The sequence below is a fragment of the Crinia signifera genome, chromosome 19 (assembly GCF_055691185.1).
Source record: "Crinia signifera chromosome 19, ASM5569118v1, whole genome shotgun sequence".
NCBI classification, from domain to species: domain Eukaryota; kingdom Metazoa; phylum Chordata; class Amphibia; order Anura; family Myobatrachidae; genus Crinia; species Crinia signifera.
The window spans coordinates 93,206,932-93,670,996 of NC_139226.1; the positions used below are offsets into that span (position 1 = coordinate 93,206,932).

General features: G+C 45.5%; 2 protein-coding genes and 1 long non-coding RNA gene across 6 annotated transcripts; 2 read left to right on the forward strand and 1 right to left on the reverse strand.

Annotated features, from left to right (window-relative positions):
• The first annotated feature begins 12,916 nt into the window (after positions 1–12,916).
• Positions 12,917–71,131, forward strand: ARHGEF16 (Rho guanine nucleotide exchange factor 16). 2 transcript variants are annotated; one of them, XM_083162929.1, is made up of 15 exons: positions 12,917–13,101; positions 26,314–26,879; positions 28,534–28,585; positions 33,658–33,827; positions 44,177–44,233; positions 44,808–44,968; positions 50,026–50,178; positions 52,526–52,655; positions 53,000–53,074; positions 53,233–53,325; positions 54,175–54,326; positions 67,871–68,077; positions 68,444–68,520; positions 69,214–69,315; positions 69,886–71,131. In XM_083162929.1, exons 2-15 carry the CDS (start codon positions 26,328–26,330, stop codon positions 70,023–70,025), a joined length of 2,121 nt encoding a protein of 706 aa, XP_083019055.1. In that variant the 5' UTR covers positions 12,917–13,101; positions 26,314–26,327; the 3' UTR covers positions 70,026–71,131. The 2 variants fall into 2 exon arrangements, with proteins under 2 accessions (XP_083019055.1, XP_083019056.1); XM_083162930.1 differs by lacking the exon at positions 12,917–13,101 and adding an exon at positions 13,102–13,188.
• A 15,090-nt stretch (positions 71,132–86,221) lies between these two features.
• MEGF6 (multiple EGF like domains 6) lies at positions 86,222–459,161 on the reverse strand. Of its 3 annotated transcripts, XM_083162933.1 has the most exons (39): positions 458,334–459,161; positions 415,658–415,792; positions 400,301–400,410; positions 366,757–366,861; positions 218,778–218,900; positions 184,760–184,882; positions 164,292–164,417; positions 154,181–154,303; positions 152,719–152,841; positions 151,014–151,151; positions 148,048–148,170; positions 145,715–145,837; positions 143,339–143,500; positions 141,365–141,496; positions 134,650–134,778; positions 133,807–133,935; positions 132,843–132,977; positions 129,860–129,994; positions 128,309–128,434; positions 123,798–123,929; positions 122,933–123,061; positions 118,383–118,514; positions 117,207–117,335; positions 113,596–113,724; positions 111,392–111,520; positions 109,441–109,569; positions 107,832–107,960; positions 104,909–105,037; positions 103,495–103,623; positions 101,393–101,524; positions 100,472–100,600; positions 98,468–98,596; positions 97,811–97,939; positions 96,178–96,306; positions 93,861–93,989; positions 93,386–93,514; positions 89,500–89,628; positions 89,155–89,199; positions 86,222–86,928 (listed from the first exon to the last, which is right to left on the reverse strand). In XM_083162933.1, the coding sequence occupies exons 1-39, from the start codon at positions 458,441–458,443 to the stop codon at positions 86,858–86,860; spliced, it is 4,857 nt and encodes a 1,618-aa protein (XP_083019059.1). In that variant the 5' UTR covers positions 458,444–459,161; the 3' UTR covers positions 86,222–86,857. The 3 variants fall into 3 exon arrangements, with proteins under 3 accessions (XP_083019059.1, XP_083019060.1, XP_083019061.1); XM_083162934.1 differs by lacking the exon at positions 366,757–366,861; XM_083162935.1 differs by lacking the exons at positions 218,778–218,900; positions 366,757–366,861; positions 400,301–400,410; positions 415,658–415,792; positions 458,334–459,161 and adding an exon at positions 207,359–207,941.
• On the forward strand, positions 240,245–271,188 carry LOC146041908 (uncharacterized). Its single transcript, XR_014463660.1, has 4 exons — positions 240,245–240,390; positions 264,252–264,417; positions 268,671–268,866; positions 270,685–271,188. It is a non-coding gene; the product is annotated as an uncharacterized LOC146041908 (long non-coding RNA).
• Positions 459,162–464,065: the final 4,904 nt, after the last annotated feature.

The following is a 464,065-nucleotide window of genomic DNA, read 5'->3' on the forward strand; positions in this document are numbered from 1 at the left end:
GGACAATATGCAAAAGCAGCCAGTATTTACCCTGCACAGAAAAAATATAAACATAATTACTCCACAGTGCAACATGGTAAATGTGTTGTACTGTAAATGCATGCAACAGGGCACAGCGAGTGCAGCAGATCATTGTTACATGTATTCTCCACATTTAATAAATATATAAAATTTATTATAAATAATATTTTATCTACATCCACAAACTGAAAAATGAGAGAAAAGAAAAATGACAGCACATCCCAATCTGCTACACCACCACCCTGGTCCACCGAACCATGAAAGCTCATGGGTGAAATGTAATAGGTGATGAGAGATTCAGAAAGTGAGAGATTTGGGGAGAAATCGCCAGTTTTTTAAAGCGGCAATCATTTACACTGCAAATTCAAACTGGTTTTTCAGTGTAAATGATTGCCGCTTTAAAAAAAAAACTCGAGACTTCTTACCAAATCTCTCACTTTCTGATCCTCTCATCCTATTAAATTTCACCCGACGACTATTTTTTGGGGAATCCCTGCAACTTCTGGATACCAAAAAATTAGAGTGACATTGAAAGCAATTGAAACTGTTATACTGCTATGAATTTAGTTTTGTCTACAAGTGACTTTAAATTGCTGTTAAACATTTATTTTGTGATCCACATCCAGTGTATACGTTCCATGCGCGAGGTTCTGCAGCATGCTGATTTTTGCCGGTGACGGATCGGGGGTAAAGTGGCTATGTATTATGTGCCTTCTGAAGAGTTACAGACCAGGCGCTTGTCATGTACCAGGTTAAAATAGGAATCTTCTCACATTAGTGATTAGAAGTGTAACAAGTCCTCCAGCTTGGAATGTTGGCTGGAATTCCATTGTTTGAGGCCTGAGGGTGTTGACAGACAGCCTGAGGTTTTACATCGCCAAGAGCTTGCTAAACTCCCGGTGCCTTCTCTAACCTTTTTGTTTTAAAAAACGGTCCCTAATAACCTCCCTGATACAACATTCCCTAACAAATTCCCCTAACAACCCCGCCCACCCAGCCACTCCCCTGCTATTATGGCTGCCTGATTTGACCTCCAAGGGCTAATGCAGTCCCTAAAAGTCCCCTTGTTAGTAGCAGAGTGGATCTTAAACCGCACCCCCAGATTTAGGCTCCAGCTCTTGCCACCTCCAGATTTAACATCCACTGACTGATAACATTAGCTGCCATTCATTGGGAGATCAAGGAGGAATCAGGTTCAGGCACGAATCAATGCAGACAGCCTGACCAGACAGGTAAGGAGTTTCCGCTAGTACCAATATGGATGGAACAGTGGGTTTCATAGCAAAATTTAAGGCAGGGACCAGCGATGCTATCCTGGCATCCAAACTCCCCAACTCTGCTGTAAATAGAGATGAGCTGGGGCATGTTCTCATTTAGTATCACCCTACAGGGCCCATTTATCTATAATCAAATTTGCATTGCAACCTGGGTGTGATATTAGGGCCCAAAATCACATTGCAGTATGTGATCATAATTGCCTTAAGTAAGGAAGACCACCTGACAGGAGAGGGTCTATGAAAGGATGTGTTCAAAGTGTTGCCCATTGGCCACAGCAGAACAATGCCACCTGTACATGGCGTTACCTGCGTGGAGCAAACTGACAGCATAACATCCTTCTTAGAAACCTTTGGGGGCTGCTGTTGGAAATAACTTTTTTTTTTTTTTATAATCCTGACTTCCTTCTAGGGAAGAATTTTATTGATGGTGTTTCTATCTGGGATCCTGTATCACAGCAACATTGGAGGGGACTCTTCTTGTCCTTCCTTGGTTGACATTAAAGAACGTTTTAATTCCTGCATAAATGTTTTTTCTTTTCAATTTCTACTATGAAACTTCCAGGACTGGGAAATCCTATTTGTGGACCAAACCTCTCCACCACTCTTGAATCTGGACGATCCTCTACAAAGGGACTTGCCTTTAAACTTTACACTGATCTACAGATAATGGTTCGTACTCACAGTAGCGATGGTAATCGACCATTGATTATTCTAAATCATTGATGGTTTATGGCGAATAGTTTTACCATCGATGGGGAGAACCAGATGATTTACCTCCATCGGTGTCAAGCATAAACAAATAGCCCCCCCCCCAGGTTTGGGACATGGAGCATAGCTTGGCCCCTGATACCCATAAAGCCTCAGACGGTGGGGCCCGCTGCCATCTGCACCGCGGCCGCCGTTTCTGTGGGGTTTTTTTTACCTAAAGTTCGGTGGCCGACATATTGGGGGCATATTTGGCATATGTGTGGCACTGTGGGGCATAGCTGTCACTGTGGGTGCATATATGTGTGGCACTGTGGGGGCATATGTGGCACTTTGGGGGCATATGTGTGGCACTGTGGGGGCGTATCTGTGGCGCTGTAGGGGGGTATCTGTGGCACTGTGGGGGCATATCTGTGGCACTGTGGGGGCATATTTGGCACTGTGGGGGCATATGTGTGGCACTGTGGGGGCATAGCTGTCACTGTGGGGGCATATATGTGTGGTACTGTGGGGGCATATCTGCCACTGTGGGGGCATATATGTATGGCACTGTGGGGGCATAGTAGTAGACGGCATCAGTTGTGCGGCAGCGGCGCGTGGGGCAGAATGTGTAATAGGCATTACGGTGTGGGGAGTATTGTGTAATTGCCATCACAGTGTGGGGTGTAACGGGCATCACAGTGTGGGGTCTAATGGGCATCATGGTGTGCGACATAATGTGTAATTGTCATCATGGTGTGCGACATAATGTGTTATTGTCATCACGGTGTGCAGCGTAATGTGTAATTGGCATCACGGATATATAGTGTATAATGATTTAAGTAGCCTGTCATTGTTTGGCCTTGATCTGTGAGGCGTCTAGGTCACTGTGTGGGCCTTTATATTTTTATGTCACTGTGTGGCCTTCAGCCCGCCAACTTAAGTGCGGGAGGACAATGACAATTCCTGCGGTAACCAATGTCGGGACATGCAGGTTGCAAAAGTGAGATGTGAGGTAATTGTTTTCCTGCTAGACCACGCCCTTATATAAAGCCACACCCCTTTTAAAATAAACCACACACCCTATTTCGGCGTGCGCAATTTCTTCTATGCCATGTTATGTATTTGGGGGGGGGGGGCACATTTCTTCATTTATTTCTTTGCCCTGGGAGCTAAATTGTCTAGAAACGGCCCAGCTCCAGTTCAATCTCCAAGTCCGTCTCCTGTGTTGTTCCCCACAGTCTTCAGTTCTGTCACTATCTTCAGTTCATCGTTAAAGTACCACTGTCTCTGTATTACTCCAATAAATAATGCTGGTCATGCCTTCGGGCCCTCCTTCATGTGTGAGTGGATGTCTAAGACCCGTTTCGGGCTCCAAGGTTTTAATACACCCTCAAGTGTGACAGCTCCTTGGCTGTTGAGGGGCTCAAACCAGCACTGACGGACATTTGATCAAATTTGACAGTTTATCAAAGTTCACGGGCCGGCAGCCGCAGTTAGTGATTAACCGCCGGACAGCGAGCTCCAATTGGTTTGCTTGTCTGCGCCATATTTCAAATATCTGTCAGCGATGGTATGAGCCACTCAGCAGCATAAGAGCTGAGCACACACTACACTGCAGCATTGAGCTCTCTAATGCTCTCTTATATGACTCTAATATGGTAATTCTGTAAGGGGCACTAATGTGGGCATTTTTTAAGGGCCAGTACTGGTGAGTTATGTGTAAGAAACATTACTGGGGGCATAATGTGTAATGGATAATACGGTGTGCAGCAATGTGTAATGGACATTCGGGTGTGCAACAATATGTAATGGGCATTACAGTGTGCAGCATAATGTGTAATCGGCACTGCAGTGTACGGCGTAATGGGTACTGCAGTGTGTGACAACGTGTAATTGGCATTACAGTGTATAACAATGTGTAATGGGCATTAGGGTGTTTTTAATCCTGGCACATAATACGCTATCCCCCAGTCATACCCGGTAATTTGATGTTGGGTCCAACCCTTTCACACTAAACCTGTGGGCAACCCGGGTTAAAATGCCGGGCTGGTTAAGCTGGTTATTCAGTTTAGCGCTTTTACATCGCACGGACTGTCATTCCCATTGGGCTTAAAGGGCAGTTGCCCAGGGGCCCAAAGAATGTAGGGGCCCAGCCCAATGGGGAAGACGGCACTGGGGAACGGTGACGGGTGGCGGGGATCCGGGCAGCGTCTGTCAGCGGCGACTCAACGGTGGTGATCCAGGCAATCCGGGCGGCTTGTGTCGGGATCCGGGCAGCAGCTGTCAGCAGCGATGATCCAGGCAGAGGGGGGCTTGATGTAGCAATCCGGGTGGCGTGCGTCGGGGATCCAGGCAGCAGCTGTCAGCGGCCGTCCAGGCAGCGGCGACTCAGACCTTGAATTGCTGTAGCGCTATTTGCTGAGCGGGAAGCGCTGCTGATTTTGAAAAGTCTGGCCGGACGCTGATTGGCTGGACGCTCAGTCAATCAGTGTCCGGCCAGTCTTTTCAAAATCTGCAGTGCTTCCCGCCCGGCGACAAATATCGCTACATCAAGGTCTAAACGAGCTGCCTGGATGGCCGCTGACAGCAGTGGCCAAGATCCAGGCTACACGCCGCTTGGATAGCTAAATCAAGCTCCCAGCCCCCACGCTGCCTGGATCACCGCTGAGTCGCAGCTGCCTCTGCCTGGACAGGTGCCACTGACAGTTGTGCCATCTTAAAGCTCCCAACCCCCCCCCCCCTGCTACTGCACATAGGTGGGTGGAGGGGGGTTGTGAGGAGGAGAGGAGGCCATTTTGCCCAGGGGCCCACTAGATTGTTAAGACGGCCCTGCATCGCACCTCGACTCGGCAATAACCTGGGTTAAAAATGCGATCTGAAAGGGCTGTGAGGGGCTCTGCCTGGCACAATGTGTATATGTGTCACTACTATGTGGTGTAATGTGAATAACATTCCCACAAAGCCATGCCCTAAATGTTTGGCAACCGCCTTCGGTGCACACTGTTCCTATTTTGAGTATGCGGGGGGGGGGGGGGGCATATTTGTGCACCTGGGCCCACAACTCGCTCGTTCCGGCTCTGCTCAAAGAAAATGAATGACTATCGATAAGTAAAAACATTGATGGTCATCCATTGCATAGAATGCCACCAGCAATTTATTTATTATTTATTTACAGTTTCTTACATAGCGCAGCATATTCTGTTGCGCTTTACAATTGGAAACAACAGTGATTAAACAAACTGGGTAGAAACAAACCGACATAGAGGTAGGAGGTCCCTGCTTACAATCTATGAGGTTATTCTGGTTCACTCGCAAAGGCAAATTCCTTCTCAGATGGACAAAACCATAAAACGGTATATGGTGCAGTACCATTTTTATTTGCATAAACAAATAAACAAATATTTTGCCTATTGAGCCTGCCTTGGAGGGTGCTTCCCGCGTCTACCCCCTTTGTGTCAAGCGCTTATGAGAACTGATTAATTTAAAGTTCTCCATCCATCTTGGTAATTAGCCATTTTTTTCTCTGATGTTCCAATTCTATTCCTTTTTTATCACAATTTCTTGTTTTGTTTATGCAAATACAAATGGTACTGCAGGATTTTCAGAAGGGGGTTTCCAGAGGGGCGGAGCAAAGCACAGAGATGGACACTTAGGTGACCCAGTATATGCTTTGATGTCCTGCGGGTGGTAGAGCAGTGTAGACCCCTGGGCATAGCAATGTATTGGGGCCCCCATCGATCCTCCAGCAGTAGGGGTGGGGGAAGCTTTGATGTCCCGCGGGAGCTAGAGGGTTTTATATCAACCGCTCAGCATGTAGGGCCTGGATCAGTAATTTTCACTAAATACCCCTTTACTGAACAGATGGTGAGAGATGAGGTGGGAGAAGGGGGCATTGGGCTGAATGAAGGGGTCCTGATACATAACTTCCAGGGTGGTAGAGGATGTGTAATACGCAGAGGAGGGGTGTATAGTGGAGTGGGCTTATTATTCATAATTTTCTGATGGGAGGACAGCTTGCTTGACTGCAGATATCTCCAGTTCCCGGAACTAGATTTCTTAGCTCATAATGGAATTAAAAACTAGAGCATTCCACCTACCAAATGGTACTGGGGACGAGGGGATCAGAGTTCAGGAGGCAGAGCAATCTGCCAATGAGTATATAAAACTACATACCAGGTGTGTGGAGCTGGAGCAGTAACCAGCTGCTCTAAGGCTGATATCTCTTGTTTTAGGAAGAGTAGAGACAAGCTTCTAGTGTCCTTCAAAGGGGGAGAGTCCCAGCTTTTGGAATATACCCTCAGAAAAATTCTACGTCAGACAGAACCTGAAATATCTGACTGGGAAGAGCAATTAACAGGCTTGGATGGGGACCACTGCTTTGAAGTCAGATATCTCCAGTTCCCAAGGTCCGATTTTAAAAATTCTTGTACTCATGGAAAGAGGGGACCCTCAGCTTTCAGCCTAGAGTCCATAGACTCCTTGAGGGGGTTTCTGGGTACTCGGAAACCCCCCCTGCGTGCGCTACTGGCACCATATACCATTTTCTGTTTCTGTTTACCATTAGTGGGACAGTTAATGAACCAGAGGGATCTTTGTTGAAATTGACATATAGCAGTCGATTTAGGAGAAGAGGAGCCCTGTATGAGTAAGAGGAACGTATGGTCTTTTCTCACCTGCATGCTTTCTTATTACATTGTAGAAGAGGATTGTTCTTATTAATCTAGGAACGTAATATTCCCCCAGGCGCCAGCAGAGGGAGCACCTCACTTACTTTTCTATTTCTATATGCTAGTGGTGTAGGGTCACCATTGTACGTGCACCCTCCGAAGGCTGCCAGGCACACAAACTGATTATTTTCTACCTGTATTTGCTATTGGACAAAACCATGTGCCCTGCAGGGGGGCAGATGTAACATGTGCAGAGAATTAGATTTAAGTGAGTTATTTTGTTTCTGTGCAGGAAAATACTGACTGCTTTATTTCTACACTGCAATATAGATCTCACTTTGCACATGGTTTTGTCCATTTGAGAAATTTGCCTTTGCTAGTGAACCAGAATAAGGGCCTATAGATCAATGACCAGTTGCACCATTGCAATTGATGGCAACAATTGATGGCAATGTCAATGATGGCCATCCCTAACTCACAGTGATCACCATGAAAGTGCTTGAGAGAGCGTCTGAAGAAGAGGACTACAAAGAAGTTGGGCAAAAGGCTTCCTCAGGCTTCATCTGTGTAACAATAAGAGACTGCCTACAAACTCTTTCTTTTATAGGTGGTGCATGGCCCCATCTACTCTACCAGGGCTTTCTCCAAGCTCCTCTTCCAGGTGTTTGAGAGGATGCCCTACTAATTTCTCCATGATCAGGTAGCATTGTTCTACATTTTCTGCATTCTGTTTTAACATATATAACATACACACATGTTCTTCCCGCTACCAAACACTAAAGAAAATGAATGTTCCATGATATATATGATAATCTCAGCTGCTATTTGACAGTGTGCTGCTGGTTGGCTACAGCCCTCTCCTCCAGTTATTATCAGTGTCTAGATAATGGAATTTATCACCTGTCTCCTTCACAGCGCTTCCAAATCTTTTATTGAGAACCTCGGACATTTCACACTCTCACTCCCATTCTCCTTCTGATATTTTACATCTGCTAATCGGTCCCCCAACACCAGCCCCCCTCCCCACCTCCATCTTCACTCACCCCCTCCTTATTTCATTCCTCCACGCCTCTCCCATTTTACTTCTTTCTTGCCTTAGGGGCTCATTTTGAAACCTTTAACCATATGGATTAAAACAAAAGAGCTTTACTGTGGAAGAAATGGTAGTAAATAATATACATCCAAATATCAATATACAAAATTGTAACAATGGGCAAATAAAACACAAATCCACTCATTTAGAAGAGAACAATCATCATGCAAATCTGAATCTGAATAAGGAAAGAGAGAGAGATTAAAAACCTGTCCTGCCTATGCCTCCTGCTTTGTACAGGTAGTTTCACATTACAGTCTTGCCAGCTTCATTATACTCTTGGGGTGATTCAGGTTGGTTTGCAAAAGCGGAGAAAACCATGTGCACTGCAGGTGGGACTGATGTAACATGTGCAGAGAGAGTTACGTTTGGGTGAGTTATTTTGTTTCTCTGCAGGGTATATACTGGCTGCTTTATTTTTACACTGCAATTTATATTTCAGTTAGAATTCACCATGAAATAAGGAGTTTGCTTTTGAAAAACAACCTGAATCACCCCCTCTGTCTCATCGCAATTAAAGAAAAAAAATTGAATCTTTTTTACTTCATGTAATGGCAGCAGGGCAAACACAGGATTACTAGAGGGGGCTTTCCACAATCTCCCGCTATGCACAACGTTGGAGCAACTCCGGGAGTCTGGGGAAACGGTTAAAGAACCTCGTAATGACCCTGGACATTAATGTAAACATTGGTTATTTTATACACTGGATATCATAGGCGCCGAAACCGTGGGTGCTCCGGGGCCCGAGCACCCACGGAAAGTGTGGAGCACCCACGGCACGGGCCAGGGCAGTGGGGTCCCAACAGTGGATATGCTGTCATCAGCGGGGGTCCCTGCGGCGGATGGGAACTAGTAGCGGTATTAATACCCTGTTGCTGACGGCATATCCGCTGCTGGGACCCCGCTGGATCCAGGATCCCCGACGGGTGAGTCCACAGGGGGGGGGGGGGAGCAGGAGGTTGGGGTGGTAGTGTGTGTGTGTGGGGGGGGGGTTTGTGGGGTGGGAGCACCGACCGGAAAAAATATAAATCGGTGCCCCTGCTGCATATCTCACTCTATAGCTGATCTAGTGTGGCAAGCGCAGCGAGTTGCCAGGCCACTGCGTGGCAAATGCAGTGAGCCCGCAAGGGAGGGGGGGGGGATCCACGGCCCCCCCTTGTCGGCATTTTGGCGGTCGGGATTCCGCCATCTGTATTTCGACCGCCGGCATTTCATACCGAATCCATACAGAAGATGCGGGCCATAGAACAAAGAAAAGCATTTCTGCAAATATCAATCTTTTAAACTCTCCATGTTCTGAGTGTTGATGTTCTGGGGTCTGAGTTAGCCACTCCTGTTAGAATTTCTTTAGAGTATAATATTAATGGTATTCCTCCTATATCTCCCCAACTTTATTACTATGTCTAGAGCAAGATGTTTACACACTGTCTATGTACACCCCTGGCTTCGCTTTGTGTGTATTTGTATTTAATATGTTTATCGTATTCCCCATTTTTACTTTTCTATATCCCCCGCGACCGATGAAAAATTCAATAAACATATTGTAAAAAAAAAAAAAAAAAAGTTAGTGTGTTAGCCAAAGTGAATTCTAATTTGGCTATTAGTTAACTACAAGGGATTACATGTCGCCTTCCACTCCCAGAAGTGAAACAGTTAATTGTGTTCCTCCTACAGGCTGTCCTCCTACGCACAGCTACAGAGAGACACCCTGGGGGCTTTAAGCCGTGTACACACGGCAGCGATATGGGCTGATATCACTGGCAATATGGTCGCTGGCGACCATATTGCCAGTGATGGGAGTGTGCCCCGGCGATAAATTGCCGGGTGCGCGCTCCTGTTTTCCGCCCTGTTGAGAGAGAGAGAGAGAGAGAGAGAGAGAGTAATGTACCAAAGTACTGGGGCGGGACTCGTAGGGCTTCTCTAGTCACGAACATGAACTGCAGACCACACAGCAGTGGCACCTACTGCTGTGTGGTCTGCAGTTCATGTTCGTGACTAGAGAAGCCCTACGAGTGCCGCCCCAGTACTTCGGTAGGTACTTGTTTCCTAGCACGGCCACAACGATCATGATCGTGGGCATCGTGAGGAAAAATCGGGGGCATCGCGGCCATCGCAAGCACTAAAAAATCGGGTGCGATGGTCGCGACGCGATGCACGCGATTTCCCCATAGGGAACAATGTTAAATGCCTCAATTTAGCCGCGATGCCCCCGATTTCCCATAGGAAACAATGTTAAATGGGTCAATTTACCCAAATCATCATAGGGAAATGTTAAATGGGCCATAAACCCCCCAAAACACCCCTGAACAGTGAAATGTCCCCCCAAAAGTATTTTACGCCACCCCACGATCAACGCGAACCCGAAGCGTGGCGAGCGCAGCGAGCCCGCGAGGTGCAGCGGTACGCGTCCTCCGACCTTTTCATACCCCCACTATCCACGTCGGCGTGGAGTTGAGAATAGAATAGTGTGGCGAGCGCAGCGAGGGGACGCGGATACCTGTGAAGCCCGCGACGGGACGCGTTTACCTGTGAAGGTATCCGCGTCCCCTCGCGGGGCTCGCTGCGCTCGCCACGCTTCGGGCTCGGTGGCTCGCTACGCTCGCCACACTATTCTATTCTCAACTCCACGCCGACGTGGATAGTGGGGGTATGAAAAGGTCGGAGGACGCGTACCGCCGCCCCTCGCGGGCTCGCTGCGCTCGCCACGCTTCGGGTTCGCGTTGATCGTGGGGTGGCGTAAAGTACTTTTGGGGGGACATTTCACTGTTCTGGGGTGTTTTTGGGGCTTTCTGGCCCATTTACCATTGTTCCCTATGATGATTTGGTGAAATTGAGGTATTTAACATTGTTCCCTATGAGAAATCGGGGGCATCGCGGGTAGATTGAGCCATTTAACATTGTTTCCTATGGGGAAATCGTGGGCATCGCGTCTGGACCATTTAAGGCTTTTTTAGCCGCATACGACGCGACCGACGTGATTTTGACTATTTTCAATGCATTTCAATGGGAAAATCGGGGGCATCGCGTCGGTCGCGTCGTATACCACTAAAAATGACACACGATGCCTGCGATTGTGGCCGTGCTAGGAAACAAGTACCCTTCGGTACATTACCCTCTGCATTATATATATATATATATATATATAGAGAGAGAGAGAGAGAGAGAGAGAGAGAGAGAGAGAGAGAGAGAGTATAATGTATATCAGCATTCCTCCCAACTGGCTCAATTTTCGCGGGACCGTCCTGTTGTTTTGGGACGGTCCCCACCCCAGGGCTGGCAGTGTCAATAGCCATGCCCCCACAATGTAAAGCAGGGGGTGGCCTCATGGGTGCACCGCAAGTATAGTACATGCCCCTTCTTTGCTAGCCATGCCTTTAAATTTCAGGTGTGCGCCTTCAGTGCGTGCAAGGTCCCACTTCATGGGACTCACAAGTTTGGAGGTATGATATGGGAAAAATTTAAGGGAAAAATTGGATGAGACTTGGGGGAAAAAATTGTGCATTTTGTATGTGTGTGTGGGTGAGGGGGTTGCTTTAGGACTAATGCTGTATACACACGGGGGCGATAGGGGCTGAAATCGCCGGGTGCGCGCTCCCATTTTCAGCCTAATTCTAACTGCGACCAGCTGATTACCTCTGCGGCACCGCCGGCAGAGGTTCCCTTTCATCAGCGACCATCTCTGGTCGCTGATGAAAAGGAGACACTGGGCAATATATTGCTCAGCAATGTATTGCTAGCAATATATTGCTGAGCAATGTATTGCTAGCAATATATTGCTGAGCAATACATCTCCCCCGTGTGTACGGGGCTTAAGTTTAGGATCCACAGAGTTAGTGCATACTGTAGGTTCTCAAACTCATTCCTCGGGACACCAAACCGTTCATGTTTTCCAATTTTCCTCACAGAATCACTCTTCTTTTGAAATGTGTCGGGGAGTAATGAGTGCACCTGTAGGGAGACCTGGGAAATGTGTCAGCAAGTAATGAATACACCTGTGCACCTGCTGGGTGGCCTGGGAAATGTGTGAGTGAGTAATGAGTACACCTGTGTGGTGACCTGGATAATGTGTCAGCGAGTAATGAGTACACCTGTGCGGTGACCTGGATAATGTGTCAGCGAGTAATGAGTACACCTGTGCGGTGACCTGGATAATGTGTCAGCGAGTAATGAGTACACCTGTGCGGTGACCTGGATAATGTGTCAGCGAGTAATGAGTACACCTGTGCGGTGACCTGGATAATGTGTCAGCGAGTAATGAGTACACCTGTGCGGTGACCTGGATAATGTGTCAGCGAGTAATGAGTACACCTGTGTGGTGACCTGGATAATGTCAGCGAGTAATGAGTACACCTGTGCGGTGACCTGGATAATGTGTCAGCGAGTAATGAGTACACCTGTGTGGTGACCTGGATAATGTCAGCGAGTAATGAGTACACCTGTGCGGTGACCTGGATAATGTGTCAGCGAGTAATGAGTACACCTGCGCTACTGCTGGGTGACCTGGAAAACATGAACTGTTTGGGATTTTGAGGGCTGAGTTTGTAGACCACCGTTAAAGGGAATCAGGTGTAGATGTAATAAAATGCACTTTTCGGTTTTGGAATCCGGTACTGGCTGTATGTATTGATCTTCCCGGGGACCGATAAGAGAGTGCGGTATTCTATATGTGTCCATCTGGTTGTTCCCAGCGCTATCAGCAGGATTCATTGCTACAGATTCCACATGACTCCCGGGGTAATCCGGTTTATGTATATGCCATTTAGTACATTGCACAGTAATAGGGACTGATGGCTGCACAGTCAGTAACAACAGCTTTTTGGGGTGTCATTTTTAATTCTTATAACTAATTCTAAGCCTTGAAATAGTGATACAGTGGAGAGAGATAAAGTACCAGTCAATCAACTCCTGTCATATTACAAGGTGTGTTTGGAAATTGACAGTGTTGTGCTGATTGGTAGGTACATTTCTCTCCCATACATATCAATTTCTAGGCTTAGTACATCTCCACAAAAGATCTGAGCGATAATAAAAGATGTATCTCCAACCCTGGAAAGTTAGTTTATGAGCAGCAGCCGGGTGATTCCAGTTTGCTGGGAGCCCAGCAGTCCTCCCCCTCTCAGCCCTACTGTGTCCTGCACACACCTGTGTGATGTCAGCATTACACCCATTGTACAGCAGTGCGCTGTATACTGGGAGGGAAGAGACACAGGAAGTGAGTGAGAGGAATGGAGAAGACTGCAGGCTGAGGACAGCAGCACACAACAATGTCCCCTGCAGGGTAATGTAACTTAGGACCCCCCTCCAGGCTGCACTACCCATCTCTGCCCCTCAGGGGGGCTCTGGGCACAGCAGGCAGGTAAGGAGGAGTGAAGTCATGTAACAATGTATCTGCGGGTAGAACGCTGAGCACACTGTCTGCTTCTGGTGCGGGATCTCTGCCCAGGTCAGTGCTATTAACCCTCTGTGTGCGGGACGGGGGTTGCTGCTGTCACTGTTCATGGACTGTTATAGAAGGAGGTCGCATCATTGTCAACATTACTGAGATCTGTGTGTGCACACTGCACTGGGACTGGCAGATATGTTCTTACTAAGTAATCCTGTTACCCTGCACTGCAGGCCAGGGCTGTCATCTGTATGATTATCACCCTTTCTCTTTTCCCTCTAATCTCTCTCCGCCTCTTCTCCCTATCCTCTCCTTAGCCTGAGGGCAGAATGCTGGATTTACAATAGAACAACCTACTTTACATTGTTGTGTTGTTCCTGTTATGTGACATTTGTGTGGTTTGTATACAACACCTGGTAAGGGCGAAGGTTCAGAACTTGCGGCACACAACACTAACGTGTATATGTGTGTGTACCACTGGTGGGCAGTAATTACATATTGGCTTGTATGTATGTAATGATTAATCACAGTTCAAATGTACTTTTTCTCCCAGATATTTATAAATTGACGTGTCGCCTAAATAAACTGTTACTTATAAGGTGACACAATTGTGTCAACAGTGTTGTGCGATTGAGGGGGATCCTAAATGATCTTGTACCCAAGCTATGGGTGACTGAAGTGGAGACGGGTGAGGGGAGCGCTGGTGACATGGATAGTGCTGGGGGTAGAATGAGGGAGGGATGGGTAATCATATGATGTTTCATCGGATTTATGGTTCCAATGTTCGATGTTTAACCCTGCAATGTTGAGGATCCAATGTTTCATCTACATCGCTAGATTTCTCCCCCGATGTTTTTCTCAATCTTCCAATGTTTTTTCTTTTGTGTGTCAATGTGTGCTGCTTTCAATGCTTTGCAGCCAGCTCACTCTCTCCTTGATTTATATTCATTAAAAACTTAAGAGACTGATAAAAAAACCCATTAACAAACATGACAGTATCACTGCTGGCTGGGCTTTCATATGTGTGTGTGGCTGTGTGCTGCTGACAGTGAAAGACAGACTGGCCAGCCATTCAGCAGTAGCACACAGGACAGCCCCATTCCTGCCTCACTGCAACTGGTGCTGTTAGTGAGTCACTGTCGCACAGGTCTGGTTTGCATATCAGTGCTGATATACAGACCACACTGTGCTAGAAGCACTACAGCAGACAGCGACACTCCAGGCAGGGAAGAGGAACTGCATGGGTTTTCAGAGATAGCGGATGCTAGAATGAACAGTATAATACGATAGTCACTAGTAGTGACATAGTGGTGAACTCCCTTCATATTTATTTTATTTATTAATAGTTTCTTATATAGCGCAGCATATTCACTTGCGCTTTACAATAGGAGACAGTGATACAACAAACTGGGTATTTACAATCAGTCAAAGGTATGAGGGCCCTGCTCGCAAGCTTACAATCTATCAATTGATTTATTATTATTCAGCAAGCATATCACAGCACCTTACAAAGGGCCTGATTCAGTTGTGGATGCAGACATTTGCACAGTTTATTTCTTTGAAATGCAATGTCAGTCACACTGCACATGTGCAGTGATTTATTAGTAACAGCGGACGCAGATACTGAGTGACAGGTACAGTAGTTTCAATTTGAGGGAGGGGATGGGGGCTGGTTTGTCAAATGCAGACGTGTTTCAAACATTAATTTGCAGTTGCACTGGCTCCAGCGTCTTTGTTCTGATGGTTATTCTAAGCAACAATAGGGTTGCTTAGATGTTTGATGTTGGCAATGTTGCATCTTTTATACTTAAGTGGTGGATTTGAGAGTGCAACTGCATCCACCTCTGAATTAGGCCCAAAGTTTTTCCATATTAAAACAATCGTGATAAATGTATTTAAATTAAAGTATTTTTTTTTATGAATTAGCAATAGCTTGCTATTACAAATGCCAGCATAGTCATGTTTTTTTTTATAACTTGTTACGGAGAGTATCATAGAGAACCCACTAAGATTCTGGAAACTGATGGAACCAACATACCCAAATATTGCCAAAATAGCTAGACGATATTCAACAACTGTGGCCACTTCAGTACCTTCAGAACGCCTGTTCTCTAAAGCTGGTGAAATTAAAGGTAAAACCAGGAATACAGTAGGCTAGATGGGAAACTACTGTCAAAATTACTATTTCTGCACAATGTGGATAAGAAAATTTGGGGGCCAGTTTGAAAGTATGCTGGACTGGAGTCTCCCCTTCCCCAATTTCCCCTTCCCCAATTTCTGTTATTCTCCTCCCAGTTTTTATTTTGTTTTATCCACCTGTATTGTGAGGCCCATAATTAATGTACCTCAATAGTAAATTCCTATTTTGCTACAAAGAGTTTTTTTTAATGTACTATGTGATTGTTCTATGTAGTATGTTCTATGTTGCACTGTGTGTACAGTTTTTTTGTTATTTTCTATGATCAACATAAATTATAAACTTAATAGAGGGATTATTTATCATTTCAGAAGCTTATTAGTGTATTATATGCTTTGGTAACCAGTTTATTTAAAAAAATATAGAAACATCGGTTAACATCGGGTTCACAGTACCAATGTTTAGGTCTAAATGATGTTTTGCAACCAATGTTGAAAAACATCATTTGACCGATGTTTTCTTCCGATGTCCCTTCCCTATAGGGAGGAGGGTCCTGCCTGTGACAGTTTATGTTCTATACACCATCATTTCCTTGTACAGTCTTATAAGGCGTGTGTGTTTTGCACTGTAGTGTGTTACTTGCTCTTTGTGTTGGATATGATGTGTTCTCATCATATGGACACTTGCGCGGTTCTACTTAGTTTGTTCTGTATGCTGGTCGACGTGAGTTTTTGACATTTTTTTTTTTTTGTCCTGAATTTTGACGTAAGTCTACATGAACACCTTCCATGCTTCGGTCGACCTTTTGACTGACGACCTAAACCAGGCATTCCCAACCACGGTCCTCAAGGCACACCAACAGTGCAGGTTTTAGTGATATCCAGGCTTCAGCACAGATGGTTTAATCAGAATCCCTCAGATACTAATTAAGTCACCTGTACTCAAGCCTGGATATCTACAAAACCTGCACTGTTGGTGTGCCTTGAGGACCGTGGTTGGGAATACCTGACCTAGACCCTTGATGGCTAACCTTGACACTCCAGCTGTTGTTGAACTACACATCCCAGCATGCTCTGCATCAAATTTAGCATGGCCATTTAGCAAAACTGAAGCAGAGCATGCTGGGATGTGTAGTTCAACAACAGCTGGAGTGTCAAGGTTAGCCATCAAGGACCTAGATCATGTCGACCTAATGCTTGTCATCTTAACGAACTGTCGACCTTATGCCATGTCGAACTAGACCCCTGTCAACCTTCCAGTATGTCGACCTAATGACCATCTTTAGGTTGACCAACCAACCATATCCCTTCATAAATACCCCCTAGAAACATAATAAACCAGCATCAAAGGAACCTTAGCTGTAGCTGCACAGTTTGTCTAAGGTGTGGTATGTAGGCCAACAGCGTCTGTCAACATGGAAATGGTTGACACAAAGGATTGATAGTGTGTATATATATATATCGACCTGAACCCTATGTAGAATACCACGTGTGCCCCCCCTCAGCATAATTTACTAGTCGTAGTCCACTTGGATGGTAAAGTATTAAAAAGCCCCACACTTAATTTATTTTTAAATCGTAAAATACTTTTTCCAAGTATCGACTCTTGCCATGTAGACTGTTTTGCTTGTGTTGACCTAGAAACTGTCAACCTCTCATCTGGATCCCAGTGAATATCCTTATGGCAAAATATTCTTTATGTCTGGATCTCCATAGTGCAGGAACCAGGGCTGGTGGAACACGACAAGCCTGGTAACCATAACTGGATGGCGCCCACCTGTGCTGGCAAATATACATTTACCCAGTGTGGGTGATGTGCAACTGTAGTGTTCTGTCCTGAGAAAGGAGAACTCGCGCATGGGATTTATACCTGTGCCCCTTCATATACACGTGCTGGGATACCATGCCACTGGTGGTGCAAGTGACTGCAGCTTCCACAGCTGTACCCGATCCCACCAGGGGCACTGTCCTAAATAGGTGCCAGCAGTTCCCACTTGTGTGTGTATCATACTTGGCAGACTCCCTGAAAGCCTCTGTGATGCTACGTATACACTATAATAGAATTGTGAGCATGCTCATTATCTGTACTTACTGTACATCTATTCTTTACCCTACTTCCCTACTGTCGCTGATTGTCCAGGCTTCCATTTTTTTTTTTTTTTTTTTTTTTTGTGTGAGGGCGGTGTCCTGATGATGCAAATCACATCACCACATCCCCCTAGGCCAGCCACTTGGACCTCTCCTTCTGAATCTCTAAGTCAACCAGTAAGAGCCTTAGCATTTAGCAGCTGTAGCAACTGCAAGTGCAGAATGAATGGACACACACCAGTAGATACGCCAGTACATACACCACAGTTGCACATTTGTTTTTGGTATGTGTATGGCTTGATCCGGTGCACTCCTTGGTACATGGCCAAAGTTATCGGTTCCTTATGGGAAACCAGCCGCCAACATTATTCAGATTGAACGCGATAGAATGGAGCTGGTGCTGGCGCAGATCTCTTTTATGAATATGAGAAAATCGGGCGCTCACTGGCATTTTTCTCTCAGTTGGATGTAAAATGGTCTGGCTGTGTGGTGTTCCTCCATTATATGTGTTTGAGGGCCAGATTCTCTAAGCTTCAAAAGTGATAAAATTGAAAGTGATAAACAGCCAGCCAATCATCTCCCGTCTGACATTTTTCAAACACAGTCTGTGACATGGCAGGCAGGAGCTGATTGGCTGGCTGTTTATCACTCTCAATTTTATCACTTTTGAAGCTTAGAGAATCTGGCCCTATATCTCTGTGCTAATGTCAGGAAAGTTCCAGATTTGATCAAAGTGGCTGACCCCCAACAGCCGCAGTTGGGGACATTCCCAATGACTGCTCCTGGCGGCGGGAGTTGGGGACATTCCCAGGAACTGACCCCCAGCGGTGGGAGTTGGGGATATTCCTATTAACTGGCACCCCCCCCCCCGAAGCAGTGACAGTTGGGGATATTCCTATTGACTGACCCCCAGCAGTGACAGTTAGGGACATTCTTATTGACTGACCCCCCCAGCAGTGGCAGTTGGGGACATTCCCAGTGACTTTCCCCCAGTGGCGGGAGTTGGAGGCATTCCTAGTGACTCTCCCCCAGCGATGAGAGTTGGGGGCATCCCAGGGACTGAAACCCCCCAGCAGCTGGAGTTGGGGGACATTCCCAAAGACTGAACCCCGGTGGTGGGAGTTGGGGGACATTCCCATTGACTGACCCCCCCAGCGGTGGGAGTTGGGGACATTCCCATTGACTGACTCTCCCAACAGTAACAGTTGGGGACATTCCCATTCTCTGACCCTCCCAGCAGTGACAGTTGGGGATATTGCCCAGTGACTGACCCCCAGCAGCAGCAGTTGGGGACTTTTCCCAGTGACTGTCCCCCAGCAGTGGCAGTTTGGGACATTCCCAGCAGTGTACAAGTATTAGAGCAGGGATGGGGCTTTGTGATCCGGCTTTGTTTACGACTAGGGAACACCCTCATATCATGAAGGCTTGTGTGCTGTACACAGATACAAGTTTGCACAGAGAGGGTGTAGCACACTGGACGACAGCCTGAGATCCTGGTTCTAGCTCCTCAGGCACGTTCTCTACATTGTACGGAAGTTATGAAACATCTGCAGGAAAATAATCATTACTATTGCTGGATGGGAAGATGGGAAATCCCTGCTGGGATAACAAGGCCTAAGTGACTATAAAATAAACATTTGGTGATTGCGTCAGTGTAAGAAAGAGCTCTATTTACTAAGCATCAGTGGCGTAGGGTGCAGCCAGGGTACCCGGAGCAAGCTCATGCCGCGGCGTCCATAAACGTCCACCCCCGCTGACTCAACACATTGGGGATAGTGGCCACAGACTGGGGGCAGCAGCATCAGGCTCTGACTGCTGTGACGTGAGTGTCAGCCATGACTGGGGGGATCGGCGGCAGTGCGGCATGCATGCAATCGTGTGGGGGGTGCCATTAGGAGGTGCCTGTGCACCCCTGGCACCCCCCTGTGTGTGCGCCTATGTGTGCTTAACAGACAGGCGGGTGGCCGTGGCGGGTGATGTATGGAGAGAGCATGCAGTGAGTCATCGCTGTTCACTTCGTACATCGCCTGCCACGGCTGCCCACCCGCCTGTCTGTTAAGCGCACATACAGTAGGCTGGCACGCACTGCACAGGACACAGCAGGGGGCGCCCTGCAAACCGTTGGCGCCCGGAGCACAAGCTCCGCCGGCACCACCCTAGCTACGCCTCTGCCAAGCACTGGGGAGAGATAAAGGGAATAGTATTAGTACCATCCACTCAGCTAACTGCCATGTTACAGGCTGTTTGAAAAATGACAGGAGATGATTGATACTTTGTCATTCTTTCCACTTTACCTCTCCCTAATGCTTAGTACATAGACCTCTTGATCACGAAAGCAAAGCTATAGTTCTGCCTTTGTCCTTGACTATGTGTTTTTTTTTTGGGTAAGTGGTTTTCTGGATGGTATGTGCGGCCTTTAGGTCGTCGACACATGCAAAATGTGGACATGAGTTTTTTTTAGACTTTGGCTAAAAAAATCAAAAAAACTTGTTCATACTCTACCATGGCATCGTCCCCAAATAAGGGACGCAGTACACTTATACGGAGTCTGTGGTGAACTACGTCGACATAGACATAAAAAAGAAAAGGAGTTGAACTTTTTTATATTGACTATGTCGACTTCTCATATCAGTGTATGGCCATCTGATCCTGGGCGGCAGGATCACATGCAGTCCTTTGACATGCGATGTTTTGCATGTAATCCCGTTTTCCATCACCAGGAGCAGTCAGCAGGCAGTTAGAAACACCACAGCAGACAGCGACACCCCAGGCAGGGAACAGGAACTGCATGGGTTCTCAAAGATAGCGGGTTCTAGAATGAACATTAAGTGTGGTAGGGAAGATAGATTGTAAGCTCCCCTGGGGCTGGGACTGATGTGAATGTTCCATTATTCTCTGTACAGCGCTGCGGAATATGTGTGCACTATATAAATAACTGATAATAATAATACAGAAGTTCATGTATGATCGTAAAACAGAATACATTGCATTCACTATATATGAGATAATGGAATGCAGTATGGGGGTGATTCAGGTTGGTTTGCAAAAGCAAACTCCTTTTAATGGACATCTGCCTCACCTGCTGCACTGCAGGTGGGGCAGATGTAACATGTGCAAAGAGAGTTACATTTGAGGGAGTTATTTTGTTTCTGTGCAGAGTAGATACTGGCTGCTTTATTTTTACACTGCAATTTTTATATTTCAGTTTGAACACACCCCACCCAAATATAACTCTCTCTGCACATGTTACATCAGCCCCACCGGAAGTGCATGTGGTTTTGTCCATTAAAGGAGGAGTTTGGTTTTGCAAACCAACCTGAATCACGTTCCATAAGGTTGTATATGCTTCATAGTCCTGGCAATGGGTTAACCTAGGAATCGTCACTGTCCAGCTTTTCCATTGGTGCACATACAATGTGGGCCATGGCCCTAGATCCCAGCCACTAACTTCTTAAAATCTGGGGGGAGGTAGCTCAGAATTTCTACTTCTGCTTGTCAATTTCAATGTAGACCTGATAACAAGCAGTGATGCTCATTACAATATATGCACTGTAATGTGTGTGTATGTAAAATATATTTCTTTAATTGATAGTTGGAGTCACTGTCTCACACACATGACCTGAGCCGTGACTCACCCGTCACTGTGCGCAGGGTAGAAGCGGTTACTGAGAACATCCTGCTGTTGGGTAATCCGCAGCCCTGTAACTTATCTTTTGGGCTCATCGGGATCAGGTGTCTTTTGTTCCGGGACACTTTACTGTGGCTACAGATTAACCAGTTATATGGCAAAATAAGTGCAAACTATACAAAAGACTAAAGGCCCATACACACTTGTCATATCATTCCCAACGCGCATTGTTCATTGCGCACACAGTGGGCGGTATTCTGAAAGATATCGCTCAGAAGGGCCACAATGACTCTCATTAATTACCCATTGTGTATGCACCTAAGCCAGCTTTCCCAAAGTCACTTTAACAGTCCAGGTTTTAAGGACACCCATGTTTGAGCACAGATTGTAAAATCAAACTATAACTGAGATGCTAATTGTCACTAGTGCGTGAGCATTGATCGCCTTTAAAACGTTTAGATTGTTAGGGTGCCTTCATGATCGAGTTTGGGAACTACTGACTTTAGCTGGGTACATGTTATATTGTGGGAGGTGTTGTAGCCGACACAAGTGCATACACACTGGCCAGTGCAGGGTCCAACTAGCAGGGCCTTGCAGGGTCACCAGCAAGTTGTTATACAGTCACTAGGTCAACATGCATTTAGGTCAACATGGGTTAGGTCCGCAGGGTCATTAGGTCAACATGAGTTAGGTCCGCAGAACATTAGGTCAACATGGGTTAGGTCCACAGTCAAAAGGTTGACTTGGGGTTTTTCAATGTTTTTTGTGCCGACAGGCGGTATTTCATGCCCTACCATCCACTAGGGCAGGGATGGGGAACACATTTACAGGTGTATTGGTACTTGTGTAGTTTCACAGCGGCAGTTACGCAGTCAGCGTAGCGTCCCTGTCAGAATCAGCGTAGTGTTCCCGCGGTCAGCATCCCTGTCAGAACCAGCATAGTGTTCCTACGGCCGCATGGTCTGGCATCCCTGTTAGTATCAGCGTTGTGTGGCCAGCCGGAGCATACATAGTTATCATAGTGACTCAGCGTTACGCAGTTAGCGTAGTCAGTCTGCGCTTATTACATTGTGTGGGAACAATTGACCATTTTAACATGCCTGACATGACAGGTGTGAATGTGTTCCTGAAATGCCCCCACTATCCTTGCCAGCCAGAAGCGTGGTGAGCAGACGCATTATGCGTCCTCCCAACCTTTTCATACCCCCACTATCCATGTCAGCATGGAGTTAATTTTATAAAGTTTGGCAAGCGGCCGCACCCCCCCCCTTTGTGCAGGAGACACACGCACTATGGAACCGCTAATCTTGTCGGCAGGGTTCGTACCCTGCTGCAATACTTACTGAGACACCTATCCACCGGCGCCCGCGTGATCCCCTCTCCGCCGGCATCTGACAGCGGAGAGGGGATTTTGCCAGCGCTGTGTGAGAGGCGCTCAGTAGGCTTGCCAGGGACGCCGGGGACAGAGCTGCAGCTCCCATGGACAGTACGGTGACTACGCTAACTACGCAAGGCTGCCACGGAGACATTACGCTTACTACGCAAGGCAGCCGTTGGGCTACACAGACAAGGTAGCTTAGGCTGCCGCCGTGAAACTACACAAGTAAGGCAGCCGTTGGGCTACGCTAATAACGTAGCTTCAAACGTAGCATAAGCTGCCGCCGTGAAACTACACAAGTGCCGGTGTATGTAATACTGGGGGCGAGCGGTGACAGCGAGAAGTATTCAACTGACTAATGCAGAGGGCTAACTTCATTAGCCGCAGGCCTTGCTGTTTGGTGGAATCACCACTTTAGGACTCGTACCCAAGAAATCAGTCTACTGTTTAAGGTAGACTGATATCGCACAGAGAGGGACACATCCGCCACCACAGGATTAAACAGACACCACCTTCCACTTTCACGCAGTATATGAAACAGAGGAGTTTGATCATGGTGTAGCACAATTTTAATTTCACACAATAAAATAATAAGACGGGTATGAGGCGGTTCAGGACTAGCACCTAGAGCAGTGGTTCTCAACCTCGGTCCTCAAGACCCCCCAACAGTGCACGGTTTCCAGGTCACCCGGCAGGTGCACTAATTAATCACTGACACATTTTAAAAGATCACAGATGGAGCTAATTATATCACCTGTGATTCTGTGTGGAGACCTGGAAAACGTGCACTGTTGGGGGGTCCTCAGGACCGAGGTTGAGAACCACTGACCTAGAGTGATGGTCTGCAATGAATTGCAGACAACAAAGCACAATATAAAATCAAAAGGGGTCCCTGGGGGGGCTTTGCTTCCCTCACACTGAGTCCTTCTGTCCTGGTATTCCCCCTTGTAGCCAACCAATTTCTACTGTGTATATATAGAAGATACATATTTAACAAGGCATGGAATCAAACTGACATGTAGCCGATATATAAACCCCTTCATCCAATTGTGCAAAACAGGCCTAATACCAGACATGGAGTATCTATCACTATAAAATTAATTAGATGGTCCGGATTACTGTCCCATGTTTTAGATGAGGCATAAGCAGTTCATCAGGTGGTATAAAAAGCTATTTTGCAGCCTTTTCGGCCACTTCCTGTTCCGGCTGATGTAACTTATAGCACACAAATATCCTTAAGGTACCCATAGACGGTCCGTTCCCGGACCGTCCGTTTTGTACTATGCGATGCGCGCTCCCGCGCATCACATAGTACGGTACAAAAAGTATGTGCTGCACATACTTTTTGTACTAGCTATACATCGTATCGGATCGCATTGCATGCACTAGGCATGCGATCCAATGCGAAGCGTGCTAATTAAGACCCAAACGGATCCGTTTAACGGACCGTGTATGGGCCCCTTTAGTGATTCCTCATTATTATGCATTACGTTTAATATATACATCTAGTGTGTACTCACATTAAGCTATTAAATGTAAAACAATTGTACAATCCCTATGTAGGGCACTGTGCAGCATTTCACTTCCGTGACTAATATAAATAAAAGTTGCATATGCCCAGAAAATGGTGCCCCTAGGTCACTGGCTGTAAATGAAACACCTATAAATGGAAATTCAATTGTTTTTGGTCCCCCAAATGCACCAGGTTTCGAGGCGTAATGCTTCTGGACCCGCCTCTCTATTTTATGAGGTTGTGCGCTAAAATGATGGCCGCCCGCTATACTTGCAGACCGTTACTTATGGGTGCCTATAAAACAGTTGAATAGGCTTCTCTGGGTAGAACACTAAAACCGCATATACAGTAGCTCTGACTTGTTAGTGGGCCTGAGAACTGGTGGCACCGGTCATGTCTCTCCCTATCCAAAGGGTTAATCACCTCTATGGGGGGAATTCAGGCATAGTGTGTGTCAGTGGCCACTGGTTGGTACCAGATGGAGCAGTTAAATTGAGTGTTCCGTCTTCATGACTATTGCTTTATATTCCCGGTGACTTTTGCCAGCATTAATAATAAATTATAGATATAGCTTCAGTGAGGTGAAGTTGGGACAAGCTCCAATTCCTCCTTGCGTTATCTTTTCTTGTCTACTGCAGTTTTTCTATTGGTTAATAATTGCAAAGTAGATTAACACTTCAGCCTACATGAATTACGGTACTTTACTTTCACTTTGTGTCCTCTCCATTCATACAGCTTTTCTGTACTGTAACCCAATGGTCCACTCCATAGGCCAACCCCCCCCCCCCCTATTGCCTCTTAGTTATACATACTATTCACATGACATACTGTATGCCTGTTGGGATTAGGGGTAGGCATCTCTGTATCCACACAGTTGGGGGACATGCCTAATCCTTAAAAGCACCAGTCTGCTGTACCCCTCCTGTTACTCTTTAGTTGTAGCAGGTGCACATAGAACCCGCGTTCTGTAGAAGAATATGAGTTCTGTTCCCCAGAATATAGAGAGAAGAGGGTAATTTCATCTATTGATACACCCTAAATGTAATTCTATACATAAGAAATTCACTTTGGTGACTATGTAAGTAAAGGCCAGCGTGAAAGTCTTTTTACTGGGGCACTACTTTTGCATAATTATCTAAAATCCTTTATTCAAATTTCAATAGAATGAACAAACAAATCTGTAACAAAAGACAACATTAATAACTTCTCACCGGTAGTCTAAACCAATCACTGCTTAATATATGCCATTTTGTCACCCATGTCAAGGATGTCACTATCCAAATTATGTGGTTACCAGTGAATCATACAGGTAATTCTCACATGTCATTAATTGGATAATGATTTTATCCAATGAATGACATGTCTTTTAATTGGATAAATTGCGGAACAACCTTACATTCATTTCTAATAATGTTTAAGTAAGTATATACAAATTTTGGGCCCAGAAACCTTCCCATCCAGGGCCCTCCCCTCTACTAGACAGAATGCAGTCAGTTGGCGAACAAGGCTTATTATATTTTTAAAGCACCTCAAAGGTTTCACAGGTCAATACAGGCTGTACTGTAAAACCTGATCGGCCTATGGTACAGTATGCGGAAATGTGTGAAGGCATAGGCAATAATAAAAAAATTAAATAATTTGATATAACAAAATCATGAATCGTATATAAACTCTGAGATATATATATGTATGTATGTATGTATATATATATATATATATATATATATATATATATATATATATGTATGTATGTAAAAAGTACATTAGCGATAACAAGCTGGTAGAGATGCAAAATCCTAGTAAAACGCATTCATGTCCATAATTAGATCACCGACTGATAACGGATTATGAGAAGCCAAATGTGCCCCCTCCTGTCCACAGAGTGCAGAAGTCTCTTTGCCCCATCCGGTACACCGTTCTGTCCGGTACCTACTCTTTGTTTGGAGCATGCCAGTTCTTGAGGCACAAGCCCCTCCATCATGTCTCAGCTTTACCCCTTGACCTATTGAGCCACCATCATGTGTCCCCTTGATATACTGTAAATAAAAGCACATTTAAAATTGATCCTGTGTATGAAAGTTCTGCCTTGGCTTTCCCCTTCCTATGACATTGTTTAGCATTGCTCTCTATAGTACTTGTAGGACTCCAAGGATAATGGGATCATAACCTATATTCTTTTGTAGGTCTAAAGATGTTACTTGAAGTAGGGGATCTTCAATCACTTTGTCCTCTCTATATGGTAGTTGTTGGTATCATTATCTATAAAGCATTGAATATTTAATTCAGTGTCAATAAAAATCCCAAAACGTTTTGGACTTGGACATTGAGATCTTCATTCAATTGAATTGGACTTTGTGGCCGATTTTCCGAAACCATATGTGCAAACACGGATTATAGTGTATGTTTCTAATTGAATCCTAAATATTTCCTTTCATTTTGTAGGAACAACGTTAACCATGTCTCACCGGTATTCAGACCCTTCATTGGGGGAGAAGTCCTACCTACTTTTTGAGAAGAAAAAATATCCAGAGATTAAGGTCAAGCCAACGTCAAACTCTTTGCTACAGCGAAAATCTTTGGAACCCATGGATAATGCTGCTTACACTTCAGAGAAAACCCCTTCCCCGGTGGAAGCCCACCGAATTATTCTGAGCACGGAGAGCCCGGCTGCACTAAAGCTGGGAACCCAGCAGATGATTCCTAAAGGCTTAGCTATCGCCACAAAAACCAAGGTCCCTCGGCATCACAGCTTTGCAGCAACCACCTTCCACTCAGAGCTTTCCCGCAATGAACCAAAACGCGTGGCTGTTCCTGACCTAGCTATAGATTCTCCAGAGGATGACCTGGACAGTGCTGGCTTCAAAAGGAATTTAAGGAGTCAGTCTTATAGGGCCGCTATGAAAGGTTTTAAGGATGAGGACTCTGAACCCTATAAGCCTATGTCAACTTTGAAGCCTGTTTCAGAAGATCCCAATGCACCTCCCCCGAGGAGTCCTGGAAGGTCTAAGGTGTGTTTTAAAATAATAAAACTGTTCCAAATTCCAGTACAGCACAGACATGGTGGCCCAGTTTTACTCATCACATGACCCAAGTGAATAAAATCTCCAATAATTGTGGCCCATTTATTATCACAGCTGGAAGAAATGAAGTACCACTGGCACGTATAAAAATACACAAGCAGGGACAGGGGCTTTCATTTGCCTTGGGTGATGATGTGTAACTGCTCGTATGCGCTCTGCAGAGTGGTGAGTGCAGGGGAGGGATACTACGGTACTTTTTGCCATGTGTAGCCCATAGCCTACAGTGGCTGACGCCATCTCCAGATGGCATTCACTACCAAGCTTGGCATTGCAGAGTTCAGCAAGAAAGAAGTTCAGTTTGCCTGTTTTAGAGGTTAAAAACCAGGGACCCCTAGATAATTTCATGGTGTTGATCTGTTTTTGGGGGGATATCCTACAAATATTGATATAGTTCTTTTAATATGAAGTGCCACAGTAAGGACTTGCATGGAATTTAAAATAACACCGAAAATGACAGACATTTAATTGACTGTAAATGTACTAGAATTTATTAGCTGCCCTAAAAATAAGCAAAAACTGCTAAATTATACCCCTTTCACGTCGCAAAGCCAGTTCAGTCCGACCGGGTCCCTCTAATTGACATTAAACCCATGTCACCCATTATACAGAGGGCGACCCGGGTTTAACCCTTCTTAAAACCAGTCAAATTGGCAGGTTGCTCTGCCCTGTTTCTAAGGTTTAGTGCTTTCACAGCGCACCTTGACCCGGGTTGATACATCAGCAACCCAGAGTTGACCCAGGTTATTTTGGTGGTGAAAGATAGTATTCATTCTATCGTGCTGAACCTTTTAGAAACTGGCGCAGTTCCTCTTTCCTGTCTGAGATGTCACTCTGCTGTGGTACTACTAACACATTGTGCTCTGTATTTAAGCAGAGCTACAGACCAACCTGTGCTAAAAGCATGACAGCAGAGAGTGACACCCAAGGCATGTAAGGGGAACTGCACAGGTTTTGAAAGGTGCAGGATGCTGGAATAAACACTACAGTACTATATTTACAGTTAAAATGCTGGAATGTCCACCTTATTGAATGTTGTCCTGTTGGTTGTCGACCTAAAGCTAGAAGCATGGTGAGCAAATGTGGTACACTTTTATATGGTGTCCAAGTTGACATAAACACAAACCATGAAAATCTCATGTCGACCTTTTTTCATATCGACCAAATCAATAAATGGGAAAACCAGAGTACGTATACTGTGCACATGCTTGTGAATACTCTGTGGCCCCTATTCGGATCTGATCGCAGTACAAATTTGTTCTCAAAATAGGCAAAACCATGTGCACTGCAGGTGGGGCAGATGTAACCTGTGCAGAGAGAGTTAGATTTGTGTGGGTTATTTTGTTTCTGTGCAGGCTAAATACTGGCTGCATTATTTTTACACTGCAATTTAGATTTCAGTTTCAGCACACCCCACCCAAATTTAACTCTCTCTGCCCATGTCACATCTGCCCCACCTGCAGCGCACATGGTTTTGCCTATTTTGAGAACAATATTGTTCTGCGATCAGATCTGAATAAGGGCCTGTATATACAGCTATGTGCATTAGTGATTTGAACCATTTCCTGCTTCTTTTATGTTACAGAAAACCTTTGGCAGGAAGAAAATGCAGAGGCACGCCGGTTCCTTTAAAGACGGTAAGAACGTAATTAGCTATTTTATGTAATTAAGTGAAAATCTAATAAATTTAGCAAATGAAGTCTTAAATACTGCGCTAGCATGATGGATAACGCCTGTTAAACCTGGATTAGATCTGAGGAAACACAATTAAATGATCCGAGAGTCAGTATAAATAATGCACAGTGTAATTAACACTCTTGAATTTTTTTAGTAAGTGCTGCTAAAATATATGATTATTTTATAGATAATGACACAGATTTGTGCTGGTGTCAATGATGCCTCATATTGGCCTGTAAAGGGAATCTGTTACGCTGGCTGGGAGCTTGTGGGATCTGGTTATAAGGTGTCTGATGTCGCGGTGCAGGGATTACCCTCCCCGTGTAAATCTGTGAGTGAATTCATCGCAATTCACAAACCGTCTAATGATTTTCCCAGTCTGCACAAATGTAAATGTGACCCTTCCACAATTCTGCGACAGATACAGGCTGATCGAGACTGGCACTGATGTCACCGACTTTACAGACTCTCTGCCTGGTCACGCCTGGCATGCCCAGAACATGCCCGCTTCATGCCAGTCAAGCTGCAGCTGCATTGTGTTTAAAATCCATATTCATTTTCTTGCGCATATCTGCATTACGGAATGCAAATATTGCAAAAGGCCTGATTCAGACCTGCTTGCTACATGGTCTCAATGACATTGAGCTGTTTGTGTCACCCCCCCCCCCCCCCCCCTTACCTTGTATTCCCCCCACTCTGTACATCTTGGTGCCTCTGGTGTATTGGTAATGACTGGTGACCAGTTTCGGGGCATGGTATAACCTGTTCTCGCCCCATAGGCTACTGCATACCCTCCAACATGACCCATTCCGTTAGGTACAAAATGCTCTGTTCCTGGACTTCCCTGCCAGTGGCAGTTCCAGAGGTTGGACTCCAGCACAGTCCAAAATTCAAAGAGGTGATGTTTGGAGTGGCAGTAGGTGTGGCTCCCCTTTTTGAATATTGGACTGTGCTGCAGCCCCACCTCTGCAACTGCCACTTGTAAGGACGTCCAGAAACAGAGCATTTTGTACCTAATGGAATGGGCCATGTTGGAGGGTATGCTACTGTTGTGCAAGGGTTATAAAGCTGATCATATGTGGTGGAATAGAAGGTATGGAGTCACAGACTGCACCGTGGTGTACTGCTCCTGTAAGCTCAGCAATTAGGAAGCATGAAGAAACTTGTGCTAATGTTGTTCTAGTACAAGTTCCTACATGCATAGTGAAAGGACAAGTGTGAGGTCAGGTGCGGCAGTGGTTCAGTCCCAGCTACTTGTCTGTGAGTGACTCATCACCAGTACAGGTGTCCGGATGTTTGCTGCATAAGCACAATGCCATAACGTTCAGGAGATCCAACCCAGTGCTTAAAGTGGCCCTGGTGAGGTGGTGGAACTCAAACCCCCCCCCCCCCCTGTGAAAAACTCATGTTGATCTTTTGACTGTCGACCTTGCCATTGTCAACCTTAGAACCCTGTCGGCCTTAGGCATGTCGACCTATTTCAGCGTCGACCCAATACATGTCAATTTGATGACCATATCCCCTGTGCATGCGCCAATCTTCCAGCATCTGTGTACAAAGCACTGTGTGTGTGTGTGTGTGTGTGTGTGCTACACTGATTCACACCCAGTGTTATTTCCCCTAAGGTCTTAAATCCTCTGTACAGTATAATTACTGTATTACCCGGTGTCTCGCTAAATACACGACATTACTATGTGGGAGGAGGGGAACGTGCTGTAATACAGCTCTGATCTCCGGCTGTGGAATGTTTTTCACAACAAATTCCTGCATTATTTTGCCAAGTCTCATGTAACAGGACTGTGATGCGGAAAAGGCAATTCTGTTGTTCTGGTCTAGCTTTGTTTTTGCTTTATTATGTTGTTCATATACAGTATTCCCTTGTTTAATTGGCCTATTATTCATAGATTATAATAATCTCTGAATAATTTGATGCATCTGTGCATAATAATCTCTGAATAATTCGGTGCATCTGTGCATAATAATCTCTGAATAATTTGATGCATCTGTGCATAATAATCTCTGAATAATTTGATGCATCTGTGCATAATAATCTCTGAATAATTCGGTGCATCTGTGCATAATAATCTCTGAATAATTTGATGCATCTGTGCATAATAATCTCTGAATAATTTGATGCATCTGTGCATAATAATCTCTGAATAATTTGGAGCATCTGTTTCTTTAAGTATTGTTTCCAGTGATAAAGGCCTTATTGTCTCGTATTCAATATGGGATTCCGACTGTTGGAAAGTCCCGGGCCGTTTTTGCCCAGCTCCACTGAAACTCGACAGCCGCCATTCAATGTTTCGGCTGTCGAGTGACAGGAAGTGGGCATGTTGGCGAAAACGGCAGCAGATTGGCGAAAACCGCCCATGAATTCGACAGTCTGTGGACGATTTTGACAAAACAGGATAGACTTGTTTTAAAGTCGAATTTGATTTGTCGGAATCCACCTTCAATGCTGTCGGAAGCTGCAGCGGCAGCATTGAATAGGCAGCAGCCACTTCACCCCCCCCCCCCCCCCCCCCCCCCGGCGATTATAGCAGCCAACGTCAATACACCCCCTATATCTCATCTCCATGATGCAGAGCTGGATAGAAGTTGGGTGTATCTTATGTAGTATTGGGGCCCTCAAAATTTACTGGGATGGAACATTTGACCCCCTTTCACCACCCTAGCATTTGGACTTTGAAAAATACTTGCTTAATGGGAGGCTGCAAATAACTGTCACAGTTTCCAGATCACCCAACATGTAACATGTTCCTGGTCACCCAGCAGGTGCACATGAAGAATTCACCAAGTTGGCTCATTTTCCAGAGCACAATGGTGATGCATTGTAAATGTCAGGCAGACATTTTGCCACAAAACTCCAAAAGGAACAACCAATTACAATGTTTTTCTGCAAATATATGGACCAAGATCTATAATTCTGTCTCGGACAATGATATTATACTGTCACTCCTAAAAGTCAACCACCTGCTTTTTATATCGCAAATGCTTGCATTTGAAATTAAATCCATGCAAAGTTCAGGATCTAGAACTCCATGTGCATGATAATAAGCCATAATAGAAGCATTAGTTAAATCATACATGTTTGCTTTGCACACAGTGTAATCACACTACCTTGTGTGCCTGTTTTTCTTTCTATATCGCAGAGATATTCTCATTAGTCACTGTACAGCCTGCGCTGACTAATTACTCGCCCCGCCGGGGTCAGGTGATCAGCTAGGCAGGCTGCAGAACTGGTTTTACCCCTCCTGCATTGTACTGTGCATTACAGCTACACCCAGAGACCATTTATAGGCAGTAAATGGAATTCTATTTACATTTCCCTTTCTGTTTGCTTGTCATAACCAAGGTAAAATGTTCAATTATGTGGTAAAAATACAACAAGCAACAAGTCTACACATATATGCGACCACTCCCCAGAAATCCAGGTTCTACCTGAACATACCCTTTGAGAGTAGGCATCTATTGGGTAACTGAGAATGAACGTTAGCAACCAACGTTATTTTTGTTTTGTAACTATACTAGAAAAATAAGTTAATACTTGGTTGCTACGGGCAACACCAGATGTTCTTCACAATGCTTTTGTTGGTAAGCTGCTCAATCAGAGGTGTGTCATTCAGGTACCAAAAGGGAGGGGTAATTCTGTCTAGGAAAAAAAACATTTTGTATCCCATTTGCACACTGAGTGAGAAAATAACTACATATTAATCAGATAATACAGAGATCTTGGTTGCATATATCTGCAGATATAGGGCTAATCCCCCAGGCCGTACGTCAAGGCCTCTCTGTCACTGGGGGTCCCTAATACTGGGTATGGGTCTGGGGTGTGGGCCCCCACCATGCCGACACAGGCTGAGTACTCCAGGCCAACACACAAATGAAAATTAGTAAGGGTTAATAAGAAGCACATAAGTGCTATGTAGGGAAGTGAAGGTGGGATTAAAATACAAAATATATATATATATATATATATATATATATATATATAGTTCTTCACATTGACCTGTAGTGTTCTTAAGGGTGGCCCCATGGTGTCACGTGCTTTTAAGTTTGCATTAGACCAGGCATGTCCAAACTATTGCCCTCCCAGCTGCTGTGAAACTACAAGTCCCATCATGCCTTGCCACAGCTTTGCTATTAGGGAATGCTAAAACTGTGGCCCTCCAGCATGCCTTGCCATAGTTTTAGCATTCCCTAATAGAAAAGCTGTGGAGAGGCATGATTGGACTTGTAGTTTCACAGCAGCTGGAGGGCCATAGTTTGGACGTGCCTGTTTTAGACAGCAGACTGGCGTATATTGCAGATCTGACGTGTTCCAATGGGGCAGATGTATGAAATAGTGATAAGGGAGCAGTGAGCCAGTAGAGAAGTTGCCCTTGGCAACCAGTCAGCACTGAAGTAACATCCTATAATTTGCATACTATAACATTCTACAGAGCAGCTGATTGGTTTCCATGGGCACTTCTCCTCTGGCTAATTTTCCCTCCCTTATCACTGCTTCATACATAGCCCCACTGTGTAATAACAGCACCTGCGCACTAAATTTTTATCTGCTTATAAAGAAATGGAATAAAAATTTTCATAATGTTCTAAGTCATAATATGACTCTATTAGACCCAACAAGCTATCTCAAAGAAGCTCCTTTGTTTTGGCACATCTACCAATGTTGCGGAGACTTTTTATGGGTTCTGAGTACAGGTTCATTTGTATGGTTGTGTCACATGCATTAGCCCAAGATGTTAAATTCAACACTCAGTTACGATGTTACCTCAGCAAACTGGTCAACAAGAGCAGAACAGGGGGAGCCTGTCAGATGCAACCATGGGAGAGAACGCAGCAGAGGAAAATGTGGTTCTGGGAGTTTTCCGTAGGTTCTCCCTTGCTGGTCCATCTTGGCCTAGAAGAGACAGTCTGGCCACCCCATTCCTGTCCTTCTTTAGCAACACCGTGGAGGAGAACTCTGCCAACTTCAAAGAGCTTTCCGAAAGCCTGTCCTTTTTTCTGAACCGTGTTTTCTCTCCAGACCCCAGGCTGTACCAGGAGTTCAGAGAGAGGGGGCTCGTTTCTAACAATCCGGAGTCGGATGATGACCTTCTGGAAGACAATTCCGTCCAGGCTGAACCTCAACCGAATGACAACATTGTTGTTAGGAATTACCGTCCTCCTCAGCTTATCTGGAGTCAACTTCCAGAGGTAAGAGGCTTCTCTTATTCTGAATACGCGTATAAATAGCATGGCTATAGATTGTGATAAAATACCAGAGTCGTACAGTGCAGGCATAAATGTACCCAAGCGCTTTGCCTACACTTCAAATAAAAGAATACCAGTTTTTTTTAGACTTGTGCTGTAAAACTGCTCTGTGCTTATTGGGTCATGCTAAGCTCAAAAGCTGGCAAAGTTATATTCGCTCTAGGGATGGCCATCGATGGCAAAAGTGTAACTGGCCATACTATGCAATGGATAACCATCGCTGTTTTTACATATCGATGGTCGCCCATTTTCTTTGACTGATTAAATCAGTGGTTCCCAAACTGTGTGCCGTGGCTCCCTGGGGTGCCTCGGGACACATGCAGGTGTGCCCTGGGTTGGTAGTCCAGGACCAACTGAAATCATTAATGGTTCATTATTTATGATCAAAAGCAATGCTGGTGGCTGCCAATAATAAAATGTGTACAAACAGAAGCAAATCCTGCCCTTTCCCACATAACTGACCCTAAGAATCACATATAAATCCAATTTTAATTAATTTTTTTGGGGCCTAGGGGTGCCTTGAAAAAATTCTGATACTCTAGGGTGCCGTGAATCAAAAAAGATTGGGAACCCCTGGATTAAATCATATCAAAATACAGGGGCAGGGCTTCACGGGTGTCGGGCGGAGCAATGCTGTGTCCCCGCCCCTTGGGAAAAAATTAAACTATTCATTTAAGCTTGACATCACTGATGGGAGACCATCTGGTTCTCTTCCATCAATGGCAAAACTATTCTCCATCGGCCGTAAATCATCAATGATTTCGAATCAGGTGTTGTGGTTTTTTTTTTTTACCTCTATCAAATCCCATAAGGACACTGTCCTCAAGATATGTGCGGTATTGGTCATAGGGTCGACTTAATGACTGTCGACCACTGAAGGTCAATGGGGCTTAGGTCGTCACCTGAAATAGGTCAACACAAGCATTAGGTTGGGAATGGTCAACAGTCAAAAGTCGACATGAGTTTTTGATGGGGGGTTTTGTCCCGAATGTCAACATGGACACACTCAACACGCCATAGTGGATGGTAGGGTATGAAATACCACCTGTGGGTACATGTCGGCTAAAAGTAATAAAGGCATCTTGACCTTTTGACTGTCTATCTTTCCATTGTCAACCTAATGCTTGTGTCAACCTTCCCACACTGTCGACCTTAGCCATGTCAACCTATTTCAGGTGTCGACCTAAGCATTGCCGTCCTTCAGTGGTTGACCCAAAGTATGTCGACCTTAATTGAGTGACCGTATCCCGATATAGGATGGTCTTTAGTGGTCTGTAATTTGGCCACTAGATGGCACCGTTACTTTTGACTCTGTGTACAGTTAAAGGGGCGCGTTTATCATTAATGTGCGATACCGGCTTGGTGACATCGCCGGGCATCGCATTGCGGTTGCTTTTAATACCGCCGGGATGTATCATTATGGGGACGCAGAGACAGGGCTCCGAAAGGAGCCCATCCCTGCGAAGCCCTGACCCGGAAGCCGGGGGGTCTGCGCATGCACTGTTATGCGCTGACGCCCGCCGACCCCTGTGACCGCACTGCCCCACTCGGCAGTGCGATATGTAGCCATAGGCTACAATGGGCTATCGCCATATCAGAATGGCGATAGCCCAGGGGTGCGTTGCCGGGCTGCCCGATGTTGATACATCAGGCAGCTTCGCATCCCCCATAGAAACCTATGGGGGATGCTGCCGGGGGGGGATCGCAGCAGGGATCGGAGATTCCTGCTGCGGTTCCCTGTGATTCATTTGGGGGATACTTAATATTTGCGGCTAATCCCCGAAAACACCAGTTTTAGCTGCAAATATGGTTTGATAAATGGGCCCCAAAGTCACTGTATTTCCACTAGTTCCTAAAAAGCCTCATACCTCATCCCTTGTGCCTCTTTCATGCTTCTACTTTGTATAGACAACATATGTTTAATTTTTTAATGCTTTACAGCTGTAAGTACCATGAATGTTGTATTATTACTGAATGTCACAGTAAAGTCTGTGTTACCCATAACTGTGTCTTTTAAATTGCTAAGTCCATTCAATGTCCCCGTTGATATAAAAAAAATAACAAGTTGAATGCTATTGGTTGGCACTACGTATATCAGCGGGTGACTTCACGTCTATTGCTGTGCTGTACATTGGTCTGACATTGTGACCAACGCAGAATGACTATTTCATAGGGTTTTATTTTGACATCTACACAGCTGATTAGAAATTGTATGAAAAATCCTGTCTGTGGGATGCTGGGGTCAGCCACAGGGAGTATGTACTGGGACATAAATAGGTTCTGGATGTTTAGAGCCTGTGATAGGATCACTAAAGGTAATAGAAGAGCAACAGATATAGTACAGTATGTACAAAATACCAACTTACTGGATTTGGGTGGGATGTTTTAACATCTGCTGCCCTGTATCCCCCCCCCCCCCCTTCGCCGGCCACCGCATTCTTAATAATCGCATATACTCTAACATATGCGATTATTAACGCAAGGGACAGCTCTTGCGATAAGATCTGTCCCTTGCGATGCGGCCACGGTGCTGGACTTCCAGGTCTGAGACCCAGGAGTCAGTCGCCAGGTCCGGCCGCAGGGCACGCTGGGAGGGATCCGTGACGGATCCCTCACACAGCGCTGCGGTAAGAAGCCCATAGGCTTCTGTTTTTGCTGGTGATTCCCTCCGCAGCGCTGACACTGCGGAGGGGCAACAGAGAATACAAAAATGCAGTAAAAACCCAGATAAACGGGGTTTTTACCGCATTACTGCTTCAGAGAATCCCGCCCTTTGTGTATTAAAGGAATGCAACCCTATTGTAATGCTTATTTTTCATAGAATTTATGGAATAGGTAAATGATATAAAGATGTGTGAGCAGATATTTTCTCCGCGTTCCGTGGTAGTTTCTGCAACAAACAATAATTAGGCCCATTTAAAGCGCTGCCATCGTCTCCAGGTACAAGCCTCCTATATATGTGCAACACACCGGTTCCCATCACATATCGAAGTCGGAGGTGCTTTACTTTCTCATCAGTGATTTGTGAATAGGGAAGGAAATAGAATGGACTAGGGAAGATCGTTCATTGCTAGTGGCGCACACAGGTGAGGGTTCTAACTACTCCGAAAGCCCTCTCAACATACTGGTGTTTGTTTTTTCTTCTTTCTCTTCTCTTCCTGAGATAGAGACCGTGCCACCAGCGGCGTAGCTTTGTTTGGGGCGCCCCACGCCGTTAATGGGGGGGGCGCCCCGGCCCGTCTGTCCGTCCGGCGTGCCCCCTCCCCCCATTGCCGCATGCTTACCTGTCCGTGCGTCCCGGCTCCCCTCCTGGCTTCAATAAATTCTATGCAGACGGACCACGATAAAATGGCCGCCCCCATACCGCAGACAGTTTCAGAGAACAGTCTGCTTTATGGGGCGGCCATTTTATCGTGCTCCGTCTCCATAGCATTGATTGAAGCCAGGAGGGGAGCCGGGACGCGCGGACAGGTAAGCATGTGGGGGGCGGGGGGATTACTATAGCACCGCAGCCCCCCCGGCGCCCCCTCGCAACCGCAGCGGCAGCGGTGCTATAGTTACGCCACTGCGTGCCACAATTGGAGCTCTGCCGTTTGCCCTCCAGTGGCTAGTCTTATGCCCGGGGTATGTGTGTATGTATGCATATTGTACCATAGAAATGTCTTGCCCAAGGATAGAACATAAAAGAAAGCAGGTTTTCACCTTTTTCCCTTAAAAGTTTATCTATGTTCCGTGATGGAAAGTTGTGTTCGATATAAGGTACTGTTGGTATTTGGTCAACAACAATAACTTTTAAAGCAACATGATTGCTAGTTCTTATGTATATTTTACCCTTCTATTCTGTTGCTTTTCAAGTTTTACAGGTCTATTATTTGTTTATTTAGACAACTCTTAGAACAGCAATCCAATGAAAAGAACAGTTTTTCCTTTTTTAAATCACTGTGGTAGGTTGTGTCTGTGTAGCTGACTGACTGTATATGTGTCTGGCTGCCATACTTGCTTTCGCACTAGAGATGCATACTTAAAAGATACTTTGCGTACAGTTTAAAAGAAATTAAGGTACTTGTTTCCTAGAAGGGCGCCAAGTATGCATTTTTGCGTAATTAAATTGCATCGCATTCCGCATTATAGTACCATGGGATGCGATGTCCATAGAAAGTGCAGAGGAGTGGTTATACAATGAAATATCGAATCGGATATGAGTACACTGAGTTCACCAAATGCAATGTGATGAGATATGATATTTCATTGTACAAGCACCGTGATGGATGCTTACAATGGGATGTCATGTGTGCATAGTATGAGATGTGATGGATGCTTACAATTTAAGCACCTATGCCATAGTTTAGCGTCACCCGCAGTGTCAACATCACCCCCACTATCCACGCCACCCTGACCTTTTCATACCCCCACTATCAACGTCGGTGTTGAGTTGATGTCGTCATATAGTTTGGCGAGCGCAGCAAGCCATCGAGCCCGAAGCGTGGCGAGCGTACGCGGATTACTTTTCATGTATTACACGGCCCCTCGCGGGGCGCGCTGCGCTCGCCACGCTTCGGGCTCGGTGGCTCTCTGTGCTCCCCACACTATATGAAATCAACTCCACGCCGACATGGATAGTGGGGGTAAGAAAAAGTCGGAGGACGCGTTCCGCCGCTCCTCGCGGGGCTCGTTGCGCTCGCCATGCTTCAGGGTGGTGTGGATAGTGGTGGTGTTTTATGAACACGTTCACCCCTCCAAAATCATGCAACTGACACAGTAAGGATGACATGTCTTGAATAAGAATAATAATTTAGTTAATTAAGTAAGAATCAATGAAATAACACGTAATACAAACAAATCATTAAAAACATGAAAGTGTTTGAAGGATCCGTCACTGATCCCTCCCAGCATGCCCTGCGGCCGGCGTGTCACTCTGCACATGCGCAGATGGACTCCCTGGTTACAGACCCGGAAGTCCAGTGCCGGTCGCCGCATCGCAAGGGACAGCTCTTATCGGAAGAGCTGTCCCTTGCGTTAATAACCGCATATGTTAGAACATATGCCGTTATTAATAATGCGGTGGCCGGCGAAGGGGGGGCGAACAGGGCTGCGGATGTTACAACATCCCGCCCACCGTGTCAAGGCGTGGAGGATACGGGTAAAAGGGTCATCCCCACCCAAAGTTTTACGCCACATTAATTCCTCCAGGTAAGACTGTAACCTGTGCCTGGCGGTGCCCCGATGACATTTATTGCGCCATTTACACGCGCCCCACATCCTTTCAATGTTCTGCGTATGGCCCCCATTAATGGGTCGATAAAATTGTACATGTGGTTGACCTGGACGTGCTCGTATCCGGCCAATTGCAACTGCTCTGTGCTGTACGCCTTCCAACAGTCCGTGTATATTGTCGTCCCAGGCTCCACATTGTCGATGATGGCCGACATTAATGTGCTGGCATCACGGGTGGCCACCTTCGTCTGGAAACACTGCCCTGTTTCCCGGCAGATTCCCCCAAATACCCACTGCTGGGGTAAGATGCGGCCTACATTGGATTGCATCCTGATGAATAAGGTCTCGTCCAACCCCACTATACGGTCTGGCCCACCGATACGGCGCTGCGCCAGTAGATCCATCAGGCAGGCCTCCCGCATCCACATATTGTACTGTACTCTTCCTTGACATATCCAGCTTCTGGCAGTACTACAACGAGGTCATCTCCTGAGTCCAGGAGTAGATGAACCTCATGAATGTGAGGAAGGGTAAGCGGCACCCGGGGAAAAAGAGTGCTGCTCGAAGGCTTGTCTTTAGCCGACAAACCTTCACATGGCACCGCCACATACCTTCCTTGAGACTCAGCCGCATAGTATACCCATTGCCACAATTCACTGCCACCGGCAAAAGATGATGACGCTGAAAGAATTCAATTGCCTCAACCTCCGTCAGCAGCAATGAAAACAGATTCAGCGCAGATGCCATTTCAGCCAAAATAAGCAAATCGCCAGTCGAAATAACCAAATCACCAGGAATATATCACTAGCTCACAAATACACGTCCTCTCCTCTCACAAAATCACCTCAGAGTGATTTCTGTGAGGATGTGACAGGGGGCGGGATTACCAGTGAGGCAGGGAGCGGAAGAAAGTTAGTGGGAACGGGAGTGACTGAAATCGCATTGCATGTCACTATATAGCGGCATGCGATGCGATTTCACCGAAATTAAATACATATTTAAATGTTACATTAAGTGTACTTTAAATGCAATTCTGTTGTCCGCACCAGTACCGTACCGGCAGAATAGGTAACTTTGGGCTGGTTTTGCAGCATGCTACAAATATGGCTGCCTTGTGCTATGTCCTGATATGGTTGCACAGTTTAACATACCAATGCATGAACGGCTTGTGACTGCGGTAATGTAATGTTTTATTAAAGGAATAAATGTGTTGGTTTTAACAGTCTCTCTGGCAACATATTGGTGTACTCTGGGTGATTTGCACTATATTATTACCATAATTATCATTATTTAAAACTTAGCTTTTAGTTTAATAAACTAACCCTTGAAAATAGTGCTCATTACTTGCATGACCTCTCTGGTACAGTGATAAACTCTTCTTCATACATACAGGAAATGCAGGAGGTCTGACAGGATCAGCAATGGAATTCACTATGCTGTAAAAGTTCTTCCTAGAATTTCTAGATGTTACTAGGACATTGAACTGAAACATGGACTGTTATTCTAAAGAATGTCCCGAGCTGGGCGCCACTTACTGAATATAGCAGGATATTGGATATTGACAAAATGGCTTTCTACACAGTGGGAAGGCCATGGTTGTGTACCTAATGTCTAGGGGCAGCCAAGCTGGCCAGACGGGTTAGGGGGACTTGATGGCACACTATCTCCACAGGCCTTAATTTACATGTTGTCATGCCTTACATCTTTTATTGTAATGGATAGCATTACTGCGCCACAGAACTGAGGTCTTGAGTTCAATTCCCATGATGGCCCTAGTAATGTGGTGTTTGTATAGTTTTTCCAAGCTTGCAGGGCTTTCCTACTGTAAGTCAAAAACATTCTGGTCAGATAATTGGCTCCTAAAATTGTGTGTGTATATGTGGTAGGGAATATAGGCCCTTATTCAGATCTCAAAATGGGCAAAACCATGTGCACTGCAGGTGGGGCAGATGTAACATGTATAGAGAGAGAGAGAGATAGATTTACATAGAAACAGAGAATTTGACTGCAGATAAGAACCCATTGGCCCATCTAGTCTGTCCCTTTTTTAAACATGTTACCTCAAATCATATTTGATACTTATTTTTTTGTAAGGATATCAATATGCCTATCCCAAGCATGTTTAAATTGTTCTACTGTATTTGCGTCTACCACCTCTGATGGTAGGCTATTCCACTTATCTACTACTCTCTCTGTGAAGTAATTTTTCCTCAAATTTCCCCTGAATCTTCCTCTCTAGTTTCAGTGCATGTCCTCGTGTTCTGTTGCTCCTTTTCCTGTGAAGAATGTCTCCCACCTGTACCTTGTTAAAACCCTTGATATATTTGAAAGTTTCTATCATATCTCCCCTTTCCCTTCTCTGCTCTAAAGTATACATATTAAGCAGTGGCGGAACTACCAAGGGTGCAGGGGGTGCAGCTGCTATGGGGCCTGGCGGCTGGGGGGCCCCGATGGACAGCAAGCACTCCCCTGCACGGTGCGGCTGCTTGTATGAAGCTGAGCTGCTTGTGGGAACGCAGGGGTCTGTCACGCTGTACAGGGAAAGCCCGTGAGTCCAGACTGACTCTTGTACTGCAGTGGGACTGATAGTGAGGGCGGCTGAAGGAGGGCTCCTCCTGCCAGTGACATGTGGTGGTGGCTGTGTCCAGAGAGTCACAGCCACTCCCCGCTAATCTCTGCCGACTACCGTTGATAAACCCTCCCCGCCGCCTGCAGCCCCTGGAAGTGTAAGACTCCTCACAAGTGAGTGAGGTACCCCGGCGCGGCGTGCGGGACCATGAGACACTGCGCTGCCTAGTTGGAAGACCAGGCGCGGTAAACATCGCCGTGATTAGGGAGAGCCAACACGGAGTGGGCAGGAGGCACCTCGCCGGTGAGCTGGACACGCGGCTCCAAGACGCTGAGCAGGAGAATGGGTGAGAAGGCTCCAGATTCCCTGCTACTACCAGAGATACACTCAGGGAGACGAGGGTATTAGGAGCCACAAAGTGTCTGTCATGAACCTTCAAACCCTGCTTTGCCATCTCTCCTCCTCTATTCCCCTGGTGTCCTGTACTCCCCCCCCCCCCTCCCCCCCCTCCCTCTCTCTCTCTCTCTCTCTCTCTCTCTCTCTCTCTCTCTCTCTCTCTCTCTCTCTCTCTCTCTCTCTCTCTCTCTCTCTCTCTCTCTCTCTCTCTCGTCCTCTACCCCCCACTCTCTCGTCCTCTACCCCCCCCACTCTCTTGCCCTCTACACTGCCCCCACAATCACATCCTCTACCCTCCCCCCACTCTTTTGCCCTCTACCCCCCCACTATCATCCTCTACCCCCCTTTTCATTCTCTACTGCCCTACTCATGTCCTCTCCCCTCCCACACTCGTAATTTCCCCCCCTAATGGGCACTTTATTGACAATGGAGCAGGGGGCCCCTTTCAAGATTTTGCTATGGGGCCCACAGAGTAGTCGTTACGCCACTGATATTAAGATATTTTAGTCTTTCCTGGTACGTTTTGTGATGTAGGCCATGCACCATTTTTAGTTGCCCTTCTTTGTACAGTCTCTAATGTATTTATATCCTTCTGGAGATATGGCCTCCAGAACTGAACACAGTACTCTAGATGTGGTAGTACCATTGACCTATTCAGTGGCATTATTACTTATTTCTTTGTACTACTGATACCTCTCCCTATGCAACCAAGCATCTGACTTGTCTTCTTCATTGCTTTGTGACATTTCCTACCTGCTTTTAAGTCCCGTGAAATAGTGTAAGTTATTTTGTTTCTGTGCAGGGTAAATACTGGCTGCATTATTGCAATTTAGATTTCAGTTTCAACACACCCCACCCAAATTTAACTCTCTCTGCACATGTTACATCGGCCCCACCTGCAGTGCACATGGATTTGCCCATTTGAGAACAAATTTGTACTGTGATCAGATGTGATTAGGGCCATCGAGTGTAAGCTGTACTGGAGCAGGGACTGATACACTCTTTGTATTGTGTGTGTCTGCAACGATTTGTCATTTGCAGGTTGTGGTCTATAACCAGCACGTACTGTATCTGAAAGAGGAGCTGTAATTGACCAAAACATCTCTCACTGGTTGTGTTCTTTGTCTCCTGCCAGATAGTTCACATTCTATAAAGCGTTACAACTTGTGTTTTCATGTAAGATATATGATAATGTGAGATATTGTTACTTTATATTAATACTGTATATCACTACTGCTTTTGTCTTACTTGCTTTCTTACCTAAGGTACTGCCCTTCCTGTATTCTCTCATTGCTTGTGTGTGAGATTAGATTAATTTACATTTTTTCGAGCTGTATGAGGAACGCTTAATGTGCTTGCTCAGAACAACGCTGTTCTGTTTATCACAATCCGCATTTTGTCACCAATATTTGCAACATGAAAATGTGCATTCAGCATTTTACTCTTGTTGGGAGACTAAGATCAGAGCATGTCCCTGTGAAGAGCTGATAGCTTATGGTATTACTCTTCACCCTGGTTCAGGTCCTTTGGACATGCGCGGTAATGTATCGTTGAGGGCTGACTAAGAGGAATTTTTAAAAAGTGTCCTATAGGCTAAAGACGTTGTGTTCCGGAGCTTGGTAAATCCAACACCATCGCAGCCCCCATAGATATTGGCTGTGATCCTTTCTTGTAAAAGTATTAGGGTATTTTCAGAGGGTACACATCTTCTTAAATAAATATGCCCGAGTCTTTAGTGTATACGTCCCTACATTCTCGCTGTATAATGTATTTCCAGGCAACTTATCAAGGGCCAGACACCAGGAAATAGTGAGGACTGCTGCAAATGCTGTATTTTGGAAAGCAGGAGCTAACAATTGCTGTATAGAATTCTTAAACCAGGGTGGTAGTGTTATTCCAATTTTTTGTATGTCTAGCGAAAATTTCTTCTGTTACTCAATCCTGGTCATGTCTACAGCATCTGGCAAGATGTTGTTCTTCCTGTGATTTGTCTAGTTGCTAGTTATAGGCTGCGCTGTTCTGTTGATTTATAAAGTCTATAAAATGTCTACGAGCATCACAGGGCATCAAGTTATTAAACTGTTCCTAAGGATGTTACTTCTTTTTCTTACAGGTACAAGAAGCTGGAATTCTAGACCACATTTCGCCTGAAGAACGCAAGAGACAAGAGGTAGAGACCATTTTTTACTTTCTGCTCTGACTATAATGTTCTAGATTTACTTTCAACAAAAAACGTGCACATTTTATTAAATATCTACCTGAATACAGAGCAGGAGTTACTTGGCGTAACGAGCAGGACTTTTCTGTGACCATGTGAGTCCTAAGGGGGAGAGTGGTCATGTATGAATATATTGTGTTAATGGCATATGGAAAAACATTATTTTTGCTCCATTAAGGTGGGATTAAAATAATCTGTTGAGTAAAATCTATGTAAAGTAATGATGAATCTATAAATATAATGAAGCCAGTAATTAGCTGGCTTCCACAGAATAAAATGTGTGAGTCCGTTAAATGAGCAATGTTGTTTTACCTGAAAACCTGGACCATCTCCTCTCTGATATTACTGGTAGAATTCTCATTATCTTTGTGTAAATGTTATTGAGTACATTAAGTGGCTTTATTCACTGGGTACCGTAGACTAGAACACGTAAATATACAGTACATGTGTACTGTATGTGTATTTAGGGTGAGGTCTGTGTCTGCTCAGATTGTCCTGTACATCTACAATTCTTCTGATCTTGCAGGCGATATTTGAAATCATCACCTCAGAATATTCTTATCAGCACAGTCTCGACATCCTTGTCCGTTTCTTCAAGAAGTCTGAGGAACTGAGGCAAACTATTAACGGCACCGAGCATCACCATCTCTTCTCCAACATTGCGGATATACTGGAAGTCAGCAAAAGGTGACCACACTAAGAGAGGTTTTTTAGTGACCTTGTTTTTAAATATTGCACAATTGTCAAGTAGGTTTTTGTGGCTGACCAAATTTAAGCTCCGCCTCCACACGTGATGTCATCCAAATGGAATTGTTTGGATAATGGTGATAGGTTTAAAAAAGTGTTCTTTTCTGTTGTTGTTCAAGTAGTGGGTGTGTCAGCTACACCTGTGTGAATAAGCCTCTATACATGTGTGAATAAGTGCATAGCTTCCTAACAGTCACCTTGTTTTGTTGCTTTTGTCTGTTGTTGGTTTGCTTTAGAAGACTTACAGACCTGTGGCCTTAGTGGGGTTCCAAGTGACTGGGTTATTTCGTGGAAGAGCCCTGCTTTGACTGTTTTGAAAGCCCCTTACTACCGCCCTGTTTGAGAACTTAGAACAGAGTTTTCCAAAGTTCAGTTACAGTCCAGGTTTTAAAGATATACATGCTTGAGCACAGGTGACTTAATTAACTGGATTCAAGCATGGAAAACCTTAAAACATGGTCTGTAAGGGTGAAGTTTGGGAAGCTCTGAGCTAGCTGGTTCACAGAGAATTGCTAGACTATGTAACTGTTGTTGGAAACCATATTGGAGTATTGTAAAATTATGTGTTTGAAGCTGGCACAGATTATAGGCATGAGAAGATAGCCAGTGCAGCTTTAACCAGACTGTACTTGAAGTATTTGGGAACGAGCGGTTAATTTCAGAGGGTTGACAGAATCACAACTGCTGGTACACCAGCTGGGAGGTGAGCACAATAAAGCCCCTTGTGTGCTTGGTGGCTTGCTGCGCTCGCCACTGGATGCAAACGAGGGACAGGGTTCCCAAAAATGCACTATAGTGCGTATTTTACTCAAAATTTGTCACCGGGGACTAAGTTTCTCAAACTGCAGGGGTCCCCGAGGACGCACTGTGCTTTAGTTGTGCGTTGAGCTGCCGCCGGGACCCATTCATCGTGCAGTGGCCGCCAGGCAGCCAATAACTAGTGCCTTGTTTTACAGGTCGCTGCACCCTGCCCATTATTAGTACTTCAAAAGCCATGTGTCCTCCTGCCTCCCCCCCCCCCTCCACGCTGTGTAAGTCCAGTGACAGTCCGCTGATTAGAGTGGGGGCTACGGGATGCGGCTGCAACAGCTGACAACCCTCTCACCTCTTCTGCTGAGAGCGGCTGTCAGCATGGCAGGGGACTGGATGTGGCTGGAAGAGCTGACACGCTGCTCAATTCAGAGCAGTGTGTCAGCTATTTCAGCCGCATCTTGTCCCTCGTGGCGCAGACAGCCCGCTCACCTATTGTGCTGAGAGCGGCTGTCAGCTTTTACCAGCCCCCTGGGCCACAAGAATAAAATGCCCCCCCCCACGGGCAATGAGCATGCAAACACACCCCCCCCCCACCCCTGTGGCAACCAGAATGTAACCACTGGCAACAAGCATGTAGGTAAGCAGCACTTATGTGATATAATGTGTACTGGGCACTACAGTGGGTGTGCCATAATGTGTATGGGCATAACAGGGTGTGCCATAATGTGTACTGTACATTACAGTGTGTGCCACAATGTGTAAGTGGCACTATGGTGTGTGGCGTAATGTGTACTGGGCATAAAGGTATGTGTGCGCCATAATATGTACTGGGCATAAAGGTGTGTGCCATAATGTGTACTGGACATAAAGGTGTGTGCCATAATGTGTACTGGGAATTATGGTGTGTGGTGCAATGTGTACTGGGCATTACGGTGTGTGGTGCAATGTGAATTGGTGCTATTATTTGGCCACACCACTTCCCCACAAAGCCCAGGGAACCAGAGACTCACTATTTTGGGGGGTTTTCGCTATGCTGGAGGGAGATTAGCCCCTGTCAGTCAGGATGCCGACTGCCGGGCATGTAAACAGTCGGGATTCTGATGTCGGAGTACTGACCGCCAGAATTCCTCTTGTTGTCAAAGCCCTCTTCTCTTCACATTTCACTCACAGCTCTCCTATACTCAAACACTCAGTGACCATCTTCGTCCACATACTCATCTCCATCATTGGCCTCAAGCCTCTTATAGTATGTTGATTGAGTCCTCACTACTTGTATTCAAGCTGTAATGTGTATTGAACTGTGGCGCTCTTTATTTGAACTCTATTTTAGTTATTTATTCTATGTTATGCCAAGTTTTGTCTCCCTGTACTGTTCCTTTGTACGGCGCTGCGAAACACTTGTGGTGCCTTTATAAATAAAATTACTACAATAATAATAATATTCCCAACTGTTGGACCTGTCTGCCGGCCAAGTAATGCGCATTTTGTGCACCATTTTAAAGACTTGTGAATTCAATCCAATCCCAAATTTGGGGTGCAGGTTAGCCAAGTCCCTGTGGCCGTAATGTGGATGTTATTAATATGTTTTATACAGTACATGAAAAATCTAAGCTTTGGGTTTAGATGTTCCCTAAGGAGACACCGTTGTGGGGAAGAATTATGTGTCCATTTTGGTTTTTAAAGTCCCTCCCTGCCGATAATTAATGACCATTCTTAACCTCTGAGTAATTCTGATCTCTGACTAGGACAGGCATTCTGGTATAAGCTGGATATTTTTCCCACATGTAAGAAATGAAAGAATCTTGTATGAGAAACATCTTAGTCAGTTCTAATGTGTTCCAGAGAGGAAGCCTTTTCATCCCCAGATGCAGGCCAGCCGAGGATGGCTGTAGCTATGGAAGGGGGTCACTGAGGCGGGGAGACTCATCACACAATGAAAGCATTAGGCTGGGAGCAGGAAGCCCTTCACATCGCAGCTGCAGGGGGATCAACTTTATCTATTAAAGGGATTTCTTAATCGTTTGACATTTAATTTGTGTCAAAGGATATTTTTACAACAGTATTAGAAGCTACCACGCTAGCTTCTGGTGGTCCTTGTCAATAGTGTCTAGGTCATCGGTCAAAAAAGGTTGGCCCAAGCAATAGGTCGATATGACAATGCTCAGCATATGAAAAGGTCCACCTGAGTTTTTCACGTTTTTTTTTAAATACTTTATGGTCCACTTGGACTACAGTTGGCGACGGTTAAGTGTGCCGAGCGTAGAGCGGTGTGAGGCACCATGAACGAAGCATGCAATGGTACACATTACACTAATTGGGGATCCATGTTGACATCGACACACAAAAAAAAACGTGAAAAATTGATGGCGACCTTTGACTGTATTGAGCATTTCCATATCGCCTTTTATCCATTTTGACCTTTTGCCTGTTGATCGTTCATGGTCGACACTGTTGACTTTGTGATCCACACCCAATTCCTGGGCGCGGATTACCTTTGCACCACTCACCTGGTAGCTTTGCAAGTTATTTTCTTTGATGCTGACGACATTACTCGGTGTGTCTGTAGGGTGCCTGTAACCTTTGGAGCTTGGTTGGCAGGGCATGCTGGTACTTGTAGTTCCATAACAACAGAAGCACTGCAGTATATATCTTATAAATGACAGTCACAACAGGGTAAGCGGGGCTATCAGAGTGTTTCGTCACCTGTCAGCTGGATTTGGAAGTTTGTGTGGATCTGAGTTATTGCGAAGTGTTCTGGTTAGAGGCACAAGCTGCATTCCTGCTCCTGTCCGTTTCCTGCTGAAGTCCATCTTGTTCCAATCACTGATCCTATCTGTTTCATTTTACACATTGCCACATTCTCAGCTAGGGACGACAGCTGGAATCGGCTGCCGGTTTAATATACGTTCCCCTCGGCTGCTGTTTGGAAATTAAACTTTTGTTGTTTTTTTTTTTTTGTTGTTGTTGGAACTCTATAAACAATTCCCGACGTGTGTAATTATTGCTTTCTTTAGTGGTGGATCTTTTACAGTATAAAGTAAATCACACCTTTTTCCCACCTGGGCCAGAGCAGGTAGACCGCTCCTTCCGCTCCCAGCCATTAGATTGCACCTCATATCAGTTATACTGCTGCAGCATCAAGTGTGAAATAGCGGGCTGGTGGAAGCATAGACACGCATTTCTATGTCGAAAGGGCAGATGGGCGGATGTCATTGATCATCAAATTGCCGAGTAGTATTGTGATAATGTCATGTCATGGAAACCGCTTTGCGTTGGTTCACTGCCTTTAATAATAGCAGGATGGGAGGAGACTAATAATCTCCCACTTTTTGGCAGGGCCATGTGGCTTCGCCATGGAATTGGGCCCCTAGGTAGAATCAGAACATCTATTTGGGCCCTACCTCCTAGGTAGCCTGGGGAAATTCAGAGTAGCTTTGGCCACATCCCAGTACCTTTTGGCTGATGGGAAAAAATAAATAAATAAACCCGATCCCTTAAATAACTAAAATTTTATTTGTGAGTGTGGAACATTAGGTCGTTAGTCAAAAAGTCAACCCCCATTGGTCAATAGGTAGAAGGTCGACACATGAAAAAAGGGTCAACATGTATAAGGTGGACATGGTCAAAAAGATGACACATGCAAAAGGGCGACATGGGAAAACGTTTTTTTGGTGTCTGACATGGATGCCGTGTTAGTGTACTTTTTTATGGGGGTGGGGGGGGGGGTGGAATCATGAAAAATTTGTTGGCCTTTTACCATGTCACCCTAATGCATGTTGACCTTTACCATGTGTCGACCTTTTGCCTGATGACCAATAGTGGTTGACCTTTTTGAATGTCGACCTAGACACTGCTGTCCTAATGTCGGGGACCCAGCTACACCTCTCATTAGGCAAGTGCGCCCGATTTATACTAATTCTAAAGTATGCAAAGTATCATGTAATAAATTAAATAAAAGAAATCTGATGCAAAGCCAGAGGAACGCGTGTTTCACCCAGACCCAATGTAGAACTCTCCCTCCCCATAAATAATTAGAAGGGCGTCAGAGAGCCGGATGAGACAGAACAAGTAATAAATAATTAATTGTAACTAAAATGGATTTTTTTCGACATCAAAGAAAACAGTCACGTCTGAGCCCCCCACATTCGCCCAGTTACGTTGTCCCCCAGATTTATCCTCCTACGTTTGCAGCTGGGAACACGGGGGACATTTGACCTATTTATTTCATGTATTCTTTCTTAAAGGTTTTTCGATGACTTGGAGAAGCGGCACAAGGACAATCCGTTCATCCACGACATCAGCGACATTGTGGAGAATCACACTCTCAACTACTTCCAGCCATACGTCATTTACTGTTCCAATGAGGTGTACCAGCAGAGGACGCTGCAGAGGCTGATGTAAGTGACGGGGGCAATGAGCGAGTATATATGTGTAGTGTACACAGTATATGGAATGTACTTTTCACTAAAAGGACTTGGGCATCTGAGCTCTGAGTCTGTACAGCATGTCATGGTATTCTAACACTGCTCAGCATCACAGTTAGGCTAACCCAAAATTCCCCACCCCGCAGCCTGACCCTAACCATCCCCATTAATCTTCCGCTGGCGCCTAATCTTCCACCGGTAACACTACATTACTGTATGTCTGTAGTACTGATGTACAGTGCTATAGAATGCTACATTAATACTGTACCATAACTATCCTACATAACTGTAACCATACATGTTACAGGTATTGGTTTCCCCCAACACACTGAATATCAATAACCAGATTTAAATATTACATGATGATAGAATTCACAGATCTTGGTTACATGTATTTGTGCAAATCCCCAAATCAATGCTTGTCTATGTAATGTGGGACCCACATTACAATGTCTAGGTGTTCGGCACCCCAAAAATCTGCATAAACCAGAAAGCTCAGAGCGGCACTCCCTCCCCTCTTCCTGTAACCTTATGCCCACCTCTCTTTCTGCCCCCTACCCCAACACTTTCTTGCCACCTCTCCTTGTCCCTCATCCTGCTGTTAACCACCTCCACACATTTTCCCTTTTCCATCGCAGACCCTGGTAGGATGGGTCACCAGTCATACAAACTGTCAGAAGTGTTGTTTTTTTTTTAGCAGAATTCGATTTTATTGTCTATAGTTATTCCATAATTATTGTGCTGCAATTGTGTTTATGTCAAGATAATCTTTAAACAAAAGGGAGAATGATTTAATTATAGGTATTTTGTTTTTATAGTATTTTATACCTCATATTTCCTTGGTGTTGGGACAGGGATAATCATAACTGAGGCAGGTGTGCTGTGTGGTCAGTTGTGTATACAGCACATTCTCACGCATTGTATGTCATTATCCTGGCAGGAAGGGAATGGGTGTGTGGGTGTCTCCCATGGCACACCTTGCAATAGGTTGGATATGTCTATTTGATGGCAATAGAGATTGAATTTGCAGTGTAATGCTCATTAATGTGGAAATGAGGTCACACAGGGAAAGCCTTGGCTGTATAAGAGGCAGCTATTGAGAGAGGAGGATTTTATATCTGTTTATGTCTATCAATGGGAGCTGCCATGACGGCTCTCAGACTGGGTGGTATCATTTTTTAATAGAACACGTGTATAACATATAATGTATCATGTCCTGTACTGCAGTGGCTCCTAATACTGGGTGTTCTGCCCTAGCCAGCAATCCGCATTTGTGCTTCTACATATCTGAGAGTATGGAAAATCCATCCGCAGGGTCACACTTGCAGGCTCTTACACTTGCGCAGGGTCACACTTGCAGGCTCTTACACTTGCGCGGGGTCACACTTGCAGGCTCTTACACATGCGCAGGGTCACACTTGCAGGCTCTTACACATGCGCGGGGTCACACTTGCAGGCTCTTACACTTGCACGGGGACTCACTTGCAGGCTCTTACACATGCGCGGGGTCACACTTGCAGGCTCTTACACATGCGCGGGGACACACTTGCAGGCTTGAGTTTATACGCTTGTCTCCTACTTGCCTGCTCTCCCGTTCCTTTGTGTTCTACAAGGGAGACTCCCCAAATCCAGGGCAGTCCTCTTAGGATCTTTCAGGGGGATGTATTGCAAAATCAGCAGCCAATAAGCCATACATTATATTATTTCTCATTTTCCTTCTATACCCTATTATAATAGGCATGAACCTTTTCTTTATGTACTGAATATGTATAAAATATGTATAAAATCCAATGTAACCTATGATTTTTGTTTGCAATTTGTACAAGAGTAAAATATGTCACATTGACAGACATAATGATCCAGTGCAGACATTTCCTCTCTGTGTAATAGGTGAGGTCTTCCCAGAACCTGTAAATACTGCATACGTCCTACGATAACACTTACTGTATGAGTTGTAATAGGTTTGTGTGCAAATCCTTCTCCAGATTGTATTACTGTGTGTCACAGAGGTATGTGCTGTGGATGAAGTTCCCCTCTGAGTGCTCATCTCCAGATAACAACAGTAGCTGCAAGTACTACTTAGATTTTTGAATATTAATAGCTTGTTTTAAATAAATCGAACTTGTGTCTACTACTGCCACCTGGTGGCGAAAACCGGAAGCATCATTTTTTTTTATATTTAAATTTAGACTTTAAACATGTGAAGTGGGGTTTGTAAAATTGTAGAACAACATCGACCACAGGAAAATTAGGAAAAGATTAAGGCAAGACACGTGCTCTTTAATTAATATTACGTGATGCTATGCCATTGTCCTTTCAGAACCACAAATGTTTCCTTCAAAGAGACATTGAAGCAGATTGAGATGAAGCCAGAATGCGGTGGTCTACCCATGATTTCTTTCCTAATTCTGCCCATGCAGCGGGTTACCCGGCTCCCCCTACTGATGGATGTGAGTACTGTCATGGGATGTATCTAACCTATGCTGTTTACTGCTAGTGCTACTTCACCGTAGAACACATTGGCAGAATCTGTAACCATCGCTGCTATTTTCTGTTATCACCTTTGGACTGATTTAGGGCTAGATTCCCTAAGCTTCAAAAGTGATAAAATGGAGAGTGATAAACAGCCAGCCAATCAGATCCTATCTAACATTTCCAAACACAGCCTGTGACATGGCAGGTAGGAGCTGATTGCCTGGCTGTTTATCACTCTCGAATCTTAGAGAATCTGGCCCTGTGTATGAGAAAGGCACTGCTTGTGTCTAGTATAATCGCCTGTGTGCTGCCTTTCCAGACCATTTGCCAGAAAACTGACGCTTGCTCCCCAGAGTATGAAGCGAGTACTCGAGCACTGAAAGCCATAAGTAAGGTGGGTGTTGTCTTCCTATATCTAGTTATTACCCTAGCGTGGAGAATTACTGGTTAGTTACCCAGAGCTGGCGCTGTACAGTAACTCCCCTGGCACAGGCCAGATAGAAGACATGCCAGCATCACGCTTTATTTACTCTGCGCTTCTTCTGTTATCAGCTGGTAAAACAGTGCAATGAGGGGGCGCGGAAGATGGAGAGGACGGAGCAGATGTACACCTTACAGACACAGCTCGAGTTTGGGAAAATCAAGGTAATCCGTTGCGCTATTAGATCCCCCTTATTGTGCTAGGATATTCCCCCCCCCCCCCCCCCCCTCTGCATAACCCAGTAATCCACCCAGATGTTGATGAACTACACATCCCAGCATGCCTTGCATCAGTTTCAGCATGGCCACATAGCAAAACAAATGCAAAGCATCCTGGGATGTGTAGTTCATTAACATCTGGAGGGCCGGTGTTGCCCTGCTGTAGTACATAATCCCTGCGGCATACATACGTTCAGGATGCCAACAGTCAGTATTCTGGCGTTGGCATCCCGAATACAGATATGCCAACTATCTACATCCTCTTCAGAAGGCCTGATACATCTCCCACTAGTTATACCTAACTATAACTAGGTCGGGCTGGCTTCCTGGTTCTTGCGGTATTTCTCAGAAAAAATCACTGGATTCCCTTAATAGATCGGAATACACTCATACATGCAGTGCCCCCTACCTGGGCCTAGACTACTGCAGCGCCCCCTACCTGGGCCTAGACTACTGCAGCGCACCCTACCTGGGCCTAGACTACTGCAGCGCCCCCTACCTGGGCCTAGACTACTGCAGCGCCCCCTACCTGGGCCTAGACTACTGCAGCGGCCCCTACCTGGGCCTAGACTACTGCAGCGGCCCCTACCTGGGCCTAGACTACTGCAGCGGCCCCTACCTGGGCCTAGACTACTGCAGCGGCCCCTAACTGGGCCTAGACTACTGCAGCGGCCCCTAACTGGGCCTAGACTACTGCAGCGGCCCCTACCTGGGCCTAGACTACTGCAGCGGCCCCTACCTGGGTCTCCCAGCACAGGAATCCCACTGCTGACCTCCTTTGTTCTCTTGTCATAGCCCTTCCCTTTGATCTCTGCCTCCCGCTGGCTCCTGAAACGTGGAGAACTCATGCTTGTGGAAGAATCTGGAATTTTCCGAAAAGGTTTTGGAAAACCTGCCTGCTATGTCTTTCTATTCAACGATGTTCTAATACTTACTAAAAAGAAAAGGTAAATGTAAGAAAATTTAATAGAATAAGAGGTGTTTTTTGTTTTGTATGTACCCTCCTTTCACTTAAAGCAGCCCTTCTAGTAATGCCATGCCATGGTAGAACAGGGCTTATTTAGAATGCGGAGCAAATACGCACAAGCAGCTTCTGATGACTATAGGTTTTTAAGGGAGAGGGAGGGTGGGATGTATCCGCACAGGCAAGTGCTATAGCACTAGTAGACCCCAAATGAGACAATTTTGTGTGTGAAGCTCGGAGGGGGTGCAGCCAAAGACAATAAAGTTTACCATAGAAAAAAGGACAGAGAAGAGTGTCTTTTTTGTTGGCGCACAAAGATGAGTTTGAGAGAGTTGTATATATTCTTAAAATTTCAATGTTTTAATTCATCAATATTAAAATAAGTACTGTCCTATGAGTGAAATGTTTCCGGATATATGAGAAAATTCTTTTATCTTTAATTCAGTTTTTAATTTTTTTAAATATTTATATGGTTGTCAGTGTCCTTTATATATTCTTAATTTATTTCTTGTTTTCAGGGGAGGTTAGTTTTAATTGTCTTTCTAGAGGAGAATTGTTTGTCTCACTCTTTTTATAAACTCCCACTGTATTAAAACCGTGTGTGTTGTAGTTGTGGTTCCACTTTCTTAGTGAGCAAGATAAGTGCTTTTGTGTTCCTTAACCCCTTCCCGACATTTGACGTACATTTACGTCATGGTCGGGAAGTACTTCCCGACACATGGCATAAATGTACGTCATGCCATTTAACTGCCACCGCGTCTATAGACGCGGTGACAGTTTAAACATGTCTGCTGTCCCTGACAGCAGACATGTCCCTGCATGCCCAGGGGGGGCTGCGATGCCGCCCCCCCGTCGGCGATCGCTGTGATTGGCTGTTCAGTGTGAACAGCCATTCACAGCGTTTTCTGTGTCACCGGCGAATAACGTTCGCCGGTGACACAGGGATCGGAGGTGATTGGTGCTGTAAAGTACAGCACCAATCACCGCGGGGTGTAAGGGTGACACTGGTGTCACCCCACCTCACCCCGCCCGCCCCCAAAGGCCGTGATTGGTTCGTCGGACCGACGAACCAATCACAGCCATGGAGGGGGGTTTAAACTAACGATGACTGCACTGCAGACGCCATTCCGGTCTGGAATTGCGTGCAGTGCGGTCACCGTGCCTAGCTGCCGCAGTATACTGACCTGAACCTTGCAAAATACTTACCTGATCACTGCCTGGATCTTGCTACTTCTTGTGACTTCATGTGCTGTGTTGTGCTGCTGCAGTGTCATCGAGTTATAGATAGAGAGATAGAGAGAGAGAGATAGAGAGAGATAGAGAGGGCTAGTGACAGAGAGTGCTATATTTTGTGCTGCTGCAGTGTTATAGAGTTATAGATAGAGAGATAGAGAGAGATAGAGAGAGATAGAGAGAGATAGAGAGAGATAGAGAGAGATAGAGAGAGATAGAGAGAGATAGAGAGAGATAGAGAGAGATAGAGAGAGATAGTGACAGATTGTGCTATATATTTTTTATATAACTGACTGCTGCCCCCCCTTTTGTGCTGATCAGTATAAATTAACTGATCAGCAACTTTTTGGGGGCGCAGGTTTTTTTTTTATATATATATACCTGTCAGTGCTGCTGCTGCAGTGTCATAGAGTGATAGATAGTGAGAGATAGAGAGAGATAGTGACAGAGAGTGATAGAGACTGCTATATTTTGTGTCTGCTGCCCCCCTTTTGTGCACCCCCAGCAACTTTTTGGGGGTGCAGGGGTTATTTTTCATATATATAACTGTCAGTGCTGCTGCTGCAGTGTCATAGAGTGATAGATAGTGATAGATAGTGATAGATAGTGATAGATAGTGAGAGATAGTGAGAGATAGAGAGAGATAGAGAGAGATAGAGAGAGATAGAGAGAGATAGAGAGAGATAGAGAGAGATAGAGAGAGATAGAGAGAGATAGAGAGAGATAGAGAGAGATAGAGATAGAGAGAGATAGTGACAGAGAGTGATAGAGAGTGCTATATTTTGTGTCTGCTGCCCCCGCCTTTTGTGCTGATCACTATATCTGAGGTGATCAGCAACTTTTTGGGGGTGCAGAGTTTTTTGTTTTTTTTATATATACCTGTCCGTTGCTGCCAGTTGCACTGTCAGTTGCACCAAAGGTTGTGCACCTGCTGCCCCTCACTGGTAATCAGTGTTGCATCACTGATCACCTTTTTTTTTTTTGAGGGTGCTGTGGGGTCTTTTTTTAATTTTTTTTTACACACATTGTGATTTTGTGGGTGTCCTGTGGCCACTGTGCGCTGATCAGTGACGTACATCACTGATCAGCTTTTTCGGCACAGGGTTTATCTGTTTTTTTTTTTTTTTGATCAAATTCCTGTTGCCTTTGAGCGCTGTTCAGTGACGGACGTTACTGACCAACATCTGTGCTCAATTTTTGGCGCAGGACCTTTTTTTTTTTTTTTTTTAACCCCTTCAATTTTTTTTTTTTTTTAACCCCTTCAATTTTTTTTTTTTTTTTTATTGGGATCAAATTCCTGTATAAAGTATTTTTTTTTTCTGCACTACATACACACTACACACTACATACCCCCCGGGTTGAAATAAAGTTTGTACCCCCCCCCTACACTATACACGTGTTGAAACATTTCACTACCAGTAACACAAAAATAAAAATGGCATCCCAAATGTCATCCCAAATGTCATCCCAGTCATCCAGAAGAATGTATTCAGCGGAGGAGGCATATGCCATGCTTGCCTCTGACTCTGACACAGCCAGTGAGGCAAGCGGGGAATTTGAAGGATTCGTCTTAAGCTCCTCTTCCTCCTCTGGTGATGAGGGACCCCCTCAAAGACGCCCCCGTAGAGCAGCTGAGACCCCTCCCCCAATAATTGATCTCGTATGGACCCCACCACCAGACAATTTTGAGCCCCAGGTTCCTGAGTTTTTGGCCATGCCAGGAATCCAATTTGATTCCACAGGTCTCAGAGAAATTGACTTTTTCAAATTATTTTTCTCTGATGATTTTATAAATTTAATGGTGGACCAAACTAATTTATATGCCCAGCAGTTTATTGCTCAAAACCCCACGTCATCATTTGCTAGGTGGACACCTGTAGATGCAGTAGAGATGATGACGTTTTGGGGTCTGGTGTTTCATATGGGCATAGTAAAAAAGCCAGAAATTAGGCAATATTGGAGTACAGATGTTCTGTACAGCACCCCATTTTACCGTATGGCCATGACTCGGGCTCGTTGTGAGATGATCCTTAAATTTTTGCATTACAACGATAATGCACAGTGCCCACCCAGAGATGATCCCACCTTTGACCGGCTATTCAAAGTCAGGCCGGTCATTGATCATTTCAGTGCCAAATTTGCAGAGATGTACATCCCTGAAAAATTTATTTGTATTGACGAGTCCCTTATACATTTTAAAGGAAGGGTTAAATTCCGCCAGTACCTTCCCAGTAAGAGGGCAAGGTATGGCATAAAAATGTATAAGCTGTGTGAAAGCACCTCAGGGTACACCCACATGTTTAGGGTATATGAAGGGAAGGATTCAAGAATTGAACCGCCAGAATGCCCCCCCTCCCTCGTAGGTGTTAGTGGAAAAATTGTCTGGGATTTAGTGCACCCCTTCCTGGATAAAGGTTATCACCTCTATGTGGATAACTTTTACACTAGCATCCCCCTGTTTAAGGCCCTTGGTTCAAGAGGTACAGCAGCTTGCGGTACTGTGCGCAAGAACCAAAGAGGCCTCCCAAAAACGCACATTGCCCAAGTAATGAGAAGGGGTGAAAGCAGGGGAATATGCACCGAAAATATGTTGTTGGTCAAATATAAGGACAAGAGGGATGTCCTTATACTGACAACAATTCACGGAGACAGTACCACCTCCGTCCCTGTACGAGGTACCAGTACCCACACCTCAAAACCTAATTGTATCCTGGATTACAATAGGTACATGGGCGGAGTGGATCTTTCAGATCAGGTACTGAAGCCGTACAGTGCCCTGCGGAAAACAAAAATCTGGTACAAGAAGCTGGCCGTGTATATCATCCAGATGGCACTGTATAACGCTTACGTGCTATTCCGTTCTACCGGCCAGAGGGGGACATTTATGCACTTTCAAGAGGAAGTCATAAAGGGCCTAATATTTGGGAACCAGCAGGCAGAGGGCCCCAGTACTTCTAGTACTGGCCCCCGTATTGTACCAGGGCAGCATTTTCCTGATGAAATCCCCTCCACTGGAAAAAAGGGCAGGACACAAAAAAGGTGCAAAGTTTGCTATAAAAAGGGAATAAGAAAGCAAACTATTTTCCAGTGTGACACTTGCCCCGACAAACCCGGCCTATGTATAAAGGAGTGTTTTAAAATATACCACACATCTATGGATTATTAGGTTCATAATTTCACCGTGCTTCGGGGGTCTTGCTAATGCCACATAGCACCCACCATTCATTCCACCAGAATCTGAGCCGCAAAATCCAAAAATCACTCCTTCCCTTCTGAGTCCTGCCATGCACCCAACTGGTATTTTTTGGTCACATGTGAGGCATTGCCGTACTCGGGAGAAATTGGGGCACAGATTTTGGGGTGCTTTTTCTCCTTCATACCTTCTGAAAATGAAAAATTTTGAGCCAGAACTGCATTTTTGTGTAAAAAATGTAATTTTTCATTTGCACAGCCCAGTTGTATCAAAATTGGTGAAACCCCTGGGGGTATGAAATGTACACTATACCCCTAGATGAATTCCCTGAGGGGTGTAGTTTGCAAAATGGGGTCACTTGTGGGGGGGTTCCACTGTATTGGTGCTTTGGGGGTCTTGCTAATGCAACATAGCACCCACCAACATTCCACCAGAATTTGTGCTGCAAAATCCAAATATCACTCCTTCCCTTCTGAGTCCTGCCACTTTTTGGTCACACATGAGGCATTGCCGTACTCGGGAGAAATTGGGGCACAGATTTTGGGGTGCTTTGTCTCCTTCATTCCTTGTGAAAATGAAAAATTTTGAGCCAGAACTGCATTTTTGTGTAAAAAATGTAATTTTTCATTTGCACAGCCCAGTTGTATCAAAATTGGTGAAACCCCTGGGGGTATGAAATGTACACTATACCCCTAGATGAATTCCCTGAGGGGTGTAGTTTGCAAAATGGGGTCACTTGTGGGGGGGTTCCACTGTATTGGTGCTTGGGGGGTCTTGCTAATGCGACATAGCACCCACCAACATTCCACCAGAATCTGAGCTGCAAAATCCCAAAATCACTCCTTCCCTTCTGAGTCCTGCCATGCACCCAAATGGTATTTTTTGGTCACATGTGAGGCATTGCCGTACTCGGGAGAAATTGGGGCACAGATTTTGAGGTGCTTTGTCTCCTTCATTCCTTGTGAAAATGAAAAATTTTGAGCCAGAACTGCATTTTTGTGTAAAAAATGTAATTTTTCATTTGCACAGCCCAGTTGTATCAAAATTGGTGAAACCCCTGGGGGTATGAAATGTACACTATACCCCTAGATGAATTCCCTGAGGGGTGTAGTTTGCAAAATGGGGTCACTTGTGGGGGGGTTCCACTGTATTGGTGCTTGGGGGTCTTGCTAATGCGACATAGCACCCACCAGCATTCCACCAGAATCTGAGCTGCAAAATCCAAAAATCACTCCTTCCCTTCTGAGTCCTGCCATGCACCCAAATGGTATTTTTTGGTCACATGTGAGGCATTGCCGTACTCGGGAGAAATTGGGGCACAGATTTTGGGGTGCTTTGTCTCCTTCATTCCTTGTGAAAATGAAAAATTTTGAGCCAGAACTGCATTTTTGTGTAAAAAATGTAATTTTTCATTTGCACAGCCCAGTTGTATCAAAATTGGTGAAACCCCTGGGGGTATGAAATGTACACTATACCCCTAGATGAATTCCCTGAGGGGTGTAGTTTGCAAAATGGGGTCACTTGTGGGGGGGTTCCACTGTATTGGTGCTTGGGGGGTCTTGCTAATGCGACATAGCACCCACCAACATTCCACCAGAATCTGAGCTGCAAAATCCCAAAATCACTCCTTCCCTTCTGAGTCCTGCCATGCACCCAAATGGTATTTTTTGGTCACATGTGAGGCATTGCCGTACTCGGGAGAAATTGGGGCACAGATTTTGAGGTGCTTTGTCTCCTTCATTCCTTGTGAAAATGAAAAATTTTGAGCCAGAACTGCATTTTTGTGTAAAAAATGTAATTTTTCATTTGCACAGCCCAGTTGTATCAAAATTGGTGAAACCCCTGGGGGTATGAAATGTACACTATACCCCTAGATGAATTCCCTGAGGGGTGTAGTTTGCAAAATGGGGTCACTTGTGGGGGGGTTCCACTGTATTGGTGCTTGGGGGGTCTTGCTAATGCGACATAGCACCCACCAACATTCCACCAGAATCTGAGCTGCAAAATCCCAAAATCACTCCTTCCCTTCTGAGTCCTGCCATGCACCCAAATGGTATTTTTTGGTCACATGTGAGGCATTGCCGTACTCGGGAGAAATTGGGGCACAGATTTTGAGGTGCTTTGTCTCCTTCATTCCTTGTGAAAATGAAAAATTTTGAGCCAGAACTGCATTTTTGTGTAAAAAATGTAATTTTTCATTTGCACAGCCCAGTTGTATCAAAATTGCTGAAACCCCTGGGGGTATGAAATGTACACTATACCCCTAGATGAATTCCCTGAGGGGTGTAGTTTGCAAAATGGGGTCACTTGTGGGGGGGTTCCACTGTATTGGTGCTTGGGGGGTCTTGCTAATGCGACATAGCACCCACCAACATTCCACCAGAATCTGAGCTGCAAAATCCCCAAATCACTCCTTCCCTTCTGAGTCCTGCCATGCACCCAAATGGTATTTTTTGGTCACATGTGAGGCATTGCCGTACTCGGGAGAAATTGGGGCACAGATTTTGAGGTGCTTTGTCTCCTTTATTCCTTGTGAAAATGAAAAATTTTGAGCCAGAACTATATTTTTGTGTAAAAAATTTAATTTTTCATTTGCACAGCCCAGTTGTATCAAAATTGGTGAAACCCCTGGGGGTATGAAATGTACACTATACCCCTAGATGAATTCCCTGAGGGGTGTAGTTTGCAAAACGGGGTCACTTGTGGGGGGGTTCCACTGTATTGGTGCTTGGGGGGTCTTGCTAATGCGACATAGCACCCACCAACATTCCACCAGAATCTGAGCTGCAAAATCCAAAAATCACTCCTTCCCTTCTGAGTCCTGCCATGCACCCAACTGGTATTTTTTGGTCACATGTGAGGCATTGCCGTACTCGGGAGAAATTGGGGCACAGATTTTGGGGTGCTTTGTCTCCTTCATTCCTTGTGAAAATGACAAATTTGGAGCCAGAACTGCATTTTTGTGTAAAAAAAATATTTTTTCATTTTCACTGCCCAGTTGTACCACAATTGGTGAAACCCCTGGGGGTTTGAAATGTACACTATACCCCTAGATGAATTCCCTGAGGGGTGTAGTTTGCAAAATGGGGTCACTTGTGGGGGGTTCCTAACTTTTAGCATCTTATGGTGCCTAGAAACCTACATGGTGCCTAAAAAATAATCTCATAAAAAGGAGGCTCCAAAATCAAGTAGGTGCTCCTTCTATTATGAAGCCTGTGGTTTGGTCAACGTGCACACTAGGGCCACATATAGGATATTTATGAAAACAAAAGAATTGGGGGAATCAATTTTTAGTCACATTTCTCTAGTAAAATGTACCGTGTTCCTTAGAAAAATGTATTAAAATTGCAAATCTGCAAAAAAAAAATGAAATTTTGAAATTTCACCTACACTTTGTTTTAATTCCTGTGAAACACCTAAAGGGTTAACAAACTTCTAAAATGCTGTTTTGAATACTGTGAGGGGTGCAGTTTTTGAAATGGCATCATTTATGGGGGTGTCTCACATACAAGTCCCTCAAAGTCACATCAGAACTGAACTGGTCCCTAAAAAAATCAGTGTTTGAAATTTTCTTGAAAATTTGCTATTCATATTGTAAGCCTCCTAGTGTCCAAAAAAATTAAAAGGAAGTTGAAATAATGATGGAAACATAAAGTAGACATATGGTCTATGTTAGTTATTAACTATTTTGAGTGGTATGATTATTTGTCTCACAAGCAGAAAATTTAACATTTTGCAAATTGCTAAATTTTCCATTTTTTTCCGACATTTTGGTATTTTTCACAAAAAAACACAGACTGTATCGACGAAAATTTACCACTAACTTGAAGTACAATGTGTCACGAGAAAACAATCTCAAAATCACTGGGATAAGTAAAAGCAAAACAAAGTTATCCCCACTTAAGTGATACATGTCAGATTTGAAAAAAAGGGCTCTGTCAGGAAGGCAAAAACATGCTGTGTCAGGAAGGGGTTAAATTCTGTGTCGCTTTTACTTTAAGTAGTCCCGTGGGTTCAAGGGGTACGTAGCGATTTGGCATATACACCTGTCAGTTTAAAGTGACTTGTATACTGTAGGTATATAGCAATTGATTGATTTCACATCTTATCAGCCAATTTTCCGCAAGTTAGAAAATGCACAGAGATTTATTGCTGGGAGTAAGGAATATTCAATGCCTTCTGTATATTAACAGACTCAATATCCCGTTTTATCAAACAGTTCCTGCGTATCCTTGCTTGTCAAATATCTGCAGGATACGCTGGGATATTGGGTTGATGCGAGGCAATCAAACCTGCAGATTTAAAGAGTATCCAGCGTTTGGCATACACACCATCAAATGTCTGCAAGATACGCTGGGATATTGGGTTGATGCGAGGCAATTAAACCCGCAGATTTACAGAGTATCCAGCGATTTGGCATACACACCATCAATTAAGGTAAAATATCTTCTGCTAGTATGTCGCAGTTGATTTTACTGGGTTTGCGGTGTATCACAATTCTGGTATACACTCCGTCACTTTATTGTGACTTGTTTTGGATTTTACCTATCTGCGGGTGTGTAGCAGTTGCACATCTATCAAATCACTGTAACTTGTCTTCTGCAAGTATGTAGCAATTAATTTGACTGCTTTTGTAATTCGTCAGCCAGTTCTCTACAATTAAGAGAGTTCACACAGATTTATCGCTTGGGATAGAGAATATATTCAAGATTCCAACATCTAGTTTATCAGCAGTCTCTGCGTATCATCGCTTGTCAGATGTTTGTAAGGTATGCTGGTGTGTTGGATTGGTGCAGTATAAATCTTATCAGTCTCGCAGGATTTTAAGAAGTATGCTCCAATTTGGCATACACATCTGTCAATTTTGTGTGACTTATTTTCTGCGGGTGTTGTACTGATTCACCAATCTCTAGTTTACCAACAATCTCTGCGTATCATCGCTTATCAGGTGTTCATAAGATACATGCAGAATAAATCCTATCAATCCCGCAAGATTTTTTAGGAGTATACACCGATTTAGCATACACACCTATCAGTTTAGTGTGACTTGTCTTCTGCAAGTGTTTTGCTAATTTTTGCGGTGTGCCACTATTTGTTGTGGCTATGATTGTGATTTGGTATGTACATCTAGCATACACACCTGTCAATTTAGTGTGACTTATCTTCTGCAAATATTTCGCTGATTTTGCAGTGTGCCACTATTTATTGTGGCTATGATTGCGGTTTGGCATATACACTCAGCATACACACCTATCAATTTAGTGTGACTTGTCTTCTGCAAGTATTTTGCTGATTTTATGGTGTGCCACCAACATCTAGTTTACCAAAATTCTCTGCGTATCGTCGCTTATCAGGCGTTTATAAAATACGCTGAGGTGTTGGGTTAAATGCAGGATAAATCTTATCAATCCCGCAGATTTTAAGGAGTATATACCAATTTAGCATACACACTTATCGATTTAGTGTGATTTGTTTGCCGATAAGGTTGTCAGTCTAGTGTGACTGTTCAAAAGAACCTTTCCTACTTTACTTGTGTCGCAAATTTACTCGCGTGAATACTGTGCATGTTATCACTTTATCAGCGTTTTTAGAAAGCATGTACAGTTGTAGAGCTGCAATTTGTCAGTTTATTTTACTGAGTTTTACATCTGTTCAAAGGTCATATTATGCTTGCGGGCTATTTGAGTAAGTCCGCTAATTATTTCTCCAGTTTATATTTATTCCACAGTCCTTTTGGCTAAGGTTGCCTTTTATTGCCCCCACTTGACTGGGTATCGCAAACTCAGTATATTTAAGTGATATCAACTGAGTCTTTGCGTATATATACTGTTGCAGTTTATTAGGTATCTGGCTTGAATTGCCGTTAAATACAACTGCTAAGTGGATATTGTATAAGGAAACGACAGATGTGATCTCACAGCTTAATTCACGACTTAGTCGATATATATTTAAAGTGTAGGACTGCTCTATTGTGATCACGATATTAAGTTTATGCGGATCAGTTTATAGTGAAGATATACAGTCACAGCCACTTTTTTAGTTGTATTGTTGCGACCAGTAAAGCGGATGTGGTTAAATTCACAAGCCGCTGAGTTAGTACATTTTCATTCTATCACACTAGTGTGGATTAGTCTCTGCTACCGCTTCTCTGGCTACCCTTCTACAGCCGGCAGAGCGGGTGCAGTCCGTCCTCCGCACTCTATTGTGGAAATGTATTATTGACCAAACATATTAAATCATATTAAATAAACACAGTTTTTAAGAAAATTGTTTAAGAGGACACTGACACCAAACGCCGACGCGCGTTTCACTTGTGACAGTTTTTTTCAAGGCAGAACCCGATTACCCCGCTCTTGGGGGATTTAAATGGACAGCTACCAATCAGAGAATGGTTTAGGTCACGTGTTATTTTCATCCATTCACCTAGTGTGCTGCTTTTGTTATTCCTTATGCTGAGTCCGGGTATCTCATTATAGAGTATATTGCTCTGAGCTATGTGTTTTAAATATATGTGGGAAATGGTGTGCATTGGATTTTACTTAAAGTGATAGTATCAAATATATTATTGTGTAATGAGATCAAATACAAATATTAAGTCTGTTATGTTCTTAGAGGATTGGTTCCATTGTATTTATTTTTATCTTTAAGGTCAATGTTTAATTAGATTATTAAATTATTTTAGAATATTGATTGAGTATTTTTAGAAATAAAAGGGTTGTGAATGCAATGAGCATATGTGGATTTGGGGTGAACTCGTGAACGGAAAATGGGTTCCATATTATTTAGTGTTTTGAAACATTATATTAAGTGCATAATTTGGCAGATGAGAGAATATTCTTTGTTTATATTCTCTACAGTGAAGTGCTCCATAGAATATTGTTAAACTTGCATTTAGTGAGAGTGTTTGGCAAGTATTGATAAATTGTGAATTGGGCTGTTGCTCAAAGTGTATAAAATAAAAGAAAACGTGATTCATTGTGAAAAAAAGGATAAAAAACATGAAACTGGTGATGTTGTGTGGGTAGTTGCCCCTTTGGGCAACATATGTGATTGTGTTGGGGTGATGTTTCTAGAGAGAGATAGAGTATGCCTCTTTGTTCATTAATCTCAGGTTATAGTGTGAATTAATTAAATCCATATAAAAGTGAATTATGATTTTTGATATAATTTTGGATCTGGATCCTCTAATTTATACCAGGTGGATTCAAGTTTAATTTGCTTCGCTCAGGCATATCTGTATATGTTTTCTCACAAGACATTCTTATTCTATATCATAATTTGGGTTCATGTCCCTTTATGTAGAGATTCTGCAATTGTGAAGAGAAAAAGGAGGTATTATACCATGGATCCCTGTGTTGATATTTCTTAGGTCTGGATCCTCTGGTTTATACCATATTGATGCCAATTAGATACGTTTGACTCAAGCATATTTAAATACATTCATGGACTGATCCAAAAGGTATTGGATTATTCCTGCACTTAGTGCTTTGTAGTTTGATTTCATGTCCCTTTAGGCAAAGATTCTGCATTTGTAAGGGAAAGATGACAATAAAGAAGAAGAGAGAGAAAGGTACGTGTGAGAGCATTTTTACAGGGTAGTCGAGGGTGTTAAAGGAAATGTATATAAAAAATTAAAAACTGAATTAAAGATAAAAGAATTTTCTCATATATCCGGAAACATTTCACTCATAGGACAGTACTTATTTTAATATTGATGAATTAAAACATTGAAAGTTTAAGAATATATACAACTCTCTCAAACTCATCTTTGTGCGCCAACAAAAAAGACTCGCTTCTGATGACTAACATGATATGCAGCATGCCTATATTCCCTGTGTGAGACTGCTCCTGTATCTGAATAAGAAATTCTATAGTACACAGTGTAGCATTCCATTTCTTATGCAGATACAGCGGCAGTCACACACTGAATATAGGTATGCTACATATCATTTTAATCATCAGAAGCTGCTTGTGCATCCTATTTGCAAATAATATGCCAATAAATAGAAAAAGTCACGAAAAAGATGCCTTGCGCTACAGAGTAACACAGAGCTCATGCGTTTATATACTTGGATCGTATGGGGAAAAGATGTATGTGGACACATCTGTGATGCGTATTATGGGCCTGATTCGCACAGTGACAGATTGTCGACTGTCAACTGCGTAAGGCTCTTGGTATGCATGTGCAATGAAATCCTGCTACTTCTTTTCATTGCAGGCCATTCGATAGTTGATTGACAGGAAGCCGCCATTTATGAGCGGCAACCGTCCGTTTTCTAGGTGTATTAGGAAAAACGCTTGCGATCAGGTCTGAATAAGGCCCTATTATTCCACTTCATTTTTAAATTCCACAGTATATAAAAATTGCCTTTACACAGATTGATGATGTCAAAACCGGCACACGCTGGTGATCTGATGTTTGTGGGGATCATAAAATCCACCCCCCCCCCCACCCCCTCCACTTCATTGAGGCTCCAAAATGTTCAAATATTGGAAAATCCGTTCAAAATTGTGGGTGGAAAAAGGGGACAGATTGGACATAATTAACCCTTTGAGTGCCAACGTTGCTGTGAGAGTTCCTCAAAATATCCGCTAAAAATGCCGGCGCCGCTCACAGCGACTGTTCTTTTAGTATAAATAAATACACATACAGACAAGTCAATTTATAGAAGTTTAGGTAAATCGTACACCCCAAAAAAGAACAGATCTATGAGCAATGCTGGCATTTTGAGCGATTGAGATGATCTCACCAAAATGTTGGCACTCAAAGGGTTAATATAACCCGTTGTCTAAACCGAGCATGCTCCTTAGAAATCCGAATAGAGTCCGTTCCCTATGAAGCTGTGATATCGCTGAGGCGTCAGGCACGTACAATTGGAGCCCCTGTCAACTTTGTTCCTTAGGTCGTGGCTCACCATGGCTAGCCATGGCTATCCTATTGCTCTCAGCAGCAATACAATACATAGAACAATACAGTAGGGGATTAGCAGAGTAATCCTATTACTCACTTAATCCAACCAACAGGCTAAATGAGGAGGGCTCCATCTGAATGTACTGACACTGTATGACTGACTGTGACATTCCTTATTCCCTTTCGCCAGTGAGGACAGCTACGTGGTGACCGATTACGTGAAAACTGATCAGTTTACCGTCGATAAGATTGACAATGGAGATGGCCCGATGTCTCCCACTGTTAAGTCTGGGACCCTCGGCAACCGCAGTCCAACAGGGCCTTTTCTGTTCCAAATCACCATGAGTAAAAACCGTGAAGGGAGACAGGAGCAGATTGTACTGGGAGCTGATGCCCTGTAAGTGGTTTTTGGAGAGCGGGCAGGAGGATCTCACATATGAGATACCCATCCTAAAATCTTGATCTTGTCCTCTGTGCAGAGGAGGTGTAACCGCAATTCAATGTAGACACAAACACCTCTGCAGGGCTTTCTGATTCAAGAATGCCTTCACACCATCGTCCGTGCGCAAAAGAGGTGTACAGAGGCACAGACACAATATTATGCATGTATTGTATGAATTTAATAAATGTTGTAAAATTGCACATTATAAATAAAGTTAATTATTATTAAATTATTATTTTTAAATCAACAGCATGTGACATGCCATTGGCACCTGCCTGGGTGGCCATCTTTGTATTTACACTTGTCTTTCATTGTGCACAGGAGTGACAGGGCGAGGTGGATCACAGCGCTTGAGATGAAAGAAGAAAATAGACGCTATAGCAAATCGAAGACCATGGGTGAGAAGAGATTGGGGGGCTCATTGTGTAATACTCCCAAGGGTTCTTAATCTATAAGTCACATCCCAGATAGCCGCTCCAATATGGTGGTGTGCGGAGTGTGTGGCTTGCCGCTCCCATATGGTTGTGTGTGTGTGTGTGTGTGTGTGTGTAGAGAGGGAGGCTAGTGGCTCCCATTTGGCGGTGTGTGTGGAGTGAGTGAGTGAGGGAGGCTAGTCGCCCCCATATGGTGGTGTGTGGAGTGAGGGAGGCTAGTGGCTCCCATCTGGCAGTGTGTAGAGTGAGGAAGGCTAGCCGCTCCCATATGGCGGTGTGCGGAGTGAGTGAGGCTAGTGGCTTCCATCTGGCGGTGTGTGTGGCATGAGTGAGGGAGGCTAGCCGCTTCCATCTGGCAGTGTGTGTGGAATGAGTTACGCCTACCTTCAAGAAGAAATTGGATACTCCATAATGGACTAGGACATTCCCTAGGTAAAAGTAATCCCTGGTAGCCCATAGTCCGCTCATGTATACTCACCCGCTGCTAAAATCACAAATACTGTGCAGCTCCAATATTTGTTGCCAATTTAATATGAAAATGATGGATTAGGTCTTCATTGTGGTGGAGATGTACTAAACCTTAAGGAGAGATTCTGGCAAAAGGATGGTGGAAGTTGCAAATAAACATACTAATGAGAGTGCTGTCTTCTATTCCAGGGTTGCGGCAGGTAGAGATCACAAAAGCTTATATGGCCAAACAAGCGGATGAGGTCTCGCTGCAGCAAGCGGATGTGGTCTTGGTCCTCCAAGAAGAAGATGGTAACTTATTTTTTTCAAAATTGTAATTTAAATAATTCTAAAACCCTGTATTCTGCAATATTTATCTTAATTATCCCTTGGCTAGTTTAAAGCCCATGAAAATGACGGCTCTGCAATGTACTTTCACTTTGAGCTGTGACAGCTTTTAGCCCACAAACTCTCCACCTCACCCCCAGTCCCTATCTGCTCCTAGCTCCAATCTGTCTTCACAGCTCACTCTCTCCATATCCAGCAAGTTTGAAACAGATCAGTGTCCCTGCAAAATAGCTTTCACTTTCTGTTATGACATATTTTAGCACACAAAGGAGTAATTGTGTCCATTGAGTGGCCTCTGCTGGTCACTGGCGGTACTTCACCTCATAGAGGTGAGGAGTAGTTAGCCTGTTATATCTATAGATAATTGTTTCCATGGAACTAGTGTCACCATCACATCACAGTATGGTCGGTGTAATGGTTAGCATGCACATGGTTTTGTCCATCTAAGAAGGATTTTGTCAGAAAGAGTGAACTAGAATAAGGCCCTTTATATCTCTAGTTCCATTTTGATCATTTGCTTCCTTGGAACCCTAGGCTGGTATGAGGGTGAGCGGTTGCGAGATGGAGAAAGCGGTTGGTTCCCACAGACACATGCTAAAGAGATCACTAACCAGACGGCGGTCGAACAGAATGTGAAACGAAGGGAGAGACTGCGGATCGAAACAGACGTTTAGATGAAATTTAAGATGGAGTTTATACCGTAACAAGCAAACACTCCGGAATTCCATTGCCCACTGCCATATCGGGGACATGGCCTAGTTATCAAAATATGTAAAGATGTCTGCAAGACCCATGCTGTATTCTTACCTAATGGACACTGGCACGACCTCTTGGATTCATTGCCCTCTTTTCAACTGGTGTAACAGGACCACACGGCTGGTACACGTTGGTTCGAGATCTTGTTCGGACCCATTTTCATTTCACCTTCTTTTTACATTATGTTTTTTTTTCCCCCCTTTGTCCTTATTTGATCTGTTTTGGTGATTACAGCTTAAACTTTTTTTAGTGGGAACTTTTTTTTTTTTCTATGGTACTTTTAGTGAAATGCAGATTAGCTGTGACAACGTATGACACCTGATACATGTTATACCGGGATATTGTTCTTTTGTAAATAAGTTTTCCTTCAAAAACAAAATAACACTAACATTTTTTTATGTTTCGTATTGCAACAATCATACTTTCTCTAAACATAGAGTATTAATAATGAATGTGCCACGGTCTTAATATAATCTTCCTGGGGTGGATGTGCGGAGAGATGCAGATTCGGTATAAGGTGCCATATTAATGAGTCTCGCCTGCCCGCTTCTAAGCACTTACCCAAGATATACCCAGCTCTGTAGCACAAATGGTACACAAGTCTCCGGAGTCTTATTGTACATTGCAGCGCCATAGCGGAACACTCCTTTATACAGCATTGTACTGGTGGCGCAGTTACTCTAGCACTACAGAGGTGCAGTTACTCTAGCACCGGATTACAAGGTCAAGTACGTTAGTTTGGCTATACTAAAATAAATCTACTTATCCTGCTACCAAGCAGACTTGTCTGATGCTGCCTTAGTGCAGAATAATGTTTTTAAATTACTTTTTTCTCCTTTTTGAATCCTAGTATTTGCTTGGATTTCCAGACACATTTCAGACACTTGCCCAATCCTAACAGTAGAAGATTAGTCCCAGTTTTTTTTTTTTATATGACGCTGTTTGTGTATATTTTATGCTTGTTTAAATCCTGCCTCCCTTGTTTGCTCTGTATATGTCCAGATAAAGAAATATTTTATATAGATTTTCCAGCTTTTAAAAATCTTCTCAATAAACACTACAAATGTATATGTAAAGTGGATGCTTTCATTTCTGGAAATGTTGCAGAGACTAGCCTTGTAATTACTTACTCATTAAACTAATCCGACACCTGGAACTGGAACTTTGACATATAACGTCTATCGGCTTAGAGCAGGGCTGGGCAACACCGGCCCTCCAGATGTTAATGAACTACACATCCCAGGATGCTTTGCATTAGTTTTGCTATGTGGCCATGCTGAAACTGATGCTGGGATGTGTAGTTCATCTGGAGGGCCGGTGTTGCCCAGCCTTTATTAGAGTGTCCACAATAATCCTGGAAGCGGCCATCTCATTTACTTGGAAGTTGTAATGACATTTCAGCAGCAGTGTGTATGTGTATATACAATTTCAAACAATACACAGAAATGAGATCTGTAGTTATAACCAATGGCCGTTCCATTTCAACAGATCTGAACTTTAGAATTGTCTGAAGGTCGGGTTCTCCTTAAGCTTGTTCTATATATCCCGTTGAGTTTTAACATTGCTGTGAGAGATCCTCAAAATATCTGCTAAAAATGCCAGCGCCACTCACAGCAACTGTTTTTTTTTGGGTGCAATATTTAACTAAAATTATTTTAATTGACTTTACTATATTCGCATTTACTTATATTAAAACAACAGTCGCTGTGAGCGGCGCTGGCATTTTTAGCAGATATTTTGAGGATCTCTCACAGCAAAGTTGGCACTCAAAGGGTTAATGCTTTTCCATTTTCTTCAAATGTGCAAGATCTGATAATACAGTGGTTCCCAAACTTTTTTTGCATCACGGCACACTAGATAATAAGAATATTTGTCTCGGCACCCCTAGGTGCAATGTTTGCTACCGAGAATTTCAGAAAACAATATTAAATGAAATACTGTAAGTTGCACTTCTGTTTATCTACGTATTTTAAAACTGGAAGCCATAAACACTGATTTTGCCTATTACATTGCCCATAAATAATTTTAACTGGTTCTGGACCACCAAACCGAGGCACCCCTGCAAGTGTTCAGAGGAACCCCAGGGAGCCTACGCGCACAGTTTGGGAACCACTGTGATAATACATTTATTTAAATGTTATCTATAAAACTGACTTTAAACTTGGTGGCTCATTTAGGCACTTTTGTGCCTAGATTGTTGGGATGTGATACAGTACCTGTCTCGTTCTGGTCCCACTAACGTTTTGATTTTTTATCTTGTCCAAGAAGACTACACAGAGGGCAGGTGTAATATGGCTCTACCCTATTATGTGGTACCTGGGCTGGTGTGTGGGGTAAAAGACAATACATTGTTGCACACTGAACGTTTGCTATGACATTAATTACTGCAGACCCAAGTTTTATTAATATATATATATATATATATATATATAGATATATATATATATATAGATATATAGATATATATATATATATATATATATATATATATATAGATATATATATATAGATATATAGATATAGAGAGAGTTTTTGTGGAACCGGCACGCTCAACCTTCATGAAACAACTGCTGGGATGCCATACTCAGGCTACAGTCCAGGGGGGGTACAGCCACAATATATATTCGTATTAGAGAGCACTCGCCAGTCTTCAAATAAGATGCAAGTAAAAGGCTTTAATACATCACCAAGGTTTCATGCAAATGGTCACCATTTGCATGAAACCTTGGTGATGTATTAAAGCCTTTTACTTGCATCTTATTTGAAGACTGGTGAGTGCTCTCTAATACGAATATATATATATATATATATATATATATATATATATATATATATATATATATATATATATATACACACACACACACACACACCCCCATTCACCAATAGCTACAACCAGGGGCGGATCCAGGATAAAATGACAGGGGGGGCACCATGATAAAAAAGGGTTTGGGTGGGGGAGGGGCGGTGTTAGTGGTGCCAGTGTACATGCTAAGAGAGCGGCAGGAGAGGGTGGGAATGGAATTAAAAATAGGCCCTGGCATTTAAAGTACGCAGGCCCACCATGGCGACAAAAGTGAAGGATGTAGTTGTGCGCGCTCCAGAAAAGGGTGTGTGGCCACTCAACAGGGGGCGTGTCAACACCATATACAACTTCTACACATTATGCAACAAAATACTAGACCCCATTATACTTGCCCCTTACACATGATGCCAAATGGAATGAGCCAAAATTGACATAATGCCACATGGATTGAGACAGAATTCTAATAATGCCACATGGATTGAGACAAAATTTACATAATAACACACACGGATTAAGCCAAAATTCACATAATGCCAAATGGATTGTGTCAAAATTCACATAATGCCACACGGATTGAGCCAAATGCATAAAATGCCATACGGATTGAGCCAAAATTCACATAATGCCACATGGATTGAGCCAAAATTCACATAATGCCACATGGATTGGGAAAAAAATTCACATAATGCCACACGGATTGAGCCAAAATTCCCATAATGCCACACGGATTGAGCCAAAATTCACATAATGCCACACGGATTGAGACAAAATTCACATAATGCCACATGGATTGAGCCAGAATTCACATAATGCCACACAGATTAAGCCAAAATTCACAATACACTTCATAAACAGGGACATTGTCCACCAAAGGCGCGCATTAAACATTTACACCATAATGTTCATTACACGTTAAGTTACAAGCCATTATGTCCATTATGTGTTATGCCAAACACCATAATGCCTATTAAAAATGATGCTACATAAGTGCTGCTTATCTACATGCTCATTGCCAAGGGTTCCATGCTCATTGCCAGAGGTTCCATGCTCATTGCCATGTGGGATTACATGCTCATTGCCAAGGGGGAATACATGCTCGTGGTAAATGGGGGACAGCCGCCGCCAGGCAGAAGTGATAGCCACTGACAGTGGCAGAGCCTGGCTGTATTCAGAGCACTGCAGGTCCCGGCTATTTGAAATAATACCCCTTTCACACCAGAAAATGCATTCCCAGCCTAGTCCCTGCATTTTCTGGTGTGAGGGGGAGAGAAAACCACCCCTCCCCCCTTTAACCAGTTATCTCATTTAACCGGCTATATCTTCGGAACCAACTGACCCATTTACATGAGACAAGTATTATATTGAAGAACTTTTGAGTGGGCTTTGAATGATTTTGGTCCAGTGAAACTGGAACGTTTGGTTCCAGAGTAATCTGTCCTCAAAGAACATGAACAGCCATGAAATTACATTTCAAAAATAAAAAAATCGGTTTACACGCAATATCTCTGGAACCGATTGACCGATTTGGACCAGCCTGGTATCATATTGAAGGCGATTTGGAATTGAATGAAATCAACCACAAGCTTCTGTGATGCCAGGGCGGGAACTGGCAGCCGTCGGAATTGGGTGGGGGTCGGAATTGACGGGTCCCATATTATCCTATGGGGAAAAAACGTTACAGGTTTGCCAGGCGATATCTCCGGTTCCCGGGGGGCTAGAGACACGGGGCTGGGCTCGTTGGAAAGCCCTGGTCCTCAGCTACAAAATAAATGACAGGGGGGGCACGTGCCCAGGTGCCCCCCCCCTGAATCCGCCACTGGCTACAACCCATGCATAATTTACCGTTATTTAAAAAAGCCTTTGTACAAAGCGCTGAACCTTCTGGATTTGTGTCGAGTATTTTCTGTCTTTTGAATACGGAGGTTAAACTGTATTACCTACAGATGTACACAAGATGGCAGCATTAACCTAGTTTTGTAAGGAAGTTAAGGAGCTTGAACATCACTATATACGTGATTTTTATATAGTACATACCGAGAATATTTGGCAATCACATCCATCCCTGGCACAATGGAGCTTACAAATGAAATAGCCGAAAACGTTAATGTGCTGAAGATATTGTAGAAGTGGGGTATTAAGTTATCTTCCCCATTATCCCGTTGGTAAATAGCAGATACTCTTAAATTATGCAGAAATGCTTGTTTCCACATCATTTGACAGACTTGTTGTATAGAGCCCAATGCCTTTTATAGGGCTTTTTGGTGAGTATTTTATTTATACGTTATCCCAAGGGGTCCGGGTCTGTAAACCGTAATTCAGAAAACAAGTACACCCTTTTACTCTCATAGTATTAAAGTAAAGCTGGCTATGAACTGGGCAATGCCGCCTCTCTGCCCGACTGCTGGGTGGCAGTGATCCTCCCACATTTGACCATATCCCCCCTAAATACAGTAATGCTGTTAAATGAGCACAGTGTGTATTGTTTATTCTAGAACTCTGTCTCTTTCAAAACAAGTGCAGTTCCTCTTCCCTGCCTGTGGTGCTGCTGTTTGCTGTGGTGTCTAGAACAGTGTGGTCTGTATTTCAGCAATATATACAGACCACACTGTGCTAGAAGCATCATAGAAGAGAGTGTCACCCCAGGCAAAGAAGAAGAACTGCACATGTTTTTAAAAGAGGCAGGGTTCTATAGAATAAACACTACAGTGGGGCATGTCTGCCCACATACTCCTGTCCATCCATCTGATGTACATTGGGACCCATGGTCTTAGTTTGGTGCCTGTTCTGCCAATGTAGTCACCAAGTATATGGGACAGGTGTAGAAGAGCCTAGATCTGGATGTTACTGTATGACAGGAAGTATTCTGTGAAATAAAATATCTTCACATTATCAGGAAATGTGCAGTCTCCCACTAGGTGGTGCTCAAGATCCGAAGCGGATGAGTACTGATGCCCTTGATTAGGAAAGCTCACATCCTGCCAAGATGCCAGAGAGGAAAGCCTGCTTGGCAGAAGAGCTAGCACTCAGTGAGACTGGACGGGTTGGCTGGACACTAGCATGGTGTGTGGTGTCTGTAGAGATGAGGTTCCCACCAGCAGAACCCCAGCAGGTATGTTCCTTATTGATGCTGCTGTGGTTGGGATAGGATTGTGAAGTTCTGTAGGTAAGTTGGGGGCAGTGATGTCAGAAGAGTCGGGAACATGATACTAGTCTGTAATAGGTGTGTTTTATATTTCAGTCCTATAGCAGAAGATGTTTCAGAAGTGCAATTTTGGGATATGCTCTATTTATTTATCCTGTGCAAATCAGCTAAAGATTGACGTTTTTCCAAAAGCCCAGAGTATTTTTATTTCATTTATTATAGATGTAATCATTTGTAGTTCCAGTTTGTTTGCTGGTGGTGGGGTCTCAGCCAGTGCACAAATAGGGTGACTCGGGTGACAATCGTTTAGGTCTAATGACAAAGGTAGTATATTTGTTGCTTCGATATCCAAGTTGACACAATTTTCTCTTCATGTGCAGTAGGGTTAGGCTTTTCTCTTCATGTGCAGTAGGGTTAGGCTGCCCCCTGTCTGGATTTTGGATCCTCTGGTTTGCACACAGCAGTCTGGGAAGAAGAACATTTCAGGCTGTGCTTCAGACTTCTGCACAGGCTGCTAAGCCTGCCATTCTACACCAAGATCGAGCAAGCTCATCCAATCAGATGATAAGGGAGGTACCTCAACAGTGCGATAGCAGCCGGTGAGTGTCTGCATCATTATGCATTATACCTGTAATTATATACATTTTAAGGATTTGTCTTTTAGTCATTTTAAATATCTCCTCCCGCGTGACCCCCGATGCCTGCTACGGCTGCTGTTCTTCATAGCGCTACGCTAGTCCGCTGCTCTCTTCCAGCATCCGATGTGCCATTGTGTGCACTTTTTGCACCATAAGATGCGATCGGATGCAATGGACATCGCACTTTAATGTCACATCGAATTCTAATGCATAAATGTGTGGGTAGCATTAGATGAAGTTCTTACCTTATGTTCCAATGTTCTGGCTGTATAATAAGCTGATACTTTATAAACATTATAACCACGTTGTGAGATCCTGTCTCTCTGAGCTTTGTAGTGCTGCTGGGGCTTTGTGCATATTGGGGGTTATTCTGGTTTACTTGCATTTGGGTGAGTTAGTATTTTCCCTGCACAGAAACAAAATGTCTGCTTTATATTTACACTGCAATATAGATTTCACTTTAAAGTAAAACCCCACCAAAATCTAACTCTCTCTGCACAAGTAACAACTGCCCCACCTGCAGTGCACATGGTTTTGTCCATTTGAGAAGGAATTTGCTTTTGCGAATGAACCAGAATAAGGGCCATTGCGTGTTCTCCTCCCATACACTGGAGGTTCCCTCTGCCCATGTCCCATCTCCAGTGCAGGCGTGTATGTCTAAGCAGGCTGATGTTCCTTGGATGGCGGGTGGGGAACACTCCAGTGGTGACCGAGAACAGTGAGATCCCGGCCAATAACTTCTACCCCTCAGAGTTTGTGTACGACTCTAAAATGCAGTTATAATGTAGCGGAATCGTGCACACATGTGCAGGCCTGTACTAGGCTTTTGTGTAGTTATCAAAATATACAGCTTCCAATTTTTGTACTGGGGTCACCAGGATGTGGGCTTTGCATCTGTACTGGGGTCCCAGGGGTGAGTGCAGGCTCTGCATCTGTACTGGGATCCCCAGGGGGGTTGCAGGCTCTGCATCTGTACTGGGATCCCCAGGGGGGTTGCAGGCTCTGCATCTGCACTGGGGTCACCTGGATGAGGGCTCTGCATCTGTACTAGTGGTCACCGGGGTGGGTGCATGCTCTGCATCTGTACTGGGGGTCATTGGGGTGGGTGCAAGCTCTGCATCTGTAATAGGGTCACCTGGACGAGGGCTCTGCATCTGTACTGGGGGTCACAGGGGTGGGTGCATGCTCTGCATCTGTACTTGGGGTCACTGGGGTGGGTGCAAGCTCTGCATCTGTAATAGGGTCACCGGGATGAGGGCTCTGCATCTGTACTGGGGGTCACAGGGGTGGGTGTGGGCTTTGCATCTGTCCTGGGGGTCACAGGGGTGGGTGCGGGCTTTGCATATGTAATGGGGGTCACCAGGATGAGCCCTCTGCATCTATACTGGGGGTCGCCGGGATGAGGGCTCTGCATTTATACTTTGGTCTCCGGGATGAGAGCTCTGCATCTGTACTGGGGGTCGCCAGGATGAGGGCTCTGCATCTGTACTGGGGGTCGCCGGGATGAGGGCTAGATGATTAGAATAGATAGGGCATAGCACGGTATATACAGTATACCATATGTAAGAATATATACTATGTAACCTTAGTAGGCAAGCTATTTAATCTCTCTTGAAGTGTTATAAAGATGTACTTATTTGCATGCACTGTAAATCAGGGGTTCCTCAAGGCACCTTTAACGGTTCAAGTTTTGAGGCTACCAAGCTTGGGCATTAGTACCTCAATCAATTAGATTGGACCATCTGCAATAAGCCATTGGGCTATTTCACACGCTCCAGATCCTGCCGGGCAGCTAAACCCCGCATGGCCAAAAGCCGTGCTGCACACACTAGTTAATAATTGACACGATTGTGTCCATTCACACAGGATGGCCACGGCCTGGTCGCCCGGTTGCAGCCGGATCCCACCACTGGAAGAGACAGCTGCCGGGCTGTGGCCATCTCCATCATTCTAAACTTCCTTGTGCGGCACGACTTCTCGGCCGTGCGGGGTTTCGCCGCCCGGCAGGAGCCGGAGCATGTGAAACAGCCCATTGGATAGCCTTTAGAATCTGGACAGTTAGTGTGCATTGTAGAGAAAATGGCTTCTGTGTGCATGTTGATCTATCGGGAGCTCTGATTTCATACTTCCCCTGGCTGCTTGGCAGAGGACGAGTCTCCTATATGGCACGGGAACACCACGCTTCTAGCTGGGTACAGGGGACTATTGGGAGAATTGTCTTTTGGTTCTATGTGAGTGAATAGTTTTGCTGCTGCCATTTATATCGTGCTCAGAACCAGACATGACCAATTTGGTGCCCGAGGCAGGGTTTTAGCAGGTACCCCGATCACGGTATAATGCCACGTATGGCTACCTACACATACATGTAGCACTTGAGCTCTAAATAAGCACAGGACACGGGTTTTGTTACGTAAAATGTTTCTTTGTTAGGATAGCATCGCATTCCGAGAATGGGTTCATTCCAAACACGTGAAAAAAGTATAAATTATGTAATGAGGTTGTCATAGATACATACAGTACATACATGGCCGAGGTGGACCCAACAATGTGTTATACATACGATTTCCTAAATATACAACACGTATTTCCTTTCTTGTTTAACACAAAGTATTGTATGAGGATAAAGGTCTGGTTGTAAATAAACAGGGCTGGGGTGGAAGTCTTTCAGAACAAATTCAAATTAATTAGCAAATTATCGTGTCCCGTTATGGTGACATTGCACAGACTGTGATGTTCTTGGGGTTATGTTTGCATACAATAACCACATAACTGTCACTATGTCAGGGATCCTCAGGACCCCACCACACAGTTCACGGTTTCCAGGTCACCCAGCAGGTGCACAGGTGAATTCATGAATCATTGACACATTTTAATTGATCCACAAGTGGAGATAAATATTTCACTTGTGATTCTGTGAGATCTGCAAAACATGCACTGTGTGGGGTCCCGAGGGCCGAGTTTGAGAACCTGTGCACTATGTCGTCTATGTACTAAGTCTTGGACAAAGATAAAGTACCAGCCAATCAGATGCTAGCTGCCATGTTACAGGCTGTGTTTGAAATGTCAGGATCTGGTTGGCTGGTACTTTCTCTCTCCAAGGAATAGTAAACAGAACCCTTAGAGCAGGCATGTCCAAACTGTGGCCCTCCAGCTGTTGTGAAACTACACATCCCAGCATGCCTTGCCAACCTTTTTAGCAAAACCTGATGGGACTTGTAGTTTTACAACAGCTGGAGGGCCATAGTTTGGACATGCCTGCCTTAGAACCAATGTTTACTACAGCACTACTGAACAGGTGACCGCTACGACTCACCAAACAACTGTAACTACCTCCCTACAATGCCAGGAGCCAAACTAGTCCCATTGCCAAAATATATTGATATACAGGTTGAGTCTCCCCAAACCCAAAGTGAGAGATCTTTGGGCTGGGACCCAAACACATAATGCATTTATGTTTCATATACACACGTCAAGAAGGACAGTTTGTACTATATTTTGTATAATTTTATGCATGACAAAGTTTGTGTACACTGACCCTGCAGAGAGCAGAGGTGTCACGCTCCAAAATTTGGGATGTTGGATAGGTGATTTGTCAGATTTGGGAGACTGGTCCTGTACCCGTGTGTTGTCTCATTTCCCTTTTTAACATTTATGTATAATGACATTAATAATTCTGTATGTCTATGGGCGATAGAACTTTGCAAAAAGCATGATCACTGGTGATAACCACGCTGGCGGTGAGATTTCCTGCTGCCAACTGTGATTGCCTTGTTATGCCGTAGCAGGAGTCTTGCTACTGCAAATCTGCCTCTGCAGTGCTTCGAGCAGGGCAGGGCAGTGCTGATGGCCCCAGAACTAGTTATGACATCACAGGTTAGAGGGCAGGGCTGGCCCTGGGTGTGCCGGCTCTCACATAAACACCCTTCAAGTGGGTAAACTGCAGAGTAAATGGGTTTTCCCCATGGTGCCATTTTCTTGTGGACTTTACCTCATAGCTCATGAAGCTATGAAGAAACGTCCCCCATCGGGGACTCACATGTGAGGAAGCCCCTGCTTATTGCATTGGTCCAGTGCAGTATTTCTGCAGCTGACTGAATATTTTTGACACATGAGTGGGAAGTGCAATAGAATGACATAATGCTCATAGACCTAGATAGCGCAAGTGCTGAATTAGTACCAATTGCGCTTTGACATTCATCAAAGCATCCGCCAATGACAGCAGAACCTTTTTATATTACTTAGACGAGACCTAGAACTACAGTATTATTTAAAGAAGACCTTTCTAAATATATATTTTTTTTTTTTACTACTTGTGCATACTATTTAATATAGGAAGACTAGTTATTAAGTAGGCCCGTCACCTATGCTGTGGAGGTGGCCATGTTGTGGGAGGGACAATTTGCCAGGAACACCAATGACGTACATCCTCTCTAATATTCATGTGGCCTGATGCAGATTTATAAGATGTTGGTTCTTAGAATAGAAGTTATCCCATAAATATGGCCGCCTCCACATCTACTCCAGTGTATTCCTTTCCCTCCAGTATTCCAGCCAATCACTTTTGTACTATGGCTGTTGTACCTTGTCAGGTCTGGAAACTGGTCAGTCCATGCTGAGGGCAGATAGAACTCTACTGCTGCAATGCTTGGGGTGTTCCATGATACATGTGCAATACAGTACAATTACATGTTACATTATAATTATCTGTTTATGACATTATTGCTCAGTAAATGTAACCATGGGTGGATTGGGAAATAAAAGTGGCCCTGGGAAATTTTGTAGAAGTGGCCTAAAGGGGGTGACACCAAATCAAATGTAGGCAGGATCCAACATTGAAATAGAGGGGACTAGACATCGCTAGACTGTGTAATTATTGGACGGATTAGCCGATAGTCATCTGATCGGGCTGAAGATTGAACTGCGCGGACAATCATTGATTATCATTCTAGCATGTCAAATGGATACAATAATTGGTTGGCTGCATCGGGCAGTGTATGACCTACCGCCCAACATTTCCACTGTTCTTTTGCAGCAGCAGAAACAAGAGATCTTACGGGGCCTACACACATGCTGATATTAAGGCATTTTCTAAGATACTTTACTTAGTTTGGCAAAGTGGCTTAAAAAAATGCCCCTACATCGGTGGTGGTGGTGGGGGGGGGCGCTATAGCGACAGCAATGTGCTTCCCTGCCCGAGATTGATGGTCAGTGTCCATCAAACCTGCAGGTTGCTCAGCACACATCGCTGATAGCTTGTAGTACCCGACCTAGCACAACTAGGAAGCCCTACACACATCGCTATGTGTGACCACAATATCTGATGGCTTAAGTTGGGCAGATAACATGTCTGGCAGACTGACAGACATGTACGAATGGGGGTTACAGGATCCTATATGGCGCAATGCAGCCCTAGTTTTGTAGTTCCTAAAGTGTCACCAACACCTTACACTTATACAACAACAAAAAACAATTTTGGAACTTCTAAACAATAAGGCGCAAGGTATACTCAATAGTTTCTTTAGTTCTTCTTCTTCAAAGATGTCTCTGATAGTGTTTGATAATAATGTTCGTTTCTCCGTCAAAGTAGGTGGCCGTGAGCAGAAAAAAATAAAGATGAGAAAAACCGTAAATTATAACGTGTATGTGGTTATTTATTATGCATATACGTGATGTTTATTTTTCCAATGAAGTGAAGATATATTAAGCGTACCAAACTCACGTTAGACAAGTTGGTACGAAGCTTATAAAGGTATCTTTTTTTCCCCCTTTTGGTGGCAGTTTCTGTGATTATTTCTTTCTTTGATTTAAGTGGGGAAGGTGTTTTTCCAGAGTGCTCAAAAAAAGAAAAAAGTACAACACATATGTGGATTCATCTGGTGAATAGAGTGATTTTTACTCTATGAAGGACCAATAATTGATGGCGTACCAAACTCACGTTAGGCAAGTTGATACGAAGCTCATCAAGGTATCTTTACGTGGTGGCAATCCCTTTCTTTTCCTGGGGTGTGGGGGGTGTTTTATCCAATGTGCTCAAAAAAGGAGAAAAATACAATACATGTGTAGATTCTTTGAGATGTGGGGGATTATTTTGATTTGTGAGGAGCCAGAGAAGATTGATGGCGTACCTCACTCACCAAAATTGTGCAGAAGTTACATATATAAAGGTATCTTTGGGTTTGTGGGCGTACCCTTACTCACGGAGTTTGTTTGATGTTTACGCTCAAAAAGGTTTCTTTAGGATATCCCTGGTTCTTAGGGATTTCTGTTGGGGTTCACCACTCAGGTATTGCTCGAAAGAGAAGGGGGAATCAAATATACCATATATCAGAATTTTTCCTGTAACCAGTTTAGTTTAAAGGGTGAAGGTCTTATTGCACCAATTTATGGTGTACCTTGCCCTTAGTTTTAATATTTTGTGAAAGATTAATTGGTGGGCGTACCCTGACTCACACTCATGTGTTCGGGGGTCCGCTCATCAAGGTTTCTTTTGTGGAGGTAGGTTTTTCTTTAACGAACTTTTTCCATCCAGTTTACATATAAGGGAAAATATTCCAGAATGTAGTGACAGTCATATATATACTGTTAGCAATATAGGATGTGGTTGAGTCGCCAAACAGCGTACCTTACTCACCGTTTAACACGGTGGTGCAAAGCCTGTAACGGTTTCTTTTATCACAAATTTTCCATATGAAAAAACTTCAAGCCCAATCCGTTTTTATCAAAAGTACAGTCTTTAATCCACAGGGTAAAAAATCTCCCATACAGGGGATCAGCATAAAGCAGCAAATTTTCAATATAAAATCCGACAGTTGTTTTTAAAAAAACAATGCATATAGAAAAACCATAAGAAAAATATAAAACCAAGAAAAAATAAAGTAAAAGAAAAAATATCTTTAAAAGTCCAATACATACATCTGAGGAATTTGTGGCTGTTCACTCCTCTCCAGTGGCATCAACGCGTTTCGGTCTAGGACCTTTTTCAAGACATCTTGAAAAAGGTCCTAGACTGAAACGCGTTGATGCCACTGGAGAGGAGTGAACAGCCACAAATTCCTCAGATGTATGTATTGGACTTTTAAAGATATTTTTTCTTTTACTTTATTTTTTCTTGGTTTTATATTTTTCTTATGGTTTTTCTATATGCATTGTTTTTTTAAAAACAACTGTCGGATTTTATATTGAAAATTTGCTGCTTTATGCTGATCCCCTGTATGGGAGATTTTTTACCCTGTGGATTAAAGACTGTACTTTTGATACTTTTGATAAAAACGGATTGGGCTTGAAGTTTTTTCATATGGAAAATTTGTGATAAAAGAAACCGTTACAGGCTTTGCCTCACCATGTTAAACGGTGAGTAAGGTACGCTGTTTGGCGACTCAACCACATCCTATATTGCTAACAGTATATATATGACTGTCACTACATTCTGGAATATTTTCCCTTATATGTAAACTGGATGGAAAAAGTTCGTTAAAGAAAAACCTACCTCCACAAAAGAAACCTTGATGAGCGGACCCCCGAACACATGAGTGTGAGTCAGGGTACGCCCACCAATTAATCTTTCACAAAATATTAAAACTAAGGGCAAGGTACACCATAAATTGGTGCAATAAGACCTTCAAAACTAAACTGGCTACAGGAAAAATTCTGATATATGGTATATTTGATTCCCCCTTCTCTTTCAAGCAATACCTGAGTGGTGAACCCCAACAGAAATCCCTAAGAACCAGGGATATCCTAAAGAAACCTTTTTGAGCGTAAACATCAAACAAACTCCGTGAGTAAGGGTACGCCCACAAACCCAAAGATACCTTTATATATGTAACTTCTGCACAATTTTGGTGAGTGAGGTACGCCATCAATCTTCTCTGGCTCCTCACAAATCAAAATAATCCCCCACATCTCAAAGAATCTACACATGTATTGTATTTTTCTCCTTTTTTGAGCACATTGGATAAAACACCCCCCACACCCCAGGAAAAGAAAGGGATTGCCACCACGTAAAGATACCTTGATGAGCTTCGTATCAACTTGCCTAACGTGAGTTTGGTACGCCATCAATTATTGGTCCTTCATAGAGTAAAAATCACTCTATTCACCAGATGAATCCACATATGTGTTGTACTTTTTTCTTTTTTTGAGCACTCTGGAAAAACACCTTCCCCACTTAAATCAAAGAAAGAAATAATCACAGAAACTGCCACCAAAAGGGGAAAAAAAAGATACCTTTATAAGCTTCGTACCAACTTGTCTAACGTGAGTTTGGTACGCTTAATATATCTTCACTTCATTGGAAAAATAAACATCACGTATATGCATAATAAATAACCACATACACGTTATAATTTACGGTTTTTCTCATCTTTATTTTTTTCTGCTCACGGCCACCTACTTTGACGGAGAAACGAACATTATTATCAAACACTATCAGAGACATCTTTGAAGAAGAAGAACTAAAGAAACTATTGAGTATACCTTGCGCCTTATTGTTTAGAAGTTCCAAGACTGACAGACATGTGTTTCCACCACAGTGTGTGCACTGCTCGGCATTGGTGTGGGTTAGTCATTATAAAGTACAGGTACGAGAACTCTTATCCAGGTAGTTATGTCTTACGTGCACAAGCACTAGGGGAAAATTGACTAAGATGGGAATTCTATTGCATATAGGCTGTTGCTATGGGCAACCAATCGGAATCTACCTTATATTTATTTAGCACCTTCTAGAAGATAATATTTAGTATCTAATTAGTTTCCCATAGCAACATCCCATATGAAATAGAACTCCCCTAGGTGTATAGTGTTACTACAGAAGCCGGAGGATGGTGCCAGCGCACATGGGGCAGACTGTAATCCCTGCTATGGCCATTTACTAGCTTTTAGGCATGGTGCTCCAACTAATCAGTATTACAGATGGGATCCATACACGTGTTACCAAAAACCTGTTTAATATCCAATAAATATACATTTATTAAAGAGACGTCTGTTTAATATTTGTTAGGAACAAGCAATGTATTTCTAAGCCTTTTATCCTTGTTATATGCTTCTTTGCCTTAGAAATCATAGGAGTCTATGTATTAAGTCCCGAAGAGAGATAAAGTACCAGCCAATCAGCTCCTACCTGCCATGCTATGGGCTGTGTTTAAAAAAAATGACAGTTACAGGCTGATTGGCACCTTATCACCAGCCACTTTATCTCTCTCCAAGGCTTAGTGTATTTTAAACCATAATAGCGGTTGAAGATCACTGTCCATTGTTGAAATACATAATACCATACACAAATCCATAATGCACCTGTTTTCAGTCACAGAGTTAATATCTGGGAAACAAATTTCTTGGTGCGCTAACTATGTACCAGTGATCAGTGGGTCCCAGCCTACGGTTGTACAGGTTGTTTAACAGTCAGACTTGAAAGTGACCAGATTAAAAAAAAAATGTTTTCAAGATCTAGCTACCACATATGTTCTCCAGACTCGTGACCCATTGGTTATTTCCTCAAAGACCTGTTTCATAAATATTACAACATAAATAGATATTTCGTTACTTTTTATCGGGCAAAATGTAAAAGTCATGAAAGACTACCAGCACGATGGAACATGTACACGTGTAGTGATTCATCTCCTCCGGAGGCAGTAATGTCTGCTGTCTGCTTAGCTGTACTCCCTACCAGTCACTCATGAATCTCTAGCATTGTAGACATCCTACTTTGCACAACTTCCTGGCGTTGGATCGCAGAGCAGGAACACTTAAGGCACAGCCTGTTTCTCTACAAACTCCTCAGTTTATGACAAATGAGGTCACCTCACTGCAAACCGTTGCTGCCTCAGATCTTTGGACGGTGCCCGGTCTGTTGGTCAGGAGAACAAAACAGAATCATGCACAGTCCTAATAAATTGTGGAACGTTCTCTTACAGCACCATAAATAGAAAAGAAAGTATTGAAAGATCAAGCTGTGAAATATGGTCCCGTCTTCTTGGTCAGTGCACCGGCAGGCGGGCAGATGTTGTGTCCCCTATACTCATTTGGCTCTGTTCCAGATGCCTTTAAATGCAGAAGATTGGTCACCTTCATGTCCTCCCATTATGCAGACCTTAAATGTACAGTGCCCATAAGAGTCAAATAGTGGTTTCATGGTTGGTTTCAATGAATTGCGCTCCTAGAAAAGGTCTATGGCTGCTGTTTGCTTGTATGTATTAAATACCTAACTGAAGATCTGGATGGTGTTCTAGGTTGTACATCTGGAAGACAAACAGAAGCAATTGTTATATTTTATATAAATATTATGCTGATTATTTAGATGTCGCTAGTTGAAAGGCCGGCACCGAAATCCCAACACCAAACTCCTCTAGAACACCGGGGCCAGATTCCTAATATCAGTGGCGGTGGCAATGCCAAGATGTTGGGGTGTTAGGTTTAGGCACTAGGGGGATGGGGAAAAGTTAGAGTTGTAGGGGGAGGAAGAGCTAAATAGTTAGTTTATTGTAAATCTAAACAATTACAGGGAATTGTAGTAGAACAAAGCGAAAGGTCAACTCAAAAAGGCCTCTTTTGTTCTGGGACTAGTATAACAGTTAACAGAGGCACAGAGAGTGCTCTGATTTGATGAGTGTATTAAAATTTAACTTTTAATAGTACAGTTTAAGAAAAATACTAGACAGACGTACAGACATAAAAACATATAAGTGAACAGTTATTATGGTTCATGCATAGGAATACAGTATTGTTAAGGATACTAATAAGGCCTACACACATGCCGATATTAAGGCATTTTCTAAGCGATTTTGCTTAGTTTGGCAAAGTCGCTTAGAAAATGCCCTCACCTCAGTGTGTGTGTGGGGACTATATCGGCAGCAATGCGCGTCCCCACGCGTCTTTATCGGTGTTGCCGAGATTGATGGACAGTGTCCATTAATCTCGGCATCGGCAGGGTTCTCCCACCGGAGAACACTGGCGCTGTCTGCTCGCTTAGCACACAGAGCTGACAGCTCGCTCTGTGTGTGGGCTGTCAGCTCTGTGTGCTATGCGATAGCGGCGCAGCACAGCCCGACCTAGCATAGCTAGGTAGCCCTGCACACATCGCTATGTGTGTAGGGCCCATTAGGCTGTGCCAGGATCTGGAACTCTGCTTTTGATCTCAAAACAGTAGGAAAAAAATATACTTTGTTTCAAAAAACAGTTTACACACTGTCTATATAGAGGAAATAGTGTGTCACGTGGCCAAGTTTTCTGGCTGGTTGTTTGAGATTAATGTAGCAGATTTGTGCTTGTTATTGTTTAATACTTTGCTGGATGCAGTCAATCGTTGAGTATTTGAAGGCTTTTAACAAGGTTGTCAATTGTATCCTGTGGTGAATCCATATGTAGTTGGCACTTGTGGGATGATCTAAGACAAGCCAAAGTTTAACCGAGGAGATGCTTGGCAGTATTTTGTATACTGTTTGTGCTTGGTGACGTTTAAGGTGGGGTGAACTAATTCCTTACAGTGGTGGAATGGAGTTTGGCATCATGCTTTGAGTTGTTATGCTGTAAGATGCAGGCGGTTTCAGTACTGTATTCGGCTCACCATACAGTGGTGGAATGGAATTTGCTTGTTACAGCATAGACACAGGTCGGGTACCTGAGGCGGTTACAGGGTATCTCAGTGCCCTAGCATTCTATTACATTTCCGCTATATATTAATCATAGTTGGTCTCTTCCAGCTCCCCCATGTGTAGTCGGAGGCCCTCAATGGCTCCCACTGTCCACTTGTAGATGGGACATGTTCACGGGGCGGTGTAAGACGAGAAACCTGGGCGAACGTTACAGCATGGCACTGGGGGAGCTGGTGAGTAGGGCATACGTGGGGTTCAAATGACTGGTTTTCTCATAAACTGGATACACTCTAATATTTGGGAGAGTTGGTAAATACTGAGTTACAACTCCATCAGACTTAAGCTGGGTACGTCCCTATAGACTGATCTGTCTGGTGGGAACAAAGATCTGGTAATGTATTGGACCATATGATAATCGACCATTTGCTCTCAAACACTGGAAAATAGACAATGGGCCTTTCAGACAAATATGTTCCACAGTTTGATTTAACAAATGCAGCCAAACAATTGTTTTTGTCTGTTCTCCAGCATTTGGGAGCAAATAGTTGTTTGTCCTTTGCTCCTGTACATTACCAGGTATTTGATCCCAGGAGACCGTTTGGACAGATCAGTCATTAGGTGTTAAATAGACATTGTCACAGGATTACGGCAAGATGACAGCATTACACACATTTACAATGGAGAAAATGGGTTTACTAAAGTACCACCATTGGCTGGGGGGGTGGTGGTGAATTTCTGGCTGAGTAGGGGCGGAGGAATATATTCCATTGGAAGGAATACTATGTAACAGCAACCAGTATACAGTATGTAATCAGGTGTGGGCAGTAATACATGGCTCAGAACGTATATACTCACGGCTATATTCTGACTTACTTAGAAGTGCTTGCAGTTGAGGGGACAGGAGCTGAGGTGGGCCACCTGCCAATATAACCAAAGGGAAACGTTATAGCAAGGTGTCTTGTAATTAAAATATTTACCTAATTTTAATCTTCCAGCATAAAATGTGTAATATACAGTATATCACCAGGCCTGTCCTGTACCTGACATTACTATACGCCACGCTCGTACCATCCTGTATGATGGGGGGGTCTCAGCCCTGATCCCAGGTATCCCGCGTAGTCATGCCCAGGTGCAGAAAATCTAGTTTACTGGGTCAGTGATTATTTGGTAAAATATTTAGTTTAATGTAAATGTTTTTGGATGAATCTGCCCATATACCTTGTTGGCAGGTGGGTCCTATGAATCCATTGAGGCAGATGCACCTCCCCGTCAGAGCGCTGCATTGTGCGTTCCAGCCGCATTCACAGCCGAGGCTGCAGTTGGGGCCGTAGTGATTGGTCCTGCACTCTGTGGAGGGAAGACAGCATGAGGCTTAGTGACACGGTACCATGCTAAGAAATAGCCAAGGACACTGCAGCAGCCGAGTGGACAGAGGACATGCAATTAGTTCCATAGGGGTAGGAGCAGATATAACCGCTTGTGTCTGATGAGCACTGGCGCTGTATACATTTCCCAATGCTAGACACAACTGGGCACAAAACATTAAGAGGTTATACAGTAGTTCAGGGATTGGGAACCTTTGGCCCTTGAGCTGCTGTTGAACTACACATCCCAGCATATCCTGCAACGGTTTTAGCATGGCCAGATAGTAAAACTGCAGCAGGGCATGCTGGGATGTGTAGTTCAACAGCAGCTGGAGGGTCAAAGGTTCCTAACCCCTGTTATAGTCTATTGAAACTGCACCAACGACACCAGTGAGTGTTGGTGGCTCCCGATGAATTGACAGGCTGCATTGTGTGGAAAATACACCATTATATTAACAATAAACACCTCAATTTTTAAAAGTTTTGCTATTTTATATGATATAAGACTAACATTGCTCCTCACCTCTATGTGGGGGATTTACATGTTTTGCACCCCAAATGGCGCTCGATGAAGCACATCAAACATTTCTTTGTTCATGCGCTGATATTACGGTTATACTGTTCCATCCGTTTGACGGGCTGGTAACTAGTATCTAATAATGCAGAGTGTTTCACCAGCCACTTGTATGGTTTATGTTACCCCGGCCACTTGTACGGTTTATGCTACCCCGGCCACTTGTACGGTTTATGCTACCCCGGCCACTTGTACGGTTTATGCTACCCCGGCCACTTGTATGGTTTATGCTACCCCGGCCACTTGTATGGTTTATGCTACCCCGGCCACTTGTATGGTTTATGCTACCCCGGCCACTTGTATGGTTTATGCTACCCCGGCCACTTGTATGGTTTATGATACCCCGGCCACTTGTATGGTTTATGATACCCCGGCCACTTGTATGGTTTATGCTACCCCGGCCACTTGTATGGTTTATGATACCCCGGCCACTTGTATGGTTTATGATACCCCGGCCACTTGTATGGTTTATGATACCCCGGCCACTTGTATGGTTTATGCTACCCCGGCCACTTGTTTGGTTTATGCTACCCCGGCCACTTGTTTGGTTTATGCTACCCCGGCCACCTGTATGGTTTATGCTACCCCGGCCACCTGTATGGTTTATGCTACCCCGGCCACTTGTATGGTTTTTATGCTACCCCGGCCACTTGTATGGTTTTTATGCTACCCCGGCCACTTGTATGCTTTATGCTACCCCGGCCACTTGTATGCTTTATGCTCCCCCGGCCACTTGTATGGTTTTTATGCTACCCCGGCCACTTGTATGGTTTTTATGCTACCCCGGCCACTTGTATGCTTTATGCTACCCCGGCCACTTGTATGCTTTATGCTCCCCCGGCCACTTGTATGGTTTATGCTACCCCGGCCACTTGTATGGTTTATGCTACCCCGGCCACTTGTTTGGTTTATGCTACCCCGGCCACTTGTATGGTTTTTATGCTACCCCGGCCACTTGTATGGTGTATGCTACCCCGGCCACTTGTATGGTGTATGCTACCCCGGCCACTTGTTTGGTTTATGCTACCCCGGCCACTTGTTTGGTTTATGCTACCCCGGCCACCTGTATGGTTTATGCTACCCCGGCCACCTGTATGGTTTATGCTACCCCGGCCACCTGTATGGTTTATGCTACCCCGGCCACTTGTATGGTTTTTATGCTACCCCGGCCACTTGTATGGTTTTTATGCTACCCCGGCCACTTGTATGGTTTATGCTACCCCGGCCACCTGTATGGTTTATGCTACCCCGGCCACTTGTATGGTTTATGATACCCCGGCCACTTGTATGGTTTATGATACCCCGGCCACTTGTATGGTTTATGCTACCCCGGCCACTTGTTTGGTTTATGCTACCCCGGCCACTTGTTTGGTTTATGCTACCCCGGCCACCTGTATGGTTTATGCTACCCCGGCCACCTGTATGGTTTTTATGCTACCCCGGCCACTTGTATGGTTTTTATGCTACCCCGGCCACTTGTATGGTTTTTATGCTACCCCGGCCACTTGTATGCTTTATGCTACCCCGGCCACTTGTATGCTTTATGCTCCCCCGGCCACTTGTATGGTTTTTATGCTACCCCGGCCACTTGTATGGTTTTTATGCTACCCCGGCCACTTGTATGCTTTATGCTCCCCCGGCCACTTGTATGGTTTATGCTACCCCGGCCACTTGTATGGTTTTTATGCTACCCCGGCCACTTGTATGGTTTTTATGCTACCCCGGCCACTTGTTTGGTTTTTATGCTACCCCGGCCACTTGTATGGTGTATGCTACCCCGGCCACTTGTATGGTGTATGCTACCCCGGCCACTTGTTTGGTTTATGCTACCCCGGCCACTTGTTTGGTTTATGCTACCCCGGCCACCTGTATGGTTTATGCTACCCCGGCCACTTGTATGGTTTATGCTACCCCGGCCACCTGTATGGTTTATGCTACCCCGGCCACTTGTATGGTTTTTATGCTACCCCGGCCACTTGTATGGTTTATGCTACCCCGGCCACTTGTTTGGTTTATGCTACCCCGGCCACTTGTATGGTTTTTATGCTACCCCGGCCACTTGTATGGTTTTTATGCTACCCCGGCCACTTGTATGGTTTTTATGCTACCCCGGCCACTTGTATGGTTTTTATGCTACCCCGGCCACTTGTATGGTTTTTATGCTACCCCGGCCACTTGTATGCTACCCCGGCCACTTGTATGCTTTATGCTACCCCGGCCACTTGTATGCTTTATGCTACCCCGGCCACTTGTATGCTTTATGCTACCCCGGCCACCTGTATGGTTTATGCTACCCCGGCCACTTGTATGGTTTTTATGCTACCCCGGCCACTTGTATGGTTTATGCTACCCCGGCCACTTGTTTGGTTTATGCTACCCCGGCCACTTGTATGGTTTATGCTACCCCGGCCACTTGTATGGTTTTTATGCTACCCCGGCCACTTGTATGGTTTATGCTACCCCGGCCACTTGTTTGGTTTATGCTACCCCGGCCACTTGTATGGTTTTTATGCTACCCCGGCCACTTGTATGGTTTTTATGCTACCCCGGCCACTTGTATGGTTTTTATGCTACCCCGGCCACTTGTATGGTTTTTATGCTACCCCGGCCACTTGTATGGTTTTTATGCTACCCCGGCCACTTGTATGCTACCCCGGCCACTTGTATGCTTTATGCTACCCCGGCCACTTGTATGCTTTATGCTACCCCGGCCACTTGTATGCTTTATGCTACCCCGGCCACTTGTATGCTTTATGCTACCCCGGCCACTTGTATGCTTTATGCTACCCCGGCCACTTGTATGCTTTATGCTACCCCGGCCACTTGTATGCTTTATGCTACCCCGGCCACTTGTTGGGGGTGACCCATTTGGCATTTCTTTTTCAGAAAACATCATCCCGCCGTAACAGCTTGGACGTTGATAGCCATCATTGAGCTACGACCAATCCCATAACCCTCTGGGGATCCCCTAGTTGTTTCAACAGACCACAGCCACCATTGAAGCCTACCGGGCATGGCTCACATGGCCAGAAGCAAGTTAGACATGTTCTTGCCTTTGTGTTATTACATTTTATAGTTTGCTAGAGATACAAAAATGTTCTTTACCAATGTTCTAAATGTCACAGCTGTTCCCATAAGCAAACCTGACCGCTAGCACCAGCCTCACCTATATCACAAGCTATTCCGGTCTTGCCTGGGGGGCAAAGGCACGTTCCAGTAACTGCGTCACATGGTACATCTCCGTCACATTCACAGGTCCTCTTGCACCCCTCTCCAAATGTCCCCATTTCACAGCCTACAGTAAAAGAAAAAAAACATGGCATTAGGAAAATACTGGAATATGGGATTAATGCACTTTACGGCGGCCCGAATTCACATAAAACTACTATAGGACTCCGAACATTGTTGGCCAAAGGGTGCTAGTTCCTATGTCTTTGCCAGCATTGACAATGACAATGCCAATGAGTACATCGCACCCTTAGCAAACAATAGGATTGACCTCAGCAAGGGTCTTTTATTTGTTCGCCGCACACCTTGTAAGAACGCTTCCATTAGTGTATGGTTTATGTAGCGTACGCCAAATCGCTTTCTTTAGAATGTTCTACAAATGCCCACATTATGCTCTGGGCACCCACACTGACCTTTTTCACATTTGCCTCCATAGAAACCAGCAGGACACTGACAGGCTCCGCTTGTAGGGTCACATGATGCGCCATTTTCACAGTCGCACATTTCCTGGCACCCGTTTCCATGGCGACCAGGAGGGCAAGCTGAGAAAACGAGATAGAAGAACATTCTATTAAGTTTAGTAATAACAATAACAATGTTCTCAAAAGCAACTGTCCTGCAATTTAGGGGCCTATTTTTTAGACTTTAATTGCCAACTTATGAACATTTGCATTGAGACAATATATAATTATCAGCATATGTTACGGTTTTACTGCATTAGAGGGCCCCATTCTGCCTGATAAACTTCCTCATGCACGTGTATGGGGGAGTCTATACTGAATGTAACCCCCTTTCATATAAACTATATAATAAATAATTTTGCCCCCTGGGCAGAATGTACCCACTGCCCTCCTCACAGTGGCATCATGCTTTGTGCTGTTCAGAGCCGTACCAGCGTAGTGTTTGCCTGCTGTGCACTGTCTCCGTAGTTGCCACTTACAGTATGTTGGGAAAATGCTTCATTCAATGATGTTTCAATGACCACTACAAATCCTAATCTGGCTGTAAGTGTTGTGATGTACAGTAATTGGGTAGTGCTGCATATACAAGTGATGATCACAGATATTATCCTGGTATATCACAGGGTCTCACTAGAGCTAAGTGTAAAATGTCCATGTTCCATTGTGGCCCACTGTCACAGTAATATGACACGGGCGGCGGCCATCTTGGTTAAGGTTTGAAGCCTCCCTGAAGGGCAACATGGAAAGACACAATAGTGGTCCCTATATCTCTGCACTATTGACAGAGGGACGAGGCGCTGTGTGGGCAGCCATTGGATGTAGGGTGAGGGATACCCTATACCTAATGTATACACATCATGGAAGGAGTTTTGGGTCTATTTACCAATCCTCCCCTCCTGAGACCGCTACTTTGATCAGCAGTGACCCCAGCAAAGCCTCCATACACACTAGATAGGGGTTCTGAAACTCTAAGTTCACGGTTACCAGATGCACAGGTGCATTCATTACTCATTGACACATTTTAAAAGATCCACAGGTGGAGCTAATTATTTAATTTGTGATTCTGTGAGTAGACCTGCAAAACATGCACTGTGTGGGGTCCAAGTTTGAGTACCTGTGCTCTAGATAATATAGTGAAAGATATTACTCAGAAAGCCCTTCTGAGCGATATTGTTCACTATTGTCTGGTGTGTACACTCGATATCGTTACCGATGTTGTGGGCACCATATTCCCAAAGACCTATGTATTGGCCATAGACTCTAGCACTGCGCTGCCAGGGAGGATGGGGCCCTCCCCTCTCGTAAAGCTAAAATTTCAGTGGCATCGGCACGGAGTGTTTTCCCTACCACTTGGATTACAAAAAACCATCCAGGACCTGTTATTCTTTGGGATTTCCCCAATCATTCTGAAATCCTCTGCTCCACAATTGAGTGACTATTATTTCATTTGTCCCTATATTTTAATATTTTTATTCAATTTTTATTGTATATGTTATAATAAATACATTTTCTATTTTTCTTACACACCTGACCACTCATTGTTTACATTCATGTATATGTAAATTCCTTCATTTTTTGTAATATCACCACATGTTCTAGCGCAGTCAACCCCCTCTTTGTTGTTCTTGTATATTGTATTGGAGGTGACCCCTCCAATTTCAGATTGCAGCTGTATAGCCAAGCACACCCATATTAAGCGCCCTCAAAACTTGATATAGTTTTCTATATCTTTCCTCCTTTTCTCCCTCTCGTAAAGCTCCTTGCTGACGTCTTACTACCTACCCATGTAGGAGCACCCAGTAATAATTGTCACACTAGGTGCTCCCCTAATACATTTCCGTGCAGTTTAAGTAATGTCTTGAAAGCGAGAGGCGGATAGATATAAAAAAAATCCCCAATGTAATACATAGTAATTTTAAATTTGTATATAACTGGCCAGTTATTGCCAGGAATATACACCCTCAGGAGCAGTTTAGTGCCAACAGAATATAATCTGATATTTTTATGAAATAATTCATGTAGAAACATCTGTGTAATATAACTGTCATTCGTCAGTCACCTGTCATCCGGGATCAGGCTCCCATAGGAAAACGTATTTGCTATGCTTTGCAGCCCACTGTCTGTTCTCCCAGAAGACAGGGCAGTGATGTGCATAATGCAAAGACCAATCACCACCCTGTAATCACATCCGCACCCTCCCGTCTATCACAGGCATTTCCTCCCGTACGTCTGTCATCTTGTCACAGAGATTCCTGATTGGGTGGCTCACCGTGCTGGCATACATCCCCGTAGTATCCTCTCGTACAGTGACAGCTTCCCGATACTTTATCACATGTGCCATTGTTCAGGCAGGAACACTGCATCTGACAGTCAGCGCCATATTTCCCAGGGAGACATTCTGAAAGGAGGGGAGGAATCATTGGAAAATGGGTTTACTTTACTGTGCCGGACACATGTGTTATGTGACATTAACTGTACTAACGGTGATGGGAATGAAGCCTGTGTTCCTGCTGGTTCCCAGGAATCCTTTGACTATGAAGTAAAGGTTCCCAAACTGCCTTTACATTCCAGCAATGATTGAGAGTCCAGATGCTTAAATCAAAATGATTGAGGTTCTAAGAGATTCTAATAAAAATCAACTGGATATCCTTAAGACCTGGACTGTAATAGTAAGTATGGGAAGATGTGCTATAGGTTTTGCAGCTTCCATTGTGGACAGGTAACAGTCGTAACTCGTAAACCACAGAACCATACAATTCCATGATAGCTTGGCCGCTGAGATGTGGACATGACAATATGTTGTGACCATAAAACAGACAGTGAAACTCCCACATGTTGCGCCGCAAACCCAAAAGCAGCAACAGACTATACCATGGGTCCTCAAAATGCGGCCCTCCAGATGTTGTGACACTACAAATCCCAGCATGCCTTGCCACAGTTTTGCTATAATGGAGTGTTAAAACTTTGTCAAAACATGCTGGGATTTGTAAACACTCCCTTATAGCAAAACTGTGGCAAGGCATGCTGGGATTTGTAGTTTCACAACATCTGGAGGGCCGCAGTTTGAGGACCCATGGACTATACGGTGGTCACAGTCTTACATGTGCTAGTGGATAAAGTCCAGTAAATATGACTCCGTCTCCAAATGTCCTCAGTTCAGTGGGTGGAAATATCCATCGTAATTTCGCGCATAGGTCACACGGATGGAAAATAGAAATTGAACCGTGTGATAACATTCGATAATAATCACAAAGTGACATCAGTGTCTGCCAGATACAGTATATTGTATCTGTTTTACATGAGGTAACACTCTGGATATGGTGATCTGATGTGCAGAGAACACACAATACCCAGGTCACATCTGGTATGGTTGTTGCGGGTGCATGGGCATGCCTTGTTGATACCTTTTTTTTTTTCTAATAAAACAATTTATATTTTCTATCTATATGCTGATTTCTTATGATCCATCATAACTCGGAAGGCGGGACAAATAAAAGGAACCTTTACGTGTGTTATACCAGTTTCTTACATGTCAGCAGATCACCTTTTTCCTGTCAGGTGTGTGTTGTCCTCAGTCAGAATTGGGAGACCAGGTAAAACACACCCCTATCACCTTTGTGATTATTATCAAACGTTATCACACTACGTTACATTTCTTTTTTCCATACATGTGGAAATGATTGGATATCTCCACAGAACTGAACTGGGGACTTTTGGAGGCGGATTCACGTTGACTGGACGTTATCCATTAGTGCATGTACAGTAAGACTGTGCCCTTTAATGTTATAATGTGTAGCTACAAATAATGAAGTTTACTGGTGCATAGTAACAGACCCAAATGATGCCAACATAGCTCCAGCCTATGACTAGCATCTACATGCCCCACATGTAATGTACTGTACCTTCCTCACATGTAGATCCTGTCCATCCCAGTCCGCAGCGGCACGTTCCCCTGACTGGGTCACAAAGTCCTCCGTTCTTACAGGAGCAGATCTGCCGGCAGTTTTCTCCAAAGTAGCCTCTATTGCAGACTGAAATACATGACGCATGCATGAGCGCACCTTAGCCCACAGTCCTAACCCCTTCCTGTAAGGTAGGTAGGAACATACAAGGTAAAGATGGTGCCATAGACGTATGCTAACACAGGTCTATGGGACCATCTACTGTATGTAGGTGCATGCAGTAAGTGCGCGTACATAACAAGCACTTGTTACATTGGGTTTCCCAGCTGTCATATGAATTCAGCGGTGTAGCGATCGCCACCGTCATTCTTACACTCCAATGCTTTTGTGTCTTACTGATCGGTGGTACTTGGGGGTCCTTTTAAACTTTTGCTATGTGGCCCATAAATGTTCAAATATACACCTTTATAGATGGTAAGAGATAGCTTGCAGGACCATGCTAAATGTATGTCAAGCTAAAGGATGGGTAAAAAAAAATACATTTATGAGCAGATCGGCTGATGCATTATCAGCTTCCACTTTATCACTTCACCAGGCATAGTACATCGGCCCCTAGGTGAATTAAGAGTTACACTTAACAAAGCAGTATGTATATACCGTGTTCACAGGTCACGCCCGTCCTTCCAGGGCCACAGAGACAGTCACCAGTGACATGGTTGCAGGATCCATTGGGGCCACAGTGACACACGTGTGCACATCCTATTCCATAATGCCCAGGGGGACATACTGTAACGGAACAAAGAAAGCTGATTACACAACGACCCGATAACGCCAGGTCCTAACCTGTAACTGTGTCTCACCCACTGGTACGGTCACTGCTCTCCTTATTCCCGTACAAATAATATGCCCAACTTCTATTTCCAACCTACCACGTCAGCACTGTGGTCAGCATTACATAGTGACATAGTAGGTGAGGCTGAATAAAGACTTGCGTCCATCTAGTTCAACCTATGTTTATAATAGTTTATCCCTTGTTGTATAGTATGTGGATGTTTTTAACCAATAAATGTTTATCCAACCTTATTTTAAACGTATTTATAGTGTCTGCCGACACCACTTCTCCAGGCCGTAAGGAGGTGGGGAGGAGGCGGGATGGCGGCAGAGGTGGGCAGGAGGTGGTAAGAATACTCACCCCGGTTGCTGGTCCTCCGCGCAGGCCAGGGATCCACACAGGCGGAGGCGCAAATGACGGGACAGGCGGCGGATGAAGATGACGCAGCTCTCCGGCGCCCTCACTGCCGCCGGAGGGCTGCGTCATCATCATCCACCGCCTGTCCTGTCATTTGCGCCCGCCGCCTGCGTGGATTCCCAGCCACCGGCAACCCGGGTAAGTATACCCTACCCCGTTCACACCAGCCAGGTCCCCGGGTTGAACCCGGGAACAACCCTGCTACCTAGCAGGGTTGGATTGCCGGCAAATTAGCCCGGTAATTTTTCCCGGGTACCTTTCACACCAGCGGTAGTACCGGGTTGTTCCCGGACTCAACCCGGGAATTTAGGCTGGTGTGAAAGGGGTATTAGTACTGGTATCATATTTGAAACGGCACTGTTCACGACCATTCTTTGTTCTCTATTACACAGCCAGTTCCCTACCCATCTACAGATATTTGCCCCTAATCCCAGGTCCTCCATTTTATTTATCAACCTCTTGTGTGGTACTGTGTCGAAGGCTTTAGCAAAATCTAGGAAAATCATATCTACAGCGTTTCCATTATCAAGGTTTTTGCTAACCTCTTACTAGAAACCAAGTAGATTAGTTTGGCATGAACGATTTTTCACGAACCCATGCTGGTTATTACTGAATAAACTATGAAGGTCTAAATATTCCTGGATACCATCTCTTAAAAATCCTTCAAATAGTTTAACATCAATAGTGGGTAAACGAACAGGTCTGTAATTAGCGGGATCCTCCTTTTTTCCTTTTTTGAATAATGGCACTACCTCTGCTATTCTCCAGTCTTTTGGTACCTTTCCTGATGATAGTAAATTATCAAAGATATAATGTAGAGGGGAAGCTAATTCTTCCCTTAATTCCATTAGTACCCTAGGATGAATCCCAGCTGGCCCAGGTGATCTATGTATTAATGTCCATGACTAGTTGTCTGTCACAGTGATAGAAAACCACCTATAGCTATAATTATCAATACATTGTTACCAAAACAGCTGAGCAATCCAGGCCTGGTGTGAGTATACGAGCTGCTTTGTCAGGCCAGGCTCACGGGATATCTGCGTGAGAGTGACTTGGCCACACAGATTGCACACGCACAGAGCAACCAATAGGCCAAACCTGAGGTTTCTGGTTCTACTGGTTTTAAAAATAAAACTATAATAAATATGTTAAATAAAATGAGAATTTTTTGAGAAGAGTTTTTCATGGAGAACGGTGGCAGTTGCAGGGGGAGTGGCTGCAGCAAAGTTCAAAATTCAAATATCAGAGCCCAACCAACTGCCAGCATTTGGTGTGGCTCCACTGGATCCGCCACTGACAGAGACCCAATGGCTAAAGAGCTGAACCCCAGTATATGAGATGCTAAAGCTGACCCCAGGGACACTATTAATATATCTAATTCCTTCCCCCTTTTTATGGTTACAGTACATTACCAGCGCTGCAGTCAGTCCCCACATATCCTGCAGGGCAACGACAAGCTCCGGTTGTGCCCTCGCAGTGACCGCCATTCTTGCACTGACACAAATGTTCGCAGTTTTGACCGTAAAACAAACTGGAACATTCTGAAAAAACAAAAGCAAAGCACTTTATACTCCGGCCCTCACAACACAATGACAAAAGTGCATAAACTCTGATATATTACACCTTTCCATAAACAGTCTGGCCGCTGATGTTTGTTTTATATTAAAAAGATATTGGACTGATCTCTGACCCCCCTTCCTTCCTCGCCACTACAATAAGTCTGGGCAGGCAACCAGATTCTGAAGTGTTAGCAGCCAGAATAGATATGAAAGGTGCTGTGTGTGGTAATGTCATGTCTGCACTGGGAGGAGATAATAAGCCGTACATAAAGCAATCAGTAGGGTGCAGTGGATTTTATTGGTGATTCATGGTCTGTTATTATAATATTACACCTTTGGCTGGATTCCCAATGCCTATAAGCTTAGCAGACAGCTATGCAGGTTCTTACATCAATGTCCTTGTGCAGGTTTTGGTCTGCATACACAATGGCCCTTATTCAAATCTTATTGCAGTACAAATTTGTTCTCAAAATGGACAAAACCATGTGCCCTGCAGGTGGGGCAGATGTAACATGTATAGAGAGAGTTAGATTGTTGTGAGTTATTTTGTTTCTGTAAATACTGGCTGCATTATTTTTACACTTTAAATTTCCGTTTCAACACACCCCACCCAAATCTAACATGTTACATCTGTCCCACCTGCAGTGCACATGTTTTTTCCCATTATGAGATCAAATTTGTACTGCGATCAGATCTGAATAAGGGCCAATATGTAGCACTCTACTGATCTGCCACTTGCAATTTCCCTTTCCACAACATTAAATGTGCACCTACTTAACTGGCAGGTGTGACCGTGGTAACCAGAGGCGCAGATACACTCCCCGGTCACCGGGTGGCAGTCTTGATGCTGGCCAGGACACTGACATATTTTGGCACAGTTCATTCCATAGGTTCCTGGAACGCAAGCTGGGGAGATAGAGTAAGTTAACCAAGAATAATAATTTGGGTGCAATTACTGTGTACCGAAGGCTCCTATATATTCTAGTGTCCCAAACCCCTTTCTGCGATTGTCTACTGGAAATATTTATTCATTATTAACAGTTTCTTTCATAGTACATTCTGTTGCACTTTACATTTGGAAAGAGTGTTACAACAAACTGGGTATTTACAGATGGTTAAAGGTACGAGGACCCTGCTCGCAAGCTTACAATCTATAGGATATGTAACTCCCAAAGCAGCTTCTCCCATAACTCAGATTCCTGAGGCTACATTGTGATAGGTTCCTATTAGTATTTTACCTTATATATGACATTGTTTGTATGTTTGGGCAGCTGTTTAATTATTTCTAAGAAGTTGCTCACTGGACTTTCAGTGAAAATCCGGTAATTGTGTAGTTTCACGGCGCCAGTGTTTGTTTGTTTATTAATCCAGACAGCTGTGTTTACATTTTCTTAGAAAATTGGCAGCCTGCCAGAGTCCGTCGTATACAATTAAAGGGGCATACACACGTAGAGATCTGTGCTAAGCAATTTTGCTAAGCTATTTTGCTAAGTAATTTTGCTGGTGTCAAGATCTCCCATGGGGAGCACATACACATGCAGAGATTTGTGCTAAGTGATTTTGCTAAGCGATTTTTCTAAGCAATTTTGCTTAAGCAAAAAAAGTCAGGGTAATGGTTCAGAATTGGAGATTGTGATCAGTATCTCTCATTCTGCACACACACAGAGATTTGCAGTCATTTGCTAAGCAATTTGACTAGATTTTGACTGCATGCACTGACTTAGTTAGCAAGAGATATTTAATCTCTCGGAGTATACACACGGAGAGATCTGTGCTTACTTTCTAAGCAATCTAGTCAGATTGCTTAGAAAATAGCAAAAATTTGCTCCGTGTGTACACCCCTTTAGACTTGCTGTGTACACACTTGTACAATCTGCATGAGATCCAGATGAGATTTTGACTATGTATACAATTTAGACTATGTATACAATTTAGACTATCTGCATATATATAGTTCAGATCTGCACTATATAGTCTATGCAGCCAAGACTTTCTGCATGAGATCCAGATGAGATTTTGACTATATAGTCAAAATCTCATCTGGATCTCATGCAGATTGTACAAGTGTGTACACACCAAGTCAAATCTCATCTGGATCTCATGCAGATTGTACAAGTGTGTGAAACTTGGCTGGTTTCCAGACTCCTACACTGTACTAGGCTAGCGCACGCTCACTCTGTGCTTAATCTGTGTAACTGTACTAAGGTACGTTATCGTGAAATAGCGTGTTTTTTTTTTTTTGCTGCATTAGCATCACAGTCACACTCAGCGGATGTACTCGCAAACTGTGTCTAGTTGGCCACAGTTGGAATTTGAGTCCCAGTCACAGTTGCGTCCCAGTCACAAACACACTTTCCACGCCAGCCCCGCGACAGGACGCGGTACGCATCTGACCGACCTTTTCATACCCCCACTATCCACATCGGCATGGAGTTGGGGGGCGTGGGCGAGAGATGCGCTGCTTAGTACCAGGGGGGGGGGGGATGCGCTGCTTAGTACCAGGGGAGGGGGGGGGATGCGCTGCTTAGTACCAGGGGGGGGGGGGGGGGATGCGCTGCTTAGTACCGGGGGAGGGGGGGAGCGGGGTACCCACTGCCTAGTACCAGGGGAGGGGCGGCGCAGGCCAGGTACCAGGGAATGGGTGGTATATTACTGGTGAATTACCATTTTTGTACCTTTCACAACGGGTTGAATGTGAAAGGTACAAAATGGAAATTAACCAGTATTATACCGTTTACAACATGCAGTGGAAAAGGGGTAAAACTTGCTCTGACCCGGTTAAAGAAACGTTTCAGAAACAGTGTCAAAGCAGTATGAGATTACACGTTCCTAGACCTGTAGCACTGGTTATTGTATCGGCACCTAGCCTGACTTACTGTGGTCACATCCGTTCCCTGTGAATCCTGGAGGACATCCGCACTCTCCGGAGATGTGGTTACACGGCGTTCCATGGGGGCAGCTGCAAAGCTTTGAGCAACGGTCACCGTACGACCCCGGAAGACAAGCTGAAAATAATGAAATATGAAACATGGGAAAAAGGGGTCTTACGTGCATGTTGCGTGTGACATAGCTTAAGCATGTTTATTACAGTCATTATATTGTTGTACAGTCTGATAAATGATGTGTAGAGTTAACAACACGTATGTGGTCTGCACACAATTGTGTAGGGGAAGACTTAATTTATGACAGCAAAATAGGTTTGTTTAGTGGCACAGATATTTAGGGTATATTTACTAAAGCTTCTTAAAATTGGAAAAGATGATGTTGGCCATAGCAACCAGATTCTGTTTATTATTTCTCTATTGCATCCTAGAAAACGATAGACTGGCATGGCCAACCTATGGCCGTCCTGCTGTTGTGAAACTACAAAACCCATCATGCCTTGCCACAGTTTTGCTGTTAGGGAATGCTAAAACTATGGCAAGGCATGCTGGGATGTGTAGTTTCACAACAGCTGGAGGGCCATAGTTTGACCATGCCTGTGATTGACAGAATCTGGTCAGTTGCTATGGGTAACATCACCTTTATTCAGTTTTAGAAGCTTTAGTAAGTTTACTCCATAGTATTTCAATACAACAATAGATTATAGCTCCTATTCTTCTGGGGATAGCTAAGAACCGTGGAAATGTTATTATTTTTAAATAGTCCATGGATAGGGAACCCTTGACACTCCAGCGGTTGTCGAACTATGCATCCCAGCATGCCCTGCTACAATTTTTCTATTTGGCCATGCTAAAACTGTTGCAGGGCATGCTGGAATGTGTAGTTCAACAGCAGCTGACGTGTGTCAGGTCTTTACAGTATGCTGTCACTAGGTCAACGCGTGGAAAACTCGACATGGTCAAAGGGTTGATTGACAGAAGTAAAAGGTTGATGAGTTTTTCATGATTTTTTTTTTTTAATATATATATATATATTTTTTTTTAAAGACTTGTTCATACATTACTATTCCAGTAAGCATTGATGGAGAATATAAAAGTGTACCGGACGCACTCAGTCCATGTCGACATAGACACAATAACCGTGAAGACTCATGTTGACCGAATGACATAGTCGATCGAATGACCCATACCTCTTTATTACCTCTTATATAGCCATATGCATTTCGGCTCTAGCAAATATCTTTCTATGTAGATAATAAGCAGTCACAAAATAACCTACACAGCGTATAGTATCCTATAACAAGAACCTAGTAATACACCTCCAAACAACAGAATGATATCACCAGTGCCAATGTAACGTTATGTACATATTACTATAAATGTGAAGAACAGCCACCAAACGACTTACGTTTATCACAGTGATTTCCCCTCCAGCCGCTGGGACAGTCACAAGCGCCAGTGATATGGTGGCAGGAAACTCCGTGGCGGCATAAACACTTCTCCAGGCACTGCACTCCGAATGTTCCGGCTGGGCAGGCTGGAATATAAAGTGACGTCCTCTTAGTTGTGTCTCTCTTCTAACTACCTGTAAATAGGCTGGCGCTGAAGTGGCGCTAATAATGTGGCTGCAGAGTGCCCCATGCAATCGCTCAATTGACTCAAAAAAGTTCTGGATGCATGCCATAGGGACCCAATGGTCAGACTTATAGGTGTAACAAAATTGGGCACTGCTCCTAGTATTGGGCACTTAACCCTTTGAGAGATGTTCAAAACGTCGCTAAAAATGGCAACATCACTCACATTTGTTATATAAGTTCAAATAAAGAATGTTGTGTAAAAAAGATTCTTTCCTATATAAAGGTAACAGAGGTTATGTATGATAATAAAAAAAAGTTTGCTTGCCAATTTTCACACCAATTTTAACACATTCACTTGGCACTCGAAGGGTTAATGGATACATGTGCAGTCCCATTGGCCCACAATACCCACCGGAAATCAGTATTTGGATATCTACATGAATGCATTAGGAGAGAGATTTGGGGGAGGGATGCCAGACTACAATGTATATGTTCTGCTGTCGCTGCCACATGCGGCCTGGGTTTGGGATAGAGAGGAGTGCCCTCTGGCACTGGAGGGGCTATAATATGCCAGTAGGCAACTATGGGATTACGGAAAGCCAGACCAGGGGCGCTAGAGCTGGGAAAGGCAGGAGGAGCGATTACATGACGACACAATGATTAGTGGAAACATCATGTCACGGGCCGGCTACCTTGTGTCAGAGCACACATCTGTCGCCAGGTTAACTGACAGATAAAGTACAACATTCTGTCTGAGGAGCTCAAGTCATCTCATTCCTTATGCTGCCCATACACTTGTTGCATCGCATCTGATTGCATCAAGTGGGGCCCAGTGCAGCACCCGATGTCGCATGCCAGACATCGGGTGCTGGAAGTGGCTGTGTGGAGCGCTGGCGGGAAGCGGGGTACGTAACTGGCTGGGGACCACAGCGGTGGAGCTGTCAGGCAGGCGGCGGGACTCAGCAGGACTTTGAAACACTGGATGGCCCTCTAATTGGTCAAGGCCGCTGAGACGTAGAGCTTTCTCAGCCAATCAGCGGCCTCACATTCAGGCGGCCGCTGATTGGCTGAGAGAGCTCTCTGTACTTGTGTAGCTTCACGGCGCTTCGCTCGCCCACGCTGCAGGCTCGGTGGCTCGCCACGCTATTTAAAATCAACTCCATGCCAACATGGATAGTGGAGGTATGAACTATCCATGTTGGCATGGAGTTAAGTTACTTTTTTTAACATAGTTTGTGGCAAGCGTAGAACCCGGAAGTAGCACGGCGCCATGAAACTACACAAGTACCGAGCTCTCTTTCTCAGCGGCCTCAGCCAATCAGAGGGCCATCCAGTGTTTCAAAATCATATGCTGCCACAGCTCCAGTCCCCAGCCATCCAGGTATGTACCCCACTCCCCACCAGTGCTCCTGTCCCGCTCCACCACCGCTGCCAGCTCCTCCACCACCGCCAGCTCCTCAGCCAGCGCTCCTGTCCCGCTCCTCTGCCGCCGCCAGCTCCAGTCCCCGCCAGCGCTCCTGTACTCCACTGCTGAAGCTCCGGTCCCCGCCAGCGCTCCTGTCCTCCGCCACCCCCAGCTCCGGTCCCCATCAGCGCTCCTGTCCTCCGCCACCTCCAGCTCCGGTCCCCGCTCCAGTCCCCACGCTGATTGCATTTGAGCAATCGCATGTGTTTAAAAACCACATGCGATTGCTCATGCAATTCGATAAATATTATGTGCAGCACATAATATTTATTGATGCAACATTTGACCGCGTGCCTGCGCATCGCGTCAAATGTCCCCTTCAAAATGCATGCAATCATTCGATTCATCAGCCAGATGTGGCCGAAATCAACTGTTTGCATGCAATATCTCACATATGTATGGGCAGCATTACTTATTGATCTGGCACAGCGTGTGCAAGTCATATAAACACTGTAGTATCTAGACGTCTGCAGACTTACTAAGACAAATAGTGCAAAATCAGTGGATGTAAACCTAAGAGATTAAAGGGGAAAAGCCTTGTATATGCCTTATCTGCAAAAGTAAACATAGTGTCAGAACATGGACACATACAAGGGTCCCTTGTACCACATATGTGTTTCACTGATCTGGCGCACTGTCCCGTGCGCATCGGATCAGAGTTATAGATCACAAGGGCTACAATAAAGATTAGTCTGATCCCGCAACCTTGACTGGGGGATCACATATCTCACACCACATACAGCTCTCTCCCCACATAACATAGCTCTCTCCCCATACCACACACAGCTCTGTCACCACACCACACAGCTCTCTCACCACGCACAGCTCTCTCACCACACCATGCACAGCTCTCTCACCACACCACACACAGCACTCTCACCACACCACACAGCACTCTCACCACACCACACCACACAGCACTCTCACCACACCACACACAGCACTCTCACCACACCACACACAGCACTCTCACCACAGCACTCTCACCACACCCAGCTCTATTACCACACAGTTCTCTGACCACACAGCCTCGTAAATGCCTTATCTGCAAAAGTAAATGTAGTGTCAGAACATGGACAAATACAGGGGTCCCTTGTACCGCATGTGTTTCACTTCTGATCCAATGCACTGTCCTGTGCGGAGTCATAGATTGCAAGGAATGCCATAAAGATTTGTCGGATCCCACAGCCTTGGCTGGCATCTCATATCTCTCACCACACCACACAGCAGCACACGGCTCTCTCACCACACTACACAGCTCTCTCACCATATCACAATCAATCACTTACCTGTCTGACAAGAGTCCCCTATCCATCCCGCCCGACACGTACATGTGCCTGTTTCCCAATCGCAAACGCCACCATTTTGACAGGTGCAATTCTGCAGACAGCCGTCTCCGTATGTTCCTGGGCTACACTCTGGTGGTAGAGATGACAGAGCCATTACCTTTACTGTCCTACGTCACATCTGGATTACTAAGAACCAGAGTGTATCTGGGATTTACAGATAAATCATACTGTACATAGAAAATATTTTTATGTAGTATTACTAATATCATTATCTAATTCAGGCATGTCCAAACTATGGCCCTCCAGCTGTTGTGAAACTACAAGTCCCATCATGACTTGCCACAGTTTTTCTATAATTGAATGCTAAAACTATGGCAAGGCATGCTGATATGTGTAATATCAAAACAGCTGGAGGGCCACAGTTTGGACATGCCTGGTCTAATTGGTCCGCAGCCAGCAACAGTCAAGAATGTATATCTGGTAGAAGTCATTACAGGTTGAGTATCCCTTATCCAAAATGCTTGGGTCCAGAAGCAGTTTTGATAATGGATTATTCCATATTCCGAAATATTTTTATATTTTAATAAAATATCTTGCATTTATGCTGTATAAACACATCAAACACATAAAATACACACAACTATATTTTATTTGTGCATAAATCAAAGTCTGTGTGCTATCTCAGGCACTGACATTGAATGCCAAGCAATCATGTTATTGCACATATTTAGTGCCAGTTATATATCTTGTCCCCATTGGGCCAGTTACAGATGTCCCCAGTAGTTCCAGTTACTGCCACTATGGGGACATGATATGTAACTGGCACTATGGGGACATGATATGTAACTGGCACTATGGGGACATGATATGTAACTGGCACTATGGGACATGATATGTAACTGGCACTATGGGGACATATCAAATGTCCCCAGTAGTGCCAGTTACATATCATGTCCCTGTAGTGCCAGTTACAGATGTACCCAGTAGTGCCAGTTACATATCATGTCCCCATAGTGCCAGTTACATATCATGTCCCCATAGTGCCAGTTACAAATGTCCCCAGAAGTGCCAGTTACATATCATGTCCTTGTAGTGCCAGTTACAGATGTACCCAGTAGTGCCAGTTACATATCATGTCCCCATAGTGCCAGTTACATATCATGTCCCTGTAGTGCCAGTTACAGATGTACCCAGTAGTGCCAGTTACATATCATGTCCCCAGTAGTGCCAGTTACATATCATGTCCCCATAGTGCCAGTTACAAGTCCCCAGTAGTGCCAGTTACATATCATGTCCCCATAGTGCCAGTTACATATCATGTCCCCATAGGGCCAGTTACATATCATGTCCCCATAGGGCCAGTTACATATCATGTCCCCATAGGGCCAGTTACATATCATGTCCCCATAGGGCCAGTTACATGTCCCCAGTAGTGCTTTTAGCAAAAAAAAAAAAAAAAGAAGAAGTACATTCTAGAAACTATGGTTTTCAGAATAATTTGGATAATGGATATTTGATAAGGGATACTCAACCTGTATAAGATACCAATTTATCTATTGGCTCAGTAGAGTAGAAATAATATATATATTTTGTGTGGTAAATGACTCACCCATTTCACACGCCAATCCTGTCCAACCTTTCTGACAAACGCAGCGGCCGGTGATGTGATTGCAAGCTCCTCCATTCCTACAGATACATTGCTGAAGGCAATTTTCTCCATAGAAACCATCCTGACAAGCTGAAAAAATACAAATCAGTTATAAGAAAATATAGCAGGTGCACAACTTTATTCACCTCAGACAAATTCCTATGTAGACTCAGAGAGGAGACTCATGACTGTGGTAGGTGTCTTCTGCCTGGTGCATTAGGAAGCTTAGACCTACCCCTCTTCTCCTAAGCTTCATTTGCCATACATAAAGTAACCTAGGTTTTGGGATCCTATATACAATTCTCTTAAACCAGAATGCCATCACATTGCTTTGGTTGCAATGTCGCATAAAGATAATATCACATGCAGGTGTAGGGATAGCTTTGCTGCAATGGTGTATACAGGTAATATCGCATGAGGGTGTAGGGAGAGCTTTGTCTGCAATGGTGTATACAGGTAATATCGCATGAGGGTGTAGGGAGAGCTTTGTCTGCAATGGAGCATACAGGTAATATCGCATGAGGGTGTAGGGAGAGCTTTGGCTGCTATGGTGCATACAGGTAATATCGCATGAGGGTGTATGGAGAGCTTTGGCTGCAATAGTACATACAGGTAATATCGCATGAGGGTGTAGGGAGAGCTTTGTCTGCAATGGTGTATACAGGTAATATCGCACGAGGGTGTAGAGATAGCTTTGGCTGCAATAGCGCATACAGGTAACATCGCATGAGGGTGTAGGGAGAGCTTTGGCTGCAATGGCGCATACAGGTAATATCACATGAGGGTGTAGGGAGAACTTTGGCGGCAATAGCGCATACAGGTAACATCGCATGAGGGTGTAGGGAGAGCTTTGGCTGCAATGGCGCATACAGGTAATATCACATGAGGGTGTAGGGAGAGCTTTGGCTGCAATAGCGCATACAGGTAACATCGCATGAGGGTGTAGGGAGAGCTTTGGCGGCAATAGCGCATACAGGTAATATCGCATGAGGGTGTAGGGAGAGCTTTGGCTGCAATAGCGCATACAGGTAACATCGCATGAGGGTGTAGGGAGAGCTTTGGCTGCAATAGCGCATACAGGTAATATCACATTAGGGTGTAGGGAGAGCTCTGGCTGCAATAGCGCATACAGGTAATATCGCATGAGGGTGTAGGGAGAGCTTTGGCTGCAGCCAAAGCTTTCCCTACACCCTCATGCGATATTACATACAGGTAATATCGCATGAGGGTGTAGGGAAAGCTTTGGCTGCAATGGTGCATACAGGTAATATCGCATGAGGGTGTAGGGAAAGCTTTGGCTGCAATGGTGCATACAGGTAATATTGCATGCTGGAATAGGGATAGCTTTGGCTGCAATGGCGCATACAGGTAACAGCTCATGCTCTGTAGATAGATATTTGGCTTCAATGGTGCATGCAGGTAATATCGCATGCGGGTGGAGGAAGAGCTTTGGTTGGTTCATCCTCTCCGAGTCAGGACACTGGATGAAGGATTTACACGTCCTATATAAATATAGACTGACCAGCCATAAGATGGTTCATGTATTAACGTTATATAGGCAAAACACTTAACGGGATCCTAGAACCTCATCTTCAAAAGATTTCAGAAAAATGTGCCACTGAGGGGCAAATTATTAAGCTCGGTGAAATGATAATGTGGCTGGTACTTTATCACCGGCCAATCATCTCCTAGCTGTGAAGTTACAGGCTTGGTTTGAAAATTACAGGTAGGAGCTGATTGGCTGGTGATAAAAACCAGACACTTTATCACTTCATCGAGCTTAATAAATCTGCCCCTGAGTTAGCAACAAGGTCTATAAACAGTGTATCTCATTATCCACATAGTCCAATATCCTGTCATCTGTACACAGCAGAGGGAATAGTAGGGAGAGGAAGTTCTCTTCCAGGCTTACCTTGCTGGCAGCGGTCTCCTGTCCACCCAGGAGCACAGATACACTGTCCGTTGACATGGTCACACCTAGCACCGTGCACACACTGGCACCTCTCCTTGCAGCCACTTCCGTAACGGTTGTCTGGGCATTCTAGGCAAAATATTTTCAGAACAAGAAGCACATTATTACAAAAGGAGAACTGGGCAGGTGCGAGCTGGGCAGGCGTGAGGATAGGAGAGCTGGGCCGGCGTGAGGATAGGAGAGCTGGGCCGGCGTGAGGATAGGAGAGCTGGGCCGGCGTGAGGATAGGAGAGCTGGGCCGGCGTGAGGATAGGAGAGCTGGGCCGGCGTGAGGATAGGAGAGCTGGGCCGGCGTGAGGATAGGAGAGCTGGGCAGGCGTGAGGATAGGAGAGCTGGGCAGGCGTGAGGATAGGAGAGCTGGGCAGGCGTGAGGATAGGAGAGCTGGGCAGGCGTGAGGATAGGAGAGCTGGGCAGGCGTGAGGATAGGAGAGCTGGGCAGGCGTGAGGATAGGAGAGCTGGGAAGGCGTGAGGAAAGAAAAGAGCTGGGCAGGCATGAGGATAGGAGAACTGGGAAGGTGCGGGGAAATGAGAGCTGGGCAGGTGCGGGGAAATGAGAGCTGGGCAGGCATGGGGATAGGAGAGCTGGGCAGGCGTGAGGATAGGAGAGCTGGGCAGGCGTGAGGATAGGAGAGCTGGGCAGGCGTGAGGATAGGAGAGCTGGGAAGGCGTGAGGAAAGAAAAGAGCTGGGCAGGCATGAGGATAAGAGAACTGGGAAGGTGCGGGGAAATGAGAGCTGGGCAGGTGCGGGGAAATGAGAGCTGGGCAGGCATGGGGATAGGAGAGCTGGGCAGGCGTGAGGATAGGAGAGCTGGGCAGGTGTGAGGATAGGAGAGCTGGGCAGGCGTGAGGATAGGAGAGCTGGGCAGGCGTGAGGATAGGAGAGCTGGGCAGGCGTGAGGAAAAGAGAGCTGGGCAGGCGTGAGGAAAAGAGAGCTGGGCAGGCGTGAGGAAAAGAGAGCTGGGCAGGCGTGAGGAAAAGAGAGCTGGGCTGGCGTGAGGAAAAGAGAGCTGGGCAGGCATGAGGAAAAGAGAGCCTGCCAGGTGCGAGGAAAAGATAACTGGGCAGACACGGGGCAAGGAGAGGCAGGCACGGGTAAAGGAAAAATGCCAAAAAGAATCAAGTTATATAGTAAGCACCTGGACCCGCAAGCACCTGGACCCGCTGATCATCCCTCCCAGCTAAAGGAGGATAATCGACGGGAGTCTGCCGGCAGACATTTCCTTGCTCCTTCTTCAACGGAAAGAGGTACCATCAGCCCATAGAGGCACCGCAAAAAACTTGAACTATACCAGCCTGATCATACAGAGGACCGCAGGCACCCCCCCCCGTTCAAATACCCATCCCCAGTGTGTTATCCATACCCAACCCTCCCTATGTTCTGTGTGTACCGGTATTAGGACACGTTTTTAACCCAGTACATGAATTTTTGTTTTTTATTACCTTTTATTACCATTATTTACCATTTTTATTACCACTTATCTTACTATATTGTATTGTGCTTTTTACAACATTTAATAAATGTCATATAAATTTTGAAATATAAAACGTTTGATATACATTAATGCCAAACTACTAATACGTCGCAAGAAGACAGACAACATCCATAGAGGTCTCCCAGCGCAGAGTGACACCGCAAGGTGTAAACCCCCCCCCCCCCCCCCCCCCCCCCCTTTCCACTAATTGGGGCACTAGGCTGAGACGCAGAGGTGTAAGGGGAAAGCAGCTACCATCTTCCAAGTCATCACTGCAGATAAAGTTATGTTATATATATGAGCAAGTCCTAGGGACCAAAGGTGGTGTCCCTGCTGACTCCAAATATGTCAGAATAGTCCAGGGGCTTATACTACCGCGCTCCATACACATAACATGGGTCACTAGGATTAATAATATAGAAGAATAAAATGTAGCCATAAAGGTAGTTGCTTCAAATATATACATAATTCATGTGTGTGTGTGTGTGTGTGTGTAAGTGTATAGATATATAGACAGTGACACACACACCATGGTACCATCCATTCTGCACCTCCAGGACCTGCTCCTTAGTGCCCCCAGGTAACAGACGCCTTTAAATTGGAGTTTTACAATAAACCTTCTTTTTATAACTGACAAAACCAGGAATGTGCATGTCCAATAACTTACTCTGGCTGCAGGTAGATCCAATCCACCCATCCAGACATGTGCAGGAACCAGTAATGTGATTGCAGCTCGCGCCGTTGGCACATTGGCAGCTGTTGGCGCAGTCTGTGCCATAGAAGCCCTCTGGGCATGCTGCACAAATATAACAACACACAAACAGCAAGTCAGTTCTAGTTTTGGAAAAAGAGAGAAGTGACTACAATGAATTCCTCTATATATGTCATACAGCAGTGCCCGCTTCTCACTGGTGCCGCCGTTTCTGATTCTGGGGCTGCAGAGAGCGCATTTACGGGGTGTTCCGTATACAGGAGGGAGCTGCAGACTACTCTCCACACTGCACAGGGACCTGATAGATCACGTTCCTGCAAGGAGCCGGCACGGTGACAGGCACCAATGGCTGATACGCCAATGGCTGACACGCTGAGACAGATTATATACAAATCAGCAGCAATACACAAGTGTCAGCACTACCTTGCTGTTTAGCTGCTTTATTAAATGTTGGCAAATAAACATATATATATATATATATATATATATATATATATATATATATATATATACACACACACAGTAGATGGTTGAGCGGCACTCTCTGGTTTTTTAATAAAGAAATGACACTTCTTAGGTGCAAATTTCTACGTTTCGGTTTATTTCAATAAACCTTCATCAGGATACAGATATACAGTACATTGTGCTTTTATATACAGTGTGCAATAGATTAGCTTAACATAATTGAAAGCTGATTACAATACCGGTACGGGGACGTGATGTCCATCATGTATATACATATATTTCTTTCTTTGTACAAAACTTGCACTTTTGATTGTACTCTATATGTGGGATTTGCATGCACATATATATTTTTTATCCCTATGCATCTGAAAATGACACGTATATGTATTCGTGTATTATTTGTATTTGACCCCCACAATAGGTCAAGGTTTTTTCTGTTTTGTGGTGGCCAGTTAAGATGAGGTATCGGCTGTGAGGCGGCTCACGGTCAATGACGTCACTATCTGGCGGGACACCCCCCTCCCTCCCTCCCTTCACGAGTTGCACACTGTATATAAAAGCACAATGTACTGTATATCTGTATCCTGATGAAGGTTTATTGAAATAAACTGAAACGTAGAAATTTGCACCTAAGAAGTGTCATTTCTTTATTGAAAAACCCGAGAGTGCCGCTCATCCATCTACTGTATTATTATCTGCAAAGAGAAGGCACCGGGCAAAGTTACATCGTATGAGGGCAGGAGTGCCAGGCCGTCCAAGAAGATTATATATATATATATATATATAGTCCAATTACCCCCGGCACTCCGTTGCCCCAATGGAGGGGTGTCTTTGCCCAGGTGCCTTCCGTATGGTGGCCCAGCCACCAGGAATATATTGCGGGGATGCGGCGGCACTCAGAGACGATCACACAAGTTTGATAAGGTGAAAAAACTTTATCTACGTTTCGGGGTTCAAGACCCCTTCGTCAGGATATAAAACAGTGGAAAACACAACATCTATAAATACATTTACTTACCCGGGAAATCCTCAGCCCGTCTGCGTGCCTGGCCCGTCCTCCGGAGTACGCACTCCCCCACTTCCGGTATCCGCTGACGCGTCTGACGGACGTGACGGAGCCGGCCTCCGGCCGTTGCCATGACACTCTGACAAACTTTAGACGCACCCGGAATTGACTGTAAACAAACCACACGTGATACTGTACATTGTAAGTGTCAATGAACAAAGCATCGCTGCATGTAAAAACAACAATAATAGAAAAAGGTTTACAGCGTTAATCTGGTGCTAAAAAGTGTGTATCGGAAGGCTGCATTATATAAACGCAGATGAGTGTGAATCAGTGTACCATTTTAAAACTACATAAAGTGCTAAATACGTGGTCTATTTGATCTATGTGATCAAATAGACCACGTATTTAGCACTTTATGTAGTTTTAAAATGGTACACTGATTCACACTCATCTGCGTTTATATAATGCAGCCTTCCGATACACACTTTTTAGCACCAGATTAACGCTGTAAACCTTTTTCTATTATTGTTGTTTTTACATGCAGCGATGCTTTGTTCATTGACACTTACAATGTATCACGTGTGGTTTGTTTACAGTCAATTCCGGGTGCGTCTAAAGTTTGTCAGAGTGTCATGGCAACGGCCGGAGGCCGGCTCCGTCACGTCCGTCAGACGCGTCAGCGGATACCGGAAGTGGGGGAGTGCGTACTCCGGAGGACGGGCCAGGCACGCAGACGGGCTGAGGATTTCCCGGGTAAGTAAATGTATTTATAGATGTTGTGTTTTCCACTGTTTTATATCCTGACGAAGGGGTCTTGAACCCCGAAACGTAGATAAAGTTTTTTCACCTTATCAAACTTGTGTGATCGTCTCTGAGTGCCGCCGCATCCCCGCAATATATATATATATATATATATATATATATATTCCATGGATGCATGGGCCTCTACTAGGTAATGTAATAGACTGCAGGATTTACATATCTGCAGGAAACTACATATCCCAGCATGCCCTGCCACCGTTTTACCACTCCCTAATAGCAATAATGTGGCAGGGTATGCTGGGATGTGTAGTTTCACAACAGCTGGAGGGCCGCATGTTGGAAAGGCCTGTTATAGAGGAGCATATGGGCCATGGGTCCGGTTCAGAAGTGGACAGAAATCTGCTGTTTTGAATTTGAATCTGAATTAGGCCAACAAATATCACATACAGAACAGAATGCTTATATTCTTAAAGCGGCAATCCTTTACAGGGTTATACCAACCTGGTCTGTATCAGTGCAGATAAATACATTTACAATCACCCCCAAATATTGCACACAGACATCTATACAAAGGGTTATAGCTCCTCATGGCTGCAACTAGGGGGCATGTGACCCAAACGCCAGATTTAAGGTGGCGCTGGGAGAGCCAAGGGCCAGCTGAGCAGAATTACGAATTAGAATAGTGCCAGTATGACCACCACAAACTGGCTAATTGGAGACATTGTCTACACCTAGACTAGGGAAGACCATATGGAAAGAAAAAGAAGCCACAGGGGGCTGTAGACAGTGTTGGCTCTCTCTGAGGGAGGATGGAGATGTCCTGTGTCCTAGAGGTACTGACAGTCTGCATACATACAGTTATTAGACCTACAATGGTCCTGATTCTGGACCTGTCTCTGAAGGGATTGTGTACAGTAGGGTGACCAACTCATCCCTTTAATCCGGGACACATATTAATTACACAGGTTCTGTGGCTGGCTTTCACCTGGTTTTAAACTGCCACAGAACCTGTGTAATTAATATGTGTCCCGGATTAAAGGGATGAGTTGGTCACCCATGTGTACAGAGACACTGAACTCACATTGGAGGCCATACTCTGATGGGTAAATCTACACCTAGCATAGGACTGGGGCAAGTTTTCGTGTTGTGCCGATGGTGGCATTGGGGTATACAGTATGTGCACCAGTAGCAGGGCTGATAAGAGCATTAGCATACACTAACGCTTTTGCATAGTGTGAGTCAGAATAAGCCCCAAACATGTAGGTGACCGGTGCGCATAACACAAAACACTAATTGAAAAAGAAAAAACCACAGACAACCCGGTACATACAGAGTTCACAATAGGCTCCTCTCCAGCCGGCGGCGCAGGTGCACGCTCCGCTGACGTGATCGCACAATGCTCCGTTGTCACACTTGCACTGGTATCTGCAGTCTGAGCCATACCGACCAGCAGGGCACTCTAACGGTACAAACAAAATGGCTGATGAACTCACATGCATTTCACTTCCTGACTCTTCACACACACACACACACACACACACACACACACACACAACACACAAGGACCATACGTGATCTCATGTCCAGAATTCACATAGTGATTGCTTCGCTCCCCCGCACGTTTGTTTTGTGTCTTGGCATGCGCATAAACATTTATGTGCATGTGCAGGCTCTTTGGGCGTATGGACACTGTGAATTTATTATTCGCCGGCCCATTCGCATAGAGCAGTGCGAGCGGGGGGCGGCGGGCATTCCCATGAAAACACTGGGCGTTCCCATGGTAATTCAGACATGACGCTGGGTGCCATGACCTCAGCCGGCCAACCTGTCTTTGGCGAAACAGCCGCAAATAAAAGTCAGTCTCCACTGATATTTGCGTGGCCTGTAGAAATCATTTTATGGTCGGCGTAATCCGCAGCTTTGCGAGTCAACCAGAATGACCCCCATAGGTAGCACAGAGGCAAAATCATTGGCTACTGGAGAATAATTAAAAACGGTGAAATAAACAGAAATCAATGACTTATTTGTTATTAATCATTTGGTGTATGACTGAATTACAGCCAGACAAACCTACACCAGGCCACATTCTTACCTGGAGTCCTAATAATAACCTATCAGAACTTAATGTTCACCATACTGGCAGCATTCTGTTCTGCTGCTGGTACATTGTACAACTCCTGTATCATCAGACTAGTCCATTCCAGATCTGGGTGAGAGACACTCTGGTATGTGCCTGGGAATGCTGGGATTACCGAGACTGAAAGCAGCTCCATCCCCTTATTCCCAGGGCTCAGTGCTAAAAGAAAAGTAATTCCTTTAAGCAGAATACTCGTGTGATAAACCGGCCTGTTTAATGTCCCAAAGGTTTAGCCGTTTTGTTTTTGTCCCAACATCATTGTCTGACATATACAGTGTGTCCAGAGATCTCCTTCAGTTCCTGTACGTATGGTGCTTACAGTACCTCTGCTTTAGAGGACTGGGGTTGTGACGGTATTTAACCACTTACTCTGATCGCAGTCTCTACCGGTGTAGCCGGACTCACAGACGCACTGCCCGGTCGTAGGGTTACAGCCCCAATCGCTGTTGGTGCAGTTACAGCTGTTGGCACAGTTTGCCCCCCAGTGTCCGCCATCGCACGCTGCAAGGCAAACAGAAGTGGTGCTCAAACTTTGCTAAACTGTAGAGTATAAAAAGAACACTGCATTCTTATCATCATAGTAACAGTAATAGTGCGTACATATGATCAGGCCATGGTTATATAACAAGCAGCGTAATGATTTGGTAAGTACATCTGTTTGTTATTACAGCACCATGGACAGCTCAGGAAGCTGATTAACATGTATGTTTATAACTAGGTGATTCATCGCGCCCTACGGGCGCTCTTCACACCGGCGTAAGGGGCTACGCCCCTTAATTTGTGAACATTTGTATTGTGAGAAATATGGTTAGAATTGTATGAAAGATGCCTGTATTGCAACTTCTGGCAGTGGGTGAGGGTCCAGCGTGGCAGCACAGGAGTACCGGACGGTGGCCCTGAGTCAGTGTCTCCTCCTACTGGGTGGGAGTTAGGGTGCATGAGAGCAGGAGGCTGGGATATGAGGCATGATAGGGGTATGTGGGCAACACAGCGTCAGCGATTACCCAGTGGTGGAAGTTACGGTTCAGGAGAGCAGGAAGCTGGGTAGTGATAGGGGTGTGTGGGTGTATACGGGGGACTAAAGAGGGTGGTGGACACTGTGCAGCTTCTGCCAGTGGGTGAGGGTCCAGCGTGGCAGCACAGAAATACAGGAGTCAGTGTCTCCTCCTACTGGGTGGGAGTTAGGGTGCATGAGAGCAGGAGGCTGGGCGGTAAAGCATGATAGGGGAATGTGGGCAACACAGGGTGAGCGGGTCTCCACTGGCAGAAGTTACGGGGCAGGAGAACAGGAGGCAGGGCAGTGTCCTCCCACATTGATGGCAAAAGTATTCAACATCGGCCATAAACCATCGATTATTTGAAAATCATTGATGGTCGATGGGCATCCCTAGAACTGGAGGAGGGTGGGGGACAGTATGCAGCTCCCGGCAGTGGGTGAGCGTCTCCTCCCACTGGGAGGGAGTGAGCGTGCATGAAAGCAGGAGGCTGTATAATAGTGGTATGTGGGCAAGACATTGATAAAAGTTGTGGCGCTGGTGCAGAGGGCAGTGGGGAAACCTGCAGTGCGGCAGCCAGGGCCGGATTTCCCACCTAGGGGCGGTACCTGCTTGTGGTGGTACAGGATCCCCCATTGTCACGGGGGTACGTGAAATGCGGGAGCGGGGGCCGCGGTGGTCCGCTGGGGGGTGGAATTGCCGGAAGGGGGTCTGGGGGGTCTGCAAATTGCGGGAGGGGGGGTGGTGTGTGGGGATCCGCGGTTAGCGGGAGGGGGCGGGGGTCCGCAAATCGTGGGCGGGGGCGCGGGGGGGCTTGAATCGTGGGAAGGGGGGTCCGCAAATTGCGGGAGGGGGGTTGTCGGGGTTAGTGAATTGCGGGAGGGGGGGTTGCGGAGGTCCGTGAATTGCGGGAGGGGCGCGTGGGGTGCCGTGAGTCAAGAGGGGGTGGTGCGGGGGTCCGTGAATCACGGGAGGGGTCATGAATCGCAGGAGGCGGGGGTCGTGGGGGGGCTGCGAATCGCAGGAGGGGGGGTGTGGGGGGTTGCCGTGAATTGCATGAGGGGGGCGTGAACCAAGGGAGGGTGGGCGCAGGGGGGGTGGTGCGGGGGTCCGTGAATCGCGGGAGGGGGCATGAATCGCGGGAGGGGGGGTCGTGGGGGGTTCCGAATCGCAGGAAGGGGGGTATGGGGGGTGCTGTGAATTGCGTGAGGGGGGTCCCCGAATGTGTGAATTACGGGGCGGTCGCAAATCGCGAGAGGTGCCGAGGGGGCCCGCAAATCGCGGGAGGGGGGCGCTACGGGGGGTTTTGTGAATCGCGGGAGGGGGGTCGTGAGGGGTTGCGAATGGCAGGAAGGGGGGTGTGGGGGGTGCCGTGAATTGCGTGAGAGGGGCATGAATCGCGGGAGGTGGGGTCCCCGAATGTGTGAATTAGGGGGCGGTCGCAAATCGCGAGAAGTGCCGAGGGGGCCCGCAAATCGCGGGAGGGGGGCGCTACGGGGGGTTCCGTGAATCGCGGGAGGGGGCGGCGCGAATTGCGGGAGGGGGGTCGCAAATCACAGTAGGGGGGGGGTGCCGTGAATCGCGGGAGGGGGGGTCGCGGGGGGCCCTTTTAATGCTGGGAGGGGGGGTCGCAGGGGTCCCGCGAATCGTGGGAGGGGAGGATGCAGGGGTCCTGCGAATCGCGGGAGGGGGCTCGCGGGAGGGAGGGGTCGCTGGGGTCCCGCGATTTGCGGGAGGGTCGCGGGGGTCCCGCGTTTCGTGGGAGGGGGTGGTCGCGGAGGTCCAGCGAATCGCGGGAGGGGGTGGTCGGGTCTGGGACGGATATTAGACAGCGCTTACATCGACAGCCATTACATCGACACCATTAGTTCGACAGCTCAATAGGTCGACATGGTTTTAGGTCGACATACCATTAGGTCGACATGTCATTATGTCGTCAGCTCATTAGGTCGACAGCTCATTAGGTCGACAGCTCATTAGGTCGACAGCTCATTAGGTCGACACTGCCATTAGGTCGACAGAGTCTGTCGACAGTCAAAAGGTCGACATGGGTTTTTTCACTGTTTTTTGGCCGAAATGTCGACACAGTCGACATGGACACAGTTTGAAGTGTACCGCAGCCGCTCGCTATGCTTCGGGCACGGTGCCTCGCTGCGCTCGGCACACTATTTTATTCTCCCACCACACCCTAGTGGATAGTAGGGCATGAAATACCGCCTGTCGGCACATGTCGGCTCAACAAACAGTGAAAAAACCCATGTCGACCTTTTGACTGTCGACATAGACACTGTCGACCTAATGGCAATGTCGACCTAAAAAAATGTCGACCTAATGAGCTGTCGACCTAATGAGCTGTCGACATAATGACATGTCGACCTAATGTTATGTCGACCTAAAACCATGTCGACCTATTGAGGTGTCGAACTAATGGTGTTGATGTAATGGCTGTCGATGTAAGTGCTGTCTAACAATAGTCCGGATACCGGGGTGGTCGCGGGGGTCCCGCGAATCGCGGGAGGGGGGTCGCGGGGGTCCCGCGAATCGCGGGAGGGGGGGTTCGCGGGGGTCCCGCGAATCATGGGAGGGGGGGGGCGCGGGGGTCCCGCGATTCGCGGGAGGGGGGGTCGCGGGGGGTCCCGCGAATCGCGGGAGGGGGGGTCGCGGGGGGGTCCCGCAAATCGCGGGAGGGGGGGGGTCGCGGGGGGTCCCGCGAATCGCGGGAGGGGGGTCGCGGGGGTCCTGGCAGAGGGTAGGGATGTGCAGGAGTAATGGTGGATGGTGGCTGTGGAGTAATGGTGGATGGTGGGCGTGTACTGTAGCCCTGGCTGGGCGGGGGGAGGTGATGTCAAGGGGGTGGAACGTCAGACACATGAAAGTGAAACTGTTCTACACAGGAACGTTCTCCACAGGGGTTGAGTGACAGATCTGGCTAAATATATTAGAGATGGTCAGAGAATGCTGTACAACAAGCAATGGGGCAGATGTATTAAGCCTGGTGAAGAGATAATGCACCAGCCAATCAACTCCAACTGCCATTTTTTAAACACAGCTGATTGGCTGGTGCATTATCTTCTTCCACTTTATCTCTTCACCATGCTTAAAGCATCTGCCCCAAAAGCTTCTGTAGGTGACCAAGGGCCTAATTCAATGATTACTTTAAACCCGCTGGTTTACTTACATCCCTGATGTTTAGTGATCTGCAATTGTGCAGATCTCCTTCTGGGTCAGATGTACTAAGCCTTGGAGAGTAATGATGTGGAGGGTGATAAAGAACCAACCAAACAGTTCCTTACTGCCATGTTACATGTACTCTTTAAAGTGACAGTTAGGAGCTATTTGGCTGGTGGTTTATCACTTTACATTTTTTATTACCCCTGAGGGTCACACACACTATGGCCCCAAGCCATTGTAGATAGGACAGGGGACAAAAATGATGTTGCGTAACACAGATTTACAGGATATTATTCGGCCATTTTGAGTAAACGTAGGCTCACTTCCGATGACCAATGTTACCGCCATCACGATCAGGTGATCCCGTGGTGCGTATTCAGCACTAGGATCTGGGACACATCACCAGGAGGCATATTTTTTCACAGCAAAGCGCCCATCTCTGAATCATGCCCAGAACCTCAGACATGTCATTGTAGTGAATAGTATGTACCCATCATCTGTACACAATGAAGGCCGCCATTTTGGAAGCTGACAAATTTATAGCAAATCCACTAACTCAGATAAAATGCACCTCAGTCATGTGACTATTTCCTTCTGAACTGATAGGTGGAATCCTCATGAAGGAATGGGGTTCAGCTGAGAAAATGGCTGCCTCTGTGCTTAGATAACAGGGATAATTGCACCTTTGTGATAGCTATTTAATCACAAGTAATGGGTTCACTAATGATAACCAGTAACCCACAATTAAAATACCTCTCCTGCAGTTATGTCCAGTCCAACCAGGCGGGCAAGTGCATCTTCCAGTTACCAGGTCGCATTGGCTGTCGTCCTGGCAGCCACATCTTGATTGACAACCTTGGCCAAACCACCCAGAAGGACATTCTGTAAAACAAAAATGGAAACATACCTATTTATCCATTCTATCGATCTACAATGTGTGAGGTATAAAACAACAACATAAAGATGAAACCTCCTGTTGTCCCAAAGTGCCCGTGTACTAATTAAATACCAACTCCTGTCAGATTTATATAATAAAAAGCTAACACTACCCCTCACATCTACTGTATGTGGTGAATTTACGTATTTTGCACAGTAGATGGCGCCTTACAAGCAGTTCAAGTATTGCTCCAATTGGGCACACACAATCTACCGGCGCCGACAGTGCACTATTGTTGTTCCATCATAATGATGGCCGGTAACTAGTTTGCTTATATAGCTATATTGCTATAGTGGATGAGGTGTTATTTTGAGAGCACACTATGGTGGAACAATGTCTCTGGCATGTTTTTACTCACAATTCCTCAGATGTAACATCCTTTCTGTTCGAGATAACAAGAGTTTACATACTAGGCCTTTTAGAGAGATAAGGTGGATGAAGATTAAACTGCCAGCTTCTAATTGTCATTTTACACACCTGGTATGGTGCATGGCAGTTAGGAGCTGACCGGCATGTACTTTATGTAATAAGACAAAATTAAGAGTGATAAACCACCGACCAATCAGCTCCTAACTTTCATTTTTCAAAGGCAGTTAGGAGCTGATTGGCTGATGGTTTATCACTCTCCATTTGATCACTTTTCAGGCATAGTACCTGTGGCGTTGGGTCACTGATACTTACTGTCCGTACAGTGTTTGCCGGTGTACCCTGCAGCACAGACACACTCTCCGGTGGTTGGGTGACAGCTTCCGTCCTTACCACACAAGGGACAGATCTCCTGGCAGCCGGCTCCCCAGCGTCCTGCGGGGCAATCTGCAACATGGGCACAAGAATGGGAAATATTCACAAGCTCAGACCACTAGCGACTTGTTAATTCCTTACACTCGCACAACACAGCTTGTAAATCCTCCCCACCAGCTGGGACAGGAGACAGATTCACAGCTTATGTCAACTGGATGCTTGTTAGAGCTGCAGGGAAAGGAGGAGCGGAGCCCGCTATGGGATACATTTACTAAAGAGAGGTGAGGTTGCCCATAGCAACCAAATCAGATTGGGTCTACCGTTTCTCTATTGCATCCTAGAAAATGATAGACAGAATCTCATTGGTTGCTACGGGCAACATATGTACCGGATGACTCACCGACAGTCGGAATCTGACTTGCATGGGCTATTTTTCCTCGTGGTGTTTATCTCTGTGGGTGGTGGCCAATGCACAGGAATGCGCATGGCTGTAGCCCGGGGCCATACACACGGAGCGTTCCGTGCTTAATTTCTAAGCGATCTAGTCATACTGTATCTCTTACAAATAGGGCTTACATTGCCCCATGTGTATGCCCCATAACGTCAAGGGGGTTATTCAGACCTGATCACCGCTGTGCTAATTTGCAATCCATTCAACTACTGCGCATGCGATCGTAGCACGCACATGTCAGCCAAAATAGTGAAAATATCCAAGTGCGATCCACTCACAATGTGAATGCCAGGAAGCCGGCGTTTGGGAGCAGTAACTGGACATTTTATGGGTGTGTCACAAAAACCGCAGGTGTGCCCGGACGTTTTTAGGGAGGGGCGTGACGACATCTCCGGTCTTGATCAGCCTGGTTATATCGCTGATCACCGGTACACAGACTGGAAAAATCATTGGCTGGTGCATGAATTGCGCATGGATGTGCGACAGGATGGCGAATGGCGATATTTTTGCAGAACATTCACAGATTTGCATGGGGTGGGTTTTCCCTCTGTCTGGGTGGTGGCAATCTCCCCACAAATTTGTAGATCAGCAGCCAGGTCTTATTTCACATCAAATGATATGAAATAAGCACAGCCCAGTAATGCACAGTCTTTGTTACACAGCTCCCTGGGGCTGGATAGGGGGCCAAATGGGCCCAAAAATAATCAAAGAAAGGGGGTGTGTTCTGTACCCTCTGTGGGCATGTACACCCCCTAGACAACTAGCCCCAATGTCTCCCTTACAGGGCTGCCATCACAAAACGTGGGGCCCGGGGCTGACCAAATGGGCAGTGACCCATAGGGCTGGGTGCTACAGCATATGTGGCATATATATATATATATATATATATATATATATATATATATATATATATATATATATATATATGCAGGTCCCATCGCGATCGGGGGCTCTCCTCCTTGCTAGGCTCCAGCAGCTCATGCCACCAGCTACCTAGCAGCTCCCCCTCCTCGCCTGTCAGGCAGAGCCGGTGGTCACTATCGGCTTCTCCATGCGCCTTCCTGCCAGAGATGCTGACAGAGCCACCAGCAGCACCAGCATTATGAATAAGGCTCATGATTGGCTGCCAATCAGGCAGCTCCTATTGGTTGGCGGCTAGTGCCACTGCTACATTCATAATTTGCTAGTGCTGCTGTCCACCACAGTCCGTGTCTCTGGCAGCGCGGTACTAACTACAATGCTGCCATACAGGCTCCTGGGACTAGAAAGGCCCGGGACTCCAGGACCCCTAGACCCCCCCCCCCCCCCGTTGGTGGCCCTGCTCCCTTAGGTCCTGTATGTTCGCAGCCTAGCGAATAGGTAGATGCCGCCTGCCCCGCAAATACCCCCATTTTCGCTTTCACATCCCCTCGCATGTGGCAGCATGGGCAAAAAAAATTCGATAATCGTTGACCATCAAATTATTTTTTTCCCGTTTGCAGATAATTCAGTGTAAAAATTTGTGATCTATATCTGCCAATGTTGCCAGCCGGTAATTATCACGTGGTCATGGTGATCTGCCTATGGTCACAGATCTGGCGCTGTTGTCACATCCGCACCCCCAGGGCCGACCAAGAGAAAACCTGGGCCCTGGTACAACTTCCTGGGGCCCCCACGGACATAGCTCCCCACACACTCTGTGGGACCGTTGTTACGCCACTGCACCCATTACATATTATACCACATGCCATAATGCTCATTACATATTATGCCACACATCATAGTGGGAAGTACACATTGCCATACACCGTAGTACCTATTTTTTGCCACATGCCATAATGCCCATTACACGTTATTCACACACCATAATGCTCATTGCAAATTAGTGGATTAACATGATCATTGCCATGGGATTAACCTGCTCTGCCAGGGGTTAACATGCTCATTGCCATGGATTTACATGCTCTGACATGGTTTACATGCTTTGCCAAGGGTTAACATGGTCGTTGTCATGAAGTTACAGTACATGCTTTGCCAGGGGTTACATGCTGACTTCCAGAGTTGGATCTCAGCCCCAGCAGCATGCAGGGAGGCAGCAGACACAGAGCAACCAGCCAACCACCTTCCACCTTGGAACACAGTGACCTGGACATGAGTGGGGAACCAGGTCTGGGACTGCTGGGCTGGAGATATGGCACTAGCACCTGCTGCTGCTGGTGGCGGTTGGGGTGGGAATGTGGGAAGCTGGATGGGCTGGATTCTGCGGAGAGGGCGGTACTCCAGTGGGAGTTGGCCTCTCTCTGACCCAGTTCCTCCCGGCACCCAGGAGCTACCTACCTTAAGTATCCTCCAGTCGCCGAGCCAAGGTAACCTCCCAAGTTACGCCCTGGAGCTGGAGAGTGGAACATCACTCAGAAGGACCTCTGTAATGCTGCTGCCCCCATGCCGGCCCAAGTCTGCCCACATCCGCACTCCCAATGCCGCTGCTGAACAGCTGACTCCGGCGCACTCAGACCCGGCGCACTCGCCACCAAATAAATGGAAAAAAACTGTGTGTCCAGACCAGAGCCCCCCTGACAGACCCGGGCCCGGGTAAACCCTACCTCCCCCCCCTCTCGGCACCCCTGCGCACCACTAGTATCTAGCCCCACAGCACTCTCTACCTAAAAAATTATATATTTGGGATGCAAACAAAGGTTAGCCAAGGCCAACAGAAAAGCGTTTCTTCCCATTAGAAACAGATGACAAGACGGGAACGGTGTCATTGCAAAACATTTAGAAAATTGTTCTATTACTCCGATGAAAAGCGATCAGCGAGACGCTCAGAAAAGAATCTTTTATCATATTAATACGTCTCTACGACGGAACACCTGCACTTCAATGGCTGTTTAACGCAATGTCATATCGCTCTTAAACTAGACTCACAATTACATCCCTCTCTTGGGGCTGACATATGCACGGAGCCTATTTATCATTAACTAAATAACGTACGTGCGCCTCTGCAGATAAATGGTATTAGGAAGGTTCCTTGTCCTCTACCAAAGAGTAACTCCCCATAAAACGTGGGAGAAAGAAACGCTGCTCCTCAGTAAATCATCTCTAAGAGCACTTCACACACAGCCTCGTGTCCCAGTGCGGATTCTCTGCTGAAATGGATGATGCTATGAAACCGCCACATTCATCTGCGGGACACAATAGAGGACTTACACTGAATAAATGCTTGGTTTGGGGCTCACACCTTTTGTCGTAGCCCTGTTTTATTGCTATATTTGTTATTCCAGTCTCCGTAAATAAATCGGTTTACCGTAAGTTCATTAAAATGCATCGGATCGCCTAAAGCGGAGCAAATCATAGAGTATACATAGAAGTAAAATATTAGCGCATACGGATACGAAGATCTATAGTGCTCTTACCACTGTCGCAATAATTGATAGGCGGTTTTACAGGCCAATGGATATCAGCATCATTGAGGCAGAGTTATTGTTCTTGGAGATGATGGTTTAACATCAGGGCGCTGATTTATTAAATCGGCGTTGTTGTAACAACGTGAAAATGCGTAAAAAAAAAAAGTAATGTAATCCAATCGGATCTCTCCCAACTTCTCCCTACATGTACAGAGGGGGATGTGGTCATTCGGTCGACAGTCAAAAGATCGACCACTATTGGCCGACGGAAAAAAGGTCAACATGTGAAAAAGGTCGACCCAGTGAAATGGGCGACAGAAGCAAAAGTTGACAGTTTTTTCACGTTTTTGTTTTTTATTTTTAAAGGACTTGTTCATATTTTACCATAACAGTGGGTGGACACTTATACAGTATCCATGTCAACCTACGTTGACAGACACAAAATAAACTCATGTTGTCCGGTTTCATGACCTTTTGCTTGTGTTGAACGTTCGACCATGTCGACCTTTTCCATGACAACCTTTTTACTGTGCAAATTAATAACACCAAACACAATCTGGTGACATAAAGTAATGTGAATCTTTACAATAAGTACTTTATGTAGGTCACCCCCTCACCTTCAGTGCAGTCTGATCCGGTCTTGCCGGCTGGGCAAATGCACGTCCCATTTATGTGATTACAGGGCGCTCCGCCACAGGAACACGCCCTCTCGCAGTTCAGTCCATATGTTCCTGCCGGACACGCTGCAACGTTGCAGGGAAACACAAAACAGGCATGTTAACATACAAAACCGCAAGTACAACGTCAGAAACAGGACAACTATCACCCCATGCCTCAGCTATACCTCGCCTCACGCCTCAGCAAATACCTCGCCTCATGCCTCAGCAAATACCTCGCCTCATGCCTCAGCAATACCTAGCCTCATGCCTCAGCAAATACCTTGCCTCATGCCTCAGCAAATACCTTGCCTCATGCCTCAGCAAATACCTCACCTCATGCCTCAGCAAATACCTCGCCTCATGCCTCAGCAAATACCTCGCCTCATGCCTCAGCAAATACCTCGCCTCATGCCTCAGCAAATACCTCGCCTCATGCCTCAGCAAATACCTCGCCTCATGCCTCAGCAAATACCTCGCCTCATGCCTCAGCAAATACCTCGCCTCATGCCTCAGCAAATACCTCGCCTCATGCCTCAGCAAATACCTCGCCTCAGCGTTACCACCAGCTCCTAGTATAGCAACAGGCTGCGGTGTTTGTAAATACGGACCCCACACTGTGCCATTGATGGAGGCGCTTTAACCTTATATCTTGCACCAGAAACAATAATGTATTCTGAAACAAATAAGCATTGAGGTATTAACCAATAACCTCAACATATTCCTCTGAATACAATCAAGTGTGTCCTGTGGCGATTTATAATTGAATATATTCGGGAGTGAGATGTATAACAGATTACGGGGGGTGGAACATCTCATCAGTAAGAGTATTGCTCACCTCAGATCCGACACAATTAGCCCCTAAAGACTTTATTAGATACTTTCACAACTTAGTAATTAAAAAAAAAAAGTTTGGGTTTAGTTTTGCTGCCGGGTCTATGTTAACAAAATGGATAAAGCATTTTAATTAAATTGGCATTATACTGAGCAAAGTGTAACATACATATAATCAATATTACCTCACAGAGCTATAAAGAATGATTTGCTAAACTTCACTAGAAAACTTTCCTCATCCATCTGTTTACAATTCTTGGTCTATTCCACGGATCTGTACTAAGCGGTGGCTGTCGAGGGGGCCATTATTAATCACCGGGTACTGTATTTGGGATGCTATTGCAAAACATGTCCTTGCTCCGGGCACCATGGCACCTAGCTACACCGCTGCATGCAATGCGATTTCACTCAGGGTGCAGTAAATAAATTAACTACTGAGCGTACGTAGGAAATCTGGGCGCCCTGCTAGGAAACAAGTACCTTTTTTTTATATAGAGAGGGACCCTCCCTGGTAATGCATGCATGATTGGTAGACTCATGCATGCTCTTTGCGTTCTGCTGGGTTCAATAGTGATTGCTTTAGACTTCACAGGGATAGACCTGTCTGGGTCCATGTCCTGAGATCCAGAACACGATAAATTTCCAGTCTATGTCTATGTGATGGGGGAGCCCTGTTACCTTGTTCACAGTCTTCCCCCTGGTAGCCTTCTGGACACAGCGTCAGGCATCTCCCAGTTGTGTGGTCACAGGATACGCTGTGTCGGCAGGTACATTTACTCCTGCAGCCGACGCCATAAAATCCAGCATCACATTCTAGTAATAGAAAGAAACTGTTAATAAACCAAGTCCCCGACCTCACTGTTCCTCTGTACAGTTCTACACCACAGAGATGACTTTCCAATCCCCAGAAGCACAAAACGGCGACATTGACATCGCTGACGAAGGTAGACTGCTGTATCTACGTATATTTATCTGCCCCTGACCATTCCAAGAGAAGGAGTCTGGCACGTACGTAGCCAGCAGAGGTAGTGCCATGAACAGATTGGCTGTCTGTACGTAATACTGATACCTGCATTCAGTTTCTGGGTCATTTTAAGTTTAGGAATTATTATTTTTTGGAAACCTAATCGTAGCTGTAATTGGGGCAGGTTGCCAAATACAAGTCACTGACTGGTTTTGTTTGTTCCAGTATAAAGATTCTCCTATTTTTTAGCTACTGTGTGGAAACAATGCACCAGCTTCTACAGATCATTATCTGTCACAACAATTACCCAGCAGTGTTCAGGTGACATGTACGCTAAATCCTATGCTGTCCTGTGTCCACACCGGATAGATTTCTTCCGGTTATATGGCATTAGTGTACAATATATACCATTACATCCGTGAGTGTACACTATCTACTGCTACATCCGCGAGTGTACACCATCTACTGCTACATACGTGAGTGTACACTATCTCCTACTACTACATCGGTGAGTGTACAGTATCTATTGCTACATCTGCCGGTATACACTATCTACTGCTACATCCGCGGGTGTACACTATCTGCTGCTACATCCGTAGGTATACACTATCTGCTTCTACATCCGCAGGTGTACACTATCTACTGTTACATCCATGAGTGTACACCAGGCATGTCCAAACTCTGGCCCTCCAGCTGTAGTGAAACTACACACCCCAGCATGCCTTGTCATAGTTTTAGCATTCCCTAATAGCAAAACTGTGGTAAGGCATGATGGGACTCGTAGTTTCACAACAGCTGGAGGGCCATAGTTTGGACATGCCTGGTGTACACCATCTACTGCTACATCTGTGAGTATACACTATCTACTGCTACATCCACGAGTGCACACCATCTACTGCTACATCCGCAAGTATACACCATCTACTGCTACATCCACGAGTGTACACCATCTACTGCTACACCCGCAAGTATACACCATCTACTGCTACACCCGCAGTATACACTATCTACTGCTACATCCGTGAGTATACACGATCTACTGCTACATCCACGAGTGTACACCATCTACTGCTACACCCGCAAGTATACACCATCTACTGCTACACCCGCAGTATAAACTATCTACTGCTACATCTGTGAGTGTACACCATCTACTGCTACACCCGCAGTATACACTATCTACTGCTACATCCGTGAGTGTACATGATCTACTGCTACATCCATGAGTGTACACTCTCTCCTACTATTACATCCGTGAGTGTACACCATCTACTGCTACATCAGTAAGTGTACACCATCTACTGCTACATCCGTGAGTGTACACCATCTACTGCTACATCCGTGAGTGTACACCATCTACTGCTACATCCGTGAGTGTACACCATCTACTGCTACATCCGTGAGTGTACACCATCTACTGCTACATCCGTGAGTGTACACCATCTACTGCTACATCCGTGAGTGTACACCATCTACTGCTACATCCGTGAGTGTACACCATCTACTGCTACATCAGTGAGTGCACACCATCTTTTGCTACATCCGTGAGTGTACACCATCTTCTGCTACATCTGTGATTGTACACCATCTACTGCTACATCTGCGAGTGTACACTCTCTCCTACTATTACATCCGTGAGTGTACACCATCTACTGCTACATCCGTGAGTGTACACCATCTACTGCTACATCCGTGAGTGTACACTATCTACTGCTACATCCGTGAGTGTACACCATCTACTGCTACATACGTGAGTGTACACCATCTACTGCTACATCCGTGAGTGTACACCATCTACTGCTACATCCGTGAGTGTACACCATCTACTGCTACATCCGTGAGTGTACACCATCTACTGCTACATCCGTGAGTGCACACCATCTATTGCTACATCCGTGAGTGCACACCATCTACTGCTACATCCGTGAGTGTACACCATCTGCTGCTACATCTGTGATTGTACACTATCTACTACGATATATGTAAGTACTGTATATACTATATACATGATTATACACCATATACTATATTTGTGAGTACATACTATATCCGTAAGTACTGTATACACTATATACATGATTATACACCAGTGTACAGTATATCTGTGAGTGTACACTTTAATGACTGTGTCTATAGGTTTAACGTGTAGTTTACTGCAAGCATAACGAACTTTAGAGCGGAAGCATTTAAATAGTTTTTTTAAACAGAAGAGTAATTATCTGTAAACATCGTCCTATTACAGGAATGTAAATAAAACAATGTAATGCACATTTCCTGTACGTCAGAATGATCAATTTGTTTTTTTTTCCAGAATACAGAGACTGATGCGTGTCATTACACATGATTATTCAAGAAGGGCCCACATAGCCGGTAGGTAACCATACTGGCAAGTGAGCAATCATACTTCTATCAGCTCAAAAAAAAAGTTTCTGAAAACCAGAAAACAAGGGGTTATTGCCACAATTAATAATAGTAATTATACTAGACAGTAGCTTTGCAGAGACAGACTTAATTAGCTGGGTCATACATTTTTTGTACTGCTTAAAATTATGTGTAAATAGATTAACAAATATCTCTATGCAAGTTAATGTTGCATGTCTGGAACTAAGCAAAAATGGCCGCTCCACCATCTTGTTGTCCGTTAAAAAACAAAAACACAAATTTGTGACATCAGACATACTTTGACATCAGACATACTTGCTTGGCAGGATGCTCCATAGTATCCCGGCTTACAGGTACACACCCCATCTTTTTTACCACACTCCAGGGTGTTGCTCTGCACGCAGGTACATTCTCTTGAGCACCCAGGCCCATGCGTCCATTTTGGGCAAACTAAAAAAGCAGATGCAATTTATGGTTAATTAGTTGACAAAAATGCAATTTGTGAGGTAATGTACCAAAGTGTACTAGTGCATCACACACACGGAGCTGCTGTCAGCCATTACAGGCTGGCTGACCTACAGTAATCGCTGTGATATTTAATGTCACACATTCTCATGCAGCACGGATGGTGTAATGGTTAGCATCACTGCCTCACAGCGCTGAGGTCATGGGTTTGATTCCCATTATGGCTCTAACTGTGCGGAGATTGTATATTCTCCCCGTACTTGCGTGGGTTTCCTCCGGGTACTCCGGTTTCCTCCCACAATCCAAAAATATACTGGTAGGTTAATTGGCTTCCAACAAAAATTAACCCTAGAATGTCTGTGTGTGCATGTACATGTGGTAGGGAATATAGATTGTAAGCTCCACTGGGGCAGGGACTGATGTGAATGTTCAACTATACTCTGTAAAGCGCTGCGGACTATGTGTGCGCTATATAAGAAACTGTTAACAAATAATAAATAAATGACTTCTGGTGCAGCTGATAAAATGGCCGCCTGCTTCTGTGTAATGGATGGGTTCATTATAAAGGGGGATAAAAGGAAGCTTAATTTCTGGACATAGTGAGCAAAATAGTAACAGAACAAAGACATCTAACATTCTGATAAGCCAAACTGGGTTTTTTAATCTCAAATGAAATAAAAATATACTGAACTATGCCTTTGAGGCAACAAGCACAAGGGAGACTGTATACACAAAGTTAAATAAATTATTCTGAATAGGGCTGAGTGTCATGGAGATTCCCCCGTGTAGTAGAACATGCAGTACGCTCCCTCACCTAAGTGACAATAGCGGCCATAGAGACCGGCGTCACACAGACAGGCTCCGTGGGTCTTGTGGCATCTCCCCTTGTGGGCGCAGTTACACTTCTTCTTACAGTTCTTTCCAAAATATCCTTTTGGGCAACCTAGAATGAAAGGAATAACTTCTGAATGCTAAGTGATCAATTGTCTTCATTCTGGTGTGTACTGTCTGCACGGAACGAAATGCACTGTGAGGAACGCCGGACAAGGCTAGGCAACGGGCGTCATTATTATTGCTCTCAGAGTTTCTCTGTTGCATGAAAACAGTCGGTTGGCATTCAAATTCCATTATGCATTGGCTAAACCTGACCTTAACAAGCACAATGTGCGCAAAAAGAATAAACATCAACTGCATATCTCCCCATGATCTCCTGTCATTTTATATGAAAGATCTGGTGCAATATGACAATTGAATACAGCCCATTGACTGCTGTAGTCTGTCCAGCCATGATATAAGTGGTCCTTCAGTGTGTTCAATGAGTGGTAATTGGGCCATCTTACCAGCATTGTAGGCCCTGGGCATAGCAAAGAACTGGGGACCATACACACACGCAATCATGGGAACCATTTATAAAATATCAGAATACACCCTTCCTGCGGTCCTGTGTGGTCTCTCCACTTGCTTCCTTACAGTGACTTACTGTCAGAACTCTGATTGGTGTATTGCTCCAGCCAATCACCGATCAGCATGCTGACAGCCACTCACAGAATTTTTGATTGGGTGTGAACAGTGATTTCTTTGCGTTAATTAGTAGCAGGGATTATTTGCCAAAATGTCACCCTGATCAGTGCACCCATGCTGTCGGCAGGGTACCTACCATCTTCGCAGAACTCCCCACTCACTCCTTGGGGGCAGCGGCATCGGCCGGTAATGGGGTCACACGTCCCTCCGTTCTTACAATTACAATTCAGGCTGCAGTTCAGGCCGTATGTGCCTTCAGGACAAGCTACATCCCAAAGGGGAAAATAAAATCAGAGATTAACGTCAATAAATCAACAGTGTACGGTGATAGGTCTAATTCATCCAGCATGTAATCTGTTCCTGTAATCTGGTCCCTTTAATACACTGTTTATAGAACCTTCAGTACAAGGAAAGGGTTCATTTATCAAAGTTTGCAAACAGAAAACATAACTCCTGCAGCTTCCTTCAGTATAAATAAATACTGCCATACGGGAGAAGATAGAAGCGGCACAGCATGGTGACTATAGATGAAGGTGCCCCTCCCCCCCCCCCTCCCTCTATGTACAGGATGCAATGTAAACTGCAAATTAAAGGACATGGGGGAGTAAGACAGAAACAGCCTGCAGAGCTTCAGTCATTTACCTACAACAGGCACAAACACACAAACTGGGATTATTTATTCAGAGACCAATTAATGTACAGGGGCGCACCTTGGGCGGGTTTCCAGTTGCCCAGAATCTCCTAATCACTGGATTGTACAGCTTCTAGAAAACTTCAGCATTAAACGAACACATGGATTACATTCTAGGACACATAGGGTCCTGAGTTTGGCGAGTCCTTCCAGGTGAGTGGACAGTTCTACCAAGTGGGGGGGGGGTTTGAAGAGAGAGAGAGAGCGAGAGCGCGCGAGAGAGAGAGAGAGAGAGAGAGAGAGATGTATATATTGTATTTAGAAAGAAAGTTATCTAATGGAAAGTACATTTTGGCCCAGATCAGGTCCCAATGATGTCATATTTAATTAGAGGTTCAGAGTTCCTGCTGAAAAACAGCCACACTAGTTTGGAGTAGTTCTATTCTTGGACCTCCCCCCGTGACCTCCCAGAGGGCTCCATTAAAAAGTCAGACTTGACTCTAAGACTCCATTGACCTAGGAATGGCGCTGACCACGAAATCCTATAGATTGTAAGCTTGTGAGCAGGGCCCTTCTACTGTTTTGACTGTATCTACCCAGTTTTATCACTGTTTCCAACTGTAGTGCAATGGAATTTGAGGGTTGCCTACCCGCCCACATTTAGCGTGAGTCTCCCGGGAATACCCCAGATACTCCCGTTTTTTTTTTTAGCTGCATAGCAATAAACTGTGACTGCCCACGCGCCAGTCACGAAGTGCCAGGACGGGTTCTGTAAGAGCGTCATGGCGTTGCGGCAGTCCTGTTAAATGCCAGCCGCGGCGTGTCTCTGTGTGTTCTGGCTGCAGCTTTGACACGCAGTGGCAACACACCACGGAGAGTGGGAGTGGCCTCAGGAGAGGGAGCAATGACCTAAAACATGATGTCAGACTGTGACACATCCCCTGTCCCATCAGCAACCCTGCCCCCTTGCCTCACTGAACTGGCTACCTTCTCTCAGAGTGGGCAGCCAGAAAGTAGGCAACCATGAATTTGAGTAGTGTAGACTTAGCTTATTAAGGTATTGCCTGACATACAAAGGAATTTTGTAGCCTGGGATTCATTTCCAGCCTGGGCCCCGCCTCCTCTACCCACCTGACTTGCTGTAACCTGGCTCCTGCTTCCCCATTTCCTCTTCCGCTGAGCTGCAGGCGGAAGCGCAGGCTTCTTCAACTCAGGATGCTGGCGGCCAATTAAAATGCAGCACCGGCTGCTGAGCCAATCAGAGCTCGCGTACCGGCAGCTGCTCCAATTGGCTGCCGGTACACGAGCTCTGATTGGCTCAAAAGCCAGTGCAGCATTTTAATTGGCCACCGGCGTCCTGGGATGAATAAGCCTGCGCTCAGGGACTTGCTTTGTTCAGCGCAATGTGTGCAGCGTAGCGGAGGCAGTCGGGGGTTGCAGTGGGCAAAATGAGATGCTCGGGCCCTTCCAGAGGCCGAGTCCCGAGACAGCTGAACCCACAGCACCCCCCTATTGGTGGTTCTGATTGTCACAGCTCAAAGTGAAAGTACATTGCAGAACCTGTCATTTTGATGGGCTTTTAATTAGTTATTATTTTTATTTTGTTCTTGTCCCCTACCATAGAAGAGCTCGTTGTCTGAGACCACGTCCCCAGGTGGCCTTATTGTGGGCATCTCCCTACTGGCTTACAGTAGGTATAAGGAGAGACAAAGAGCAGCCTGGCCGTGTTGCACAGGGCTACAGTAAGTGACAGGAAGCCCTGTAGTAATAAGGGGAATTGGTCCTGTAAGGAATACAAGAACTGAGCATCTGGAAATCATTTATGAAGAATCCATGCTCTACCTTGGAAACATCTTATTTTCTGCAGGAAGCACGTTAGCGCTTATAAGACAACAAAATATGTTCACGCTAAACTTACTGTAATTTGTTGCGAATTCTGCCAATTATTTCAAATACGCAATTATGTTTGCTTAGAACACAAATATACAGCGCTCGGCAACATGAACCGGGACAATCACAGCAAACACGTGTCTTAGGAATTCACTTATGATTGATGAGTTTGCTATGTGGAACAAGAGTCAGGCACAATGCTAATGGGCCGAGGTATGTTCTCCTGCAGTCTATTGCGAAATACTTCCATCCTCTTCCGCACTAAGCCGAATAGTAACTTACTTATTTTTAAGCAGAATAAAACCATTAAATGTAAACGTCATAAAAACGCTCCCGTGAACTAGCAGTGATTGGCCTTTAAGGTTACTACCAGGAAAATGGCATTATGCTGATGTAACACAAATATCAAGAGGAATTTGAACATTCCAGGTCCTGACCTGTAGAGTAGCAAAAGTCTTATCACAACTTTATATCATACATAATCTAGACTGGAGGCACCAATGAGACAGGTCCTGCCATCGCCAATGTGGACACATGGACAGATCTTATGGGACGGAACTAGCCAACTTGGTCACATCTCAGTGTTGACTTCCAAGGAGACCAAGGCCATCAAGCTCGACCTGCTCAGTACCTCCAAAGCGGAGTTTCCCCTTATAAAATGGCCACTCCCAATACAACACCTTATTGAGGTCTTGTAATAATCTGAACCTTGCTTTGCTTCATTGGTTTCTGCTTTTGATATATCTTTATACATTTATATTTCCATATTTATATTTTATACATATACAGTATATTACATATATTATACTGTATGTGTTACATTCATACATCTATCGGGTATGGGTTACAGGGTCAAACAATGAAGGTCAACATAGCTTAGGTCAATTCATGAAATAGATCGACAGGATCAGAAGGTCGGCACAAGCATTCAGTTGACAATGGGAATGCCGACATGAGTTTTTCACATATTTTTTGTCTCAATTTTCGACATTAGTTGACATTGGCACCATATGTGTCCCCTCCCATGGCAGGCATGCCATGCTTTGGTCACAGTGCCTCCCTGCACTCGGCTCACTATTGTCCTTCCATGCTCTAGTGCAGCGGTTCTCAAACTGTGGGTCCTGACCCCAAAGTGGGTCCCGACTCCATGTTACTGGCCATCAGGCTGATGACTTTGCTAATCTCAGTCAGTGATTCAAGGAGTCTGGAAAATCTGTTGAATGGTCGGTTACTTCAGACTCCTCCCATCAGTTTGTGCATCCACAATGCTGCCATGTATGTGCTGTCTGCTGACCACACATGTGATGTGATGACCTTCTGTAGTCACTTGCTGGGGTCCTGTCATTATTTTTATTGTCTGATGGGGTCCCAGAGCAAATAGATTGAGGATCCCTGCCCTAGTGGATGGGGGGGGGGGATGAAATGCCGCCTGGCAGCACGACATAAAAAAAAAATTGTGAAAAACTCAGGTCGACCTAATGCTTGTGTTGACATTCCAACCTGTTCGACCTTAGCCATGTCAAGCTATTTTATGTGTCAACCTTTAGTGGTCGACCTTCATAGTGTCAACCTAACAACCGTATCCCCATCTATATTGTATCTTTGTGCCTTAACACCCTCCGCACTTCCATTTTTCTGAGTCCCTCGCCCACAACCACCTATTAACTTTTCACAAATTCAATAAAGATTACTAATGATAAAAGATACAAAATGTGTCTTGATCGACCTCCAATAGGTACCATAGCAATGTATTAGCAACTAACTACTATCATCTACAAATGATAGATTTGTTTCTTTGTAGGCAAATATTTTACACAGCTCTCAAGATGAAACTGCCAATCTTACACAGTTATTAGCATCCAACAAGTAAGCTTAGAAGTTTCAACTCACAGCTCCCAATAGAAGAATTCCATTTTGTAGTGCCAATACAACTAGTAGCCAATTAGAGACTAGTAGTAGCCAATTAGCCAATTAGAGAATAACATTCAGAGACCTACCTTTAGCCAATCAGAACATTACCACATGAAAAAAAAGGCTGAACTAACCTTTAACCAATCAAGACAATCACAGGTCTAGACTAAGCTGCAGCCAATGAGATTATTCGAGTGTTCACATGAATAGACCAATCAGAGCTCTGAAATTTTGCAATACAAAAACTAACTGCAATAGACACAAGAAGAAAATACACATAAAACTCTCCTCTATAACACATACGTACAACAACCATCATGTTTATTACTAGAATTCTTTCTTAGTCATCTTCGCACAAACAACTTAAAACTGGAGATGGATAAGGCAGCTGAACATGTGAGCAGGTATAAAATTGCTGATTATCATCGTTTTTGGTGACAATAGCTACAATGCCATAAATTAATTGTATTCGAAAATGGCAAAATCATTGCTCCACTCGAAAGAGTTTGAAGAATGACTACAAACAAAATAAGAGGAACCAACTAAAATGTTTTCATTGGAAACGGCAAAAGTTCACAGAATTCCTGGAAACCCGACCTGCAATACCAAAAAGAGACAGCTTCTCTCAATAACACGGTTTGGATCCGGGTCTTGGATCGTACCAGTGGGAAAGCTGAAACTGAACCAGGGTGAAACGTCCTGAAACGTACAACTAAAACTCATTGGCCCTTATTCAGATCTGATCCCAGTACAAACTTGTTCTCAAAATGGGCAAAACCATGTGCACTGCAGGTGGGGCAGATGTAACGTGTATAGAGAGTTAAATTTGGGTGGGGTGTGTTGAAACTGAAATCTAAATTGCAGTGTAAATATAATGCAGCCAGAATTTACCTTGCACAGAAACAAAATAACTCCCACAAATATAAATCTCTTTATACATGTTACATCTGCCCCACCTGCAGTGCACATGGTATTGGCCATTTTGAGAACAAATTTGTACTGAGCTCAGATCTGAATAAGGGCCACTATACACAAAGACTCCCCAGACCAGCTTAAAACATCATTATTTCTATTTTTAACACATGTACAAGTATAAGGAAAGTACTCTGGAAGCAAAGCGAGGTATTAGCTCAACAGAAATTCAGCACTGAACGTAAGAGTGACAAGTCATGCAGCTAAATAGCCAAACCGCAGCAATACAGTGATTATAACCAGCATTGTGCCCAAAGGTCTATAATCGAATAACTTGGCTGCCCCAGGTAGAGCTATTTATCACACAGATGCTGCGGCACTCTCTTACCGAACACTATATGAAATAAATAGCTAGGATTGCCTAGGCAGTTTAATAACTTCTGTAAATACTTACTGTAGCAATGATAATGGAGACCATCAGAATAATGGAGATACAAAACAAACACAAGTATAGAGTAGCATAGAAGCATTTGATAGATGTAAGTAAGAAATAAAGAACAGAAAATACGAGAGAGCAGCTGAGCAGGCCACACAATGCAATATCACAGCTTCAATGGCCCCAAGAGGTTCAGGAAGGCAGAAAATGATCTAACACAAAGGTGGACACACCAGTCCTCGAGGTGGACTAGGAAATGTGACAGTTAGTAAATTAATGCACCTGTGCACCAGCTAGGGCAGGGCTGGGCAATTGCGGCCCCCCAGATGTTGAGGAACTACACATCCCAGGATGCTTTGCATGAGTTTTGCTATGTGGCCATGCTGAAACTGATGCAAGGCATGCTGGGATGTGTAGTTCCTTAACATCTGGAGGGCCGCAATTGCCCAGCCCTGAGCTAGGGGGTCTGGGAAATGTGACAGCTAGTAATGACTGCACCTGTGTACCAGATAGGTGGTCTGGGAAATGTGACAGTTGGTAATGAATGCACCTGTGCACCAGCTAAGTGGTCTGGGAAATGTGACAGCTAGTAATGACTAGACCTGTACACCAGCTAGGTCTGGGAAATGTGACAGCTAGTAATGACTGCACCTGTGTACCAGATAGGTGGTCTGGGAAATCGGATCCGGGATTTTGGTGTAAAAGGGGTATTACTGATGGAACCCTTGCTTTATGTACATTGTGCTACAGCCCCAGTTGGGCAGCCTAAAGCCAAAGTCTCCTTCACACGCCACCAGCATTAGATCCTACATGCTAGTTGTATAACCTTTGTTACATGCACATGGGCAGTATGACTGGGGAGTCCTTGAGCGCTCATACACGTGTGTTTAGAAGTATTAGATGGGGTGGGCTACATGTGTATTAGCCTAGGGCACCTGAACCAGTAATCAGGCCCTGTCTGTGGTTGTAGATATAGAAAGATTGTCCCAAACCATGAGAATCTACAAAGTATATATATATATATCTTTATTGACAATACTTTAAGGTTTCAATTAGGCGTATATGTCTTACTTTGGTTGCAAATGAGGCCGGTCCATCCAGCAGAGCACACACAGCCAACCTCCTTCGTGTTACACGTTCCATCATTCTGGCAGTCATCACATGTCAGCGTGCAGTCCGGGCCAAATGTACCATCAAAGCAAACTAGAACGGTCCAAACAAGTAGAGGTTACCAACAAGTTTCCTGTCATTTATTTCTTTCTTTACAAGACAGAGATGACTGCCCCAGTTTGGGACAAGTGACCCCGCAGAGAGTCCCACTGCCTTCTTCAACATGTAACTGGCAAGCGGCTCCATCTCTTCCTCTACAAGCAGTCAGTCAGCTATCAGACCAATCAGGGGGAGCAGCTGCTGCTGCAAAGGCTCATACTGGTGGCGAGATACGCACCCTATGAAGTTCGACAGTCAAAAGGTCATAATTATATTGTAGCCAAACCCCTATGCCATACAGTATCTACAACTTCAATCCCTAATATAATTCCCCAACACTAACCCCCAAACTAAAGATTGTTCCAGCTAATTTTCCCTTAAACCGCTGTACCCGAATTACCTTGACTATACACAAAGTACTAGAGTAGATGCAGCAGCCATTACTAACCCAGCTGTCAGTGCAGCATTTCTGGATCTCCTCTAGGACCCAGACACTATAAGGACTAAGCCTTCATCCACACGGTGCGATTTGGTCGCTGAGCGATCTTGACTTAATATCGCTCAGCGATAAACCACTGATGACCACAGAGTCACTGAAGGAGAAAGCCGCTGGTCGCAGGAGCATGCTCCTCTGAACAGTACCGGGCTAGTCCGGGGAGCAAGCTCCTAGTGACCGCCGCCCCGTACACCCAGGGATATGGTCGGTCAGGGACCATATCCCCAGCGATATAGGCTAAAATTGCCCCGTGTGTATGGGGCTTAGGTCTTTATCTATAAGAAATAGCAGCCACTGCCGAAGACACCTGTGCTTAGTGATCTGGAAAACATGGACTGCTAAGAGATAGAAACACAGAAGGCTGATTAAGCCTGAGGTGACATAAACCACTGAGGGTTCTCACAGGGTACACTCTGCTGTTGGTCACATGTTATTCTAATGAGGATGGGCACAAGGCCTATCAGAGCAGGGGGAGGGTTTAGACAGGGTAGGAATGATCACGAGTTAGAGTGATCACCCTCTGTCCAAGAAGCCCCACCCACCCTTCCCTATTTCTCTTCTTCTTCGGCGGCGGTAAAGAACGGTCATTCTTTAAGAACTCTGTGTGTGTGTAGGTAGTGGGGTGCACTCTCCCTCGACATCGGTTGTCATGGGCCATGCTTCTGTCCGGGGGATGGCCATCACCACCAGGCCTGGTGGCTGACCAGGGAGAGTGGTCACCAGCGTTGTATGTATGCTTAGTGATCTTTAACCCCACCTTTCCTATAGTGACCGTTCTTTAGTGCCGCCACCATTCATAGTCTTAATTAATTGTTAAAATAAATTTGACATTCTTTTGAAACGCCAGCACTTTGTGTCGTGTCTTTATTTTAAGTTAAGTTAAGTTATGTAAGGTTTAAAGTTAAGTTTGTATTTAGGTGTATCAACCGTCGGGGTGGACCAGGGGGATACCCGATGGTGAGTTTAATTAATTTCCCTGTATTCCCTAAGACTAAGTTACTGTACATGTGATTCCTTTGGATCATTGCCTATACCCTAACAACAGACAAATCGGCTTAGACATGCAGAATAAACAGTAATAACTTAAAAAGTATCATTAAAACCATATGCAGCCGTGTGCCAATGTGTAAGAAAAGGATATCATTTAACATTTAATTAAGCATCGCTTTCCATGTGAGAGGCCAGATTCCTGTTGTGAGCCAACAATGGCTAATTATGCTAATAACGGGGGAAGTGGATAAGTGCTTATGGGTCATTTTGTTATAAGTGAAAACATTCAGCAATAGCAAAATATGTCATGTAGATGGAAGTACAGAAATAATCACGTTGATATTTATTACCGAATGACTCCGAGAGCGTGTGCTCCCCCCTCGCTTCTGCCTCCTCCTCTTCATTGTACTCCTCATCATCATCAAATATTTGGGCAAATTCATCCCTCAATAAGGTAACCTGAGGAAGGGAGTATTCCACCGGGCGGCGCCTGGAATCTGTTTCCTGGAAAGCTGGAGGGGAACACGCAGAAGATAATACAGTAAGAGTGGAATATTATGCCAACATAGAACATGACCTCAGATAAGAACCACTTGGCGCATCTAGTCTGCCCTGTGACATGTACACACTTGCACACTAAGGTTCATTTATTGTTAGGAGACATTTAACCTACCAATATATTTTGGGATAGTGGGGGGGAAGTCAGAGTACCCAGGGGAAACTCACTCAAGCATGGGGAGTAGGGATGCCAATCCCTGGCCATTTTTTCGATCCCAGGATTGAAAAATGCTCAATCCTTGGATTCCCGGATCACAGGATTGGCATTCCTACTTACATAGGTGTCGGGAGCAGGGAAGACAGCAAGGGTGACAGCGGCAGCAGCAGAGTTGGAGGGCGGGCGGCAGAAGCTACATAGAGGAGAGGACGTTGTGGGCGGGACTCAGATGTGTGGTCTGGAGCAGGAATGGGCTGTGTGTCCTGCGCAGCGTGATGGTCAGAGGTCAGGCTGTGCAGGCTGCATCGCTTATACCCGCTCCAGACCGCACTCCGGAAGCAAGTTCTCAGACGCTGCCCGGCATTAGATATGCGCTGCTTGGCAAATCCCAGAATCCAAGTCCAATCCCTGGATTCAAATCCTGGCATTTTTAGGGCCAAATCCCGAGATTGGCCACCGTAAGGTGGAGGATATATACAGTTGATCATTAAACCAGGGGTGGCCAAACCGGTCCTCGAGATCTACCAACTGTTCACGTTTTCCAGACCACCTAGCTGGTGCACAGCTGTAGTCATTACTAACTGTCACATTCCCCAAATCACCTAGCTGGTGCACAGCTGTAGTCATTACTAACTGTCACATTCCCCAAATCACCTAGCTGGTGCACAGCTGTAGTCATTACTAACTGTCACATTCCCCAAATCACCTAGCTGGTGCACAGCTGTAGTCATTAATAACGGTCACATTCCCCAAATCACCTAGCTGGTACACAGGTGCAGTCATTACTAACTGTCACATTCCCCAAATCATCTAGCTGGTGCACAGCTGCAGTCATTACCAACTGTCACATTCCCCAAATCATCTAGCTGGTGCACAGCTGCAGTCATTACCAACTGTCACATTCCCCAAATCACCTAGCTGGTGCACAGGTGTAGTCATTACTAATTGTCACATTCCCCAAATCACCTAGCTGGTACACAGCTGTAGTCATTACTAACTGTCACATAACCCAAATCACCTAGCTGGTGCAAAGCTGTAGTCATTACGATCTGTCACATTCCCCAAATCACCTAGCTGGTGCACAGGTGTAGTCATTACTAACTGTCACATTCCCCAAATCACCTAGCTGGTGCACAGCTGTAGTCATTACTAACTGTCACATTCCCCAAATCACCTAGCTGGTGCACAGCTGCAGTTATTACCAACTGTCACATTCCTCAAATCACCTAGCTGGTACACAGGTGCAGTCATTACTAACTGTCACATTCCCCAAATCACCTAGCTGGTGCACAGGTGTAGTCATTACTAATTGTCACATTCCCCAAATCACCTAGCTGGTGCACAGCTGTAGTCATTACTAACTGTCACGTTCCCCAAATCACCTAGCTGGTGCACAGCTGTAGTGATTACTGTCACATTTTCATACATGCTGCATTCATTCCTACTGTAGATCCACAGGTGGCCTGACATACATGAACTGTAGGTAAATCATGAGGACATGATTGGCCACCCCTGCATTAAACCATTTGTACTGCCCAACATGCTGTAGTGGCAGCCATTCTCAGGGTACCACCATGGATATTAGCTCAACATGCCGTGGAGGTATGCATTCTGATGGCATCTCCCATGTGGATGAGCATAGAACATATTCATTTAATGAAGAACATTAGATAATCGGCTTACATCCTAAAACATTGGAGTCATTGTTGTACGTTTATGGTGCACAAGAGCACCCAGATTCTTGCTGTATGTGCAGGATGGTCATATATCCAGAGTCAAGGTATTGCTAGCAATATTTAGATTTTTGCACAGTATACCTTCTGTATAAGGACTTTTCCTCCTATGCATACAACTAATCCCAACCAATCATTATAACCTATTTATTTAAATCAGTTGGTCTTTGGACAGATGCCTCTGCGGTTGCACGTTATCCATTGGACATTGAATCCTTGTGCTTACAGAGCTATGTCAGCAGAAAAGGATGAGGGGTCAGGAGAGGGCTGGAAAATACCTGTACATCCTTTGCCATCAGCATCCAGCCTGTAGCCTGGATTGCAGCTGCATAGGAAGGAACCAGGAAGGTTCTCGCAGACCTGGCTACATCCTCCGTTGTTCAGAAGACATTCATTCACATCTAGGCAGAAACAGAACAGGATTAGTAATGGGCAGACACCATACAAACCATCCCACCAACAGCCACTGTACAAACCTTAAACTTATACCCTTTAAAAGTGAAAGTACGCTCTTTTTGGGGGTTGGTGGAAGTGGTCATCACCCCCAACATGGCTTACAGTAGACTAGAAAAGCTATGCTATATACTCCTTAATGGTGTTCAGTGACTAAATCCCTTGCCAGTGGTAAATGCCGTGGCAAGCCAATGCAACCCAGGTCCTGGCACAGTGTGAAAAGGATTGACCCAGGCCATGCCTAAAAGGAGCTAATTAGGGAACTTAGGGGCACTTGGATGATGTCATCTCTGGGCATCCAGTGCGTATGGAGACGACCAGGGACTACATTGGCTATTTGAAATTGGCAAGTGCAACTGAAACAAAGCTTGAGCACGTGTTCAGTTTTCTGGGGCAGACAAGGGTTGAAGCCTGGTTTTAGGTGGCACAGTAAATAACAGCACAAAGTGGTTAACATACAACAATGTTCCTACTGCATGACTTTACCTGGCTCGTATAAAGATGCTACTAAGCTACAGCATCTAGGAGAATGTATAGTTACAAGGTCCTCCTTCTGCACATTTGACCCATCACTACACAGCGTGCAATAGACGGAGCAATGTCATGATGTAAGTAGGGGTATAGTATGATGTCACTGATCACATGGCCAAGATCAAAGACTCAGAAAAATGTCAGGCATGAGAAATATACACTTGCGGTAAGATGTTAAACTAACTTGGACATATGGACCCTCTGCACTTGGCACAATTAAGCAACCAGAAATATGTTGCCTTTAGAAATTCCAAGATTCTCCTCCAAGGAAAACAGTAATCAGTTATGCTAATTTTTCTATGTGAAACCGCAAACAAAAACATGAATATGTAATGACTTCCTTTCTACAAGTGAGGACTATAGAAGGCATTGCATTTGTATAGTAAACACGGAATCCGGTTGGTAGGTCTACAGTGCCTAGGCCGATAGTCAATTGGTTGACACCAAAAGGCCGACATGCAAAAGTAGACTTTATCAACAAGAATTTTTCACTTTATTTCCGGCCTTTTTGGGACTTTTTTATACTTTAACATCTACGGGGACTCCGATTGAGAACATAAATGTATCTGAAGCATGGCGAGTGAAGTGAGCCCTGCGAGGGTACATACTACACCAGGGGCGCCTTATGGGAGGAGGAGCCTCTTCTTTTGGGCCCTTTCTCTGTCAGCCACTGCACAGTGCAGTAGAGTCTGAGCTCTAGAGGGCTCTGAACTAATGGTGCTGAGGCCATTTTTTTCTGTGCTTCTGCCTTCATCGCGGGAATCAGGAGGATTAAGTAATAAAAATGGTTGTGTTGTGGGCCCTCCTGGGACTTAAAGGCCCATGTGCCATGTGCACATTGCGAACATTAAAAATATGCCACTGCACTAGATTAACTTGGGTCCATGTCAACATGGATACCAAAAAACTTTGAAAACTGTACTGGGACACTGGCCTGTTTCAAACTTGCTGGATATGGAGCGAGGCGAGCAAATGACGCAAATTGCATCATTGTAGCCCCACCCCCGCTGTGCAATGCCTGAGATACCGGCCCCACACCATATGATCCGCTGACTACTTCGCCTCTTTCCCACCCCATCAGCGCCCCCCCCCCCCCCCCCCTGCCTCACTGAGCTGTCTGCCCTCTACCGGAGAGGGCAGCCAGAAAGTAGGCAATTATGGACTGGGGGTGGGGTGGAAAACTTGTGGGCTAAAAAAGGTATCAGCTAGGGATGGCCATCGACCGTCGATGATTCAAAATCATCAATGGTTCATGGCCGATGTGAAATACTTTTGCCATCGATGGAGAACCAGATGGTTTCCCTACATCGATGGAATAGCAAAACGATGTTTCCCTCTTTTTTTTCAAAGTACCGGGACACAGAGCATAGCTCCGCCCCCCAACACCCGAGAAGCCCACAGGCCAATCAATCAAACAGAATGGATGACCATCAATATGCAAAAATATTGATGGTCATCCATTGTATAGTTAAGCACTATCGATGGCCAGTTGCAGAATTGCCATCGATGGCAATGGCAACGATGGCCATCCCTAGTTTCAGCTCAAAGTAAAAGTAAAAATTGTCACAGCTCAAAGTGAAAGTACATGACAGAAGTATTTCACAAGTTACACCGCAGAGCTAATTACCATCACATCCACAGCCATCCAAGTTGAGCCGGTAACCAGGGTAGCAGACACATTCGTAGCCTCCGGCATAGTTTGAACACTCCTGCTGACAGCAGGAGGCGCCGTTGGTGCACTCATCTGCATCTGCGTGGAAAACAAAGTACAGACTCTCGTCAAATCAAAGAGTTTAAAGTATCTTTTAAATGGCCCCTGCCATCTGCGTATAGTGGAATAAGCCATGAGAAAGTGAAATGCGCCAACGGGCACACTGTTATATTACAGGCCTTTAGGATTATTTATGTTTAAATACTTTTTTAGACCAAATTAGATATTAGTAATAAATATTTTGTTTTCTTTAAATATACGAACACATCCAGTAAATATTTATAAAAATATATTTGACCCTCCCCCCCCCCCCATTGGTCCAAACTGCCCAAATAGCTAACTTCAAAGAAACATGTTTGAAGGGGTATACGGTCTCCAGGTCGACATCAGAAAGGTTGACATACATTGGGATGACCACTGAAGGTCGGCAGGGCTTAGGTAGACACCTTCAAAAGGCTTTAGGTTGACAGGGTCATAATGTCGACACATGCATTAGGTCGACAATAGAAAGGTTGATATTTGAAAGGTTGACACAGGTTTTTCATGTTTTATTTTGAGCCGACATGTGCCGACAGGCGGTATTTCATACCCTATCATCCGCTAGGGCAGGGCTGGGCAACACCGGCCCTCCAGATGTTAATGAACTACACATCCCAGGATGCTTTGCATTAGTTTTGCTATGTGGCCATGATGAACCTGACGCGAGGCATGCTGGGATGTGTAGTTCATCAACATCTGGAGGGCCGGTGTTGCCCAGCCCTGTGCTAGGGTGTGGAGGGAGAATATAATAGTGTGCTACTGAATCCGGCACTATTGCATTGTCCAGGTCAACTGTGTCGACATTCGGGACAAAAACATGAAAAACCTGTGTCAACCTTTTGACGGTTGACCTTCCCGATTGTAAACCTAATGCATGTGTCGACCTTATGACCCTGTAATCAAAAAGCCAGTTTTTAAGGTGTCGACAATGCCCTGTCGACCGTCAGTGGTTGATCCACTGACCCAGGGAGGAAATCACCCCATTTCCAATTTATATTTTCTTAAACCAGGAGTATCTTCCATTCATTTCACTTGTTCATACATAAAAGACATTTCCATGTGATTCTGTTACCGGCTCCCAAAACTAAATTTTGGAAATGGCAACACACTATAATCACAGTCCGGCCAGTACTAAAATGACATGAACCCTCCCATATGAGGAGGCGCACATAGCTGGAATCCTCGCCAGTGAAGGTATGCTGTAAATCTTGGCAGCGACTTTAGCCTGCGGCTGCAAATTCAGCCTTGTAAAAGTTTAGACAGCAGGCACGCTGACTGACTGTACCAGGAAATACCTTTGTCTTGAGATTTACCATAAGCTTCAAAATAGAGTTGCAAAAAAAAGATATAGCGTCTATTAAGAGAGAGCATCAATATTTTCTCATCTACAATATTCTCCAGGCACGTTCCGCAATACATTCGTTAACTCGCACGACCTCCAGCCGGACAGTTTTGGTTAAACAATTTCATTTAGCTGATGGCAAAGACTGTAATAGTCCAGTTAGCACGTGATTGGATTATAAACTGCAGTGTTTCATCTTGGAAATAATACAGTATAAACCAGCATAAAAAAGAAAATAAGAAATTGTGGGCTAGCCTAGAATCTATACTTCCAGAACCAGCAAATGTAGGGTTAATGCTGCAGCTCAGGAAGCTGAAAGAGTAATGTGAGCAGTGACAGGTGACACCAGTGATGACTACAGAGCAACAGAACCATACAAATAGATGTTAACTAATACCCCTTTTACACCGCCGCAAAACCCCGGGTCTTCGGCGGGTCAACGGAGGTGTAAATGGGACACGAGACTTCTACCCCTACCTGGGTAGAAGACAGCTAGGACCTGGATAGAGGGCAGTGACCCGGCTCCCATTTACATCAATGGGGGACGTGCAACCTGAGGAGGTTACCTTAGTGCTGGGCTTGCCCTGAGCACAGCGGTCCGGGTCCCGGCGGCGGCGTTCGACGCTTGGAGATTACGTCATCTCCAAGCGGTGGCTGGGGAATGCAGCGGTGTAAAAGGGAGCAAACGCCGGGTCGCACCCGGATTGAAGCGGGGGATCATAAACCCGGGTGCGACCTGGCATCTTTGGTATAAAAGGGGTATAAATGTGGAGATTCACAGCAACACTCTGTACTGCTGCGAAACTGTCTCTTCCACCGTATAACTCACACTGGCTTCCTGCTGCTTCCATCCCCCTCCTCACATCATGTCACTGCCCTGTCACATGCAGCCCTGTCCTCACTGACACATCATTCATCCCCTGATATACTCTGTGCTGCTGGGAGACCCTGCTCCTCCCACTTTATAACTCTCAGTCTGTGACTTCCTGCTGCCTCCATTCCAACCCTCACATCATGTCACTGCCCCTGTCACATGCAGCCCTGTCATCACTAACACATTACTCATCTCCTGATATACTCTGTGCTGCTTAAGACAATGCTTCTCTTACTATATACTGTAACTCTCAGTCTGTGGCTACCTGCTACCTTCATTATCCTCCTCTCATCATGTCACTGTCCCCATCACATGCTGATATCCTCTGTGCTGCTTCTCCTTCCACAATATAACTCTCTCTGTGGCTTCCTGCTGCCGCCATACTGACATCATGAATGGATTAATAAGATACTCTGACCTTATTTCAACTAAAGTAGCAGCCAATCCGATCCTAACTGCCATGTCAAATTCCGAGTTTGAAAAATAAAACGTAGGAGCTGATTGGTTGGTTGCCACTCAATCACTCCAGGGCTTGGTGCATATGTTCCCCTGGCTAAATCCTGACCCTGCATACCCAGACACACTCCTGCTATGTATTACATGGCAGGCACTGACGCAGCAGCTTACCTATGCATGTTTTCCCATCGGAATTCAGATCCAATCCCTGGGGACAGAGGCATAGAGATCCTGTACTGCTGTGACGGCATTCGTGGGAACAGCCGCCATTGTTTATTTCACAACTGTTAATTATCTCCATTTCTATCCCTGGAACAGAAAACAAAGTTGGATTATTCCTATATACATATTTATTCTTTTTTAAATTGATTTACAGGCAATATGGACACTGGTAAAAGGTATATAGAGGGATATTCAGATCTGACCGAATTCGCAGGCTGGGCGATTACCGATAGACTGCACATGCGTACAGCTCATAGTACGCATGTACGAGGCCATCCTACGATAAAATCCTGCCCACAGAGGGGTAACCATTTAATGGTGAGTGGCCTGCAAATGGATTTACAGCCATTATTGCTTATCTTTGTCTAGAAGAGACGCTCTGCGGCTTTTCCAGAGGGGGTGGGACTTGCTGCCATTAAGCCCCGCCCCAATATCTGTAAATGCCGTGATTTGCAGCACTTTGGGGAGGGGGTGGTACTAATTTACACAATTTGTGTGATTTTTAGCCCCGCCTCCTCCTTAAAGGGCCGTGAATGTTAGCATTTGACCGGCAGAGGGAAGGTGTTGCGGGGTCCCGCTAAATGCGGGAGGCTTGCTCACCCGTCCGGAAGGCTGGGAGGAGGGACCCAATTTTCGAGGCCATTTCCGAGAGTGTAAGTACTGTAAGTATGTTTACAGCTAAACGCCGATCCAGCTACTTTTTTCACAAGCCCCGCTAAGTAATTCCCAATCTTGCACAGGGCGGGATTTCACTCTAACAAGGAGGCGTATATCTGATCACTGGGCAGCGAACAGGTCTGAATATCCCCATTATAGGTAGGGAAGGCCCAACTTTATCTGACGCTCCAAGGAAGCACTGCACAATTGGCTTCTAGTACTCCCCCCTATTTTACACACAGGGAGGTTTTACAGTATGTGGGTTCTAGAGCAGTTCAAGTCCCCTGCGGTGCGTCGTAGAATCACACCCCTGACCAATGAGGAGCCTGTCCTGTGATAGCCTTACACGCCGAATGTTCTTCTTTCCACGTTGACCCTCGGTCAGTGTTAATCGCTGATCACATCCCGTTTACTGTTCAGGGAACTGCACAGCGTCAGACACAGCACGTGCAGGGTTTACAGTTTACCATCTGGGTGATAGGGACTGGAGAATGTGAGGATAATGATATATGATTACACTGGAATATATCTGGTCTTACAGTTTGGCAGGAACCTGCATAAGCAAAATACTGTATGTGCATCCGCCGTGACTGGCCCCTGACATCAAGATCGAACACTCATCATAAGATCACTGATTACGGTCCCTCAGAGACCTCAGGAACAGGCGCTGAGACACAGAGATATAGATGCGGCTATTATATATCAGAAGGCTTGTTAAGGGGCAGATAGGCAACACATTGGGGAGAGATAAAGTTCCAGCCAGTCAGCTCCTTTCATTGTTATAACACAGACAGTTAGGAACGGATTGGTTCGGTAGCGGAACATGTGTGTTGTGGGCCCAGGTGCCAAAATATAATTTAAAACCCCACCCAACCCAGCAGCAGGGGAACGCCGAATTCGGCAATCTGCGGGCATAATCTAGACTGACTTTTATTAGCGAACGACAGAAAAATCATTCGATAGTGAGCGACCATCAACCCCCCCCCGGAACACTTACTGTAGCACTGTTTTCCGTCAGCTCCCAATTCATACCCCGGGCTGCAACCGCAGTGATAGGAACCACGAGTGTTGAGACAGCTGTGTGCACACATGGCCAGGCCACTCTCGCATTCGTTAATGTCTTTAAAAAGAAGCAGGGGACATCGCAGGCATTATTAATGGGAAAACAGGGTATTGATGCAAAAATATTACATAAAACAATTCTGCCAAGAAAAGCATTCTCTGGCCGCGCAGAGGTAGTGTCAGCTGTAAATGCCGTCTGGGCACTGGATATGGGAATATAACTGGGTTACACACTTACCGTCCACCTCCTACTGGGAGGCTCCCATTAATCTTTCCACTGCGAATTAAGATCGTCTTACAATTCTTGGAACCCTGGGATAACAGTGCTGTATTTTCATTGGCCGGTTTTATAGCTGCTGTAACCACATTACATTAACGGGGAAATAAATTGTGTGAATAACACACTGCTGAATGTGTAACTACAATCTAAATACAATAAGTGTATATAGAATTTAGTTATTCATATACTTAGGACAGACAAAAATGACTAGTTTATTACGGGGCATTGCGTCGACACTATAAAGGTTGACAGGGATTAGATCGACAAATGAAATAGGTTGATGTGTTGACCTTTTTTCATATCGACCTTTTTGTCAATGTCGACCTACGCTTTAGAGACTTTTCCATCCAAACTTGAAGCCAAAGGGAGTATATTCCTGTGGAGAACTGAAAGCGGCCCAGGTACAGTTATATACTGCATATTCTAGTCTAGGTAAATGGTAAAATGATGTGAAAAATGCGGAACTGAAGTTAGACCCCTTTAAAAAAAAATTACAAAAACAAAACAAAAACAGGTATTATAACAAACATTGCTATATAACAGAAAACAGTCGCTAGGTTGACATACATTAGGTCGCCCACTAAAGGACGACACCCAAAATAGGTGGACATGGCTAAGATCAACAGGGTCGGAAGGCCAACACAAGCATTAGGTCAACAGTGGAAGGTTGATAGTCGACATGAGTCTTTTTGAGCCGACAGGCGGTATTTCACACCCTACCATCCCCTAGGCAGTGGAGGGAAAACATAGTAGTGCGAGGGGAAGCGGTACATGTCCACCTTCCCATTGTCAACCTATTTTAGGTGTCGATCTTCAGTGGCCGAACCAATTCATGTCGGCCTAAACAGTGTCAACCCAATGATCCATTCCTTGGTGGCCATCTTTATAATCCATAAGGAACGTGTTATTATGTGTTTATGAGGAGCGGAGCGGAGGGGGGCAGAGGGGGAGGAGGCGCTGAAAAACAAAATTCCAAATAAAAATCAACCAGCCGTTACAGTCCGGCTTCCATGGGGATAACACGTTTCGGTGGCCCACTGCTTTCTGTATCCAGGGGGAACCCAGGTGTTCATGTGTAAACCTTATCAATTACAACGGTGCAGATCAGGTCACGTACCTTCACAAGTCTTGCCATCGGCTGCCAGCCTGTATCCAGGGTGACAGGTACATTTAACGCGCCCTCCGTCATTGGTGCACTGATGCATGCAGCCTCCATTCCTGCTCGCACACGGGTTACTTACTGTTGACACATATTGAAGCAATTATAGAGGCATTTTCCACAAACCTCCTAGCAAAACATGAGGCTACTCTGCCGCTACAGTGACAATATTGATGTTGAAAGTAATTAGAAATAACAGTAAAATAAAACAAATTGTGCCACAGTATTAACAAAAGCTGGAAAGGAACATGAAAAATGTCCTGTGGTCTCGTGCATAAACTCTGCTTCCACTGACAAGAAAAGGATGTTGCAAACCAATATACAGCTCTGTAGAAGCTCTTACAAAGGATACAAAGCTACAGATCTGTATAGCCTGGGGCATGGGTTCCCAATCTTTTGCGAATCACTGCACCCTAGAGTATCAGAATTTTTCCACGGCACCCGTAGGCCCCCCGAAAAAATTATATATATATTAGTGATGAGCGGGTCCGGATCTCCGAGATCCGGATCCGCACGGACGTCCTGAATCCGAATCCGGATCCAGGACGTCCGCGGACTCCCGCGCAGGCCCGGAGCCGAAATCGAGGCCCGACGTCACATTGGTGACGTCGGATTCTCGCGAGATCCGGATTACATAAAAGCCGGGACCCGCCGCCGCCATCTTCATTCTGTGGGGCGACGCAGAGCAGGCAGCAGTGCTGCCAGAGAGGGGGGTTTTATTTATTGCTCCGTGAGGGGGGTTTGCTGGAGCGTTGTGTGTGTCACTGTGCTGCTTGCTGCTAAAGAGCTGCAAGTACAGAGGGGGTTTAATCATTTTTATTGTGCTGCTGGAGAGTGATTTTTTTTTCTATATTGCTGTAGCCTGCTCATCTGTAATTTGTGTCACTGCTGCTGCTACAGAATACTACAGACAGAGGGGGGTTTATTGTACTGCCGCAGAGGGGGTTTTCTTTCTATATTGCTATAGCCTGCTCATCTCTAATTGTGTCACTGCTGCTGCTAGCCTGCTACAGAATACTACAGACAGAGGGGGGTTTAATAATTTTTATTGTGCTGCCAGAGAGGGTTTTTGTGCTGCCTGGCTACCTGTTATATGGTTGTAAACACCTACCAGGCAGTCACCTCTGTTGTTGCCAGTGCCACTACCTTGTACCTACCTCTCAGAGTATATAAAAAAAAATAAAAAAAAAATTAAAAATATATAAAAATATAAAAAAAAATAATTAAGTTGTTGTTGTTGCTGACACCACTGGCTGCCGTTAGATATCGCAGACTCAGTAATTAAATTTTTAACTGTGGTTTGCTGACGCCACTTGTTGTGTTACCTACCAGTGTATCCACTTTTGTATCTTGCTGCTGTTGTCACTGGCTAGTGACAACAACCAGCTGATATCTGGGTATCCAGTTTGCTGCCACCGCTGCCGTTACATATATCGCAGTAAATAACTCCGGTTTGCTGACGCCACTTGTTGTGTTACCTACCAGTGTATCCACAAAATAAATATTGTATCTTGCTGCTGTTGTCACTGGCTAGTGACAACCAGCTGATATCTGGGTATCCAGTTTGCTGCCACCGCTGCCGTTACATATATCGCAGTAAATAACTCCGGTTTGCTGACGCCACTTGTTGTGTTACCTACCAGTGTAACTATCCACAAAATAAATATTGTATCTTGCTGCTGTTGTCACTGGCTAGTGACAACCAGCTGATATCTGGGTATCCAGTTTGCTGCCACTGCTGCCGTTACATATATCGCAGTAAATAACTCCGGTTTGCTGACGCCACTTGTTGTGTTACCTACCAGTGTAACTATCCACAAAATAAATATTGTATCTTGCTGCTGTTGTCACTGGCTAGTGACAACCAGCTGATATCTGGGTATCCAGTTTGCTGCCACCGCTGCCGTTACATATATCGCAGTAAATAACTCCGGTTTGCTGACGCCACCTGTTGTGTTACCTACCAGTGTAACTATCCACAAAATAAATATTGTATCTTGCTGCTGTTGTCACTGGCTAGTGACAACAACCAGCTGATATCTGGGTATCCAGTTTGCTGCCACCGCTGCCGTTACATATATCGCAGTAAATAACTCCGGTTTGCTGACGCCACCTGTTGTGTTACCTACCAGTGTAACTATCCACAAAATAAATATTGTATCTTGCTGCTGTTGTCACTGGCTAGTGACAACAACCAGCTGATATCTGGGTATCCAGTTTGCTGCCACTGCTGCCGTTACATATATCGCAGTAAATAACTCCGGTTTGCTGACGCCACTTGTTGTGTTACCTACCAGTGTATCCACTTTTGTATCTTGCTGCTGTTGTCACTGGCTAGTGACAACAACCAGCTGATATCTGGGTATCCAGTTTGCTGCCACTGCTGCCGTTACATATATCGCAGTAAATAACTCCGGTTTGCTGACGCCACTTGTTGTGTTACCTACCAGTGTATCCACAAAATAAATATTGTATCTTGCTGCTGTTGTCACTGGCTAGTGACAACAACCAGCTGATATCTGGGTATCCAGTTTGCTGCCACCGCTGCCGTTACATATATCGCAGTAAATAACTCCGGTTTGCTGACGCCACTTGTTGTGTTACCTACCAGTGTAACTATCCACAAAATAAATATTGTATCTTGCTGCTGTTGTCACTGGCTAGTGACAACAACCAGCTGATATCTGGGTATCCAGTTTGCTGCCACTGCTGCCGTTACATATATCGCAGTAAATAACTCCGGTTTGCTGACGCCACTTGTTGTGTTACCTACCAGTGTAACTATCCACAAAATAAATATTGTATCTTGCTGCTGTTGTCACTGGCTAGTGACAACAACCAGCTGATATCTGGGTATCCAGTTTGCTGCCACCGCTGCCGTTACATATATCGCAGTAAATAACTCCGGTTTGCTGACGCCACCTGTTGTGTTACCTACCAGTGTAACTATCCACAAAATAAATATTGTATCTTGCTGCTGTTGTCACTGGCTAGTGACAACAACCAGCTGATATCTGGGTATCCAGTTTGCTGCCACTGCTGCCGTTACATATATCGCAGTAAATAACTCCGGTTTGCTGACGCCACTTGTTGTGTTACCTACCAGTGTATCCACTTTTGTATCTTGCTGCTGTTGTCACTGGCTAGTGACAACAACCAGCTGATATCTGGGTATCCAGTTTGCTGCCACTGCTGCCGTTACATATATCGCAGTAAATAACTCCGGTTTGCTGACGCCACTTGTTGTGTTACCTACCAGTGTATCCACAAAATAAATATTGTATCTTGCTGCTGTTGTCACTGGCTAGTGACAACAACCAGCTGATATCTGGGTATCCAGTTTGCTGCCACTGCTGCCGTTACATATATCGCAGTAAATAACTCTGGTTTGCTGACGCCACTTGTTGTGTTACCTACCAGTGTAACTATCCACAAAATAAATATTGTATCTTGCTGCTGTTGTCACTGGCTAGTGACAACAACCAGCTGATATCTGGGTATCCAGTTTGCTGCCACTGCTGCCGTTACATATATCGCAGTAAATAACTCCGGTTTGCTGACGCCACTTGTTGTGTTACCTACCAGTGTATCCACTTTTGTATCTTGCTGCTGTTGTCACTGGCTAGTGACAACAACCAGCTGATATCTGGGTATCCAGTTTGCTGCCACTGCTGCCGTTACATATATCGCAGTAAATAACTCCGGTTTGCTGACGCCACTTGTTGTGTTACCTACCAGTGTATCCACAAAATAAATATTGTATCTTGCTGCTGTTGTCACTGGCTAGTGACAACAACCAGCTGATATCTGGGTATCCAGTTTGCTGCCACCGCTGCCGTTACATATATCGCAGTAAATAACTCCGGTTTGCTGACGCCACTTGTTGTGTTACCTACCAGTGTATCCACAAAATAAATATTGTATCTTGCTGCTGTTGTCACTGGCTAGTGACAACAACCAGCTGATATCTCGGTATCCAGTTTGCTGCCACCGCTGCCTACCGTTAGATATCGCAGTACATAACTCTGGTTTGCTGACGCCACTTGTTGTGTTACTGATATATATCCACTTTTGTATCTTGCTGCTGTTGTCACTGGATAGTGACAACAACCAGCTGATATCTCGGTATCCAGTTTGCTGACACCGCTGCCTACCGTTAGATATCCAAAATATGGAGGATAAAAAAAAAGGAAAAGATGAGGAGCCACTTCGTCGTGCTTCTGAAGCTGATGCCACTAGTCATCATGACATAGGCGATGAAATGCCATCGACGTCGTCTGCCAAGGCCGATGCCCAGTGTCAAAGTAGAGGGCATGTAAAATCCAAAAAGCCAAAGTTGAGTAAAAGGCCCTTAAAAAGAAAAAGCAAATCATTGGAGGAGAAACTTAAAGTTGCCAGTGTGCCATTTACAACGCGGAGTGGCAAGGAACGGCTACGGCCATGGCCTATGTTCATGACTAGTGGCTCAGCTTCACAAGATGATCAAAGTCCTCCTCCTCCTCCTCCTCCTCCTCCTCCTCCTCCTCCTTCTCCCACTTTAAAATTTAAGAGATTTAAGGTGTCACCAACAAAAATCCAGCAAACAACTCTGCCTTCCAAAGAAGACATGGTATCACAAATCCCAGTGGAGAGTCCAAGGGTGTTGGTGGTTGCGATGCCTGACCTTCCCATCACTGTACGGGAAGAGGATGCTCCTTTCAGCATTCGCAGCACACCCTCTGCATGTGCTGGAAGGATCACAGACAGTGCAGTTGCAGATGTCGATAATGAAGGTGTCAGTGTTGTACACCAGGAGGAGGATATTGATGAAGCTGGTGCTGAGGGAGAAATTGACGAGGAGGACGATGCTGATGCGGTTTGCTTAAATGAGGCACCGGGCAAGACAGTTGTTGTCCGTGAGATCCCAAAGGGCATCACCATGCCTGGACAGAAGACCAATAAATCCACCTCTTCGGTCTGGAATTATTTTTATCCCAAACCGTCCAACAATTGTTTTGCCATATGTAGCTTATGCAAAGCTCAAATAAGCAGGGGTAAGGACGTTTCCCACCTAGGGACATCCTCCCTTCTACGTCACTTGAAGAGCGTTCATAAGTTGCTGTTTAGTTCAGAAACTGTGGCTAAGAATGTACACAGTCCAGGGACAACTAAATCCCTTTGTCCTGTTGTGTCCACGTGCCCAACTACACCGCAAAGTCCCTCCTCGTCAATTTCTTCCTCAATGAGGATTGGGAGTAGTCCTATAGGCCATGTTACTTGCCTGACTGACTCCTCTCCTATCCGGGATTCTTCTGGAGGATCCTGCATTGCTACGCCTCCTACTGCTGCCGCTGCTGCTGTTGCTGCTGGGAGTCATTCATCATCCCGGAGGGGAAGTCGGAACACTTATTTCACTAAGCAATTGACTGTCCAACAGTCCTTTGCCATGAAGATGAAGTATGACAGCAGTCATCCAATGGCAAAGCGGGTAACTGAGGCCTTAGCAGATCTGATTGTATTAGATGTGCTTCCGGTGTCCATAACTGCTGGAGTAGGATTTAGACGATTGATGGACTTAGTGTGTCCCCGTTACAAAATACCGTCAAGATTCCACTTCGCTAGACAGGCGATACCGAAGCTGTACAGTAAAGTGCATAAAAGTGTTCTCAGTGCCCTGAAAAATGCGGTCATACCCACTGTCCACTTAACAACGGACATGTGGACAAGTGGAAAAGGGCAGACTAGGGATTACATGACCGTGACAGCCCACTGGGTAGATGAATCACCTTGTCCAGCAGCAACAACAGCAGCAGCACCAGTAGTAGGACCTGGGAAATGCCAGCTCCTTCCTAGGCAGGCTACGTTGTGTGTAACCGCTTTCCGTAAGAGGCACACCGCCGATAACCTCTTACAGAAACTGAGGGTAATCATTGGGCAATGGCTTACCCCTCTTAGACTCTCCTGGGGATTTGTGGTGTCAGACAATGCCTGCAATATCGTGCGGGCATTAAAGCAGGGCAAATTCCAGCATGTGCCCTGTTTTGCTCACACGATAAATTTGGTGGTCCAGAGTTTTCTAAGAGACAACAGAGCTGTGCAGGGGACTCTTTCGGTGGCCCGAAAAATTTGTGGCCACTTTCGTCATTCGGCGGCTGCATGCCAAAGACTGGAGCGGCAGCAAACACTGTTGAACCTGCCCCTCCATCAGCTGAAGCAAGAGGTCGTAACGCGGTGGAACTCAACCCTCTATATGCTTCAGAGGATGGAGGAGCAGCAAAGGGCCATTCAAGCCTATACATCCACCTATGACATAGGCAAAGGAGGGGGTATGCACCTGACTCAAGCACAGTGGAGAATGATTTCAGTGTTGTGCAAGATTCTCCAACCCTTCGAACTTGCCACACGTGAAGTCAGTTCAGACACTGCCAGCTTGAGTCAGGTCATTCCCCTCATCAGGCTTTTGCAGAAACAGTTGGAGAAAGTGAAGGAGGAGCTGAGACGGAGCGAGTCCTCTAAGCATGTGGGACTTGTGGATGAAGTCCTTCATACGCTTTGCCAGGATTCGAGGGTGGTACAAATTTTGAAATCAGAGGAGTACATTTTGGCCACCGTGCTCGATCCTCGGTTTAAAGCCTACGTGGTGTCACTCTTTCCGGCGGACACAAGCCTGCAGAAGTGCAAAGAACTGCTGGTTAGAAAACTGTCATCTTCTGAAGTGGAAAGTGACTCAGCAGCACCTTCTCCTTCATTTTCTCCAGCAACTGGTTCTGCAAGGAAACAACTGCGATTTCCTAAACCCCCCCCTGGTGGTGATAAAGGACCAAGTTTGGACATTTGGTCTGGGCTGAAGGACCTTCCAACAATTTCTGACATGTCTACTTCCACTGCCTATGATGCTATCACCATTGACAGAATGGTGGAGGATTATATGGGTGACAGCACCCAAGTAGGCATGTCAGAGAGTCCTTACCAGTACTGGCAGAAAAAAAAGGAAATTTGGAAGCCCCTGTACAAACTGGCTCTATATTACCTCAGTTGCCCTTCCTCCAGTGTGTACTCCGAAAGAGTTTTTAGTGCAGCTGGGAACCTTGTCAGCAATAAGCGTAGGAGGTTGCTTCCAAAAAATGTGGAGAAGATGATGTTCATAAAAATGAATTATCAATTCTACGAGAAAGACCAGCGTCCACGAAGTACACAGGAACCTGTGGTGGTGGATTCCAGCGGGGACGAATTAATACTCTGTGAGGGTGAGGAAGAACAAGATACTGATGGTGGTGAGGAATCGCTGGATGAGGATGAGGACGACCTTTTGCCTCTGTAGAGCCAGTTTGTGCAGGGACATATTAAATGGCAGCTTGTGATGTGGGGGCCCAAACGAACCAATCATTTCAGCCACAGTCGTGTGGCAGACCCTGTGGCTGAAATGATTGGTTTGTTAAAGTGTGCGTGTCCTGTTTATACAACATAAGGGTGGGTGGGAGGGCCCAAGGACAATTCCATCTTGCACCTCTTTTTTGTCTTTTGAATAATGTGCTCTTTGGGGCCTAGTTTGGGTGGGAGTGCCGTAGGACAATTCCATCTTGCACCTCTTTTTTGTCTTTTGAATAATGTGCTCTTTGGGGCCTAGTTTAGGTGGGAGTGCCCTTGGACACTTCCATCTTGCACCTCTTTTTTGTCTTTTGAATAATGTGCTCTTTGGGGCCTAGTTTGGGTGGGAGTGCCGTAGGACAATTCCATCTTGCACCTCTTTTTTGTCTTTTGAATAATGTGCTCTTTGGGGCCTAGTTTGGGTGGGAGTGCCGTAGGACAATTCCATCTTGCACCTCTTTTTTGTCTTTTGAATAATGTGCTCTTTGGGGCCTAGTTTGGGTGGGAGTGCCCTTGGACACTTCCATCTTGCACCTCTTTTTTATCTTTTGAATAATGTGCTCTTTGGGGCCTAGTTTGGGTGGGAGTGCCGTAGGACAATTCCATCTTGCACCTCTTTTTTGTCTTTTGAATAATGTGCTCTTTGGGGCCTAGTTTGGGTGGGAGTGCCCTTGGACACTTCCATCTTGCACCTCTTTTTTGTCTTTTGAATAATGTGCTCTTTGGGGCCTAGTTTGGGTGGGAGTGCCCTTGGACACTTCCATCTTGCACCTCTTTTTTGTCTTTTGAATAATGTGCTCTTTGGGGCCTAGTTTGGGTGGGAGTGCCGTAGGACAATTCCATCTTGCACCTCTTTTTTGTCTTTTGAATGATGTGCTCTTTGGGGCCTAGTTTGGGTGGGAGGGCCCTTGGACAATTCCATCTTGCACCTCTTTTTTTCTTTTGAATAATGTGCTCTTTGGGGCCTAGTTTTTCTATCTGCCACTGCAGTGCCACTCCTAGATGGGCCACGTGTTTGTGCCGCCCATTTGTCTTGCTTATCATAGTCATCCAGCTACCTCGGTGCAACATTTTGGCCTAAAAACAATATTGTGAGGTGTGAGGTCTTCAGAATAGACTGTAAATGAGTGGAGAAGAAAGCTGATGGGGTTAATAATAGCATAGGAGCAAAAAAACACCTAAATTATGCAATGTTAACCATTTTTATGCTTTTTTCAAAAAAATCAGAACCCAAAACCCAAAACCCAAAACCTTTAGGGGGTGTTTTGGCAAAACCCATTAGAACCCAAAACCTGAAGGTAATCAGAACCCAAAACCCAAAACGCGAAAAAGTGTCCGGTGCACATCTCTAATATATATATATATATATATATATATACACACACACACACACACAATTAAGTAGATTGTGTTTATATGTGATTCTTAGGAGTCCTGAGGCACCCCAGGGAGCCACGGCACACAGTTTGGGAACCACTGGCCTAGGGTCCCACATAAACCCACCAGGCACATAGGGGCCTGGGTGACATTTTTAGGTGTATTTTATGATAGGGGATAAACATAAGAGTAGGGTCTTAAAAGCCTCTTGTCTAGGACCTAAGTGATCTCACTAGTTAATAGTGATGTCATAAGCTGAATATTGGTTCAGCCCCAAAAATATTCCTACTCCACCAAATGTAGGGGGTCAAGTACACCGTAAATGATACTATCCACAGGATATCCCAGAGCTGGAAGTGCAGGTGCTGGTTGGAACAATGTATGAATGTGTATTTAATAAACAATAGGGGTCTGTTTAATAATGTCAATTAAATTGAGAATATCCTGCATGCTTGAAGCTGGTGGCTGTTTCCTCTCCCATGTCAGTGATTGGCTGGGAGTATCGCACTAGACTGTGATGTCACTGGTGGGAGGATTTGAAGAGCTGATGTTCTCCTCCTCTGTCTGACCCTCGCCCCACCCACATTCTGGTGTAAAGCAATTGGTGGTGGTTGTGTTGGGGTGGGGGATTATGGATACCACTAGATTGTATAATACCATTCCACTGGCCGTGGTAAAGGAAAGATACTGGTTCACATGCCCAAACTGTTCAAACACTAACATCATACTAATTGGTACAGGAAGAATTTGTGATGTATAGTTTACCTTACCTTTAAGTAAATTGCAATTAAAAAAAAAAAAAAACTGTTTTTTTTATTTGATAGCAAGAAAGTTTTGAAATCCGCCACCACATTCTGCTGCAGGAAGTGGCAAGTCCAGTCTCGTTACAGTAAACTAAAACGCTGACCGTGCCCCACATCCATATAGGGAACTGTAATATCTGTAGTTCCAGGGGGTAGAATCTGTTTAACATCTGGCTTCTGAATCCAGCACCTTTCCTTTGTTTTACAGTTCTCAGCTTCTGTCTTTAATTTGTGAGTAAGCAAAGGTCAGTAAAATTACTATTACACTAAGTAGTGGGGTGTTACTGAGATCTATGGAAGACACCCCCCACCCCCCACCGACTCAGCAATCCTGGCTAGCTGGTTGACCCATGGCCCATGAAGACGACTTTGGCTCATGTAGTCGCCGAGCAAACACAAGGTTACCGGCCTGATGTCCATACTGTAGGTATAGAATTTACTCCACTGCCAATATTCAATGTAGTTGAATGGACCAATAGATCAGGTCATTAGGCGGAACTCTGACAACACTAAGTGTCCGCTGTGCCGTATTACACACTTACGTTCACAGTGCTTCCCATCTTCTTTCAGCTGGTAACTGTTTCTGCAGCGACATTGGTAGTGAGCCACCGTGATCTGTACGCAGTCGTGCTCGCAGCCGCCGTTCCCGGTGGAGCAGGAGTACAGAGCTAAGGAGCAAAAGGCAAAACAACATAGTAAACACAAAATCAGAAATAAAATAGCAAAACTATAGGGAGCACGGTTATTATTTATAGCTCTGCAGGATTTCATATACACCCCACTTGGTGCATTGTTTTCTTAACCCTTTGAGTGCCAATTGAATTCTCAAAATAAGTGTGAAAATTGCCAAGCAAACCTTTTTATTCATCATAATGACCCGTATATATACAGAAAAAACAATCTATTTTGGTACTCTTTACCTAGAACGGCGCCCATCGCGGTGATCGCGGCATCGCGGGCAGTACATAAACGGCCGCGACGCGATGCCCGCGATCACCGCGATTTTCCCATAGGGAACAATGTTAAAAAGCCTGATTGACCGCGATTTTGCATTCAATGCCTCAATGCCCGCGATTTTCCCATAGGAATCAATGTTAAATGGGCTACAGAGCCCAAATAGGCACAATTAACCCTTAAATGTCCCCCCAATTTTTGTACGCCACCCCACGATCCACGCCAACCCGAAGCGTGGCGAGCGCAGCGAGCCCGCGAGGGGCGGCGGTACGCGTCCTCCGACCTTTTCATGCCCTACTATCCACGTCGGCGTGGAGTTGAGAATAGAATAGTGTGGCGAGCGTAGCGAGCCACCGAGCCCGAAGCAGGCGAGCGCAGCGAGCCCCGCGAGGGGACGCGGATACCTTCACAGGTAAACGCGTCCCCTCGCGGGCTTCACAGGTGTCCGCTTTTCGCCTTTCGCTTTTCGCCTGTGAAGGTATCCGCGTCCCCTCGCGGGGCTCGCTGCGCTCGCCACGCTTCGGGCTCGCTGCGCTCGCCACACTATTCTATTCTCAACTCCACGCCGACGTGGATAGTAGGGCATGAAAAGGTCGGAGGACGCGTACCGCCGCCCCTCGCGGGCTCGCTGCGCTCGCCACGCTTCGGGTTGGCGTGGATCGTGGGGTGGCGTACAAAAATTGGGGTGACATTTAAGGGTTAATTCTGCCTATTTGGGCTCTGTAGCCCATTTAACATTGATTCCTATGTGAAAATCGCGGGCATTGAGGCATTTTAAAGTAAAATCACGGTCAATCAGGCTTTTTAACATTGTTCACTATGGGAAAATCACGGTCATCGCGGGTACACGATTTTGATGTACCCGCGATTTACCCGCGATGCCCGCGATTTTTTACCCCCGACGCCCGCGATTCTAATCGCGGGCGCCGTTCTAGGTAAAGAGTACCTCTATTTTTTTTTTACACATTTTTTATTTGAATTTATATAACAAATGTAAGAGACACTGGCATTTTTTTTAGCATATATTGTGAACATCTCACACAGGGATGTTACCACTCAAAGGGTTAATTTCAAGCACACCTGCCACATTGCTAACCTTGTCGGTAGTACCTCTTTCACATCGCAAGTGCCGGGTCGCCCCTGGGATTTGGACCTGGTTCCGGCCCGGGAGTGACCAGGCATTTGTGAGACAGCATGCCCTGTCTCAGTGACATAACAATAGCTCAGCAGAACCCACGGGGAGGCGCGGAGTAAGTGTGGGCGTTGGGGGTCTGCAGGGCTACTGATGCTGCTGCCAGGGCCCAGGAACAGCCTTATCCCTCCGCTTGCCGCCACCAGGACCCACAGATCTACTTGTCTTCGGTCCCGGCTCTCCTCCTGGCTGACTCCTGCTAATGAAAAATAGCCAACACAAAATGCCCGCCCCCTTACAGCAGACACATTTTGAGGATGCTAGAGGAGGCGGCTTTAGTTTACCGTTGATGGGGGAGACAGGCTTTATTTTAGGGGGCGCTTCCGAAATTTCCGGCAAAAGGGGCACTCATTTTATAGTTATGCCACTGCCCTGCCAACACCTGGCATATTGTCGGGCACTGATGTCAGACGCGGGGCAGGGCGGAGCAGCTGCGCAGCGTGCAGGGGAGGAGGAGGCTAAACTGACTGCCAAGGAGCTCGGCTGCGACCCGCTTAAAACTCTGCTTTTACCCTGGGTCGAATTGCTGGGTTGCTGGACCTGGGGTATTGAAAATGGCCCTTTCACACTGCAGGCTCACCTGGGTTTACTGGGCAAAAACCCGGGGTGAAAAATATAATTTGGACCCCCCCCCCTCCTCCACCGCAACCCAAGTTCACAATATGCAGCACGGGTGAAAGGGAGAGGCAGGCGAAGGCCTAGTGTGACAGGGAGAGGCAGAGGGTGACTGGGAGAGGCAGAGGGTGACCGGGAGAGACAAGGGGAGGCAGAATGTGACAGGAAAAACAGTGGGTGACAGGAAGAGGGTGACAGGTGCAGCAGTGGGCCCCTTAGTCCTCCGGGGCCTTGATACAATGGACCTGCTGCACCAATGGTCGTTCTGCCTCTGGCCACTGGGCACATGTAGCAGCTCCAATCCAACTCTTATACTGCATATAGTGGGCACTGCTCAAGTTGCTGGGGAGTTTCTGGGCAACTGGAACACCCCCCCCCCCCCCCAAATGTTTGCCTATGCAAGGCGCCAGCACAGTGCAATCATGGCATACTTATGCACAACCCTCAGTTCCTGTGCCACGGGAGATTGCAGTCTAATCCCATAGTGAATGGCACACTACAGCATATGCATAAAGCGTGCTACCAGCGAATCTTCACGCTGAACTGCAAGCGAATAAAAAATTCTGCTTATTACACAAAAACAAGAAGGGTTTATAGATATATTTGTGTACATAGAACATATTTGCGCATGTTTAAGGTCTGGAGTGAAAGCAGATTTGCCTCCCACACGACAACCAGGGCCAGGGTTACGCCATAGGACTCAGTGCAGTAATGGATAACTGTATATTCAGATAAGTCATTATGCCGACACGTGACAAAGAAAGCATGAGACACTTCAGACACCCTTCTATGGCTCCAGCGAATAGATCCCAATGTTTTTCTATTTCATATCTGCTGTATAAACAGACGCCCTCCTTACTCGCTGCCGTCCTTTGTTCCTGCGTGGATTTAGCTAATATTATTGGAATGATGACGATGATATTAAATGTTAGTTTTGCCAATTACAACAGATCTAAGACATGTCTGAGAGCGTGACTCCGTGGTACAGTGATGCCAGGGTGATTAGTAACACACACACACGTAACCCTGTGTGACCCGATCCTGACAGGACACATAGTACACTAACACTAGCCTCGGAACAAGCATAGAGGCCATCGGGGATAAGGTCATTAGTTTGACCCTATATAAGTCGACACACCATGGGTTGACCTCTGAAGTTGACAGGGCTTAGTTCGACAGGGCTAAGCCTGACAGGGTTGGAAGGTCGACACAAGCATTAAGTAGACATTGGTAAGGTTGATCGTCAAAAGGCCAGCATTAAGGTTTTTCACTTTAAAAGAAAAAAAATTTTTAACCGACGTGCCGACAGGTGCTATTTCCTAGGCTACCATCCACTAGGGTGTGGTGGGAGAATCAAATAGTTTGCAGAGTGAAGCGAGGCACCATGCCTGAAGCATGGCGAGCGCAATGAGCCATGCGAGGGGATGTGATACACTCAGACGTGTCCATGTCGACATTCGTGACAAAAATACATGACATTCTTGCCCACAGCACGGGCTCTGCACTAACCCAAATTATACCCACTCAGCTTTCAGTGAGTGGGGCTGTGGCATAGTTGGGTATGATTGAACTGATCAGGGTTGCGCAGGCTCAGCTAAGGAGCATGCACAGTGCTAACACTGTAATATCCCTACGTAAAATGTATGTCTGTGCAACTCTGACCCTGCTCTGAAGTGAGGAACTACACATTTCCATGGAATCATCGCATGTCATCATTCATAATGTCGACATTTAGAATGGGAACATGAATTTGTCAGATGAAGGTCAAAGCTGACAATGATAGATTGTTGATATGACAAATCAATTTGTCCCAGAATATCGACATGACGAGTTTAGGGTTAGGGTGCGATTAGTGCAAAAATCAGTGACCCTAAGCCACGAGCTTGATTGACATGCCACGACTGTTTCGAGGTGTGGAACTTAAGAGACTGCAATGGACAGCGTTCCAGAAAACAAGTCGGCCCTGTTTTCCAGCTCCTGCATTCTTGGAGACAGCTTCACTTGCACCGGTAGCGTTAAAACACTGGACATCCTAAGATGATGTTCTGTTACCTTGACAACCACAGTCACATGACATATAATGCAGTAAGTAGACAGACATGAAATGTCTCAGCTTGTCTTTTCAGAATGAGTGTTGTATGGCAGCATTCTAGTTTACCTGTAGCATGGCCTGGGGTTAAAGTGAGGGGGAACAGGGTGGAACCTCTAAAGGTAGGAGGAACAGAGTATCACCTCTACCACAGCCTGTTCAGTAATTCCAAAAGAAATGCCTGTCCCAGTAGCTTCTTCTGGTACACCAAATGTGATATCATGCCATAACCGCCGGTGAGATGAAGAAGGGCCACTGAGAGGAGGAGTCTATGTGATTGTTGAAGACAGTGTGAGAGGGGGCTGGAGGGGCTCAGGGGTGGGGAAGCTGCTGGAAGGACACAGGGCACGGAGCTGCTGAGGGACATGGACAGAGAGCTGCTGGAGTGACAGAGACAGGAGTTTATAAGCAGCACAACTGTGGACATTATGTGTATAAGGGGCACTACTGTGTGGTTTTATATGAATCAGGTGCACTACTTGCAGTGTTTATGATTGTGCTACTGTGTGCTGTAATTTTAATTGGCATCATTACTGTGTGACCGCACCCCTTCCTTGTGGGACCATTATCTCTTTATGGGAGATAGGGCACAAATTCTCAGGCGCTGGTCTGGGGTCTACCTCACTGGGGGGGGGGCGGTTGGTGTTACAGGAAAGGAGTTCTACCACCTCCCCTGGACCACTTTAGGCCCTGAGCACGTGTAGTAGTTTGTTTATTTATAAGGCGCCAAAGTGTCTGCAGTGCCGTACTTAGCAAACAAAAAAACAAATTACAAGGTCACGTACAGAGTGTACACAGTAGAGGCCCCCTGTCACCCATCCTATGGATTGACAAGATAACATTTACCATTGGCTTACTTCCACCAAATATAAGCCTCCGCTGGAACAGGCAAAAAGTACACGTTATTACATTTCTACTAGAGGAACCTCAATCATCACACACTTATTGGCACGTATTTCGGTTCTACTACAAACTGGCCAGCATCAGCCAGCAGCTGACACTGTCCACTACCATTATACTTCTGGGGATAGAACGCTGCGATTATGTGCACAGCAATACAGCTTAAATCTCTCAGCAGCGCTTAGCAGGGAAGTAAATGTTATTCTGTATTACCATTATTGTACAGAATGCATTCCAATCTAGTACAGTTAATAAGGACCAGAAGTGGATTTTGGGCAAAGAACATTGTTCAGTAAATATATTTTTGCTGGCGACGGGCCACGTCTTTCTCCTTTACCCGATTTCACACTTCTTCTGTCAGGGACTAACAAGCGATGACCGTCGGCAATTCAGCAGAGAAGCTGGAGTCATTCACAATTGTTTGTTTTACAGTAGTAAACAAAGAGTCTCACGCGCCGCTCAGATAGTCCTTAAGAGATTATTTGGTAATACTTCATACAATGACTAGCATGATAACGGTTGCTGAGGAACATTAGCGGAAAACATCGAGAACTCTACTATGGTGAAACTATACCAGCTGTCAGACAGGGAGCCCATCAGTAGGGATAGACATCCAGCCATCGATGATCCCAAATCATCAATTGTTTATGACCAATGGTGGATACTTTTACCAGATGGGTTCCCGCCAACGATGGTACGGATCCACCCAACGGTTGGTTTTTTTTTTCTCTACAATGTGGCAATAGAAAACATAGCTCCACCCCCAACACCCATGAAGTCTCACCCCCATGTTCTGATTGGTCCATAGGATGACCATACGTTGGTGAATCTATAGTCAGCCACTGAATAGTTGGCCACCATTGATGGCCACCTGTGATTACACCATTGATGGTGGCAATCAATGTTAAACATACCAATTACTATGCATGCAAATTGATGAAGATAATGGGATTTGTCAACAACCCATGGGCATATTTGTAATGGGTGTGGGGTGCTCGCTGAACACAACAGACACGCTGCACTAGAAGACTAGACTTACCTTTGCCCTGATATCATAGAAATCATAAGGAATATGGCACCAAAGACCTGTGCATTAGGAAAATCACTGGGAATATGGACGCTGGTGCCATTTTCCCAGAAACCTGGAAAATCTGATCAGGAACCCTCTCCGCTAGAATATAAATCTGGAACCTTGAAACCAGCCTTCTTCCATTTTTAAAGTAAACATTGCTTCAAGGCAGCATGTCATATAAATTTAAACAATGATCGTATCATGATGCCGACATAGAGAGAATGTCAATAATAGGTTAGGCTGTATATAGGAGGGTTATTCTGCAGAGGGAGGAGGGGGAGTTAGGGGCAGGCTGTGGTGAGGAGAGGAAGTTGGGAGGGGAAGATAGGGTTAGACACTAGAAACAAGGTAGGAGCTAGGTACAGGGGAGAACTACATAACCAAACGCAGGAGGATCGGAGGTCTGAGACAGAATTTACAGGCACATAAACGATGGGAACCAGATGCTGCTGCTACAACCATAGGGATCAGAACCTTGAAGATGGTCATCAGTGCTCTTGACATCAATGGTTACTATTGATAGCTATACTGCAGGTGACCATCAATGGTAGCCAACTACACAATGGATGACTATTGATTCTTTCACCAGTCAAAGGTCATCCCTTTTCCTTTACTGACTGCACGCAGAACCTGAATGGTGGGGCTTTTGTGGGGGAAGGGGTCTACACTCCATCTACCGGTCAGTTAGGAAAATAAATTGGTTATGCAGCACCATCAATGAAGGGAAACCATCTAGTTCTCCCCATCAATGGCAAAAGAATTCTACATTGGCCATAAACCATCATTGATGAAAAATCATGAATGGCCATCCCCAGAGCAGGCAAGTCATTGCTGGGCCACCAGGAACGATTGCTCAAACTCCGTACATTATTTAAGTTGGAAATCACTTTTATTTTTGCAGTGTCGTCAATACTTTTTTTTTGGGCTGCAAACTGGGTCTCACAGTCGACCTACTGGAATCCATCCCCATCTCCCATGGCTGCAGTTAAGTATCCTACTAAATTTGTGGTGCTTCCTATGATGACGGTCTTATTGTAGTAGTTAAGTAGTCACCAAAATGCAAATAAAACCAGTGCCGCTACAGAGCAGCAATGCCTTTTGTACCGGCTCCACCCCTAAACCAGTGATGTCATTATGCCACACTCTGGGGCGGAGCCTCCGGTTCTGGGAATTAGAGCTCTTATATAGTAGAGCTGCAGGGTGCCTGCCTGGAGCTTCCCTTTGACGCTCTGGGTGGCTAAGAAGTAGCGCTACTGGCTGCAGGCATTGCTACTTACTGCCCCGATTACAGTATATTCCCACATTTATATCACAGGAATACATTTTAATACATTGCACTAGCATGATTTGTGGCTGCGTGTGCATCAAATCTCTGCTAAGTTTGGAACCAAAACTGTACATATTGCAGCTGCGTCTTCTATGAGATCATTTGTTTGGGACAAACATTGTATTTCAGCTCGCTCCAGGAAAGAGAGACATACTTGTATTAATCATCTCTGCTCAGACAGCATTGCCAGAACTGTAACAATCACACACACGTCTGGCAAATATTTATGTATGTCTGAATGGCAATGCCTCATCACACTCATTAATAGGCCCTACTATTAATACACCAGGATGATATAACTGTTATTAGGCTTGCAAAGGTCTTCGGAAAACTTCACCTATATAAAAAAAAAAAAGCGTTTTGGTTGGAAGTCAACACCAGGATCCCCGATGACTAGTATATACGTTCCTCTCGGAGATCCCCCATCTGCTTACGGATACATCTGTTGGAGACAAGTTGATCAGGAGTTGACACTCGTCCATTGTGAACATACCTCTGAAAATAGAAATGGCCCAAGAATTTGAGTGCAATCAAGAACACGCATCTATGCAAAGTGCAGGGGGAGAGTGCTGGGCCACAGAAAGCAATGTAAATCGGGGTTTGCCACTGGGTTCCGCCCCACTTCTGACAAGGTCCCTCCTCTTATTTTGGCATGCTTAAAGTTCCGGTTTAAGTCATCACAACGTTGGGAGGTATGTTATGGCCTGACTCACAGATGGAAGCAGCTGCAGTCTCTCTGGTATCTTATATGCCCATTCGTGGGTGTAGATGGCCACATCTGGATATGCCAGGACTGAGACACCCACTGTCAGGGCCCAGGGAACACTAGAACAATGATGTTTCTTTAGACGGCACCATTTCTCACACCTTCAACACTTTCCCCAGACCTATGGAGCCTCTGTGTACATGGGGGCTCATACACCGCATAAACTGCACCCATTTAACTAAAATCACCTCTCCGTCTGCCCAACGATGGATGCACAGCTGCAAATGTCACTTTGAAAATGTCCGCTGCGTGCATGGGCAATAGAGATGTCCCTGGGAGCACATTGCAGGTGCCATGTTCCTGGAGACATGCACAATGTCAGAGTCTACTGCGCAGGAGAGGAGAGGGCCCACTCCTCTCTTAAAGTGCCTCTGATGTGGGGCATAATAATGGTGTCAGGGGTATAAATCCCTTGGGGGAGATGCTCTAACATTCCCGGCGAATGTGTCAGTCTACTGGGTTTTTTTCCGCTGTAATTATGCGGCGATTTACCTTTAATCTTCTCCATATTTTCTATCATTTTGATTACCGCATTCACTTTGTGGTATTGTCCCCCTGCGCGATCTCCGTTTTTTCTTTTTTATGCGCATGCGCCCGCTCTGAGCTGTGCGGCATGCGCACTGGCTCCATATGGGCGCCGCCTGTGCCTGTCCCGCGATTAGCTAGATTTTTACAATAATTTGTTATGCTGCTGATATAATAAAAAAAATACAAAAAAACACAACATAAACCAAAATTTAATAAAGAATAAAGGCACCACAAACGTCACTGCAAAAAACCCCACCAATTTCTAAACTATATTACTAATTCTTCGCAACCCCGAAGAAACTTTGATGAGCGCGGCGGGGCTTAGAGCATAAGGTGCGCGTGCCTTTTCAATACAAAGCTATGGGGAGAGAAGCTCGCACCGAAAAGGAGAAGAATGCGGAAGTGCTGAGAGACGTACTAATGCGCTGGATGAAAGAGCATACAGAGAAGAGACAGCGGCGCCGTTAAAGACGGCTCACCGCTGCGGTAAGCTTTAGAGAATCTCCCCCCATATCCGAAATGCTCGGGACCACGAGCATTTCAGATAAGGGATTTTTCAGTTTTTTTGGATTTAGTTTTTTTAACATACTTACCTGGTCCCCCTGATGGTTCCACAATGTCCTCGGCATCCCCCAGTGGCCTTCAGAAACTTCTTCAGTGGTCCCAGGGGTGCGTTGTACTCCTTGGACCGCTGAAGAAGTTCCTGAAGGCTGGCATGGACATCGAGGGACTTGGTAAGTATGAAAAAAGGGGCGGGGAAGGAACTAAATAAATCCAAAAAAAAAAAAATGTTTTTGGAATATTTCGAATTAGATCTCCGGATACAGGAGACTCTACCTGTACTGTGTGGGCCATAATATGTTGCAAAGGGGACTTAGGGCCAGATGTATCAAGATTCAACAAGTAGTAAGATGGAGAGTGATAAACAACCAGCCAATCAGCTGCTAACTGCCATGCTGCAGGCTGGGTTTAAACAAAATGACAGGTAGGAGCTGAATGGCTGTTTGTTTATCACTCTGCATTTTTTCACTTTTTGAAGCTTGATACATCTGGCCCTTAATGTTATAAGCGGTATTATGGTGTGCGGTACTGTATAATGTGTAAGGGGCATTATGGTGTTTGCTATAATGTGTAAGGGGCATTATGGAGTGTGGCAATGTGTAAATAAAGAGGAAAATTACAAAAAATGTAAGAGGCATATTAATCAGGATTTTTTTTCCTGTGATGGCCAAAGTCTGGGGTGCAGGCTCAAAAACCGTAAGGTAGTCTTTTCCTGCAAAGACACACCCACTGCAATGAGGAAACACCTACTACAGGTGGTCATGCACCTTTCTGGGTGTGTGCAAATGTTTCATTTAAAAAATGTCTATGGGGGAGCGCATTTTTTATTGTTCGCACTTGGAGCCAGACTGACTAGACACGGCCCTGCCTACATAACAATTCTAACCCTCACCGCTTCACATTAATGCCCACCCCAACACACGGGCACATGTTTGCTTTTGGATGCTGTATCAAGTCGCCAGTGGCGTAACTAGAAATGTTGCTCCCCCCTGCCAAAAAAATTCTGGCGCCCCCCCCTCTCCCATTTTTGGGAGGAGTGTGGAATTTCTTGTGGTATATATATATAGCCATGGAGACTGGGGCATGCTGGTGGCATGTGTGGAAAGCCAGGGAGACTGGGGCATGCAGGTGGCATGTGGGGAAAGCCAGGGAGACTGGGGCATGCAGGTTGCATGTGAGGAAAGCCAGGGAGACTGGGGCATGCAGGTGGCATGTGGGGAAAGCCAGGGAGACTGGGGCATGCAGGTGGCATGTGGGGAAAGCCAGGGAGACTGGGGCATGCAGGTGGCATGTGTGGAAAGCCCTGGAGACTGGGCCATGTAGGTGGCATGTGAGGAAAGCCTGGGAGAATCCTGCATGCAGGTGGCATGTGGGGAAAGCCAGGGAGACTGGGGCATGCAGGTGGAATGTGAGGAAGCAGTTTAATGGGGAATGCCATGGAGACTGGGGCCATGCAGGTGGCATGTCGGCGCTGGCTCCACCAAGCCAGTGCCTCACCAATCACTAACCTCACGCCACTGGGTGACAGTCCTCCCTCACTGTGCCTCACCTCACGGTACCGGGTGCGCAGTCTACTCTTCATGCTCGCACTGCTGCTCCAGAGTCCCGGCGGCGCCAGAGAGGTGATGAGTTAGTATGAAGTACACAGCGCGCCTGGCCGTGCGTTTCCTTTCCTGTGTCCCCTGTGCAGTCAAGTGAGTGACAGGGGTGCGTGCGGGGGCCAGGACAGCGCGCTGTGCTTTCATTGATGGCAGGCGGGCGGGTGGGGTTAAATGCTGGTCAGCGGCATGCAGGATCATGCTGGTGACCCGGAGACTGGAGCCGGGGGCGGGTTTCCAAGTCCGCGTCCGCATTGTGCCCACGCAGCACCCGGTATTGCCGTGGCAGGCAGCACACTGCGGCATTATAGATCAGTCAGTGCGCCCACGCAGCCCCCGCTCCCCCAAGCGGTGGCGGGGGCTGCCTTGCACTAGTTACGCCACTGCAAGTCGCAACGTGTCCAGTCTCTGCACCCTCGTGTGTGCAGGGGAGAATACTGGAGAGGGGTGCAAACTTTTTCTCTGGGGGGGGGGGGGCTGCCCCTGAATCGTGAAAAAGCTTCTTTGTGGCGACAGTGAATTTTGTGGATGTTGAGGCATTTGGGGGGGGGGGACACACCTGTCCAGACAATGGATGCGTGTGTTCACGGTGCGGGTCGTGGTGGGAATTCATCCCAAGGTGTACACATCCATAACCCCCCCTCCCCCCAGCCTAACTGTGATCAGACCCCTTAATGCGCCATTAGCTGGAAGATAAATTCCTGCAATCAGTGGAAATGGACAGATACAAATATGCAATTAGAGGGATGTTTACAGTCAGCTTGCAGCATGACTCCAGCGACTTAAACTTTAATTGGCCATAATCCTGTGCACCGTATCCATGCCAGCAGCGGAGAATTTCGGCCTTTTACATCCGTTCAGAAGGGAAATTAAAAAAAAAACCTCTTCGCAAAATGTAACCTCACAGCAAATATTTACACCTTCGCCCAATAACCTGGTGGATTTAGAGACAAAGTTCTAGTCATTTTGCAGATCTTGGAATGCATTCAGCAGAACAGATTCCGATGACAAGGAACGACACAGGAAAGGAATGACATCTGTCAGTGTTGTGTCTGCCAAGCGTGGCCTCAGCAGATTGCGGCACACTTGGAGGCCAAAGGGGACTCATTTCATAATGACAGCAACAAAGCAGCTCCGAGGAAATTTAATGTGATGATTTCAGGAGTGTGCTTGCCAGCACAATTAGAGACTCCTGTTGCTATTTCTGCACGCCTGGCTGGCTGATCACTCACTAGGCTGTCTGACAAAAGCCATCTCGCAGCCGATTCGGCAGTAGAGGGCGCGCCGCTGAGATACTTTCGTGTTAATGAAGAATCAGAGAAGGGAAATATTTAAATACAGTTATAGTAACTATCCTGTACTTGATGACTTGTTTACTCTGATTGTCGGTGGTAGGGATTATCCGCTGCAGTGTGCAGCCATAGTAGGGATCGACATCGCATTGCAATGGTTCTCAACTATTGCTGTATTTATCCCAATTGTAATTATTTTATCATTCGATGACAGCATTTTCATGTTTGCCGCCATCGAATGGTAAACATTTGATGGTGCGGTGATGGTGCCTCCCCCAGACAGCCATGCTGCAGTGGTTTGGAGTATGTGCAGCCACACTGAAGATATTTGCGCATGTGCAAATCAAATGAATATTTTTTCATATAAAATTCTTATGATGCGACGGTCAGTTACCATTGCATCGAAAGTCCAAGGCCATCATTTGATGGCAGGCTTCCTATGTCCATCGACAAAGCAATTCACTGCGAACGAAATAATTGAGACCCCCAAACACCCTTCTCTCTCTCTCTCTCTCTCTGCTCACTCTGTTGTATGTCAGAGAATCACGAAATTCGTAAGTCTCCCAGACATTTTGGGATAGTAGCATCCCCAATCTCAGAATAGTAATGGAAGGCTTTCTGTTTAATCCTTTGAGTGCCAAGGGAATATGGCAAAATAGGTGTGAAGATTGCCAAGCAAACCTTTTTATTTATCATAATGACCTGTAATCTTACCTTATATAGGAAATATAATCTTTACTTATACATTTTGTGTTTGACTTTATATAACAAATGTGAGCAACGCTGGCATTTTTAGCGGATGAGTTACACATGTCTCACAGAGATGTTGGCACTTAAAGGGTTAATAAAATGGTTTCTATTATGTACAAGGACTGGGATTCCGGATAAGCCCGAGGTAATGCTGTCATTCATTTTTATTTCCGAACACACAAAAATGTTTAGCATTTTTAGCCAGCAAGAGACCCAACACATTTTGGAACCTGACCTCTGATCCAGAGAGGCTGGATATGGTTTCAAAACGGTTCTCAAAAAAAAAAAAAAAGCTTTAAAAAAGTTTAAAAAATAAATAAATAAAACTAACGTGGGAAAAAAAACTATTTTTTTAAATTTGCCATCATGATCTAATGATCAAATGCCATCATTTATCTTTTTTTTTTTTTTTTTTTTTTTTTAAACGATTTTTATTGTTTTGCAAAGTAGAGCAAAATAGAACAATACATACAACAAATGTCAGAAATAGATGAACACGATTGTGTGACGAGTTTTCAAGTGTTGTAGTATACATACTTTTCAATAAAGAAATTGTAAAATATAAAAAAAAAAAATAATAGTATCATTTCTGTGAAGTATTCTTAACATATTAGCATTATTCTATACATCACTCTAACAATAGTAACAAGTGGGTTAAATAAGGTTAGGGAAGAAGAGGGAGGAATGGGAGGGGGGGGGGGGGAGACATAAGACAAAACCTATCATAATTTCCAGTATAAGGTTCAGTTCTCTCCATATTATCTATCAATTCTTAATAAGTAGATCTCTCTGGGTCCACAGACATCACATTAGGGTGGGGATGAAAGCTATATCTGTCGAAGAAGAAACCAGGTAGTGGACTCAAACATTTTTTGTATTTGTAATTGTACCTGCTGGTCCAGACTCAGTACATAAATTTCCCATTTTTTATAAAAACGCGGAGCCCCTTTCTCCAGATCTGATCTCATTGCTTGTCTTTCGTAAAACAGGGTATTCAGGATGGATTTTTTTAACTCAGTAATAGAGGGACCAACTCCATGAATCCAATGTGTAAGAATCAATTTTTTGGCTAGAGTTAGAATAATGGACAAAACAGGTATGATCTGGGGTTTCCTAGGGCCGAGGTCCCATACCTGATAACATAGAAATAGGCATGCAGTCGGGTGCTTTCGCAGTTTCAGGGAATAAATACTATTTATATAATTGATGACTTTGTCCCAAAAATATCTAATTTTCCTACACTCCCAAAAGTTATGAATGTAAGAGGCATTGGATTTTTGGCACTTGTAACATGCCCCAGTATCAGTGGGGACATAGTGCGCTCTCTGCGCTGGAGCCATATATGCTCTATTTATAAATTTGGAATGGGTTTCTTGCAAAGCAGCCGACTGCAGATGCCTCATGGAGAGTGACAATTTGTTATATAAAGTATTTGGCTCTGGAAGGTCGGGAATATCCAGTAGCCATCTAGTGTGGAGTTTCTGAAGTTGCACATCCTTCCCTGCCAAAATAAGTTCTGAATATAAATATTTGATCCTATAGCCCAGCACATAATCGGGGCGAATTAAAGATACAATTGGGTCTGTCTGAGTGGTCAAACTCATGGAGGGTGGTTGAGACTGCACAAAGTGCCTCGACTGGAGATACATGTAAAATTGTCTGTTAGGTAGATCGAATTTTTCTACCAGTTCAGGGTATGGGCGTATTGAGCCCCCCGGGTCAAATAATGTACGAACATTAGATATACCCTTGTCTCTCCAGCCAAGGAACTCCGCATTATCAAGTCCCGGGAGGAACTGGGGGTTCCCCCATAAAGTTGTAAATGGGGATGATGTATATTGTCTATGCAATATTTTATTAATTTGCCTCCAGGACCTGTAAGTGTCCCTAAATAGAACTAAATCTCTGATTGGTTTGGGTATTAACCTTATTGGGGCATGCAATAACGCTGCTGGTGAATAAGGGTGGAATAATTGTTTTTCAAGAGAGGGGGAAGTATATTCTGCCCTAGCTGTGAACCAGTCCGTGATATATCTGAAATGTGCCGCCAGAGCAAATGCTTGTATGTCAGGCATGCCAAAACCTCCATCCGCCTTGTTAAGTTTTAATCTAGTATGGGGTACACGTGCCCCCTTTCCCGCCCAGGCAAATTTAAGAAACAATGATTTGAATCTTTGCAGATCTCCCTTTCTGATTTGTAGTGGCAACATCTGAATAAGGTAGGATAACTTGGGAAAGGCTACATTTTTAATTACAGCTATCCTGCCCGCTAGAGACAGCGGCAATCCCATCCAGCCATTCAAAAGTTTTTCAATCGATAGGTATGAGGGGTTAATATTTATATTATATAGGTCATCTAGTTTTTTAGGGATTTGGACTCCCAAGTATTTAAGCGAATGCGGACATATGGCAAACTGAGAAGTGAAGGAGGGGGAGTTAAAATATGCTGAGGAGGAATTCAGTGGTAGTAAACGTGATTTATCATAATTTACCCTAAAGCCCGAGAAGGTAGAGAAACGAGATATAATCTCTTGTATGGCAGGGATCGAAGTCGTGGGATTGGCTATGAATAAAAGTATGTCGTCCGCAAAGAGACTAAGTTTGACCTCCATATTATTCACCCTTACTCCAGTAAATTCGCTCGAAGCTCTCAGAGCTATTGCTAATGGTTCTACTGCGAGTGCAAATAGCAGGGGTGACAAACGACAACCCTGCCTGGTGCCTCGATATAGTGAAACCGGGTCCGATAAATAGTTGTTCGTTAAGATATGGGATTTTGAGTCTGAATATAATAACCTAATAGTGCGGATGAAGTCCCCTGGTAGCCCAAACCTCTCCATGGTATCATATAGATGTTGCCATGTGACTAAGTCGAAAGCTTTCTCAGCGTCCAATGAAAGCAAAGCATGATGTCCGGGCTCCCCAGTGGACTCCACCCACTGCATAACTGTGAGGGCCTTACGAACGTTAAGAACTGAGTGGCGGCCCCAAACAAAACCTGTCTGATCAAGGTGTACCAGCGAGGGAAGCTTGAGTTTGAGTCTATCCGCTAATATTTTTGTAAAAATTTTATAATCAGAGTTTAAAAGGGATATGGGTCGGTAGGATCCCGGGAGTAAAGGGTCTCTACCAGGTTTGTGTATAATTTTAAGGAGGGCCGAATTAAAGTATAATGGAGGAGGTGTTCCTTGTAATATGGAATTATATAATATGGACAGGGGTTTTACAATTTTAGGGGCCAGTAATTTATAATATTCATTAGATAATCCATCCGGGCCTGGAGATTTACCTATTTTGAGTGTCTTAATCGTAGCTAATATCTCTTCCTCCGTTATAGGTGTCAGTAGAGAATTTGAGGAATCTGGATCTAGGGTTGGATGTGTGAGAGACTCCCAGAAAGTCTCCCCTCGCTGGTCCCCCCCCGAAGGTGGAGCATACAATGTCTCATAGAATTTATGAAGTGTGTCTGTAATCTGCTGTCCAGAGTGTACCACTGAACCATCTACTGTCTTAAGTGCCTGGATGACACTAGGGGGATGCTGGCCTTTCAATAAATTAGATAGCAACCTGCCTGATCGATTACCAAATCTATGGAATTTGGCTTGTGACAGGAATGTGATTTTGGACTCTAATTGGGTTAAAAGGGCATCAAATAAAGTCTTTTTTTCATTATATTTAGCTTTGTTGGTCAATGTTGGGTTGTTTTGGAATGTTTGGTACGCTTCGGTTAATCCCCCCTGGGCATCTAAGTATAATTTTTGGGCATCTTTTTTATGTTTAGAAGTGTAGGAGATAATGTTTCCTCTTAATACAGATTTAGAGGCCTGCCAAAACAATGAGGGGGATTCTTCCTCTGCCTGTATATTATTATGCTTGTATTCCATCCAAGATGTCTTCTAACATATTTCGAAAGTTCTGAGTATCTGTAAGCTGTGATGGGAATCGCCACTGTCTGTTAGGGCCTTTGTCTAGCTCTGTCGCCACCTCTACCCAGCTCACCCCGTGATCGGATAATATGATTGGCTCTAATTCCGCGTTTATGACCTTCGGGAATAATGGGGCAGACATGAGAACATAATCTATCCTAGATAAAGAGCCATGGGCGGCTGAGAGGCACGTGTATTCTCTTTCAATCGGGTGGCATGCTCTCCACACATCTATGAGATGCAATTGGGTCAAGAGATATGTCAATCCATATTTTGGATTAGATCGCCTAGTAGAGGTCTGTATATTTCTATCTAGAGTAGGAGATGCCGTGAGATTAAAGTCTCCTGCCAATATCAAGTTTTGGTGTGTGAAGGGAAGTAATTTAGTAGCCAAGTTAATATAGAATTGGCTTTGATTAGAGTTTGGTGCGTATATATTCGCTAGGACATATCGGGTTCCATGTAAGGTTACATCTGCTATACAGTACCTTCCTTCTATATCGATTTGGGATGAGTGGGTCATATTAGGAATATTATTTCTAATCAATGTGGCCACCCCTCTTGCTTTGGAGTTATATGGGGCAGACAGCAATACTGTCCATCCCCTCGTGTTTAATTTAAGCATTTCTGCAGGGACCAAATGCGCTTCCTGTATAAATACCACATCTAAGGCTAATCTGGATAGATACAAAAGTATTTTTTTGCGTTTAGCCGGTGAATGAAAGCCCCCAACATTAAATGTGCCAAATTTTAGAGAGATCATTTATCTACCAAAAGAGATGATACCTTACAGGTCCTGGAGGTCAAAGCGTCATCCGTGAGATCCAACATGCTAGGTGTTCTATACTCAAGAGAACTGAAAAAACAGTTTGACGTTAGACAGGTTCTGAGACATGAAGGGAAAAACATGAAGGAAAGGAGGGGGACATACAGACAAACAACAACAACAAAAAAAAAACAGCCATTTCTGACTACAATAACATTTCTAAATAGTACTTTCCGGTTATTAACAAGTGTGGCAAGATCAGGCATAGGGCCCTAGATCCGAACCAGCGGCTTCGGGGTCCCCCCAGCCTTGCCAAACAAAGAAACAATAACACCAATACGGTGTTGGATCAGATATCATCAACCTTTAACGCTCTAAATTAGGTAGTATCAATCTTATAACATATAATTTTCCTAAACCCGCTTAATCTTAAGGATTAGAATCTCAGAAATCTCGGTTAATTGGACTAAGGCAGAATGTCCAGTAGGATAACTGAGTCCATCTTCATTTATAAGCCCAAGTTCTTAAGTATTTTGATCCTGGGGAGGGGAGGAGGGGGAAGTTGTCTCGGTGTCTTCTTCTATTATGAAATCCTCTGCATCTCTAACAGTGGAAAAATCTTTGAAGGACGAACCGGAGAAGAGACGGAGACGAGCAGGATATAGCAAAGCAAATTTACGGTTGCCTCTTGCTAGGCGGGAGCACAAAGGGGCAAATTCTTTTCTAGCTCTGGCTACTTCTGCCGAATAGTCTTGGAAGATAAAAAGTTTTGTATCATTCCATGTCAAGTCACGCTTTCGGCGTGAGGCTGACCATAGTGTTTCCTTGTGAATATAATTTAAGCAGCGAAGAATCACAGGGCGAGGACGGGCATCTGTTGAGGATCTTTGTGGTCCGATTCTGTGGGCTCTCTCTATTATCATCCCAGAACATTCGTCGGCCACCTCCAAGAGTTCCGGGAGAGTGGTTTGAATAAACGTGAACAGGGCAGGACCTTTCAGGGTTTCAGGGAGACCTACTATACGTAGGTTGTTCCTGCGTGAACGATTTTCGAGATCGTCTAGTTTTGCTTGCATTTGGTGCTGTGTTTTTTGCATGGCAATGGAGCTATCTTTCAGTTCTGTGACATCTTGAAATACTCCTCCCACCACCTGTTCCGTGCCAGTAAGTCTCTTAGAGATCTGTTTATATTGGGATTTAAGGTCCTGCACCGCCTGTGAGACTTTGTTAGCGTGTGCCTCCATAATGGGGCCAATAGTGTCCTGAATGGCCTTAACCATATCAGAATAGGTTATAGGGCCTTCATGTGCACGTTGAGACTGGGATGCTGTGTTCTCAGCCGGGGGAAAGAGGGCTGCCGTGTCTGGGGGAGGTGTCGGGGCATCAGGGGATTCCTCTGAATCAGAGGGATTGTCACTTACTTCGTGAGATGTAAGCTTCAAGGGTTCTGCTGTTTCTGCCTCTTTCCTTCCTCTTCCTATCGGCTGCTGCTGTTTCGATTGTGGCATGGCTGCAGGGGTAGGCGCCATCTTGTCTCTAGCGTTTCTGCTAGATGAACGGTGTCTGGGGGTGTCAGCCATGGTGTTCAGCTCCTTTGTTCTGTCCATGATGCCAGGGAGTAAAGAGGGGAGAGCCAGGAGTGATTAAGTTGAATGAGTGCAGGGTCTCAGAAATTCCAGGTATCAGCGGGGACCGTGCGTGTCTCTCACCGGGCACGTGTCTGTGCGGAGATCTCCGCAATAGCTGCTGCTGCTGTGTCAGTCGTCCGGGGGCTCCAGCTGTGAGGGGGAGTGGCAACGTATCGTTTCACTGAGTCGGGAGAGTGCCTGCGGTGCCGGCCAGCCGTCTCAGCAAGCGTCTGCGAGGTATGTATGTGCCTCGCCGCCGGTCACGTGGTCGCGCCCGGAGCTCAGCAATGGCGGGTGCCGGGTTCAGCTGTTCGGGGCCCGTAGCTTTGGGAGGAAGCCGCCCGGAGTCTCTGTGGTGGGTGAGGGATGTAGCTGCAGTCACCTCCTGCTGTTGTAGCGGGTTTTTGGGAGGTTAGAGCCGGTTGTGGTGGAATAAGGCTGGGGAGCGTCCGGAGCTCTAGGCTTGAGCTGCTTGCTCCTCCAGCTCCGGAACCGGAAATCTGCCATCATTTATCTTAAAGTTTTGAAAAACTGCAAATAGTAATTGGCAATTATGAACCGCACACAAAACATCAAGGTTCACCATTCAAGAGGCAGCGAATTCATCCCTAGTGGATGGCATGAAATACCACCTGTCGGCACAGGTCGTCTCGAAAAAACCTGGAACTCACGTCTACCTTTTGATTGTTGACCTTGGCATTGTCAACCTAATGCTTGTGTCGACCTTCCAACCCTGTTGACCGTAGCCATGTTGACCTAATGACCATATACCAGGTGGAAATCTTTATTAGCAAAAGATCTAACAGTCACAGCAATGGCATTTATACACAAGTCCCTATTTCCATGCAGCGCATAAAGTTCCGGCGAGCAGGGATATAAAGCGGCGCTGCACTTCAGATGAAGCACTTTTATGAGCAAAAACTTGTCCCTCGTCCAAAAAAGAAAGAGAGAGAGAGAGAGAGAGAGAGAGAGAGAGCTCCGCAGGATGCCAACAAAACACAATGAGATTATACCCAAGAATGTACCAGCGCATAGTGATTACTTACTAATGCACGACCTGCTGTCCGCGTGGAGCCGGAATCCCGCCTTGCACTCACAGCGATATGACCCCGGAGTGTTGACGCACTGTTGCTGACAGCCTCCGTTATGTACTTGGCATTCGTCAACATCTAGAAGAGATGGCAGAATAGTTAGGTTTCAGTGCGGATATATGTTGCTGTGCGCTTACTGGACATTACAGCCTAATAACCATTTCTGACTGTTATTGTTTATAAAAAATAAAATAAAAAAAAACAATAAAAATTATTAAAATAAAAAATAAAATCTTCACAGCTATTGGTCCAATGTGCAGACAGCAGCAGCCAAACGCTGGTAATATCCTCACTAAATAAGAGACACACAGGGGCAACAAAATCACAAATTATCATTGTCTTTGGATTTGACATACACTATATATATATATATATATATATATATATATATATATATATATATATATATATATATATATATATATATATATATATATGTCTGCTGTGAGCTTCAGACCAGATAGCATGCCTGGAATCAAACATTGATGTGATAGCTATGTGTATTGCAGCCATTTTCAGCGATAGTGGTAGGACCTGCAGAACAGTGGGGTCCCGTGAAGGGGGCTGCAGGCTTAAATGCATTGATCAATTCATGAACCAAATCTCCACTATTTATTATCAGTTAATTTAGTGTGTGCAGAGCCCCTACAACACGGGTGTCAAACACAAGGCCCGCGGGCCAAATCCGGCCCGACAGACCTCGTCATGTGGCCCGCGCAGCCGCCGCCAGCCTTCACCTTTTATTCTCTTTTTTGAGATCTTTTTTGAGAGTTTTTTTTTTGCACTGCCGGCGGCCATGTTCCTGTGGTCTTTTAAGATGTCTACGGCCACAGGAACATGGCCGCCGGCCTCCGGTCTACGTGGAGGAGGGCCCGGCAGCCTGTTCCCTCTTAACAAGGCAGTGGCAGACGCTGGGTGGGGACGTCATGACGATGACGACTCCCACCCACGCATCTGCAGAGAGGAAGGAAGGCAGGCCGAGTCGGGGGGCCGCAGCAGGACAGGCCGCGGCGCAGAGAGTGGAATTGAAATTACTGGAGCCGCAGCAGCAGTAAAGGAGCCTGAGGGATAAAATACAGTAAGTTACATAAAAAGACAATATATCTGGTGGTGGTGTAATGGCATTACTTTTATATTATACAGGGGGAGCAGCCTGTGGTGTCATTATTATTGTACAGGGGGAGCAGCTTGTGGTGTCATGGCATTATGCCATGACACCACAGGCTGCTCCCCCTGTATAATAATAATAATAATAATAATAATAATAATAATAATAATAATAATAATAATAATGCCATGACACCACAGGCTGCTCCCCCTGTATAATATAAAAGTAATGCCATGACACCACAGGCTGCTCCCTCTGTATAATAATAATGCAATGACACCACAGGCTGCTCCCCCTGTATAATAATTTGTGTCATGGCATTACTATTGTTATATTATACAGCGGGAGCAGCCTGTGCTGTCATTGCATTATTATTATACAGCGGGAGCAGCCTGTGGTGTCATTGCATTATTATTATACAGCGGGAGCAGCCTGTGGTGTCAATGCATTATTATTATACAGCGGCCCTTTGAGGGTGACCAAACTGCTGATGCGGCCCCCGATGAATTTGAGTTTGACACCCCTGCCCTACAATGTCTGTTTAAACAATGTGGTCACAAGCCATAGATAGGGCACCCCAAAACTAGGAAAGGTGAGTGCCGATGTTAAGTGTATATATATAGAGAGAGAGAGAGAGAGAGAGAGAGAGAGAGACATACATACACATATATATATACTTAGTATAGGGAGAATTCTGTTGTACATTTGAGTCCTTCAGAGTGCCTCTCCCTCCGGTTTCCGGACATCCCTGTTGCATATGAGATACTGTTTCGGGTATCTCCGAGTAGGCACCTGTGCAACTACTATTGTATATTGGAGTGCTGGGTCAATTGGACTTGGCAGGGCAATGCACAAAGGCCCCTACACTCCCATTCACAAGAGTCAATAAAATATTCCAGTCCTGCGCCATCACTCTGCTTCCTTACAATGAATAGCGCTCTGTTTGGTGGATAGCTCCAGCCATCCACCAATTAGCCGAGAGGCACTCTGATTGGCCCAGCCTGCCCCTGCTTGAAGGACTAGAATCGTGCAGCCCAGTTAACAAGGCCCTGGCGGAGGCAGCGTTTTCTTTCACAGCACGTCTGCTAATGCCTATAGCCTGACGGACAGCAGTGCATCCCAAATGCACATGAAGGGAGCATATGGGTTAGGTTGGGGGGGCAGGGACAAGGGAAGTATACTTACCGGACCGCTGTCAGGAATGCCAACATCAGTATTCTGACAGCGGCATCACCGCCGTCTGTCCGCTTTTGAGGACATAGATAAGCAGAAATGAGATTGGGAGCAGATTTTACCATTATTCCAACCACTTCACTTCATATATAACAAGATCTCGTCCACAGTCTGCTGGGGTCACATACTTGCAGCCCAACTTACTGCAGTTTGGCTATAGAGCATCTGCTGTGTTACATCCCATTGTCATGGTGACATCGGGGAAACGTACAGCGTTTACATTCCTTGCTGAGAGTCTGCTCAGAGCTCTCCCTAATATCCCATCTTGTACTCATTTTCCATGCCAATTTTAGATAATATCTGCATTGCTCCTGGAATGTTCTCAGGGTGACAGGAAGAACCTTTTAGATAAGCAGCAGCCGTTTGCAGGCGTTCTCCATGTCTCTGAGTGGGGACTATGTAAAAACCGGACCAAACTCCGGACCACCGGACAGGACATCAAAATCTGCAGTCCGGAGCTTGAAGGGGGGTGTCCTGTTTGGGGGGTGTCTTGTCCGGTGGGGTCCCTATGATAGCTATCACCAGGGTCATGGGGGAGGGGAGATTAACAGCCTCCCGGTGTGGTCCGGACCGTCCGGTTTTTGCTACATGCCCGGACCATACAGGGAGGCTTTATTCTACCCCCCCCCCCCCTCCTCTACCTGGTGAGAGGTGTCACAGGCAGTTCCCCGGACAGGACACCCCCCGGACCGGACGCTACAAGCTCCAAAATTCAGAGTTTTATGTCTGGTCCGGAAGTCCGGGGGTTTTGTCCTGGTCCGGGTTTTACCCATACCCCTCTGAGTGTGGTGTGTACACAGTCAAAGGGGTAGTCCGACCGGGTATGGGTGAAAACCGGACCAGGACAAAACCCCCGGACCGGACAACAAACTCTGCATTTTGGGGCTTGTAGCCTCCGGTCCGGGGGGTGTCCTGTCCGGGGGGGGGCTGCCTGTGACACCTGTCACCAGGTAGAGAAGGAGGGGGAGAATAAAGCCTCCCTGCATGGTCCGGGCAAGTAGCAAAAACCGGCCGGTCCAGACGACACGGGGAGGCTGTAATCTCCCCTCCCCCATGTCCCTGGTGATAGCTATAACAGGGACACCCCCCCCCCCCCCCCCCGGACAAGTCACCCCCGGACCCTACAAGCTCCGGACTGCAGATTTTGATATCATGTCCGGCGGTCCGGAGTTTAGTCCGGGTCCGGTTTTTACATAGTCCCTAGTCGACCTGCGGCTCTCCAGTCAACATTGATCATACCAGCTTTCATCATGTAGACAGTGATGAAATGCCGACATATTAGAATGTCAAATATAGCCTCTCGTGGCCCAGCAGCATCTTTTCGGACTGGTCAGTAAAGTGACTTTCACTTCTGGGTCAGAACCTCCGAATTCCTATACCGAATTCTCCCTCTAGGGCTTAGCCTTAACCTCCCCTCCTCCCTGCAGTCTAACTATAAACTCCCCTCCTCCCTGCAGCCTAACCCTAACCTCTTCTCCTCCCTGCAGCCTAACCCTAACCTCCCCTCCTCCCTGCAGCCTAACCTTAACCTCCCCTCCTCCCTGCAGTCTAACCCAAACTCCCCTCCTTCCTGCAGCCAAACCCTAACCCCCCCTCCTCCCTGCAGCCTAACCCTAACCTCCCCTCCTCCCTGCAGCCTAACCCCAACCTCCCCTCCTCCCTGCACCTAACCCTAACCTTCCCTCCTCCCTGCAGCCTAACCCTAACCTTCCCTCCTCCCTGCAGCCTAACCCTAACCTCCCCTCCTACCTGCAGCCTAACCCTAACCTCCCCTCCTCCCTGCAGCCTAACTCTAACCTCCCCTCCACCCTGCAGCTTAACCCTAACCTCCCCTCCTCCCTGCAGCCTAGCCCTAACCTCCCCTCCTCCCTGCAGCCTAACCCTAACCTCTCCTCCTCCCTGCACCCTAACCTCCCCTTCACCCTGCAGCCTAACCCTAACATCCCCTCCTCCCTGCAGCCTAACCTCCCCTCCTCCCTGAAGCCTAACCTCCCCTCCTCCCTGAAGCCTAACCCTAACCTCCCTGCAGTCTAACCTTAACCTCCCCTCCTCCCTGCAGTCTAACCTTAACCTCCCCTCCTCCCTGCAGTCTAACCCTAACCTCCCCTCCTCCCTGCAGCCTAACCCTAACCTCCCCTCCTCCCTGCAGCCTAACCTTAACCTCCCCTCCTCCCTGCAGTCTGCCCCCAACCTTCCCTCCTTCCTGCAGCCTAACCCCAACCTCCCTGCAGCCTAACCCTAACCTCCCCTCCACCCTGCAGCCTAACCCTAACCTCCCCTCCTCCCTGCAGCCTAACCCTAACCTCCCCTCCTCCCTGCAGCTTAACCCTAACCTCCCCTCCTCCCTGCAGCCTAGCCCTAACCTCCCCTCCTCCCTGCAGCCTAGCCCTAACCTCCCCTCCTCCCTGCAGCCTAACCCTAGCCTCCCATCCTCCCTGCAGCCTAACCCTAACATCTCCTCCTCCCTGCAGCTTAACCCTAACCTCCCCTCCTCCCTGCAGCCTAGCCCTAACCTCCCCTCCTCCCTGCAGCCTAACCCTAACCTCTCCTCCTCCCTGCACCCTAACCTCCCCTTCACCCTGCAGCCTAACCCTAACATCCCCTCCTCCCTGCAGCCTAACCTCCCCTCCTCCCTGAAGCCTAACCTCCCCTCCTCCCTGAAGCCTAACCCTAACCTCCCTGCAGTCTAACCTTAACCTTCCCTCCTCCCTGCAGTCTAACCTTAACCTCCCCTCCTCCCTGCAGTCTAACCCTAACCCTAACCTCCCCTCCTCCCTGCAGCCTAACCTTAACCTCCCCTCCTCCCTGCAGTCTGCCCCCAACCTCCCCTCCTTCCTGCAGCCTAACCCCAACCTCCCTGCAGCCTAACCCTAACCTCCCCTCCACCCTGCAGCCTAACCCTAACCTCCCCTCCTCCCTGCAGCCTAACCCTAACCTCCCCTCCTCCCTGCAGCTTAACCCTAACCTCCCCTCCTCCCTACAGCCTAGCCCTAACCTCCCCTCCTCCCTGCAGCCTAGCCCTAACCTCCCCTCCTCCCTGCAGCCTATCCCTAACCTCCCCTCCTCCCTGCAGCCTATCCCTAACCTCCCCTCCTCCCTGCAGCCTAACGCTAACCTCCCCTCCTCCCTGCAGCCTAACGCTAACCTCCCCTCCTCCCTGCAGCCTAAGCCTAACCCCCCCTCCTCCCTGCAGTTTAACCCTAACATCTCCTCTTCCCTGCAGCCTAACCCTACCCTCCCCTCCTCCCTGCAGCCTAACCCTAACCTCCCCTCCACCCTGCAGCCTATCGCTAACTTCCCCTCCACCCTGCAGCCTAGTCCTAACCTCCCAACCTCCCTGCAGTCTAACCCTAACCTCCCCTCCTCCCTGCAGCCTAACCCTAACATCTCCTCCTCCCTGAAGCCTAACCCTAATCTCCCATCCTCCCTGCAGTCTAACCCTAAACTCCCCTCCTCCCTGCAGCCTAAGCCTAACCTCACCCCCTTCTCTGAAGCCTAACCCTAACCTCATTCCCCTTCTCTGAAGCCTAGCCCTCCCATCATAGCCTAACTCTAAACCCTCCCCTTTATTCCTAACCTTAACTCCCCCCAAAGCCTAGTGCTCCCTCTAGTGCCTAATTCTAACCTTCCCTACACCCTAGACTAACCCTAACCACCTCTCCCCCAGTCCCACCCCCCAACACAGCCTAACACTTTCTCTAGTGCCTAACCCTAAACTCCCCTCCACTCGCAGCCTAAACCTCCCTCTAGTGCCTAACCTTAAATCCCCCTCGCTGCCTCACCCAAACCATCCCTCTGCAGCCTAATCCACCCTCTATTGCCTAACCTTAACCTGCCCCCCCCCCCTTTCCCCAGATTATCATAACCTCCCCTCTGCAGCCTACCTATTGTCAACATTCTGACAAAGTTGGCATTTCAGACTGACATCCTGAGACCTTTCACTGCATCATGTGATGTCAACATTTACTATGTGGATTGTGAAGATATCATTATAACTGTTAAAGTTAACACCAGAAATCAGGGTGAACACTAGCTGACAATGTGACCAGCTCGCTATTTCATCTGTGTCAATATGACAAATATCGCCATGCAGTTTGTTGACATTTGCACCATGTGGCCCTTACGAAGGTCAGTATGGTCATTGATGACCTATTACAATGAAGATCATAAAGAGGGTGAATACTGAATAATAGAATGATCACTGAACTGCAGACTAGAGCACATAGAACGTAACACAAGCCAAGAGCCATTCACTTCTTAATGAGTCCATTTGAATTGAAATGAGCAGATTTGGCAAACTAGTACAAATATCATTTGGTATAATTGGAAATAGAAAAGATTTAATTTGGCTTATTAAACTACATAGAGCATACATTGTAAATCATAGCAGCCAATCAGGCATTACTATGATCGGTGTAGCACATAAAAGCAGAAGTCTGATTGGCTGGTATTCTAATTTTCCTATATGCACAGTGCTACATAAGTCAGAGCATTTTGTTTGCTTGCATCCGGGAGAGGAGTTGTAAAGAGAATGAAGTGTTGCACATGAAGATAGGAAGAGGATGTAGGAAGAGAGTGCAGTGTTGTACAGGAAGATGGGAAGAGGAGGTAGGAAGAGAGTGCAGTGTTTTACAGGAATATGGGAAGAGGCGGTAGGAATAGGGTTAAGGGTTGCATAGGAAGTTGGGAAGAGGAGGTAGAATGAGTGAAGTGTTGCATAGGGAGATAGGAAGAAGAGGTAGAAAGAGAGTGAAGTGTTGCATAGGAAGATGAGAATAGATGGAAGGAAGAGTGTAAAGTGTTACATAGGAAGATGGGAAGAAGAGGTAGAAGGGAGAGTGAGGTTTTGTATAGGGAGATAGGAAGATGAAGTAGGAAGAAAGAAGTGTTGCGTAGGAAGAGGATGCAGGCATAGAGTGAAGTGTTGTATAGGAAGTTGGGAAGAGGAGAAAGGAAGACAGTGAAGGGTTGCATAGGAAGACTAGAATGACATTCGGAACCAATTATTATTATTTTTTTTAAACTCACGTAGACCGTTTGAGTGTTGACCTAGCCATTGTCGATCTAATGTTTGTGTCAACCTTACAACCTTGTTGACCTTAGCCATGTGTCAACCTAAGCCACATTGACCTTCTGTGGTTGACTTAATATGGGTCGACCCAATCATCCATACCCCCCTTACTCGGGTTCGTCCCCGGTACAGCCCTGTTTGCTACCTGAATTCTCAGGTCACTGGACCAGTTATTTGTGTGGGACCCTTTTCCAATGAGCCGTGAGCCATGTTATTGCGGCAGTGGAATGGGTATTATTGTCCTAAAATAAGCAAATTATTCATTTAAACTATTTTTATTTACTTTGAACCAGAACTAATGATACTAAATGTCAAGCATTTATTAACAGGTCTGATGACGATACCGGCTTCTTTCAACACCAGCGCCATTTGCATTCCAATAAGTTATGCCGCACTTTTATGGCCATTTCTCTTTAATGTTCAGTCTCTGCTTTGGTGCGTCTAGCAAAGACTTTCTGTATTTCAGCACTGATATACAGACCAGACATGTGCTAGAAGCACCACAACATGTTCTAGAATGAACACCATCTTCTCTGTTTAATACACTTAATGCAAATTAATTGCATTGGAACCCATGAAGTGGCCAACAGCAGCACATTTGCAACAGCAATTAAAACACCAGTTGGCTATTCTCAAGGAAAACCTGGTCCTCCCGGATAACTATTCTGCTGCAGAACCTCCTTTAGTGCAACTACTGCTGCTAATACGATCCGCAGACAGATATTTTCCTGGGAATGGGGGCAATTCATTTTTCTTGCAACGAACAACCAATATTATTTGACACAAAGGTCGCACAATGTTCTTGCAGTTTTAATCCTTGGAATTTCAATTATGCAAATTCCCTCAAGAATTTAGCCTTCATGTCACCCTCCTGAAGCTGCCGCATTGGCTCCGTCCATTCAGGGATTTACAATGCAATCAGAATGAAGAGTTTGGCATTCCATGTCCGTAGCCCAAGACATTAATAGCTATCTCAACGTGTGCTACGGATTTGCCAACAAAATAATGGCCCTCATTCATTGACTGCCATAAGAAGAGGCTTGAGTGCCCATCTGTGCCATTGGAGCTATCAGTTATTAACATTTTAGACATAAAAAAATTATTGTATATTCCTTTTTGTCGCTGCGTTTTATGTGATTGTTTATACGGTTTGTATACCTTTTTTATTCATATTTTTAATGTGAATACAATAATTTGGATGTCCGAAAATGTAGCCCATGCGGTCCCTCAGTAGTTTGTATGAGTGTTTGTATTATCTCTGCCGTCTGTAGGTTCTGCAGCTCGCAGAGATGGCTTATTTATTATAACAATCGGCTGTTCACACAAAGCCTCCGGGGGTGGAGCTCGAAAATATTTAGACATCAAAGACAAAAAATAAGATTCTTTAATTAGAAAGGAATTTTGTTTTGTTTGGGTTTTTTTTGGGGGGGGGGGGGGGGGGGTGAGGGAACAAAAAAAAAACATCTGTTGTTTCAGTAAACATTTGTAACATGTTTGGAAAGGTTTAAATTGCTGAAATCTGTTTAGGTTATCAGCCAGTTGATTAAGAATGTGTGTGTGTGTGTGTGTGTGTGTGTGTTTAAGTAGCACACACGACATTCTTAGAAATTAAACAGGATCCCAATGAGGCTTTACCCAGTAATATTGGATAAGGATTACACAATGTACCATACTTGACTACTCTCCCCACAATGCTTTGGAGGACTCAGGGCCTTATTCCAGTTCACTCTGACAAATTCCTTTTTAGATATACAAAACCATGTGCACTGCAGGGAAAGCAGATGTAAAATGTGCAGAGAGAATTACATGTGGGTACCCGCAACCCCCACAGAAGAGCAAAGACCATCATCAAAATCATTGATGGTTATGGCCAACAGTGAATATTTTTCACTATATTATGGAAGGGGTAGAACCAGATAGTGTCCCACCATGGATGGTACAGAAACATCGGATGCTGTGTTTTTTTTTTTTTGCTTTAAGTTTTGGGACATGGAGCATAGCTCCGCCCACTGGACACCAATTAAGTACTGTCCCATGTTCTGACTGGCCCAAATGTCAGTCAGTAACAAAACAAAGGGATGAAGTCAGTTGGTGAAGCCATCGATAGTCATTCAAAACATAGTTTTTCAACCATCAATGGCCTCTTGTCATTTTCCCCATTGACGGTTCATCAATGATAAACATGCTGGTCGCCAATCCTATGAAAGAGGTGCCACATCTCCAACATGTCAACTGCCTCCTAGTAAAGCTGGCAGGAGGAGAAGATTAACAATGGAAGCCTGGTATCAAATGGAGGGGAGGGGCTAAATTAAACAAATTCACATAATTCAGCTCTAATAATAATAATAATAATAATAATAATAATGGTACTCTTTACCTATCAGGGCGCCCACGATCTCCATCGCGATCACCCATAGGCAGAGGCGTAGCTACGGTGGAGCCGGCGGAGCATGTGCTCCAGGCGCTGCCATGTCACCTGGCGCTGGAGCCATGCACTCTGCCGCCGGCTCCCCCGCCCTGCTCACCCTGGCCTGCTCGCCCGCTCCCCGCTGTTTAAAAGAAAAAAAATCCGGCGAGCGCTCTTACTGCGCATGCGCCGGATTGGGACGCTGGTGCCATGGGTTGTGGCGCCATGACGTCACAACGGCGCTCACGCTCCCTCCTTCCCCTGCTCAGTGGCGGGCTGGGCCGGCCCCGGCTGTTTCGGGAGGCCCGCGAGACAGAAGTACTTGTCACCGCACATTTTCCACAGCAGGTGCCACTGCCACCCCAACTCGCCGAAGAGACCAGCGGAACTATGGAGCCAGAAGCAGGCCCCATCAGATGAAGCAGCTGCAGTGCCATAAGAAGCAGGGAGATGATAGCACTGCAGGCTTCCAGTGGTAAGGGGAATAAATGCTTTCTGTTAACTGAGTTAACTTGTTGATGTTTGCATTTGCGTATGGGGCTGCACTGGGGTTTTGATGTATTGGTGGGGACTCGGGAGGGGGGGGGGTTGTATATATATTTATGGAGCTGGAGGTGTGATGAGGTATATATGATAGGATGTATATATGTTAGGCAGTGTATGTTTGCATATATGTATGGTGAGAGTGGAGGTGGGTGCATGTATCTATATATGATACCATCATTGTATGTATATATGTATGAATGAGAGAAGCAGTGTATGTATGTATAAAAGTGGTGGTGTGAGTGACGGTGTATGTATGAGAGCGACAGGGTTATGTATGTTTGAGAGCAGCAGGGTGTATGTATGTATGAGAGCGACAGGTTTATGTATGTATGAGAGCAGCAGGGTGTATGTATGAGCGACAGGGTGTATGTATGTGTGTATGAGAGTGACGGTGTATGTATGAGAGCGACAGGGTGTATGTATGAGCGACAGGGTGTATGTATGTGTGTATGAGAGTGACGGTGTATGTATGAGAGCGACAGGGTGTATGTATGAGCGACAGGGTGTATGTATGTGTGTATGAGAGTGACGGTGTATGTATGAGAGCGACAGGGTGTATGTATGAGCGACAGGGTGTATGTATGTGTGTATGAGAGTGACGGTGTATGTATGAGAGCGACAGGGTGTATGTATGAGCGACAGGGTGTATGTATGTGTGTATGAGAGTGACGGTGTATGTACTGTATGTATGAGAGCAGCAGGGTGTATGTATGTGTGTATGAGAGTGACGGTGTATGTATGAGCGACAGGGTGTATGTATGTATGTATGTATGAGAGCGACAGGGTGTATGTATGAGCGACAGGGTGTATGTATGTGTGTATGAGAGTGACGGTGTATGTATGAGAGCGACAGGGTGTATGTATGAGCGACAGGGTGTATGTATGTGTGTATGAGAGTGACGGTGTATGTATGTATGTATGAGAGCAGCAGGGTGTATGTATGTGTGTATGAGAGTGACGGTGTATGTATGAGCGACAGGGTGTATGTATGTATGTATGTATGTATGAGAGCGACAGGGTGTATGTATGAGCGACAGGGTGTATGTATGTGTGTATGAGAGCGACAGGGTGTATGTATGAGAGCGACAGGGTGTATGTATGTGTGTATGAGAGTGACGGTGTATGTATGTATGTATGTATGAGAGCAGCAGGGTGTATGTATGAGCGACAGGGTGTATGTATGTGTGTATGAGAGTGACGGTGTATGTATGAGAGCGACAGGGTGTATGTATGTATGTATGACAGCGACAGGGTTTATGTATGTTTGAGAGCAGCAGGGTGTATGTATGTATGTTTGAGAGCAGCAGGGTGTATGTATGAGCGACAGGGTGTATGTATGTGTGTATGAGAGTGACGGTGTATGTATGAGAGCGTCAGGGTGTATGTATGAGCGACGGTGTATGTATGTGTGTATGAGAGTGACGGTGTATGTATGACAGCGACAGGGTGTATGTATGAGCAACAGGGTGTATGTATGTATGTATGACAGCGACAGGGTTTATGTATGTTTGAGAGCAGCAGGGTGTATGTATGAGCGACAGAGTGTATGTATGTGTGTATGAGAGTGACGGTGTATGTATGAGCGACAGGGTGTATGTATGTGTGTATGAGAGCGACAGGGTGTATGTATGAGCGACGGTGTATGTATGTGTCTATGAGAGTGACGGTGTATGTATGAGAGCGACAGGGTGTATGTATGTATGTATGACAGCGACAGGGTGTATGTATGTGTGTATGAGAGCGACAGGGTGTATGTATGAGCAACGGTGTATGTATGTGTGTATGAGAGCGACAGGGTGTATGTATGAGCGACGGTGTATGTATGTGTGTATGAGAGTGACGGTGTATGTATGAGAGCGACAGGGTGTATGTATGTATGTATGACAGCGACAGGGTGTATGTATGAGCGACAGGGTGTATGTATGTATGTATGAGAGCGACAGGGTGTATGTATGTGTGTATGAGAGCGACAGGGTTTATGTATGTTTGAGAGCAGCAGGGTGTATGTATGTGTGTATGAGAGTGACGGTGTATGTATGAGAGCGACAGGGTGTATGTATGAGCGACAGGGTGTATGTATGTGTGTATGAGAGTGATGGTGTATGTATGTATGAGAGCGACAGGGTTTATGTATGTATGCATGAGAGCGAAAGGTTTTATGTATGTATGTTTGAGAGCAGCAGGGTTTATGTATGTATGTTTGAGAGTGGTGCTCACAGTGTGTGTGTCAGAAATAGAAGGATATTATGTGTCTAAAAGAGAGCAAGAATGAGAGACACAGAAAAAGGAAAGACGTGAAGGAATATCAGAGGGAGAAAGGAGACCTATATAAGAAACAATTAAAAATAGGGGGGGGGGGCGAAACATGCCCTTGCTCCGGGCACCATGGCACCTAGCTACACCGCTGCCCATAGGGTTCAATGTTAAATTTAGTGCTGCCCGCGATTTTACATTCAATGCTTCAATGGCCGCGATTTGGCCATAGGAATCATTGTTAAATGGGCTACAGAGCCCAAATAGGCACAATTAACACTTAAATGTCCCCCCAAATTTGTAAAGCCACCCCACGATCCACGCCAACCCGAAGCGTGGCGAGCGCAGCGAGCCCGCGAGGGGCGGCGGTACGCGTCCTCCGACCTTTTCATACCCCCACTATCCACGTCGGCGTGGAGTTGAGAATAGAATAGTGTGGCGAGCGCAGCGAGCCACCGAGCCCGAAGCGTGGCGAGCCCCGCGAGGGGACGCGGATACCTTCACAGGTAAACGTGGCCCTACGCGGGCTTCACAGGTATCCGCGTCCCCTCGCCACGCTTCGGGCTCGGTGGCTCGCTGCGCTCGCCACACTATTCTATTCTCAACTCCACGCCGACGTGGATAGTGGGGGTATGAAAAGGTCGGAGGACGCGTACCGCCGCCCCTCGCCGGCTCGCTGCGCTCGCCACGCTTCGGGTTGGCGTGGATCGTGGGGTGGCGTTACAAATTTGGGGGGACATTTAAGTGTTAATTGTGCCTATTTGGGCTCTGTAGCCCATTTAACATTGATTCCTATGGCCAAATCGCGGCCATTGAAGCATTGAATGTAAAATCGCGGGCAGCACTAAATTTAACATTGAACCCTATGGGAAATCGCGGTGATCGCGGGCATCGCGTCGCGGCCGTTAATGTACTGACCGCGATGCCCGCGATCACCGCCCAACTAGGTAAAGAGTACCATAATAATTCTACTTTAGATGCACCACCAATTCACCCCATAGTGGCCAAAGATCCTTGTGCTGGAAAAAGTTATTATATGCACATGGGGACCCCATTCTTATGCTCTTCCATGAATCCGTACCACCAATGCAAGGGTTCGTATATCTGCAAGCGGAAACCTGCTCCACCCATTGATTTTATACCAGCAACTACAACCGTCATTAGTGTTGCTGGCTTGCACCTGCCCCACTTCTCTTCTTCACACACATTGGTCAGAATTGAACTGAGCTTTAGATACACACCCACAGCGCCCCCATATGCCAGTGCTCTCGCATTATCCCTGGCCAGAAACCCCAAATATCACAGAAACAAAATCTGACCAAGTTTGCATCTGTACATGCCCTGTATGGAGAACTTTGCTGTTCCACCCTGCACAGAGGTTACAGTACGTTTATAGAAGGGGTTGCAACAGAGTCATGGGTTATGCAGACTACTGCGTATGATCAATTCAGGGCCAGGTCTACCATTAGGTATCTGCTAGGGCAGTGATTTTCAACCTTTTTACCTTGCGGCACACCAAGGCACACCATGAGATCCCCACAGGGCAAAACACATTGGCCCCCACAGGAAAAAAAACAAACCTATTGGCCCCCATATAAAAAACAATCACACTGGTCCCCACATGTAACAAAAATAAAATACATTGGCCCTTTAAATGAAAAGAAGAGACCAGTAAATAACAGTTGAACTGGTGGTGGCTGTAAACTGGTTTGGGCATCTCTAGATCTGGGGGCACACTTGAGAACAGTTCAAGGCACACTAGTGTGCCATGGCACAGTGGTTGAAAAACACTGTGCTAGGGTGCTAAGATCTGAGGGGGGCATCACCGAGTCTGCTTATTACAAAATTAAAAGTGGGTTGAACCGAGGTAATCTTGGGCACTGTTTGGAGTTGATTCTCAAGTAGCAACTGCTAAAAAAAGGGTTTAGTCAGTTCCCATATGGGTGCCGAATGACCTCTCGATAGTCGGGATTCCTGGTACCTGGAGCTATAGGCCCGATCGATCCAAATCATGCAGAAAGCCCTCTCTAGGTGTACTTTGTGGGCGATCAAATAGCAGCTTGAGTTAGGGTCATGATAGAGCCCAATACGCCAATTGGGGGTCCATAAGGCTGTGGACACGAGGTTCCTATGTTGTGTGACTCATGGAATAAACATTTCGCTGCTTGTGGTAGGGTAGATCTATCAAAGGATGACTATGAGGAAGACATCCAAATTGTACTTAATGTAGAGGGCAGCTGTGGAACCTCTAAAAAGCCACCTCCGCACTTTCACTTGTGGGGCTGAAAAGTGGGTATTGGTGGCAGTGTAGAGTCGGGGGAGGGGTGTTATTTAGAAGTCTTACCTAGGGTGCCAAGAAGCTTTACAGCGGCTCAATTACATGTGTTTGAAGACAGATCTGTATCTCTCCATATGGGAGAATAAACACCTATGTTCACAATGAGGGGGCACTTAAATACCACTCTGCACTGGCACCAAATTGTCTTTAGGCTTGGGCTCACCCGCTCCTTCCCTATTGCAACACACACCTACCTCCAATCATCATCTCAAACATGACAAGCCCTGGGTGGCGGGGGAGGGGCAAGACAACTGGCACGCTGGGCAGGGTAAGTGTGCACACAACTAAGAATATGCCTAACAATAACCAAATCTGACACAATAGGGAATTTAATTGCTCAATTAATAGGCTAAGATTGAGGAAAAAACACCACGACTTCCTAGGAAAGGCCGGCGTTCTGACCGGCTGTATGGGATAGAGTGTCCCATAACATCACTGTAAGCTGCATTTTACATAGCTGAGCTCATTACTGTAATCCTTAGGAGACCACGTAAGGTAATGAGATCTTATGCTGCAAGATTTATGCCTACTTACTGCACGTGTTAGCGGAGTCCTTTCATTCTAGTCCCCGAACATCAGCTGCTTCAGCCTAGAACCTCAGCAGGCCTCATCCAAAGCACGGCGAGCAAAATGTTACACTAATTGGTGGTCCACATGCTTATAGGTTAACATGGACACCCCCCCCCCCCCCCCCCCCCCCCAAAAAAAAAAGAAAAAGGTGAAGAATTTATATGGACCTTTTCATGTTTCGGCTTTATCATGTCGACATTTTTTATGTGTCAGTCTTTTCTCGATGTTGACCTTGATATATCTGTGAGCTATACCACACCCCTTGCAGATAGAGATGATGGGAAAGTGGAAGCAGGAGGCTGGATGGTGTATGGTGTCAGGGGACTGTCGCAGCTGTGGACTGCGCAAGAGGCGAGTACAACACGCGCTTGTGTTTAACATCCTGTATGATGCATTCCACATGTTAGACGGCAGCTGTACTGTAATGGAGAGAGTGCCCCTGTACACAACAGTCACATCAAATATAAATGCAGCCGGCACAGCTTGTAGTATTTTACATGCAAAAAGTAGAATGGAGACAGCCCCGTTGGGCCCGAGATTGAGGCCCATTAACTAAATGTCTGTATCCCTCAGCGTGGAATGATTTCTGCCTACTAAAACTTGTAGCTCCATTCCACGGGTCATCTGTAGATGAGATGACTAATCCGGATAGCCAACAGACAATGCCTATGTCGACAGTCAATAATACAACAACATATGGTTGACATGGTGAAATAGTCAACACAAGCAATATTTGGCCATGTCTAATCTGTTGCAGGGCATGCTGGGATGCATAGTTCAACAAAGGTCAATAGACAATAGACATTGACACCAAAAATATGAAAAACTCACATTGCCTTTCCTTGTGTTGACCTTGTGCATGTCAATCTTTTGGAGTTGACCTAGACCAGGGCTGGGCAACACCGGCCCTCCAGATGTTGATGAACTACACATCCCAGCATGCCTTGCATCAGTTTCAGCATGGCCACATAGCAAAACTAATGCAAAGCATCCTGGGATGTGTAGTTCACTAACATCTGGAGGGCCGGTGTTGCCCAGCCCTGACCTAGACCATGGGTCTTCAACCTGTGGCCTTCCAGATGTTGTGAAACTACATGTTCCAACATGCATTGCCACATTTTTTCCTATAAGGGCATGCCAAAACTGTCAGGGCATGCTGGGAAATGTAGTTCCACAACATCTGGAGGGCCACAGGTTGAAGACCTGTGACCTAGACATTGTCAACATGCTATATCACACTCTGTGCACTGGATTAGGTTGGTATTAGGCAATTATTTAGGGGGGAAAAAAAGGACTCCATAGTAACTGGTTCGTGTACCAATGATATACAGTAGTATTATCAGACACATCTAACACTATAATTGGATTATTTAGGCAATGCAGAGAAAGAAGTAAATCCCTGCGATCGGCTAACCAGCAATAACCTCTGTGAGAACTAAAGTCCAAACATCTTCAACTAACTTTATTATTAGATTACATCCTATAACAGAAGCCTCTCTCTGTACTCCAGAGTCACATGACTGTTTAATTACAAATAGAGATGTGAGAGATCAGTATCTGTTGCGGAGGTCTATGCAATCCCTAATATTCTCTTGCCTCCAGCCAAAACATTCAGTACACAAAGAATCCTTTAGTCCTGTAGGGGCCCCCGCCTGCAAGAAGAGTCTGGAGCCTGGGAAAGTGGCTGGGTTGCACCTCTCACTTGAATGACAGTCTATGGTAGTGTGACCCTGTTACACATCGTGATTTTAGCATCCTAACAAAGTCCTCCGGTCACACATCTGCTCTCAGAATCAGTTAACAAGCAATGAAGAACAGGGGCGGAGCTATGTTGGACTCCCTTGAGTGCTCACCTGATCATCTGTACCAATGAGCATGAACTAATTCCTATATAAACCTGCACCAGGAACTAGCACATTGCCAGAGCACCACATGCCTTGCAGGGATTGTTCCAGGATCCAGGTCTTTATCCTTACTGCCTCCTGTCCAGTAGTGTAACCTCTGTATTTTTTTCGTGGACTCCTGTTCCTGTAGTCATTGGCCTCCAGTGTCCTCTGCTGCCGCTTTCTGATACTGTTCTACTCCTCTGCCTGCAGTGTCCTCTGTTACATCTGTGTGACTGCTAACTACCTATCCCTATGTCAAACCTTCCAACATAGAAGTTCCGTGACTCAGGCTATTACATCCGTGAGACTGAGAAGCTGAGCTGGTGCATGAAAAAGGGGTCATGGTTTTGAGATAATGACACGAGAAACTCCTCCTGTTTGCGGTAACTGTGGGGGAATGCCAAGTGTTCTCCGAGCTGCTGGCATGTCCCCAGCATGGATTGCTAATCTGCAAGTAGATAGCCACTTAGACAGAAAGCGAAAATGCCCCTTGTAAATTTGCAAGTGAAGTGCGAATGGATTGGTAACTGACTCGCATATCCTTATGCAATTCCAAACCATCAAGAGGTTTTTGCAGTCTGTGCAAATGTGAGTAACTCTGTTCACAGGCTGACGCCACAGATCCTTCCTTAAAACGCTTGGGTATGCCTATGTTTTCGCTGACACTCCCGGAAAATGGCCGGTTACCACCCCCAAACGCAGGCTTGCTGTCAATCAAGTTCTGGACGCTTTGCGCTTGCGATCCATTCGCATTCTCGTTTACTAATTAGCAGTCATTTGATAATGGCTTGATGATTAGCGAACCAAGCTGAATTAGGTCCAGTGTAGAACTGCAAATAAAAAAAAAACAGGTTTGTCCCATGAAAATCAGGACAGTTGGGAGGTAGGTGATGTACATTGCCAGTCACTGCTTCTGCTAGTGCCTGTATACACTTCTGGTCTCCAGTACATGCATTATACATATATACTGTAACCTTCAGCCGCTGCTCCACTTGTACCTTTCAGCACCTGGTCTCCGAGCTCTGCTATGTCCAGCAGACTCTGGGCTTCCTCCTATTCTGGACCTCAGCTACTGTATCTGCCTGCTTGTCACAGGCTGGTGGTGACACTATGTTGCTGGCTGGGTACTGTTCTGTGTGTGGTTCTGGTTCCAGGGCAGCAGTGCAGGGTTCAGGGCTGTGCGCTGGCTGTGATTGGAAGTCCTGTACTCCACTCTTGGTTCTCCGTTACAGAGTTTCTTATCTGAGTTCCATGTTTGGGTCTTAGCAGTTCCAGGTTATCTGCAGCAGCATCGGTCCTGGATACATAAGATTCTGATGCCTTACCAGAGTTCTGTGACTCTGTGTATTCCAGTACTACAGATGTGTCCACATACATCTTGGCTTTTTTTCTCAATTTGTCACAACGTGTACGTGGTCACATCTGTATATTGTCCTGAGTTCCTTCCTATAGCGGGTACTTGGCTGTGCTAACCAATACTAGGGTAAAGGGCTAAGATACTTTGAAGACCGACTAGATGCATCTCCAGAATTGTCCATGGCACTACAACATACTGTACAGGAGCAATGCCAGGAAGAAACCATGGCTTGTTATTATGGGTCTTGATTACAATGTTTATATTTACTCCTTTTCCACAGGTCCTTCTGATGTCCCCTATGCCATAGAGGTTTTAAAGTTCTAAGACAATGATCAAACCAACCTTGTGGACAAACATTTATTGAGGGCTTTACAAAATCTGTCCCGTGTCTATTATCTCGGCCTCTCATGCTCCCCACCCGGATCACAGACATATGGATCTTACTTAGGTCCCCAGGGCCTGAGATCATGGCATTGCTACTACCTATGTGGTAATGCCATGGTCAAATCAGGAGAAACATGGGTCTATGCACGAAGCCTTGGACAGAGATAAAATACACGGCAATCAGCTCCTAACTGCCATGCTACAGGCCTGGAAAAGAGATCAACTGGAGATAAAGCGAAAGGAAACATAGCACCAGTCAATGAACTGTGTTTGAAAATGACAGTTGGGAGTTGATTGGCTGGTGCTTTATCTCTTTCACTTTATCTCCAGTACCGGCCAATCAACTCATAACAGACATTTTTCAAAAACCGGGGCAGATGTATTGATCTGCCCCAGTGTTTGAAAAATTACGGTTATGAGCTGATTTTAAACTCAAGCAATGTATTTTTATTTTTAGAGGCACCACAACAGAGCCGAATAAAGAGTTTGCGAAGTATGAGTGAACTATGGAGGTAATTCACACCTGATTGCACAGCCGCAAATTCAGTTAAGCCGCCACCCCCTCTAGAGTGAAATCCCACCTTGCGAATCAATGTGCTTGCTGTGTGAACGGATGTGTACGGCTACAATCCCCAACGTAACAGGCTCACCATTGAATGATTCATTGCAGGCGCCGCATAGCACTGGACTTATTCGGCGGTGCGATGGAAAAGGTCATATCCGGGCTGTGCAAATTTGCAGCTGTGCGACCAGGCCTGAATTACTCCCTATCATACAGCAAATATATTTCTAGATCAGAGTCATTAACAGCATTATTACATTTGTTTTGCTATTAATACTTAAGTAAATACTAAGCTGGAACTGGAAAGTCCCTGGGATCAGTAGTGGGTTGCTCCAACCGCCTGCTCCTCAGGCTACAAAACGATTGTTCATCTTTGCTCATTAGGAATAATGGCGCTGAGGCTTGCCGACGCTGAGTGTGTCAGCGGGAGATCATTGCTGAATCATGCTTCAGAGACAGCTCGGAATCTGCCGGCTGTCATTCCTTTACTGTTACACATTGACTGATGGAGCTACTGTAACCCTACTGTGTGCTCTGCAGCGAGGCTGACACTATGGTCTTACAGAACGCAGCCTGCAGAACGCTCCCTGGAGCCTGCACATTCTACAACGCTATCTACACATAGTGGGGCAGATGTACTAAGCCTTGGAGGGGGATTAACAGGAGAGAGAGAGAGAGAGAGAGAGAGAGAGAGAGAGAGAAAGAGAGAGAGAGAGAGAGAGAGAGAGAAAGTGCAAGCCAGTAAACGATTGTCATGTTACAGGCTGCATTTGGAAATGACAGTTAGGGGCTGGCTGGTTGGTAGTTTCTCTCTCTCCAGTGTTTTGCTCACCAGGGCTTAGTACATATGCTGCACAATTTATACACACAGCATTTACTGTCTTGGGAGTGTAGGGTTGTTGATTTGTGATTTTGTGCAGGCAAGCAAATCTCTCTCTCTCTCGCTATATATATATATATAACTACTCCTCACCTCTATGAGGTGATGTGCCACCACTGACCACTAGAGGCCTTTCTGTGCTTAAAGATGTCATAAAAGAAAGTGAAAGCAATTTTCGCAGGGACAATTGGTGGTAGGAGCAGATAGGGTCTGGTGGTGGGGTGGAAAGTCTGTGGGCTAAAACCTGTCACAGCTCAAAGTGAGAGTACACTGCAGAAGCTGCCATTTTGATGGGCTTTTAAATAGTATTTTATAACCGGTGTGGTATAGCTTACAGCAGTGGTTCCCAAACTGTGTGCCTAGGCACCCTGGGGTGCGTCATGACACCTGCAGGGGTGCCTTGGGTTGGTAGACCAAGATCAATTCATATTATTTATGGCCAATGTACCAGGCAAAACCAGTGCTTGTGGCTGCCAATCATAATATGTGTGCACAAACAGAAGCAAATCCTGCCCCTCACCAGATAACTGTGACATACTGTATACACACAATGCACTTAATTTAATATATTTTTCAAAATTTCTCGATAAGAAGCATTTGGCCTAGGGGTGCCTTGAAAATATTTTGATGCTCCAGGGGGCCGTGATTCAAAAAAGTTTGGGAAACACTGGCTTACAGGCAATGCCGACAGTCATTAGGTCAACAGCAGAGGGTTGACATGAGTTTTTTTTTTTTTTTTCAGTGTCGACACATGAGCGTGTGGAACCCAAATTAGTGTAGCGCTTCGCTCTCCATGCTTCAGGCCAGGTTCCCGATCAGATACCAAGTGGGGAAAGTATGAAAAATCCAAATAAGGAAGGAAAAAAATTGTGAAAAACTCATGATGAACTTTCCATGTATCGACCATTGCCATGGTGACCTATTGCTTGTGTCAACCTTGTGTCAATGACAACCTTGTGCATGTCGATCTTTTGGTGTCTACCTATTGACTGTAGACCTAGACATTGTCCATCAGCCATATACCGTGATACTGTGTCCCCCGGATAAATGAACCCCTTAATTGGTGCAATCACTCGACGGCAATGAATTGGTACATGACAAAGCTTAGGGGGTCTATTTACTAAGCCTTGGAGAAAAAAGTGGACGGAGGTAAAGTATCAACCAACCAGCCCCTAACTGTCATTTTTAAGACACAGGGACAAATGAACTAAGCTTTAAAAGTGATAAAGTGGAGAGTGATAAACCACCATCCAATCACTTTTTGAAGCTGAGTGCATCTGGCCCACAGACTGGGACATGACAGTTAGGAGCCAATTGGTGGATACTTTATCTCTCTCTGTGGCTTTTTTGCGAAAAAAACTATTGTACATTAATAAGTGGCAGTAATATTTACTCAGCACATGTGCATAATAAATGTGTTCTGTAAGGTCAGTAATTGTGTATACATTCCAATGTATAGTGCCAAAACCAAGGCTATATAGCGGCCAGTATACCGTATAAGCCTGCCAAGCATGTATCTACAACACTTCTGATTCAATAAATGCTGCTTTATAAGCAAAAAAGTTGTAAAAAAATTGTAAATAACTTAATAATAGACACAAATTGCATAACGAGCTCCACCATTCAGCCCAGGAATACTAAGCGTTCATGCTACACTTCAGTGCAAATTTACTAAGAGTCTGAAAATGAAGAGAGGAGATTTTACCCATAGCAACCAGATTCTTATTGGTTGCTAAGGGCAACGTCACCTCTTTTCATTTTTAGAAGTTTTAGTAAATATACCCCTCAGTATACGGTCCAATAAATGTTTAGCTATAAGTCCACAGATGTATCCATGTTAGAATGCTGCGGAGAGTAGAAAGCAGAAATCCCTCTAGCACCAAACTATATGCCAAGTCCTTATAAAAGCAAACAACGCACTTCAGAAGTAACAACACCCCAACAAGGTCAGATGCCTACCTGCTCTTCCACTATTGGAACGAATAGGCGCCAACCCCTGGCTCCGCAGGTAACACGGGTAGCAGTTATTGCGCAGGTAGCGGGATCCGGAGGTGAAAGTGGTACCCACTGCGATGATGTAGCATAGCAGGATTATGGAAGAGGCACACGTTACACATCTCATGTTACAAGGAGATGGGAGAAACTGACTCAGACAAAGGGAAAATCTGTCCTGCAAGCGATGTGTAGACAATGTGCCGGGTTCTTGCACAGATGCAGATTTTGTTTTGGAATTTTTTTTCTCTTTACTGTATATGTTGTGTCTCCCAGTCCCTCCTCCCACGTTCTCCTTTTATGTTACAGAGTCCTGGCCCATGTCCCGCAGGTAGTGAACAGCCCCCAGATTTCTCCAGCCAAGGCACAGAAAGACACAATGACGTCCCAAAGCCTTGGGAGCAACAGAACGAAATCAGGGTGTCGGGGAACACAAAGAAACAGATTCCAGGCGGCTTCCTTCAGGGCACGGATAACGGAGCACAAATTAATCCAGGCAGAGTTTCTCTAAAAATACTTTCCCCCTGTACAGTGGAAACTGCAAATCTAACGCACTTTGTAGTGAGAAAGAAAAAGTAAGGAACAGAATCAAGAATTTCAGCTGATAATTTGTTTTTGTTCTTTTCACATTCCAAGAGAGTTTTTTTTCCCCCCAGAATTTTTTTTTTCCAAACTGGGATTAAGTCAGAGCCTGTTGCATGGGGAATCCGGTTGATCAAGTGTCTTGATCGACAGTCATTACTGTAGGTCGACATGGACTAAAGGACGACATGCGGAAACTGGAAACAGATCAACACACAAATAAAGGTCGACGTGTTTTTTTCTTTACAATTTTTTGGGGGTACCTGGTCCGAAGCTGTATACAATCGCTGGGTCGGTACATATAAGCTTGACATACATTGAGTCAACAACTAAAGGTTGACATGGCTTAGGTTGACAACTGAAATCAGTCAACATGTCTAAGGCCGACATGGATGGAAGGTTGACACAAGCATAAGGTCGACAGGCAAAAGGTATTTCACATAATTTTTTAGCCAACATTTGCCAATAGGCGGTATTTCATTCCCTACCTACCACTATAGCATGGTGGAAGAATAAAATGTGTGCCGAGTTTATCGAGCCATGCGAGGGGACGTGGTACACTTAGACAGTGTCCATGTCAACTGTGTAGACATTCGGTACAAAAAAGTGAAAACCTCTTGTCGACCTTTTGACGGACCTTCCATCCATGTCAATATTAGCTATGTCGACCTATTTCAGGTGTCAACCTAAGCCATGTCGACCTTCAGTGGTCCACCCAATGTATGTTGACCTAATATTAGTCAACCCAATGACCCATACCCGTCTGAAGCATGGTGAGTGAAGTAAGTCGTGAGTGGGTTCGTGCTACAGTCGTCATTGTCCATGTGCTCCGGTGTCGACATGGACACTGGAAAAAAAGTGAAAACCCATGTCAACTTTTTCATGTGTTAACCTTTTCCATGTCGATCTTTTGTTTGTGTTGACCTTTCGTCAAGGTGGACCTAGTGCTTGTCAACAAGATAACAATGGACACCCTAAATCCTTTTTTTTAAAAATCATGTCGTCAATTTAATGTCGACCTTGTTCTTGTCAATGTTTTCCCACGCCAACCTAGACACTAATGGACTAAACCTCAATACAGATGGTGGACAGAGATCCCTGAGCAATGGGTGGGCTATTAAATGCTTCACCCATAATTGTTGGAATTCGAGCATAATTACCTCCCAGTAATGCATTGCTGTGTACATGAAGCATAGAGGTTCTCAGCTGATTGAAGGGGGGTATTAGAGCCATACATACACATATGGGATTTACAGGGAGAGAAAAATGGCATTTACTGCTATACAAAACTACAGGATACCACATCTGGGAACACTTAGACACGGGCTGTCAAATGACAGTTTATGCTCCATAGGGGATGCTGGCATAATGGGCAAAGTCATCCTTCATGACAGACAGACAGATACATAGATAAATAGAATGATTCTGAGTCACACATAATGAGGATTAAATCTGTCTGCAGTGATCGAAACGCTAAATTTATCACCATTTTATATAGCACCAGCAGAGTCCGTTGTGCTTCCCAAATGGGTGTAAAATAGTAATACTTAGAGACATACATGAGGTCTTCCAGAGTATAGAGAAATAGCTAATGTGATAATCCACCCATATTGTAAGTCCTACACATCTAATGTATGCAATAGCACTTCCCCCGTCCTCCGCTTGTGGGGCGACCATCAACCCATAACACCTATCCCAGTGCAGCAGAGGCAACCAATTCCATGTGCACTGTGAATACAATGATCTAGAATAGGGTGTAACCTCAGGCACATGCCTTGTGTTCATTCTAGCACCATTCACCTGTCAGAACCCCTGCAGTTCCACTTTCCTGCCTGGGGTGTCGCTCTTTGCAAAGTCTGGTCTGTATGGTGCTGTCTGGTGCTGGCTTCCCTACCCACTGTGCAATGTGAAAGAGGTGGCTGCAGGCAGCATTTACAGGGGTGCACACTCTAACCTGTTTGAAATTTAAGGGCAATGTGCGCTAAACGCGATGTCATGGTTGGCGACAATTTTGAATCTCTGAAAAGGAGTCTGAGCACCGACAGGTACCAATTGGGACAGCCATTGTGGGAGGTATGAGGTTTGGTTGCACATGGGTAGGATTATCCATTAGTGGGAGGCTAAAGGCCCCCATACACTAGTCCAACTTGTCTTGCCATCTTATACATGCTACGGTATGCTCAAAACTGCTTCACGTATATGGAATGTATGCCAACCATAATTGGAACGGAACGTATTTCTACTATGGATCTTCTCCTACATTTCCCTTTGATGCTGGAGGGAATCCTGGTAGTCATCCTTTTCCTTTCTTGGGATGGAGAAATGGCCGGACTAACGTCTCGCACTATATTGCAATTTGGGACATTTTCTTCTGTCTAATTTATACTATGCTCAGATCTTTGACTATCATACCTCCCAACTTCTGTGATGATGAAATAGGGACACCCGCGTCCGAAAAGGAGACGGGGCGTATGCAAATTAGGGTGCGGCTTATGCTAATTATCCGTGACCTCATTCTCATACGAGAATAGACGCTGTGCGCGTGCGCACAGCGTCTATTCTATTAGATTGGGGGGTCTCCCAACTGCCACCCCCCGCAGCGGGACAATGCCTGCCGCGGGTGGGACAGGACCCGAAAATCGGGACTGTCCCGCTGTAATCGTGACAGTTGGGAGGTATGCACTATTGGAATGATGCCCTTTTTTTAGTTTATTCCTTTACAGGCGGTAGACCATATGTCACTAGCTTCTATATATCCATGTTACTAAGGGTATTATATGCATATGTTCAGGTCGGGAAACTGGGTACAATTTTGTCTGTTTCAGAGCCATGGGTTTGTAGCCCTTAGTTTATCCCTGCTTTTATCCTGTAATACTGTATTTTTATGGAGGGGGGGGGGGGCAGTGTATCCTGCTGATTTGATCTGGCAAATCTATATTGCCGATATCCGATGAGAAAGCTAGATTTTGACTCGATTCCCTTGTGGTTTAAGATTAAGCCCCAAACACATACTTCCTGACATTGTTGGGGGGGACGGGACGGGGACACACCCAGGTACACCTCAGTTGGGGCTGGGTAGTACAGGGTGGGGGGTTATATGGGAGGTTTGTTTTGGTCGTTTGGGGGGGGGGGGGTTATCTTGACTTACTATAATATTACCATTGGACAGAATTATTTAGCCACTATAGTTATTATTGTCATATTAATATTATACTGCAAACCATGTGTGAATGGTGATTTTGCTCCTTTTATGTGAACATTTCGTTGTTTTCTCTGAGATGCTCTCACAAACTTTACCCAAGAAATGCGATTGTTTAGAACATCCTGCTTCAATTCTCCTTTTATAATTGTCACAACGCTGTTTGTTATATTTACCACTTATGATATATACAGTATGTATGTGTGTGTGTGTGTGGGGGTGTTGTTTGATATGCAAAAATTTAATAAAAATTATTGAATTAAAAAAAAAAAGGGAGTATCTAGTATTACCAGGGAGCTTGTTGTACAGGCTACCTTTGCAGACTGGGACCCAAAGATGCTTCTTCCTAAGGAGAGTTTACCAGAGTGCTAAGTGTAGTGTACATGCATATAAGAACTTGCCTGAATATATAACACAAAGGGACATAGTATACAGTCCCCAGCAATGTATGCACATAAACAGTAACGTAGGCTGCACAACAAAACAGTGATACAAAATATAATAAAGAACCTGCGCTCTACACAAAGGGTGCAGCCTTATCAAGAAAAGATAGTCACCAAACTATCCAGCGATAGTAGATACAAAGAACAGTAAGTTTGACAGGGCGCTCCAACTTGAGATAAAGGATTTCGATGTAGATGAGCCTTGTAGAGATGCGATACCTCAAAAAAAGAAAAAAAGAGAAATCGCAACCTTCATAGTGTAAAAATGAACATATAATAAAATCTCTCAGGTCAAAGGATTTTTCCCGTACCGCAAATGAGCCTTCTCTTAGGCCACAAGATATCTCGTATAATGTCGTTCGATGTTCCAAGAACGATCCCCTTTCTCTTTCACTTGAATACCTCGGTTTAAATTTAAATATTGCACATAGTGTAAAACTGTAACAATTTATTTCAATACACAAAAATACACACAATGATTTGGCATAGTACCGTGTCTGGCCTTATCACCAAGGCTATTAGTGTCGCTTAGTGGACAGTCAGAGGGATAGTCCTCAGTGGGATCCCGGGTCTCCACCGAAAAAAGTCCTCCTATAACAGCCTCAGATGGTATAGTGATAAGTTCAGTCCAACGGCCTTTATGTCCTTTTAAAATCTCCACCAACGCGTTTCTGCGTGATCACAAGCCTTCCAAGCAGAAACGCGTTGGTGGAGATTTTAAAAGGACATAGAGGCCGTTGGACTGAACTTATCACTATACCATCTGAGGCTGTTATAGGAGGACTTTTTTTCGGTGGAGACCCGGGATCCCACTGAGGACTATCCCTCTGACTGTCCACTAAGCGACACTAATAGCCTTGGTGATAAGGCCAGACACGGTACTATGCCAAATCATTGTGTGTATTTTTGTGTATTGAAATAAATTGTTACAGTTTTACACTATGTGCAATATTTAAATTTAAACCGAGGTATACAAGTGAAAGAGAAAGGGGATCGTTCTTGGAACATCGAACGACATTATACGAGATATCTTGTGGCCTAAGAGAAGGTTTATTTGCGGTACGGGAAAAATCCTTTGACCTGAGAGATTTTATTATATGTTCATTTTTAATATCTACACTATGAAGGTTGCGATTTCTCTTTTTTTCTTTTGAGGTATCGCATCTCTACAAGGCTCATCTACATCGAAATCCTTTATCTCAAGTGGGAGCGCCCTGTCAAACTTACTGTTCTTTGCACAACAAAACAGTTTGTCTACATTTTTAGTTATGTTTGTTTCCAGACAATAATGTACAAACACAAAACATTGGGATGTTCCTTAATTGTAAAAATAAATACAGCTGAAGACAATGGTTATAACTTATAAGAAAATTGTATAGGGAAGAAAAAGCAAAGTAAATGATCGCCTGCTTGGGCTGGTTACTTCTATGCATAGAAGTCTAAAACTTCTTGATGTGATCTAGGTAACAGACATTCTCCATTAAGATTGCTGAATTTAAACAAAAGAGTCACTACATTAATAAACTTTTTGAAGTATGTCTATAAACTTATGTCCCCCGCTGGGCGTTCCCATGTAAATCGCCCGGGGGCAGGCAGCTTACATCACCGGATGTCAGCTGCCCGCCCACTTCCTTCTGAATGCCCACGCACATCTAAGGTTACCTCAGAGTATCCAAGGTTAATGTTATACATCCATTCGCAGCCCATGCGCACGAAGGTGGCGTTCGAGGGGGGGGGGGGGACACACACGTTCATATCTGCACTCTCAGTGCGGCATCTGGTGGACTCGCAAGGCTGGGAATTCACAGCCTTGAAAATCAACCAGAATAAGTTCCACAGTCCAGCTGTCCACCTGACCTACAGGATTGGCCTTCAACTGCTCAAAAGGAGATAGGGTAACAATGCCCTCTAGCCTATACAATCATCTGTAACCCATAGTAACATAGTAACACTAATTCCCCACCATTATCCTCTTCTGCAAGAGATACATTAACATTTTTGTTACAGTTGTATGTAATACAATCTTCTCAAACAGATTTATGCATTTGCTTATTTCCTGAATTACATGGTTTCACATTTGTGTGTATTTATACACTAATGGCCAGTTTAGGGGTTAGTGCCCACTCGCACTCAGTTTACAGTGGTGACATCCTCACAAAGCCAATGGTCTGTATGTATATGTACGCACCAGTATGTGTGTGTGAGCGCATGAGTGCATGTGTGACCTCAAGTGTCTGTGTGTGCCCCCCCCCCCCATGTTGTGTCTCATCCCCAGGATCCAGCTGCTGGGAGAACTACCGCTCCCAGCAGACCCCCAGAGAGTTCTCGCTTCTTGGCCCATTTATCATTGATTACATCTGCAGGTCGATCCGGGCCCAATATTAGTGCATTACAGAGCCCGTCCCTGCGAATTACAGAGTGTGGTGATGGGCTACTGCTTAGAAAATTCCAGGGATACTTAATATTTGCGGCTAACCCCTGAAAATGGCGGATATTGCTACAAATACTGTTTGATAAATGGGCCCTGTGAGGTCATGGGGTCCCGATACAAGATGGGGCCACACAATTAAATACATGTGGAAACTCTGGCACCAGACGTGTTTGTGTAACGTGACGAAGCACATGCATTGTGTGACTAAGGGCGGAGCGTCCCACAGTCTGCAACATCGCAACTAAAACGGGAGTTGTGGCTCTACCTGCTCCGGTCATCAGTTCCAACTCACAGAAAACCCTGTAGTTGTTTATGTAAATGCTCTCATTGTAGCTCGTTTAGTCAGGCCTGAATACACACAAATGCTCATCACATCACACCAACATGGGACTATTTGTGACTCGTACCTGAAAAAAACAGATCCATTCCTGCCCTGATCCTTGCTAATGGATCAGTGACTACGCAACTCGCCAAGCCATTCGCAAAGGGAGCTGCACATGCGCATCAGAGACCATACCCAGAACACCAAACATCAGAACAGGACCGAATTCGCCACGATCTGAGTAAATCAGAATCAGTCCCACAACATGCAGGACCAAGAATAATGCTCTTTTAATCAGAGAGAAAAGTGGTGGAAGAGAAGCCAAGCAGAGAACCGGTTTATGTTCCTTTTCTTTTTTTATAAAACACTATGGAAAATCTATTTTAGGAAGTTAACAGAAATCATTCCCGAGACATGAAGTGGCTTGTGAGGCAGCATTAAACCACATTAAACGAGCACATCCCACCTCCGCCAACTCCGCGCAGCTGCCAGTGTCTGCAAACATGAGTCCTACATTCCTGTGGCCGCAGTCATTTTATATCTGCAGTCAGCAAACAATAACACGCCATCAGGGAATAAATATCCAGATGACGTGCTGTAACTAAGGGGCCTATTCACAAAGCAGTGAAAAGAGCTGAGAAGTTGCCCAGGGCAACCAATCACATGGAGTGGCCATGAGAAATGTTACCTCAATGCTGATTGCTGTGAAATAATGTAAAATTTGGGTTCATTCAAAACCTCAAATATTAATAGGGAAAGCCTGCTATAACAATTACAAATACTATTCTGATGTGAACGGAATAGTTTTAAATGAGGAGTTATATAACATTTCCCTCAACAGGGGCCTCAAACTGTAAATAACCAGTCTTGGTCTTTCTGGTGGTGTCTGTAATGTCATAATAATGTCATGATGGGGACTGCCTAGAATAGATCATGGCTGTACTGATGCTGTCTCCCTCATTCACCTCACAGGACTCGGTGCGCAGCTCACCGGCAGGAGGAGATACTCGCATAAGGTTAGTGACTGGACAGAGATAAGGGCAGATGCGGCAGCAGACACGGAGCATGACTACTGTAATATATGACTGATCACCTGACCGACAGGACAGTATTGGATAAAAACAGAATCTCACACCTAGGGGGGCAGTACCATACTTAGCAGCCACTAGGGCTGTGCCTGGGACACCTAAGGGCGGTGTCTGGATGGTGCTGGATAAACCCTGTATGGAGCGGTTAGGACGTGTCGCAAGGCACTAAGCTCCTATGCTGCATCAAGACCCCGTACGGATCCCTACTTATTAATGTGCAGAGGTGGGAGAGATGTATATGGTGGTTTAGCCATTACTTTGTTATTATCTGATACTGTTGTTATAGCTATATTATAGTTTGGGCTCCATGTAAGTGTGATATTAAATACTGGCAGCATATTGTGTTAGTGTCAGTGTGATACGCAGGAATATGCCGCTGGTATTTACCATCACATACAGTGTCTGTCCAGCGAGGACCAGTGGTACCCCCTCCTCCGCTGCATCCTCTGCTGTGTTGCTGGCAGCCTAATGCTGCTGGCAATGGGTTACTGACGAATGACCATACATGACGGACATCTGTGTATGTGCATAGAGCTCAGACCCAGTGGGGACATAGGAAAAAGCGTTAGAGCTGTCCTATATATATCATTGTAGCCCTAACCCCTTTTAGCACCAGAGACGAGTCCTAAAGGGGTCAGGGCTGTCTCTTATATGGATCCCTAAATACTAATGGTGAGGTAAGGTTCACCCCCCACTCCCTAACTGGTCTCCCCACCCCCCACCCCCACACACACACACCTTGTATGTCTCAACCTCCTACCTTGTCTGTCTCAACCCCCTACCTTGTCTGTCTCAACCCCCTACCTTGTCTGTCTCAACCCCCTACCTTGTCTGTCTCAACCCCCTACCTTGTCTGTCTCAACCCCCTACCATGTCTGTCTCAACCCCCGCCCTACTACCTTCTCACTGTGGACATGCGCGTGCCATCGGGTGTGTTCTTTATCGTCTGGGAAAAAAACTCAAAATACAGATTTGGGGTGACAGAAGGGATGACTGGGTTATACTGTATAAGGTTAGTGGGTGGGTGGGTGGTTTGGGCAAACTCTGCCAAGCCTCTTAATGCCTGGAGGGAAGGGCGGTCCGTCAGCCATGGGTCCCCAGAGGTTTCCCCCACAGGGGGTTTTTCCTCTCCTGAGTGCTGATGGATGTCTCTTTGTGAGTCATGAGGCTTCTGCCATCTTGTTCCTCTTATAGGACAGGAGTGTAAGAATTCTGGGCCAATGTAGCTCCAGAATTCCCTATTTATAATGCAGAGTAAAAATAATATATATATTTTACTTGAAATAAAAGTTTGAATTTATTTTCAAAATATATTTTGCGTGAATTTGTCTTTATTTAGATTATTAATAAATGCTCTGAAAGGTGACAAGGCCGCAGTAAGGCCTGATGGGGTTAATGAGAGTAGAGTTGGTAATGGAAAGTAACATGGTGGTCAGGATGCCGAGAGGAACATGTGTGAGATCTACAGGGAGTCTGCACCTGCACTATCCGTGATGACCCGACCCCCCCCCCCCCCCCACACACACCTGCTGACATACTGACCACACTGCCCATAGGCTACAATGGGCTGCCGCCATCTCGAAATAGTGGGAGCCGAGGGACTTGTTGCGATGTTGCCCAATGTTGATATCGGGTAGCATCAAATCCCCCATAGAAACCTACAGGGGATGTGGATGGCGGCGGTGCAGGAGGAATTGCAGCAGGGATCAGAGATCCCGATACATTTAGGTGATACTTAAAGGTCAGTTACAAGCGTGTCCGCTATTTTCCTTTAAAACCCATAAATAAACTGCAGCTCTTCAGAATGGATAATACATCATTCAGAAAAGCATCAAATGAGTTAAAAATCTATTTAACTGGTTATTGTTGTGCAGTCACTAATATAGTACAAAGAGGTAGGGATCAATCAACCAACACAGTAGGGATTACCCAAATAAATAATATATATGCATTTATCTGAATACCAGACCCTTTAAGTAAAAGCTTGTAATGAATGCAAAGTTTTTTTTTTTCATTAAAACGAAGGGTCAACGCTAACATGAGAGCCTGGACTCTCGGAAGATTTCCGTCTCGTGTCCCAAAATTCCAACTCGGAGTTTGGGTTTTGAATCTAGAGCCAGCACTTCTCATCGATACCGTAAACATCCTTACATCGGAATTGTTGAATAGCTTCCAAAATGTCATTGTGCAAAGCAACCCCCCCCCCCCCCCCAGTTATTCAAAACAAATAGCTTAAGTTAAATACTGTAAATCTTTTGACTAACACCCCGCAAAATACTTAAGTGCATCCTCCTGAAGCGCCCGGCCAATGTTAGCTTAGAACACTAAGGATGCTGCTGACAGATTTATGGAGTCGCTGCATTCCCCAACATTATATCTTTTCGTACATGTGTCCTATGTCTGCATCTAGCATAAAGACATGTAATGCGATGTAAAGAATGCAATCTGTACAGGTTCAGCATGGAAATATCCCGGATAGTTTACCTTAGTGGCGGAGATGACAGGAATGGGCTAATGACGGCGGAGTCAGTACAGCGGACTGTTCCAACATGTTCAATCACAGACATAATAGGATTTAAATCCCCTGCAAAAATGTCCCAACTATTTACATTGGACTTTGCATCCATGGTTTGTATTATGTGTAATGACAATGAGAGACACAGCATTCGCATGCAAACGTTCTTCCTGTCTCGCTGGTGAGATAAGATCGGGAACCTTAAACCGCTTTGTCACGTAGTGTAAATTGGTAGTAGCTGTATGTAGTAAGCATCAGGTACTAAGGAGGTAATTCAGGCCTGCCTGCTAGGCTGCATATATTTAGATACTAACGAGCAGGTAAACACACGCCCCCCTGCTGCCCGAATCCCTGAACTAAGATGTGAGCTGATGTGCAGTTTACACATTCACTCGCATGCGTTACTCAACGAATGAATTCTCCTCTCGTCGCAGATAAAAGTAAGTCTATACTTACTTTTATCCTGGCCGTTCTTGTATGAATTGGGGGCAGGTGCTGACGCCATCCTCCCACCCCAAGCAGCTCATGAAGCACTGGATGGACCCCAGCAACCGCCCCCCGTCTGTCACTTATTTTGCGAACGCCCCGCTGAGTGTAAAACTCTCCAAAGCCATTCACTCAGTTGGATGTTCGTTTGGCCAAAATTTGTCTATGATCATCATCAACTCGATGGCTGCAAATAATTTCATAGTGGGACCTGTGTCCAAATTAGCGAGTAACCCTTGAGAAATGCTAATGGGTTTGTTTGCCCTATCTATTGGTTAATAACCAGGAAAGCTCCCCCAGGCCTCAAATGCGCTCCTCACCTTGACAGGTCTTCCCATCCTCCTTCAGACTGCGGCCATCGGGGCACTTGCAGTAGAAGCTGCCGATGGTGTTGCAGCACTGTACTTCACAGCCACCATTACCGGTCTCACATTCATTCACATCTGAAATACAAATTAGTAACATGGTCAGGGAACTGTAGAATGAGATGCTTGTATATATAACAAGTAACATTAAATCATGGATCGAGCACAAACACTAAGTAATACCACATAGTAGTACGAAGACCATAAAGAAATAATATATGCCCTAAATTTACTCCAACACTGTTCCTGGGATTGGAGTATGGTTTTCAGTGAAATCTGGTGGGTTAGCAACGGCTGACTGCCGATACAGATGGACCGTGAGTGACCTGCGTGCAGCCGGCAGCTGATATGCTATATAGCGATAATAATACAAGGGGATTCATCATAATACAAGTGTGCCTACTCAGATTGCCACGCTCACTCCCACACAGAGGCAGAACTACCATTGGTGCAGCAGGTGCATTGTACCGGGAGCCCCTATGGACCAAGAGGCCCACTCTGGCCCTTCCCCTGTCACCCACTGCTGGGTGGTATATTGTGCATATTATTGGAGTGAAAGAGGGGGGCCCAAAATACAATTTTTGCAACTGGCCGACAACTCACAAATTTGGTGCAGGGGTATGGGTCATTGGGATTGGAAAACATTAGGTTGACCACCAAATGTCTAAAGGTGGACACATGAATAGGTCAACTGGTCGACACAAGCATAAGGTCGACAGTCGGAAGTCGACAAACAAAAGGACAACACAAGCAAAGGGCCAACATTGCTATGGTGGACACATGAAAGGTTTTTCACATATTTACCACTTACGACTGTGATTGGTTACATGGCCAAAACCTGTCCTGAAGCACTTGTGATGCAAGGGGATATGGTGCACCAGGGGTTGACATTGACACCAAAATACGTGAAAGACTCATGCTGACCTTTTCAGTGTCGACCTTGAGCAGGTTGACCTTTTGGGGTCAACTCCATGATCTATGCCCCTCCAGTATAGCTTGGGCTCTAATATATACTTTTGGAAAGACAACCCCATGTGTTAATTCTATGGAACCAATTCAATAAGGCACAAGCAGAACAACAGTATGCTGATCTACGCTCGCACCTTGATAGTCTTCCGGCCTCAGTCTCAGATGTCCGGGCAGCAACACTGGGGTGTAAATTAATTGGCCCGTATATGACCCAGCATGCTACATCACTGGTTATCAGAGATCTTGGCACAGCCAATCAAGAAACCGCTGGAGATCCCTATGTCCTCCTCTCTGATATCTTCTGTCCACCAGGCTCAGATAAGCTAAAGGTACTGACCTACCAGAACACAATCTGCTATTGCAAACAGCTCATATTTTAAGGCAAGAGGTCAAAAATAATCCCCAATTCTCAAACACAATGAAACATTGCTTTATACCTTCCCTATTATCTGTACAACATAATGTGGCTGACACCAGATAACTCTCGGCTTAGGTAAAGCATTCCCATGAGGCTTTTTGGAATCATCTGTGATAACTAGGAGACAGAACATGGATGGACAAGGGAAACAGATGACTCTCCGTATCACCCAGCTGTTTAGAAGTTGAAATTTAGCGATATTTCTGCAAGGAACATCTGGCCTGTCAAAAATCTTAAATCATCTGGCGTTTGGGCCAAGCACAGCGGAAGCAAGGTAACTTCAGACACAGAATGACTTCATGTGTTTGGACATAGTTTGGCTTCAGCGAGTGATCGTTCCATCTATCCAGACATATCTCCGTGATGTGTCACGAGAATACAGTTTTGCCTCTACTGGTTGTGGTCCAGCTGCTACCCGTTTTTTCCATTCTCTGCTGTACAAATATTGTTGTGATTAAAGATTCAAAAATAGAATACTTATGCAAAAGAAAAGGATACGGAGGGGTGAGGTGGGGTTTAGAAATAAATAATATATGTAAAGTTTCTATGAGAAGCTAGTTGGATCATAAATAAAGTGTAGAACATACTTGCCTACCTGACCCTCTCCATGCGGGAGAAAATGCTCTGTTTCTGGACTTCCCAGGTAATGTATGATTGCCATCACCTGTGGGAAACTAGGTAGAGGTGTTTCACCACAGGTGATGGCAATCATACATTACCAGGGAAGTCCAGGAACAGAGCATTTTCTCCCGCATGGAGAGGGTCAGGTAGGCAAGTATGGTGTAGAATCTGGTATAATAATTGCACAGTTATAGTAGCTAAAGACAGAAAGCATTCCTAGTTACATACATGTTCCTTCTCCTCTTAGCACCTTCTTGGTGTGTAACCACCCTCCCCTAGCCTCATTACATAGGGGGCTTGATGGCTTGTGGTTCTTACCACAGTAGACCTCTGAGGACCACAGCTGATGGTGATGGGGATTGGTTAGGTGGACCAAGGATGAAGCTTTCACATATCCCAGGGTAAAAGTATTCCCTCTGGTCTAGAAAGAAAGTGTTTTGTAGACCCATGTTACCTTTATGATAGGGGACACTGGGATAAATACGTTCTAATTCTGGGATTTAATTAAAATTAGAATGGTCATGACCCCTGAACAGCAGGAACCACTGCCACGGAGGAGTATCTCAGGACACCCCCCCAGATGGAGAAACACCCTACAAGTACCAGAGTTGTAGAGGTCAATGCAGGGAGTCAATCCAATCTAGCATTCCGCAGTCCAGACCGTTCCATGTTTAACCCAATCCCTCTACTTCTTAGAGGATCCTGAAGTCACACGCATCTCTTATACAGTTAGTGCTTTTCACACAGTTCAGAGGAAACCAAACCAAACAATTATCACATTATAAACTTGGCCAGCCATCCTCTGCAATTTTGGCTGTTGGATAATAGGCTCAAACAACTGATGGATCAATTGATGAAAATGTGGGTGGTATGGTCTATTGGTGTAGAATCTTGGGTTGGAAACATTTTCACAATTGGCTCCAGTATTTAGCTACTTTACCATTTTTGTCTTTAATTTCTGTACATATTTGTTGCCCTATTATACATCATTGTGTCCTGTTATGGGTATTCTTTCAATAAAACATGTAAAAAAAAAACCATTAGATCTTAGTTAGACCACAATCAACAATTCATATATTCTTTTGGAGCCCTGAAGGGAATACATACTGATGACTGGTGGGCAGGATGACAGGGGTCAGAATAACGATGGCAGCATTCCTAAACCTAACACCCCCCAACCCCCCTCCCAGGCCTATCGCCACCTGCCCTTCATACTTCCAATCAGGATGCGCACAGTCAGAATTCCAGCGTTGGCATCTTCATCGATGTTGGGATTCCGCCGTCGGCCTTCTAACCGTGCATCGGGATTCCAGAGTCGGTATTTTGACTGTTGGCATCCCAACAACCGGGATGTTAAAGGGCACCGTAACTACAGATGCCAACCAACCAGGCCCCTTAGGTATGCATACTATTCTGACATATGTGTACCCTTTAATTATAAGCATCTGCATGTTCCAGAGCCACGTGTAATTCTATATGGTCACGATGAATGACAAATCATGGGTCAGACACATCCGTACAATAGTTTTGCTTGAATACCTTTAGAAACCAGCTCCCTCTGTGAGGCTCCACACCTCTGATGGGCCCTGAAAAGCTGTTAACGGCACTTAGCTGAAACGCTACTGACTTCCTCCATCTACATTTATACAACCTACGGGCGGTTCGGGCGATAAAGAGAAACTTTGGCCACTGCTCGGATTAAGTTTGTGTCGGTCTCATTACTTTACCTGAAAGAAATAAACCTGCAAAGTCATTTTGGCGTCGTTAAGTGTTGGAGATAATTATTGCAGGGCTGGCGACTGTTCATTCATGAGAAAGTAAATGTGCCCCTTTAGTGACCTGAACACATTTAATTCCTCGGAGAATGTCTTTATTAGAACCAGGAGCGTTAAGATCTTGTAATGAGTCCATTTAATTGATGGATAGACAGATCTCATTAACACACACCAACCCCACTGCGCACAAATCCCTGCATTTGCATGCGAGGTAATGTGTACGTTTACACCTCCCCTCGCATGTGTCCACATGGAGGACAAATCATTCGATGGTCGCTGACCATCGAATGATTTCTGAAGCCTTTGGTTCTGGAAAGTAATTCAAAACGTACTTTTCAGACGGCTGCTGATCGCCGAATTGGGGTTGGGCGCTGACGCATGAGATGTCAGCCACTCACGGAAGGTGTGATACTCACAGGGGGATTGCACATGCACAAATTCACCCTCCACTATCGAAATACCTAAAGAACAATAGAGAATAAATAAACAAATTTGTTCTGTTGGGAGTTGTTCAAGGAACAGGTGAAGTTTGAAGTTGGGGGGGAACCTCTCCACAAGAATCTGCACATATAATACACCCCATATATTACACCACATACTCCCTTCCACGGTATCCATCGGAGGAAACATGGGCGTGCCAATGATGCAGCTTGCGCCTAATTGCATCATTGTAGGAAACAGGCGGCCGGGCCCTCCTCCACGCAGCCGTGGAGGCCGGCGGCCATGTTCCTGTGGCCGCAGAGATCTTTTAATAGACTACAGGAACATGGCCGCCGGCAGTGCAAAAAAAAACCCGGTAAGGCGGCCGCGGATACGGCCCCGGCCCGCAGCACACATGCCAGAGCGGCCTGGGGGGCAGATGGCACCTTGCCCCCCGACCCAGCCCGCCCCTGCCTTTGGCCGGCTCCGGCATTATGCACATGCTCAGACCTGGAAGTCCAGCACCGTGGCCGCATTGCAAGGGACAGCTCTTATCACAAGAGCTGTCCCTTGCATTAATAATCACATATGTTAGAGCATTTGTGATTATTAACAATGCGGTACCCGGCGAAGAGGGGCGTTAGAAGGCTGCAGATGTTAGAACATCCAGCCCAATGCAACAGATTAAATCACTGAATGAGATTAGAAAAGTTATCAGCCTTAGCAACATGGAGTCCCGACCCCATGAGGAGAAGGTCAGGAGCCACAGTTTCAGAACCACTGCTCTAGTCACATACTGTGCAGTATTCAATGCCGGTGCGAGCGGCCGGCGAGGGGGTTAAACTGCGAGGATCACAGAAAACCAGTGATCCTCGCAGTTTAACCCCCGCACCGGCCGCTCGCACTATGCAACGTTCCGGGGGAATCCTCGCAGTCACAGAACTGCGAGGATTCCCCTAAACTGCGAGAGCCGCGGCTAGTGCAGCAAACTCGCTGTAATTAGCCTCGGCTCTCGCAGCTTTTGGAGGCACATTCGCAAATTCCCCCTCGCTCAAAAAACAGAGCGAGGGGGAATTTGCGAATGAGGGGGGGTTAGTTGAATACTGACAGGGTGAGCGGTGACTGCGAGCAAAAAGTCCTGCTCGCAGTCACCGCTCGCCCACGGCATTGAATAAATGCCAAAGACTCCTATATTCATAACGGCTGATCCTGGGGTAATAGGAATCCAGGATAGTCATCTGGACTCACAGATTGGTGGGGTGACTGGCCGGAGACCATGTGATCACACCAGAGCGGGCATCAGTAATGATTAGAGACAGGATAATCTGCAACAAAAAATGAAATATGCATGCAAATATGCATGAAAAAATACTTAAAATATGCATGAAATGTGTTAAAATATGCTACATTAAATAATAAAAAAAAGTATTTTTTAACTTATTTATTTAAAAATCAGTATACAATTAGTTGCAATTAAACCTCAAAAATAGGCCCACGGCATCTGCAGATGTCAGTATGCTGGCTGCTACAGCATACTGCAGCGTCCAAAGCTCTTCTTGCATCAACTACACGGACCCTCATCTCCAGCGCAAATGGATGAAATGTCAGCATAGTGTGTGAGGGCGGCGCAGTGGAAGGCTTCCTCCCTGCTCCGCATACTCACTGTGACACAGCATTTCCTCCACGCTGCGTGATGTCACAACCCTTCTGCCCACCTCCTCTGCTGCAGAAGTCTGTCTCTTGTTGTAAAGTCCCAGGCCAGGGGCAGGCAAAGGTTCAGGAGCTTCGTAATGGCAACCGCCCCGTACATCCAAGGTTCCCTACTCTGCGCACATATTGCCCCAGGCTGCACACTCTACCACTACCTGGCCAGCAGCAACAGGGCAAAGCATTGCTGTGACTTGCGGGTGGGAAGAGGGTGGGGCCTAAAATATGCATCATCACTAGGTTTTAGGTAAAATATGCAATAACCAGTGAAAATATGCAAATGCATATGCAAATATGTCCTGTCTCTAGTAATGATATTCAGCGTACACAGTAGACCTTATTACAAATTATATCAATCAGAAAGAACAAAATGAGAGATATCGTCTGTAATATCGCTTAGGGTGTAGGAGGTATAAAAAAAAACAGTTTTTGTCAACAATCTGCAGGTTGACCAGTTAACCGTCGACCACTTGACAGTGTAAACCATCTATTTACTGTCTGTCTTCCACCCCGATACAGAAAAACCATGGGGTTATTCAGAAGGTCGATGTTAGACACATGTGCTTCCGGTGGCTACATCTTTGTATGGAAGCGGTGTGTCAGGGATGCCACCAGTGGGAATCTCAGTGTACAGATGCCAGTAGCCATGCCATGCCCTGGATACTATATAAAGGGCGATTCTTGAATTGCCATAATATAGTAAGGAGGCACCCGTGGGCCTGAAAAATACTATTAACAGCAACAAAATATACCAATTGTAAATCAGTAAAACCTGAGACAGTCCCTGGAACTTAGGCACCGTTGTCCTGTGCCCTATATTGTATATACGGGTTGGGATCATTTGGTCTATTGCATTATGGTCGAAAGTCATTAGGTCGAATCCATTAGGTCGACATGCTAAAAGGTCGACATGACTCTAGGTCGACATGGGAAAAGGTCGACATGATTATAGGTCGAAAGGTCATTAGTTCGACAGGTCATTAGTTCGACAAGGTCATTAGTTCGACATTGTCTATGTCGACATTCACAAGGTCGACATGGGGTTTTTCACTGTTTTTTTACCTGAATGTCAACACAGTCGACATGGACACAGTTTAAAGTGCACTGCATCCCCTCGCAACGCTCGCTGCGCTCGCGATGCGTCGGGCACGGTGCCTCGCTACGCTCGGCACACTATTTTATTCTCCCACCACGCCCTAGTGGATGGTAGGGCATGAAATACCGCCTGTCGGCACATGTTGGCTCAAAAAACAGTGAAAAACTCCATGTCGACCTTGTGAATGTCGACATAGACAATGTCGAACTAATGACCTTGTCGAACTAATGACCTGTCGAACTAATGACCTTTCGAACTAGAATCATGTCGACCTAGAGTCATGTCGACCTTTTAGCATGTCGACCTAATGGATTCGACCTAATGACTGTCTACCATAATGCAGTAGACCAAATGACCGCATCCCGTATATACATAATGATCACAACCAGAGAGCCCCACAAGCAGATGGTTCACCTGCAGGCTACAAGCGCCACCTACTGGCACTTCTTCAGCCACTTCCTATGCTCTTGGTACTGGAGCCCGGGTTTCCGAACTTCTAAATTCCCCCACTATAATTTATAGGTCTTACACCCTTCCATATAGTTTCTAATTGTGTCCCTGCCTTCCACGGATGTCCCAGGACTCTAAGCTTTGTTCTTGGAAATGTGGCACTTGTTGCCATAAAAGACACATTTAATTGCTTTATACTGAGCAGGAAATAAATACAAATATAACAGAATGTGCACAGCAGCACAGAGTATTTCAGAAGGTGAACGCTTGCTGTTTACAAAGGCGAGGACAGAAAGATGGATTGGATAGTTGATTTATTGATGAATTAGAGATATATATATATTTCGTGTGGATGTCCAGCACTCCCCGCTCTTAACAAACAATGATGCTGCCCGGGTGCCTTCCCAGTGGCACAGTATCCACCAATATTTTCTCCAAAAAGCAGGCGTCACTCCGGGGCTTTTCGTGTAACAATCAAGTGAAGTTTATTCCTTCCACGGTCTTCACTTGATTGTTACACAAAAAGCCCCGGAGTGACACCTGCTTTTTGGAGAATATATATGTATTATGTATTACTATATGCTTGGACCCAGAGTTCAACAATGAGCATCCTCCCTCCCCAGCTGCTATCACTCGTCATTGGTGGGTGAAACTATCGATGGTTCCCTTTCAGATGGTGTCACACCATCAAGGTTACCCATCAATGGTACCATCAATGGCAACCATCGATGAGTAACCCACTGATTGATATCACAAGCCCAAACTTATTAAGACCATCAATCTACTGGCAACAAGTAACATCACTGAGATATTAGAAGCCCCATCACAAACAAATGGATGGGTGCATAGACTATATTGATACACTGTGATATTACAAATAATATTAGTATTATAGCATTGTGTCCCTACAGAATATAACCCAGTCCTGCTGTGACTAAACATAATACAGTACATCAATTTACCAGAGTTCAAAATGGCCGCCTCCACTGTGTGTGTTTAATCTAATGGTGTGTACACATGGTGCAACATGATTGCTAGCTAGTGTCTGCTTGCTGCTATCATGCGGCGGGGTGGGGGGAGGGAGACCCGAACGGAGGAGGGAGGGGGGAAGGGAGCAGCAGCAGATCTCCGCTGACCTCCTGCTCAGCGCCGGGGGAAGCCGCTGGTCGCAGTGGCCATTAGGGAATTCACACGGGAGCGCGCAGCTGGCGATTTGTCGCCAGCAGCACTCCAAATCACTGGCAATATGGTCGCTCAGCGACCATATTCCCAGCGATTTCACCCAATATAGCCCCCGTGTGTACACACCTTAAGTTTAATGTACCCGAACCATGTAAAATTAATGCAGGAAAAACAGAATGCAGTGTAAAGAAAAATGCTTATATACGAAAGAAGTTTTTCATATTTAACGAATATTGCAATATTATTACAATCTCTACTTTGGTATGGGTCATTAGGTCTACATGCATTGAAGTTCAACAGGGCTTAGGTCCACACCTGAAATAGGCCGATGTGGCTAAGGTCGACACAAACATTGGGTCAAAAAATCAAAATGTCGACATGAGGATTTAAAATTTTGTAATGTCGATATGGACACCATCAAAGTGTACCGCATCCCGTTGCATGGCTCGCTGCAGTCGGCACACTATTTCATTCTCTCACCACGCTGTAGTGGATGGTAGGGCATGAAAAACTGCCTGTCGGCACATGTTGTCTCAAAATAAAAACGTGAAAAACGGTCGGTGTACATGATTATATTACCACTCTATGACCACTTAGATAGTAGAGTAGAAACAAAGTGGACGGCACCAAAAAAAAAGATGAAAAATCTGTGTCAACCTTGCTACTCTCAACCCGGTTCCCGTCAATGCATGCCTCCCGTCGATCCAGCATCACTGTCTATGTAAACCCGGTCGACCACGTATAGACTTCTAAATAGACAACATCGACCTCTAGTGGTCTACTATGGTATTGTCGACCTCAGCCCCAGTTTATCCATAACCAACCTAGTGACGAATTCCCTCTACTTCATTTAAATCACTTCCAAATACTTCACACACTCCCTTAGATTTAGACAAAACAATGCAGTATCACAATCAATCCACTAGAGGGCACTATCAGCCAGAAAGCAATGCTTTATGAGGTTGGACATTTTACCCAATATATTCCGTATGTGAGATCAGCATTACATACAGTACTTATGTGAGCCTGCATTTCTGTGTGTCAGACATATGCCATGACTCATGGGAGATTTCAATTTCTGCAATCAGAACAGTGAAAGGACTTGATTGTTTCCAAGTTTAGCACTAGCCAAAATAACCTTTTAGCTGTGACCGAGAGCTTGCATGCTGCTTTCTGTAGATAGGTTTCCTAAAACAGGCCTAGGGATTTAATCCTGACTGCAAGCCCGCAGCGTATGTTTGATGCTAGTTAATCCCGATCACTCTGCGCTATACATTTAAGAAGTAGCCCAGAAATGTATTTTGTGTTTCTTAAAAAAATGTTCTAAGCCTCATCTCCCCCTGGTTCCTACATCTGTGCCTGGCGGTTGCTGAAAAATATTATTATTTTACTAAAATAAATAGCTTCATCTACAAATGGGAGGATAACTGTTTGTATCACTGCAGACACGACGGTTTATGCTATATCCTGACTGGGTTCTCGAAGGAACGGTCCAGGGTTGACCTTGAGAATACTTTTTGAAGGTTGTGATTAACTGTAGACAAGTACAAAAATAATTTAACGCCCGACCTGGGCTACTTGCCCCTAATAATGGCCTCTGCCCCATTCATAAATGTCCAATAACCAGATTTACCAGATCTCCATATGCTGGCATCTTCTGCCCCAGGTTGGCACAGAGCATGGACAATGTCCCACCCCCCTACTATACTGCCTCCAGTATGCTCCCTGGATCCACCACTGATTAAGGACGTATTCTCTTGCAATCCAGAATGGTCACTACTGTCCCAGTAGAGCTGAGCCAGGACAGAGAACGCTATGTAGGTGGCCTGCGGAACCTTGTATGGTACATGTCACAATATGGCAATTTGTAAAGAACAAATCAGAATCCAGGAAAATCAGTCCAATGATGAGACAACATAGAGCAAGCTGTGGTCAGGGGGGAACCAGATGTATTGCAGGCGGATACTGGCTGTCGTGCAGGATGCCAGAGGAACCATGATATTTTTTTAAGGGCAAAACCATGCCTTATAAAGGACTGCCCCATTAAACAAATAAAACTGGTTTCAGCTGGCATCCCGCACGGCTGTCAGACTCGCACTACAGTACATCCGGCCACATATCCATAAGTACCAATTCTGTGCATTAAACTCAGAGCAGGACTAAAGGTGCCCATACACGCACCGATCCCGGCGGTGCGATATGTGCTTTAAGGTGCGCACTCCCGCGGCACCTCATCGCACAGTACAAAAAGTATGTGCTGCACATACTTTTTGTACTTGCTTTTCATCGCATTGCATGCACAAGGCATGCAATGAGATGCAATGGATGCTATTTTAGCGCAGAACGCACGCTGGGATCGGAGTGTGTAACTATGGGCACTCTGCAGGGAAACAGTTTGGGCTACATCCAGTGGTGGATCCAGGCGGGGGAGGAGTTGTTCAGCACAGTTCAAAATTCAAATAGAGGAGCCACATTGTTGTTGGCAGTGGGTGTGGCTCCCCTATTTGAATTTTTAACTGTCCTGCAGCCCCTCTCTGGATCCACCACTGATTACATCCCACTTCAGTTTGCATGAAAAAAAAATGAACATAAAAAGTTGTAAACTGTGCACCTCAGTGCCCTCTAGGCTCTAGGCTGAAGCTAAGGTTGCCAAGTGGATGATCCAGCTATGATTGCAAGACCATCAAAAAAATCAAAAAGTAACCCAGTCTCTTAGGATATAAAGACAAAGCTGCTTAGCTCAAAATGAGAAAGGTAGGAATAGGTCATTAATAGCCAGTAATAGGTCATATGGGGATAAAAAAAAAAAATTATCATCTAGGGACCACATGGAAAAAGTTTAAGCAACTCTATCATATGGACTGGAAATATTTCTCAGCTGTAACATAATGTTCTGTATGTAGCAATACCATGGCATCCACATTATATATATTTCTGGCAGAACAATCTAGATACAATTTGGAATCAATTAGATGGTTTGACAGCCATTTAGCCCTTGTATGGGGAAGACTGTGCTCAGCCACGTTATGTGTGGAGGGAACAGCATCCTGGCTGCAAGCCTGCAGCGTATGTTTGATGCTAGTTAATCCCGATCACTCTGCGCTAAACATTTAAGAAGTAGCCCAGAAATGTATTTTGTGTTTCTTAAAAAATTCTAAGCTTTATCTCCCCTGGTTCCTACCTTAAGGATGAATTCACACACGGTCAAATTGCATTTGGCATTTATTGCATTGCACACTGTGCGAGAGTGAGAATAAAATAAATACAACTGAGAATATAAAGTTGCAAACAAGAAACGCATATTGCAGACAGCAATGTTAGTACAGTATCAAGACTTGCAAAACTTATCAAATAATATTGTTAGCAAAGTTCTATCAAAATCTCACAGCAACAAGCATTTAAGCAAAGACACACCCATATGTGCAGCTAGACACGCCCTTTGGGCAGAGCCTGACACGCCCCATCTTTGTGCAATGCATTCCTACTGTAATCTACCTCATTCAAGTTTTCAAAAGTAGGCAAGTATGAGTCAGTGGCGCACACTAAGAAGTCTACAGTGACCCAAAGTAGCGCAAAGGCCAGTACCCAATTCCTATGAAATCTCTTTTACCAGTCACATCCGTTCATATAAATCACCTATTTGTGACAGATTTACAGGCATGGGATGTAGATAACATAGATCCTGGCTTTTATTCCTTTTTCAATAAAATAAAATATTCTAAAGGACATAAATCACCAGGTGTCGAGCGCAGAGACTGTAAAACTTTACTGATCTTCCGTTATTTCTTGTAGTGCCAGCTCTGGATAACAGCACGTCTACTGTCATCGCCGTCACCTCTAACAAGGGAACATACTGGGAGATTAACAGGACACTCTGAGGATTCACTAGCAGGCTGGGCTGTGATAAATCCATCCGAACTAATAAAATGTTTCTGGGTAACCTACTGTCAGGGGTCATTAGCAATTCCATTTCCCGAAGCGGCAACCAAGAGGGCACCCAACTCACCACTTCTGTACACACCACTTTATACAGGACTTGTAGGCAATTACATAGACAGAAATGTAAATTCTTAACAATAGGGTCATTATAGAAAATGTGCGCCTGTATATTAATCAGGGTTGCCGTCCCTCCCGGAATTTCCGGGAGTCTCCCGAACATCGGGTCCCCCTCCCGGCCCCCGGAAGGGTGGGCAACCCTCCCGGATTCAGGGGGACCCCCGCTGTCCCCCTGATCGTGGCATTAAAATGCCGCAATCCTCGGGTCTCAGAGGAGGGGGCGGAGTTAAACCGTCACAATCGCGTCATTTTAGCCCCGCCCCCTCCACGGAGATCCGTGAATTCGCTGCTTTAACAGCATGGGGGCGGGGCTTAGTGATGTCACTTGTCAGCCTGGAGAGGAGAATCTCAAAGTCGGCAACCCTGATATTAATAATAATAATAATAATAATAATAATAATAATAATAATAATGTATTCTAATTATCTGAGCTACAGATACAATTTCTTCTATGAAATCCTGCCCTTTTTTAAATTAAAATATTTAATTAGGCAAGGGCGTAACTACCATAGGTGCAAGGGTTGCAGCTGCTATGGGGCCCAGAGCTGAAGGGGGCCCATCTTTACTGTCTAAGGGGGAGATTCTCTAAGCTAAAAATGCGGTAAAAACCCTGTTATCGGGTTTTTACCGCATTTTGGGATGCACTAAGCATCCCCCGCCAGGTTACCGCGGCGGGGAGCATCGCCAGAAAAATCTGGCGACGCCCCAAAATCTGGCAACCCCATACCTCCCAACTGTCACGATTACAGCGGGACAGTCCCGATTTTCGGGTCCTGTCCCGCTGTCCCACCCCCGGCAGGCATTGTCCCGCTGCGGGGGGTGGCAGTTGGGAGACCACCCAATCTAATAGAATAGACGCTGTGCGCACGCGCACAGCATCTATTCCCATATGCAAATGAGGTCGCGGCTAATTAGCATAAGCCACACCCTCATTTGCATACACCCACCCCCTTTTCGGGCGCTCTATTACATCATCACAGAAGTTGGGAGGTATGCAACCCCCCCCCCCCCGCTGAGACGCTCAGACCCTCCGCCGCGCATCGCCCCCCCCCCCCTCACCTGTGTCCGGGAAGCACAGAGCTGTGCTGCACGGACCTGTGACCTCCTCCTCCCTGCACTGATCCTCTTCCGGGTGCAGGGAGGAGGAGAGCCCGGCGCAGCAGCAGCAGCAGCGCCGGGTAAGGGAGGGAGGGGGGAGCAGCCGGGTCCTGATGGGACCCGCTGACTCCCCGCAAAGGACAGCTCTTAACGCAAGAGCTGTCCTTTGCCATAATTATCTCATATGTTACTGCATATGCGATAATTATGAATGCGATGGGCGGCGATAGTGGGCAGAGCTGGGGTGCGGATGTTAGAACATCCCCCCCTCTAAGTAATATGTTTGACATACATTATTACCATCAGTTGCTAAATAAGGGGCCCTTATAAACTTTTGCTATGTGGCCTACGAATATCTAGTTACGCCCCTGGAATTAGGGATTACTGCTTCCGCAAGTGCATAAATTTATAGTGCGATTCCTCTTACAGTGAAGAATCCTTTCTGTGCCAATGGTGAAACTTTTTTCCTCCAGATGAAGAGGATTCCTGTCCCCTTGTCACAGATCTAAATCTGCTGTCCGGTTCTACAGAAATCCAAATACATCTGAATTTTAAGGATCAGAAACTAAACAAAACTTGATCCAGATCTCCGGAGGTGATTCGTTCCGAACGGAGTTCCAGTTCGTATCTTTCCGGGTTTTATATCCAAATTTTCGGTTTTGGATTGCAAAAAGTACAGGATTTTATTTAACCGATTATAAAATCTTAAAGCAATTTTAACAGAACCAAAACAATTGGGTATATATATATATATATAACTGCTGTAGGTATCTGACGAAGGGGCTGCGGTCCCGAAAACGGCTGTTTATACCGTGAATACAGTTACATGTTGAATTGATGAATAAGTCTCCTAAGTGCTCTTTTCATTTGGATATTGGATGTGCTATAATCGTGGCACCGGGAGCAGGTGATTTCATCAGAGTGCCGGCATAAGTGGATTTCTATAATATATATATATATAAATCAATCGAGATACCGGCACTCCCAGTTTCTTTGCAAAAGCAATATGCCCGGGTGCCAGAGACGCGGACAAGTCCGTATAACAAAGGCAATACAAATGAAGCAGCACTCTCGGGTCTTGTAACACCAATAATCAATGGCAGGACACAGCGGTCTCAAGCAACGTTTCGATATTTAATCGTCTGATGACGATTAAATATCGAAACGTTGCTTGAGACCGCTGTGTCCTGCCATTGATTATATATATATATATACTTGTATGCTTAGCCGGGCACAACCTCCAAATAAACTGCTGGTTGGTTGCCTTCGTCCTTAGGGTAATGTAGACTTCTGTGGGGTAATGACGCGGCACTCCAAACTTGTAAATTTCCAATTCTTTATTGAGACAAACAGCAACGTTTCAATGCAGGTGCATTTTCATCACATACATACATACATATATACATATATACACACACACTGAGGATAAGATGCTTACATCTCTGCCACCCATATAATTATTTACTGTAATAGTGTGTACACATGGTATAATTTGCCTTCCTATGTTGGCGATATAGTCAACATCGTATCGGCATTGCATGCAGATCGCAAGGGTTTTAACTCTTGTGATCCCGATACGCACTCCCATATCGCAAGGCAGAAAGGCTTGGCTGCATTGACTATATAGTGCAGATCTGAAATCACCTGTAAAATGGAGTGACGGCCATTTTTCCAGAGACCTGCACATGCGAACTAGACTTTGGAGCAGTGTTATGGTCTCTGTCGGCTAAAGATAGAGATTGCACACGGGCCCCCTCCTCTTGATGCAAGTGGGATGAGGGAGGCCAAAAACCCCTTTAATGCACAATTAAGGACATTTGCTCTCCTTGTGGTCAAGATGATAACCTGCTCTCTTGTGCCTCCTAGTGGAAAGAACAGAGATGTGTTGTAAAAGTTTCATTCCAACAGAATTATTTTTATTACTGGTTAAAACAAGCCGGTCAAAATGTGTTCCTTTGCCAAAATATTTTTGGCAAAGGCAAACTGCTTCATTACTTACACACACACACACACACTCAGGGGCGTAGCTAAGGGTTCATGGGCCCTGGTGCGAAAGGTCAGCTTGGGGCCCCCCTACATACAACAAAATCTACACGTCCCAGCATGCCCTGCCACAGATTTTAGATAATGGATTTCTAAAACTGTGACAGGGCATGCTGGGACCTGTAGTTCCACTGTAACAGTGGAACTACACATCCCAGCAGTTTTAGCAATTTTCCCCATAATCTCAAAAGCTGGCTGACAGACTGGACTCACTGTAGTCCATCCGATACAGGGCGCCGGGCGGTCCTGCTCCTGAGTCCTGGCAGCCTACACGTGATGAGGCGCGGAAGCGGTGGGAGAGGGAGGGGGAGGTTGGAGCCCGCGTGCGTCGCGCTGACGTCACGCGGCAAGGGGTCCCCTTCCTATTGGCTGCCTGCGGCTGGGGACGGGACACGGTGGCCGTATCTGAGCTGTGATTGGCTGCAGCGGCTCGCCGCTGCAGCCAATCACAGCTCAGATACGGCCACCGTGTCCCGTCCCCAGCCGCAGGCAGCCAATAGGAAGGGGACCCCTTGCCGCGTGACGTCAGCGCGACGCACGCGGGCCCGCAAAGCAGCACTGGGAACGGGAACGTTCTGTTCCCTTCCCTCTTCCAGGACAGTGGCGGGGGTTGGGCCCCCTGGCTCAGGGGCCCGGTCGCATCTGCAACCCCTGTAGCTACGCCACTGCACACACACACACACACATATTCTAAGAGAGTAAAGAGGGCCCTGCTCCTGAGAGTTTAAATTCTAAAGAATTGGTACGCTAAGCCCCCAGCGCGCACGTAGCAGCACGTATATCCGTTTGGTACCATGTAAAAGGCGCTCTGCCTGGGAAAACGAATTTCAATATACAAAAGTGTCACTAAATATCTCACCACTTTGATGTTATTTTTTATCCCTTCAATTGAAGCTTCGCACATTCCTTAAAGTCAATATCATTCCATTTAGACAAAAACACATTCTCACTGGTTTTACCACTGGTTTGGGAAAAGCCGCAGATATTACTCTTTTATTCTGATATCGTAAATCACTTCACTTCAAAGCCACTGTATTAAATAACTCGACACGTTGCTTGGCAGGTCATGTGAGGAACATTAAACTAGAGCTGGGAATCTGGCAACGAGGGGGCCGTAGCAGAGTTTAATACTCTACCCAAGGACAATGTGATACGACACGGAAAAAAAAAAGTTTTCTATAAAAAGCTTTTGGATGGAACTTTAAACATTTCAGAAAGTAAAATACATTCAGGAGAGTCAACCCATGAGTCACACCATCAAGCCCCACCCAGGTCAGTAACCAGCGAATTGTGTCATCGCCAGACCCCTCCCACTATTCCGTGAGGAGATACAACTGCCCCACCCACTCCATAATGCAAAATAAACAAATGCCATGGAAGTTACGGAAATTATACAGAGATTTCCTATTGCAATGGCCGATTTACGGTCCTTAAGAACACTGTGCAAAAATTGCCACATTTTATTATTGCATTTCAATGATCGAAATAATTGTATTAAAAATATACAATCAATATCATCTATATCCATCTGTTGGCAGCAAGTGAAACTACATACAGTATAGCTTTCAAAGCATTTGCTTAGAGCGAGCTTACACTGCCATCTGTGGGCAGCAAGTGAAATTACGTCTAGCTTTCGAAGCATTTGCTTCGAGCGGGCTTACAGTGCCATCTGTTGGCAGCAACGGAAATTACATCTAGCTTTGGAAGCATTTGCCTGAAGCGGGCTTACTAGTATATTTATAACTGAGGTGTTTATTTTAGAACACACTGGATGAAATACATCAACAGCCAATCAACTTCTGTCATTTATCTGGCACAGTCTTTGAAGCTGATTGCCTACAAAGCTTGATACATCTCTCCCACTACGTTCCGATGGTCTATTTATCAAGTCTTACAAAACTAGAGCCAGATGTTGCCAAATTATTTTTCAGCTGGATTTATTAGAAGTTCTATCACGGGGCATTGACTTTGATAAGAGCACATCGCAGCCAAAAGCAAAATGCAAACAGTACAATCGTTTTCCTGCTCTGTCTTCTGGACCCCGGCTGCCTATTGGTCACGTGCAGCCATTGGAATAAGTGTGAGTGTGTGTGTGTATGTGTGGAGAGGAATCTGAAGATCCCTCTCCACAAAAGGAAAAATGGAAAAAGCCATCTTTAAGCGGTGCAATTGCTAGCCCCATATATACCAATATACATTTATTGCAGAAATAGCTTTAGAACAACTGGCATGATATTTAAGAAAAAGGTGATAATGGGTTACTGCTTTAATGGGGTAAATTAAGATGAAAACTTTTTGTTTTGAGACTAAGGGCCAGATGTACTAAGCTTGAAAAGTGCTAAAACAGAACCAATCAGCTACTACTTGTCATTTTCCAAACCCAGCCTGTGACATGACAGGTTGGAGCGGATTGGTTGGTGGTTTACCACTCTCCATTTTATCACTTTTCAAGCTTAGTACATCTGGCCCTAAAGGAGTTAAATAGGGGATTAATGAACATGAATGTAATTGTTGCATGGCATTGGGGCTAATTAATAATAGGCATCTTAAATGTAACTTTTTTAAAGTGGTTAATTATGTTAACTATATTGAATGGGGTTATTATGATAACACTGAAGCAGTTATTGCTCTTAGTAAGGGTTAATCATTTATGATGAAATTATATTGTGGGGTGTTCCAAGATACACAATGCATTTTATAGTCTTCACCCATACCCCTTTCAAACCGCACTTTGAACCCGGGTTATCGCCGGGTCGTTACATTACCAACCCTGGTCGAGGGACGATGTGAAAGCGCCACCCCAGGGTTGAACACGGCTCTGGCTGAAGTCAAGGTGCAGTGTGAACAGGCAGTGTGGGTCGAGTGACACGGTTCTGTTCACACTATGGAGGAGGCAGCGATGTCCGCTCCAATCGCTGTCTCCTTCCCCGCCTCCTGATGAAGCGCAGCCGCTCCATCCAGCCCCCGTGTGACAGACCCGTGCAGTAATACAGGGCAGAGCCGAATTTCCCATTAGGCACTTGAGGCACGTGCCTAGGGGCGGCACATGTTTGGGGGCGGCACTTGGATGCCTGTGATAGTACTGTCAGCCCAAAATGTACCAATAACTGCAAAATATACAATGTACTGTATTATATTCCATCTTAATCAGACTGTAAATGGATAGGACATGCAGATACTGCCCTTGTAACCTGTCCTACTTAGTAAATATGTATTCATAATAAAAGAACATGTCACAGTTAATGGCTTTTTTTATAAATCCATTAAATTGGCTATTATCAAATGAGGGCTTATAAGTAAACAATAAAAATAATAGACAAGGGGTGGGGGCGGCGTTATTTTTGTGCCTAGGGGCGCCGTCATCCCGAAATCAGCCCCTGACACAGGGTGCGACCTGACATTTGGTCTGAAAGAGGTATGAAATGCTTTAATTTGGTGGTCACTGTGATACCCTCTGCATTATATGGTGGTCACTGTGATGTTATTGCAGTCGACTGATGTTCTGTAGATTGTATAGTGGTCACTGATGTCCTCTGCATTGTATAGTGGTCACTGATGTCCTCTGCATTGTATAGTGGTGACTGATGTTCTCTGCATTGTATAGTGGTCACTGTGATGTTCTCTGCATTGTATAGTGGTCACTGTGATGTTCTCTGCATTGTATAGTGGTCACTGTGATGTTCTCTGCATTACATGGCAGTCACTGATGTTCTCTGCATTGCATAGTGGTCACTGTGATGTTCTCTGCATCATATGACAGTGACTGATGTTCTCTGCATTGTATAGTGGTCACTGCAATGTTCTCTGCATTGTATAGTGGTCACTGTGATGTTCTCTGCATTGTATAGTGGTCACTGTGATGTTCTCTGCATTGTATAGTGGTCACTGTGATGTTCTCTGCATTGTATAGTGGTCAGGGCCGGCGCCACCAATAGGCAGGTCTAGGCATTTGCCTAGGGCGCCGGCCACTGGAGGGCGGTAGTGAGCTGGAAAGCTCTACCACCGCAGCAGCAGCGGAGCAGAAGAGCCGGAGGGAGAAGCAGGTATTCGGTGAGTGAACACTCCCCCCCCCCCCCCCCCCCAGCAGCACGGCGACCATATTGCACCCACACACACACACACACACACACCGCGGAGAGAGCCGGAGGGAGAAGCAGTGTTCGGTGAGTGAACACACTCTCTCCCTCCCCCCCCCCCCCCCCCCGCAGCAAGACACACCACGCACCGCCCCACCGCCCTGCGTCCGGGCAGACACACCGCAAACCCCCTTCCCAGCAGGGCAGAGACTCCGCAATCCCCCCCCCGGCGGCCGGGCAGAGACACTGCGCACCCCCCGCCTGTCCCCCCGGCGGCCGGGCAGAGACCATGCGCACACCCCCCCCCCCCCCAGCAGTTGAGCACCGGGGCACCCCTCCCGCCTGGGGCGCTCCGATGCCTAGCACCGGCCCTGCCTATAGGTATTATCTACGGGGGAGGAGGACAGTCCTGAGCCATGTGACTTCAGGTGACAGGAAGCTTCACCCCAGGGCAATACACAGAAAACTGACAGTTTCATGATCGATATCAAAAAAGCAAACCAGCTTTAAGAAATAACCCTCTGGCTGTTCCAAGTTGCCCTTTGGTACTTGTTTTACGTTTAGCTTCCACTAACACCCAAATAGGAGTCGGCTTATATACACAGACCTACCAACAACACCCACAGGCATTCATTCCAGGAGTTTATGTGGAATGAAGATATTTCGGTTGTCACTATGAGGGGCGGTGAAGGTATTTCCCATACGTGCCAGTCATTAATAACACTCCTGACAGCATGCTTTAGGGAGGCTAATACCAAGGTCTTGCCCTCACCTGCCAACCAAAACAAAAGCGGAATGTGAAACTTCTACATGTGTATTTGTGCTATATACGATTATAGACCAGTTAAAAGCCCATCAAAATGACGGCTTCTGCAATGCACTTTCACGTTGAGCTGTGACAGTTGTTACTTCCACTTTGAGCTGTGACAGTTTTTAGCCCACAAACTCTCCACCCCAGTCCCTATCTGCTCCTACCTCCAATCTCTGGCCAGTATTCAATGAGAAATGTTCTCCGTGCATGGCGAGAGATTTTTTCTCTCGCCATGCACTCTCCGTGTTCCGGAGCCTCCTGCTCCCACTCAGAGCCGCCGAGAGGCAGGGGGGGCGGGTACATTTTACCTGGGCCCGGGCCTGCCAGGGGGGCCCGGGTCCAGACTCACACTTTAAAAAAAAAAAAATTGTTGGGGCTGCGGGAGGACTAGTGTCCGCCCGCCCGACCACCCGCCCATGTGTCCGGCCACCCGCTTGTCATGTGCGGCTGCCCCTGCCTTCCCCTTCCCCTGCATATAGTGCACATTCAGTCATTCAGTCAGCGAGAGACAGACGCTAGAAGTCATAGTTCACCTCTAGCGTCTGACAGGAAGCACAGCTCTGCACTGGTAATGCTGCCGGGCTGTGCTCCCTGTCAGATGCTGGAAGTGAAAAATGACTTCTAGCGTCTGATCAGCGGAAGCAGGGGAGAGTGAGACTGACAGCCAGGGCTCTGCACTGCTGGGCTGGCCCCGCCCACCACACTCGGAGCAGCAGCAGCAGCCAGGCTCCGTGTGTCAGGGACAAGCCCTGCTCCTGCCTCTTCCAGCTCCTATATGTCTGCCTTTAGCTGCCTGCTCCACTACACTGCCGGGTCCCTGCACCACAGGAGGGAGAACACAGCCAGGTGAGAGCTGTATCTCCTGGGGCAGTGGGGGCTGCAGAAAATGTGTATGTATGTGGGGTGGGGGTGGGGGTGGGAGGAGTTGGCTGGGTGTAATTTAAAACAGAGGTTTTAATGGCTTTAATATGATTTTTTTTTTTGGGGGGGGGGAGGGATCTGTGTATAATGTAATACTGTACAATGGTGTGCGTATGTGTGTAATGTAACAGCAGTGTGTGTGTACTGGCTGTAAGATGGCATGCTGTGTATAATTTAATATAATGGTGTGTGTGTGTAATGTAACAGCAGTGTGTGTGTGTGTGTGTGTGTGTGTGTGTACTGGTTGTAATATGGAGTACTGTGTATAATTTAATATTATGTGTGTTATGTGGCAGTGTGTGTATGGGGGAGCTGTGCGTAATGCAGGGCCCGACAAACCCCGGGGCCAGGTCACCATGGGGACCAGAACCTGCGGGTGACCAGATTTGCCAGGTATCAGATCACACTGGGCAGAGTGGTGGTTTCTGTCAATGCAACAGCCGGGCAGAGTGGGGGACAATCCCCCTGGCTCCGGCTGTGTCAGATCAAGTCCGCAGTGTGGAGATGGCTTGCGACCAATCGGAGCTCGCACTTCGGGAGCCAAGCAGGAGCAACAGTGGTGGCTCCTGATTGGCTGTCAGACCACAAGCTCCAATTGGCCCTAAAGCCACCTTGAGTTTTGAAATAGCCACGCCGTGGACCTGATCTGATACAGCCGGAGCCAGGTGGATTGTCCCCCACAGCGTTTGTCATTATCGCGCATTGTAGCGGTGGGGAGGGAGAGAGAGGGAAGAGGTGGAGGGGTAATCCCTTATGGCAAATAGCATGTTACCCCTGGCAAAGAGTATGCAACCCCTGGCATCAAGCAAGTGGTATAATATGTAATGGGTGTGTAGCATGTATAATAGGCATTGCAGTTCACACATTTTCATCCTGGCTCCTACATTTTTAAACATTTGCCAAGCCCTGGTGTAATGTAATAGCATGTATGTACTGGGTGTAATGTGGGGGAATGTGTGTAATGTAATATAGTGGTGTGTACTGACTGCAATATGAGGGGAGGGTTGTGGGGTAGATGTGTGTAATGCATACTTATATATGTATAGGCAGCAAAAGAGGCAGAAGTTTTCTTTCACATGTTTAGTGCAGTGTTACAGGAAGCAACATCCGTAGCTGAATCAGGCCCAAAGTGTTCCAGAGTTTTCTTCTGCCACTGCAGGAAAACCCCATAGTGGCCATAGGTGCGCCCATAGGTGAAATAGACACACCCTCTGGGCGGAGCATGACACACCCTCTCAGCGACACATTGCGTTCTTTTAGCAGCTCAAATCTCCCTGAAATTAGTTTTCAAAAGTAGGCAAGTATGATTAACCCCTTGGCAACAAGCTAGAACCACTGGCAATGGAAAATACCCCCCCTTGGCAACGAGCATTTACCCCTGGCAAAAAATAACCCCTTGGCAACATCCAATAACCCCTGGCAATGTATATTAACGCCTTGGCAACGAGCAAGAACCCCTGGCAACAGACATTAACCCCCCCTTGGCAACGAGCAAGAACCCTTGGCAACAGACATTAACTCCTCTTGACAACAAGCAATAACCCCTGGCAATTCATATTAACCCTTAGCCACCTTAGCAACGGACAATAACCCCCTTGGCAACGGACATTAACCCCCTTGGCAACAAGCAGGTAATTTATAATTTATTAGAAGCCTTACTGTGGGGGGCAACGTGGTGTGGAATAGTCATTGTGTATCGATTTTTGTGTGACATCCCATTTTTTGGGGACGGTCCTGCGGGAATTAAACACTGCATGCTTCTAATAAGGCGGGGAGGCTGAGGGCATGGCCAGCAGTTCACACAGCACTGGCCATGCCCTCACAGCGTCAAAACGGCGCCCAAAATTTTTTGGCGTGTGCCTGCGGCACGCACATATATTCCTTTTTCCGCTGCCAAAGTTGGGAGGTATGCACCTCTTTTCTGTAGCTCGCCACTCCAGGGGGGGGGGGGGGCCCATGACGCTGTTGTACCGGGGCCCAGGATTTCTCTTGGCAGCCCTGCTCCCACTATTCAACGTGTTAAAGACTCGCCGCCACTCGCGGCGAGTCTTAACCCCTGCAGCGGACGAGCGTCCGCGGCAGGGAGCTGTCAGGGAGCCGGGGGACGTAGCAGCCAAGAGAGATTAAAGTCTCTCTTGGCTGCTGCAGGGGATATGGGGAGGGGAGCAGGGCTCCCCGGGACCCAGGCAGCACAGGCTGCCCCCCCTATAGCCAGCGGGGGACCCAGTATTCACTGTACCCGAACGTGCTTCGGGTGCAGTGAATATATGAATATCTAATGAGCGGCTCGAGCGCTCCGGCCCCCTGCTGGCTGCACTGTGTAAAAAAAAAAAAAAAATTGTAAAAAAATATTTTTTTTTTAATTAAATATATATTCATGTGCTATAGGCACATGAATAAAAATAACATGGCCCTTCACAGAAAAAAAAACCTGATTTTTTGACACCAAAATTAAAAAAAACACCCTTTTAGTTTAAAAGTTCACATTCCTGCTCTCCATCAAAAGATGGAGAATTTCTACACAGAGAGAGACGGCGAGAATCACTTAGAAAGACGGAGAATATTTCACATTGAATAGGGTGGCTCGCCTTTGGAGAAAAAAAACCTCTCTCCACCGCGTGAAAAGCACAAACTCTCCAGAAATCACAGCGAATTTTTCTCATTGAATACTGGCCACTGTCTTTACAGCTCCCTCTCTCCATATCCAGCAAGTTTGCTTTCACTTTCTGTTATGACATCTTTTAGCACACAAAGAAGTAATTTAGGGGTATATTTATTAAGCTCATAGTTGCCTACCCTCCTGCATTCTGCAGGAGACTCCCTGAAATAACAACAATCTCCCTCTCTCCCTCATTAGTCTAGCAAGCTCCCTCATTTCACTTAGTCCACATTACACTGCTACATTTTTGAGGAAAAAAATGGAATGAGAGATAGATACATTTACATTGAATCATCAGCACCATTTCCCAGCACTTTACCAAGTATACAGTAGTAACTCTTACTGACTGCTTTGGGGCTCATCTACATTTGGTTATACTGTAAGTCACTTTAGAAGATTCCTCTCAGATGTAGCAGTACACACCCACGCTTCTAGGTGCCACGTTCACAATCTCTTTTCGCAATCTCTCCATATATGGAACTAGACACGCACTTTGGGTGGAGCATGACACACACCTTCAACGGGGTGCTGTGCAAAATTCTACTACCAACTATAATCTACCTGAAACTAGTTTTCAAAAGTAGGCAAGTATGATTAAGCTCTGTGAAGTGATAAAGTGCCTGGTACTTTATCACCGGCCAATCAGCTCCTACCTGTCATTTCTCAAACCCAGCCTGTAACTTCACAGTTTGGAGCTGATTGGCCAGTGATAAAGTACCAGGCACATAATCACTTCACCGAGCTTAATAAATCTGCCCCTTAGTCCGTTGAGAAGCCTCTAGTGGTCAGGGTCAGTTTCTAAATTCATTCTTTCCTTTCCACTGTGGTAATAATCAGGCACGTTCTGCAGCAAGTACCCAGAGATCCCAGCCCTCTGTCTCTTGCCAGGCAGCGATGCTCTCCACTTAGCTCCGGCAGATGATTTAATCAGTCTCCAACATTAGACTGGAAATATGGGGATTCTTAAAGCCATTAATGAAAATGAATTCTTGACTCGAGTGCCAATTAGCATGTGTGATTTGTAATAAACACACCACAACACTGCATATTATTATCAGCCGAGATTAGGAAAGGAGGGATGATCCCCCAGGCTGATCAGCAGAAAAAAACACGTTACTAATCTACAGTCGCCGGCAGTCACAAAGTGGAGGAGTTTTTGTGCCCTGGACGCTGTGGGGCCTATTAAAAAATAATGCCATCCCTTCCTGGAAATAAACATTTCTTATCGCCACATATCGTGGGGGTGTGGATCACAGGACATCAAAATGTAGACATGCACAAGGTCGACACTGATAAAAGGTTGCTACAAGCAGCAGTGACGACATGGAAAAGGTAGACACAAAAGCTTGAAATGAGTTCTTCACAGTTGTTTTTGTTATCAATTTCAACACCTGCCGACATGGACCCCGATTACTTTAGCACATACATTTGCATGGCGAGCGTTGGCCCAGGTGCTTCACTCTACCACTCCACTTTACCGTTCCCAATCCACGTGGATGTATGAAAAAGTCTTTTTTTTTCTCATGTGTGGACCATTGCCACGTCCACCTTTTGACAATGTTCACATTTTGGTGTCGACCTACTGACTGATCACTTTTACACTGTCAACCTATATACCAAATCCTATAAGATATTCTCCCGGCGAAGACCTTGGCAGTGAATGGACACCTTTTCTGGTTCTAGCTGCTGTTGAACTACACATCCCAGCATGCCCTAACACAAAAACTGTGAAAGGGAATGCTGGTATGTGTAGTTCCACAATAGTTGGAGTGCTACAGGTTGCCTCCCTTGCTGTAAGACATGGAAGCGGGTTGGGAAAAAGAAGGCCCCTCCCTCTGATAATACCGCCCTATCTCTCCACCTGCCCTGGTCATTGCCCTGGTTAGCCGCCCAGCCCTTGCCTACACAACTGCCCAGTGTCTTCATTTTGGTCATCCTGCGCACCCTTGAAACCAAGTATGGGTCGCCCACATCATTTTCCGGGCCTAACCCACTCTTGGCTTCGAAGGTCAAACAAGAGTTTAGATGGTCTGCGCTCACGTGGTGCTGATAGTGGAAGCGGGGAAACACTTTACCAGGCTTTGGCCGTATTACACTAAATCACTGGGAAAAGCTAAAGACCGCAAAGGATATTTGTTGTTTGATGGAAATTGCTGAACTACAAGTCCCAGCAGACTGCTGAAGAACAATACAAAACAAAAAATACACAGTAAAAATCACTGTTTCTTATACACCCAAGGGGATACGGTTACTAGGTTTACAAGCATTAGGTCTACACCACTAGACTGACATGACTGAAGGTCGACATGACTGAAGGTTGACATGGGTTAGGTCGATAGGGTCATTAGGTCCACACATGAATTAGGATGACATGGGGTTTTTCACAGTTTATTTTGGAACCGACATGTGCCGACAGGCGGCATTTCATGCCCTACCATCCACTATGGAGTGGTGGGAGAATAAAATAATGTGTTGAGCGTAGCGAGGCACCAAGCCCGAAGCATGGCGAACACAGCGAGCCGCGCGAGGGGACGCAGTGCTATGTTTCAGTGTCCATGTCGACTGTGTCCTAATGAGCCTGTTATCCTAACCCGTGTCGACCTTCAGTCATGTCTATCTTCCTGCATGTCGACCTTCAGTCATGTCGACCTTATGCTTGTCAACCTAGTTGCTGTCTATCCAATGATCCATACCCCACCCAAAACCTACTCTATACTTTGCTGAGGCCCAGCTCCACCCTGTGGCATGCTGGAGTCAGTACACCTAACCTACACAACGTGACGACATGACAGTATAAACATCTAACATTTAGGCAAGTAAATCCAGCCCAATGCCATTAATAGCGACAGCTGCTGGTATGCACCATCTTTCGTGATGCAATGGGTCAATGAAAACCATTGACTTATAGCCAATCTCCTTCTTCGGCCAATGGAAATGTGCATAGAAAATCATATAAAACGCGTTTCGCCACTGTACACTAGGCTTAAACACATTGGAAAGGCCACATAATGTACAATGACAGTTAAAGGTCCTTTTGCTTTCTTGCACCATTTTGCCATAACGTCAAACCACCTTTTGCCCCAGACCCATCAGTGACACCCCCCCCCCCCCCCATCTGTTTGCTACTAACTCTATCAACTATAATACAAATATATGGAATGGGATCATTCGTCAGACTGCATTTAGGTCTACAGTCATTAGGTCTACCCCACTAGGTCGACTGGCAGGAAGGTCGACCTGACTTAAGGTCGACATGGGCCAAGGTCGACATGACTTTAGGTCGAATTTGCATAAAGGTCGACATGAGGAAGGTCGACTGGTCATAAGGTCGACATGGGTTTTCACTGTTTTTTTATCCGAATGTCGACACAGTCGACATGGACACAGTTGGCAATGAGAATCGGACCCTCGCATGCTTCGGGCACGGTGCCTCGCTGCGCTCGGCACACTATTTTATTCTCCCACCACGCCCTAGTGGATGGTAGGGCATGAAATACCGCCTGTCGACTCAAAAAACAGTGAAAAACCCATGTCGACCTTATGACCAGTCGACCTTCCTCATGTCGACCTTTATGCAAATTCGACCTTAAGTCATGTCGACCTTGGCCCATGTCGACCTTAAGTCAGGTCGACCTTCCTGCCAGTCGACCTAGTGGGGTCGACCTAATGACTGTAGACCTAAGTTCATTCTAATAGATGACCGCATTCCAAATAGGAATATATATATATATATTTTTTTTTTATTTATTTTTTTGGGGTGGGGGTAAAGTGGCATATACATCTGCTCCCAAAGTTCACATCATTAGGAGCTGGGTACATACACACTATGGGGAACTTAGGGCACCTCAATCAATAGGACATGGTAACATTTTAATACGGTGTTACACGGTAGCAGTTACAGTTTCTATTGACAATAAATAATTTGTCCTCATGTAACCAGAAATCCTGGACTGCTGGAATTAACCTGCCAGGTATCCCAACCATCCACAGGGGGGGGGTACACATGTCATGAAGTCAGGACTAAATGAACCAGCTGCTGGTGTCCTGCCCAACACGGGAATCCGCTTCCCGCACACAGGAGGAATGCTTTCCCACACAGCACTTCCCCGATATCAGCGGAATTAGCCAACATATATCTAGATTAATAGGGATCACTGTAACAGGCTTTAATGTGTCCTTCCGTCTCTGGATCCCTTCGCATGGGAAAGGTCTTTGTTTAAATACTTTAGAAAAACGTGTCTGTAAACATGATACAAGTTACATCTCGGATTGGAATATTTTGTTGACTTCCCAACATGACAGCAATTATAAATAGAAGGAGTTCAGAGTGCTGGAAGAAATGCAAGGAAACCATAGTACATACTAAATCCATTTGTCTGGACAACCGTAACCACCCGTCCCCCTGAGCAACGGCCAACCAGATCTGTCCAATCTGGCCACCAACATGTCTGGCCTGGTTGAAAACTTGTCTGGCTCTATGAATGTACAGGCCCCCCACGCCCATGTTCACTAGGGGTATAGGGTTAGTAAATAACAGTGAGGGTTAGGGTTGGGCTGCACCGAGGGAGGCTCCGCCTCCAGTTCAGTCAATTTTTGCTACAAAAACACCCATAGAAAACAATGGAAGCTGCTTTCTTGCCAAATATGTCAAGCTTCGGAATGAAAAGCCATTGTAGCATATAGGCTACACTTTTCTAAAAGTACAGGGAGAGGGATCTGTAGCATCCCACTCCAGCACTCTCCACTCACACATAACCAATTGGTAGACCATGAGAGCGGTGGCTGACAAAAACAGAGAGTAATGTCATTACAAATACATAAGACAGTGTAACGGTCATGGTCCTGGACTCAGGGCAAGCAGAAGAGAAAGCGGCCTGGTCAATTTACTCAACCTGTGTCCCATGCCATCCCTACAGTGAATAGCTGTCAGCATGGCCATAGGACCAGCCATCCACCAATCAGCATGCTGACAGCCATTCACTGTCTGGCTGCAGGCTGGGAAGTAGAGAATGCTGCCTGGCCTCTCCGGGTGTGTAATTCTCAGATCTGCTTAGCCGGTTTCTCCACCTGCCCCCCCATAATAAGCTTTGTAGGCACCAGCTCTGCTCAAAAAGCCCCTGACAATTGTGGGGCCTAGTGAGACTATACATTAAGATAGTCTTGATTCCATCTGCACCAGGCACAATTTAGAAAAAGAACCCATCCTTCAGCACCATAAATACCACAATGAAACCCCGTAATGCTAAGTATAGGTCCGTATACAAATTCATTGGCCTGTGAGTATGGAGCTCTGTTATTCACTGACCCCTAACATTACACCGCTCACCAGGAGGACTGGCTGCATGATCACTGAGCACGTCTGCCCAAACCCTTACAATCTACAATCTGTAAGGAATGTCTCTAAACGTAGAATAATTAAATAAATTGAAGGCACGCAATGCAGCTGGCAGAGAAAGACAATAGTAAAAAACAGAATGCATATAAAAATGCCCAATTATGTAAAATTGCATATCATTTTGTAAAATAGAAGAAAAAGAACAGGGAAGGGGAGCACCTGGCCTTCCTCACATGGTACAGCCGGTACGTGCAAATATCGCATGTACAAAAGAAAACATTAAGAAAATAGTCTCCCCCATCTTATAAATTCCAGATTTCCATACAGATGAGCCAATGAGTGAATATGGACCCCATTGTGCTGGCTGCTTATGTATACCCATTCCAGATCTTCCGAATATCAGAGCCAGATTCATTTCTTCAGCTAGACGGACGCTCGGAACAATAAACATGGCAAATTCCTTCCATAAGGGAATCCGTTCGTTGTGTCTGTTTCCTATTTCACACAATCCCAACTTTCAGGATTTACAATCTCGGGCAAAATATGATTTTTATTTAACACAGAATGAGAGGCAGAAGCTCATAAAGGCAAGAGGAAACACGGGCATAAAATGTTTTCATTGGGGGATTTAGGACCACCATGATCCTATAATGAAAAGGGATCATTAGATCTTGGCCTGGACATTGTACTTTACGTTGGCGGAAAGCAAACATCCAGATGGCAGAACGAGGTCAGGAGTGGCTCGGCGCTCACCTAACTGGACCTTGGCTCTGTGGGTACAAACTGAGCAGCGACCTCATTTTTACATTATATTTGTCTAGGTCCCTCCAGAACTGCATTAAAAGTTTGGTGGGCCCGAGTCCTTATGACCGGTTGGTCCCTATGGCAACACAAATGAAATATTTATTATACATGTGATCACATAAATTAGTTCCTGTCCTGCAGGTTTGTGTGAGACTAAAATGCAGAAAAATCAAGTTGGTTATATAGTACCGGTCCCACAGGGTGGCTGATTATTAGCCAGGGGTGGGGGGTTAGGGAGGTACGAGAGGAGTGGTACCACCTTCAGTGACTGCCACCAGAAGGTGGTACAAAAATTTGCAATCTCTGCGGCCCTGAGAGTTATATAGTGGGAGAAGAGTGACCCTCTGCAGCAGCACAGAGTATATCAGGAGATGGACTGCATGTGACAGGGCCAGTGACATAATGGGGGAAATTTACTAAGATGTTTGTTCTATTTCCCATGTGATGTTGCTATGGGCAATCAATCAAAATCCACTTCTTATTTATTTAGCACCTTTTAGAACAGGGATGGGCAATTGCGGCCCTCCAGATGTTGATGAACTACACATCCCAGCATGCCTTCCATCAGTTTCAGCATGGCCACATAGCAAAACTAATGCAAAGCATCCAGGGATGTGTAGTTCACTAACATCTGGAGGGCTGCAATTGCCCAGCCCTGTTCTAGAAGATAGTAGATAGTATCTGATTGGTTGCCCATAGCAACATCACATGTGAAATAGAACTCACATCTTAGTAAATTTCCCCCAATGTGAGGAGGAGAGGGGAGTTATATAGTGGAAGGAGCAGGGTCCCCCAGCAGCACATAGTATATCAGGAGATGGGTTATGTGTAAGTGAGGCAGGGCCGGCGCTACCCACTTAGCAGCTCCAGCAAAGCATGGAGGTGCCATGCTGAAAAGGCGCTGTCTCCCTCCCTGCTCTGCTAAAGCTGCCTCAGCCCTCACTGTCACTGCCTCCTGCGCGCCTGTCTGACAGCGGGCAGGCGGCAGTATAAAGAGCTGCTCCCACTGCGAGTGCACACAGCCTGCAAGTCGCCCGCAGTGCCTGTCTGACAGCGGACGGCAGTATGGGGAGGCTGAGCAGCTCCCTGCATAACGCACACACTGTCCTCCTCCTGCTACCTGCCCCCTCTTCCTCACGGACACTTGCGCTGAGGCATGTAGCGCTGTCTGTGAATACCTGGATGACATGTCATGTCCAGATCCGCCCCTACCCATTGCTCCCTGCCCGTCAGCTGCCAAACAAATGACCAACAGGCAGCAGCGCCGCCTCCCCTTCCTTCACTCTTCTCAGTGTGCTGTGCCAGTGCCACTGCCAGTCCTCAACACTCCGGCCCCTCTATCTCCTCCCCTCTTCTTCCATCTCCTCCTTCTCTCCCCTCCTTTCCCCCTCAGTCACGAGTGGGGTGTAATGGCGTCCTCGGCGTCCTGCCTACGCAGATAGAAGAGGAGGGACTACACAAGAGTTAAACAGCAAAAGAACAGTGAGTCTTATTATACATGTTTATAACAAATTTTGTAATAATTGTAGATTTTTTTTATATTAAGACACATTTAGACACTTTTTAAATAATGGGTTGGGTTATGTGCCTAAAGGTGGCCATACATGCTACAATAGCAGCGTGAGATGCGATTTGCACTCCCGCAGGCATCGCATTTCACAGTACAAAAAGTATGTGCTGCACATACTTTTTGTACTGCTTTCGGATCGCATCGCACACACATTGCATGCATGCCGTGCGATGGGATCTAGCCCATAACGTATGCGATTCTCGCAGCATGTATGGGCACCTTTAGTGCCTGCAACATTTTGCGGACATAGCAATGAGATGGTGTATGCATACATGTACATGCACCTGAGATCCTCCAAAGGATCGCATGTTGCATACGCTCCCACAATCGGGCTGCAGCTTGTTGCAATGGCAATATGAAAGGGCGCAATGTATGGGCAAATGTATGGTTTGCAGGAGGGCGCCGGACACCCTAGCACCGGCCCTGAAGTGAGGACAGAGCTGCATGTGGCGGAGGCAGTGACATGATGTGAGGAGGGGAATGGAGGCAGCAGGAAGCCACGGACTGAGAGTTATATAGTCGGAGGAGAAGAGTTCTCCTCTGCAGCAGCACAGAACCGTTAAACAACAAACATCTGTTTAATCATGGTTTAAGGAAATTAAGTAATTAGGGATATTTAACACACACATAATGTGCAGGACGTATTGGAAATCATTCCTGCATTAGGCAAAGTAACATAGAATACTGTGGGCCCCATGGTTCTTAATGGGAACTGCAATTTGGAGAATTTATTGAATGCAGAAAAGCTTATTACAGTAGCTTGTAATGTAACCCTGATATCTAGCAACAGCTGAGGATGTCATCAGCACCTGTAACATTATCAGCGGATTATCGGATGCTCCCCAAACACAGGCAAAAGAGACACTGGGCAGAAGCTCATCCTCTCATCGCTGACCATGCTGATAGGTGTGAGGACAGGGCATAGCTGTTACCAGGACTCTTATCACTCATCCCGACATTCATTGATGTATAATTACTGAGATAAATAATAATGTGAAAACAATTGATAATTGTTTCATCTACGCCCCTTAATCCCCTGGCTCGTATCTACGGATAGTTTATCTGCACAGAACCAGCAATTTACAATTCAGATCGTTCAAACAGTGATTGGGGTTAGCAGGACACACAGACCATGACTGTTTGGCCTCATGTGTAATGAGCATAGATCGGGGATCCGGACAGTTTACTGGCGTTTAGTAATCCGGCAGTGGGAATACCGGCCCTGGAATCCTGACACTTGTGAGAAGACCACCACTAGACACCGGCACTAGAATCCCAACTGTCAGCATCCCGAACACAAGTATGACACAGGGCAGGTTAGGGTTAGGCTGCTGGGGGAGAGCATTAGGCACAACAAGGGAGGGATTAGGCACTAAGGAGCTATAGTTAGGCTTAGGCTGCGGGGATGGGTAGGGTAACCGGTTAGGCACTAAAGGGGTGGTGCAGAAAGTCTTGACTCAGAAATGCTGCACTGGTACGCGCTTCTCACCACCAGACCTAAGAGGACGCGAGGCAGAGATCACCTTCGCTGCAGCAACTGCCGGGTATCGTGTAAGTGTCCAGGTGCACCACCGGAGGGTTAGGGACGCCAGCCCTCAGTACCACCCAGCACTTTCCTTGACCACCAGGAACTTGTACATCTGCACGGACTGATACTCCAGCCGGTGGACCCCCAGCCCAAGTGCCTCTTCCCACACCCACAAGTGTTCCCCACAGTCAAACCCCCACCACCCACCAGCAGGACCTCGGTGCTCATACCCACACGGAGCCCCCACTGGTCCCCCAGCCCACCCAGGTCGACACAGGGAGGCCGACACACACCAGAGCCTGTGATAGCCTGTGGAAGACACATCAGTGAGATCCACAGTGCACCACTGTTCCAGTGACGCCCACCCCCAGGGTCACCACCCCCACCCTACCCCAACCTTTTGTTGATAGACATTTTATCCTACTTGTACCAGCTACAATAAAGAGAATTTGTTTCAGCACCATCAGTCTCACAGTACATTTATACCTTGGTATAAAGGATCACCACACACATCAGAAGCCACAGAGTGCGCATCTCTATCCCCAATACAATTCTCACCACGCATATCGCACTTGCAAATTGGCGGATACTCGATGCAGCTGGTATCCGGAATCATAATAGATTGACTCTAGCTCGAGAGTCAAAAGGTCAACCACTATTGGTCAACAGGGTCAAAAGGTCAACATGCAGTTTTATCAAAATTTTGAGCTGACAGGCGGTATGTCATACCCTACCATCCACTACGGCGTGAAGGGAGAATATAATAATGTGCTGAGAACAGCGAGGAACCGTGCCCGAAGCATGGCCAGCGCAGCAAGCCATGCGAGGGGACGCAGTACACTTAGACGGTGTCTATGTCGACATAGGGAGTGAAGGAGGGATTGGCTGCTACCTTATCTCTTACCTAGATTTGATACATCTCCGGCACATACAGTACCTTTTCTAAGTTCGATGGCCGTACTGAAGTACTGTTAGCTGTGTCTACATGAAACTCATTTCATATCCTACACTTGATCACAAAGAACACAAAGTCCCCAAGCTTATTAGGGGCATGCTGCTGTGTGCTGTGCTGTACTGTGGTATTGGCTGTACTCTGTATATAGTGACTGTGTATATAGGGGCACGCTGCTGTGTGCTGTGCTGTACTGTGGTATTGGCTGTGCTCTGTATATAGTGACCGTGTATATAGGGGCACGCTGCTGTGTACTGTGCTGTGCTGTGGTTTTGACCGTGTTCTGTATATAGTGACTGTGTATATAGGGTCACGCTGCTGTGTGCTGTGGTACTGGCTGTGCTCTGTATATAGTCACTGTGAATATAGGGACACGCTGCTGTGTGCTGTGCTGTGGTACTGGCTGTGCTCTGTATATATTGACGGGGTATATAGGGGCACGCTGCTGTGTGCTGTGGTACTGGCTGTGCTCTGTATATAGTCACTGTGAATATAGGGACATGCTGCTATGTGCTGTGCTGTGGTACTGGCTGTGCTCTGTATATAGTTACTGTGTATATAGGGGTACGCTGCTGTGTGCTGTGGTACAGGCTGTGCTCTGTATAAAAGGCAGTGGTGTAGCTAGGTGCCACAGTGCCCGGAGCAAGGGCATGTTTCGCGCTCCCCCCCCCCCCCTCCCCAATTTGTAGTATGCTCTTGCACTGCGAAAAGGGGGCGTGGCCTAACATTATACCACACACCGTTTTGCCCATTGCACATTTTGGCAAACTTGTAATACCCATTACACATAAAGCCACATGCATCAATTTAGCATCAATAGGGTTATCCATGTGAGGGATGATTAAAAGTTATTAACTCAGTTACTAGGTGAGGATGAAGAGTAACAAATGCACTATCCCTTTTATATAGGCCTGACACCTCTGGTAACCATTGTGACCACAGTCCGGTATTGGCAGGACTTATGATCTGTGGATGGTGGTTAATTACCTGCTGTATGCCAGCGAATTCTGTGGTGCTGGCCGAGTAATATTAAATTAAATGATTGCACTGGCTGCTAGTAAACACTGAGCCAGAGATGGTTATTAAAAGAACCGAACGGTGCCATGAGGACAGTAAAGAAGCAGAGAGTGCTTTGCAATGGACTTTGAAGTGTGACGTGCTGTGAGTTGGACATTGAAGGGAGGAGGGAGTTTTGAGAGGTGAACAGTGAAGGTGGGAGTGCTGCGAGGTGGACTGTGAGTGATGTAAAATCGTCAGATGAGCAGCAGGCTCTCAGCGGGGTGTGCGCTTACCGCTCTTGAGAGTTCCTGAGGCTGGGTTACTCACATCCCGGCATCTATAGCAGTGCGGGCGGCAGCGCTAGCAGGGTTTTGGGTGCTAGGAGCGCTAGGTGATAGACAAAACTAAATAAAAGTAAATAATAAAAAGTAAATAAATAAAAAATAAATATAACAAATAAAAAATATATAAATAAAAATAAAATGAACAAATAAAAATAATATTGTTATAAATAATAAAAGAAAAATACCAGTATACAAAAGAATGTGACCTGAGAAACTAAAAGTTAGTTTGCAATGTTTACACTCCTCTGGAGTGGTGGAGTGTGCGTCCCCTAACTTTCCTTCCTAACTTTGCTATGTGGCTAAGTTACCTTCAGCCACGTGTCCGTTCTCCAGTCCTGGAGATTGACAGCGGGGATTCGAGAGTGTCTTCTGCCAGAGCCTGTACTCGCGGCAATCTGCTTGCACCGCAGCTCCTGCTGCAGCGGCAGGGGTGTAACTAGAACTTTGTGGGCCCCATAGCAAATTTTTGAAAGGGCCCCCAACTCAGGTCTCAACTAAAGTCAGCATGTCTATTGTTGCACAAGAAGTGTGATAAGGGTTGCCAGCATTTTAATGTTGGCACAGAAAATAACCCACTCCTTCGTGAATATATATATATTTTTTAATAGTTATTCTTTATTAAAACGCTCTCATACATACAGTCATACATACACTGCTTCTCACATACATACATACATACTGTACATTCATCCACCTTCTTTCTTATATATACAGCACATCCATCTACTGTATATATCTATACACTGCCTCCCACATACATACAAACATACATAAATACATACATACAGTCAGCATCCTAGTGTACCTGATGCCAACGTTGGCATCAGGACTGCCTTCAGATGGAACTGCATACTGACAGACGGCATCCTGAATGGTAGTATACGGAAAGCGGAAGGCTGGGAAAAGGGGGGACTAGTTTAGCTACTAGTGGGGCAACTTAGGCTGCAGGGGAACATTATGGATAGGCTGCGGGTGTAGGGGAAGGCCAGGGTTAGGCTGTGGGACTAGGTTAAGACACTTCAAAGGGGGGGGGGGGGGTAGGTTTAGAAAGTGTGGTGCGTGGGTTAGGTTTATGCACTAGTGGGGATGGGAAGGGTTAGGCTGATGCAAGGGAGGGTTAGGAGGGGTAGGGGAAGATGGTAAGGGTGCTACAGAACCCGTGTCATGATTCTCAGTTTCAGGATGGCGGGGTCAGTCTTTTGACCGCCAGCATTCTAAAAGCCAGGATATCATAGGTATCCCGTCATACACTGCCTTCCTCATACATACACTGCCTTCCTCATACATACATACATACATACATACATACATGCATACATACATACTGTACATACATATGCCACCCACATACATACATTCCTTATACATACAACATACATACACTGCACTGCCTTCAACATACATACACTGCCTACCTCATACATCCATACACTGCCTCCCACATACATACACTGCACTGCCTTCAACATACAGTACATACACTGCCTCCCACATACATACAGAAACACAGTACATACATCCTGTATATACGTCCATACATACACTGATTCCCACATCCATCAATCCATATATACATAAATATACTGACTCCATACATATACTGTATACCCCAAAGTCCCCCCACTGCTACCCCTTAGTGCCAGGCAATCTTTGGGGAGTTACTTCAGGGAACCACTGGTCACAGAACCATAACAAACAAACAACAAAAGTCAGCTTACCACTGTCTTAGTGCTGGCCTGGAGCTGCTGCCGGGCTGGGACCCTGTCACTATCGCCAACACTATAATGCTCCTATTAGCGGGCAGCTCGCTGATGATGTGTGTGGGGGTTGTGCGTCTCCTGTCACATCTTCCGCTATGCACCGTGCTGCTGGGACTTGGCCCTGTACCTGCCGCTGGCACTATGGTGCTCCTAGCAGGCAGTGCGCTGCTGCTGGGCGGGTGCAGGGGGGTTGTGTCTCCATCACTTCCTCCTTTGGCGGTATGCTGCTGCCGGGTGGGGGCCCTGTCACTGCCGCCCGTGCTATAGTCAGCCGCTGGCAGTCGGCTTCTGCTGCAGCAAACTTCCTGGGGGCAGAGCAGGTCGGGGTAACCGGCAGCAGAGTGCACGGCTCCGGCGTCTGGTGACATTACCGCGCCTGGAGCATGTGCTCCGCCGGCTCCACCGTAGCTACGTCTCTGATAAAAGGGCATGCTGCTGTGTGCTGTGGTATTGGCTGTACTCTGTATATAGTGACTGTGTATATAGGGGCACGCTGCTGTGTGCTGTGCTGTACTGTGGTATTGGCTGTGCTCTGTATACAGTGACTGTGTATATAGGGGCACGCTGCTGTGTACTATGCTGTACTGTGGTATTGGCTGTGCTCTGTATATAGTGACTGTGTATATAGGGGCATGCTGCTGTGTGCTGCACTGTACTGTGGGATTGGCTGTGCTCTGTATACAGTGAGTGGGTATATAGGGGCACGCTGCTGTGTGCTGTGCTGTACTGTGGTATTGGCTGTGCTCTGTATACAGTGACTGTGTATATAGGGGCACGCTGCTGTGTACTATGCTGTACTGTGGTATTGGCTGTGCTCTGTATATAGTGACTGTGCATATAGGGGCACGCTGCTGTGTGCTGCACTGTACTGTGGGATTGGCTGTGCTCTGTATACAGTGAGTGGGTATATAGGGGCACGCTGCTGTGTGCTGTGCTGTACTGTGGTATTGGCTGTGCTCTGTATATAGTGACTGCATACCTCCCAACTGTCCCGCTAAACGCGGGAACGTCCTTCCCGCGGCCTGCAGTGTCCCGCTGCGGGGGGGGGGGGGGGCAGTTGGGCGTCCCCCCCCCCAATCTCACAGAATAGACGCTGTGTTTGCATCTATTCGTGGCCGAAAACGAGGGTGCGACCTAATTTGCATAAGCCGTGCCCTCATTTGCATACGCCACGCCCCTTTTTGGGCGCTCGCGTGGCTTCGCGCGAGTGTCCCTATTCTAGACTTCAGAAAGTTGGGAGGTATGTGACTGTGTATATAGGGGCATGCTATATATATTGAGCCCTGATACTAGGATCCCGGTGCAGCTGTCACAGAAGGGGTTAATCCAGGGTTGCCGACCCTCCCGGAATTTCCGGGAGTCTCCCGAAAATCGGGTACCCCCTCCGGGCCCCCGGAAGGGTGGGCAACCCTCCCGAATTCAGGGGGGACCCCCGCTGACCCCCGGATCGCGGCATTAAAATGCCGCAATCATCGGGTCTCAGAGGATGGGGCGGAGCTAAAACGGCACAATCGTGTCATTTTAGCCCCGCCCCCTCCATGGAGATCCGTGAATTCGCTGCTTTAACAGCATGGGGGCGGGGCTTAGTGATGTCACTCGTAAGCCCCGCCCCCATGAGCGGCTGCTGAAACTCTCCTCTCCGGGCCCGGAGAGGAGAATGTTAAAGTCAGCAACCCTGGGTTAATCTCTGCCGCTGTCTCCCATAGTTACAGTGTTGCTGATATCTGCAGAAGCCAAGCTGGGAGCTGGAACCACAGACCAGCAGCACTTTACTATATACTCCTATACATTATACAGTGCCACTTCTATATTCCTGTATAATGGGTGTAATTCCCAGTAAGCACCACTGACAGCTGCATAGTACCACTTCTATAATGCTGTATACTCCACCCGCCCCATTGTTACATGAAGTGGTACTGTGCAAAATATAATGAAATATAATGCTAATTACACCCATTGCACAGGAATACATGAGTGGTACTGTGCAGCTGTCAGTGACATTTACCGAGGGGATGTGGTCATTTGGTCTATAGCATGATGGTCGACATCATTAGGTCAACATGGGAAAAGGTCGACATGGTTCTTCGTCGAAAAGTCATTAGTTGGACAGTGTTTCGGTCGATAGTAAAAAGGTCGACATGGGGTTTTTCACGATGTTTTGAGCCGACATGTGCCGCCAGGCAGTATTTCATGCCCTACCATCCACTAGGGCATGGTGGGAGAATAAAATAGTGTGCCGAGCGCAGCGAGACACCATCCCCGAAGCATTGCGAGCACAGCAAGCGATGCAAGGGGATGCGGTGCACTTTAAACTGTGTCCGTTGACATTCGGATCAAAAAACAGCGAAAAACCCCATATCGACCTTTTGACTGTCGACCTAGACACTGTCCAACTAATGACCTGTCGAACTAATGACGTTTCGACCTAGAGCCATGTCGATCTTTTTCCACGTCGACCTAGATTCATGTCGACCTTTTCCCATGTCGACATAATGGTGTTGACCTAATGACTGTCGACCATCATGCTGTAGCACAAATGATCTCAACCCATATGAGAACTAAATCTATTGCACATGATTACAGAAGTGGTACTGTGCAATTGTCAGTGACATATACTGAGAATTACACCCATTTCACATGAATACAGACAGGGTACTGTGCGATTGTCAGCGACATATACTGAGAATTACACCCATTTCACATGATTACAGACAGGGTCCTGTGCGATTGTCAGTGACATATACTGAGAATTACACCCATTTCACATGAATACAGACAGGGTCCTGTGCGATTGTCAGTGACATATACTGAGAATTACACCCATTTCACATGAATACAGACAGGGTCCTGTGCGATTGTCAGTGACATATACTGAGAATTACACCCATTTCACATGATTACAGACAGGGTCCTGTGCGATTGTCAGTGACATATACTGAGAATTACACCCATTTCACATGAATACAGACAGGGTCCTGTGCGATTGTCAGTGACATATACTGAGAATTACACCCATTTCACATGAATACAGACAGGGTCCTGTGCGATTGTCAGTGACATATACTGAGAATTACACCCATTTCACATGAATACAGACAGGGTCCTGTGCGATTGTCAGTGACATATACTGAGAATTACACCCATTTCACATGAATACAGACAGGGTCCTGTGCGATTGTCAGTGACATATACTGAGAATTACACCCATTTCACATGAATACAGACAGGGTCCTGTGCGATTGTCAGTGACATATACTGAGAATTACACCCATTTCACATGAATACAGACAGGGTCCTGTGCGATTGTCAGCGACATATACTGAGAATTACACCCATTTCACATGAATACAGGCAGGGTACTGTGCGATTGTCAGCGACATATACTAAGGGCAGGAACTTTATTACAAATGTAAGTAAATAATATTGCCCCCATGGTAAAACTAATTACAATGGGGGCAATATTAATTACTAATTAGTAAAAACTAATAATTTTTGTTACCTCCTTAATCAACAGCATATACATGTGCCAAAAAGGGGGTGGGGTCACTGCTCATAGTGGTGGGTTCACAGCTCATGGGAGGAGTCACAGAGTCTAATGGTGGCCATACACACGTAGATTTATCTGGCTGGTTGGAACAAAAACATGGTTATGGATGAGAGCACATGACAGTTGACCATTTGCTTGGAAATGCTGGAAAACTGACTAACTGTCACTCATCCATAACCATGTTTTTGTTCCAACCAGCCAGATCTGAAGATAAATCTTACTAGTGTATGGGCACCTTTAGTCTCGGGCTACGCCCCCATTTCTCTGTCGCCCTTTTAGTAACTGTATTATCCCTACTTTTTGCTGCTTTTACCAACTGTAAAACTGCTACACATATCCCAATTTTGTATCAGTATATAGAGGCGAGTGTATGACAGTGTTATGTTATGGTTAGAAGACACTGAGATATATACAGTAATACCCACTAGCAGGGAAGTAAGAATTGGACATAAGCTTTTATACACAAAATATATCAGTAAATTACCAACATGTACAATAACATTGTTGTCAATAGGACATAAAACTTTCCTCCATTATAAAAACACATTTTTATTAAAATGGTCACATATCGCCTTCATCCACCCGCCAATTACTCTCCAAACCGCTGAATTGTAAATCCATAGGTTTGCACCACTTATCCATAAACACAATATGAGACTCTTAAATTTTATCTGCATAGCGGCCATCTTGTTCTATGACATCATTATGACATCACAAGGGCCCTGTGGCAGAAGACTTTCTGGCAGCACCAGGAGAAGAAGCTTATTTTTTCTGGTGTGCTTTATCTCTAATTTTTGGGATTATTTGCCTAATATAGTGACATAATGGGCTGTCTGTGCAGTAAAATGTGCATCCCTGCACCCAGCAGGAAGGTAAGTGCGCTGTTATATTTATGGTTTGTACATAACATATAGAGGATTATCACAGGCCCCCATAGGGGGAGCTCACCTGATATTGGGCGTTTCTGGGCAAGATATGGGGGTGATTTGTCCAGTTCTGTAGCCTAAATATGGGGGATAGGTATATTGCATTGTTATTCTCAATGTGTATTAATTTCTTTACTTTCTTTTTTTGTTACTTGTTTTGAACATCCATAGGGGGAATTAAAGTGTTTTGCATGCTGGCGACCACCAGATGGCACATTATTTTTATGTAGCATTAGGGGTACATGGGTGGGTGACTCTCCCTTTATGTAGCATGATAGGGACATGGGTGGGTGATGCTCCCTGGATGTAGCATTAAGGGGTACATGGGTGGGTGATGCTCCCTGTATGTAGCATTAGGGGTACATGAGTGGGTAACGCTCCCTGGATGTAGTATTAGAGGTATATAATGTGGTCATGTTGTGTAGTAACACTCACATTTCACCATTAGCCTCACAGGATCTCACATTATCAGCACTGAAGCGTCTATCACCCCACCTTGCTGGGCTTTGTAGTTCGGCAGCACTTCTGCTGCTGTCGCACGGTCCCATCTGGAGACCCCTCTCCCATGTTTGGCTGTGTGCTCCTTCTCCTGCCAGGTGCTGCCTCCTGCCTGACTAACTGCCACTAACTGCCCATGCGCCATGGTGACCAGGGTTGTCAGATCATCCCTGTAATAAGCGCACATATGAAATACACAGGTCCCAGGAGTCAGAGTTAATACCAACTTTTATTATGTCCAATGAGCAGTCAAGTTTAGTCCCAGAAACTGTGTGAAAAAATCTTGACTGTTTATTGGATGTAATGACAGTTGTTATAACCTCTGACCCCTGGGACCTGTGTAATTCATATGTGCACTTATTAAAGTGATGATCTGGCACCCCTGCTGGTGACCCTCATACCAGGGGAAACGCAGAATGTAAGAGGGGGGGTTTCTCCCAACATGACCCATTCCAGGAGGGACTCAATGCTCTGTTCCTGGGCTCCCCTCTGATATTATGATTGCTGTCACCTAGGTTTAACTAGTTACTTGTTAAGAAAGGTGATAGCAACCATAAAATAAGAGTAGGATGGCCAACAACCATCGATGATTCATTGTGATTGATGGATTATGGCTGATGTAGAATAAAACATTTTTGCCATCGATGGGGGAGAATCAGATGGTTTGCCATCGATCGATGGTGCAACATAACACCTGTGATGCCCTGCCCATGGTACTGATTTGTCCATGAGCCAGTCTGTCACATAAAAGGGATGACCATTGGCTGGTGAAACCACAGTTACACACTGTAGATGGCTACCATCGATGACTACAAGCAATATCACCATCGATACCGCAACCACACCGATGTTCATTCAAGAATAGAGCATTTGATTGTTTGGGTCAAGTTGAAGGTATGTATCACGTCATTGCCCCACCCACTTTACATGGGTAAGGGGGCTCAGCAGACTAAGTGGGGAAGTGCTGGCAGGAGGGGCAAGGCATTGCGGGAGACTTACCTGCTGTCCTGGGGGCTATAAGGGATTTATGGGAGTCTCCTGGCCTATCTGGAAGAGTAGACAAGTATGAGTTTTGCCTCTTTGCCATGTCTATCCCATGTGTTCTGTGAGCTCAGATATGTCAGCATTGCATGTAATGTGGATTCCCTCCTATACAGGAGTTATTGCTCCCTCCCTGCTAGGGATGGCCATTGACCATCGATGATTCGAAATCCTCGATGGTTCATGGCCGATGTCGAATACTTTAGCCATCGATGGGAGAGAATAAGATGGTTTGCCTCCGTCGATGGAACAGCAAAACGATGTTTTTGTTTTTTTAAGTGCCGGGACAGTGAGCATAGCTCCGCCCCCGACACCCGTGAAGCCCACCCCCGTGTTTTGATTGGCCCACAGGCCAATCAAACAAACACAATGGATGACCATCGATATGTAAAAATATCGATGGTCATCCATAGCATAGTTTAACACTTTCGATGGCCAGTTGCAGAATTGCCATCGATGGCAATGGCAACGATGGCCATCCATTCTCCCTGCAGTTCTGCAAATGTAACTATTCTCCTTTTGGCATGCTGCCAATTATCTGCCAATCACCTGAGAGCTCAGATTGCAGCAGCTGAATACTTTTGCCATCGATGGGGGACAACCAGATGGGTTCCCTCCATCGATGGCACAGCAAAACTGATGTTTTCCTTTTGTTTTGTTTTTTTGAAAGTGCCTAGCATAGCTCCACCCCTAACAGCTGCAAAGCCCCACCCTGTATTCAAACACAATGGGGGAGATTCTCTAAGAATCTCCGCCCCCCTTCGCCGCCCATCGCAATTATAATTATTGCATATGTTCTAACATATGCGATAATTATAGCAAAGGACAGCTCTTGCGTTAAAAGCTGTCCTTTGCGGTGAGAGTCGCCGGGTCCCAGCAGGTCCCGGCGGCTCCTTCCTCCCTCAGGCTCACACACCCGGCGCTGCTGCTGCGCCGGGCTCTCCTCCTCCCTGCACCTGGAAGAGGATCAGTGCAGGGAGGAGGTCACAGGTCCGGGCAGCACAGCTCTGTGCTGCCCGGACACAGGTAAGGGGGGAGGGGGCGATGCGGGGTGGTGGAGGGTCGGCGCGTGGCGGCGGAGGGTTGCGGTAGAAGCCCATTGGCTTCTATGGGGCATCGTCAGATTTTGAACCCGGCGGGGGGATGCTTACAACATCCCAAAATGCGGTAAAAAACCCGTTATCTGGGTTTTTACCGCATTTTTAGCTTAGAGAATCTCCCCCAATGAATGACAATCAATAGGTAAAAGTATCGATGGACATCCATTGCATAGTTTAACACTATCGATGGCCAATTGCATGATTGCCAGGCAACCTCATTTTTGCAATATATATAATGGAGAAAGGACCTGTCACTCAGGTCTTAGAGCTGCAATCCTTGCAGTGATGTACTGGCTCCTGTGCCTCCTTGGGTGAGGACAGTGTCCTCCCTAATGTATACCAGATATACACTTGTATAAGCCTGAGGGCGGGAAATAAAATCCCGAAACGTTGCTGATAACCTATATGGTTGGCTGAAGTTTTTTCATTGTGACAAGTCCGGTGTGTGCAGCTTTTTTCGTGACTGCATACCTTTCTATTGGAGCGGGCACCCCGGCGAATGAATGAGAGAGTGTGTGCACGCCATATCGTCTACTATATATATATATATATATATATATATATATATATATATATATATATATATATATATATTCACAATGGTGACGTTACAGCTGGTTCCACTGCCCTGATCTGTTCTATTGCTTCCATGGTAGAAAGTGCTTGTACTGTGGAGAGTTCTGTAGTCACAGCTCATGATGTCTCTTCCTCTGGTCCTTACAGCCTGGCAAGTCTGCGAGGCTTAATGGAGAGGCCAAGCACTGCACCAGCGTGCAGCCTCCCGTACCCAATGTTTCTGGCGGACTTCCTACTAAACCGGATACTACTCTGGTCACAGAGGACGCAGCGGCAGTCGTGGCAGAGCTTCTGGAGTACCTGATCAGTGAAGGTAAGCTTCCCCCAGGTGCAGAGGCGTAAGTTCATTACAACAAAGTTAGAGATAATGCCGCCCTCCTCCTTAACAAAAAAAGAAAACAAATATTGTGTTTGTGTGTGTGTGTGTTTGTGTTTGTGTGTGTGTGTGTGTGTGTGTGTGTGTGCGTGCGTGCGTGCGTGCTGGAGCCCACAGCGGATTGGCAGGGCTCCAGCTACGCTATGAGAGAGTGGCTGGTGGATCAGACTCATGCATATTCAGGTGCACCGTCACTTGCAGCAGCACAGGCTGAGTGGTACCTGGAAGGAGCCGTCCTGTCCTGTATTACAGGTGTTAGCAGGGCTCCTGGGATACAGCCAGATAACTATGCGGGAGCACCGTCACTTGCTGCAGCACAGGCTGAGTGGTACCTGGAAGGAGCCGTCCTGTCCTGTATTACAGGTGTTAGTAGGGCTCCTGGGATACAGCCAGATAACTATGCGGGTGCACCATCACTTGCTGCAGCACAGGCTGAGTGGTACCTGGAAGCATAGGTGTGCGCACATTGAGTGTTAGGGGTGCACAGGCACCCCCTAATGCTGTGCCCACCCTTATGAACACCTCTGCCACTAGCAATACCAGCAAAAGACTTTTGCTTTTTAGAACTGTATTCCATTAAAAGAAGCACCTATCAATCAATAATGTGTGTTTTGCATTGTTAATTGTACTAGACCATTGTCATATCCCTACATACCTGCGTCATCCATATATGTTTGTGACATTATTTGCATGTACTGTTACACAGAGTAATTAGAAGATTAAAACTGAAATAGGCAGAAGATTATGTTGTGGCTGAGATATATTGTAGCGAGTGCCAATAGATAATGGTAGACACGGCTGATTGGTGGTGTTAGACACGCCCAATAGGTGGAGCTATGCACACCCCTTTGATGGTGCACCCCCTAATAAAATGTGCTGCGCACGCCTATGCCTGGAAGGAGCCGTCCTGTCCCGTATTACAGGTATTAGCAGGGCTCCTGGGATACAGCCAGATTACTATGCGGCTGCTCGGTCACTTGCTGCAGCACAGGCTGAGTGGTACCTGGAAAGAGCCGTCCTGACCCGTATTACAGGTGTTAGCAGGGCTCCTTGGATACAGCCAGATAACTATGCGGCTGCTCCGTCACTTGCTGCAGCACAGGCTGAGTGGTACCTGGAAAGAGCCGTCCTGACCCGTATTACAGGTGTTAGCAGGGCTCCTGGGATACAGCCAGATAACTATGTGGGTGCTCCGTCACTTGCTGCAGCACAGGCTGAGTGGTACCTGGAAGGAGCCGTCCTGTCCCGTATTACAGGTGTTAGCAGGGCTCCTGGGATACAGCCAGATAACTATGCAGGTGCACCACAGAGCTCCATGAGAAGAGCAGAGGTCCCATTTGGATCTGTGAACCACACAAGTGCTTCTGTACATGCAGGCCCCCATTCAGGGCTTGTAGCCCAGAGGCTGGTGCCTCCATAGCCCAGCGGTGTGCGGTAAGGTTAATGGCTGGTGAGGCACCCGCAACCATTCCTGTCCCCACAACAGGCTTTTGGAGCCAGCCTGGTTCCCAAAATACTGGGGACAAGTTGGGGTGCCCCGTATTTGAAGAACCAGCACCAGGCTCTACTAGCAGGAGGTGTAATGCCATAGCCAGGGGAAACGCTTGGCGGGGTCCCATGGGCCCTAACTAGTCATTCCAGGCCAGGAGTTTTTGAGGAGGTCCCTCCCCCCCAAAATTTAAATTCATACCCCCTCTCCAGGCCACCTTAATCTTGGGCTGAAGCCTGGTGCTATCCCCCCCGCACCCCTGTGTGGTGGGTGTGGGGTTGATAACTGGTTTAAAAAAGATATATTATCCTTAACAGTGGGATTACAAGTCCCAGCATGCCTGCCCCACATGCTGGTACTTGGGAGAACCACAGTTACCAACATGTGGAGCATTAAACGCCCGCTGGTATCTATAGACCCCCCTGTAGAGGAAATAAAAACACAAACTGTTTTAAAAAATATATATTTTATTAAACTGCATCTTCTTTCTTCTTTCCTTTTAATCTCTTTTGCATGGCCGCCGCCACCTGTGACTCCGGCGTCCTCAGGAGCTCTCTGCTCCTTCTCTGCCGTCAGACTCAGTAGCGCACGCAGGGGGGGTTTCTGAGTACGCAGAAAACCCCACATGGGTCTAAGGGCCTAAGCCTGAAAGCTGAGGTTCCCCTCTTTCCATGGGTACAAGAATTTAAAAAATCGGCCCTTGGGAACCGGAGATGTCTGACTTCAAAGCAGTGGTCCCCATCCAAGCCTGTTAATTGCTCTTCCCAGTCAGATATTTCAGGTTCTGTCTGACGTAGAGTTTTTCTGAGGGTATATTCCAAAAGCTGGGACTCTCCCCCTTTGAAAAACACTAGTAGCTTGTCTCTACTGTTCCCAGAACCAGAGATATCAGCCTTCCAGCAGCTGATTACTGCTCCAGCTCCACACACCTGGTATGTAGTGTTATATACTCGTTGGCAGATTGCTCTGCTTCCTGAACTATGATCCCCTAGTCCCCAATTTGGTAGGTGGGATTCTCTAGTTTTTAATTTCATTAAAATCTAAGAAATCTATTTCCGTGAACTGGAGATATCTGCAGTCAAGCAAGCTGTCCTCCCACCAGAAAATTATGAATAATAAGCCCACTCCCCTATACACCCCTCCTCTGCATATTAATCATCCTCTACCACCCTGTAATTTATGTATCAGGGCCCCTTCATTCAGCCCAATGCCCCCTTCTCCCACCCCATCTCCCACCATCTGTGCAGTAAAGGGGTAATTAGTGGAAATTACTGATCCAGGCCCTACATGCAGAGCGTTTGATATAATACCCCCTACCACCCGTGGGACATCAAAGCTTCCCCCACCCCTACCGCTGGAGGATACATTGGTATGCCCAGGGGCCTACACTGCTGTTGATGCCCCTGAGTGTGTATATATATGTGTGTGTATATATATATATATATATATATATTATTTATATACTTTGGTCTATCTATAATACTTGAACTGACCCGGCATATACTGGGTCACCTAAGTGTCCATCTCTGTGCTTTGCTCCGCCCCTCTGGAAACCCCCTTCTGAAAATCCTGCATTTGCCCCTGCGACTGCCTGCCCCCTGTCTCCTGCTGGCAATAACAGCCAGCTCCAGGGGGAAGGGCGATGATGTGGCAAGCTATGATTGGCTGGCCGTAGCCATTTTCGAAATTGGCCAAAAAAATTTGGCGATGCCCGCTACCCCCACCGCCTGCTACCCCCAGTGCTGCTGCCGCACATCTGCCTGCTCATCAAACTTGCAGTCAGACTGACACTGAGCAGCAGGACAGCGGATCAGTCTGTCAGAGTGTGTCTTAATGCAGTCTTAAATGTCAACGTACCACCACTTTATCAAGACATATATAAATATACACACACGCACATATATATGTATGTACTGTATATTGTGTGTGTGTATGTATATCCGATGTACACTGGCTGTCAGGATGCAGGCAATCAGAATATCAACGCCAGCATCCAGAAGGATGCACCCCCCCCAACTCTGCCTTATCTGCAGCCTAACTGTCCCCATCAATGCGCCAACGCCTAAAGCTGGCCCCACATTCTAAATCTAAACTGCCCTTCTAAGTGCTTAAACCTACCCCCAGCCTAACCCTAACCCATCCCCCTAGACAGTGCCCCCTTGTTTTCAGTACCCCACCCAGAGCCATAGTCCAGCAGCAGTTATGAGGTATAATATGTAATGGGCATTATGGTGTAGGGTACAATGTGTATTGGGCATTATGGTGTGTGGCACAATGTGTAATGGGCATTACGGTGTAGGGCACAATGTATAATGGGCATTATGGTGTGTGGCACAATGTGTAATGGGCATTACAGTGTAGGGCACAATGTGTAATAGGCATTATGGTGTGCCACATTGTGTAATGGGCTTTACGGTGTATGGCACAATGTGTAATGGGCATTAATAACGGTGCATGGCACAATGTATAATGGGCATTATGGTGTGTGGCACAATGTGTAATGGGCATAACGGTGTATGGCACAATGTGTAATGGGCATTATGGTGTATAGCAGAATGTGTCTAAGGGGTTCTAGCTGGCGCAATGTCTCCAAGGGGCAGCCAAAAATGATGTGCCTAGGGGCGGCCTGACTTATATATTTACCACTGAAGAGGTGATGTGTCCCATAGCAATCTACCAGATTGTTTCTATCATTTTCTAGCCTGCAAGAGTGAGGTGCAGAGGCGTGAGGAGTCCCCAGTGTCCTCCATCATTACGGATGACACAATATCGTCTGATGACATCACAGATACCACCACCAGTGGCTTCTATTACCTGACAGACCACTCAGATTCCTCATCTGATAACAGTAGCATCAGCTCTGAATCCTCCGATACCAGCAGTGACTCCTCCCCCAGGTGAGTTGCCGGCACAATACGCGCGTCCTCCCTGCTCTGGTTGCTGGGGTAGATTTACAGGTCTCTTGTCTTACACATATGCTGTGATGTAGAAACGGTATCTCCACATCTGCTGCAGCTGGGGCCGCTACACATGTCTACCACACGGAGCGCTGATGGGCTGGTATCCTACTAGTATTACATACATGTATATACAGATGGGGCTTGGCCCATGTTTGCAGGGCTGGCGTTTCTAGCGCCAGCCCCACAATCGCGCCATTCCCACCAGGGGTCCCGAGCGCACGAGACGCTCGCGCGCCCCCTGGCAACGCCGCTTTCCCTGCCGTCGCCGCCCATCGCCGCAGTTACCCCTCGCCGCCTGAGCGCCCCCCTAACCCTGCCAGTCTCCCTGAAGCGGAGACGGGGAGGGACACGCAGCGTCCTCGCCGAGAGACTGGGACACGCGTGCGTGTGAGATGCACGCGCATCCCAGTTCATTGTAGCCCCTGTCCATCGGCGCTCGCCAGCGGGGAGGGGCTGGGGAGCCCCAGCCAAGGATGGAAGGGTCTACATCTGTATCATTATACTAATGAGTATCTATATATATGAAGAGAAATGCTACATCACGCAGCGTTTTTGTCAGCGATCTGAATGATTCTAGATCACTCAGATCGCTCAGCACACAGTGCAGCACAGCGCAGCACAGCGCAGGGTGCTGAGCGATCTGTCACTACGCGATAAACAGGTATACATACAATGTATGTCGACCTTAGGTCAACACATGAAAAAGGTTGACATGCCTAAAGATGACAGGGTCAAAAGATCGACACAATCATTAGGTTGGCATTGTGAAGGTCGACCGGCAAAAATGGGGTTTTCACAACTTTTTGTCCCGAGTGTCGACACAGTCAACATGGACACAAAAAAAGAGTGCACCGCGTCTTCTCGCGTGCATCAGGGCAGTATTAAATTCTCCCTCCAAGCCCTAGTGGATGGTAGGGAATGAACTACCTACTGCCTGTCGGCACATGTCGCCTCAAATATAGGTCCTGTCGACCTTAGGCATGTCGACCTTTTTCATGTGTCTTCAGTGGTCGACCCAATGTATGGAAACCTTAATAGTGTTGACCTAATGACCATATACACATACCTCCCAACTGTCCCGCTCACCGCGGGAACGTCCCGATATTCGGGGACGTTCCCGCGCCCCGCCCAGGGCCGCCAGGTCCCGCGGTGGGGGGGGACAGTTGGGAGCCCCCCAGCCTGCCAAGAATAGACGCTGTAAACATGCGCCCAGCGTCTATTCAGCGCCGACGAGCGGCGAAAACGGGGGCGTGGCTGGAGTTCGCGTCATCCCGTGAGGCCGCGCCCCTTTTTCTCGAGGCCACGCCCCCAAAAGTTGGGAGATATGATAGACCAGTGATGACTAGATTTATACTGCATGCAATATCTACATCTCCCAGCGATAGCAATACACGGGGCCACACATCACTATCGCTATGGGCCCTACACATATGGGCCCTACTTCATTTCTATGCGATCTAGTCAGATCACTTAGAAAATAGGCCACAATCGCTCGGTGTGTAGCCCTATTAGAGGGATCTCACATCACTGTACACTGGGCTTCCTGTATGGGACCTTCCTTGTCATGTCACACCCACAGCATCAGCGCTCTTATTGGTCCAAAGAGGAATCACACAGATAAATGTAGTCAGTAAGGGCCAGTAACATGGTGCAGGCGCCAGATAGCAGCAGGCCAGGGAATAATGAGATGACTTGTACATGGAAAACGTTTGTGTCTTTACAATAACAGTCACTGATCAACGTTTTTTTTAATAGGACGGTCGTCTACATCAAGCCTGTATCCGTTGGCTTCCTCTGCCAGTACGAGGAGGACGGGATGCCCAGGGTGGACATTTAATGAAGATCCTGGACATCGGACTCACTGAGTCCTTAATATAACATCTCTCATCCCATAACCTGGGAAATTGTTTATCGTTAATGTTTGACTTGTGTCACTGTTATTATATTGCAGCAAACTAAATCATTACAGTTTGTGCAAGTTTGTTAAAGCCAGTCCTGTTGATGGCTCATCCCCCTACTTAAGCCAGTCCTGTTGACGGCTCATCCCCCTACCTAAGCCAGTCCCGTTGACGGCTCATCCCTCTACCCATACCTGTCCCGTTGACGGGTAATCCCCCTACCCCCAATCTCTGTCTTCACAACTCCCTCTCTCCATATCCAGCAAGTCTGAAGCATCATTTTGCTTACACTTTCTGGGGAGTAATTTGGTCGCTGAGCGGCCTCTATATGAATCTGTTGTTGTCAACAATAAAAAGCAAGACGAGCCAATCAGTGTCTGATGTGTTATTTCCCACTAATGTGACTGTTTCCCATTGTACTACTGTACTGGTCCGACCCATATTCACGTGTTCACCCTTTGAGTGCCAAGTGAATTTGTCAAAATAGGTGTAGAAATTACCAAGCAAACATTTCTATCATCATAATGACCTGTAATTTTTGCCTTATTTAGGAAACATATTTTTTTTTACGCAACATTTTTTATTTGAATCTATATAACAAATGTGAGTGACGCTGGTATTTTTAAAGGATATTTTGCACATCTCTCACAGAGATGTTGGCACCCAAATGGTTAAATAGCTGTGATAATGTAATGTGTAATGACAAGTATATGGTAGGTCGGTGCAGTACTGTGGGCTATAAGGATCTGTGCAGCTATACCATATTTGTCTATTTTCCAGAAAACAGGCTGTGTGGCACCATTGGGACGTAAAAGGGGTGTGATGGGGGTGTGACCTGTGCAAACACATCATCTTAGCCACGCCCCCTGCTATCAGTATAATATGCATTACAGTTTTGCTACAAGGACACTGTCTATTTAAGGGCAGGAGAAAAAATATATATATCTTTTATTTTAAAAAAAGGTCACTTCAGCAGTCAAGGATTTTCAGCAGCCGTGCGTATTCTGATATGAATAATGTATGTATTTATAGGTATATGTCACAGGGACGCTGCACAGATGCCCCTGCAGATGGCTGGTAATAACCGGCATAATGATTTCTGGGATTGAGATTCTTGTTTATTAAATATACATGAAACATGTGAGTCTTTGGACACCTTATCAAGCCAAGAACGGATCAATTATTGTCTAAGATGAGACACAGAACATTATAATACAGTTTATATCTACATTCATGGCCCCCATCAGGGGGAGCGCTGACAGTTCAGCCCGGTCACGGTAAAATTAGGGGGCGTGGACAATTTCAGGAGGCGTGGCCAGGCCACCCACACACAGGGAGAAAAAGGGGACAGGCTGCTGCTTCCTCTCCCCCGTCAAGCACACAGCACTGACCTGCTGGGGTGGAGAGAGAGGCTTCCCTGTTACTTCTCTCTCACTCTCTACAATGGTGGAGTGGAACCCGGCCCCCTCTTGGCGCCACTGTCAGTGTGTGTGTGTGTGTGTGGGGGGGGGGGGGGGGGGGGGGGTGGTTTGCCAGGACTGTAGTCCCTGCCCCTGACAGAAAGGGGGCCCTGGACTGGAATCTAGGCCTTGCCTATTATGTCGATCTTGGACCCCACCATTTTTCTTGATTCAGAAGTAAGGCTTTTACAGTTCCAGCATGTTAGTAGGCACAAGCTAATTACCCAAATAAGTGTGACAGAGTCAGAATGTTCCTTTTTTATGGAAGCCCCTTTACCATCAAGTATACAGTATCTAATGAATATTGGGCCTAATTCAGGATGGATCACTAATTAGAGAATTGGCAATCCGGTCAATTGTCGAAGGACTGCGCATGCATTGTGCATGCCTGGCTGCAATTTGTGAATAAATATCTGTGTGCATTGATGTCAGAGTAGCCGCAGTCTGATTGACAGGAAGCCGGCGCCTAGTAGATGAAACATGGTGGTTTCTGGGTGTCTTTGGGCCCAGGCATATTTTGGGTGGGTACGAGACTTACTTAGATGGAAAAAACTGTTTAATAGCGTAGTATATGCGAACAGATCTTGGGAAATTTCGATATTTGTGATGCGTTCGGGCAACTGCTTTTTCTCTCATTAGCATTCCATGCTGAATTAGGCCCATTATACACTGTTTTGTATCATAGTTATAATAACAAACAATTATAATGGATAATTCTGTACAGGGCAAGTTGTAGGTATGTAGTATCATAAAGGAATAAAGATAAATAGATAAAAAGAATAGTTACAATCTCCAAATATACTGCCAATACTAGTGACTACAATACAAAGAGCGTCCTAGTGACTGCCATACAATACAAAGAGTATCCCCTTAGTCAACATACAATACAGATGGCTTCCCAGTGACTGCCATACAATCCAATGACAATCTTATTAGAGATGAGCGGGTCCGGATTCCCGAGATCCGTCAGATCCGAATATCGGGGATCCGGGCCAGATCCGAGCCGGCTCGGGAGTTCCCGCCTGAATTCCGGACCAATAACGAGGCCGAACGTCATCATCGCGCTGTCGGATTCTCGCGGGAGCGGGATCTTATAAAAGACGCACGCGCGCCCCGCCATCTTCACTCCAATCTTGGAGAGGGAAGAGGGTGATTGGGAAGCTCCGTGTGCTCCGTGCTGTGCTCTGTGCCATGTGCTCCGTGACCTGACCTGTGCCCTCACTGCCCTGTGCTGTGCTCCGTGCTGTGCTCCGTGACCTGCCCTCACTGCCCTGTGCTGTGCTCTGTGCCATGTGCTCCGTGCTGTGCTCTGTGACCTGCCCTCACTGCCCTGTGTTGTAGACTTGTGGCCTGAGCCCTGTAGTGTGATTTAACTAACTAGGTGCTGCAGTGCTCACACGCAGGGGCTGCAGTGTCCACTGTCCAGGGGCTGTCCTGTGGCCCTTGCCCTGTTGTGATTTATTGAGCCCTAAGCCCTGTGTTGTGATTAATTTTATTTAGCCCTGAACCCTGTGTTTTTTTTGTGATTTAACTAACTAACTCAGTGCTGCAGTGCTCACACGCAGGGGCTGCAGTGCTGCTGAGTAGTACACTGTGTACAGGGGCAGCATTAAGGGGCTGTGTCCAGTGTGACGGCCTATATCTTATCCATTGTCCAGTGTCACGAGTCACTCACGACATATATCCTGTGTCCTGTCCTGTGTGACGACTGACGACATATCCTGTGTCCAGTGTGACGATATATATCCTGTGTCCAGCGTGACATATATCCATTGTCCAGTGTGATGACATATATCCTGTGTCCAGTGTGACGACATATGTCCAGTGTGACGACATATATCCTGTGTCCAGTGTGACGACATATATCCTGTGTCCAGTGTGACGACATATATCCTGTGTCCAGTGTGACGACATATATCCAGTGGCCAGTGTGACGACAATATATCCTGTGTCCAGTGTCACAAGTCACAACATATATCCTGTGTCCAGTGTGACATGTAATGTGTGCCGGCATATATCCTGTGTCCAGCGTGACATATATCCATTGTCCAGTGTGACGACATATATCCTATGTCCACTGTGACGACATATATCCTGTGTCCAGTGTGACGACATATATCCTGTGTCCAGTGTGACGACATATATCCTGTGTCCAATGTGACGACATATATCCTGTGTCCAGCGTGACATATATCCATTGTCCAGTGTGACGATATATATCCAGTGTCCAGTGTGACGGCTGTGTCCAGTGTACAGGAGCTGTGTCCAGGGGCGGTGTCCAGAGGCTGTGTCCAGTGTGACGGCTGTGTCCAGTGTACAGGAGCTAAGTCCAGAGGCTGTGTCCATTGTTCAGGGGCTGTGTCCAGTGTGACGGCTGTGTCCAGTGTACAGGAGCTGTGTCCAGGGTGACGGGCTGTGTCCAGTGTCCAGGGGCAGTGTCGAGGGGCTGTGTCCAGGGGCAGTGTCCAGTGTCCAAGTGGCTGTGTCCAGTGTGACAGGCTGTGTCCAGTGTAAAGTAAGAAAAATAAATAAAAGTAATATATAAAATAAAAACACATTTTTGGAGGATGATGGAGGAGGAAATGGTGGGAGATCAGCAACCTGATAGAAGTGCTGAAGCTGCTACCACCAGTCATGACAAGGCCGATACTTCTTTGTATTTTTTGCTCTTTGGAGCATTTCTCTTTTTTTGGGATAGTTTATTAAACTGCCACCCTATCTGCCCCTGGAGTGGCGCTCTGCTTCCAAGATGTGCCAGGTTGGAATTGTAAGGTCCACATGTATGTGATGCCCACTGCTGTCGTTTAGCTTAGTCATCCAGCTACCTCGGTATACACTTTTGGCCCAACTACAGTAAATGAAAACAATTTTGTGAGCTGTGAAGTGATCAAAATTGACTAGAAATGAGTGGAAACTAATGTTATTGAGGTCAATAATACTTTAGGGGCAAAAACAGGCCCAAATTCTGTTATTTTAGCCATTTTTAGCATTTTTTCATAAAAATCCAGATCCAAAACCAAAACCAAAACCCACAAGGGTGGTTTTGTCAAAACCAATCCAGATCCAAAACACGAAGGGAGATCCAGATCCAAAACCAAAACCCGAAAAAGTGTCCGCCGCATATCTCTACTTATTATATAAAACCCTCTGCAATATCATGTCCTGCAGCAGAATAAATGAATACTTTCCGGAAGGAACGTGCCGCACCAGTGCCAGGTCAGGGGCCTAATTCAGAACTTGGCAACTGTGAAACCTGAGAGCGAGGGAGCAATCCTTTCATCCATTGCACCAGAGAAGCCAATAGATTTATTAGACAATTCCCCCTAAATGGATAGAGGGTTAGACAGATAAAGGTGAAATGCTTTCATAAATCTAAAATGCTACTGGGACAGTAATAACCATTTGAGCTGTATCTGAGCGTGGCCTGCAGCAACTTCCTCGCTTAATGAGATCTGAAGGCCTCCGGTGGTTTGAGGGGAGCAGACAGGTAGATCAAAAATCTATCACAGTGATGGAAAACCTTTGGGCCTCTCTCAGCGGCGAGAGCGAACCGCATCCTTAGCTTGTGTCATGTTTACACACAACGCACACTTGTGTCAGGGGGGAAGCCGCAGCTTGTTAGGACATGAGCGGGCACTCGTGGAGAGAGCCTCCAACAGCTTCCAAACCAATTTACTCAGGCGGCTGCCAGACTTGTGTTTTACCAATTATCTCCAGTGTCCTCAGGCCATGATATTTGACATGTGAAATATACTTCTCGGTGCGCAGTAAAATGTACGCTGCATTGTTAAATGAAACATTTATGTCTGGGGGAAAGAACAAAAAAAAAAAAATCAACCACATCAAGGTAACGAAGCCAAAGGTTGCTAATTAGAAATAAATACTAGATACCTGTATATACCAAAAAGCGAATTGTACCAGATTCATATTTTCAGATATATTCATAGAATTCTGAGGATATAATTTCTGTTAAGATGTCATTCTACATTGAGAAGAGGGGGGATTACCGGTACCTGAATCTCACCCAAAGCATTATATACCGTACTGGTTAAAATTCCATCAAAATTACAGCTTCTGTAATGTACTTTCACTTTGAGCTGTGACAGTTTTTACTTTCCGCTGTGACAGTTTTTAGCCTACAAACTCTCCACTCTATCCCAGCCCCTATTTGCTCCTACCTCCAATATCTGTATTCATAGCTCCCTCTCTCCATATCCAGCAAGTTTAAAACAGATCAGTGTCCCTGCAAAAATTGCTTTCAATTTCTGTTATGACATTTTTTTTATCACACAAAAGAGTAATTTGGTCTGTCGAGTGGCCCCTAGTGGTCACTGGCGGTACATCATAGAGGTGATAGATATACTGTATATATATATATATATATATATATATATATATATATATATATATATATATATATATATATATATATATATATATATTGCCTGGTTTCCGGGCAGTGTCTAAGCACTACACAAACTGATCCTGGAATCCCTGCAATTTGGGGCCTAAATCCCGGGATCTAGCTAAACCTGATCCCAGGATTGGCCACCCTAATACTTTGTAGTGCATTTTGTAGACCACATCAGTTGACATGTATACCACTAGCTAAGCCCACACAAAGCAAATGCTTCGAAAGCTAGCCTGCTAACCTTGTGATTGCGTCTGTGGGAAATAGAAAAAAAGAGATGCATTTTTACTCACTGCCAGCCAATGGCAGTGTTTCGGTTACACACGCGCACAGATATATATCTATATATATATATATATATATATATATATATATAAAAAAGATAGTTGTGTACAGTACATGTGTACTTTTTGACATTACATATTTGACCTGCGAGAGTTCCCATATAAATTTTAGCATCCTCCCCTCTGAAATTCCTGCAGTTGCCCCTAGGCAGACCTTGCTGATACAGTTCTGACAGCCGCGCTGAGCTGAGCTGAACAGCAGTTTCTTTGTGTTTGCCAAAACATGCTCTGCTGTAGTTATTACTTGTGTCAATCAGTAGTGGATTTACACATGAAATTATCCAGAAGAAACTCAGCAACATACACAATAATCATCATTTCATCTGAATGTTACATTACAAATATGGCACTTGATGACGAATCTGTTGTAATAGGTTATATATTGGTAGTACAGAAGGGAAGAACACCGCTCCTCCATGGTTGCCCCCACTGAACCCACCTGACAGTTTTAGGGTAGATGCAGTTGGTACATACAACTTCTGCTACCTCATTGGGACTCTTTGTGTCCACTTCTGTTTAAGGCAGGCATAGTCAAACTGTGGCCCTCCAGCTGTTGTGAAACTACACATCCCAGAATGCCTTGCTATAGTTTTAGCATTCCTTAATAGAAAAACTGCTGCAAGGCATGATGGGACTGGTAATTTCCATAGTTTGGCTATGCCTGGATTAAGAAGCTTTTATGTAAATGGGTGAATATTCTAGATTTTTTTTCTTTTAAATCATAACCAATGCAAATAGTTCTAAGTACATATTTTTTTAGCATCTTCCTTTCTTAGCAATAATTTCTGATAGCTGCAACAGGTTACATTTGGATCTTTTCAGTCAATTCAACTTAAAAATAAAAAGGCCACAAAAGAGGACTGGTGTGCAGGTGAGATGCTGTAGAGTCTAAATGGAGACCGCCTCCCACTGCGCCATTCTGTCATGACTGCAAGCCATCGTATTTACTTTCTGGCCACAGACTGAAGTAACTACTCAGAGAGGAAGGGGGAGGAGCCAATCATTTCTAGATTCACATTACCCGTCCTACCTTAAAGCTGACATAGCAGCAACTAGCCCCAGTAATAACTAGAGATATGCGGCGGGCACTTTTTCGAGTTTTGGTTTTGGATCTGGATCTCCCTTCGGGTTTTGGATCTGGATTGGTTTTGGCAAAACCACCCTTGCGGGTTTTGGTTTTGGATCTGGATTTTTTTGGAAAAATGCTAAAAATTGCTAAAATAATAGATTTCGGGCCTGTTTTTGCCCCTAAAGTGTTATTAAGCTCAATAACATTGGTTTCCACTCATTTCTAGACAATTTTGATCACTTCACAGCTCACAAAATCGTTTTCATTTACTGTAGTAGGGCCATAAGGTTATCCCGAGGTAGCTGGATGACTAAGCTAGGCGACAGCAGTGGGCATCACATACATGTGGACCTTACACTTCCAACCTGGCACATGTTGGAAGCAGAGCAGCACTACAGGGGCAGACAGGGTGGCAGTTTAATAACCCCCCCCCCCCCCCCGCTCCTCTGTTAGAACCTCCACACAAGTACCAAGAGCCCAATGTGGATTGATTTTGCAGTTTGGCATGTGCAGCCAAGGAGCAGTGGGTGTTTGGTGCAGCATTGACTGTGTCTGCAAGGTAGTATCTGTTTGGATCCGTTTAATATCCAACAAGACCCCTATCTGGCGTGAGGTCACGTGGTTTGTGAACGCTGGGAGCATTACAAGTTACCTCCTTATCCAGTTTGATTAGACTGGCTAGGCGTGCGTTCCATTTACTCCCTCACCACTTCACCACTTTACATGTGTTCCTCCCGAAGCCACGCACTTGGTCTAGTACGCTGACCATCAGCAGCTGTTGGGACTTCTTCTTCCCAAACATTTATCAATCCATCCATACTATCCCAAAAGGAGGATAAATACTCTGGATGTCACTGATGACATATATTCTTCCCCAATAGAGAAGGACCGATCTTCGTTCAAAGCTATACTAGTAGCTACGCTCCTCTGGTAGAAGTTCCAATCAAGTACCAAAACCCCTGTTTGGCTTGATTGTGCACTCTTCCTCGTGTTCAGCCAAGGAGCAGTGGGCGTTTCGTGCAGCACTTATTTAGTCTGCAAGGTAGTATCTGATTAGATCAGTTTAATATCTAACAAGACCCCTATCTGGCGTGAGGTCACGTGGTTTCTGAACGCTGGGAGCATTACCAGTTGCCTCCTCATCCATCACCTAATGGGTGGAGGGGGGTGGGGTAATTGGTGGCAGGGGTGGGGTAATTGGTGGCCTCCACCTCTCTAGGACCCCAGGTTAGGAGATCCCTATATAGTCTACCCTTATAGACCGCTATCTAGGTAGTAGGGTCAATTTGTCTGCAACATCTGTCACCCAATTCACCGCTAAGGTTAATTTGTTTGAGCTGGCTGGCTAGGTGTGTTTTCCCTTACCACCCTCACCACTTCACCAAATCACGTGTGTTCCTCCCGAAGCCACGCACTCGGTCTAGGAATGGATAAGACCATGGATGTCCCTGAGGACATGTTTTCATCCATTATGGATGGGGGTGGAGAGTGAATCACCCATCTCCCCACCATTCATCCATCAAAGATTAAAAAATTTATGATGCTACAAAGAGCCAACAAATGACGCAGAAAGAGGTGCAAGAAAAAGATTTGCTGGGGCCCTCCCACCCAGCCATCCATCCGGGACATCCCATCCAAAAAAAGAAGTACGATAGGAATGGATAAGACCATGGATGTCCATGAGGACATATTTTCATCCATAATGGATGATGTGGAGAGAAAAAATCACCCATCTCCCCTCCATTCATCCATCAAAGATTTATAAATTTAGGACGCTACAACAGTCAACAAAACGACGCAGAAAGCGGTGCAAGATGACATTGTCCTTGGGCCCTCCCACCCACCCTTATGTTGTATACAGGACATGCACAGTTTAACAAACCAATCATTTCAGCAACAGGGACTTCAGCGGCAGGGACTGTCAACTGTGGCTAAAATGATTGGTTTGTTTGGGCCCCCACGAAAAATAAATGGCAATGGGCATTGCACAAACTGGCTTTACAAGATGTCATCCTTAGCATCAGATTCCTCAGCCTCATCCTCTTCTTCACACACAATTAATTCGTCGTCGCTGGAATCAACCAATACAGGAGGACTGTGTGTATTAGGAGGAACTAAGTGCTGGTGAATGGAGGTCAAGTTCGTTGAATTTGAAATTCATTTTTATGAACATCATCTTCTCCACGTTTTGTGGAAGTAACCTCCTACGCTGATCGCTAACAAGGTTCCCAGCTGCGCTGAAGACTCTCTCAGAATATACACTGGAGGGTGGACAACTTAAGTAAAGCAAAGCCAGTTTGTGCAAAGGACGCCACATTGCCTTTTTTTCTTGCCAATAATGGAATGGACAATCTGACATACCTATATCGATGCTATCGGCAAAGTAGTCATCCACCATTCTTTCAATTGTGATAGCATCATAGTCAGTAGCAGTCGACATGTCCATTATGCTAGGAAGCTCCTTCAGTCCGAAAATTTAGCTTTTTCCTCGCAACCCCAGTGGTAGAAATTGAAGGAGAAGTGGTGTGCCTGCCACTTTCCGCTTCAACTGACAAATTTTGGAGCAAGAGGTCTTTGCACCTCTGCAGATTTGTTCCCATTGGTAACAAAGACACAATGTAAGACTTAAACCTAGGATCCAGTATTGTCGCCAAAATATAATGATCTAATTGTAAGAGATCGACGACCCTTGGATCCTTGCTAAGTGAACTAATAGCGTGATCCACTAGTCCTACATATTTAGCAGATTCACTCTGCTTTAACTCCTCCTTCAATTTCGCCAACTGCTTTTGCAAAAGGCCTATCAAGGGAATGACCTGGCTGAAGCTGGCAGTGTCAGAACTAACTTCGCGTGTAGCAGCCTCAAAGGGCTGCAGGATCTTGCACACCACGGAAATTATTCTCCACTGAGCTTGACTCAGGTGCATTCCCGTTCCTCTCCCTATGTCATAGGTCGAGGTGTAGGTTTGGATGGCCTTTTGCTGCTCCTCCATCCACTAATGCATATAGAGGGTGGAATTCCACCTCGTGACCACCTCTTGCTTCAGCTGGTGGCTGGGCAAATTTAGCTTTTCTTGCAAGTCTTGCAATCTCCTGCACGCACTTGCAGAATGGCGAAAATGTCCACAAATTTTCCGAACAACTGACAACATCTCTTGAACACCCATGTCCTTTTTCAAGAAATGGTGCACCACCAAATTTACTGTGTGAGCAAAACATGGGACATGTTGGAATTCGCCCACATGTAATGCACTCACAATATTGGAAGCATTGTCGGATACCACAAATCCCGAGGAGAGTCCAAGTGGGGTAAGCCATTGCGCAATGACTTCCCGTAGTTTTTCTAGGAGGTTTTCCGCTGTGTGCCTTTTACTGAAACCGGTGATACACAGTGTAGCCTGCCTCTGAATAGCAATGGGAGATGATGTTGCTGCTGCTGCTGTTGGTGCTGCTGCTGAAGGCAATACATCCACCCAGTGAGCAGTCACAGACATGTAGTCTTTTGTTTGCCCTGTTCCACTTGTCCATATATCCGTGGTTAAGTGGACAGTGGGTACAGAGGCATTTTTAAGGACAGTAACAACTCTTTTTTTAATGTCCGTGTACAGTCTGGGTATTGCCTTCCTGGAGAAGTGGAACCTAGATGGAATTTGGTAACGGGGACACAGGATCTCTAGCAACTGGGTAAAACCCACAGAATTAATTGCGGATACTGGATGCACGTCTATTACCAACATAGTTGTTATGGCGTCAGTAATACGCTGTGCAACGGGGTGACTGCTGGCATACGTCATCCCCCTTTTGATTGACTTACAGTCAGTTGCTTGGCTAAGTGATCAGGACTAGCATTCCTGGTCCCCTTCCTGGAAGCAGCAGCACCAGCACCAGCAGCAGAAGCAGAAGCAACAGGTGTAGCTGTTAAGGATGCTTCTGAGGAATCCAGGATAGGAGAGGATTCAGTCAGGATCATGACATTGGGTGCAGGACTACTTCCCAATCCCATAATCTCTGAGGATGGGGATGATGCAGGTGTTTGAGGAGATTTCAGGACCTTGGATTTAACAGAGAAAGGGGAGCAGGACGGTGACGCCTGGCGGGCTGCTACATGTTTGTTCACAGTTTCTTTTGACAAAAACTTCTGATGGATGCGTTGCAAATGACGTAACAGTGAGGAGGTCCCAAGGTGCTGCACGTCCTTACCTCTACTTACAATAGCTTTGCAAACGCTACACACGGCTTGACAGTTGTTGTTGTCCGGATTTTGGGTAGAAATAATTCCATACATACGAGGTGGATTTTTTGGTCTTTTGCCCTGGCATGACAATGGGCTTTTCCACACCCCGGACAACAATTGTCTCCGTCGGTGCCTTAAAACAAACAACATCATCCTCAACATCGTCATCATCCGCATCCCTCTGTGTGCCAGCTTCACCATCAGAATCCACATCCTCATCCAATTCCTCAGAAGTATCCTCAATAACCAGGTCAAAATCTTGACTGGGGATGCTCTTGCACACACTTGCAGAGGGCATGCAAATGGTGGAATGAACCTCCTCTTCACAAACAGTATTTGAAAGGGCTGGCTCACATATGGCATCCGCGGACACACTTAGACTCTCCTCTGGGATTTGTGACATTTGTGAACTCGCCTTTGTCTTAAAAACTTTCATTCTTTTTTTTGTAGTAGCAGAAGGGCTACCATCATTCTTCTGAGATGCTGTACCATCAGTCAGAAACAAAGGCCAAGGCCGTAGCCTTTCCTTCCCACTGCGTGTGGTGAACGGCATATTGCCAATTTTATTTTTCTCCGCACATGATTTTTTTTTTATGGACCATTGTAAAATGAGATTTCTGCTTTGCTTTTACATGGCCTCTAGGCCTTTGACCATCGGCCTTGCCATCATGAATCTGACTGGTGGTAGCAGCTTCAGAAGTTCTATCAGGTTGCTGATCTCCCACTATTTCCTCCTCCATCATCCTCCCCCAAAAATTTTTTAATTCTTTTATTTATTTTTCTTATATTTTACACTGGACACAGCCTGTGACACTGGACACTGCCCCTGGTCACTGGACACTGCCCCTGGACACAGCCCGTTACACTGGATATATGTCGTCACACTGGACACAGGATATATGTCGTCACACTGGACACTGGATATATGTCGTCACACTGGACACTGAATACATGTCGTCACACTGGACACTGAATACATGTCGTCACACTGGATATATGTCGTCACACTGGACACTGGATATATGTCGTCACACTGGACACAGGATATATGTCGTCACACTGGACACAGGATATATGTCGTCACACTGGACAGAGGATATATGTCGTCACACTGGACGCAGGATATATGTCGTCACACTGGACGCAGGATATATGTCGTCACACTGGACACTGGATATATGTCGTCACAGTGGACACAGGATATATGTCGTCACAGTGGACACAGGATATATGTTGTGACTTGTGACACTGGACACAGGATATATTGTCGTCACACTGGCCACTGGATATATGTCGTCCCACTGGCCACTGGATATATGTCGTCCCACTGGACACTGGATATATGTCGTCCCACTGGACACTGGATATATGTCGTCCCACTGGACACTGGATATATGTCGTCCCACTGGACACTGGATATATGTCGTCCCACTGGACACAGGATATATGTCGTCACACAGGACACAGGATATATGTCGTGAGTGACTCGTGACACTGGACAATGGATAAGATATAGGCCATCACACTGGACACAGCCCCTTGTATTACTGCAGCCCCTGTACACAGGATATATGTTGTGACTTGTGACACTGGACACAGGATATATTGTCGTCACACTGGACACTGGATAGATGTCGTCACACTGGACACAGGATATATGTCGTCACACTGGACACAGGATATATGTCGTCACACAGGACACAGGATATATGTCGTGAGTGACTCGTGACACTAGACAATGGATAAGATATAGGCCATCACACTGGACACAGCCCCTTGTATTACTGCAGCCCCTGTACACAGTGTACTACTCAGCAGCACTGCAGCCCCTGCGTGTGAGCACTGCAGCACTGAGTTAGTTAGTTAAATCACAAAAAACACAGGGTTCAGGGCTAAATAAATCACAACACAGGGCTTAGGGCTAAATAAATCACAACAGGGCATGGGCCACAGGACAGCCCCTGGACAGTGGACACTGCAGCCCCTGCGTGTGAGCACTGCAGCACCTAGTTAATTAAATCACACTACAGGGCTCAGGCCTATTACCAGTCACTGACTCTCAATACAAGTCTACAACACAGGGCAGTGAGGGCACAGGGCAGGTCACGGAGCACAGCACAGCACAGGGCAGTGAGGGCACAGGGCTGGTCACGGAGCACAGCACGGAGCACATGGCACGAAGCACAGCACAGGGCAGTGAGGGCACAGGACAGGACACGGAGCAAAGCACAGCACGGAGCACATGGCACAGGGCACAGAGCACAGCACAGGGCACACGGAGCTTCCCAATCACCCTCTTCCCTCTCCAAGATTGGAGTGAAGATGGCGGGGCCCGCGTGCATCTTTTATAAGATCCCGCTCCCGCGAGAATCCGACAGCGCGATGACGACGTTCGGCCTCGTTATTGGTCCGGAATTCAGGCGGGATCTGACGGATCTCGGGGATCCGGACCCGCTCATCTCTAGTAATAACTGAACTGAACTATATATCATATTTTGCAGCATATATCATCACAAAATAACTGTAAGGATGATGTCCGGTAACTATATGTATGTAAAATGAAACCATCAATAAAGATCAGTCCGTTTATACTGCGTGTATTATCCAGGTAACCACACACCAACAGTGCATCATTGTATTGCCCTCTGATAGGCTGACATCCTCTCTTGTTCAAACTTGCCTTGGTTATTGAAATCCCTCCGTCTGTTTAACCTTGTTCCATACATTAGATGTAATGACAGATTTAAAAGGAGCGCCTAATATTTTCCTTGCAACTGCCATTCAGCCCGCGATAGCCGAGACGTGGGATTTGTAAGAAGCCAGTTGACATTGATTCCATCCAATGAGCCGTTACATCTCGACTTAGATTTTTATAGACCTGATTACATTTGGCATATCCATCAATATAAGCGGCACCCTGTCTCCATGCGCTCTGTGGCGCACATTCAGCAATGTATCTAGAACAAATAACATCCAATTGACCTTCTGGATGTGAGTCTTATTACAGCCTAACTATTATGGCACGCTGGAAAAATCAACCAGTAACGAGCTCGTTGAGATGACATAAGAAGGAGACCATGGCTTAGGGAAACTGGTGCACGCCGGAAAAAAAGGTGTTAAAGCTTATAATGCCTGATATATAATGGGCTTTCCCTGGTACAGTAAGTGAATGAAATCACAATTTCAAACACCTAGGGAGATTTATCAAATCTTGGTGATAAAGTGGAGAACTTGCTCGCAACAACCAATCAGCTTCTAGCATAGCCTGTAAAATTACAGAACCTGATGGGCAGAAATTGGTACAACTCAGAAAGGGGGTGAGGTCACAGGATGGGGGCGTGGTCATGCCTCCTTTCCTATACTTTCAATGTACTAGAGTTGGAGGGTAGTGCTTGATCTGTTGGGTCAGAGCTATAACACATCAGGTCACTGCGACACTGTGCAGCCGTGCTGCTTGCCTTGCACAGAGAAAGTCATAGTGCAGGGGTGGGGAACCTCAGGCCCGGGTCTCAGTGGCCCTCCCACCCGTCCGGCGGCTTTGCTGGGAGTCAAGTACAGCGGAATTCTCGTGAGAGGTTGGTAGTTCTCGCGAGATTCTCTTAAATCAGCAGCAGCTGGAGGCTGTCAGTCCTATTCAGCGGCAGCCGCTGGAGCGTGCATGAATTTTGGTACTTGTTTCCTAGCAGGGCAAGTGGGCTATTCTGCGTAGTGAAATCACATCGCATCGCATGGCTTTTGTGCCTTGTGATGTGTGCGATGTGATCTCAGTAGTTAATTTAGTTAATTTGTTCACTGAACCCTGAGTGTAATCGCATCGCAGATGAGATGAGATCTCAGTAGTTCATATGGTAAAACACCTAAAACAGCACCACTCTCCACGTCACCCCGCAGCATGGCGAGCGCAGCGGAACGCATCCTCCGACCTTTTCATACCCCCACTATCCACATCGGCGTGGAGTTGACTTTATATAGTGTGGCGAGCGCAGCAAGCCACCAAGCCCAAGGTCAGGCAAGCGCAGCGAGGCCCGCGAGGGTACGCGGATTACTTTGTATTACGCGTGCACTCGCCATGCTTCAGGCTCAGTGGCTCGCTGTGCTCGCCACACTATATAAAATCAACTCCACGCCGACGTGGATAGAGGGGGTATGAAAAAGTCGGAGGATGCGTTCCGCCGCCCCTCGTTGGGCTCGCCACGCTTCGGGATGACGTGGAGAGTGGTGCTGTTTTAGGTGTTTTACCATATGAACTACTGAGATCTCACCACATCTCACGCCACAAAAAAGGGCCATGCGATGCGATTTCACTCAGGGTGCAGTGAATAAATTAACTACTGAGCATACATAGAAAATCTGGGTGCCCTACTAGGAAACTAGTACCGACATTTTTACATGTGTCCCCCAAAGGATTTTTTTCCCCATACAAATGGCCCTTGGCACAAAAAAGGTTCCCCAACCCTGTCATAGTGCAGTGCACCGCCACCACTGCTGTTGCAGCCACCCCCCACCTTTGAAGTGCGGGGAGCCTGGAAACGCTTCCCCTTTGTGGGCAGCTTGCTGGCTGCAGCTCTTTGCATAGATGCACCCCACGTCTGCCAACATTTTTGTGTCCCAATGTGCTGATAGTGCTATTAAGGCATTACACCTTACCTGCCCTGACCATGTTCCCCCACCCGGCGCCGGTGCTGCTTTCCCTCCACACAGCCGCCAATATACACCTCTGTGCTTTGTGATTGGCCTGCGGCACTTACCCCCGTGAGGCACCTTGGGAGCTGTAGTCCTGTCAGTCGTCTACCCCTCAAGCTACCCAGGAAGCAGATGTAGGAAACTACATCTCCCAGAGTCCCCTTGGCCTCCTCGGGGGGAGGAAGCGCACCGCGTGTGTCAAGTGCAATGTCTTAAAAACAGAAAAACAATCTGTACAGGGGGTTTTAGCCAGTACAGTCTGGTAAAAAACGGTACAGTTGGAGGGTATGCGATTGGTTGGTACTTTATCTCTCTCTCTTTCTAAATCTCCCCTCTAACTTGAAAAGCCCTGCGTCGCATGCTCCAATGTAAATATTAAAAGTATAAATGAGAAGAACCTAACAAAATAAACTTAAAGTTATTAGATATTAAAATGAAATACGAGATCTGACTGACAGTAGTAATGAGCCAAGTTAACTATAATTTACAAATAATAATTAAATAGACTGAAAGAAGCCTTTTTCTCTGCAGCACTAATTAATTCCAATGTATTACAGCACAATAAATCAGAAACAATAAAAACAACATTACTATTAAAACTACCGGCTTAATAACAGATACCGTTATCAGTCTTCCGCAGCACCTACTAATGTATTAATTATCTCCCTCTAGCGCACCAAGGAAGTCATAAATAAGTGTTTAATATGAGCTGCCGCTAAGCGCGCTGAGTGCGTTACCTTCACTCGCTGCATTATCATCTGTACGAGTGATCACTCCCAGACAGGGAGAATTTATGGGTTCGGCAAGAAAGTGGAGAGAGCATAGGTAATATCCATCAAACAGGTTTGTATGACAATAATAATCTAGAGGGTTTTTTAAAATATTAGAAAAAATTGTTTTACAGTACTTGTTATTTGTTGTCTTTTTTTTACTTCGTTAAGCAATTTTGTGTTAATTTGTTGTATTTACTTTATGAGTTTTATATAATCGGCTTTTTTGCAATTTTACATATGAATTCGCCAAAAAAAATGACAGATTTAGAGACACATAAGAATTACAAGATTAACAATTAGCAAATCTATTCCTCATATAGAAAGGTTCTTGCAGTCATGATTTTGGTATAACTTTATTTGTCATGGATTATTAGATATCTCTGCTTCAGGGAGATGGGCGGGGTTAGGGGGGGGGACGAGGAGAGTGGCGGGGACTGGCGGTGAGCTCCATAGGCTGGCAAGCCGACCGCCAGACCCCCTCCATCTGTACAAACCCCATTGCTCATCCCTTCCAATAGTGTTACACTCATATAAAAGCCACACTTCTAACACCCAATGGACATCTACAGCTATATAATGCCCCATACCTCCAGCCCACCAGTGTTAGAACACTGCTAAATAATAGCCCATCCCTCATACCACCCAGTAGAATTACAGAGCTATATTATGGGGATGCAGTCAATTTACCAACAGTCAAAACACTGACATGTTTAAAATGTCAAATGGTCAAAGTGCCGACACAGTCCGAATGCAGTAATTTAAAATGTCAACAAATGTCTTGTTCTTACTTCACGATCCAAGTGGGCATAAAGTAAGTCTATATCAGGTTGCAGAGTGCAGCGAGGCACCGTGTCCGAATCATGGCGAGCGGATGCGGTACTTAATAAATCACATAAAAAATTATGACTTTTTAACATGTCGACATTTTAAATGTCGGCATTTGGACCCTGTCGACATAATGAATGTCGGCATTTTGAACATGTTGGTATTAAGACTGTCTGCCAGTGGTTATCACAGGGTCCAGCAGCCCTTTCCATGACAAACCCATTTGCCTTTGTATATAGTAAGTGTAACAAAGTCATAGCAAACAAACCATAGTTGGTGATGTGAAGATTTATTTTTTAGCAAAGTTAAAAGGGAAAAACCAAACCACCCTGAATTTGAATCCGATCTTATGGCAAGGGCTACACACATAGCAAATCTGCAGCCAGTGCGACTCGCAGGCACTGCGCATTGCATCAGACCTGCTGTCAAATCCATGCGATTTTGATGCTTTTTATGCGATTATTGACACAATTGCATAAAAAGCGTCCAAAAGTGACCCAGATCAGAGCTGAACATGTTTTACATTCTTAATGATCATTCCACAGCTACTAGAGTTTGGACATTGAAACGTGATACATTATTTTAACCCCTTCACGACATTTGACGTATATATACGTCATGGCCGGGAAGTACTTCCCGACACATGACGTATATATACGTCATGACTTTAAACTGTCACTGCGTCTCGAGACGCAGTGACAGAGGGACGATGTCTGCTGTCCCTGACAGCAGACATGTCCCTGCATGCCCAGGGGGGGCTGCGATGCCGCCCCCCCGTCGGCGATCGCTGTGATTGGCTGTTCAGTGTGAACAGCCATTCACAGCGTTTTCCTGTGTTACCAGCGAATCAGACGCTCGGTAACACAGGTGTCAATCACCGCCGGGCGTCAGGGGGCATGAGGGGGTCATCGGTGACGATGACACCTCACCCCACCCTCACCCCACCTGCCCCCAAGGCTGTGATTGGTCCGTGGGACCCACGGACCAATCACAGCCAAGGCGCGACATTTAAACTAACGGTGACTGCGCTGCAGACGCCATTCCGGTCTGGAATAGCGTGCAGAACGGTCACCGTGCCTGTCTGCCGTGATACCGACCTGATCCTTGCCTAATACTTACCTGAACCTTGCAAATACCTTACCTGATCACTTGATCACTGCTTGTAGCGTGCTGGACGCTTCCTGGATCTGACTTCCTGAGACTTCCTGCTGCTGCTGCAGTGTGATAGAGAGATAGAGAGATAGAGAGAGAGATAGAGAGAGATAGAGAGATAGTGACAGAGAGAGCTATATTTTGTGTCTGCTACCCCCCCTTTTTGGGGGTGCAGGGGTTTTATTTTATATATATAACTGTCAGTGCTGCTGCAGTGTCATAGAGTGATAGATAGTGATAGATAGTGAGAGATAGTGAGAGATAGAGAGAGATAGTGACAGAGAGTGATAGAGAGTGATAGAGAGTGTATATTTTGTGTCTGCTACCCCCCCTTTTTGGGGGTGCAGGGGTTTAAATAACTGTCAGTGCTGCTGCTGCAGTGTCATACAGTGATAGATAGTGATAGATAGTGATAGATAGTGAGAGGTAGAGAGATAGAGAGATTTGTGTCTGCTACCCCCCCTTTTTGGGGGTGCAGGGGTTTTATTTTATATATATAACTGTCAGTGCTGCTGCAGTGTCATAGAGTGATAGATAGTGATAGATAGTGAGAGATAGAGAGAGATAGTGACAGAGAGTGATAGAGAGTGTATATTTTGTGTCTGCTACCCCCGCCTTTTGTGCTGATCACTATATCTGAGGTGATCAGCAACTTTTTGGGGGCGCAGAGGTTTTTTTTTTTATATATACCTGTCAGTTGCTGCCAGTTGCACTGTCAGTTGCACCAAAGGTTGTGCACCTGCTGCCCCTCACTGGTAATCAGTGTCGCATCACTGATCACCTTTTTTTTTTTTGTGGGTGCTGTGTGGTCTTTTTTTAATTTTTTTTTTACACACACTGTGATTTTGTGGGTGTCCTGTGGCCACTGTGCGCTGATCAGTGACGTACATCACTGATCAGCTTTTTCGGCACAGGGTTGATCTATTTTTTTTTTTTTTTTATCAAATTCCTGTTGCCTTTGAGCGCTGTTCAGTGACGGACGTTACTGACCAACATCTGTGCTCAATTTTTGGCGCAGGACCTTTTTTTTTGTTTTTTTAACCCCTTCAATTTTTTTTTTTAACCCCTTCAATTTTTTTTTTTTTAACCCCTTCAATTTTTTTTTTTTTTTTGTATAAAGTATTTTTTTTTTCTGCACTACATACACACTACATACCCCCCGGGTTGAAATAAAGTTTGTACCCCCCCCCTACACTATACACGTGTTGAAACATTTCACTACCAGTAACACAAAAATAAAAATGGCATCCCAAATGTCATCCCAAATGTCATCCCAGTCATCCAGAAGAATGTATTCAGTGGAGGAGGCATATGCCATGCTTGCCTCTGACTCTGACACAGCCAGTGATGCAAGCGGGGAATTTGAAGGATTCGTCTTAAGCTCCTCTTCCTCCTCCGGTGATGAGGGACCCCCTCAAAGACGCCCCCGTAGATCAGCTGAGACCCCCCCCCCCAATAATTGATCTAGTATGGACCCCACCACCAGACAATTTTGAGCCCCAGGTTCCTGAGTTTTTGGCCATGCCAGGAATCCAATTTGATTCCACAGGTCTCAGAGAAATTGACTTTTTCAAATTATTTTTCTCTGATGATTTTATAAATTTAATGGTGGACCAAACTAATTTATATGCCCAGCAGTTTATTGCTCAAAACCCCACGTCATCATTTGCTAGGTGGACCCCTGTAGATGCAGTAGAGATGATGACGTTTTGGGGTCTGGTGCTTCATATGGGCATAGTAAAAAAGCCACAAATTAGGCAATATTGGAGTACAGATGTTCTGTACAGCACCCCATTTTACCGTATGGCCATGACTCGGACTCAGGGCCGGCGCCACCACTAGGCAAACCTAGGCATTTGCCTAGGGCGCCGGCCACTGGAGGGCGGAAAATGCCGCCCGGGTACCTGTCCTACCGGCGCTGTCTATTTCAATCTGGCGGCGGAGGCAGCGGGGGTCCCTGCAGTCTATTAAAAATCACGAGCGCTATCCGCCGGGCTATGCGGAAGCGCTTCTAGTGTGAAAACTCTGGCAGCACGGCGCACGCTGATCTCAGCCAATCAGCGTGCTGCCAGAGTTTTCACACTAGAAGCGCTTCTGCATAGCCCGGCGGATAGCGCTCGTGATTTTTAATAGACTGCAGGGACCCCCGCTGCCTCCGCCGCCAGATTGAAATAGACAGCGCCGGTAGGACAGGTACCACCCCACACCTCACACACACCACCCACCCACCCGCCCACTCCCCCCCCCCCCCCGGCACCGGGGCGCCCCCAGCCCGACTCGCCTGGGGCGCTCCGGTGCCTTGCACCGGCCCTGCTCGGACTCGTTTTGAGGCAATCCATAAATTTATACATTACACCGATAATGCACAGTGCCCACCCAGAGATGATCCCACCTTTGACAGGCTATTCAAAGTCAGGCCGGTCATTGATCATTTCAGTGCCAAATTTGCAGAGCTATACATCCCTGATAAATGTATTAGTATCGACGAGTCCCTTATACATTTTAAAGGAAGGGTTAAATTCCGCCAGTACCTTCCCAGTAAGAGGGCAAGGTATGGCATAAAAATGTATAAGCTGTGTGAAAGCACCACAGGGTACACCCACAAGTTTAGGGTATATGAAGGGAAGGATTCAAGGATTGAACCGCCAGAATGCCCCCCCTCCCTCGTAGGTGTTAGTGGAAAAATTGTCTGGGATTTAGTGCACCCCTTCCTGGATAAAGGTTATCACCTCTATGTGGATAACTTTTACACCAGCATCCCCCTGTTTAAGGCCCTTGGTTCAAGAGGTACAGCAGCTTGCGGTACTGTGCGCAAGAACCAAAGAGGCCACCCCAAAACGCACATTGCCCAAGTACTAAGAAGGGGTGAAAGCAGGGGAATATGCACCGAAAATATGTTGTTGGTCAAATATAAGGACAAGAGGGATGTCCTTATACTGACAACAATTCATGGAGACAGTACCACCTCCATCCCTGTACGAGGTACCAGTACCCACACCTCAAAACCAAATTGTATCCTAGATTACAATAAGTACATGGGCGGAGTGGATCTTTCAGATCAGGTACTGAAGCCGTACAGTGCCCTGCGGAAAACAAATATCTGGTACAAGAAGCTGGCCGTGTATATCATCCAGATGGCACTGTATAACGCTTACGTGCTATTCCGTTCTACCGGCCAGAGGGGGACATTTATGCACTTTCAAGAGGAAGTCATAAAGGGCCTAGTATTTGGGAACCAGCAGGCAGAGGGCCCCAGTACTTCTAGTACTGGCCCCCGTATTGTACCAGGGCAGCATTTTCCCAACGAAATCCCCTCCACTGCAAGAAAGGGCAGGACACAAAAAAGGTGCAAAGTTTGCTGTAAAAAGGGAATAAGAAAGGAAACTATTTTCCACTGTGAAACTTGCCCCGACAAACCCGGCCTATGTATGAAGGAGTGTTTCAAAATATACCACACATCTATGGATTATTAGGTTCATCATTTCACCGTGCTTCGGGGGTCTTGCTAATGCCACATAGCACCCACCATTCATTCCACCAGAATCTGAGCTGCAAAATCCAAAAATCACTCCTTCCCTTCTGAGTCCTGCCATGCACCCAACTGGTATTTTTTGGTCACATGTGAGGCATTGCCGTACTCGGGAGAAATTGGGGCACAGACTTTGGGGTGCTTTGTCTCCTTCATTCCTTGTGAAAATGAAAAATTTTGAGCCAGAACTGCATTTTTGTGTAAAAAAAATGTAATTTTTCATTTTCACAGCCCAGTTGTACCACAATTGGTGAAACCCCTGGGGGTTTGAAATGTACACTATACCCCTAGATGAATTCCCTGAGGGGTGTACTTTGCAAAATGGGGTGACTTGTGGGGGGGTTCCACTGTATTGGTAATGCAACATAGCACCCACCATTCATTCCACCAAAATCTGTGCTGCAAAATCCAAAAAACACTCCTTCCCTTCTGAGTCCTGCCATGCGCCCAACTGGTATTTTTTGGTCACATGTGAGGCATTGCCGTACTCGGGAGAAATTGGGGCACAGACTTTGGGGTGCTTTGTCTCCTTCATTCCTTGTGAAAATGAAAAATTTTGAGCCAGAACTGCATTTTTGTGTAAAAAAAAATGTAATTTTTCATTTTCACAGCCCAGTTGTACCACAATTGGTGAAACCCCTGGGGGTTTGAAATGTACACTATACCCCTAGATGAATTCCCTGAGGGGTGTACTTTGCAAAATGGGGTGACTTGTGGGGGGGTTCCACTGTATTGGTAATGCAACATAGCACCCACCATTCATTCCACCAAAATCTGTGCTGCAAAATCCAAAAAACACTCCTTCCCTTCTGAGTCCTGCCATGCGCCCAACTGGTATTTTTTGGTCACATGTGAGGCATTGCCGTACTCGGGAGAAATTGGGGCACAGACTTTGGGGTGCTTTGTCTCCTTCATTCCTTGTGAAAATGAAAAATTTTGAGCCAGAACTGCATTTTTGTGTAAAAAAATGTAATTTTTCATTTTCACTGCCCACTTGTATCAAAATTGGTGAAACCCCTGGGGGTTTGAAATGTACACTATACCCCTAGATGAATTCCCTGAGGGGTGTACTTTGCAAAATGGGGTGACTTGTGGGGGGGTTCCACTGTATTGGTGCTTGGGGGGTCTTGCTAATGCGACATAGCACCCACCAAAATTCCACCAGAATCTGAGCTGCAAAATCCAAAAATCACTCCTTCCCTTCTGAGTCCTGCCATGCACCCAACTGGTATTTTTTGGTCACATGTGAGGCATTGCCGTACTCGGGAGAAATTGGGGCACAGATTTTGGGGTGCTTTTTCTCCTTCATACCTTCTGAAAATGAAAAATTTTGAGCCAGAACTGCATTTTTGTGTAAAAAAATGTAATTTTTCATTTTCACAGCCCAGTTGTACCAAAATTGGTGAAACCCCTGGGGGTTTGAAATGTACACTATACCCCTAGATGAATTCCCTGAGAGGTGTACTTTGCTAAATGGGGTGACTTGTGGGGGGGTTCCACTGTATTGGTGCTTGGGGGGTCTTGCTAATGCGACATAGCACCCACCAAAATTCCACCAGAATCTGAGCTGCAAAATCCAAAAATCACTCCTTCCCTTCTGAGTCCTGCCATGCACCCAACTGGTATTTTTTGGTCACATGTGAGGCATTGCCGTACTCGGGAGAAATTGGGGCACAGATTTTGGGGTGCTTTTTCTCCTTCATACCTTCTGAAAATGAAAAATTTTGAGCCAGAACTGCATTTTTGTGTAAAAAAATGTAATTTTTCATTTTCACTGCCCAGTTGTATCAAAATTGGTGAAACCCCTGGGGGTTTGAAATGTACACTATACCCCTAGATGAATTCCCTGAGGGGTGTACTTTGCTAAATGGGGTGACTTGTGGGGGGGTTCCACTGTATTGGTGCAACATAGCACCCACCATTCATTCCACCAAAATCTGTGCTGCAAAATCCAAAAAACACTCCTTCCCTTCTGAGTCCTGCCATGCACCCAACTGGTATTTTTTGGTCACATGTGAGGCATTGCCGTACTCGGGACAAATTGGGGCACAGATTTTGGGGTGCTTTTTCTCCTTCATACCTTGTGAAAATGAAAAATTTTGAGCCAGAACTGCATGTTTGTGTAAAAAAATGTAATTTTCCATTTTCACATCCCAGTTGTACCAAAATTGGTGAAACCCCTGGGGGTTTGAAATGTACACTATACCCCTAGATGAATTCCCTGAGGGGTGTAGATTGCAAAATGGGGTGACTTGTGGGGGAGGTTCCTAACTTTTAGCACTTATGGTGCCTAGAAACCTACATGGTGCCTAAAAAAAAATCTCATAAAAAGGAGGCTCCAAAATCAAGTAGGTGCTCCTTCTATTATGAAGCCTGTGGTTTGGTCAACGTGCACACTAGGGCCACATATAGGATATTTTTGAAAACAAAAGAATTGGGGGAATCAATTTTTAGTCACTTTTCTCTAGTAAAATCTACTGTATTCGTTAGAAAAATGTATTAAAATTGAAACTCTGCAAAAAAAAAGAAATTTTGAAATTTCACCTACACTTTGTTTTAATTCCTGTGAAACACCTAAAGGGTTAACAAACTTCCAAAATGCTGTTTTGAATACTGTGAGGGGTGCAGTTTTTGAAATGGCATCATTTATGGGGGTGTCTCACATACAAGTCCCTCAAAGTCACATCAGAACTGAACTGATCCCTAAAAAAATCAGTGTTTGAAATTTTCTTGAAAATTTGAGAATTTGCTATTCATATTGTAAGCCTCCTAGTGTCCAAAAAAATTAAAAGGAAGTTGAAATAATGATGGAAACATAAAGTAGACATATGGTCTATGTTAGTTATTAACTATTTTGAGTGGTATGATTATTTGTCTCACAAGCAGAAAATTTAACATTTTGCAAATTGCTAAATTTTCCATTTTTTCACGATATTTTGTTTTTTTTCACAAAAAAACACAGACTGTATCGACCCAAATTTACCACTAACTTGAAGTACAATGTGTCACGAGAAAACAATCTCAAAAACACTGGGATAAGTAAAAGCAAAAAAAAGTTATCCCCACTTAAGTGAGACATGTCAGATTTGAAAAAAAGGGCTCTGTCATGAAGGCACAAACTGGCTCTGTCATGAAGGGGTTAAAGATCAGCTTCAACAAATATTTTTCCTTAAACCGGTCATCTACAAGTCAGAATTTATAGTGAGTCCCATTTAAATACCACAAAATGTCACAGGCCAATTGAACAGTCGGAAGGGAAATTCATTCGGTCTTCACTTTGGCGACAATTTATATGTTTAGTTAGAGAATGCTTCGGATTACGGTTTCAGGGCCACGGGATCAAAGTGTATTGCTTCATCTCTTCAAATTGTTAAGATACTAAAGACTTGTTTGTTTGCCAAGAATGACAGACCTAATAGCGAACCAGCTCCCATGCACAGTACAGCCAACGGGAGTCTCTGCATATAAAACAAACACCAAGGGGGGTATTCAATGTCAGGGGTACGGCTGTCGAGCAAGCCGTGGGGGGCCCCTGTCCCGTTCTCGCTTTGCTCGACTTGAGCTCGCAGTGGCGTGCGGTGAGGTCAGTGGCTGGTGAGGCACTGGCTAGAATCAGAGCCAGATCTCGTGGTGATCAACTTGGACTTAAGCCCCACACATACCAAACGACTAGGAGCACCCACAAACTGACCTGTCACCTGCCAATACAGTCAGCAGTTTAGTACTGTACCACTACCTTCCTGCCAACTTCCGGCTAACCACAGCCCCAATGTCCCAGGGCCGGCACATGCTTGTATTGCTTAGAGAAAATTTGTTAGAGAAAAGTTTCTCAGATCAATTTTTTTGTACTATTGTCTTGTAGAACAAGAAACTGTGTATTGGCTGTCAAAAGGCCACTGTGTTTCAGAATTGTATCTTCCAGTGAAACAATGTTTCTACTTACACAGAGGAATGCACTCATCAAGTGTAATGCTGCCCATACATATGTGAGATACCGCATACAATCCTTCGATTTCGACCGCATCTGGCCAATAAATCGAATGATTGTATGCATTTTTAAGGGACTTTTCAACACGATACGCGGGCATGTCGTCGAATGTCGCGTCGGCAGATATTATGTGCTGCACATAATATCTATCGAATTGTAAGAGCAGTCACATGTGGTTTTTAACCACCTGCGATTGCTCGGATACAATCCGGGGGTGGGGGGCGGAGGGGATGCATTCAGCGTTGTGGGGTTTGGTGAGCGGGGACCCTAGGGACTACTGGCGGCGTACCTGCGTCTTGTATCAGGTGGCGGCAGAGTAGTGTAGCGCTAGCAGTAGCGCTTGCGGGCAGCGGGAGTCAGTGGTGGCGGGAGAATGGTTTAAAATACTGGGCTGCACTGTGATTGGCTGAGCTTTCTCAACCAATCACATGCCAGCCCAGTGTTTTAAACAATTCTTCCACCGCTGACTCCTGCCGCCCGCAAGTGCTACTGCTAGCATACACTACTCCGCCGCCCCCCTGCCTGCCCTCTTCCAGCACCGATGGCATTCAACATCGGGTGCTGACTTTTGCACCCAAAAATGTGATCGGATTCGATGGACATCGTACTTCGATGTCGCATCGAATCCCATCGCAGATATGTATGGGCAGCATAACTGTATTTTGTGATAATACCAGCAGATAAGTGGCTCACCGCTCATTGCTGCTCCATACACACTTGGCGGCTTTTCGAGCTGAAAGCCACTCGAACAGGTAAACTGAGCGGTTTTCAGCTAAACGTCGCCCAGTGTGTATGGGGCTTAACCCTGTCACTAACACAAGATTTTAGTTGGCTTATGAATACTCAGGACACCCCAGCAACACTCTGGGTAAGTCTATCTTGAACCTACACATCCCTTATATACATCTATACACACCTGTCAAACCACACCCACTAATAAATAAATATATATATATATATATATATGCCCATCTGACTGCTGCAAGCATCTGGAGGGCACCGGATATTGTTTATACCATTGAAAAGGTTTCATTCTTGCACTATTCTGAGAGCCGCCCTACTCCCCTATATATATATATATATATATATATATATATATATATATATATATATATATATATATATATATATATAAACATACACACACACATCCCTTATATACACTTATCACACCACATCCACCACTTATATAAATATATACACCTATACCACCCCCACATGCCTTATATATGTATATACACACCTATGACACCCCACATGCCTTATATATGTATATACACACCTATGACACCCCACATGCCTTATACATGTATATACACACCTATAACCCCCCCCCACATGCCTTATATATGTATATACACACCTATAACACCCCACATGCCTTATATATATATGTATATACACACCTATAACCCCCCCCCACATGCCTTATATATGTATATACACACCTATAACACCCCACATGCCTTATATATATATGTATATACACACCTATGACACCCCACATGCCTTAAATACGTATATATACACCTATGACTCCCCCACATGCCTTATATATGTATATACACACCTATAACACCCCCACATGCCTTATATATGTATATACACACCTATAACCCCCCCCCACATGCCTTATATATGTATATACACACCTATAACACCCCACATGCCTTATATATATATATGTATATACACACCTATGACACCCCACATGCCTTAAATACGTATATATACACCTATGACACCCCCACATGCCTTATATATGTATATACACACCTATGGCACCCCCACATGCCTTAAATACATATATATATATATATATATATATATATATATACACCTATGACACCCCCACATGCCTTAAATACATATATATACACCTATGACACCCCCACATGCCTTATATATGTATATACACACCTATGACACTCCCCACATCCCTTATATACATCTATATACACTTATCACACCACATCCACCACTTATATAAATATACACACCTATAACACCCCCACATGCCTTATATATGTATATACACACCTATAACACCCCCACATGCCTTATATATGTATATACACACCTATAACACCCCCACATGCCTTATATATGTATATACACATCTATAACACCCCCACATGCCTTAAATACAAATATATACACCTATGACACTCCCCACATCCCTTATTTACATCTATATACACTTATCACACCACATCCACCACTTATATAAATAAATACACCTATAACACCCCCCACATCCCTTATATACAGTACATTTATATACACTTATCACACCACACCCACCACTTATATAAATATATACACACCTATAACACCCCCCACATGCCTTATATACATATATACTCCTTTAACACCCCCAATATCCGATATATACATGTATACACACCTATCACACCACATCCACCCCTTATATACATCTATACACTAGGCAAAACGAGGGCTGCATAGGCCAGAGTGTAGTTAAGAGCCCGGGGATTTAGGGGTTAAACGCAGATACACATGCAGCACAGAGCAGTGTGTAATTCTTAGGCAGGTTAGCATGTGGTGCTTATGGGCCAATCAGCACCCAGAGGGGAGGTAGCTTAAGTGGGGTATATAGGGTCCAGCTTAGGGGGAGGAACTTCCTCTTGGAATCCGGATTCCCACCCTCCCATCCCTTCTTTTCTTTCCTCTCTCTGGTGCTCATTGCCTTCGGGCTGTCCAAACAATTCGGTTAAATTTAATTTAGTTTAAAAATCGGCGAGAAGGCGCTCTCGACCAGCAGTCGGGTGAGGTGTCAGGTGGTCACCGTGCGGTATTACCCCCCCCCCTTGCCAGGACGGTGGGCGAGTCCCGAAATGAGCGGGGACGGTGGGCACTTCCTTGAGGTGTCCGCGCCTTACCTTAGAGGGGGCGGGGAGCCGTCACGGTGCAGGCTGTACCTTACGTAAGGGGTGTGTTTGTTAGATTGGAGCGAGGCAGTCGCTGCCATTGACATACACCTCTGACTGGTGCTGGTCTCAAGTGCTGTCTTGGCCATACCTTTGATAGACTAACAAGGGTCATACCACCTAAATAAATAACTTGACCATTTTAAACTTATGCCATGGTTGTCTGAGTCTTATTTTTAGATAAGGTGTCCGCGTGAATTATTTCTAGGAAGTTATTGTAAGGGTAACAACAAAGGGTAACCAATATAATCCCTTGGGCGCCTTAATAACACCTACCATATACCTTATATACATCTAGAACACCACACCCACCACTTATATAAATCCTTTCCCCACACAAACAGTAAACAGAGCGCACACTAATAAGTTAACTTACTTTTTCAGGCTGGCAGACGTTGAGAGGATTTGAGCCGGGAGACAGAAGCTCCTGCGTTCCTCTGAGGTCTGACTGTGAGCTCTCCCTTCTCAGTGTAGGTAGAGCTGGATGAAGAGGAAGTGCAGCACGGCAGGGGAAGCTGGATGCCTTAAAAGTTTACTGCACCAGGAAAGTCCTCTTTCTTCCCTGCTTAGCACCCAATTTATTCTGTGAGTCTCAGATGGGTCGACAGCCACACAGCTGAAGCAGGAGGCACTAGGCAGGCGCTATCAGTGCATCGGTGGCTGATGGCTGATAGAGCTTTCCTGAGACAGACTCTTCTGGGCTCTTCCTGTCCACCTATGCCCGTCTTCTGGCATTTCCGCGCCAGGACCACCATAAAACGGGAGACAGACCAGACGTGTATCAAGGTTTGCCGGGCAGCCAGAGATTCTGGTATAAAATGGAGGTAGGCAACTCTGCGCCCACCCCCGGTGTGAGTGTTTTGGACCTAATGCCCAATCACATCTGCCTCGGTGACAGGGTCACTCGTCCCAGTCACTGAGGCACTTGTATAGGTGCCGCTTCTTCAGCTTTTTTAATGGGCTTTTACAGCCTGACGCTTGGATACCACCCACTGCCCGGCTCCTGCCCACCCCCTGTTTCAGTTATTTTGCTACTGACAGCAGGAGGCACCGCTCTTGGTGCCTCTAAAACAACAAAAAAAATGGATTAATGATGAATAAAATAAATGAAAGCATATACTTATGACAGAATGTGTGTCATAAGTATTTTCTTTGCATTATTTTATTATGTTAATCATTTATGACAGGGGAGGCACTGCCTCCCCTGCCTCCCCTGACTGCACGTCCCTGTGAGCTCGGCAGTCGGGATTCAATGTCCCGGCCGTCGAGCGAGAAAGGGGCATGGCCGCGAGTTGAGGGCGGAAATAGACAAGCTCCGACCGGGAGCTTGCCTATTTCCGACTTTTCTCGGCAGAACAAGCCCGACAGCTTGTGATGTCGGGCTCGTTCTGCCGAGAACCCCTGTTCAATGCTGTCGGGGAAGACAGCATTGAATAGGGCCCCGCAGCCATCTCCCCCGTCGGGAGATGGCTGCGGGCGCACGCCAAACATTGAATACCCCCCTAAACTGTTACATTTCTACCAAGAAAAAATAACAAAAATACTATTACTAATTTGATACCGAAAATAGTATGTACCAAGGCAATGTGCAAAGACTAAATATTCAGTTTCCAAGGGAATAACAATATATTTTTTTTTAAAGCCAGACAGCACTTGTACCAGCCAGACGTACAAGCAAAAGAACAAGAATAAATAAATGATGGTTAGGGGTCCTCAGACTGGTGGGGTTACCCCAGGGTGCAAGGCCCAGACTATGTTGCCCAGAAACAACATTGAAGTTCAACCAGCTCCCTGAATTTCTAAACTATAGGGCCAGTGGTTCCCAAATGTGGTCCCCAAGGCACCACATCAATTCAGGTGACTGAGGTGCTAATTAAGTCACTGGTCACTGGTGATGCATTGCTTGGATGGAATAAAAATATGGTACTGGATGGGAGAAAATGACAATCAGAAATGTGCTCACAAACCCAGGAAAATGGACAAAAACATTCAGTCAAATGGTTTAAATCAAACAAGTTTAACTACAGTACCGTGTCTGAGAGACAGTTTTTGTCCTTTTACAGATTTTGGGAGCAAATTTCTGAAGTACATATTACATTTGCTCCCATCCAGTACCAGATTTTTATTCCATCCAAGCAACTTGTTGGATGGTTGGAGGAAAGTTGGTCTGATGTGTGGCCAGCATAAGACACCTGAGAGACACGCAGCGCTGCGAACTGCGTGTCAACCAGAATCACCCCCATAATGTCGGAGATATCCAATGCATCTCTTCACAATATCTTTTCTACGTCAAAGTGCATTCATATACAGTAGGTGTAATGTACAGAAAGTGAGGATGTACGAACGTGAGAGAAAGGATGCTGCTATCACTTACAGCTACATCACTCCTCGGGGATAATCGCACTAACATATGCCATTAGGAACAAAGGACAGCTCATGAAACAAGAATGGTCCTTTGCCATGCAACTCCAATGATGGACTACCAGGTCTAAGACTCGGGAGTGACAGCGTCGAGTGGGGGGCATGCTGGGAGGGATCCGTGATGGAGTTTGGTGGCCCCCACCACAAATATGGTGTGTGTTAACATTTACCTGCACTTATCACCTCAGAGTCCAGCACCATCACTTGCTGCAGTGTAGGCTGGGTGGTACCAGGCAGGAGCCATTCTGTCCCCTATTGCAGATGTTGGCAGGGCTCCTCACAAAGAGCCAGACTTGCCTTTCTGTTTCTCCCGAACTGGAGACTTTCAGCTTGCTTCTGGAGGCGGGGCCAGAGCCTGACATCAAGCCCACCCCACCATAAGAACTGCCCCGATTTGCAGGTGTACACTTAGGGGAGGGCTTAAATTATGCAATTTGCATCTTTTTAGCCTCGCCCCCCTCTGCATACACCTGCGAATGCCGATATTTAACAAGTAGGGTAGAAGGAGGCTGGAGAAAAATGCAGAGGTCCAGGGGCTTGCGGGAGGATTGCCCACCCTTCTGAGGGGCCAGCAGGGGGACCCAATTTTCGATTGCCTCCTGGCCTTTCTGGAAGGGTATGATAGAGCCAATTAACTACATGGGCCAGATGCACTAAGCTTCAAAAGTGATAAAATGGAAAGTGATAAACAGTCAGCCAATCAGCTCCTAGCCTGAAGTGTGTCGAGCGCAGCGAGCCCCGCGAGGGGACGCAGAATACATGTAAAGTAATCGGCGTCCACTCGCCACGCTTCGGGCTCAGTGCGTAGTTGGATAGTGGGGGTATGAAATCACCCATGGGTGACTATACAATTACAAATCTGGTCTTTACAATGAAAAATCGCATTGCATGCCTTAAGTAGTGGCATGCAATGATAAAATTGGGCGCCCAGATAATACACAAGTACCGAAAGTATTTTAAAACATTATCCAAACTGTGGCCAAGCTATATGTACATAATAGGAGACGTCCAAGTGCAATATATGCTATAACCAGGCCTGAGCACAATGGGTTGTGTCACTTAGCGAAACCCCTAATTACACAACTTGTTCTACACTTTTTTATGATAACAAATCTAAACCCATGTTGTCAAAATATGATCAGAGTGTTTTATATCAAACATGAAAAACATTTTAGTTTCCATAGCAACACACACTGACAATACCCCCAAAAGCAAAAAACAAATGTCTCATTATCACAGTTTAGAGGCTTTAGGAGAAACAGACGCTCAGCTGATCTCCATGAGGTTTATCATCGCGCACACTGCAATATATTAGGAAAGGTCAGACAGACAGAAATTCACGGCAGTGTTCGTCTATGGGCACTAAAAAATGAACGCTAAAGCTGGCCATACATCTACAGATCGATTGTCAGATTGGGCTGGTTGGAACAAAGTCCTGGTAATGGATGAGAGCAAATGACAGTTGACCATTTGCTTTGAAATACAGGAAAACTGCCAAACTGTCATTCAGATATTACCAGATTTTTGATCCAACCAGCCCAATCTGACAATCGATCTGTAGATGTATGGGCCCCATTACAGCTGGTCCACCGAGCATTCCAAGGAAAATATGTTCCACATTTACCAAACTGAGAGTGATTGACATTCCTCATCTCTTTCCCATGGAACCACTTTAGCTAATACGTTCTTCATCAAATGCCACAAAAGATCCTGGTCGCAGCAACACAATGCATGTTGTTTCTTTGTATAGCGTTCGTGGGGTTATGGTATATCGGACCGAAGCTGTCTAGATCGACCACCCTTCTAGTTAGACACCTAAAGAGACAATCACGTCTAGACTGACAGTAATGGAAATTAGACACCAGCATTACAGTAAGGAGAGCATGGTCAACGATCACTTGGTAGACATGAGGTTTTCACGGTTTCTGGTGATAGATCTCAAAAGACCAAAGGTAGCTCCGCGGTGGTGCGGCTGGTCTCAGCTATCCTGGTGACTCCCGCCTGTGTGGTCTGCAGCAGCAGTCCTGCTGAGCAAGCAGCACAGTTCACAATAAGTGCTTTTCTACACCACACTTTGCATACAACGTGATTTCCAGGGGAGACAACTCCATATATGTTACAGCCAGTGGAGGAAAGAGGGCAGTGATGAATGTGGTTTGGACCTTGCAGTAACAGGGGCACAGTCTATGGTATTTGTCTCCAGCACACAGATCACTGCTCAACCCTCACGCAACGTTGGCTCTTCCGAAGCCTGCTGTTGGTCCCTCTCCTCCCCTAGACTCTAAGCTCCTGATGGCTCTGTCTTCATGCCCCATCTGCCTGTCTCCCGCCCCCCCCCTGTTGCACCTGTCTCCCAGCTGCCTCCATGCCCCCGCTGCCTGTCCGCCCCCGCCGCCTCTGTCTCCACGCCCCCCGCTGCCTCTATATCAATGTCCCTGATGCACCTCATGTGCGACACTAGCCAGTGCAGTCACACGTTCTGTCTTGTGTGAATAGACGCTACATCTATTCACAGCTGCTCTGCTCAGTGCTGCTGCCCAGGACAGTCCTAAAAAAACAGCACTGTACTGTCAAAATTGTTACAGGTGGGAGATATGGCATTATGAGGCATTTCCTTCCTCCGGGACTGCCAGACCTTGCATCTATTAGCAGAGCTGGCTTCCTGTAGGAAGCCACTCCCTGCCTTTTGATCAGCCACAGCCGGCTTCTATAGGCTGCAGCCGATGCAGTCAGTAGAAGCCAATATTTTGTGCCTGCCCAGTATCAATCGGCGCCTGGCAGCTACATTATGTAGGTGGCGGGTCCCGGGAAGCAGTGGGGACAAGGTGGCAGGGAACAGTAAGCACTGCGGCAGCCCCCCTTCTTCACCCAAGGAGTGTTAACATAAAATGATATACATTATTGTGATATATTAACAGTTAAGCACAGACAGAGGCTTGAAGTCTGCGTCCCTCTAAATATTGTGCAATGGAGCATGCTGAAAAATGACTACAGTTACTGGCAAACAAGGAAAGTCAGTCAAAACAAGTCAATAAAATATTTACTTAATTCCGTGCACTTAAAATCATACGCACCATTGCGTTTACAGCTGAATAGCTCGGATGTGACAGGGGAAATTGTTATCACACTGCACAATCTACTTGTCGCCCAAGAGCATTAGCTCCTAAAAGTATTCCCAGATTGAAATATGAGATAATGGGGTTTATGCATTTGACAAGTATTAGCGAAATTCACGTTTTTGCCGATGCCCGGGGAAGCGTGGAAATCCAATGTGATGCAAATTCCCGATTTGCCAATTCTGCCCCAAAAATAATAGAAATCCGATTTTCTGTACCGTTTTGCCGATTCCTTAAAGCAGGGGTGGGGAACCTCAGTCCCAGGGTTCATATGTGGCCCCCGTAACCGGTCTGAGTGGCCCACCCACCCGCCCGGCAGCTTTGCCAGGAGTCAAGTACAGGGGAATTTTCACAAGAGGTCAGTAGTTCTCGCAAGATTCCTCTTAATCAACAGCGGCCGGAGACAGTGAGTCCTATTCAGCGGCAGCCGCCGGAGCGTCGGACGGCTGCAACAGGACAATTTTTGAGAACATTTTTTTACATATGGCCCCCGAAGGATTTTTTCCCCATACAAACGGCCCTTGGCACAAAAAAGGTTCCCCACCCCTGCCTTAAAGGATATGCAAACCATCACTAGCCACTGATCGGATCATCAAAACAGGTCATCAGGTGTGCATAAGACCAACGTCAAACTGAATGAATACGGCTGTAAATCTACGAAGCAAAACGCTGAAACTTAACAAAAAGTCCAAAAATTATATTTAAAAAGGATCATTGCAAATCAAGTCACTGTATATTAACTGCAGTTATTCCATGTATGCTAATGCACATTTTACTGCTCATTTTTAAGATGATGTTTGTAAGAACGCTATGATCCTGCAATAAATCACAGAGAATGGAGATAAAGTGGATTCCATACCAGCGCGTTCTATAAACATTGCTAAAAAAAAAAATCTGGAGCCTTTGGGTGCAATGAACCTGCAGTTATGTAACCGTATTGCAAACAAGCAAAGGCCCTTTGAGAAATGTCAAGGAAAATAAATTGAGATGAGTATGAAAAGGTTGAGCAGAAAATGAATGTTACATCGCGGCAGAATCCCTCAGCTATTTATTTTTCACTTGTACATACCCTACAGAAGGGCTATGGGAATTATTAAGGAGGAAAAGTCAAAAAGCACAGAATCATTTCCACATGATAAAGCCCTGTACGCTATAGGAAGTTTAGATGGTGCCATCAATATCACAACCTGGGTAGACATTAATGGGAGTCTTATCTAAGTAGAGGCTTGTTGCCAGAATGGTCTAAGTGGGGAATGGAAGAGCGAGGAGTTTTTTTTAAAAAGTGTTCAACTTGCAGCAAAGTTTGAAAGGTGGAGAAGAGAAATGTTTGCAAGAGCAGTGGAACAGCAGCTCTGGGACAATAAGAAAACACAGCGTCCACACTTAATTCATAGCAGGAGGCACTTACAAATCAGACGGTTCCATGCAGTGGAAGCAACCTACATTAAGAAAAAATGCATTCATCTTGTTACTGGTCAATTTCCTGCAGAGTTATTTTGTTCTGTGTTTTAGAGTGCACTCATCGCGATCCACCGAATATAAGGAAGCTATTATGGGGGATGGCTGGGCCATTATTTATACGCAGTTTCAGTGGGAAAGAAGATCCAAAAAGTTAAATTAGATTAAAATGTTGTATGTATGTATGCATGCATGCAATACCCAGGGGCCATCCCAAGCCCAGATTTGATTGGTATGTTAATATATACTTCAGTGCCCGCTGGAGTGATTAGTGTCATGGGTCAAATCCAGTTGTAGTGCCCCCTACACATGATGCCCTCAGTAATAGTGCCCTGTGCACATTTTGGCCACATTGGTTAGTGCTCCTTACAAATTATGGCCACAGTACTAGTGGGCCTTGCACATTATGCTCACAATAGTACCCACCCCTACACATTATGCTCACAGTAGTACTGCCCAGTGTCGGACTGGGGCATGAAGGGCCCACCGGGGAATGGTGTTATAGGGGCCACTTCGGACAGTCCCAGAGGGGTGTGGCCAGCTGTCACAGAAGTTTGGCAAACCTTTAAAGTAAATATTATAGTAAATTCTGCTTGTGCATGCATGATAATGTACCACATTAGTAACAACAGTGCTCGGTAGAAGATATACCATAGTCCTTTGCAGTATAATGTAACATTTGTATAATTCATGTGCACAGTCTGGAACCTGATCCCTATAAATGGAGGTGGGGCCCCCAGGCAGTTGGGCCCACTGGGGGATTCCCCTGTAACCCTGTGGGCCAGTCCAACACTAATACTGCCCCCACATTATACCCACAACAGTAGTGCCCCTTACACATTATGTCCAAAATAATAGTGCCCAGTGGGGGGAACTTGCATGTTGTGGGCTCAGGAGCAATAAAATTCTTTGGGGCCCACCCCAACCTCCAGTTCACAATACACAACACTGCACTGGGTGACAGGGAGAGGCAGAGTGTGACAGGGAAAAAAATGGTGACAGGAAAAGGATGACAGGGGCAGCAGTGGGCCCCTTAGTCCTCAGGGGCCCAGGTGGACTGCGCCTGCTGCACCAATGGTAATTCTGCCTCTGGTAGTGCCACTTACACAGGTTTGTCCAACCTGCTGCTTATTTGGGTGCCATGGATGCTAATGCAACAATGTTTATAAACTTTGTTCTTCCATGTTTTGTAAGTTATTTTTTATTTTTTTAACACTGTATTTATGTACTAAATAAGGTGCTGAGGATCCCTTGTGCTACCGTATGAACAAAGGATAATTAATAAAAATAATAAAATAATGGAACAGAAGAAACAAAGAGTTAAGTAGTATAAAATGCAGTCAGAATGAAAGTAATATGCTCCCTCATTCATTTAGTTGGCTGCTGTGCTATAGTGGGTCGGCTGGTACTTCAGATGTAACCCTCTGCCAAGGGGATATGGTCATTAGGTCTACACCAACTAGGTCGACAAGCATTGGGTCAACACCACAAGGTCAAAATGGGTTTAGGTCAGCATGGGTCTAGGTCGACAGGTCATTAAGTCGACACAAGCATTAGGTCGACATGGGCTAGGTTGATAGCCAAAAGGTCAACATGGGGTTTTTCACATGTCCTTACATCCACTAGGGCATGGTGGGAGAATAAAATAGTGTGCCCGAAGCATTGCGAGCGATGCGAGGCACTTCAAACTGTGTCCATGTCGACATTCGGGTGAAAAACCCCATGTCGACCTTTCGACTGTCGACCTTGCCCATGTTGACCTAATGCTTGTGTCAACCTAATGTCCTGTCGACCTAGACCCATGTCGACCTAGTGGTGTCGACCTAGTTGGTGTAGACCTAACAACCCACACCCCTGCCAAGTAAGACAAGCATTTTAGTGTAGCACTTTAGGGAATAAAGAACTATAGAGTAGAAAGTGCTAAGTGGAAGTGGAGGTACTCTTTACCTAGAACGGCGACCATCGCGACCATCGTATGCACTAAAAAACGGGTGCGATGCGATGCCCGCGATTTCCCATAGGGATCAATGTTAAAAGTCAGATTGGACGCGATTTTAGTGTTCAATGCCTCAATGCCCGCGATTTTTCCATAGGAAACCATGTTAAATGGGCCACAGAGCCCAAATAGTCACCATAAAGTCTGAAATGGCCCCCACAATTGTTAACGCCACCCCACGTTCAACGTGAACCCGAAGCGTGGCGAGCGCAGCGAGCCCGCGAGGGGCGGCGGTACGCGTCCTCCGACCTTTTCATACCCCCACTATCCACGTCGGCGTGGAGTTGAGAATAGAATAGTGTGGCGAGCGCAGCGAGCCCCGCGAGGGGACGCGGATACCTTCACAGTTATCCGCGTCCCCTCGCGGGCTTCCCAGGTGTCCATGGCGACGCGGACACCTGTGAAGCCCGTGAAGGGACGCGTTTACCTGTGAAGGTATCCGCGTCCGCTCGCCACGCTTCGGGCTCGGTGGCTCGCTGCGCTCGCCACACTATTCTATTCTCAACTCCACGCCGACGTGGATAGTGGGGGTATGAAAAGGTCGGAGGACGCGTACCGCCGCCCCTCGCGGGCTCGCTGCGCTCGCCACACTTCGGGTTTACGTTGATCGTGGGGTGGCGTTAAAAATTGTGGGGGCTATTTGAGACTTCAGGGGGACTATTAGGGCTCTGTGGCCCATTTAACATTGTTTCCTATGTAAAAATCGCGGGCATTGAGGCAATTAACACTAAAATCGCGTCCAATCTGACTTTTAACATTGATCCCTATGGGAAAATCGCGGGCATCGCGTCGCACCCGGTTTTTTATGTGCATACAATGACCGCGATGCCCGCGATTTTTTACCCCCGACGCCCGCGATGCTAATCGCGGGCGCCGTTCTAGGTAAAGAGTACCGAAGTGGAATTATCTGATTTTTGACCCAATAACTATAATCTCTTATCTCTGCTATATGTGGCAATACGAGGTAGACTACTACTAGCATGTACCATTACACAAAGGCCCTTATTCAGATCTGATCGTAGTACAAGTTTGATCTCGAAATTGGCAAAACCATGTGCACTGCAGGTGGGGCAGATGTAACATGTGCAGAGAGAGTTAGATTTGGGTGGGGTGTGTTGAAACTGAAATCTAAATTGCAATGTAAAAATAATGCAGTCAGTATTTACCCTGCACAGAAACAAAATAACTCAATTCAACGCAATGCTAACTCTCTCTGCACATGTTACATCTGCCCCACCTGCAGTACACATGGTTTTGCCCATTTTCCAAACAAATTTGTACCGCCATACTCCGATAGCAGCCATTCCTTGCAATTTGTATTGACCACTTTACTGAATGTGAGTCAGAGGTCGTCACACTACTACTACTCATGTGTGGTCCACTGACCATGCATGCGTGAGTGAGGGGGCTCCCCTCTTGTACACTTTGTAGATGGCATTAGCTATTATTGCTAAGCTTTAGAATGCTAAACTTAGTAGTGAAGATAGTGAAAAGTCAGTGGGCAAGAACTCTTTCTAATAGTTAAATTGCTTTGTTGTCTTAGCTGCTGCAGCACCTCTTAGGATAAAACTACAGTGTAGGTTTAAATGCAGTTTCACATTTGTCTCAATATACTGCACTTTAAGCATACCATAACCGTTGCACGAAACAGATATAAAAGGCAATGGTATCCGGACTGATCATAAACAGTAATATGGTCGACCACTAATGGTCGACATGGTCAAAAGGTCGACAGGGTCAAAAGGTCGACATGAAACAGGTCAACATGCATTTTTTTTTTAACTAAATGTTCAGCCGACATGTGCCGACAGGTGGTATTTCATGCCCTACCATCCACTAGGGCGTGGAGGGAGACTAAAATAGTGAGGCACAGAGCACGAAGCATTGCAAGCGCAGCGAGACACGCGAGGGGACACGGTACACTTAGACAGTGTCCATGTCAACAGACACCTTAAAAACTCAACCTTTTTTCATGTCGACCCTCACAACTATATAAAATAACTATATAAAATATCTTCCTTGGATGAATTGTTTATTATTCATGTTGAATGTGCGTCTTTAATATTTTATGATTATTAAATAGTTTTTTACTATTCTAGTGCAGTGACTTTGTTTTGATTTTTTGCTATATTATATATGTGGATTAGTCTCTCACTGTGGCTCTCAATAGTAAAATAATCTGGCACACATCGGGTGTATTCAGCGCACAGCCATATAATCTTGTTCATTCTTTTTACATCGACAAATGCTGTGGAGCCAACTGTTTAGGACTGGTCTAATATACAGAGGCTCCTCTGCCACACTAACAGACCCGACCCACAAAGGCATTGTTGACTTATTGCTTTAAGACAGGGGTGGCCAAACAGGTCCTTGAGATCTACCAACGGTTCATGTTTTCCAGGTAACCTAACTGGTGCACAGCTGTAGTCATTACTAACGGTCACATTTTCACACACGATGCATTAATTCCTACTATACTGTAGACCAGTGGTCGCCAACCCGTCGCTCGCGAGCTACCGGTAGCTAGTCTGAGCAAAAGGGTGGCTCGACCACTATTGCCCGTTTGCGCATCCCGTCTGGCCGCCCCTGTGTCCGGCACCCACTGGTCCATCCATGGCTTGACCTGGTGGGTGGCATGCAGAGGGGTATGGTAGCGCAGGGTCGGGTAGCACTGGCAGGCAGGGGGTCCCTGCAGCATATGTGGGATCAGCGGCATAGTCTTTGCAGTGGAAGGGAACTACTAGTTCCCATTTGCCGCAGGGAACCCGCCGCTAATCTCACACACGCTGCAGGGACCTTCTGCCCCAGCGCTAATGTCTGGGATCCCTTCCCTGCGCTGCACAGGTGGGGGGGGGGGGGGGGGAGATGCAGGCAGTGACCCATTGGCAACGAGCAATAAACCTTGGCAACAGACATTAACCCCTCTTGGCAAGGAGGTTTTTCATTCAGGAGAGAAATCAGCACTGGGATTGAATGGGGTGAAAATGCCTAATTTTTTGCCTGGCGAACATTTTTCCCAGGATTGAATACCCCCTTAATACTGTATTATAAAAGAGTGATGCAACTTTTTTTCTTTTTTAAACTAACCTGATAGAAGTAAAAAAAAAAAAGGGTACTTGTTTCCTAGCACGGCCACAACGATTTAGATCGTTGTGGTCGGAAGATAAAAAAATCGGATCGATCGCATCGCATGCGATTTGGTCGCATGCGATGCGACCGATCCGACCGACCGATTTTTCACCCGATTTTTTTTTTTTTCACCCGATTTTTTTAAATTGCCCCCCCAAATGTTACTAAGTGGGCTAGACCCCACGATAGACGTCAACCCGAAGCGTGGCGAGCGCAGCGAGCCCGCGAGGGGCGGCGGTGCGCGTCCTCCAACCTTTTCATTCCCCTACTATCCACGTCGGCGTGGAGTTGAGAATATATAGTGTGGCGAGCGCAGCGAGCCCGAAGCGTGGCGAGCGCAGCGAGCCCCGCGAGGGGACGCGTATAACTTCACAGGTATACGCGTCCCCTCGCGGGGCTCGCTGCGCTCGCCACGCTTCGGGCTCGGTGGCTCGCTGCGCTCGCCACACTATATATTCTCAACTCCACGCCGACGTGGATAGTAGGGGAATGAAAAGGTCGGAGGACGCGTACCGCCGCCGCTCGCCACGCTTCGGGTTGACGTCTATCGTGGGGTCATGGCGGGCACATAAAAAATGTGAAATGGGTCATATTGGCCCATTTCACCTTTTTTATCATTTTTCCCTATGTGAGATGGACTTAATCAAGTCCATCTAATCTTGTGCCATTATAATGGCACAAGACCGACGCGATCCTCCCGATTTCAATGTTAAAAGATTTTTTAACATTGAAGTCTATGGAAAAATCGGGTGAATTGGTCGGTCGCATCGCGGCCGATTTTAATTGGTCGCGACCGACCGATTGACCCGATTTCTGTCACTCAAAGGGAAAAAATTGTAAAAAATCGGCCACATCGTGAGGATCGTGTCCCTTAATTAAGAGCCACGATCACTCACGATTGTGGCCGTTCTAGGAAACAAGTACCAAAAAAAGAAGAAACCAGAAAAAAACAACGAAATCTTTTAGTATGTCATCAACCGTGTATTGGTGAAAGTAGGCAGCGCAGCTTCCTACGAGCGGATTATGCTGCACGCATTTCAGAGCTTCTGTACAGGCGGCATGTGATGATTCTGTCTTTATTGCTAATTAAATGGCTCACATTAAAACTTGAAAAGGGTAATTTAGATGGCTCCCCACAGATAATAAAATCACTTGCGCAGCGTCTGCTCTCCGCTGACACTTGCAATTGATGCTAAGTGCACTTCATTTAAATAGATCAAAGGAGCGTCAACCTCAGGCCGCTACACTCAGGGAATACAGCGATTTTATGTCTCTCATTTTCTTATTCTGCGTCTTGTCTACCAGGAAAACCCCATTTAGATTCCCCAAGATAAGTAGCGGCAACAGCACTAGTTAAAACCGAATTGATTTCTATACACCGAGGCGGAATAACAATCTCAGTAATCTTGTCCGTGCAATTTGATCATTTTACGAAAGAAAGAATATAAAATATATACATATAATCATAACTTCCCATTTCAATGCAAAATTTATAAAGGTCTTTGAAAGACGATAAAGGCAGTAGAAAATAAATTGTGGTATTTCAAGGCAAGATTGTTGCAAAAATGCTTTGTTTTGTACGAAAGGTCAGGGAAGGTTTTATCTAGTTCCTGTAGTCCATTTATCAAAGCCCGTAACTGCGTTCCCTTATTAGTTACATAGTACAACGCTGACCTTCCCGTATGACTAAAGCAAGTAGATTACAAATCACACTTTTACTGTAAAAGAGATTATTCAGTGTTGGATACAATATATTTGTTTTAGAATGTCTTCAGCCTCTTATAAAATATGCAATGTAGGGATTTTTAGATACTTCCAGAAAGTAAATGAGTGCATTGGCCAGATATTTAACCCTTTCAGTGCCAACTTCTCTGTGAGAGACGTTGAAAACATCTATTAAAAATGCCAGCGTTACTCACATTTGTTATATAAATTCAAATTAAAAAAAACGTGTGAAAAAAAATGGCCTTGAAAAAGCTGTCTTGCGAAGCGCGCGCCGGCTAGCGGTGACGCTCTCTGTACCTCACACATATTAGGATGCATTTTGAAATGTTTTTTACCCTTACAGGTTTTTTCCGTGTAGCAGTGCACTCATAGATGGTGTGAGGATTCCCTCACCCCTATCCATTGGGCTGCGGCGGCTGTTCTAGTTTACTACTAGATAGCAGCAGACAGCGGAGCAGTGTCTTGCCCCGTTGACTGCACTTTCTATCTGTGTGCAGAATTACAACTGCATATTATATATGTCGGACTGAGGTGAACACCAATATATCCCCTCTTCTGACTAACATAAGATCCGACACAGACCTGTGGATGTCTGATAGCAATATAGAATTTGTGCTATTTTGAATCCATAGCAGTAATACTGCAGCAGCCCAACTTATGGTGAATTTTCCTTACAGGACCTGTCACTGACCATTGAAATAACATGATCTTGTGGGAATTCACCAACAGTATATATGTTTTTGACATCTGCATGCCTTATACTGTACCATATCACCAATGTATAATGGCAAGAATGTTCTAATGCAGAAATTCACCACTGATTCCCCTTAAAGGAACCTCTCATACCTATATAGTGGCCACAGCCACCTCCTCAAAGCAATTCCAGCGTATACACATGAGGAGATAGAGTGTGAAACCTAATGTTGAATTTTGGAGACTCACTAACAGTCGTTTATTCCTCATTAGTAGATTTCCTATGAACCTGGCAATTAAAGCCAACAATTTCGACAGTATATGTTATCTATGAGTCGTCACTCACCCTTTCATGCACAAACCTCTAATTAAAAAACATCTGTCGACATTGGTTTTTTGAAGGAATAACTGTACTATATGACTCGACCCTAGTGATAATTTGATAAGGGGTAACATTAGTGATCTACACAGATCCCTGATCACTTGAGGAGCCATCTGTCAAAAGACATTTAAAACTGTGTCAACACTGCCGACACTGAATTGTGTTTATTAACCACTTGAGTGCACCTGTATACAAGGATCTCAGCCAAATAAACACTACAATATATACCTGATTATAACAATATTAGTGTTGGCTATATACTCCTGTTATTGCATTACAGATTAATAATTTTGTGTAAAGGAACAGAGAGCCGCCGTTATTTTAAAACACCCTGCGTTTATGTTGTGTGTGTGTTTTTATATTTCGCTTTCTTAAAATATCATTAAAAGTTACATTTTATTCGTGTAAGTCTCTATAGGTGCACCACATAAGGACATACTTTTTTCTCTTTATCATGTTCTCTCATTGTTGATGTCCAGTGGTAGCACACCTCCAGAAACACTCTATACAGAACAGTTAATGTATTAAGTGGGGGTCCGCTTCATAACAACCTCCAACTGATGAGGGTCCTGTGCGAGTAGTAAAACCCTTGTGTAACCATCACAGGTCATTATGATGAATACAAAGGTGTGCTTGGAAATTTTCACACCTATTTTAAAAACTCACTTGGCACTCAAAGGGTTAAACTCTGCCAAGTCTCTTCATGCCCCGAGGGACGGGCAGGCCCTCAGTCACGGGTCCCCAGAAGTTTTTCTCACAGGTTTTTTTTTTCCTGAGTGCCAATGGATGATTCTTCCGGAGTCACGAGGCTTCCGCCATCTTGTTCCTCTTTTAGGACAAGTTTGTAGGAATTCTTGACTTATCTTGATCCAGAAGTCCCTATTTTATAATGCAGAGTAAAATAATATATACCTTTTACTAGAAACAAAAGCTTGAATTTATTTTCGAAATATATTTGCTTGAATTGGTCTTTATTTTTATAGCAAATACTCTGAAAAGTGATGAGACAGCAGTGAGGCCTGGTGGGGTAATGAGAGCAGAGTTGGTAGTAACACGGTGGTCGGGAGGCGGAGAGCATAAAGGTTCAGCTTAGATAGAGTACAGGAAGAGGTGTGAGACCTGCAGACTTAACTTTTCTACAATAGGACTGAATGTGCTCCACAGATAAGTAGAACATAATACAGAAAAAATATAATATAAGGATGGAGCAGCCAATTTGGCTCATCAAATCCAAGGATTATTCCTCCTACACACAATGGGAGTATGCGAAATCCTTGCTACATCATCAGAACAAGTAACTGCTCATCCTACACAAAGGGGTCCCAGGGGAGGCAGCCATCTTGAATGCGCTACACAGGTTACAATGTGCAATTAACAGTACTTGAAAATAAGACATACAAGGTAAAAATGAAAAGTGACTAACAAGAGTCCGACTGCAGAACGAGGAATATGGTCTTACTCTCTAATTGCTTTATCCATTGTCTCATTCACAGCAATTGTAATGTGCGGTGAAGGGAAGTATCAGAAGAGGTTCCAGTAACAGGCAATAATTTACTTCTAAATTCCATACTAGATCTTTATTAAGGGAGTGACTGCCGGAGGAGGGGAACGCTGCCGCCGGGGTGTCATGGAGGAGGCGAGTGCCGGAGGAGGGGAATGCTAGTGCCGGGGACATCGCTGCGGGGATCGTGATGGACGCTAAGTAAGTATAAAGCACTACACACAAACACACACACACTATCAACACACATTTTACCCACTAACACAATCAATTCCCCACTATCCACGTCATATCCACGAGGGCGATTTATTTTATAAAGTGTGGTGAGCACAGGGAGCCAATGAGCCCGAAGCATGGCGAGCGCAGTGAGCCCCGCGTATCCGCGGCCCCTCGCCATGCTTCGGGCTCACTTTATAACGTTAACTCCACGCCCACGTGGATACTGGGGATATGAACCATTGTGTATTAGCACAGCTCCTGAATAAGTTACGTAAATTACGTAGTTTACGTAATTGTATAGGTCAATGCTACAACCTCATCTAGAATACTGTGCCCAGTTCTATATAGGTCAATGGCACAACCTCATCTAGAATACTGTGCCCAGTTCTATATAGGTCAATGGTACAAACTCATCTAGGATACTATTTCCAGTTCTGTATAGGTCAATGGTAGGGCCTCATCTAGATAATGTTCCCAGTTCTGTATAGGTCAATGGTACGACCTCATCTAGAATATGGTGTCCAGTTCTGTATACTGTAAGTCACTGGTACACTATGGCCTCATCTAGAATACTGTGTCCAGTTCTGTATAAGTCACTGGTACGGCCTCATCTAGAATACGGTGTCCAGTTCTGTATAAGTCACTGGTACGGCCTCATCTAGAATACGGTGTCCAGTTCTGTATAAGTCACTGGTATGGCCTCATCTAGAATACTGTGTCCAGTTCTGTATAAGTCACTGGTATGGCCTCATCTAGAATACTGTGTCAAATTCTGGAGGTTATATCTCTAGAAGGATATACTGTAAACATATGAGATGATACAAAGAAGGGTACCTAAACAGTGCATGGTCTACATCGCAGAACTACCCCGGAAAGACTAAAACATCTTCTGAATGATATATTTTACACTCAGTATCTTCTGAATGATATATTTTACACTCAGTATCTTCTGAATGATATATTTTACACTCAGTATCTTCTGAATGGTATCTTTTTACACTCAGTATCTTCTGAATGATATCTTTTACACTCAGTATCTTCTGAATGATACAGTTTACACTCAGTATCTTCTGAATAATATCTTTTTACACTCAACTCCTGTGCGTCGTTAATGACCCCTACTGAACATGGCTCTGGGTTTGAATTTTTTTATACCTTGAAAACCTACAGAGCAAGTTATGTTATCAATGTGGACCTCAGGCATTACCTCAGGCATTAGAACACAAGTGGTAAACGTGTCAGGGCATAGACCAAGCCTGTGTTACTAGGTTTTAGTTGTGACCTTAGACCTTTTGTAACAACTTGGAGACTGCTGGATCTATAAATACAATACAACTACAATAACATTACCAAGGAAAAGTCACTTGACGCATAGACAATATTTTCACAAATAGACATACTGGGGGTAATCTGATTCAATCTGTCCCCTGCACCGTTTGCACGGGGGAATTGATTGATTGCGACTGCGCAGGTTTTTATGCGCATGTGCAGCTGCTGTATGCGAGCGCATAGAGTAGCAAGCCAAGCAATTTTCATATGGGAACGACTAGCGTTTCATAGGGTAACCCATTAGAACACGGGTGCGGGGGGGGGGGGGGGGCGGGCAGCTGACTTCAGCGTATGTCAGCTGTCCTCGCAAGGGCTCTTGCAGATCAGAGACTTCATAGAGGTGTCTCTGATCTGCAAGCGCTGAAGAAATCATTCGATAGTCGCCGACATCACACCCAAGGCTGCAGATGGATGATTATGCAAATCATTCATTTGCATGCCTGCGGGCGGCCCTTGGTGGACTCGCAAGGCTGCAAATGTGGTTTTTTTTGCATAAAAAAGGAGTAATTTGGTCCGTCATGTGGTCTCTAGTGGTACTTCACCTCAGAGGTGAGAAGTAGTTCGCCTTTTTATAGATTACGTTTTTGTTTTAGATTATAAATAGCTTTTTTGGGCCTCCTCATTATTCTTGAAAAATACACAATGAAAACAGTGCCTCTAGTGGCCAAATCATCACTTACAATAACAAAGCGTGATTGGTTATATAAATAAAATAGAAAGCTATATTATTTAGTAGTGGTGCAAAATATAAAGAATGACAAAATACTCTGAAACCCTGATCACATGCTTGTTGGGCTGGATCAGCGCACATTGTATTTGGTAATTAAGACCATTTGTGAACCACTTTGAAACAAATCTGAGCCAGTAACATTACTGAGACACATTGCACAGTGTGAATGGATAAGCCTGCATTCTCCTGAATACAGAGCAATCCTCTCTATGAATGGCTGTAATTTCTGACATAAGCCACGCTAATGTACACCTTGCTCATCCATCTAACCAGCTTTTAGAAAGTAATTTGTCCAACATTATGACAGTTACGGGAAACCATTTTCAAAACATGTTACCTAAATTGTTCACACTCAGTAACCGTGGAAACTGAAAAAATTGCAGCTTCCAACTCATGTAATTACGACAGAAACTAATGATTTTGAATAACAGATTTGGTGCCCAAGCAAATCGCTTTCCACGGGTGCCACATATATATATATATATATATATTGTGATTTCCTTCATTCTACGTTTGTATTATCGCTTAGATATAGGTATCTTATGCCATGTATGTGAAGACGGTCATAGCATTGATTAGATTAAAAGCTCTGGCATAAGAATACTACTCTAGAACCTTCCTGGAGTTAATAAGATTAAACTCCCAGGTCCTGTATGCGACCTTGGTGGAAAGTCCAAGTAATACATAGTAAAATGCGTCACTACGGCCTCACTATCATAGCACTGATAGCATAACATTACCAGGTTAGAACCTCTCTTTAGTCGAGTCGGTGGAGTTTACCGTCACAGATCCGGTCTACTTGACCTGTGACCTTGGAGGTAAAATAATGTAAAACACATCACTGTGGCGTCACTATCATAGCACGGATTACTTTATAAACTCTAGCATAAGGTAAAAAATTGGCGAGGGACCCGCACCATATATTGTTGTGGATTTATTTAGTTATGGATGGGTAAATACCAGTCAGGGGGGAATATTATATATACACTTTACCCCACTGCCTTAGGGTGCTCTCCACTGATTTTAGGGTATTAAGAAGGATATCAGTTTTGCTAGGATGCACTCCTCATCCACCGAGTCACATAGGACTTGAAGTAACAGTATACAAAATCTTTATTAATATCATTAAAATACTATCAATTACTAGGATGTCATTATTAATTGTATGTAACCTTGCAATAGATATCAATAGTTCCCTGTATTGGGGATATATATTGTAGATAGTGAAGTATTCAAAAATGAAGTATTAGATGTGTGCAAATGAAAATAATAGTACGTGTAAGGTAAGTACAGATAGAAAAAAGCTTAAAGATTAAAAATACATCTCTGTTAACCGTTGTATAATAGGGTTATTCTTAAATCTTTATGATAGATGCAAATCTTGTAGTGTTCATTCTAGCACCTGCCGTCTTTGAAAACCCATGCAGTTCATGTTCCCTGCCTGAAGTGTCGCGGTCTGCTGTGGTGTTTCTAGCACAGGTCTGGTTTGCATATCAGTGCTGATATACAGACCAGACTACTAGAAGCACTACAGCAGACAGCGGCACCCCAGGCAGGGAAGAGGAACTGCATGGGTTTTCAAAGATAGTGGGTGCTAGAATGAACACTATCTTGCTATGCCAATGTGTATCGAGATCAATAAACTATTTTTAATTTGTGTCGTGTATTTCTTGACTTTTAGATGGTGCAATTGCTGTCAATGCGCGTATCAGGATTTCCTGCTATCTGTAGAGTGTAAACACATACACTATAATGATTGCAACATTGTCATACAAATAGGTTCTCACAGTTGCTGCACAGTAATTACTTTATATATTAGTAGCATACCTTTCTGTTGTACTGTTCTGCAGCTTATGTCATCCACCTTTTCATTGTTAAAATTGATAAATGAACACTACCATTATAATTAGCTCACACACAGATGGCATACATACATTCTGTCAGATAAGATCTCAGCTCTACCACAATAGAATCATTACTGTTATCTCCAACTAATTCCAAATCTCCTACATCTCTCGTTAGTGCCACGACTTCCTATGACAGATGCATAGTTCTTGACCCAACAATGATAACCAATGCATGTAAGAGCGATTCAGACAAAGAGGATCATAAAGCAGATATGGCTGGTCCAGAAGAAGATTGTAATAATATCGATTGTAAAGCTGGAAGCTAGTAACTTGCTCAGCTTAAGCATGACGGATGAGCTATAAAATGGTCAATTATCTGGAAGAATCTATATCTGTTCATTAATGCCTTGTTCAAAAATGTAAAGACTCCCCCGTCTTGAATGTACTATCTTCCAGCGGTAATATGGAGAGGTGTAATGACATTCACCAGAGAAACACTGCTCAATAATGCTCTACAAATACGTCAGCGGTCCTTCGTCCCAACAGACGGTGGATTCCAAGGAAAACGCCGGTGTGCCACCTAAAAACAGCCGCCGGCTGCCAATCGCTTTGTGGATGGCTAGCCATCGCTGGCTTTGCCCGCAGGGGGACCTCACGCATTATCGTTCTATAATGGCTCAAATTTGCAGCCAGCAGAAGCAGGCCCTATGTAGCATGAGCCACAAGAGGTCGGTCATGCTGGGCCCACAAAAAAAACAACAAAAAGTGCTTAAAAAGAACATACATGGTAGTCCGGAGCAGGGATTATCATATGCTACCCCAAGCATCTCTAACAGGTCATGTTTTCTGGATTTGGGTCTGAGCAAAGTAGATTAACTCATGCTGGGTGTGATGCTGCCATATTTGCCAACTTCTGGAATGGGAAGCGCAATCTTCACATAGTGGTAGCCCATTGTAGCCTGTGATCTACAGATTGGGAATGTAGTTCCGGCAGGGTTCCAAAGGAACCCTACACTGGAAATGGCTGCTGTGGATGGCGGTCAGGATGACAGCACACATGACCCAGCGCTCCATCAATTTGACGGGCTCCCAGCAATGCGATCCTGGGTGCTAATATCGCACCCAGATTGCATTGTAAATGCGATCATTAATAGACATAAGATAATGTAATATATATATATATATATATATATATATATATATATATATATATATATATAAGAAAATATGAATATTATATATTACATACATGCTCCAACGTTTGGAACATCTGCCTAAGATCCTGTAATGTGACTTAAATAACAACAATTTGAAGAAAAAGTAGCTCTGGCAAGGACGATACCAATGGGTCTTGAGAACATCTAATAAGTCACTAAGAATACCGCCTGGAAAATGAGCAATGTCAGCCTGCAAGGTTAAGCCGGTACTGAGAGGATGAGGCATTAACGGGGATGACAATGAAACAGGCAACTTGAGAGCAAATGATATGGTAATGTTTCACTTTATCCTCATCTGATGATACAGAACAAGGTAATTCTCTACGTGGGAAACCGCAGACTTCACACAGATTTTCAGAAACAATAAAGAGAGAATTGTCAGCTGCATGACTTATAGACATCTAAATAAAGCGGCGAGGAACGGTCTGCACCCCCTATAGCATTTTATTTTCTGACATCATTATAACACAGAACACAGAACTGCGTGATGTCACATACAAACACTTCCATCTACCATACCTCCCAACTTTGCACTGCGGTTGACCTGAAAAGGGGGTGGGGCTTCCTGTAGAGGAGGTGTGGCCTAGCATCTCTGCCTTCTAGTTTTGACAATTTGGGGGCATGCTAAGAGCTCCCAGAGGTGCCGGGAAGCTCCCCCCGCCTCCCTCCCTACACTGTAGAGATACCGTGTGAGAGTATGGGTCCCCACCGGGCCCTTACTCTCTGCAGCTTTATTTTCATTAATTACAGACAGTAATTGTTCAAATCCATATTCGCACCCCCTTGCCCCATGGTTTTAATGCTCGGTGGAAGTCCGCATTCACAGCTATGAGATCAAGTTGGCTTTGGACATAATGGGGTACATGTATGAGGCAGTGATAAAAGTGAAAAAAAAAGTCACCCATGGCAACCAATCAGCTCTCACCGTAAGAGCCATCCTTTGTGATGTTCTTCAGATGGGGTTAGTGAGCACCAGTATGCATGCGAGGAGTGTCGGGATGCACATACGATGCTTGATGCTTCCTGCCCAAAAGGTCAACCACACATGATTGACATACAAATGGTTGTTTTTTGTTTTATATTTTGGCTTTGGGGTGTCATTTTGTATATTTCATCATATGTGACCCCATTTAGCGTAACGTGTGAACCCGTTAGGCTTGCTTAGCTACACTCACCACAGTTTAATACTCCCAATCATAGTCCACGTCTATGTTAAATTTAAGCAAACGTTGAAAGAAAAAAAACTTGGGTCAACCGTTTGTACTGGTCGACCTTGGACAAAGTTGATCTTTAACCAGTTGACATTCTGACCTTGTCAACCTATTGAATGTCTAACTACTGTAGGAACGGTCTATCCATTGTCTGGAACCAATCAGTGATGTGGGTTTGATAAAAAGTCTTGCAACTAGGATATATTGTTTGATCGCTGGCCATACGCAAGGTGATTGACAGGAAACAGGCGTGTCACAAGTTTACTGGAATCCCTGCCTATTCAGCTCGGGAATTGGCTAGACCTAACGCAGAGGTGTGGAGTCTAACCGTGCCGAGGGTTTTCGGCCAGTGACCCCTCCAATTGGGATTTGGGCTTCTGCGGCACTCGACACGTCGGTCACGGTCCTCTGGTTAGGTTTCCCTTTATGAGCTGGAGGCTGGGAGGTAGATAATATGGAGAAGTGGTCGTCTAGCCGGGTCGGTATCTATACGGTCAGTTAGGAGCCCAGGGGAGAGGCAAAGGGGGTCCAAGACAAGCCGGGTCATACACGGGAGACACTGGTTGCGGTACACTGGGATGAGACGGGAGAATAGTCGAGAGCAAGCTGGGGTCATACACGGAGAAGTCACAAGCGGAGTACAAGGGGTTAAGCGGGAGAATCGTCAGTAACAAGCCAGATCAAACAGTAGCAATAGAGACAAGCACTAAGGCACAGTAACGCTGGAGTAGGTGTGAGCCTATACTCTGGCGGGGTTTACCTGTCAGGGACTTCCTTTTATCCCTGCAGGCAAAACCCCTAATTTCCTGTCTGTCCCTTTAAAAGTTCATGAGAGCGGCGCGCGCGCCCCTAGTGAGCGCGCACCCGCCTGCCCGACAGAGCCCCGCTTCCTGTCTCCCTCGGCACCGCCGGGAAACCATTGCTGGAAGCGGGGGCTCCAGCGCCCTGATCCAGCCAGCCCGCACGCCGCCCCAGCCCTGCCGCCATCGTTGCTGAGACCGGAGAGGGCGCCAGCACCACCCCCGGACCCGGTAAGTGACCACCGCGGTCCGGGAGGCTGTGACATTACCCCCCACCCTAGGGGTGGGCACCGAACACCCTATGAAAGGCTTCTTGGGGTATTTCTGATGGAACTTGCGGAGTAACTGTGGAGCGTGAATCTCAGAGGCCTTAACCCAGCAGCGCTCTTCAGGACTGAATCCTTTCCAGTCGATGAGGAACTGAACACGACCCCTGGAAATTCTTGAATCCAGAATCTGCTTTATCTCATATTCCTCATGACCATCTACTAGAAGAGGCGTATGAGGCCGTTTGAAAGAGGAAAACTTATTGAGAATAAGTGGTTTCAGAAGTGACACATGAAAGACGTTGGGAATCCTAAGAGAACTGGGAAGTTTGAGCCTTACAGCCACTGGATTAATTACTTGAAGGACATAAAAGGGACCGATGAACTTTTGGGCTAACTTCATAGACGGAACTTTGAGTCTTAAATGTCTCGTGGAGAGCCATACCCTATCTCCGGGTTTAAATTGAGGGGCCGCTTTCCTTTTATAATTGGCAAAACGTGTGTAGCGATCAGAGGTTTTAGTAAGGTTTCTTCTCACCTCAGACCATATATTCAAAAACTTTTTAACCGTGTGTTGGACAGCTGGCAGAGTACTGGAAGACTTGGAAAAAATTTCAGGAAGATTAGGATGGAATCCATTTTGAATGAAGAATGGAGACTGACCGGTGGACTCGTGGTACAGATTGTTGTGGGCAAATTCTGCCCAAGGAAGCAAAGATGCCCAATCATCTTGATTGGCTGACACGTACATCCTTAAAAACTTTTCCAGATCCTGGTTAACCCTCTCGGTTTGCCCATTGCTTTGGGGATGGTAAGCCAAAGAGAAGTTGAGTTTGATATTAAAAGAAGAGCATAAAGCTCACCAAAACTTGGAAGTGAATTGGACTCCCCTATCTGACACAATACTTTGAGGGAATCCATGCAATCTAAAGATATTTTTTATAAAACTCTCGGCCAGCTGAGAAGCAGATGGAAGGCCCTTGAGGGGAATGAAGTGAGCCGCCTTGGAAAAACGATCCACCACCACCCAGACAGTATTAAAACCTTGGCTAACAGGGAGTTCAGTGATGAAATCCATCGAAATGTCAACCCAGGGGTGAGTTGGGACTGGAAGGGGCTGAAGTAAGCCAGCTGGAGCTTGTGGTATGGACTTGTGTTGAGCACATGTATCGCAAGCAGCTACAAAGTTCTTAACGTCTGTTTTGACTGAGGGCCACCAGTTACTGCGACAAATGATTTCTGTAGTCTTCTTGACACCAGCGTGTCCGGTGAAGTGAGAGGAGTGGAACCAACTTAGCAGTTTAGTTCGGGACTTTAACGGCACAAACGTCTTCCCTACGGGGACTTTAATCTTTTTGGAGGATGCAATGAAACAAGAAGACTTTAGAATGGGCTTCTGGTCATCTAACTCCTCTGAGGCAGCTGGCCCAAATACTCGCGAAAGTGCATCTGCCTTAATGTTCTTGTCTCCTGGACGATAAGTTAGCACCAGATCGAATCGGTCAAAAAATAAGGACCATCGAGCCTGTCTATAATTTAGGCAATGAGCCGTCTTGAGGTACATTAGGTTTCTGTGATCAGTATAGACTGTTACTGGAAATTTTGCGCCCTCCAATATATGACACCATTCCTGTAAGGCCAACTTAATAGCTAACAGCTCCTTGTCCCCTACAGCATAATTCCTCTCTGCAGGTTGAAATTTCTTGGAGAAGAAACCACAGGCGTACCATTTGTTAGCCTCATCTTTTTGCAAAGGACTGCCCCTACCCCTACTGAAGATGCATCTACCTCCACAAAGAAGGGTTTGTCAGGGTTAGGCCGCCTTAAAATGGGTGCGGAAAGAAAGAGTTGCTTGAGTAATGAAAAGGCTTGCTTAGCCTCAGCAGACCACTCTTTGGTATTCTCGCCTTTGCGAGTGAGCTTGGTTATAGGAGCTACTACAGAAGAATAACCCTTTATGTCTGTAGAAGTTGCAAAAACCCAAAAAACGTTGAATGGACTTTAACCCTACTGGTTGTGGCCAGTCAGAGATTGCAGACAACTTCTTTGGGTCCATCCGCAATTCTGACCCAGAAACAATGAAGCCCAAGAAAGGCATCTCCTGTTGTTCGAATGAGCATTTCTCTAGTTTGCAGTACAACCGGTGCTTACGAAGACGATTTAGAACTTCTTGAACATGTTGCTGATGTACATGAAGGTTTCTTGAAAAAATTAAGATGTTGTCCAGGTAGACAATTACAAATCTGTTCAAAAGATCTTGGAAGATATGGTTCATGTATCTTTGGAAAACTGCCGGGGCGTTGCTCAAGCCGAACGGCATCACCAAATACTCGAAGTGTCCATCTCGCGTATTGAAGGCTGTCTTTCACTCATCTCCTGACCTAATTCGGATCAAATTATATGCCCCACGGAGATCCAGTTTTGTGAAAAAATGAGCCCCTTTGATCCTGTCAAAGAGTTCGGAGATGAGGGGGAGGGGAAAACGATCCTTCACCGTAATGGCATTGAGACCCCTATAATCAATACAGGGCCTGAGACCCCCGTCTTTTTTTTTAACAAAGAACAGGCCCGCTCCCGCTGGTGACTTGGATTCCCTGATAAAACCCCGCTCCAGATTATCCTTAATATACTCGGAAACTGACTGAGACTCTGCCATGGACAATGGAAACACTCGACCCCGAGGAGGACATTTCCCAGGAACTAAATCTATGGCGCAATCCCAAATTCTATGGGCTGGTAGCTTCTCTGCTTCCTTCTTGCTGAACACATCCGCAAAGGCTTGGTAAGCGATTGGAAGCTTGGGGCTGGTTCCCAGTTTAGAGGAGGATATAGAACATGAATGACGTTTAACCTGTTCAAGGCATCGCCCCTGACACTCCTGCCCCCATGCCAATACTTGAGGATGCTTCCAGTCCAGGACAGGTGAATGCAACTGTAGCCATGGCAACCCCAAAATTACAGGGTTCTCTGCTGATGGAAGCACGAAGAAGGGGATGGACTCTTGATGGAGAATCCCTACTCTCATCTGTACAGCTGCAGTATTGGAACAGATGTTTGAAAAGGGCAATCTATTACCATCTACTCCGATGATGTGTAGAGGATTCTTCAGTCCGTGACGCGGAACTCCTAAGCGCTTGGCAGTATCTGCGGTAATGAAGTTACCATCTGCGCCGGAATCTAGAAACGCTTTGAGGCTCAAGGAAGAGTTTCTATAAGTTAGGGTTACATCGATGGTGAACCCAATTGCGGATACTTGAGAAGAGGTATACGATAATGTGCCTAACCTGACCCCCTTACAATCAGTTAGGCCTTGTCGTTTCCCGGACGCTTAGAACAAGCGGAGAGGAGATGACCTGACTCCCCGCAGTACAGACACAGTCGATTCTTGAATCTTCGCTCCCTTTCTGCGAAAGGAAGGCGAGCTTTCCCAATCAGCATGGGTTCCTTTGACTGCTGACTTGCCACGGAGGTTGATGCCGATGGTGAGCTAGTTGGAGGAATAAATCGAGGTGCCAACTTGAAACTGTACTTCTGGGACTGTTCCTTCTCCTTGTCCCTCTCTTGGTAACGGAGGTCCACACGTGTACATAAGGAAATGAGGTCGTCCAAAGAAGTCGACGGCTCTCGACCTGCCAACTCATCCTTAATTTTCTCGGATAGCCCCTGTGTGAAGGTGGCAATCAGTGTCTCCTCGTTCCACCCCAGCTCGGATGCGAGGGTCCTGAACTGAACCGTGTATTGACCCACAGTCTGGGTTCCCTGTCTCAGCCGAAGAATAGCTGAGGCGGCGGACGTCACCCGGCCTGGTTCATCAAACACCTTACGGAACTCGGTGATGAATTCAGTGATGCTGTTAATTACCGCGTGATCCTTCTCCCAGAGTGGAGAGGCCCAGGACAGAGCTTGATGTAGGCTACCTTCGCTCTATCCGACGCGAAGGATGCTGCCTGTATCTCAAACTGGATAAGGCACGGATTCAGAAATCCCCGACACTCCTTAGGATTCCCATCGAATTTAGCTGGGTTCGGAATGCGAAGTGAGGGAGCACTTGCTGCGACCACCGGGGGAAGTGGTGCCGGAGGCGGTGGAGTAGGAGGGGCTTCAATTCGTTGCATCAGGGTCTGCAGACATTGCATGATCTGTGCCTGATCCTGTTCCTGCTTATTCACTCTGGTTAGCAGATGCTCCAGGAGCTCCTTTGGAGACGGACCGGCCGCTGGATCCATATTTATGGGCCAGAGTATTCTGTCACAAGTTTACTGGAATCCCTGCCTATTCAGCTCGGGAATTGGCTAGACCTAACGCAGAGGTGTGGAGTCTAACCGTGCCGAGGGTTTTCGGCCAGTGACCCCTCCAATTGGGATTTGGGCTTCTGCGGCACTCGACACGTCGGTCACGGTCCTCTGGTTAGGTTTCCCTTTATGAGCTGGAGGCTGGGAGGTAGATAATATGGAGAAGCGGTCGTCTAGCCGGGTCGGTATCTATACGGTCAGTTAGGAGCCCAGGGGAGAGGCAAAGGGGGTCCAAGACAAGCCGGGTCATACACGGGAGACACTGGTTGCGGTACACTGGGATGAGACGGGAGAATAGTCGAGAGCAAGCTGGGGTCATACACGGAGAAGTCACAAGCGGAGTACAAGGGGTTAAGCGGGAGAATCGTCAGTAACAAGCAGGATCAAACAGTAGCAATAGAGACAAGCACTAAGGCACAGTAACGCTGGAGTAGGTGTGAGCCTATACTCTGGCGGGGTTTACCTGTCAGGGACTTCCTTTTATCCCTGCAGGCAAAACCCCTAATTTCCTGTCTGTCCCTTTAAAAGTTCATGAGAGCGGCGCGCGCGCCCCTAGTGAGCGCTCACCCGCCTGCCCGACAGAGCCCCGCTTCCTGTCTCCCTCGGCACCGCCGGGAAACCATTGCTGGAAGCGGGGACTCCAGCGCCCTGATCCAGCCAGCCCCGCACGCTGCCCCAGCCCTGCCGCCGTCGTTGCTGAGACCGGAGAGGGCGCCCGCACCACCCACGCCCCCGGACCCGGTAAGTGACCACCGCGGTCCGGGAGGCTGTGACATTGCGTTTTTGAGTGGTAACCGGCCAGTGTAACTCTGGGAGTGTCATGGAAAACACAGACCTGCCCAGGAGTTCTAGAGAAGTCATGTGACGTCAGCTCCGGCCGCGATCAGCCTGTCTCTATTGCAGCCGCTGAGTAAGTCCTGTGCTATGCACTGACCCACTGGGAAATCATTCAATGGTGAGCGGATTGCAAATGGATTTGCATCAATCACAGGCTTGGGATAATTTCACTAGCCATGATAAGCAATTCGCCGGCTTGCACAGGGTGGGATTTCACACTGGCGTGGCGGCGTATACCCGATCGCAGGGCTCCATAAATTAGCAGCCATGAGATTAGGGCTGAATTAGGCCCACAGTCATCGCAGTGATAACACAAAGTTTAGTGCATTCTAGATATAAACATGATAATTCAGCCAGGGACACTTTAAACAGAGCGTCCTAACCTACTTCCAGTCCATTGGCTCCCAAGACCATCAATACCATATTCTCATCCCCATCATCAGCACGCCGGAGGCCATCAGGCGGCTAATGCAGCGGAACATATCGGCAGTATTTGTCTATGTGGGCCGGCTCAGCTGCAAGATTTGCATAGATTAAAACGGTTAACATGAGATTAGCAACAAGTGAAAAATATCTATATATTAAGATAACGATCTTCTAGTTGTGCTTTAGAAATCCATCATGTTAATTACAGGCCTCATCTAAATGTAACTCAAACAGATTTGTCAAGCTTAAATATGTACTTAATTTAGCGCGCAACAAGAATCAATGCAAGGAAACCAATCTACGCAGAAATGATACTCGGAGATCTGGGTTATGGAGTAAAATCAGAAAAGCAAAGAAAACAGAATGCATTCCTTTTGTTCTTGCTAGGACTATTTTATGTAAAAAATAAATAAAAAAAAATAGAAATGATAGTACAGCAAGCCAAATGCTTTAATCAAATCCCAGAACAGGAGTTTTGAGGATAGCAGAGGTAATGGGGAACAAATGTAATGTTACACAATGCTCTATAAGAGCTAAGGGGCAGATGTATTAAGCATGGTGAAGTGATAAAGTTGCCGGTGATTTTCAAATCCCGCCGATAACTCAATAGTTTGAAGCTGATTGGCTGCTGCATTATCATCACCGTCAACTTTATCACTTCACCCGGCTTAATAAATCTGCCCTCAAGTGCGATCGGTCTGGGCATTTATTTAATAATGTGAAATACCAGTAACACTGAAATAACTCTATACTGTAGCTCGGTGAACGTGGAAGCTGATTGGGGTAAACTCTCCCGGTCATCCGCCCTGGGTGCCCTCAACATGGCCGCCTTCCAGATCCTGCGAGCACCATATACATGGGGCAGCCTATAGCACAATGTGTACAGAGATACAGGCTTCTATGGGATCAGGTGACCAAACCTTTAAAGATGAAACAGGACGTAAAATGCCAACATTCAATCTCTGCCTTTGCAGGAGCACGAGCACGATAATCTGTTATGGGTATATATGGCTGATATTTGGACTGATGGCGGTTAAACAATAAGGCATTTGGGGTAGGCATGACCATCGATGATTTGAAATCATCAATGCTTTATAGATGCCACCATGTTTTGATTTGCCCACAGGCCAATCAGTCAAAGAAAATGGATGACCATCGATAGGCAAAAACATTGATGGTCATCCATTGCATAGTGCAACCATCAATGGAAAAGGCAACGATGGCCATCCCTAATTTGGGGCTGTGTAGGAGTCAAATATTGAGTAGGGTAGGCTAATCATATAATTAGCCCTGACCAAACTGTAGTGTTTGGTGCTATGGGGGGGGGGGGGGGGGGGATAGGTACTTAACCAAACCCCCAAAGCATACTAAATACATATACAAAGTGAAAAAAGAAATCACTCTTCTGCATTATTATGGAGCACAGTGGGAGGTGTATGGGCTATTCCAGAGATTTCATGACTCAGTGATACACCATTTCCCCTTAGTCACAGGCTACACAGCCGTTTGTCTGCTCAGGAAACATCTGTTTCTGCCTTGATGAGAACACCCAGTGTAGGTTTTCTGCAACCTTTGCAAGAATGAGAATTGGTTTATACCCAGAAACACTGAATTATGTAAACAATGGGACATTTTCAGTTCACTTATGGAAATGTTCTCATTAAGATCCTTCTCAAACTCAGTATGATCATTTGACCACCTGTGTCTTTAAAATGCCATCACAGTCTTGTATTGCTAATCTGGGATGTTTAACTTTTCTGCGTACCAATAGTACAAATACGGCACTTAAAATGCTATACTGTACCTACACATGAGGATTGCCAATCTAATTACTTTTTTACTCAATGGCAGGTATTCAATGTCATTTCTCCTGTTTAGGATTCGCTGCACATTCGCAGGGTTCTGGAGGTCTGTCACCCTATTCAACGCTGCAGGGGCTCACTGGCCCTGACGGCGATTTTTAACCCTGCGGCAAACGACGCAGGGAGCCGGGGGACGGCGGCAGGCAGGGATATGGAAGCCTCCCTGCCTGTGCCCAGAGCCAGATTAAGGTCTAAATGGGCCTGGAGCTGAAAATTATCAAGGGCCTATTATGCACAATGATAGGGTTGTGGCCAGCACCTACTAATATGGGGTCATGACCAGTGTTTAAGTGGTCTGCTCATGGGTGTATCTCTATTTGTGTAAATACTTTCAACTAATTATATATGCCTGGAAAAGGCAGGGGGCTGGCATAGGAAAAATGCAGGGAGATATATTGGCGGATGCACTCCAAAGGTGCACCCGCAGGATGCCGATGTCCTAAGATACTTGTGGGGTGAGGCGGCACTCCAGTCATAAAAAAAATACTGAAAGCCAAAACTTGGTAGACAACATTTCAGCACCTTTTATGTGGTCACCTAAGTTTACCACACCATATACCCCTTATACAAATCATGCAACACAATAGTAACCCCCTTATACTGTACTTGCCTCTTACACATTATACCACATGGAATGAGACAAAATTCACACTATGGCACATGGATTTACCCAAAATAAACATTATACCAAACAGATTGAGCAATAATGCACAATACATCCCACAAACAGGGGCATTTTGAGGTGCGCATTAAAAATTTACACCATAATGCCCATTACATGTTAAAGCCACACACCATAAGACGCCTATTGAATTATTGTGCTAGACTTTTTCTTCTAACTTAAACATTGGTTACCCCTAGAAATAATCACACAGACACATTACCTGAAATAACCACACAGACACATGACCTGAAATAACCACACGGACACATGACCTGAAATAACCACACGGACACATGACCTGAAATAACCACACGGACACATGACCTGAAATAACCACACGGACAACCACTGCATAAGTTTAAAAGGTCAACAGTATTTATTGTTGGTATGACCCTATTGAAAAGGGATGGCCTGGAGAGCGCTTGGAGACCAGCTAAGTCACAAAACGTTAACAATGGCGGCGACTACAACGCCCCAACTTGTAACCAGGGCGAAGAGCCGCCCCCATTGGATTCAAAGCACAGCCCGCGCTGTGACGGTCTTACCGCACCTCCTATTGCATGGTGAGGACAGTTCAAGGAAGTGGCCATCGTCCCCCCTCGGGGGCAGGACTCACCAGCCTTCCTGGCAGAGGGTGGCAATACCGCACAGTGACCTCCTGTACTGCAAACTTGACCGCTGATCGAGAGCGCCCTCCCGCCAATTCTAATTAAATTTATGTGAAGCCAAATTTGAGTGAAGGCCGAAAGGCCGGGTGGTAGGAGAAGAAAGCAAGGGAGGGAGGGAGGGAATCCGGACTCAAGAGGAAGATGGATCACCTGACTACCCCCTAAATACCCCTGCATAAGCTACCGCCCATCTACACCTGATTGGCTACACCTACAACCCTGCACTTCTATGGGAAAGAGACACTCTTCAACTAGCTTTATCATACCAAACACAAAATTCTCAGGCTCTTATAAGCCCTCATGCCTATGCAGCCCTCGCTTTATCTAGTGTCCATTACGTATTATGCCAAACACCATAATGCCTACTAAAAATTATGCTACATAAGTGCTGCTTACCTACATGCTCATTGCCAGGGGTTCCATGCTCATTGCACTGTGGGATTACATGCTCATTACCAAAGGGGAATACATGCTCGCGGTAACTGGGGGACAGCCGCCGCCGGGCAAAAGGGACAGCCATTGACAGAAGGGCAGAGAACAGGGGTCTGCCTGGCTGTATTCAGAGCACTGCAGGTCCCGGCTATTTTAAATAATACCCCTTTCACACCATAAAATGCAGGGATTTACCCAGTAATATGGTCCCACGATCATGCAGGGACATTCCCGGGCTGGCCCTTTTTATAACAGACTAGTCCCTGCATTTTCTGGTGTGAGGGGGAGATAACTCCCCCTTTAAACAACCAGCTATATCTTCAGAACCAACTGACCCATTTTCATGTGGGCAAATGATTTTGTTTCTGTGAATCTGGGCCATTTGGTTCCAGAGAAATCTGCCCTCAAACAACATGAACAGCCAAGAAATCACATTTTAGAAATAAAAAAAAAAAAATAAAAAACAAATCAGTTTACCCGCAATATCTCTAGAACCAATGAACCCATATGGACCAGGCTGGTATCAGATTGAAGGCCCAGCGATTTGAGATCAACCTCAAGCTTCTGTGATGCCGGAGGGGGAACTGGCAGCCGCTGGAACCGGGTGGGGTTGGAATTAGCGGGTCCCATGTTATCCTATGGGGAAAATGTTCCAGCTTTGCCTGATGATATCTCTGGTTCCTGGGAGGCTAGCAACGCAGGGCCAGGGTCATTGGAAAGCCCTGTCCCTCAGCTACAAAATGGGCCTATTTGGAGAGTGGGCCTGGAGCTGTAGCTCCATCAGGCCCATTGTTAATCCGGCCCTGCCTGTGCCGGAATGTGTGTGTGTGTGTGGGGGGGGGGGGTGGCTCCCGGGGACACAGGCAGCAGAAGCTGCCCCCCTGGAAGAGCTGGCAGGGGACGCAGGTAGGGAGCCGCTGCACTGGCCCGCTCCTGCATATGTAATGAGCGGGAACAGTGTGAAGTGAAGTGAATATCTAATGAGCGGCTCCCTGCTGGCGAATATTTAAAAAAAAAGTAAAAATAAATATATATTCATGTGCTGCCAGCACATGAATAAAAATAGCATGCCCCTTTACAGAATTAATGACTTTCTTACACCAAAAAAAAAAGCCTTTATTTTAAAAAGATCACATACCAGTTCACCTTAAAAAGATGTCGAATGCCAAACGGTGAATCATAGTGAAAATCATAGTGAAAGCAGTTCTCCATCCTAGCATTGAATATACTCTCAGCGAGAGAGTGAAAACCCCATTGAAATACACCAGCGAATTGCAGCGAGCATGAAACGGAGAACTGGCCGGCATTCATGGTTCGCTTTCGGCAAACAGTGAACATTGAATAGGGTGAATCAGATTTTCAGTGAAAAAGATTCACCGCAAGGAGTGAAAACAGCCCGATTCTTCCCCCCCCCCCCAAAAAAAAAAAAAAATGGTGAATCGAGAGCATGAATACTGCCCATAATTGTGTTTAACAGACTGTTCTGGATGCAGCTGATCAAGCCACATTCACCATGCAGAAAACAACGCCGTTATGCAAAGCAACATTCTGAAGTGCTGTATTTCATCCATAAGTCAGTGATGATTCAAAGATCTGGTTATCAATCAAGGAATGTGAAATGGCATATATTTGTTACAGAGGGTGAGGGAGCTCATTATGTTGTCCAACCCTCTCTCAGACTCTCACTGACCCACTACAAGTTAGCCTAAATGAAGAAGAGTCTCCTTAGTAATATTGGGTTGAAATGGGATCGTTTTGCCGATGAACATTAATTCGAGTGTAATTATGTCGACCCCGTTAGTTCGATAGGATAGTTATGTCTAATGTGTATACATCGAACGTAGCATGTAATCGAACCAATAAATTTCGAAGCATGGTAGTTCGAATGTTTAAAATATCGCTTTCTATACACCTGTATCTTGTTTACCCCCTGTTCTAGATTCATATCTACCTTTGTTGAGGGAAGTTCTGACAAATGACTCACTGATTGTATTGTATTTTATTTTTTCTCATATGCTCATTCTGAATTGTACTGTTTCACCATGATGAAAATGTCCCCCACCCCTCCCTCCCTTTTTCCTTTCTGTACACACCCCTCCCTCCCTTATTTTCTTTGACAAATTGTATTCTCAATAAAAACTATGTTGTTACAAAAAATAATAATGTAAAAAGAAGAGAAAAAATAGAAGTGTGCTCATATAGGAGGGAATATTAGTAATCAGTGTGTAATATTAAATGGTGTTTTAAATCACCGTATATAATATCTAGATCTCTACTATAATGCATCGGTGTTCACTCAGAGGTGTATGCGCTCCGGTGCCCTCCTTGAACAGAAGTTTCTTCACAATATGGAACAAGGGGGCACTTGTCAGACTTCATTTGCAAATGAAGTCTGACGAGTGCCACCTTATTGCTATATATATATATATATATATATATATATATATATATATATATATATATATATATATAGTGTGTGTGTGTGAGTGTGTGAGTGAGTGAGAGGGTATTCATTTGCCTACCCTCCTGGAAGCTGCAGGAGACTCGTGATATTTCAAATAGTCCCCTGCAGCCCCCAGAAAAATGGGAGGCTCTCCCTTTATCCCATCTGCTTCCCAGTGTAGCAGGCAGGATAGTGAGAAAATTATCAGAAATCACAGCACCCCAGGTAAGGGGTGGGAGTAAGTGTCTGGTATTGCCTATTTAGCCCCACCCTCTAACCACAGACATGTCCCTGTGTTGGGGGAGGGGCCTAATGACAACATCGTCCAACTCCTGAAGCGTCTCCGCTCTATAAACCATAGTTGCCTACCCTCCTACATTCTGCAGGAGACTCCCTGAAATAACAGCAATATCCCTCTCTCCCTCATTAATCCAGCAATCTCCCTTATATCACCTAACCAACATTACACTGTTACTTTTTTGGGGGAAAAAGGAATGAGAGACAGATACATTTACATTGGGCGGTATTCAATGTGGATTTTGGCGATGTGCAGCGAATCCTGTTTAGGATTCGCTGCACATTCGCCACTGGTCGCCGCGTTCCGGAGCCTCGCCGGCTCCGGTATTCAACGAGTCAGGGGCTCGCTGCCCCTGACCGGCGAATTTGAGCTCCTGCGGCGAACGCCGCAGGGAGCCTGAGGACGGTGGCAGGCAGGGAGATGGAAGTCTCCCTGCCTGCCCCAGAACGTTTTTTTTTTTTTTATGAATAAAAATAGCATGCCACTCCTCAGAATAAAATTCCTGATTTTTTTACACCAATTGTAAAAAACAAAACACTTTATTTTAAAAGTTCACCTTCCACTTCACCATAAAAAGATAGCGATTGCTACTTAGTGAATCATGGCGAAAAAAACCTTGAAATGTATTCGCCATGTGGTCATTGAATAGGGTGATTCACCGTTTTAGTCAGAAATTCGCCTTACAGCACAAAATCGCCATAAAAACCTGGCGAATCAGCCTCATTGAATACCGCCCATTGAATCAACAGCACCATTTCCCAGCACTTTACCAAGTATAGTATCTCTTACTAACTACATTTGGATATAAGTCATTTTAAAAGATTCCCCTCAGATGTAGCAGTACACACCCACGCTTCTAGGTGCCACGTTCACAATCTCTTTTCACAATCTCTCCATATATGGAACTAAACACGCCCTTTGGGTGGAGCATGACACGCCCCTCAATGGGGCGCTGTGTAAAATTCTACTGCCAACTATAATCTCCCTGAAACTAGTTTTCAAAAGTAGGCAAGTATGCTATAAACACACACGCACATACATACATACATACCCACACTTTTAACTTGCTTAGAACATTGGACATTACTTTTATCTTTGTATCTGGAGTAGTTTATATGCTATTAGCAAGCTCCAGTACAGAAGCAGTTTCCCCTAATTGCTTGAGCGTTGCTTTTATGCTCATTTCAGTCACTTAATTCCATCTCCGCATCACAGTTCAACTCTGCAATTAGCTGTGTATGTATGCAGAGGAGCAGGACTAGACAGACAGTGCTGATCATAATGGTCAGGTCAAGTCACCCACATATCCTCTGCTAATGATAAATGTCCAATGCGTGTTCTCATTAACAGTACTCGCACAATGGCGGGAGGCTTATGCTTTATTAAGGAACATCTGTTAGAAATAATAAAAGACCTATTTGCATTCCATTTAGTAATCTCTGGTATATGGACGGATCAACATGTTCAGTATAAGGCACAAACGCTAATATCTATATAGGTTTTAAAAAAAAATCTTATAGTGAATTATATCTAATGAGTCCGATAGAGGAGGGCAGGGAGAGCCGGGACCGCAGACTGATTCGCTGGCGGCAGGTCCCAAGCAGACGGCACCCTAACTTTCTAAGCATCTCCCCGCCACCGCAGGGGCTGCGGGGCTATAGTTACGCTACTGTGCTCCTACCTCCAATCTCGGTCTTCACAGTACCCTCTCTCCATATTCAGCAAGTTGGAAACAGATCATTTTACTTTCAGTTTCTGTTAAGGAGTAATTTGGTCCATCGAGTGGCCTCTAGTGGTCACTGGTGGTACTTCACCTTAGAAAGAGTTGAGCTTTGGCCACATCATCTATATATAGGTCTAGTTTCTGTGTGAAACTGAAACACTGCCATCTGCTGGCAGGGAGTGAAACTACATCTCTTTCACATATACAGAGACACAGAGGCAATCACAAGGTAGAAGACTAGCTTTCAAAGCTTTTGTTTCGAACAGGCTTAGCTGATAGATAGATAGATAGATAGATAGATAGATAGATAGATAGATAGATAGGATATATATAGAGAGAGAGAGAGAGAGAGAGAGATAGAGAGAGACAACCCGCACTTCTACACAGTACAAGCAGCTCTTCTGAAAGAATCCTCTGGTAGACAGGATACAAAATTTAGAGATTAAAAGAAGAATAGGATTCAGAGGGTGCTAGATTTGTGTAAAATTTATAAAAATGTTGTTCAAATCAGTATTTAATATAAAAATGCTCTAAAAGCATAACATTGTGCAAACAAAGTTCAATACAATTCAATAGTTTTCTTTGATAATTGCAGTGAACCACCAATATGGAATCCTTAGAATGTTGACAGTACAATCATTAGATTGACATGGTTAAACAACGCGTTTCAGCAGAAATATGACTTCATCGGGGGTAGGAATGCAGCAATTTGATTGAATAACAACACTATCGGTTGTCAGGGATTCTTCACATGAGTATATATCCAATGGACAACTTATAGGTAGGTTTTGATTGTGAAAGACATCCACCAAAGCTGATTTCTCAAAACAGAACCAAAGAGGTCCTTCAATTCGCTTAAATTTGAAGAATAAGCACTTTGTGACCAATTTGAAGTGGTCAACCATATAGTGATTCAAATTGAAGGTATGTGCACAGCAAGGTTCCTAAAGCAGGAGACTATATGTACAGTATATACGATGTTCATAACTTCTGTAATTCAATCATTCTAATTGTCTACGCTTTAGGTTCAATTGAACTAGTCCCATTTTTATTGTATATGCAAAAAAATTTCTTTTTGACCCGTCCGTATTCAGTTACATCCAAATAGTGCTAAAACGCTCGCCATTGCACCCGGGAAGTGGTAAAGACACGTGGATCAATGGCTAATTCACCGATCCACAAGTTTTTTTTGCACTTTAATTGAATAGGACGAATACCCAGTCACCCTAAAAAAAGTTGAAAGTGCCATTTTTTGCTCTAGGCAAATTGGCACTAATTTAATACCCCCCACAATATGTGCCCAGTGTAAAATTGAGGAAATTTCAGTATTGACATTGCTAGCCTTCAGCAAACATTTACTAACCTTTACATAGTGCCCACTTACTATACAGTACTTTACAGGGAATATTTATTAATCAGTCCTTGCCCCAGTGGTGCCTGCAATTCAAATACTCTACTGCACACATCCAACACAAGGCAGGGTAAACCCCTAGGCGACAAAGTAGCTGATTAGGCAAGCGTACACATACTGGCCACTTGATGTTAACAAGTCGAAACTCAGCGGGCATTTAAATGTGCCTGCCAAGCAATCCCTGCAGCCAGTGTACAGGTGGTCAGCGGATATTATGAACAGGGCCCTCTTTCCTCTGTGCTTTTCCTTTTCCTTAAACCATTTTGGATCGCACCAATTCCCATGTGATGATGGGTGTAGAAGAGAGAGAGGGTGTTGCAATGAAAAAGGAACTCAGAGGGGTATTCTAAAGCCTCTCTGCTCACTGCAATGTATGTTGTGTTGACTGTGGTTGCACAGCAACGTGTTTAATCTGCAGAATCACCATCATTAGCAGCAGTGTGGAGAAAAAAAGACCCACCAAGAGGACCGGAGAAAATGATGGTGGGAAGTTTGTACAGATCTGGCCTCTCTGTGAACATTAGGCCACAGGACTTGTCAAAGTTTTATGGTCAGAACTAAATAAATTGGGAAAGGAACACGTTTGGACACTTTTGCTAAATGAAATTTGCTTACTGGTGCAAATCCTGCGATTTGTGCGTGTTCTGTAGACCAGCCATTTGTTTTGTAAATGAAATCATCCAGCGCTAAACCCAGCCACAGTACAAAAGATCACAGCATAGAAAACATGGGCACCGGTTCAATAATGTGCCCTGAGAGATGGCCAGCTGAAACGGGCTTTCCACAGAACTCTGAATGAAACATTAATAAAGTGTTGTGTGTTTCATCAACCGGCACACCCTGCAGAGTTAACCTGTCAGCGTTGGGGGCTTCTATTTAGGAATTAGGATTTAAGGAAAGAACTGATTTGGTGAAATGTTTCCGTCGTGCTCTGAAAGCGAACAAAACAGACGTCCTCCTGGTCATTGTTAGGACTATACCATAAGGCAGTGGTTCCCTAACTGTGTGCCTAGGCTCCCTGGGACACTTGCAGGGGTGCCTTGGGTTGGTGGACCAGGATCAATTCGTATTAGTTATGTGCAATGTAACAGGCAAAAGCAGTGCTAGTGGCGGTCAGTAATAATATATGTGGACAAACAGGAGCAGATCCTGCCCCTCACCACATAACTGTGACATAAACACAATGTACTTATTTTTATATTTTTTCCTGAATTTCTCAATAAAGAAACATTTAGCGTAGGGGTGCCTTGAAAACATTTTGATCTCTAGGGTGCCGTGATTCAAAAAAGGTTCAACCTCAGTCCTCAAGAATCTGCAACAGTTCACGTTTTCCAGGTCACCCGACAGGTGCACAGGTGCACTCATTACTCACCAACGCCTTTTAGAAGATTCACAGGTTGAGCTAATTATTTCACTTGCGATTCTATGAGGAGAACATTGAAACATGAAATGTTGGGTGCACTTGAGGACCGAGGTTGGCAATCACTGAAATAATGGATGCAAGTTTTTGTGCGGTCCCATGGGCTCCAGAGTGCAGTGTGACCACTTCGCAATGCAATGGACAGTACATGTCTAAGTGTGTGGGGGGGAGGGGGGGAGTGGGCTCTAGGTGATGACAATTTAGTAGACTGGCCGCCTTCTGCACCTTCCAACGCAGATCTTGGTCTCGGTACTCCTTGAAAACTGGAGCGACATCCCCACTATTGGGGATGCAGGCCAAGAGACCACTGCTCTGCACCTCAAACAGCCGCACATCAATCATGCTGTGGCTTGAGAGAACTGCGAATGCAGGATCTCTTCTTCACATGTGCAGAACCAGAACAATTGATTAAGGCCCTGTCAATTGTTCTCCACTGTTCTAAGAGGTACTACAGATGGCTTATACTGCACCTGAGTACATAGAGAAAGGCTCCATGATTCAGGTAAAAGTGGAAAACCCTGTTGGTTTGTGAAAGGCTGGAAACAAGATTCATTCATTAAGTGATTAAATCCATTGAGGACTGTACGTCTTAAAGTAAGAACTCTTTTCCTGCAGTATGTAAATACTAAATAGGGGGTTTGAGCAGTTGCTATGGAGACGACCATCAAAGAGAACATGGGGGGGGGGGGGGGGGGCTAATTGATTAGTGACGATTTTGCACCCAGGCCAAAAATCTGCACTTTGCTGGGGGGTTTTCTGGGTGAATGAGGATTTGCGGTATTGAATTTGACAGCCAATTTTTAGCCTAGACAAAAAAAAATTGGTGGTGCTGAAAACAACTGGATCAGTGAATTGGCCATCAATCTTTGTGTTTTCTGCATTCGCTTTCATCGCTTTTTGAGCCATTTGTCGTCGAGACCTTTTTGCTCCCAAAAAACAGTGAAAAGGCATCAAAGACAATGACCACAATTGAATAGTCGTGGGTCAGATAAGTTCTGTGTTTTAGGCTATGCTGGATGATTATTGAATGACTTCGTATGCGTATGGGTGGCAATACACATGGGAACTAGAATTGCACACGATGTTGCGCGCCGCCGTCCGGTGCTCTCAGTGCCCGGACGGACGGCGAGTGGGGAGCGCAGCAGCAGTACTGCCGATGCACTCCAGCCGCGTTCCAGGCCTCCTCCCGAGGCAGAGCGTTGGGGCGTTGCTAGGCAACGTCCCCGACTTCCGCCCGGCCACAACTCTCGTGCGCGCCTGACGTCACTCAGGCAGCGCGCAGTATGAATAAGAAGCCGGCGTCTGCTGGGCACAGACGCCAGTTATAGCGCTTCTCCTGCGTGTTCCCGGTCCTGAGCGCTTCCCACAGCCTCTTGTACCTGGTCCTGCTCCTTGGTGGTGCCCGCTTGTCGGACCCATTTCTGGACTACTTCTTGGGTCTCCCTTTTGTCCTGCTGAGTGCCTCCCTGGGTCACGTAAGTGCTCCCGTGGAGCCTGGTATATCTTCCTTGTGGAGCTGCTAAGTTCCTTGTTCATTTCCTTAGCTGTCACTCCCGTTCAGTTCCCCTTGCGGGACGCTGGACCAGCCCCGCCGTGGGCTCAGCGTGTGTTTATGTTCTTATACTGTCTTACAGCTTCTCGTTCTGTTCCTACTTCCATTTAGTCATTTAGTGCTAGGCAGGGTATCCGTATTCCTTTCCCCTGTGTTTGCTTTGGGGACTCGCTTCCTTGTACACTTTTGTGTTATGGTGATTCCCCGTTTCACGTCCCAGGTGTTTGCGACGAGGTCGCACTCCCGTCTTTGGCCAGGTGCCGGCAGACAGGGGTTTATGTCCAGCCAGGTCCTGTAGACAGTTTATCCTTTTGAGTTACCCCTGGCGATCCCTTATCCTTTGTCCACACATAGACCTAGCTGCATCGGGGTTGGAGCGGGCCTAACTCGCTCCTTCGGACGCGGCGGCCACAGGTGAAGCCTAGTTCCCGCAGGGATTTGTCATCTGCCCGGGGTTCTCAACAGAGTCAGCGTAGGTTTTGCCGTGGCCGTCCTGACCGGCGGTCCCGGCTGCGGGCTCACGCCTGACCTCCCTTCCCCCATCTCCCGTTACCTACACTCCAGGCCTTACGGCAAACGTAACATTATAACCGGCCTAACGGGTCATATAAAAAGGCTTTATATTACCAACTTTTGCTTAGAGTTGCCGTTTAAGTATCATGAATCCCTCCTCCCAGACCTTTTCGGATCAACTTCAGGGGTTGACCCAAATGGTCCGGGATCTGTCCCTGAAAGTTGCCTCTCAAGAGCGGAGGACGCCTCCTCCCGATCCTGGGATGGCAGAACCCAAGGTAAACCTTCCCGATCGATTTTCTGGGGATCGGAGGGCTTTTTTCAACTTTAGGGAGAGTTGTAAATTGTATTTCCGGCTCCGACCCCGGTCTTCCGGTTCAGAAACTCAACGGGTAGGTCTGATCATGTCGTTATTACAGGGGGACCCTCAGACATGGGCGTTTGGGCTTCCGTCCGACAGTCCTGTTCTGTCTTCGGTTGACAACTTTTTTAGTTCATTAGGACTATTGTATGATGACCCCGATAGAGAGGCTTCTGCGGAGACTCATCTTCGAGCCCTTAAACAAGGGAAAGATCCCGCGGAGGTATATTGTACCGAATTCCGCCGTTGGTCAAATGATTGCGGGTGGAATGATGCGGCCTTACGAAGTCAATTTCGCTGTGGCCTGTCCGACATCATCAAGGATAGTTTGATCCAGTACCCTTTTCCTAGTTCCCTCGATAAACTTATGGAACTGGCTATCAAGATTGACCGTCGTCTCCGGGAGCGAAGGTCAGAACGGGGTGTTCAAGCCCGGTCCCTTCCTTACGTCCCTCTGGGTCCAGAGGAGATTGACGAGCCCATGCAGATCGGGGCAACTCGTATCTCTCCTGAGGAGAGAACTCGCAGGTTTAGTTCTGGCCTTTGCTTATACTGTGGTAACAAGGGGCACATTCTTAAGAACTGTCCCAATAGGCCAGTAAAAGCCTTGGCCAAGTGAATGAAGAGAGGGTTCACTTAGGCCTGCAATTATTTTCCTCTCACAATTCAGTATTAGCTCCTTGTTGTATTTCCTTTCAGGATAAAGAGTTTTCCGGCACGGCATTTATTGACAGTGGCGCGGCCGGAAACTTCCTGGATATTGGTTTGGCCCAGAGATTGGGTATTCCTCAGTTGAAACTCCAGGGTCTCGTCACGCTTCGGGGTTTGGATGGGAATATCTTGTCCAATGGGGCAATTTCTTTTCAGACTCCCCCAGTCCTTATGAATATAGGGTTATTTCATAAGGAGCAACTTTCGTTTTTCTTGACTTCTTGTCCTCTCGTTCCCATAGTTTTGGGATATCCTTGGTTAGTTAAACACAATCCCAGTATCGATTGGAGTTCGGCGCAGATTGCCCATTGGAGCTCTTACTGTACACAGCATTGTCTTAATACCTCGGTCCTGGTGGCATCTGTCTCCCTGTCTGGGATACCGTCCCCTTATCAGGACTTTGCAGATGTTTTTTCTAAAGGGAAAGCAGACAGTCTTCCGCCCCATCGCCCATACGATTGTGCCATTCAGATTATTCCCAATGCTTCCTTGCCCAAGGGGAGATTGTATGCCTTATCTATCCCAGAGACGAAGGCAATGGATGAATATGTACAGGAGAGTCTAAAAAAGGGGTTCATCCGCCCGTCAAAATCCCCTCTCAGTGCGGGTTTTTTTTTTGTGGCCAAGAAGGATGGTTCCTTAAGGCCTTGTATTGATTTTCGTGCCTTAAATAAAATCACGGTAAAAAACACCTATCCCCTTCCTTTGATTACTGTACTTTTTGATCAGTTGCGGTCTGCAACGATATTTTCCAAGATTGATTTGAGAGGTGCTTATAACCTCATCAGGATCAAGGAAGGCGATGAATGGAAAACGGCTTTTAGTACCCAGACGGGGCATTATGAGTACTTGGTCATGCCCTTTGGTCTCTCTAATGCCCCTGCCGTTTTTCAGGACTTTATCAATGATGTCCTTCGTGATTTTTTAGGCCAGTTTGTAGTCGTGTACTTGGACAACATTTTTATTTTTTCACAAGACGTGAAAACACATAGAACCCAGGTTCGACAGGTCCTGCAAAGATTGAGAGAGAATCAATTATTTGCCAAATTAGAGAAGTGTGAGTTCGAGGTCACACAGGTTTATTTTTTGGGCTACATTATTTCCTCTCAGGGATTTCAAATGGACCCTAAGAAGCTTCAAGCGGTGGTGGACTGGGCCCGTCCTACCAGTTTGAAGGCTATCCAGCGTTTTCTTGGCTTCGCCAATTATTATAGGCGCTTTATCCAGTCTTTTTCTTCTATTGTCGCACCATTGGTGGCATTAACCAAGAAAGGTGCCGACCCGTCTCAGTGGTCTCCTCAGGTGGAGCAGGCCTTTGAATTTTTGAAACAAGCGTTTGTCTCAGCTCCGGTTCTTAGACATCCGGATCCGAATCTTCCCTTTGTTGTGGAGGTAGATGCTTCCGAAGTAGGGGCGGGAGCAGTATTATCTCAAAGGGATCCAGATTCACTGGATTTACATCCCTGTGCCTATATGTCCCGGAGATTCTCACAGGCAGAGGCCAACTATGATGTTGGTAATAGAGAATTGCTTGCCATTAAATGGGCCTTTGATGAGTGGCGTCACTGGCTGGAAGGGGCGGTGCATCAGATTCTTGTCCTCACGGATCACAAGAACCTGCAATATATTGAGACTGCGAAAAGGCTTAACGCTCGACAGGCTCGGTGGGCGTTATTTTTCATGCGCTTTAACTTTGTCATCTCTTATAGACCAGGCTCAAAAAACATCCGAGCTGACGCCCTGTCTCGGTGTTTTCTTCCTCGACAGGATAACAAAACCAGTAAGAGTTCTATTGTGCCAACATCTTGAATTTTTGTCGGAGCCCAACAGACTCTGGAGGCCCTCTTAAGTCAGGCTCAAAGTCAGGCACCAGCCCAGACCCCCATCAACAAATTATATGTTCCCCCGTCTCTTAGAAGTAGGGTTCTTACGGAGTCCCATGATTCCAAACTGGCCGGTCATCCGGGAGTCTCTAAAACCTGGAAACTTCTCTCTCGTACTGTCTGGTGGCCTGGCATGTCACGGGATACCAGGGAATTTGTTTTGTCGTGTCAAGACTGTGCCCGGCATAAGGTCCCGAGGTCTCGGCCCATGGGGGAACTTATGCCTTTGTCCATCCCTGTCAGACCCTGGTTGCATTTGGCGATGGATTTTATTGTCGGGTTACCGGTGTCCGCCCACTGCCAAGTAGTTTGGGTCGTCATAGACAGGTTTTCTAAGATGGCGCACTTTGTGGCCTTGAGACAATTACCATCGGCCAAGGAGTTGGTAACTCTGTTCCTGCAGCATATTTTCAGACTGCACGGGTTACCTTCAGATATTGTTTCTGATCGCGGTCCACAATTTGTAGCACAGTTTTGGAGACTCTTCTGTGCTGCATTGAAAGTTAAGACCAGCCTAACCTCAGCCTTTCACCCCCAGGCCAATGGACAAACGGAGCGATTAAACCAGTCGCTCAAACAATACTTGAGATGCTTTGTGTCCAAATGGCAAAATGATTGGGCAGGTTTCCTACCGCTTGCTGAATTTGCATATAATAATGCACATCATTCAGCTTCCAGGACCTCCCCATTCTTCGCTGTATACGGGTTCCATCCCCGAGCAAACTCCTTGGGTCCCGAAGCTTCCAGTTCCATCTCCCCTTCGGCTTCTCGACTTAGAGTCATTTGGAGGAGTATTCACGTCGCTCTCAAGGAGGCTGCATTTAAGGAGAAGGTGTTTGCAGACAAGGCCAGACGTCCCTGTACCTTCAAAGTCGGGGATTGGGTCTGGCTGTCGACCCGCAACATCAAACTTCACCAACCGTCTGCAAGGTTGGGACCGCGGTTCATTGGTCCTTTTCGGATCATCAAGAAGATAAACCCGGTCGCGTTTCGCTTGTCCTTACCCAAATCCCTCAGGATTGCCAGTACCTTTCACGCCTCCCTGCTTAAACCAGTATTCTTCTCTCAAAAGTTTCCTCGCAGAAGGGACGCGGGATCTTCCTCAGTAATGGTACGGGGACAACGAGAATTCCCGGTAGAGAAGATTCTGGACTCCAAGTTCATGAGAGGTTCCTTGCAGTTTTTGGTACACTGGAGAGGATTTGGTCCAGAGGAGAGGTCATGGGTTCCTGACAAAGATCTTCATGCGCCCAACCTCAAGAGGATTTTCTTTCGAGAATTTCCTGTTTAACCCGGTGGTAAAGGGTTGTTAACCCTTCCTCAAGGGGGGGGTACTGTTGCGCGCCGCCGTCCGGTGCTCTCAGTGCCCGGACGGACGGCGAGTGGGGAGCGCAGCAGCAGTACTGCCGATGCGCTCCAGCCGCGTTCCAGGCCTCCTCCCGAGGCAGAGCGTCGAGGCGTTGCTAGGCAACGTCCCCAACTTCCGCCCGGCCACAACTCTCGCGCGCGCCTGACGTCACTCAGGCAGCGCGCAGTATGAATAAGAAGCCGGCGTCTGCTGGGCACAGACGCCGGTTATAGCGCTTCTCCTGCGTGTTCCCGGTCCTGAGCGCTTCCCACAGCCTCTTGTACCTGGTCCTGCTCCTTGGTGGTGCCTGCTTGTCCTGCGTGTCGGACCCATTTCTGGACTACTTCTTGGGTCTCCCTTTTGTCCTGCTGAGTGCCTCCCTGGGTCACGTAAGTGCTCCCGTGGAGCCTGGTATATCTTCCTTGTGGAGCTGCTAAGTTCCTTGTTCATTTCCTTAGCTGTCACTCCCGTTCAGTTCCCCTTGCGGGACGCTGGACCAGCCCCGCCGTGGGCTCAGCGTGTGTTTATGTTCTTATACTGTCTTACAGCTTCTCGTTCTGTTCCTACTTCCATTTAGTCATTTAGTGCTAGGCAGGGTATCCGTATTCCTTTCCCCTGTGTTTGCTTTGGGGACTCGCTTCCTTGTACACTTTTGTGTTATGGTGATTCCCCGTTTCACGTCCCAGGTGTTTGCGACGAGGTCGCACTCCCGTCTTTGGCCAGGTGCCGGCAGACAGGGGTTTATGTCCAGCCAGGTCCTGTAGACAGTTTATCCTTTTGAGTTACCCCTGGCGATCCCTTATCCTTTGTCCACACATAGACCTAGCTGCATCGGGGTTGGAGCGGGCCTAACTCGCTCCTTCGGACGCGGCGGCCACAGGTGAAGCCTAGTTCCCGCAGGGATTTGTCATCTGCCCGGGGTTCTCAACAGAGTCAGCGTAGGTTTTGCCGTGGCCGTCCTGACCGGCGGTCCCGGCTGCGGGCTCACGCCTGACCTCCCTTCCCCCATCTCCCGTTACCTACACTCCAGGCCTTACGGCAAACGTAACACACGATACACCGGATGCGCTTCATTTGCATACAATATATCATATGCGATACCATTCACTGCCCGAGATGCGCGTAATCCTTATGGCAGCCATGGCAACCTCCGAAACAGATTTTAAATAAAATAAAAAATTAATTTTTTTCTCTGGAAAACCAGAAGAAACAAAAACTGGTAGACAAGAAAACCTGGCATAAAGGGCCCTCCGGGGAAAAGCACGGATAGGCGGAGCCCATACTTGAGGAATAAAAAAAAAACTAATATTTAAAATGATTCTCTAATTTCAATAATTAAATCAAACGTTAATGCCTTGAGTTTTCACAAGAAAATCTGCATAAAAGATGCTATAAAAAAATGTTGCTACATGTTGGCATTTATATACCGTAATTAGACCTATTACTGGATGGTGTCCTGTAGATGGCGCTGTTACGCTCCCTAGATATGAGATAACATACTATGAAATATCACTGATTCGCTTACTACGCTATTATACCATCATTTTGCCTTTGGATTCGGCTGAATGATTTCCAGGTCACACTAAAACTACCATAATATGCTGGAGACAAGAAACATTCTAGCTGATGAAAGCAAAAGAGTGAACGTAATGCTTGATAGGCTCTCAGTCATTTCCACTGTGCATCTGAAGAAACGCTCGAAGATTTCTCTAAGGATTGTACCATTCCTAGATTTGTTATTAATATTATTATTATAATGCAATTTGAGAATAATTAATGGGGAGAGGTTAGATTACGAACAGATAGTTCAGATTGTGGTTTTAAAACTGCCATAAATCAGATGCAGTTTTTGTCGGCGTGTGTGTGTGTGTGTGTATACAAATCGCGGTGATATGGCAGAGTGTAGGTAGACATCAGTGGATGTCCGAATACAAGGGTGGCCAAACCTGTCCTCAAGATATACCAACAGTCAATGTGTCTCAGGTAACCTGTGGATCTATAGTAGGAATGAATGCAGCAGGTCTGCAGGGCCGCCGAGAGGCAGGGGGGCGGGTACATTTTACCTGGGCCCGGTCCTGCCAGGGGGGCCCGGGTCTGGACACACACTTCAAAATATATTTTTTGGGCTGCGGGTGCGTCAGGAGGACAAGGACCTGTCCGCCCGCCCATGTGTCCGGTCACCCGCCCGTCAGCTGCGGCTGCCCCTGCCTTCCCCTGTCTGTCCTTCCCCTGCACATGGAGAGACAGACGCTAGAAGTCATAGTTCACCTCTAGCGTCTGACAGGAAGCACAGCTCTGCACTTCATGGTAACGCTGCAGAGCTGTGTTTCCTGTCAGAGACGCTCGAAGTGAAAAATGTCTTCTAGCGTCTGTCTCTCTGTGCGCAGGGGAAGGCAGGGTAAAGCAGGGGGCAGCAGCAGCTGATGGGCGGGTGGCCGGGCACTAATTAACCCCTTGGCAACGAGCTAGAACCCCTGGCAATGGAAATAAACCCCCCTTGGCAATGAGCAAGAACCCCTGGCAAAAAATATTAACCCCTTGGCAACATTTAATAACCCCTTGGCAATGAGCAAGAACCCCTGGTAATGGACATTAACCCCCCCTTAGCAACGAGCAAGAACCCCTGGCAACGTACATTAACCCCCCCCCTTAGCAATGAGCATTAACTCCTGGGAACAAATATAAACCCGTTGGCAACAAGCAATAACCCATGGCAATGTATATTAACCTCTTGGCAACGAGCAAGAACCCCATGCAACGGACATTAACCCCCCTCTTGGCAACGAGCAAGAACCCCAATGCAACGGACATTAACCCCCCTCTTGGCAACGAGCAAGAACCCCTGGCAAAGGACATTAACTCCCCTTGACAACAAGCAATAACCCTTGGCAATGCATATTAACCCCTTGGCAATGGACATTAACTCCCTTGGCAACAAGCAGGTAATTTATAATGTATTAGAAGCCTTACTGTGGGGGGCAACGTGGTGTGGCATAGTCAGTGTGTATCGATTTTTGTGTGACATCCCATTTTTTGGGGACGGTCCTGTGGGTATTAGACACTGGCTATGCCCTTACAGCGACAAAACGGCGACCAAAAAATTTTGCCGCATGCCTGCGGCAAGCACATATATTCCTTTCTCCACTGCCGTAGTTGGGAGGTATGCATTAGGTGTGAGGGGTATTGCAATGTGTGGCATAATGTGTCAGGGGCATTACAGTGTGCAGCATAGTATCAGGCATTATGGTGTGCTGCATCATGCTTCAGAGAAATGGCGGTGTGTGGCATAATGTATTGGGCATTACAGTGTGCAGCATATTTCGCTGGGGCATTACGGTTTGCGGCATAGTATTAGGGGCATTGTTCAAATTTTAGTAGCTCTCGGGGACTTTTTTTTTGTCTTTTCTTGTCACAAGTAGCTCTCGCTCAATTAAGGTTGGAGACCACTGGACTAGGAGAGCGGGCATGGGGTTAGCTGTGTCCATGCACCAACTCACGCATTCGCATGTGCAGTCTAATGCCGGGCAGCGTCTGACCGGGCCTCCCACATCATACCCTACGCCTGAACCTGCTCGCCACCGGGCCTCCCACGTCGCACATGTCTACCCGACGCCTGCCTCTGCACTGCGGCCGCCTGCCCCCCTCCGTAGCAAGTCAGTGTGGGGGCACAGGGGGCAATTTTCTTTTAGGGATGCCAATCCCTGGATCCCGGGTTTCAGTATTTTTCAATACCAGTGATATTGGTGTACCGGCCCCAAGATTTCTGTTGCCATCCCTTACATAGAAATGACCTTCTAGACTTACTTTGTCTCTGTCCCTGCGTCCCCACCATCTGGCCCTTCGTCACCACCGTCTCTGTCCCTGCATCCCGCTCTCTGCACCTTTGTCCCCGCCATGTCTCTCCCTGCATCCCCACCATTACTCTCACTCTCCCTGAATTTTGCCTCAATCTGTGTGGAATCATTTGAATTTTGTGCCATTCCATGTGAATTTTGACTCATTCTGTGTAGCATAATGTGTAAAGGGGCAAGTATAAGGGGTCTACTATTGTGTTGCATAAAGGGTATATGGTGTGGTACACACCCCTATGTCCTTTAATGGCCACACCTCTTTTCTGTCACTTGCCACTCCAGGGGGGCCCCGTGTCACTGTTGTACTGGGGCCCAGGATTTCTCTTGGCAGCCCTGCAGGTGTGACAAATGTGACAGTTAGTTATGACTACAGCTGTGCACCAGCTAGGGCTGGGGTAGCCAACCCTAGTCCTTGAGAGCTACCAACAGTGCATGTTTTGCAGGTCTCCTCACAGAATCACAAGTGAGATAATTAGCTCCATCTGTGTATCTTTTAAAATGTGCCAGTGATTAATGAGTGCAGCTGTGCAGCAGCTAGGTTGTCTGGAAAATGTGAACTGTTGGTAGCTCTCGAGGGCTAGGGTTGGCTACCACTGAGCTAGGGGATTTAGGAAATGTGGACCATTGGCAGATCCAGTGGTGTAGCTAGGTGCAATGGTGCCCGGAGCAAGGGCATATTTCGATTTGTAGTAGGCGGGGCTCTTTCACAGTAAAAAGTGGGCGCTGCCTAACATTATACCACACACCGTAGTGCCCATTGCACTTTTTAGCAAACTTTGTAATACCCATTACACATAAAGCCACATGCCGTAATGCCAGTTACACATAAGGTCACACATGATGCCCATTACATACTATATAACAAACCGTAATGCCCATTACACATCTGACACATAAGTGCCACTTACCTATAGTACATGCTTATTGCTAGGAACTTCATGCTCGATGCCAAGGGGCTTCAAGCTTGTTACCAGGGGCTCATGAAATAGCTTGTTGCCAAGGGGGGCTAAAATTGCTCATTGCCAAGGGGGACCCCTTCCTGTATCCTGCTCACTCCATGCTCTACCCAGCTGAGCTGCCCCTGTCCGCAGCTATTTTCAATTAAGTCTCCCGCTGGACCGCCAGCCAATAGGCGCTTTCTGATTGGCTGCTGAACTGCAAGTGCCTATTGGTAAGCGGTCCAGCGGGAGACACAATATCGGCGGACAGGGCGGAAGCTGAGCTCAATCGGGCAGAGCAGGGAGCAGGCGGGGGAGGGAGCGGGCTGCATGGCTCTGATGCCCTTTGTTGTCTCGGTGCCTGGAGCTCGTGCTCCGCCCTCCCTACGCCTCTGGGTAGATCTCAAGGACCAGTTTGGCCACCCCTACCCTAAGACAACAAACAGCCCAGTACTTAACCAGCAGCATGGTTTTTGAGCAGCAATGGGACTTGTACAGCCGTATTCACAGTTATGCTTATACAGATCACTGTGGGGCGGAGTTTACAGGTCCCCAGAAAGGGGGCGTGGCATGGTACAATAGTACCAACTTCTTTGAAAGTATTGTGGTAAGCGGTAATCACAAGGTCTTACTGTGCTAAAGGGAAAACGTCCATTTTGTTTTACTTTGGTGCTCTAACAGTGTCACGTTGGTGCGGTGCATACGCAGAATTAGGGTTAACATCCATCTTGGTTAGTGATTGAAGCCTCCCTAATGGAATGAATATGGAGCATGCACGGTGGCTCTCTCCAACTTATCAATACATTTTTGCAATAAATCAATCAATGGGTGGTTGTGGTGTACAGGGGTCCTGTCAGGGGGTGGGTACAGGGGACCAGAACAGGCCAAGGGACCATCACACCTGATAATTCCAAAGCTTGGCCTTATATAAACTGTAGCATGTAAAGAGAGCTTCAGTATTGGCACCTGGGTATGGTGATGCCCCCATATGCTTAGCCCCGCCCTTCTCAGTAGAAGTCATTGGGCATTGTGCAATAAGCACATGTGTTTTGAAATCTTACCAACAGCACCATGTCTAGTGTAAAGATCCCATTGTGTTGGCTCCACATAGTCTTTTATACATGATGTGGTCCATATGCCGGCGGTCAAAATACTGACACCGGAATCCAGACCGCCGCAATACCATCACTTTGTCCCTCGACACCCCTAGAGGGAGAATAAAATAGTGTGCAGAGCGTAGCGAGGCACCGAGCCCGCTGCGTAGCGAGCCCGCAAGGGGGGGCAATCCATTGCCCCCCCTTGTCAGCATTTTGGCAGTCGGGATTCCGGCTTCGGTATTTCAACCAATGGGATTCCGACCCGCCGGCATATCATACCGGACCCTTTTATACACCTTTTACTCTAAAAATCTTTTACTTTTCTGCTAAAATGCAGGTTACTATTATTGCTGTGATAACCCACGTCATGGCTCAGTGGAAAAGGGTTAATCCAGGTCCTGCGACCCAGGAATTCAACCTGGCTATCTTGCAAGATTGGTCCCGGGAGGTAAATGGGTAAGCCGGGTCATTCGAGTGGGCCCCTATTTACACATGGAGATCCATGCCCTGTATGTTATCTGAGGGTGGGGCCAGTGATGTCAGGGGGTGGAGCCAGAGTCTTTCAGCTTAGCTATTTTCATATCATTGCTCTGCATAGACGGGTAAAAATCGCCCAGCGTGTATGGACCTTATGTCCCCAAATAGTGAAAATATTACATATAATGGGTTAGGCAGTTAAATCATGACCAGGAGCAACGTAACAATACTGTTATATCTTAAACTATACATAAGTCAGCTATCTGGCCAGCAAGATATAATAAATCCAGCTTCTCTTGCGGTTATAAGGCGGCATTAGTAATCGCAAAACAAAACTCTATTTCTCAGTGAACATTCTAATAAATAAGATGCTCTGGGGATTACAATGCTGTCCTGCAACAATTGTTAGTTAACAAGTGATTCACACAAAGACTGTCAGAGAGACTATCTGTGTATGGTTAGAGAATGTCATTCATTCTCCATAATACAAAATACCCAGACATAGCCGCCAGACTGTAACAATCTTAATAGTCTTTTATAAATATACAGGAAAGGGATTACTCTGTAATATTTCTGTGTCTATTAGGCCGGTTATCCGATAAGTAAATCCCAGACACAGCATGTCAAATGTCAACGCGTTTCGCACAGACTGGTAACCAGCACTGAAGAGTCAATTTAGGACACTCGCCAATTATTATGACAATTAACATTTATTTCTACAATGCCAACATACTCTGGAGTGTACACTAGCACAGAATCTTAAAACTGCATTGGTACAGCGAATGCCCCCCGATTGCCAGGTGGTTGGTCAATGGAAACCTTATAGGTTCCATCCTCATTCCAGTTTACACCTGAGAACATTGTTTTTCTTGTTTGCTTATTTCTAAGAATATTGCTCCAGATTTTTCCTATTGAGGCATTTAGTATATTCAATCCGAATATACTATACTAAGCATTCAGAAGAGAAACGCGCCGCGTTCCATTTAAGCGAGACGCAGGAAGCCTGCACCTTGTAGGTTTATTGTTCCTTTCTTACAGGGAGGCTGGAGACATTTTACAGCTAGTGAAACAGCCAGTAATGAAATCTAAGCAGGGGTTGTGTTTTCATGCTGGGGAGAGAATTCAAGAACAAGAACTTTACAACTTGTTATTTGTACCAGTACAGGTGGCGCGGGATCCGATTTGGAAAATGAAAAGGAACAGATTCCCTGCTGGAATAATCTGCTGCTTGTGGAATAGATAAAAACCTTAAATGCATTTATAAATCAAAGTAGGTTTTTTCTTCCCCAAGCTGCTACATAAAGTCTGTTATTTCCTAATCCAGAGGTGACGGACGTGATTCTCAGGGAGCTGTAATTCACGTCTTATTCTATGGGATGTTGTGGGATTTATTGAAAAATGTAATTTGATTGTTTTTTTGGGTACTTTTGTAATAGCACGGCGCCCACTACGCTATTTGTTTTGTGGGCTATTCTGCATACTGAAATCGCATGACGCATGGCACAAAAACGGGTTCGTAGCGTACGTATGCGTAGTGAAATCACATCGCTTGGCACGTTTTTGTGCTGTGCGATTAATGCGATGCGATATGCAATGAACAGCACTAGATATACTGCAATATATACAGTAAAGCACTGGATTTACTATTTCTATCAAGTGCAATGCCATGCAATGGGATTTAGGTCACCCCCACTTTCCACGCCAGCCCGAAGCGTGGCGAGCAAACGTGTTGCACGTCCTCCCGACCTTTTCATACCTCTACTATCCACGTCGGCGTGGAGTTGATGCTATAAAGTGTGTTGAGTGCAGCGAGCCACCGGAATACATGTAAAGGAATTATAAAATCAACTCCACGCTGACGTGGATAGTGGAGTATGGGGTATGAAAAGGTCGGGAGGACGTGCAACACGTCTGTTCGCCACGCTTCAGGCTGGCATGGATAGTGGGGGTGTTACTTCTGACTGACTACGCTATTTACACAGCCAACGCTGATTCTGACAGCACGGCTACGCTAACTATTATACAAGTACCATATTAACTAGTGATTGCATCGCACGGCACAAAAAAGGGCCATGCGATACAATGCATGATGCGATTTCACTACGCTAGCGTACGTATGCTAATTGGGCGCCCTGCTAATACACAAGTACCATACAGTCAGTCAGTTTGGAATGGCAGTTGGTGGCAGTGGGTGTGGCTCCCCTTATTGAATTTTGATTTATCACATGCAGGGCAGAGCTTGCGACAAAGCTCTGTCCTTGCGAATCCATTCCGCAGCCTTCTCAGGGTATTTTGCATTGAGTATGTGCAGCAAATGCACCGTCGACACCACTGCTACCGGGTACAGGAACCAGCAAAGGCAGCAGACATAATACACTGCGACACTGCTGCAAGTCTGCCAGGGGGCAATGTTCGGGGCTCCATATAGTCCAGGCCTTGGTGCATGAAATTACATGCATGGTAAAAACTGGCTGCTTTTCATCATTGCCAACAAAGGCAGGACAGATTTATTGTTACACTCCATATCCTGTAGGTTTGAATTTGGAAATGCATTTCTGCATGGCCATCAGAGGGCTACTGCCAGCATGGGTGGATTCAGGGGTGACACCCGGGCACGTGCCCCCCGTGTCATTTCAGACATTGCAGCTCATTTTGTAGCGGAGGACCAGGGCTTTTCAAGAGCCCCGCCCTGTGTTGCTAGCCCCACGGGAACCAGAGATATCGGCCTGGAACATTTTCCTCATAGGATAATATGGGACCCGCTAATTCCAACCCCCACCCAGTTCCGGTGGCTGCCAGTTCCCCCTCTGGTATCACAGAAGCTCGTGGTTGACCTCATTCGAACCCAAATCGCTGGGCCTTCAATTTGATACCAGGCTGGTTCATATGGATCAATTAGTTCGGAGATATTGTGGGTAACTAGATTTTTTTATTTTTGAAATGGAATTTCATGGCTGTTCATGCTCTTTGAGGGCAGATTACTCTGGAACCAAATGGCCCAGTTTCACTGGACCAAAATCATTTAAAGCCAACTCAAAAGTTCTTCAATATGATACTTGTCTCATGTAAATGGGTCAGTTGGTTCCGAAGATATAGCTGGTTGGTTAAAGGGGGGTAGGGAGAGGGGAGTGGTTGTCTCTCCCCCTCACACCAGAAAATGCATGGACTAGGATGGTGTATATGGGGTCAGCCTAGGAATGTCCCTGCATGATCCTGGGACCATATTCCCGGGTAAATCCCTGCATTTTCTGTTGTGAAAGGGGTATTATTTCAATCAGCCGTGAGCTGCAGTGCTCTGAATACAGCCGGGCAGTCCCCTGCTGTCTGCCCAGCTGTCAATGACTGTCACCCCTGCAGCTTCCGCTCCAATTCTTCTCCCCGCTTTCACCTCAGCCCACCCCCCCCCCCCCTTTAATCATGTGGTGCCGGCGCCCGGCGTGCTCCCCTGACGTCACGCACAACAACAGCGCGCACAATATTTCAAATGTCCACTCGGCTAGAGGGGACACCAGGAGGGGAGTTGGAGAATGCTCTGCGCCTCTCCCCATAGAAGCAGCTGCACCGCTCTCCATCTCTCCCTGCAGCAGCAGCGAAGGCTCATATAAAAATTTACAGTAAGTGGCACTTTTGGGGGCATTGCCTAAGGGACGCTACAAGTGGCGGTATGTGGGGGCATTACGCATAATGTGTGACTTAATGTGTAAGGGGCATTATGTGTGCAGCATCATGTGTAAGGGACATTATGTGTGCAGCATCATGTGTAATGGGTACTATGGTGTGCGGGATCATGTGTAATGGGTACTATGGTGCCATCAAGCAAGAACCCCCTAGCAATGAGCACGTAGGTAAGCAGCACTTATGTGGCAAATATGTAATGGGCATTACGGTTTGTTATATAGTATGTAATGGGCATCATGATGTGTGGCACAATGTGGGTACTCTTTACTTAGAACGGCGCCCACGATTTTGATCGTGGGCATCGTTAGTAAAAAATCTCGGGCATCTCGGGCATTGAATGCACTAAAAAATCGGGTGCGATGCGACCGACGAGATGCCCGCGATTTCCCATAGAGAACAATGTTAAATGTCTCAATTGACCCAATTTTCCTGTTCAATGCCTCAATTGACCCGATTTTTCCATAGGAAACAATGTTAAATGGGCCACAGAGGCCAAATAGGCACCCTGAAGTGTATAATGGCCACCCGAATTGTTAACGCCACCCCACGATCAACGTCAACCCGAAGCGTGGCAAGCGCAGCGAGCCCGCGAGGGGCGGCGGTACGCGTCCTACGACCTTTTCATACCCCCACTATCCACGTCGGCGTGGAGTTGAGAATAGAAAGTGTGGCGAGCGCAGCGAGCCACCGAGCCCGAAGCGTGGCGAGCGCAGCGAGCCCCGCGAGGGGACGCGGACAGCTGTGAAGCCCGCGAGGGGACGCGGATACCTGTGAAGGTATCTGCGTCCCCTCGCGGGGCTCACTGCGCGCGCCACGCTTCGGGCTCGGTGGCTCGCTGCGCTCGCCACACTTTCTATTCTCAACTCCACGCCGACGTGGATAGTGGGGGTATTAAAAGGTCGTAGGACGCGTACCGCTGCGCTCGCCACGCTGCGGGTTGACGTTGATCGTGGGGTGGCGTTAACAATTCGGGTGGCTTTTATACACTTCAGGGTGCCTATTTAGCCTCTGTGGCCCATTTAACATGGTTTCCTATGGAAAAATTGGGTCAATTGATGCATTGAACAGGAAAATCGGGTCAATTGAGACATTTAACATTGTTCCCTATGGGAAATCTCGGGCATCTCGTCGGTCGCATCGCACCCGATTTTTTAGTGCATTCAATGCCCGAGATGGCCATGATGGGCGCCCTTCTAAGTAAAGAGTACCCAATGTGTAATGGGCATTATGGTGTGTGGCCTTATGTGTAATTGGCATTACGGCATGCGGCTTTATGTGTAATGGGTATTACGGAGTTTGCTAAATTGTGTAATGGGCATTACTGTATACGGTCTAAATTGTAATACCACACCCCTTGTTGGGAGTTCCCCTGTCAGCTTCTGACAGGGGGGCTGGGGGCATGGCTAGGGTCTAGGGTTAACAACTCATCCCTTTAATTCTGGACACATATTAATTACACAGGTTCTGTGGCTGGCTGACTTCAAGACTCTATTTCAGCCACAGACCCTCCATTTCACCTGGTTTTAATCAGCCACAGACCCTGTGTAATTAATGTGTCCCTTATTAAAAGGGATGAGGTGGTAACCCTACTAGAGGCTCACAAAAAGGATGATGTGAGTATAGGCCATGCCCCCTAATTTCCAAAAACCAGAAAGTTGTGAGGTATGCCACACCACCAGGCATTAGACACTAGGCCTGAGGGACACTGTCAGGCCTTGGATTTGTGGGCAGTGAAACCTCATGACTGGTGACAGGCAGAGAACGAGACTACTTATGTCGTGTTCCTGTTAGTCGCAAGATGAAGAAACTTTTGTCTTGATGGTAATGATGTTTTTTTGCACAATTTTTTTTTTTTTTTAAAAGGTGGTCGCTAAAAATGCTAGGGACTATTTCATTGTATACAAAGCTGTTACAGCATCATACACTGCTCAGTCAGAAGAGATCACGTTAATCTCTTCTCCAGGTGGAACACATCTGCCCCACTATCTCTGTTTACTTTACACTGCACCTTTCAACAGGATACTGGAGTGCGCTGACCAACATCAAAACACCTCGTTATCGCACAAGAAGGGTAATTAGCATATGGCATATGGCTTCCTAATTGTGAGGATGTTCCATGAACTGTTCTCAACTGTCCATGCATTTTAAAACCAAAATACCTTATACATAGGTGTATCGTTCATGTGTTCCCATAATTCTCAATCTCGTACAGCGCCTTCAATAGAACATGATACAAAAACATTATTAAACATACATTTAGCCATTTATAGTGCATGGCGTCTAGCGCAAATTCATCATGCTTGGCCACAGTCAGAAGACTAGCCATCAACACACTGCAGTTCCTTATGCAGTTACGTATAAAATTATTGGCATTAGAAAAATCATTGATTTGTATTACCAATAACTGTGTATCAGAGCCTATATGTCCAAAATGGAATTGGAGCTTTAACCCTTTGTAGTACCAACATCTCGGTGAGAGATGTGCAAAATATCCGCTAAAAAAGGCCAGCGCCGCTCACATTTGTTATATAAATTCAAATAAAAAATGTTGGGTAAAAAGAGATTATACTTCCTATATAAAAGGTAACATTACGGGTAATTAAGATGGGTATGGGTCTTTGGGTCGACAGAGACAAAATGTCAAAGTGCCTAAGGTCAACAGGGTCAAAAAGTCAATTAACACATTAGGTTGACATTGGGAAGGCCGACAGTCAAAAGGTCGACATGGGTTTTTCGCGTTTTTTTGTCTCGAATGTGAACATGGTCAACATGGACACTGGATCGGTGCACCGCGTCCACTCGCCATTCTTCATGCAAGGCACTATTATATTCTCCCTCCACACCCTAGTCGATGGTAGGGCATGAAATTCCGCCTGTCGGCACATGTTGGCTCAATAAAAAAAAACACATGAAAACCACCTGTTCACTGTCGACCTTCCCAATGTCAACCGAATGCTTGTGTCAACCTTTTGACCCTGTCGACCTTAGGCATGTGAACATTTTGCCTATGTCACACTAAGGCCAGTGAATCTCCAGTGGTCGGCCTAATGTATGTTCACCTTAATAGCGTCGACACAACGACCACATACCATTCTGATGAATAAACAAGCTTGCTTAGAAATGGTCATACCTATTTTGACAATTGGCACTCAAAGGGTTAAGACACCGTTTCTATGTACTGTAGCTCAGGCAAGGTGTGGGAAGACATGCTGAGACTTGTAGTTCCACATCAGCTGGAGAGTGCCATGCTATCTACCTCTGGATTGGTTTCCTGCTAGCAGACCACATACCACTGCCAACATGTAATGACATCACCGCGTAAGCATTACTCCAATACACCGCAGCCCGTTCTATCACCGAACAACATGACACTGTAAAAGCAATTAGCGTTCCTTCCATGAGATGTAGCAGAGAGAAGGAAGCGACCTGAATCAGCAATTGTAAGCTGGTGGAAGAATGCAGTAAGTGATTTAAGGTCTGCGATTCCCATCAAGAGCTTACAAGGAGCAGAAGGTAATGTTCCCACTAATATAGAATTCTGTGCGTTCCACCAGGATTTTAGCTGCCTACTCACTTGTACTTGGACACGAATCTCAGAAACTTTCACACCAAGTAGCAGTAACTGGCGTCCTGCGGGAAGTCACTTTATCTGGCTGTGCCGCAGCGATCTCTGGCTGTGCTATTTTATTTCCGATGAACGAATGTTTCTAGAATGCAGTACTAGAGTTACGTGCAGGGGTAGGGGGTAGAATTTTAGGATTCTAAACAAAAAGTTTGCATAGACATTTCTGTTGTACAGCATTTATGTCACCACAGTCCGGATAACAGCTGCGCAGACCGGCTGCTTAACCCTTTCAAGTCCAACATCTAGTCAGGCACAACAGCCCTAGCGCTAGTAGCAGATCCAGTGGGGAGTCACTTTAAAATAAGAACATTAACATCGTTCAACATTCAATGTAGACCATTTTTTAAAAATAAATAAATTACAATTCATTTAAACCAGACTGAAATGCAAAATAAATTTTGGACTGCAAAGGGTTAAAGAACCTGGGACCCAGAGGTAAACAGGAGTTACTGTGGGGTCCTAGCAGCCTAACTGTAAATCAACTCACCCCACAGATTCCTTGGTTCTAAATACATTTGAAAAACTGTACCATGTACTATACCAGTGCTTTTCAACCACTGTGCCGTGATCTAGAGCTGCCCAAACCAGTTTACAGCCACCACTAGTTCAACTGTTATTTACTGGTCTCTTCTTTTCATGTAAAGGGCCAATGTATTTTATTTTTGTTACCTGTGGGGACTACTGTGATTTTTTTTATATGGGGCCAATAGGTTTGTTTTATTTCCTGTGGGGGCCAATGTGTTTTGCCCTGTGGGGATCTCATGGTGTGCCTTGGCAATTTTAAAATCTTATTTAGTGTGCCGCAAGGTAAAAAGATTGAAAATCACTGCTGTATACTATATGAACTAAAAGGATATTAGAAGTCATCTAGCAGTGGTATCTAGATAGGCTGACAGACTGGGATTTATTTACGAAATGGGAGTTCTATTTTAGATTGCACCTGCGCAGGACATCCGTTCACTGCTACTCTACAGCTACAGCGGTGATGTAATAAAGGGTGAAATTTAAGGGAGAGGTTCAGAAAGTGAGAGATTTAGTAAGAAATCTCCAGTTTTTTTAAAGCGACAATCATTTACACTGCAAAACCAGTTTGATTTTGCAGTGTAAATGATTGCCGCTTTAAAAAAACCTGGAGATTTCTCTCCAAATCTCTCACTTTCTGAATCTCTCATCCTATTAAATCTCAACCATTGTGTCTCTCAGTCTCTTGCCCACATGCAAGATACAGTGGCCCGTGGGTGGGTCTGCGGGACAGTGCCCTGAAAAATGGGACTATACTGTACTGCTGAAATCTGAATGTTTGGGAAGTGCTTCTAGTCATTCCGGGTAAGTCTTGTGGTGTAGGCCATGCACCATTTTAGTTGTCCTCTTTAGCATTTATATTCTTCTGGAGATATGGCCTCCGGAACTGGACACAGTATTCTGGATGAGGTTGTACCAACGACCTATACAGTGGTATCATTACTTCTTTCTTTCTGCTGCCAATTCCTCTCCCTATGCACCAACCATCTGACTTAAGGTGCCCATACACGTTACCAATTACCCGGTACTTTTTGTGCTAAAATAGCATCGCATCCCATGCACAACACATGCACAATGATGCTATTTTAGCAAAAAGTACGGGTAATTGGTACGTGTATGGGCACCTTTAACTTCCTCATTGCTTTGTTACATTGCTTCCATGCCTTTAAATCAACTTAAATAATGACACCTAGGCCAAATGTAATAGGGTGAGAGTTTCAGAAAGTGAAAGATTTTGGGAGAGTTTTCCCATGTTTTTTAAAGCAGCAATCAATTACATGGCAAAATCAACCTGGTTTTGCAGTGTAATTGATTGCTGCTTTAAAAAACATGGGAAAACTCTCCCCAAATCTCTCACTTTCTGAAACTCTCACCCTATTACATTTGGCCCCTAGATCACTTTTCCTCCTCAGTAGTTTCCATATAGCGCTATTAAGACTATATGTAGCCTGTGGACTTACGAGACCCAAGTGCATGATTTTGCATTTCCAGACATTCAACTGTAGTTGCGATGCTCTTGATCATTCTTCTAGTCTACCTAGATCATCAACCATTTGTTTTACCCCTCCCGATGTGTCTACCCTATTGCATACTTTTGGGTCGTTTTCAAAAATACATACTTTCCCTTCAATACCATTTGCTTGGTCACCAACAAAGATATTAAAAAGTATTGGTCCAAGTACAGATCCTGGGCAACTCCACTGGTAACCTTCCCCTCCTGTGAATTTACTACAACTCCTTGTTTCCTATCCTGCAACCAAGATCTTATCCATTCAAGTCATAGAACACAATCCCTTACTTCCCAGTTTGTGTAGCAGTCTAATGTAGGACCATGTCAAAAGCATTAGTAAAGTTCAGAAAAGCTACATCTATGTTACTGGTCAGTAGCTACTTTCCCCTTTCTTGCATCCACTATTGTGCAGTGGGATTACATTTACCCTATGTAACTACTCTTGTAGCTAGCGATTTTTTTTGTTTTGTAATTCTGTTAATGGAATTACCGTGACCTTTTTAGTCTATGGGTTACATTTACAGAGTAGATACTTTTTCAAGCTACTGCTTCTCAATGGGTGTGAACCGAATTTAAGTGCCACTCACATACAGTGTAAAAACCCGCTGTGGCACTTTAAAAACCAGGTGTGGTGCACAGAACTGCCACCAGAAATTGCGGGGCCCAGGACAATATAGGTATGGCTCCCTTCTTGAACTCCGCCGATGTCCGCTGCACTGGTCACACTATTCTACATCTACATTGCTGCAAAGGAAATATGAACCTTAACTATGTCAAATTATACTTGAGAAAGATTTCAGTCCAGGTCCCCCTTTTCTGCCATGGTGTACAACCCCCCCCCCCCCCCCCCCCATCCATTCCCTGGTGGTGGCCCTGTATGGCCTCTTTATCTTGTTCCAAGAAAATGTTCTGTATCTTCAGAAACCTGGAGTTAAATACAATCCAGCCTTAGTCCCGTAATGTACATGTGTAATACATTGTTAAAGGTCCCTTAGAAGACTAGATCGATAAAAGTGTAATCAACACACAGTATAAATCGTGGCGGAACAGCGACGGATGCGAATTCCAGCAGGAAGAACTTAACAGTTTATTGCTTAATCACTTGCAACATGTCTTGCCTTCCCCCGGCCCCCCAGCGCAGGAGCTGATGGATACAACAAGAAAAATATTTTGAGCCAAGAAATGGAGACGTTTCCCCGATGGCTGCCTCATCGCCTGATGCTGTGAATGTTTTCGTAATCTGTTTACACGGTTCACGTCTCGAGAGTTCCCGTGCGCACCGTTAGTTGGCTATTTACTCCTCTCAACAAACATACCATCTGGAACGCAAGACGTGAAGGCACATCTGGAGCCATCCGCGCTGTCATTAATGCACGGTAATGGGCGCGTGCTAATGGACTGCTCATGCCAGCCCACTATACCAACACAAGGCAGATACAGAACTCTACACCGACGTCGCCATGTGTTCTTCTTATAGCCAAATCAAACACTACACAATATCGTTTTAGAATCCTTTTTTCATCCTAACTGGTGTAAATTATAAAAACATCCAGAAGCCTATAAGAAGCCCCATGATTACACGGAGGTTACACACAGAAGGGCCGAGGTTAAGGCTACTTGGCCCTACAAGATCTTGCGCCGGTTCTGAGCGGAGTAACTGCACCTGGGTAACTCCATGCCGCACTGCAGGGAGGCAGATGTAAAGTTTTGAGAGTGAGAGAGTTAGCGCAGAGTGTCATAACTCAAAACTGTAGAGTAAAATTAAAATCTGTACAGTATCTGTGGTCTACATGCAAAAGAAGCCAGTATCTACCCTGCATGCAAAAAATATGAAATGTATTTTCACCATATGCATTGAAGCATGGATTGTGCAGGTCAATGGTGCTACAAACACCCCCCCCCCCCCCCCCCCCCCAAAAAAAAAAAACAAAAAAAATTGGTGGCCACACCAAACTTTATTAGGCCATGCTCACAAAATGTTATCTAGCAAACACAGAGTTCTGTAGTGCACTGGTAGGCGTTATAAACAGTGCCACCCAAATACTCCAATTGTATAAACTTTTTGGACACAAGCACAAAGGTATTTATTTCATTATTGTTTTTTTACAAAGTGTGTGTGTGTGTGTGTTTGTTTATTTGCACTGGTACTTTTCGTTCTCATTTAGCTGCTGCATAGATGAAAGCAGCCCTGGTGCTAGAACATGTTTGTACAGCTGACACTACAGGCTTGGGTTGATATTACGACCTTGCCCTCTAATGCATCGCTGGGGGACCTTGATATAAACTGGTCCAAAGAGGGGACCGGTCTTTAAACGCTGCCTTCTCAATGTATGACAGCAAGAGTTATACACAGGGAGCTCAGAATACTGACCATTCCTATACAAGTGAAATAACAGCCTTATGTAATACATATACCATGTGTCCAACCCCATCCCATGTCACGGGGTCCAAAACATGTTTTACACATGACCCGACCTACCTTGCTCAGACTGTGCCTGGCACAGAGGGCCACGCAGTACATACAGTACAATACAGCATAGCACAGAGATATATTTACTAAGATGGAAGTTCTAGTGAAGATGCGATGATGCTGATAGCAACCAGACTCTACGACTTATTTATTTAGCACCTTCTAGAAGATATTAGATAGAATCTTATAGGTTGCTATTGGCAACATCCCATCTTCAATAGACCGCGCATCTTAGTTAGTTCACCCTATATAGTAAATACAGAACAATACAGCAGAACACGAAATGTACATTCCATTTTTTGCCAATCAAAAATAAAAGCTAAATGTTAAATGTAAGTAAAAGCGCCCAAGAAATAATTCAGTATTCCAACACAAGTAATGTAGCCCAGACTGTAACAAGGAGCACCGGTATCTGGGTGACCGATCTGCAATGACTGGGTAGACCGTCATCAGGTTGACAACGCATGGTCAACATGCATTAAATCGACATGTAGAAAATGTCGACACCTAAAAGCTCGACAGTGCTTAAGGTCAACAGGTCCAAAAGTGTGACTTGTTCAAAAGATCAATATGTCATTTGTCGACGCATGTTTGCGGGACTTACATGATTTTCCAACAATTTGCTTGTTATACTGTCGACATGGACTACGCCAGGGAAATATAACCTGCCCCAAGAGTGGTGAGCAAAGCGAACCTGTGAGGGTATACATTCCTACTGATGGTGCTTACATATTACCAAACACGCAACTCCAAAAAATGTCATTGACCAATCCTGCATCGATTGTTGTCATGTTGACCTGATCGACCATTTGTATCTGTCAACATAATGCATGTAGGGCATTGAAGGTTGACAGGGGCATCTTTAGAGGAGGTTACTAGTTAAAAGTCCGTCAAAATGACAGCTCTGCAATGTACTTTCACTTTGAGCTGTGACACAAACTCTCCACCCCACCCCCAGTCCCTAGCCTACCTCCAATCTCTTTCTTCACAGCTCCCTCTCTCCATATCCAGCAAGTTAAAAAAAAAAATCTGTGTCCCTGCAAAAAGTGCTTTCACTTTCTGTTATGACATCTATTAGCACACATCGGTGTAATTCGGTCCGTCGAGAGGCCTCTAGTGGTCAGTGGCGATACTTCACCTCAGAGGTGAGGTGTAGTTAGCCTTTTATATATATTGATAAACAACAATTTGAAAAGTTAACATTGTAAGTAGTTGTCCCATACAAGCAATAGCTGAATGGGCCATAATGGTTTTTGTATGGTGTGAGAAGGTGTTCGTTTTAAATATACAATTCTCCATTGGATAACACCCTGGGGAGTGAGGTGAGTTCATGCCTTGATGATGTCATCGGTTCCTGGCGGATTGTTAAGATGCATTGCCCATAATATGGCTGCGTCTGGATGTAGGGTTAATGCAACAATCTAACCAGCTCATAATGTAGCAATGTAATCCACCTACCGTATTGGCAGCGAGGTCCTTGGAAGCCTGATGGACAAAGACATCTCTGGGAAGATCCTTCAACGCAATGTCCTCCATTGAAACAAATGCCAGAAGTGCAGGCAGCTGCAACAGACAAGAGAAACTCAGTGTCTAATACAGGACTCTCCAGAATGAACAACATTAGTGTAAACACTAGGCCTTGATGAGCGATATTGTGCACATTATTGCTTAGTGTGTATGGGGCTTTACGCCTGTTTGGGAAACTCTGTATTAGGGTTACATACTTTTTGAACAGTAAGAAACCCTAATAGAAACCAGCGTACAGATGTCACTGTGCATTCCTTGTTTATGGGTCTATATAAACCGCGTACTTCCTTACTTACCAAGAAGCATGCATGACCTCCGGGAGAGTTTACATTAGCTCCATAAAGCGGAGCCTGGCACCGCAGCGCAGGATAACCCAATACGCTCCGCTCCTTGTGCTTTATGTTCTCCCAAAGTATGGGCGGAAATGTTTTTCAGAGCTTGATCTATATTGAAAACATCGCCATTACCATTGGGTTACACAGTTCCGCCGATGTTATGCAACCTTTTCAGGGGTCGACCATTGCCACAAAGACCTTTTTGTAAAAGTCGTTTTAGCGCATGTCTACCAATTTTTACATTAAAAAAAATGTGTGTCGACATTTCTGTCTGCTGATACGGAGGAATAGAACGGTTACATATTGTGACTTCTGTTGGAGGTCTTAATCCTATAGGGAGTATTCAATCCCTGCACATATTTCAGAAAGTCGAAAATATAGGCAGTTTTCCACTGTAATAGATCAAATTCACATTCGACCTATTCAATGTTTTTCCTTTCCTTTTCTCGCCTTTCGGAAACATTTCAAAAGACGTGTATCGGAAACATTCGGAATGTTTCGCCAGTGCAGATTTGGAGTTTCAAAAGAGACGAATTTGCTATGGCGATCCCAGATGGAAACTCCCGAAATTGAATAGATACTGGCCAGTATTTTTGACTATCAGAAATATCGGCAAGGATTGAAAACAACCTTACCTACTATTTATTACTTATAGTGTTTTTCCACCAAAATCCCGGGTCACACAGCTGGAATTTTGAACTGGGATTTTGGTGGATCCCCTTCCATGGTCTCCGATTCCACTGCACTGTTACCCTGGGGTTTTCCTGAGTGTATCCCTTCCACTGAAAAGGGAAACCTGGGAAAGCAGAGCAGCAGGAGGGCCACGGCCAGGAAGTCAGCGGTGGGGGTCGGCAACTTGCGGGCGGGCACCAGCGCGTGCGGGGGGGGGGGGAGCAATGGGCAGGAGGTTGGGCTGGTCAACGATGGGCGTGCACCAGCAGAGGGGCGGGATGGTCAGTGGAGAATGGATGGGCAATGGCAGCCTTACCTGCCCAGGTCAAAAAACCCAGGTAAGAGCGGTTTCCACAGTACATTACCCAGATTTCACCCACTAAAAACCTAGCTTGATTCCCGGGTAAGAATCGCGGGTCACTAGACATGGGAACAGTGTGCGTTCACTTGCAAAAACGACCTATTACAGGTGCCGACTTACGCCCTTTCAACCTTCAGTGGTCGACCTTCATTGAGTCGACTATATTACCCATGCCCAAAGAGGAGCATATTTGCAGAGGTAGTGGCCTTGCTGCCCATATTAACCATACCAGCCATATCCGCCACATCGCTCAGCAATACAGATTTTCTTTTTTGGCTTAACTCAATGCCTGGGAGACGGATTGCAGAATATATTAGTCTGTCTAATCCCCAAGACGTATCACCTTGCACTAAGACAATGGATGCTGTGTGCTGTTCCATTTGCAAACTCTGAGGATTACCTGTGCGTGTTTTCCATTATTTTCTAAGTTATCATCTAAGCTGGAACACATTGGTTTCATTTAAAAACTAAAACAAGAAATGCTGCATTTCGCAGGAGCCTAGAAGACCATATGCTGTCTGCCTTCCGCTTCGTTATAGGGACTTTTTTTCTTTCAAAAACTTTTTTTTTTTTTTAAAGTCCTCTTTACACACCACGTTTTTGTAGGGTATTATTTAATATTTGAAGTTTTGGCATTAGACCCCAATGCCCCTTCTTCCCCTGAAGGATGTTCTCCCGGCCCCCCATACACACACACTACCCAGCGGCATCTCAAATCATATTCCTAGAATATAATCCTTTATTTGGTAACTTGAGAGACCACAGAGGCATCTGTGAGCTGATTGGCCGAAGGTTTTTATAAGTGAAGTGTTGGATCGTGTTGCCTGTATCTCTGCAGACACAATAGTATGTCTGGGCCATGCTGCCCTATCCATGCTACAGTGTGATCATGCTTGGACATAACAATTACAGAGCCCTTTGGATGATATTAAATAAACTGGCCTTCTTGGAATCAGTGGCATAAAAATGGTTCTGCAGCCCAAGTGGTGGCTTGGGGGAGCAATGGGTCTTCTATCCGTATGGCATCTGCTGAAAATATTCCTCCAAAAATGTCCGCCGCCTTGGAGGAAAAAGATGGTAGAGGGCCTACTGCACATATGGATAGATGTTAGAGGTCCTATTGGGTAGTGTACATAACTACTTGGAATTTACAGATAGCAATAAATATATATGTATATATTGGCTCTGAAATATACTGCATATGTATTGCCCCTGGCAATGAGCATGTAACCCCCTGGTAAAAAGCATATTATCCCCTGTTCACAAGTAAAAATACACTGACAATGAATAAGAAATCCCTGGAAACTAGCATGAAACCCCTGACAACAAGCATGTACCTCTTGTCAATGAGCATAAAACCCCTGGCAACAAGTCGATGGTCTATGGACGCGTACCGGGCACCCTGATCTCAAGGCCTGAGTAACCAATAGGCTGATCAGGCTGCAGCCTGGGATGTTGGGACCTCAAGGGGGGAGGAGGGGCAGGAGCGCTTCCTGGTACCACTGGAGCTGGGGTCGAGCAAGGTGTTCAAGAACTGTGGCTCACTTCGCCTCCCTTATCTTGGCTTTATACTAAGGGTGGCCATCATTGCCAGTTGCCATCAATGGCAATAGTGCAACTGCCCATTGATAGTGGCATACTATGCAATGGATGACATATTTGCATACTGATGGCCATCCATTTTCTCAGACTGTGGGCCTGTGTGCCAATCAAATCATGGGGACAGGCTTCATGGGTGTCAGGGGCGGAGCTATACAAGGGGGGGTAAAAAAACTATTTGTTTATGCTGGACATCTGTGGAGGGAAACAATCTGGTTCTCCCCCATCAATGTCAAAACTATTCTAAATTGACCATAAACCATTGATGATTTCCAATCATCGATGGTCGATGATCATCCCTACTTCATACATCTTCCCCTGAATACTGTGAAGACAGCCCTGAATGCACACTATAACATGGTTTAGCAATGTAGATTTTCTTGTATTGGAAAAAGTTCTAAAGATGCCTGATTAAAAGTTTTTTTTCCTTTTCTGTAAAACAATAAATAATACTCGTTACCTTATCTGCAGAATTGTTCTGGCTCCTGAGATATTACTTTCACAATTCCTGTCCGGTACAAACAATATCTCTATAATGGGATTTTCACATTTGATAAATACGTTCTAGCCTTTGGCCGCAATTTTGCAGCCAGTAGATATTGGGTCTTTAAATGTTCTGCAGATTTACTGAGCCATTCACACTTGCCACACGGAGGAATGGATGCTGATTACCTGAACTTCTAATGCATTAAGCCAATAAGTCGTATCAGTGGCAACGCTTGTCATAGACTTTGGATAATAGATCACGCACATGAAGGTCTGTTTGAGAGTAAAATCTATGGGAGGTGGGTGTCTGGGCATTCAGTCATGTCTCAGCGAATGACAAAACAGTCGTCAGGTCCTGATGTATTATTGGGCTACATTTTATCACTTTCTAGAGATGCTAAAAGCCAAACTGTATCTATTCCTTAATAATAGCCATTTGCAAATGAAATCTATTTGGTAGAGAGAGATAGCTATACAAAAAAATATATATCTCTTTCCATGAGTATGGGTCGACACTATGAAGATCGACATACATTAGGTGAACCACTAAAGGTCGACAGTGCTTACATTCTCACATGAAATAGGTTGACATGACTATGGTCGGTAAGAGTTTTTCCCGAATTTTGACACAAGCTGACATGGACGACGTACCGGTGTACCATGTCCCCTCGCATGACTTGCTGCACCCGGCACACTAGTGTATTCTCCCTCCACACCCTGGTGGATGGTAGCGCTTGAAATACAGCCTGTCGGCACAAGTCGGCTAAAATAAAAAAAAAATAATAAAAAAAAAAAGTTAAAAACTCAGGTCGACCTTTCCATTGTCGACCTAATGCTTGTGTCAACCTCGACCTTAGCCATGTCGACCTATTTCATGTGTCAACCTAAGCTCAGCCGACCTTTAGTTGTCTACCTAATGTGTGTCGTGTTCCATGTGGTACCAAGGTTATACGCTGCAGCTCAAATATGTGGAAAAGCCGCAAAGAACCACAGAGTAAGGGAAGCAGATTGATGGGTTGAAACTCTATTTAATTGAACAGAACTATTAGGGTATTTTTATCTGTGTCCATTAAATATGAGGCGTGTTTTTTAACATAAATACTATGGCAAAATGAAAGAATAATATTTGCCATTTCCTTGGTTTGTTTCCTCAGGCTGCAGTTAACAATTTACAATTCTACAGCACATTAATAACTCATCTAGCCATCACAGTGACATTTCCATTCTCTAGTGAGCAGCGAGGGTTTGGTATGCCCCTCTTAGCTCTGTTTTCACTGTGACATCCTCGAAGCCGGGGCTGGCTTGAGGGCCTCCAGTGCATCTTGGAAAGCACAGTATATTCCCTGCAGGTCAGCACACAGTCTTCCTCTCTCCTGGAACAGATGGTACAGCATCACTACTATACAACACTCCCACCATGAGCCTGGAACTCCAAGAGGCCACTTGGCACCTGCAGCTGTCCACGACCCAAACCCTGTTCTCCCTGCAGTACAGCACCTCTGACAGTGTAGGTTCAGAGATCTTACCCATCCTCACTGATACGGAGTCCATGCAGCTACCACTTCGGAGGGGTTACAGCAGGGCCAAAGTAAAGCAGCCCCTACGTGTCCTGTCGCCAGTCAAGATGCGGAGGAACCTAACAGCCCTGGAGACTGAACGCCACTGTGCTGCTTCTATCAGCTGGTTTTCATGCAGGTTTGATGTAAGGAGGAAATACTCCCAGTGTCAGCACCAACAATGGGCAATCCCAGTATCATAACCCACCATCATCAGCACCAGAGGAGGCAATTCCGTCAGCAGCAGCAACAGTGGTACTCCCCTCAGCAACACGAGTACTCCATGCCGCGGGAACCTCTCCAACCACAGCCAGCACCTCCTGCAGTTCTGCATGGCCTACAGCTATCTGTAACCATTACTCTAAGCCCCAGGGCTTTTTGTCCAGCCGCAAAGTGTATGAGTGCGAGTGATCCTCACTGGGCCCTCAGTTATCACTGTCATGTCAAAGTCACTGAAGAGCCCAGAGGTGTGATCTTAGGGCATTGGTAGTCTTGGGTCAAGACAAGAAGAACATCATCTACAGATGTGATTCCTGGAGCCCTACTCCTTTCTATGGGAAGGAGGACCCCTCTACACTACCAGACCTGCGGCTGTGTTCATGCGTGGCCTCTGGTTACACGTGTGTACTGGGAAAACACGGCAATGGTAAGTACCACTGCTGCACGTCACCACCGATCATGAAAAATGCCCATAGTGATATTAGTAAGACAACAACAACAAAAACAGTCCATCAGGTTCCACCTTACATCCTGGTCACCTGAATGTCCTTTTAATATTAACGTTCTGGTTCTTCTACGCATGTTCACAAAACTTGTCAACAATGATGGACAATGATACACCTAAACTGATTTAAACATAAAGACATTTAAAGACAAGTGAAAGGGTAATGGCTTATGCTGTCATTATAAGGCCTACAGTCTGACCTCAAGTGATTAACCTTTGACCCGACCTCAATTCCACAAGCCTCCTGTGAAAACATCTGCATGTCAGTCTCTGGTGACATAAAGGCCAAATAAAGTGGTCAGAGATTAGCAAGGGTACATTACGTCTAGTGATTTAAGGAAAATCAATTAAGGGAAACTGCAACATTATTTTTAAGTGAGGAACAAACATCTTCAGTCCTTCAGTCATATCCCTATAGGCCAGGCTGACTTCAATGGGTACGTTTGGAATTCAGATCAGTTCCATTCATGCATTTTAAAACCTGCATTTGAAATAAAGCCATTATATCTCATCCAACTGGATTTGTCAACTGGTAAAGAATAGAAGAGTCCTAAAAAAACCGACAATATGGGCAGATGGGATGATTACATAGACAGCATCTATATAGACACCAAAAGGTCGACATACAATTGGTCAATGGGGTCAAATGGTTGACATGGGAAAGACCGACATGGTCAAAATATTGACATGGAAAGGTAGGCACTTGAAACGGTCGACATAAGATTCTCTTTATTTTTGTATCAATGTTGACAACTGTCAACATGGACTCTCAATTAGTCTATGTCGACATGGATGGTGAAGTAAGAACAAGCTGATTTAAAGAAAACAAATCACACAGAAAACTATGTAATGTGCCTACCTTTTTCACGTCCACAATTCGACCTATTGCATGTCAACCTATTTTATGTCGACCTATGTGTGTAGTTTCCATAGAAACCATCCAAGCTCACCTCTGATTTTGCTTCACCAAGTTACTGACCACTAGAGTAGAAGGCGGGGCCCTCAGGCAATGGGTCCCACCAGGGATTTCCCCTGTACTCCAGTGGGCCAGTCTGACCCTGCACACAGGTGTGGCATAAATAAATCAGTTCTGAGTACAATCCCCCTACTGCGTGGTACACAATACATGGTGCCACTGTGCAGTATGTCGAAATTAACACCTGATGTTGAGACTAGAATATAGAACCTAGAATAATAATCCATGGAAGGTTACAAGACTCGGGAACGGGCGGCAGATCATGATGTGTTTTATTACCAGCTGCCGCCAGTACATTTGGCTCCCGGTTTAGATACATTCTCACGAGTGCTAAGCAGTAATCAGTTTTCAATATTTATAATAAGCACCACATGCTAAAAAAGAGAAAGAAAAATAATCTTGTGCCAAAGCCTATTTTTACAGCAAAAAAAGAAATTGTACAGTAGTTGCCAATGTTATAAAAATACTTTTAGGAAAGCCGGGGAACAAGACAATAACTCTGCTGCCAAACGGACCATAATATAATCGTCTTCTTGGCACAAGACGGGTGAGGTCCTGGGTTCCTGCCTTTATGTCACAGGACAGTTCTCAAGCAACCGCTGGTTCTGAGCGAGGCACCAAGTTACATATTAATCCGAGAGTTTGAACATCCGCCATCGGAAAGAAACTCTACATAATGATCCGAACCGCAGGAGGCTGAACACTTTTTGGCAAAAGTGGTAGAAAATTATTGGAGGAAAAAAAGTCAGTGTAAATTAAAATGAGAACCACAGAGGGGAATGAATGGCATGACCTCATAATATCTAGAACTAAATGCTGAAATACGACAAATTCTGCAGAAACAATCTGAGGTTTTTGTAAATTGTCCTGGAAAAATCATTTCATTCCACACTACGCTGATTTCACATCACACATACTTCTATACCCAGGGCCGAATTATGCTTTGGGGGTGCCCGGGGCACCTAAGACAGTGGAAGTGGTGGTGTGTTATACGATTATGCATATTTCCAAACATGACCCATTGTAGTTACAGCCCAGGAACCCTGATATTTTTGTGTCTGTCTGCCTGCATGGTCCTGCTGCTGCATAACAGTGACAGCAAATGCACTGCAGCTGGAGGGAAAGATGGCAAAGGGGGGGCGGAGTACAGTATGCCCTGTGTACCCCCTTTGACTATTTATATACCATCATCCTGTGACTAGAAAATCTAACATTCCAATTCACCCCAAGGCTGGAACATTCTCTGTCCAGGTACTGAGAGCAGTCTCTTTTCCACGGTTAACATCCTGTAATCAATGGGTGGTATTCAATGAGGCTGATTCGCCAGGTTTTTATGGCGATTTTGTGCTGTAAGGCGAATTTTTTACTAAAACGGTGAATCGCCCTATTCAATGACCAGATGGCGAATACATTTCAAGGTTTTTTCGCCATGATTCACCGAGTAGCAATCGCTATCTTTTTATGGTGAAGTGAAATGTGAACTTTTAAAATAAAGTGTTTTGTTTTTTACATTTGGTGTAAAAAAATCAGGAATTTTATTCATGTGCTGTAAGCACATGAATATATATTTAATTTGGGTCAGCCATTGTACATGTATTAACATGCTTTAACCATTTCCAATACACTTTTTTTCTTCTAACTATGAGTGCTGGTCTTTTCCTGTCCTACAAGCCTAGGCTGGGTAAGTGCTATAATTAATTAATATATATATATATATATATATATATATATATATATATATATATATATATATATATATATATATATATATATATATATATAGATTGTGGATGGTGTGGCACTCCGCTGGACTTGAAATAATGACAATAAGCGTTGTTGTAGACCGACGTTTCGGATTTTACTCCGTTTCCAAGGTATTAGGAGTAAAATCCGAAACGTCGGTCTACAACCACGCTTATTGTCATTATTTCAAGTCCAGCGGAGTGCCACACCATCCACAATCTATTACCCTTTCTGTGTGCAGCTGTTCTCCCTGTATCGTGGAGTGCCAGTATCTACTGCCTGTATCGTGGAGTGCCAGTATCTACTGCCTGCCGCCGTCCTCAGTCTCCCTGCGGCATCCGCGGCAGGAGTTAAAATTCGCCGGTCAGGGGCAGCGAGCCCCTGACTCGTTGAATACTGGAGCCGGCGAGGCTCCGGAACGTGGCGAATGTGGAGCGAATCCGGATTCGCTGCACATCGCCAAAATGCTCATTGAATACTGCCCAATGTGTTCGCTAGTGCACAGAATTTCAGGGAGAAAAAAAATCCCAATTACAGTAGTGAAAAACAAAATAAAAAGGGAGGGTGACGTGCGATCTCCTCAAACATTCGATTGAGGATACAGATTGAGATCTGTTCCATTCCAAGTGTCACAGTCCTTGTAGAGGCATCAGAGTTTAATACATTAATGTCTCCATTGGTAGTTTGCATCGATGGCATGAAACCACTGATGGGAAATACCATAGCTGGACATTGCTGCTTGTGCTGTACAGGGCGGCTGGCCAATCAGGGAAGGACATGGGGCATAGCGGCATGTCGAGGGCAAGGATAAAGTTCTCTGCCCAGTGCTCTGGCTTCATTAAACCAAAACCTTTGCTGCTGTTGTGCCATTGATGGCAAAACCAAAGACTATATGTGGCAAACCATTGGGGTGCAGACCTGAAAATTATAATTTCTTAATGCCAATTGTTGCACCAGTCAGAAAAGAAGAAATCGGGTTGTACCTTTAAAGTCATCCAGGGACAGGGGGACATCTCAGCGACGTGTAAATTGATTGCCAATACAAATATTACATTATGGGGATAATTTACAGATCTATCTCCAAAAACCTGTGTTTTGGGGGATATCCCAATAATTTGCTTGATCAATAGACCCAAAAATCATATTGTGCCCCATAATTATTATTATTACTAGTTAAAATCCCATCAAAATGATGGCTTGTGCAATGTACTTTCACTTTGAGCTGTGACAGTTTTTAGCCCACAAACTCTCCACCCACCCCCAGTCCCTATCTGCTCCTACCGCCAATCTCTGTCTTCACAGCTCCCTCTCTCCATATCCAGCAAGTTTGAAACAGGTCAGTGTCCCTGCAAAAATTGTTTTCTTTTTCTGATGTGACATTTTTTAGCACACAAAGGAGTAATTTGGTCTAGTGGTCAGTGGCGGTACTCCACCTCCATTCACCAGTGTATCATCATAAAAGAGATAGCCAAACAAGATCTAACACTGGTGTAAGTGCCAATGGTTAGCACTGTTCAGATCAATAACATTAAGAGGCTGGTCACAAAACCAATACAAGGAGGGGGTTCCATCTGGGACTACAAGCTTCCAGCTCCGCATTAGATCTTAGTCTGGTCTAGCCCCCTCTTATCAGCAGCCCATCTGCCAAGGGTTGGAATCTCATAAGAGGTCACTTGTTTCCTGCGGGAATAAAGGAAGACGATTCTTGATACCGTCATTTCTCACTATGATATAATATAGGAAAATAATAACGGTTGCTGAGTCCACGTTGGCGCTGGCTGCAACTTGATGCTAATGCTGGTAAAATGCTATCCTCCGGAGTACAAGCATGCGTCTGAATGCGCACAATATGCAACACGGCAGTGGGTGACAGGGAGAGGCAGGGGGAAGCAGGGAAAAACAGTGGGTGATGGGTGCAACAGTGGGCCCCTTAGTCCTCAGTGGGCCCAATGCACTGCTCCTGCTGCACCAATGGTAGTTCTGCATCTGGTGCAAGGGCTGAGATGCCCAATTTGATCATCTATAGAATGATCCCACCATATAATCTTGCCTCCGCCTTATGGCAGATTTTCCATTTGAATATAATTCCTGAGGTGACTGAGTGCTTGTGAAGGGCATTTAAACATCACCTCTGTTGCAGACTGAAGATGGGCGGCTCGTCTCCGTGTATCACAGGATTATAAAGTCACCTCTGAGTTCTGTGCAGAAAGAACAGACTGCACATGTGGCTGCTTCACTGCATGCACTGAGCCCAATCTCTCTATGCACATAATGTCATCTGTATTACTGGGAGCAGAGACATCATCTGCTCATCTAGGTGTGAATCTGGAATTACAGTTAATGATATAATCAGTGTAGGTGCAACTGTTAAATTAGGTGTAATAATTCCTCATATATAAACTACAAAAAGAGCACTCACATTTCTCTGACTGGGTAATCACGCTGACATCCTTATCATTTTATGAACACTGATAGGATATTAGGGCATTGTATCCATTAATCTAAAGTCACATCTAAAATACATAGCTACATAAAAACCCTCAACAACATATATAATAGCAATCACTTGGAAGGAGGAATAGTCACTAGCAAACTCATATCAGCTGGTGAGGAGGGAGCAGAACAGCCAGGTATTACGTAGTCAAAATGTTCTGTTGCCAAACTCAGGAGTGTGGTTTACACACCAGCCTAATGCCCGGTGCACACCAGGACAATGGTGCTCGTCAGCAGGTCGTCACAGGAACGCAGGACCCACTAACGAGCTGACGGCGCCGTCGACCCGCCACAAAACTGCCCCTAATGTGATCATGATCCGATCTCGACCCCCACCCACTACAATGGCCATTTCTGAGATCCCACCTGCAGCAGGAAGGATCTCAGAAAAGGCCGACCGACCTGCGGGGCTGCACATCGGATCGGGATCGCATCAAAAGGGCAGTGAAATGGCCCAAACCATAGGAGATTTACATACAATCGGTCGACATTGTATCTAATAAATTGGCTCGTTTTGGGCCATATCGTCCTGGTGTGTACCCCACATAATTTTCCGTGTTGGGCTGGTTTGTAAGGTTCCCAGGCCAAAATCCCTGGAAAATCTGCTGGGATTTCAACCGTGTTATGGAGCAGGGTTGTTCCCTGGGGCCTGGCCGGTGTGAAAGGGGTACTAACCCAGGTTGTCAGTCCATGGTGCGGGTAGTCAGGCCGGGGATCCACACAGGCGGCAGGCGCAGATGACAGGAGAGGTGGCAGATAAAGATGAAGCAGCTCTCCAGGGCCCTCGCTGCCACCGGAGAGCTGCGTCATCTGCACCAGCCATCTGTGTGGATCACCGGCCTGCACTGAGGACCAGCAACCCAGGGTGAGTACTGTTCACTGGCCTACCCCTCCATCCCAGCTCCTTCCCTTCTCTCCGCCTCATTCCCACACCAGAAAATGCAGGGACTTTTCTGGTGTGAAAGGGGCCAACCCGGAATGCCCCGGCATGATCCCTAGGACGAATTCCCCCGTGGGTTCCTGCGTTTTCTGGTGTGAAAGGGGTATAATGTGACCAACCATCCTCCTTTAGCAAGTTCTGTCTTCCCTCAAAAAGTGCCAGACCTCTCTTATCGTGCAGTGCTGGTACTTCTTGGGCTCAAACAGTAGATTCTGCAAATGTGCAGAAGCACTGTAAGCGGCCATAATATAATAGCCACATGGGAGTTGCTACGCACACCCGCCCACCTGCAGCAACAACACTCCAGCTAGCTGCGCAGAATGCCCAGCCAAGGCCCTGTCTTGGAGGAGGAGCTAAGAGACAGCTCAGGTAACAGGGAACATATTGGAGATGTGGGCAGCAGAGAAGGGAGGAGGTGTGTGTGTGTGTGTGTGGGGGGGGGGGTAGATGTCAGTGCTGATATGTGTAAAATGTTTTAAATGGGGGATGTACAAAACAGGGTTGGCTTTTATTTTTCACTGACTAGGTTTATATCTCATGCCCCTTGCCGCCAGGCCACGCCTCCAAATGTCAGGCCGCACGTTGATGGTTTGACATGGTTTAGAGGTTGAAGGGTATGGGTTGCTGGTGGCCTAAAACATATGCTTGCATCTGGGCCTACGAGTTGTTAGTTACACCACTGCCCACCCTGCTACTGTATTTAGGTTTGCTCCTTGTTTCTGTTATTTACGATAATTTTTCTTGTATTTATTTGTGTCCTCCTTTTCATCATAATAAAGTTGGTCACCTTAATATCTCCCTAACCTGTGTGATCCAGGATCAGTAAATGGGGTATGGCCACACCATGGAGGATGTGCCTGTGTCACAAGAGGGCGTGGTCACATCCCCGGTTGTGTGAAACGCACTAGTTGCCCTTTAGGTCTAACATACACTTACACCTAACATAACTACAAGACGAGTTTGATTAACCCTTTCAGTGCCATCATCTCTGTGAGAGATGTTAAAAATATCTGCTAAAAATTCCATCGTCGTTAAGATTTGTTATATAAATTCAAATAAAAAAAATGTTGTGTAAAAAAAAAAAAAAAATGATATTCATAATATATATTACCATATATACTCGAGTATAAGCCTACTTTTTCAGAACTTTTATTATGCTGAAAAAGCCCCCCTCGGTTTATACTCGAGTGAGGGTCCCGCTTGAGTCAATACGTTTTCACAGTTTTTTGTTGTAAAATTAGGTGCCGCGGCTTATATTCGGGTCGACTTATACTCGAGTATACACGGTATATAATATTGTACTATGAGGGAAAAAGGGATGGGGATGAGCCAGTGCACTGGGATTTATAAGTTTATGATAAGTAAGAGGTAGTAAGTTCTAATCCACAGTATAGTCAGAATACAGGTACAAGTAAAAAAACTTGTTTTTTAATTATGGGTGTGGAGGTGCTCCCTAGAGAGTGAACATAGAGTTTGAAAAGAGGAAGGAAAAGACTCTCTCTTTGTCGGGGCACTCTTATATACAAAAAAATTTTTGAAAACATGAACACACATTGAAAAAGCCCTAAACGGCGAAACGATCGTCTGTGGAAACAGTAACGCTGACTGCAGCGCTCTGAGACACCTGGATACCTAGGGGTGTCTCACTGGACACCTCCAACCACACTACCTCAGCGACACGTATTAGACACGCTGCCGCAAGACGCCGCCCGCTACCCGCAGCAGCATCTGACACAAGCCGATACGCTGAAGGCAGCAGGGCTCCGGAGACACTCTCCTGCACGGGCAGCCGGACGGTAATGCTAAGCCACTACAGGCTTTCAGGACCTACTTGGACGCCGCCCGCTACCCACAGCAGCTTCTGACTCGCTGACACTTTGTCGGTAACAGCGCTCCAAAGACATTCTCCTGTCCTGACACTGATCCGTAGCAGGCTAACATGGACACACTCCCGCTGCATTAGATACAGCAGCCTGTCGGACACATTTAACCATAGTGAGCTCCGGTGACGCAATCCTGCCCCAGCAATCGGTGGATCAGTGAAATAATACTGCTAGTGACCCTGCAGTGGCATACCCGGGCGAGGTCATAGAACTCGACCCCCGGGGTGAAAAGAGAGGTAATGTTGGTCTCCCCCTCCTAGCTCCTCTCCATCCCCTACTCTATTCCTTTCCCATCTTTCTTATCCCCTCTTTTCATACATCTTCTTATACTGTATCAACAGCTGGGGAAAATCTAAATCTTGTTACCTTACCCAGACCCTGGTCCTAAAAAAACATTAGCTATCAGAGTGACATTTATAACTTCATTTTACCGGACGGTCTGTTCCCCTCTCTCCCTTCCTTTCATTTTTTCTTAAGCCAACTACTCCATCCCTCCAAGACCCCTAGGCCTATTTTGAGGTCCGCTCACCCGCAATACCTAGAAAAGCCCCTCAACATGATAACATGCTGACGGTAGCTGACAAAACCTGGGCCGTGTGAGTACACAGAGGGGGTGACCCCTCTGCAGGAAATCATTGCAACCCTCAAATTGTTATAGGTATATATAGCTGGGCAGCAGCCACCTCAAAGGGGATCAATAGGGATTTTAGGTCGACTTCCCACAATACCTTTAAAGGTCCACTGCACATAACAAGTGGCAACTGGTATGGTAGAGCATGACTAGTAATCTTCAGGGAGACCTGGACATGAACAATCGTGCTGTCTGCCATACTATAGGTATATACAGTCGGTGAACTGTCACCTAGGAGTTCTGTTTGGCTCTCTATTCCTATTATCCTCTCTTATCCCCCTCCATTTCTTCTCTCTCACAATCATTTTTCTGAGGGCGGAGACCAATTACTCCAAAATAAACTTTAATCTTACTGCCAATATTGGTATTAACAGTTATAATAGCAAGTCATATTTCGCGAAGCTTTTTATTAAAATTTGTTGTGAAAGCAATCATACTTAAAAATAGTACTCTTGTTGGAACCATTACTACGATCAAAAGTACTATTCTTGTGACTAGTTTCTCTATTCAATTGCTTTGATTGTCTTTAATTGAACTGAACCATCAACTTAAACAAGCACACGTTAACTGCTAGCATTATTAATTGCAACAGTAGTAGTTCTAACAACAAATATGTATTGAATATTTCATAGTCATGGTGGGCATTACAACCATAACATGTCTTACTTCTAACACAGAATCTGCTTATTTGATTGTTTTTTGTGTGTGATCACCACTGCAATAGAGAACGTATCCTTGGTTAATTATATCAGAGGGACCATACCCCAGAGATACTCGCAAACTCTGGGACATTATAGAAAAGAATCCCTTTGTTTTCACAACTTTTTCATGTTACTTGTTTGTGTGTCTATGTCTAGTGTTTATTTTAAAGATATTTGAATTAAAAGCTAAATTTTATCCAATCAATTTTTCATCAATTATCAGGGCAAGTCCCTGATCATATCTTTATTGTGTTACTATAACCGTACAACCTTTGCCCACTTGAGGACCCCCCACTGTCACCCCTTAATCATTTGCATATATCTTTTCATGTTTTCAAAAAAATTTTTGTATATAAGAGTGCCCCGACAAAGAGAGAGTCTTTTCCTTCCTCTTTTCAAACGGTATATAATATATAAGGTAAAATGCAGGGCTATTTTTGTGCAGGCTCTAGCAGGAACTGTGGCCATTATTCTAGATCACTCTTTCTGACAACATATTTGTTAGATGGACAAAACCATGTGCACTGCAGGTGAGGCAGGTGTTACTTGTGCAGAGATAATTAGATTTGGGTGGGGTTTTACACCTGCCTCACCTGCAGTGCACATGGTTTTGTCCATCTAACAAATATTTTGTCAGAAAGAGTGAACTAGAATAAGGGCCACAGTTCCTGCTGGAGCCTGCACAAAAATAGCCCTGGTAAAATAAAAGTCATTATGATGAATAAAAATGTTTTCACAGCTATTTTGCCAACTTCACAAGGGTTAAGATGGTTAATATTTGATTGGAAAGCAAAAGATTTATTTGTTAGATTTATATAAAAGGTCCTTTACATTAAAGGAGGCTTAACCCTTTGAGTGCCAAGAGAATTTGTCGAAATAGGTGTGAAAATTGGCAAGCAAACATTTTTATTCATCATAATGACCTGTAATGTTACCTTATATAATTTTTTTTTTATGCAACATTTTTCTATTTGAATTTATATAACAAATGCGAAGGAAGCTGTCATTTTTAGCCAATATTTTGCACATCCCTCACATGGATGTTACTCAAAGGGTTAATATTCCTTCTCGCTTTCCAGTGAAAAAATAAATAGTTTAAAAAAATACAAGCAAAGAGAGAATATCCCCAATTCGGGATTATCCGAAGGTTATACAAACAACATATATGTCACAGTAATGGGCTGGTTCTGCAGCAATTCCTGAAAAAACTCCTGTATTTTTTTTTAAACAAAATAAATGTGATTTTACTATTTGTTATGACATGCTCAGACTCCCGATGCACACATAGTTATAATACTGCTGTTATTATTATATTTTGGCATAAGATTAGTGCAGTTCTTTTGTGTTCCTTTTAATTTAAAAATATGCCCACAAACGGCCACATGCATCAATATTATTTTTGCCACGTAAACGTGAAAAGGGGATTTTTACAAACCAGTTTTACATTATTTTAGTATCACCTGTAGGGCCTGATTAAATATTCCAGGTGCCCCAGGCTAATACACATGTCACTCCCCTTGTAATGCTGCTAAACCCACATGTATGGTCGCGGTCACAGACTAGCCAGTCATAGGGGTTATACAACTGGCATGCATCATCTAATGCTTGTGATGTGTGAAGGTAGATTTTCATTTTGCGAAGTCCTTAAATTCACAGTATTTTGGTAATCCGATTATATTTTGCATAATTGTAATGGAAAACGTGTTCTGCCCGAATTTACCTGAGAAAACAAAATGTTAAAAAAAAATAACAGGAAGGAGGTCTGCGATAAAAATGTAATCTTCAACTGGCGTTATGACTGCATCCCTCTGTTTTCCCTACTCCTGCTCTGCCCATCCTGCATGCTGACAGACAGGGCCCAGAGTTTTTTTTTTTTAATACACCACAGGCTGATCACGGAGTATTTCCAACACACGAAAGGGCATTAATTCAATTAATCAATCAATCCAACCAACATGAAATAATCAGTCAGCTCCCCATTTATCATGGGGCTGCATTAATTAACATTTGTACAATGCCCCTCATTCTCTACATAAGGAGGCAGTACTGTGAGGGGAGAAGTGTGAGCGCTCCTTGATATGTGCTAAGAAGAATTGCGCACTTGCGCTTTCTGCGGTTGGTGGATGACCCTCCAAGTTCTCCATCCAATTATTTGTCATTGAGACATAATTGACTTCCTACAATGCAATCCCTCTGAAGCCCATCAATATTCTAATGCACGGATACATTTTCATTTCTCATTTCATTTTTTTTAATTTACTTTTTGTAATCTAGACAATGATCGAAATTCATATAACATATCAAATCAATTTTCTTTTCATTCGTTCTCTCTCTCGCTCCCTCTACAATGCGATAAGGCAGAGCGGCCTTTGTGAGCCGACAGAAAGGGCTGCAGGTAGGCATGTTCCCTTAGAGGACAGTATCTTGCGTAATGCAATTGTCACAGTGATTTCCGAAGCCGAAAATTCTCATCAAAACACCAACAAATGAAAAATAAGCAAAACCAGATGAAGTCCCCTTATCTGTAGGTTCCACGGAAGGTAAAACGTTCTATTAATTGAAAGGCTGTCGCACTGGAATTACTAATGTATCTTGGTACGGCCAATATATTTACTTCAAGAATAATTATTACTATTATAGCATTTTAATGTAATATGATGCACTTTTTTTATCATTTAAATGATTTAAAGTGAAGCATCCTACTTAAGTGTTGTTGCTTGTGTTGGCAAATTGAATAAGTACAAATTTGCGGTGAGTTCAAAGATTTAAATTAATTAATGTTCTATGACCAATGTTGAATATTTTTTCCATCGATGGGCAATATTTTTTCCATCGATGTTTCCCCAGCATCGATGCCCAAGTAATGAATAGGATGGGACAGAGTTTAGCTCCTCCCCTGACACTTCAGCGAGCCCTGCCTCTGAGCTCTCATTGGCCAACAGCCTACTGAATTGTAAAGCAGGGGTGATCATTGGTGGGTAAAACAATCAATGGTTTCCTTGCAGATGGTTTCACACCATTGATGTTACCTATCAATGATACCATTGATAATGAGTGACCCAACATTGGCCACCCTTAAGAACTACAAAAATAGAGCTAATGTAAAATGTAAGATGCCCGAAGATACATTGCTCTACTTCCCAGAGCCTCAGGCTCTGCTCAGTAAGGGTGTCATAGTGACATCACCGTGTTTTGGGCGGGGCAGGCACAGGTCTCAATGCTGCCCAGTTGCGGCGCTGATAGAAGCACTCTATGGTCCAGACCAGTATCGTAAAGATAAGTCCGGTAACTTCTGAGCACACATGCGTCACCTTGCTTCCTGTTCTTGGGTCCTGGTTTTGTGCAGCGCAAGTGACAAAACATTTGCTCTGCTGTTTCAGCAATAGTATCACATTTGAGCCAAGAAATTATAGTGATCAAGTACCCATTGTAATTATAAGCTCTGGGAAACCCCGTTGAGCTGCCTGCTGCGCTCTCTCCATTTGCAGACCATATGCATTGTGTTTTGATGCACTGTGCACTGACGGTTCTGTGAGACGCTGCCTTATAGTAGAAGCGCGTGCAGCAGCTGTCAGACCAGGCTAATCATATTGCCACTTAGAGGCAGAGGGCAATGTAACAGATTAAGTCTCATCTGGTGCTTAGGTCATATGAGCCAGTTTATTGGCGTCTTACATCTGTCATACATCTTCAGGGTCTAGGCACAGTCATTAGGCCATATTGAGTAAAGCAAAAAGTATTTTTGTGTCTTGATCAAATACATTGATATTGTTTCTGTGCAGGGCAAATACTGGCTGCTTTTGCATGTAGCCCACAGATGTTCGACTGCGTTATTCTATACCGCATGCTCACTGCTTCTCACCACCCGCAGTGTTCCCCACTGCTCCTCGCCGCAGCTGCAGCTCCCCGGTTACATGTGATAGATCGCATGCGATTTATCACATGTAAAAAATGGCACATCAAGTGTCCAATCGTATGCGAGCGTCCCGGAGAACTGCCTGGCGGCTCACAGGAGAATTGGGTCCGACTTGTCCTTAGGACAAGTCGACCTAATGTATGGGGGCCTTATGACAGTAACAAAATGCTCTTGGTACTGAAAGATTGCTGATTGAATTAGAATCGGATAAGAGTACACATTCACGTTGACAATTGATGGATGAAACCATCATGGTTTCAGTAGTCAATGATGTTCACGTACTCTCCACTCTGTCCCTTACCATCGATGATAAAACCATCAATAGTTTACACCTGATAGTCTGGAACAGTTGCTGATTTCATCATTAAAGTCCATCCCTTTTGGTATCTTAGGTTTATTTCTAAAGAAACAACTTAATTTGTTTTCAGATACCATTAACTGTATCTCTGTCCTGGATGGAAGAACTAGAAGGAGGAAGCGGTGGAACCGGACCGGTTCTCTGCTACACACCGAGACTCCTTTGGATTATTATAGCCCAAGTCTTTGAACTTAATGAAATTAAACACCTTCAGTAGCGATCCTCATACAGAATAAAGGCGAGAGCCGCTGTTACACACTCGTCCTTATCATTATTTTCTGTTCTGCTCTGATTGAGGATTTAAAATGAAATTCCAATCCGTTCCCCGAGCCTCGCTCTAACTACCAGAGGAGAACATGAGAATGGAGAAGAGACACATTCCTTGCAACCTGCGCCGTAGCCTACAGCAACATAACCCTCAGACTTCTGTTTGATCCTATTTTCTGCCTTCATTGAGGTGCTTAGAACAGTGCTTCATACTGTGTACCAAAGAGGCTCCTACCTCTAACCGTTGTGTACCCAGCACAGGCCCTAAAAGCCAACCTGGATAATGGCTGTGTGTGCAAACACAGCAGGGCAGAAGCTTTATGGCTCTCACTGTTGTACATTAGAAGCAGCAAACTGTTTGCCACCCTGGGTTACCGCTAATAGCAGCGACATCTCCCCATAGGAGCAAAGAACAGTCACCTAGTGCATTGTTGCAGTCTGAAGAGCTGGAAGAATCTGAACATTGCAAACCAGCTGGAATGTTAATGGGCGGAAGTAGGGGGACGGGGGCTTTGCCAGCCCCTGATAGTGTAAAGCCCATTCTGGCTGTGGATCAGGCACATATTGCTGGCATTCTGTACTAAATATGAATTACAGGCCAATGTGACATGTCTTACAGCCTCTGTTATGTAGAGATAATATCGTGGCCGGGATTTTAAGAGGCTTGCAATCTTCCGTACAAGCCGGCACAGACTGGCAGATTGTAATATTTCACAGACGTCCCAGAAGCACAGTAGTAGAACGAATATGATTTGCTTTACCCAACATAACGGAATTACTCGGAGTGGATGTATACAGGGCATGTGGTTAACAGCGATCAATGCCTTATGGGGCCTACACAAGGGACAATTTCAAGATGATCTGAGCGACCTAGCATCACTCAGATCGCTAAGCACAGTCGTCCCATGTAGGCCCCTTAAGACAAGGATTGTGAGGCTGTGAGAAGGAGTGAACTTCATTAACAGCTATTTACATAGCGCACACTTATACAGCGATTTGCAGAAGCTACATCAGTCATTCACATCAGTGCCTGCACCGACGGAGCTTACACTCTATATTCCCCAGCAGGTGGACACACATACACCCTAGGGTTAGGTTTGGTCAGAAGCCAGTAATTTACTGTTTGAAGCGTGAGCATACTGGAGAATCCAAAGCAAACCCCAGAAAATGTGGGGGAACATATAAACGCCACATATATATATCACCCTGGTACGGAATTATACTCATAACCGCTGCGCTAACCGTGCTACTGTGACTTATTTTTCAAAGATTCTGGTTGATCTTTGTCATATGCTGCATACTTGGCGACTTTCAGGTTACCTGCTCCGCAGGTCGGCATTGCAGGGGGGGGGTGACGTTCAAATGGGGGGAGAGGAATGTCGGTGGGCATGATGACGCGAATGGGAGGAGCAGAGGCGTGTGCACAAAATTACATCTTTGTGGCAATGTCCCCAACTACACAATGCTGAGTATAGTATCATCTTCCCGATCCAGAGGGCTAAGCAAGTACGGCGTGCGCAATTAAAACATAGGCTACGAATGGGCAAATCTAAATGGATGAATCTCCATGTAGGCAGTGCGAACGGTGTAATGGTTAGCATTACTGCCTCACAGCACTGAAGTCATGGGTTTGATCCCCACCATGGCCATGGTTTGTATATTCTCCCCGTGCTTACAGGGTACTCCAGTTTCCTCCCACAATCCAAAAATATGCAGGTAGGTTAATTGGCTTCCAACAAAATGAACCCTAGAATGTCTGTGTGCGTGTATATGTGGCAAGGAATATAGATTGTAAGCTGCACTGGGGCAGGGACTGATGTGTATGTTCAAATATTCTCTCTGTAAAGTGCTGCGGAATATGTGTGCGCTATAAAAGATACTGTTAATAAGAAATGTAGTCAAAATAGGTCTCAAAATCTATGTGAGCCAGCAGTGATGATCAGATATGGTAATGCAGCAGGTGGCGTGTTGTATAAGTAGATGCCTCCTGCATGCATGCATGTGGGACCCAATGCTGCATTCTACGACGCAACAATCGGATGACCTGCCATATCATGAGGCCATGCAAGACGAGTGTGCTGCAGCTTCTTCCAGGAAATCTCTATCTTTTGATGGACAAAAGACGTCAGACCTGTACTGCAGTGGCGTCACAAGATAGGGTGCGGGATGCTTCCAGGGGGTTACACCAATATGCACACTCCTCCACAGTGACAGGAGACAGGAGCTGCAGTTAACCTGCAGCACTTGGTTCCCATCACTTGGAAGGAGCCAGCAATGCTGGAAGAGTCCGCATACGCTTGGAGTGAAGTAATCTGGGGCTTATTCAGAGAAGCCACGCCTCTTAATGTCATAAAACCAATGCCCAACCACTGTGCCACCATTCTGCTTAACTACTGTTCCTCCAAGCTATCCAGGCTAAACGTAATTATTTCATTTTGAATGCATAATTCTTGGGAACCTATTAGCACCGGTGTACATGGCACAATGGCTAAGATTACATGGTGATCACATGCCATATGGTGCCCCCTTCCCTCAGGTACGTCCATCGCTTCACCGGTTTCCAGAAAGAACTGTGACATTAGTAGAGTTATTTTACCTTTAAAAAAAAAAAAACTTTACTGACCATATTTTTCCTGTGCTTCTGCCTCTATAATTTAGAAAATGATCCTTATTTGTTCACAATTTAGCAAGGCACCTTGTGCTCTTTGAAAGCATTCTGCCTTTGATCTCCGCACCCCAGAATACACAGGGATAATGGGAGTTCCCAGAGCACATGTCCTGAGGCTCTGACTGTCAGGCGCTTCACAAGAGAGACCAGCCTGTTTCTGGTTACTAGATCACACATCAGTCAATGTTGATAATGCATCCACAATACCAATTAGCTATTCCCAAAATGAGTTTTAACGAGCAGACGCTCAAGGACAGGTTTAAAGAAACCACACTGAACAAAACCAGAATAACATCCATTGCACTGTCACCGGCTGCACCGCGGCGTAATGAGCGAATACATTCTTCTTACACTTTAATTAGTCTTCAAATGAATGTTATTTCGGTGAGGCGAATGCAGCTTGCCATCTTGTTCATTAGGAACACTTGTTTGCGTGCAGGGAGTTGATACAGTCTGGACTATAAAAAAAGAATATGTCATGTTTAAATGAAGATTAAGCTAAATGGGGAATGGATCATTGGATAGACAGACAGAGGTCTACAAGCATCAAGTCAACCACTGAAGGTCGACATGCATGAAACCTGACAGGGTCATTAGGTCGACACAAGCATTAGGTCAACATGGGGGAAGGTCGACGACAGTCAAAAGGTCCAAATGAGGTTTTTCACTTTGGCACTAAAAAAGCTCTCTGCGCTCACCATGCTTCGGGCACTCATTTATTCTCCCGCCACGCCCTAGTGGGTGGTGGGGCATGAAATACTGCCTGTCGGCTCAAAAAAAATTGAATAACACCACGTCAACCTTTTGACTGTCGACCTTCCCCACATCAACATAATGCTTGTGCAAGCATATTTATTCATCATAATGACCTGTAATGATTACAATTTTTACACAACGTTTTTTTGTTGTATTTATAGAACAAATGTGAACGCTGCCGACATTTTTAGCAGATATTTTGTGCATCTCTCACAGAGATGTTGGCAATGAAAGGGTTAAACATCTGCCGGAAACTTGGAGACATTTTTGAAGAAATAGTCCAATATAATGATACATCACGGTGACGCGTTTCGCTGTTAATTACGAATGGTCGCTCATCTCCTGCTTTGGGTACTTGATGGTGACAATCACAGAGTGGCAGCTGATGCAGTTTCCTCTCTCTCCCCCCCCCCCCCCCTCAAACCCCCCACCTCCGGAAGACTCACAATCTGTAACCGTGCTAGTGTACCCATTACAAATGTTAGCATTGTGTAGCTTCCAATATTAATTATAATATTAAGGAGCACAGGAGGTTCCTTGCACGGGATGGCAAGTAACTGATAATGGTCGCCACATGCAAATTATAGACATATAAAAAAAAGCCTTTTGCTCTGTGACAAAACTCCCAGCAACATCGTAAATGTCATTCCATTTCCTCAACGCGTTCCCCTCTCAGCTCTTTGTAACAGTTCCCGAGCAGACTGCAGGCATGAACACAATTACAGTTAGATAGTCAGGCATAAAATTGCAAATCCGCGTACATTGTAGGATCCAGTGTGGTGACAATCAGGATGTACCCAGGAAGCCAGGAGATATAGTATCCATTCACTTTGTTGCTCTGTTCGTAGAGAAGCCGGGGGAAATACTTATGCTAGAACATCTTATTTTTATTTATTTTCTTATTTGTCTGTATTTCCGAGCGCCACATTTCAGCATCTGCCTCTTTTCCTTCCTATTCCGGCTCAGCCGTTGTGGATTTTTTCTAGTCATTTCCATTGCGTGTCGATGTGACAAGTAAATCATTCTAGTGTATAATACTGTAATGCCCCAGGCGTTGGTTTGGCTCTTACGCGGAAGATCAACATATCTGTTCTGTACTGCTGGGTCCTTCTCAATTCTGTACGTCCTTGTGCTAATGCAGAATTGTAACCATTTCAGTGCTGGCCTTTTTTGGGGGAATAAACCAACATTTGTAACAATGTTACATATTCTACTGTATACCACCTTTGGTTAAGTTTCATTTAGGGTCCGCTGGTCACGTTGCATAAACATCTTCACAGCCAGGGTAGTTACATGGATGGAATGTTACTGAACTTATATAATAAGCCATATGACTATACAAAGGGTTAATGATTGACCTAGCTTTTAGTTAAGGCCATCAGCAGCATTGCAGGCCCTGGGTCCCCTACACACCAATTTAATAACAATCATAACATGCCCATTTTGCATTCCTGCATCATCCTACCACATGCTTCCATACAGTGCATGGCTGTCAGCGCTCTGATTGGTGGATAGCTCCAGCCTTCCACTAATCAGCATACTGCACTGACAGCCATTCAGTGTCTTGCTGCAGGATAGGAGGCAGTAAGAGAATGCTGCACTCTGAATGGTGGTGGCAAGCTCTAGCCATCCTCCAATCAGCCTGCTGACCGCCATTCACTGTCTGGCTGCAGGCTAAGAGGTAGGAATAGAATGCTGCCTCTACGCTCTGACTGTGTGACCACCACCAGCTCCTGCTCAGAGACCACTAGATTTGTGGGGCCCTTGCGCAGCTACCCAGCATGCCTATAGATTAACATGGCCCTGCTTTCAGTGACTAATAATCATATTTGGCAACCATTCTAACCAACTGTTCAGGAGGGGAGATATACAGTAGGTGGCAAATGGAAATGTGTGTCATTATGGTCACACCCAGCGGTGGCTGCAGTGCTGACCATAGAGCGCAGGGGGGGGGGGGGGGGGATCGTTAAGCACATACAGAACATATATATACATACATACATACATACATACATACACACACACACGTTATCATGTATGAAATATATGTGCTTGATTGATCCCCCAGGGATCGCCAGCACTGAGTGCATCAGAAGCCTGCAAATTAGCATAAAACATTGCACGCTGTTAAGCCCGCCCCCAGACTTCAATTGGCTTGTTTCACTGAAGTCTGGGGGTGGGCTTAACAACGTGTAATGGTTTACGCGGATTGCCAGGCAGCGATGAACTGGGCCGCCGAATCGGCCCTGGCATTTGTGCACGCGCCGGGCGCGCTGCCTCTCCCAGCCCCTCTCCTGGACCTCAGTGGTGTACAGAGAGCGCTAACTGACCCACCGCAACTCCACCGGCTCTCTCTGTGCACCTCCACCTTGCACAAAGAAATCGGTCCACCTGGCAAATCGGCCCCTCTGGCATTTGCCAGAAGTGCCAGATGACCAGTCCGGCCCTGTTGCCAGGCGCAGTGACATAAGTTCACCCCAGTTGCCCGGAGGCAAGATAAATATTGGTGCGATATCAAAGGCTTTCTATTAACAAATTCAAAGCCGCAGGGGAGGAGAGGTGCCTCCTTGGGAGCAGGAGCCCAGAGGCAGAAGACTCCATTGCCTTCCAGAGTTACTCAGTCAGGCACCAGATTTACTCAGCGCTGACGATCCCCGGGGGATTGATCCAGCACATATGTAACATCCATCATACATGATAACATGTATATCACGTATGTAAGTATACGCCTCCTGCTTGCGCCAGTATTCTAGGACACAGCAATCAGATCACATGCGACACCATTGGCCGACTGCTTAATCCATGAAGCCTTGCAAGCCGACAGTCGCAGTCTCTACAAAGAGGCGGCATTTGCCCCAAATCTATCGCTGCCGCTTCCCGTCCCCAAGCAATTGCATATGGCCTTTCTAGCGGTGCCTGCAGCCGTAGCATGACCAATGACACAGATTTGTAATGCACATGTGCAGGACAGGTCTGATGCATGCGCAAAGTCCCACACACCTGAAACTTCTGCGGACAATACAGGACCTCGTACGGCTGGTTTGCACTCACATGTGCATCCCGCCGTTACTTACAGGCATTTATACATAGATTATATAAATATGAAATTGTGCCTATTGATGGATTTGAATGAGCTCCCGGCTTCCTCACACCTGGAATACCTACTGCTACTGAAATCTATCTCGCGTCCCAGACACGCCACAGGCGTAGCACAGTAATTACGAGTGTGCCGACTCCTCAGCCAGAAGTACGCTATATGGAAAACAGGCCGGAGACTGCAATATGTAGTCTGGGGCCCCAGGCCTGCCAAGTGTGGCTGCTGAACCCATGTAACATCTGAACTTAGATAGCAACATGCAAAATAACTCAATAATCTTCTGTTATCTGCCTCAGCATTTCCCCTCCTGTGCGTGTCCCTGCCAAGATGTTTATCACTGAAAGAAAACACACACAACCTCTCCGCCACATACTTCTTATGGGCTGCAAAGTGCTACTGTGGGGGCGGCAGGGGGGGGGGGGGGGGGTCTCCTCCGAGTCCTGCTTTATGGATTATTGCATCTACACTATTATTCACATAGTCAGTGGCGTAAGTTCGAGTTCCAGTTGCCCGGAGGCAATATATATATATATATATATATATATATATATATATATATATATATATATATATATATATATATATATATATATATATATATATATATATATATATATATATATATATATATATATATATATATATATATATATATATATTGGTGCCCCCCCCCTACACACACACATACAGCCCTATATAACCTTATATAAAATATATATTTCTAGATAGATGGATAGATAGATAGATAACACATATATATATTAAAGAACTCAGCCACAGAAGCAATATCGTTGGCTTTTAAATAACTGAATTGAACTTCTAGGGGGAGGAGAGGTGCCCCCTTGGGAGCAGGAGCCCGGCGGCAGAGGACTCCATTGCCTCCCAGAGTTCTGCCTCTGCACATAGTATTGCAATTGTTTCATTAGGTCAAGGACAATTTGGGGATTGCGATGGATCTAAATCTGGCCATACACTGCACAATTAGTGCCACGCTCAGGCTGTGGACGATTATCGCTAATCTCCATACTTTGGATGATCATCAGTAAAAGCAGTTGCGTCATCAGCCGACCGTTCAGACCAGACGGCAAGTCGTGGGATCGGGGTTTGCAGTGACCTATATACCTAGTACTAGAAAAACAAAACTCATCCTGCTTTAATGATGTAAGGATCTTACTGTGGGGAATAAGGTCTAATAATAAATGGTCATCAATATCCGTTATCACATCGCCCGGTAATAAAAAGCACGACCACTAAAAGCATCGCGATTGTCACCAGAACATTACAATCAAAATTATTTTACAGAATGACTTTTTGGACCAGGACAGGTTTGGGCCGCGGTTCCTCATTAGGTCATATATAATGAGAGGTTCAGGAATGGAGTTCCTCCAGAAAAACAGCCCTGTATATTTGGGATCTCTGTTCGGCCTGTGCCCTTTTGCAAACTACGGGATGAATCCGCAGTGGGAGGAACGCAGGAAATTGGGAGCAATCACCAAGTTCTGCACAGACGTCACTGTGGCCAGGCTTTGTGTCTTCCGGAGCATTCCAAGTTGTGCCGCCAAGCAAAGGGATAACTACAGAAGAGCGCCCTCTTGCTGTGGGGTAAGAGTGTTACCTAAGCAAGAGCACTCACTAAAGTTTTAAACAATGGAGACTAGAGCAAGCACCTGGGTGCCCTTCCCACTCCATCGTCGCCAACTCAAGTAACACCACCCCCTCCCCCCTCCCCCTCTGCCTGCTTCTCACCTTGTACAAGTTGCCTTCCCATAGCTACCGGTCCATGCTCACAAAACACCTGACTTGTTTGTGTCTTTAAGACCGCCACATTTAAACCGAGTTCATGATCAATTTGATTTACACTTTAAACATTTTAGCAGGGTATTGTCATTTTATAGCAATTTTGTAGAACATTGTATGCGCTCTCACTATTCCATCCTTGGAATTAATTCCATCATATGCTGTAGGCTCACTGCAGTGCTTATTTTCCAAAGATTTCTTAATAAGTATTGACATACTGTCACTGTGCTGCGTAAGAAATGAAAGGTGGACGGTGTATCGGCACGTAGCTTGTATTCGCTGTAAGAGATTACTGAGTGGAACACATTTTGTCAGCAGCCAAAGGCTTACCATTGTGTTCACTCACAAAGGAGTTTAAAAGCCTCTTATGCATTCTTATTATATAGACTTATACAGATGTGTCCACCTTCATCTATCCTCCATGCGATATAAGCAGGGGCGGATTTAGGGATGAGGGCGCCCCTAGGCACAACAATAATGTTTACTAAGTAGGACAGTTTACAGGGGCAGTATCTGCATGTCCTATCCATTTACACTTTATTTAAGATGGAATATAGTACAGTACAGTGGATATTTTGCAGTTATTGGTACATTTTGGTCCGACAGTACTATCACAGGCATCCAAGTGCCGCCCCCAAACATGTGCCGCCCCTAGGCCGGTGCCTCACGTGCCTAATGGGAAATTCGGCTCTGGATATAAGTCATGTTACACTGTACACAACGGGCTAGCTGTGTGTCGGTAGTCCAGTGCATCCTTGTTTGTGACATGTTCAACTGATCGAATAGGATAGCACCATCAGCTTATTCTGATTTAAGAGAAGAGAGCGTCTGTAGCTATGTACCTGCATAAGAAATGCATGCATGGCAGGGTACTTACATGTTAGTTGGGCGCCCACTAAGCTATTTGCGTCCGCTCGCCACACTATATAAAATCAACTCCATGCCGACATGGATAGTGGGGGTATGAGCGTAGTACATAAGTAGTATATAGAAGATCTTTGGTCTAGCACAGCGTTTCTCAAACTGTGGGTCCTGACCTTAAAGTGGGTCCCGACCTTCTCAGCATGGGGTCACGACTCCATGTTGCTGCCCATCAGGCTGATGACTTTTCTTATCTCAGTCAGTGATTCAAGGAGTCTGAAACCTCTGTTATTTAGACTCCTCCCATCATTTTGTGCCTCCACAATGCTGCCATGTACTGTACTCTATGTGCTGTCTGCTGACTAGACATGTGACGTGATGACCATCTGCAGTCATTTGCTGGGGTCCTGTCATTATTTTGAATGTCTTATGGGGTCCCAGAGCAAAATAGTTTGAGGAACCCTGGTCTAGCACTCCAAACTAAATAAATTAACTGAACTTCGTGTCCTCACCCCAAAGAGGTAGATACAGGGGGGTATTCAATGTGCTCCGAAAAAAACTATTTTACGTTTAACAATATGTTTTCGTTTATTTCGCATCAAGAATCCTTTTTCGCTATTTTTTTTTTCGAGGTATTCAAAGGTTTTTTTTCCGGAGACAGCAAGAAGTGAAAAAAGTGAAAAAAGTGAAATGTATCGAAAAATGGCCGTGACTTTTTCGCTAAGCGAAACCTGTCTCTGGCACTTGGGAATCAACTGCAATGGCATCAAGGCAGACATCAAACTGCAAAGGGCTGTTTGCGGAGGCAGCAGGAGACGTAAGGACCTGCAAGGGGAAACATTAATGGGAACATAGAGAGCTGGTCAGTAGTGGCCCTGTTATAGACAGACATGGCACCGAGTTACACCTGGCACACAGCGCATGCGCCCTTGGTTTGTTTTGGGTTTAAACTAGGGAATGGGTCTTCAACCTGTGGCCCTCCATCAGGAGTGTCACAGATTAAAGACCAGTGGTGCAGGGGCACATGAATCAGCTACTTACCATTTCCCCACAGCAGCTGAGAACTGGGGCCTGTCTCTGGCACTTGGGAATCAACTGCAATGGCATCAATGCTGGGAAGTGAATTGTAATAAAACAACTAATATTTCACACAAATAACAAAAAAACAAAATAAGGGCAAACAATCCTACATATATTTTATTCTGGAGATCAAACGAGCCATTACTTAACAAAATACAGAGTTGAATCTATGAATTCGTCACCCGTGACATGGTGAAAGGAAAATTGAGAAGAAGAGCATACACGCGGAAACATTCATATCGGTATCATATCATTGAATATGTCTGAGTGAAAAGTCGAAAAAAAGCTATAAAAAAAAGTGAAAAAGTGGAAATATCGCTACCGAACCAAACGAAAATGCATCGTGAAAAAAAACATTTCACATACTCGAAAAATGACTAGATTGAATAGCTGAGGACTCTCCGATGTGAAAAAGTGAAAAAAAACACGTGAAAAAAACCATTTCGATAACGATTGAATACCCCCAACAGTGTGAATGGTGTGGCTATATATATATATATATATATATATATATATATATATATATATATATATATATATATATATATATATATATATATATATATATATATATATATATATATATATATATATATATATATATATATATATATATATATATATATATATATATATATATATACACACACTTCTGTGGGGTAATGACGCGGCACTCCAAACTTGTAAATTTCCAATTTCTTTATTGAGACAAACAGCAACGTTTCAATGCAGGTGCATTTTCATCAGGCTCTGATGAAAATGCACCTGCATTGAAACGTTGCTGTTTGTCTCAATAAAGAAATTGGAAATTTACAAGTTTGGAGTGCCGCGTAATTACCCCACAGAAGTCTACATTAAAAGGACGAAGGCAACCAACCAGCAGTTTATTTGGAGGTCGTGCCCGGCCAAACATACAAGTCTATATATATATATATATATATATATATATATATATATATATATATATATATATATATATATATATATATATATATATATATATATATATATATATATATATATATATATATATATATATACATACACATATACACACACACACACACACACACACATATATATATACATACCTCCCAACTTTGGAAGCTCAGTAGGCGGGACGGTGCTGCTGCAAATTTTGCGGGGGCGTGGCCTAATTGGGGGCGTGGCCTATACTCGCGGCTCTCCCGCGAGGTCACGCCCCCATTTTGCCGCTATGGGGGCATGACCCAGAGGCTCTGTGAGCCTCTAGCCATGCCCCCAGCCCCCTGGCTGCGGGAATAGACGCTGTGCGCATGCGCACAGCGTTTATTCCCCGCTGCTTAGCAGCTGACGGGGGGACTCCAAACAGCCCCCCCACACCGCGGCTGACAGGGGGGGACTCCCAAAAGCCCCCCCACACCGCGGGACACTGCCGCCAGCGGGTGGGACAGGCCCTGATAATCGGGACTGTCCCGCTAAAATCGGGACTGTTGGGAGGTATGTATATATATCGACGCCATTGACCATTTACTGTGAGTGCCGGACAACCTTCAGACATATATATATATATATATATATATATATATATATATATATATATATATATATATATATACATATATATATATATACATACACACATATACATACACACACACACACACACACGTTGTAGTTTGTGCTTGGCTGCTTTTAAGTATCAGAATGTGTAATATTTATTCTCCCTGAGCTTTGTCGGCAACTTCTATAACATTTAAATATCACAGAAAACTTGAGATTAATATTAAAATATGCTTATATGTGTTTGAGGAATTCTTCGCGAGCGGTGAATGATTTATGACTACGCAAGCTGGATAGGGTATGGGTATAATTCATTTGGGACATTTTACAGAAACATAAATCTGCCAAGTGTTGACGCAATTAAAATATTGAATTTTATCCACATCATTCTGCTAAGAAAAAAAATAATCTTTGGCAATGTCACATCTCTAGCTGTAGGTAACGGTATACGGTGACACTGAACTATATTCAGCATTTTTCTTTTTCCAGCTTAAACATTATTTAGGTTCAGTCGGGCTGTCTTCATGTGACAGGTTGGTTTGTAGCCAATGGCTAATCTGCACTATACGAGTATTAGTTCACCCTACAAATAGAAGCTTCCATTTTACTATGCGTAAAACATCCAATAACGTATGGTTTGCTTATTGCCTCACTCGGGATATGGTCACTAGGTCAACAGTGTGAATGTCTAAAAGGTCGGCAGGGCTTAGGTTGACAAATGAAATAGGTCGAAAGGTTGACACAAGCATTAGGTAGACAATGGGAAGGTCGACAGTCAAAAGGTCATCATTCTTTTAAAATTTTTTATCAAAAACCGGCGGTATTTTTTACCCTACCATCCACTAGGGCAGTGGTTCCCAAACTGTGTGCCGTGGCTCCCTGGGGTGCCCCGGGACACTTGCAGGGGTGCCACGGGTTGGTGGTCCAGGACCAATTCAAATAATTTATGATCAATTATTTACGGACAAAACCAGTACTGGTGGCTTTCAATCATAAACTATGTACAATCAGAAGCAAATTCTGCCATTTAAAACATAACTGAACCAAATAATCACATATAAACACAATCTACTTAATTTTATATATATATTTTTTGGGCCTAGGGGTGCCGTGGAAAAATTCTGATACTCTAGGGTGCCGTGATTCGAAAAAGATTGGGAACCCCTGCACTAGGGCATGGAGGGAGAATATAATAGTGTGTCAAGCGCAGCAAGCCATGCGTGGGGACACGGAACACTTAGATGGTGTCCATGTTGATTATGTCGACATTCGGAAGAAATAGTTTGAAAACCTCATGTCAACCTTTTTGACTGTCGACCTTCTCAGTGTCCACCTAATGCTTGGGACGACCTTCCGACCCTGTTGACCTTACCCATGTTGACCTTCAGTTGTCGACACAGTGCATGTCTATCTAAATTGGGTCGACCCAATCACACATACCAGTCATGGGTGTATTTGAAATTTAAAGCGGCCCTGAAAAATTTCCAAAAAAGTACCCACATCATCAGCCCGCCACCTTTTACACCCTAGCACACTCACACCAGTCTGCCACTGTCTACCCCCTAGCACACTCACACCAGTCTGCCACAGTCTACCCCCTAGCACACTCACACCAGTCTGCCACCGTCTACCCCCTAGCACACTCACACCAGTCTGCCACCGTCTACCCCCTAGCACACTCACACCAGTCTGCCACCATCTACCCCCTAGCACACTCACACCAGTCTGCCACCGTCTACCCCCTAGCACACTCACACCAGTCTGCCACCATCTACCCCCTAGCACACTCACACCAGTCTGCCACCGTCTACCCCCTAGCACACTCACACCAGTCTGCCACCGTCTACCCCCTAGCACACTCACACCAGTAGATTTCTAAAAAAACAACAACAACAATTATAATAATTCTATGTGCAGTTTTATTATATGTATAAATACATTACCTCTGCAATTTATGTTCTATCTGAAAACACATTAGTTATCTAACCTGTCTGCATTTGAGGATGCAACATATCTGAGATAGGTATACTTACAGTGAGCGCAGCCGGCCTCCCCATTCAGCTGGGACCATCCCGGACAGCACTTATTTATAGTCTGATACTCCCGGTTGTACACCTTACGGTATGCCGTGTAGTACAATGTTCTGCAAGACGCAAAAAAGGAACATTTAATTTTTAAACAACAATCTAACAAAAAAAAAAACAGTTACATTGTAAAAAAATAATGTAAGTTTCCTCTTAGGAAATTGAATTCTTGTTCTGTTCTACAAGGACCTCACAATCCATGTCATCTTCTGTCTAGACACACCCGCCCTTGTGGGAGAACGGACATGGGGGTTTATTCTAGTTCATTCTTTCTGACAAAATCCTTCTTAGATGGACAAAACCATGTGCACTGCAGGGGGGCAGATGTAACATGTGCAGAGATAATTAGATTTGGGTGAGTTATTTTGTTTCTGTGCAGGGAAAATACTGACTGCATGATATTACACTTCAATATAGATCTCACTTTGAAGAAAAACCCCACCCAAATCTAATTCTCTCTGCACATGTTACATCTGCCCCACCCGCAGTGCACATGGTTTTGTCCATCTAAGAAGGATTTTGTCAGAAAGAATGGACTAGAATAACCCCCATGGTTAGGCCGATTCTCTCTGGTTGTAGTGTTTAAGTGCAAATAGACAGTCCTTGTATTATCTGGCTAAGAAAAAAATTGCCCTTTTGCATTATACCTAGTGATGAGTGGTAGCCAACATTGACGGACACAGGAAAGTTCTACCACTAAATCATCCTCTCCTGCCGACCACTTGGTTGCTATGGTCAACTTCTCCATACCTCCAAAAATGACCCATTCTAAGAAAGACAAAATGCTCTGTTCCAGAACTTCCTTGCCAGTGGCAGATGCAGAGGTGCGGTTGCAGCACAGTCAAAAATTCAAGCAGGTGTGTCACACCAATTACCACCCCAATCACTGCCAAACATCACTGTCTGCTACTCACTGGCAGTTGGTAGCAGTTGATGTGGCTCCCTTATTTGAATTTTGGACTGTGCTGCAGAGGGGGGCTCTGCAACGGCCGCTGGCAAGGAAGTCCAGGAACAGAGCTTGTCCCTCCTGGAATGGGTCATATTGGGAGGTATGCCTTCTCTGAGTTTATGCTGGCCTTGACCTTTTGCCTAGATCAATACTATTCACTGTATATCTGCCTGCCCTGACCTTATCTCTTGACCTTTGCTTTTCTCTGGATTTAGCCTTGTTAATGACTAGCCCTTTGCTATCCTTTGCATTGCCACCTGCCTTAAAGTTTGGTCCTGGAGTCTGACCATCGTTGTATTATCTGGCGTTCAGTTACGGTTCTGTTGTACGGTCCTGCTGAATTTCTGTTTGGTACATTTCAAGCATTCTCCGTTTTTATACACAACAGCCTACTGTATATCTTGCGAACAGGAAAAATAAATTGAGCAAACGCTCGTCTTCTACATTATCCCAGCAATTTACAACCCCATCCCCCCGGACTCCTACTTTCAGCTTCATTAGCCAGAAACAATATTTCATAGTACAAAGTGAAAGACACAGTCATTTGTTCCGTCCTGTATTTGGCGGTGTCCTCACAAACAAATACACAGGCTCGTTACTGTATCATTTAATACAGCTTTGACTTAACGATCAGGTGCAAGTGCATCATTGTTAGACGAAATTGCCGCTTTGAATTCATAAAACCGCTTTTCACACTGTCAAATGCTATCAGCGGTTGTCAATGGGGAGATAGCCGAAATCCAAACAAATGGCCGGTTGCTAGGACACTTGTATTTAAACACAACACCACCTGCCTTTCCTTCATTGACTGCTCTATCTGAGATATTAGTATACGGAAGGGACATAACACACACACGCTTCAGTTATCTCCTCATACCAGCGCTAGCAGATTGGGATTGCTCTTAAACTGACACTACCAGCCACCTAACAATCTCTAGGGCCTTCCGTAAGTGCGCTAAATGTTCAGTGGATTAGAAATACAGGGACCAGAGGAGTCTTTTAATGGACTTTGACAAAGACCCACAAGTATCCCTGACAATTAGCAGGCCTGCGTAATGAGGTTCTGGCATAGTTCCATACAACAGAAACTTGCTGCAAGAAAATTCAGAAGTCATCGGCTTAGCCGCGTTGGCTGTCTGCTCACACAGTGTAAGGTGCCACTCTGCCAATAGGAGAGGTAAGGCGTCTATGCATTTATTTGGCTTTAAATTCTAACACACACTTTAAGCTAGCTTAACTAAAAATAACTCACGCTGACACAATAAAGACACGGACACCGTAACAATTAGATTTAAAGGTCATAAGTATATTTATTAATGTGGTATGACCCTCTTGTAAAGGGCTGGCAATAAGGCGCCACGGAATGCCCAGCTCTAGTTACATCCCAAAAAATGGCGGCGACTTAAACACCCCAACTGATTGATTTTAATATGGGAACAACTGAGACGGCCCATCTGACTAAGGCACAACCTAACGCTGGGAAGTCTCACCACCCCCGCTCTGGCCGGTGTGGACACTCCGCTGCTGGAGTGCCCACCGCCCCCCCCCCCCCCCCCCGCCCCCCCGCGAAGGCAGGACACCCTGCCGTCTTTCCAGGGGGCAGTGCCTCCCAGCGCCCTCTCATGCCACAAGTGACCGCTGGACCGTGACGCCCTACCGCCTAAGTTGAATAATGGTAAATGTACCAATGATTTGACTCTAAATTGAAATGCCAAAGGCAAGGGAGGGTGGGTGGGGCTGAAGAAACTTCTGCAAGAGGAAGTAACTTCCTGTAAGGACCTGCCTATATACCCCTCTCCCCAAGCCCCCCCCCCCCCCCCCAGTTCACCCAAAGGCTAACTAAACAAAACTGAAACCAACTTTAAACACACTAGCAGTCATTAACTCTTTCCTGCCAACCCAAAAAATGTAAGCCTCTTAAGTACGCTCTGGCTTAGGCAGCGCTTGCTTAATCTTGTGGGGTATCCAAGTGGGTGTGGCTTATAGAGTCGACAGGGTCAAGGTAGACTCTAAAAGGTCAACATTGGAAAATATTAGACACAAGCAAAAAGGTCTACCTTTTCCTGTTGACCATGACAAGGATGACCTTTTGCTTGCGACGACCAACAGTGGTTAACCTACTGACTGACTACTTCAAAGGAAATCGTGCTTGAAAAAAACAGGATTTATGAAAGGGTCCTAAATAAATGTATCTAATATTTCTGGTACTAACTTACTGCAACACAATGGTATTGGGTAGAAGGTGATTGGTTATGATGGGCAACTTTTTTAATAGCCCATGATTTCAGTCTTGAGAACATTTGATACGTCTCTCACTTAGGGGGAAATGTAGCAAATGTATAAAATGTGGTCAGGTTCAGGATTTGTTATGGGCTCTGGGCTAGGGCCACTGGCAGCGCCAGATTAAGTCTTTGAGGGGCCCGGGTCACTTTAGACAGGGGATCCCCTGCCCATTTGTCATTACTGGCCGCAAACTACACAGGAGAATGTTACACTGTTAAAACACTGAGTAAAGGCAGTATAAACTTGGTCAATGGGTAACTGCAGGGGTGTGAATTAATATAAACATGCACCTTACTCTGTAGCAAACCTGAGAGGCTCAGCGCTGCCTCTGATTAAAACCCTCCCATGAGGAGGCCGCTGCAGCTGCTGTCCTCCATGGGTCTGAGAGGCATATGATGAGCTCCACCAAGCAGTGCTAAGCAAAAGCCTCTCAGCCCATTACCTCTTGTGCAAAGTCTAATGGGACTTAGTCAGCTCCCAGTAATACACTGCACACTTGAGCAGTCAGTGTGCCTTGGCTCCCGATACTCTGCACCATTTATCATTGTCACATTGGCAGATAGATGAAGCAGCAGCACTACCCCACTCCCATGCACAAAACCTTTATTATTATTTTTTTATTTTTTTTTAGATACATGCCAACCACAGGGGGCTCCTAGATAGAGGGGGGCCCAGGGGCACTGACCACCTTAATCTGGCCCTGGCCACTGGGCAGGTCTGGTTAAAACTTGGATGTGATTAGGTGAATGAGTGACACTTCTGCACAATCAGTCCTACCTTCTGGATGTAGGTACAAAGGAGACTTATCACTAGCATGATGGGGTGAACTTAATCTATGTGCAAACTGCATGAAAGCTTTTTTTTTTACAGTCAAACCTGTGAAAAAGGCAATTTTTTTTCAGAGATTTGCCCTCTGTTATCATAAACATTAATCTCCTGAATGAGCTTGATCCGGAAACACCATTTTTACCCTACACTGTAGGTTAGGGTGACCAACTCATCCCTTTAATCCGGGACACATTAATTACACAGGTTCTGTGGCTGGCTTTCACCTGGTTTTAAACTGCCACACCTCAAAACTCCATTTCACCTGGTTTTAAACTGCCACAGAACCTGTGTAATTAATATGTGTCCCGGATTAAAGGGATGAGTTGGTAACCCTACTGTAGGGTGCCATGGCCATAATCTGGGTACACACTTCCCAGGTATTTCTGTTACACATTTTGTCCAAAATGATATAAATGCTTGGAAGCATCACAGCATTTTTACTCCAATACGCTTCTCTTCCTTCGAACACAAGAATTGTGCTGTACTCCAGAGTTGGTCACGAACACTTCAATGAAAGCAAATCTCATGGGCTTTGAATTTTGTCACAATATAAAGGAAAGAGGCTAAGAATTTAATGTGCCGCTGTCTGCAGAGCGTATTGTGCATGTTGTTGAACTGCCCATGTCCTGGAACCAAGAATAAACAAATAGGGGCCATGCAGAGTTGTATGCATTTTATTTTTACACAGTATCTGTGCTGTAAGTAACAGAGCATTTTTCTGTCATTTCTGGAATGTGCCAACAGTTCCAATATGTATATTGCACGGATACGGCAGATAACCCCATTTTTTATGCAGGGTGTCACAAAATTCAGTTATTGTTTGGTGCTTACCTGGTTTGTGTCTTCCCCTGTCAGTTCAGCTCTGCTCCTTGCTGCAAGAAAGTTATGTGTGATCTGATCTCTGCTAATTAATTGCAGCACCTGGGTGAATCTCTGCTGCAAGGAAGTTCTGTGTAACCTGACCTTGCTCAGCCCTCATTGATTGAGGCACCTGTGAGTATCCAGCTAATTGTGCTTCCTATAAAAGGCAGCCTCTGGCAGACAGACTTTGCCAGAGTAAAGGTTCACACCACCTCCAGCGTTCCTGTGCCTTGTCCATTACTAGATTCCTGACTATCGTATTTGACCTCGGCTTGTTCCTGACCATTCTCCTGCTTTATCCTTCGGTACCTGACCTGTGTTATCCGGTGTTTTATCTCAGCTTGTCCAGTGACCTTTCTTCAGCCTCATCCCAGTGTACTGTGAACTGTGCCTTCCTGTGTATGACCCGGCCTGACTCTGACCATTCGTTGCTGCATCCCTTGGTACCGTATCTGCTCACCTGTTACCGACCCGGCTAGACGACTACGCTCCATATTCCACAAGCTACTTCCAACTCAAACGGGAAACCTGACCAGGGGGCCGCGACCGACGTGTCGAGTGCCGAAGCCCAAATCCCACTTGGAGGGGTCACTGGCACAAAACCATGGTTAGACTCCGCGCCCCTGTGTCAGGTCGAGCCAATTCCCGAGCTGGTAGTAACAGGACTTCAGTTTGTGACACAGGGTTACCCAATAGAAGACTTTTCCTGTGAGGAACAGTTATGGCCAACGTCTTCAATAATCATATACCAGCTTCCCTGTATAGACTTTTTGGAGTAAACATTTACATATATCCATTGAACGTCTGACCCAAAAGACATTTAGATTAATGGTGTTCTACAAAGTGTTAGAAACAATTATATACCTGTATCCTATGAATAAGCGAGTGAGTAACCATCGCTGAAATATTGCGTTAGGCTTTTGAAGTCCTGTTGAGTACTCTGGCCTTGGTATTATATGCCTTTGTTCCTCGGGCACGCACTTTGAATAATTGTGTCTACCACTTTTTTATTACAGTTGCCTATACATTACTTCCGATAATTGCTGAAAATTACAGCTCAAAGTAAGTTCACTGAACCACACGCCAGCCGCCCTGAATTGTGTCTCCTGTAGAGAATTCCTCCCCCATTTGAGAAGCAGAAATAGAGAACGATTTGTCACCTCTGTGCTCAATTCAGGCTAAATATACCAGGTAGATCTGCATTAACTTCGAAGATACTTGTACAATGTATCACGACTTCATACAACCAGGTTTCTTGTGGGGTGTGTGGTTCCGAAAAGGTTATTGACCCTCAGAACCATTATATTTTACTTAGTTACCCAAAGGGGACAAGAAGACTATAAATACCACATACATCGGTATACAACTGTAATACACATACAGGTTAAGGTTTGTGGGGGCCAAGGGTGTAGCTACCCTAGGTGAAGGGGGAGCAGCTGCTATGGGGTCCAGAGTGGAAAGGGGCCACCTTCTCTGTCACAGTAACATATATACACACATACATACATACATGGATGTTGCTACCATAGGTACAGATGCTATGGGGCCCAGAGCTTAGAGAGGCCACCTTCCCTGCAACAGTTACATGTGTTATATAAAGGGGTGTAGCTACCCTAGGTGAAGGGGGTGCCGCTGCTATGGTGCCCAGAGCTGAGAGGGGCCACCTTCCCTGTCACAGTTACATGTGTTATATACAGGGATGTTGCTACCATAGGTGTAGGGAGTGGAGCTGCTATGGGACCAGAGCTGGGAGGGGCCACATTCCCTGTCACAGTTACATGTGTTATATAAAGGGTTACCACCCGTCCGGGATTACTCCGGGCAGTCAGGTAATTAGACCAGGTGTCCGGACGAGTGTCGTTCCCGAACTATACAATGCCCGGGAACTGGAGACCGGAGATCCTGCAGGAAAGCCAGCTAGAGACCGCCAGCCGTAGCCGCTCTGGCTGGGGCTCAGCAGTTAGTGGCCATGGGAGGACTGCCGTGCAGCTGCAAGGGAAAATTTACATAGTGCGCCTCTCCTTTCTGCGCCATGTGACGTTGCACCGAGTGACGTCACATAGACATCTCTGTGCAGGGCTCTAAGTGGGTGCCGCCTCCGAGTTCATACTGCCGCCGATCAACATGGGCATTGGGGCTAGAGTGGACAGGAGGCACCAGCGGATCATCGTAGCTGCGGAGGTGCTGCCTGTAACAGCGCCTGACCTTTCTGCATGGTGTAAGCCTGGAGGAGCCAAGTGAGTGATTTTCAGGGTGGAGGGACCAAGATACTACATCTACAAAAGAAGGGGGTGGGGGGAGAGACACACCACAAAGAATACAGTTAGGGTTGTCACCTCAGGCATCTTCGATTCCTGGAGATTCACCCACACCTTCATGTGCACGCACACTCCCGGAAAAGTGGGCGTGGCTTTGTAAACGGACATGGCCTCTTCAGAAAAGTGGGCGTGGCCTCTAATACAGACAAGGATTGAAACAAACAACAATTGGCCTCACCATTTCCTCGTCTGACAGCACAGAGACAGAGGTCCCCTGGGACTGATACACAGTAGCAGCAGGCTTATCTCTCCTTTGAGGCTCAGTTTGGGAGGAAGTGCTGCTGCAGCATCCTAAGCTGTTGGCTGCACAGTGCTCCTCTGTCCTCTCCTCTCCTGCGGCCCAGTTTAAATATTTCTGGAGGTAGAGGGAGCTGTGGGGTGGGCAGCAACTTGCAAGTGCTAGAGACACACTGTGCATGCCCTGTGGCTTATCTGGCACCCAGAGCTCACGCTCCACCGGAAACCACCCTCCCTATGCCCCTGACAGTGTGCACACTCAGTTGGGAGGCTGTGGAGGCTTTCAAAGACACCCAGATTCCTGGAGAATCCCAGAATCCTGGAGACCGCAAAAACATCCTGGAGGGTTGCCAACAATTTAGGGAGAAGCCAGGAAATTCTGGAGAGGTGGCAACCCTAGATACAGTGGTGTGGATAAACATACTGTACGCGGAAAAGGGAGATTGTAAAGGACACAGAGGGAGCATACTTAGTAGTGGACATGGTGGAGGAATATTACTATGCAAGAGTAATAATGGACACGGGGGGGGGGACACGCTTATATTAATAAGCACAGAAAGGGGACATATTTTAATGGACAAAGAAGGGGGAGGGAGACATACTGTAGTAATGGACAATTAGCATAATAATGGACAGGGCAACATAATAATGGACACAGGGGGGGGGGGCAACAATGATGGACACAGAGGAAGGACAAAATAATAATGGATATGGGGATGGCAACATAATCGAGACGGGGAGCAACATAATAATGGACATGGGGCAGGGGCATAATAATGGTAGGAGGGGGGGGGGGACTACAGAATAATGGATATGGTGCTATAGAATCAATTGTGTATACCATCAAACTTTAGAATATCCCCTGCTATATGTTCCAACTCATGGCTCATGAGTACAGCATAGCCTGTCAGACCACACCCCCTGTTATGAGGTCACACTCCGCCCATCACTATACTCCACCCCCATAAGGGCTGCTTCTAAAAAAAATCCCGGGCTGGTTTTCCTTCCCAATCCGCCCCTGCCGGCAGCGTTGTGACTGTTAGGAGGACGAGTAGGTCCGCCTATTGCAGTGTGTGTGCGTGTGTGTGTGTGTGTGTCTGCTTTGGGAATGGTCATTGGAGCCGGGGAAGGAAGACTCGGCTCCGGCTATAGAAAAGGATATAACATTATCAGGTGAGTGCCGAGCCCACCTCACAGTGCATGCGTGAGCGTGTGGTGCTAGCATTACCCCGATATACAAGCTGCATGCGTGCAGCCGCGTACACACACACACAGAGTCACATACCGCCTCTCGCACTACCGTGCCGCTGCCTGTGCTATAGGAAACAGGGCTGCAACCATGTCCTCAGACACGGTCACCTGTATTTATAGTGTGCTAACTTATAAATGGTCAGGACACCTTCTATGCTGGGAATGGCTGTGGTTAAAGTTCTGATTGGGATTACCCTCACTTTTCCCTCCTTTTGAGTTCGGTCAATTCTAGATCCTTGTGGGAGGAAGGGCCTCTGACATCACACGTACGGGACAATATGAGGAAGAAGCAAAGGTTCAAAGTGGAACATACCTCCTAACATGACCCTCTCCAGGAGGGGCACAATGCTCCATGCCTGGACTTCACGCTCAATCTATGATTGCCATAACCTGTGCTGAAACACCTTTCTTATCAATTAACCTGTTCAACACAGGTGATGACAATCATAAATTAAAAGGGGAGTCCAGTAACAGAGCCTTATGTCCCTCCTGGAGCGGGTCATGTTGGGAGGTATGTGGGAGCTCAAATGTACCCTCAATGGCTTATCACGCTGTGGCATGGTAGCTCACTTCGCTGGTTACTAAAGGCAGTAGATGGTGGTGTGGATAGCATGGGTTACGGCATGCTGACATTTATCCACTTTTATTTTATATACCAGAATTCTTTTATATTCTTATTCGAATGCTATTTTATGCTTCATGATTTACTGTTTTTTGCTACCTTAACTGTTTATGCTTATCAGGATTTTTATTTAATTTTATTTATTTCATTTTGCAACACAAATTATTTGCGGTTTTGCACCAAAAAGAATTTATTGACCACAAGCAACTAAATAATTTTGCTTTCCTCTTCAAAAGAATTACAGGTTGAGTATCCCCTATCCGTGCATCCCTTATCCGAATTATTCCAAAAACCGTGGTTTTTGGAATCATTCGAATTTTTTTTTTTTTTTTAACCCCTAACCCTCTTTTCATACTTACCAAGTCCCCGGGCGTCCACAGCAGGCCTCCGGCATCTTCTCCAGGGTCTCCAGCGGTCCCAGGAATGCATTGCGCGAGTGTGCGCGCGCGCGCGCCGGTGACGTCACCGGTGCGCGCGCACACTCGCGCAATGCATTCCTGGGACCGCTGGAGACCAGGAGAAGATGCCGGAGGCCTGCTGTGGACGCCCGGGGACTGCGCGGACGCCGAGGGACGCCCGGGGACCATCAGGGGACAGGTAAGTATGGCTTAAAAAAAATATTCTAAAAACCGGAAAATACCCCTATCCGAAATGCTCGCAGTCCCGAGCATTTCGGATAGGGGATACTCAACCTGTACATTCAAACTAAGGTTTTGTTCGTGTAAGCTTTTTATTTTAGGGCTGGTATAAATTCTTCCCTTATGAAAAAACATGTTAAGCTAATGCCTAACAATCATTTTTCACCTACTTTATATTACGTCAATTATTTGTATTAAATTGCTGCCTTATACAACTTCGTGGTTCCATGCAAAATTGGTGCCTCTGGGTCCATGAGACTTTGCACCCATGCACTCTATGCAGTTAAAAGGCATCTTATTCTCATCGCAAGGCAAGGTTTGTCTGCTTCTCAAATAAATTTGGTAATTGTGACCTACCTTCAGAAAATGGAACCTCTAAAATGTAGTGTGTGGCCAGGGTGACCAACTCATCCCTTTAATCCGGGACACATATTAATTACACAGGTTCTATGGCAGTTTAAAACCAGGTGAAATTGAGTCTTGAGGTGTGGCAGTTTAAAAGCAGATGAAAGCCAGCCACAGAACCTGTGTAATTAATATGTGTCCCGGATTAAAGGGATGAGTTGGTCACCCTATGTGTGGCATAACGTGTAATGGGCATGTAGCATAATTCAGGGTTGCCTACAATCCCGGAATGGCCGGGAGGGTCCCGAAAATAGGGTCCCCCTCCCGGTCCCCCGGAAAGGTGGGCAAACCTCCCGGTTTCTGGGGGACCCCCGCTCCCCCCCCCCCCCGCCCCCTGATCGCGGCTAAAACTCCCCCGCCGCACCATTTAAATAACCCAATATGCTTATCTCCGATGAGGGGGCGGGGGCTAAAGTGTCATAATCGCGTCATATTAGCCCCGCCCCCTCCATGGAGATGTGCAAAACGGATTTTCAAGCATGGGGTGGGGCTTAATGACATCATGTTCAAGCCCCACCCCCACAAACTCTTGCTGAATGTCTCCTCTCCGGGCTTCTTCCGGAGAGGAGATTTAAAAAGTCGGCAACCCTGGCATATTTATGTAATGGTTGTGTGACGTATAATAGGCATTGTGGTGTAAGTTTTTGGCGCGCACTGTCCCTGTTCTTTTTTTTTTTTTTTTTTGAGCCTTGGCATAACTCGTAATGGGCATTATGGCATGTGGTATAATATGGATGTGTGACGTGTAATAGGCATTATGGTGTAAATTTTTGGTGCGCACTGTCCAATTTGTGCCGTTTTTTGTAAAAATTGTCCAGGCATGGCATAATGTGTAATGTGCATCACAGTGTTTTGCATAACGTGTAATGGGCATTACAGCATGTGACGTGATGTAACGTTTATGTGACATTACAGTGTGCAAAATCAAGAATACATTTGAAGCAAATGTAAAAAAAAAAAAAAAAAAAAACACCCATAAGGCGGGTCAAGGGCGGGGCAATGGGTGGGCTGTGGGTGTGTCCATGGGTGGGTCACTGTCCGGAATCTCTCAACACAAAAGGTGGTAACCCTAGTTATATACATTTTTCACCATTTGGTGGTACATACAGTAGGGGCCCTGAATACAGTATATCTAGTTATGCCCCTGAACATGCTCATTGTAATATTGTGAAAAGCCTTGAAAAGTGATAAAATGGAGAGTGCATACCCTCCAACATGACCCATTCCATTAGGTACAAAATGCTCTGTTCCTGGACTTCCCTGGCAGTGGCAGTTACAGAGGTTGGACTCCAGCACAGTCCAAAATTTAAAGAGGGGGGGGGGTCACATCAACTGCCAGGGAGTCCAGGACAGTGACGTTTGTAATGGCATTAGGTATGGCTCCCCTATTTGAATATTGGACTGTGCTGCAGCCCCACATCTGCAACTGCCACTGGGAAACATAGAAACATAGGGCCTTATTCTGATCTGAGCTCAGTACAAATTTGTTCTTAAAATGGGCAAAACCATGTGCACTGCAGGTGGGGCAGATGTAACATGTATAGAGAGAGTTAGGTTTGTGTGAGTTATTTTGTTTCTGTGCAGGGTAAATACTGGCTGCATTATTTTTACACTGCAATTTAGATTTCAGTTTCAGCACACCCCACCCAAATTTAATTCTCTTTGCACAGGTTACATCTGCTCCACCTGTACTGCACATGGTTTTGCCCATTTTCCGAACAAATTTGTACTGAGCTCAGATCAGAATAAGGCCCATAGAATGTGACATCAGATAAGAACCACTTGGCCCATCTAGTCTGCCCCTTTTTTTAAACATGTTACCTCAAACCATATTTGATCCTTATTTTTTTGTAAGGATATCAATATGCTTATCCCAAGCATGTTTAAATTGTACTACTGTATTTGTGTCTACCACCTCTGATGGTAGGCTATTCCACTTATCTACTACTCTTTCTGTGAAGTAATTCTTCCTCACATTTCCCCTGAATCTTCCTCCCTTTAGTTTTAGTGCATGTCCTCGTGTTCTGTTGCTCCTCTTCCTGTGAAGAATGTCTCCCACCTGTACCTTGTTAAAACCCTTGATATATTTAAAGTTTCTATCATGTCCCCCCTTTCCCTTCTCTGCTCTAAAGTATACATATTAAGATGCCAGGGAAGTCCAGAAACAGAGCATTTTGTACCTAATGGAGAGGGCCATGTTGGAGGTTATGAGAGTGGTAAACCACCAACCAATCAGCTGCTACCTGTCATTTTTCAAACACAGCCTGTGACATGGCAGGTGGGAGATGTTTGGTTGGAGGTTTACCACTCTCCATTTTATCACTTTTCAAGCTTAGTACATCTGGCCCTTCATGAGCTGGAAAGCATTATAATGTCACATAACATGAACTGAGGCACTGTAATGTGGTACAATAAGAAGTGGAGGCACTATGGTGTGGCATAATATGAACAGACAGTATGATGATCACCAGACAGACACCAGCTGGGCATGTGGTCGGCCATAAATCTTAAGTATTAAAATTGCATTTCTATTTTTCACACAATTTTTTTACTTTTTATATATTTATGGAGACACTGGAACTTAGTGTATGGGTTCTACATGCCTACATGGCAGTGCCCTCACCTACCACACTTTGCTCAATAGTTCCATAAACATTTTAATCCGCCCCTTGGCCTACATGGAAATGGTCGACACATGAAGGTTGACATGAGTTTTTCATGGTTTTTTGTGTCAATGTCAACACCTGAGCACGTGGCCCCCTAATTAGCGAAATTGGCATGGTTTGCTTTGCTTGCCATGCTTCAGGCCAAGTTTACTGTTCACAATCGGAGTCCACACGGAAGTTAAAGTTTGAAAAAGTCCAATAAATGAAGACAAAAAATAAAAAATAAAAAAAAAAATTGTCGACCGTCCTCATGTCAACATTTTTCTTGTATGATCATTTTGTAATTGTTGACCTGGTTTATGTTGACCTTTAGGTGTTGACCTATAAACGTCTATCTAGACCCTATTGACCTATCATCACGATCCCCTAAATTCTGTCAGTCGCTCCAAAAACATTAAGCTTTTTTTTAATGGTTTCTCTGGTCTGTAACACAAACTTTTACAACTACATTTCTACTACTGGAACAGGAGATTGTCTACCTGCAGACTTCGCACAGCGTCTCTCAAGACATATTAGATTAAATGTCTTTATCTTGGCATCTGTACAAGACGCTCTTAGTGTTTATCACTCTCAATTTCATGTTCTAGTTTAATGATTTTTTTTTCCACGTGATGAGACGGCACAAAGTGGAATAAAAACAATCAGTGTGTAAGCCGCGTACCAGGCGGGGGAAGCCGCACACAAAAATGTACACTGCGCTGTTTCTCTTACAGACATACTTGGTGTTAGCGTGTATTCGGTACAAGAGGGCAAACAAGTTTGACATGTTCCATAATATATAGAGGGCATTTGTATATAATCGCAACACATTTTTCACATTTTAGGTGTTAGAAAAACAAGCATAAAAAGTACAGGTTGCCTAACATTTGGCATTCTTCAGTAAGGGAATGTCTGATAATTGCTCTACATTTCCCAACATATCTGCTACTGAATGTTTTTCCTTCTTTGTACGTTCTTCAGTCTAAAAAGTTTATGCAGCATGATATAAAGACATCTTATACCACTTTTACACCAAAACTGCCGGGTCGTACCCGGGTTTTTGGACCCGGATGCGACCCGGCAGTTGTTCCCTTTTACACCGGTGTCCCGGGCATTGTGCCGGGTAGGGGATGCCAGCGAATTCGGGTCCTGATCCGGCGCTCGGAGATGACATCTCCAAGCGCCGGGAAACCCGCCGACCGTCACCCCCGCAACACCGCCTGACACCCCCGCAACAACGACCGACATGCTGGGGGCAAGCCCAGCACCCAGGTAAGCTGCTGGGCTGCCCCCAGCCTCCGTGCGACCCCAGCCTCCGTCCATGAAATGAATGGATGCCGCACACAGGCATTCATTCACCTCTGCTGCTGTCTGCATACTACCGCGCAGCCCCTGCCCAACCTCCGGACTGACCCGGGTTACCCATTTACACGGCCCCTGACTCCGGGGAAGCCCCGTGTCTGACCCTGAACATTTGCCGGGTCGGACACCGGGTAACAGGACCCAGGTTTTTTTTTTGCCCTTTTACACCAAGTCCCAGCCCGGACGGGTTGTCAATAATCCGAGTCGCGGCTCTGGTGTAAAAGGGGTATTATACCCCTGTTCCACTGCGGCAATAACCCAGGTTATTGCTGGGTCTACTCAGGTCTTCACTTCGTGGAAAAGGATTCTGGTTTGCGAATTATATATGTAACCCTGGCAGCAAGCACAATTTTTTTGGGCAGGGGGGGGCACAAATTTTCTAGGTAAGCCACTGATACAGGTAGGTAATTGTATATGTATGTTAAACAAAAATAAAGGGGCAGAAATCAGAGCCCCTCAGACAGGGCAGGTGTAAGACATCACAGCACCTTAATCAATATGTCACCCTACTGCCCCCCACCTCCAACTCCACACTGTCACCAATACCCCCCTTTCCAGCCGCTCAAGTGAAAGTATGGCCACCACCTGCACCAAGTACAACAAGGATGTCTTCCTCATAGGCAATCTTCATTTTGCGATAGGCGGAGTCGGCGGTGCCCCCAGATACTGCTCTCTTATGCTAGAATCGGCCCTGCCCTCAGAGTATAACTCCTGTACTGAAACCTCAGGGATGTGAACCGGTTCCCAGTTAAGCCTGATAAGGACAACGATGACACAGTGAGAGATCATGGTTCTCGAGTGATAAGAAAGGGACAGAGTGACCACATATAGATAATGTAAGGGATTAAATCATGGATACAGCCATTTGTTAAGATGTCTTTGACCCTGCTAAGTACTGTATACCCACCTCCGCTCATAGCCGACACACCACAGCTGTCCCATGCACCCTTGCTTCCAGACTTTCACCATCTGACTATAGGCCTCGATCACCGGCTGCTTGTGGGCCACCACGGACAGCACTCTCTCTGGACACACGTTCGGCCTGATGGGAAAAAAAATACCAGTAGTTATAAGCCAACAAGCTAACCCTAATAGGCATGAGGGCTAAGGTTTGCACATGTTGCAATAGGATAACATTTACTACATAATACAAAAGTCAATTCTGATAGCACTGCCGGCAAACAGAGTCTTATCTGAAGAACCAAGACCAAATGTGCTGACCAAAGCAGTTGATCTCAATGTTGTGTTGACCATAGAAGCATACCAAAAGTTGATGCCCAAAATACTGCTTATATCATTAGACAATGATGTTTGATTGCGGCATCCTGGGACACAACACAAAGCTGCGCCCTTTAAAGAATGCATGAACTCTCACATATGCTTTTTGATAAATACGAAGCTTCACTTTGTGATACTAATAGAAAACGCTTTGACATATACTGGGGTCCATTTGTGAATACTCAGTTGAATAATTCCAACATATAACCTACTTATCTCAGATACATGGGACAAATGAATTTCATATAGATAGAAAAATGTTCCTATATCTCTTATTACACCACTTACACTACTTCCACCACCACCTATTCCTCTTCTATCCTAAGCCTTTCCTTTCCACTTACCTTTGTTAGTTAAGTGTATATATAAGATATTTACTCAGTTTATTTCACTTCTGTTATACTCGTCATAAGCCATTGTTTGCAAATACTCCAAAACCAATGATAATCATTTATTTGAATCACCTTCTCAGTCATTAAAATATCTTTTATAATATATTGTATGTAATCATTTTCTTGCTTCCCCTAAGGGATAGTTAGAACTCTCTAAATGTGTTGCTGTTTGTAGATCGTTTTACTTATATGGTTGCAGTGCCAGATTAAGCCTTCGGGGGGCCCGGGGCACTGTAGACAGGGGGGCCCCCTTGCACTAGTCATTACTGGCTACAAACTGCATGGGGGAATATTACACTGTCAAAACACAGAGTAAAGGCAGTATAAACTTGGTCAATGGGTAACTTCAGGGGATATAGATATATGTATATACATACACACATATACATACAACATGAAAAGCCTGTGTTTGTCCCTCTGCACCTTACTCTGTAGGAGACCTCACAGTCCCAGTGCTGCCTCTGATTAAAAACCCTCCCATGACTAGGCTGCTGCTGCCTTTATCCATGGGCCTGAGAAGCATGTAATGAGCTCCACCAATCAGAGCTTAGCACAAACGTCTCAGTTTCTGCCCTCTGGTGCAAAGTGTCATGGGACTTGTCAACTCCCAGTAATGCACTGCACACTTTGCTCCCAATGCCCAGCACCATTAATCATTGTCACATTGGCAGATAGGTGAAGCTGCAGCACTACCCCACTCCCATGCACAAAACCTTTAGCAAAAAAAATAAAAATTATTTTATTATTAAAAAAAAATATTTTTTAAATACATGCCAACCACAGGGGGCCCCTAGCTGCCTTGTGCCCCCATTATAATCCGGCCCTGTATGGTTGTATTATGATGGACATGAGAAAACACAATAAATTGTACTTAAAAAAAAAAAAAACTCACAAGATGACTAAGTAGCTCATACAGGTATTCAGGTTAGGGGGAGTAATGGGAATAACATTATTATACATTATATGCTGCACCCATTTTTTAAATACTTACCTTCTGGAGTCCAGCTTCGGAAGCAACAGCGCTGCAGAAATAGCCAGAAAAACGGCTTCCGTTAATTCGGCTCTATGGCACAGATCCTGCTACTCCTGGCAGAGAGGATGTGGCCTGGCTGGAGGAGGCTGCACATGGGCCTCCTCCTTTCTTGAAACGTCCCCGATCTTAAGGCAATTCGACAAGGACACAAGGAGACAGTGCTAAATAATGTGATATAGGACATTTGTATATCGTGTGTGAGTCTCTGAGTGGAACAGCACTGCAGCCAGCATTTTCCGTGCATTTGAAGTGGATGGGAGGCGGTTAGAAAGCGTTCTGGCACTGATTACACTTCTAACATCACCCCTTACTCGATGGCCATACAGAGAGGTGGCTACAAACTCCATTGTACATAAAAATTTATTTTTCATAATCCATATGCTGAAAGCCTAATGTTGCTCCCTCGTCATTGTGGTGCTGCCGGTAGCCACTGGAAGAGACTGATTGTCCCATCTTCTGTCCTAGCCTGCTCTGTCTGGGGATGGCCATGGACCGTTAACGATTCAAAATGATCAATGACCCCAACCAATGTAGAATCCATTGAGGATACATAAGCAACGTATATTATTCAACACACACACACAGACACGCTTGCAAAGCTCTGTCCCAAACTCTCATTTGCCCATAGCCTAATGCATTGTAACACATAGGTGACCAATGGTGGGTGAAACCATTGATTGTTCTCTTGCAGAGGGTTACAGAGGTTACTCATCAATGGTACCATTGATGGTGAAGATCAATGGAAAACCTACCGAAGGTCATTCCTATGTCTGCTTCTGAGTCTTTACTGATGCATTACTGGGAGGGGGGGGCATGGTCAGGCTGAGACTGATGGGACATCCTGGGACCACAGCCACGCCTCCTCCCAGTAATGTATCAATGACGAGAGACAGCACTGGCTAGGACTCAAGATGGGACAGCACCCTACAGCAGCAGACTTCTTGGAAAAGTAAAGCCATGGGTATCCGGAGGTAAGTGCTCACCTGCACCTCTGTCATGTTTGGGGTAGGGTGGCCTGCCAACCACCCCTCATTCCAACACCTCTGGCTCCTATGTGACAGACTCTCCTACCCCCCCCCCCCCCCTCCCTATAATCCAGCCCTGGTGTCAGTCATTTTGATGGGCTTTTAACAAGGATTTATATAATCATAGTGGATTAGTGTTCTAAAATGATTTTAATTAATAACGTTATAGGATTAATTTTCTACCTGTTGGCAGCTGAGCATGAACACTATAAAAGGATTAAATGTAATTTATAATTAACGGTCTTCAAGTTCAAAAGATAAAAGGTTGGTCTCAGTTGCTGACAGGTGGAAAATTAATCCTACATTAGTAACAGAAATTATTTTAGAACACTACTGATATAGTAAAAATGTGTGCATTTATAACATCCACTGGTGCAAGTAAGGGGGTATGGCGTGGTACGCCATACCTTTAAGAAATATGTTACCAGTATGCCGCACCACCACATGCTTCCTGCTGTCCATTTAATTATTTTTTTAACAAATCCGTCTCGCCACAGCCACCCCTCTGGCAGCCCTCGGCTACTTCAAATTCAGCACCAGTACCTAAGCCAATCAGAGCTCATGTACCGGCCAGTGATTGGCTGCCAGGTCGCTAACTCCACTTGGATCACCAAACGCCACCATATTTGAAACGGACAACAGAGTGGGAGAGAGCCTGCGTTCCACTCTCCTCCTTTCCAGAATGGCCAGTGGCCAACAGCTGTGGCGGAGAAGGAGGCTGGCCCGGCCACAGGCCTAGTACAGTGAGTCCACTGGGGGCATTATGTATAAGTGGCACTGGTGGGGGCATTATGTGTACTGGGCATTACGTTCTGTGGCATAATGTGACCACGACCCTATTGTAATGTTACCACTCCCCTAGTTTAGGGTCATCACACCCACTCATGACCATGCACATTTTTTGGCATGTGCTATCAGTAACACTAATAAGAAAAAGTTTCCTGCAGCAGCAGTAACTGTAAGAAAGCAACACTGTACATGTATAATAATCTATAAACTGAACACATATTAAAAACATATAACTAATACCACTTTTACACCAAAATTCCGGATCCAACATGATATTTGGAACACTGTGCCAATCCGAGATTTGTCCCACTTACACTGTGGTGCCGACTCGGGATACTCTCGGGCCAGCACTGTTTACACTGCATACGGGTGCAGGGAGCAGCGCTTGGCGAGGACATTATCTCAAAATCGCCGGGACCGAATGGCGCACCAGGACCACCGATCACCACGCTAGGGGCAAGCCCAGCACCAAGGTAAGCTGCTAGGATGCCTCCAGCCTCCATGCACCTCTAGCCTCCGTCTTCGAGGTGAATGGATGCTGCACACAGGCATCCATTCACCTCCTTCCTGCCTCTGCTGCTGTGTGCATAGTACAGCAAACAGCAGCAGAGGCTGGGTGTGCATACTCCCCCCAACCTCCATACGGACCGCTGTGGTCGGGAGGTTGGGCTCCCCTATTGGTGAAAAATCGAAGCTGGGATGACCCAGGATACCAGTTTACACTGCCCCACCACCCGGGCCCTACCTTTTTTCCCAGGTACCCCAGTTACACCACCGCTGACCAGGGTCAACAAGACAAAAACTTGGGGTTTTGCGATGGTGTAAAAGAGGTATAATAAACTTGTGTTTCATGATACTAATTTTGAGGAGACCTGTTTAGCGAATTATCGATATCTTATTTTGTTAATGCTACCAGCGCTATGGCCTTTATGGTTGTCGCGTTTGCACGTGGGAGTGATATTGTGCGACTGCGCATAAGCATACATGCGCGTGTGCAGCCGCTTGGTGCAATGAACTGCTTGTTCACCATACCATTCACAGCTAGCTCGCACATGGCACCCGTGTCAACGGCCCATTTACATGGGAACAGCCATTGCCGCCGCCCCCACCCGCACTGGGTGGGGGTGGCGGCGGCAGTGGCTGTTCCCATGTATATGGGCCGTTTACACGGGTGCCGTGGGCGGGCAGCTGACTTCATCTTCCCACCCACTTCCTATACAGGGTGCCTGCAGATGTAAGACACCAGACAGGAGACCACGGAATGATTTTGTCCCCGCACACAAGCTGCGGATAAACGTTTATGCTGGTGTGTACCAGAAGAAGGTCCTAGGTTTCTGATGTTGTAAAAATAAAAAAATACAATTATTACGACTCCCTTTATCTCTCTATAAATGCTAAGACCAGAAAAATAAGCCATCATTACATATGTAAGGAGATATTACTACTATGTACTTTTATTTATTGTCTACAGTTGGAATTTATTGCAATGGTTGTGCTAATTCTTTCATTCTTGGGATATTGCCACGGGATCATTAACGCCTCCCCCTCTGTATGTAACACAGATTAGGATCTCACCCAGCGCTGATGTGAAAATAAATTGCCTGCTGCATCCTCCTGTACAGCGCAGGGGTGAAATGCCACTGATAACCGAGAACTAATAGGCGCATAAATCAGCCGCGCTCCTACATACTGCTGCAAGCGCTGGGCCAGGCCACTTCAGTCTAATGTCTTCATCATGTTCCAAATATTTACAAGCTTTAGAACAACGTGGAGTCAAATGTTTTTTTATTTTTAAAAGAGAAATTAAACCCAAACAGATCAGGCATTATTCAAACCTGTACGCTAGGCTGCCTAGCAAACAGGTAAATGACACCGAACCGAATGTCCTCCTCGCCCCCCAATCCCCTCACTGGCCATCAAGGGGATTCGTATGCGAACACATCTCCTTGCATGCATCCGTCCGGATGAAAAAAGATTGGATGATTGCTGACCATCAAATTATTTTTCTTCCACTCTTCCCCATATTTTATTAACATTGTATTGAATATAGGAAAGTGGATCAACACTATCTAGATCAGGGCTGGGCAACACCGTCCCTCCAGATGTTGATGAACTACACATCCCAGGGTGCTTTGCATTAGTTTTGCTATGTGGCCATGCTGAAACTGATGCAAGGCATGCTGGGATGTATAGTTCATCAACATCTGGAGGGCCGGTGTTGCCCAGCCCTGATCTAGATCAACATTCACATGGTCAAATGCTCTAGGATGAACGTGTCTAGTTAAATACCTAAAAATAGTCTACACCGTCTAGATCAGGCATGTCCAACCTGTGGTCCTCCAGCTGTTGTGAAACTACACATCCCAGCATGCCTTGCCACAGTTTTGCTATTAGGGAATGCTAAAACTATGGAAAGGCATGCTGGGATGTGTAGTTTCACAACAGCTAGAGGGCCGCAGGTTGGACAAGGGGCCTTATTCTGGTTCACTCCTTCTGGCAAATTCCTTCCTAAGGTGCGCACACACGGGCATTTATCGCTGGCAGTATGGTTGCTGAGCGACCATATTGGCAGCGATTGGAGTGTGCACTGGCGATAAATCGCCGGATGCGCGCTCCCGTTTTTAGCCTTCTTCTGATCGCACAAGCTTGCTCCTGCGACCAGCTGATTACCTCTGCGGCTCCCCCGGCAGAGGTTCCCTTTCATCAGCGACCATCTCTGGTCGCTGATGAAAAGGAGACACTGAGCAATATATTGCCCCCGTGTGTACACAGCTTTAGATGGACAAAACCATGCTGCACTGCAGGGAAGCAGATGTAACATGTGCATAGAGAATTAGATTTGGGTGAGTTATTTTGTTTCTGTGCAGGGAAATACTGACTGCTTTATCTTTACACTGCAATATAAATCTCACCAATACCCCTTTCACACTGCAGCTCTTAAATGGTAAGCCTGTTAAAATGGGTTGAGCTGCAGTGTGAAAGTTCCAGGGTGCTTTAACCATTTAACAAATACCGGTATTTATTAAACGGTTAAAAAGCAGGATCTTACCCATTTCAGAGCAATTTTTTTGGGGGCAGTGTGAACGGCTCTATTTCTATGGCTTGAAGCGTGTTCCTGGGGGATAAACGGGTTGAATGTGTGAATGGTATTAAATGCTATTTAGAACGGTTTACACCTGCAATGTGAAAGGGGTTTAGTGGCTCAGACTCGTTTTAAATACCGTTTCGAAATACAGGGTCTTAAATGTTTAGGCAATGTGAAAGCAGCATTTGAAGTAAAACCCTACCCCTAAGTAACATCTACCCCACCTGCAGTGCACATGGTTTTGTCCAGCTAAGAAGGAATTTGCCAGAAGGAGTGAACCAGAATAAGGCCCAAGATCTGGTCTAGACCATCAGTAAAAGCAAAATCAACGTAAATCAACACGTTTTTCATGCTTTTTGGGGGTCTATCGACATGGTTTGGTTTGGGCTCGCTTAGCACATTATTTTATTCTACCTCTATGCCCACTAGGATAGTAAATCACAAGCAAGTCGGTTAAAGCACAAAAATTATGAAAAACTCGTGTTGACCTTGTGACAGTCGACAACATTCCCGTCAACCTTTAGCTTGCGTCGATCGAGATGCTGTCGACTATTTTTAGGTGTCTAACTAGACGTGTTTGACCATTAGTGGTCAACGATCTAGGCAGCATTGATCCTCTGACCGGATACGCCTTCTAAGAATGTTCTCGAAATGGGCAAAACCATGCTGCACTGCAGGTGGGGAAGATGTAACATGTACAGAGAGAGTCAAGGTGGCCATACATCAGAAAGACCTTTTTACAATAATGATTGTGTCCAACTTTCCTTTCAACTCCCCACACATCAGATTAGGGGACCAATCCTCCAACCCACGGGCATGGCAAAATTGTGTGCACATGATGTGCATACAATCCATCATACAATCCTTCAAGATTGTAAAATTGAGTGCAATGTCTTTAAGGCAGGGGTGGCCGGAATTTTGCAACCTGGGATCTACACTTACCGGGGATCTACCGGCATCTCCCCCTGTGTAACATTTGTCCCTACAAATGCAAAACGTCCCATACACATTACGCCACACGGAATGAGCCAAAATTCTCATTACAATATGCCACACATGAAGAGCTGAAATTCACATTATGACACAGGGAATGTGCCCAAAATTCGGGTGTGGTATGGGACTCGGACAGTCGGGATCCTGGCAGTCATTATCCCGATGTCGGGATCCCGACTGGCCAGAGTCAGACAGCAACGGCGAGTGCAAAAAATCCCCTTGCGGGCTCGCTGCGCTTGCCACGCTGCGAGCCACCTATTCTATTCTCCCTCTATGGGGGTCGTGGACCCCCACGAGGGAAAATAGCGGGTGGCCGTCAGGCACCCGGCTGTCGGCGTTTTGACAGACGGATCCCGACGTCGGGTAAATGATTGTCGGGAACCCGTCCGGCACCCCCAAAATTCACATTCTGACACAGGTCATGAGCCGAAATTCACATTCTGACACAGGGAATGTGCCGAAATTCACATTCTGACACAGGGAATTCTGTGGGAGGGGGTGTCTCCACAAGTGTAAGTACATCCAAGTTGCTGCCTGCAAAGGAGGTTTGTGACCCCTTAAAAAAACAATATGATATAATATTTGCAATTGCAAAAAAAACCATAACAGCATATACAAAGAAAAAAAACTGGCGAAACCATCCCCCCCATATCCCAGTGCATGGGATTTACCCACATTAAAATCTGACAGTACCCTTTGCGGTTGTCAGGACCCCCACAGTTGGGTCCCGCTGACACTTCACTTACTGTGACTGAGCGCTCCCACCAGCTGCCGCTGCATATGATCTCCCCACTGCTGCTGCTGCCTATGTTGTCCCCGCTGCTGCCACTGCCTATGTTGTCCCGCTCCTGCTGCTAAATGATCTTCCTGATGCAGCCTGTAGGCTCCTCAGTTGCTGTGCACGGGCGACGTCATGACGTCACCCACGCACTGCATCACTGGGAACGCTGAAGCCTCTGAGAACCTCTCAGAGGCTTCAGCAGATATTTACAAGGGAGACCACGGCATTTGATCGTGATCTACCGGCGGGAGTTACGCTATCGAGCGGTAGATCGCGATCAACCTTTTTGGCCACCCCTGCTTTAAGGTGTATGGAAGCCTTTAGATTTGGGTGAGATATTTTCTTTCTGTGCAGGGTAAATACTGGCTGCTTTAGGTTTACACTGCAATTTAGATTTCAGTTTGAACACACCTCCCAAATGTAACTCTTTCTAAACCTGTTACATCTGGCCCACCTGCAGTGCAGAACGGTTTTGCCCATTTTGAGAACAAATTTGCCCTGTGATCAGTTCTAAATGATGTCACCAGAATCACTACTAGTAGATGCTGCATCTAGCCATATAAGTGGTAATCCTGATATATGTAACTGTGAGGCCTATTTAAAGACTTGGAAAGAGATAAAGTGGACATAGATATGTTCGTAAGCATAATCCCTTATAAGCAGCCGCCAAAGCAGCGATAACTCATGGGATGGGGAACTTATCCCAGAAACCATGGGTGGTATTCAATTGCGTTTCACCAGCATTTCAGCCCGCTATCCTCAGGGGTGGAGAGCTGAAATGTAAAATGTGTGGCTAAACCTGATCAGAACGAGTGCGATATGCACACAAAAAAATAGATCAGTTGAATATGATCTGCCATCATTTTAGAGACGGGAGATAGGGCGCGATATAACAATTGAATACCGCCCCATGCCTTTCACTGTTTTCCTCCTTAGGACAGGTCATCGCTCTCATCAATGAGAGTCAATTTTTGCCTGATAAAAATTACCTCTAATTGAATACCGCAAATATATCTATCGGTCATAAATAGTGCCATTTGTATTGTTCAAAAACTGCATCAGGGCTAATTTGATAGCCCCCTAAAGATCATATTCCACTAGTACTTATGCACAAAATAGTTGGTAACACTCTCTGGCCTTTAACCCCATACACTGCCTGATTAGCAACAATACCGATATAATTAAGGATATCCGCGGTGACACTGGGCAAATGAGATTGTGCATATACACCGAACGATATCAGTTAATGATATCATTGAGTGACATCACTGGGTCTGCCCCTGTGCATGCAGTTGCTCATGATATAGTCAGAATGAGCTGCAAGCACAGATGTCTGGGGGGGGAGGGGGTCGTTAACGTTTACGGAAGTGTGAGATGTTAACGAGATTGAGCATACACCCTACGCAGTTTTTTTAAGCGATATCGCTCAGAAGGACCCTTCTGAGCAATATTGGTTAAAAAAAAAAAATGGTGTAGTGTGTTTAGTTGTGCAGAACATAAACTATCTGTGGAATTTGCCCTGCATAAAAAAACATTTGTTCATTCACTTTATCAAATGCAGGCCTTCAAGAGAAAGCAGCAGGGACCCTCCTAACCTGCAGGGGGTGCTCTATCCAAAGTAGCTTCTTGCAAAAATCACCTCCTGTGCTCATCAAATTCCTGCCGGGAGCAGACTGGCATACCACTAATAATGTGGAGGGATAGAAGGGCCAGAGATCACTCTGAAGAGGAGTTCCCTGCAAAGAAGATTTAGACGTAGAATTATCTTTCTGAAACGTCCTTTATAACTGCCTGGAGTTTAGAGGACATCACAGACTGTCCACCGATGAGAGCGATGACCTGTCCTAAGGAGAAAAACAGTTTCCAAGTCTGCTTTTTCTACTTTTTTTTTTTTTTTTTTTTACAGGAATCCATTGAGGAAGAAGGAAGAAATAAGTTGACTACATAATTGCAGCATGGGGGGGGGGGATTTACACATGAATGTAAGGCCAGTGTCATGTCTGCTTTACAGTCTGCAGGTTTTGTTTCATGGTGATGACTGGGCTACCATACATAGGCCAATACAAGTCCTGGTACCTGCCCAAAACTTTATGTTCTCAATATTTCTTATTATTCCAATGCTTAAAACAGGGTGGTGGGGGGGGGGGGGGGGGGGTCTATTCATGAAGCAGTGAAAAGAGTGGAGAATTCAGCCAGTGGAAATGTTCCCATAGCAACCAATCATCTGCACTTTAAACATTTTACTTCCAAGCTGATTGGCTGAATTATCAACTCTTCATGAATAGATCTCATTGTTTTTAAGTGGGAGAAATCCCCCTCATAGTGTTCCCACCCCAGGCAGTGACAGGTTTAGCTTATCCTACATGTTCAGCTGCTGCCACCGGGTAGCTGTCCAGGCTATCTACTCTCAGATTGGTCTTCATTAGAACAAATGGACCCAATGCTTATGTCCCCTATGTTAGTGGGAAACAATATAGGAAGAGGGGGCCCTAGACTGCTCACCCTGTAATGAGAGGTGCTACCTTGCACTCTACTAAACTTCACAGCTATATTTTATTTATGTGATGCCCTGGGGTGGATTTGCTGGACTGGTTTGGGGGTGCCCTGCACCCCAGGCATGAACCCCATAGTGCTAGGGACCTGCTCTAAAGAGGTGACCTTAACGTTGGTGGGCAGGTACATATCTTTGGCCAAATGTATGCTAACATCCTCATAAATGAATTATAAAAGGAATACATGTTAGCAGTAATGATTGCATAGTGCACCTGCAACCCCCTCTGTCTTGCATATTAGTGGGAAACAACCCAGACATCATGGGTGTAGCTACCATAGGTGCAGCTGCTATGGGGCCAGAGCTGAGAGGGGCCATGTTCCCTGTCACAGTTACAGGTAGGGTTGCCACCTCTCCCGGATTTCCGGGATTCTCACGTTTTTGGTGGCAACCCTCCAGGAGGCTTTTCCAGTCTCCCGGATTCTCCCGGGGTGTTTTTGGGCCATTTACCATTCTTCCCTATGCTGATTTGGGTAAATTGACCCATTTAACATTGTTTCCTATGGGAAATCGGGGTCATCGCGGGTAAATTGAGGCATTTAACATTGTTCCCTATGGGGAAATCGCGGCCATCGCGGGTGGACCATTTAAGCATTTTTAGGCGCACACGACGCGACCGACCCGATTTTTCACTGTTTTCAATGCATTTCAATGGAAAAATCGGGGGCATCGCGTCGGTCGCGTCGCAGGCCACTAAAATTACCCCCGATGGCCGCGATTTGTGGCCGTGCTAGGAAACAAGTACTATATATATATATATATATATATATATATATATATATATATATATATATATATATATATATATATATTGTGGGGTTTTAGCATCAAACGGGTAGGCACAGGTGAGGATTTGGCACAGACTTAGACAGTGACATCACGGCTTGGGTCCAAAACAGGGCTTGCCTGAGTTTATTGCAGCACTCAGAGCAAGAAACTAAAAAAAACAGCCTTTACACTTCAGGCAAAACAGAAAATAAAACCTGCTCGTCTGAGCTCTAACTAAACAGAATAAACGTCCCTCTCTATACCAGGGCCACACTATGGCCCTTATTCTGGTTCGGACGGTACGGCCCGCGTGCGGCCGTACCGCCGATGTTTTTATTCTGCACATGCGCAGAGGTCAATCTGCGCATGTGCAGCCCCCTTCGCCGCAGACGTATTTCGTCCGCCGCAAAGGGGGCGTATAGGGGCGTGAGGGGCTTCATACCCTCATTTCCCTATGTGTACGCCCCGCGTTTCATGGGCGTTCCCATGCAAACGCGGGGCGTATGCATGGTAATGAGGGTATGACGCAACTCATGGGGGCGGAAAGCTGACGTCGCCGGATGTCAGCTCTCAGCCCCCATACAAGCTAGCACACGGACGATTGTCCGTGTGGTCTCAGCTTGCGGGAGCTGCTGGGGCGTGCGGACCTGCCTTCGATGGTCGACGACCATCGAATGCAGGGGGCAGCTCCCACCATGGTGGAGGCGTACGCCTCCACCATTTTTATGCGGATCGCCAGCCGTCCGTGTACGGACGGCCGTGGCGATCCGTCTCGTGGGCGGGGCTTGGTTTGTGCGGCCGGAGCACCGTGTGCGGCTCCGGCCGCACCAACCAGAATAAGGGCCTATGTGACACTGGACACACACAGCAGATATAGATCAAGTAATGCAGTACTTACAGCCTTGTCTCTCTCTAGCAGCAGCTTACTGCCTCCAACACCCAGGGAGAGAGAGAGAGCTCTATGGAGAGGGCTGACTCCTTTTTAAAGAATCAGGTGTTCTCCTGATTACCAGCCCAGGACAGAACACCCTTTGTAAGCCGGAGCTTACCACACAGATTGAAACAGCCTGCAGTCTATATGCCATAAGACAGGATTCTAGGGGAAAGGTACCTGCCGTCTATGACTTTCCCTGCCACTGTCTTACATACCCTCCCCCTCTGTTCGAACCTATGGGGTCGGACACTGTCTGCCAACTGGCAGTATGTTCGGGATAGGGCATCGGCATTACTGTGAAGCCTTCCTGCTCTGTGTTCCACTGTAAATTTGAAATTTTGCAAATTGAGAAACCATCTCGTGACCCTTGCATTTCTCTCTTTGGCTTGGTACATCCATGTAAGTGGGGAGTGGTCAGTGATTAATCTAAAGGAGCGTCCTAAGAGATAGTACTTTAGGGATTCAAGGGCCCACTTGATTGCTAAGCACTCCCGCTCGACTATACTGTAGTTTCTCTCCGCAGGTGTGAGCTTCCTGCTCAAATATGTTACCGGGTGTTCCTCTCCACCAACTTCTTGGGAGAGGACAGCACCTAGTCCCACATAAGAAGCATCAGTCTGTACGACAAACTCTTTTTTAAAATCTGGAGTGATCAGGACTGGTTGATTACAAAGGGCCACTTTTAATTCTTGGAATGCCCTTTCAGCCTCTGGGTTCCAGCTGACCATAACTGCCTTACCTCCTTTGGTAAGATCGGTTAGGGGCGCTGCCATGGTTGCAAACTGGGGAATGAACCTACGGTAATACCCCAGAATTCCCAAAAAAGCCCTGACTTGTTTTTTTGTCGAAGGACGAGGCCAGTCTTGGATAGCCTCCACTTTATTTATTTGTGGCTTTATTATACCTCTCCCAATAACATACCCCAGGTAACGTGCCTCCTCGAGGCCTAAAGTACACTTTTTTGGGTTCGCTGTCAACCCCGCCTCTCTGAGGGAATTCAACACCGCCTGGACTTTGGGTAAATGACTCTTCCAGTCATCACTAAAAATTATGATGTCGTCTAGATATGCCGAGGCATACTGACGATGGGGTTTAAGAACAATGTCCATCAACCTTTGAAAAGTTGCTGGAGCCCCATGCAACCCAAAAGGCAAACAGAGATATTGAAACAGACCATCGGGGGTGACAAACGCTGTTTTCTCTTTGGCACTAACGGTAAGAGGTACTTGCCAGTAACCTTTAGTTAAGTCGAGGGTAGAGAAATATCTAGCATGACCAAGTCTTTCAATTAACTCATCAACTCTTGGCATTGGGTAGGCATCAAATTTTGATACCTCGTTCAGCTTCCGGAAGTCATTACAGAAGCGCAATGAGCCATCTGGTTTTGGAATTAACACAATCGGGCTTGACCACTCACTTTTAGACTCCTCGATAACCCCTAGGTCTAACATTTTCTGGACCTCCCCAGATATGGCCTGTCTACGCGCTTCTGGTACTCTATAGGGTTTTAAGCGTACCCGAACTCCAGGTTCGGTGACAATGTCATGTTTTATGGCTGTGGTGCGCCCTGGAAGTTCTGAGAACACATCATAATTCCTTTGTACTAACTCTTTAGTTTCCTGCTTCTGGGATTTGGACAGGGTCTCTGACACCCGCACCTCTGGGCTATCACTAGAGGGGGCACTTACAGCTGTCAGAGTCTCTCTGTCTTTCCAGGGTTTAATTAAGTTCACATGGTACAACTGTTCTGGCTTCCGTTTACCTGGTTGATACACTTTATAATTTACACTTCCCACTTTTTCGATGATCTCATAAGGCCCTTGCCACTTAGCAAGAAATTTGCTTTCTACGGTGGGCACTAATACCAACACGCGGTCACCTGGGTTAAAGCTTCTTACCCTGGCTGACCTGTTATACACTTGACGTTGTGCTTCTTGGGACTGCTCTAAGTGTTCCCTGACTATAGGCATGACCGCAGCAATTCTGTCTTGCATAAGAGAAATATGCTCAATGACACTCTTGTAGGGTGTAGTCTCCTGTTCCCAAGTTTCCTTTGCTATATCAAGCAGTCCACGAGGATGTCTGCCATATACTAGCTCAAAAGGGGAAAAACCTGTGGATGATTGGGGCACCTCACGGACCGCAAACATCAAATAAGGCAGAAGACAGTCCCAGTCCTTCCCATCTTTGCTCACTACCCTCTTCAACATCCCCTTTAATGTTTTATTAAACCTTTCAACAAGACCGTCAGTTTGTGGGTGATACACCGATGTACGTAGATGCTTAATTTTCAATAGTTTACACAACTCTTTCGTGACTTTAGACATGAAGGGGGTTCCTTGATCGGTAAGGATCTCTTTGGGTATGCCGGTACGGGTAAACATGTTGAAGAGCTCTTTTGCTATGGACTTTGAAGAGGTATTCCGCAAAGGAATAGCCTCAGGGTAACGAGTGGCGTAATCCAACACCACGAGAATATACTGAAATCCCCTTGAGGATTTTACCAAAGGGCCGACCAGGTCCATTGCAATCCTGTCAAAGGGCACTTCAATAATAGGTAACGGAACCAGGGGACTTCTAAAATGTGTCATGGGAGCCGTCAGCTGACAGTCAGGGCAGGACTTGCAGTAGTCTTCTACTGCGCGGTGAACCCCGGGCCAGTAAAACCGTTGCAACACGCGTTGTGTGGTCTTTTCAGTACCTAAGTGTCCTCCCATCGCGTGTTTGTGAGCAAGGTCTAAGACCATTCTACGGTATGGCCGGGGCACCACCAGCTGCTCAACTATCTCCCCACGGATTTTATCTACCCGATACATTAGATCCTGGTTAATGGCCATATATGGGAACTCTTTGTCAGCATTGGGGTATTGGGGCTCACCATTTATGACTTTAGGATTTTCCCTAGCTCTTAATAAGGTGGGATCTCTAAGTTGAGCAGTCCCAAAATTATCACGTGACATCTCTAGCTCAGGCATGTCACACGCTTCTTCCTGCTCCTCAGCTTCACCTGCAAGAACAGCTAGGGGAAAACTGTCAGATTCAATAGTGGTCACCCCTACCGTTTGAACCTCAGTATCCTGATCAAAAGGCTCAGGACTAATCACAGGGCACACATTCTCATTATTAACATCATTTCTAGTGCAGTGTACATTCTTTTTCCACAAGTCCCAGAACAATGGGAAGTCTCTTCCCAGGATCACACTATGCATCAGGGTCTCTACCACGCCCACTTCATGGGACACAGTTCCACAAGTACTCTTTAGCTGGACAAAAGCTGTGGGATACTCCTTGGTGTCCCCATGTATGCACAAGACCCCTATGTAACGTCCTGTGAGTGTCCCAGGGTCTACCAAGCTGGCATGGATGAGAGTAACTAAACTCCCAGAGTCCAGTAGAGCCCTCCCGGGATAACCATCCACCTTTACATGACATATTTGCTGTCCAGTTTCTGACACAGTCTCAGCAGAGAAAACAGAACGTGCATATAAAGAGCTTCGCCTGGCTGTATCACACTCCATTGGCTCAGAAGTAAGGGGGCAATTGGCAGCAATATGCCCAGGTCCATGACAACGCCAACACTGTATGCGGCCCCAGTCTTTTTGCGACCCAGGTTTGGACCCTACTGTCCCTTGGGAACGCCTCTCCACTGTTTGTTCCCCATCTAGGCCACCTCCCTTTACAACATTATTCACCCCTCTAGTAAACGGAACAGTCTTACCAGATGATCCGGCCGCTTTGCTGTTCTTGAGGGTGGAATGTTCAGGAAGCACTTCTTGGATTAGATTTTCAGTAGCTCTGTACCTCTCAACCAAGTTGACAAGCCCCTCGGCATCATTAGGGTCGCCCTGACCGACCCAGCGCTGAACCTTTGGAGGTAAGGAACAAAGATACTTGTCCAGCACGACTCTCTCCACGATCTGCGCTGGTGTAGACTCCTCTGGCTGTAGCCACTTCCTTACCAGGTGGACCAGGTCATACATTTGGGGCCGCGCAGGTAACTGTTCAGAAAAAGTCCAGTTATGCACCTTCCGGGCACGCACACTCATGTTTACGCCTAAGCGAGCAAGGATCTCTCCCTTAAGTTTCGCGTAGACCTTAGCATCCTGCTCACTCAGATCAAAATACGCCTTTTGTGGTTCTCCAGTTAGAAAAGGTGCTACCACACCTGCCCATTGATCCACGGGTAACTGTTCACGCTCTGCTACACGTTCAAACACTGCAAGATAGGCCTCTACATCATCCGTGAGAGTCATCTTTTGCAGAGACTTCTGTACTGCAGCCCGTGTGGTTGGAAGCAAGGGTTGGGGTGTTTGCACACTCTGCGCCACACTCTTAGCCACATTCTGTATTTGCTCTTGTAATTGCAGATTAGTTTGCTGCTGTTCCTTTAAGGCTTGTCTGTTGGATTCAAGCAGCAAAACATTGGTTTCAGCCTGGGCACGCATGGCCTCCTCATGCACCTTTTGCTGATGTGCGTTAGCCTGCCGCTGCAGCTCATTTGCCTGCACCAAGTGTTTTAAAAGGTCCTCCATTTTAACAGTCTCCTGTTGCAGTGTTACAGCAGCCTTCAGCCAGGACATACAAGTATCAGCGCACTCCAGACACTCACTGGTGGCTGGTTGCCTTTAGCAACAACTTCCAGCTTGCTGTAGCAAAAGTCCTATAGTTCGGTGTATGTCTCTTTAAGTGAGATGCTTGCTCGCATTCTCCACCATATGTGGGGTTTTAGCATCAAACGGGTAGGCACAGGTGAGGATTTGGCACAGACTTAGACAGTGACATCACGGCTTGGGTCCAAAACAGGGCTTGCCTGAGTTTATTGCAGCACTCAGAGCAAGAAACTAAAAAAAAACAGCCTTTACACTTCAGGCAAAACAGAAAATAAAACCTGCTCGTCTGAGCTCTAACTAAACAGAATAAACGTCCCTCTCTATACCAGGGCCACACTATGTGACACTGGACACACACAGCAGATATAGATCAAGTAATGCAGTACTTACAGCCTTGTCTCTCTCTAGCAGCAGCTTACTGCCTCCAACACCCAGGGAGAGAGAGAGAGCTCTATGGAGAGGGCTGACTCCTTTTTAAAGAATCAGGTGTTCTCCTGATTACCAGCCCAGGACAGAACACCCTTTGTAAGCCGGAGCTTACCACACAGATTGAAACAGCCTGCAGTCTATATGCCATAAGACAGGATTCTAGGGGAAAGGTACCTGCCGTCTATGACTTTCCCTGCCACTGTCTTACAATATATATATATATATATATATATATAGTATTACAGGGGCCACACATGCATGAGGTTAGGGTGGGGAAATCTCCAGGAATCAAAGATGCCTGAGGTGGCAACCCTAGTTACAGGTATTCTGTGCAGGGTGTAGTTACAATAGGTGCAGGGAGCACAGCTGCAATGGGGCCCAGAGCTGAGAAGGGCCACCTTCCTTGTCACAGTTACATGTGTTATATACAGGGGTGTAGCTACCATAGGTGCAGGGAGTGCGGCTGCTATGGGGCCCAGAGCCGAGAGGGGCCACCTTCCTGTCACAGTTACATGTGTTATATACAGGGGTGTAGCTACCATAGGTACAGGGAGTGCAGCTGCTATGGGGCCCAGAGCTGGGAGGGGCCACCTTCCTGTCACAGTTACATGTGTTATATACAGGGGTGTAGCTACCATAGGTACAGGGAGTGCAGCTGCTATGGGGCCCAGAGCTGGGAGGGGCCACCTTCCTGTCACAGTTACATGTGTTATATACAGGGGTGTAGGCAGCTACCAGAGGTGCAGGAAGTGCAGCTGCTATGGGGCCAAAGCTGAGAGGGGCCATCTTCTCTGTCACAGTGACATATGTTATGTACAGGGGTGTAACTACCATAGGTGCAGGGAGTGCGGCTGCTATGGGGCCCAGAGCTGAGAGGGGCCACCTTCCCTGTCACAGTTACATGTGTTATATACAGGGGTGTAGCTACCATAGGTGCAGGGAGTGCAGCTGCTATGGGGCCCAGAGCTGGGAGGGGCCATCTTCCCTGTCACAGTGACATGTGTTATATACAGGGGTGTAGCTACCATAGGTGCAGGGAGTGCAGCTGCTATGGGGCCCAGAGCTGGGAGGGGCCATCTTCCCTGTCACAGTGACATGTGTTATATACAGGGGTGTAGGCAGCTACCATAGGTGCAGGAAGTGCAGCTGCTATGGGGCCAAAGCTGAGAGGGGCCACCTTCCCTGTCACAGTAACCTGTGCTATATACATTTTTCACCACTGGGTGGTACATATTGGCCTTACAAATTTCTAGTTACTGTATATCACTTTTGATTTTTTTATTTATTGCACCGATCTTCCGTCGGTCATTACAATGGATTTCATACAAGGCGACATGTAACACTCTTAAAGGGAAAGGCTCTGTGATACCTGTGTCCTGGACACATCATGCAGAGACTACCCAAGTGAACCTTAAATCCAGTATAGTGCTTACATGTATATATGCTTTTGATGTCAATATTATTTTGATTTACAGCGGTGCAGCATTACGATGCATTATCCGCTCTGCTAATCACTGTCCCCAAGCTGTCAGTCACTTCATATTTTATCCATAAAATGCCATTTGTGTTCTCGTGCTTGGAAATCAGCAGCCTGGAATATATATTTCCCAAATGATGATATTATTCCAAAGCATATATTTAGAAATGTGTCACACTCATTAGCTTTTCTTAATGGTGGCTCATTAAACTTCAGCTAATAGTTCATAGGAGACTAAAATAATGTCCAGGCAACACATGAAAGCTAAAAGGTCAACTTAAATGTCTCCATTTGGTGGCTTTTAACGGCAGAGATGGGGCTTAAATACAGCTTTGCATTGGATATAAAGGGAGGTAATTGGAGGTGCCAAGTGCTATAAAACATGTAACGTGTAATCTTAGATCAGAATAACTTAAAAAGGCAACCAACATAGACCTTTTATAATTATTATCCACAAATTGCATCACAAAAGAGAACTCTGATCTCTAGTCAGTTGTATTTGTAATGATTTGACCACATTACTGAGCCCTCAGGGTTATGGGTCATTTGTCCTAATGGAGGCAGCCATTTTGTCAGCTAAGCTAATCATGAGACCACAGGGCCTGATGTCACAAGCTCTAGGCTTCGCTCCGGTAAACACTGAATACGCAACATTTCGATGGTGATTGATTTTCCTCTGTTCGCAGCACTGAATGATGCTGCAAAGGCTGTGTGGTGAAGGAGGCAAAGGTTCCCCCGGGCCATCAGCGGCCCTCAACACTAATGGCCAGGGAACGCGTATGTTTTTTCCGGGACACTCCCAGAAAATGCTGATGGCACGCCCCCAAACGGCTATCCGCTGTAAAACAAACAGTGGGTGGCGTGCGAGCGCAGGAGTTCGGAGAGTGGGGCAGATGTATTAAGCCTCAACAAGAGATAAATGCAAGGGTGATAAAGAGAGATAAACGTCCAGCCAATCACCTGCTAACTGCCATGTTACAGGCTGTGTTTGAAAAAAGTCAGTAATGAGCTGATTGGCTGGACGTTGATCTCGCTTTATAACCCTTGCATTTAACTCTTGTTAGGATGGAAGGAACCCGGTACTAGGAGGTCTGGTTGAGGGCTCTAATGGCTCTAATGCGGGAAGAAGCTCCTTCTCATTCACTCTGTGTTTGCCTTCAATGAGCGGTAGCGTTTCCCTGACCGCAACAAAGAGAATAGTCCATTGTTGGGATGGCCAAGGTCATTCATTATCTTCCTGGCTTTGGTCCGGAATCGCTTGCTGTATATAGTGTCCAGGACCATGAGCTCAAAACGGATGGTACGCTCTGCCGATCTGCCCCTTTGTGCGAGCAGAGTGTGCTTGTGCATGGGTACAGTGGACCGTGTGCATGCGCAGTCCCCTGATTTACCATCCAAAGGGGTCTGAATCAGTCCAAAGTCACTAAGTCCTCGACGGACCGTGGAAACCTGGGAAAAAACATGAAAGTCTCCACTTGCTGCCCAACTGTGGAACTAATTACAGAAAAAAAGATAGTTTTTTAGACCTTTTCTAAAAATTGCTTCACTTGCCTAATAGCAGCAGCAAAGATCCAAATCTGCAACTTGAAGTGAAAACCTATTTCTGATGCCCTCCTGGTAAATATGGCGCAGGCAGCAGTGTGAATGGTAGCACTGTCTCTGGAATGGTGCCAGAGCATTGACAACCGTTTGCGCAGCTGTGATATTTCCAGGAGCGGGCTCATACATTTCTGCTGTTATCTGTACAGTCATAGGGTATAAAAAAAGCCACCTCATACAAACGCTATGATGGGTATCCTATTAACCCTGATGCCACATCAGATTATAAAAATGGCCGGATATTACGACTAATGACCGATGTGATGTGTATACGGCTCAGTCCGGACCTAAGATCTGAACACTGGTGATGGTTTTCCTCTACAGGAATGTACAAGGTTACTGCACCTACAGGGTTAATTCTCACACTCAGATGTTGTTAGGACACAAATTCCACCTATAACCACAACAGACGGGCAGACACCTGTTTCTACACTCGCAGGTTTATGTGCATATTTCCGATACTATGTCAGTGGTCTCTGCCATAGCGAAAGGCTCAACATTCTTATAGGGAATGCACCTTTAGCCCCAATACACACAGACAGACATATATAGATATACTGTAGCACTTAGAGATCACATCATCAAACCCCCAATACTTACTGTACCCCTTGGACTGCCACCCAAAACGCATAATCATATAGGCCAAGGGGATGGTCGAGAAGTATGATACTATGGCTAGCGGACTTGGACCATGTAAGTGTTTTCTGAAATTGTGCTACAAACAAATGGTAATGACTCTCTCATACTGCACCAGCTCCAGGGTAAAACCCCCCTGAGAAGCCCCAAGGAGGAGGTATGGCTTCATTCAGTATCGGGGGGCAGTGGACCATGACCAAGTGAGGGCCCAACTCCGACCTTAGGCCTCACTGATTCTCCAGACCCTCCACACATGCTGGCTCTCCCGCTCGCCACACTTTCTATTCTCAACTCCATGCCGACGTGGATAGTGGGGGTATGAAAAGGTCATAGGACGCGTACCGTCGCCGCTCGCCACGCTTCGGGTTTGCGTTGATAGTGGGGGTGGTACAGGCTCAAAAATAACATTTGGGGGCCATTGAACATGTTTGCTACTAATTTCAATGCATTTGGATGCTTTTCTGTTAAAAATCGCATGCGATGCGATTTTTTCCCGTGCAATGGCCATCGTGGGAGCCGTGATACTCCACAAGTACCTTGGGCTGCAATATGGCCGCCTACGAATTGTGCCACTCAGCCATATGTACCCCATGTCTCCTCTGTCTTGTATACTGCAAAGCAACTTAAAACTGTATGGTCTCTGCATAGCTGTTACCTACCTGTTGCAACGACAAGTGGCACCGCTGATGGCTGCCTAGGCGCTGTGCAACTCAGCGGGTATGTGTTCCCTGCATCCCCCAGGGTACATGTAGCCTATACCTGTATGTTATGTATATCTGTACTGTCACTGTTTAACTGTTACCTAACTGGCTGTCTCACAGCAATCCAAATCCAATAAAGCGGATTCTGACTATGTCACACCCCCTATGCTGGTCATACTGTGCTATATCATCCCCCTCAGCTGGTCATACTGCACTAGGTCACACCCCCTCTGTTGGTCATACTGCACTAGGTCACACACCCTCTGTTGGTCATACTGCCCTAGGTCACACCCCCTCTGTTGGTCATACTGCACTAGGTCACACCCCCTCTGCTGGTCATACTGCACTAGGTCACACCCCCTCTGCTGGTCATACTGCACTAGGTCACACCCCCTCTGCTGGTCATACTGCACTAGGTCACACCCCCACTGCTGGTCATATTGTGCTAGGTCACACCCCCTCTGCTGGTCATATTGTGCTAGGTCACACCCCCTCTACTGTTCATACTGCACTATGTAATATAAATACCAACTCTGCTAGTCATTATTGACTATGCCACACCACCTCTGTTGGTCATTATTTACCATCTAATTATACCTCTAATGGTCATACTCTATTACTGTATGTCACACCACATACAATGCTGGCCATTCTGCATTACATCAAACCACCTCTGCTGATCATACTGCACTATGTCATACTGTAAGTAGCAATGCTCACATGAACACACCCTAAGGCAGGGGTTCCCAAACTGTGCGCCTAGGCTCCCTGGGGTGCCTCGGAGCACTTGCAGGGGTGCCTTGGTTTATTGGTCCAAAACCGATTCAAAATATTTATGGTCAATTTATTAGACAAAATGAGTTCTTGTGGCTTCCAGTTTTAAAATATGTGGATAAATAGAAGTGAATCTACATAACTGGACCTAAGGATGAAATATAAGCACAACATATTTAATTTAATATTGTTTTCTGAAATTCTCGGACCTAGGGGTGCCGTGACAAATATTCTGACAATCTAGGGTGCCGTGATGCAAAAAAGTTTGGGAACCACTGCCCTAAGGTATAGTTTCTCAAACTCAGGACCCCAAACAGTGCATAGGGGTCTCACAGAAACACAAGTGAAATATAACCAACTCAACTTGAGGATCTTTTCAAATGTGGTCAGTGAGTAATGAGCACACCTGTGCACCTGTCAGATGATCTGAAAAACCTGAACACCTACTGTATTTGTTAAGTATATCAGCTATCAGCTCAACCAGCATGACTTTCTCCAATAGCCCCCCTGTTAAGCTGCCCATACACGGAGCCGCTTCCGCGCATCACATAGGGCCTTATTTTGGTTCACTCTTTCTGACAAAATACTTCTTAGATGGACAAAACCATGTGCACTGCAGGGGGGCAGATGTAACATTTGCAGAGAGAATTAGATTTGGGTGAGTAATTTTGTTTCTGTGCAGGGAAAATACTGGCTGCTTTATTTTTACACTTCAATATAGATCTCACTTTGAAGTAAAACCCCACCCAAATCTAATTCTCCCTGCACAAGTAACATCTGCCCCACCTGCAGTGCACATGGTTATGCCCATCTAAGAAGGATTTTGTCAGAAAGAGTGAACCAAAATAAGGCCCATAGTACGGTACAAAAAGTATGTGCTGCACATACTTTTTGTACTAGCTATACATCGTATTGGATCGCAGTGCATGCACACTGCACGCACAAGGGATGCGATCCGATCCGATGTGTGCTGTTTAAGTCTCAAACGGATCCGTTAAACGGACCGTGTATGGGCAGCTTCAGGTCGGCAGGTGGCCAATTATCCCAAATAACTATTTTGGATGAGTATCTCCCATAAAGCAACTATAGCATTACAAATCAAAATCAAATTGACTTCAGATAAGATCAAATAAGGATAAAAAAAATAAAGAAATCTGCACATAATAAGTGAAATTACCCTAATTACAGATTAAAGACAAAGATAATTTAGTCTGCCAATAGCACAAGCTGCACAGAAACACCTACAATTTGGGGGATCAGGAGAGGGACGACCAGGTAATTACTACACCCATACCAGGACCACTTGTCCTGAATCCCCCATCTGGCTGCAGTACAGGTTACACAGACTCCAGATCCTTCAGCCTGACTGTCTGCCAGTTCCACAGGAGGCATGGCACAATGTGTGTGAGGGCACAGAATAGTGGTGGCACAGAGCCCTGGAACAAATCGCCTAAATTCCACCCCCCCCCCCGCCCCCTCATTCTCACACCATGAACTCTTTAACCCTTTGAGTGCCACCGTTGCTGTGAGATCCTCAAAATATCCGCTAAAAATGCCAGCGCCGCTCACAGCGACTGTTCCTTTAGCACAGGTATAAGTAAATACAAATACGGCCAAGTCAATTCATTGACTTGTAGTTAAATATTGCATCCAAATAAAGAACAGTCGCTGTGAGCGGGGCGGATATTTTAAAGGATCTCTCACAGCAATGTTGGCACTCAAAGGGTTAAATAAAAAGGGTTTGCTTGGCAAATTTCACACCTATTTTGACAAATTCCCTTGGCACTCCAAGGGTTCAGGAACACAAATATTAGTGCATCTTACTTGGCCTAGAAGAGCGGGCATCACCCAGAGACCTTAGGCTGGCGCAGCGCTGTGGAGATCATTCTACAGCACTTATACAGGGGAGTTACATTCTGTAGCAGCGATGCGTTTTACAATCAGGAGGGGGCTGTGGGTGATCAATGCAAGATGGAAATACAGTCTATATAGAAGTACCGGAGGAGCCCATAAATTGCCAGCGCCTGTCAGCCACCTAATGATCCGCCAGTAAAACATTAACTGAGATTACTGCTATGTAAATGGGGCTCCCAAACGTGACCGTCCCGGTTATAGAGTTGCTTACTTTCATGATATCACTATAGGGGTGTAATTACTAAGATGGGAGTTCTACTGAAGATGTTGCTATGGGCAACCAACCAGATTCTATTATCTTCTAGGAAGTGCTAAATAACTAGATCCTAAATGGTTGCTATGTGCAACATGCCATCTTCTACAGAACGCAGATCTTAGTCAATAAACCCCTCACTGAGATTCCCCACAACATTCTATTGTCCATGTTTCTACAACATTTATTGGGGCTGATTCAGGCCTGTTCATTCGAAGAGCCATTTCCCAGTGTATTATGGGCGTCCACATAAAAATTCCTCCAAACTTTTACAATGTTCCACCCAGAATAACGGCTGTTCGAGGTGGTTATTCTGGACCCTTCGCAAGGACCATACCTTCATATGTTTGCGTATGCGCAGCCGCATTTCTGCGCATGTGCATACTAGTGTTCATTTCACCACCCGCTATCTTTGAATACCCATGCAGTTCCTGTTCCCTGCCTGGGGTGTCACTGTCTGCTGTGTTGTTTCTAGCACCGGTTTGCATATCAGTGCTGATATACAAACCTCACTGTGCTAGAAGCACTGCAGCAGACAGCGACACCCCAGGCAGGGAACAGGAACTGCATGGGTATTCAAAGATAGCGGGTGCTAGAATGAACACTACATACACCGGGTTTGCTAGGTGCAGGCACCCAAGGCTGCGGCAGATAGTCGCGCCTATGCAAATGCCCAGTGTTTCATGAGTGTTCCCTTGGAAATCACCCATTGATGTGGGTGCCGGGGGTGGGCAGCTGACATCACCGGATGTCAGGTGCCGGGGGTGGGCAGCTGACATCACCGGATGTCAGCTGCCCACCCACTTCCATCTGGATGCCCACACACATCTAAGGTTATCTAAGGGTAACCTTAGATGTGAGTGTGCCTTCCACATCATTCGATGGTCGCCGACCATCGAATGATGTGGGAGTTGTCCCCCCCCCCCCCCCACAGCCTGCGAATGGATGTTTATGTTAAACATCCACTTGCAGCCCTGCGTTTGCATCAGCATTCGCAGGACAGCGGCTAGTGTACTTGCAAGGCTGCGAAATTAGCAACATTGCGAATAAACCAGAATAAGGTCCAGAGTGTAGCAGAATACCTAATGAAGATAAAGTGTTCCAGAATTGTTACTTAGACCCACGACATGGCCAAAATGGTCATGGGCCCTTATTCTGGTTCACACGCATAGGCACATTTCTTATCAAATGGACAAAACCATGTGCACTGCAGGGGGGCAGATGTAACATGTGCAGAGAGAGTTGGATTTGGGTGAGTTATTTTGTTTCTGTGCAGGGTAAATACTGGCTGCATTATTTTTACACTGCAATATAGATCTCACTTTGAAGTAAAACCCCACCCAAATCTAACTCTCTCTCTGCACATGTTCGTGCTGTGCACACGGTTTTGCCCATTTGAGAAGGAATTTGCCTTTGCGGGTGAACCAGAATAAACCCCATGCTGCGGGTGGACAATATTGTGCATACACACTGGAAGATATCGTCGGCGATATAGTCCAGTGATGTCACCAGCAGATGCTAAACATGCAGGTGGTTGGCTACATCCAAAAATTGACCTGCATGTTCCGACAATGACGGGGGATGGTTGATAGCGATGAACAAGAGCGTGCATCGCTATCAAACATATATATACTCATTCTAATACCTTTGGAAATCGGTCACCACCTACATTGACTTGGAGAGGATCTCCTTGGTTTCCTGGAAATGGGAACTGGTCCAATCTTGTGAAACAAACTCGTCTGCATGAAAAACTTCAAACTTGTAAATCCGTTTCCAACGGATGTTTCCTCGCAGGGAAGTCGCATTGTATAGTGCACAGCCTGCTGTAGCCATGGTACTTCTCAATGGGATCTTAAGACGCCACATTAAGATCTGTCACTTTGTACCAGGGTCACAGACCGCCCCTGGAATGTAGATACTGTATATAGATAAACAGGAAGAGGAAATGTAGCCCTGTTATGTTAAACTTTCATGTCATCTGTTATGTCCCAGGAATGACCCTTCCGGAGATCTCGGATAGCGCTGCTCGCTCTGTCTCCTGACCTCTGGATGCAGCGTCTCCATACCGACTCAGCTGCCAAGCAAAGAATTTTGGGATTGGTTCCAACTCAGGAGGTCATTCTGGTTGGTTCACACTGGGAGCGCTGTTTTGTTTCTGCGCATGCGCATAACTATTTATGCGCACGTGCTGGCTCTGTTGGTGAACGGATGCAGTGACTTGCATTGTTGCCGCCCCGTTCGTATGGACCAGTGCGAGCAGGTGGCGTTTGGCAGCAAGTACGGGTCGTGCCCATGGGAACGCCCAGCGTTTCATGGGCGTTCCCATGCAAAACTCTGGGCTTTCCCATGCAATTCCCAGTGTGACATGGGTGCCAGTTTCTTATATAGCACAGTCATTACCAACTGTCACATTCCCCAAATCCCCTAGCTGGTGCACAGGTGTAGTCATTACCAACTGTGACATTCTGCAAATCCCCTAGCTGGTGCACTGGTGTAGTCATTACTAACTGCCACATTCCCCAAAATCACCTAGATGGTACACATCTGTAGTCATTACTAACTTTCACATTTCCAAGATCACCTAGCTGGTGCACAGCTGTAGTCATTACTAACTGCCACATTCCCAAGATCAACTAGCTGGTACATAGGTGTAGTCATTACTAAATGTCACATTCCCCAAATCACCTAGCTGGTGCACAGCTGTAGTCATTGCTAACTGTCACATTTACAAACATGCTGCATTCATTCCTACTATAGATCCACAGGTTGCCTGACACACATGAACTGTTGGTAGATCTTAAGCATTGGTTTTGCCACTCCTGACCTAGCCGAACATTTCACCAAATCACGTACCCAGCATACAGGACATATTTTGACTGAACTCATTGTAGCCTAAACACATTTTACCAGGAGATGTATCTCAGGGATTGCTCCCCAATAATGGTCCCCACCAGTGTTCCCTCTAAGCTGTGCGCACGTGCGCGCGCACACAACTCGACAAGTGTGCGAACAGACATGACAACAGAGCGCACAAAGCAGCAGTGGTCCCTTTTTGCATTTGTGGACTCAATTAATGTGTGTTTCACCCATTAACTACATTGTGTGCTGTGTTTAGAATGTTTACATGTTTAATATTATTTTAAAAGTAAAGTTAACACAAATGCAGAACGTCATTTTCCAGTTATATATAAGTGACGCACAAAAATTTACATTTCCTTTCAAAGTTGCACAGCCAAAATCTTTTGCCGCACACAGCCTTCTTAAAATTAGAGGGAACATTGGTCCCCACCCAAATTACCCATCTCAAATGCCATTTGTCATAGTATCCACCGACCACACATAAAATAGACAGCAGCCTGTCAGTCAGTTTCCTCTGCCTTACGTGACCTTATATATTATTAAGCAGTGCACTACTCCATAGCCCACACCGATTCAGTGATACTCTCCCTTGCAGAATAATTAATGTGCATCTATGCAGAATAATTAATTCTAATTATTCCAGAATAACCTTAGTGATTAATTACCGCTGGTAGTGTTCCCAATTTAAAAACGCTAGAAATATATATTTTAGCAGAGCTTACCGACGATCAGCATTTTACTGGCACAAAATGTAAACAATAATGACCTGGAAAAATAAAATACTATAAAATAAGTGCATCCAAAACACAAATGAATACAAATAAGGGTTTTATACACCTGCGTTCCCTATATCACCAGCACGGTCAGTGTTCATTGTGGTTGTTTAGTAGTCTTGTGTTCTACTAAAGTCTTGTGTTCTAAGTAGTCTTTTACTTCTATGAATATATTTTAATAAAAAGAGAATTTTTATTTTTTAATTAATGGATTGTAGCCCAAATGACCAGAAATTATATGTAGACTGATTCCACACCTGCAGGGTGTAAGGGGTATTGCAACACTGCCACCTACAGGTTAGCTAGCAGCATTACAGATAAGTCATTAAAAGGCTTCAGTCTCCCTGCAGCACAAAGTATTTTTTTTCCCCATCGTGCAGCAATACTGTTTCAGCAATGAAGAAAACACTAACAGCAGCTGTATTTGCAGGACACCTTCAGAAATGGAGTAAGTATTAAGAGCTCAAATGATGCATTGATGCAGAATTCTCAGACTCTCAAGTAGATAGGTTAGAAGCGACCATAAAGGGGTATGGGGTCATTGGGTTGGCCAAAATTAGGTTGACATGCATTGGGTCGACAACTGAAGGTCAATAGGTCTTCGGTTGACACATGAAATAGGGTTACATGCAGTAGCGTCTCTTACTGTTTTGGAGGAGGGGGACTGCCGCAATGTGTCGTTCCCCCAGCCGCTGCCGCTGTCACCACCACGGCCGCGCTCCACTGGCACTGTTCCGAGTCCCCTGCACGGGGGCCAGCGCATGCGCAGTAACCTCATACATACTGGGCATGCGCTGGCCTAAGCCTCTGGGGGCTGCCTTTGCTGCAGCCCCCGGAGGCCTGATCGGGTTCCCGCACATGCGCAGTATGGTCCGCGGTACTGCACATGCGTAGAACCCGTTTTGGGGGCTGCCGCGCATTTGCGCAGAGAGAGGGATCCCGGAGGGAGAGAACACCTCCCGATGGGATGCCTTCAGTGACTGGCAGGTTGGGCTTCCAATAGGAAGTAAGACTAGAAAAAAACTATGAATGGGGGAGGAGTCCAAAAGGAGTCCACCCCTGTTCACAGATCCTGGCGCTAAATGTAAAAAGGTTATTCTATATATGTATATTCTGGTGGAACACCAATAATTGATTTTAAATTTTTAGATTTTTAGATTGCCAGCTGCAGCAGATGCAAATGAGACTGCTACGTCTCACAGAAGTACAGAAAGGGAGTTTTTTGCACTTGCGCTGCTGGGTCTAGTGAGATAACCTGTGAACCATGCTGAACAAAAAAGTATCCAGACACATTTGAAGTTTCAGTATTAGACTTTATAAAGAATACACAATAAAAAAAGTGAATTATAAACAATTTAGACAACAATTTAGTCTAAAGACAAGTACAGTATAAAAACAAATAGGCAATTAGATTAGTAATATTTGAGTGTCTCACTCCAATGAGGTCGCAAACTAAAAGGATTTATTGTAGCTGGATATATCCACAAAGCATATGTATGCAGTAGTCAAGCAGCCAGTAATTGGTTAATAGCAAGAAGCCAGTTAGTTAGCTTGTAGGAAGTCAGGGGGAACAAAAGGGTAATGGGCATAGGTCAAAGCAGGTAAGTTAGAGCAGTGGACAAGCTGTGTGAAGCCTGTTAGCGCATAAACGCAAGATGTTAGTAGTCAGGGAACACACTTGGTCCGGTTGTATAATGCTCACCCTCCTTGTAGAATTTTGAACGGAGGGCACGGGGAGCCTGATGGTAGGAGAGGCTCAACCCAGTGATGCGCGGTGATGTAGTATCCGCAAACAGATATCCTGCTGTAAACGACCTGTGTAGAAGGGGAGCCTCGATGTAATTAAGGCTCAACCCGATTGGCTGGGAAATGTAATGACCCCAGATGGGGCGTCTGGCTCGTGGCTGGTAATCCGGAGCAGCGTTTTGCGGTGGAAGCGCTGTAGGTAGCAAAAGGTAGCTTGTAGTGAGTGCCGGGCGCACGTTAGCTCCGGAACAAATGTCGCGACCTCAGGGGTGAGAAGACTCAGGGCGGAAGTGCTTCGCTCAGGGCGGAAGTGCGTCAACGCGTTTCGTTCCCCAGGAAACCGGGAACTTTCTCAAGACAAAGTTTACACATCCACCTTACTGCTATTTAAGGTGTCCATTTAATTGGTACTTGATTCAATATATAAACAATTAATCGTATAGTAAAACTTACAAATGTGTCTGGTATCTAATAAAGAAAAAAACTATATAATTTATATCACAATAAATAAATGACATAGTAAAAAAGGAAAAAGAATGATCGCAATGGCATAATATAATAAATTGATTCTCAATACTGCTAATTAATCAATTAGATGGTTTGACAGATCCACTGCCACGTAGAGAAAGGTCAGAATACTTGGATTTACTATTAATCACAAGGATCTTTTTTTATATTATATAAAAATATATACAAAGAGAGAGAGGAAATTCTTGGATGCATCTGAATATCAATAATTTGCTCGTTATTTGTTGTTTAATTCATTTACATAATTGTGTCCTTTTTGGGGACCGTAGTAATTATATATACATATATTTATCAACATATATAAGAGATCAAAAGTCAGAAGATATTGATCAGATTATTTTAAATAAAGTTGATTTCGATAAACCTAAGTTCAGGGAGCAGGTACGGAGTAGAGAAGGAGAGAAATATAATCGGAACAACACAGAGTAACAAAAAATATAATAATACTAGTAGTAATAAATATACATACATATATAGAGAATCCATATAGATGGGGTATCAATTATCGATATAGTTCCACCAATAGAGACCCAACATAAATCTACAATTCTTGCAAGCTAAAAATTCCAGACTTATTTGGCTCAAGTGGTATTTCACTGGTGCATAATAGTCTTAAGATACAGTTGTATGAGGTGGGGGAAGCGGGGACTGCAAACCCCAGGCATCATGGTACTCTCAAGTGTCTGGGGTAGACCCCGGTCACCCCTGCCCACACAACGATATCAAGACCTATGTTCATATGTCTATACATAGATCCCTGTAAATAGGGGTAGAGAAAAAATTAAAAAAAGGGGGGGGGGGGGAGGAGAAAAAATTGGGTAGTATAGAAGGAATAGAATGAAAAATACATACTTTTTGGAATTTAAGAGGCAATAAATGACGTAGAAAAATCAATTAAACAATTAATTAATCAATCAATCAGTTGATTAATTAATTAATTAAGAGTCCAGATTATGAACGAGGCTATACTGCATTATATAATGTATATTCCTTGTGCAAAAAGAGCTAAGCTAACAAATTCTGTCTTTTAATCCATACAGGTAAGATCAAGGGCTTCATTCAGGCCTAAGGGGCTAAGAGTGTCCATTTTAAAAATCCAAGATGACTCAGCTATACACAACTTTTTGAAACGGTCGCCCCCTCTCTTGGTGTTAATAATATGGTCAATTCCCATTATCAGAAGGCCACTTGGATCCGCGTCATGATGGTTTAAGAAGTGACGAGGGATGCTATGATTGAGGTGTTTTTTCAGAATATTGTTACGATGTTCTCTAAATCTAGATTTTAAACTGCGGGTTGTTCTGCCGACATATTGAAGTCGGCATGGACATTCGAGGATATATATACAGTACTCCGTATCACAATTCATAAAATGTTTGACATCAAATGTTTTGTTATTTGAAGAAGAGGTTATTTGATTCGCCTTATTGCGCATATGTTTGCACGTAAGGCATATATTTTTATTGCATTTAAAATTCCCTAGGGGTCTAGTGGGTAACCAGGATGATTGGGATGTAGTGGGGAGAGAAGGTAGGAGGCTAGGGCAAATATGATCTTTGATATTCCTATTTCTTCTGAATACCACTTTAGGTTTAGTACAGGTTTCTGGGAGAATTTTGTCATATTTTAGAATCTCTGAATTTCTTAAAATGATCTTCTTAATATCTGTAGAATGATTATTGAATTTAGATATAAATAAAGGAGGGTTTTGATTTGAGTTTATATTCTCATTATCTTTTAATTTAGGTTGTAATAAGCTGTTTCTAGATGTTGACTCGGCTATATTTGCTGCCTCTTGTAAGAGAGGTTCAGGGTATCCCCGTCTTCTAAAGTGGCCAAGCATGGTATTAGATTGTGATATGTAGTCACTCTCCAGTGTACAATTCCTTCGAATTCTAAGCAGTTGGTTTTTAGGAATATTTGTAACCCACGGTCTGTAATGACCGCTATCAAAATGTAAGTAGTTATTTGTGCCAACTGTTTTGACATGGTTATTCGAGATCAATGTTTGATTGTGTATCGAGAAGGCAATATCCAGGAAGGTCACCGATGTGAAACTAAAATTGTGAGTGAAAGTAAGATTAAAGGTGTTAGAGTTAAGAAAATTAACAAATTCAAGTGCCAAATCGTGTCCCCCTCTCCAAATTATAAAAAGATCATCGATGAAACGGCCATAGAGGACCAGATTCTCTCTATATGGACCGCCCCATATACCCCATCTATATGGATTCTCTATATATGTATGTATATTTATTACTACTAGTATTATTATATTTTTTGTTACTCTGTGTTGTTCCGATTATATTTCTCTCCTTCTCTACTCCGTACCTGCTCCCTGAACTTAGGTTTATCGAAATCAACTTTATTTAAAATAATCTGATCAATATCTTCTGACTTTTGATCTCTTATATATGTTGATAAATATATGTATATATAATTACTACGGTCCCCAAAAAGGACACAATTATGTAAATGAATTAAACAACAAATAACGAGCAAATTATTGATATTCAGATGCATCCAAGAATTTCCTCTCTCTCTTTGTATATATTTTTATATAATATAAAAAAAGATCCTTGTGATTAATAGTAAATCCAAGTATTCTGACCTTTCTCTACGTGGCAGTGGATCTGTCAAACCATCTAATTGATTAATTAGCAGTATTGAGAATCAATTTATTATATTATGCCATTGCGATCATTCTTTTTCCTTTTTTACTATGTCATTTATTTATTGTGATATAAATTATATAGTTTTTTTCTTTATTAGATACCAGACACATTTGTAAGTTTTACTATACGATTAATTGTTTATATATTGAATCAAGTACCAATTAAATGGACACCTTAAATAGCAGTAAGGTGGATGTGTAAACTTTGTCTTGAGAAAGTTCCCGGTTTCCTGGGGAACGAAACGCGTTGACGCACTTCCGCCCTGAGCGAAGCACTTCCGCCCTGAGTCTTCTCACCCCTGAGGTCGCGACATTTGTTCCGGAGCTAACGTGCGCCCGGCACTCACTACAAGCTACCTTTTGCTACCTACAGCGCTTCCACCGCAAAACGCTGCTCCGGATTACCAGCCACGAGCCAGACGCCCCATCTGGGGTCATTACATTTCCCAGCCAATCGGGTTGAGCCTTAATTACATCGAGGCTCCCCTTCTACACAGGTCGTTTACAGCAGGATATCTGTTTGCGGATACTACATCACCGCGCATCACTGGGTTGAGCCTCTCCTACCATCAGGCTCCCCGTGCCCTCCGTTCAAAATTCTACAAGGAGGGTGAGCATTATACAACCGGACCAAGTGTGTTCCCTGACTACTAACATCTTGCGTTTATGCGCTAACAGGCTTCACACAGCTTGTCCACTGCTCTAACTTACCTGCTTTGACCTATGCCCATTACCCTTTTGTTCCCCCTGACTTCCTACAAGCTAACTAACTGGCTTCTTGCTATTAACCAATTACTGGCTGCTTGACTACTGCATACATATGCTTTGTGGATATATCCAGCTACAATAAATCCTTTTAGTTTGCGACCTCATTGGAGTGAGACACTCAAATATTACTAATCTAATTGCCTATTTGTTTTTATACTGTACTTGTCTTTAGACTAAATTGTTGTCTAAATTGTTTATAATTCACTTTTTTTATTGTGTATTCTTTATAAAATTTAATACTGAAACTTCAAATGTGTCTGGATACTTTTTTGTTCAGCATGGTTCACAGGTTATCTCACTAGACCCAGCAGCGCAAGTGCAAAAAACTCCCTTTCCAATAGGAAGTCACTACCAGTCACAGTGAAGCCAGAGCAATCTCACAGACTGCATCTGGCTTCACTTTAGTCAGAGACAGTGGCGGATTTTACCTGGGGGGGGGCTGCAGCCCTGCAGTCCATAGGTAAAAACCGCCACTGGTTACATGGTTGGAAGGTCGACACAAGCATTAGGTCAACAGTCAAGAGGTGGTTTTTCACCCTCTTTTTTTTTTACCCGAATGTTAACATAAATCGACAGGGACACTGTCAAAATGTGCTCACCATGTTTCGGATATTCTATTCTCCCTCCATGCCCTAGTGGATGGTAGGGAATAAAATACCGCCTGTCAGCACATGTTGGCAAAACAAAACAAAAAAAAGTGAAAAACCCATGTCGATCTTTTGACTGTCGACCTAAAACTTGTGTCAACCTTGTTGACCTTAGGCATTTCATGTGTTGGCATAAGTCATGTCGACATTTAGTGGTCAACCCAATGCATGTTGGCCTTATAGGTGTCAACCTAATAACATATAAAGGTACTAAACGATAAATGAGGTCTTTAGCGATGTTCTTCGTCATCTATACATGTATAGTAATGGACGATATCGGAATACAGCGGTCACCCTGTTCCCCCCACTCCCACTCTTACTTGTAGCGGCCAGTGCATACACTTGCTGATGCCGGCACCCCCGCCGGGTCCTGTTGCCCACAACCTTGCTGGTACTCATCGTGTAATGTGTTCCCAACTTGATATTTGCTTATTGGTCAATCGCATGTAAGGCTTACCATCCTGTCCCTTTAAATTGGGACACTCCTAAATTACACAGGTTTCGTGGCTGGCTCACTTCAAGCCTGCATTTCACCCGGATTTAAACAGAACCTGTGTAATATATGAGTATCACGGTTTAAATAAATATTGTATGGTAACCAAAAGGCAACAGAAAGATGAACAACGGAATGCAAATATTAATATTACAGGATTGATAGGAGCTAAGGTCTGTTGATACTGTTGGAAAATGACATCTCCAGGACAAACCTGGTAAACCTTGGACTGTCTGCGTGTATCAGGGATGGGTAGTAACTATGTCATTATACAGTAACGCCTGCCCATTGGTGCAGGAAGGGAGAGCTACATTCCACATATATTTATTTCATGAATCACTTAATAATAGATAAATGCATGTAACCTGGTCTCCTGCAGTCCGTGTTATCAGCTGCTGACAGCGAGGTGCGTCAACAAGTGGCAACATGTCAGGAGGCATTAACTCCTCAATCCCACAATGTAAAATGCCTGTGTTGGGTAAGAATAGAATAGACAACGGTTACTTGAAATCTCTCTTGAATTTACTGTGATTACTAGATCCAAAACTGGGAGAGAATGTCCGGAACCTTGCACATGTGTAGTGTCCATTCTGCTGGTCAGAGTATAGATGCCGTTGTAATCAACCTATTATTTATTAACCGTTTCTTATATAGCGCACACATACGCCGCAGCGCTTTACAGAGAATATTTAAACAGTCACATCAGTCCCTGCCCCAGTGGAGCTTACAATCTGTATTCCCTACCACATATACAGGCACACACAGACATTCTAGGGTTAAATGTATTGGGAGCCAATTAGCCTACCAGTATATTATAGTGTGGAAGGAAATCGAAGATCCCAAAGGAAACCCCCGCAAGCACGGGGAGAATATACAAACTCCACACAGTTAGGGGCATAGTTGGAACGGAGCCCATGACCTCAGTGCTGTGAGGTAGTAATGCTAACCATTACACTATCCTTGTAAAAAATCATAGCAAATCTTTGTGTGCTAAGGGCAGTATCTTTCTATAAAAAAAACTAACTGCTCTTCACCTCTATGGTGTGATCTAGACAGCACCCAAGGGAGCTCCACTTGTACAGGCACACGTGGTCATAACTAGGGCGGTGCAGAGTGCTGCGGGGTACAGATGCTGTAATATATCTATTTTCATTTCTGCCCCTTACCTCTTCCCTCCTCTTTGAAGTCCGGGATCCCCTGACTACCCCTGTCTCCTTCCCCCACCCCTCCTGTCACTAATACTTCTACAACATTCAGAACTTAACCAGAGAGCTCTTTGTAGTTCAGTCGCACGGTCCTTTATTACATTTGAATATGCTGACATACCTGGCATTAAAACCCATCGCCTGTGGCATTGCAGTCAGACACTCTATTCATGAGCTATCTGACCCTGTAGTTCATAAAAAAAAAAAAAAAAAAAAAAAAAGAGAAGATCAGTATTGCAGCTGAGCAGATCCATGTAGTGTCTGGCTTCAAGAAATGGGAGATTATATATATATATGTGACCATTTATTTAAATGTGTTATTTACTAAATAGTAAATCAATATAGAGAACTAGCAGGTGATATGTGTACCCCATGGTCTAAAAAATGACACGCGGTCACCCCCTCACGTTAGAAGAGAGGAAGTTACACACCCATAGCATAAAGGGTTTCTTTACAGAAAGTCCAGTTAAGTTATGTAATATTCTGCCAGAGAAGGTTGTGATGGCAGACTCAACTGATATGTTTAAGAAAGGGTTAAGGCCCATACACACTGGGCGATTTTTAACTGAAAGCAGATCAGTTTTGCCAATTGAGCTACTTTTAGCTCAAAAGCCGCCCAGTGTGTACGGCCCGGCAATGAGTGGCGAGCGCTGATACGTGCTCCCGCATCATCGCCGGCTACCGCCACTCATCTGCTAGTATTTGCAGAGACACGCCATCCTGTTACTTATACTATACACACCGCTTCCCATTCCCTGCTTCACTTTGTGTTTATATCATTGGGAGAACATGTTTCTCTGCAGGACACCATGCGATAGCCGTATAGTAAGAAATTCATTGATCAGGGTCTTATACGCATGAAGTGTTTGCCATTTTTTCACTGACCAATTGGATCAGAGATTTATCAAAAACTGGAGAGAGATCGATTACAACCAACTAATCAGATTATCATTTTACAAAGCTGACAGTTATAATCTGATTCTCTGGTATCTTCTGTCTCTCCAAACATTGATAAATCTTCCCAGGGTGGCACTTCAGCCAACCCAAGATGGCCACCACCATGTCCTGCTTAACGGTGGCACATTGCTTCTTCATAGAAACCTAGATTGGGCGTCACCATGCTTTCATGCCTTGCGGCCCCGTTACAGAGCATGAGTTCTGCAAATAGCTGTTTGATCACCGGTGAATGATTATTATTATCTCTACTCGGTCAGGATTACCTATGCTGCATGGAGCAGGAGCAGACAATGGCCATTTAAATCAGAAAACGTGAAATATCCGAATGGCATCTACTAGGGAATGTCAATCAGCAACACCCAAGGACACGGATGCAAGCGGGGGGGGGGGGGGGCAATGTGACTGGACCCCCTGCTGACTGCCAGATATAGTGATTGCTATTTATGTGTCAGTATAAATGGTACAGATAGGTATCAGTCTATAGTTCTGCCCTCAGGACACATCACCGTCCCAGCACCAATCAATCAGTCTCTCATTTAGAAGTGTGACGCGTGACCGGGAGCATCGACAATGATATTGTACCAGGACTGCTTTAAGCGAAAATCATTTCTTTCTTATTTACTATTGTTTATTTCTAGTCCTACAGAATTGGGCTTACTATAGAGTCCCTTTAAATCGGGACATGAATTACACAGGTTCTGTGGCTGGCTGACCTGCACTTCACCTGGTTTTAATCAGCCACAGAACCTATGTAATCGTTGGGCGTTCTGGTTTAAAGGGACCGTACGGTATGGTAAGCCGACGGTATATAGACTATATATTACACACACACACACACAGGTCTCTCTTACCCCTTTCACATAGCAAATGCCGGGTCGCACACCCAGGATTTGAACACAGGTCCGTCCCGGGAGCGACCTGGCATTTGCGGGGTGAAGCTTGATCAGGCTCACGGATGGGTCAGAATTTTGGGTTATAGTTCTGGGTGGTCACTTTGCAGCTAAGCACAGTTCCCTTGTAGCACCTGGTCACACAAAGAGCACCAGGAGCAGAGTGGATGGTCACTAGCGTAGTGTGTATGTGACAGGATGTATTGAGGATATACAGTGAGAGCAGCACAGAGTATATAAGCAATATGTTATACCAGCTGACCTCCCAAATGTGCACGCATGTCTGAGTGACCTGAGAGTAGGGATGGCCATCAATGATTTGAAATCATCGATGGTTTATGGCTGATGTTGAATACTTTTGCCATCAATGTGGGAGAACCAGATGGATCCCCAACACCCGGAAGCCCCGCCCCCACATTCTGATTGGCCCATGGGCCATTCAGTCAAAGATAATGGATAACCATCAATAGCTAAAATGATCGATGGTTATCCATCACATAGCTTATGACTATCAATGTCTGGTTGCAGAATCACCATCGATGGCAACTGCACCGATGCCCATCCCTACCTGGGAGTCACTTTTGATATGCATGCACGCACCACATCTTTTGATGGTCAGTGACCATCTAAAGATGTGGGAGTTTCCCCCTGGCCTTCGCAGCGTTGACCAGGAATTCACAGGGCAGCGTCTGGTGGACTCGCAAGGCTACGAATATGCAGCCTTGTGAGTCAACCAGAATAAGGTCCTATATATGTACATATTCACACCCTATAGCTACATACACACTGTCCGATTTTCTTGACTGGGATGACAGCCCCAATATCTGTGTGACGTGTTTTGAAATATTTTATTAGAAGCTACCGATTTTCTGCCACACCATGCCGACTCCGCATGTCCACCCACAGGGAAGACGGGAGTAACATCGGAAATATGGGCAGATTACTGAGAATGGACACACCCTGCTCGATATCGGGAAATTGAGGCCGACCGATGTATATTTAAAGGAATGCGTTTGGAAATTGTTTTTTTTTTATTTTAAAACTACTATACAATAAATGAAGGTGATCAACTGATTATTGGTAAATCAGCACAAATATTGCATAGTGCGCACCCAGTGTTACTCTCATTATACAGGCTGTGCTTAGACATGACTGTTATACACCTTTCAGACTTAAGTCCCAGCTTTCACTTGGCTCGGACCTGGTAGCACGGGTATAAAGCGGTGTACACATGGGGGCGATTTCAGCACATGTCGCTGAGCGACCATATTGCCAGTGATTTGTTTGTGCTGTCGGCGATAAATCGCCAGGTGCACGCTCCTGTGTGCAGCCCCTGATGGTCGCTGCTCGCAGGAGCTTGGTGAGCACGGGTGTAAGCTGGGTTATCTGTACTTACCCTCCTTTCACACATGATGGGGGTAAGTACATTAAGCGGTCACCCATCACCCAGGATCTGGGTTTGCAAATCCTGGGCAGAACTCTGGTCGGTTGCAGGGTCATAGACACATCGCATGTGCGATAATCGCACCGTGTACCTGCGGCGATGCGATGCGCATCCCCGCGGGTACAATATTGTAAAGCATAAAAAGTATCTGCAGGCAGTACTTTTTGTGCTTCATTGCATCGAATCAGTACAGGAGTACATGCGAGGCGATGTGATGTCCAGTAGTACCTATTAACTTTTTTTTTTAAAAAGGCTTAAATCGCATCTTATCGCATCACACCCGCAAAGTACAGAACATCGCATCCACTTCAAGTGCCAAAATCGCATGGCAGCTTGAAGTACAAAACGCACAGCACACAAAACTGGTGCGTGTATGGGAACCTTAAGGCCTGTCGGTGGCTGACCCAATCACTCATACCCATCAGGAGCTGATTGGTTAGTGCTTACTTTCTTCTCTTCTCTTTACTTTATCTCTTACACCTCATACTCTACAAATACTACAATACAAAGATCTACTAAACACACAGCACTGCGAGCATCATCCTACAGTGTACAGTATACAAGGGTTTATACTGCGATAGAAAATAGAACACAGATTCCCTATCAGAATTCCTAGTGTAGCGATACTTCCCAACATGACCCATTCCTGAAGGGACCAAATGCTCTGTTCCTGGACTTCCCTAGTTTTTGATTAGCATCAACTGTGCTTCCTTATCCTAGTTCAGCACAGGTGACAGCAATCATAATATCAGAGGGAAGACCAGGAACAGAGCATTTGGTCCCCCTGGAAGGGGTCATGTTATTAGGCATGTGTAGAGGGAGCTATTGTACCCCAAAAAATGTTGCCAGCATTAGTCTGTGGGATATTGGTGGGTGTATTTGATCCTGTAGCTGAGGAATATCACACTTTGTATCACATTCCGTAGGGCTCATTCATAAACCTTGGCCTAATGTTTGAACACTGACAATTCACTTATTGGTCTAATGCAAATGAGTCAATGAAAGCAATGTGATTGGTTAATACGTAAAGCACAATTACTGCACCAATATGTAATGAGGGTAAATTAGCCCTAATGAGAGATCCCTCGTTTACCATCTGCGTTAACCCTGTCCATCATCTCAACATATAATATTTACACCAAGAAACAACTGCAATTAATTCACAGGTGGATAATCTGATTCCATACCAAGAGAACCCACTTACGGTTTCCCTCCACAGCTGTCAGTGACCGGGTTATGGGCAATTGCTTGTTACTCTGGCAGGAGTCATGCATGGCCTGGCACCGGTTATATGGTCACGGCATCAGCTGGAAGCTATAGGTGTGATATGGGAGACTGGGAGCAGCTCTGATGAAATAACTCATCAGCAGGTGTTACCTACCATAAGGTGCCCAGCATGCGGAACACATCTGATTGTCTGCAAGAACACCAGGCAGTAATAAATGCTGTAGGTGCATTGATTGCATTTAACCCTTACTTAGCAAGAAAAGATTGTGCATACCTGGGTAGTAATATGGGTTGGATGTACTATGACATACTATGTTATAATATGTAATTGTACTGATAAAGAAAACAATTGTGAACATTGAATTTAAGTGAAACAAACCATTGCCTAATACACGTTCCTGTCAATGCCACTAGTGGCCAATGGGTAATTACAATTATAAGGGTATGAGTCACAGGGTCGATTGGAATAAGGTAGACAGTCAACAGGTCGATGGGCCATAGGTTAACAGATGAAAAAGGATGACATACCTTAGGCCAACAAGGTCAAGCAATAGGTCAACATGGAAACAGTCGATATGAAAAAGATCGAAATGAGTCTTTTTTTTGGGGTGTCTATGTCGACATAAGGGAACCGCTTCCTTCATCACACTACGCTCGGCACACTATTATCATCTAAGTTTATGTCCACTTGGAGGAAAACAAAAAATCATGATAAACTCATGTCTATCTTTTCCATGTCAACCTATTGCCTGTGTTGGCCTTTTTCATGTTTCGACCTATGGCCTGTTGACCATTTATTAACACCCCCCCTCACTTATTCCCCAGTAGCCTGGAGATGCCCGTGGCTCCCCAGCTGTTGTAGAACTACAAGTTCCAGCATTCCTTTGACATGTAGGTACACCACACCTACCTCCAATCCATACTTGTAAAAATAAGTTGTGTATACACGTGAACAGGCATTTGTGTCAGTATTCCCATTACAACGTACCGTGCATTCAGTGGTGTGGTGATCCTGCATATTACTGTGGTTTGTGTTGATGTTCTGCCATGTGTTTGTGTATGCAGTAACCACTGGTAACCCAACCTGTACAAGCGCCAAGGTAAGGTCACCTAGTAGACACCCTGCCCATTCCTCCTATACTGCTCAGGGGCTGAGGAGTAAATCACACTGCTCACTACAAACTCCCTGCACATGGTCACAAGTCTCCAGCAGAAAGGAAGTCATTTATCACACAGCAGCAGACAAGGTGCATCCAGCAACATAAAGCAGGGATGCCACATTGTAACTATACTGTATATGCAGCTGATCCAAGCAGCACACACACAAGTCTCCCTTTGTATAAACATACTTACATGTGTGACTGCAGTTGTGTCCCATCTGTTGCTGAACACCTCCACATTGTATCCAACAGAAGAATCAATCCCAGTAACACAGCCGGACACATGATCCCCCTCTCCTGCATTGGAAGTCAGTTCTGTTTGTTTGTTCCTGTCTTGCAGAAATGGTTACTTTATGGATGTCCTTGTACAGTAGCTGCTTGCACAGAATGGATTGGCTGTCAGGTGGCAGCTGGGTTACCTTCCCCGGGATGGGACAGTCTCACAGAGGTCTCTTCTTCCACTGGAGAACATTGTGCAGTCTGCAAAAGTTACCAGAATGTGCCCAGGCAGCTGCTTCTCATTGTTCTGCTGCGATGTTAGTTACATCCAAGGGGCTGGTGAATTTTTAGAAAGTGCTTTCCGCTCAGTGAGGAGGTGCTGTGTATTTTGGAGATGTACAACTGATCCAGTTTCCCCCATTCCAACCAGCACAGTAGAAAAGAAACCCCCCTTCTTCCTTTCTTCTTTCCAACAGGAGCCTGTGAGCAGCCAGAGGAGGGGATTTTGGAGACAGGTCACCTCCCTCTGGACAAATTACAAAAGATGTTCCCCTTTTACTGCCTGCTGCTGCCGCAAGGATGGACTTCAATCAGGGATGAGATCTGTTTACCCTTCGTAGATCCTGGTGGTTAGGTGGATGGCACCCCTGAGCCTTGTGCAGTCACAGTGTGTCTCCCGGCTCAGTTTGCTGGTGGATGATGATGGAGGAGGGGGATTCTCTATCTGTAGAGATCTGGGAGCCTCCTGAGCAATGCAGGGAGCAGAGGAGAGAAGTGGTGAAGGTGCCCGAGGCTTCTGCGTCCTAGATCTGACTGCTCTATTCATATATGGCTGCTGTCACCTCTTTATCTCTGTCCTCTGGGGAGATAGGTAACAGTGCACTAACTAGCTGGGGCTGCACACAGCAGGGACACATTGGGGGGCTCGTATGCTGGGACTTGTAGTTTCACAACTGCAGGTAACAAAACTCTGTGCCTACACATCACCCCTCGATTGTGGTATGGGTAAAAACCGGACCCAGAGAAGACCCCAGAATGCTGGACTGAATATCAAATTCTGCATTCTGGAGCTTGTAGTGTCCGGTCTGGGGGGTGTCCTGTCCAGGGGTTTTCAGTCCGGGTGGCTGACCGTGACAGCTGTCACCAGGGAGAGGAGGACGGAGAGAATAAAGCCTCCCTGTATGGTCCGGGCATGTAGCAAAACCGGAATGGTCCGGACCACACAGGGAGGCTGTAATCTCACTTTCCCTGGTGAAAGCTATCACAGGTACACCCCCCCCCCCCCCCCAGACACCGCTCAGAGAGGACACCCCCGGACCGGACTCTACAAGCTCCGGAATGCAGAGTTTGATGTCCGGTCCGGCATTCCGGGGTCTTGGCCGGGTTCGGTTTTTACTTAGTTCCCCTCGATCGTCCTTGTCCTTTTACCGTTGATAAGAGGGTTACTGTATAAATGGTAGACTGTCTAGGTCAGGCATGTCCAAACTGTGGCCCTCCAGCTGTTGTAATACTGCACTTCCCAGCATGCCTTGCCATAGATTTAGCATTCCCTAATTGCAAAACTGGCAAGGCATGATGGGACTTGTAGATTCACAACAGCTGGAGGGCCATAGTTTGAGCATGCTTGGTCTAGGTCGGTCAACACCTTGAAATGGTCGACATACCCAAGGTGGACATTGACAAAAGGTCGACACAAACGTAAATAATGTCGACATAAGTTTTTCACGTTTTTGTGTCTACATAGGTCAACATATGTTGCCATGGACACCATATAAGTGTGGCGCTCACCGTGCTTTGGGCACGATGTCTCACTGTGCTGGGCACACTGTTATACCCCCACTCTGTGCCCTCTTGGATAGTAAAGTATGAAAACTACCTTTAAAAAAAAAAAACTGAAAAACTCAAATCGACCTTTGTCATGTTGACCATGTATATGTCAACCTTAGGTAAATGTTGACCATTTGAAGGTGTCGACCTAAAGTAGTCACTGTCGACCATTACTGGAAGGACTAAGACAAAAAGGACTAGGACAAATGGGTATCCGGACTATTGTTAGACAGCACTTACATCGACAGCCATTACATCGACACCATTAGTTCGACAGCTCAATAGGTCGACATGGTTTAGGTCGACATACCATTAGGTCGACATGTTTTTAGGTCGACACTACCATTAGGTCGACAGTGTCTATGTCGACAGTCAAAAGGTCGACATGGTTTTTTTCACAGTTTTTTGAGCCGACATGTGCCGACAGGCGGTATTTCTGCCCTACTATCCACTAGGGCGTGGTGGGAGAATAAAATAGTGTGCCGAGCGCAGCGAGGCACCATGCCCCAAGCATAGCGAGCGAAGCGAGCGATGCGACGGGCTGCGGTACACTTCAAACTGTGTCCATGTCGACTGTGTCGACATTTTGGCCAAAAAAACAGTGAAAAAACCCGTGTCGACCTTTTGACTGTCGACATAGACACTGTCGACCTAATGGTAGTGTCGACCTAAAAACATGTCGACCTAATGAGCTGTCGACCTAATGAGCTGTCGACCTAATGAGCTGTCGACCTAATGACATGTCGACCTAATGGTATGTCGACCTAAAACCATGTCGACCTATTGAGCTGTCAAACTAATGGTGTCGAGGTAATGGCTGTCGATGTAAGTGCTGTCTAATATCCGTCCCAGACCCGACAAATGAGGGGTGAGGTGTAGGAACAGAATTCTGGGTACTTATGTATTATCTGGGCTCCCATGTTAAATGGACCCCATTTTTTCATACCCCTACTATCCAACTACACATGTAGTTGAATTTATAGTGTGGTGAGCGCAGCGAGCCACCGTGCCCGAAGCGTGGCGAGCGGACGCGGTCTCATAAGAAAAACGGGAGCCCAGATATTACATAAGTACCGAATTCTGTGTTAGGGTATGCTGGGATTTGTAGTTGCTCAGAGTATGATTCCAGAGTTCCTGGGAGAAATCATTTTCAGGAGCAAAACGTCTTCATTGGCATTTATATAGCACCTGCAGATTCTGCTGCAATTGAGAACAAAACAGTAATAAAACAAGGCTGGGTAATTAGACAGAGAGGTAATTGTTTGATGGGAGGTGCCAATTAGTGGGCGCCGGACAAAGCAATTCAATTGTTCTGGGCGGCCATTTATCAAGAGTGTTGTGCCCAAATAGACTGAGTTTAACCATGTATAGCTTCTGAACCCAAACTCCTGATTGGGGCATCAAACCACAGTGATTTCACACATTCCTGCTCACCACCTCACAAAGCAGTAAGATGTGTGTTAGGGTTACCACCTAGTCCCTTTAATTCCGGACACATGTTAATTACACAGGTTCTGTGGCAGTTTAAAATCAGGTGAAGTGGAGTCTTGAAGTCAGCCAGCCACAGAACCTGTGTAATTAATATGTGTCCGGAATTAAAGGGACTAGGTGTTAACCCTAGTGTGTGTGTGTGTGTGTGTGTGTGTGTTTCCATCCAAAAACACACACACAAACAGACAACAAGCATCAAGGGCCATCAAATGTATCAACTGAATCACCCCTAAAATGTTCAGCAAGTGAATGGTCAAAACTGAAGCCACTTTGGGAAAATTTATATTTTAATAATTGTTAGTTATAAGTAATAGATCAGCGTGGGTCTTGGAGTAAACCAGTGATTCCCAAACTGCCCCGGGACACTCGCAGGGGTGCCACGGATTGGGGATCCAGGACCAAACTTATATTATTTATGGTCAATGCAATATGCAAACCCAGTGCCTGTGGCTGCCTGTCATAAGCTATGCGGACATGATTCTGACGGTGTCATTGTGTCAGGTGCCGGATGACTGCCCGACAGGGGGATCCTGACTTACAGGAGTTATACTCCCTTGTGGGGGTCCACGGACCTGAGACGAAGGCTTCTTTGCGCTTGCCCCCCTGTCGGAGCACTGGCAGTCGGGATACTGATCATCGGGATCCTTCCTGTCCGACCACCATACCACACCCCATTGCATCTTCCTGTAAAAGTCTGCTTAATTAAATTCAGCATGCGGTCATTTGGTCGACTACTATCGGTCGACATGGAATAAGGTTGACGTGAGTTTTTCATGTGTTTTTTTTTTTTTGTTAAAACCGACGTGTTATTACTTTACCATCCCAGTAGTCATAGGAGAATATGGTGAGTGCAGCGAACCATGCAAGAGGATTCCATACACTCATATGAAAACCTCATGTCGACCTTTAAACCTGCCAATCCTTTCACCATGTTGACCTAGTGCATGTTGACCTTTTTTGATGTGTCCACCTATTGCCTGTCAGCCAATACTAGTCAACCTATTGACTGTCGACCTAGACCAGTGATGGCTAACCTTGACACTCCAGCTGTTGAACTACTTATCCCAGCATGCCCTGCATTAGTTTTAGCATGGCCAAATAGAAAAACTGTAGCAGAGCATGCTGGGATGTCAACGTTAGCCATCACTGACCTAGACACTCTTGACTTAATAATTCACACCCATAAATTCAGTGTCCATCCAGCAAACGATTGACCAATGGGACTGATTCAGAAGTGGAGACCACTCCCACAGACGCTGTGTGAAATGACACAAAAGCCACAGGAGGCGTATTAAGTACAAAGACATCTGCTGCTGGCTTCTGTGATCTGCTGCTGCTGCATCTATGGGTGGAGCGATCGGATCAATTGGGTCATTCAGGTTCAGTTGGTCGTTCGAACATAATGATTTATGCGCATGTGCAGGGTCCCTGCGCGAACAGACTTGCCGACCGGTTCAGATGGACCAGTGTGGCTCGGGGGCGTGCAGCAGACGGGACTGGTGTCCTCAATGGGAACGTCCAGCATCTCATGGGTGTCTCCATGAAAAGGCTGGGCGTTCCCATGGGACTGTGGGTGTGCTCTGTCTTCGGCCGGAAAATAACAAATATCTCTACTGACTTATATTTGCGAGCCCTGGAGAAATCATTTGACGGTCAGCAATTATCCAATGATTTCTCAGGCACCAGGCACATGCGATGGAAAGGATGTGTCTTTCGTGACACATCCCCTAGCGTGGTTGCAATGGGATACTACTGCGCGTGGGGGGAATTTAGTGGGGCGGTGTTACAAGGACTCAGTAAGCAGTGGGTTTCGAGTCAGCCAAAATCACCACCCAAGTGCGCAAACATCGGTTATACAGTAACCCTCAGATCACTTAGCAGGCCTGTCCAACCTGCTGCCCTCCAGCTGTTGTGAAACTACACATTATGGAATGCTAAAACTATGGCAAGGCATGCTGGGATGTGTCGTTTCACAACAGCTGGAGGGCAACAGCGTGGACATGCCAGAGGTGTCTGGTGAAATGACGCTGCCAAGGCCAGTGAAGCTGTGTACAGGGCGGACGAAGGGTGCAAGTGCGGCTGACGTTGGTGGCATTAACAGCTGAGGGTTGCTCCCACCCTATGGAATGCCCTTCCACGCAGAATAAGACTCTCTACTAGCCTCCAAACTTTCAAGCGTTCCCTGAAAACTCAGCTCTTCAGGCAAGCCTATCATATTTAAGTACCACACTTACTGTATGTATTATATAGCTTCCCTTCTGGACTTGCAACTTGGTGGGACTACTATACTATTACTGGTGCCTGTCCTTGTGTTTCCCTCCTATATCCCTATAGATTGTAAGCTTGCAGCAGGGCCCTCCTACCTCCAAGTCTGATGTTACCCAGTTT

Excerpts from the sequence above, each read along its gene's own strand:
- ARHGEF16 (XM_083162929.1), top strand. The coding sequence starts at position 26,328 with ATGTCTCACCGGTATTCAGACCCTTCATTGGGGGAGAAGTCCTACCTA. Across the intron at positions 52,656-52,999 it reads GGCTCCCCCTACTGATGGAT|ACCATTTGCCAGAAAACTGA; the intron begins GTGAGTACTGTC and ends CTGCCTTTCCAG. Across the intron at positions 69,316-69,885 it reads GGTCCTCCAAGAAGAAGATG|GCTGGTATGAGGGTGAGCGG; the intron begins GTAACTTATTTT and ends TTGGAACCCTAG.
- MEGF6 (XM_083162933.1), bottom strand. The coding sequence starts at position 458,443 with ATGCAGGAGAGGGGGATCATGTGTCCGGCTGTGTTACTGGGATTGATT. Across the intron at positions 184,883-218,777 it reads GGATGGGAAGACCTGTCAAG|ATGTTGACGAATGCCAAGTA; the intron begins GTGAGGAGCGCA and ends CATCTCTTCTAG. Across the intron at positions 86,929-89,154 it reads TCAACTGCAAGCACTTCTAA|ATGTACAACCTAGAACACCA; the intron begins GTAAGTCAGAAT and ends TTTGTCTTCCAG.